Source organism: Momordica charantia, assembly GCF_013281855.1.
Source record: "Momordica charantia cultivar OHB3-1 chromosome 4 unlocalized genomic scaffold, Mcharantia_2.0 BLBB01000004.1, whole genome shotgun sequence".
NCBI classification, from domain to species: domain Eukaryota; kingdom Viridiplantae; phylum Streptophyta; class Magnoliopsida; order Cucurbitales; family Cucurbitaceae; genus Momordica; species Momordica charantia.
The window spans coordinates 1,462-554,554 of record NW_028275162.1 but is presented as its reverse complement, the minus strand read 5'-3'; the positions used below and the strand labels follow the sequence as shown (position 1 = coordinate 554,554).

Sequence of the window (553,093 nt, the reverse complement as noted above, 5' to 3'; positions counted from 1 at the left end):
TTGAGACAATATTTAGCACCCCTGTTTTGTGACGAATAAATTTAAAATTTGAATGAAACAACATCCAAAAGTTGCAAAAAAGAACTTAATTTCAAAATAACATGGTCTAGTAGAAATAAGATGAATTGACTCAAATACTAACTCACTGATCCTTGGGGGTAGCTATTTCATTTGGTGAAATAAAATAAAACATATTATCTACAAATGCTAAAAGTGAGGGATAAAATTCAAGAATTATAATTTTGTCCATGAAGCCTTGCAGAAATATCCACGGATACAGAACCAAAAATATCCAAGAAGTGAAAACTGAGGCACAGAGAAGTACTTACCATATGCTTCTCGCTTCATATCCAGTTGGGTATTAAATGCATCATATGGGGAAAAGTGTCAGGATCCAAGGCAGCAAATAAAAGAAGAAATGGAGCAAATAGTTGCTTGTACGTAAAACACTAGCATACATGGGAAAAAAAATTAGGACAACAGAATTCATACCTGAAGAAGAATTTGCGTCATGGACCATCTGAAGCCAGACATAACAGAAGCAAGCATAACAAAAATGAAACCCCAGAATTCAAATTCCGTCTCCTTTGCAACTGCCATAGACGGGCAGAAATACATCTTTTATAAGAAAAAGGTGACAAAAATGTTTGAAGTAATTAATTTTTGGATAACAAAATTGTTGATAGTAATGGATGCTTAAAAGCTGCTACGAACACAACAAATAGTGCCAGAAGCAACAATTCACTAGCTCCTGATTCTTTCACTTCCAAATCTAATCTTCCTCAAGTATGTGGTGTACGTTTGCCCACAGTGAGAGCTCTAAAACACCGGTCCTCTCCAAGTAAGGGTGGTGCAAGCTCGACTTCATGAATCAAGTTGATTCAATTGGTTTGACCACAAATATTGTTCGTTTCCATTTGACTATAATAAAGAACTACACACTTTAAATTCTAAACTTCACGAATCATTAGCTAGGAGGAAAAGAAAGACACTAGATACCTGTTAACAAAATTCCAGCAGATATAATCATTATGATTCCAGAAAGTCTATAGCTGGGAGTTTCCAACCTTACACAAGAAATTTCACACTAAATGAATAAATCATCAACACAAAACATTATGATGGGAAAATACAATGTCTTCAAAGTAAAATTCAGAATACATGTTACAGGTAATGTTGATAGGCCACAGAATTCACAATAACCAGTATCAGTTGTGGATTAAACTAGTCTATCAATAATAAATAATAATATAGCTGCAGAGAGAGAGAGAGCCTAGCATAACAGAAATTTGAAGTTGGAAGTTTATTATTGACCATCACAGTAACTGTTGGTTGTTTGTTGTTCATAAAAAATTTAGGATAAAATAACTTGGCAGAAATAACAGAAAGTTAAAAATGCTTTAACAATTTTAGATAGGTATAATTTCATGGTTCACCACTTCATAAAAATTCACGATTTCAAACTCCACACCTGCGTTTATACCCAATGTAAAAAGAAATCATTTTAGAAGGGAATGGATGATCCTTAACACTTGTACAAATAAAAATAAGTAATTTAGTAAAAGTTTATGCTTGGTGAAGACGGTCCAATTTTTCAGCTCTTAACAGTTTTTTCCTCTTTCTATTATTTATTTTTAGCTATTAGTAAATGATTGCAAAACTTCCACATAAAACACACTTCGGGTCATGTAACAAAGAATAAGGATTCTGGAAAACTGAATTTTAGTCGGTTTTGCTTTCCGCTAATAAAATAGGATTCCTTCCCCTAAAATTTAATAGAGATGCTTTTTTTTTTTTAACTTTAATGCCAATATCTACTAATTAACACAGACTAGGAAATTGTTTCAAACCAATTAGTCCACAACAACATTATCTTTGAAAGCCCAAAACAATACCACCTTCTGTGAAATAATTACATGAGGAAAAAAATAATAGAGGATGCAATATTTAAATTATAACACTAGATATCAATAAGCCATCAACAAGCGTCATACTGGAAGCCTATTACTAGGCGTCAAATAGAATAAACTTCACTAAGTCATACTCAATTATCACAAAAAATGAAAATTTTCAATCTCCACAATCATAAAAATAATCAACCATATGTGGAATCTCTAGCAATATAAAAACTACCCCATTTAAAAATGTTTCCTGAACATATTGAGCAATAGACTATGTAACTAATAAATTTCATTCCCAATCTTCACCAATAACTCATATTTAACAATTAATACACAGAGCTATAGCATCTTAAGGAATGTAGAAATGAAACGATGAAATCACATTCAGTTATTAAATATTGTTCTCAAAGGTCATACAGCATCAAAAAAACACAAAGCACTGTAAGCTCCAAAAGGCATGATGTACGAGAAGATTGGATGCAACCAGACAAGTTTTTTTTTTTTTTTTAAGAAAATGAAGTAAGCTATTGAGAGAATAGTTATCTATATAACAACATGCATAAGAAACTACATTACTTAATTTAGTAAAACTCACCTAAAAGCAAAAGCAAACAGGAGGAGAAATATAGGAGAACCGGATTTACACTGTCAAAATCAAAAATGAGAGAGAGAGAGAGAGAGAGATAATTAGTGTAATAAAGCATAAAGTAGAATATATTTACAACATATAGAGTTTCTTGACCCAAAAAATAGGCATGGAGAAAGGTATCCAACCATGGTAGCAAATGTGACTGATATCGAGACAAGGGATGCATTGCTTAGATTAACATCCAAGGCTGTTCCAAGAGCCGTTGGGACAACTGTGAAAGGCAAAGTCCATCTGTTGCATTAGTTGATAGAAAAGTTAATTTACACATGATAGAAAAGTTAACATCCTATGGGCTCAAACAAATGTAAACAAACTTCTAACAAATAAAATATAAAAACCATCCACAAATTGACAAGCAATAGCAAATGAAAACACGCGTCCAATATACATACATTATTTGACCTTTAGAATAATAGTCCAGACAAACTTATGAAAATGAAACATTATACAAGACATTATCGAAATGGAAAAGGCCTTTGCATAAATTTGAAATCCGTTGGATTTTTTTTTTTTTAAGAAAACTTTAAAAAAGTTTAAGGATAAGAAGATTTATCCAAAGAAATTAAAATGTAGCTGAATTACAATTCATCAAGGAAATCAAACATACTATTCTTATAAATAAATCATAGAGAAGTTCCATCACTCTTTAAATGCAATGTGTATATTCAAGAAATTTGTATTTATCCAGTAAATTTTCCACTTGTTAGTTGAACAAGACCACAAAATGCCTCAATGTATTTTGCCCGTCTCTTAGAAAAGCAACTTAATCATCTAACATTAGCTTGCTAGAATGAAAAGGTCAATTGGAATAATACCAGTATCATGCCAAGGCTAAATAAAACACATTAGTTCGAATATTACCTTTTGTGAAGTAATCCCTCCATGTCATAGTAACACGTGGTTGGAATCGACGAGCCCCAATCCATGTTATCATATTGGATAAAACAGCTTGCATTGTAAAATGAACAGTATTCATGAGCAATGGAGCCGGGAACCTACCCAAATGGTCTCCTAATAAAGATTTATTATATCTGCTCAAACCAGGAGAAACCACGTTTAAATGAACATTCTAAATAAACATTAGAATTCTAGCATTTAATTTCGTGAATAGGAACTTACAAGGTCAAAAAAAGGCTGAAAGTATACCAGACAAGAACAAAGAACAATGTCTTTAGCACATTGTCAGTGGAGAGAGGATTCTTTGCATCTAGCTGCAGAGAATTATAATTATCACTGTGAAAGGATTCAGGGTCGTCGTCTTCAATATCCATCCCAGATTTATTCTCGATATTAAAAGGTTCATATTGCTCACTTCCATTTTCCTCAATGTGAACAGGAAAATGGGCAACAGGCTCCCCACCACTAGATTGCATAATTGTCTGCTGACAATTTATATATTTGTTTTATCTCCTCCTCAAAATGCCCGTTTACTAACTGACTCAGTTGGAGCAAAGGAAATTTGAAATAGTGTCTTGTACACCCGAATCTGCATTAATTAACGGAGCATCCACTGGGAGAATGATGGCTCTCTATGATGACCACCTACTTCTTGACTTCCGGTCCCAATAGAATCAACCCTTGTGAGTTCAACCGTTTCTGTATCTGAAGAATTCTAAGTCATCTCACTTTCCTATGGTAAGTTAGAACCATCCATTCTCCAACACAATCATTGACAGATGCAAATGAGTAAACTGAAAGCAGGAACTTCATGCATTGACACAAATAAGTAAACTGCATATGAAATTCATTTAGGGATTGAATTGCAAATAAAGATAACTGAGTTGACAAAACTAGCATCGGTATTTGAGACTACATAAGTAATAAGTACCCACATAAATTGATAAAACATAAAGACGTGCAGACTTCGAGTCATAATAATAATGACAAAGACAGGTCCTCTTACTGAGGTTGGTAATTATCCACCCACCACCCCCCTCTCCCGGTTTTTATGCAAATCAATTGGAGAACCTCTGAACCCAATTTCAGTGGAACTTCCAAAACATAAAAACTGGGGAAAGAGAGAAAAAAAAAATACAAGTTCATAGTTTATAAACTTTTCTTCTAAAAATTAGTTAGTGTAACAACCAGCAAGGAATAAGAAGTCATGGGCGCCTTTAATTCAGCTCAGATCCTGTAATTATATAATTCTTCCTACGTCTAATAATTCTCAAGAGAAGCAGCATGAGCTAAACTAAGATAGTCACGCTTAAATATCTGGCTTTGGCTCTGGCATCCGCAGCCGTTACATTACAACAAGTGACGTCGTTTAAGAGTTGTTATGAATAAGGCGCGCGAATACTGCACGTCACTAACAGCAACACTTGCACGCATGGAGCGAAAGAAGAGTGCACAGTTCCAAAACAATCGCGGAGATTCGCCTACTTCAGATTGATCAAATAAACACGCGACTAATTAACAGACCGAATAAGAATCAATAACGAGATAAACCTTCAATACGGATGGGCTCAACCCGAAAGGAGGAAAAACAAAAGCTCGAGCTCAATCAGATAAACAGGAACGCAGAAATGATCAACCAAAAACAGTCCAAATCAGCTAAATAGAACACAAGCATCGTCGTGCAGTGAACGAATGGCGGAAAAACATTCATTGTACAACGTGATTCTCCGATACCGAAAATGAGATACACATAGACTGACCTGAGAATCCGCGGGAAGAAATTGAGGATGGGAACAGGAATGGAATGCAGAAACAGAGAGGAGGAGGAGGAGATCGGATCTAAACGTCGAGCAAATGGCGTTGCAGGTGTTGAAATCCGAACGTCTGGTTTCGATGTCAAATGTGGGTGGTGATTGGTGAATGTTAAGAGAGAGAGAGACTCTTTTTTAAGAGTAAATTACATAATTAATATTCTTATTTTTTTCTCACAATTGAAGTGCGCGCCTTTATGGGTGGGGCCGGGGGGTGGGTGGGTGGTGTGGTCGTGTAAGGTACAGGCCCAGCGACCGCGGTTGGAGAACATGGCCCGGACCGTACGTCGACCGGGCGGGTCCCATGCTGCTGACCATCGCTTTGGTTCTAAGATAAATTAAAATCCATCAAACAAATTAGAAAATGTGCAAACTTAGGTTATCAATATTTTTTTTTCCCAAAAGGAAAAAAATTTATTCTTCCGTGAAGATTTGAATATATCCCTTCACCAATTGGCCTATGTTTAATGACACATTATCAATACTTTTCATATAACTAATATACATAAAACATGCGAGGTGAAATGACATAAACTTAAAATAAATAAATATCTTAATAAAAATATTGATAAAAGTGCACCTTGATTTGGGCATGAAATTTTGAGTGAATGTTTTTTTATTTTTTAAGTACAATGAATTGTAGATGAGGGATTGAACCTTCGACTTTTATGAAATGAGCAAGATATCTTGACCAATAAACTATACTCGTATGTTGACGAGATAATTTAAAACATTTATATACTTATTAAAACAAATAATAAAACATATAAATTAAAGAGGAAGTTATTTATGTTTTGAACCTTTGAGATATATTAATACAATTTGTATGTATAATCTCATAGATGGGTGAAAAACAACTCAATATCTATCAATTTATATAGAGATGACCCACCATTTGAGTTGTATTTTGTTATGAATAGAGTTAAGATAGGTATACACTTTTTTTTTTTTAATTTGATTAACATATAATCAAATATGTTTACAAATTGAACTTGTATATTGATATTGTAACTGCACTGATAAAAGACATACGCTTTCTTTGTGTCATTTTTTGCATCTTATTGGTTCTGGTTTCAGTTTATTGATTTAGGTCTAGTCTATTAGTTTATTTCGTTTTCTTATACCTAATACTCGAAAAAATATGAATTGTGATTTTAAATATTATGTAAGATGAATACGAGAGATTTGTTTCACATTGGATTGTCATAGAATCATCGAGACTCTCAGGTACTTTTGCAAGTTATAGTTTAGTCTATTTAACAATCGTGAAACCATCCCATAGTAATTTGTAAAGTGAGTTAGTTAGTTATTTTATCAATATGTGCAGGTTAAGTTGACGTTGTTCTAATCAAGCCATGGTTACAACTTTGATCTACCATTTATAGCAATATATTGTTCATTACGGGTGAGAGCTTTGTCTTTGAGTATATTTCAAGCAAAAAAATTACCTTTTGATTTTTAATTTTTTAAAATATTTTTGTAAATCCAACAAAATTCTATGTACTACACAACTTACATAAAGAAGACCGAGAAAATTGGAACATATGACATTTTGATCGAAAATATATATCATATAATTATAACCACGATAAATTACAAAATAATATATCAACTATAAACTATTCTCAATGGTCATTTATCACGTAATATAACAATAACAACATAAACTACTCATCATTCTTACTAAAATAAAAATAAAATAATAATACCACATTTATTATGTTGTTAAAAAAATTAATTGTACTAAATATGATACTTGAAGATTCGTGGACTTTTAAGTATGGAGGGATAAAACTTCAAAAGAAATATTAAATAAGTATATGTTTGAGATTAATTTTGACATAATTATAATATCTCTTTTGTCCCGAACTCACTTTAATTGGTAAAAGTAATGTTTCAGAATAATCCATATGATTTTAGAAATATAACACTACTTCAAAATCTATCCCAATATATATCGATATGTGAAGTAGTTTGCTTTTATTATCATTTGTCAATAGAAACACAATCGATTTGGAAAAAGATTATCACAATTTGGAAAAAAAAAAGATGATCACGATGGGAAATCAACATAGAATATATTGATTGCTTGCACACAAAGCATAAATTGACATTGTACTAAAAAACAGGGATTGCTCACAAACAAAAACAAGCATACATTTCGAGCATAAAATTGTTATTAAATTTTCATCTATATATCGAATAAACTCTTTAAAATCCATTTGAATTGTTAAGCATAAATATATTAATTATTTAACATATTGGGAGAGGGGAAGAGAAAAGAAAGAGGCTAAGATCATCTCAAAAAAAGATATAATTGAACACAATAGCAGATCGAGCAGTTTCGTCTAGGGCTTCACTACAAATTTAGTATTAATAATTTACAAATTAGCCAAAAATAAGTATGTTTTTAATTTTTTATTTTTAAGAATTATATTTTTTTATGCAATTAATTAATAAAAATCATTTATTAAAAATGTAAAAATATTTTTATTACTGTATATTTATGTTGATATAAAAAATCAAATGGTAAATTATAATATTATATATTAGCTATTGGATAATTAATATTCAAATTGTATGTTTATAGATTTGACATAAACACAAAGGAGGGAACAATAGTTCTATAGTATCTCAAAATTTTCGATAAAATATAAAAGAAACATAAACAAAATATATGTAAATAATATTAACCATAAGATATTTTAAAAAAATTAAAAATAGTTAAATTCTTATTTGTTAATTTAATTATGTCTATAATTTTTGTTTTCCAGAAATATAAATATACATTTTATCAATATCTTTGTTATCATTTTTATAAAATTAAGACTTTAACATACGTTAATCGATATTGACATTTAAAACATCAGACAATGAAGGGTGTCAAATTATACGAGGCAAGGTGCAACTGAATCCTTTTTCTATAAAAAATATATATATATATATATTTTTTGAAAATTGTATATGTTTTTATTTTTCGTTTTGGCTGAATCATAAGCTTATTGCTCTACGGTGCATCAAATAATAATAAAAATATATATATATATGTGTTTGTGTGTGTATGAGTTCAACAATCATGAAGGTAAAAAAGAAAATCTTCATTGTAGCTCGAATGGATAATATTTTAAATTTTCACCCGTTTTACTTGTTCAACCTAAGTTGGGCCGGGCCATGGTTAGACATCGACAGGATCCATGACCGAAGCAATCATGGGCCCATTCAGTCAATTTCCAGGCCCAAAAGTTAAAAATTATATAATTAAAAATAATAAAAAAAAGGTTCCTCGGGAGGAGAGAGAGATATATGAAATATATTTTAAATCATTTGACCACTACAGTCCTCTCATGCGAAGATCAGACAACAATGACGTGATTAGATAATATCTACGGCTGATATTTTGCCTCCTCACTCACGTGGCAACAGTACGTCTTCAAACCAAGACTTTTGTTTATCCTAATGGGTCCCACAACCGTCCCATCATAATTAAGTTAAAAAAATCTCCTCTCTCCCTACTCCTCAACCTGCGCGCGCCAATTATTAAACACTACAAACGCATTTTCAGTCTTCTCCAGAAACTGCTACAGTTTTATCAGAGGGTTTTATTTTCTCCAGCTTTTCGGCGCTTTTTCGATGGAGAACCATGCCGGGAAACGCAGACTCGACATGATCGCCGCCCACCTTGCTCCTGCCGGTGATATTTCCGCTGCTCACGCACACGTTCTCCCCGCGGTACTCTTCTGTTTATCTTTCTTTCATTAAATCCGGCGAACCGTTTTCTTTTGTGGGTTTAGAATTAGATCGAGCGGGGTTATTGCAGAAATTTCTGCTGTACACTTCATTTCATGTTTCCCGGTGCTCATTTTGTTAGTTTCTGGATTGGATTTGCTCGATCGATCATCGTTTTTTTGGTTTTGGGTGATTAGAATTGCAGTAGCTATGGAAGCTCTGTCATTCGAAGGTGCGATAACAGGATGTTCTTTGCGCGGCAAGGATCCGAGTCTTGTGGTGCTTATATGAGGCAGGCTTCGATTACAGAGGTGCTTTATGTTAAGAAACTAAATTTACCTAATCCATTTTTGATTTGACATCATATTTCTTTCATTATATTTTACTTTCTATTTATGGAGACCTGATTTTTTTTTTTTCTTTTCCTCTGACTTCTTTTTTGAAGAATATATATCAGGGTAATCAAAGATCTAATTCTCAAGCGTCCCTGGATGCTTATGAAGGACCATTATATTCAAGACCTGCAACGGAGGGAAGGATTCCGGGTGTTGGAATAGAACAGCCCGTGGCACAGAATTTCAATTTAATTGCGTCTGAACCTCCATTGTTTGCCAGGGCATGCTTTGGAATCAGTGAACATAACAACCATTTCGTTTCGGAGACAAAGCAGCCATCCTCTGGATCAAATGGTTGGTTATTGATTTCCCAATTGATAATTGATAAACGAGTATAAAGCACCTTGGCAGGCCCTTGGCCACTGAGATTTTACTTCTTCCTTTTTAATGAGAATCGAAAGTGCTTTAAAACTTACTTCCACTGTTCTTATTTAACACAGGAATTGGTGGATGTTCTCCGAGGATGGATGTGGCAGAATCAGGTAGAGGTTATGTACTAACCGTGGAAATTCCAGGAGTCAAGATCAATGACATCAGAGTTGAGGTCGATGATCAAAAGTAAGACAATGTTTTTTTATAAAGATACTTTAAAATTTGTAGTTTTAAATGTGGTATTCAGATCTTGTACCTTTTCAATTATTAATCCTCCCCAATGTTCAGAACTATCTGATTCAACTGCATATTCTTAAGTCTCCCTGAAAGTTACACTAAAAAGCATTTGAAATCTTAATTTCCATGTGCTAAATTATCACTAGATTTACAAGCTATTGTAATTTTATTCATTTATTTATTTTCAACACACTGGATTTGGATTTAAATATTGAAGTAAAAATGACACTAGTCAGGATGTCCTACTGATCACAATGTTTAAGTTAACCCTAAGTTCATAGGTTGTTCGATATCATCAAACTCAAGCTAAAGTTCAAGCTATTAGATGAAGATAAGAATAAGCTTGAATGTTAGCATGAGACCTATAGGCTGTACATGGACTACTGATATTATAGGAATGGAAATGGGGTGGATTTAAGTTATGCCCCTACCATCCTCAGCCCCGTGGGTTATTTTAATCATTTCTTAAGAAAAAATCCCTGTTCTAGACGAAATTAGGATGTTAGGGAACTTGTCATCCTAACAGAATACGGAAGAAACAATTCAAATTCAATAGTTTCTATATGATATATAGCTTGCTAAATAACTACTGGATCATAAAACATAAGTAAGTTTAAATGACCATATAATGGCATTGATATGATGGTGAAATGCTGTTCTCTTGCAGGTTGACCATAATCGGCAAACGCTCAAATCAATACCATGAAATGGTAGGATGTTCAAGAGAATCTATCCGTTCATATCACAAGAGAGAGATTTTACAAGGACCTTACCAAGTGGTGTGGCCACTTCCGATCAACATTAACAAGGACGGAGTATCAGCTGAGTTCTGGTAAGTAGCAAGACAATTTATTCAACCTCATGCTTTCTGACCCAGTACTTTCATGATGCTAATTATTCACGTCTGCCATGCATTTTATCTTTCTATTTTTTTTACCCTTCGCTCATGGATTTGTATGACAAATAGCCAAACTGTTCATTTCCATACCCGTTATTTTATACCTTAAATGCTTATTAGTGGCTTGTTGTTTTCGTCTTCTTTTTTTTTTTTTTTGTCGGTGTAGGGATGGATTGCTGCGGATTACTCTACCGAAATTCTGAGAATTGTTTTTGTCAAAGGCATACAAACACGTGAGATATATGGTATGCTCAAACCACACCCGATCTATACCATCCAGTGTCTTTGTATCCATACAGCCTATAGGTGGATACCCAAGAACTACAAGATACTTATGAATAAATATGGATTACTGTCAAAGTATATGTGTATCTTGTTTGTTGTAATGTCCTGCTTTGTACAATGTTGTTGCTGGAAATTGGGCTTTTGGCTATTGCTATGTTATATGATGGTTTTATATCCAACTTGTATCTGAAATTGGTCTATATGTTATATTTAAGTATCAATTCTACTTCTATAATTTTTGGCGTGGCTGAGGGAAATCACCTTAAACTATGTGTGGTAACAACTTCTTTGGGAACAAAATTAAGGGACATGGTAGGTTGAAAATTATGTCGAGAACTATGTGAGTTTTTTTGCCATGGATGCTTGGTTTACAACATGCGAAGTGGAAGTTCGAACTCATAACTTTTTGGTCAGAGATAGGTGTCTTAACCACTTGAGTTATATTCCGTTTGACATCATAGATAACTTTTTAATACTACTACTTGTATTTGTATAAAATTTATATTCTGAGATGGACTAAATTGATATTAATATATACATCTTATATTCTTTACTCATAGATGTCTACGTCGAGCATCTTCAACCACTCTACACTTTTTATCTCTCATATTTTAACATATTCTAGCTAATCACATAGTCTTGCATAACGACTTTATATTTAATCGTAATTTCATGAGAAATTTCTCCCTCATCTTTTCCTTTTTTTTTAGTACTTCTCCCTCCCCTCTAATCATTGTAGACTAAGTAGTTTAGCATAATGTAATTATTATTTTCATAACCATCCCATGCATTAAATAGATAAGAAAATTAATGATATATCTAAAATGGTAGGGAGGAGTAGTAGGTTATTGTTGGATCACTTTCAATAGTGTTTTTTTTTTTTACTCTAAAACTCAATATTTATCCAACTTTTCATTCTAATAAATAAAGAAACATGTAGGTGATAATAAGGATCCTTTATTTGTATCATTAGCTTTTTTTATTTTTATTTTTCTCAGTAGATTAGTAGATTGTCGGTCACTTTGACAAAAGCATCACATAACTCATAAATGTCAAATGCTTGTAAATTTTAGCACCATTAGAATATGCCTCCTCTTTTAATTTCTCACTCATACCCCTCACTTTATTAAACAAAAACACTTGCAATATCATACCATGAGCGATTTACTTTACATAGAAAAACTTATATTTTAAACAAAATGTTAAAATAAAACCCAATAAGAAGTAGAACCAAAATTAATGGTTCTTCATTATCTAAACTTTTCCTTCCATAAGTAGGAATTAGCATGGGATTGAATAAATAGAACAAGAAAATGAAAGAACGAAGAGAAGACAGAAGAAGTTGTTGTAACTGACACTCAACTCCACAAATAAAAACAAAACAAAAAAAAATAAAAATAAAAAAGACAAATCATAATCCATATTATACAAGTGACAATTTCACTTACCATATAATCCAAGAATATAATTAATTAGACAGTCCATTAATCCCAGTGATTGGTACATGAATGAACTTGACAACCATTTTTCATTTTTCATTTTTCTTGTATACAAATACGAGATTCCATTCTTCCTTCTACACCCATTTTCCCAAGGCTGAAGATTCAAATGCGTGGCTCTGAAATTTTTGTTGCTCTGTTTCTTCTGGCTGCGGCTGCTGTTCATCAAGCTCATGGGTGCGATTATTTTGAAGGGCGGTGGGTGGCCGACTCGTCGTACCCTCTTTACGACGCGTCGTCTAGTTGTCCATTTATAGAGAAGGAATTTAACTGCCTCGGAAATGGCCGCCCCGATCAGCTCTATCTCAGATACCGATGGCAGCCCTCTCGCTGCCTCTTGCCAAGGTTCACTTCCTTCTTTCATTTCTTTTCTTTTTTCTATTTTAAAATTTTGTTTCTTGATTTCTTTATTTTCCCAAGAAAACTGTTGAGATTGAGATTCTGGTAATATAAAGAAGCATATTTTGAAGTTTCAATCACTAGTTTTTATACAAAAGTTTCTTGTTATTTCGACACTGAACTCTGTATGACTTCATATTTGGAGGAGATTTTTGGAATTGTTGAATGAACAATTCAGCACTTTATCTTTAAGTTGATTATTATTATAAAATTCACAGCTCAATCTTTTCTTTTTTAAATTAGAAAAAATTGAAATTAAAAAAAAAAAAGAATAATCATTCATTTTTTAATAAGAATTTTTCCTGTTGATACTAATTATCAATTATTACATACATGCATTTCACTCATTTTTCTTATATAATAATAATAATAATATCTCTATCATTATTTGAATTTTTTCTCCTATGATGAGTTGTATGGGGAGATTTCCAAGTTTCTATGAAAATTTCATAAAAATGATTTTGTATTTATGAATTTTCAATTCTTTATAATTAATATTTATGTTCGCATTAATTATTATATTATTGGTATAATAAATATATCGATTGATCTCTTTGTAAGGAAATGGATATTGGATTCTTTAGTTTTTGGAATATATTATCTTTATTATGATTTGTACATTATATATATCTCTATGTATTTCTATTTCATGATTGAGAGAGAGTGGATTTGAATCCAATATTTAATGTGTAATTGGACATATTAACCAATTCTGCTGTAGATAGAATGGCCAATCTAACATTTGAATCTTCCATTTTGAAAATGAAAAGCAATTTTCCCAATTCCACTTGTGTGTGGGAGAGTGATTTTTAATTATATTCCTTTTTAATTTTTTTTCCCTTTATCCAGTCTCGACCTTACGTATCTGAATTTTCTCTTTTTAAACTTCCTTTTCTCGGAAATAGATAATTACATATTATATATATTATAGTTAACAATGATACAGAGCATGAAGATTCAAACTTCAAATTTTTTTTTCCATTTTGAAAATGAAAAACAATTTTCCCAATTCCAATTGTGTGGCTGAGAGTGCTTTTTCATTATTTATTTACATATATTTTTTCTTGCGACCAATTAATTCCCTTCTATTTGTCATGTAAAAGAGGGTACAACAACCTTAGATGATAGGTTGTTAGGTTGCCTTTGTCATCCCTTCCATACAAGGAGAGATAACACCGCAAATTTATGTTAAAATAATAATGAAAATCCCTCGCATTTCGTAATATTCTCGTTTTTTATTTTTATGTTTTTTTTTCTCGTTTATTTTTAATTAAAAAAATAAAATTATATCTTTTTTTAATTGTGTATTGTTTATTGTTCAATCGTTTTTATGGATAATACTTTAAAATTTTAGATTTAAAAAAGTATAAATTTTCTATGATTTTTAAATTTTCAAAAAGTTTGATGTTATTTTTATTTTTTTAACTTTTATTATGCATTTTAAATCCCAAAAAAAAATAATGCTTGTATTTATGTTTTTAGAAGAAATTAAAAAAAAAACAATAAACAATATACTTGATTTTGTTGAAAAAGAAGAATTACTAAATGCTTATATTTATTGAAAATTACAAGCGGGTAGATACCAATATAAAACATGCTCAAACATAAAAATAGCGAGAATTTTGTTGGTGCAGATTCAATGGTGGAGAATTCATGAGGAAATTCAGAAGAAAAACCATAATGTTCGTGGGAGACTCGTTGAGTTTGAATCAGTGGCAATCGCTCACGTGTATGCTCCACATGTCTGTTCCGCAAGCTACTTACACTCTTACTAGAATCGGAGGATTGTCCAAATTCATATTTCCCGTGAGCCAATACAATACCATATGTTAATTAATCTACTTTTGCCTGATATATGTCTGATTAATATTTAATTGAAGTAACAAAAATGATTTAATTGTGTAGGAATACGAGTTGAAGATCATGTTCCTTAGAAATGCATTTCTGGTGGACATTATAGGCACGAGAATGGGGAGAATCCTCAAACTCGACTCCATTGAGACTGCAAATACGTGGAAAGAAGCTGACGTGTTGGTTTTCAATTCGTGGCATTGGTGGCTGCACACTGGGAGAAAGCAACCGTATGATCAACAACATTTAATTAACTGATTTTTCTTTTAATATTAATTTTTTTTGTTTTTTGGGGTGCAGATGGGATTTGATTCAAGATGGTGAAGGCACGTACAAGGACATGAATCGTGTGGTTGCGTTTGAGAAAGGGCTGACAACTTGGGCTCGATGGGTGGACCAAAATGTGGATCCTGCCAAAACCAGTGTCTTCTTCCAAGGCGTCTCCCCGGACCATTCCGAGTATTCCACTCAACCTTTTTTTTTTTGGGTTAAATTATTATTTTAGTTTTGAATTTTCTTTCAATTAGTTTACATTAGCTTAATATATATATATATTTTTAAAAAATCTCTAATTTTTCCTTTGTTTTGAAAAAACACAAATAACATTTCCAAAGTGTCAATACTACTATTTACAAATACCCCTCAACAAACATCCGTTAATATGTTGAACGAAAAATTGATATGACAGAATATGGATTGATGTGACAATTAACGTGTAAGTTTGACGGGATTAAATCTAAAAATAGAGTGAATGTAGAATAAGCTATCTATTTTTAAGAGGAGACCGTGACAAAATTGTGTAGGAAATCCAGCAAACTTCCATCTTGATTGTCACATCATCCTAAATTATGTTATGTCGAACGTTTCATTCAAATATTAATAGATAGTTACTCAAAAGGTATTTTTGAAATGTCCAAGAAATATCAAGAATTATATGGAAACTTTGGATATAGGTATTTTTGAAGCTAACGACAAAGTCTACACTTTTTTTTTTTTTTTTTGTAATTTAAGGTTTAGTTTCATTTTATATTTTTCCGGATAAGACTAGTCATCAATAAGAAGACAACCATTTTCCTTAAAAAAAAATATAACTAAGAAAGATAAATGTATAAAATAAAAAAGAGAAAATGTAACTAAAATAGTTGACCATTTGTTAACTGTGATTGACAATTAAGAGAAACTTGCGGGATTTGGCACAATTAAGAGTTTTTTTTTTTTTTTGAGTTTTTTTTAGAGAAATAACACAATCAATAGAGATTAATGTATAAAGGAATAGAAATAAAATATAAAAAATAGTTCTTAGGGTAATTAAGTAGGGAGATATTTACACAGGGTAAGCAGCTAACTTTTATCCAATTTTTCTTCCTATTTGTGCCTATTATTTAGGTTTAATTTCGAAATAATAGAAAAAAATTGTGAATTAGTTTCCGATTTAACCTTTCTATTTTTCCTTAATTGTTTGGAACAGTGGGAGTTTGTGGGGTAAGGCTGGAGGGAACTGCGGCGGAGAAACGAGGCCATTGGGCGGCCCCGAGTACCCGGGGGGCCCACATCCGGCGGAGGTGACGGTGGAGAGAGTGCTGCAGCGGATGAGGAAGCCAGTTTATTTGCTGAATATCACCACGCTGTCGCAGCTGAGAAAAGACGGCCACCCCTCCGTCTACGGCCACGGCGGCCACAACGACATGGACTGTAGCCACTGGTGCCTCGCCGGAGTTCCGGATACTTGGAACGAGCTCTTCTACGCAGCTCTCCTCTCAAACAACCAACAACTTTAATATTATATTATTGCAAATTTTAAAAAAAACAAACAATCCCAAACTTTCAATTTGATGGAATTCAACTTTTAATTTTGATGAGTACTGCAATCTTTATCTTAAATTAAAAATATATATATTCAATCATTGTTGCAATTTTTACTTATTGGTATATGTTTTCATTTGAATAGACACTGAACACAAGTATTATGGTGTGCTTTCAATAGTTATACAACTTAATCTCGATAAAATTTCATAATAAAATGATATTGGGTTAGCTTATTCGAAAAAAATTATGAATTTTAATTTAATTAATGGTCAATTTTTCCATGATCTTGTTAATATTGAATAAACCACCGTTTAATAAGTGAAAATCATTATAAATTAATAGAAAACAACAACGTAGGGTTCGAGTAGAGAACCTCCCACCCTATGTCATATTAAAGATGAGTATATTAGGTATCATAACCCAAAAGCTCAAACGTGAGCATCCCAAATTACTAGTATATCCTTAGGATCCATCTCAATATTAAATAATTATTAAAATTTAGAATTGGTAAATTGGGAGGTCAAATCCGTGCTAATGATACTTTCCAAAATTAAAAAAAATCACAGAATCCCAAAAACCCATCCATTTTTGAAACCCACTCCTTTCTTCTTCCTCGTTTTTCTTTTCTTCCTCCGACCGTCAGTTTTCCTTCCTTCGACCCTCCGTTCCTCTTCTCCGACCATTTGTCTTTCCTCTCCGGTCGGCTCCGCTTTTCTTTGTCGCAAGAGCATTTCATCTCCGACCATCTTCAAAGAGATTTATGTCAGTTCTTATTATCCGGGCATTTTTGCCTGCCTTCGTCTCCGACCGATGTTTGCCTGCCTTCATCTCCGACTGCCTCCATTTTTCTTAGTCGCCAGAGTAGTTCATCTCCAGATTGAAAGGTTTGCATTCCAACGGATGTTTTCAATTTCTGATTTGGTGTGAAATATTGTATGTGTGAGGATATAGTAAGTGATTTGACTATGATATATCTTATAACTCAACTTGTATATATGCGGATATGCGGATATATAAGTGAATATATCTTATAACTCAACTTGTATATATGTAGATATGCAGATATATACTACAGTGATTTTGAATGTATATATGAGGATATTTAAGTGGATATATACTATGATTTTGAATATGCGGATATATGTTTATCGAGATTTCAAAAGACGTTTCTGTAATTTTGAATTGTGTTTCAAGATTGAGCACCTGAATTAAGGGAAAATCAATCTTTTTTGAAAGAGTAAATTAAGCTTTTGAATGAGTAAATTAAGAGATTTGTGTTGAAAATTAGTATAGGGTCAACAATAATTAATGCAATAAATAACTGTAAAATCGGAATTAGAATAAAATACTTAGAAAAATGTCTAAATTTCTAAAACAGTCTTACGTTATCTCAAACATAAAAGACAATAATGGTTTATAATATAAATGAATCAGTCTAATTTCAATTGATTTTGAGATGTAATCTAATAAATATTAATAAATTTGAGCATAGCTATTAATTATTGTTGTGCGAATAAGTGAAGAGGTGAGTGTGAAAGAATTAAATTGGGTACATATCGATGAGAGGCTAAAAAGTCAAGAAACTAGGGTTTTATTTGTTATTAATTGGATGGGAAGAATAAATAAAGCGCGTAGTAGATTTGACTAGCAAGGGTGGGAAGGGATGGATAATTGGATATACACAAGAGTCAAAGTCAACCTTTTGGAGTAGGCGAATCTGGAGAAGACCAAGTAAAAATGGCCCAGGCTAACTTTATAATTTATTCCAAATTATGGGTTTCGACAAAAAATGCCAGCTAGCATGCAAAATGTATCAATGTTTTCATAAATAGTGGGATGAAATTTGGATCATTTTTTACCCTTTCATTCAAAAAATATCTTAGCCTTTATATGTCTCTGTCTGACCACATCTTTTTCTGCTCGTGGGCTATCCCCTTAGGTCGATTTTAAGAGAAATTTGAATAATTTTTTTAGTAGAACCAACCTTGAAAATTGAAGTTGTATAACTAAGTTCGAGTGTGTTAAGTATATATTGTACTTAAAAAAAACTTTAACTTATATTTATAAATTAAGGGAAGAGGTCTATTTCTATAATTTATTATTGAGGAAAAAATTGGAGTTGGGATACTTGACCACGAGTTATGATGATCACGTGTGGCACTCGTAAATTTAATTTGTATATGTTAAAGTATATATTTTGAATCAAACATTTGATATTTTAATCTCAATCATGGACTATATATAGTGTAGTGTATAACTCAAACACACAATATCACAAATGAAAATTACAGATTATAAGTTCGATTTGCCTTTTTTCTCGTGGACCAAAAAAAAAAAGAAAGAAAATCTGATGTTCACGTTGTTCTATTCCATTATATATAATAAAATAACTTTTTGAAATGTATTATAATAATGACAAAAAAAGAAAAGAAAAAAAACCATGCAATTGCAAACAAGTGTCTCTGGTCGTATCACTCAGCTTTGTAAAACGCGGTTTTGTAAACTGTGTCTGCGTGGAGGAGCCCAGACAGAGCCGCTGCTTTCACAATCATAATCATCCCCGACTCCGCACTCCCACTGGGGCCGACACGTCGTTTTACTTTTACTGTCGACGTGACGTAGAGCTTTGTAAGTCTGTCCAAAAAACAATGCAATGGCCACGCATCTGCGTTTTACGTTAATTGTAACTAGAAAACGACAGCCGCTCGATTTGCCGCTCCGGTCATTGCCAAAGCTGCCATGCTCTCCATTGCTCTTTCTTTGGCCACTTCTTGGTTTGAAAGTGGAAATCTTGCGTGGCATTTTACATAATTCGCCGTATCATATACTTCAATCTCCCCAGTTTAAGTCTCATTCTGAGTTATTTTAACTTTGAAGATTGAATTTCTATCCCAAAGTTTGTACAGGTGATTATAGTTCATAAATCAAGACTGGTGTATACCAATTCGTACTTATGAGTTTTATGTTGAAAACATATACCTTAATCCAGTTCGAATTATACTTAAGTTGGCTTTCACGTATCAAAATTTGAAGATTTAATTTATACCAATAAAATTGTATAGGCGCATGACTACAACAAATGTTTATAGCTTATAAATCAAAAGTGGTGTACACCAGTTTGTATAATCTACAATCTTTCGAGGGAAGATGTATGGTTTTTAGAACTGTATTAAAATTGACTTCTACGTATACATGCAAGTTTAAACTAAATTTGTGCACATGTACAACTACACCGATCACTATAGCTCATAAATCAATAGTGGTGTATAAAATATATAATACAATAGAAGTTGTCACTTTCTAAAATCATAATATGCATTAAAAATAAATAAAAGGATATTATTTATCTCACTATAGCCTCAGTTATTATTTCTAATGCTTTGTTATGATTTGATATAAACAGTAGCTCCAATATATTTTGTCGTCATTTGATGTGAAAGGAGAGATAAAGAGTATTTTATTGACATTTATAATTTGCAATCACTCTTCAAGCTTCTACGAGCAGTACTCTGTATATAAATATCTTATTCCACATGCTCTGTTAGCATTCTCTACTCTCTCTCTCTCTCTCTCTCTCTCTCTCTACACTCTCAGAGCATAGCTCTCGGACTGAGACTCAAAGCTCTCAGAATAAGTTCCATTGTTCGTCAATGGCGGCCGAGCCTGTATCTCAAAATCATAGAGCCAAAATCCACATCCTCTATTCGATTCTACTGCTGCTGTTTGCTAATTTTGGACTTGCAGCTACGGCCAAGCTTCAACGAGACGAAGGTACGGAAACAGAAAAAAATTGATCTCCCCAAATTTCAATCGATTTCTTTCTCCTTCGAAGCTCAATTGCTCGGAGTTAATCGATTCACTCCGATTCAAGCTGTGGCGGAACTGAAACAGGCGAATTGACAGAAATTTGATGCGAATTGTTGTGTTGCAGTGAAAGCGTTGAAAGAGATCGAGAAGAAGATAGGGAAAAGCGACTGGAATTTCACTCAAGATCCTTGCAGTGGAGAAGGAAATTGGCGCGTTAATGGAAGAAAAGGCTTCGAAAGCTCCGTCACCTGCGATTGCAGTTTCAACCACAACTCCACTTGCCATATCGTCGCCATGTACGATCCGATCCTCTCTTTTTTCCTCACTCTCTCCCTTTGACTCTGTTCTCCTCCTTCAGCCAAATTTTTTTTTTTAACTTGAAATAAATTAACCTAAAGACCTAATATACTTCTATTTTTTTTTAAAACCACAAAATTATAATTATTATAATGTTTAAGCTCTTATATTATCAATGCTTTTAATAGTGGTAAGTATATTTAAATCGTTGCCACTATTCAACTACTGTTCACTACTGGCACTGACATTGTTGTTATGAAAAATTAAAAGTTTTTATTTTCTCTTTTTCCTTTTTGACAATGAAAAATTAAAAGTTATAGCACGTGAGTCGGTGATTTTATTATTTTAGTGCATAGTGTGGTATTAGTATTACAACCACGAAGTTCTCGGTTAATGCTAAGGAAAAAAGATATCATTATCGTTTGTCGCAAACAGTATAATAATTATAATACAAAATTTATAATGTAAACTGTAATATATTTTATTGGCCAAAGCTAGTGCACCAGTAGTTGATATATGATTTGATACATATTTCTAAACCAGTAATAGTTGATATATGATTTGATACATATTTCTAATTAAAAGATTGTAAATTCAATCTTCTACCTCCAACAAATTGTATTAAAAAAATACATTGTACTAAATAAAATAATATATTTTATTATTGTCAAAAAAAAATATTAGAGTCTATATAAAAAAAAGTATTATATATATATTTTTTCATATATATTTTTGTCTAAATGATTGGAAGTTATACCTTTCATGCTTTCTTTTGGCCTGAAAAGTCTATCATTAATATGAATTGGGATTTGCACCAATTTCGGCCATAATAAAAAAGAAAAAGGAAAAAAGGAAAAGACACGCTAGTGCCGAGAGAGAGAGGCCTACTTCTCTGGGCCGCTGGCTATCGAATAAGGGGCCCAAGAAATATTGGGCCTACTGAACAACAAAAGGTTTGGGCTCAGCCTGACCTGATTTTGGGCATATCAATGTCAATGGCCCTGGCCTAAAGATATGAGGGTCCAGCTTTGATCTATGCCCTTGGACTTTTAAATTTTTTTTTTTTTTAATTTCTTTCTGGGGTGCCAAAAACTCTGGAACTGAAATTTCCCGGGAAAAGTTTTCTGCAAACCTGCAATACGAAGTGATCAGCCATTTGAACCGCTTGGCCTAATGACTGGGAAGAGTGAACAGAGCGTTGAGATACCACAGGCCTTGCGTGTTAGATTGCGAGATCGAGAAGAAACTAATATTCGAGTTTGGATCAATGGAGGTGTAATGGATTTACATTGGTCAAATTGTTTAGGAGGTTTATCCATGCTCTACATGGATCACTGTAATGGCGGAGCTTATCGTCTGCCTCTATTGACATTGACATTGCCTAAGGTCCATTCAGATCCCTTATTGATATCTGAAATTTAGCTTTTGTGAGTTTGAGCTACTGCTATCTGTTTGTTTTAACCGAGTTCGCTGTTCATGTTCATCCAGTTTCGGATTGGACCATTAACTAATAAGTTTGCAATTAGTATCGTGACTGTTGAACTGGTTTTAAGTGAACGTTGATGGACTTGTAGTCCTTTTCATCTTGTTGGATTGGATTGTGCGGTTGAGTTTTCCGAATGTAGCTGCTGATTTTCAATTTTCTCTTCAAGTATGAATAATCACAGTCTTTCCGGTGGAATAGATTCTACGGCCTACTACATTCCTTGATGCTGAAATTTCCTTGCTTATGTTGATGTTTGCATTTTCACCTGTCACCGATGATTTATTCTCTCTCCTCTCCCTCTTTTTATTTGATAATTGAATATACACCACGATCGCAGCGTAATTTCTGCAAAATGACCTCCAGAGTTATTTACGTTGTTGTGCTGGTGTTCTCAGTAGACTCTCTAGTCAGTTTTCTGGACGAACTTATTTCGATGTATTTACAATCTAATTTGATTTCATCACTTGCTCAGAGCGCTAAAGTCCCAGAATCTATCTGGCGTCGTGCCACCAGAGTTTTCCAAGCTTCGTTACCTCAAACAGCTGTAAGTAAAAGTGTGAAACCAGTGTTCTGATACGTTAAACTCTTAAAGGACCTGATAATTTGTTAAACTTGTGTGAAATACTCGTAATTCCGCACTTGGTTCTCTTTTATCAGAGATCTCAGTCGAAACTGTCTCACTGGTTCTATCCCTCCCCAATGGGCTACCATACGATTGGTAGAACTGTAAGTGTCTTGAGTTATTTCTTTCTGTCAATTCTTGAAGCTCGTCTGGACTTAAATGCAGTTTGATTTTATGCATTCTTTAATTTTATGTGCAGCTCTTTCATGGGAAATAGATTGTCCGGCCCATTCCCGAAAGTTCTTACCAATATCACCACTCTCAGAAACCTGTATGTCAATTATTTAATTTTTATAAGCGCACATGCTAATTAGTAATAGTTGCCTCTGGTTCAGTTTGCATGATTAAAAATACATATGAAGCGTGTGTCATCAAACCAACGACGATAGAGGCCATTAACTCATGGACACCAAAGCCCATAATGAATCAACTTGTGAATCCTTCAGTAAAAAAGAAGAATACTTGAAAAAGAATACATCGCTTCAACTCTGGAAAATCATTTACGGTGGTTTCTCTAATGGTGTTTGTTTGTTTTAAAATTTGACAGGAGCATCGAAGGAAATCAATTTACCGGCAGAATACCACCAGAGGTCGGAAAACTTGTCAATTTGCAAAAACTGTAAGCCTTTTCGACGTGCTTTTTTACTGGGTAAGAGTGACACCCTCACCAAATGTTTTAACTCTCGCACATAATATCGTGATGTTGTCTCCTCAGTGTTCTGGCATCAAATGCCTTGACCGGAGAATTGCCTAGAGCACTAGCGAAGTTGTCAAACTTAACTGATATGTAAGTAACCATTTTTCAATTATTTTTCTTTGAAAAACAGTATTTGTTCCCTAAATGACAGGAATCCGTGATCTCTTTGAGAACAGTGTGTTAAACTCCATCTTGAGTTCTCTGTTACAGGATTAACGAATACGTACTTTACCATCTTAATCTTAAAAATCTTTTGGGTCTTTGCTTGTTTATCCTTCACATGAGATCTTAAGCTTCTTGAATGCCATTCAATCCAATGAAAATGACTTATTTAACTGTCAATATCCAACATCTCAACGTTCTGGCATTCTGATCCGTCGTTCAGTGAAGCCATGCATTTTGCTTAATGTTTTATTTTATACATTTCATTTCTGCAGCTAACATTTGTTTTTCATACATTATTAAGGAGGATAAGTGACAACAACTTCTCTGGAAAGATACCCGAGTTCATTAGCAATTGGACACAGATTGAAAAACTGTAAGCTCTGTTCATGTGACTTTTTACTGCTTCATCTGTTATTTAATATTTAAAGAAAGTGATGATCGGTTAAATTTATTCCATCTTGCAGGCATATACAAGGCTGCTCCCTCGAGGGGCCCATACCTTCAAGTATCTCCACCATGACAAGTTTAACTGATCTGTATGCAGTTTTGATACTGTAATTAGGAGAATATTGGATATTGACAGTTATTGTAATTAGTGATTTATAAATTTTTCAAACTTTCAGGAGAATATCTGACTTAAAAGGTGGAAGGTCCACTTTTCCACCGTTGAGCAAAATGGAATCCATGAAGACGATGTTAGTTGAATACTTTGCTTTTGTTTTTCTGCCACTCTCCACATTTATTGTTCAGGGACATGACTTTGATGTTGGGATGCAGGATACTGAGGAATTGCTTCATTGTTGGAGAAATCCCCAAATACATCGGGGAGATGAAAAAATTGAAAAACTTGTAAGTCGTAAGAATGAATTTGCTTAACAAATATTGTAGGGTCAAGAGGTTGTCTCTTGTTTTAAGAAGTAAGAATGAATTTGTTCAAATGATGGTTAAAAGCTCTTGAGAAACCCTCATTTCTCCTTGTAACAAAATGAACTTACCAGGAAATGTCAAAGTTATTTTAGTAAATCCTAAAAACGCTTTACATTTGCCATTTTCATTTCATTAACCACTCAGTAATAATCCTAATGCTCTGTTGCTCTAATTCCTTCTGTTTTGTCTCCAAGAAGTCTTAACGTGACACTGCTTTATTTATATAGAGACCTCAGCTACAATGACTTGACTGGCGAAGTTCCTGCTTCTTTCGATCAACTAGATAAAATAGATTACATGTAAGTGGACTCATCCTTCCCCATCCCATCACAGTCCCCTTCCCCGATTATTTTCATAATTATAAATCATTATAAGAAACAGAAACTTAATTAGGAGAAAAAGAAACAGCTGAGAAGCTAAGGAGACAGGATGCCCCTTGCCTGAAATTACGATTAAACAAAAGACCCAGCTTAGGTTAATCATAGGTGGTGCATGTTTACGAAAAAACTCTGTGAAGGGCACCCCAATTCAACTGAAAAAGATGGTATCACATACTGAATATGTGTGATGTGCACTTGCTGACCACCACTTATTATGTCTCAATTCACCTCTCTTCCTGGCATTTACCGGCCAAATAACTAAAGGAATCAAGAACAAAGGTAAGAGGAAAGGGAAAAGGTCTCCTTGCCTTAGGTCATAGACCCCTAAATTTTTCCTCTTAGATGACTCTTAACCAATACAGCAAAGTTTGTGCAAGAGATATAACCTAAAATCTAATTTCTCCATCTTTGCTCAAAACTTTTTTTTCTACACGACATTTAAGTAAAATCAATCAGCTGTATCATTACGGGCTCCCACCCCCCCTTTTTCACTTAACAAGCTGCCTCCGAAGCAGTTAAAATTATATCTAGAATCTATCTTCCTTCCTTCAACGTAAGTGAAATTATCAGTTATCATTCTTTTATTTTTTTTTCTCGTCTTGTAATATCATTCTTTAATATTTATAGTATTTTTGAAGATATTTGACAGGAAACAAGCTCAATGGAATTATTCCAGGATGGATTTTAGGAAGCAACAAGAATGTGTATGCCTTTTCCTCCGGAATAATTTTTTGTACTTAATCCTCACTTCAAATACCTGTTGTGAAAGCATATAATATACATTGCTATAGCTAACTGCTTCCGTTTTCTTATCTTTCTTATTCAGGGATCTTTCTAACAACAATTTTACTTGGGAAAGCTCGAGCCCAGCTGAGTGTCCTCGAGGGAGTGTGTGAGTAGAGTACTTTGAAGTTATTGATTACTTTCTTTGTTCCGGAGCATCATTCTGGATAATAACAAAAAGAAAATTTCTCTCATTTTCACAGAAATTTAGTAGAGACCTACTCACCGGCTGCAGAAAAATTGTAAGGCTTCTGTGCCCGTAATAAAATTTATTGAATGCTAAACTAGTCATTAGGAATATCTCTAGATAACAGTCCTAATTTTTAAAATGATATGCTCAGTTTTATTGCATGCTCACAGAACTAGAATCCATCCCTGCCTAAAAAGGAACTTCCCGTGTTCTGCATCAAAGGAACAGCGTGAGTACAAGTCTGGCCTTATAATGTGGCAACTCTTCCAAATGATTTTTCATTTCTTGAAATAATACATCCTGTTGAAATATATAAATGAGGGATAATATCAAATCTGAAATCAGGAGCTCATAGCTTTTGTTTTCTTGGCAGTTTTGAAGAAAACTTTTCTTTTATTATGATTACGTGAATTGAAGGGAGGTTTTCACACTGTTTTGAATTGTCAAAACTTTATCAGATCGCTACTCTTTGCACATTAACTGTGGCGGTAAAGAAGCATTTGTAAAGGGTGAAAGGTATGAAGCGGATAGAGAAGGTGCTTCAATGTTTTATACCGGTCAGAATTGGGCTTTTAGCAGCACGGGAAGTTTTATGGACAATGACGTTGATGCTGATAACTATATCATAACAAATACATCTGCCCTTTCAAATGTGTCTGTGACTGATTCAGAACTGTACACAAGAGCAAGAATTTCTCCTCAATCTCTTACATACTATGGGCTCTGTCTCATAAATGGGAATTATACTGTTAAACTCCACTTTGCAGAAATCGTATTTATAAATGACAGTTCATTCAACAGCCTTGGGAAACGAATTTTTGATGTGTACATCCAGGTATTGGTTTATGAACATTTATGACTGGAAAAGAATGTCAGTCATCATATTGTTGGATATTGATAGCTATTTCAATTGTTTGACTGCAGGAAAAGCTGGTCCTGAAAGATTTTGATATAGAAAATGAAGCAGGGGGTACAGGCAAGCCTGTTATAAAAACATTTACTGCTGTTGTCACGAGTCATACATTGAAGATCCATTTCTACTGGGCTGGAAGAGGGACAACAGGAATCCCACTTAGAGGAAATTACGGCCCTCTGATATCTGCTATTTCAGTAGATCCTAGTAAGTTTTCCCAAGTCGTGAAACAAATAATGGAATCATTACCTAACACCTGTTACCTTCTATTGCTAGTTAGATGAATGTACAAGTTATAGAACGTGATTTTTGTAAGTTTCTGCGTTTCACTTTCTTACTAGCAGTTAAATTTGCGAGATTCATATAGTAGTCATGAGCGGCAGGAGTACGAGCAAACCTTGTAGGCTTAAACCCAAAACTTAATTTAGTAGCAGTGGCAATTAGTATATAAAAAATGAACATAACTTTTAAGATTGCAACTCGTTCAGTTTGTGCTATTGGTTATAATATTTGCAAAAAGATTACCTTGACTCAGTTCCATAGGGATTTATTCAGTTGGTTGATTACTATGGTCTTCCATCACCAAAGGGTTGATAATATCTTATTTTCTGCTTACGGAAAATTAAATGCGTGTATTTCCTTAAAAAAAAATCATCTTCCTTACCTCATGGGTTAGGGTTGAACCTGTGTCCTTCTGCGGGAGGCTAACTATTTGTACTTTTCTTGAATAATACCATTTTGTTTAATCAGAATAAATACAGAAATAAATTGAGATGGTTACAAAAACTTGAAGAGGACGAGGTTTCAAGATTGATCTGACGTTTGAAAAGGCCATCAGGAGTGCATCTATATGCTTTATTATCTGGTTTAAATTTAATTTTATTTCGATGCTTAGCATGCAAAGACTCTAGTTTTATTATAAAATTATATTTAATAAGATTCTGTTCTAATTTCTGATCAGAAAATTATCCATCTTCACAGATTTTACACCTCCTGTGAACCCCGTGAAGAAGAATCACGCCATCATAATTATTGGGACAACAGCAGCAGCATTTGTTCTCCTTCTTCTGGTGTTAGGTATTATGAGGAGGAAGGGATGGCTGGGAGGCAATGCATCTGTGGATAAAGGTATAATCTTCCATTGAACTCAACATATGTGTTGCCTCTATGGAAAACCGAAGTTGCATATAGTTTTCATTTGATATGAACTTTAACCCGGACATCATCAGAACTCAAGATATCTGTACCTGACTGTTTGTTTTTTCTTTTCCTTACATATTCCTTAGAAAAATCGAAGATTTGGAAAACTTGCCTTATTTATACACGAAAAAGAAAACATGATCTCTAATATTATCTTGAGTTTCCTATCCAATAAAGAAAGAGAGAGAGAGAACATGATATCCAAGTTGTTGAAATAATCTACTTTCCATAGTTTCATCTCTTTATTACATCCTTGGAACATTAAATGCTTTGTGGTTAGTAATGTAATTTTTTCTATTATTTATTCCGAGATGCTAAAATTCTTAATCATTATAAATTTGAATATTTCTCCTCCCATTAGAGATCTCAGTCTCTTTACTAGCTTGCTGGTTACTTCTGAGATCTGTGCCTATTTGAATAAATAAACACACAAAAAAAAAATGGTGGTGTCAAATTCTACGTGTTCAACTTTTAACTCAGAATTCCAATGCAGTTAATCTCATTGCCTAAAATACATCCTCAATTTTGGCTTTTACGTGTGACTTTCGTGTTCTATATGTTTCAACAAAATTTCCATTTTGGCGTGGTTACCTTGTTAACTTCTGTATTTTGCCACTTTTCTCTGACACCTCAAGTCTAATCCGTGCAGAGCTTAGAGGTATAGACCTGCAAACAGGATTATTTACAATAAGACAAATTAAAGCAGCCACGAAGAATTTTGATGCTGCAAACAAAGTTGGGGAAGGTGGTTTTGGTGCAGTGTACAAGGTAACTAGTGTTTTTGCTAATAGGTATCGAATGTCTAAATCATATGCTTTTTATGATATGCCCTATTGACAAAAAGGTCACATCATTTCAAAATTCAAAAGTGACTATTTAAGGTGAAGTCCATGAAGTCTTTTACCTATGCATACTCTAGGCTCCATAACTTTGTTTATTAGACTTATATGATGTTGTTACTTTTCACATATCAAGACCACGGATTACAAACATACATTTATTTTTAGGTCTTTCAAGCATAAATTAATTCCGCAACAAAACTATGGCACTAACTACTGGAGAAAGTGATGGTAATTATAAAATTTAATGGGGAAATTTTGGGACACTTCATTTTGATACAGGGTCTCTTGTCAGATGGCACTATAATTGCAGTCAAGCAGCTATCGTCAAAATCAAAGCAAGGAAATCGAGAATTTGTTAATGAAATAGGCATGATATCTGCACTGCAACACCCAAATCTTGTCAAGCTTTATGGATGTTGTGTTGATGGGAACCAACTGATGTTGATTTATGAATACATGGAAAATAATTGCCTATCACGTGCCCTTTTTAGTGAGTATAACTTGCACTTCTCAGCAACTTTGAAGTCTGTCAATTCCAAACAATTTTGATCAGTATCAAAAAACTTATTTGCTTTTGTATTGTGTGTATGCAGAAAATGACCCAGCATCTAGATTGAGATTGGACTGGCCTACCAGGCAGAAAATTTGCCTGGGTATAGCTCGAGGTTTAGCCTATCTGCATGAAGAGTCGAGATTAAAAATTGTACATAGGGACATCAAGACAAGTAATGTGTTGCTTGATAAGGATTTCAATGCTAAAATTTCTGATTTTGGTTTGGCTAAGCTTCATGAAGATGACAATACCCATATCAGCACCCGAGTTGCCGGAACCATGTAAGTTACGTGAAAATCTTCTATGGTTTAAAACATGGTGGTGAATTTGAGTCTGGAACCGGCCAAAGATTGTTTTTCGAAATTGAAGCATAACAGTACTGATACTCTAATCTGTCCTTTGCTTTGATATTCCTTTTGGGTTTAAATAAATGTTTTATTTATGCTTCATCGCTATAAAACAGTGTTGGGAGATTTGATTTATTGTTTATTAAAACATTGTAGTTTAATTTTGGTGTAAATACAAGGTTTTTAAGATCGATGTTTTTGTAGTGGTTACATGGCACCTGAATATGCAATGCGTGGATGCTTGACCAGTAAAGCCGACGTTTATAGCTTTGGAGTTGTTGCCTTGGAAATTGTCAGTGGCAAAAGCAATACCAACTACAGGCCTAAGGAGGATTTTATTTACCTTCTTGATTGGGTAAAAATAATTACCTTAAAAGTTCTTCCCTATTTCTCTGTTGATTCCCATGTTTTGAGGCTTCGAGTGCATGTTCAAAATATATATATTTAACCTGCATCATGGTTTTTATTGTTCTAAAACATAGGTCATCATTAGAGGTTACTAATCCTGCAACTCATTTGCTTGCTCAATATTTTGATTCTGTTGCCCTTTTTTCCATTAGTTTTAAACCTGATTATAATTTCAATGATTTTGTAGTTTCATATTTCACAAATAAATGGTCATCTCCAACTAAACAGTTTCCAATCCATACAACACAACAAAGTATTTCCATTAAGTTTCTTCCCAATGTTACAGGCATCTGTTCTGCAAGAAAAAGGAAACCTATTGGAGTTGGTAGACCCAGCCCTGGGGTCAGATTATGTATCAGAAGAAGCCATGGTGATGCTGAACGTGGCTCTCCTCTGCACCAACGCATCCCCCACTCTGCGGCCTCTAATGTCCCAAGTGGTCAGTATGCTCGAAGGTCGAACTCCAGTCCAAGCCCTTCTCTCTGATCCAGGATTTTCAGCCATCAATTCCAAATTGAAGGCCCTCAGAAATCACTTTTGGCAACAATTGAGCCCCACCCACAGTTTATCATTGGACGATTTCCCCAGTGATTCCTTGAGTTCCAATGTGGAGGCAGAAGAGAATGAGAATCTCGTAAGTCACACCCCATTGCCATCTGTCAAATCTGATCCATGAATGAATGAGAGAAAGATGCGAAGGAATGTGCAGATATAGTTTGTAAAACCACTTTAGGTTGTGCCAGAATTGGCGTAAAGAAAAAAATGTGTAGCTGAATGTGTAAGACGAAGTTTTACAGCATTCGTTTGAAGCCCACAGCTTTGCGTAGCTTTTGTTCAAGATTGGGTGATTAAATACGACACTCAATGTTGGAATTATTTTTGGAACAAAGAGAAATTAAAAAAAAAAATAGTCTCTCAATTTCAATTGCGGTAGGGATCAAACCATCGAGGTTGAGATGGTTATAGAAAAAATACGTCGACGACACGTGCAGATAAATATTCAAATCTCAAATTTTGAATTGATGATACATGTCTTGATTATTTTACGTTAAAGTTCATATGTTTTCGGTATTAATTTTTCTAAAATATTATAACAAAGTAGTAATTTATGATTCAAACATCTACTCCAAATTCCTATCCCACCTTTAATATACTAAGAAAAAAGAGCTTTTATTGGTAATGTGAAACTATATTTACTTAGTTTATTTTTAATTTTTTTTAGCTTAAGCCTAAGGGTACAGTCAACTTAACTTAATCGATTAAAATAGGTATATATCTGACCAAATTTAAATCTCCACTTCTAAAATGGTGTGGTAAAAAAAAACAGAGAAAAAAAATATTTAAAGGGTTCAATAGTTTCCTTCTTCAAAAAGATATTAAGCCCTTTCTTTTCCCCATTAAATGATAATTAGGTAAGAAATAAGGTGGGATGAAGATTTCATAAGCATTGGCTTAATTTCATTATTTTATTTGGGTGTAGACAGAATCTTTCTTAATACACACGCCTGCTATTTTTCGCCATGGTCGCTTTTCCATTTGGATCGCATTCGTGTTTCTGAGATCTCCTCGCGGCTGTAATTCTCAATCACTATACACTTTCACCTCGAGAATCCCTAGCAATTGCTCAAGAAAATCACCTGGAAGCTGGAATATCGCGCCATCGTTGATCCTGAGAATTTCTAACATTATCCCTACTGGAGCTGGGATACAATGACAGCAATTGCAGTTCACCAGTTCGCTCAGTGCATCACTTGTCATGCTTGGAGCCCTGACCGTTCTAGTAATAAATCTTCTCCTTTTTTTCGCTTCTTTAAAATTTTCATTCTGTTTCTGTGCGGGAGAAAAGGAATGGAAATGTCGAGTTTTCCGTAATTTATTTGTCCTCAGTATAGGAAAAAGTTGGACCAGAGTACTTAGTCATGAATTTTATATGTTGAGATCGCCTTTCTATATTTTCTGAGCAATTCAAGAGAGTGCAATGATATTAATTCAGCTTTAGCGATCTAGATTTAGCTTGCTTTATTGAGAAATGACGGAAAAAAACAATAGGATAGGTTACTGTGCCTCAACCTCCCTCCTCTTTAAAGTACAATGACCAAAATGTAATGTTTTATGGGGAAAGATGCATGCTAATTATGCCGATGATTAGCTTCAGAGATCCTTTAACAGATGAGTTCTGGCATCTCCTTCGACTGATCTGATCATCCCCGTTACAAATGTTAAAATTATTGGAGAAGTTGGGCAGTTATCAGATTGGTCTGCTAACTTTGTCTGGTCAGCCGCCAACCGGGTGGGGGGTGGGAGCATTTTTTTTGTTACTTTGCTTTGTATAATTATGCAAAAGACGATATGTCCAATTTATGTGCAGGTTCATGATTTTACTGCTATTGAGCTAATGTTTTTGACATATCTTGTAGTGGTTGCATTTTGTCCAAACAATAATGAAGTTCACATTTATAAGTCATTACAAGACAACTGGGAGAGAGTACATGTTCTTCAAAAGGTACCTTTTACATTTTTTCTTTCTATACATGGGTGATGATTTCCTGTTTTTATTCAGGTCCTGTGTAGTTAGTTTGAAGTGAAAATATTGCGATAAAGGCATCTTGTTAATTACTATCAATTTATCCACTTTTTCTGTGTCAGCATGATCAAATTATCTCTGGGATAGACTGGAGTGTAAGGTCGAACAAAATTGTGACTGCATCCCATGATCGAAATTCGTAAGTGTTATCTTAAGTAATATTTATGTTTTCTCCCCTCTAGTTATCGCTCCCTCCTCCAATCCCCGTCTGGTCTATTTTAGATCATTTTTCAAGACGTTTACTTGTTTATATGTACCATATTGGCCTCCAAACATACTTCTTCTTTTTTTCTAGATATGTTTGGAACCTTGAAAAATCAGAATGGGTGCCAACTCTGGTCATTCTTAGACTAAACCGTGCTGCCCTTTGTGTTCAGTGGAGTCCCAAAGGTAATGGGGTATTTCCTGCCCTGCTCTCACTCTTCGCTTTTGTTGTTCATATCATCCTTAAATTTCTTAATCAGCTTAGTCAATCGTGCAATCAGTTTTAATAAAATTTTAGTCAATGCTCCATTACCTCTGCTCACAAGAAATTTGTGAATACCCGAATCCCGTTAAAGAAGTTTCCAAATTTAAAAGATTTGTCATTTATGTTATTTATGAATGTGATATCAAGTAGACCTGGTATTGGTAAACATGAACTGATTCTTGAGGTTTACATATCTTCTGTTAATATGCTGGATCATGAAAATCCCTCGGACAAAATGTGAAAATAATTTCGTGTGTTGTTTTTTATAGTGTTTGGCCCCTTTGTGAATGCTGATGGGTACTGGATTATTGAAATAGATCATAGGTATAAAAGATCTGAGATCTCTCTAACTCTCCCAAGACTCACTCAAGCACCAATATACCAAAAAACATACCTATTGTGTAATCCACTGCTTCCTTGCCCTATATACTCTTTCTCTCTTGAACGATATTCACACAACAGCCCCCCAGTGACTAACTAAAAAGCTTTGGGGCCCACACCATTATAATTACGACATAATACTAATTTCCTTTTCATATCTCAATGAGAAGTTCGTATCTTTTTCAAAAAATTACGACATAATACTAATTAGGCCTACTCTTCCATTTCTTATGTGAATATACCATAAGGATCAGGATCTATCAAATGACTCTAGTGGCTTTGTCTATCACTTCTTTTCCTGCATTGGTCAATGCCATTTAAGTTCTTACATAATTTATTGTTATTCATAAATTATAATATCCTGAAGAAAATACTACTTTGATCTAATTTCAGTCTTTACTTCTCTTGTAAATGCTTTATTTTCCTCCTTGCCCTAGAAAACAAGTTTGCTGTTGGAAGTGGAGCAAAAACTGTTTGCATATGCTACTATGAACAAGAAAATAATTGGTATGGTTTTTTCTTTATTTTTTTTGTTCAAGCCATTGTGTCTATTGCTTTTATTTTTTCAGATGGAAACTTTTTTATCTGATGAAGTTGTTGCTATTAGTTCTTATATTATTTAAGAAAAAATCTGTATATTCTAGCTTTGACCTGCATAAGTTGAACTAGAACCGTTATTTAAAACGTTAGTCAAATGCCTGCGAAATTCATCATGGTTCTTTTACGACTGCTGTTGGCTCTCTCAAACTTTGGTGTTTATTTTCTTTCCGACACTTGATGCAAAAAGTTTAGTTTGTGGACCATATTTGGAATCAGTGCATGCTTCTATGCATTTGTTTATGAAAAATGTTATAAGTCATTTACTGTATTTATATGGTTGATCAAATTTTATTAGATTGAACTAATAGTCCATATTATGCGGAGGAATGGAATCAAAATTCAGTTGATACAGTTGATGATTTCTATATTTATACCATAATATTTTTCCTTTGACCTAGGCAGGATGCTGTGGAGGTGCATATTTAGTGAACTCTCTTTTTGTTGGTTTTATTCATTTATGTCTATGTATCTATTTTTCTCTTTATATGTTTGGGCTGCTTCTTGTGATATGCAATCTTTTTGTTCCATGGGCTTTGTAATCCGATGCTTTGGTTTATTTTCTTTTCATAATTAATATATTTTTGTTTCTTATCAGAAATGACAAATCTCTTTATTATTGCTTCACCTAATTATGCTTATGCATTAGTTTTCCATATTTGACATGTTCATGGTTTACCTTCCACAGGTGGGTCAGTAAACTTATCAGGAAAAGACACGATTCTTCTGTGACAAATGTCGCTTGGCATCCCAATAATGTTTGTTTTATCTTTCTATCCACTTATATTTCTGAATTTATATGAATGTTAATTTTAGATTTTTAGAAGATCTCAAATTAAGTATATTTTAGCGCTTGCTTGTAACTTTGTTTTTCTGAACAAAATTGTGGTTGCCTTTTTCGGTTATGAACTTTCTTCTACATTTTATTCACAGCTGCTTCTTGCAACAACCTCAACAGATGGGAAATGTCGAATCTTTTCCACCTTCATTAAAGGTGTTGACAAAAAGTATGTAGAGAATAGTTTAGACTGTAGTAATCTCATGAAATATTTTAGGATTGATTTAGAAGTTACTAATGCTTAATTGGAATTTCCCAGGGATTCAAAAGCCGGTGCATTTTCAGATTCAAAGTTCGGAGAGGTTTGATATTCAGTCTTTTATTTTGCGGTCAATGAATCTTCTTGTGCTTGGAAGAGTAGAATAGTGTAATTGTTTGTAATATAATTCCTTGTTTCGCAGCCACCCTTGCCATAAAATAAACTTGAAAAAATTACTCTTCACATCAAGTGCTTTCTGATAGTTATCTTTTAATTCAAATTTAAATGCTTTGAAATGTTCCCTAGAAAAAGACGTGGTTCAGTATCTTTATCCACAGTTTCTCTCTCTATTTTGATGAGCGTAGTAGTGCATATTATTCACGAGTAATTTCTTTTGGTGAATTAGTTAATTGTTCAGCTTGACCTTTCGTTCTCTTGGGCATTTGGCGTGAAGTGGTCACCAAGTGGCAATACCTTAGCTTATGCAGGTAAGAAATATCTCATCTCTGCATATTATTTACAGAGATAACCTTATAACTACAGCGTGTTAAATAGCAACAAGTTTGAATTTCACTCATATAGTCAAGTCACATATATATCATTTCTGCCTCTGACTGTAACTGTGGAAAAGTTCATCGGTTAACTTTTATAACTTGTTATTTAAGAATTGTAACCATGAAACTTCATGTATTGTTTTGATTACCTTTTGATTTTGGTGTTGAAAACAAGTTATGGGATTCTATGAGAACCTCATTGGTTATGCTCTAGTTTAGATGGTGACCTGCTTCTTTTCCTTTGATATGCCTTTTATTTATGTGTTGCTTGCAGGTCACAATTCGATGATTTACTTTGTTGATGAAGTTGGTCCTTCTCCTCTAGCTCAGAATGTTCCATTTCGAGATTTGCCTCTTCGTGATGTGGGTCAGCATCCATTTTTCTTTATTCTTCGAGTATTTCTTATCATGATTTAGATACAATTGACTATTTCGATTTCTAATCTTGAATTTTTTTGGGTCAATATAACACTCTTTCAGATACTATTTGTTTCTGAGAGAATGGTTATAGGTGTTGGATATGATTGCAATCCTATGGTTTTTGCTGCTGATGAAAGAGGGATCTGGTGAGCTAAACTCTACACGGAATGTCTATCTTTAAGAATTTATAATTGTTGAAGAATATAAGTGATTTCTCTGCTTCCCTGCCCCCACCACAACTAGGAGCTTTATAAGATTTCTTGGTGAGAGGAAAGCAACTTCAGGCTCAAATTATGGATCTCAGGTATTGCCTCGCTTGAAGTTTCTGTCAGTTAACAAATACTTTACCACTTAAGCTGTAAACAGAATGCATTGTCAAGTGGCCCCATGCTTAGTTAATAATATTAGTATTGCTGGAAACCCCCACCCCCACATGTTGTATCCCAAAAAAAAAATAATAATAATAATATTAGTATTGCTGGAAGTTAATACACTTTGCTAGCTGCTTTTGCTAACACGCTTATTTGTGAAATACCTTTTTTCTCCATCAGTTTTCAGAAGCATTTGGGAAGTTATATGGTCAACCGAAACATGGTGTTGGCAATGATTCGGTTGAATCTTCAAGATTGCGTGGATGCGTTCATGAGAACTGCATAAAGTACGTAGTTATTGAATAACCTTTCTGTTGCTTTTAATCTGGTTGATTATTTCTCTTTGTGCATCCCCATGGCCACTTAAATATTGCTTATCCAAAGTGTCTTTTACTGGGAAGGCCTGGTAATCTGAGTGGATTAGCAAAAAGTGGTTATGGACTTGGGGTAGCCTTCATACTGTTAAATGTGCATGAAGTAATACTTCTTTTTGGAACTGTAGTTGTATTGTGCCTCTTAGAGAGCCAAAGGCTTCCACTATAAAGCGATTCAGCACTTCAGGTTTGTTAAAAGGAAGAGATATTACTAAAACTTCTTGTTCTCTGGAAAATGATTGCCAACTTATGAGAGGCTGGTTTTACAGGATTGGATGGAAAAGTGGTCATTTGGGATTTGGAGGGCCAGGGTGATCTATCTCAATACTTGTGAACCTTGATTCATTAACTTTCTCTACATCATGTAAAGAATCTTGCTCTCAGCATAGTCATCTGCCTTGTACATTATAATAGAAGCTGTGAGGAACTGATTGATACTTCTTATGCATGATTGGAAATCAGTCTCTCTCATTTAGGTCCTGTTTCAGCAAATTAAGTTGTCAATTTATGTTCAGTCTATTGGTTGAATATATTGCATAATGTTCTCTCTCCAAATACTGTTTTGTTTTACGTCCACTGGTTTTTCTAGTTCAAATATTACGGAGTGGTTGATAGAACCATCAACCTTTGAGATTGACAGTTTTTTTTATTCGTGTTCAAAACTGATATATGATTAAACTATGTATGAATACAGACTATACACTGAAGAGTGTTGGTATACTTTGTTATATTTTGATAATGATATTGTTCAAAATATGGGTGTCGAATCAAGAAAGAAAATGTATGTATAAGATAGGTTTCTTTGGATGATGAAGTGTTGCTAAGCAATGGACAATATATATATATATATATATTTATTTATTTATTTATTTTTATTTTAAGAAAAGTGTATGCAAATATGAAATATTTGTTTTACAATAAGCTCTTTTTATTTAATTATTATTTAAGAAAAATGTTACCCTTCCTCCAAAAATATCTAAAGTTCAAGAACAAATATCATGGGAAGTTTTAAAAGTACTTCTAGTTAGTTAAAAAAAAAAATTTAACACATCGAAAAGCTATCGTTATGATAGTAGACTATTAGTATTAGTATCATGGTATTAAATATCCGTCGACGTGTTAACATATTTTCATCGACATTCTATGTATTCAGGGGTTCGACATCGATTTGAGAGATAAATCGACATTTCTATAATATTACAAAAGAATTGACAAAATATTAAAAATATCAACAAAATTTCACTAATATAAACATAATATTAATATTAATTATTTTTAATTTATTTGAAAATAATGAAATGCTAATTTGTTAATTTAAATAGTTTTTATGAGTTTTTTATTTTTATAATTTTTTCAGAAAAAAATTAAAACATCATTCGCATCCGAATCTGAGTAGGCTGAGTTACTGTGAGGCGAGGGCCCAAATTTTCTCTGGTTTGTTTTTGAATGATAAAATAAAAACAAGTAAGAAGTAAAAAATGTATTAAATAATAAATAAGCAAGCCCGCCAAATGAACAAAACAGAAAACCGAATCGGTTCGGTTCGGTTCCTTCATATCTATATATATCGATCATCGTATACACTTCGTTGCGTGTGTGCTGTGTCCAGCAGCGAATATGCTATCCACACTGCAGCCTCCGCGCTGCTCGCTTTCTCGCTTCCATCTTCACTCCAAACCATTGTTGTTCCACACCAAGCAAACCCCTCTCTCATCTCCTCACCCCATCGCCAATTCCACTCTCACCGATCAAATTCCCACCTCCACCGCTTCCCAACCCCTCCATTCCCAAATTCTCTCCATTCGCCATTCCCTTCTTTCCCGCCAAATCACTGCCACCCAACTTGCTGACTCCTATCTCACCCGCCTTCGCGCATTGGAGCCTCACCTCAAGTCCTTTCTCCACGTCTCCGAACTAGTTCTCTCTGATGCCCGCGAGATTGATGACAAAATTCAGAGAAATGAAGAATTGGGTCCTCTTGCTGGGGTGCTTGTGGGTGTCAAGGACAACATTTGTACAGCGGGTATGCCTTCCACTGGTGGATCTCGGATTCTGGATGGTTATCGACCGCCATTCGATGCCACTGCTGTGAAGAGAGTCAAGCAATTGGGTGGGATTGTGGTCGGGAAGACCAACTTGGATGAGTTTGGCATGGGTAGTTCCACTGAAGGCTCTGCTTTCCAGGTTTGCGTTTTTTTCCAACTTTCATATGATATTTATAGCTTTCCCCTGTTTCTTGTCGTCTTGGGTTTTAGGAAAGATGGGACAGGGAGTGTGTGTGGTTGTTTGTTTTTCTCTTAGCATTACTTTTGTCTTGAAGTTTAGTTAATAGGGGGAATTTCAATGGGGTTTATCATTGGAATATTATATAAAGAGGATGTTATATGGTAAAAGTGCGACTGTGGTGTTACTTCCCACTGGTAACCAGGGTTGGTTTACTCAGGTGGTGCGTCTGTTCATTCATTAGGTCACTGCAAATCCGTGGGATTTGAGTAGAGTGCCGGGAGGGTCATCTGGAGGCTCTGCTTCGGCTGTTTCTGCTAGGCAGTGTGTGGTGTCTTTGGGAAGTGATACAGGTGGAAGTGTGAGGCAGCCAGCATCTTTCTGTGGGGTTGTTGGGTTGAAACCGACTTATGGTCGTGTCTCGAGGTTTGGACTTATGGCTTACGCTTCATCGCTCGATGTTATTGGCTGCTTGGGTACAACGGTTGCTGATGCTGGGATTCTTCTAAATGCTATTTCTGGTCATGATGCACTTGATTCCACTAGTAGCAAACGAGTAAAGACTTTCTTGCCTTGTTCCTTTCTTTCTTCTTTTTTTGTTTTGTTTTGGTGATTGACTCCTTGGTTACTCTATGATTACTTTTTGTGACTGTTAGATGAATAAATTGTAAATTATAAATTATAAATTATATGTGTTCTTTAGAGAATTGAGCATCAGAAAGAAAAGTTTAACCTATGCCTGCTTCTTGGAAGATTCAGTAGTTGTTAAGTGACTTTGATAGTATCACGTTGCTGTAATTAATGAGTTGGAATTGTAGAATAAGATAATGAAGCTTGCATTGTTATCACTTCTTGTGTAATTTCATAATGTGTGGTGCATTCTTGTAGCATTTTTTAGTTTGTTTTTGTGAACATGTCTTTCAGGAGGTTCCTGACTTTACATCGCAATTTACTGCTGCTGATTTGTTGGAATCTAAACCCTTGAAAGGATTGAGGATTGGTCTGATTCGTGAGACTCTTGATAATGGTGTTGATAGTGAAGTAAATTCTGCAATACGTTCTGCTGCTTCACATCTTGAAGAACTAGGATGCTCCGTCAATGAGGTTTATATATTTTTTTAATTTTATTGCTTTTGGTGCTCTAGTTTCTTGTTGACTTGCATTTGTTCTTCTCCCCCTTTTTTTTATTTTAATTTTAATTTAGTTCTCTTTTAGGTATCACTGCCATCATTCTCCCTTGGGCTGCCTGCCTATTACATTCTTGCATCATCTGAATCATCTTCAAACTTAGCACGATATGATGGTGTCAGGTACCTTGCTGCAGGCATACATTTGTTGTTTGAAATATTTTGTTTGTTCTTCAAACAAAAAGAAGCTAATATCTTTCATCAAGAGAAGACAGAGGAAGTTGCTAGCGATGTTTAGGTTAATGAAGTTTCTTTAGCAGACTTTGTCAGCACGGGCAGCATGAGATTAATATTGATTTTAGATCCAGTGAATTGTTATTTGGTTGTCTTAGTTGAAGAAACCTTTGAAATACTTTTTTTCTGGTTGTCTTAGTTGAAATACTTAAATATTATTTCCAGGTGCTTTTGTATTTGTTTCCATATTGTGATAACAACTTATTCTGATTCAATTTGACACTATTACCTACATATAGATATGGAAATCAAGCTGTTGCTGATGAGCTAACTGGTCTGTATGAAAATTCTAGAGCAACAGGCTTTGGTTCGGAGGTACTAGTTGGAAACTGTTGAAATTTCTCTTGGATTGATGTTGAAGATTTTGACTTTGAGTTTCTTATTTACTTGAGGAGGTTCTTATCCTTTTCTAGAGTGTACACAATTGAGTTGTGAAATGTGGTATAGAATTTTAATCTCATCGTTTTTACTCCCAGGGAGTTCATATAAACACATTTTCCCTTTGCAGGTTAAAATGAGAATTTTGATGGGAACATATGCTCTCTCAGCCGGTTATTATGATGCTTACTACAAGCGTGCCCAGCAGGTGCCTCATTTATTTTGGTTGGTTTTATGATAATCATCCTTGAATCAGCATTTTCAATGACATAATAATAATAATAATAATAATAATAATAATAATAATAATAATAAACAACCTCAATCTAATAGTGATTAGTGAACAATACATTGAGAAATAGTGTTTTTGTGCTGTAATAACTATTTTCTGGGAACTCGTATGGTTAATAACATTTTTTATGCCTTTTGTCATGGTAACTTACCTTACTACCAAATGTTTTTTGATAAGAGTTCAAGGGGCTCCTCCTTATGAATGCAATCGTGTTTCAGGTGAGAACCATTATTCAGAAAAGCTTCAGAGCTGCATTAGATGAAAATGACATCTTAATATCACCTGCTGCTCCATCTGCCGCTTACAGAATTGGTACGCCTTCCAAGATTTAATCCCTTTCAATGTGTTGTAAAGTACTTATATGATCATTTGTTTATTGGCAGGTGAAAAGGTGAACGATCCATTGGCAATGTATGCAGGTGACATCATGACTGTAAGCACTTCTGCTCGCACCCCCTCCTACTTTGAGTGCTTTTCAATATATAGTATATCTGGACGTATATATATCTAGGGAAGTAATTGGGGGACAAAAAAACCTCATCATCGCCACCTACCTAGGAATTAATTTCCTATGTGTTCTTTTGGCCACCAAATGTAGTAGGGTGAGACCCGTGAGATTAGTTGACGTGCGCGCAAATTGACTCGAACACTCGCGGATATAAAAATTGAGAAAAAAAGAACAGGAGACCTGAATCTTGAATTAGAGCTCTTTCAACTTAAGTCTCCAAATCTAGATTAGGACAGGAGACCTAATCTTTCTACTTTTGGTTGGGATTTTCAATTTTCATTTAGATGCCAGATCTTAAGGTTTATGGTTAGGTCACCTTTTTTGGAGGGCATCTTTCGTTGGATAAAAAGGAGGACAAAAGGAGGGGGATAAGGGAATCATCCTCAAGGCCAATGGAACTTTAAAAAATGGGTCCCAATTGGAATAAATCAAAAGAACTTCGTAATTACAAAAACCTTTGGTCAATTTAGGGTGTGATTTGGGAGTGATGGTAGGATGAGTGATTTTGCAAAAATAGATTTAAGTATTAGTGATTTTCCAAAATTACCATCCAAGTGATACCTTAAAAATCAATTTAAAGTGATTTTAAATTTTCCTAAAATTAGTTTTTTAATTTGCCAAACATGATCGATGAGAAGATAAATGATTTTGATAGGCCAAAATCACTTCTAAATGCACCCTTATGCTCAGAGAAAGCAAGAAAGCTAACTAATCCTAAAAATCATCAACTGGGTGAGGGGATCCTGAAAAATTCTTTGGTTTATTTCCAACCAGAACTTCCTAAAGAGGGCCATGACTGCATTTGTCCATAAAGCTGCAACACTGTCGTTCTGCGACAAGATGGGCAAGCACCAGGAGATACCAACAGAGTAAAACTGGAAGCCCCAAGCATTTAGTCGCAAAATCATTGCAAAAAAATGAGTGGGCTTGATTTTATGAAGCCCTTTTAATCTCACTAATTAGGAGCAAGGTAGGATCTGATTTTTGTAGCACATTAGAACTGATTTAATCTCACCTAATGCTCAGTGGCATAGTATCATTGTGAGCAAGTACGATCCACATCCTTTTGAATAGGTCTCTACTAATGTGTTTAAGGGTTCAACTAGAAGCCCATGGAGAGCTATTTCTTTTATTTTCTTTTCCCAATTTGTGAGGTGTTTCATTGGGGATGGCTCTGAAGTTTACTTTTGGGAGGATTGTTGGGCGGGGGATAAACCCCTTTGCCTCTTATTTTCCCACCTTTATCGTCTGTCCGGAGGATACATTATGTGATGTGGCCTCGGTTTTATTGACTTTGCTAGTTCTTTGTCCTTTTCTTTGCGTCTCTCTCGTCCTTTGACAGATAGGGAGACTTTGGAGATATTGACCTCGTTTTTGGTTCCTACATCCGGCAGGAGGGTTTGTTTGTAGCTGTTTTTTCCACCTTTTTATGTACTCCCTCCCCCGATACCGCCTCGTTCTCCATGCCTTGGAAGGTTAAAATTCCAGAAAAGATCAATTTTTTTTTGCTTGGCAGGTCATGCATAGAAAATTCAGTACTTTGGATAATAGTTAGAGGCGTTCTGTCTTATTTCTGGGGCCGTAGTGGTGTCCCCTTTGCAGAGATGCATCAAAAGATCTTGACCATATTCTTTGAAGTTGTCAGTTCGCTCAATCATACATAATTCTTTCCCACGAGGAGACCCTCCAAAGACTCTGTCAACATCTCCCTATCCATTAGATTTCTGCCCCTAAAACCTAAGAAGCACGGACACGGACACGGGACACGACAGGATACGGCGATACGTCAATTTCTAAAAAACTAGGACACGAACACGCTGGGGATACGTTATTTATTTATTATTTTTTTTAGTATATAGGTAAATTTAACATAAAAATGCTAAATATACTTCGCTAAAAAACATAAATGTCAAGTAAATTTATTGGGTTGAAGATGTACCCCACTAAAAAGCATAACAATAGTAAATGTAATCCACTAAAAAATCCTAGAGAAGGATTTGAATTTGATTATTGGGTCGAAGTTGTCATCCTAATTTAGTAAATCATATTCTACTCCAGTTTAATTCATATGAAATTAGGGAAAAAAGGAAGTAAGAATAGAGCTTATTTAATTTAACTCACACAAACAGAAGGGTGGGTCACTAGGTAGCGTTTTAGGGTTTTTTTTTTTGTAGTTTAAGTTGTTGAGATTTCAGCCAAACTTCTTGGACTTCCAAAATTGGGCTAAGGAAATAATATTTTTTTATCTGGCGTGTCCCTCCTGTGTCCAAAACGTGTCCCCACGTGTTTGAAATTAAAATAAAAAATTTAATATTCGGACACTTTAAATTGCGTGTTGGACACGTGTCTGGAGCGTGTCCGGACATATCCGTGTCCGACACAGACACTCCTCGTTTTTTGCCGTGTCCGTGTTTTATAGCCTAAAACTAAAAGAAAATGGAGCAGTGGGTCTCCTTGCTTTGGACATTTTGAAGCTTAAAGGAAGCCTTTTGCTTTACTATTAATAAGAAAAGAGAAGATGTGCCAGAACTTCATCCATAACTCCACACTTTCCAAATTTTCCACTTTGTGTCCAAATCTTTCCTTTCAAGAACCTCTATAAGAAATTCCCAAACAACTATATTGTAGGTCTTCTCGAAATTGATTTTGGCAACCCAATCTCTTTTCTTCTGGACAATCTAATCTATGTTGGCAATGAGCATCAAGTCAAAGGTTCATTTTTGTTTTCCTCTTCTCCTTTAATTGTTTCCATGCTCTTGCCAGGTCAATGTTAACTTAGCTGGACTACCTGCATTGGTGTTGCCTTGTGGATTTGTTCGAGACGGGTCCTCTGAACTTCCTGTCGGTCTTCAAATGATTGGTGCAGCGTTTGATGAGGTATTGATTACTCTATCGCACAGAATGTTGGTTGGTATTGAAATGACTGCTCAAATTGGTTAATCCTGTACCTTAGAAGTGATTCATAACAGAACCCAATACTTCATTTGACTAAGGAAAAACGATAACGCAGACATTTGTTTGACAACCATGAGAAGAACATATTAACTTATGGAGTGTATAACCTTGTGGAGAACTTGAAGTTTAGAACTCTGAAGCATTGACAAATTCCATTATGCATTACAGGGTAAACTTCTCAAAGTGGGACACATCTTTGAGCAAACTCTTCCAAATTGCAGCTTTGTTCCACCACTATTAGCCGATGACACTCTGTAGGTTAGCTTCAAGCCAATTGAGTTGTGAAGCAGTGAGGAAATTGGGAACCTGGGAATGTTACATTCTACTGTCTTCACCATTTGATTGTGTTCTCTGTTATCTAAAAAAACAAATTGATTGTTTTCCAAAATTTATATTACAATAAGATGGTAAAATTTTGCTTGCTATTGGGAGCCGAACCGAGTCTTCATTTGGGCATTAAGATGGAGTGCAGTTTTTGCTTTTTATCTGATCCATGTTCATAACGTCACTCATTTTGTGTAATTCAAGAAAGGTTGAAATTCGTTCGAACATAGATATATATATAATTCTATATCTATTATAGTCCATCAACTTTAGTTTATAACGATTTAGTTTATGGTAGAGATTAAATTATTACAAATTTTAAATTAGAGGAACTAAATTATTACCAATTTGAAATGATATGGACTAAATCATTACAAATCACAGTTTATGATCTAAATTGTTACTTTAGTAAAACGCACGTTTCATCTATTTATTAGATGAGTGAATATCAACTCGTACCTGAAATTAGATGGAAAAATACATATTTGATCTTTGTACTTTTAAACATCGAATGCAGTCCATGAACTTTGATTTGCAATAACTTAAGTAATAAATTAAAATTTATAACATGTCTATATGTTTTAAAGTTATACACGAACTTTTGATTGGATATAAATGTTAAACTCAATTGGCAAATAAATAGTTAATACATAACTTGGTAACAACATTAGATTTAATATTCTAGTAACCAAGGTATCAACATTTTTGTCCGCATATTTGACATTTTCGACATTTACGTATGTCCATGGATTCGACATCAAGGTGAATGGACATTTTCATAGTTTTTTAAAAATCGACAAAATATAAAAAATATCAACGGAATATTTACTAATATGGAGATAATATTAATACTAATAATTTTTAACTTATTTAAAAATTGTAAAATTATTATTTGTTCATTTTAATATTCTTAATTATATTTTTCTTTTTTTATAATTTTTTTAAAAAGATCCATCAGACATTTTATCCATGTTTCCGTAAAACTAACATTTGAAACTTTGCCAGTAGCAACATTAGATTTTTGTTAATAGGTCAAGTGTTGAGATTTAAAATCGATTTAGATTTATGTTAAATAATTAATTTAAAATTAACGATAAAAACTAAAATAACTTTTTGTACCAAGTTTAAAAAAAACATTAGGAAATTGAGGAATTAAATAATAAAATATCTGAAAACAAAATGAATAATTAAAACCTATAAATCCAAAATAAATAGAAGGGAATCCGAGTCCATGTAGGAAGAGGAACAGGTGTACTGACATTGGATCGGATCTTCTGGAGCGAGTTGAACTCTTTAACTTTGAGATTGAATATCAATCGAGAAGAGCGATCGCTGTCCCGTTGGAATCTCTGTCGATTACTTTCTCCGATCTCTTCCATCTGTTCGGCGACGAATCTCCGGTTGTTGCGCACGTCTCCGACTCCAGGTTCTTCTCTCACTCTCTTTCGAATTTCGGTTTATGTTTACGATTTGATGATCCACTTTGAAAAGCTGCTTGAACTGCGACGCTAAATAATTATTGAGGTTTAGTATGGAAGAAGGAGGATAGGAGTCGATTGCTTTTATTTAGCTGTTTCACTTTTTGATTGTGATTAAGAACTACGATAAATTAGAGTATTTTATTACACGACCAAAGAAGGTGTTACTTTTCGGATTATGAAATAAAATTCAAAATTGTGACTGTTAGGTCGCGGTCATTCTTTCGCGTGCAATTCAAGTCGAAAATTCGCGAACTTATGTAATTCTAGTCGGAAGTTCATAACATTGTAGTATACTTCTTTTTATTTTTATTTTTTTCCTTTTAAGCACAGACCGATATCGTGAAGTATAAGATTTAATAGTCTTTGCTGTTATTTTCACGTAAATATACATTGTGAATAATTCTATTAAATTTCCCTGACCTGGCTCCGTCTTTCTGAGCTTAGATTTTGAGAAAGATGTCCGGCCAAAGCCAGCGTTTGAATGTGGTTCCAACAGTTACGATGCTTGGAGCCATGAAAGCCCGTCTTATTGGGGCAACCAGAGGTCATGCTCTCCTCAAGAAGAAGAGTGATGCTTTGACTGTGCAGTTCCGTCAGATACTCAAGAAGATTGTCTCAGCTAAGGAATCAATGGGGGAAGTTATGAAAACATCTTCATTTTCCCTCACCGAGGCAAAATATGTTGCTGGTGACAACATCAAGCATATCGTCCTTGAGAATGTCCAAAATGCAGCTATTAAGATTCGATCTCGGCAGGAGAACATTGCTGGTGTAAAACTCCCAAAGTTTGAACACTATTCTGATGGTGAGACAAAAAATGATCTCACGGGGTTGGCCAGGGGTGGACAACAGATTCAGTTATGTCGGGGTGCCTATGTAAAGGCAATTGAGGTTCTTGTTGAGCTTGCTTCCCTTCAGACATCATTTTTGACTCTTGATGAGGCAATTAAGACCACAAACCGCAGGGTTAATGCTCTAGAGAATGTTGTGAAGCCAAGGATAGAGAACACTATAAGTTACATCAAGGGGGAATTGGACGAGCTGGAAAGGGAAGATTTCTTTAGACTTAAAAAGATACAGGGTTACAAGAAAAGGGAAATTGAGAGACAACGTGCTAATGCCAAGCTATATGCTGAGGAACAGCTTGCTGAGAAGGTGTCTTTGCAAAAGGGTATGTCCATAAGTTCAGCTCACAATTTGTTGTCTGCAGCTATGGAGAAGGACGAGGATATTATTTTTTGATTTAACGGTTAGTTTGTCTCTCTCAAAATGTGTGGCTTTCGTTTGCTTATCTATGGTAAAGAATTCCTTTGGTGACTTAGGTGGCTAGTGGAGTAATCTTAATAAAAACACCATATGCTCTAGCCATAATGTATTTATATCTTATTCCTGTCACTTCCAAGGCTATCACGTCTTGTAAACATTTTTTCATTCGACAGTCTTTTGTTTCTTGAGATACAGAATACTTTGTTATGTCATTCTCAGTTTATGTATGCATGGTGTCATCTCCAATTGCTCTAATGTAATTTGGAAGTTTTAGCGGGCACAGCATCCTGTCATATTGAGGGAAATCATGTAAATCAGAGTAGTCGTCCAGTACCATCTTATTGCTACCTATTACTTGTCTGTTCTTTCTTCTCTTGGGCGGATGAGTGAAAGGGAGGGGAAACGGGAGGATATCAGATAGGTCATTAATATAATAGGTTGCCTAAATGCTTGTTGATTTGATTGGTTTGATTTTCAAGAGAATATTTAGTTCACGGTTTTGTAAATCTTGATTTGTGTAGTTTAAATATGTGTAGCTTGTGATGACTAGATTATAGAGCAATGCAACATAGAAACCTATGTTCATATAACATGTGTTCATCTGTAGTTTTGTGATTTGTGAAGTAAATCTATGGAATAGGAATGTGGGTATCATAAGTCAAGGTTTATGTTGCTTGTAAGATTAAAAATCTATAGCTTGGAATAATCAATGAAATTGTTTAGGTATCACATTGTACAAATTAACATCTGAAAATGCTATAGAACGATTATGAACTAATCCATTAGCTGTAGTTTCATAGGACAATCATAACCCAAGAAGTAATATCCACAAGTGCTATGGTACAATAGAAAATTTATATAATAGAGATGGTGATAACATACGTAGCTTGGAAAAGGTATAAATTTGTCTTACCTTTTATGTTCATGAGTTGTAGGTAGCAGATTGCTTTAAAACTCAGTCCACTATTTCGTAGTCTTCTCTCTTTGCTTTAAAACATGTGTACATATCTACGGAAAAAAAAAATAGATGAAAACTAATTTGAAGTTTAAAGTTTAATGCCAAAATGGTCATTATCAAAAAGTTTATAAATCAAAATAAATATTTGAAAAGTACAAAGACTAAAATAAGTAAAAATTAAAAATATAAGGCAGAGACGTTTTGAAAGTATAGGTTTTAAAATAAACCAAAATTGAAAGTAAAATTATCAAAATAGTGAGATATGTTTCTTGTGGAAATAGTGGTGCGAGAATCAGAAAAGCTTGATTGATTAATATGGACCTATAATGCTGTCCATTGTTGCCTTTTCCTGTCGAATCCCGTTCTGGTTCTACCACATTGATTAGGAGTGAATGTTTTTTCCGTTTTGATATTATTTTTCTGAAATGGTACTTTGAGAAAATATTTATCTTTGTAATTGTTGCGTATTCTTTGACATAATAGCCGAAAAACTGAAAACCTATTCCAATCACAGCTCACACCGCAGTTTAAATAAATATATTTTATGGCTCCACAACCATTTGCACGATCCCGGAGTTCAAATTCTTAGATGTAAGTTCAACAGGGAAAGAACACGAGGAAGATCATTGAAGAGGCGAGATATAAACAAATGTTTTTCTTTTCCCCTTTGTAAATAACATAGAAATGTCAATCGAGAAAGCTATGCAGCAATACACAATTAATTTGGAACACTTTTGGGCAACTAATCAAAGGGTCAAAACAGAAGCCTAGAAGGTAAAAGAAGTATCCAACTAAACTGCTAGAAAGCGTTGGGAAGAAGCAGCTTCCACAAACAATCACAACGAACTCAAAACATGTAGATGTAGCCAGATCTCCTCCGGTTAAACTGAAAACGACTCGATGGATTCTTCGTCCGGCTATTGGAACATCCTCATGAAGTTATTTGCATATGCCATTGGCTTCACATCAGGATGCGGCTGCAATATCAATGCATAACAAAATGTCAAGGATTTGAGGAAAAGGAAATCCACAAAAACGACCAAAAAGATGGTTACGGAAAAAATGAACACCCACCACTGCTGAGAAGGTTACAATGTTGGGCTTCAAATCTGGTGCTTCAAAGCGAATAAAAGCACCTTTATTTCCCATCTGCAGTACAATAATGGCAAAGCATTAGTACAATTTTTAGAGGGAAAAAACATGAAAGCCTAAGAAGCTTGATGCCCGGAAGGTTGGAGATTTGCGCCCCATAAGCCTCATCTCTTGTCCTTCCGGATCGGTTGAAAGGTCTATTGCCTTCTACCATTTCCAAGGAGCAGTCAGCTTTTGTTTCGGGGCGACAAATTCTTGATGCTCCCCTCATCGCCAATGAGCTCATAGAGGAATGGGATCGAACAGGCAGAAAAGGAGTTGTTATTAAGCTTGATATTGAAAAAGCATTTGATAAAGTAGATTGGGATTTCCTTGATGTTGTTCTTCAAGCAAAGGGTTTCGGTTACACATGGAGACGGTGGATTAGAGGATGCATATCCACAGCAAATTTCTCTATCATCGTTAATGGACGTCCAAGGGGCAAAATTAGAGCTATTAGAGGCCTTCATCAAGGTGACCCTTTATCACCTTTTCTTTTTATCATGGTAGCTGATGTTTTCAGTAGAATGATATCCCAGGCAGCTAGCAACAATCGCATCAGAGGTTTCGACCTTGGCCCAAACACTTTGGAAGTCCACCATTTACAATTCGTAGACGACACCATCCTCTTTTCCCCTTTTGATGATCTCTCCCTCACCAACATGTTCGGCATTATTCACTCATTTGAGGATGTTTCCGGGCTTAATGTTAACCACCAAAAATCTGAAATTTTGGGGGTTAATCTAGATGACAGCGAGCTGGACTCTATAGCAACAAAGTTTTCATGTAAGAAAGGTACTTGGCCTAACACGTATCTTGGATTACCTCATTTGCATTTGGATGGTTCACGGCATTACCTAATGATATCCCCCTCCTACTGGAGTATACCCTCAATGGCCATCCTTTTACAAAAGAAAAGGAAAATTCTATGGAAGCATTTTGTTAGAGCCTTCTTTTGGATAACTTGGAGAGAAAGAAACAATCGAACTTTCAACGACAAAGACCTCCCCTTTGAAAGGGTTTTTGATTCATTAGTCTTCACAGTTATCACTTGGGAGTAAAAGTTCTCCTCTTTTTCACCATTATTCCTACACTTCCCTTTTTTACACTTCCCTTTTTTACAATTGGAAATGCTTTATGTAACCCTCCTTGAGTCTTTGTTATCTCTTTTGTAATTTCATATTATCAATGAAATTGTTTCTTTCAAAAAAAAAAAAAAAACTTCCATTGTATTTCATTCGGTGCCCCAAACACAGTCTATGAGCTCTCTACTACTAAAAAGCAATATGCTTCTTTTTCTGTTGATAAAACAATTATAACGTATGAATAACAGACAAAACATGAAAAAGGAAAATACCTGGTCACAATAATTGGGAGCAGAAAATACTGTTATAAGTTTACCATCATGCTCGATCTCATACCCTTCATCCTTGACTTCATGGGATCGCACAATTAAATCTGTCGATTTATTGGTACTTTATGTCATCAAACAATTATCATCATTAACCGAACAGAATAGATACTTAACTGGAAAACAGTTACCTAAATTATTCTCCTCCAAAAACCTTTTTGTGACATCTGCACCAAAGGCAAGACCTACACCTCGCTTACTAGGCCCTCTCCCAAGATTAGGTTGTGGATCACTCCACAGGATTTCACACATTAATCCTGTTAAATAAAAGTAACGAAAAAACTCAGTATTATTCAACTTTAAAAATTTACAGAGAATTAATTGTTGTGCCCAAGACACAGGCCATGCCCAGATAAAAGCACAAACAGAACACCAATGAGCAAAAACGGAAAAGCTACATCACCAAGAGGTTCCCAAGAAAGACCATACAATCACTTTGGCTTCAAACATGTTACTGTATGCAGAAAATATGCATTACAATTGAGATGCATGCAATAAAAGATATAGTAAAGAGATGGCTCACCTTCCTCGGGAGGTTCGCAAAAGCGATCTATTGCTCTAATTTCAGAGAGTTTCACCCCATCAACACTAAAAAGACCTCCATGAACCACAAAAACCTTCTCATTTAGAACATAACCCAAAGGTAAATAGCAAAATACTTCTGCAAATAGTTCCACAAACGTTTCATTCAACTTAGACCGAACTTCACCCTCAAAGCCATAAATCTTGTTCATGCTCTTGCTCTCATGATTTCCTCTGGACAAATGCATGGCTGAAAATTGATATGAACCAGAAAGTCATTGTATGAAAGAAAATTCACAGCAAAACCATAAATGGTCAAATAAAACAGTGAACAGCATAGTGCATGAAAGTTTCTAGGAGTAGGAATTACTAGTATGGAGAAAAGGACTTAGTCCTAAATTTCATATTTCAATGAATTTAAGCCTTTGAACTTAATTTTATTTATGGAACAAGCAGACCATGAAAAAATGTAGAAACGGCTACAACCTGGGACTCTCAAGGAGATCTAACAATAGCATTAGCAGTTTTCATCGAGTAAATCAATTAACTGTCTCGTTAAGATCAGCAGATCTTCATAATTGAAGCTTTTACTGAAGCTTTTACTTTTTACCTCTTCTTATTTAACAATCTGGATTTTTAAGTTAAGTTCAAACTGAGGTTCAGCCACGGGTTATTATAGATCACAGTGAAATCAGAGCTTAAAGATCAAGTTTCAACTTTTCAAGATTTTCCTTTCTTGGATAGAAAGTAGACTTTCAAAATTACTAGAACCTGCCCTAGTGTTGTAGGCTTGTAGAAGTGTGCAGAAAATAAAAGTCCATCTAAGATATACGGTGTAGCAATGTTTGGGGGAAATTCACCTGATGGAGACATGCACTTGAATGCAAACAAGGTGAGAATAACCTCCACAGAAAATGAACCTCTATCCACAAAGTCTCCATTAAAGAGGTATGGGTTTTCATCTGACGGAAGCCCATTAAGCTCAAAAATATTTAAGAGATCATAGAACTGCAGATATCATAAAGGTATAATATATGTAAGTATGCCTACCATCTGCAATAAAACATGAACATGAAATACAATAAATTTAGATGTTGAAAATTCAAATAATGGAAAAATACAACACGGGTGTATTATGAAACAAGAAATTCCAATTCTTACATACAACATCGTTGATGCAAAAGTTAGCTGAAAAAGGTAAGCAAGAGTTTCAATGATCTTATCTTAATTCCTCTCACTAAATTGTTCATTTCTGAAGAACATACCTAGTCTATTTAACAGCTCCACAACTATTCACACTAAGACAGATGATATCGTACATACTATATTAACCAAAAGAAGCCTACCTGACCATGCACATCACCACAGACAGTTATATGCCTGCCTTCTGGAATGTTAACATCAACAAGAGATGGAAGGGCACGCAAGATTTCTCTGACTTGTAATACAATCTGGAATGCATATCTACAAAATCATAGCAACAGAAAAAGTTATTCTCAAACATTTCATAACACAGATTAACAATGTCAATCATGACACATACCGTTTGTGCAAGCTTTTCTGGTTTTTAAAATCATCAATCATTTTCTTCACAAAATCCAGCGTTACAACATCACCTTCAATCTTAGCACCAGCATACTGTGGCTCAACATCTACCAATAAAGCATAAAGGAGAGTTACTACTTCATAAAGCAACTAAAACATAAAAAACAAAAACTAATAGAACAAGAGAAATGATGATTTAACATAATTATCTTTACTCAGTAAGCAAAACAAAGAACAAGGAAATTAAAATTGTAATCAGATGATCCCTTAATATCTATAACATATGACCTCCCATTGGGTCTTGATCCCACGATCCTTTGCATCTTGGTTAAATAAAAGGTGTCTTTAGCACATATGTCAACTCTTGAGTCACTCTGGATTACCATCTCAAATTTTATATCAAGTTTATGCATTGACAAAAAGTATATTAATTAAGTTATATGGAATTAACAAAAAAAATATAAAAATCTATACAAAAAACCAACAAAAAAATGGACAAAACAAAAATAATAATCTGGCACTTTGAAAATCATGCAATTGGTTAAAGGTCAGCAGCAAACTTTTAAAGATGACTCAATTAGTACCTCCTTACAACTTTTTCCTTAAATACTAAAGGAAAATCTGATGTGGAATCATATGAAGCCACTGCCATGTATGCGCCACATAGCTGCCCTCATTCAGCTTAATAAATAAAAAAAGCTCGGGGATTCTTCCGTTGCTTATGGAAGTCTTCTCCCCTCGAGTCAAACTTTCTCCCTCTATTTTTTTTTTTTACATGAAAAAAGGTGGGCATTGATGAAGGCCTCAGGTATTAAATTTTATAAAATTTGAGAGAATGGACAAGAGAATCATTTCTATTACTAGTCTTTAACAGAACTTTAAAAGTTGATTCAAGGGATAACATCAGCCATTTCCTGGGTGGATTCTCTCAAGGAGAGGGGGGTCCAATTGAATTTTCAATTTGCACAAGCTTCAAGGTGTGAGGGTGTCAATTCACATTTCACCTAAGAAAAATTACCAATTTGATGGAAATCAATGGAATCAGCCACTGAACGCTTTTCAAATTCGGGAACAGCAATTGCTTCTTCAAACTTAAGCTTCTTGACTGCCTTTTCACATTCCTTCAATTTCTTAGCAGCGTCAGGATCATTGGGACAGATCTTCTTGAGCTAGATTACACAAAACGAATCTTATTAAACATTTTTACATATCAAAATGATATAAGTTGAGAATAACTTAGGGATGTCAGAGTAAAAGCAATTGAAACACTTTAACCCTCTCCTCCTTGATTCCTCAAACAGCCACCACCACCACCATATTGAGAGGGAGAGAGAAATCAACAATTAACTTATTGAAGAAATGACTAAAACAGGTCAGACAGCACTACAAACTCCCAACTGGACAAATGAATAGTAGAGCAGCATAACTCAGTATTCAGCTGTTAAAAGCAGTAAGAGCCAATCAGAACACAAGTCAAGACTTCACAACAAAAGACTGATACCTGTTGAAAATCTTTAAGTGCCTCTTTGAGTTTCCCCATAGCAAGAAAAGCAGCACCTCTCCTGTAATAACCCTGTCAAACAGAAAATTTTCCAGAAAGTTTCCAGGAAGTGGTCAAAAAGATTAATCAATCAAAAAAGCATATAAAATAGTATCACAATGGTTAAATTCTGAGCCTACTTTTGAATATTTAGGATCTATTTCTATAGCCTTCGATGCATCCTGGATTGCACTACCATATTCCTCCAGTTTAGTATGTGCAAATGCACGGTTCGCCCAGTATACAGCATTCTGACCACTTAGCTCAATTGCTTGGGTATATAGATCAATTGCTTGAGCATACTTGTGGGCTGAAATCAATCAAAAATAGTACAGTACATAAGGAGCAAGCATGAGCAACTTCATAAGAGTGTCAGACTGTTCTTTGACACAGGGTACTAATCAAAATAGACTAAAATAAACAGAATCTTTCTCAGGGTAAAACTAAATAAACTATGTTGCCTGCAGCATGTTCGTACTTTTTTTTTTTTGCTGCAGGTATCTTGACGTATTCCCAAGAGTAGAAAACAGCAAAAATTATTGGAGTTCAGCTACCTACACTTTATTTCATGAACCAACGCCAAGAAACATGTAACAGGCACACATGGTTACCTTTAAATGCTTCATTTGCTTGGGCTTTGATTTCTTCAGCACGAATGATGTCAGATTTATCAACTTCCATGACAGGCATAACCTCTATAGACTAGAGAAAGCCACTATGATTTCTGGGTAAGAATGAATTTTACCATCCCTCTCATTTATCTCCATCAAAGTGGTCCATCTGCTCCATAGAACACCAAAAGCATTATTAAAGCAAATAATGCAAATGCCTGTGAGAAAGGCAACAGAATGAAGTTATCTCCGGGGAAAAAATCAGAAGCCTATCCGTCTCCGTAAAAGCATTTTAGATTATTTACAAGAAGGTGGCATCAATGTCTCTACCATAGTAACTTGGTCCATGAGAACTATGCAATAGAACGGAACAGGTAAGACACGACAAAATAATCTCTACTCTAAGAAAAGGCTAAAATGTGTAGTAAAAGTAAAACTACAAGGGCAACGATATCACGTGATTGGTTTTCTCCAGAGAGAATCAGAAAATGCCAAGTCAAAGAAAATTGTTCAAACATTAATCACAAAAGAAATGGGAAAGAATCCCGTTACTATTAGTTGGGTTCGTTGTGTAACCATGATAAGAATCGTTTCCTCGCGAAGGAACCTTCCATGATGGAAGAATCTTCATGAACCCAAAAACAGACAGCGTAAGGGAATCATGAAAACAAAAAGAATACCCCACAAAGCAGAAAACGTTTTGGATTCGACCAGTAGTTAACTCGAAACATCACTGACTATTGGGTAGACCAGATTCTCAATCAGATGCCCCGCGAAATGATGGAACACAGGGAGTAGCTGAATGATTGATAGGGTTGTATTCGGTTTCCCGGGAATCAAACATAGATGAAAGCGAAGTAGCGAAGAAAGTGGGAAAGAGTTAAATACCTGAGAAGTGAGAAGGAATACAGAACACAGGATCCAGCCACAGGGAAGAGAGAGAGTGGAGAGTGGAGCGAAGAAGGAGGAGGGAAGAGCCAGCCCTAATTTGAGAGCGGCGTTGATTTTATAGTAAATTAGAGATTGCGTAATTCATGTTGGTGGATTCGGAGGCGCAGTTGATAGAATAGAACTACAAGACCTGTCTTCTGCTCGGCAACAACCAACAAACCCCCCCCCCCCCCCCCCCCCCCCCCCCCAACTCCTCTGGAAAGATCTAGATAACACTAAATAATACACAACTTTTTTTTCTTCCTCTTTACTCTATGATTTTTATAATTTTCTTCCGTTTTCATCGATTATATTTTCTAAAATTTCAATTTTGTAATTTTAGATATTCTAATTTAATTACACTTCAATCTCCTAATGGGTTATGTTTGGCTGAATTAATTTAATTTTACTTCAATATTTTAATGAGCTGATGTTTTATATTTGGCTTTTGGTTAAATTATGCCAGAATTGGAATAAGTAAAATCTTTTTTTTTCTTACACGTGGAAATCGAACTCACATCTTCTTGGAGATATATCAATTAACGCTGAATTATACTGGTTTTGGCTTCTTAAAAGAAATATTGAACATAGCTTAGGTTTAATTGGTTAATGTATTATTCATCTTCAACTAAAAAATCCCGAGTTCAAATCCTCACTTTTCGATGTTGTATTAAAATTTTTTTTTTAAACAATTATGGTTTTTGGATGAGTAGGAAAAAGAATTAGAAATTTATTTGATTATTTTGAGTAATGGTAATTAGGTTCACTTCTAAAATCTGAGAGCAAATAATAATTTGATTCTTTGTTTTTTTTTTCTGTAATTGGATTCTTTGAGTAAAAGCAATCTGGGCTTCTGCCATCCACACAATGGGCTTACGGGAATCCAACTTGTATAGGCGGCCCAATTTGAAAAGCCCAGTCTCACATTTAATGGTCAAACACAAGGCCCAGTGAGAGAAGCAAAAACCCAAATTCTCTCTGTCTGGCAATAGTCTGACTTTATAATTGCAAGTTCTTAATTCATACATTTCAAGATAATTGGTTTAGTGGGTGCATTTAAAACTTGCATGTTCCTGGCACCTAAACATAGTTAGATGGATAAAAATTTGAAGATCGAACCCCTCACCCCATAAATAGTTGAATTAGAAGAATAAAGAAAAAGTCACTAAGTTATTTCTTTATTTATTTTTTGATGTCGTCTAATGAACGGTGTAAATCAAAGATATGTACTACATGTTGACAAGAGTATGAGTTGAATCGGTCAATGCATTATTATTATAGCTTCTTTTTTTTTTTACAACGATATGTTCTACCATGTTAACATAAGTATTAGCTGAATTGTCAATGCATTATTTATTTATTTATATATTATCCTTTTTTTTTCACAACGAGATTATGAAAATACACAAGAAGCAACTGACTATATATTGTTTGTGCCAATTGTCATTTAATTAATAAGCCAGTGGATATCTCTATCGAGGTTCCATAAGCGGTACTTCCTGATATATAAGAATTGTATTTGAAATACTTTATTCGAATTTCTTATAATATGCAACCGAAATAAGTGATTGTGAATGGTAAAAAGGGGGTTTGAATGTTGGGGATGTTGTTCTTATTTTAACCTGAAGAATTATCTCCTAATATCGTACTAAGATTAAAGAAAAGATAGGTAATCTATCCTTTTAGAACTATCGTCCCACTAGAAAAATATTATTTTTAATAAGGTCGGTTCGGATCAAATAGTAAAATTACATTTTCTTATTATTTTCTCGACAACTCTATGACTAAGAAATTAGATGTTCACTTATTTCTCAAAAGACTGGAGATTCTAGTCGGTTCACCCTCTATTGGACCTAAAATAAGGTGTTCTATACTTTTCACTAATTACTCTATTTCAAATTTAAAGTACAATTGCGACTCATGATTTGATTCTTACAGATCACGAAATCAATCACCTTTTTCAAAAAAGTTTCAATTAGGGGGCCACATTAAGAAATCTTTTGAACTAAAACCTAATTGTTAATAAAGTTGTAAAATAGACCCATTAAAATAACTTTACTTTAGGTTATTAGCCAAATTAAAATCTTAAAATATTTAGGTTGGACCAATTGGTGCAAAGATATCAATAAAAAAAAAATTAAATTTACGGTTACCTATTAATTCACCCTTTTAAATTTAGTGATAATTTTAACGATTCAGACTTCTACTCCTATTTAGGTAGATATAAGTTATATACAATAAGCAAATTAACACACAGCTGGTAACAATAATATTTTAGTTCAACGATTAAGATATAAAGAATGAGGTTAAAATATTCAAAATTCAAATTACTTCTTTATAAAAACGTAATGCTTTTGGAGATCGAAGTAGGGTAAAAAGCAATATAAAACATAATTTTACTTTTACCCAAGGAAAAAAGCTAAGGGCGACTATGTTAAGAGTTTGAGATAGTAGATATATATATATATATAGATACATATTCTCTTACATGTTTTGTCGTTTCAAGGCAGAAGGGGCAGTGTAAAAAAAAATTGTTGAAGGATTTGAGGGGCTTTCACTGTCTGAAGTACTGGTAAAAAAAACAAAGATTAATAATAATAAAATAAAGAAGAGTCAAAGTTGAGCAAAAAAACAAAAAAAAAAGGTTTAATTTGGTATGAGAATTGGAAATGGGGACATGTGGGTTTCATGAGTTTGAGATCAGAGACAGAGACAGAGGCACGTGCACGACCACACCCAACGTGGAGGAGAGTTATTGTATTTTGGAGTTTGAGTGGATCAAAATTTTGAAACCCAAACCCTCTTCTTATAATTCACCTTTGTGAAGCACGAAGCTATTTGTCTCTCTTTCATTTACATCAACATTATCTGTCCCCTCAAACCCTCTTTTAACACATACATGTATGAGGCCATATTCTCAACATCAGAAAACTGAAAAACCAGCACAGTTAATGGTTAAGACAACAAACTTAGTCATAGTCAATTAAACTTGTATGGTTTTGCTTTTGTATTATATCCCATAACTCTTATATATAATAAAACTAAATCTCATGTTACGACAACGTGCCTTTCCATATTTCTTTAATGATATTATATCGATAATGATTGTACATCTTATGCTTTATAAACTCATTTGACTTTCTTTTGTAATCATGATATCTATGTCATCTCTTTGAACTATTTTTATTTTGACCCATTTTGTTGTATGTTTCTCGCCTATCTTTTGAATAAATGATAAAGATCTTCTTTCCCTCTCTAATGATGCGAAACTATATGTTCGCATCCCAATCTCATGCGAGGCAATCCACTAGGGTTTCACCCGATATGTTATGAATTTTTATGTGTATTTATATACCATGAATCTTGTTTTCTTCTAGTCGATGTGGGATTTAATATGTTTGTATCTCCGATGCCTCCTCTCCTCGATCTTCGATGGTCAGAGAAAAAAAAATCAAAAGGGTAATGAATGAAGAATAGTTGTATTTTTACTTGTCAGGGAAAAAGGGAAATTAAAGAGGGTGATGTGATGATAAAGTAATGGGTGCGTGGGGTTGTACCCACCACCACCATGTACAATGCTTGTCTCCCTGCGCCCTTAGCTGCTGCCTTTTTCTCCTCTGGAAAACCCCACACCGCCCGCGCCCATCAACAAATTTATTTAAACATCGATCTCTATGCAATATATATAATTCCACACACACACACAAATCATATCAGTATCATATAATATTGTTATATAAAACCAATTAATGAGAAAGAAGAGATAAAATAGAGGGTTGGAAATGCGTACAAAAATCTCACATCAACTAGATAAGGGGAAAATCATAGATATATAAAAAGTGTCAGACAATATCTCCACTGATATGTAGTCTTTTGGGTGAGATCAAAAGTAAAATCACGAGAACTTTTAGTATAAAAATGTAGAGGATCCGCTGTTACCAATAAGACGAGGGTTTGTGTTTGAGGGTTTCAATCTTTAATTTGCATCTCGAATATTATTATTCATGCGTTATGGAAACTTGATCATACCATCTTTTTTAACTAATTAATAATTCATAACCTGTCTTTCAACTTTTGCTTCTTCCTGCTCCCATAGACCAACTCTACTGCTTTTCTCACAACAAGATTTGTTTTCAAAATAATTTTTTGCCCGTATACTGAAGTATGCTCACTGTAATATCCGTACATACACAAGGGATTATTACTTGGTGAAGCTGCGTTCTTAACTTGTAGCTTGAACCCAAGACCTCGAAGATATTCCTTGAAGCCTCCAACTATCCCAACTATCCCTATTAGCACTAGGGTTATTAAATGTTTATTGACAATGTTGACACTTCCATGTATCTATAGATTCGATATCATCGATATAATGGATGAATCGACATTTTCATAGCATCACAAAAAATTGACAAAATATTAAAATATATATCAACAAAATATCACTAATATTGACATATTAATATTAATAAATTCTAGCTAAAAAAAAGTGAAATGTTTATTTGTTATACTTAATTCAAATATTTATTTGTGAATATTTTTGTTTCTATAACATTTTCAACAATATTCACCGATATCGAAATTTTGTCTAGATTTTCATAAAAATTGAGATTGTGACATTTCCATGTTTAAAATCTTGATTAACACTTTTATTTTTACGTGATAATGAACTAATATTTTTTATATAACTAATTGCTATAATTCATTATATTGATTTGAATTTGGGTCTAAACAAAAAAAAAGTTAGTTTTTTCATGTGGGAAAATATAGTTGTAATGTTTAATTAAAATAGAGACTAAGTTATGACAAGCCCAAATAATAATGACTAGTTTCTGAGAAAAAAAATCACAAATGACTAATTGAAAATTTTAAAACTATAACCAACAAATATTAGAATTTCATTTAAAACCATTCCTGCTTTAATTAATTTATATGTTTTATATATTTACACAAATCTACCAACGTTAATGCGCAGATCCGGTAAAATTATTCAAACAACGTTTCTGGTGAAAATTAATACGCAATGGGTTATTACTGGTTGAAAAATTAAAACGGGATAAAGTTACATGCGGGTGACTAAGTCTAAGCTGAGTAACTAGCTGAAGCTGGTGGTGGAAACTGAAAAAGAGCTGTATCTAGGCAAGAGAGGCAAACCCATTTTTCCCAGGGACGAAAATGGCAAATTAAAGGAACAAAGGGACGGGTGTGAGAACATGGTTTGTCTGTCACTGTCCCTTCTTACCTCTCCAGGTGAGAAAACCGTTAGCCGAGCTCTTTGATTATTTCCTAATTTCCCCCGTTGAAACTCGTCAAACCCGTTCGTTTCCAAAGCAAATGCCAAAACGCAAAGAAATGTTTTGATTACGAGAGCCACAGTTGAATAATCTGTGTTAATTAGTTTAATTAATTAATGTTAAACAAAAAATCATCTGCACGCCTTTTTGAGCAGTCTCATCATAATTACCATAATCCAAATTAATTGCTCAATTAAATCATAAATCACTTTCTACATTGACCACTCATGCTCCCCTACAAAAGAAAATTTATAACCGATTTATTAATTTATAAGAGTATGTCTGTTGAAAGAGTTTTTTTTCCCTTGAAATAATAAAAGAAGTTGGTAAATTATTATTTCCTACATCCGTACTAAAAAAATTCACTGTAACCAAATTAACTTAGTTTAACATCCAACATTTTTTTATCGATAACTTTTTGAGATTTTTTTTTGCTTGAAAAGGGAATATTAAATAGATTAAAAGATAAGTTTACCAATTTTTTGAGTGAACGGAAAATGATTCACGAACAATGTGTTTTGTTGGTATTTTTCTTTAGCACGCTGCTGAATTATTTCAAGTGTCCATCGATAGGATTTATAATGAATTGAATGTTGGGGTTGCGGTAGATCTCGTTCCACAATATTTCTAATATTATGGAGTAGTTTATTGAAACACCAAACTTTTTTTTAGTAGAAGTAAATGAACTTTATAGTATAATTAAATAAATAGTATCATAATTAATGTGAACTATCGTTTTTAGTTTTGGTTGCTCATAAAATATTTAATTATAATATGATAAGCGGTCACACATGTTTCCTTATTGGGGCCATGATTATATCTACCCGTGCCCTAAGGCCAAAATTGCTGCACATCGTTAATTTATCATCATGACATGGACATGGACATGGACATGCATTTTCCATCATCATATGTACATGCATGGGTTTTCGTCACACGTGGACATCATTTAGTTAGTTACTTAATTAATTAATTAGTTAATTAACGTTGTAAATGCAAAGAAGTTTTCCAATGAAGAAGAAAAAATATAAAAACAAAAATTAAAAAAATTAATCGCCATCAGTGGATTCTCAAATCTCGATAACGTCGAATCATTCTTTAAAAAGTGGAAACGTCCAATTTTCCTTCTGAGGGATTTTACAAATACTCGAGTTGGAAATCAATCAAGATGAATTATAAAATGTTCCATAGTAAAGTTTAGATATGGGTTCATATACTTTTTATATACCTTTTTAGAATAATTTGTCCACTACATTTACTATAAATGGTACGTTAATTATATATTGCTAACATATAATATACATTTTTTGTGAATATTATTATAGCCTACATGATTTCTCTCTCATATAGAGATTTAGGTATAAAAGGGTAGTTAACACAATCCTATAATAATATTAAATTAAATGTATTGGAATTTATTTGTGCTTAGGACAACAGAATTATCGGACACTTTATTTGTATTCTTAATAGTTTGACAACGATTAAATTCAAAATAATGTTTTACAAGTTTTTAAATTTTTTTTTCTTTTGAAAACATATAAGTTTTTAAATTATATTTTCATGAAGTGAAATCCACCGATAAAAACAAGAGCCAATTACTGGGTGGGGAGACTTGAACTCATAACCTCTTTATCAGAAACATGTAAATTACTGCTGCCTATATATATTCTTCTGTTTTGGGTAACTTTTATTCACTTTTGAAAAAAATCTGTAAATGTTATTTCACATCACTTTTGTAATATACGTACATATATCCCTAGTATGGATGGATGGATAGAGTGATGGACTATTAAAGAGATTCTGAAAGTCAAAAGGAGTCTTATAAAAAGAAAATACACCAAAATAGGGTATTTAATGCAAACATAATTCAAATTTCTAATTATAGTTATAAGGTTAAAAAGCTCATTTATTAAGAGGGTTGAGGAGAGTATACCATATAATAATATTTTTGCAGATGTACTGAGCTGAATTTCTGTGGATAAATGAAGATGGTGGTTGAATTCTTCCAAGATAGGCAAAACAACAAGATGTTTGGGTTCAAATTCTTCACATTCCCTTAAAAAACATTTATATATATGCTCAGTGGGCACATGACATGCCCTACAATCAAAGGGCTTGTGTCCCTTTTGGGTATACCAAAACTTTTGAGAGAGTGACTTTGAAAATGGAGAAATATAAACTATTTTAATCAAGTTGACCCCCACCTCCCTCATTCATCTCCTTACTCCCTTATGTTTTTATTTCATATTTATATATTTCTAAATTGCTTTTATTCTCATCCATACATCATTGGATTAAAGCTTTAATCTTTTATATTTAAGTGACTTAAGTGATATCTTAAACTAATTAATGTTTTATTAGGAACACATTACCCTATCTTAAACTAATTAATGTTTTATTAGGAACACATTACCCTTTTAGATCTCCCCATCGTCAAAATATTGTTGTTCTTTGTTACATTATAAATCAATAATAATGAAATCTAATAAAGGATTTTTTTTAATTTTATTTATGAAATTAATGCTGCAGGTGACTTATTAAAGTTGTATACTCGTTCGGATGATGATATTGCTATATTTGTGAAGTTGTTTTACAAAATGGGCATGGATTAAATTTACGATCATATATAGAAATTATATAAAACTCATTAGAGAATTTAATAGGATCATATATAGAAATTATATAAAACCCATTAGAGAATTTAATATATATCTTAATCGATTCATCCGTTAGACTAGATCCATAATTTTGATAAAGTATGTTCTTGACATTTATTTTCATAATTGGTTTTTTTAGTTTCTAATATAATTTATGTTGTTTTTCTTAGATTGTATGTATGCTCTAATTTTGTTGTTGTCTTTCTTGTCATTTTCGTGCATCATTCTTGATAGATTTCTTTGTTTCTTATGTGTCTTAGTTTCAAAATGTGCTTTTAATTTTAGTCAACGATGACAATATATATTATACGTTTTTTTTTAAAATAGGAAGAAAAAGTTTGGAATATATATAAAAAAAGATTTTTTGGCATTATTTTAAATCATTATTCTCAATGATTTTGAAAAGCGTCGGGAAAAATTAACCTTTTTCCAATCTTTTTTAGCAAACATCGGTAGGTCACTTACTTATCTCGATGTTTTCTATAAAACGCCTGAAAAAGTGGATTTTTCTTGACGTTACGGATTTCGTCGGAAAAAAGAGCCTATCTCAACAACTTTTTGAGCGTTGGCACAAATAACGTTTTGAAAGCCATAAATTCTTGTAGTGAGTGATATATATGAAAGGTTTTGAGTTTGTAGAAGATTCTTTCTTCATCTTGGTCATCCAAATCACCTTTCTTTCGTAAAATTTCTACCGTTTCTCTCAATTGGAGTGCTTTATCTAAGTTTTTTTTTTTATATGTTTCTCATTTACTCTCCTTAGATGAAATGGTTTCTTTTTTGAAAAGAAAGATTTTGAATTTGCATAAATGTCCTAGAGATGAGGCCAAGATAGAATTAATAGAGAGAGATTTATAAAAACTTAAAGCATTACTCTGTTATTTAAGAAAATGAGAGGAAAAAGAAAAGAGAGAGTGAAAAGCAAAGGGAAAAACGCGATTGGGATGTGGCATGGCGATGGCTATCTTCTTCCCTAAAATGAGCAGCAGAAAACAGAGAAGCCATGAGGGAGAGTGGGTGAGATGTCACAGTCATGATGGTTGTGTGTCATCGTTGTTATTCTTTTCTACCAGAAAATTTACTTATAAGAAAACACAGCATTTACTGTTTTGTATGGCCTAAACCACAGTGTTTGAAAGCTCCTTCTTAGCTCACACCATTAAATAACAACCCTCTCCCCCGGGGGACCATCATCATATATCTCCTCCATTTCACCCCTAGCTTTTCATTTCTCATCTCTCTCCACCCTCCTAACCCTATACAAGGGTTTTTAAAGAAAAAAAAAAGTCTCTCTCCTTGTAGCAAAATTATAGGTGGATCACCGTAACTGGAACTCGTTGTTTAAGTTGAACAACACTGTGACAAGTATAAAGCTCAAATACAAGACTTCATGGTGTGGGTGATACCACAAGGTCTTATATTCTTGCCACTGTGCCATCACTGAGGGATGACAGTGAAATTACTTAAAAACCTAAATGGCTAAAAAGATCTTAATTTGTCACTAAAATATGTGGCCTAAAATAACCCATTAGAAAGATCTAATTTTTGTTACTAAAATATGCATGAAAATAAAGCAATGGTAGAGAAACTGCTTAAAAACCCGTTTGAAATATCTAATTGGCTACTAAAATATGCATGAAAATAGAGCAATGGTAGTGAAATGGCCTAAAAACCCATTAGAAAGATCTAATTTTTGTTACTAAAATATGCATGAAAATAGAGCAATAATGAAAAACCCATTAGAAAGATCTTAATTTGTCACTAAAATATGCATGAAAATACAGCAATGAGATTGATGATTTGGTATAGAAGAGTTAACTTCAACATATAGCCAGCATCCTAGTCTTTCTTATACAACTTTTTTTTTCTAATATTTGGAAAATTGAAACAACCTTTACCCTATATTCTATAATAAGAAAAGAAAAAAAAAGAAGCTAATTGGTAGGGTTGGAGTTGATGGGCGGCGCGTGGGAAGGGGGAGATGAATAGGCGCGTGAGGAGTGGGGTTGGAGCACATAGCAGAATCTTTGTTCTAAAAAGGCGACTAGGGATGGATAATGGAGAGGAATATAATTCAGAGGGGAGAATCGTTGGAGGGGTGATTACGTTAATAATTTCGTAGGGAAATAATTTGTTTAATTTAAGGATTATTTATTTATATAATAAAAATAAAAAAAGGGAAATGGTTTTGATGGTAACACTGTTTTGTAGGCGTAGGCTTGCGCTCTCATACGTCGCTGTCAGTCATAAAGTTTGGGGGAAAGCAGAAATCTCTCTCTCTCTCTTGGGCGGGAAAAACATTAATGATGTATAAAAGTAACGAAAAACAAGAGCTATTTTCTCATGTTTCTCTCTCTCTTTTTTTTCCACTTTGTTTCTCTTCTCTCTCCATCACCATTACTACTTCTCTCTCTCTCTCCACCGCCATACCATACTTCATCTTCTTCCACTGTTCTCTCTCTATATTTCTCCTTTTTAATTCCAACCCACTCCCCAGAATTCAATCTCCTCAACTGGGTCTCTCTCCGTTTTCGTTTTCATGGCCGTTGCCCCCTCTGGCTTCTCGATCCGGTAAGCTCCTCGTGTTCATCTTGAAATGAAATTGTTTCAAATATTTCTCAAGTGGGTATGCTTTTGTTGTTGTTGTTGTTAATTTATGTTTTTGGGGGGTTGGGTTTGGTATATAGAGAGTATGCTTTGAATATGAGAGGCAGGGATTTGGGGAGATGCTGGCCGTTCCGTGATAACGTGAAGAAAGAAGTTGCAGAAGCAATCCTCCCACCAATTTCAGTAACTAAATTCCGGTGGTGGTCCCACGAGCTGGAGGCTCTAAAATCATCGAATATTTCTGAAACCGTAACCGCTGCCGCAGCAGCACAAAAGCAAGAAGAGGAGAAAGTAATAATTATGGAGAAGATTTGTCCGGTGTGTGGCGTTTTCGTGACAGCTACTGTCAACGCTATGAACGCTCACATTGATAGCTGTTTAGCCCAAACAATAACCAACCAAAAGCGAAAGAATAATAGTAATGGAGCTGTTAAGCCCAAATCCAGAACCCCGAAAAAGAGATCAATAGCGGAAATCTTCGCAGTTGCTCCGCCTGTTGAAACGGTTGTAGAAGACGGGGGAGGGATAATTCGCCAGAAGCAGCAGCTCAAAGCGACGTCGTTGGCGAGGACTCTTGTAACGGCGATGAAGACGATCAAGGCCAAGAGGAATAAGCAACACAAATTAAAGGCGTCAGTTGTGAAGAACAAGGTACGCGATTAAAGCTCTTTTATTAAGTGTAGGGTTGTGGAAAGTGTAGGCTGCAAATATTCTCTCTATTGGGTTCTTGTTCTTGTTCTTGCCCACCTTTCTTTTTCTGCTCATAATTACTGCTGGAAAAAGCTGGTGAAAAGACTGCATTACGTTGGAGAGAAAAGAGAGAGTATTTTGTCCGTGTGCGGATTAAGCGCGCGGGAATGGGCTGAATCAGAATACGAACGAAAAGGGAAAAAAAAAAGTCACCATAGGAGAAAATTTTCACTTCTTCACAGCATTGTTATCCAATTTAAAACCCATAATTTAAGTGTTTATTAGTTATATCATAATGGGTACTGAACAATTTTTTTCTTTTTTTTTTTTTCACTAGAAGACGGGCTCTATGAACTATGAAGTAGGAAGGTTTTTGAGCTAATTATGGACGTGGGTATTTGTGTGTGGGTGGTAGTGCTCCAGCTGCGAGGGGTACGGCCTTGGCAGCGGGTGACTTTATTTGGTGGAAGATTTTTTGTCCTTTGTTTAACAAATGTATCCTAGGTTAATGATGCTGTTTTTCACCCCTATTTTGCTATATTAATATATCTTTCTTGGTGTTAAATCCAACAAATAATAATTCTAACTTTGAAAAGTAATTTTGGATTGTAGTAGTGAGGATCATTTGGGGTTCTGGGTTTATCTTTGATGGTATCCACATTCGTAGTTGGTGGAGTAAAATCTTTGGGATTATTATACTTGAGTGTGCTGTGAAGTGGGTTTTGACCATCATCTCAATTTAAGGTACCAAGATGTTGACAACTATTTTGACCAATCTGGTAGCTATTAACACATATCCATCCATATGTGTGTATGACAATTTCAACCCATTATCACATGGGCATTATCTCGTAAGATATGCTTCAGTTTAGCTTCACTAATCAGCTACTGAAATGCAAAAGTTGAATCCAATTTTTTTCCACCAACAATCTTTATGAAACGAGAGATCTCATTCTTGTCTTTGTTTTGGAAAGAGGGAAGTTCTTTAAAGAATTGGAACATGGATAATATCCCCATATTTGAGTTACTTTATGATGGTTTCTGGCTTGTGAGTAGGCGGAAATTGAAGGTTGTGGATGAGAGAGTTGAGAGGGTAATCTTTCAGGATAGAGAATTTCATTATTTGTTGTGAATTAGAGGCCCTCCTCAGATTCATGAGTGTGTGTAGTCTTTATCTGCACAATATTCTTTGTCCTTTAACAGATTGTCTTATTTGTTAATTATACTTTTTGTCCTATTGTTCTATATGATCTAAGTTTTTTACCATTGAGAATGGAAGATATAATGGGTTCAGCTGGGTGTAGATTGTTAGATAGAAGATATCATAATTATACTAGCCCAATCCATATGGTATTGTATTTTATAATAACCAAATCAGCGACAAGATTTTGATCTCTATCATATAGAACTATAGACCATAATTAATAAGATTGAAATTTTATGTGTTTATGATGCCAGAAGTTTGTTACTTAAAATTTTACTTGGGAACTTGAGGCTGAGTGCTGCAACCCTACTATAATTTCTCTCTTTTTCCCTTTAAGAGATAAAAATTTAATTAACTAATTTTGAGATACGCTTTCTAAGAAGTAAGATTTAATTTATCAGTTATTCATTGGAATTGGGTAGAAGGGCAATCAGGCGTAGATCATAAATTTCTTATAGTTAACCAGATTTGAAATTTATTTATTTATTCTCTCAAAATAATGCATTATATAATATAGGTTAGTTCAGTAACAAATCAGCTTAATCACTAAAACCAAAATATTTGCATTTTTGCAATTAGTTTGGTAATATTTTGGATATACACTCTTCAAACAACAACATTTGCTTTGCTTATGTTTTCTTTCTAAACAAACGACTGAAATCTGAAGCAACTAGAATTTTCTGTCCACAAAGAATAATATTATAGATTGTATAAGAGCTTTTCATAAGTAATTATTTACCATAATTTGAGCAAAACTTGTTACCAGTTGTGCTTATATCATCGGTATTCTTATTCTCAGAGATTAATTTGATTATCTTTTCTTGTTTTCTTACATTTCATTTAAGATATCTATGAATATAACAAAGTCATTCTTCATTTACTTCCATGTTCACTGATATGATGATTTATTTCGGTTCCTTATTTACATTATAAATTAAGTTATTCCATGCAATCATTCTTTATAAACTAGTTTTACCTTTTTATTTTTGGGTAAAAAACAACCCCATATATTTATATTCTGACAGTTCACTTGTAATTACAGCCATATCATGTCAACTTGATGAAATATTAAAGGAAAGCTTGGAATCTTTATATTTGTTTGTGGATGTTAACTCCCACTAACTTCTGAAATTTCATTGGTCATAGGACTTTGGTCATGAGCTGCTTCGCAAGAAGGGAGAGAGAAATCATAAGGATGTTTCTGTCCGTTGTAAGAAACCATGTTTTAAACGCTTGTCTAGACAAAAAAAGAAAAAACTTGTTAAAAAATCCAACGTACCTGCCAAGCAACAGAGGCCAGTGCCTTCAATCAGGAGCATTCTGAAGCAAAGTGTAAAAGTAGTTTCTGAGACAGATCCTTCGGGCAACTTAAAAGGAAGTAAGCAAGTGATCAACAATGGCGGTAAGCAGTCCGATAGGCGTGTTAGCTTCTTTGATAAGGATGATGTTCTTGGTCCAAAGACTAGAGCCTTTTCAGATACCTTTGAACAAAGTGTTGGCAATCCATTTCAAGACTCAGAAGGAAACACTATGTCAGGTGAAAGTAATAAAGGAGTTGCGTCAATGGAGGATGTTGGCTTAAACGACGACATCGTTAGCTTTAGCACTCGACACGGAGTTGATAGTCAACGCATTAAAGGAAAGATTCAGTTGCCTAATATCCATGATCAAGTCAATGCTCAAATTAGTTCAATGAGACCTCATCCTTGTTGGGGCAATATGAAGCATTTAGTCGAAGAACCGATATCTGCGAATCGGGTTGTTCCTCATGAAAGTAATTCGCATTTGTTTGATCATGTCTATATAGATGCACCTCAGAGACCTCCAGTACATTCTGCCATTCCTGCTCTGTTAGCTGCACAAGATGAAAGGCAATATGGCCAAGTAAGAACTCAACGTGGTTCTAATTTCCCCGGAGCGCATACTTTCAATGGAAAATCAGTTGATCATTTGGTCAATCCTATCAATGGAGTAGCTAACTTAGGTTCAATGACAAGCACAGTGCCCACTTTTACTTTAACTGAAAATGGGGTTGGCAGATTATTTAATTTGGCAGAATCTTCTGCTAAAGACAATAGAGGCCCCTTTCCGAATTTAGAGCAAAGAGCGGTTGCCTACAAAGAGAAGGGCATGAATGATGGATTTTTCTGCCTGCCATTGAACTCAAAAGGTGAACTGATACAGCTCAATTCAGGTTTGGTTAATAGGTATGATCAAATGAATGAAGCCAGAAACAATATGGCCTGTTCTAGCAGGATACCGGTATGCGGTCTTGTCCAGCCAAGAAGCACCCGGGACTATTTCATAGATAATGAAAAGGTTCTCATTGACACAGAACTTACAGAAAACCAGTTGACTTTATTTCCATTGCATAGTATGCAAGAAAATCGAAACCAATATTTGTCAGCTAGATTTGATGTGACTGAGCCTGGAACTTCAGGAGAAACCGATATTAGGCTGCTAAATTCAGAAAGGGGAACTGATTCTGGTAGTCTTTTACATTCAAACTTGATGGATGCCCCATTTAACAGATGCAGGTATTATGGAAAATTGCATAACCAAAATGTAAGTACAGAGATTTATCCTGAAAATTCAAGTACCATGTCGGCAAATCCTGCTCGACAAACAATGCGGTTGATGGGCAAAGATGTAGCTGTTGGTGGCAATGGGAAAGAAGTTCAAGAACCTGAGGGAATAAACTTTTGGAAGAACTCATCCTTAATTGAGAATTGTCTGACCAATTCTATCCAAGAGAATCCCATGAGAAAAAGAAACTTTCTGCAGGATAGAGTGTTGCATTATCCATCAAAAGGAGAAACCTTATTTTATCCTGCAGGCTTTCATAGCGGTCAGGTCGCACAAAGCAATTTATTGCCAAATGCTCCACAAGTTCGGTATCCCCATCCACGCCTCAATCGAAAAAATGGTGTAATGTATCAAAGATCTGACTCTGTTATCAACTTAAACGAAAGGTTCAGCAACATATATGCCTTTTTTCCATCCTCTACGGAAGCGTTTAATATGGCGCCAAACTTTCAAGCACCCTTTATATCTGGTCCCAGAACACTAAGGTTTGGTCCACAGCCACCAGCATTTTCTACTTCTCAACACATGTGCTCAAATAGATACGAACATTCTTTTGAACTTGGCTACAACCAGAATCCACATCCAGCAAAATTAGGAACCTTTAACTTCCCTTTCTTGCAGCCAGATGATGAAAATCACGTCCCTCCCTCTTGGTTACAACAGGACGAGGCACCGACCGCAACTTCTAAACTTGCTGACATAAATGGATGCTATTATCCATTCATTTCTTCGGGTCCAGATGTTCTTACTAGTCCTTCTATGCGTACCCGGCCCGAAGCTGCCTTTCCTTGCAGTACAATGCCATCTCACCGACAGGTGAAGAACATACCTGGCTCAACATCTATTTTTCAGCCAATTCCTGTGACTCCTAGATTTGAAGTTCCATATATTGTCAAGGCAGGCCATGAAAGTAGAATTAGTTGTTTTGAAGACAGATTGAAGTTCAAAACTTTGAGTGTCAAGGACACTGATCTTTTAAGTAAAAAGCAACCTGTGGGTGAGCTCATTGACTCGAGGAAGCGTCAAAAGTTATTGAGTTTAGAAACTAACAATTCCGGCGTCGTGGCAGAGTGGACACCAGGAAAATTCAATGATGAACAACGATCTAACCCAGGGAGCGCGAAAATCCATGGTAACTGGGATAAAGCTGTTAACCCAACAGAAATCTCCCAAATGTGACTGAAACTGATGGAGTACTGCTGATTTCTCCCACCAATGAATCTCCTAAAGTTGAATCTATGGCAAGATCAGGCCCCGTCAAGTTAACAGCAGGGGCAAAGCACATCTTGAAACCAAGTCAGAGTATGGATCTAGATAATACTAAGCCTACTTATTCAACCATTCCTTCTTCTGGTTTAGTTCATAGTGTTAGCTTGGGAGGATCTCAGAAGAAGTCAACTAAAGTATACAGTTTTTAAAAAGTAAGTATTGTAGTTGTCCTGTAATTTATTTGCTAAATCTAATTATAATCTACTCATGCAATAAGCTAATTGATCTTACCTGCAGGATGCAACAATCTTCTCATCTTTGTAACCACTGACATGAGAGAGTTAGTGTAATTTTGAGACGACCCGTCATTTCGCCGAGACAATGCTGGTTTTGATACTTGGAAGCATGTTTACGAATTGTAACTAATCACATCACTGGAATATAGATTGTGCCATGAGTTTTGGTCTTGTTTTTTATTGTAAGTTTTAGATCAAATCTCTCCACAAGGTCTCTTATGTGACAAAATTACACAAAATGCTTAGATTCACTGTTTTAAAAACGCCTTGTTTTCATAACTGTCCCCCTGGTTCCTGTAATGAATGAGTGAGAAAAACAGTTTATTTTCTTGAGAGCTAAGTTAATTTAGCTAACATATGATGCTGATATATATTCTCGCACAGTCATCTGATATGGTGTTGATTTTGACCACTTTAGCCTCAGTTTCACATCAAAATAGTAAATTTTTAGGGAAGCATTGCATGTTAACTTCAGGAATCCATCACTGTTCTAGAAAACTTGGTTTGATCAGATCTGATGCAGTGATATAAATTGTTACTTGGGCTTTATGATGATATTATTTAGTTGTTTCTTCACTAAAAAACACCACTCATAGTTGAGATTATGAGCGAGAAACCAAACTTTGAACTTTAGAAAGAGTAACAATATTCTATTTATTTCTTATAGTTGAGATAAACAATATTCTATTTATTTCTTATAATCAAATTTTATAAATGCATTTGGTACATTTGTATGTGTATCCTATTGTGTATGTGTAAAAATATATAAGTATATATACATCCATCGTAGATCTCTTGTTATTTATTCTTCTCCTCTTTATATTTGCTTCTGCTTGTTCGTCCCAGATGCCTGCAGAAAATTTTCAATAGTCATCACTTCGAGTAAAGAGAGAGAAAGATCTAGAGAGAGAGAAAGTATGAACTATGTAATTTTTATGTACCTGTAAAGCAGATTTGACAATTTCTTCTAAAGCATCAGCTCCATTTTTATCAATGTAATCATCCACCAACTTCCAGGCATGGAAGATTTTCTTTTCTTCATCTTCTTCTTCCTCGTCCTCGTCCTCATCTTCTTCTTCTTTCTCGTACTCGTCCTCATTTTTGTCTTCTTTTTTCTCCTCCTCCTTCAAATCGTAATTAGCTCTCTCTGTACTCTCAATGTTCAAGAACTTCATGACAATATTCTCGTAAACATAAGCTGAGCCCTTGAAATTAGGCAGCACCAACCACATGAAAAACACCAGCTTTACATAAGGCCAAAGCGGAATCCTGCAACAGTGTAATTTATTCACGTCTCATAGCAGCGAGAAATATTCATGATATATAAGGACAAAATCTAAGCGATTAAAGATTTTTTCAATAAAACTAAATGAAGTATACCATATCATATAATTACTCGTAGACATCAAATATATATATATGATATAAACTCAAGGAGAAAAAATACCAACTTTGGGTTATAAAGCTTATATATAAAAAATGGCATCTACAAATATCCAGTTTTTGGCAAAACCCAATTTGATTAAATTACTTACTTACCATGATGTGATACTCGAGAAATAAAGTTCAAAGAGGGTCAGAAATGAGAGCAAAACCCAATATGTCAGCCACTGTTGATGATCTCGAGATGAAGGCTTCTCCAATGCCCTCGTCGATGCATACCTGTTCTTCAAAATATGTAACCATCAAAAAGAAAAAAAAAATAAAGAGCTTAAGCAAAAGAAAGAGAGAGAGAGAGAGAGGTTTACAGTGGATAGAGAAGCATAATGGCAAATCTGCAGGTGAAGTAAACAGAAATTAATCAAGCATTTATTAACAATGGTCTGTTTTTTGAGCCGAAAACATATATATAATAAGGTTTAAAAAAAGAATCTCAAATCCAAAATACTCCATTTTACAATGTCCATGATTTTAGAGGAAGGAAAAACATTGATCATAAGATTACGTACCCGGTTGCAACATGCAAAATATTAAATGTGGCTCTAAATCCAAGAAAACCCATTTTGCAGACTAACACTTGTATAAGCTAAAAGGACTAATCTCAACTTAGATGATGATAGATTGATTTTTTTTCCCTTTTTTGGTGTGATCGATTTGATAGAAGGAGACAATGAAGGTGTAATTATAATGGGGCAGAATGCAAAATAAAATAAAAAATAAAAAAAATGATGAGAGGGATTCAAATTGAAAGCAAGAAAAGAATAAATGTTAATTTTGGTTTTTGTCGTTAAAAAGGCAGGCCATGTATTATTCTCATATTCTCTCCTTCATCAAGAAATGCAAAATGAAGATAAAAGAAAGGGAAGATGAAACATGATGAAGGAGTTGAAAATAAATTGAAAAGAATTTAGCGGAAATTGATTCAAATCGTCACCTACGTACACACTAGTTGTAGTAGGGTCATTAGCGGAGGAGGTGGTGCACGAAAACTTGTCCGAACATTCACAAATAAAAGATTAAAAAAAAGCCCAAAGTTAGATAACGAATATGATTCATATCCCAAACCACACATTTCTTACACATGAGGTTTATTTCAATCTTCAACACCAAAAAGTAGACAGCTTGGTCGTGCATTATAGATTCTTTATCATATATATTTAATGACCATATAAAATAACTTCTCTTCAAGCCAAAATTTGCTATTAATGTAAATGCTACCTAAAAAGAAATTGTTGTAGAAAAAAGAATTCGAAAAGCATAGGTTTAAACAATTTAAAAAAAAACAATATTTTAAATAATTTATTATTATTATTTTCTTATATATATTTGTAAATTTCCGAGCCAATTTGCACGCACGTCGATTAATCTCACAAAATAACTACTTGACCTTATTATTAATTCTTTGAGTAAATTATTTAAATTATATCAATTTAATATAAGTTGAGTTGAATGTATAGAGGTGAAAAGAGCTTTGAACTTGGGTGGCATAAAATTTTCAGCAAATAATACTAAGAAATATATTTAAACCCTATTTAAATTACAGTATCGAAGGCAATTCAACATAGTTAAAATGGTTAATGCACATATTTCTGACTAAAAAGAATAGCGGGTTGGAATCCCTGTATGTACTAAAAAAAATTACTATTGGTAGATAGAAGATAAATAAGATAAATACCTAAATATTATTCTTCTAAATATATATTTAGCGATTATTTTTTCTAATTTTACTTTAATGAATAAAATGGGTAAATGAGGAGAAGAAAAAAGGAGAAAGAAAAAAGAAAAAAAAAAAAGATGAAAGGGTATAATTGTAATTATGGAGTTATGCTTCGTTACTCTGTCCTCCGTTGCGCGCGTTCCCTCTTGGCTTCGCTGCGCAATCAATCGCTCCCCCTTCGCGATGTTTTACAGTACAGACCGCCACTTTTCCCTCTCTTCCCTCTCACTCTCCCATTCTCTCACCGGAAAACCTAACTGACCGTAATTTCTCCTCCGTCGCCGGAACTTCTACCAGGTCGAGCCTATCCATTCACTGTATGCTCCAAAACTTTCTTCTCAATTTTCTCTCGCTCCCTTTATTCCCCTTCAAGTTGATTGTTCTTTATGATTTTTTCCCTTTTTTTAATTTTTTTTTTTTGGATGGAGCGGAACCCTAACTTTTGCTCCGAGTCCGACTTGAGCGTTGTCCATAATGTGAATATCTATCCGAGATCCATAGGTTTTGAATCGGTCTTGTCGACCCGGTCAGTTTTTGACATATTCGGGTCGGATGGGTTGCGGCCTGCGGGTCCCGGCGGGAAATCTCCAATACCGATCCGGTGAGCCTGTATTGCGTCTTTCCTCTTAAGATTGACTTCAATGAAGGCCGACCCGCTTCTTCTGTGGTTTATTTAACGATTTTTTCCCTCTCGTTGCCTGTTCTGGGTCTCGTTTCGGACCCGACGAATGATCATAGAATCCGTATGAGCTGACGACGCCTGTTTAAGATATTGTCAATCTCTGTGTCTCTCTACTTTCGCACTCTAGTTAATGTGAACATATCAACTTGTCCTCTCCTTAACGAAATTTAGAATAATTCAGAGATGATTGTCGGAGGAATATAATTTAATTTTCTTTTAACTTTTTGGGTATTGTCCTATCATGTTTTGCATGTTGAGTTTGATCATGGTGTGGGAATACCCAACGACTGTTGTCTCAACGAATGTCATTAGCATAGGGATAGTGGGATTTTGTCATTATTGTTCAAGGTCCTGTGTTTTGGTTTGGGAAAGAGAGGAGTTCGGTGAAGAACGTGATATAACTATTTTCGTTCCCGTTCTTTTCAGTAAGTTTCTTATTCCAGCCATCTTCTTTTCCTTCTTTGCGCTGCTGTTGAGAGGCTGTAGATATTTAGAAGTGTCATTCTACAACTATGTTTTATGGTGTTTGAGCTATTCTGGGGTTGTATGATCTATTTTGTTGGTTTCAAAATTCAATTGGTCTAGGTTGAAACACATTTTAACTCTTTTTAATCATGTTTAACATGCAGCGTTTGGTGGGGAAAGTCGTGCTGATGTAATGATGGATGTGTCGGAGGCAGTAATAGTAAAATCTAGCAGATTGAAATCGGTTGTGTGGAACGATTTTGATAGAATAAAAAAGGGTGACACCTTTGTTGCTGTATGTAGGCATTGTAAGAAGAAACTCAGTGGATCAAGTACCAGTGGAACTTCTCATTTGAGGAATCACTTAGTTAGGTGTCAGAGAAGATCTAATCATGGTATATCTCAATTTATTACATCCAGGGAAAAGAAAAAGGAAGCAACACTGGCTATTACTAATTATGTTGATCAGGGTCAGAAAAAGGAAGATGTTCTGAATCTTGTTAATATTAGATTTGATCCGGAGCAAGTGAAAGATGAAACAAATAATACTATGAGTTACAATTTTGATCAGCGGCGAAGTCAATTTGATCTTGCACGTATGATCATCTTGCATGGTTATCCATTGGGCATGGTAGAGCATGTTGGGTTCAGAGTATTTGTTAAAAATTTGCAGCCTTTGTTCGAACTTGTAACATGCAATAGAGTTGAGGCTGATTGTTTGGAGATATATGTCAAAGAAAAACAAAAGGTGAGTGAGTTATTGGATAAATTGCCTGGAAAAATCAGCCTCAGTGCCGATTATATGTGGATAGTCTCAGATAATTCGGAATCTAAATACCTGTGTCTGACAGCCCACTACATTGATGAGTCCTGGCAGTTAAATAAGAAGGTTTTGAACTTTATGTTTGTTGATCCTTCTCACACTGAAGATTTGCAACCAGAAACTATCATGACATGTCTAATGGATTGGGATATTGATCGGAAGTTATTTTCAATGACATTTGATTGTTCCTCTACCAGTGACTATGTATCGTTGCGAATCAGAGACAGACTATCACAGAACAGGTTCCTATATTGTAATGGTCAATTATTTGATGTCAGCTGTGCGGTAGATCTTCTCAATTTGATGGCTCAAGATGCTTTGGAATCATTATGCAGCATTCTCCCTAAAATTCGTGACAGTATTCAATACATTAAACAGTCTCAAGAAGTGCAAGCTAAGTTCAATGAGATTGCCGAACAAGTTAAAGTTAAGAGCCAAAAAGGTCTTTCTGTGGACAACCCATCTCAATGGAACTCAACTTATGCGATGCTTGGAGCAGCTGTAGATTATCGAGAAGCATTTTCCATTTTGCAGGAAAGTGACCCTGGCTACACAGCATGCCCATCTGAAGAAGAATGGGGTAGTACTTGTGCAATTACTGGCTTTTTGAAGTTCTTTTTCGAAGTGACTAATGTTTTAACGAAGAGCAACTTTCCAACCGCAAATATATTCTTCCCTGAGCTCTGTGACGTGCACTTGCAGTTGACGGAATGGTCCAAGAATTCAGACGATTTTATCAAGGCTTTGGCATCTAAGATGCGGAGCAAGTTTGAAGAATATTGGGATAAATGTGGATTGACTCTTGCGGTTTCTGCCATGTTAGATCCTCGGTTCAAAATGAAACTAGTAGAATACTATTATCCACAAATATATTGTGTTGTGGCTCAACAGAGGATTGATGATGTTATCAACTGCGTGAAGGCGCTTTACAACGAACATTCAATCTGTTCGCCATTAGCTTCCATCGATCAAGGTCTTGCCTGGCAAGTTGGCAGTAGTTCTGGCTGTTTGCCTGGTTCCGGAAAGGATGCGAGGGATAGATTAATGGGTTTTGACAAATTTCTCCATGAATCCTCCCAGAGTGAAGGCACAAAGTCAGATTTGGACAAGTACCTTGAGGAGCCTCTGTTTCCTCGGAATGTGGACTTCAATGTGTTGAACTGGTGGAAAGTTCACACTCCCAGATACCCAATTTTGTCCATGATGGCTCGTAATGTGTTGGGAATTCCCATGTCAAAAGTTGCAGCAGATTCTGCATTCAGGACCGGAAGAAGAAGAATGCTTGGTCGAGACTGGAGCAAATTGAAACCAGCCACAATTCAAGCATTGGTATGTTCACAGGACTGGATACGGAGTGAACTAGAGAGCTAATTTCGTCGCATAACGAGTCTGTCAATATTTATTCATTTTTGTCAACCTTCCCTTTCCATTTCCTTTATTTGTACTTCAGTTATGGCCATGTCCTCGTATGTGGTTTGTTCAACTGGCGGAATCTTTTGCAGTCTTGCATTATTATTAGCAAGCCCCACTCGGTCTTAATCATGGAATTGTTTCTCCAATTGAAACCTAATAAGGTGCTGTTTGGTACATAGTTGACTTCTTTTGTAGCTGGGGTTGTCACGATTTGCTGAAACGAAATAACAGATGGGACCGACTTAAAGGTGTACGTAGGAGAGATCTCACATCTTTATTAGTTAATAATAGCATGCGTAAGTTAATTCGAACACTCACATATATAAAAATAATAGTGATTATTGCAAATTTCATTGGGCAGTTTACTTATATTATCAATCATATTCTTTCTAACCTTCTAAAAATAGTTTCATACACCTATGATTTGTAAAATCTAGTAACTTTAATCGTCAATCTTAATTTATCATCATTTTCTTATTGAATTGGTATTTTTATTTCAATTAAAATTTGTAATAGTTAGCTTATCAGTTCTATTAAAACTATATGAGCCTTTTGACTTCTAAAAGAACTTCATGGTTAAATTATTCTTAAGCTGACAACAATCCTACATGCTTAAGCGGACAACAATTTCACAAAAATTAAAAATTAGAAGAGTATGGTTTATCAATTTTCACAGATAAAGATATTATTAGTATAATTGAATTGACTTGTTTAGCAATAGTTTAAATCAGATTGGATTTATTAAATATCAGTTTCAATTGATTTCTTGTTCACTTATTCTACCAAGCTCTTGTGCTTCGAAAAATTAGGGCTTGTTAGTTTTAAGGTGGGTTCGGGAGCGCTCCAGTAAAAATACAATTATAAAAACTAGTGAAAAGTATTTAATAACAATACTCTTAAAATGCTTTTCAATGTATCTCAGAAAAAAAAAAGGGAAAGGAAAAAAGATCTCAATACTTTCCGATCAAGTTAATAGATAAATTAGTTCAACTGAAGAACCCGATATTTTTATTTGAGGTCACAGAAATGGCTGAAACAAGGATCGAATGATACAATCAATAGTAAAGAATTATTAAGCATATAATTTGAAGCAGGTGACAAGCTCAGTTTGCAATAATAAAACTGATTAACAATCAATATCACGTAAATGTTGTAACCCAAGCAACCAAATCAAAAAATTAAACTCATAAACTTCATTAATGGCCAAAAAGCAAAACATTAAACTCATAAAACTTCATTAGAAGGCTGCACATAGAGAGAAGAAAGAGAGAGGGAGGGAGAGAACAAGTGCGTCTCTCATTTCTGACCTAAACAACTGAAAGTATCTCAATCTGTAGCAAAGCTTTTCTTGTTGGGCTCAAATACGTACTTTATCAGTGAGTCCTTGATTGACAGCAGATCAGGGAACTCATTTTTCAACTTAGAGGCATCCAGTTCGTTGTTGCTCCTAGCGCCTATAATTTTGGCTTGCTCTTCCAAACTAAAATTTCCCCATTTGAAGTCGGGTCTAATGTATTTCTTATACATATTTAGAATCTCATTATGACTCACAGCACCAGGGTTTGTGAAATTCCATATGCCTCTGAGGTTCCTTTTGGCCATCTCTATTGAGATTGGTAGAAGCTCATCCAAAACAGTGATGCTGTTGGGAATATCTACCACTTTGTCATATTTTGCGATCTTTGTGATGAAGTTACGTGGATTGCTCAAATCGGATGATACCGGCATTCGGATTCTGAGGGTGCAAACATTGTCATATTCTTGCAAAAGCTCCTCAACCTGGAAAAAAATTGATTCAGAAGACAGCCAAATGAAAATCATTGTTTAGAAGGGAAAAAAAATAAGGGAAAGAGAGTTACCGTGGCATTAGTTCTGGAGTAGAAAGAGCCAGAAAAGTTAGGCTTATCCTCCTCCTTAAATCCAATCCCGGACCCAAGTGGATGAGCAATATCATACTCGAAAACGCAACCAGTGGCATAATTCACCAGTGGGAGGCCATGTTCTCTACATACGTCTGCCAAAGTTAACGTGCCAACAACATTGGTCCTTATTGTCTCCGATTTGTGAGTTTCACACCAGTCCACATTGGGTCTACCAGTTATCCCTGCAGCATTGAAAACATGAGTTGGTTTAACCATCTGAATATCAGCTACAAGCTGTGATCGCTCCTCCAGACGACCTCTTCCATACTCAAAGTTTATCCCTTGCTTCTCACAAATCTTTCCCAGAACACCACCAATCCATCCAGTTTTACCGTAAATGAGGAACTTGAGTTTTGGCTTCGGAGTAGAGTGAATGCTCTTTGAAGTAGGAACTATCATCCCATTTTGAGTAGAACTATCTGGTGTGAAAGAAGCAGCAGAATTGTTAATTTCCGGCCCATCTGATCTTCGTTCAATACCGGGAATCATCAGCATCCTTGGATGAGGGACAAGTGCCCCTGATACATCTCCCCACCAGTCAGGATTTTCAGCATACCAATCCATCGTCTTTCTTAGACCCTCTTCCCATGATGTCCTCTCGAACCACCCTAACTTTTTAAGCTTTTGATCATCCAAGTAGTATCTCTGGTCGTTGAATGGCCTGTTTTCTACAAATTTAATATGAGCATCTGCATTCAGAGAGAAAAGGCTGCAAATCTCCTTGGCTACATCAATCACTCTTCTTTCTTTCTTCGTTCCAATGTTGTAGACATGTCCTAGTTCACCCCTGTGGAGAACGACTTCAAATGCCTCGGCAACGTCTTCACAGTAGAGGTAACTCCTAACATTTGATCCATCTCCATGAATGGGAAGAATCTTCCCTTTCATGGCCAATAACATCATTTTTGGGATCAACTTTTCTGGGAATTGGTTGGGGCCATAAACGTTGTTACCTCTTGTAGTTATCACGGGTAAACCATATGATCGCCCATATGCCATAACAAGCATTTCTGCCCCAGCTTTAGTTGCAGAGTAGGGGTTTGTGGGGAGTAGCTGAGAAGCCTCATGGTTCCCCTCTAAGGCATCTTCTTCTGTCTCTCCGTAGACTTCATCTGTGCTGACATGAATAAACCTCCTGATCCGACCATTGTTTTTGCAGGCTTCTAGGAGGACATGGGTGCCATAAATGTTGTTTTTGGTGAACTCAAAGCTATTGCCGAAGGAGTTGTCAACATGTGTCTGGGCAGCAAAGTGCATTATAGTATCAATAGATTCCGTTAGGATGATATAGTTAACAAGGTCGGCGCTGCCAATATCTCCCTTGATGAACTTGAAGTTGGGAGATGATCTAGATGGATTCAAATTATTCAAGTTTGAACAGTAATCAAGCTTGTCAAGGACAACAATTTTGTAATCTGGGTAATTTCTGGTGAGCCTGTTGCAGACATGGGATGCAATGAATCCAGCCGCTCCGGTAATAAGGATGCTCTTTGGTTTATAGGTGGCCTCCATATTTTATGAATTCTGCATTCAGAATTAGACTCAGGGATAAGTCAAGAAAAGAAAAATCTTCGAAGCAGTAAAAATTAAAAAGTGAAAAACTAAGGAAAGCCATATAATCCATATTCCATATTGATTCTTACTGAAGCTATTTCTGTTAGCCTACGAAATTGAATAGCAACAGCTCTACTTCAGTTAACTAAGTAGACGTTTGTGCACATGGGCAGTAATGATCATGCATCTGACTTGTATTAAGATCCTAAAACGACGAGCAGCCAAAAAATGCAGAGAAAGAAAAAATACAGCAACGGCAAGCGAGTAAAATCATGAAAGCAAAGCAAGCCGAAACACCAGAAAATACATAATACGAGTACATAACTGATAAACCTTATCGAGTATTACTGATTTATATTGAGCAGCATATGAAGTCTAATAGAGAGAAGCTACAAGACGATGGCCACTTCCAAGAGAATAAAGCACAAGTCAATCTCAGCAATCAGAAATCAACGAAAACTTAGGCGGAATCCGCACAAATCCCACAGGTAAACCAGAACTCCAACACTTGATCACTGCTCCGTAAACGGAGAGAAATTCGACTCAAACTACCAACAAAAACTGTGTAGGCCAGTACTTGACAAATTTTTCTCCTAGGAAATGCAAATAAAACAGTGAAAATCAACCGCATTGTTCCTATGACTGTAAAACAAAACAAAATTACAGATAGAGAGAGAGAAAGATATACCGTAACAATTGAAATCCTGCAGAAGGAATGGAGGAAGAAGGAACAGTTTCGATCGAGAGAGTAGATATGAAACTGAACAAGGTGGTATCAGAACGTCAGAGCGCGCCCCTTTTTAAAAGCGGTTCGTTTCGGAGGAAATTTATTATTATTATTTTCTAAATAAATTTTCCATTTTTACTCCGGTTACAGTGGCGTGACAAGGAGCACGAAAATGACCAGTAAGATTGTGCCACCTACCTCCCTTCGACTGGATTTTGTAGATCGTCTTTTTTTTTTTTTTAATATTTAACCATTGTGAGGTCAGGACCGAACTTTTAATAAGATAATTCGTAGAACTATACTCAAGTTTTGCACCGGTAATATGACAAGTTTGGCTAGAGTAATTTGAATCATTCAGTCATTTTAACGAATTTGGCAAGAGTAATATGAATCTACCAATCATGTAATTCATGTAATTCGTACTCTATTTTATTTTAACGAAACATGTCGCATATGTTCTATACACGTGTCTTGTCTTTTTCATTCACTTGTTGCGAATCTACTAGTCTCTTAAATTTATATTTGTGAGAAACTTTCACACTTTAAAAATATCACAACTTTTTGTTTTGTAGATATAGTATAAATATGATAGGTATGAATGAAATTTTGACAATTCTTTTCAACATCTACAATTTCGTTTTACATAAAATAATTTTAAAATATTTTAGAAATAAAAAAAAAATTCTATACACATTTATGATAACTCAAGAACATATCATCAAGTTAATATGAGATAAAATATCATATTTCACCAAGATTATTATTATATAAATTTCAATATAGTATAAATAGTTAAACATCATTATTATATTATAGGTATTAAACTACCACACCTAACTTTCTAAGTGGATGGATTACGTTTAAATTATGATCTCTTTTTATATTTTACTATATGATTTATTTTTGCCGGTTGGTTTGTGTAGCCATAAATAATCCTATATATAGATATATTTTTAATTCAGTGAGGTGACACCAAAAGGGTGTGGCCCACCAAATTGAGAGTTGGGATTTAGAAGTATATGTATATGGTGCGTGTGACGAATAAATGTGGTCACGTTTTTTTCGTGGGAGCATGGCCATGCTGAATCTCTCACACGTGATTCTCCCAACGTCTGCTCTTTATTTCATGGAGGAAATGAAGAAAATTCCAAGGTTATGACTCATATTCATTATGTCTTCAACTAAAATAATTAATAATTAATTATATTTTATTTTGTCCCATTTTTTTTATCATGATTCTGGTGGCTATATATATATTAATGAAATAGGAGGCGAGATTCTAAAAACGGAAAATATATGATCTTCTATTTGGAATTGGAGTTGTTTAAGATTGCGTTGGAAATAATTACGGAAATCTGGAAAAAGAAATTAGAAGTAACTAACAAAATCAAGAAGTCATATCTGCATTTGATATTTTTGGCCTTTTTTTTTTTTTTTTTGAACTTCTGATATTAGTGCTTTGTAATTTGTAAATATGGCACCAACTCAAATTTTCCCTTCCAAAAGTTCTGAAGGCCCAGAAAGTAGATAAGATGAAAGTTGTGTCCAATTCTGGCCCATTAATATTCACATTCAAAAGCCCCGAAGGCCCACGAAGTAGATATGATGAAAGTTGAGCCCATTTCAGGCCCATTAATAATTTCAGAAGCTTTGTTGCCGGGAAAATTGCAACCATCGAGTACGGACTTCGCAACTCTACAGTCTATCGAGCTCTCCGAGAATGATTCCAGTTTTATAGTTTAATCAATTCCGGTACGTTTTCTTGTTCGTTTTCTGAATTTGAGGAGTTCTTTATTAAGTATCCGTATTGGTTAATGAGAATGGAAAGGGAAACAAGAACCGATAATCTTTGTTCTTTGTCGCCATTTTGTTTTCAATCGGCTGTAAAGTGTAAGTTGTGCTGCTAAGCTTGTATTAGTCCCGAGGGGAGAGAAATGAGATTTTATGTCTGGTATAAGAGAAATGCCTTCAAGAACAAGAGTTGGCGCGATGGAGATTATGCGCCTAATGTTTCATTAGAAACTGCAATGGAAGAAACTAATGAATACTTTCTGCAAAATCTTAGAGTTTATCTTTTACTCTTGAGAATCTCTTTGATTGATTAGATTAGCAATTGAGCCAGCTAAATATGCAAAAAAAAAAAAAAAAAAAAGTGTATCAATAGGCATTGTTCTGCACATATTACGAGCACATTGGGATATGAAAAGGTCCTGGCAAGTCGATCAAATTATTTTTAGTATTAAGGATTAGGACTGTTTTACAGAGAACGGAAATATGAGTATGTTCTATTTTTATAGCTTAGAGGTGATGTACTTCGCAGCGGAAGAGATATTTGGAGTGCTATGTTTCTCTTAAATGTTAGTTACTCCTGATTGCGAGATGAATGTTCTCATCCATAACGTATTGGATGTGCAGCTGGAAAGTTAGAAAAATGATGTGCGATACAAACCTTCTGGTTACAGCCTCTAGGAGCATATCAGATTTAAATGTGACCAATGTTGTCTCTATACGGGAAGTGGAAGGTGGTAGAACACACCTACACCGCCCCGCCCCTCAAAACAATTATAGAAATAAAAATAAACAAAGATAGAATAGAGCAGATGTTATGTAGTTAGCTGTTAGGTCATGGTTTCTTGTGTCTTCTTGACTGGTATGTCTGCTAAATCAATTAATGAAGGTGTAGCTTTTTTTTTCTTTTACAAATTTGCTTATTATTTGGCTAATTGATGCGACTGCTACTTTAGTAAGAAAAGTTGCACCCACAAATATAACTCCCGTCTCACATAATGCCCATAATCTGAGAATGTTTTTTCTTATGGAGAATCATAATTTAATTATCCAAGTATTTTCCTTTAATTATTGCATGTCTTGGTTTGTTCTGGTCTTTGTGGGAATAATCTGCGTCATGAACTCAAAAGGAATCTGTTGCTGTACTTCTGTAAGGCGCCATGCATGAGCTGGAGTTGATATAAAGGGGAAATTGTTTTGGATAGAAAATTTATTCTTCTTTTATATCCATTTGAGGAGTAATTTTGAATCGAAAAATGCATGGTCAGTAGGCTCATACTGAACGGTGATTTTTTAAGATTTAAAATACACAAGCAAAGGATCGAAAGGTTAACATATGATATCCATCTCAAATATAGCACCAGGGAATATAATATGTAAGACACGGAGGAAACGTAATATGCTTAACAACAGAAAGTAAACATAATGCACTCACAATTCTGGTTAAATTATCCTGCTTCAGGTTCTAGGCTTGAATCTACCCTCGTTGGCCATCTTGAAAACCTGGGACTGTGCTGCTGCTGCTTTGTTTGAGCTTAGTGCCGATACAAAACTGTCACGGACTTGACTGGTTGTAAAGGGGAACCTGTTGTTCACCATGGAGTTCAGAAAAGACGCAGCTCCTTCTCGGTAAAGTGCTCCAAGGCCATCAGTTCGTGAATTTGAGAGTGCTTGTGGCAAACTGAGAGTTGCTCCAAAACCTGGAGCGTTTGTTATGCCAAAAGCACTGCCCATTGTTCCCCACCAGCCCAATAAGCCCCAAATCACTCCTGGGTGCGTCCTCCAGTAACTTAAAAAGAACAATCATTGAGGATTGTTAATATTCGAAATATGAAGGAAGAGGAAAGCTCTTTCTTGAGCTAACATTAGCAAAAGTATTACCTACAATTGTCATTACTTACTTGCATGTTCCGATAAAAGGGGAGTTGGGATCAGGAACAAAGGGAGGTGCTGACGTAGTTGGTGGGGTTCCATAGACTGGTGTACCAGAAGTTGGAGGGTTGTAGTATCCGTTACCACCTGGAGTTGATGGAGTTGATGGGGTTGGAGTAGGATCATAAGTTGGAGGGGTATAGTATCCACCACCTGCTGAAGGAGTCGATGGAGTTGATGGGGTAGGAGTGGGATCATAAGTTGGAGGGCTATAGTATCCACCACCACCTGATGGAGTCGATGGAGTTGACGGGGTTGGAGTAGGATCAGAAGTTGGAGGGCTATAGTATCCACCACCACCTGAAGGAGTCGATGGAGTTGATGGGGTTGGAGTAGGATCAGAAGTTGGAGGGCTATAGTATCCACCACCACCTGAAGGAGTCGATGGAGTTGATGGGGTTGGAGTAGGATCAGAAGTTGGAGGGCTATAGTATCCACCACCACTTGAAGGAGGAGTCGATGGAGTTGATGGGGTTGGAGTAGGATCAGAAGTTGGAGGGCTATAGTATCCACCACCACCTGAAGGAGGAGTCGATGGAGTCGGACTAGGATCATAAGTAGGAGGGCTTTGGTATCCTCCACCGCCGGAAGGAGGATTTGATGGAGTTGATGGAGTTGGGGTGGGATCATGAGTCGGAGGACTGTAGTACCCACCACCACCAGAAGGAGGATTCAATGGAGTTGATGGGGTAGGATTGGGATCATGAGTCGGAGGGCTGTAGTACCCACCACCGCCAGAAGGAGGATTCGATGGAGTTGATGGAGTTGGAGTGGGATAATGAGTCGGAGGGCTGTAGTACCCACCACCACCAGAAGGAGGATTCGACGGAGTTGATGGGGTTGGAGTGGGATCATGTGTAGGAGGGTTGTGGTATCCACCACCACCGGAAGGAGGCTTCGATGGAGTAGGAGTGTATGGTGGATTTCCGCAGTTCCCTGGTTTTGGGCTGTGTTTTCCACCACCATGTCCATGAGAGGGTGGTTTTCCTCCATGGCTTCCTCCCGAACCATGAGGTGGTGGAGTTCCATAAGGTGGACTCCCTTGCGAACCTACAAGGAGAAAATGACTGGATGAGTAGAAGAAAAGTAAGGTACACAGCTTGTCACTGATTTGAATAGTTCTAGCCACTTTTTGACACAACCACGTTGTTTAGAATCTTCCATTTACAAAATATATAGCCTCACAAATTTCCATGTGGGTAGCGGCCAGGAATATCTCAACACTAAAATATTCCGGAACCGTGGTATGCGAGGAGGAGAATGTGTGTGTATGTGTTGTGAGTGATTGAGAGACCTGAGGGGGGGCTTCCTGTATATGGGTCTGGAGTGTAATTATGCTTCTGATCTTCGTTGCTTGCAGACGTCAAAGGAATCGCCATATTTTGAGAAACCAACCCAACAATCAGAGTCCATAAGAGGAGAGAAGCTAACCTTCTTCCCATTGTCCTCGTATCTGTATGTTTTACTCAGAAGTGAGAAGGGAAAGGAGGACGATTGATTGTTGATGAAAATGCATGAGAATTGAAGGCCAAGCGATGCATATAAAAGATGAAGTGAGGTACAGAGTGAAGTAAATTTTAGCAGGTGGAAGGGTATGTGGTTAGTTGATGTATTGCAGGTGCATTTACTGGCTTATTTACTTCTTGCATTGTTTGCAATAATGTTTGAACATTGGAGTCGACAATGCATATGAATTCAAATAAATTTTGTCTGACACTCACAAAGAAAACTCTTCCTCTCATTACCTCTCTCAATTTCACTCTCCAATCACCCCCCTCCAACACCATAGAATACGGGGCACGTTTCTGTCTGTCATTAGTCCATTACTACGTAGTAATTTCATGTCCCATTTCCCTTTTAAAATTATTAATAGGCTGCATGCTTGGACCTGATTTATGACTAAATACGTGGAGGCATACAGATGCAACATCTAGAGTCTGCGCCATACCACACGGGGGATGTGCATGGCATGAGATGTTATCTGCTCGTGATCCGATGAACTTGAAGAGCAACTACTCTTAGTTGATGGTGCTGCCTTATTCATATATTCCAGACAGCGAAATGGATATTTTCTTAGGGAAGTTGTGTATTAAAAATCCATGTGTGTATATGCACGACTTTCTGGCATTTTAGGCCCCGCTACTTTGAACAGTACCATTTTTTTTTTCTCCCTCGTCTTATTACATTCATTTGATTGTCACTAACGACAGAGTTGAAATTTTAGTGTACTTATCTAACCTCCATTAATTATGGAGTTGAGTTAACCTAAACGTAGCTCAATAGTTAAGATATAGGTCACCTTACCTATAGATTGAAGATTTGAATCTCCACTCGCAAATCATAATGCTATTTTAATGGAGTTTTGAACAAGCTGCTCCTTTTGGCCTTATTTCCTTGTATCCTCTATCTAAGGTATGTCCTCTTGGTTCCAACTCAATTTTGCTTCTTTATACAAGGAGTTTATTGTCGGCAGGAAAGAAAACTTGTCTCTACATTAGAAAAGAAGGGCGGTTGTGTTACCCAGTGGGGTCTATTTATTTATTAAATTTACTGCAAATAAATCAATAGAAAGTGAGAGAGTTCCTTCTTATTAGTAGACAGGTTCTTAATTTCGATAATGCCTCAGTTTTACAGACTTGCAAAAGTAACCCAAAGAACCTTTAAGATTGTTATTAGCTATAGCACTTAAAAGGAAAACTTTCCCTCATCTTGTTTCTTATAGAAAAAATACATTATATGATGCTGCAGTTCTTTATTTTTGGTAATGGAAAATACTTGAGTCTTTACCTATCTCTATGCTGACCATCATTGAAGGTTTGACAACTCTAATGGTGATCAACAAGAAAGAGGCTAATTAGTCTGACACCTTCTTCCCAATATCAATTAGTTGACCTAATTAAGTGCCGGAGGAGCCTGATCTCAATTAACGCGGGATGGGACCAGGAAGTTAGGGGTATCATTTGATTTCCCAGCGCCACATTCTTACATGCATAGCTTTCATTATCTTCATTTTGGTCGTCAATTATTTTCCATTATGGTTCAGATCAATTATAAAAGAATAAGATTTTGTAGGTGTGATTGCGGAACCAAATTGGCCAAAACACTCGATCAATTATTGTCTATTCATGGTTCCATTCCATGGCTTGGTTACCATATAAAGCATAGAATTTTACACAGTTATATTGTCTTTTCCACTTCTTAATTGCCTCCATTTTCCATCAACATGAAAGAGACGAAGCAAATGCATTCACAAATTGCAATAGCCAGAACCCAGAAAATCAAGGTGGTGCTTCTGTTAGGTACCTTATTATAATGTGAGTGAATTTCTAGTTACAGAATCCTGTGGAATTTAAACTTGAAACAGGCCTCTATTGTGGTGATTGGAAATGGATGTGTCCACTAAAATTTATGACTCTGCAGAGATGTAGGTGAGAGTCGCTCGCATATTATAGGAGAGAAGTAAAGAAGGGTAGACCTGAGTTGTCATTAATTATTATGATTCTGAGAGATATTAATCAATTTTCAGCCCTGTATTTGACTTGTTTTTTAGGCCTGCGAATGAGGAGGAACTAGGAAAAGGCCTCTGGGAATCATCAATAAGAATTGATGGTTAATAGCTGTCGGTAAGAATTAAGAAATGAGAAAACTAATATATATACATTTTTGTGTTGTAGTACAGCTAGGCTCTGCATGGAAGGATAATTCAAATCAAGTTATTAACAAGAGACAACGTCACTAATGTTTGCTAAGCAAATAAGCATACTTTAATACTATACAATTGATATGGTACGGTAATGTTTTGTGAAAGTTTTGAGCTAGTATTGCTAAAATGCTTTACAAATTATATCTCACTTGAAATGATGTTAACTTTTGAGGGAATGTTTAATCTTCATTATTGTGAGACTCAAATTATTCAGTCTTGAATGATGTGGCAGATGGGATTATATTGTACATTATCCATCTTCTCTTGTACAAAATGAATCTTAGAATTTATATTCTAAAATACTTCATATTGTTGTTGTAGAATTTTGGTTGAAGAACTAATTGGATTGGACTAATGAAAGACATCAACAATGCGAGAGGAGAGACAAACATGGTCAAAGAGCCATATGAAAGACATCAACAATAATGCTAGAGCATGTGGTCGACGAGTAGTTACAAGAAAAAAGGTACTCACAACATAACACCATTACAATGTCTTTCAAACACGTCCCATTAATGCCCAAGTCATATTAGACAAAGTCTCAAGTTATGTTGTGTTATTTTGTAATGTAATAGTAAGTAAACCTTGAGTGACAATACTTATTAATTATAGGAGTGCAGTGATCACAGCTAGAGTCTTAATTAAGCAATTTGTTAGGATAATATCAAAGCTGGTATAATGCAAGTGAGTCTACAACCATTGATTGATAATATGATAGGTATTAATTAATTATGATGTGCCACACTAGCCAGGACAATAACATCAAGCGTAATGTAATGCTACTAGCTAAATGTATCTTTCTTCCTCTTGTCACATTAGATCTAATATAATTTACGGTCGTTGGTTGGATGGTAAATAAATGTTGACTAAAGATTATGACCATGCTGAGTCTTAAGTCCTATATGGCCTTCTCAAGCTTTGCTTCTCAGATGACCCATGACCCATTGAGTTTGGTTCACCAGAGTCGTGTTTTGGAGAGTGAATAATCTTTTACTATACTGACCAGGGAGATGAATGCAAAAAAGAGAATATATTTTCCCTCTAAATAAAAGGCTGTCAAACTTTTAGTGGTGATCAATAGGAAGATATATAGGTGCTGACTGGTAAGCACCTAAATATTGTTCGCTCGACTCTTTGATCAAATAGATGGAGATAAGTGAGTTTGTTAGTTGGTAGGGGAAGTTGACCTAGTAAGGTGCATGTTGCAAATTTAAGCATAACATTAATAATATGTAACCAAATTTCAAATGCTCTTTTGTGCATAGATGACTTGCACTCCAATGTACAGATTCTTTTAGTACAACAACATGTGAAGATATAGATTCGAACCTACGATCTTTTTTATTTGGGATATATATCTTAACCAATTGAGTTATTCTGCTTAGGTTGGAGTCCGATGTGCAGTTTTAAAAACTATGTCGATTTATGAATTTAGTATTAATTAATATCATCGAAGAGCAGTGAGTAAGACTATACTTATTCTAAAATAAAGATATGGCTATATTTTAATACTTACTAGGGTATTTAAAAAATTAATATATGGTTGTTTCTGTGTAACATACTTCATTATGTATGTATATTAAGCCATGTTATAATCCACCAAAATATAAGGCGGCATATGTGACTTTTTTTTATGAGTTCTCTACAAATACCTATTTTTTATACTTCGTCTGATAACGAAATTAAATTTGACTGTATTACATTTGTAAATATATATTTGTATATAGATATAATTGTGAACATAATACACTTTTTTTTTAAATAAGAAATATAGTATTTCTGTATTAAAAAAAAAAAATAACACTGAATATCTCAATCATGTATCCCTATTCCATGGATATTTCAAGTGTTTGGATAGAACATTGATTCATTTTGATGGTTTTGTTTTTGGAAGTTATTAATCTCTCTAATGGCAATACGGCACATGCAATGCCCACGATTCTAGCTTTGCGATAGCTTAGTTATGAAACTCATGCTTCTTCGTCAACTTCAAACGGAAGATTTCGACCGTTGATTCATTTAAATATTCAACCAACATCAATGGTGATTGGTTGACTTTCTAGACGTATCAACTTCTTCTGTTAAGGTGGAAAATTATGGTGTCGATCAATTGTTGTTTAAATATGTGATTTCTGATCTCTCCCTCTTCCCAACACAATCTGTCTCTCAAATTCTTCAGATAATGGCTCAAGAATTTTGCTGTTTTCTGTTGCCACTGTTCTCCATTTTAGCTGCAATACTAATTATGTTCATTTTTCTCTTTTCAAAACCGAAAAGAAGCAGTAACGGAAGCAAGAAGCTACCACCTGGGCAAATGGGTGTTCCCTGGATTGGAGAAACAATGGATTTTTACAGAGCCCAACGGAACAACAGATTGTTCGAGGATTTTGTTGGACCTCGAGTGGCTAAATATGGCAAAATGTTCAAAACAAGCTTGATGGGGTCGCCAACAGTGATCGTAAATGGAGCTGAAGCCAACAGATTCTTCTTGTCCAATGAGTTCAAGTTGGTGGTAAGCTCGTGGCCGTCGGCCTCAGTTCAGTTGATGGGCAAAGAATGCATCATGCAGAAGCAAGGTGAAACACACCGCTGCCTACGTGGGCTTATTGGCGCAAGCCTTGCAAGTTCTTGTCTCGAGGCTATGATGCCTAAACTGTGCACTACGATCCAGTTTCATCTCGCCACCACATGGCTTGGCCATGACACAATTGCTCTGTTCCACTCCGCAAAAGTCTTGACATTTACAATAGTGTTCGAGTGTTTGTTGGGTATCAAAGTAGAGCCAGATGTGTTGACGACGTTCGAGAGAGTTTTGGAAGGAGTTTTTGCACCACCAATCAGGTTGATAAACTATCGTTGAACCCAAAAATTGTAAATTTAGAATACGGGATCTTCTACTTTCATACCAAATTAAATTATCGTTGAGTTCAAAAGTTAAAACAGATAGATTAGGATAGATTTAATCATTTATTCATATTCTTAAGACAGATTTCCAGGCTCAAGATTTTTGAGAGCCAAGAAAGCAAGGTTAGAGATAGAGAAAATGCTGAGGAAAGTGGTGAGAGAGAAGAGGAGGAAAATTGAAGGAAAGCTAGAAGAAGAAGAAGAGGGTGGATCATTGCTTTCAAGGATGGTGATGGCGATGATAAGGGGGGAGATTAGTGAAGTGGAAGTCATAGACAACGTGGTTTTGCTTGTTTTTGCAGCCCACGATACAACCTCGTTTGCCATTGCCATGGCTTTCAAAATGTTGGCTCACCATACAGACTGCTACACACTTCTTCTTCGAGGTAACCTTGCCTGCTTGCTGTATTTTTTGTGCCGTAGAAAAAGAAAAAGTTATGTTTCGTGATTCATCAACACTTCATAATAATATGAAATATTTTAACTATGTGATTAGTTTTTTAATATAGTGAGCTGCAAAAACAATTTTGATGATTCGAGTGGGAGTTAAGATGTATAGAATTGTAAAGAAAAGTGCCTTTACTTCTTTATAGAACACGATGACATACTGAGAAGTAAGGGAGAAGACCAGAATTTGACGATGGAAGATATAAAGAAGATGAAGTATACTTGGCAGGTAGCTCGTGAGACCATGCGGCTGTTTCCTCCTATATTTGGTTCTTTCAGGAAAGCGATTTCAGACATTGAATACGAAGGATTCTTCATTCCAAAAGGATGGAAGGTGAAGATGCCATTAATCCTTCTGCTTCTTCTTTTAATGAACTGAAAATCCTGCAGTCAAATTGTAGTCCAGAAACGACTGTCCTTTTTTCCTGAAATCATCTTGGTTTCGTGCAGGTCTTGTGGACGACGTATGGAACGCATTACGAGGAAGAGTATTTTGAAGATCCATTGAGTTTCAAGCCAAGCAGATTCGAGGAACCTGTTTCCCAGTATGTATATGTCCCATTTGGAGGAGGGCCAAGAGCTTGTGCGGGCTACCAGCTAGCCAAATTGAACATCCTCATCTTTATACACTTTGTTGTGACTCGTTATAATTGGAGTTTAATCCATCCGGACGAACCAATCATAATGGATCCTCTCCCTTTCCCTTCTCATGGAATGCCAATCAAGATATCTCCAAAATCAGAAGTTTGTACCAATATACAGCAAATGTAGTCTCATTTCTCTCTCTATGACAAACAAAAAATGTTCAAGAAGATGCGTTCATGAATCATCAGTAAAAAACGGCATTTCAATTTCAGATGAACATCCATTCTCCTTTCGGTGTGGGTAAAAAAGGAGCATGCTCATAGAAAACTCATACTTCGAAGCAACGTAAAGTACAAAGATGCACCTTGCAACTGAAGAGAGTGTAAAACCTCAAGATATCATAACATATTTTTTGCATAATTGTGATTCTTTGCAACATGAGACATCGAGATGTGATAACAGGAAACCCTCCTACATTTCGATAACTTTGCTGATTGAAAAATACTAAGTCTACATATGAATTATATTCAGCTCAGCGGCAAATACCATAAGCTAACGAGTGGCCATTGGACAAAGAATGATTCCTTTCAGTCGTTAATGAATATCTACAGGGCAAAATTTTCATAATACTAAAGAAGTTACAGATCTTTAATGCACTGTTGGGTGTCTGGCAATAGACGATGACAAATAGGTCTTACTCCTTTCTTAAGCCAACGGTTCACAAGGTATATTTCTAATTTCCTTACCTGCGGTCACAAAATTCACAGAATAGAGTGAACAATGGATCAGCATCTCTACCGGTCATGTACTAATATGAATGCATTCTGATAATGTATATGGACTATGGTCATTTTGGATGTCTTTTATTCTTGGTTGTCAAAAACCATTAGCGGTACACCGAAATATAGAGACCTAGGTATTGTAGGTCGGGACGATATTTTCCCAGCCCTTTCCATGAACACCCCTTTTTTCAAGTCACACCTTGGCTTATGACCTTCTTGGAGCAACTTTTGGGATGAGTTGGTGACATTTCAATGATTATAATATCAATAATGTCCAATGATTTTCAACCAATGCAATGCATTTACTGCCTACTTAGACTGCAATCAAAGAGAGAGAAAAGATACAAGAGGACCAACCTGCTTAACAACAAACGTCTCCCCAGCACCACTCAAAGGTTCAGTTAAGATAGTCAGAAAACCATTACGATTTCCAAAAACCACATCTGTGAATGGTCGATCACCTACCTGAGAAAATATAGATTTTCACTTTTAAATTATAACTAACGCAAAAGACAAAAGCATTGAAGTAGTTCACCTGATTCTTACCATAATAAGTTGTGAAGAAGTAAAACCAAAGTGTTTCTCAATTTCTTCAGCTGTGCCAGCAGGCTTCTTCACCCCTGGGTCAAAATGCATAGACAATGTCTCATATGTGCAATCAAGAAACAACCTTCCATACGCATAAAAAGTAATAATATTGCCTATATTTACCATGTGATCCATTATTAGCATTGACCCCAACATCAGTTCATACTTCATTATGTAGAAACCAAAAGATTTTTTACAATATTTCATCCATAAAATGGAATGACGAAAGCTCAAGGTTCAAAGTCTCTACTTTCAAGCACTAAAAGGAGGTGGTTTTGCAACATGACGTTCATCCACTAATATGTTATAATAAGTGGAAATGATACAAGATATAAGCTGTAGTCCTCAGCAGCAGGTATAAATTTCGTCGTGCATAAATACATGTTTCAGAAATAGGACTAAGGATGGAAAAATCACACTCACTATGCCTTATAACTCTAATTCCAGTCGAGCTCTCGAGCGCTTTAGCTTTCGAACCATCGTGATCATACTCATAAAGCCCTAAAGCATGAGATAACGTGAAAGTAAATGCTCACATTGAGGGCAAAAACAAACTATTAATGCTATTCAAGTGAGCACACTGTAAACGAATTGAACCTATATTACCAGCAGAGTTGCTGAACACAGCAATATTCTGGCCAAAGACCGATTTACACTGTTCAAGTGAGGATTTAAGAGGTGCCCAAATTGTCAAACAGTAAGGAGCGGTAATAGTATTGTCCTTATCAAATACGACACCCTTGAACCCCCTTCTGTGCAGTTCATCCCAATCAATGTACCTCACATCAGGCACGAAAACATGAGGGAGCGCCAAATGCCGGTCTCTAGTAATAACAGCTGCAGAAGAAACAATGCCTTCTATATTCAATCTCTGGCCTATTGCCGCTTTCAGGTTCGCCCACCACATATTTGTCAAAAGTCCCCTGCCTTTATTGGCGCTCCTCTTCTGATCCTCTTGTCCCAGATCTTCTTTCTGATTCTGCGCTCCTGGGTTTTTGTCAGGAGCGTTCTCAGAGTTAACAGACAAGTAGAACTGCTGAAAAAGCCTCTGGGTTCGATTCGGGTCGGGCTCGGCGTTGTTGGGGTTGTGATTTTTGCTGCAACTGGTTGCTGGAGTTGGTGTAAAAGAAGGGACACATAAATCATTGAACTGAGAACAATTTCTAGCAAATGAAAGGGATGCGAAAGATGTATGTCTTCTTGGGAGACGAGGGTGGTGGAAGGGAATCGAGCGAGAACAAGAGCAACTGGGCAGAGAAACTGCACAAATAGAATGCGTTATCATGTTAATTTTTCTCCCTTCTGATATAAAATCACAATCTGGAATATAAAATTTCTTTGTGGGCTTCAAATGTGGAGATGGGCCTGCTCTGGTTATCATGCAAAGCCCAAATGGATGTCGTTTTGGATCTCCGAAATTTCGGTTAATTAGGAGGAGCCCACAACCAAGGGCCAAACAGAAGCCCACCAATGCATTATTTATTATTATTATTTTTTTTGGGACGAAACAACAAAATAAAATTAGGGCTTGGACAAAAGCCATATTATAGAACCACTTGTTTTCTATGATTTTTTTTTATTATTTCTTATCCACGACTCATCAAGGCTATAACACTTTTTTAGGTTGAACCTTTAATTCTCTTTCACTTATTTGAACTATAATATTTTGTTATTAAAGTAATTTGTTTCTTAACATCTAATGTATATTACTTCTTTCACAATAAAACATTATTTTTTTATAATTGTTTTATATAATTATATTTTAATATCTAAAGGTATTTCGCAAGCATAATTCCTAAAATTTTGAAATACTAGTCCTTATTGGGAAAATAATTATTTGACACGATTTTATGGATAACAAATATGATAATACTCTATTGCACCTTCCTTAAAAAAACATATGTACTCTTTAGGACTAAATGTTGATAAAAGTTTAAGGATTAAAATTAAAATTTAAAATAAAATGAATGAAATTTCATCGTCTAAAGTTTAAAGGAAAAAAAAAGGTATTTCTTTGAATAATGATCCAACTTATCCAAACCAATTGAACATTTTCCTCCTTCTCAAGTAAGACAGTTTCTTTAACCAATAACCATTTGGTTGAGACATGAAATAGGGGTAGATTAAGAACTGACTTGAGTAATATTTTTGAATTAAACATTTTCACTAATACTTTTCTAAAAGAAACATTAAAAGATATGTCAAAGTATCTTCATGTATAATTAAAAGAAGAGATTTTAAAACGATGCTTAATGTGTAGTTTAAACATTGAAAATCATGATTTTTCTTTTAATAATATTTTTGATCAATAAAAGGAGTAAAATCCATTAAAGGGCAGGCAAAGGAAAGTGCTAAAAACCAAACAAAAAGGCTCTCTTAACTGTAAGCCAGAAGAGTTTGTTTGCATGTGAATTAATGGATGCAGCGGTGCCTTGCCTCCATGCTTTGACAGCACTGAGCCAGCCACCCCCTCGCATACTCCAACTTCCTCGTGACTCACACAATTCACTCCCATCTTTATCCCAACTGCACAGATGTTTTTTTTTTTTTTAAGAAAATTAAAATATAAGTTATTTTGTAAAATATTAAAAAAATAATAGAAACTTAAATCTACGAGAAATATTCTCTAATAATAACAAATTCATTTCTTATTTAAATCTATTGAATGGATCACCTAACAAGAAAAACCAACAAACATTTTGTTAGCATAAGCCATATAAGCCTAGCTTACTGAATTTAAAACGTGGTAACAAATTAAGATGAATTAAGAAAGGGTGTTTAAAAGTGAAGGTTGTACCTGTAGGCCATGCATTGAGTATATACCCACAGTGGCTATGGCTAGCGTTGCGGCAACTTGGGGAAGGTATAATTGACTCAATGCAGATATACGCCCATCCTGAAAAGCAAAGGCTAACGCTATCCCGTTTCAGAAAATGCCTGCCAGCTTCTTCGGATCTTGTCCGTTGCCTCCCTCTCTCTGGCTTATGATATCCGTCGGGGTCAACTTGTTATTAATTATTAGCCTAACGTCAAAACGAACATAATTTAGCAATAACTGGCATATACCTCCAATTATGAGGCTGTGAGTTCGATCGCTAACAACTTACACTTTCTAAAAAATACTGCTACCATTTTCAAAAATTTCAATATTACCTACTTGGTCACCAAACAAACATCCGTTAATATTTGAAACAAAAAGTTGAAGTAGAAAAACATAATACAAAACTTCTGTCACGCCAATTTTTCATTCAAAATATTAAATGGATGTTTGATATTATTTTGAAACATTTATGAAAGGTAGTATTGAAACTTTGGAAAAGATGGGAGTATTTTTTTTTTAGACAAAATGGGAAACTTTAGAAATATTTTTTGAAATTGAGCCTATATCCAGCTTCAGCTGTATGCAAATAATTAAGCTTTTTTCTGGCTTCATCTGCTCCTTCCTCCAAGGTTTTGGGCCCGGAATATCCAGCTCCACCATGGTTGACGCGATTTGCCAGCCTTGAAACCTCTGGCATTTTCTCAACACAGTCAATCATGGCTTCACCTTTACGTTCCCACTAACCAGTCACCCACCTATATAAAGCCCAATTCTCAAATCCAAAGCTTCATCAACACCAATATCTTCCTCATCTTCGAAAGCCTCTTTGTTATTACTTCTCTCTCGCAGAAACCAAAACATGTCTCCTCCTACTTCTCACAAAGCTAATTCAAGTTCAACAATAACAATGCTTCTGCTACTGTCTGTGCTCATGGCTTCTGTGATGGCCGCCACCGCCGGCAACTTTCTCCAAGACGTCGACATAACTTGGGGCGGTCCGCGGGCCCAGATGCTGAATGGAGGCCGACATCTCACGCTCTCACTCGACAAAGACTCTGGCTCTGGTTTCAAATCCAAGAAGGAGTTTCTGTTTGGAAGGTTTGATGTACAGATGAAGCTCGTCCCCGGAAACTCTGCTGGCACTGTCACCACCTTCTACGTAAGCTAGCTCTAAAGTCCAATACAAAACTCCAATCTTGATTACACAAACTAATTTATTCTTTCTAACTGATCGCAACCTGTTCTCGTGCAGTTGTCCTCTCAAGGAGCATCGCACGATGAGATTGACTTTGAATTCTTAGGAAACTCATCTGGAGATCCATACACACTACATACCAACGTCTACTCGCAAGGCAAAGGAGACAGGGAACAGCAATTTTACCTCTGGTTTGATCCCACAAAGGCCTTTCACACCTACTCCATCGACTGGTCTCCACAAAGTATCAAGTAAGAGGCTCCGATCCCCACCTGCCATGCACGTACGCATTAACATGATCAAAATCTTTTTTCCTAATTATTAAACCACACTTTTCTCTTCTTTTTGTTCAGGTTTCTAGTGGATGGCATTCCCGTAAGGGTGTTCCACAACTGGGAAAAGATTGGAGTTTCGTACCCGAAGAACCAACCCATGAGAGTTTATTCAAGTCTGTGGAACGCAGACGATTGGGCAACCAGAGGGGGGCTGGTTAAGACTGATTGGACGAAGGCTCCTTTCACAGCATCTTACAGAAACTTCAATGCCAATGGGTGCGTTGCGACGGCCGGTTCATCGTCCTGTGGCTCCAAGTTTGCCAATACTTTGCAAGGAGGAGCACAGAACGATCAAGGGCTGGATCCTAAGAGTAGGAATAGACTCCGATGGGTGCAGTCCAAGTTCATGATATACAATTACTGCACCGACTTCAAAAGATTTCCTCAAGGGGTTCCAGCTGAATGCAGGCGCCCAAGGTTCCTGTGAGAGAGGTTACATTACAAGCGAAACTCCAAAGCCATATTATGTGCAGTTTAACACAATCAACTGTTTCTGTGTCTCCTGTATTGTTAGTTCTCGTGGATATGATTTCATTTAATTTTTTTTATTCTTTTTGCATATAAATCTGGAAGCCATCAGTTATCTTGTTTTACTTCTTACTATATAAATTTCATTTTGAATAAATACACTTTTTTAGTTTTTAAATTTGTTTTGGAAGATTTTAATTTTAAAAAAATATAAGATAGAATAAAAAGTTTGTCACTAACCTACTTTAAAGTAGAAAGATAGAAATGAAATCCATGCAAAGCAAACCTTAAAGCACGTGGCATATTCAAAGATTAAAAGACTATCAAACTTGGGATACTTAAAAAGGGATCCATTACAAATTTAACATTTCGATTTATGGTGGTGTGTGGGTTTAAATTTTAAAAAGTTCCAAATATATTCCTAAACTTTGAAGGGTGATATATGTAGCCTTTGAAATTAACATGTTAATAAAATTATATTTATAACCTATTCCTACTAAATAAACATTAACTAATTTGACAGAATGTGTCAAATAGATGGTTGAAAAGGGTAGATAGCTAGATTTTTTTTAGTAGCACATTTATCGAATCCCTTTTAAATATGCTATATAATAATAATTTGTCTTCACGTCATGTCAAATCAACAAGCATCTATCCAATAAACATATTATCTCAAATACAATTTAAAGTTTACTCAGAGAATTTAAACGTTTTAGAGTTAGATACTAGATTTAACACAATCATCAAAATTTACAAACTAAGTTTATAATTTAACTTATAAAATAAATTATTCTTGAAAGTGATGTCATTTTTTTCCTCTTGGCCAACTCTTAAAACAGAGAATTCAACTTGAAACTCAAAACAACTCTTAAAATAGTTGTTATATAGTGTGCGGGTAAAATCCTATAACCCTTATACATAACTTCTCGAGAAGGTCTCGGCCGGTTACACACTCACACTCGAACGTCTCCAAGCAACTCTATATAATTTGACTTCAATTCACTCCGGCAAGGGAAACTACCCTCAAACTCCCAAGGATAATCATAACCGACCAACCGAGACAAGCTAACAACAACTTCAGCTCTCATTCCAACATGCAACCTCAAATGGCCATGTTCACCCAGGCCCTGTATGAGTCAAGAGCACCAACTTCCTCCGACTACGGATATTCGAATTCTTAATGTTGTGTAATTGTGATCGACCTAATTAACGATTGTTATATGAAACTTTGACACCTTATACCAGGTATAAACTATTGATGCTACGACTAAAATTCTATATTGGCTAGATAAAGAACATGAGTATATAAATGGGCATATGAGACAATATATCTATTAGTACGAGGTCTTTTGGATAAAACCAAAAGCAAATCAATAACCGTTTATATTCAAAGAGGACAATATTATATCATTGTAGAAATGTGGAGGGGACAACTGTTCTCTAATTAGTGGTATGAGAGTTATGCCTGCCTCTAACTTAGCTGTGTCAGTAGAATATTTAGTAGTCATAGTGTGATACGTGGTTGAGATCTATTAGACAGATGGTGTACTCTGAAGAATAAGAGTTGAGACGAAATAAATGATTATTTGAGAGGATACTCGATGATATTTTGTTCCCAGGAGGGTATATTATGTCCAAAGTTAATAATATCATTGCCATTATAGAAACGTAGAGGAGTCCGTTGTTACTTAACACAAACAAATACCACAAAGTATGAAAATATTCTCATTAAAATTCCTAATACCAACAACCATGCCAATGTCCTCAAATACCATAAAGTGAATTTCACTCTGCATATAGTTGGATTGAATTTAATTTAGGCCACTTTATCGAGATAATTTGAATTAGAAAGTTTGAAACTTCATCCATCAATTTGGATTCAAAATTCTCAGTCTGATTTAAATCAACCCACCAGAATTCCCTAGCTGTCAAGATGGTACAGACCTTCCAAATATAAACCAGGGTTGATGGTCTGTTTGCTAGAAGATATTCCAGCATCTCGATAACAACGAGCCGCAGCTCGGGAAGGTAGTATCAGAGAGGAAAGATGAGAATTTAAATTTCGAAACGCGTATTAGGGCTTTTATGTACATGTTTATGCCATACAAATGCTTGCAAGATGCCAGCTGAGACGGATCTGGTTGACAAGCCAGCTGTCTCTCTCACGCGCAGCTAGATTTCTTTCGTCCCGTTTGTCTTCTTTTGGCTCTGACATAAGTGGGTCAACTAGCCGCTATATACAAGCATCAAGTTTCAAGAGCATGCAATACTTGGAAGCTTCACAATTCAGAAATAAAAAACGGCTTTTTCTGGTTCCCGCTTCTCCTTCTGTGACTTTTTAAATCTATATCAAAAACATATCCAACTCCATGATGACCAATAAATTTTTGCCAGCTCAAAATACTCTGGCATTTTTTAGTAGAGTTAGCCATGGCTGAATTTTCTTATATAAAGGCTTCATAAGTTCCATTTCAGCACCAAACCAACATTCCATCTTCTCGTCATCTCTGTAGACCTCTCTGCAATTCGTTTCCATTCATTTTTCGCCACAGTAAAGCATGTTTTCTTCGTCTAATAAAACATTAACAATGCTTCTACTTTCTATATTCATGGCTTCTGTAATTGCCGCCAGCGCCGGCAACTTTCTCCAAGAGGTCGACATTACTTGGGGTGGTCCGCGCGCCAAGATATACGATGGAGGCCGACAACTCACCCTCTCGCTTGACAAAGATTCAGGGTCCGGATTCCAGTCCCAGAAGGAGTATCTTTTTGGAAGGTTTGACATGCAAATCAAGCTGGTGCCTGGAAACTCTGCTGGCACCGTCACCACCTTCTATGAAAGTTTGAACATCATGTGAACTCTCACATTTCGCAATCAAATTTAAAATTCCCCTTAATAAACCTATCTAAGTTCTAACTCGATCTTTTCTGACGCAGCTGTCTTCTCATGGACCAGGGCACGATGAGATTGACTTTGAGTTCTTAGGCAATTCATCCGGAGATCCATACACACTTCACACCAACGTGTACTCACAGGGAAAAGGAAACAGGGAACAACAATTTTACCTTTGGTTTGATCCTACAAAGGCGTTTCACACATACTCTATCGACTGGACCCCACAAAGTATCAAGTAAGCGGACCTAGCAATAGCATTAGTACGAGTCTTGATGTTCAGTTCTATAGGACTCTGTTTCTTATTCCATAGCAAAACCTTTTTATCTTTTTCAGGTTTTTTGTGGATAACATTCCCATAAGAGTATTCCGAAACCGGGAAACAATTGGCATTCCGTACCCAAAAGGCCAACCCATGAGAGCTTATTCAAGTCTATGGAATGCGGATGATTGGGCAACAAGAGGAGGACTGGTCAAGACCGACTGGACACAGGCCCCTTTCACTGCGTCTTTCAGAAATATCAATGTCAATGCATGTGTTGAGCCATCTGGGTCATCATCTTGTGGCTCCAAGTTTTCCAATTCATTGCAAGGTGGAACACAGAATGATCAAGGACTAGATGCTACGAGTAGGAATAGAATGCGATGGGTGCAGTCTAAGTACATGATTTATAATTACTGCACCGACTTTAAAAGATTCCCTCAAGGTGTTCCAGCTGAATGCAAGCGCTCAAGGTTCCTGTGAGAGATAGCAACACGTCTCTAGCCGTTCCATGATTAGTTTCCCTGTTCTTTCCTATTTCTTGTATCCAGTTTGAAGCATTCAGTTCATGTAATTCTTTATTCTTTATTTGCACATAAAGAATTCCAAATAAAAGCCTATTATTCTTTCTACCTTTTATTCTGTATTAGTATTACTTCCTCCTCAATCCACACAAACACATGAATTCTCTCTCTCTCAGCCCCTTTATCAGATATCGACAACCAATTATGCCGATTTGCAGCCTAATTAAAAACCTGATACACTCTAGTCCATACGTCACTTGAAAGACTAGCAAAATGCCTAAAACAAGGTTCTCCTATCGCATGACTTTGGAAGGGGGAACAAAAAAAAGTGGTAGAAATTTGAACACTACTATTGACAATTGATCAAATTTATCAAACTACTAAAGGGCTAAGCCTGCATCTGTTCATCATGGTGTGAAATTCCCGAAGCTGATGCTCACGTTTCAATTCTGTATTTTATTGTGGATTGTTTGGTGCATTAGCGTGGTTGGCCTATGATTGTCGAATTTTAGACGAAACAAGACAATCACAACATAACTTGCAAGATTTAACTTCAAGGTTACCGTGTAACTTTATTATCTTCCAATCCCCCATATTCTTTTACTCATAACCTTGGAGACTCGATTTCCTTCAGAAGAAAAAAAATAGTTCCTAGAAATTTATTAAAATTTCAGAACGTATTAAATCATACCAATATTCTTAATGTCTATAGTCGTATTTTTTCTTTTTTCAAACACCTTAACGTAAGTGATTACAGGATATCATATCAGTTCGTCAAAAGGACTGAAAGATGAATAATAATTAGAGATGAGATGCTCAAATTTCGCCAGTTAAAAGCAGAAGGTATAAGCATATACTTGATAGTGAAAATTTCTCTCGTGAAGAAGCGTACCTGCAGAGCTTCTCAAGGTTAATCCAGCCTAATGAGTCGCTTTTCTGCTTTTAACTTCTTGATCTTCATCTTTGTTCCATCAGCTTTCAAGTTTAAAACTCCATTCTATTTCCTTCTTTCCAGAAAATTCTCCATGTACGAGAGTTAAGACGCCTATGTTTTGCTTGACGTTTTCCTCATTATTCTTCTTCGGAGAACAACTTCCCTTGTTTTTCACACTAACCGATTCCTTCAATTGCTTCTCGATATTCGATCAACTCACTTCAAAGCTCTTTCCATCTGATCTCCTCTCAAATTTCACAGCGTTTTTCCTCCTCTATCAACGTCGTCTTTTAACTCCTTGAACTCCACGGTTCCACCATTCGCTTCTTCTCCGACGCTCTTCGCTGATGTCGAATCGTCTGGCACTTGCGCGCTGCTGCTCTCGATCGAATGACTTAAAATGCCATTTTCCCCTCCATAAATTGATCGATTGCACTTTCCTTCTCTCTTCAACTCACCAATCTCTACCGCCAATTCGTTTATCCTTCCTTCGGTTCAGGGCGGAGCCAGAGATTTGTTTGATCGAGCAAAATTTTGAACTAACATTCTATATATAATTTTTGAGAATAAAATTTAGCGAAAGCGACAGAATCTTCAAAATGTTACGTATAATTTTTGAGTCGCCGCAACCAAGGATCTTTGGTGGCTCAAAATTTTAGTGTCTATTTTGAATGAATTTATTTATTTGTTATTGAGATTATGTAATAACTGATAGCAGTTGTCATTCTATTGACATGGAGATACGCGATGTTGACATATGTGATCAACTTGTTCAAATTTTCATACATTTTTATCTAGGCTAAGCTTGAAATTGTGCAATATTTACAATTTTATTTGACATGTGCTAGATTTGCTATTATTTTAGGCTAAATTGTTACATCTGCATTTGGCCCTATACTTTATGAATGACAGAAGAAAAAATTGTCACATTTTTTTAATTTTTCTTTTGGCTGAATGGTGATTTTTGCATTTTTTCCGAGGACTAGAATGAAATTGAGCAAAATATAACCAACTTTGATGTACCGAAAGGTTTGGATTATTGAGTTGCAGCCCAATAATGAGTAGTTTTGTGGGGCTTAAAATGGGCCATAAACTGGAGAAAGAAGCCCAAATTGGAGCCCGTCGCGTGATCATTGGAAACCCAGGCACTGGCTGACGCAGAGGAGAGCCGCAGTTTTATCATAGCAATACCAATTGGCAAGTACCAAGTGGGAATTGGGACTGTGATTTGTGATCATTTGTTAAAGACAACGGTGTTAAGACAACGGTATGGTAACATAGTCCAACTTTTATTTTGATTTCACCAAAAACTTCATATGAATAGAGATAATTGTCCTATATCATCTCTCATTCCGTGGTTAGTACAGGACTTTGTTTGCAATCACTTTACAAACTCAACAATATGTTCTTTCTCTTCTTCTTTAGCTGAGTCGGTCCTTCTAACCCCGTACTTATTCTTCCCTTTCATTTTCGTACAGAAGAAACATTCACGCATATAAGTTATAAAAAGCAAAAAAACAAGTACATTAAAATTTTCAAACACAACGTACTTCTTCTGTTGTTACTTTCACATTTACTTGTTCATTTTTCCCTTCGATTTTGTGTTTTGTTTTCCCCGTCAAAAAGGCAGAGCCGAAGAGACAAGTGCAGAATGCAGAGAATGGTGGAAAGTGAAAACTAGAACTGGCATTTGGCAGCCAGCGACGACATATCGACCGAGAAGCTGAAGCTTGGTGGTGGCGAGGCAGAGCAGCAGAGCGACAATTCCTGACCAAAAATCGATCACGAATAGGGAGTATTAATTGGGTGCGGGTGGGAACATAAATGCATTGCATGTGTACCACTGCCCATCATCATTCAATTCATCTCCGCACTTCTTTGCCCATCCAAACACGCCTCCCCTCCCCCTTCCCTCGTGGATAAAAGAAATATACTTCTATTTCCAATAATCACACCAATTTTCACCCCTCAACAAATTTATTTTTTCCTACATATATTATATAAAACGATAGTGTATTAAGTTCATTTTTACGAGTGAAATTATAAGAGGAGCAATAACTATCTAATCCCAATTCATGTTCTCTGTTGGTGAGTAGACTTCATGAATTATGCTTCATAATGATAGGAAGAGCCGACATCAAATGATCAAAAAGTAATGTTATTATGAATGTCGGATTGCCACAAGTTAGTTATCCCTGTGGTAACTTTTCTGACACCTCTAGCTTCAAATTCTGAAGGTCTTAATGATCTATATACCATGCTTTAATGGTTTATATTCGTATTGGAAATCAAAATCAAACTAGGTTTTACCATTTTATTTCGCACAAAATTTCTATTCTCGTTCGGCTCATCTTAGAAAGTTAAAAGTTACCGGATAAATTATTGTGTACTCCTTTAACTCATTCTCACCACCATTAAATATTTGACAATTAATAAATAAATGTAAAAGCAGTAATTTTAAAGTTGTCAAATTTGGAATGGCGGTGATATTTTCCTTGATAATAATTAACCAATCGGGGCCCTGATATATATTATATATGTTCAATCTCCTAATTATTAATTTAAATAAGCGGCAAGGCAACCGACCCTTTGCTTCGGCTCAAATCCCTCCGGGTCTGATCATATGCCTTTTTTTTCTGCCTGCTCAATCATTCTCACGACACCCCGGAAAAAAAGTTGTGTAATTGCTGTCCCCTTTTTCCTTTAGAGGGCATTTGATGGCTAGTGAAAAGTTAGAATTTTGAAGATTTTAAAATCACTAGATTACCGATGTGTCGGATTTTAATTAAGAAATAGATTAGCTGTAAATAAATATAAACTAGAAGTAATTCTTTTCAGAGTTTGAATCTGGAGTGTGTTTATTTATTTTTTTGGTAAAGGAGTGGTTAGATGAGAGTGGTGGGGGATTGGGGAGTGGCCGTTTTGGGTAATGAAGTTGAAGTTGAAGAAGTGCAACGAATGGGGATGTGATTATTGTTTCTTTAGAATCAGAAGGGCTTAATGGTTTTTAAAGGGCAATCGAATCCAATTTTGGTAGCCAAAAGTTTCAAATAATTATTCAACTTATAATACCCCTACTTTAAAAAAATAAAACAAGACTTGTCTCTCTATAAATAAAGAAATAGATAGCTCAAGAAAATTAAATGTAATTTATAAACATTTGGTGGAACTAGTCTTTTGTAGCTTTTGAAATTTGAAAGAAATTTTAAAACTGTAATTCATCATACTTTGATTATTGGACTATTTTGGTCCACTCGTGTTTATTTATTTAGACCTATTCAGAAACTAAACCTATGTTTTAGAAGTACTATGTTTATTAAAATAAATAAAAGTTCAATATATGGACCAAGATAGTATTTAAACTTAATATTGAAATTGATTTGATAAAAATTGTACTTTTAGTCTTTCCCTTTAAAAGTATTTCGTGCTAGTTTACCAAACATTTATCTTTTCTTTTAAACCATTTCAAAAACTTTCTTTTAACTTCTCTATATTTAAAAAGATTTAAAATTTTAATTATAAAATTAAACTATTGCCCAATATATTAGTATTTAAAACGTAATTATAAGAAACAAATATTTACGCGAGTTCAAAAGAAAAAAAAGTAGTTATTCTTATTAGAAGAGAAATTCCCTTCTTATTTTTCTCAAAAAGGGTGGTTCCGTTAAATTCAAATCGGAAAGGAAAAGGAGAGAAAAAAACAACCACCATGATCATGACTAAAATGGTACATGACTCATTTTGAAAACGAAATCATTAATTGAAAGGTAAAATTTCAAAGAGATAGATCAACAAAAAGGATGGATGATGAAAATTCATCAACCTCAAATAATTCCACCCATAAAATTAAAACGATATAAATATATGTTAAAAAAAAGTTGCATCATCTTCAATTATATGGCCGTTTGACATGGGTAAAAATTGGAAATATTTGGTGTGATTTTTTTTAATAATATCGTGAAAATTTGGGTACTAAGAATAGGTACGGATGTGTGGGAGATGGCCCAAAAAGAATTAAAAAAAAAATAAGCAGAAACGTTAAAAATAGAGAAGAGAGGGAGTGTTTGGATGGCGAGAAAATGGAGAGAGTGAGAAAGTGGGAAGCAAGAAAAGACATGAGGTGGCTCTGATCACATGGAGCCCCATATGCCCAACAAAACCAAATCTCTCCCCCAATCCCAATGACCAAATACTCCTTTCTTTGGTTTCCTTCTTGGAAGCATCACCATTCACCACCACCATATCATAACCATCTCAATTAATTCATTGGTTTTTCTAATATTCTAAAATGGGAATTAGGAAATTATTTAAAGTAGGCAAAAAAAATTTTAATTTTGGGGGCTCTAGGTGGGTGGGGCTACTGATTTGCGCCACGTGGCGGCCATGCGAAGGCTAGTGATGGTAGATCATAGGATGAAGAGAGTGGGGAGGCACATGGGTGGTGTTGGCTTCAAGAAAATCATGTGATCACATGTGCTTTCTCTTTTTTTCCTCCTCCTTTTCGTGGGCCCAATTTTCCATCTCTTTCTCTCTTTCCACCACGCGCCACACCTCTTACCCATTGCGCGTCGGTTTCTCACCTCAAATATTATAATTATAATATAAGGTTTTAACTTTTACCCAAATTTGAATTAAATTGTTGTTGATATAAACTCATCCTTATATTATACACGCGTTTTACGCTTAAAATACGACACAGCCCCGATATTTGAATTTTTAAATTTATTAATTCTATTATTAGTAGCTCAGTCGTTAAAGATATCTTTTTTTTTTTCCTCTTTAAGATGCTTAGCCTCTATTCTCTATTTGTTTGAACTATAAAAAGTTATTATTAATTCTATTCGGATATTTAAAATTTTTACAATATGAGAGTAGTCAGACAGTTATATTTGCTTCTTTAAAAAGTTTTAGATTCATCAAATCCAGACGCTGTGGTTCGTAGTCACGTGCTCTAATCCTCTTAACTACAGGTCTAACTGTTTTTGGGTTCCATATTTTGAGATTCTATGTTTATAATTATGTCATGCTTGCTTTTGGTACTTCGAAGAAATAATGCACGATGGATTAAATCTACTCATGGTAAAACTTTATATGGTTTGATGTACTTTTTATTGGTGTATAAGGATATTTCTGTAATTTCTTGTTAAGCTTATAAATACCTTTTCTGTTTCATCAATAATACGAGGGTGTTAAATTAGTTAAGTTTGCAAAGTTGTCACCTTTTATCTCCAACAAGCGGTCCAAGTTCAATGCAAGTCAAAAGAGGTTTTAGATTTGAATTTTCATTTTATATTTGTGATGTACAACTTTTAAAACATGTTAATATACATACCAAAAATAGTGTAATCTAGTTTGGGTGAGTGAAGTAATAAAATAAAAAAATGGTTGATTTCTTTTAACTTACTTTGTTTTAAAATTTTAATTTAGATTTTGAAAATGGCTTTAAAAAAATTGACAAGAAATTAAAGAAATACGTTTTCTGAAATGAGTATTTATGTAAAATAAAAAATATATATAAAGATAAAATAACTGTGGAGATTAAAATAGATATTTTAAAGGATAGGGCAAAAGAATTTACACCGAAGATAAAAGGCAGAAAATGGCATTTGGTTGCCGCTCTGCATCAGGTGACAAAAGGTTTCACTCGCGTACGGCGGCGTTTGAAGCACACTAAAATCCAAAAGTAGAGGACTTGGGGAAGCCAAAAATGGTGGGCCACAGCTTCGTTGGCATTGACATTTCCAGAGCTCAACAATAATTTAACATCCCCCCTTCTTCCTCTTCACACGCCCTTCGTCCATCTCTCTCTCGCGGCCATGGAGAGAACTCTAATTCAGAGACTGAAACTCGCCATTCAGGGGAAACCGAGAACCGCGCCTCGCCATAAATCCCTAATGCTCAACACATTGCACAAATCTTCTCCCGCCTCTTTCCGCCGGAGCCGGACGCATCGCGACGCCCACCGCCGGATCGGGAGGAAATCGAGCCGCATTGCGAAGACGATTCGGCAGAAGGAGAGGCGAAACGGCGGCGTTTCCACCTCCGAGGAAGCCGATGAGAAGGAGGCGGTGGAGCGGAAGATTCGCGCGCTGCAGAGCATTGTGCCTGGAGGGGAATCGCTCGGCGTCGACAAGCTATTTGAACAGACGGCTGAGTATATAATGAATTTGCAGCATCAGGTGAAGGCCATGAGAGCCCTCTCGAGCTTTTTCGAGACGTTGGAGAAGGAGAAAAGCAAGTGTGGAGGTTGAAGTTGCTTTTGATTTTGATTTTTTTTTTTTCCTTTTTTCTCTTCATTAAGTTTATTTTTTCTTTTTCCAAGTGAGGAAAGATCAAGCGTTTGATTCTCAGTCGCTCCATCGTTTCCTCTGGGATCAGGATTTTGAATCCTTTTCCTCTTTATCTTCATCTTCATCTTTTATACCACTTGCTGGTAAATCTCTGTAGCTTTTGAATGAATAGAAAATCAAAGTCGATATGGATAGGGATGACAGATTAGGGTGATATTTCAACAATGTGTTTATGCTGTTTGATATTTCTGGGTAGAGCATATGTTTTCAAATATGAAGTTTGAAGATTCGAACGGGACGTAAATTTTTAACCTTGTGTTCTTAATAGTTAATAGTAATCCAATAGTGCCATCATGATGTTTTTAATTCTTAAAAAGGGTGGATTTCAAAGTAGTTCCTTACCCAAAATGATCACTCTTTGGAATAAGTTATTGGTTTGAATTAATTTTTTTAAAATACGTTGAAAGTGTATATATTTATATTATTGTGGCATTGGCAATTGACTCAGAATTTTGTCTTTGGGTACTGCTATCGTTCATGTTTAATTATTTTTTCCTATTTTTGGTAATTATATTACTGCTTTCAATCACACTTTTATTGGAGGATCTACCATCATAATCTTTCATCATGCCAAAAATCGATGAAATCCCATTTCTCAACTAGAAATTGATTTTTAAGGAGATTGTTGTTCATAAAATGAATAAAAACAAAAACTAAACTAATACCAATAATAAAAATTGTGTAGACAATCGTTCATAACTCTTAGCAAAAGGCCAGTATTTACTCCTCTTGCAATTGGCAAATACTGTTTTACTAAAATAGGTCTAAAAATACCTAGCAGTTCTCTTAAAACTTATTTGATTTATCCTCAGATAACAAGATTCACGTGGGCCCTCTTTCATTGTTTTACTTTTAAACTATCATATCATTCAATAAGCTCAGCTTTCTCTTCAAGGGTCAATGGTGATGGTAAGTTTTGAAGTCTGAATCACACAGCTCAGTTATGGCAGCCTGTTGGGTTTACAACATATAACAGTGATCCAATAAATGAACTATCATACTTATTCAGAGTACTTCTGTTCTTTTCTCTAATACAAAACTCTGGTGAAAATCATGGCCAAGGTCTAAAAAACTATAGTATTTTGAGATAAACAAGATCTATCTGTGGACGAAATCCATAATCTTATGGACAAAAAGTGTCTTCCAACTAAACACAGGGAACCCGACTCAGGCAATTTCGAGCCACGAACATTGTTCTTTTAGTCCATTCGGCGGAACCAATTAGAACATCTTGCCAAAACTCCATTCGAGTGCTTATCTAATACATTCTTGTCGTGCCATACTCGACTGCGCCAGCGTTTCTGTGGGCAGTGGCAGCTGCGGCAGCAATGGCTCCAGGATCATATTGAGCGTTTACCTGCAAACGTGCAGCACAGTCATTGTTTTCCGACTTGTGCACCCCTACACGCGCCATAAAAAAAGGATTTGAGAAAGCACCAGTAGCTGCTGTATCTGCTGCTAGTTTAGCTGCCATTCCACATTGAGGGGCCTGTTTGCATTGCAAGGAAGTATCTTGCTCGGTTCCTGTTGCTGGTCTTTCTTCATTTTGGCTGCAAGATTGGCGGTAATAATATGTTGGATGGATAGCGTGAGAAGGGAGAGCACTTCTAATTAACATTCTCGGGTCGTAGGCATCTTTAACGACACTTCCATTGTCATACGGCATGACCGGGCCTGCAATTCTTCCAGGCTTGACTAAAAAAAGATACAAAATTAGAACAGGTGCGTTTAGATACAAGTTAAAGAGGATCACTCTAGAAAGTACGCAAAACAAATAATAATAAGGTACTCAGAAAATACCTTGGGTAGCAGCAATCCTCTGTGCTGCTGGATCTCTGTAATGCTGGTTGTTGAACGACCCTGCTGGCGCATATCGGTCTCTAAAAGAAACAATATTTGATGTTGCTTTTGGAGGAATAGTATTTGACTGTACAGAAGACCTGATAGAGTACCCACAGATTGAAAAATTCAATTATCATCATCATTGGAAATTCACTCTACTATGACTCGATGTGTCACATTTGAAGCATTCACAGGTTCAAATAAAGCCAGAAGGATACAAACCGTTGGGGAGATGAGAAGTAACCTTGTTTACCTGGGAAGAGAAGCGTGCTTTCTTTCTAGAGGATAAACTGGTCCACTTTTCCCTCCATTATCTTCGAGATGAGCAAATTGTTTTTTGAACTGATCGAGTGCACTGCATGAGCAAAAACACAAACCAGAATATCAGTGTCACGAATATCCCCTATTCATCAAATCAAATTCATGATTTGGAAATTGAAATAGAGAGAGAATTTGGGACCTTGGATAGAGAAAATTTGATCTCTCAGTTCCGTTCAAGTAGTCTTTCAGCAGTTGAGGATGGTATTCTAGTATCTCACGGAATATCAGCTCGCGAATGTCGTCCTTTGTGACCTTTCTCCTCTCAAATTCAAATTCCACCTTTGAGATTTGCTGGCAAGAAGGTTCTCTCTCAACTTTTGCCAGCCCCTTAAAGTAAGGATCTGCCAATGCCTAATGACAAAGGAAATGTTTTCAACATGTTGGAACGTGCAACCAATTATAGATTTTGAAGCACATTGGAACAACAATGATTCACATATTTACTCCATATCATACTATAATTTAGTGAAAGTAACCAAACACAAGATAAGTAAAAGCAAGGAGTACATAACAAAGGTAGCAAGGAAAAAATGTAGTTGATCAAGCATATAACAGCAGACCTCTTGGGCAGTAGGTCGATCCTTCGGATCAAATGCAAGCAATCGTGCTAGCAATTGCAGGGCTAGAGGATCTGCATTTGGAAACTTCTGTGAAAAGGGTATTGGCTGCTTCTTCCTCATACTAGTTAAGTACCTCCTGGCCTTTTCATTTCTTACCTAAGGCAACACATTTGGAAATTGATAGTAACGAAAACTTTATATGACAAGATTCAAAACATCAACATTTCTCCCCAACTATACATGATAAAAGATCACTTACTCGAGAAATGGTGTCTAAGGAAGGCGTTCCAAGGAGATCTGTCATCAAGTCGAGCTGATGAACAACATTTTTACCAGGAAAAAGTGGTTTTCTGGTTAGTACTTCAGCAAATATGCAGCCGATACTCCAAATGTCAATGGCAGGAGTATACTATATCCAGACAAGAAAGAAAGAAAGGAATTAGGCATAAAGAAGAAAATATCAGCCACAAAATGAGGAACATCATTATTACATATTAAAACGATAAGAATTTTCAATAGTGAGAAAGTGAAATAATTTATCTCATCTGACTAGCTACAACGGATTATAACTAAAGCTATATTTACTTCTTTTCATTTAGGTCTATAGATTATTTTGAGATTCAAGATTATCTGGTTTACCTGTATGGAAAACACCATATGAAGCTAGCAAGGTTAAATTTGTAAGAAATGTCATCAAGGCAGACCTTAGAGAAGAAAGAACCACAGAGCTCGGGTGCCCTATACCATCTAGTAGCAACATAGTCCTGCACATACCATCACATGCTATAAGTCTCACGCTCTACGTATAAATCCAGAATTTCTATGATATTGAACATGAATATACTGGTATATTAATTGGCCTACCGTCCAAAATATTGTTGTCGGCGTGTCACTGAAAGCAACTCTAGCCAATCCGAAATCACAAATTTTGAGTTTGCAATTTGCATTTGCCAATATATTCTTTGGTTTTAAATCCCGATGGTAGACATTTGCTGCAGTAACATAGATCAAAGTCAGGTAGTTTACACATTATATCCAACTATTACCATACACTAAAAACAGAAGGATAAAAATTATGGCAACAGGAAAAAGCTGATTATGCGTAGCATAAATGCTATAATATGAGAATCATAAAACACCCCATCCAGCCAAAAAGAGAGTGGGGAAAAAATGTCAATCATTACAACAGCACTCCAGCTCCCCAAAAAGTCTTTACTCAGATAAAGTGTTGATGCGATGCACTATTCAAGCACCTGTGTGAATATATTTCAACGCACGGAGCAACTGGTACAGAAAAAATTGATAGTGCTCTTTTGTTAAATCATCATTGGCCTTGATGACTTGATGCAAATCTGATTCCATCAACTCAAACACAACAAAGATATCTTTGAAGCCTCTACGAGAAGGTGGCAACATAATGTGTTTGATTTCGACAATATCGGGATGACGTAGAAGTCTGAGCAGCTTTATCTCACGAAGAATACGGGCAGCATCAGATACATGTTCAAAAATATCATGTATCTTCTTTATTGCCACTTTTTCATTTGTGAGAGTGTCAACTGCTGAACAAACCACCCCATAACTCCCCTTTCCAATAACTTCCTGGATTTTGAATCTGTTGGCGTCACCATATTCAGAAAAAAAATCCAATTCCGTAGAACTCTGTTGCACAAAAATCCATCTAGATTAAGATACATTATACTGCATACTCATACAGGATATTCATAACCAGCAAAAAAACAACCGACCAGCCAATATAGTCGAAAAATTGAATGAAATTTTTTAGTATAGTTTTCGAAGGGACATCAATAAATGGTATCGGATACACTGCGAGACGGATTAAGGAAGAAGAAATGACATCTAAATGAATTAAAGAGAAGTACGACCATCAGGTGAATTTTGCACAAGAGTATTGAATGGCAATATTAATGACATCTACGGCTGCAACTGCAAATGCCATGTTTCACATACATGGTCTATCCGTTTAATCAAAACCTAATGTCTTAACTCTTATAATTCGTAATTTCATTTCAACTAAATGTTGCAACAGTTATAAACTACACAAATACGGCTACACTACAAGATATTTGACATAAATCTTGCATTAGAAACACTCATACAAATTTAGGAGACAAAAATCTGAGGTATCAGAAAGAACTTTCAACAAGATAATAAGAAAGAAAGATAAAACTTCACCTTCTTGCGGTGTTCAGGCTGCATTTCCAGAAACTCTCAAACCCAACTTCCAGAACAGTGAATACGAAATCAGAAATCCAGTTCAGCACCAAAATAGAAAAACTTCAATTGTTAATCGACTAAAGGAAGACTCAACCGCATTTTCCCCACCTACCCCTGCTCCGGATCACAAACCCACAATCCCTCCTCATGCTCCTTCCCGAATCCTCCACGGAACATAATAAAATTACCCAAACCAAATCCCTCATACACTTCCCCACCTGCAATCCCAAAACCTGAACCAAAAACTCAAGCACCAAACCAGAACAACAGACACCACCAGCTACCATAAAGTAACCAAAATCAAACCGAGCATGGAAACTTTTTGCATTCCTACTCGATGAATGCCCTAAACCCCAATTGCTCAGCGATAGAGAGGAGCAGGTAACAAAGACGAAAACGAACTCGGAGATCTGCTGGCGACTAATGGAGAAGCGAAGAGACTAGGGAGAAGGAAGCAGCGCCAGAAGAGTCGAGAAATGATTTATAAACAAGATAATTTCGAGTGAAAAAGCAGAAATCTAGGAGACCCTCTTCCTTTTTTTGGCTTTTTTAATCCTTTTTTTCTTTCGCTTTGCATCTTTTGCCTCCGTATATTCGTAGCCCAAAACGTATGGATAGGGATGGATGGATGTACGGCGGTAATACCAGGACTCTGTATTTTGGGAAACGGAGATCACAGAAATCAGAGAATTCGTCCGAAAAATTTATTACTTCCAGTTCCAGCTAACCTGATTAAAGAACACAATAATCAATAATCTATGTACTTTTTTGTACGATGAGATTTGATAACTATTTTGAAATCTGTTGAACTGCCCAGCTAAATGGTTGATTTCGACGATTTTATTCTGTTTTTTTATTTTCTATTTCTAACCATTTTCTTTTTTCATAATCTTCTTGAAAATACTGTATTTTCATAATAATGACCAAATTAAAAAAATGTAATTTATGTTTTTTTTTTAAGATGAAAAACTAAAAATAACATCCTTATGTTATGTTTTGTTTTATCATTCAAGTAGCATCACTTTGTTGAAAAGTCCAGAAAAGTGACTAAACAAAAATCAAGAAAGGAAATTTGAAAAGTCCACAGTGACTTTTTTTTATATATCTATAAATAAATTGTGCTTTTTTTTCAACCTACGTACAGAAATGTATTGAAAGTCTTACTAAATATTATAAAGTTATATGTTTGTATCAACATGAGCATAGTTCAACTATTAATAGATCTTATATTATTTATTGAATGTTCAATCTCTCATCCCTTCATTTGTATCAACATGAGCATAGTTCAACGATTAATACATCTTATATTATTTATTGAATGTTCAATCTCTCATCCCTTCATTTGTTATACTAGGTTGTTGTATGCTTATATATACAATCATATAAATAGAGTTTGTTAGAGTTTAATTTTTGTCTTAAATTACAGTTTTATCCCCATGTAATTTCAATTTACTTTATATGTTTCGAAAATATTCATTATTGTTCTTGTACTTTGATTGTTCCAATGTCAATTATTGAAATTCCAACATAAATATTAAATGATTGGTTGATACATTATAAACGTTCCTTTAAGGATTAGAGATCCAAATCTCCACTTACACTCTCCTTGTATAACAAAAAAATGTTATTATTATTGAAGTGTAACATAGATCTATCGTGATTGTGGATGCGACAAACAATGTTTTACCATGTGATTTAAACCGTTATTTTGATTATAAATTGAAAATAAATATATGCCTAGTACAATTAATAATGTTCTTTAGAAATATATTAGAGCATATTTATTCAGTAACTAATAACATTAATTATTTTCTTTCTATCAATCCTCATCGAGAGTAGAAACGTCTAATCAGCTTTAATAAAATGATAAAAGTAACCATCACTCTAAAAAGTATAGATACTTACTAAAATTAATATTAAATACGTTGAAATCGTAAATATAGTTTAATTTAAAACACTAATACACTTTCAAAAGGTTATCATTTATTTACCTATAATATTGGAAGTTTTGAATACTTGGAGAGGTATGAGCCCTCGACCCCCTTGTTAAACAGTCGAGCCGCTTGTAATTTTCGATAGGATGGACGCTCACTGCCCTCAGATTGACAGAGATTCATTATTTTTTAGGCAAGGCGATAGACCTTTATTAGTTTAAATAAGTACTTATTAATCTTTTCTAAATTCGTTGGTATGATATTCCAAGTATGAATTAAGAAAAATGTAATGTAAAAAACATGTAATATTTGAACCTAAACCATCAAAACGAGGTCCCAAAGGGACAAAACAGGTGGGCAACTTGGCAATCAACGGTGATGGGAGGATGCGGTGGGCCACAACCTTAAAAAGCCCATTTGCCACTAATAATTAGCTTCCCTCATCATAAACCCTTATCACGGATTTCTTTTAATATATATTATTATTTTAAAAACTTATTTCCAAAATATTTTTCAAAACCAACGGTGATATTGGGGGCAAAGGTACGTTGGGCTTGGCTCGAGTCTCCCTCAACTTTGAAAAGTATTTAATTAATGTATAAATTGTGTGTTATTTTTAATGACATCGTGTAATAGTCCAATGTTCTTACTCGTGTCTCTCTTGATTCGAGTCTCCGAATAAATTATTATTATTCCATATTTTCTAGAAATATATTTTTATTTTTTATTTAAGAAAAAAAACTGCCGTGATACAATAAAAAATAATTTTTAATTCCAGTAAATTATCTTTAAAATAATTTATGCCTAAAAAATTATATAAGTCTTAGAGATAAATTGATTTATTATCTCACGTTTCATTCTCTTTCTTCTATATAGTACTTAGAAATTTTTGTTCTATGTTATATTCAACTGACTTTAATTAGATAAATTGTAAGTTTAGTTCATAGTTATTGAGAGTTGTATTTAAGCCATTTTTTAACTTTAAAAGATATACAATAGGTCTCCTAAATTTCAATTTTCATTTTCAAGGACAGATCCAACCTATTAAATTACTTTTAAATTAAAAAAAATTATTAATTAAACGACCTTACTTGAATAAGATATTTTATTCTATGTCTATTAGTTCAATAACTCGTTAGATTTAAAATATATATATAGTTATAGACTTATTAGATATAAAATTCAAAGTGTAAGAATTAATTTGATTCTTTTTCTTTTTATGTTGAGAAACCTATTAAATACAATATTGAAACTTTGAGATTTTTTTTTAATTTCACCAATCTAGTATCAAAATATGTAACTAAATATATATAATTATTTTTATATAATACCTCTGAGATAAAGTTCTAGATTTACAATTTATAATTTTTATATTCAAGTCTCAAATTTGATGGCATATTTACTTAATTTTAAATAAAGTTTTTTAAACAAAATTTCTAGATGCACGGCTGATGATATAATTGGGGGGCTCCCATGTGCAATATTTAAAAATAAAATAAAATCCCAAGAAAACATATTAATATTATAAATTATAATACCATTTTTGCTTCTGTTTTTCTTTTTTCTTTTTCTGTGTTTAATTTTTGGTTTTGATCTTCGTCCTTTATTAAAGTAAACTGCCACATTTTCCAATTCAATTAACTTTGGACCTTAATCGGAAACATTAGGATTATGTATATGATTTATCGCTATTGTCGTTTTCGTCCTCATCATGTTGCGTTTTGAATTATTAGGTTAGTTTTTGGTTATTGGTAATGGAATCCAACCCTGCACCCCATCAAACTTTAGACGTTTCATCTAACTTTAATTATATTGAATCGATTATTGTGTGTGACAATTTAATATAATTTAATAATATATTATTTATTTAATAAGCTCTTTGGCTAATTAATTATATTAAATTGAGTTTTCTTGCACACCACATAATTTTGAGGTAGATTATCTTCTTCTACCCACCTTTTTTTGCGGGGCTAAATCAAGATTGTTTGGGAGTTTTTTTTTTTTTTTTTTTTTTTTTTTTTTTCCTATCTAAACCAAATTAACAAGAAACGTGTGGTTGTTGTTTGATGACATCCTAGAATTCATATGAAAAGATTGTGTTAGCTCAAAGGGTTTAATATGCCAGATGTTTATAATCAGTTTTTAGTTACGTTATTGTTTTTTTAAATCTCAATTCTATTATTAATTCATTAAAAAATCTCAATTATAACTTTTGTAAAAGAAAATAAGTCAAACACTAATGAATATAATAGTAACCTGCAACAACCAACAACCAACAACCCATATTGTAGAACATGTAAAAATCAACAACCAATGTTTCAGAAATTGCATTATGTCGTAAACGCTGCAACATCTAACAACCAACCATCAATGCTGTAGAAGCTACAACATCTGACAAATTGTTATGTGAATTTTATTGGAGGATAGAAAATAGAGAGAATAACAATTACGATTTCATTGAATTGCTCCAAATACAAAACTAATAACTTATTTATACTAACATAATCTCTAACCATATTTCAAATAGGAAATCTAATTATTATAAATTATATCTTAATCCAATCTAATTATAATTAAAATAACATTTATCTAATAGTTTCGAAACCAATATATGATATAACATATTTAGAATTGCTCCCTACCACCACATGTTGTACTAAAAAAACATATTCAGGATCGCTCAATTCACTACTAATTATGCTAAACTTGTCAAATCGAGCATAGCTCAAGTGGTTAAGACACCTATCTCTGACCAAAAGGTCATGAATTCGAATCTCCATCCCCACGTGTTGAACTCAAAAAAAAAAAGAAATGCTAAACTTGCTCTTAAAACATTTCTTAATAATCGAGAATGTTTCTTACTTATGATTATTAAATACTATATCAAGAAACACGTATGCTTGTGGACAAATGTCTTTACAATCTAAACCTCACTTTTTTATCTCCGCAGTGAACAATCATGAATAATACCATTAATAATGATATTGAATAACTAAATGACATTGTCATCCGTAACTTTGACATCTTTATTCAAGAAATTAGAAATCATATACAACCAAACACCAAACACCAAAAATAATAATAATAATAATATATATATATATATATAGAGTATTTTTGTATATCACAACGAACAACTATAAATAATACTATTAACAAAACGATGTTGTACAATTAAATGACATTCTTGTCATCTATAACTTTCACATCTTTATTCATAAAAATTAGAAATCATAGACAACCAAACACATGAATTAAGATTAGAAATCACAGACAATCAAAGACAATCAAACACCATATATGTATGTATATATATATACACACATATATGTGTATATATAATCTCAAAGTTCGCGTGACATCACTTTAAGATGTCGCTCAAATAGTCCATAATAATATCAAGCGATTACTAGAACTCTAGAGACGTAATGACGTATTTTAGAATAAAACTTTCAAATTTGAAATACTACTATAAAACACAAATGTATGATAAGAGTATATTACATGCTGCATCCATCCGACAAAATTAACCTCACTAACAAGCAGTCAAAACTAATTAATTATAATTTGAAATCTAAAGCAAGACACAAAAGCTAGGCACATATTTTGTTTTAGTTGACTATAACCTCTATCGATACTCCAAAATGCCAACACTCAACTCACACTAAATGAGGGAGGAAGGTGGAGGAGTTATGAAGAACTCACCATCATCAAAGATTTAGTTTATTCCAACCTTTAGGCTTTAATTAGTTGAGACCAAAAAAGAAAACAAGTTGAATTTAAGAACATTTGCCTATTAAAAAAATAAAAAAATTATATCTTAAGCTTACATGAGTGATTGATTTCCTTCAATGATGCATGGTTCCACAGAGAGACGGTTATGTAATTCTTCATCAGGTTTGGCATATTAAATGGGCTTGACACAACAAAACAAAGACAAAAACAAACGATGAAATAAATTATACTAAATGAAAACGAAAAATGGTCTCAGTCTGTTGTATCAAACGGATGAACAGTAAATGTAACAGTCCCCACGGACCTCGTCATATTTCTGAAAGATTTTTACCCAATCCCATCAAAGAACATTCTAATATTTACTGCTTGTGTTCTGCTTCTTATATAATTCAACTCCTGAATTCTAATTCATAGTGAAAATAGAAACTTTTACTACTGTAATTAACGTTGTTGTAGTTCTCTAATTCATAGTGAAAATTCACAATAACTTCTTCACTAACATTTATCATTTATAATCTATTATCTTGGTCTACTGATCTGGCGTGAAAGGATGGGCTGTGGCAGCCCTTTGGTCTTGGAATCATTTCATCATGTGAAAAAGTTGAAGATATTGCAATGCCAGAAATATCAATTATATTTAAAATGTAGTTATTTAATTACATTTACTTTTATCAATTATACTAAACATGCAACATTCTATACTAAACCAATCACAAAAAGTACTGAACAATAAGCAACCCATAATTTGGTAACAATTAGAAGGAGGAAAAAATTGAACTACGCAAAATGTAAAAATCATAGGTAAAAAATGTCAATATCAGGCTTCAGCAATGCATGTCATATCAAGGTGTAAGAAACGGATAAAAAAGTCATAAATATGCTTATATACAGTTACAAATTTACGGTCAACTATAATAATACTAGCAAAAACGAACATAATTCAATGATAATTAATATATTGGTCATGAATTCGATCTCTCAACCTATATATATTGTACTAAAAAAAACTATAATAATGCTAAAACATGCTGTACCGAAAAGAAAAAAAAACTATAATAATGCTAAAACTATGGATTTATCTGTTACCATATAAACTGGAGAGAAAATGCAATGCAGCGTACCTTATTTCGTCCTTTGTCTCGATTTCTTTATTTCCAATTCCGTCAGTCCAAAAGACCTCTCCAACACCCATCCCCCGAATTTACAGAAAGTATTCTGAAATATTCCATATTTTTGTCGCAATTTAGATATTTTTCTCATGCGGGCCCCACTCCTTTTTCAATGGACCCCACAGCTGTCTTTAAGCATGGTGTTGAGTTGACGTTGCAATTGCAACTTACAAACGTGGCCATCTCAGAACCGAGGAGCGGTACTGGCAGTCCGAAGTTTAGAGGATGTGGGCCAAGTTTACCGAGCCAGTGAGCCTCCATTTGTTACTGGACTTCTAAAAAAATTCGAGCCCACAAAAAGGCCCAACTGGCAAGGTAGGTCAGTTAACGTTTTCACCTAGCGGGCACAGTCCATCAAACTCATTAAAGTGATTGCACGTGCTCTTGTTCAATTATATACGATACACACGAGTAATTACATATTTAAGGAGATTTGTTATTATAATTCCAATTTATTGAGAAGATCGTATTCATAATCTGTCAAAATCCGTACTTCCGAAACTAATGGAAAGATAAATGATCAGCCAAATAGGGTTTTACTTTTACTTTTTACTTTTACCTTTCCTTTTAGGGTTGGATAACAAAAGAGAAACGATGGGCTGATTCATAGATTTTTTCCTTTAATGGGCCCCATGCAGAATGAGATATTTGTATTTTTGAGTAAGGGTGGGCCCACTGTCCACTTTTGATGAAATGTTGATCGGAGATGACGTGGCAGCATCAGGATGGTGTGTTGGTAATGTGAGTAACTGCAAACAGAAGCCGATGATTTCCTGATTCCCCACGTCTCCACCGACGCAAGATCACGTCACCCTACAGAAACAGAATGGGAAGCCATAATCTGCTACGTCCAGTTCCACGTGAGCTCGTCATCGACTACAGAGAAGTCCATTCATTTCCTCCATCCAATCATATTTCGCCACGAGTGCCATAATGGATCCAAACTCGTGGCAGCTCCGAAATTCAATCCATAATCAGGGTCAGAGAAAACAGCGGGAATTTATCCAACAAATAATAATTATTGTGTTCATAATTAAAATAAATAAAACGCAAAGTTTGGAATCAGAAACAGAGGCAGTGAGATGAATTTCGTAGGTGTCAACGGACGCCAAATAGGATTCAAATAGAGCTGAATTTTAGTCTTTGGTGTAGAGAAAGAGGCCCAGCAGTAGTTTTGTTAATTTTTTATGTCTTTTCCAATAAATTTTTTTTCCCTGTGTCTGTCCTCCATTCTTCCAATCATTTTCCTTCAATTTCTTTTTCTTTTTCTTTTCTTTTCCTTTCTTTTCTTTTTTTTTTCGCCCCATTTGGTTTCTCTCTCTAAAATTTGCCCAGCTTCCTTCTCTCGCTGTCTCTTCTATCTGGGTTCCCGGCGAGAGTGCAGGAAGTAGAAGAGTAGAAGAAAGAATTTTCTCTGCTTCTACGGAAACTCTTCTCCTGTTATTTTTAATTTTCTCCTCTATTTTTTAAATCTAATTTATTGATCCAGGCAAAGCCTCGTCTCGATTCTCCAAATATTCATCTTTCTCTCTCTCCTGCAAAAACAAATACTCATCATCGTCAATGACCTCTCTCTAGCGACTTTATTTCAAGGTACTCCCTCTCCTTACTTTCTCTATTTGCTTCTGAAAGCTCTGCATATTCTTTTTGTTTTGTTTTTGAATCTGGGTTTACTGTATATCATTTAATTTTGAATCTTTGCCTTTGATCGGCTACTCTAGCTGGCGCTTTTTGGGAAATTGGTTACAATTTAACTTTTAGCAGTGCATGATATTGAAGAAAACGGTATTGGAGTTCTTGGGTGATTATGGGTATGCTGGAATTAACTCCTTTTCATGGTTACATATGATGAATTCGAGTTTTGGAACTTCGTTGACTGGAAGAATAGTGAAATTTACGAGCTCACGAGCTTTTCCTTTTGTTTTACTAGACAATTTGTCCTCAATTGATATCTAATCGCATATTAATTTTTCCATGGAACATTTTGGCACGACTTTGTACAGACATGGTTTCTTTTTATTAAAGTTATATATGCCTCTGAGAGACATGCATGATGTTTTATTATAGATATGGAAATTTTTCCTCAAAAAAAAAGAAAAAAAAAGATATGGAAATGTCATCGACAGTTCAGTTTATCGAGAGTTCTCTGTTGCGCGGGTGAATTTAACTTGAGTAACTATTTAGGTAAAGGATAGAGTGGTTTACCCATTATTGAGTAAGGTCAATGTCAATCGCTTGGTTTCTTCCCTGGCTTATTAGATGATAGCTAGACTTTTCATTTTCATTATCTGGAGGGCTGGTCTAAATTTCTTTCACGGGTTACCAAAAAGAGAAAAAAAGGAAAGAAGAAAAGATGTCTCTGACGTTGGCACCTATTATGTTGCCAAAGTCGTTGACCATGAAAGTTCAGTTAGGTGTTTGATGTATTGACAGCATTCTAATGACATGTGATACGGATTTAGTAATTCTGCTTTTTGAAAATTGGACCCTTGTCGGTCTTAGTGCCCTGCCATTACAGAAATTAGCATGCACTTGAAAGAATGATCATTGAAATCAACTGTTAGCTCTTGAGCATGCTTGCGATGTGCACGTTGTGTCAATCTCTGCATATAGGTGTACTTAGTTCTCAAACATTTACAGGGTTTAAAGTATTTGATTATGCCTACGTTTTTTTCTTTGGTAGAAATTGCATAATGGAGCAACAATCTGAAGATTCTCTATCAGGTAATTTCTTTCATTCAACTAAGGAAGCTAGTTAAAATCATGCAAGTGCCTGGTCGTGTCCATGCATTATCTGATTTACATCTTTATGATGCTGATTTAATTATACACCAAGCCTTTCAAGTCCTGAACATCACTGCTTTTGCAGGCCCATCTAAAAATCCATCAGTTAACATTCCCAGAAAAGTGGGAAGTGGTGCTTGGGGAATTCCTCGTCGATCTGATTCTTTTCATGCTTCATCTGACGTTAGCTTGTTTTCCAGTTCGTTGCCAGTCCTACCACATGAGAAATGTATCGGCAAGTTTTTATTGTAACTTAAAAATTATCAGTTATCTCATTAGTTTTTATGTGAAAAATAAGTGTTTCCTTACTAATATGCAGTGGATTTTGATTCTGAGCTTTGTCAATCTGACGGTGCTGACTTGTCCAATGAACTTGACCCCAAGACTGACATTAAAGATCCTCTTGGAGAGGAAGAAATAGACGCAATAGGCAACCTGCTTCCTGATGATGATGAGCTTTTCAGTGGTTTAATGGATGATTTTGACTTAAGTGGATTGCCCAGTCAATTAGAAGAGTTGGAAGAATATGACCTATTTGGCAGTGGAGGGGGAATGGAATTAGATTTTGATCCTCAAGAGAACCTCAGTATAGGTCTGTCAAAATTGAATGTTTCTGACAATGTTACTGCAAGCATTGTTAGTCATTATGCTCTGCCAAATGGTGTGGGAACGGTGGCTGGAGAGCATCCATATGGGGAACATCCATCAAGGACACTGTTTGTAAGGAATATCAATAGTAATGTCGAGGATGCTGAGTTAAAAACCCTCTTTGAGGTAATATTAATTGACAAGTTGCTTCCTTAAATTTCTGAGATAATTTACGTTGGTGAGTTACTTCCTTAGATTTGCAGAGTTAACATCTTCCATGAGTTTACTTTCTTAGATTTGTGTTTTATGCTCCACTTCTCCTTCTGTCTGTTTCTTTTATTTGATATCCTGGAAGATTGTGCAAGTTTCCATTAATTATATCTTAGCATACTTAAGTAAATTAAACCAATTAAAGTGACCAGCCAGCTATAAAAGAGGTTTGTTCATGTGGTTTTGAGTTAGTTGGATTTATATGAGCCTTAATGGTTTTGGGTACCGAGGAATATTTTTCTTCCTGCTAAGGGTATGAACTCTGAGTGTAGTTTTTTAAAACTTAAATTATCAGCGTTTAGACCAGTTCTCTCGTGTTTTTTTTTTTAATTAGTATTATTTGTAATAAGTTCTTAGTCAACTTTTCAATTTCCATGTGTAACAATGGCAGGACTCCTGAAGAGCCTCCTTTCAATTTTATGTTTTTTGTTCACATGCATTTGGCAGGCTTTTGATTTTAAAATATTGAATCCTGGGTAGCTCAGGTAAGTGGAACTAAGACTTATATTGTCCTGATGGAGAACTAGTTTAATTGTTGTTATAGATTTCGTGGTGCCCATTCCAGTAAATAAAGCATATAGATGAGAATACTTTCTGTCATATTTGCTGCATTGTGCTTCATTTTATTCATTAGGGTTATGAAAAAGTTTTATTTATTTTACTTGCAATGCTGGTTTATTAACTAACTGCTTCCATCTCTGTAGCAATATGGAGACATCAGAACTTTATACACTGCATGCAAGCATAGGGGTTTTGTGATGATATCTTACTATGACATTCGAGCGGCTCGTACTGCAATGCGTGCATTGCAAAATAAGCCTTTGAGACGACGGAAACTTGACATTCATTTTTCGATACCAAAGGTTCGAACTGAGATGGCCATTCTTGTCATGCATTTTGTCTCTCTTGGTTCTAACTTCTAGTTCTATCGGTAAATTGGTGCATGCCAAGATCATTAATTGTTTCATCCTGGCCCTTGGCTATATTCCAGGATAATCCTTCAGAAAAGGATATTAACCAGGGAACTCTGGTCGTATTCAATCTGGATGCCTCTGTGTCCAACGATGACCTTCGTCGAATATTTGGGGCATATGGAGAAGTGAAAGAGGTATTCTCTAAATTTCTATTATATGCACTCCTTAAAATGGCACGCTTATGCAGAAATGCCTGATGTTATAAATTTGATTTGTAAATATCACTTAATGATTCATGTGGAATCCTAATACAGACATTCTGCAATTAAGTTTCTAAAATATTCCTTTCTGAAACTGCAGATTAGGGAGACACCACACAAGCGGCATCATAAGTTCATAGAATTTTATGACGTTAGAGCAGCAGAAGCTGCCCTTAGGGCATTAAATAGGAGTGATATAGCAGGAAAGCGAATAAAGCTTGAACCAAGTCGTCCTGGAGGGGCACGTCGGAAGTAAGCTCCTTATGCCAACCACTTTTGTGCACCACATATCTGAGCAAGATTTTTGATAGGCTTACACAAGATAATAAGTATATGATGATCTTTTACATCATTTTCATTTATTAATTTAATAGTTTTTATATCATTTGGCATCTGCTTCTGTTTTATGGTTTGAAACTGACAATGTAATGCGTGCTTCAGTGTCATCTTTACTTAGAAACTGACATGTCCTTGTCATTCATATAGTTTAATGCAACAACTAAGTCAAGAGCTGGAACAAGAAGATGGCCGAACTTTTCGCCATCAGGTTGGTTCACCAGTGACCAATTCACCTCCAGGTGATCATCTCGTACAGCTTTTCTTGAATCCTAAAAATATTTATGCTTGCATTCAACATCTCACCCCCTGGACAGAAAGTTCTTTTCTTCATTATCTATTTTGAACAGTCATTAACATTAGAGACACTACTATGGCAGGTAACTGGTCACATATTGGCAGCCCTGTGGAACATAATTCTTTACCTGCTTTTAGCAAGTCGCCTGGTCTGGGAAGTCTGAGTCCCATAAACAGCAGTCATTTGTCTGGCTTGGCTTCAATTCTTCCACCTAATGTTTCTAACTCTCCAAGAATAGCACCAATTGGGAAGGACCAAGGAAGGGTTAATCATGTGAACCAAGTATTTACCAACTCCACATTGATGCAAGGAACAGTCTACCATCATCATCAATCCTTTCCTGACAACAAATTTAGCTCGAATCCTGGATCTACATCTTCTCTTGCTGACTTGAATTCCAATTCATCGAGTGTTGGGACATTATCTGGTCCTCAGTTCCTATGGGGAAGCCCAACTCCCTATGCGGAACGTTCCAATTCTTCTGCCTGGCCAACATCATCAGTAGGGCAGCCATTTACTTCCAATGGGCAGGGACAAGGTTTTCCATATGTTAGACACCATGGTTCTTTGCTTGGTTCACGTCACCATCATGTGGGATCTGCTCCATCTGGTGTCCCTCTTGATAGGCCTTTTGGTTATTTCCCAGAGTCACCAGAAACGTCCTTCATGAGTCCAGGTGCTCTAGGGAGCACAAGTTTAAGTCGCCACAATGGTAATTTTATGAACTTGGGTACTCGAGCAACTATGAGTGGTGGCCTTGGTCTTCCGACAAATATGGTTGAGAATGGCTCTCCCAATTTTAGAATGATGTCTTTGCCCAGGCAAGGTGGCCCCGTTTTCTACGGAAATGGCTCTTTTCCTGGGTCTGGTGTTGTGAGCACTGATGGATTGCTGGAACGTGGCCGTAGTAGGCGTGTTGAAAATGTTGGGAACCAAATTGAGAGCAAGAAGCAGTATCAGCTTGATTTGGACAAAATTGTTAGTGGGGAAGATACTAGGACCACACTGATGATTAAAAACATTCCCAATAAGTAAGAACTTATTTGGTTTACTATTAGAGGACTAAGACTACCACTTTAAGTTTTACCTCGATTATATTCTGTCTTTTCTTAAATGTATATTTGTTGCTATTTGCTATAGGTACACTTCAAAGATGCTTTTGGCTGCTATTGATGAAAATCACCGTGGTGCTTATGATTTTCTATACTTGCCAATTGATTTCAAGGTAGTGTTTGTTTTCAAGAATATCCTGCATGATCAAAAATTCTATGTTTCGACTTCCAATTATGGTTTTAAATTCTTTGTTTCAGAATAAGTGCAATGTCGGTTATGCCTTCATCAATATGGTGTCTCCATCTCAAATCATTCCTTTCTATGAGGTATGTTTTTCTTTGTCTGCTAAATATTCCTGATTGTTTTACAAGCAATGCATTAATTCTCTTTGGATCTTGTGTATAAGATTGAATGTATCTGATATGTCTCATTTCTTATTATCTGATTGTGGTTTTACTACTTCTATATATCTTATTGTCAAAATGTGATTCCCAAATCTTAAAAATCATAAGAATCCTTGTCTATAGACTTCCTGCTTATAATGGAGACTTTTGCCAGGCATTCAATGGTAAAAAGTGGGAAAAGTTCAATAGTGAAAAGGTTGCTTCACTAGCTTATGCTCGAATTCAGGGCAAGACTGCTCTAGTAACTCATTTTCAGAATTCGAGCTTGATGAATGAAGATAAGCGATGTCGGCCAATTCTCTTTCGTTCTGAAGGCCAAGAGATTGGCGATCAGGTAAAATATATTTTGTCAATCCTATTCATTGTTGTTCAACACGTGCAGTACTTATTCTTAATATTTTTCTTTACAAGCCATATTCGTTGCACGAAAAAATGCGAGTTTTGATACAACTTGCTGGATCATGCTAACTGATAGTTTGTCTCTAGAGCGGTTCCCTATCATTTGCTGACCAATTCAATTTGTTTATGGAAAATCCAGGATATTCTCCTCTCCAGCAACTTGAACATATGCATTCGTCAGCCAGATGGATCATACTCAGGGGACTCATTGGACAGCCCAAAGGGGCACCCAGAGGAAAAAGCAGAAAGTTAACTTATGTTGGTACATTTTCTAAGCCTCAAGATTGGAAAGGCTGGGAAAACTAACTGTTGGATAGGGTATTAATATGGTAAAACTAAGGACTGAGGGAGTATTTGTGATTGATGAATACTTTACTTGATCATTATTTTTCATGAAGGGGTATTGCAGACAAGGAGCCAGAGAGCATTTTTGTTCTAGGTAGAGGAACATATTGTAATTTAACCCAATGGTAAATAAGGAGAATCATATGGCCACCGGCCGAAGCCTCTCTGCGGAATCCTCGGGCAAAGCTTCCAGCTTGTTTGTGATCATCTCTTCTGTGGAGTCTATTAGAGATTGCATTTTGTCTTCTGTTTATGGGGGCTGTCAAAGTCCAATTGCAAATATGAGTTCTTCCTGTTGATATGGGTAAATTCTGTGGGTTATAGGGTCTAGGTTCTGTTCAAGAAGTGTACAGATGGGAGACCACCAGGATGTTCTTCCTATGTTAAGTTGTTGATATCATGTAGTCAACGTTATTTGTGTTGCCTGAAATTAGTTATGTTGTATATTCATTTTCTTCTCTCTCTCGGATTCTTGAATAATCAGAATTGTACTCAACTTGCACATTTGAAAGAAGCCTCTCTCTCTCTCTCTCTCTCTCTCTCTCTCTCTCTCTCTCAGATTGTAACTTCTCTCTGTTAGCTGCAAAGTAGAATAACTTAAAAGAACATTGCAAGAGAGCATTGCATCTGTTCTGACAATTTGGGTTCAGTGGATTATTGTAAAACATTTCCTAGTATTTGATTCGCCTGTGCTTTTTGCAGATATGATACTAAATCTCTCTGTTTTACAAAGAAGAAATAAAGGTAGAGGAAAATTGGGAGATGAGGAATATTTTGACGGACAGGAAATGATAAGATCAGTACTGTTAAACCATCAATATCACCGAAAAGGATATCATCCAGCATTCACTCATAATATATCAGAATCAGTACGGTGTGGGGGACACCTCTTCTTTTTCCTTGTGGATTTATTAATTTAATGATATGCTTCAGATTCGCATAATTGAAGTCCCATCGAGAACCTATCTATTCAAATCTTCAAAGCATCAGCAATGGAACCTGCTAGACTCAAAACTTCAAAAGGGGCTTTATTTGCTATGGCTTTGACTGTATGGGGGCAGGAATCTGTGATCCAAAAGTAGGAAAACGCCGTCTCCATACCTTTAAACAGAATGCCAAAATAAAAATTACCAAACTTGAAAGTCCGAAAGATTAAGAATCTGTATAAAAACTTCAAGAACTCACCATTCTTGTGAAGGAACCGCTCCCACGATTGCTTTGGGAAGACACCATGAGTAACATAGGCACTAACATTGGCCGCACCGTGAGCTGCTAAAACTTTCTAATAGAATCATGAGCAGAAAAGTATTAGATGGCACTCAAGATTTACTACAAGAATATGATTGGTGACGGGTTTTTCAGCTTGAAACCGGACCACTACTTATCTAGACATGACCAAAGTAGAAAAGGGGCATGGTTCCTAGAATTGTGTGCAGTAATGATACTATGGCTTAAAAAAATCTTCATCCACGGCGTCCAGTTAATAGGAACTTTCCTTTACAGCTCCTTTTAAGAGCTTTTGATTTTTTTTTTAACTAATGGAAAAACTATAATGAGAATCTTCTCAATAGTGGAGGGAAATTTATGGCATTTGATAATGTATGCAGTTAGAATTTTCTCATGAGAATCTTGTCAATTCCGATGATTTACAACTACCATAAGCTTGTAGTCTACTCAACTGCCATATGGTGTGAGACGATTTAGGTTGAAACTTCTATGAGACAATTATTATGCACAGCAGTTTTTGTACTAAGCCATATAAGATATAGAGATGGAGCGTTGAGTTTAAATGATGTAGGGAGGAGTAGGACACACAGGAATACCTGGCATTCAATCAAGGTTCCTCCAGATTGTACCAAATCGTCAACAATAACAACATGACGACCAGCAGGACTTCCTTCCTTGATCCGAACTATCCTTTTGTCGTCTTCACGAACTTTTGTGCAGATGACCTGCCATTTTGTTGTCATTGGATTTTAGATGTTGAGAGAAACGTACTCAAACAATAGACAACATTTTTTAGATAAATTCCAACTAACCACAGGAAAATGATCGAGTTGCTTGTGGAAACGCTTCCAAGCTCCATCATCTGGAAATGCTATGACTACCTGCAAGATAGCAAGATGGAATCATGACGTAAAAAAGAACACGATGGGTTGGGAAGAATGTTTCTTTTCTGTATTGTACTCCATACTCACATTGTCAGCATCAGGAAGTTGGTGCAGACGTTGCTTTAGGAGTGGAATTCCAGTTTCGAACAAAGGCAAAACATTATCCCCAAAGTAGAACCTTTCCTGCACGGAAAGGAAAATTAATATAAAAGATGATATTGATCCAATGTTACCTCATTGGCATGAGAGAAAGAGAGATAGAAAGCAACTGCTAAAAAAGTTATTTAATAAAAAGGTCCAAAAAATGAAAAAGTTTTGATAAGATGTAAGCAAATTTGGTATAGCAAGCTACGGTAATGAGAAATCAGTAACTGATAATACACCAACTATGGCTTCATCATCTACAATGGAAGGCCCAATTTTAGAAAATAAATTCAATCAATAAAAACAAACCTGCAAGGCATGTATATCATAGATCACTACACTTGTTGGGCCACCTCTCGAAATAGGAATATTTGATAAGATCCTGGCCATGGTAAATGCTGTTGCAACATCCCCTTCTTCTTCCATCCGCTCAAAGGAGCCAGTAGGAAAGAAGGGCAGTACCAACGTGAAGGAAGCAGCAAAAAGCCTTGGGAGATTGTATATGACTGATATCTGTTCAAAGATAGCTCCTGGGTGGCTGAAGGATGCAAGGAATGCTACATGATTCCCACGTAGATCTTGAGCATTGTTTATGTAAATATTTGGAAAACCATCATCAAATGTCCTGTACATAGTTTGAATATAATTAGATTATAGAACCAAATGAAAGACTATCTCGAGCAATTTACAAGTACCAGAATGCATATTGACAAAATGGCCTAGAAAACAAATTCTTAGAAATACCATAAGGCAGAACAAAGAGAACCCAAATATAGGACATGAATATGACAGGATACAGACACAGAGTAGTGAAAAATGCCATCTTCCACAAAATTAGGACATGCCGACATGGCTAGGGCAATGACACGTTGGTTAAAATGATACAAGTATATATGAGTAGGTAGGTAGAAAATGTAGATTCACTCTCTTGCCTGCCTTTATCAATCTAGTCATCAATCTTATAGATTGATAGGTGGTAGATAATTGGATAATGAATCATTTAATCTCTTGTCAGCTTGTAAGCCTTAGTCTTTCATGGGTTTATAGACATATATACAAGTTGGTAATGTAATTTCACTCTCTTGCGAGTTCAAGTTTCTTTTTGGGTTCTAAAATCTTCCATGGCATCATCAATTCCTTTTTCCCATTTTCTTCACTAAACTTGTTTCATATGTACCTAAAACATGTAACATGTCTGTCTAAACAAGAATGCCTGGAAATACAAGTCAGACACGGAAACTGACATTCTACTGAAAATAGTCCTGTGCCTCCTAGAACAGGAACAGAGAAGTTCCAAAGGAAATGGCAACAGGCTCCTCTAAGTTAGCTAACTATTTGTACTGAAGGTTGGAAGTTCCAAAACAGGCTACCAGAAGGTAATCATAACAAATGAGAGGTTAAATGATGAACTAAAACCCAAATTCAGTTCAACATTTTGCCAAGATTGGCTGGAAAAAAGGACCTCAAGAGAACAAATGGAGTGTCCAATGAGAATAATAAGTAGAACAAAAGAAACTAAAAGAAATTAACAAAAGTGATTACATATTCTCTCTTTCTACTTCTCTCACGATTGCAGAACTAAATCTAAAAAAAAGGCACGTCATTACAAATAAAATATATTGATTTGGCTACATGCATGTTCTGTTGTGGTAGAGTGTTTGACTTTCAAGGGTTGTTTTGTTTGGCTACGTGCTCTATTAACGGAGTGTTGGTAAACAAGTTCGTAATTTTTTAAATAATTTCAATTGTAGACAGGTATTCGCGAGAACAACTAATAAAAAAATAACTTGAAAAGAAAGTTAAGCAAATATATTCTAACTATATTTTTATTATAGAAAATAGAAAAGCTGCAAGAACAATCTACATCTTTGAATTTTGAGTTCTAAAGATTTATCACACAACAAAGGATAAAAAAACAGAAGAGAAACAACCTAATGGCGGGGGTCGAGATCACTTGTAGGCTATAAATTATAATCACACAACGAAGGCTCAGCACGGGTTATTTGTTCTGGGAAATATATGTGTTTCTTTAAGGCCTTTTAATCATTTTGTTGGACGACAATCAACTATTAGATAATGAAAGTTGTCATTCTTTATTTTTCTTTTGTTTTGGGTGCTTCTTGGCTCCTTTTAGCTGGGGCTTTCCTGTATTCTTTTATTTGTTCAGTTATCTTTTTCATCAAACAAAATTATAAGGTAATGAACATCATTTCAAGCACAAAATGATCGTTACTTTTACAAGTTAATCATAAATTATTTTGACAAAACAAAAAAAAAATATATTGTTAAAGAACTGCTAAACAAGAACAACGCCTAAAACCAGTTAACCCAAAAAAAAATAAAACTGAAGCGTAGACATATATATATATATAAAGAAAAAAAGAAAAAAAGGCTTATGGAGTTGAAAACAAACAGAGGAGAGGGGTGTGGGTAAAGAAAGGGCAGGACCTCCATTTGATGGTTTGCAGGGTGATGGAATCGGAAAGAGCAGCAACTTTGCAGGCAAGTTCTTCGCATTCCGCACAGTAGAAGAGGAAGACGTGCTTCTTCGGCGGCTTTGCCAATGCCATTGATACCCTCACCTCAAGCTCCGGCTCCAAGCTTTCACTCAAACCAGAGAGAGGAGAGAGAGTGATAGTGGAGAATGAAATTCGGGCACCGTAATTAAATAAGGAGAACTTGTCCTCAACACATTTTGACTCCTTTTTCTGAAAAATAATATTTGTACAAACAAAACAAAATTATATGCCCTTGGTGTTTCAGTTTTTTTTTTCTCAATTTTGTTTTAGGAGGTAAAATATATTTTTTAATACAAGGTGTATGGGTGGTGGATTGAATTTACACCATTTTAATTAGAAACATATATTGATCGTTACTTCTTACTTTGACATATTTTTCTTCTAAGTACAACTGTATATTTGGTTAGTATTCAAACTTACAATCTTTTAATGTAAGGAATTTAAAATTTTTTATTTTCTTTACTTAAATTTCTAACCCACTAAACATCATTTCATATTAACTGATTAATGACTACTTCGATAGTAAATACATAAATAAAATTTTTTAAAATATGAAAAATTGAATTGAGTTTTTTTGTTTATTTACTAATTGAGTCAACAATTGTGAGTAAATTAAAAAACCAACACTAAAGATCGAAATAATTCGCTACTCCTTCTAACGTTGAAAGTTCAAAATTGTACTAAAAAAATATTACTAATAATTCGTTTAAGAAAGGTAATATTTTGTGGGAAAAAGTTAAGAGGAATTATGTGGATATTGAATTCCAAGTTGGACGCACCGTATCCAGGATTTGGAAAGCGACAATGCGCGTTACCAAACAAGGCGAGGCGAACGTTTTTTCCGGGCATTGAACGAATTGTAAGAAGTAATATAGAATTTATGGGTGTGGGACCCAAATCGTTCCCTTTTGGCTTTTGGAACAACGCATTTCTCGCTGAGAAAAAAAGGCATTTTTCTTGCTCCCTTCGCTTCACTTCGCCCTATCATCTCTCATCTCTTTTATCTCGCTACTTTGTTTAAACAATAATAATAATTTACCGCCGGCGCCGTCCGCCGTCGACGTGGAATTTAGGAATCCAGCCCAGTCCAACCGAATTTTGAATTTTGAATGGAATTGGATATGGAAGGAAGACTGGCATCGCATGGCAATAACATTCCCTTTCCATTTCCAAATCTTGGATACAACGCTGTAGAAAAACGAAGCCATTTGGCACTTTCTTTCAAAATTACACGATGAATAAGAATCGAAATCCAAGTCTCTCTTTGCCTGTTTTCTCAGCGATAAAGCCGCCTGAAGAGAACGATCATACCCGACCCGCTAAAGTCCACTTTATTGGATTTGGGCCCATATCGTCCAAAACTGGAGGCCCATGGCTCACCACACTCTAGCCCAAAAGTAAGAAGCAAAATGGATTATCCCGTTATAAGGGCATTGGGCTGGCCCAGAAATTACAAATATGGATTTTAGTAATTAAATACAAGATACAAAATTGTTTTCGGGTTATAATCGGATTAAAAGCTCATGTCAGTTATTTATTGGAAGGGCGTTGTGTTGTGTTGTGTGTATCACATGATGTGAACAATCAAACAAAACAATTTTGGCATGATGCTTCTAGTCACATTCATATAAAATGATTGAAATTTAGAAAGGGATTGAAGATATTTATTTCGATTTTGTAACCCCACCTCTTAGAAATGTTGAGTGCATGAATGTAACTACCACACAACAAAATTTGGAAGGGAAGTTAATTGAAAAAGCTTCATGGATGCTCATGCACCTCATACCCAACTGAACTCTCCCTTCAAAGTAAATTGCGTCGGGAAATGGCCACTTAATTACCCTCCCAACCATTTTCTTGGGTTTTGGACCTTAGAAATTTAAGGCTCAGTTCTAATTTATTAACTTCAATTTGAGTACAGTGTTTTATAAATGAGAATGAGAAGTTATTGGACCCCTGAAATAATCTGAACTGCAACGTCAGACCCAATTTATAAAATTTAATAAGCCACGGCAGCATGGCGATTGCCGCCAACAGAAAGTCAAGAAAGTAAAAAGTCAAATCAGATAGATTTTGACTATCGATCTATTTTTGACGAGTGAGCTACTAAACGGTGCGTACAGGCGGTGGCAGCAGATGATATTGGTTATCTAACTCCAAAAAGTAAAACAACAAAAGCCGGCGTTTGGGGAATCCAGAGGTTTTCCTGCTTCCAACTTCCACCCATGGTTTCTCTTTGTCTTTCTTGTGCCGTAAAAGCAAAACCCCAGTGTGAAATTAATTCTCTCCTCTCTCTTTTCCCAGTTACAGCCCTACACACTACTTAAATGAACCCATTTAATACGACTACTACTGTACTAACGATAAATTACTCGGTATTTTTTACTTTGTTTTTATCTTATTTTTAATAGACAGATTCGTATTAATACATTACTAACTCGCCAATTTGATTCTTTTTAGTTAATTTTAGGAGAGGAAAGAAAATAGAGAAAATACATGAAATGACTGCTGTAATAAAGTACAAGCTGACCAGACACGATCTTCCTAGAAATCATGAACCCCTTTTGCCTCATCTTTTCTAGCCACTAATTGTTGCTTGATTACTTACCTCTTGTTTTAGTTATTAATTTTAGTGGAGGAGAAAAAAATAAAGAATAACGTTTTCATAAATTAATCTCGTATCATAGAAAAATTAAAACAATATAACCTAAATTATATCTAATTCAAATAACATAATCTAATAATCTAATCTACTATTCCCTCTCAAATTAATAATACAATTTTTTTAAGTATTTTAAATCAATATTAGAATTCACAACTCTTTGGTTGGAAATAAGTTTTTCAACACGTTGTAATTATTTTATAAGTTAACATAATCATAATGACTAAATTAAATCTTTTAAATCCATAAAAACTAAATAAAAAAATTCAAAACTAGTATGGGCTAAATTGAAACTATGTTGTCAATCCATCAACGGTGATTAGTATTATTCTTATTTTTTTTGTCAATTCCTCGTGTCCCAATTTGTTGTACTAATAAAAATTGGTACTAAGAAAAATTGGAACTCTCTCTAGATTAACTTAACCAAATATTTAATGAACAAATAGATATTGACATTATGTTATTATTTTAAAAAATGTTTGTCGACTGGGGATTTTAGTTAGTTGAATCAATTCGTTATTTTTCCATTTTTTTTTCTCCGTGAAACAGACAGAGGTGGTCACCTACAATCCAACCGACTCATTGCAATTTGAAAAAATTGCATGCCAACGGTACTTGCAAATGAGGGAATGGGAAATGAAAATGAAACCCAAAAAACTAAAATAAAAAGAGAGAGAAAATGATGAGCATTCAATTAATGCAGCCGGTGCGTGGCTAACCAAATGCACCAGTCAACTTTCTACACACAAATAAATTACAAAACACAAACTTTAATCCCCTCCCTATAAATACCCTCCATAACTCTTCATCTTCTACTCCAAATCAGCCCCCTTTTTTGTTCTCTCAGTAAAATGGACGCCAAATCCAGAACAAGAGTCACGGTTCTGTACCATGTCTTGGCCAACTCATGTTATCGAGCCGCCAGAAAAATGTTCTTCCTTTTGAGGTCAAACAACAATAACCCTTCTCTCAAAACACCCCTCCCCCAATTCCCTCTCTACCCCCACATCTCTAAATGCACCCTCCAAAACAGACACTCCCAAACGCTCGTCTGTGACTTAAACGGTGCGCTTTTGAGCCACAATTCCTTCTTCCCGTATTTCATGCTGGTCGCCTTCGAAGCCGGCAGCCTTCTCCGAGCCATTCTCTTGCTTCTCTCGTGGCCCATTCTGTGCCTTCTCGATTGGGACACCAAATTGAGGGCCACCATTTTCATCTCCTTCTGTGGGCTCCCAATTAAGGACATGGCCAACGTGGCCTTGACGGTTCTCCCCAAGTTTTATCTCGACCATCTTAACTTTCATGCGTTTGAGATCTTTCAGGCCACTGGCTCCAAGGTGGTGTTCACGAGTATGCCTAGAGTTATGGTGGAGGGGTTTTTGATAAATTATTTGAATGTTGATGATGTTATAGGGACTGAGTTGCAAACCTCTGGTTCTGGCCGATACTTTACTGGCTTGGTGGCCCGGAATGGCCTGCTTGTGAAGCACACGGCTTTGAAGGATTATTTTGGAGAACAAATGCCTGATGTTGGTATTGGAGCTCCAAATCTCCATGACCATCTTTTCATCTCTCTTTGCAAGGTATACAATACAGAAAAAGCTACTCTTTTTCTCTAATAAATAGTTTCCAAATGTTGCTAACCTGAAATTAAAGAATTATCCTTAGTACTAACTACTACAGTGGTATATTATACTCTTTTTTCATTTTATTTAAGTTTGTTTGTTGGTCTCTAGTGACTTTTTGATATATGGACAATATTTTCTTTGTTGACTAGACAATAAAACCATCACTGTTCGACAAGTTTTTAGTTTTTTGGAAAAAAAAATCTTTCTCTCTACATATTGGATTGATCTAGATAATAGGTTTGAAATAGTAAACATCCAATCTAATAACTTCTCCTATTTATTGGCACCGCAATCTTTTGCTTTCTCGAGGTTAACTACTTTCCTAGAGTGTATTCTACAAGTTCAAATAATGTTGACCTACTCGTTAAAGAACATTTAATTTTGAAGGGCACCCACATGGGCAAAAAGGTTCAATTAATGATTATAGACTGCAAAAGTTTTGAACTTTACGACCAAAAACTGAATTGGGAAAAAAAAACTACATTTTGGCGCAGGAAGCTTATGTAGTGAACAAGGAGGACAACAAAAGGGCAGCAAGAGAGAAATGCCCAAAGCCAAAGCCAGTCATATTCCACGATGGAAGATTGGCGTTCTTGCCAACCCCTTGTGCAACTCTGTTCATGATCCTGTGGCTTCCTCTGGGGATTGCTTTGGCCATTTTCAGAATCAGCATCGGCGTTTTCCTCCCTTACAAATTGGCCATGCTATTGGGCTCATGGAGTGGGCTACGCATAAATCTCAAAGGCTACATCAAGCCGATCCCAAGCTCGGAGGGTAAAAAGGGAGTTTTATATGTGTGCAGCCACCGGACACTGTTGGACCCTGTTTTCCTGAGCACCTCAATGGGGAAGCCATTAACCGCAGTCACTTACAGCCTCAGCAAATTCTCGGAAGTCATAGCTCCAATCAAGACCGTTAGATTGACGAGGGACAGAGGCAGAGATGGGGAATTGATGCAGAAATTGCTCGGAGAAGGGGACCTGGTGGTCTGCCCTGAAGGGACGACATGTAGGGAGCCTTACTTGCTGAGATTCAGCCCGCTGTTTGCGGAGCTGACGGATGAGATCGTGCCGGTTGCTGTGAGTACGAGGGTGAGTATGTTTTATGGGACGACAGCGAGTGGGCTCAAATGGTTGGATCCGATATTCTTTTTGATGAATCCGAGGCCGAGTTACGACATGGTGGTTCTTCCCAAGCTGCCGCGGGAGCTGACCTGCGCCGGAGGGAAGTCCAGTTACGAAGTTGCTAATTACATTCAGAGACAGCTGGCGGATGTGTTGGGATTTGAATGTACCAAACTTACCAGAAAGGACAAGTACTTGATGTTGGCTGGGAATGAAGGGTTTGTCCAAGAAAAAGGCCCTTGAAATTTTATTACTTTATAACTTTAAAATTACATAACAACATATTTCATATTTACCCATTTGATTTTTCTTTTCTTTTCTTTTCTTTTTTGTGGGTTTTTGGTACAAATGAATCGACATGGAATTTCTTTGGGGTGGATTTGCTTTTGTGCCGTATAATAAGTTCATGAATTTTTCTTGCGGAAATATACACTGGTGTAGGATTTTGTGATGTGTAAATTTTGCGTTTATATTTAATTTTCTACTTGATGTAGTTTTGCTCCAGTTTGCCCTTCATAAGTGTACTTCATCATCCAAATTAAATTCAAATGTGAATATAATGTAAAACATAGTAAAGAAAAATTATTCTTATGGTATGTTTAAAATATTGAAAAAGTTGTGACATTTTTTAAAATGTGTATTAAATATAAGCTGAAGTTTTGAATTTCTAAATTTTAGAGGTTACAATGAAAAGTGGAGGTATAAAATTATATGAAATTTAAATCTAAAATTCTGAAAGAACTTCATCAATTAAATTTAGTGAATGTCAGTGATTGTATTAATTGAATCAAATTTAAGTGTGCATTTAAAAAGTAAAATTAAATTTTGGTTATGATATGACCTTTTAGAAAATGTAAAAAATGTACTAATCAAATACATGAAAAATCGAATTAATTGGATTTAATTGATTACAACACCAAACCACTGAAGTGGGGAAGAGTGAGCTTTTATGTGGCACAGTAACAGTTAGTGAGACGTGTCAAATATTTCTGCGTTTGCAATAAATTTTGGGGTCCTTTTTACATCCTTTAATTACTAAGACTGGTCTCTCTCTCTCTACCCCATCTCATCCTCATCCATTGTTCAATGCTCGTCAAAACCATTCTTTTTCTTTCAATTCTTCCCACTCAAGTGTTATTATTATTTGTTTTTCATTAATAAACCATCTAAGTCACAAAATGTTAGGATTATATTAGTGTGACGCGGAGTAAAAGACACCTTACAAGTTTGTAGCCACAACTAGGTTTACACATAAGCGAAGAAGGAAGTGATGTGCGACAATATCTAGGAGTCGATGATTGTAGAGCTTTGACGGTACTTATTTTTTTGGGTTTTGCGAATGTTTTTATTTCTTAATTATGTCGAGATGTGAAACCTATTAAAGTATTTAGAAATGTCAATATATTGAATTTTAATATTTTAGGTGGCTGGCTAGCTTTTTTTTTTCTTTTAAGGAAAAATTAATAATAAATGATATCATAAATGTGTTGGAGATCGATAAACTATATAAATTTATTATTACTTATGTATTAACGAAATGGTTGATGTGGATTATGATGTTTGTTCTATATTAAAAATTTTCTCACGTCGGATCTTAATACTTGATTTGATCTAATTTGTTGGAAATATGACTATAGTCTCACATTAACTAGATAAGAAGAAGATTCGTGGTATATAAATAAGTATACCAACGATATCTCTTTATTAATATAAGATATTTTGGGTGATTCAAAAAATAAAGTCATGAAGACTTGTACCCGAAGTAAACACTCTTGTGAAGGGTCTCATATACAAAAGGGTTTCCTCTGTTGGGCTTATTTATCAACTTCAGCCTTATTGTGCCCAGTATTTTTGGGCTAGCCTAGCAGTAAACTTGGTGACAGGTAAATTTTTTTTCCCTCTTATTTCACCTATACAACAAGTGACAAAGTCCCAACGTTGGGGCTTCAATTTTCCAAGCGTTCAGGTTAAGGATAGTGGTACTCCGAATATCTAAATCTATAATAGTATGATATTATCTGTTTTGGGCATAGTCCTTACGGTTTTATTTTTGAATTCATCCAAAAAATTTATACCAATTGACATAAATTGTCCTCCTTTATATACTATGATCCATTCATTTTCCTACACAACATGAGACTTTGTTTGTATTCCCTTACAAATCCAACAATCTAGGAGAAGATATTTGGATAATGAGTACATTGCAGAATTTCCTTGGAGAATTTTTGTCACTATTTGTATTTATTCCACTAAGGTGAATGAGTTTTTAGTGAATTGGTTTTAGAGAAATTTTACTCGTCATTCTTCCAGGAAATCTAACTTTGTATTATTACGTTGTCGTTGAATAGGAATGAAATTGATGAATCGTCACATTAAATAGCTTTTTTAATATATATTTAAAAAAAAGTTTGAATAGAAACATGTTCCGCCCCGTTTAAGCCTCCATCCCTAAATCATTCAATCAGGCTTCAGTCGCGGCCATTGCTGATTCTTCATAAGAAAGAGCTTGCCGACATTGACATCCAGATGTGAACATTTCTTACTTAAGAATAGAAAAGCCACAGTGTTCACAAATTCTTTCGCTGCCTTCCAATTTTTGCTTTCCCACTCATAAATTACATCTATTTAATTTATAAATTTTCAATTCGTTTCTAAAGTTAAAAACTTTTTTTTATCCTTTGATAGGGAGATTAAAACATTTATACATGATATCCAGTAAATAAATTTTGACTAAATTAAATATAATTCAATTATAGTTATGAACTTTTAATTGTATTTATAAATAGAAATGATGTTTAATAAGGGACTAAATCTATAATTTAACTTATCTAAAATTGCAACAATTAAGATAGAGATTGGAGGTTTAATTTTCAATCACACATTTGTTGCAGTAAAAAAAAATCATCTACAAGTACGTGTACGATATATCTAAAAGATTAAATTTAAAAATGAAGAAAATATGACTTAATATAATGCATATAGATATTACATTAGTTTGTTAAATAGAAAGTATGAGATTATAATTCAAAGAAAGAGAATCATAATTTGATTTAACTAGTTTTTTTTTTATTAATTTATAATTATAGTCTTATCTTTCTGCAATTAAAAAAAAGTTTTCTTTAGAAAAAAAAGTCAAAAGTTATTTTTTTATGCCAACCTAAACATAATTATACTAAGGCATTCATCTCCAACTAAAAATCGTGAATTTGAATCATTACTCCAGATGCTGTATTAGAAAAAATATTGTTTTGATCTATTTCCATCCTAGAGTGTAGTTATCTTTTAGTTATATATATATAGTAAAGTTATTTTAGGGTTTTACTCAATCTCAAGCTTCCCTATCCATTCTCTTCCTCATTTTTGTCCTCTCTCCCCCGTCAATGTCGAACACAATGCCAAGCTACCTCGTTGTCACAGACTCTTTATGATCGTTACCCAATGCAACCCAATCCCCCAACCCACTGGCGCTTGATTCCTTTTACAATTGTAAGGTGTGCGCGCGCGCCCATGTGTTGTTCGAAATCAACTATATATATATATATATGTTGTCGAAAACCAACCAACCGACTGTTCAGTTGGTTTATGGAAAGGGTTCGAAAACAGTCTATTGATTCTCACACTGAGTTTCGGTTGGTGACGATTAGGGCCTGAAAACGACTTGCCAACTGATGTATAACTCTAATGTCTACCGTATTGGATATTAAAAAAAAAATTAAAGAAAAAACAAAATTTAATAAATGTTTTCTATAAATTAAATATTACATATTCTCTATTATTTCATATTTTTAAATATTATCTTAATTTATGAAAATATATATAGTTTAAAATTTAAATTTACACGTATAATAAAACAAAAACATGTATACTTATTTTAAAAAATCAATAAAATAAATAAATATATTTTTTTGGAAGCGTCGCTAATGAATGATAGGCTATGGTGGGCCGACAGTTATTTGTCGACATATAATTATCTTACATACAGTTGACATTGAGATTTGGCCAAAAAATTATTCCCTTTTGGCAGCATCTTAAAAGGTGAATAGTAAATTTGATCGTAAAATTGATCTAAAAAAAATATTTTTTTTATTAATTTTTCAGGAAAATCCAAATGAATAAATACGAGATTTAGCAACAACTATTCAGCACCAAGTTCCAACCAACCACGAAACATTTTTTCTGTAGCATCACGAGTATTTAAAACGTCAAGTTGTACAATTCAGAGCTTCAAAAAAGAAATAAAAAATCGTTTATAAACAATAAACAAAATTGTAAAAAAAAAAATGCCGAAGAAAATCAGAGAATTTCTAAGACAAACCCATCCTACGTGGCAATTCAATTATTTTTTCCCCAATTGTGGGGACTGCCTTCGCTGTGGACGTCCCCCATTGCCCTATACGCTGATTCCGGAATAATTGAACGAACCACATGGACGCTGAACTGGCATCCCCAGAGCATCCTGGACTGTCCGATCCTGCCATCTGGACTTCAAGCCTTGATTCAACCGTTGGATGAATCCGTTCCGCTGGTTTTCATGATAGCCGAGAAAAAGTGCGACCTCCATAGGATTCTTATCCTTCCACCACATGGGATCACATGCCGTCGACGTGGATATGACCCCGCCGGAATATTTATCATCGACAAATCCGGCAGCCGCGGCTATGTGCTCGACCATCCCGGCGAGAAGCGACGGAGGCGCGTGGGAATCTCCGTCCCAGAGCCAGACCCGCGACATCCCCCGGAGAACCGCAGCTGACATGGCGTGGTTCACGTTAGTCTCGTGGAAAATGGAAGGGCTTAGATCGATAAAGAAGTCAACTCCGTCGTCCGACTTGTGGACGGCGACATTGGGGGACAGATCACGAGGAGCGAGCGTGAGACGCACGCGCTTGACTTCCTTCTTGGGGAAGGCGGCCTGGGAAGGGTAGATCAGATTCTCGACGAAGTTGCTGGCGTTGAGGAGCACGCGCGTGGCCTCGTCGTTGGAAACGTAGAAGAGATCGAAGCGTTGACCGGCGGGGGAGGATTTGGCGGCGTTGACGACGGTGATTTCGAAGCCTTTGGAGGCTTCGTGATTGGCCCAGAGGGAAGTGAGGCCGATGAAGGCGATCAGAAGAAGCCGGACGGCGATGCCATGGTTTGAGAAGAAGAAGGACGATTCGTTCGGAGGAGTGGGTCCGGAGCCGGCGCCGGTGACGGGAAGGAGCGGGAGAGAGAGAGATCGGCGGTCTTCCATGGTTGAAGAAGGGTGGATGGGGCAATTAAGATAATTATAGGATCGGAAAAAATGGACGGATATGCACAGGCCTACCCTTAACTTTCTTCTTTAATTCAAATAAGTAACATATGTGAGTATATTTGGTGCCATTTCTTTTTCACCTTTTTCTTTTTATTCATTTTTCAAAAAATCATTTTATCACATATTCCATTTTAATTTAAAGCTTCTCCTAAAAAAACAAAAATTCACCGTACTCTCTTTGAACGTTTTTTTCCTATGAACTTTGAAATGGTTTATTTTAGTTCCCAGTTCAAATATAAGTATTAGATAAAATATTTATTACCATTCTCGCACTTAAAAAGCATTACCCTTTCTTCAAGGAAATATAATTTTAATTCACCTTACTTCACATGTTATGTTTGTAATGTTATATATGTATATATAAGTTATACTATGATTGAATATATGCCCACATGCTCAAATCTAGATTGTTTAAGATAAATTCTAATCACACTCAGTTGCAGAGAGAACCTACAAAATAAGGTAAGCACTCCGAAGCTTAATTTAGCTTCAATCCGAACTATAATGTCTTGGTCTCGAGACGAGCAATATATCTTCACGTATGCATAGATGGAGCGAAACCTTAGTATTTATTAGTATTCAAGAACGGGTCCCAACTTAACCAACCACTTAACATGTTGCGTGAATCACATCATCAATTCAATGTAATGGCTAGTGAGAAGTTAACGAGCAGTTAAGACAGTTCTCCTGAGGTCAAAGCTAATGCTCCAGTTGATCGAAAAATAACATAATTGGTAGATCGGTTGTTCGAACTTCATGACATGAAATAGTTCGTATCTACTTCATTTCACCTTTGTGCCACCCGACATGTTCATTCAACGCCACACAACATACATAATAATCCATTTGTTAAGATAAAATAACAGTAAAAGCTAAAATGATTTTTTAGATTAAAAACTAATGTAAATCTTTTAAAAGTGAAAAAAATTAAAATGGAATAAAGTGAAATTTAGGGATTAAAATTGTTATTTTAAAAAATTTGTGGATGGAAATGAAATATGTTGAGAATTTGAGAGTTGATAGGATTCAATCCATTTTTAATTTCGCCACCAAACTTTAAACCATCATAGAATTTGATAAATAGGTGGAATTTCCATTTTTTTGCTAAAATATGGTGGATATTATCTTAAAAATGAAATGCAAGAATAGATATTGATATTGACAATGGATGATTTTTACTTGTCATGAAATCAAAGTTGTGACCTTTGCGCACAAAAAAAAAAAAAAATCAAAATCAAAGTTGTATGGTATTACGTGGCATATGAAATAAGGAGGAAATGGTCACTGTCTCTCTCTATGGAATGAAAAAGGTATTCTATTTCTATCCATCTCAATCAGTAATGGAAGGACCAAAGCCTCAGAACCACTGCTATTGGCAGACATGAACAATTATCGCACCAATATCAGATGGTGATTCCAAACTAATTCTTTCAAACAAACAAATTAATAAATAAAATAAAACTATTGCATTTAATTTGGCACAAAATTTATTTTTTAATGAGAAAGAGTTTTCGTTTTCTAAGTGGGAAAGTTAACAGGGAATGTAGTTTTATGAACAGTTCAATATATGTATTAGATTAGAAATGAATTAAAACACTTGCCACACATTAATATTAATCAAATAAAGAATTGTATGATTCCCATGGCAAGGGGAAACAATAAAATATCCAAAACGAGTGTGGAAAAATAAACAGTTCAGTCACACTACAAATTTTTCGTCCATAATAATTTTTTAATGCTATTAGATCGATATGTCATTCTTAAATAACATTGATGTAACTAACCATAAATGAAGGTAGATAGAAATTCAAGAGGAAAGGTACAAAACCTAAGTTGAACCACATTAGATTATCCAGTACTGTTAGTTTTTTCCCAAATGCCACAAGATGCTCTGCAATGAAAAACCAGACAGATCTCACATCAGGAAAAAGGGTTTCATCCTTTTTATGTAACAGACAAGTGCACATGTGCTAGATCCAACATAACATAGAAAATCTTTACATTGCTTTCACTAAAATTGCTTTACTCTTCACTACAAACTGATGAGCAAACAGACTAGAAAAAATGACCCCAGAAGAGCCTGTTTATGAATCCATCCTCTGCAGTTCATTCAAGATATTTTAATTGGTTGAAGTAAATGCAAACATTTGTAACCAATGAGTTGGTTTTGTTGTTTCCATCAGCTAGGAAGATCGTTGTTGTTGTGTAAAAATCTGAGAGAAAGCCACGGTCAACAACAATAATTGTTGCAAAACATTTATTTCTTGACAATGTGCTGCGGAAGGAGAGGGGCTTGAAGGTACAGCACCAAAAACTGTTGAACCCTTGGAGTTCGTGGTGTTTAGAATTGATGAACTTGTGCTGGAGAGTTGAAAAAAAAAGGCAGTGCCACTGTTAGAACATGAATGGTGGTAGCAGGAAAGCAGCTGGAAGCAATGGAAGATGAGGATTTTACCTAGTGGATGCATACTGACAGGCCATAGTACCTGAAAAAAGGGTGGCGGGAAAAGAAATAAACAAGACTTCTTAGAAACAGAGTCAATCTATGAAGTTTTTTGTCCCCAAACATGTTGCAGAAAGTTGAATTCCACTACAGCCCATTACAGCTTCAATAATTCACATCACTTTAATGTAGTCCCTACAGACACCCAACCTTCTTCCTTCACCAACCCAACTTGGGTGGGGGGGGGGGGGGGGGGGGGCAATGTAAGGCTGAATTTCCTCTGAGTAGTAGATCTGGGGTTCTGAGCATCAGCTTTGAAAGACTAAAATTTTTTATAGTCTTAATAAAAAGGTGAAAAACGACAAATAGAGTCGGTTCATTCACAGTTTGTTCCTTTTTAATATTTCCAAAATTTGTGGTTGTTTAAAAATGGACTCTCAGTTAACCTTGCATCAAAGTGGGATCTGTTTCTGTGGCAAGACTCTTTCATTCTTTTGACCAGTTTTGAAACCAGTTCAACCTTGTATCACTGAAGTATTGTGACAACATTATAAAAAGATTGCCTTATCTTGCTTTACTCTCTCTTAACCAACCCCCCATTCCCAGAGAAGGAAAAAAAAGGAAAGAAAATAAAAAGGGGGAAAATAGGGAGAGAGAATGGTAAGAGAAGATATGATTATCCAGTTAGGAAACAAAGAAACAACTTTTGAAGGAAGCAACATACTTGGGTCAGTGCTAGTAATGACAGCAGTCCCACCAAAGTTACAGCTATTTGGAACAGGATTCTTTTGATAGTAGCTATTGAAGGCGTAGGAGGCATGATCATGAATGGTGTTTGGGTTGTAACAACTCTGACCAGGTTGTATTGCTGAACAATCAGCACCCCCATAGCCACATGCGTAATCAATAGCAACTTGCAATGCCGTTTGTGATACACTTTGACTAGCAATGCACCAACTACCCCCCGATGACGGTGGAGATGATTTTTTGGGAGTTTCCATGGCTGGAGAATACGAGTCCGAGGTTGAAGTTGGATTGATAAGTGGAGTTGATGCAGTCGGATTGGAAAGAATTATTGTGGGAACGGTTGTTATAGGGGTGGTAATATCCCTTTGAGTGGTGGAAACTGGGGAATTGAATTTCTTTTTCTCATGGTTCAACTCTCTTGTATGACCTGTCATTTTGGATATCAGGAACAAGATGAAAACTATAAAATTCCCACATTATTGTTTTAGTAATAAAAATAAGCTCATCTTCCTGCGCATTGAACTTCAAATGGAACAGAACAAGATCAAAACTTGGAAGACAGAAAATCTCAGTTGAATTCACCACCATAGAATAATAAGTGCAGTGAAATAAAGGTTGTTCAAGTTCATATTTGCCTGTAGAATCTAGCAAGCCCTGTAAATTCTTGTTTGAGCATATTATAGGAAGATCCAGATCAAAATGAGTGAAGCTGCTAAATTCTCTCTGTCCTAACACGCTGAGTCAACAAAATCAAAATGGTTTACTATATTCTGATCCTAAACTCCCAACTCGAGTTTAAAAAGCAGTTTTAAATTCAGTAACAATCAACAACTGGAACAGTATTCCCGGGAGATCAGGCCATAAAAATGGACAATTTTGAATAATACGACAGAGAACAGTATTTCAATTAATGACCATTTAAGGTTTTGTGGTGGCTACTAGAGAGAAGAAGAGGTACATGCTATTGTCTGTTAAAAGAGAAGAAATAAAGAAAGAAAATTCAAATGGAATGCATTAAATGGCCATAATAAAATTATCTATATATTCGTTTGATCACCATTATAGCCTCCAAATGTACAGAAGAAGTTAATAATAAGTCACCTGGATAGAGAAAATGACCAAGTATGAGGAATATTAGGCTGTATATGACCCATTCATGAGTTCCCAGTCCTCCTGTTCTTCCCCTAATGAGCGGTCTGTTCCTCATCCTCCCACCACTTGTTGATGAAAGCTCCTTAGTTACCCAGAGCTGCTTTTTTCCTGGTTTAAAAATAGAGAGTTGGATATGAAGAGGATCATATGATATTGTTGAGTGGCACTGGCATCATTACCTTGTCGGAAAGTTGAAGACTTTACACTCCTTGTCCTGTAAAAAATATCCATTTCGAAAGTACAAATGCACCCTTTTTCTGTGGGTGGAGAGAGAGAGAGAGAGACATAGGGTGTAGAGGGTGCTAGGAAGAGAAACAGAGGAAGAAAAAGAGAGGGAAATGTAGGGAAGCCCGAGGAAAGTTAAAAATAAGAAAATAAAAGATAAAGATGATTGGAATTTAGTTCTTTAATGTGGGCTGCTTACATATGATTGTTGTTGTAATGATTATTATGATATGTATATTTTTTCCCCTTCTCCTTTCTAGCCACTCCAGCATGGATGTATCTTTTGCCTGCCTAATTATTTCCCTCTGATCCTACAATCTTGACTAACTACAGTTCAATTGATTAATGAATCTTATTTGAAGGACGATGGGTCACCACTAAACCTTCTTTTGATTGAAAATATCCCTTGACAAATATATAACAAGTCCAAGGTAGTTGAAGGAAATTCAGTTAGATCATTAATCCTGATAAAAAAAAATGTTCATACACATACGACAAACACATAAACAGTCTTTGATCAACTCAAAATGGCGCATGGATATTCAAAAAATAACTGCAGAAAAGTTTTTTTAAGGACATCAATATTTCTAAGTTCTAACCAGAGCATGGATATTCAAAAACAGAACCCAAGTAGAAAGTAGTGCGCATTTTGAATGGAAGTCCTCAAGTCAGTCCAAAAGTTTCAAAAATCTAAATGGTGAAAATGATTATAAAGTGGATAGTCTGAAAGTAAATCCTAAGCCTGCGATTTGCACTATAGATTGATTAGAAAGATAAAATAACCATAGCACATGCACATAATGACTTGTATTTCTGGGTGGATGGTGGCCCTCCCTCAGATTGGAATTGGATGACGGAGTTTCTGCCATTGCCACACCACTGTTCCTCCATAGTTTGTATGAGTTCTTCCATTAGAAGATTAGGTAAGACCTCAGGGTCAGAAGTAAAAGAATGTTGGCAAGTGTTTGTGGGCTCCCTTCGCCTTCACCAATTTCGACATCAAAATCGATCTTCGACCGACCTTACATTTCAATGGTTGATAAATATTGCTCCACCATGAGAGACCTGCAACAGATTCATGCACACCTGATCAAATCCGGCCAGGCCAAAGATTCTTTTGCTGCTAGTCGTGTTTTGGCCTTTTGCGCCTCCCCTTTGGGTAATATTGATTACGCCTATTTGGTCTTTCTGCAAATGCAAAACCCTAATCCCTTTTCTTGGAATACCATAATAAGGGGCTTCTCTCAAAGCTCAAACCCTCAATTTGCTCTCTCACTTTTCATCGAAATGTTGGTTTCCTCACAAGTAGAACCGCAGAGATTGACTTACCCGTCAGTTTTCAAAGCTTACTCTCAACTTGGACTTGTCCGTGATGGAGCTCAGCTTCATGGGAGGATAATAAAGCTAGGTCTTCAATTTGATCCATTTATCAGAAACACAATCTTGCAAATGTACGCTAATTGTGGGTTTCTGGATGAAGCCCGGCGAATATTTTACGAGGAAATGGAATTTGATGCTGTTGCGTGGAATTCCATGATTATGGGTGTGGCTAAATGTGGGGAAATTGGGGAGTCGAGGAAGCTGTTCGATACAATGCCCGAAAGAAACCCAATCTCATGGAATTCCATGATTGGTGGGTATGTTAGAAATGGGATGTTCAAAGAAGCCCTGAAGCTGTTTGTCAAAATGCAAGAAGAGAAAATCAAGCCTAGTGAGTTTACAATGGTGAGCTTGTTAAACGCCTCAGCTCACATTGGAGCACTCAGGCAAGGGGAATGGATTCATGAGTACATAGAGAAGAACAATCTAGAGTTGAATCCCATTGTAGTTACAGCAATCATAGACATGTACTGCAAATGTGGTAGCATAGTTAATGCCCTTCAAGTGTTTGAGAAAATGCCCAGCAGAGGATTATCTAGTTGGAACTCCATGATCTTCGGCCTGGCTGTGAATGGCTGCGAAAATGAAGCAATTTTGTTATTCAGAATGCTGGAATCTTCGAGTCTTGAACCAGATTCTGTTAGTTTTATGGCTGTATTAACAGCTTGTAATCACGCTGCAATGGTGGAAGAAGGCAGGGAAATTTTCTCACTGATGATAAACACTTATAGAATCAAACCATCAATAAAACACTACAATTTAATGGTGGACATGATCAGCCGAGCTGGGTTTCTTGAAGAAGCAGAGCAGCTCATAAAAACCATGCCGATTGAGGCAGATGCAATCATGTGGGGGTGTTTACTCTCAGCTTGTAGAACGCGTGGGAACACAGAAATAGCGAAAAGGGCAGCGGAGAAAGTTAATGAACTGGATCCAGAAGAAAGCTGTGGTCATGTTCTTATGGCGAATGTTCATGCTTGGACCAGTAACTTTGTGGGAGCAATGGAGGAAAGGGTTTCAATGAGGATGAAGAATGTGGAGAAAGAACCAGGGGGAAGCCTGATTGAAGTTGATGGTGAAGTTCATGAGTTTATAGCTGGTGGTGGGAGGTTGCATCCTAAAGCTCAAGAGATTTACATTGTATTGGACCAATTGGGAGTGATGCAACAAGACACTGGAAATTTATTGATTAATCTGAAAGAAATGAATCATTTGGAGGTTTAGATTTTTAATCCCTTAATGCTTCACAACATTTTCATCTACTACCCTTTGATGACCTTGGAGTGAAGGTTATATTTTTATTGGCTAACCACCTTTCTTAAAGTATTTGTCAATATTCATTTGATATAATAGAAATAAGAGTTTTTTTTTTTTTTACATAAATACTGCTAATAACTACAGAAATATGCACCTTCAACTTCTATTGTTATGTGTTCTTTTTGTTTGTTTATATATATTTATATTTATATTTATATTTAGTACAACAACGGGAGTGTGGGAATTCGAACTCACAACTTCACGATTAGAGATAGGTGTCAATACCGCTAAGCTTAGCTTATATTGACGCTCATTTTGTTTATACAAAGAATTGATTTACTTTTACTATTTTTTAATAAAACACCCATGGATTTATCTTAAATATGAGTTGATTTAGTATAACAAAGTCTATGATGTTGTGAAAGTTATTATTTTATTTAAAGCATTAACATTAATTGCAATCGCAGTAAAAAAAGAAAAAAAAACCATTAATTGCAATGAACTATTGGAAATTCCATTCAATATCCCTATTTATACGGTGGATTTGAAAAATATCCAAAGGCTAACCCAATAATAATCTCATAATTCAAATTCAGGCCCAAGAAGTTCTGACGTAAGCGGGCAGAGGTTTCGAGCTCAATTGGGCCTGACATAGGCCCAAACATTGTTTAGGGCTCCACCTCCAGGGAAGCGCAGACAGTTGGGTCTGACATTTCAGCCCAAATTGTCTAGGACTCGAAATCCGCGGAAGCACAGACGATTGGGCCCAAACATTGTCTACGACTCCAACACCAACGAAGCAGAGACAATTGAGCCTGACATTTGGGCCCAAACATCTTCTAGGGCGGACCCAGAAGGAGCACAGATAATTGGGCCTAATATTTCAGTCCAAACTGTCTAGGGCTCGAACTGCGGGAGCACATTCGAATGGGCCTGACATTTCAGCCCAAACTTGTCTAGGGCTCCAAAACGAAGAGTCAAATCCTTCCCGTTCGCACACTCTTCGCACGTGCTGTGCCTCCCTCCTTCTCCAGTCTCCACTTCAATTTTCTTTATCAGCAGCAGTTTGTTTCGGTCGCCATTCCAAAGGCAAAAAAATGGTGGGATCAAAAGTTTCATATGCAGACTTGGTTCGCCAATCGAAAAGTAATAACGTTTCAGAAGCAGTGCTTCGCGAGCTCGGCGCCATGCTTTTCGAGTAAGCTTCTTGCCTTTAAACAACTCTTCTGTCTAATCTCTTTCCATCATAACCTTCGCGGTTCTTCCATGAACTTTGAAACTTTCCCAAAAAAATTATATGAAATTAGATTGCGGCTTGCTTTCTTGTCAATAACATTAGGCATTCTTCTGCTCATGCTTTTTTTTTCTGTTTTTTCCCCTCTTGCAATTATATTTCAGTACATCTCCAAATTTCATTAATTATTTACTGTTGAGAATTTCAGATAGCTTGGTCCTCATTTTTGCAAGCTGAATTAAAGAAACGCCAAAGACAGTGAAGCTAAGGAGAGGTGTACAATGTTTTTGTTATCGCGCAATCAATCCCAACAGCAACACCACCTTTTCCATTTATACATTCGAACGTATGTAGACGGCACCATAAAATGGGTTCGAGATCGTGGTCTTGATCATGCTGTTGAGAGAGAGAAGAATCTTCTGCCAGTGATGAACATTAAAGATTTTATAAAATCAGAGCCGTCCAAGTCTGTCCCAGTTTCCATCATAACGCAGAAAAGGGAAGTTCTAAGAATTCCAACGCGCCCCATTGATTTGATCAGAAAATATCCCTCTATTTTCGAAGAATTTCTCCCTGGAGGGATTGGCATTCAACCTCATGTTCGGCTAACCTCTCAAGTCCTTGAGCTTGATGCCGAAGAACAGTTAAGCTATCAAGGCGAAAATTGTAGACAACGAGCTGCAGATCAACTTGTGAAGCTCTTAATGATTTCAAGATTCCACAAAATACCTTTAAGTATCATTGATCAATTGAAATGGGACCTGGGTCTTCCCAAGGATTACGTCCAAAGTATAGTTCCTGATTTTCCAGATTACTTCAAGGTTGTAGGACACCAAAATTTTGCATCTGGATCAGGAGATACGCGAGCGTTGGAATTGGTATGTTGGAACAATGAATTGGCCACCTCAGTTTTGGAGAAGATGGCTGCGAAGGCAGAAACCGGCGTTTCGAAGGGAATGCCTATTAGTTTTCCTATGAAATTCTCGAATGGGTTTGAGATGGATAAGAAGTTCAAGAAGTGGGTGGATGAATGGCAAAAGCTACCTTACATTTCCCCTTATGAAAATGCATCACATCTCTCTCCGAGCAGCGATGAATCGGACAAGTGGGCGGTTGCGATCTTACATGAGCTTCTTCATATGCTCATTGCAAAGAAGATAGAGAAGGAAACTATACTGTCCATTGGCGAATATTTTGGCCTTCGGTCGAGGTTCAAGAGAGCATTGCTTCACCATCCAGGGATATTCTACCTATCGAGTAAGAATGGAACATACACGGTTGTCTTAAAAGAGGGGTATAAAAGGGGTTCCGTAATTGAGAACAGCCCTTTGATAAACATTAGAAATAAGTACCTTCACCTTATGAATACAGTTAAGGAAGACAGTAAAACAACAACCGAACAAGGCGGTACTTGTCAACAGAAGAAAGAGGAGAAAGAACGGTCAGATGATGCTACTCGAAAAGAGAACGAAGCTGAACTCCTCGACTCTTCGGACGAAGAAGCTGAAGACGATAGTAGTAATCTCAATGCCCGTGCTGATCGGAAAGAGGCTGCTGGTGGACGTAGGAGACATGTTGATTTCCAAGAAAATGTTGGTAGAAACAGAGTGAGATCATCGAAGAGAATGAACTCGACTTCGGGAAGGCCTTCAAGGGATGTTAAAAGAGAGAGGTCAAATAACAGTAAGGGATACCAGGTGAGGACGAAGGTTTAAGCTAGTTTTGCTTGAGCTAAGGACTCGTACTCTATTCCCAATCCCCCATGATAAGTTGAGATCCAAAGCCAAGTTTTTGATTTGGGACGAGAGAAGTGAAGCTTCTGGTGTTGTGGCACCAGATGCCTGGTTATTTGTCTGTTGTACTTCCAAATTTGGTCTCTCTTCTCACTATTACACTTGGTGAAGAGTTGTCTCAATTCACTACTTCATTCTTTCTAATTCACTTTGAGGTCATGGTTGGGAAACTGTTCTCCAATGGCTAGTATCATTTTTCAATCACTTCCAATTCAAGTATGATCGTTCCCAGTTTAATTTGACATGGATGAGGGGCCATACTCTCCCAATTGTACTCGGAAAATGGACAGAAGATTTCAGTATCTTGGACTTTTGAAACCATCGGTTTCTCTATCTTATCGATTCTAAATCAATGTTGGCCTTCCGAAGGTCGAAACCAGTCCATAAATTCAAGTTTTAGATTCCCATGTTGAAAGAAAAGAGTCGAAGATTTACATATGTAAATAAATTTTGTATTATTATTATATATGTTTTTTAGGGATATATCAAAGTTTGTATTTGTATAATAACATTGCTGACATTGGAGGAGTGGGGACTAACCTGTAACAATCGAGTCATGTGTATTACTTACAGTAACAACTGCGGAAATTTTGTTTAGAATATGAAAGGTACCTCGCAACAAGCAATCAAAAAATTGAAACGGAAGTTTGCAGAAATTACGGTTCTTTAAAGTCGCAAACTCCTTACAAAGATAAGAACCATGTGCCCCAAAGCCAAGTATCATCTGATGTTCGCATTTGCCAACTGGAAACTTGAGACTCTGTGAACATAAATATTAAAGCACCCTTTATTAGATTGTCAACAATTCGAGATTTAATGTCGAAAAATTCCTCACAAAAGTTAAAACAATGGGAAAGACGAAACGATAACCAAAATGCAGGTGTTCATAGGGTTGGTGATGAATTTGTTACCTATTTCTGATAACCCGGATGCTATCTAGAAGTTCCACTATTTGCTGCACCCTTGAATTTTTTTGTTTGTCCTCGCCTTCTAATAGTACTGTTGAAGCCCTCAGAACAGTATCGAGTTCACCTTCAATTATGTTTAGCTGGTTGTCCAGGTTTTCCATGAAGTCCTCATACGACGATGTTCCCTTCATACTGTTTACTATTTCATCTTCACTCCCTAAATCAGAGCATGAAGGGGCCTCTTGCTCACTGTCATTAGTTATCATTGCATGATCCTCTCCCTTAGATTGCAAATGTTGATATTCAGTAAGCTTTACATCTTTAGATTTGAAATCAGTTTCTTTTGAATCTTCTGCAGCTCCCTGCTTCGAAGAGGCAATTCGAACTGGACTTGAAGTATCTTCAGTTCTAATTGCCAGATCCGAATCAATATTCCCAATTAGCTGATTCTCTTTTACATATATTGCCTGAGAAAATCAAGTAGTTTCTCTGTCATTCCTAAAATTGAAGAACATATTCTTTGAGTATATGAACAAGAATAGGAAACTGTTCTAGCAGAAACAGAAAGGATGAGTGGGGAACAGAAGTGCCAGAGCTACTATAACAAAAAAAAAGAACCTCTATTTGCAATCGGCCCCCATTCTTAAGATTTATGAGGTAAGGATACATGCTGCCGAGTCCATGGCCAAACTGTACTCATTCTTGCACAAGTTGTACGAGAAGAGAACTAGTAATGTACGAATGAATTGAATGCCATCACAAGAACCGTTGTCTTGCAGTATGAGGACCGCGTTGGAAGGACTAGTTGTCTTGAACTAGTTATCATCCATTTTTTCATGCATATGAACAGAACTTGCAATCATACTACTACAAGCACCACTCTTCGTGTGATCCTTTGCCAAGATAAGCCACTTTTGAAATCACTCTTGATCAGAGCCACTATTCCGAATTCACGCCGTATTTGACATCTATCACTTGACAAGCCTTTGCGATATCACAAACGGACTAACACGAATATACAAGTCCAAGAATCGAACATATAGGGCATGGTGGTTCTGAACTTGCCTAATGACGAGTAAAACATGAATGATGCGAAAATTCACTACAAAAAATTACAGCTCAATCAGGTTAGTACTTCATTCTACCTCGTTAAGCTTTGCTGACAGTTCATCAAACAGCTTAATGCGACTCTTTGACTTCTCCAACGCTTGCATAACCTTCTTCTTCTGGAAAAGTAGATCCCTCGCGTCATCTTCCTTCCCTGTTCGTACGCTAATAGCTGCCTGTCGCCGAAGCTTCTCAGCTGCCTCCGACAATCTCAGAAGTCTCAGTCTTGCACTATTTGCTGAATCAACCACAATTTCATTCAAAATTCAGGCCATTGACATTGAGGCAAAGATAACAATAATTTTGTAGGTACTGGAGCCAGAAGGCGAGTAAATCAATTTGCACAGATTCTAAGATTTTAACAATGCACGTCGCTGCAGTCACTCATTACCATTTTCCAATTCAACGCTCGAACACGAACTCAAAGCAACACAAAATTCATAAAGAAGAAATCAAGAGCAATGAGAATGAAATTCGCATCTAATTTGGCTAAGATTATAGAAAGTAATTGCGGCAATATAGCAGGCAAAGGCATGAGAAGACCTTTGGCTCTTGTATTCTCTGCTTCAGAATGAAGGTGACTGAGTTCCTCGCGCAGCTGTTCCGTGCTGCTGGTGGAAGACGCGCGTATGGGGTTCGATAGAGGCAGGAGAGGATGCAGCTTAGCTATTCCAGCAGCAGAATTCAATATCATCTCCGTTTCTCTCTCGTCTTCCTCGATGCTCGAAGGCGAATTCTGTTAAAAAAAAAAGAAAGAAAGAAAGAAATATAGCAATAATTTTTTAAGAGAAAAAAAATATATAAAAGGCCGTCAAAATATAGCCCATGGACCACAAGAGGCCCAAATTTCAACCGTGCACGGTCCATATTCTGTGGCCCATTTTGTGTTTGTTCTACCAATCCGTACGGCCATATTTTCATGTTTGTTTCATGAATTCTTTATGCCCTTTCTGTGTACGTAAATTGTAATGAGGGGTTGGGATCATCAATTACCGTCTACTCGTTTTGGCTCCCACTTTCTTTGTTGGTGCCCTTACATAACAAAAATTATAACTTTTAAAATTTGCTGTTAACTCCAATGTTCTAACATCTACAACATTATCTAATAAGTGTCTACACTCTACACTTTTATAGTATAAAAATTAAAGTTAAACAATAAAATCTTATGTACGAAATTGAAAATTGAAAATTTTATTAAAATTTTTTGAAACTTATACATTAGAAGCTTATTTAGGAAAAGTGGTTTTAGGAATTGTTTCTGGATTTGGTAGGATGAGGGCATCATGAGTTGGGCCCACAGAAAGAAGACAAGAGGCCCATGATTTGACCAAAAGCCAATACCAAACGTTAGCCCATACCAACCTAAACCCAACAACGACCTCTCTCTCTCTCTCTCTCTCTCTCTAAAACATTTGAAATTGACTCCAAAACTCTATTATGTAAAAGGTGGATGAAATAGCATAATATGCAGAGACTCAAAAACAGTCAACAAACCTAACACAGCAGCAATCTACGGAGAAATATTTGACCCAAATTCATTAGTTTATATATTAACCCTAGTTTTAAATTCCATTTTAGTCCTAAAGTTTTGTTATGATCATACCATATTATAAATATTAAATAGACAAATAATGCGACCATATTTTAATTTTGAATCATCAATTGACACTTCATTTACTTGTTAATTGTGAAGGCAAAAAAAGCCACCCTCACTGTGTCAACTCTCTCCAATAAAATAGGCTTTTTTGACTATTCCCATCCCAACAAAACTAACTCTCTATCTCGTAATTCATTAAAATGTCTTGATTGGCGGGGCATGTGTCTCTTTTCATTCAAATTTCTGGAGGCATCATTATGCATTCATTGAAACTAAAGCTTTTAATATATCGCAGATATGAGATTATAATAATTATAATTTTTTTTACCGTATTAGAGTCAGTCAATATATTATAAACTACTCTATTACTTTCTTTAATTTATCTCATTCGTCATACAACTTACTAGCTACAACAAATGTACATACCAAACGAATTAAAAGTTGGTGATTTTGATATGTTGATTATGGTTTATAAGAGTGTTATATTTGGAATTAAGCTCTATAAATGCATTTATTAGTAAGGGAAAATTTTAGATAAAAAGTGACCGACTTGGATGATTGACCGATCAAGGAAATTTTATTAGTAACAATTTACCAGCATATTCATATTATACATTGTGCTTCCATATGTTCTTGTTACTTAAAAACTTGACCCACGTACCATGCACAAATAAAAATAAAAGAAAATAAATATTGCATTTCACAAAGTAATTTAATAATATGATTTCCAATTTGAGAAGACGAATCAGTTTTTTTTTTTTACCTACTCTAGCTATACAAATTAGAAAATAAGAATTACATTCAAAACTTTATTAATAATTATATAATAATTAAATCGGGATTAGGTGAATTTTATGATGATTTTAAAGGAGAATAATTGAAAACTAGAAGACTGATTCGGCCTAACATCATGACTGTGAGCTGATTACCACCTTGTATGATTTGTTCAAACACGTGTCCATGGGATGATGTAGTAACAGTGATTCGAGGTCTATTATCTACCCTGAAGTCTTGTATTCGAACTCTGCGATACTGAGTCTCGATTATAGACACGCAACACATACAACAGTTGTCTTGTACTCTCAAGTATTTCTACAACGGTATGGTATTATTCGCTTTGGACATAACTCTCACAGCTTTACTTTTTGTTTCACCTAAAATACGTCATATCAATGGAGACTTTGTTTCCAATCTCTTAACTAATCAATGTGGGAGTGTTTGCACAACTTGTAACCCTAGTTTCATTTCAAGGCTCTTATAATTGAATTTTTGAATGTTTTGTTAATTGAATATGTAGTGGTTAATTTTCTAGTTTGATTTTGAAAATGAAATTAATTTGATCACTTTCTTTTTAGTTCGATTTCACCATTTTTGAAAACATTAAAATTTAACGTTAAAATTGACTCAAATACAAGATATGAAAGTATATTATTTTTTTTTAATTATAAGGTTGTCATTTTTTCAATTATTTAAAATTACATGGACTTAAATGTGTCTTCTTCAATAAGTTTGACGAGTCAAACAAAATTTTTGAAATTGTAATTGATTTGAATATTTTGAATTCAAATTTTAAAAATCCTGGAAATTTTCTCAGTCACTAATTTTTGGTTTTTTTTTTTTTTGGTACACTGATATTACATCCCTAATATTAGAAATAATTTGAAAATTAGTTTACAAGGTTTCATATTTGGTGTTTGTTTGGCATCCCTTTTTAGCACTTCTATTTATTTATTTTTCTGAGTACCCTTTTTAGCACTTTTAAAACATAATTAGTTTAAGTGTTTCCCTTTACAATTTTTTTAAAAAATTTGTAACCGCTTATGATTATTAAAATTTAAAAAATTCAAAAAATTCTTTCATTTTCAAAAACATTTTTTACCCCTTTTAAAATTTTAATGGAACACTGCCAATTTTTAAAAACTCCTTTCAGTCACATGATTTACACAATTTTGAGACATATTTTGTTTTGTCAATAAAGGAAAATGAAATTATCGAAGTGGTGCACCAAAAATGTCAACAAAATCAAGCTATATGTATATCTATCCCTACTGTAAAATACTATATATATATCCCTACTTTGATTAATTAATTTTTTTTATCTCATGTTTCAAAATCTGACATTTTCACCAATTAGCTCACATTGTTGTCTCTTTACCCTTTTCAATAAAAAAAAAAAAAAGGAAAAACTACGTATATATCCATGTTTTTGTTTTATAGAAAGAATATGTGTGCTAAACCCCACTCTTGATTTGCCCTAATATTAGATATAGGCAAACTTCACATTGATCTTATGTCTCTTTTTGTTCCATAAGATTCATTCAATTGATCATAGTATAACCATTTCATGCTATTAATAAAAATTTAGATGGAACCATATATGTATAACCCTTTTCTGTTATAATAATCAACTAAACTTAAATATTGAATTGAGTTAGAGTACGTTTACTAGAACAATTGAATCGAGTATAAAATTTCTCTTTTGATAATCCCTCCACTTTATTTTATTTATTGTTAGTGAATTTATGTTGGTCATTAAGTTTAGGTTAAAAAATGATCTGAGTTGCGACTATATATATTTTACTTTTTTGTTTAACCATTCCAACCAAAGCATTAATTGTTCACCTAAAAATTAGGTAAAATAAACTAAGGGAATGATTTAATATATAGGCTACATCATACCATGAATATCATTTAATCATTTAAAATTAATGAGATAAAGAGAATTGAAACCATTGATTCATATCAACATATTATCAACAATCAAACTATAGCTCTTGATTTATATTAACATTAATAATGCATTAGGTTTCTTGAACACTAATTAAGCTCCTACAAATCAAATGAAGAAACATAATCTAACAATAATATTCCGAATAGTTGATGAGGTCTATTTAGTCATGTCCAATCAAAGTCAACTTGATTTGGAACCCCTCTTTCTTATCTCTCTTTTCTTTCACCCTTTTTTTCTATATTTAGATTAAAATACTAAAAAGCATATATAAAATCTTGGGTTTGGAATATTTTTAGTGGCCATAATAATTTGTTTTGTAGCATCTCCCTATAAACCAGCAAATTTATGTTGCTACACACAGAAAACTTTACGAATAAATAGTGAAACTCTATAATAAAAAAACAGAAATATTATTGAGTAAAGTAAAAAGAGAAAAAAGATTTTGATGGCGGTAAAAAAGGAGAAAAAGAGGATACACCTACGCCTAAAAGTTTGAAAAACCCTTTTTTTATATATATATATATATAACGAAAAATCTTTTAGTAACAAAACCGACAAGAAAATAAACGGTAAAAGAAAAACGAAAAAGGTTTAAATTAGGGGGCGAGAATAATGGGAATCGTGATTTTAAATTTCTGTGGGGTTATTGATGATAAGGAGATGACGTGAGGGTTAGATAAGGCAATGGAAGAAAGAAAGCGTTTTTGCGAAGAATTTAATTGAAATTAAAAAATAAAACTCCCACGTGCCGGAACAACGGTCAAACGCCGGTGCCGGTTTCGTCATACGTGTCGGGATAAGGCTTCAATTCTCAGATGGAATTGTTGACTAAATTTAAATTTTAAAACTTGGCTTCCATAAATATAATTATGACTGCGACTGCGACTCTCTCGTCTAATTTCTATCTCCATTCTCCAACCCATTTTCATATCATATATTCCAACGCCAACCCCAACTCCTTCTTTTCTTTCACACCCTTTTTGTCTTCCTCTTTTCTTTTCCAATTTCACCAAAAATTTCTCACATGTAAATTCATTTTCTGTTTTCTAATTTAGAAAAAAAATTCAATTTTTTAAACAACGAAGAGATCCTCAAGTATAATTTTTAAAACAAAAAACAAAAAATGCAATAATCATCAAACAGTGTCTAATGTTTTGTGATTTTCTTCTCATCTATTACAATGTAAAGTTTTTGTCCAAAATTCTGATCTTAATGGAGATATTATGTTCTTTGTTACATTTCATGAATTCTAATCCCAACATTCATTAGTGTCTATCAAAGGGTTTAAGAACTGCAGTAATTCCTATGATTAATTAATTATATACAATAGAGATTAATTAGATGGGTGAAATTGTTGATTATTATTGCTGTATTTGACTGTTGATTAAGTCTCTGTATATGAACTGTAAATGAAATTTATTGACCCAGTAAAAAACAGCCGATATCTTCTAGATCTAAAGCATGTAATTATTTTAATAATATAACACAATATTTTAAGCGGCCCGTCAATTCGATCATGTGTAATGAATTAATTAACAAAGAAAAAAAAAAGTAAAAGAGAGTGGAGAGTAACAAAAAGAAAACTAAACTAAAATCCAAACATCTCTCTCTCTCTCAAACCGCGGGGAAAAAAATAAAAGTTTTGGGAGCAAAAAGTTTTTGGGTTTCTTATTCGGAGCCTCAAAAGATCGAAACCCTAATTAATCGCTTTATTAGATCCTCTCCCTTTATCTTTTCTCTCTAAATTTTCATTTGTTTTTCCAATGTCAAATGATGAAGGCAAAAACCTGTACCAGCAGTATGATCCATTCCACTACAACCAGCTGGATATGAACCGTTCGATCTTCCATCAACAGGCGTTGGATCCTGCTTTCATGAGCTTCACTAACTTCTTCGACACGTCGTTGGACTACAACAGCCTTTCGAGGGCGTTCGACGTGTCGTGCTCTTCATCCGAGGTGATTTCTCCTGTGGACGACAAGTCGAAGAGCGGTGGAGTAGGAGGGAAGAGTTTAATAAAGCAGTCGTCGACGACGACGCCTAATTCTTCAGTGTCGTCTTCGTCAAATGAGGCAGCAGCGGCTGAAGAAGATTCATTCAAGAGCAACAAAGAGGACACAAAAGGGAGCGAGAATAATAAAGATGAGGAAAAGTCTAAGAAGCAGTATGTCTTTTTTCTTTTCTTTTCTTTTTCTTTTTGTTTTTGATTTGATTATGGCTGAATTGGAGGAGCCCATGGTGAAGATTACTAAGATTTGACTCAAAAAAATTAATATAATTTTGGTAAATAGGGTCATTAAAAAAAAAGAGTAGACTTTCCAAGCCAAGCCTTTTAATTGAATTATATTTCAACTGTAATAATAATTAATGTAGTTCTATGCATATTCATAATTCTCTGTGCATTATTTCAAGTGTTACACTAAATTAGTATCTGCTTTATCTTGAAATTAATCTGTAATTTCTTGATCATATATAATATATTGTGTGTAAAAATGAAGGGTTTGTTAGAGATGAATTAATATATAGAGGGTATATTATGTTGATTTTGATCAGGAAGATGATGTTGAAAAAGAAAGAGAAACGACAAAGGGAGCCCCGGTTTGCTTTCTTGACTAAGAGCGAGATTGATCACCTTGAAGATGGATATAGATGGAGAAAATATGGACAGAAAGCAGTAAAAAATAGCCCTTACCCCAGGTTTTAATTTTAATTTTCTCCCATTCAACTTTTAATTTAAATATTAATTTCCCATTCACATGATCTTGTTGTTACAAAACCATTACCTAGCTAATTCTGTGTTGTGTGTATAATCTAAATTACTCTGAATTTAGGGAGTTAAATATATAATGCTTCTCAATATATGATAAATGGACCCTTCTTCAAAAATATAATACCTGTTCTTAGTACTCCAACAAAATGTATCTTTTTTCATGTAGGTTTTATTGGTTTAATCCATAACTTTTGGAGTTGTGTGTGTATTTAAGTCCTTCCAACATTTTTTTTTTTTGATAAGTTTCCAAAAAGTTATTATATGTATTTAGTTCTCGTATAATTTTATAATTTTCAATTTTTGGTCTAATAGGTGACTTATAATTAATTTTGTAAGTTATTTTAATGTGTTATTTACATACACACACGTTGAGGATTATGTACAACATCAGCCTATTAGATAATTATTCTTAAATAATTAATACCACCTATTTTTCTTTAGTACGATAATTTGGGGAAATGGGAGATCGAACTTCAACTTTAATAGAAGGAATATATGTCATTTACCGTTGAGCTATGCTCATGTTGACATTAATATTGTACCATTTAAACAAAGTTAACAAAAAAGACGTATCAAGTACAAAATAGAATAGTCATTTATGAGCTTAATTAGAAAAATATGAAGTTCAGGGGCCTGAGTTCAAATTTAAACTTTTTCTCATTGATATTGATTTGTTTAATTCTCGATATTTATATTGATCTTCTATTCTATGATCTCATAGATTGTTTGATGTATTATTATATTACACCCTACAGAAGTTACTACAGATGCACCAGTCAAAAGTGTCTAGTGAAAAAACGAGTTGAAAGATCGTACCAAGATCCATCTGTGGTGATAACTACATACGAAGGCCAACACAACCACCATTGCCCAGCTACACTGCGAGGCCATTCTGTAGGAATGATGCCATCTCCGTTCTACGCCTCGGCATCGGCATCGGCATTGGCATCGGCATCGGCAGCGTCCTCCGGGCCCACGCTCCCCCAAGAACTCTTCTCTCATTTGCTTCCGATCACCAGCTGCCAAACCGACCCGGTCGGCTCGATGATGTACCAAAATCTAAATCTCCAGCAACACCTTCAGAACATGCCAGACCATTATGGCTTGTTGCAAGATTTGTTTACTGATCATCAGAAATAGGATCCTTAAATCTAGCTACTTTATGTAATGAGAATTATCTTCAGGTTCTGTATATTTTTCTTTTTCCAGCTTTGGAATGCCCTCTTGTATTAGGGTACACCCCATGGAGAGTTGAGATTTCTTAGTTTGTTATGTATATTTTAACCTATAATATGGAGGAGTCAGAACCTGTTCTTCGTCATTTATCATGCATATTTATACATATGTAAAAGACCCATTTTAATTTTCTCCAAGATTTTGATCTTGGAGGGGTTTTTTTATTTATATTTGTGAATATTTTCTAGATGAATATGTGCAAGACTCTTGCAGATCAGTGAAGAAGAAAAGAGGAGGCGATTGTTCTCCCACTGTTGGTCTAAGATTGAAAAAGTTAATATATTTTGAAGTTTCCTATCTTAATTTGTATCTTAAATTTTTATAATTAAAAAAAAATAGAACGTGAAGAAAAAATATCTACCACTAGATTAGGTTGCATATTTTTGAGAAATTTCAGAACATATTTTATTGTAAATATGGTCAGAAACTCTAGATTCATTATTACTATTCTCGAAGAAATTAATTAAGGTGCGTTGAACCATGTTTTATGTTCTAAGACAATTGGACAGAAATTTACAAGACAAAACGGACTGAGAACGTAAAACAAAAAAACAAAAAACAAAAATAGCAATATCATGAGTTAATGAATAATGAGGTAATAGTCAACTTGGCCGATAATTTATCCTTTTTTTTTTTTATGATTTTCAAATCAAATTCAAGACTACATGTCGGTTTTCTCACCAATATATACCTTACCCTTTGATTGACAGGGACTGATATGTTTGATTGATTCAGATCAAAGTTGGTTTTGTAAAGGCATATTAATTATTTTTGTGGACAAGCAGCTTTATATTGTTTGATCAAATTGAGAGGCGTTATTTTGTCCATAAAGCAAAATTTGTCCAATACTAGAAAATCATTTTACAAGGAAAATTCTTGGAAGGTGCAGATTCAAAGGAGGATAGGAGACCCCTAGTTGTTACAATTTCTTCTAGTTTTATATATGTCAGTATCGGTATTAAGAACACGTTCAGTTCGTCGATATCTCCATTTCATAGCTCCCTCCTTCTTTAGGATGTTGGGGTATCATCAATATCAAGTCCTGAGCAAGTGGTTAGAGGTATTTAATTAATAAAGATTGTTAATATTGGTTTGTAGTTTTTTTTTTCTTTCAGTAAAATAATGTTTTAACCGGTTAAGTCTTGTTTATGTCTGTTTATTCTATTCGTAGTTGAATCCTTCAAAATTACAGAATTCAAATGAAATTTATGAGTATTTGCCGAATCCCATTAAATAGCAACCAATATACTCTTGAATTTGTTCAAAATTTCAGTTAATTTTGATCAATTCAGGTTATGACCATGGATGATCCACACAGGTCTATTCAAATAGACCTAGAGATGAAGCATTATGATCAAAGTGGGTTGGTACTGGTCAAATTCACAATTTCCAACTTGGATTAGACAAATTTTTTAATTTTTTAAAATGTTGTCGACATTCCTTTCATATATATTTTAATGTATAAGATTTTTATATTATTTAGATGCTTAACTATAATAATCTCCAACTAAATCAATAGATTAATTATTATAACAAATGCATAGATATGCATGCCTCAACATGCCATGCATATGTTTCGTATAATAGTTATCTATTCATTAAGATTAGAAGTTGAGGATCAATTAATTGGGCATGTCTTTCCAGATTGGTATTTTAATGAAAAAAAAAAAACAATCAAGTGATTGTTCTAAAAGTAATTAAAATTTTCAAAAACTTAGCTTTTCTAGACATTCAAAAATAGTTAAAAACATACCATATAAACCCTAAAAAATCAATAAAGATCGGATAATTTTCATATATAGAAGTTGGTTCTTGATGAACTAATTGTCAACATGATGAGTTTTACTGGACGATTAAGGCGTCTTGTTCCTCCTCTAAAAGTCGAAAATTCGACATCTTACATTAGTTTACTGAAAAAATAAATAAAGAATTAATTATGTAGCTAGGGAAAGGTTGTTATAGAATAGACATTACGAACTTGGACTTGGCTGAAATGAGCTAAATTAAGAAGGAAGGCATCAGGTGGAGTAATTGGATGGGTTGACTTTTTGCAACCTGTTTAATGACAAGTTTCAAAGGTCAACCTTACATAAATTATTGGAAGTTGTGTCTTCCATGTAACGTTACAATGACATCAAGTTCCTAGTTTCTTAAATGTAAATGTGACCTGCAAATTAATAAGTGATATGGAATATAATGGGTGACAGATATAATACTCGATTATTCTTGCACCTAAGATTATCTTGTTTTAATCAAGTTATTATACATATATTAAATATAGTATTAGATTCCAACCATTTTAAACGAGCCACCATCTTGTGAAGAAGAGGTATATTAAGAATTTCACATCGAAAAGATTAAAGATCTAACAAAGTTATATGCACTAAGTCTTTCATTATTGTTAATTGTTTTGAGACCCACCCAATGAATTTGTTGATCATATAGTATTGGGATTCATCAAACTCAGAAGGATCTTATAAACTACATGAGCTACTCTTCACCTCATCAAAATCAATATAGAAATTTCATTATAATTTTTTTACTATTAATTAATAAAAAACTACATTAATAGTTATTTTTAATTATCAACGAGTAGCTTAATTATATATTTTTCACATAATCTTAAACATTTTTAAATATCATATTATGATCCACAAAACCACATCATATTTAAGAGTTAGATTAACTAAGAATGGAAGCATTATTTCATGAAGTAAAAGTGAGCATTTAATAAATTAGAAGGAATTAAGCATAGTTATTCGAGAAAGTTGATTTAAGGTGTGTTATTTTCATTGATAATGTTTGGCAAATTAAAATTTTGATTTTAGGAAAGTTTAAGATCACTTATTCAACATGCAGAGGGACATCATTAGTTGAAATTCATCCTTAGAAAAATTTGAATGACATGTTTGACTGTCAAACTACTTTAAAGGAGTGGAAATGAAATGTTTGACTTGGAAGCTAATTTGATATCAGTAATGTTCATCTACCTAATCCCAATACAAATATGAACAGCTAACTACATTGCTGCAAAAGTAGTTAACAGATCTTGCTTACACACCTTTCAAAGTTTGGCCCTTGAAGCCAATTGACCCACCCAATACTTTGATTTTTTATTATGTGATAAATGTGGTGGTTATAAGTCAACTAAACTACCCAATAGCATATTATTTGGAGGAAAAATTAAAAAAGAGAGAAGATTAAGAAGATAATATTAATTTTGCCACGCGAAGATTAAAAAAATAACAGAGTTGAAGTATTATATAATCAAATTTGTGGAGACCGTTGAGTTATAGAGTGAAACGTTAATTTTTGTAAATTGAAAATTTGAAGTTTATACAAAACAGATGAATAGAGATAACTAAACATGAAATGACTCATAAGTCGAGAAGGACCAACAAATTCAAACAAAAGTGACCGACAAGTTTTTAGAAAGGCTTTAAGGAAACTCATGTCCTTTCCTAAAAGACCTCTTAATTGTTCCGAACATTTATGTTTGGTTCATAATTTTAACATGTCTATAATAAGATCGAGTTGATGTATCATAGATTTAATTTGCAAAATTAATTATGTATATGAAAATAAACAAAACTAACACACCAAACATGGACACAAACAAAAGTCCTTATGGAAGAAAATAAAATAAATAGAACCGCAAAATATTATAGTAAGGAGAAATGTAATTAGTAATGAGTTAACCTTTGGAGACAAGACATCATCATGGGATCTCACGGAAATTAAGGAGAGGGAAATGATATTAAAAAGAGGTAACCCAATCAAAGCGAAAAAGAAGATAAAAGAAAATAATAAATGAGAGTGGCAGAAGAATAGCAGCAGCCCAATGGAGTAAGCTTTATTCTACTGCAACAAAAAGCAACACCGCACCCATTAAAAAGAAAAAGAGAGAGAGAGAGAGAGAGAAAGAGACAGAGAAAAAAGCCATCCAAAAGGTTCTGCTTGTTGCTTCAACATTTTGATGCCTTCATTTAAAACATAGAAATTAAAATAAATTCTTCAAGAAAAAATAATAATTATAATAACAAATGGGAAGTAAACCAACAAAACAATAAAAAGAGAGTTGTGTGTTCTCTCATAAAGAAGAGGGGATGGCAGAAATTACAATCATGTGAAAGAGGAGATTATAGAGCAAGTGGCCTCAACCATGTCTGCAAAACAATTTTTTTTTTTTCTGTCTCTCTCTCTCTCTCTCTCTCTCTGTCTACTAAATTTTATCTTATCTAAAAAGGGTGCTCACCTTTTTCAATCCCCAGTGCAGTGATATGTACTCTATGAAACAAATGGACCATCATCAGCCATTCAACTGCTCGCTTCTTTTCACATGGGAAAATTTCTCCAATCCTTTCAAAACCTTCCTCATCATCCCTCATGCATTTGCAGCTCTGCTTTGCGATTCCCCTGGTTTACTTCCGACCTCGGCTTGACCGGAGATCTCTTTCGTGGATTCAATCTCTGTGCTTGTTGTACAGCTCTTTTGGCTCCTCCGATCCTGCAAAAGAATTGTGTGTCCTAATTTCAAGTTTCTCAGAAGAACGAGAAATGGTCTATAATGGCATGAGTTAAGAAGGGTATGTTTGTGCAAGAAATTTAAGTTGATGGTTGACACCTAACGGAAACATCAATCATAGCTTCAACATGAACTATCTTGGCCCAAAATCTTTACTCAATGCAAAACGTTACCAGAGATGGATAGTTCATTGGCCATTGTGGAGCAACGCTCATTAGCCATTTGCTACATTAGTTAGTGAAAGAATATAACTAATAAATTGCTTGATCAAGGACATGTACTACAACAAGAATCTGTAGCAATTTTAACTGAGCCATAGCATTGCAAGAAATATCATTTAGGAGGTAGGAAACAACAATATGATTGATTATTTCAGGTCACACATTTCATTGATACCTACCTCACGTGATGGGTAGTCATCAGCTTCAAGCATCCTAACAACTTGAGTCATTTTTGGTCTCTTATCTGACTCAGGATCCACACACCTAAGTGCAATCAGAAGGGCACGTTTCAAAGCACGTGTAGCGGGTTTAGTTTCAAGATTTGGGTCTATAACTTCCTCGGCTCTCCTTGTGCCTACCATCACTTTTAACCACTCAACAAGATTAACCTGATGAATCAAGTACATAAGCCAATGTAAATTAAGAAATTATATGTGCACCATACATAGAGTAGAGGGATTTATTCTGACTTCTGATGAATGCCCAAATGAAACAAATAAACAGTCTTAGTTCAGAAGTACCTCGTTAGCAGGACGGCCATAGTCGACAGGATCTCTTCCGGTAATTGCTTCTAGAAGAAGAACGCCAAAGCTGTAAATGTCACTTTTCTCATTTAACAATCCAGTGTTGGCATATTCGGGTGCCACGTAGCTGGGTAAACAGAAAAAAGACAACCATTAGCTCGTAGCTGAAAATGTTTTATCACAATCGGTTATAGAATAGAATGAAAAATGACACATACCCAAATGTTCCCATCACTCTAGTCGTGATGTGACTCTCTCCTGCATCCAAAAGTTTGGCCAATCCAAAATCTGAAACCTTTGCATTAAACTCGTCATCGATTAGGATGTTGCTTGATTTTATGTCTCTATGGACAACCTTTGGTTCAATTGCCTCATGTAAATATGCTAGCCTGCATTCAATATGTGACATTAGTTTCTACTTCGGAGAAAATAAACTGGGTTCGACATTCTCAAGTTTAAAATTTAGATTCTGGGATAACTATGTGCACCATCTGAGAAATTCCCCATAGTAGGTAGTCATTTAGAATGATGAAATTTCCAAAGATGGGACGTGCAGAAAACTGCAGGGGAAGTTATTGTTCAAAACAATACGGTAGAGGAGCAAGGTTTGCATATACCCATTATTATACAAATCACTGGAAGAATGAATTGAGATTTAATGAGAACTGAAGCACAGAACCGTCAGGTCTTCAGAAACCAATATATACACATATATATAATAAGCGTGCATAAAAATATGTAAGTTATCGTTACTTACGCCTTGGCGGTGCCAAGAAGCACCTTCATTCTCGCCTCCCAAGTAAGGGTTCCATGTTGGCGCATAGCCCCATGTAACCATTGTTCTAAGTTGCCATTGTTCACATATTCATAAACCAGCATCCTGTACAAGTAAAAACGACAAAGCCATTTTCATATAAAAAGAGACTGAAAAAAGTGAACTGAAGACATACTGACAAGGTAAACACTTATTAAGCACGTCATGTACTACAATGGTAGTTCACCAGTAGGGTAAAAATGATAAGGGAAGGAAATGATAGGTTAAGAATAGTACCTATGAACTCCTTCTATGCAATAGCCCAGGAGCCGTACAAGATTCTTGTGTCTTACATGGCCAATGGCCTCCACTTCAACTCTAAATTCTTTCTCTGCTTGTCCCCTATAAAGAAGCAACTTAAATTTTAAAGGCACAATAATCATTGATATAGTTTTACTAATGTTTCAAACCACTAATTCCTTACAGATTATTGAGAAGTTTCTTCACAGCGACCTCAGTTCCATTTATCAGTCTACCTTTATAGACAACCCCGTAACCTCCTTCACCAAGCACATTGTCTGGGGCAAATCGATTTGTCGCAAATTCCAGATCTCTGAGTGTAAACCAATGACCCCAACCAAGATGCGAAATTTCGGGCAAGCCAACAAGAGGAGAGGCAGTCACAAGTCCTCCATACCCTCCATACGTTATGGAAGACTGCTTTCTAACAGTCCCAGAGCTTCCTTCTTCTCCTGAATGTGAGCTGAAAACCCTTTCGTGATGATAATTGGAGCTGCATTGACTTATATTATCAGGGTCGCTTGATTTGCTCATACCCAAATGGCCAATCATCTTCTCTGAGTTTTTCTCACTAGATTTATCATGAATGGAAAGATAAAGATTCTCAAGATGATTGTGGTGGGCAGATTGAGTCGCTATTCTGTCCACCTTGATGTCCTTTGAGACATTTGGTATTTGAGAAACAGAAAAGTTTTCTGGGGATCTCCTTGTTTTTCTTCGAGACATCACCCATACGGATAAGATACCGAGAATCAAAACAATAAATGCAGCAACGCATAAGCAAATCAAAACCCATAAGGACAAACCAAGGAAGGGAGTTTTCTTTGACAATTTCGTATTCAAAGAACTTCCGGATGACATAGCTGATGGTCCGACCCTCTAGATGCCAAAATTTTGAACTGGGTCGGCCCCCTAAGTTCCAGCCGCAGATAAATCAAGACATTACGACCTGAGAATTAGAAGCGAAACATCATGCAGTCTCAAATTATAGGTAAAAAATTCCTGAGAGAGCTTAATATCAGTAGCACAAGTTACTAAAGTTCATTTCTAATTTGACAGTCACTTAAAACACAAATTATAACACCAGAAACATTCTCCAAAAATTGCAATATTCTTCCCGAGTTCACAAAATATATTGCAAAAATCGAGAGAGCAGAACAGAAAAAAAAGGGAAAATAAGACGGTTAAGGAAGATACTTTACATCTGCATTGGGCATTCAGCTGGATTCTATTCTTTCCCAAACGAAACCCAACCGATACTTGTATGTACAAGTCATGATGACGAAGAAAGCAAAATAAATTCAATGTCCCATTATAGAAGAAAACCCAGAGTAATGAACCCACCAATAGCGAAATCAAAAGGGTCTAAATCTATCAAACAAAAGGGAATAAATACGTAGAAGGCATCACTTATGATTCAAGTAAAAGACACAAAAGAGAAATGTGAATAAATTAAATAAAGCGAGGAAAGTGGTTCAAAGTAGAAAGCATTCATCCACCTTTCAACAGATCTAGCCTAACCCCCTTGATCTTCCTCTTTAAGATCCCACAGAAGCAGAGAAAGGGCTTCTATTTTAACCAACGGGGACCCAATAAGCATAGATAGCCCAATATCGACCTGAAACAAAACTAGACCCTTCAAACACCAGATTCCCTCGGGGAACACGGCGGGCGAAACAAGCCTGTAACTAAGGGGCTAGCGCCCTCAAGGGGTCAGGAACAATTTAGGGAATGGTAGAAGAAAATGCAAGATAAAGACCAGACAAAAAGCTAACTTCTGTGAGAGAGAGAGAGAGAGAGAGAGAGAGAGCGAGAGAATCTACAAAGAAAATGTAATGGGGAAAGAAAATTTGGGTAAATGGGTATGTGAGAATGGTGGGTTTGTAAAGAGGAAGCTGAAAAGGAAGCTTGGGTTGCAATGGAGGACACCGGAGATGGGAAGGAGGAAGAAGAAGAAGGGTGAATAGGATAATGGCACAGCACTTATAGCTGGGTAAGAAAAAAACATTGAATATGCAGCGAAGGAACAGTAATTAAGAGAGAGAGAGAGGGAGAGTCAACCCAAGTGGAGGGACTAGAAATGCAGCTGGTTTTTGAGGGCAGATCGGAGTGGGAAGGGAAATTGGAAAAGAGAGTATATGGTAACTTGGCCTGGAAGCTCAGAGAGAGATCACAGATTAACGTGGCGATGCCACACAAATTGACAAATTACCACACAATCGAATCCACGGGGAATAATCATAGCCTCTAGGATTAGCCGATTGCCTCATCGTAGCGGATTCCAATGGGAGAATTGCGGGAGACGGGGGATTAAATTGAAAAACAAACACAAAATTAAGAGAGAAAAAACGAAGAGTGAGATACGGAGATGGGCGTATAAATGTAATAAAAGGGCAGTTTGGTTATCGTCTTTTTTATTAATTTTTGGTTGACGGCTTTTACCATGTAATTAATTATTCCTTTTTCAAAGCCGAAAAATTCGATTAAAAAATTAAGATCTCTAAAAACACTCGAAGACAAGGATTAGATCCCGCAAAAAAGAGGTTAGCACTTCGAAAGTTTTATGAGGATAAGAATCAATATGCAACGTCAGCTTAAACTTTTGGGTTGGGTTGAGTGGTATTTTATTCATCCTTAACATAGTATCAGTCATGTGTTCGAACACCTAGATTGTTGTTTCCTCCCCATTTATATTGATTTCCACTGTGAAAAGAGTTGTACACCATGGGTAATTCGGTAGGGTAAGAATGATGTTCTCTTTTGGTGAAAAAAATAATTTATAAGATAATAAAGAGGTTTTAATTGAAACCAAATACATATAATGAGATTGTGATATTATGCTGTTTAAAATTAGAATAGAGTTCTTAATTCCATGTTAGTTGAAAAGTATTTTGGAAGCTAGAGGAGTAGGAGGGAGGATAAAAGGGATAAAAGTAACTGCAAATTAGGGTTATAAAATGGGTTAATACCTTTCTTTCTATCAAGAGATGATACCATTTTTAATAAGTAGCCGAAAATATCAAATATAACAAATTATTTATAATGAACACCCACGTAGATTAGTTAATGACAGAAGGAAAATTCAATCAAAATTTTGTTGCGATCAAAATATTAAGAAATTTAGAAATTTTACCATTTATTTCTTTTGAGTGACTTGCAAATTCATGAACCATAACTTTCGACAACTTAATTTCGAGCATAGCTCAGTAGAAATTGACATATACTTCCAATCAACAGGATAATATTTGACTCAGTGGTGAGGACTAAATCTTATCCTTAATTTGACAATTCACTTTATTTAGAAAATAAATATTTATTTTTGCATTCGTCTCTCTTAATTGTCAAATACTAAAAATGGTAATGACAAGATTTAAGTAGCCAAGTATTTTTCTTTTGTTAAAGTTAAAGTAAAACCTTACAAATAATTTTAGGGGTTACCATATAAATTTCTTGATCTACATTCTTATTCACTCCAATCTTGATCATCACTGTTGACAATCTTATTCACTCTAATCCGATCGAGGTAGTTTCGCATATATATATATATATATATATATACACACACACATCCCGTCAAGAAAAAAAGATGAATACATATATACACATATATATTGGTAAATGGGCAACCCATAAGGAAGTGACTCGTGATTATCTTACAAGAAGTCAAAAGCAAGGAAGAAGAAATAATAAATTATGACAAACATGGCAATAATGGTAGATAAGGAAAGAAAATTGGTAATTAAAATAAAATATCATTTTTTAAACAGACCAAAATTATTCCCTGAAAGTATTAGGGTTTGTTTAACTTTAGGTAACTTTGCCTCAAAAAATAAAAATAAATAAAATTAGGTAACTGGATTTGGATGAGCAGAGAAATGACGGCCACTTGAGGGAAACGGGTCATCCAGGGAGCAGCAAGCATCGGCTGTTCTTTAAAGATGGGCCCTCATGTGGGCCTCTGGGTCCCTCCAACTCTGGCCCAAATATTTTGCGCAACCAGTAACGGTATACTACAATTGTCGGTTCCCCTTCATCTACTTTATTTTCCCCTTTTACTTCTAAAATTTTGCCAAGATTCTGTCACAAAAAAAGAAAAAGAAGCCTAATTATCATCCTATTATATTCAATCAATCTCATAAAAAATATTCAACGCTGCAATTACCTTCAATTGTTCTACCAACGAACGAGCAGTTCGAGCCTGTGTTAAAAAAATCATAAGCTCAATTAATATTGAACACGACGCCCGTAAATATATTGCTTGGAATCAATTAATAACCAAGTCAATCGCCAAGTTGTAATTTAAAATCCGTTGACAATCAATAACTAATATCAAATTCTTGACCAACAGAACACCACAAGCTATCGTCTCGGAAAGAATTCTAAATACTGCCCAAAGGTATCTTACTAACTAAAAAAAGTTACATTTCTGTAATTTTTCACGTTCCAAACTTGTGAACTCCATAAGATCTCATAAGAACTCTTAACATCTTGTTACCACTTACCATTGGCCATTTTTATACTCCTAGTTATGGATGATGAGATATGTACCAAAGAAATACAATACCCCTTTCTTTCTAATTCCATAATATATCCAAGAATATTTTGAAAAGTTTGCAACAGCTACTCCTGATTATGATCAAGGATAACAAATATACAAACTTATAGAAGGAAAGTTACGATTGAACAGTAGAACTACTAGAATACCTTATGAAGGGCGGAGTACCTCGTTCAAAGCAGTTGTCTCTGAATTTAGGAGTTACTTATCCATTCATTTGGAATAGATGATTTGAATATGTTGAGAAGCAACGATCTTTCTCTCTTGCTTAACTTGTTTACGCCATGGGCATGAAAATAACTACCATTCTTAAGTGCTTTTCGTCCTCTCTCCATGCTTCTTTTTCTCAAAGCTGTCAGTAAGCGAGTCCCCGGAAGATCAGCTTGGAGATCCTCCTCTATACTTTCAGATTTCTCTTGGTCTATTAGAGAAATGGAACCATCAGCTACAACGTTTTTGAAGTTATGTTTGGCATCTTCTTCATTGTTGGTTTCATCTGGAGCACTACTACCCCACCATTTGTTTGATAGAGATGGTAATCCACCAGAGGGGAATCCATACTTGAACTCATTCAACATCGTGGATCCTTGAACCAAATTTGTGCTCTGAACATGCTGAGGACGCCGCATCTGTGCGTTAATGTTTCCTTCCTGTTGCTGCAGCAAGCTTTGGGGCGCACCATTTAATTTGGACATTTTGTTGTTCGCTTGCTGGTTAATGCTGTGTAGGATGATAAAAGTGAAGGTGAGCAAGAGAAATAGAAGTTGATAGTTTATACATGTGAAAATCAAAATCCAACTATACAACTATCACTCTAGAACTCCATAGTGAGCAAAAATTTATTCCACTGATATATTCGTCCAGAAAAAATTTTAAAAACAAATGAAGACAGAAAGAATTGTTAACAGCAAGATCAGTGACACAATTACAGCCAAACATTCATGAGCTAACATAACTTCTGAGAATTGTTGAACCCAGGAAGATCTCTCATGTAAATGATAACTTCAGTTTAAAGAAAAGAGCAGATTGATTTTGAACTAAACCTATGAACAACTAAGTATATGCTGCATAGATCTTTCATTGTATGTATAATAAAAACGATAGCAAAGAGATTAGTGCCCATCGTATTCTAAGTTCGTTACACTGAATTACTAACAATTCGATATAGTATCTGATGCAGTTATACAACTTTTTTGTAATTATAGAATTTCCTTGATTCATGCCAATTGAAAGGCTTCTTTGTAACCCGTTGGTCTTTCCTCTTATAAAAAAGAGTGTCTGAAGCATATGATGCAAAAGCAAACATATTGTATTTCATGTTTATCCAAGAAAAACAAACTCTCGCTCTTACATTAAGTGTAACAAAGAAACGAAATAGAAGGACCTATTTCATAATGACCATCGACCAACGAACAACAATCGGAAACCGAGCTTTCTCCAATTTCATAACAAGTCGTGGAAACTTAGAGAAACTTAGTAGAGAAACTTAGAGAAACACAAATGAAATTATGCCAAATACAAACATCAGACCTCACATTTCACAAGTTCTTCTACTTCGGATTCCTCCGGACATGGCTGATGACAACTTAAAGAGAACAAAAAGAGGAGAAACAAAAGCAAAAGTGTAGTCTAGTATACCTTGTTGGGCGTTGGGCAGCGACAAAAAAATTGACGGAGGGACTATTCAGCAATGGCGTTAGGAATAGAAGTCGAGGGCGGGATGAAGAAGTAACCGACGTCGCGGCTGCTATCGCCGGCGAGGGAACGGTAGAACCTGTAGATTTGTTCTGCTACCTCCGCTCCGTCCAAAGTTTGGCAACAGTGCAGGTAGGACCGTAGAACGACGATGCAGAATTCTCACGCTTTTTTTTCTCCTCTTTTTTTTTTTTTTTTTTTGGATATGAATTGAAATAAATACAAATCTCTCAAAATCAATAAAGATATTATTTAAAATATTTTCGAAACTTATAAGAAAATTAAGTAAAAACATATGGTAGTACATGAAAACCCTTTTTTAAATATATTTTCATTTTATAAACTAAAAGTTACATAAAAATATTGGAATAATTGTCTACTAAAACATATTGAAATAATTGTTTACTTTTAAAAGATGGCAATTTCTTTTTAAAAGAAAAAGGTACACGTCGTATACTCTAAGTAAGAAAAGAAATTCAAACTTTTACCACTAAAAGGAATTACTAATATCAAACCACCTCACCGAGTAGTTTTATTATGATTTTGACTTTCACTTTTTATTCATGGAATTGCTAAAACTTTATAACATGCATTTGTTGTAGTTCTCTTTCCCTTAATAAATTTCTTTTAGTTTCTAAAAGTTAGTGTTAAGTTTTTTTCAATCCAACACACAAACAAAATGGAAAATTCTATTCTAACTTAAAACCTATTGATCACAAACCGGTGTCAATTACCATTCAGCTGAGTTTATATTGACATCAACATTAAGTCAAATTGGGGACAAGTTACCAACATAAATTTAACTCAGCGATAACTGATATGAAAAATATTAAACAGATGTATTAGAATCATTGAGGTTTTCGTTCCATGGGACTAAACATCAGTTTTCAAGTTTCATTGGATTAGGGAGTAGACAAAGAATGTGCAATTTTCAGCAAGAAAACAACACTGAGTGCCAAAACTAGAGGAATCATTTTATCAGTGTCTAAAACTGTTACAATGAATCACTTTCTGATCTCTCACAATTCTAAGTGTAAGTGTACAAGTATTGGGGGGCCAAAACCAAAAGAAGTTACTACACACACCAAGGCGCTGATTGAAGGAAGAGATGTGAATGGACAGTGGAGAGAAGGCCAAAAATGTCAATTGAATACAATATGCTGAAACAAAATAATGTTATGGTGGGAAAGATAAGTAGGAAATACTTCAAGTTCAAGCAGATGGCGTTTCTTTTCTTCCGGAGAGAATCATTGAAATCTGCAGACCTCTACTGAATGCTTGATTGAAGAGCAAACGAGTTTGGAATTCTGATACAAATGGGAACCATGACAAAATGGCTATGGGCATGAAAATGATTAGACCCATGATGTATTCATAGGCTCTTGCTAGCTCTTTTATCGATTCCCAGAATCCTATGCCCTTCATCATCGGCCGGCATGCCTGACCAATCTTTGGAAAGGGACAAAAGATTAATTAATACTGTATCTTTCACATATAATTTATGTAGAGAAAGCTGTGCTAAGTAAACAATAACCAAACTAAATCTATGTCCAAGTTTATATTTCAAAGAGAACAGTTAGAGGAACGCAAGAGAGGGAACGTTTTAAGGAAGTTTGGAGAACTGTGATGATTTGACATTTGATTTCCTCAGTAGGTTGAGAAGCCCAAATAAAAGTAAAAACAGCAACAAGTTCAAATCCTTGGATTTGAATTCACAGTTCCAAGTAATTAGCCTTTCACATGCTTGGTAAATCAACGTGTATTTATGCAAAATCAAGCTATTGAAGTGGCAAAGTAGATAGATGTTTATGGGGCATTTGGAGGAAACCTTATAAAGTTCTCATTAAGAAATGGGAAAACGAGTCATAGGGTAGTTCATAAGTGGAAGATTGCTTGCATGAGAGCATGTGGTATTTCCGTGAGAAACTTTCAGGATATTAAAAGTTGGTGGAAAAAAAAAAAACACTGTTGGGATGAGGCATTAGGGATGAAATCGATAACAAATCTACATTAGTTTAGGCCTTAAGAGGACACTATTATACTACATTAGTTTAGGCATTAGGGATGAAATCGATAACTTACTAGAAGGATGGCCCATCCAGTAGGCAAGAATGCAAGTATAGCTGCAAATAGATCTGATACCGTGAGGCCACCTACTACAAACAAGACAGTCATGACTGACATGAAACCAAGGAAGAGAAGAGCTTTGAGTATTCTGAACATGAGCTGGAAATCGGTACCAAACTTTCGTCTGCCCATGGATACCAACTGATAGCCATGTGAAACATAAACATCAGTAACCAAGAATATTAACCAGTTCTATAATAGTAAAAATGTTTGTGCAAATCAGCCTTCAAGGTAGAAAAAAGGGGAATGGTAATGGATGACAAATAATTTTTTCATATTTGTAAATATAGCACAAGAATAAAATTTTGTAAATATGGCAATTTGGTAAGGCAAACGTCTATAACTGATGGATGTCTATCGATATCTATAACTAATAGGTTCTATAGTGATAAACACTTGTAGATGAGCTTTTTCGAAAACTGTTATCATATTTGCAAATTTTTTTCTCCATGTACAACTACCTCTAGAAAAAATAACATGTAGAGGTATACCTTTAAGACAACAAGAGCAATTAACATGACTACCCAAGAAAGTCCATAAACCTGGAAAGAAATCGAAGCGAAAAGTAGCAGTCAGAAATTGGCAGCATATCCAGCGAAAAGTAGCAGTCAGAAATTGGCAGCATATCCGAAGTAATGTCAATGGGACAATAAGAGAAAATATCTTAGCAACAAAATAAAATGTCCCTACCAATAAGCTCTTGACACGATGAGATATATCAAGGTGGTAGACAATTCCATATTGGTAAATCAAGAATCGTAAAGCAAGTATAATCTCCAGCACCCTTCCCCTTATAGTTGTACTTTTCAGGTGTTCCTGTTCTCCATCCCACCAAGATTCCCAACTTTTGTCATGGGAGATCCCTATTCCACCACGATTTCCCATCCACCTTTTCCAATCTGTCCAGTCATCTACAGTCTTTTGCCAATCAAATCCAGATGGATTGAACACAAAGGGAGCAAATAACCAGGAGGCAACCAGAAACCACATTGAGAAAGTGATGAATAGATAAAGTCTTGAACTGCGATAGGACTCTCCATAGATTTGATAAACAAGCAACAGAATAAAAAGTTCCAAGCCTTTGACAAAGTGACTTCGTGAGTACTGCCTATAATTATCAGCAAATTTTGCATGAAAAACAACAAACCCACGACCGGTGGCTCGATATTTAGAACCTCCATGCAAGATCGTTCGACCATAAAAGTGTGCTTTAGTTCCAAGCTGGAATGTGAAAAAGACAGAGGCTAGTTGCAACTGCATGATAACAAAATCACCAAGGGCAGTACGAAATCCTTTTTCAAGGCCAATTTCCATAACCATTGGTAGTACCAACAACAAGCCTAGTTGAAAGACAGACTGAGTAGCCAAAGCCTCTTCAAGAGCCTTAGTCTGACGTATGGAAGGATTCTCAAGAATCTCCCTTTCAACACCACTCATGACCATGTATAAACGTCCATATAAAAATACATACACTGTCAGCACAGTCACCTGCGAGACATATAATTCAGAAGCTAAGAATGATCCGTGCTATTATGACGAACATTTACTGAATATGTCAAAGAATAATCATTTACTGAAGACCTAATTCACATTTGGAAGGATATTTCTGCCCACTAAAGGATTTAATTGAACTCGTACTGTGATAATGATTCACCCCCTCACAGAAACTACCCAAAAAACTCAAGGCTACCAGGATATCTTTATGTTAATTGATAAGAAAAGAAAATAATTCTTCCTCGATTACCACAAATGATTGATACAAGGCTATATAAATAGCAGTCACAAAGAAGAAACTAAAAAGAAGTTCTGTTAGGATAAGGAAATACTTATCTATTAGAACAATAAAACCCTAACCTAAATAAAATAGGAAAACTATAATTTAACACTTTATATAGTCAAGTTGGAAATAGCCAACTAAAAATTTATATTCATGCAATTCTAGGCCAACTACCTCTACATGTTAGCATAAATATGATTATAAAAGAAACATATACATCCAACAATTTTTTTGAGTAAAAAAATTATCATCTTTGCTGACAAAATGCAACCCTAGGCCAAATATAAATTCATATTTGCATATGTACACATTTTTCTAATATTGATATTTACATATAAAGCACATTTAGCAGAACCAATTACTTAACCTAATTGTAACCAAGAGCTTTGTGTTGGTCACAAGGGGAAATTTTTTGGTAGTTATTCAAGGATGGTGCAAAGCCAAATATCAATTATATCTTAATACTATTCTAACAGATCTCACTTATGGAAATAATGGACTCAGAAAGAAAGAGTAGTGTGCTACCATACTACTGAAGTAGAATCCAACAGTTGTGAAGTAGAAGGACATCATTCTGTAGAAGTCAAACCGGCGTCCAAGCCTGTAAACATCACGACTTAGCGTCTGCTCTCCATTCCCATTTGCAACCTTGGCCTCAAAAAGTGATATTTGATTCATGCCCACATCTCGCCCCTTACCAACTTGAATGTACTCGTGATGTGTGACAAACCCCCCACGAAGAGTTGAATTATATCCTGTTAAGATTAGGCTGATTAGCACAATTAATTGACAGGTGGAACCTATCTGCCTGTCATCTTCATTGAAATAAGAAATACCTGCAAATATATCCTCGCTTAAGTTAATGACTCTAGAAGCCTTACTGATGCCACCCCTCGTTATGTGGAAGATTCTGTCAAATATATCAGGATGACCGTAATGGAAACGTACCCTGTGAAAGTAGAGCATGTGAGCTTATGAAACCCATTCATGATATTAACGTTTCAGCAGATAGGATTAATTCAAAATTCAAATGGAATAAGAATATGGTTTTTAAACACAGAAAACACAGGTTGTAGTTGCTCGGATAGAAACATGAATAAGATGGACTAGGTTATTTTTCAGTTTTTTGGTATTGGAGATTGATATTCATAATGAAGTTTATTACTAATGATGATTGCATAACTCCGATATTACAAATAAATAATAATTGAAAGAGAAGATTAATTTCATTTGTCAATCATACAACTATAAGATATAAATTTGTGTGCCACTACTGTACCTAGCTAGTACTAAACCTATGATATAATACGCACTACAAAGTTAAAGAAAGGAACAAAAATATGAGGAAGTAAAAAAGTAATCTATGGATTAAATCCCAAGTAATAGTCCTTAGAATTAGCTTAGTTCCCAATACCTATCTTCATGCCACCTGCTCATGATCTCATGCAGGTGTCTCTTAGACGAAAAATGGATTACACCTTCCCTATTTTTCAGTAGCATCCACAGAAACAGTTTCGTAGCCATTTTCAAGATAACAGAGTGTTGAAAGGAAAATTTAAAATGGGAAAGCACCAATGTACACATCAACTGAATTCCCATAAAAGAAGAAGTTGAAAAATTAATTGACAGGCTTACAGTTTTTAAATCTAAAAGTTAACAATAAGCAGTAAGTTAATGTCATATACGATAGTAAGTATTGTACATATATTGAAAATTATACGACGGAAAACCAGTGACTTGCCTCAGAGGATTGGCCAAAATTCGTTGGCCAATGGTTACAAAACTAGTCTCCTGATTGGACATGAACCAAGCCAGCGATGAAACACTGTGAAAGATAAGTGGGGAAATAAGTATAAATCATTGTGAACCATCAGATATCAAACCAAGTGTCTTTTTCAATAATTGACCGATTCCACTGTAGCAGTTATTAGATCCAAACCTAAGCACCATGAGACTAACCTTCCAGTAAATATATGCTCCCTCAGACCCAAGATTGTGGGTTTTCGATCTGCATGACGGTTTTTTTGGAGCTCTTCCAAAATATTTCTCATTTTGAAAGCTTCTTCAAAATAGTTATCCTGTGAGAATATATATATATATTTTTTTACAATCATAAACTCATTGAGATTTGACAAGTTACGAACTGCCACTATCAACAATAATAATTACCCTGTGAATTGAACAATGAAACAATAAAATAACTTGAGATAGAAAGGTAAATCACCTGATTCATGTCTATGGTCTGCAAAGCTTGTCCCCGAGTGAAAATAATGGCATGATTTTGATTCTCAGGTTTTCCTTCACCGATTGCTGTTGGAGGACCTGGAAGCTTGATTCGGTAGATTTCCTAGATACATGGCAAGCAATTAAAACTACAATGGGGAAAGCCCCGTAACAAAACTAACTCCCAGCTCCAGCTCCTACTCCTCAATGAGGAACATAACCAAGACACCTATATTTCCACTTTTCTACCAATAAAGGCTTAAGATGACCATGATTATCATTGTGAATTGCTTAAAAAATTAAAATATAAGCATACCATACCTCAAATTTTGTAGTATTAAATTAATTTTGTCAAAACATGCCCAAAGCTCCAAGTATTTAGTTTTGAATACTAATCTTGAATAGGAATAACTTCTTAACAATAAATATCTCAGAATCCTACGTAGAGAGCACAATTTTAAAATAACTTTTGGCACATTGCATGAATGATTGAAAGTAACCAGCAAGAGGTTAAAACTTCTAATAAAACTGCAGGCAAGTATAAAATTAAGAGGCTATTCTCCTATACCTCATCCAATTTATCACCTCCCTTCACAAGAACCGAGTAATAAAACTTCTGGGTCTTTCCATTCACGGTCTCCTCTCTTTCATCAATGTAAGCAACACGTAGAGATGGATACCTGCATAGTTGTTTTTTCATATGTCCATAATGAACTTTTAGGCAGTCTCTGTCAATTGTAAAGGCTAGCAACTGCGTATTAACATCCGACTCACATTAACATCAGATTCAGAATATTATGGTAACAACTTCGATCACGGGCATCGTCAGACTTCTTCTGAGCACCATAGATTTGACATGAGACAACATAGGTGAATTTTAGATCAACCAGAGCTTGTGCACGATCGAAGAATGCTTTCTTATCTTTTTCAATCAATTCCATGTTCCGATAACCACCAGCTGCCAAGTAAATAAGGCAAATTTAGATATTAAGTATATCAATTACTCAGTTTGGGAACAATATTGTGCTTAGATTCTGAATTTCATGATAACAGAAAAGAGAACTAAAGAACATACTATTCTCTCCTGCAAATTCCAGAAAGAATTGAAGCTGAAGCGCATCACGGTAGTACATCATACCACGAACTGATCAACAATCAAGATTTTACAGATGTAGCAAGTATTAAGGTTATGATACATAAATGCTAACAATGGAAAAGAGGGAGAACGAGGTATGGTATTTCTTTCAACCTGTTCTTGATAATGTCTGCCCCCTGTAGGATACCCACTGGCGGATTAACTCCATCTTGTCCTTATCATTATACCCAAGTTTTGGTTCTCCAATGCGCTCCAGAAAGTTGGTCCATTCATCTAGCATACAGTCAAAGCAAGTGTAAGTTTCTGTCCATGGCACTAAATGCAAAAAACAAGCAGGAAGATAAAACTTACCAGGATATATCTTTTGGAGGTAGAACAAAATGGAAATTCCATCCTCATTTTCCTTTTTAAGTTCCTCATCGGAATAAAGGACGTCTTCTTTGTAATAAGGAGTTAAAACACTAATCATAAATCAGAAAAGAAACTGAGTTATCAAAGCTGGAGGTGAAGTATAAGAACATTAATATATACTGCAATACAATAGACAACAACAAGTAAAATACTCAAATTAATCAATTCATGTTTATGGAAGGCCTTCATGTTCTAGCTTCTCTTGGGAAGGGGTTTCCTCCACCCCTTACCCTTAGGTTGTTCTTTTTGTGGTTAATATACATCTTCTCTGTTTCTTATAAAAAAAATGTTTATGGATCAAGAACATGAAATAGTCGAGATAGTAATCAAGAGAGAGAAAGAGAAAGAACCCATTAAAAAATCTCTTTTATGAAGGCGTAAACCACCATTTTCTCCAAGGGGTTACGCCAACTTTTTAGAGCCACAACGTAACTTTTCTTTAATATCAAAGAAAAATTGCATCCAGGAAAAAAAGGACTACGGGAAGATATTTTCTTGTTTCCTCACCTTTCCTTTCCTTCCCTTTTCCTTTTTCTTGTTTTTGTAGGTGACCTTGTTTAAAACTAAAAATAAACACAAAATCAAAGGGAAACAGAAAGACTAGAGGTTCCCCCTAAGCAAAAGGAGATAACAAAAAAACTCTCCAATTGATATGAATATCATCAGTTGTCAACAGAACATGCCTGTAAAAAATATTTCTTTTTCATAAGACTCAGATAATAACTCATCATCAGAATGAGATTGAAACTCATGAAAGCCAAATCTAAAATGACAGACCTAAAAGATAGCATGTCACGAACTTTGGGAGCTTTAGGCATAGTCATAAATAGTGAATTCGCAAAGAATGTGATACGTCTACGGGCTTCCAAGTTTTGAGGTACATTGATTGCAGATTCCTTGACGGTCAAAAGCAAATAAAGCCTAACGACCTGTTAACAAATGCAATGGAGGATAAAGCCTAATTTTTAAATGAGATATAAAGAAAATAATATAAGAAAGCTTGATGATAGCCAATAAAGACCTTTTCTACCCATGATCTGGAACATGTAATTTTGATGTTAATATTCTCAAACCTCTGCCCTTTCTTGCCATCAGATTTTTCAGTAGTGTTATCATCTTCTGCTTCAAGAATTCTTGCATAGGAAATAAACGGGTGTACATACAAGAATATCAAAAAAGCTTCTTTGGAGTACAGTTTTAATGTGTACACGCTCTAATACTTCAAAAGACTTACTCAGAGCCATTAATCATGACATCCTGTGTGATAATCTCAAAGATGTCCTGGAGAACATTGATTATCTGTGATTCATGAGCCTCAATTTCATCTTCATCAGCACGCTGTCAAAACAAACACTTGATTATGCTAAATATATACAGTTAACCAAATCCATGCCATCTGTCTATCAAAGATATCACCATCATTGCTAAAATTTGTTGAGTACAACACAAGCACACTACCAAAAGTTTCAAAAATTTCTCCAGCTTCTCACTGAGTGAAGGAAGGCCACTCATCTTGAAATTGCTTAAGAATTTTTTCTGCTGTATGCTAATTTCTACTTCACGACAAATCTGCTGCAGAATCCTGTTTTATAAGAGATTGAATTTCATGAGAATGAACAGAAGGGTTGTTTTTCATCAAATAAAAGTTGTTAGCAGGAAAGTGGTACTAAGACTATCTAAAAATAAAGTGTTGATATTATGAACTTCTTACATCCTGTCGCCTTCATCGTTCAAAATTTCAGTGACTATATCCCTGAGTGTCTCATAGCATTCTATTACTGCAGAATACATATAATCATCACTTTTAATCTTCCTGAATAAGTCAACATCCTCCTTTCCCTTAAAGTCTTTTGCCATATCCAATGCTATTGGAATCTAGCATCATTGAAGAAAAAAGTTCAATTAGTCACATAACTTGTTTTCTTCTATTTGAAAACAACAAACATGAAAAACACACTTTTCAGCTTTATTACAAGTCTTCAAGGATCCCTTATACCTTACTAGCAAGCAAGAAAGGAGGCCATTGGACTACAGAGACATCACTTGAAGAATATGGAACAAGTAGTAAATCTCTATCCCTGCACAAAAGTATCAGTCAGAGGAAAATTTTGGGAACTTCCAATATTTATAAATTGAACTTCTCAGTAAGATTGCAGTGGTGACCTATCACTGATCAGGTCCTCTTGTCGCATAGTTAGTATGAATTCATTCCAGACATGAGAAAAGTTGGTAATGTTCTTCCTTACTAGTGATTCATCCTGTGATGAAAGAATAAAAGTTTTATATAACAAAGGGAATAATTCAAGTAATGGCTAGAACTAGAAGTCATTAATTATAAGTAGAAAGTATTGTCTCCTTGGATAGAATTTGTCATCACTAAATAAGTGAAATGTTTCTGAACTAAGACACTAAAATTTCACATTATTTGATCGATTAACCAACCTCCAAGTCATGTTATTTTCATTGATGAAAAACACCGACTATATTCATTTTTGTAATTTGGTATGGACTTTCTTATTCAGTGTAAAGGGAATAATATGTTATACTATTTTTCATAGTCAAAAGGAGACATAAATGTCTTAGGACTCATAAACTAACAGTACCAGATTCTTTCCCTTGGAATCCCTATCTGATGATGGAACCAGTCGTTCGCTGAAGGCTGAAGGAACGGCCTCGAACCTGGACCGCAACATACCAAGTGTCCTTATCTATAAAATACAAAGGTTAGAAAATAATATCAGAAAAAAAAAATCCATTTACCCAGTAAAGCATTGGACAGTCGAGTAACCGTAAAAGGAGTTCAATTTTGTTATACTGCCCCCAAAATAGAAAAATGTAATTTATTCACTCACTATTCCTTAACCATTGGCAAGATTATAATTATCACTTGATAGAAAGATACTTGACACTAACCTCACCCAAATGGCTGAAGGCTCCATGAATGCCACCAAAAATGGTTGAAAATATTGCATACCAAATTTGTGCATCCATAAAATAAACCTACATAACAATAAGAAACAAAACATTATTACAACATACATGATGTGTAGCAATAGCATACTAAGTACTTTAAATGTCGTACCATCTTACATCCCCAAAATTCTAGTTCACTTACCAGGACAATTGGAGCCCATATTGCTATAATAACTCCAATATTGTAGGACACTGCCATTATTCCATAATAACCATTAGTGACAGAAATAGCATCTTAATAGAAAGTTTAATGTTTCTTAGAACAATAAAATATTACCATGTGGAAAGAACTCATGCCATTGATAATTATCAATATGCATTGCCATAATTAACTTTGTAGGGCCAATGAGTGGATATATCTATTAAATTGCAAACAACAAACATAAGATTCTCAAAGATATAAAAATCTCCTTTAAACATGGTCAAAATAATTCAACAGTAAGCCAATGAGGAAATGGAGTCATGAGATGCTTAGTTCCTGCATTTATTGTATCAAATAAGTGTTCCCGTATCCATTTCTACAGGACCTAAGGAGGCAAGGACTAAAAGTAGTTCACATCCTTCTTTATTACTTGGAGAAATATTGTTACAGTTCAATCTTAATTGTTCCACTTTGATAACTTCTCAATAGACAACCCATCGCCAGTATCTAACAAAAGAGGGAGTATAATATCAGATATTTCTCAATTACATTCGGCCTTGACCATGAAACATTAATTTAAAAAATTAAAAAAATTAATAATGATAATTAAAAAAAAAAAAAAAACAGAAGAGACTGGTGTAATGTATCTAAAGAGTGGTTTATTTTCAGATACCCATATGAATGACAAACGAATAACTTTTTCTGAGCCTCATACCAATTGCTTGTTATTCATGTGAGAATAAAAAATCTATCTTCAATGCATACATTAGTAAGGGAACCATATTTATGCATCATGAGTAATAATTTACTTAGAAGAGTATGAAAAGACTCATAAGCTAAAAATAGAGTTAATGGCTCTGTTACCAAATATATATATCAGAGTGCTTACCTTTCCTAATTAAAGCGATTTAAAAGCTGATAGCCAAGTAACCATATATGAACATTTCATTTCATTTTCTATTTTCCCAAAAAACCAATTTGCTGGACAACATTTCCTCTTTTTCGTTTTCACTTCATAAAATGAATAAAAACTACAGGTATTTTACAAATTTTCCCTTTTAATCAGTAAGCTGAATGCTAGCTTGCTGATTAGCAGAAGATTTGTATTCGTGCTCTGTAAGGTACTACAAGCTAATAATTGATTGATAAGAAAATAACCTCGACATAGTAGCTGAAAGCTAGCTTACTGATTAGCAGCAGAATCCAAAACAGTGAATACCTGAACCCAAGAAAGTTTTGTCAACAAAAACAAATAATGAAAGGGAAAAAGGTAGAAAATCAAAACACCCATGTAACTAAAAAGATCTATTGCATCAGATCCTATGCAGAAAATAAAGGAATTTCGAAATAAATCTAAAAAGGTTCACAGTTTTTAATAGCAATGCTATAACCACAGCAACACTGAAATGGATCTTCCCTCAACTCCTGATAATAAATTGAAAGCAAAGGAATAAACAAATAAAGGCACATCCTTTAGTATGCTTACTTCAGCAATGAGAACATGTCTTCATGCATGCCTCTTCCTACATAAAGTTTAGGCTGCAGTATGGCCAACCAAACATCAGACGAGAGAATAAAGAGAACTAGGCCAAGAATATGCGATGAAAAATAAAAAGATAGCCAGACTAAGAATATGAAGCATCTAAACAACCAGCAAACAAGGAATCAAATTGAAAGTAATAAATGTTAAACATGCTTACCTGAGCCCACCACAAAAGAAATGTGATAATTCGCCAATTTGAACGCTCCATCTTTTTTCTCAATGGTGGAAGCAAAAATAGCAAGCAAGACAATATATTCGGTAACAAATATACCGCAACAGCATAATTATAAAATGACTGGTTCTGCCAGTCTGCAGCCCAACTACTAAAAAATTTCACGAGTCCAGTCGGATTTTGTATGGTATTAAAATAAGCAATAGGCAAAACCACGACCCATGCTGCTGCCACCAAAAACTTTAGAAGGTAACGTAGTATTTGGGTAAATTTCAGGCTCCTCCATGCAATCCAACTTAGAATTATATCCAGCGTGGCTGCACAGAAAGCATACATCAAGATGAAAACGGCCATAAAACTTAAAATTGTTAGCTAAGCTAAATATTTGCAATCATCATAAGAAAGCTTCACAAGAAGCTGCAATTTTTGAACAATTATATGAAACAGAATGTAATTTTGATTTAAGTTATACCTCTCAAAAAATTAAGAATGGCAGAAGTAATGAAAATGCTCAAAACACTTTTGAAGACATCAGCATCAAAAATTGCAGCAAGAGATCCACTAGGACTCCAGGCAATTATTACCATAGCCTGAAATCATTAAGTTACAGTTGATATTGAGCTACAGGAGAAAAGATGATAAAAAAGCCAAAACGTTGACAAAACCTGGTATGCCAATATAAAGAATATCCACATTCTGTCAAAGCTTCTATAAAGATGCAAAAATGTGCGGACTTCAACGAAGTTTGTTTTGGGCTTCCTCTTTCCAGCAGCTACTTGGTTAGGGTTCTACAATTGAAATAAACTTCCACATAAATGTTCTAAAATTTTCAATCAAATACAAATCATAAGACATGCATGTGCAAAATGACGTCTCTATGATGAATTCTACAGTTGGATTAATCTGTCGCTAAGAGAACAATATATAAATCCACCAGCACAAAGAAATAGGCGTGTGAGAGAAAGAGAGAGACCGCATTTGCAGGTTGTACAGCATCTGAATGCCTAAAAAAGTCTGATTTAGGATTCATTGGCCATCCAAGGTTGAAACATCTGTCAGACCTAGATCAACAAATAAATTTTCAAGTAATTATCAAAATCATCAACATGAATTTACTTCTTGGTGAAGCTTACCAAAAATATTCATTGAGATCATCATAGTTCCGCCAGGTAGCATGACTCGCCTTACCTCCTTTGTTTCTCTTAGCTTCCTTTTGTACCAAGTAAATTATTCTTAGATCAAATCTTATGCAAATTTAGGAACAAATAAATTGACCAAATAAAAGATCTGATTACCATCAGAAGAACTTGGTAAATTGGAGCTATCACTTCCCTCAAAAATGATTCATCATCACAAGCATCTGTCTGAAATAATTCTCCACTGACAGGATGAACATTGCTATATAGAATCCCATAGACAACGTTGGCCATCTTGCACATTAAGGAAAAAGGCAACAGTTTAGAATATGTATAGAATTTTTTGAAACAATAAAATAAATAGACAGAAAAAGGTAACAGTTTAGATGTATGCCATTTGTAAATAATGTGCTCAACTGAGCAATTTTACCACAATAAAGATCGAGAGATGCTGTCACTAGGTTGTCTGCCCAGGCTGTTACCTCCTTTTGAATGAAAGTTTTGGCTTACTTATTATAATAGAAAGTATATATATTCAAGTATGATATGATTCAGATTCTAGCGTAACTGGCTGAAACTAACAATTGAGAGCAAGCTAACTTTTTGGGAGAACTTTAAGTCTTCGCTTCTCTTCATGACTCAAATCTATGACGGTTCTCTCTCTCTCTGTCTTCACACATTCCATTAATCCAATACCCAATTCCTTCTTTGCCCATGAATGTGTTACACTTACAACTACTTGCTTTCACCCATAAATGTACTCTGCCCCACGGCCCCCATCCTTGGGTGAATGAGTGTACACTAAAGGTGAACTATATAAGTAAATTTCTATCATTTGCCCTGTACTTGAAACTCTAATTCAGGAAATACTTCATGATGTTATGAATGGTGGCTAGAGGAGTGAACAGATTAGATACATTGTCAGCAAGATTTTTAATATAATCAATGAATATATCAATCCCAGTGGGGTGAATCTGCTCACTTAAGATTACAATTCAATAATAGAACGTAAATAACTCTTCATAAAAAAAAAAAGGACGCAAATAAACAATTAACCATTTTAAGGATAATCCAACTTCTGATAATGATGATCATGGAAATGGTATTGAACTATTAATTATTGAGTAAAGAAGGCGCTAATAAATCATAGTAATGAAACAACAATTTTATTTGATATTTTAATGGCAGCAAGTACACCAAGTGATTGAGAACTAACAATAAAAATAACTTAATATGACATTATAAGAGCAAAACAATGTAATAAGAAAACATACATTGTGGAAAATGTAGCATAAACATTCAGGCATGAAGCGAATATTTGAAGCTTCGCCCCAGATAAGAAGATGAAGTCCAATATAAATAAGCTGCAACTGTTGTCGGTCACATTCACGAGGAAACCTGAAGGTTAAAATAAACCATATACTTGGTAGCTTTCAAGTATTCAAATAGCATAACAATTCTACACAGATTAAATATAATAATGAAAAACACATGCTTAAATACAGGCATTCACAGATCGTGTGCGTGTTAATTTTACAATATAAACACAGACGACGGCATCTGACAAAATATAACAAAATTCCAAGATGTTAATTAATGATATACATGGTAATAAGATGTACCCAAGATTTTGTTTGCAACGAAGATAGTTACACCACGAGATGTAGTTCTTAAAGATCTTTTCACTCAGTTCCTGTACAGTGCCACTTTTTAGCTGCATCAAGCAAGTAATATTAAACATGAGATGCAGTTCATAGATTTGCATAGCAAATTGAGATCACATCATAACCCAACAGTATAGAATATCTCCCATCGGTAAAATTATTTACCTGGTGAGGAACTTGTGGATTATTATTCCTTATATCAATATTTGCAAGAAGCAGAATTAGGTGTTCCCGCTGGTTTGCTACATTTCCTTTCTTCATATCCAAACAAGACATAAATAACAGCAGTTAGCAATTCTCATCTTCCCTTCTACTATATCCAAATAGTAACACAATTAGACCCACTCAAGATGGTCAAACAAATCTAAAAGAACTTTAACCCTGAGAAAATTAACCCAAGAAAAAACATCAATCTCAAATATCAGGGTCACAACCCCATATGTTAACTTCTAAACCTTATTGACACTAATAACAGGAAAAATGAAATAAATGGAAAAGGCTGTGAAGTGTGAACGTCCCCAGATCAAATTAGCAGATGATTATGGGATTGGAATATGGATCACAAACTCAACATTCCACGAACTATAAGAAACTACGTCTTGACATTGTATCAAATATCAAATAAACCCTAAACACCAACCAACAAGGCAACAATTTAAGAACAGAGCCAGCTAACCTCCAGAAGCAACTACCAGTAGCACTAAAAGAAATTACATTGTAACAAGAGCCTCAGGAAACAAGTTACCTGGAACCCAAAAATGGAGGACAGCCAATCAAGTATATCATTTACAGATTTCACCCTCTCTGTTGGCACTGATGAATTTTCTTCGGAAATGCCGGTTGAATTGATTTTGGGCATTGGAAGATTGTTCACCTTCTGTAATGCTTCTATTGCTGCTTCGATCTATATAATATTGATGAAGGTAATCATAGGCGAGTAAAATTAAGCAGTGAACTAAAGCAAATACCATATTATATAGATTTCTGATATTAACCTCAGGAAGTTCCATGATAGCTGGTTTAACCGCCATCGCATACAAGGGGAGAATGTTATAATGTTCATGCTGCTCTTTTTTTCTTTGAACCTCCTTGGCATATCGTTCTGTCTGTAACGACAAATCAAACAAATTATTTCATGTTGGTGCAAGAGGAATTGAATTATTTCTTGTATAGAAAGTTTGAAGACTCATACCTCGGCATCAATTTTTGAAGCAGGTACCACTGTCTTTAGTACTTCATATAGCACGGTCGCTATCTGATAAATCTTAGCCATCTCTTCCCTTCCAGAATCAAAGGAGAACAAAAGGTGTAAGCAGTATGCAAACCAAAAATATGGCATATGAAAGATGAAAAACAAAACTCACGGTCTTTTGGTATATTCTCCTGCTTCGATATTGTGCTTGTAGAATTTCTGGTAAAAAGACTGAATTTCTCGAACATCATTACTTTCAAGGATGGGTTGTGTTTCTTCTTCTTCCTATAACAGGTACAAATTTGCATTGAGCACTTTGATCCTCAAATATTATATGGGTGAAATTAGAATTATCTTTAAATGTTGCAGAAGTTTTATCATTCAAAAAATAGAGAACTCGTTTTAATTTGCTCAACTTGTGTCTAGCATATGTCTATCGTGCCAACAAGTATTTGAGTGTTCAACACATGCCAGACACGGACACATTGCCCAAACTAAAATGTCTATGCTTCATATTTTTAGAGTTAAAGAAATCTAAATGTAAACTATTTAATGGTTTAAGTAATTAACTTAAACCGACTAAAAGTCAACTTTGTGACCAAACCTAAAAACACTAAGATATTAAGGAGTTATACCTTTTCAAGTCTGTGTAACAAATAGGTCTTGAATTGTCGAACACCCCGTCCACTTGATGTTGGATCCATTTTATGAGCCTTCTCAAATGCATGGAAGCGGCCTGCAGATAAAAGTAACAGGGAATACAATTTTCAATCGTGGTTTTAGCTAACTACCACTGGAAAAGGAGAACAAGCACAATTCCAAAATCTGCACTATCATTTCATAACATGGGTACACTAATAACAAGATCCAGCTGTAAATTTTTCTTGTACTGCATCTATCATGGCTTGTACAGAACTATAGACAACGCAAAGGAAACACTTTGCAAGCATATCACTTGTCAGTCAAGGATAAAGGTAAAAATTGAAGGCATAAGGAAGTTGATCGATGTAGATTTTCAGTATCTATTCAGAATACGCTATAAAAAATTTAATTCATGAGAAATGGGTTCTTCAACTCAATTCATAGTAGATTGCTTGGTAGATGTAACTCCTGTACAATGGAAAAGGGGATTGACAAAGAGACAAATTAAAAATCTACAAAGTCAATATTCACTTGATACACAGTTAAACTTGATGGTTTGGATGCTGGCGTTACGGAATAACTTGTCTTATACATCCCAATATAATTCAATGAAGCCATATTATTGTGTTCTAGAGCTTATCGACATCATAAATAGAGAGAAAAATCATTGAAGTCCTTCAAATTCAAGTGATGTGAGTTGTTCTAAGCTTTCCTAGCCACAACAATTAAATCAGAGAGAGAGAGAAGAAGGGTGGAGGTAAAGATGGACCATCCCTGCCTCTTCAGTTAACTGACACTCTAGACTTGAAAATTTTTGCAGTTTTAACCCCTTTCCATCTTGAGTTGTAGGTATTGCCTCAAAAATCACAGATGAGGCACTGCAAAAAACTTGAATGTCTAGTTAACCTTAGCATAAACTACTATTTTGTAAGTTGATGTTATTTGGATGAGATTATCAAAGGCACAAAACCAGTTACCAGATGAGCATCTCCTTGCTCCCTATATTCGTTATATATGTTATTTCTCATTGATAGAATCCAAACGGAGCACCATTTGATCTCCCAAATGTGTAAGTTGGAAAGTTAAATGCTAGAATGTAGAATATGCGCAGAATGTGAACCACAAAAGTTCCCTTGTTGGAAGTTAACAGCCTATTGTCTAAAGGATCTGTTGAACGAAAACAAGTGTAAGTTCTTACCTGCTTATGAAAAGAAAAAAACAGAAGCCTAAAAGTTCAAGAAAGTCAAATTGTGCATTCTAATGACCAGCCACGTCACACCATCATGGGATGGCCCAAGTGGTCGATGAGGCCAATGTAAATAGCAAAGGACTTAGAGGGAATGGGTTCAAACCATGGTGGCTACCTACCTAAGATTTAATATCCTACGAATTTCCTTGTCAACCAAATGTAGTGAGATCAGGCGGTTAGCCCATGAATAGTCGAGGTGCGCGCAAGCTGACCCGGACACACGGATATAAAAAAAAAAAAAAAAGAGACCAGCCACGTCTTAATGATCAGCCACATCATAAATAGACAGTGGCCAACCAGTAAGTATTTCAAAGTCAGGTGATAAATCCTCCTTGCCAGTTTAGAGGTCTTCTGAAGTCCAAGTACTTGAGCTCCAGTCTTTCACAATGGTTATGTATTTTTATTATATTAACATGGCTCTCAATACGGTCATACCATTAGTTGAAGTTAGATGCACAGTTTCAATTTCTTCAGCAGCTTGATTTAAAAGGCCAAAACAACGTAAAATTTGGGAAAGACAGAAAACATTATCAAAGTAGAAAATTAAAAGTTTAGTTACATTTGGGGAGGTCATGACGAGGTAAGCATCAGCCAACTAACCTCTTTGTGTATATGCTCATGTCATCTAACATAACACAGCAACATATCATATTTCAATAATTTCATATTTCACTCAGAGTTTCTTTCAATTTACAAGATGACTTCAAATAAAAAATGCTCCACTTCCATCTAATATTCCTAGCAGATTATTAGATGAACAAACCTGAAAACGAACGGCATATGGAGAAAATATATTACAGGGTGTATTTCATCCACAAATTTCTCCATTGTATTAATGGGATGGGAGACCTAGAGGAAAGTTTTTGGCATCTAGGGGCCTTAGGCAAGGTGACTCTCTATCACCCTTCTTATTTATCCTTATTGTGGACTGTCTTAATAGAATTTTATTGCATGCAGCAGATTGTAAATTAATCAAACGTTTTGAGGTTGGCAGAAGCTCTCTAGAGATTCATCACCTTCAGTTCGCATTACACGATTCTTTTTTCATCCAAGGAAGATAGGCACTTGTCCAACCTCTTCAATATCATTCAGCTTCTTCATAAACGTTCTTCCTGGTGAGGAATCAGAGACTTCCTAAATGAAAACACTAACTTCGTCTAACTTGTCCTTGTTCCTATTTTCACATCTCTTAGTGAAAGGAAGGGGTAAGACTTGCATGCATTAGTAGCAGTAGAGGAAGTTCACGTCAACTTTCCCCCATTTCCACCATCAATATAAATTAGAGGGGAAAAAAAACTAGAAGAATTAAATCATAAAATTCAAGCAGAAGAATCGAATATATCATGGTTTCAGCCATTCGCTACAATGTATAAGAATAAGAGCATATGAAAACGTCATAGTTAACTTCAATAAGAATAACCATTGAATTAATTAGTCTCGCATAAGAGTGAGCAAGCAATATGTTGGTTGAAGTGATTACAGAGATAGGCGACTCTGGAATTTTCAGGCTCAATCTCGTTGGCCACACGGAGAATGGGAGCAACGGACGCGAGCGACGATGGCACGAGCTCACTGTCAATGCCAGAGTTGTCCTCGGGCAACTCAACCATGCGAGTCGGGGTGCGCGTCATCCGCCGGGACAGCGAACGCGGCGGACCCACCTCGTTCTTCGTCCCACTGGAACTCGCCATAGCAATCTGGTAATCCCTCCAGCTGATCGATTAGCTAAACCGAACAAAAGACCGCGTTTGTCTCTGTACCTCGAATCTTCTGGAGCTGGGCTCGAGCCTGAGTTTGCGCAAATGAGGAAGAAAGTGGCGAGGATCATGTTTATGTAGTAGAGAAGAACGAACTGGAGACTGGAAAGATGCTTTGAGTGTGAGGTGGGGCAATTGGAGGGAGGAGCTTTTGGATTGCTCTGCGAGTAAGAAAAGAATTGGATTAGTGCGCCGGATGATTTGGTTGCTTTGGAGTTTGATAAGGAATTGGGGAGAAAAAAGGTACAAAGATAGAACAGCAACAGAGTGAGCAGTGTGGGCGTGAATTTGAAATGGGTACTTTGGCTTTAGCTTTTGCTTTAGCTTTTGCTTTTTTGCCGCTGAAATCAAATTTGTGCATAAACAAATGGACGATCGCACTGCTCTTGTGGAAGAATGCAAAAATCTTTAAGAGTAATTTCGCTTTTTCAGGTGGGAAAGAGAAATAGATAATGGAGGAAGCTTGGGGAAGCGCGCGAACTGTGTGGCTCATTTCTCTGGCGCCAACGCAGTGTTGAAGATGAACTTTTTGTACTTGCAGTTGCAGTTGCAGAATAACAATTAGATGAAAAGGACAGTCCACTCTCGCTGATGACGGTAAGAAGTCTTCTCGTATTTTGTTTTTTACGATGTACTTTTTGGTAAATATCACTCTATGAGCACTTTTAAATAGTTTCTATTAAATTTACTTTTTCTTTTCACAAGTCTATCGATTTAATTTTATTTATGTTGTTCTAAAAATTTATATTTAGTCTAAAGTTCGAACTTAGTTTCAATTTCATTTAAATCTCATCCATGGTCTCTCAACTATCTTTTATCCTCTCAGAAGATGGACTTATTTTATCATTTTTTTTTTACTTGGTCTTTAAATTTAATTTATTACAATCACCCACCAACTTATAAATAGGAGACATTGTTTCGTTGTCACGTACATTTAAAAATTAAAAGTATGACACATTTAACATGATAACGACATGTGATTTATAAAGTTGGATGGGACCATTGTTGTCGACTTAAAACTTGTAAAACCATAAACATTAAATTAAAACTACGTCCATTACAATCTTTTTTTTAAACTACGAGGACGTCTCAACTGAAACTATGTAAAGGCGAGCACAACCAATTGAATAAAATTTAAGGAAAATTCAATGAAAAATATTTTATGTATTTCAAAATATGTCACATATTTTTTAAAATTTCCAAATATAGCACAACATTAGAATTCTTATTTTGGAATGTTTCATTATTCCAATTTTACCCTTTTATATTTTCTAGATCTCGCGGGTAAAATTTGTTTGTCTCTCCTCCGTTTGTATATCAGATACTAATGTCACTAGTACATCAGACACTCATTTCAATATATATTAGACACATATCACATATATATTGCACAAATACTCATATTATGTATCAAACACTTATATAGTATATCAGATGTACATGACATACATATTGCACAAATATTCATTTCAGTATCACATATTTATATCAGTGGTGAGATGTATTATAGATGTATTACATATGTATATCATTTGGGTAAAGCTGTAATTTTAAAATTGGACTAAGTACTATATTTGAAAAAACTGAATGTGGTTGCTATTTTGTTAATTTTACGAAATTTCAACTACTGTATAATTTAACCAACTTAGTCATTGACACAGAAACAATGGTACTTTTATGATTTTTCATTTTCGTCAATTTTGCAAGATGCAGTGATGGGATAATTGAGCAAAGACAGGTGATAAAATAGGAGAAAACCAAGTTGTGGGACATTCGAGTTAGAAAGACGACTGCAGGCGAGCTATTGAGAAGGCAGTGCCACGATACTCCGACTATGCCTATAAAACGATATTTTTTAAGTTTTTATTTTTATTTTTTTATTATGGCTTAAAAGGCCAACACCGATTTGATCATTTTTTGGAATTAAATCGTTCCTTGCCGCCCCTCTTCTATCATATCTGGTTCCTTAAGTACAACCCCCTATCTCTCTACCAGTACCGACATCGGTTCTTATATTTTGTTAGTTTGCCACATTGCCAAATACAATAATGCCGATGTAAAAATTATTGATGTTGATGTTATATATTCATACAGCCATCCCATATATTTTGACAGTTGACTACAAAAAGACTTTGGGTGGAGATTGGATTTTTGTAGTCGTAGGTTAGTTTCAAAAACAAAAACTAAATTGAATAGATTATTGCTGTGAGGAAAGCAAATAGGATCAAATGTATCACGTAATGAAATTTTATTTATTAACAAAAATAAATGACAATCAAATCAATGAATGTTCTGAAAAAAGAAAGACGAGTATGCTAAAACAATACAGAAGAATAATAGAGGGCGGATACATAACCCGAATACTAAACGGGTAAAACTAAAAATGAATGTGTCTCAATTCTCAGCCAAAGCTTTATCAGAAGACGCAATCCAATACCCAGCAGCAACACAGGGCAGCGCAGCTACAAGGAGAAAAAAAAAAAACCATAATTTAGTAAATATGATAAACGGTTTAATTTTAAAATCTAGGGCAAATATTGTTCTAACAAAAGTTGATCAGAGAGAGAGATACTGACCATCCTTTCCAGAAGCCATCTCCTCTGGATTGAGTTTGGGAAGTTTGGTGAGGGTACTCAACAGGAGCGTCCTTCACCGGATACCCAACGGGCGGCGGAGCCGTCACATAAGGACCCTTAAATTGCTCCGCCGCCGGATACGACGGAGGAGGCGCCGGGTACGCCACTGCAATTCGGTCGTTCATTTTATTAATCACAAGATTACAAAACAGAGAGAGATCAGATGAGTTGCAATTGAAATAAATAATCGTGTCACTTACTGGGAATTTCTTGAGGGCGATATTGGCTCATGACGGCAAAAGCAAAGCAACAACCGAAATCTTCGACCGTAAGAAAGTAAGAATTTCGAAGAAACGATTAAGGCGGGAGGAAAGGAATTAATATGAGTCGATCGAGTTTATGAATGTTGGGAGAAACCATGGCGTTTGCAATTTATATTTACATTTTGCATATGAAAAGAGAAGTTGCATGGAAATTGGAGTCGGCCAAAGGTCGGTCGTGTCACCTATATATGGTATGAGTCATTCATCAACAAACAATTTTACATCGCTAAGCAAAGTTCCATACGAACACGCGGTTTCATAAAGTTTCCAGAAGCCTTTTCTCGGGCGCGTATGACGTGTGCACCTGCCATTGGCTGGAGATTTTGGTCAGCGTTTCACTGCTTTGTATTGCCGGTCAAATGGATGGAGCTATGTTCCAGAATCCAGCGGGTGGATATCGGCCTCACGCATTATATGGAGGCAACGGGTTTGGGTTTCCGGCCCAAGTTAAAAGCCCGATATGCTTCACAGGCTGAGCCCAAGGGCTAGTGTAAAGTATTGGCCCAGGCCCATGCGCACGAACTAAAACATCAATTCCCGTTTTTTCTTTGCCCGAGTCGTTACTTATCTGAAGTTTGAATAAAATACCGTAGTTTCGAAAACTTATCTCCTCCGTTTCTTCTTTTATTAATCTTAAGAAGAAGGTGACACAAATTTACGAACTCGAAGCAGTTTCCAGAGCTGATAGATAAATATATCTTTTTCCCTTTTTTTTTTCCTAATAAAAACAAAAACAACCCGACTAATTAGTTATGGTCAAAAGGGCAAGAGGAAGAAGGTCAGAGAAGCATATGTTGAGGTATGGATAAAGTGAGTAAAAAATAAAAATGGTAATTGGGGCCTGGGGGGCACCGTAGCCGTCCAACTTTGAATTTTGAAATATGTAAAAAGGAAACAGAGAAATCAGAACTGAATTAATAAAGAAGGGAAAGGAGAAAAGAAAGTAAAAAGAAAAAAAAGATGGAGTTGGTGAGGTGGGGATGACATTAATGGGATGATTTGAATCTGATAAGTGGGGCCAGGGGGGTTGAGTTAAGGAAATAATAATAATAATGAGTTGATAATGTTGAGAGTTAAAAGTGGTTTAGGGTTAATTTTTGATTTATTATTGCATAATAAATCAATATAAAGTGCATAATAGCATAAGCAAGCAAAGAAAAGAGTAGAAAAATGGGAGTCGGTGGAAGGGAATGGTTGAAAGGAAAAAGGACATATAATTGAAGAGGAAGAGGATGCGATGGTGATGGAGGAGGGAATTTCGAGTCCTGACTGACATTATATGGATTATGGACATTGAAATGAGGGGACCATCCACATCCACAGTCAGATTGAGATTGATCAAAGAGAGCAAACGGTCAAAAATGGGTTATTATAGCACTTGCACAAGAAAAGCTAACAACAACAACAAAATATAAATAAAAATATATTTATTTATTTAAGAGTTGGGAGGTGAGAGTTGAGAGAGATAAGTAAGGTATAGGAATAGCGTGTATATGTATGTTTCCAATACAAGAAAAATCAAACAATGATGGGCTCCATCCACAATATATTATTAATACGTAAATTAAATGAATATATTTATTTTTCTTTAGAAATCAAAATAATGACAGTTGACAGAGACCAGTGAAGTCGGACATATTCAAAGCCGAAGGTTGTTTTTTTATATGTTTGTGGAGTGGATGAATGAGATTCCCATACACAAAACAAATCCAATCCTCAATTTTATTTTTATTTATATTATATCTCTACTCGAAAGTAATTTAGATTACAATATCACATTTCGAATATAACCCAATCCCTCCATCTCCATTATATCCCTATCCCTATCCCACCCACCATTTCGCCCTCAAACACATCATATATTATTAACATTTAATACTATAATTTGTCGTTCAACAATTAATTCTAAACTTACGGTCAATTAACTTTTTAGATTGTTTTCCAGCAACTATTTAACAAGTTTCTAACCACTCTTTACACTACTACTTAAGTTTATAAAAAAAAAAAAAAAATTAAATTTTATATTTTACGTCTGATAAATATTTTGTTATTAATTTATTCACTTGACGTAATCTACCAGGTTTAAAATCAATTCCGCACGTGAATCATTAAATAATAACTAATTAGTACATAATAATTAGCGACAAACCATACAAGAAGGGAAAGAAATGTGGACTTTTGCTTCATCTCTTATTAGAAAAATTATTAAGATTTAAAGGTTTCCTCTAAATTACTCCTTATATAATTAAGATTTTAGAGCTCCACCCAAGGTGGTATAAACCAATTAGACAATAATGTTGGAAGTCTATCAACTATATATATATATTTTTTTTTCCAAATAGACATAATTTAAAAAGTATATGAGATTTATTAAACATAAAATTAAAAGTCTAAAGATGTATTAGATACTTTAAACATAACTGAATTTGATGAGAAATAAACTAAAACCCATGTCCATTGAAAAAATTACAAGTTGGGCATTAAAAGGCCTGGGAAACCACGAACAAACACGACACCCAAACACACGATTCTCTCATCAAATCTTTCCCCTTTTATATTAAAATCCCACCACCATTTTCCCAATCTCCTTTCTTTTTTTCTTTTTTTCTTTTTTCTTTTTTCCTTTCTAATTATTAATTATTTCACCCCATCCCAAAAGAGAGAAAAATTAAAATTAAAAAAAAAAATTAATAATCGTGACATTGGGTTGCGAGTGACTCAACCCCCACATGAAATAATAGCAATACCGAAATCTCCTTTTTGATATGTTTTTCTTTTCAACTTTTGAATGGCGTTTTATGATGTCCTGTTTTTGTTTTCATTGGCCAAGGAAGGCATTTTTTTGTTTTCTTTATTGACAAAGTAAGGTGTGAGTTGGGGTAATAATGGAGCTACAGCAACACCCAAACAGAGAGAGAGAGAGAGAGAGAGAGAAAAAAAGAAGAAAAAGAAAATGCTTCGTTATTATTCGGTCCAACCCCTACTTTTTCCTCTGCTTTATTCAAGATTTACAATAAAGTCGGGTTAGTGTATATGGTGGTGTAGTACACAATGTCGAATGATGTACTTTTCCACTTTATTTTATATTCTCAATTAATTATACATATTTGTGGCTTAAACTTTTAAACTTTGCTTCGGTTCATGTTCCCAGTCTCTTATTTTAACACCAAAAAAGATGATGTAGCCATTATGGACAGAACAAAGCATAGGAAGGCCAGAGTTTTGTTCTTTTAAATTAATTATTGAGATTGAAGTTTTATATTATTTATACATATCCTATGACTCCGAGCAATCTCGTGAATACGTTGGCCAACTTTTTAAGTCGCCAACTTTCATAGCGAATAATGTTAAAATAGTATTAAACAAATACATCTTTTCCTAACACATATATGTTCTCTTTTTTACCATTTTCTTCCTTTTTTATATATTATTCTTTTTTCTTGAGGTATAAATCTCCGACGACCCCGATTTATTATACTAAAAAAAATAATAAAATGTTATTTAATTCTTTCCGGTAAGACCATGGTAAACGACATTATGAAAAATATTTTATTGATATTTTGAATGGATGTTTAATTTAACATAACATAATTTAATTACCTTTATTTTTAGCTGAATCTAAAACAGAAAAGAGAGAGAGAGAGAGAGAGAGAGAGAGAGAGAGAGAGAGAGAGAGAGAGAGAGAGAGAGAGAGAGAGAGAGAAATACACCACTTAACATAAATTAAAAATTTCATTAAAAAATGTGGTTTTTCTTCATACTTGAAATGAATCTAGATTATTTTACTAAAAAGATTAATAATAAATTCATCTAGATTATGATTTTTTGTTTTTTTATTTTAACTTTCTGCAAATAGTTGGTAATAGGTTAATGTCTATAAAAATTCACCCCAGGGTGGAATGTTTATAATTGTAAATCCAAACGGTAATAAAGGGAAGTAGTTTTGTAGATAGCGGTGGGTTTGTGGGGCCCATTTTGTTTAGAAGTAAAAATTTAGTATCGCAACCGAATATAGGTAGAGATAGGGAGAGGACTTAAATTTTGTACCCTTGTAAATAAATATGACGCTACGTTACATTTTGTTACTCATTTCTAGTTTTTTTCCCCTTTTTACTCCTTGAAATAATATAGTTCCAATTCCAAACTATATTATACTAATATATATATATATATAATTTTTAAAATATATTTAAAAAAAAAAGCCTGTGTCTTAGAGGCTGTGGAAATAAAACATCCCATTACCATACCCAGAGCATAATTAAAAAATTAATGATTATAGAAAGAGAAATGGGGACAGGATTTACAAAATTAGCTGTGCGAGGGAGGCGGGATGCTGGTTCTGTGGGATTTAATAGAAATTTTCAGTCGGCGTTTGTCAATTCTGAATATATGTACATTAAATATACCCTGCATCTGCATAGACTTGCCTCGAAACTACCAATTTTATGAAATTATATTATGAGTCGGTTGAGTTGTTCAGTTCTGCATTTTCCATATTTTATATATAAAAAAGCCTTGGGGAAATTTCAAAGATAATGAATGAAATGGAGATTTGGTTGCTTCTTAGAAACCTGCTGCTGCCATCGCATGCCATAGGTTGATGCCACCATCTATTGTCGTTACCCAACAAATTTAATTAAGCAAACACAAGACCGAGATGGCAGAGTAAACAAATACTAAATTCCAAATTTCAATCATCCTTTTGGTTAACTTCAAATTTCATTTTAATCTCTATAATTTACCCAATCTTTGCCTATAACCCTTCACACTATCATATTAGTTGGATATGTGAACTGTATTTACCGTACACTTTTTAATTTAAAAGGTTAAACACTACTTTAATACACCAAACCAACCAATATATGACTATATATTTTCTATCTATTGGTTAGTTGGGGTATATTATAGTTTACGGTGGACAAATAAAAGATAAATTTTTATAGATATTTTGTAACACCACGGGGGCAGTATTCATAATTTGGATTCGATACCTATTTACAACGATATTTCCATACATCTCCTGAAACTTGGGTTAACTTTGGAGTTCTTATGATTAAGGCACTTAAAATAAATGTACATCTTACCTAACTATAAATTTTGTAAACTATTTTTCAACCACAATTCTATGACGTCAGGATAGTTGATAAAAAGTATATTGAGATGGGGGAGTAACTTGAAAGGTGCATAATATTATTAATGAAATAAGGTCTATCAATAAAGTTAGTTACACAATGAAAGTATCTATGCAAGTGACTCAAGATACTAATTACAAAGTCTAATAAAAGTAAACACAAAATCGAGAAATTTAAAATTACAGACGATGAACGATGGCGCAAGTGAGAATGAATCGTGGGCGTCCATAATATGGGGGTGCAGGAGAGAGGGTGTGGAGTGGCAGACAGGGAATTCGATCCAGGCGCGGTGACGTGGCGGGAGGAAAATAACTTAAATAAGTGAGAGAAGTAGAAGGGAAGGGTTCCCCATGGGAGAAGCATGATTCATGAATGTTGAATCACACTGTCCGCCAAACCAAACTTAAAGAACCTGCCAAAACACCACCCGGGTACCGTACTCCCCCAACGGCCACTGACCCGACCCCTCATGTGGGTCCCACTGCTACGCTGGCACTTCACACGTGGCAGAATAATCACTTTGTTTCCTCTCCCCCATTTACCCCAAGTCTTGTCTGTGGCGTGGGCCCCGCTTCCCCAAAATAAAAAAGTAAAATAAAAGAACGTGGAGCCCACACCCCAGCCGTGGATGCCGGACGGAGGGAAGGAAGGAGTAAAGGTGTTTTGTAGTTTAGCTGGGCCTACGTGGCGGCCTACTCTCCAGCCCCACTGTCCATTTGCTACGTGGCATATTCCTGCCTTGTCAGTTATTTAAAACAGACAAACAAACAAACAACCTCCCCACTTATCCCCCTATTCCCTCCCCCCTCTTAAGTTACCTACGAAGCAGGATTAAGAATCAAGAATCAAGATAACCCCATGCCTGAAATCACGGAAATGCCCTCCATAATTCCACTAAATCACGTTCGCGCCCCCTCACTCCTTTTCCGTTTCTCAAGCAGGTAGAAGAGTCAAAACGGAACCCAACCTCGTTCTGCTAACCGAATCCAAAAATAGACAACTCCAAAAAACACAGCAAATGCAAAAATTAATTATTTCTTTTTATCATATAATAATATATATCGCTGTCTAGTTTTTATTTATATTTCAATATTACTTTTTCTAAACAAGGCAACCCCTAAATAAACCCCACCATACGCCTTGCTTCCCTTGATTGCATTTGCATGTCCCCTCCCATTTTCCTCCTCTCTCTCTCTCTCTCTAACTCCCACCAACATTCATAGGAGGATAAGAATCGAAGATTGCCCCTCTGCGATACCCATATAGCAACCAGAGATTTGCAAAGAGAAAATATCAGGAGAAGAACTAAGAGATTCTTTATTTACTACTCTCTCATGGCTGTTGAAGCTCGCCATCTCAATCTCTTCCATCCTCAACTAATAGGAGGAAACAGGTATGCATATATGTTCATCTTCAGTCTTTCCCGTTTTCTGTTTTTCTGGAAGAACGTCTTTATATTCGTTGTGAGTTTGGTTCTGATCAATCTAATGGGCGGGGGTTGTGGGTTTACAGAGAATTCGTGAATCCCATTGAAGGAATGGGAGATGAAACGTTGAGTATGTACAACGCTCATATGGGATACGGAGTGCCATTATCGGGAACTACCACCGCCGAGACTCTCCTTCCGGCTTACAATTCTGTAATCGTGGATTCGGTTTCCCCCAAGACGGCCTCCGTCGCAATGAAGTCCGATAGCGGCCTTACTTATCACCTTCCCCTGCCAAGAAAGCGCTCTAGAGAATGTATGAATCCGTACGTCTCCTACCCCTGTCCCCCAACTTCCAAGTCTTCTTGCGGATCTTTCTCCTTTCTTGGAGAAGACATCTCTCTCCAGATCCACCACCAGCAACTCGACATCGACCGCCTCATTTCCCAACACGTAAGCAATCCAAATCAATCGTCTCTGTTTTTGTTCAATTGTGATTATTCAAGTCGTTCCTTCCCCGTTTTAGATTGATTTTGTATTGATCCGATTCTGATCGTAATCCAACAGTTGGAGAAGGTGAGGTCGGAAGTAGAGGAAAGAAGGAAGAGGCAAGCGAGGAGGATAATAGAGGCGATCGAAGTGGGCGTGATGAAGAGGCTGAAAGCGAAGGAGGAAGAGATCGAGAAGATGGGGAAGTTGAATTGGGCGCTAGAAGAAAGAGTGAAATCGTTGTGTATAGAGAATCAGTTATGGCGCGACATGGCACAGACGAACGAAGCCGCCGTGAATGCCCTGAGGAGCAATCTGGAAGCAGTGCTGTGCCAAGAGCAGAACAACCACGGGGCGGGAGGAATCGACGATCCGGCGACGGCATTGGTGGACGACGCGCAGTCGAGCTGCGGGAGCAACGTGGGGGAGGAAAGAGAGGTGGAGGAGGGGTGGCGCGTGGTGAAGGCAGTGAAAGTGGAGGATGAGAGTAGGAATAAGAATAACAATGGCGGTCAAGATACGGGCAGCAGAAATTGCAGGCTGTGCAGAAACTGCGGGAAGGAGGAATCGAGTGTGCTGCTACTTCCGTGCAGGCACCTGTGCCTGTGTACTGTTTGTGGGTCTTCTCTCCACACATGCCCCATCTGTAAATCCACCAAAAACGCCAGTGTACATGTTAACATGTCCTGCAACTAGAACAAGAACAGCAAGAACAGCAATATTTTAGATTTTTTTTTTCTTCTTCTTATTTTCCTTCCTTCCAATCCCACAAAGAAACCAAAAATGAAAATACAATCTCTTCAGATTTCCATGATGAATTCAACGGAGTTGTGTTAATTTTGTTGGAAAATTGATTATTGGGGGGGGGGGGGGGGAGGTGTCCACGTCACGTCCCAGGGGATTATGTAGGGTCAAGGAGGGGATTAGAAAGGGACGGGTGTGAGGGAAAAGCTGACACGTGAAACTCTCGCAAATGTCGCTGTTAGGAGACAAGTGTATAATGAGAAGCGAAGGCCACGGCCACCACTCGCTTTCTAATTGCACTGGGGTCGCACGGCTTTTACAAATTATTATAGGCGTCTCTTTTGTCAAAAGAAGCCAAATACAGACAGGCGAATTCGTGGTTTTCTTTTCGATACTCCCGCCCATTGCCATTCATTATGATTATAACCCATACCCATTCCCAATCCCATCTTATTCTTATGTTAACTTGTGATGTGAACTGTTGCGTAATCCATACGACGTGTCCATTTCCATCAATATTTCTAATTTTTAATTACTCTCCCTTTTTTGTTTTTGGCGTTTAGGCTGAGCCCCTACAACTCAACACACATGTCATGCTCTTCCTCCAGACTCAATTATTTCTGTTTTATTCTCTTCTTTAATTTGCGTCCGCGTCTGCGTTGGCGTTTATTCATGGCGCGTAATTGTTTATTATCAACCAAACCGGTAAAAAGAAAAAAGGGAGGGGTCCAGGTTCGAGGAACTTCACGCATGCGGTTACGTGCACGTGAACATCACGTGATCCCCCTTCACAAGGAAACTGAGACTTTTGGATTCAAGGAAAGATGAAATGTATTGTTTTCTTTTGGGTGGCTGCTAATTTTGTAGATGCCAATGGAGGGAGGGATGGCGTTTTCCAGAAATTGGTCCCATCCGACAAATATCAAACTTTACGTTTCTTCCACGAACATATTATTTATTTATTATTTAGCCCTTCCCATTAATCCCCTCCCTTTCACTTCCAACTGGTCAACAAATAAATTATTCCCACCCTAATTAAATTAAATTACTTTTCTGCATTAAAAGTATTGCTACCTTCCGTAATTAATTCTTGCCGTTTCAGCAAAATATGCATACATCTCTTTTCACAAAACTTATTTTATCAACGCAACAAACAAAACCATTCAAAACTTCAATCGATTCCATTTCTTGTTTAAAAAATTATTGTCCCTACTTGTTTGTTTTGTACAATAGTACAAGTATAGAAAAGAAATGTTTGGATCTCGATGGGGACCAACTACACTCTGCCCATTAAATTATCACTACCTAGTGGATATTTATTTTCTGTTCAAAATCATTATTAGAAAAAGTCAATTAGAAAAATATGGAGTAGGAGGGTAAGAAAACGGAACAAGTTTATAATTATTGTGATTAAGAGGATTTGATGGTGAGATATTGATGAGATGGGGAGGGGGAAGTGGCAGCGGCAATAATGGGAGGCATAGTTTTGGGTAACAATAAATAATGCTCATACGAAACCTACCCGCTTTTGTAATTGTTTTGTATTACTACTATTATTATATTACTAATAATAATAATAATAAAAAGAAAAAAGAGGGCTGCTGAAAATAAAATTGTTGAGTAGTCAGAGTCACGCAAACTAAATGAATTTTGGACTATTTGTATGTATAACCAATTACCCAAAAAACAGGGTGGGGACAGCATTTAATTGAAGGAGCCAGCCTCAGCCTCAGCCTCAGCCACAGCCACAGCCACAGCCAGTGGTGCCATTAATAAGATTTTGTTCATCTCTATGGACAATGGACAATGGGCAATGGACAATTTAGCCCCTTTCTCTCTCTTTCTTTATTGTTTTTTTTAGGCTGTGGGTCCCTCCCATCTGTCCCTTTATGACCGGCATACCCCTCCATTGCCCGTGAATCTCATTCCCCCTTTTCATACTTTCTTCCCTATTATTATTATTATTAGTTTTTATATATTTATTATATTCCTTCAACCAACCAGAAAAAAAAAAATTATTTTATTGCTGCCCTGCCCGTTTTGATTTTCTATGAGGAACTTTTTTACTTCCCAATTACATTATCATTATTATTAAAGAGAAAAAAGAAGAAATAAAAGCAAAAGGGTTATTGTTTTGTTGTGTTCTCTACCTAGGAATCTAAAGCCTGACATTTTACCCAAAATAATATTATATTTAAAAAATCAAACTTATCCCTTTTGGATGAGTGAGTTGTCAGACTCACCCTATTCCTATTCCAAATCCTTTCTCTTTTGCTTCCTTTTCAATGCTACAAAACATCGCCCTCTTTCCTACTTTACACGATTCTTAATTTATTGATTGCAATGCAATCACTGTATATACATTTTTTTCTCTTCAAAATTTGATTTTTCCTTTCCCCAAATGCTCCAAAAAAGATTAATAGTTTTCATGTGTTGCTATCAGTGTCAAGTTTTCATTTAGAGGCTGCTCAAGCAAAGTTCAAAGATTAAAAACTGTTTTTGTCTCGGTTTGGTGGCAACCTTTGATTCAAATCAAGTGTTTATGAATTGGTTTTTTTTTTTAATTATAAATATTTGTTTGATTAAAATTATACCATCGTCATTTGGTCATTCCAACATCTAACTTGAAATTTAAAATGAAGACGAATATATTGATTTTTTATAAAAGGTTGATACCATGTACTTTTCTTGAGTTTTGAAAACATAAAAATTGACCAACTATTCGACGTGACTCAATTATATTATTGTTATTGAATAATAGAAACAAATAAATGTAATCCTTTTGTACAAGTTCGAAGAGCATCTATGTCTATCTAAATGTATCGAAGTCCAATCTATAAAAGTCTAATTACTAATTAGGTGAGGTATCAATGGCGGCAAAGTCAGTTGGGAATTGAATGCATCAAATAAATAAATGAATGCTTGTATTTAAAATAATAAATAAAAATGTCAATATCCCACTATGTAAGAGATTAAATAGTACTTTTATTTTTTTTAATTGGGGATTTCTGGTAAGCTAAGCTAGGCGTGGGTTGATTAAATATTTTGGAAAAGGGGCTGTGCTCCAAATCTTTGGTTAATTTAATTAAAATAAAAACAATAATGATGAACCTGTCATAAACATAACCTAACACGACGTTGATTTTCTTTTTTTTTTTTTTTAAAGGGGAGAAATTAGAGAATTAAAATTAATTAAAATAGAGAAAGTTGGGATGTGGATTATAGAATAAAAATAATGGGAATGGAGCATCGTTGATGGTGGGGTCAAATCTGACCTTATAATCAAACTTATGCGATTGAGACTATCTAACATGTTTGGATTTTTTCCCTCTAAAAAAATAAACATGATTTGATTCTTAATAAGGAAAGCATCTTTTTTATTTTTTATTTTTTATTTTTTGCGTTTTGACGAATGCCCAATGCATGTGCGTGGTGCATTTGGCATTGGAATCCCCCTCCCTCTTTTTCCCTTTTTTTTTTCTCATTTAAATTATTTTTAAAACAAAAAAGTGTCAGAACCTGTTTGAAAATATACATATTATTAAGAAGTATGATTGTTATTAGAATAACACTATAATTACTACTTTGGAGTAAAAAAAAAAAATATCACATCTCAACTTCTTAAATAATTTCTCTAATTTAATCCTAAATAAACTTCTACTCGAAGTCATGGTAACAAATGAGATGCAAATATAGGAACACCTATTATTTTCATTAACAAATTGACACATCATTAAGTGACATATTATTTTATCGTATAAACTTCATACCATTCTTTAATACGAGTGTGAAAATTTTCGATACTCTTCATTAGTATAAATTATACCTAGAAGGTGAAAAAAAATAGAATATGGATATGGATCCAATGAAAGAGGGTAAAGGGGGCACTCCACTCATGTCATGGCAATGGCCTAAGCTTTTATTTTTCTGTCTTGTTGTACCATCATCTTGCAATTGATTTTGTTTGGTTTTTTTATTTTTTTTTTGCTATCTCAAACATGGGCCCTACCTGAGGCCCATGATATTATGTGTATTTGTGTTATGACATTGTGACTTGGAGAGAATTTTGATATGAAAAGACCCAATTAAATCTCATCTCTTTTGGATGGACCCATTATGGCAGTATTCCCCTCCCTCTCCCCTTTTTTGTTCAATGCCCCATCACTTGCGCTTCTAAATTATTATTATTTGCCCTTTTTCTTACTCCATCTCCTCTCTCACTTTACTATGTAACACAAAAAAAGTTGTTGTTGTGTTGCCTTTTCAGAAAAGCCATGGTGCTCTGGCTATGGCTGTGGGTCTAACTCAATAACAATTCCACAAATCAATCTATTCTTAATCATATCCCACTTTTTTTTTTTTTGATGGATTTGGTTTGGTTTGGACAATACATCATATTATTGCAATTTTGAACCCAACAATAAAACACTCCCACCATCAGTGAACAACACACAAACATGAATTTCTATTTTTCCAAAGTGCAAAATTTCAGTTCCTCCCACTAATGTCAGTGTTTGTACAATCAATTATTTAAGACCAACCCTTCTTTGGGCATTGTGGAATCAAGCCCAACTTCCCCTATCTTTGGTAAAATGATTATGTTCCTTTTTTTTCCCCAACTTTATTGTATTGGTCTATAAAGTCTTTCCAACTATTCTTGCCTATCTACACTAAAGTACTATCAAACCACTACATAAAAAAAGGGAGAAAAGCGTACGAATTGAAGCTTTCCTTTCACTAATGTTAGTTTGGCTAAGCCGAGTCATGACTCGTGAGTAGTGGGTTGACAATTAACTTTGTTTTCTTTATATGTAGCGAATAATTGAATGGGATATTTTTTAAAAAGTAGAGAGTCAAGTGAAATTGAGTATTTTGTTTATGTGAAATTATCAGAGTGAGGGGAAAAGGGAAAAAAAACCAGGATATAATTTTGGACCAAATAAATGATGGTGTATAGTTGTTTGGGTGTAACGTTATAAATATTATTGTCCACCTTTCAGTCATCACGCGGATGTGTCCCCATTTGTTGGTTTGTTGGACCATTCCATTCAACTCTGTCCTATGAATCCAAACCCATAATTTCCTCCTCGTGTCCTAATTCATAATTACCACTCTCACCTCACCATGTGCCACCCAGTGCTGTTAGTAATTTCCTACAAGAGAAGAATGGGAAGAGGAAGAAGATTCACTGTTTTTTTCTTCTTGTCTATTTATTATTTAATCAGATTCGATTTAGCCCTGAAATTGCAATGAATGGTTCCAATTCCGAACAGAAAAAAAAAAAAAAAGAAAAAGAAAAGAGAAGAACAAGGGGGGGATGAAAATGAAAGGTGGGGAAAGGATTGTCAACTTTGGGCATCATTCATCATTATTCCCCATATCCATCTAACTTTACAGCATAACAAATGCAGGGCAGGGTAGTAGTTATTAATGTTGGTACTGCTACCCTATTCTTCTTTTCTCTCTATGGGCCACACAACACAAGAGAGAACAAAACAGGCTACTTTGTTTATTAATCAATACACCATATATGTACAATCCAAGGGCCTGAAATTTGGGATCCACCCCACTACACTGCTCCTGCTCCTCCCCCAGACATCTCAATCTCAATCTAATCATCACCCCACATTTTGATTTGATCTGATCCGAGTTGGGTTTTGTAACACTAATATTTATGCGGTGTCATCTCGAAAACAAACGACAAGAGTAGTGGAATTTCATTTTTGGATTAAGTCATCTGATACCATATTAATATTCATAAGTTTCATCTCAAAATCAATTTGTATTACTAACACTTGTCAACTTTCTTATATTTTTAACATGAGATTCTTACGGGGTCTTAGAAGAGTGATCACACTGATAAAAACTTTTCATGTGCTCATTTAATAAAATGGAGATATATTAGGTTCCCTCTCATTTAATTTAGGTGGTGTTAATGGGACTTTGATTCGTGATCTTGAACTTTCTTACACGTAGGCTCTAAATTTGGACCATCTTTTTTTTTTTTTAATTTTATTTAAGGTGATGTTGAGAATGCTCATCGGAAAAGGCCCTACTTGAGAGTTGAGACATTGATGGTGGAGAATAGAAAAAAAAAGAGTGATAAAATGGGTTTGAATTGATCGATTGATTGGATTGGAGTTGAGCAGAGGTGCAATAGCCGCCACTAGGCACTAACAATGTTTATTGATGGCTCCATTCCGTTGACGCACCCAAATGAATTTGGAAAATTCAACATTGATTTAATGAAATTACTTCAGTCGTGGGTATTGCTTGGCTTCGGATTGCCACTCAAAGATTTGGTCAGGATTTGTTCCGATTATATATTCAAATCTTATCCCCCTTTTGCATAATTCTTTTCAATTTTGGAGCTGTCGTTTTCAACTGCATCTACCCTCGTCCGATGTAGACATTGCAATTTGAGTTGTCGTATCGTACGCACTTCGTTTAGGAATTTGGGCTCGCTTGAGGCCCAGCCAGGTGACGACTGTCATGGGCTCGGGGGAGCCGGAAAATGAAGCCCATTGGGCTACTAAATTATCGTGATACGAGTCCTTTTTGGACCACTCTTCCGGCCCAGTTAGTCTTCGTCTCCTCTCCCGCCCTTTCTCAGTGACTTCTGGTTTTTCATTTAGGTTTAGCTGCTTCTAATTGTGTCACGATTTGGGAGTCATTTCTCCCGCGTACAGGTACAACTTCCAGAGCTCGAAACTAGGTATCCACCACGGTGATGGAGGAGAATGGCTACGTGGATGTTGAGCAACAGCAAGGGAAAAAGAAGCATAAGGGCAAGCACGACAAGCCGAAGCCATGGGATGAAGATCCTAATATTGACCGCTGGAAAGTCGACAAGTTTGATCCCTCCTGGAATGAAGGTGGCATGCTCGAAGTCAGCTCCTTCTCTACTCTGTTTCCCGAGTACAGAGGCAAGGAATTTCGACGTTCTTCTTTTCAATTTTACTCTCTTGCTATTACGAACAAGTAGGTTGGAATGAATAGAGTATGTGTTGCTTAGATGGCACCTCGAGGTCCAAATTGATCTTTAGATTGTTAGCGCGACGCACTTTATTTAATTCAGTTTTGGTTCGCGGACAACGTTGTGAAACAGTTTCAGATTACTGTGAACATCGAGGTTGTTTGAACTGTTGGTTTCGCCAAGTAGAGTGGCTAATAAGGGGCTATCATTTCATGTTTGGTTTCTTTTAGGCCCACATCCTTTATTCAGCGTTTTAAGAATTAGTTCGATTTCTACCCGGTTACACTATTGCGGTCGAGATGGTTTGGTATGGTTTCGAGGGAGCCAAGAAAGTTTTTTCCTTAGTTCCGCTACCTATTTTGTCAATGTTTTTCCTGAAAATATTTTGGTGGCAACAGAATAGCATGGTTTCGGTCTTGAAATCTATGAATTTGGCTATCTTTATCGGTGGGAAATGTATAGTTAATTTTGTCTTTTCTGATAAGTTTGATTTTACTTCCATCTACGGATCTGTCTGTCTCTCAATATATATTTTGATTGACTGTGCACAACAATCAGATTCAAATTTTTAAGGATTTCCATTTTTCAATTTTTCAGAAAAGTATTTGCAAGAAGCATGGCCGATTGTTAAGTCTGCGTTGAAAGAGTTTCGTGTTGCCTGTGAGCTGAATCTGGTAAGAGTCCTTAAACCTCTGATAGAGAAATGAAAGAGTCCATAACTCTGATGTTGGATGATTTGGTCAGCTGTGAGGTAGTCATTCTTTTTTGCTGGTAGTCTTCCTGCATGTGCTTGTAAGCAGTTAGTCTGTAGCTGTCAGTTAACATGTTAGAGCTAGCATTTCCCATAGACAAGATTTTCTTTCATGCATTTACATTAAATATTTCTGGATAGAAACACCCAAGTTAGAATTAAAAATGAAGAATCAAGATTTCTCTGATATGATTTACTCTTCCTATATTTTAAAGCCGAAGTGAATCCTTTAGATCAAGATTTGGTTATTTTTGGAGGGTTAAATTTATCTATGTCTCGTTTATACAGTTTCCTTTTCCTTTCTGCTAATAGTAATGACTTAATCCCACCAACTTGAGGTGTAAGCATAACTTAATCTAAAGAATTTCATCTTCATATACTTTTCCGCCTGTATTCTTCTTACTTCCCAAGCTTAAGTTTTAATTTTAACCTTACTAAAATCAGATTTTATGGTGCCAATGTACTCCTAATTTTTGATATGGTCCAATTTTGAATGATAATAGGTTCTAGGGTTTTGCAACACTTTTAATTTTTTTTTGAATAAGATATGAAATTTTCATTGATAAATGAAAATAACAGGAATGTTCAAAGACACAAACCCCTAAAGGAGTGTGAAAAAGAAAAACCATAAAGCGAAGAAGTAATAAAAGCTTCTAATTCTAGAAGAATAACTTCAAAATAAATCTAAGAAGGAAAACCATTGAGAAGCCTTGAACTTTGCAAGCTCATTACAATCTAGCCAATCCTTGCTCTTGTTGCAACACTGATCCAGAACTATCCTTTCTATAAAATGTAGAATGTTTACTTAGTAAAATTAGAGATGTATAAAGATGCAAGACTCTACAGCATTTGTGTGATGTTTGCTGTAGTTGAGTTATATATACTATTTAATCCAGAACTATCCCTTGGGCGTTGGCCACTGCTGAGTGTTGCTGTGATTCATATTTGTTCTTTGTCTTTCAGATTCTGAATATTACCAAAACCTCTATTTCTTGGTAGTCTAATCGTATGCATTAAATGTGTTTGTGCTAAACCATAGTTTGCATTTGTCTCCCCCCCACCCACCCACATGATATCTAGGCATTCAAACCACCCTTTATGGGAGTGTGAGATAAGGAGGTTCATTGATTGTGATTGACAGTTTACACTGTTTGGATTTTGATTATGCTATTTGAGATGCTTTGAAACAATTTGTTGCTTGCTGCATGTGTTTTAATCTACTATGGTTGGCCAGGTTGAAGGATCAATGACGGTTTCAACAACCAGGAAGACTAGGGATCCATATATTATTGTCAAGGCAAGGGATCTTATCAAACTCTTGTCAAGAAGCGTACCTGCTCCTCAGGTATAACAATAATTTGATTCATTTTATGGTATTTCTCTATTGATGTAGTCGTTTGAGACTTTCTTTCACATATATTGTTATTTTGTAGTAAGTTGTTTGGTCATGTTTTGTATTCCATTTTGTTGTGTCAGGCAATTAAAATACTGGACGATGAAATGCAATGTGATATCATTAAGATTGGGAATTTGGTAGGCAAGAAGGTAAGTGTCATTTACAACATGTTTTAGTTATTATAGACTGGTTTTGAGCTCTAATTCTATGAAGACATTTGTTTAAGAAATTTTCATAGTTATCATCCTTTAATCTTCTTGAAATTGGACGACTACGGTCTAAGGTACACAGTCCATATATAGTTTTTTATTCTTTGATCACTAGAACATGCAACTTGAAGTTGAAAATTGGTTAGAGGTTAAGTTTCTTGGTTTTTTTTTTGTGTAATCATAATGTTGGTAATCAAACATTAGATGGAATACCATATCCCATAGCATATTTTTTGATTTTTTTGATGCCATGATTAAGTTTATAAGTATTTCTTGCATCATAATTATTTATTATGTTTATGAGTTTCTTTTATTTGCAAGAAGGTATAGGGTTATGGATGTGTTCCTCATGCTTTATCTGCTCTATATCAATCTTGAAATTTGACTTTGGCCTGACCTCTATTATAATGCAGGATCGAATGGTTAAAAGAAGGCAACATCTTGTGGGCCCAAATTCATCAACTTTAAAGGTTCATATAGCTGTATAGTTAAATGATTTCCAGCCTTACTAAATTTCTCCTGCTTTAATAAAGAAATCTCACTTCAGCATTCTTAGAGAGGGGCAATTGTGTTTATCTTGAAAAGTCCATGCTCTATTTCTTCTCTCTTATTTTTTAATTGTTATTGTAGCACAGGCGCTTGAAATATTGACAGGATGCTATATTCTTGTTCAGGTGCGTATATATATTTTTGCTTGTTACCTACTTCATCTCTTTCAGTCTTTCCTCTTCTGTAGTGCCAATTTGTTCCCGACAGGGCAATACAGTTGCTGCAATGGGTTCATTCAAAGGTTTAAAGCAAGTCAGGAGGATAGTGGAAGACTGTATGCTGAATAAAATGCATCCTGTATACAATATTAAGGTTTCTGGGTTTAATTTTGTAAAGTGTTTTATGTTACTCCACAACAGTTCTCTGCCTAACTTGCAATCTCTGCAGATTCTCATGATGAAGAAAGAGCTTGCTAATGATCCAGCACTCGCAAATGAAAATTGGGATAGGTTTCTTCCAAAATTCAAGAGGTATTCCATTTAGACATGAACTTGTTTGCCGATTTTCTTGTGCTAGGATCATGTATATATTCTTACGTAACCATCTTCTTTGTCAGGAAAACTGTTAAACAAAAGAAGGCCAAGAGTAAAGAGAAGAAGCCGTATACACCTTTTCCTCCTCCTCAGCAACCTAGCAAGGTGCGATAGCTGCCTTTCACTCCTAGAGGCGCAGCATTTGTTTACTTATATTTTTAAGAGGGAATTATGGAAATAGCATAATAATATGGTACATAATACTATAATAGTTTATAGTAGTCTATTCTCAAAATTACAATAATAACAAAAATGTAGAAAAGAAACAGGCCACAACATATTGGATGCCATATTTAAACCATATTCTATGTGGAGATTATAGGGGGGATTAAACATAGACATTTTCAAATTCTTCTTTTCTAGATTTCTTCATTTCAATAAATTTTTTTTTTCAATACCATGCATTTACAGATTGATATACAATTGGAAACTGGAGAATACTTTTTAAGTGACAAAAAGAAGTCAGCAAAGAAATGGCAGGAGAAGCAGGAGAAGCAGGCAGAAAAAACTGCTGAGAACAAGAGAAAAAGAGAAGCTGCCTTTGTTCCTCCTAAGGTCGTATATTGGAGCTCCTTGATTCAGCTTCTCCAATCTTTTAAAAATTTTCGTTTTTTCTACTAGTATACGTCCTCTAATGCTTTCAGTGATATTGGTTGTATCCATTCAGGAGCCTCCGAAGCAGGATACCAAATCTGATGGGGATAACAACGATATAGCCACAATGGCAAAGGCCCTGAAGGTATTACGAGTCATATGCTTTCTCTGCGTTTTGTGTGTATACAAATATTAGCCATGGATACTCCAAGAAGATTTTTCAACTGGAAATGGCCGCCCAAGCCATTTTTTTGAGAATGTGGTTTGTGACTGGTGATGGTGTTGCTTTGCAGGAAAAGGCGAAGGCATTAGGGAAACGAAAAGCTGCGGAAACTATCAATGCGGAATCTTATATTGCCTCATCTAGCAATCAGCCGCATTTCAAAAAGAAATCCAAGACTTAATCGATCGTAGAAGTTAGCAAGTACATTGTGAGGGGCACTTCATCCCTTGTGGACGGGAGCCCCTAATTTTTCTAAAATTACGAAAGCTTCAAGTTTTGTGTATGACTTCATATTTGTTAGATCTCGGATCACAGATTAGTATTGATGAGAAAAGCTGGAGCCCTATCATTTACCGTGTCTCGTCCTTTTTCCAGTTTTCTTTTGATTTTCCTTTTGTAGGTTTCTGAGTTCATTGCTAATTTGCTAGACAGCTCTCTTCGCCCTCTAAATGAGATGAGCCATGAACTTTAGGCAGGATATGAACTTGTCACTTGAGTTCTGTTCTCCGATACTATAAAATGATGATTCAACGGTGTAGTCTCTAAGGCTCCATTGGATAATGGTCTTGTTTTTGAAAATTACAAATTTCTAGGATGTGTTGTTCACGCTTCTCATATACACATTTGAATTCTTGACAAAGTTTCTAATTAAAAAATAGTAATTATTTAGGCTAAGCAAGAAAGTAAAATGAGGTTACCTTGGAATATTCATTCCAATATACATTCAGTTTTGAGGGAGACGCGTGTACAAGTTTTATAAGACGTTATGTCAGCTGCTATCATATTTTGGAAGACGATGTTGAATGTAGCAGTTTAAAATGTGATTAAAATCGATGATGACCTAAGGAGATTAGATTGATGAATGTTGATTTATAATTATATTGCATGACAATTTAATATTGTTGTTTCCGAGGCAATATTTTCCCACCCGCAACACTCGTCAAATTTCCTTTAATTGAAAATATTTTGACTTCTAGAAGATATTTTCAGTACAAACCTTATTTTGGTTCCACAATTTTTATTAGTTTATAAATTTTTAAACACTTGATTTTCATTCTCGACTTTTACATAAAATTGTTTTAATTTTGACTATTGATTTTTTTAAATAATTTTGTTCATTACTTAATGAATGGTTGTTTATAAAATTGTTTGAGTAGTGAAAACTACATGTATTAGATTAAGTGGGAGGTTTCCAAATAAATTTGAATTCTTGTTAAATGATTAGTGAAAAAATGAGTTTTTTTTTGTTTGTTTGTTTGTTTTTATAACAAGGAAAAATGAGTGATAGAGATTGGAAATTTAATAATGAAAATAGAATATTGGAAAATGGGTTACCAGTTCCCACCCTGGGAAAGAAAAGGGGAAGTTTAGAATTATGAGGAGATGTGTGGATGAGATTAGGCATAGGGGTTTATCATGTAACAGTAAACATCACATGGTCTGACAAAATACAAAATAGGCTTCCCATAAAGTCAAACTAATTTAATTGACTTCTACCTATTAAATTACAAACCTAAAGTACGACAAAGTCAACACAATTAGAAAAATATATATGAATGAATGAATGAATATCCCCTTCTCTCTCTCTCTCTCTCTCTCTGAAACATGTGGAACGCACAAAAATAAAATAAAATAAAATCTTAATTTTGACTAATCAAAATCTCAAAAACTAAAGCCGTCATGTCACTATTTTATAGGCCAAAGTTGACAAGAAACCATATTATTTTACAAATACACCTTATTCTCAAGTCAAGAGTCACCTGAGAAATGTAATAAACAAATTAAAGGAGTATAAGTTTCCATGGCAACCATCAGCTTTTAAATAAGAGATGACAATTTAGAGATCATAAAAAGAAATTTGAAATTTGAAGTGGGTTTCGTAAGGGAAAGGGAATTAAAGACCGAAGAAACAGAAGCAGCTCAATATAATTAATTTCATTTGCTTCTCAAACTGAAACATCCCACTTTTAGTCGTTAAGTCTAAAAAACAGTTTTTAAAATTTTAAAACTCATATAATAGCTAGATTAGTGATCTATCATACACAAATTCGAAAGCTGAAACTCTAACTTATTAAACATAACAATAAAAGTTAAAAAAACTAAACTTGTAATTCAATATATATTATTGATGGTGGTTGTCTGGTAAAAAAACGATTTCTAATTTTCCTCAAGTACATTTTAACTGTAAAAACTGCCGCCACAATGTTCCAGCACCTTCAAACAATTTCGAAACAAGTAGCTTCAATCTGTAAATGTAATAAACCCGAAAAAGAAATAAAAACCTGAAACTGCAGAGAGAGGAAAAAAAAAAAAGAGCTGATCCAAGAAGTAGTGCTGCAAAAATAACTCATAGTACATTATGGACTATATATATATATATATATAGTACATCTACATATAGGTTACTAATTAATTATAGCACCGAAGACAAAAATGAAGTGGGAAATAAAATCATGGACTGATTCTGATTCTCACCTGGCTAGAATTCTAACATATATATCAGCCAATTATGAGATCAATCCTATAACATGTAAACTGTAAGATCATATCTGTAGCAAGGAAGTGATCTCAACACTAAATATATTATATGCACAACAATCAATCCGCCTATATATATATATATATAATGGAGATCAAAGGAGAGATATTAAAAACCCTGAAATGTGTGGAACCACATAACCCGGAGAGATACAGTGGAAGGAAGATTGAGATGATCAAAAACATCAATTTTTCCAAAGCCAAATTCTTCTTCTTCTTCAGAGTTTGTGTGTTATATATTTACACAAATGTGGGGAATGGTCCTGATCGATGATCTGCTGATCATGAGCTTGTCTACAACATCCCCACCATTGATCTCAGCTCATCCCAATTGCTATTTGTGAAGAAATCATTGACATCAAGCTGATTGGTAACTGGAGGTGAAATAATCCCACTTGAAGAAACTGGAGATGGAGCCACGGAGCAGCAGCTGCTAATATTTGCTTGATGATAATAGTTGTTGTTATAGTTACTGTTCCATTCGTTTGGGTAATTTTGAAGAATTGGCGGCTTCTTCTCCACCTGCTGGTTGTGGATGATCATGGACTCACAGCTGAAATTTATATAACTAATTTCTCCACTCTTTTGATGATCATGATCATGATCAGCCCCCACCAAATTATTGCATATGTTATTATTTGCACTACTCATCATAGGGTTAGTTTTCGTCGTTGTCGTTGTACTCGTGGTCGTCTGTTTGTTCCAACTCGATCCATATCTTCTGCAACTCACATTCCTCTTGAAGATCCGGCACAACGTCCAAATTTCCTTTCAAAATAAAATCCAACAAAACAAAAATTAGTTCAACAGTTAGAGCATTAGTAGCGCATGCATGCAGTTATATTATTATTATTATTATTACTATAGTGTAAATATAGTTTTTGTTACCGCTTGTTCAGCAAAGTTTTTGGAGTTGGGCTGCAGTTTTTGGTTTGTGGGATTGGGATTGGGAGGTGGGAGGCGAAATTCGTGCATCATCCAATCAGTTTTGGTGCCTTTTCCAGCACTCCCACGATAGTAAACCAATGTTTTCTTGAGGCCAATGCATTCATTTCCTTCTCCTCCGTTTGAATAAACTGGCTTGTCAATGCCCGTCGCCTTCCAAAATCCAGACCCTGTAACCCTATTTGGCCTTATGCTGTTCTTGTACTTCCTCCCTCTCCTGCAAAAAAAATACCATTCCTTCTCTCCAGCCCCACCACCGTTGCTGCAACTGCCATCTGCAAACCACATAAAAAATTTAAATAGATGGATTGGATAAAATTTAATTCATATATTGAATATCCAATACTTACAGGGGAGATCCCATGGGTTGTGTTTGTAGATATCAATCTGCTTGATGAGTTCGAGACTGATGGGTCTCCTCTCAACTTTTCGACGAAGGTAGAAGCTCACCAATTCTTCGTCCGTCGGGTGGAAGCGGAATCCCGGCAGCGGCATCTCGTTGTCGCCCTCGCCGTCGCAAACTTCTGGAGTATCCATATCCATCGTCCCTGGCTTGGCCGTGTCAAAAATGTTTCAAGACATGAAGTTTGAAAATAATGCCAAAATGTTGTCATGGGTTGATGTTCTTATAACAATATTAATAATAAATTGTAATTAGGATTTGGGAGGAAGGACAAAACCGGGATTTTGTGAGGTCAAAGTCACAGGGTTTGACTCTGTAATTCGGTGATGGATGACTCAAGACAACCATTTCGCTCCACTCTTCTATCTTTCTGACGGAGAGATTTGGTCGAATTGCCATTTTGGACTTTTTTATTTATTTATTTTTTCCTTCTTCAGCACATGACATCTTTTAAAGGGAATTTATGGCTTTATTTGTCTTATTCACTGTTCATATCACAAATTACTTTCTTACCCTTTGAAAAACTTGTATCCATGCTTTTCTTTGCTTTCTAAAATTGACATTTCATCTCACCTATTTTTCAAATTAGTTCAACAACAATCCTTTATGCTTGAGTTTTCTTTATCTATACATTATTGACAAATTTATTACATATTTTAAACCATTTTAAATCAATAGCTAATCGAACAAATTAGTCCTTGATGATCATATTACTCATTAGGGGTGACATTAAACTCCATGAGTCAAGACAAAGATCAATGAATTGAGCTCCAAAGAATTGAACTCCCAAATAGGACCACAAGGATGACTAACCTAAGGATTCTTGAGGCCAAAAGGACTAAACTCACGACGACAAATGCCCATGGGTCGACAAGACCATATAGTAGCTAGGCTGGTTGCTTTGCCTAGGACCATGTGTCCCGATTGATTGTCCAAGAGTCCTCGCCCATCTTATACCGACAAATTGAGAGGCTGGCACCCGCCGACCAATCGAACGAGCCAAGGGTATCCTAAACACAGGATTACATCAATTATTGACTAATTGTGCTGTTAAATTCAAGATCCAATAATCTAAAGGGTTCAAAAGAAATAGGTATAACTAAGAAACATAAAGCTTTCACTTTCACTAAACAGATCTCGTAATCAAGGTACACAAGAAAATCTTAATTCTTGCTATATTTCGTACCAATTGAATTCTAACTTAAATATTAGAGTGCATGTGATTAGCAGTAGTATTGAAATTTTCTTTCGAAGATTTACCCAATTTATTATTTAAAAAAGATTGGTGCCTCATTACGCATCAACCTTACTAACCCGCAATGTAAGCAAGGTTTTTTACTATAATATTGGGATTCAAAAGTACTTTATTTGTTAAGATAAATAATGACTCGATTATTCCTAGATAGAATAAATGTGTGTGTATATATAAAATAGTTAAAATACAGCCAGTGAAACAATTTGTGTATATGCGAAAATCAAAGGATATACTTTTGGATTTGTGATTATATTTTTTTTCCTTTTACATAATCTTAAATAAAATAAAATAATCATAATAATCAAATAAAAAACCACCAATTTGTGTTATTTTAAATTTTGGTAAACAGGTAAACAGTTTTAATTTAAAACCAAATTTTATGTTACTAATTAATTAGATAAGACTTACATCATCGCCAGCTGGCTCAATTCCTTCACACTACAATTTGCACTTTTTCCCACCTTCGATAGTGAAAAGTTGATAATACCGACTCTTATTATTCACTTGTTAATTTTTGTTTCTATCTAGTGTGTTTAATATCACACTATATGAGAAAGAAAGAAATTAAATTTGTAAACATGATTAAATCACAAATGAACTCAAAGGTTTAAGTTGATAGATTAAGATAAATTAAATTAATTCTTAGATATCTAATATTTCCCTCGCCATCTGTGAACTTGAAAAATTGTAACAATGAAAATTAAGGAAACAACAATATCGAAGCTTGAACGCGCATGATCTCCATAAATCAAAGGCTATAGATGTCTCAATATCGAAAAATTATAACGATAAGACATCAGACACTAGATTGGGATGTGACATAGTAGGCAGGTCGGGTCGGGGCATGGAGTTGCATCTTTCCTACATGGGTCACATTTAGATTTAGTGTTGGGCACTCTAAAACTAAAAGCATGACTAATTGAGGCTTGATGTGATCTTGCCTTATTGGACCTGTTCTCCACCCTATGGACTCCACAATTTTATCATCTCTCTCTTTAAGTCTTAGGGCCAACCTACAAAGTATCTAAATTTTACGGGTCTTCATTATTGCTCGTAGTATTTAGGTGGCGACGTATATTTAGATAGTTGCGCTTGTTGGGTGTGGTTGTAAATGCAAACAAAATTCCACATTAGTTAAAGAATTAAAAGATGCTCTATTGTATATGTAGGCAATGATAATTATCTCGATGGATATGAAATTTTTGGATTAGACTAAATTGTTATTGTTTTGGAGATAAAAAAACTAATTGTTTGACTAAAACTTTGAATATGATAATTATGAAAACAAAACAAAAATTTAGCAATTAAGCACCCAAATGATATTATGTATATTTGATTGATTGATGCAAGTGAAAAGGGGAGGGAGAAAAATGGAGGTAAGGGAATTAATGCAATGAAAATGGTATTGAAAACATATATGCAAAGGACTGAAAGCCACCCAAACCGTACAAATCTGTATTTTCTATCTTTGAGACTTTTTCTTTTCCAAACGAAGAAATTAATGCGGACCAAATAATGACATTCAACTTATATGAAGTTGCGTGGAAGATGCAACAAACTTTTTTATATGCACATATATATATATATATATTAAGAAACTTATAATCGCCACACGAGATATTAACTTTTTTAATTATGCTCAAATTGACATAAAAGATATACCAACTAACAAATTTTGTTAAGTTCCTGCGAAATCGAAAAGAAAAATTTAACCATTTATCAAAATAAATCTCTCAAATATATATATATATAATGCACTTTACTTTTCTTTAGCTTTGTTTTCTACCCGGAATTGTTAAGTCATGTCAAATTATAGCTCTAATTGGTATGTTATTATCAATATTTAAATAACGGTATTTATGACAAAGACTTTATTAGAAAAATAGAAATCAAATCGATTTTATTTTTTTAATTTAAGGACTTAATATAACACAACTATCAAAGTTCAAATACTAAATCTATAGTATAATGGTGTTTATTTCATTTTGGCATCTTCAACTTTTAAGTTTATTTTATATTTTAGTCCTTAAGCTTTCAAATGTTAACAATTTTGATCCTTACCATTATTTTGCCATCTACCAATATATACATCCGATTTTTGTTTTTAACCAATCTATGTGACTCAATTATATGCCCAAACATCACACGTTAGCACAAATATTTGAAGCAACATAATCCAGTTTAACAAAACGAAAGAAACGTAAAGACCAAATTAATGGTTATTTTTTAAAAGTTCAAAATTAAAATAAAAGTTTTAAAAGACTATAAACATTAAAATAAAGTTAATTTTGAAATTTAGGGATCATAGAATTATATTCTTTTTAATTTAAAAAATTATAAAGATATTTTGAAAGTCGAACAAAATAAAATAAGTTTAAAAATTTAGGAATAAAACGAAATAATTCTAAAAGTTCATAGAAAAAATAAAGGTCAAATTACAAGTTAAGTACTTAAACTTCAAGAGTTGTCTAATTGACCCGTAAACTTTAAATAATATCTACTAAGTTTCTTAATAAGTCCCCGAATTTTAAATTTTGTTTTTAATAGGTTTATGTCATATTCAAATATGTAGATCTATTAGACATAAAATTAAAAGTTCATATAGTCTATGTAAGACATTGTAAAAAGTTTGTGAATATCGATACAAAATAAAAAATTTAAGGACTTAGTAGGTACTTTTAAAATTTAGAGACCTATTAGCATAATTGAAAATCTAAAAATTTGTTAAATTTTTTTAAAAGTTGATGAACTATGAAAGATAATATTAAAAGTTAACTTAATAGTAATTGATATATACCTCAAATCTCGTGATTGTGGGTTCGATTCCCCGCCCTTTCGTTAGTGATAACAAAAATAATATTAGAATTAGAAGTTCAAAGATAGGAAACTTGTAGTTTTAAGCCATGAAAATGAAATTGAAAGGCCATTATATTTATTATTTCTATATGTTAAAATATAGACTTAATTTTTGAATCTATTTTACATAGGTTGGGCCAAATGTCCAATGTCCAAAAAAAGAGAGAAAAATGTACAAATTGTGACATTGACATGAACCTATTCCCATTTATTGGGAGGAGAAAAAGTAAGCACCACATTTTTTAATTTCTTTTTTTTGAAAATAAGTAAGCACCACATTGTTTCTAGACAATATTAAATATTTACACAAATGCCAGATTTAATGTCTGCATTTGCATTCTCCTATTTTCAAAAGGAATGTTCGTGGTCGTTTTGAATTTGTATGTTGAAATTTTCTTATTTGCAAGAGATAATTAAGACTCTTGAATTAGAATTTTACTTGCTATATTGATGAAACGTGTTACTTAAAAACTTCTAAATACTTTTCTTTAATGGTTTTAATTTCCACCTTAAATATGTCAGCCGAGTATAACTCACTCGTCAAAGAATCCTAGAAAAATAACATTTTTCTCCAATTTTTATCCTTTTTTAATAGGACTTTGTCATTTAATTTAATAGAGTTATCTTATCTCGTAATAGATTATAGTAAAAATTCATTAGAGATATATGTCAATTACTGCTGTTCACAATCTCTTGGTTGGAGATATATGTCAATTACCGTTGAGATATGCTTGCTTTGGCAATACCAATTACCACTTTACTATATTCATGTTGGTAAAATTATATTTAAGTTGTCAAATATAAAACTTAAGTTAAGATATGTTAATTATATGTTATAAAATCTCTCTCTTTTTCTCTTGGAGAAGACTTTTGAAATAAATAGATTCTCTCAAAGACTTTGGAATAATGTACATATTTATCTCTCTCTTAGAGATTATGATTGAAACAATAAGAGCCTCCCCATAAATGTTGCCCTTAAAATTGTCAAGACCATAAATGAAAGTCCAAATCTATGTAACACACAAAATGTCAAAAAACTTCGTATCAAATCAATAAAAACACAATTATATACCGACCCTTACAAGTTTATTAATTTTTTTTCAAAAATATAAATTTAATATTAAATTCTATTCCTTTCAAAAAAAAAAAATTTTAAATTCTATTCCTACCAAAGATTTTAAATATCAATATCAACATAAATTTTATGAAAGCTACCAATTATAATGAAACACCAATGACAATGAATAATTTTACAAAAAAGAAAAAAGCATGAAAATTTAGAAATTCATGAATGAAATATTTAAATAAACACTTTATTTTAAGTAAGTTAAAATATTTTATCTAGAAATATTCAAAAAGTCTTTGGTTGGATCCTTCAATTTAGGAAAATACTAAAATGTTTGATGATTTTATTATTATTATTATTATTGTTTTTTCCATTTGTATATATGTACGTGACTTGTTCATTTATTTTCCTCATTATTATTAATTTCGAAAAAACAAGGGGAGAAAAAAATGATGGACTTCAATTTTTATATAATAAGAAATATGCGGACCGGATCCTCTGTATCGTTCGAGCGGACAATTAATTATTATATTATATTATTCAAATTAATTGCATCCTCCAACTATTATTCAAATTAATATCATCCTTATCACGGAAAATTAGATACACCCAATTATTTAAACAAAACAAAAGAGTCTATATTAATCTATTTAATTTCTAGACTTTTCAATTTCCAGAAAGTCCAAAAAGATACACAATTATTACCTTCTGGTCGTAATGGTAAATGTGAATTAAAATAATTTTCAAACCGCTGCTTTACACAGTACACTGCCTAAGAAAAACTGCTTTTTACACAAAATTTTAAATAATTGAAATATTAAAATAAATATGAATTTGATTCATATTCAAGGGTCTGACGACTACTTTATTTGTAGAGTTTTTTGATGTTCCGGTGGGTCCAAATAATAAACCTTCAATTTTTTAGTCCGATATATATCTTAACTAATTGATCTATATTACTGTTTTCTTCACGTGAAAGAGAAATTCTATCCCCTTTTATTTGACTGGACTGGTACACAGAAGAAGAGACTTGAGATTATATGTTTTGAATAATACTAATTTAAAAAACCTCAATATTTGATTTCACCATCTCAAATAATATTATAATATTGACTCATTTATCATATTTGAAATTTGCATAGAATAATCATCATTAAATAAAAATAAGACATCCCAATTGACGGATGTAGAATAAAGAATGACATGTATTTTGTTGTTCAGACTAAAAAGAAATGAAAACTTTATAAATTCAAATTTAATGAACGTGAGAAATGCTTCTAAAATCTCACATCGTTTAAAGGTAAACAATATCATAGATAATTTTTAATAGAATTTAAAAATAAATTCGTACGCCTTTGCGTCTAAAATAGCCAATGAATTTAATTTACATTGTGAGATTGCGCAGCTGATACGTTTTTGTTTTTAATTTTTTTTGGGATATATTAGCTGATATATTTGAACAGAAGCAAGACCTCAATAATATTAAAAGTAAAACCAGCGAAATCAACACATAAGGAAACCAATATTTGAGTAACGATACACTGATACGGTGCCGTTTAACCATTACGCTTTCTTCTTCTTCTTCTTTTTTTTTTTCTTTCCAAAAGAATTTATTTTTTATTTTTTATAATATTAAACATGGGAAATCCTGAGTAATGCTACATTCACAACACATTGTATTGGGCTTACTAAGCCCCATATTGGGTATTTGGGTTTGCGTATTGGACATTGCGTTGCCACCTGTATTTTTTTTCCCTTTAAATAATAGTCAAAGTTTTTTTTTTAATGTGAAAAGTGAAAACAGGCGTCGGTCTTTGCATACAAAACATCAAAACTGACATTATATTCATAATCAAATTTAGTATACATAAAAAAAAAATTTCTAATTTCCATAAAAAATAAATTGAAAACTTAATTTTGGAGCAAATATACAACTATCAAGACCCAAGAATAACTTTAACTTGTAACGTATGTATAATTATCAACGTTTGTTACAAGAGCCTCGTGTGAATTTAGAAGATTCAAATGAGTGATAATTAATTAATTAGTATCTTCATCTTTTTAACATTAAAAAAAATTATATGAATATAGTCCTTAGCCACTCACGTAAAGTAAATTTAATTTGTTGACTTGTAATTTTATAATAATGAAAATTTTCTTCTGTTTACTAGTCAAATTCCACACGGATTTATTTCACCCAGACTTTTCTGAAACTCCAATAAAATAAGACAAACTAAAGTTGGCATTTTCACTTGATGAAAATCGAATAAAATGAGGAGAGATACAGTACTTTGATTTGTAATTAGGTCCCCAACACAATTAACACCGTACCAAATTTGATTAATCTAATATTGGGTATTAATTGAGAACAAGTAGAAATTTTTTATATGTAGAATGTTGAGATTTATTTTTCGATTGCTGTGAAGTGTGTTACAATTAATTCTTTCTCAAAAAGAAAGTCGTGGCCCCAGATTAGGGAACAGTACTTCTACAGCTGATAAAAAAAAAAAAAATAGTTCTGTTGTAATACTGAATTAGTCTCATTAATTAGGTGTATTATTTCGTTTGATGGACTCCACATTAATATGATTGAGATTAAATTTCTGGTGAGATATAGAGCGTTGACGTTCTTGCCAACATGAGCTTGACTCAGCAATAATTGTCGCATGTTTACGGTTATGAGTTCGAATCTCTATCTCAATTGATATACTAATTATGTGGCTGAAAAAGTCCATTGCCAAAAAGTGTACATATTTTATACCCAATTAATTTATTTTTGTCCAAAACCGACTAAAGTAATTTTTATTTGTGTTTCTGTTTTTGTGATATTGAGTTGTTTGGACTAGCACACACCTCAATTAATGTCACCACAAAATTAATTCTTCAAATAGGTAATCATTATTGAGTGGAGACTAGAGGATTCATTCAAATTTCTCAGTCGATTTTTTGAGTGGTTGGTAATCTTAATTTTGATTCAATACTGGCGAGAATTCAATTTAATTTCTTTTCATGATTTAGTCCATTCTCATGAGCCCTAACAATTATATGAGCTTCATATTAATTTTGAGTGATCATATATCAAAGTTAACATATAAAAATAACTGACTCTCTAACACAAATCAAAGTATATATATGAATTATGGAGGTATAAATTTGAATTATCTAAATTGTCAAATTCGTGTTAAAAAGAATGCTATGCAAAACAAGATAAAAGTACACATCCGATGTGGTGTTAGGCCAGCTACACACACTTGTTTAAGTCAGCATATCTTGACTATGAATCTTCTTCCTTTATTTATATAGGGCGAAATCTTAAAATTATTAGGAAATTTTCCTTTTTTTTTTTTAACAGTGACAGACCCATTATGCGATGCACAAAAAGGCTATCGGATAAGACAAGTCCAAACCAATTCTAAGCTCATCGGATCCACCCATGGCTGACCAAAGGATGGTCAATTGAGAGTGTAGTTGGTCGAGTCGACCGACAGACCCATGAACTGGTTGGCCTGTGTGTCTTGGTCCTTAGTCTGAATCTACTTCTTAGGTCTTAACCTTTGAGTCCTCGGGCGACTGCTTGATATTTGGGCTTGACTTGTCGAGATTTGATCGTTCCATCTATATTCTTAGTCTTGCTTTTTGTTTCACCCAACAACATTAACCATGTCATTAAAGTGTACTCGTGTAGTCCAATTTTTTAAGTTCAAAGTCAAACAATGAGATACTCAATTTTGCTCTCATTTTCCTCCCTTGTTTTTCTTCACAGGATCGAATCATATAATTCAAATCTATTTTTCACTATTGATTATTATTAACTTGACTAATTGGTATGTTTTTCACATACTTCTCAATGAATGGTCGATATATCCTAAAAAAAAGGACTTCAAGATAATTAAAGATCACATGATGATCATCTTTCTCCCTCGTAGACTAGCAATACCAGCACAATGAAAATTTAATAACCTCTTAAATTTGGCTTATAAATTGACAATAACCAATATAATAAGTAAGTTGAGAAGTAGTTTTCATAAAATTTAAGAGAGAGAGAGTGACAGGATGCGATGTAGGCCATTAATAAAATTGCATTAAAAACTATAGACAAAAACTTTTACCGGCTATGTTTTACTATGATTTCTTTGACATTTATGAAAAGCTATCTAGCATGGGCAAAAGATATGATATGATCCTTTGGAAGTGTGGGAAAGGTATGATTTCAGAAAAATAAATGATTAATGCACGAGTTACGTAATAATAACCCAAAAGAAAAGAAAATGGTGGGAAAAAAAGACAATTATGGCCATCTCTCTCTATTTGATGTAACTTGCCTCCTATAACTATATATCAATGAGATGGACATCACCAAGCCGGCTTAAAAGAGCACAACCATATCATTCATTACAAACAAAAAATTTCCATTCCACTACTTCGCATTTATTTAATTATCCATCCCTACGTGTTTTCTCCATTAATTGTTATTTTTTATATGTATATTATATAGCATGGTCTAATTTTATTATTATTATTGATGTATGCACTATTATCACTATATAAATAATTATAAAATATAAGATAGGATCTACATATATCTTGAGATGGCCCCCTCTATCTCCCACTAAGCATATGGAAAAAGCAATGCTACTTAATTAATATACCTTAATCAACGATGTCCATCATTCATCTTAGTCCATTTCTCAAGTTTTCAACAAAATGCAAAGTTACCCTTAATTAGCATTAGCAAATTAAACGAGTTTTGTCGTTGTCATTATAATCCTTGAGGATGGTGCTCGTTGTGTTTTGATTTGTCAATTGGTAATAAAAGTGGATAATCATATGGAGGTGATCGAAAACAACATTATGATCCATTGAAAGTCAACCCCACTACGTGAAAAAATTAAATCTTAATTTCATTGGACTAATAAAAATATCATAAATCCACAAATTTTTAATTAATTGATGGGTTTGAGATCTTTTACCCATTGTGTGTGTGTGTATATACTTTGTTGTCTATTATTATTATTTTATTTCGAGCATGCATCGTGAAGGATATAAGCAGAAAAATGAATGAGAGTGACATGTACTCGAGGAATAGAATTTTGATGGGGTTGCAAATACGGACATGGATCCAACCAAATTAAATTAATTATTGTGGGTGAAAAGAAAGCCAAGGTCTGATCAACGAATTAATAAACAAAATTGGGATATTTATAAATATTTTTGTTTGCATAAAATAAAGATTAGTGGTTGGTTGTAATTTAGGAATTGTCATAATAATGTTGAGGAAAAATCTTGGTATTGTTCCATGGTGGGTCCCCTGGAAAGATTTTGGCATCACTTCAATTGTAATTGTAGTCTATTTAGTTGATGCCAATTGCCACGTCTCCCACCCCCACACCTTCATAACCCTAAATTCTGATCAATATTCTTAAATGCTAATTAATTTCCCCATTTGAAAATCTCTTCCTCTTCTTGTTCTTCTTCTTAGCGTCAAAAAGGAGTAGTGAATTAAATTGTAGCTATTTAATTAATCAGATTTAGAGAGAAGGCGGAGGACATTATAATTAGGGGGAAAATTATGGCGACGGAGGTGAATATGGGCGGGAGCTGCAAAAAGAGTGCCCCATCCCCATGCGCCGCGTGCAAGCTTCTGCGGCGGCGGTGCTCTCAGGACTGCGTATTTGGCCCTTATTTCCCAGCCGACCAGCCCCACAAATTCTCCTGCGTCCATAAAGTCTTTGGAGCTAGTAATGTCAGCAAGTTGTTGCAGGTTCAATCTCAATCTCAACCTCAAAATCTCCATTTCCCTTCATTTTTCAACATTTTCCATTCATAAATTTAAGCTTTTCAATTGAAATTCACTCCATAGTTCATTGTCATCGGAATTAAGTAGGATTTAACAACATTAATTAAATAATTATCTCGAAAATAAATTTTACAGTGTGAACTGAATAATACCAAGAGAAAGCATTGGGAAGAGGGGATGTGGTACTCCCCTAATACTAGAAATTTTCTCGGAGGCCACTTTTGCAGGTTACTCTTCCATCTTACATGTAAGAGAGAAGGAATGTAGGATGCATGGAAAATTTAATAAAGGAAAAGAAAAAAGATGCTTCATTATGCTTGCAGAGGAATTCAATCAATTTTGTTTTAATTAAAGTTGATGGGGAGTTCTTTCTTTTTCCCACTTTATGAACATTAAACAGTTTTCTTTTTTCCTTTTTTTTTCTTTCATAGACTCTGAAATCAACAAACGCTCATCTTTTGGGTCGTGTGGAAATTGTTAATTTATACGTAAAAAACAAACATATATGGACAAGTGTACACTTGTCTGCATGTTTGGCTCCTTCTTCTTCTTTCTTTTTATTGTTATTTTCTATCTCATTTATTCATTTACTTTTTTGGTTAGGCGTGGGGTCACACGTTGATAGAGATATTTTGTCTAAGGCATACTGAGGGTAATTATTGAGTAATGCTGACGTAGTAATGATAATTTCTACAGTGACTGGAGGCTTAAACGTCATGTCGAACTTTTATATCTCTTTAACTATCCGACAATGTCGTCTTAACTCCGAATCTTTTAAAAGTCAAAGGGGTTGGGAAACAATTAACCCTAGCTTTAACTAAATCTTTCTGTGCTTAAAAAGATGATGAAACCCATACGTGTTCAATAAATTATTTGAGAGGGTTTGAAATTTCAACCATGTAACACATAATCTTATATCCCACGTGTGAAGAAGTTATAATTCTGTTTTGAGTTTGAATTCAATTTAATCAATCATAACATTGATATAAATAAATATTAGAATTTATGATGATGATAAATTTACATGACAAAATATTTAGTAACTTGATAAAAATTTAAAAGAGAATAGGAAGTGGCAGAGGAGCAGCGGAGCGACGCGGTGAGTTCGATTGTGTACGAAGCGAAGGCGAGAATAAAAGACCCGGTTTACGGGTGCGTGGGAACAATATCGAGCCTACAGCGGCAAGTGGAGGCACTCCAAGAGCAACTGGCCATCACCCAGGCCCAGCTGCTCCACTTGAAAATGGCCCAATGCCCCACTCCCCACAATGTCAATCTCTGCTCTTCCTAGCTGCCTTTTAATTTACCTTTCCTTTTTCCCCCACCTCTTACTTTTAAGTCTACCTTTTACTTTTTACACTATATTGAGTGTAACCAACCCTTTGGACTTCTTTAGTTTGACATATATACATTTCATTCATCATATATATATTATTAACTTCATATATCTTATGGTTAGATCATTAGACAGAATTGTGTCACTTTTGGGTCGAAGCTCAAATTCAAATACCAAACACACGCCCATCAACATATATATAGAAATTATTATTTCTGCCAGTGCCAAAAAATGGTATATTTCAACATGCGGCTATTGCCATTTATCCTATCCCTCACCGAAAGTGAACCAATTATATCCAATATATGCAATAGTGTATGTTGGTGCTGCATGATCATAAATTATTATATAGTGAGAGATTAAATCTAGTGTTGGGTATATATGGAGAGAAAAAAGGAAGACAAAATTTTAAAGGGTCAACTTTATGTTCACAATTTTTGGGACTGACCTTTCAACAGTGACTTGAGGTTTTATAATTTGGTCAGAACACAGCACAGAATACAGATGGTGGGCTGGGAATCAATATAATATAAACTCCCATCATTGCCCACACCACCAAACCATAGGTTTATACTCTCTTTCACAGTCCACACACAGCAACAGCAGCCTTTCAGATCATTTTAGTATCCCAATTCCCAAAATTCTGTTGTGTGTTCTGGACTTGTGTGGTGCATAGCATTGCATGCCCATTATAATTGGTTTGATATTACCAATTATGTGTGGAGAAAGAAAAGTGAAATAATGAAAGGATATATATTGGGAATGGGATTATGGGCCATTATTTTGGGGTCAGCTGATGCCTAATGGGAAAACAACGTTTTCAATTTATTCACTCTGTAGTCTCACTCTCAGTGCTTTCTTACGACTGAAAGAACGCCTGCTGGGTGACACCCATTTCGAACTTGGAAGGGTTTCTCCAGCTGCTGCTGCTATTATTATTATTATTAAGAAGTCAATACGCTAGAAGTTGAATCGCATGTGGCTTGAATTCAAGACTTCGATATTTCTTGAAGTTTCGAGCCATTTTGGGAGACTACTTTAGTGAACAGTAATACTGTTGAGGAAAAAAAAGCCACAAGGTAAAATGCCCTTTTTTTGCGGGAAAAAATAGGGTTCTTTTTTACTTTTTTAACACTTTTTAAATCTCACTGAGAAAACTGATTTTTCATGTTGTTTAAAAAAACGACATGAAAGGATTGAGCGTGTTTTAGCAGGAAATGATAGAAATTGTTGACTTTTCGGTCATTTAAGACGTTTATTAAACGACATGAAAATTAATTAAGCAAGAATCTCGAAAAAACACTTTTTCATTTTAATTTTACAAGCCATAGTATATGTTGGATGCTGTGTAAATATATAAATTTTCCACTATACATAAACGAGAATAACTTAGTGGTCATGAACAAACCAATAATATCCGATCCCATCAAGTACAAACCACAATTAGCTTTCCAAAACCATTTTTTCCCCTATCGCTCGGTACTATTCGGATTGGTGGATCAAACTCCAAAGTAAAGTACACCCACGCAAAGTGCTCAGCCAAAGGAGTCAAATTGAGATCATTAATTAAAAATTAATTAATTGACATTAAACATGTCCACACATACCTTGGTATGTTTAATTAGAAAGTGAAATATCATATTTGAACATACCTTTTGAATGAAATAGTCCGATATCTTTTACGAAAGAAAATGTCCAAACATACTGCCGTAACAATTAGTCCCCTATCATTCAAAATGAATGGTGTGGTGTCTGATATTAATTAAAATTAACAGTCAGAATAATATTCCTCGTTTTTGCTGCCCTTCTTTTGATTTCATCGGTTCCATTTCAACTACTAATATATGGTAAGTACATTAGACTTGTAATCTCTTGTAGCCATTCTTCCTCATCTTTTTTCATCTGCAAAAAAATCACAATCAACCGAAAATATTACCATATATAATCCATTGAACACTGGGTTTCTAATAGTTGAGGAATCTTCTTCTAATAAGCTAGCTAAATCTTTTAGGGTTATCTCAATTTGATCTTTTTATCTTTTGAAATTCTCAATCAAATCATTTCACAAAAGAATAGAAATTTAATATTTTAATGTATTGTTTTATCGACATATTTGGATACGTTGAATCAGCAAAATTAAATGTGAACAAAAAAAAAAACACGAAACCAACGTGGGGGAGTTGAGTTTTTGAAATAATAGGGGTTAAAATGAAAGCTTGAGAAGATTAAATAGTAAAATGAGAAATATATAGTTAAAAAAGATTAGAGACGATTTAATTAGTAATTTAGGCAGGTTGTTCATATATATATATATATATATATATATATATATAGTGATAGGGATACCTCGTACCTGAAGAGCGAGATCGTGATGGTTGTATAATAATTGGGTAGACTCAGTAGTGTCGTCATTATTATTATTCTTTGTTGGATTAAGTTGTTGATCACATGCTTCGTTGTTCCTTGCAAATCTCCCTCGGACTCGAATCCTTCTGTCGGCTAAGGTTTTCCGACATGCATACTGTACCATTGTGTTTCATAATCACTTCTATATATTATTAATTATTCTATATATATATTACCAAGCCAGAATTTATTATTTATCAATGGAGAGGGGAAAAAAAAGGAAAACCTTTATGGTTTTGTTGAAATTTCTTTGGTTTCTTTTCTTCAAATACCGGAGAATCCTTTCTTTTCTTACTTCTTCAGAGTAGCGGCCCACCTTCATATTATTTGAGTCGTCTTGGTCAGTAGCAGGAACTTGATTATTGCTGCTTTGAATTTCCTATAACAATATGATTCAGAGCATGGGTTAAATTAATTTAATTTGTGTTGTTACAGGAATAATGCAAACAATAATAATATATATCCCTACAATTTTGAAATTTAGAAAATGAGATGAGGATACCCAATTATCGGTGGGAAGTGGGTGATAAATTGGTTTGATATGTGGAAGCAAACCGAAGCCGAAACCGAAGGCATCCTGCTCTCCAAATTCATGAAACTGATTATCGGGTGGCTGTGGGTATCCGAGGCACAGGTTTTGAGACCCGGCCGCTGAAATGGCGCCGCCGCCGCCGCAGCCCATATTGTCAAGTTCGTGCTGATGCGGCAATGCCACGTGGTGGTGAGGGTGAGGATACGACGACGTTTGGTCGAGACCAAATTCATGGAACAAAGGAACTAAGGTTTCTTCTTCGGCCCATAATGCCCCGGCGGCGGCGGCGTTAGAAGAAGTTGCAGCAGCTGCCACAGGGAGGTGCTCACAAAAATCATTAGTAATGGTATATAGTGGATAATTATCTGAGTAGAATTGCAATTGAGGAACGGAAGCGGCCATATGCTGTGTAAATCTTTTTTTTTTCTTTTTTTCTTTTTGCTTTTAGGGATGGGTTGCTCTCACAGAGTTGAATATAATATATATATATATATAGCATATAGTAAGTTGTTGGTAATTGGGTCAAGGGTGGGCAGATAGGGCAGCTGACCGGAGGGAGGAGGAGTAGGACTTGGTTATACTATAATTAGCATAAACTAACTAAATTGTGAGAGTCTGGTTTTAAATTTACTTGTGTTCAGTTTATTTCTTAAGCTGTAAACGCCCGGCGTTACCATTGCCAACCCACCCCCTCATCTCCATCTGCAACATTAATCAAAGGTTAAAAAAAGTTCAATATCTAGTTGATTAATGCGTTTAATATTTATAATATTTAGATTGAATAAATTATATTATGATTTTTTTACCGTTTGATAAATGGTTTGGTATATGATGAGTTAGAATGAACAGTATAAATATAGTTGGTTGAAAGGTTAAAAAAGACAGAAAGTTGAGAAGGAAGCCAGAGAGAAAAGAAAAAAGAGAGAAAGAAAAGCCCAATGGAAGAATCTATTGATCACATGGGCCTGAAACTGAAAGATTTGGCATCAAGATCGAGATGTCAAGTACAACATATATCCCCCAAACTGGGGGAATTTCTTTGAGTGCCCATCATTTTTTAGCAAAAACACTAGAATGCCACTCACTTCTCACACACCCATCTAAACCAAACAAACAAATAAAGTACCAACAAGTGTAATATTTGGCAATCTCTTGTCCTAAATTTATTAGGCATTTTCTTTCAGTTTTGATGTACTTTGTCTTGCACCTACTTTTTCTCTCTTCTCTCTTCAACCCAAACAAAAACCCTATCTTTTGTGTGCTTTCATCTTCCCAAGCTTATTACTTTGACTTTCGTTTGACTATCATTTTTCAATACAAAAAAAAGGTATATCAGGAAAAGCCTTTTATATCATTTCTTTGGCTAACTCTTATGTTTGTTACATACCGAGAATAATATAACTTTTCAATGAAATAACGAGTCCCTTGTGTGAATTACTCTAGAATTGTATAATATTATCTACTTTGAGTTTAAAATACATTTCATTTTACTTTCAAAATTTACCCAATAATTAGAATTTTGTTTTTTTCATACACACCCAATTTTATTTTTCCATTTTTTTACGTTCTAACTTACTTGAGATTATTATATTTATATTTCCAAACAAGCTATAATTTAAATTCTTTATCAATTATTCCTTCAAAACTCAAAAGGAGCAGTAGTGTTTAAGTTTATATTTTCTAAACTTCAATTTTCAATAAATTGACCTTTTTTTCTCCGATACATACTTATTCTAATTTAAATTCTTTTTATTGGAATTTGAATTTATTAAAGTGGAATTGATCCTTAATCCATCCCGTTAAAGTGGAATTAATTATATTTTCTCCTAGACAATTTTTAGAGAATTAAGTGGCCTATCATAACCATGTAAAACCCAAATTTCTCCCATTAAAAGAATCTTTGTCGTCCATTATCGATTACCTTTAAATTACATCAATCTAATCTGATAACAAAATTCAATTTGGTGAGTAGAATATAATCTTGAGTGACTTAAAAATGTCAGTAGAAACTTGAACAAGTTATCATCATACAATTTAATTTATTTTTGTTTGAAACTATATCACACCACACCAAGTATCCGATTCAAAAAGGATTTCTCTGAACACATTTAGCACTACTGTTTTCTTATCTTAAAAAGTGATTCCCCATGCTTTGATTTCTTTTCTTGTCGCTCCCTAAAGTAGATATCAATATGTGATTATAAACAGAGAAATTAATGAAAAAGGGAATGGCATGCAACTTGGGTAAGCTCAAGATTTATTGAATGTGAAGTAAAAAAGCCAAGTTGGGTTTTGGGATCATGCCTTTTGTGACACAAAATATGATCCTTTTTTCTCTGACCCAATTTGCCACAAAAATGATAGATTGAACAGAAGATTTTGTAGGGCAGAAGCCGGTATCAGGTGCCCATCATACATAGTTTGGCTCTTAGCTTTTGCATCCCATCAACCTATTTTTTTTTACCTAAAACTCTCTCTAGCCCCTGTGGGCCTTACTTTCCACTTCCCACTTGCTTCTTGGTTCTCCTTAAAGTAATACCTTTGCCCATTTTCTTTGACTAAAGAAAGCTACGAATCCAACACCAAAAAAGGAAAAAGCACACTCATTGCTCATATACATTATCTCCATCCCATCTCATAAATTAATTACTATATGTTAGTTCATCATTGAAAACTTACTGCATATGTAAATGTAATGTATCTAAAAACAAGAGACAAAAGGCAGATGTGCTGCTAAATAGAGGATCAGTAGTTAATGGTGCATATTGGATGGAAATGAATCTATATATATATACATATGACGATATTGTATAATTTAGAGCATAAACAAAAGCATTTTTTCTTGTTTGCCACTTTCAACATAAATATGCTCTGATCTCTATGTCTGGTGTGTGTAGGGACGGGGTTCCTTTGGAAATTCCTTATGTTTGAAAGATCATATAATATAATATGCATCTTTACTTTCTCTCTTTCATTGTGTATTGGGATTAATATTTGTAGCATTGCTGTGCCTCTGCTCTCTCTAGTCTTTACTCTAAACATTGGCCAATCACCACTTTTTCCTTTCGTTTTCAACATTCTTTCTATTCACATATCATGCATCCAATTTACAAAAGGGAATAAACCCACTTAAATGATTATTAAAAATATGCAAAACACCAAAGGATAATGGGTAGTAATCAAAAGGGAATATTTGTAAATTATACATTTAGTGGGTCATGCATGTGGGATAATGTTACTGCAAGTCTCACCTACTTCCTCATTATCTTTTAATTGTTAAATCTTAAAATTTAAACTTTCACAAAATATTATTCTTAATTTTAAATTGTTTTTTAACTATTATTTTATTAAAAGTTGTTTTTTAAACTCCCACAATGGTGACAATTTGATACTTCCTTCCATAGTTGATAATTAATCACATTACCATTTTATCAAAAAAAAAAAAATAATAATAATCACATCACCAATAAAAAAGATGGTAATGGATTTGTTAAGAGGTCAATCTTGAAAACTAGGACTCCTGGGCCGGGCCAGGCCATGCTTTGACGAAGGGCCCACCAGAGATAGGGGGAAACATTTGACCGGCCCAATAGTCCAAATTTTGGGCCAATTGCGGGAACACGTGGCTTGGGCTTATTGGTTAAGTACTATCCTTACGGTACGCCTGCCCGTATACGACATACTCGAGAAGGAGACGGCCATCGCATTGCTCCACCTTCAGTTCAGCTCCCTCCCTCCGTCGATCTGAGGCCAACCAGAACCGCCGCCTTCTCTCACAGTTTCTCACCGTGATCGCCATATCTTCTACCGATAGCTTCCACAATTCAATGGGAGTTTGATGCCAAAGCATTAACCGGAAGCCAATATGTCCGTACTGATTGTAACTAGTTTAGGGGACATTGTTATCGACCTGCACACCGAGAAGTGCCCCTTGACCTCCAAGAATTTCTTGAAGCTGTGCAAGTGAGTCTGTTTTTTCATTTTCTTTGTAACTGTATTAAGAGTTCTCTCTATCCCTCTTTTTGCTGGCTCTCTTTCTTGCCTAGTAGCAGTAGTGTCCGTAGTTCAAGCCCCTGAAAATTTACCAAACATAAATTTTTGTTTTCGTATTATAAGAGATGCCTGATTTACAGTGGCTAATTAGTTTACTATCTGTGAAGAATTCACCTTGATTGTTCGCATTTCCTGTTTTCCTTTTATATCTTTTTTATATTTTTTTCCTTTTCTTGTCCTGGATTGATTCAGAATTAAGTACTACAATGGGTGTCTGTTTCATACAATTCAGAAGGATTTTACTGCTCAGACTGGTGACCCGACTGGCACTGGGACTGGTGGTGACTCAATCTATAAGTGAGTGCTTTATTTCGTTAGATTTTGATCTTACATTCTGCATTTTATTTTAGAATTTTTATTGTTTAGTTTTCTTATTATATTGCTTACTAGCAGCGTTAGACTCGGAATGATTAATCTTGAGCTTGAAGGCATCTTACGTAATGTTGTGATGTTGTCAGATATCTATATGGAGACCAGGCTCGATTTTTCAGTGATGAGATTCATCTCGATTTAAAGCATTCTAAGACTGGCACAGTTGCAATGGCCAGTGCTGGAGAAAATCTTAATGCTTCTCAGGTACTATTGATATACATTTGTTTCCTCTATTATCAAGTATTTTATCAACGTGCATGTTCTCCAAAATTTATCTGCTTGCACCACATTAAGGACTAAGACGGCATTCATTTGTTCCTTTGTTTTCAGTTCTATTTTACCTTGCGTGATGATCTCGAGTATCTTGATGGCAAGCACACTGTAAGTTTACTAACACAATAACATATTCTCTCTCTCCCATTTTCTGGGTGTGGTATCCACCTTTCTCATCTCTAATATGCCTCCTTAGTATCCAATTTACAAAATATAGAAAAGGGAAAACAATGTTCAAAATAAAGGGAAACAGGGAAAACTATCTGTACAAAAGTTTCTCTGTACCATATATTCAATTGATATGGGGTGGTTAGATTTTTCTATACTGGGTAACTCATCCTTGGTTGGCTTATTTAATTGTGTCATATTGTGAGTGCTGGTAGTGCTTATGTCTCTGACTGTGTCATTGCCCTGCACCGTGCATTCCAATACTTTCTTATGTAAGGATGGATTGCCTCAGGGGACTTAGGGTGTAGTAATAAAGCATTTTCCTTTTACAAGCATTAGAAGAAAGAAGTGTGAAGTGGATTTTTTCCCCTTTTAGCTGCATTATTTACTGCCTATTACACTTTTTGCATGAAATATTTGTCCAATAAAGGAAGAAAGAAGGGAAGTTAACTACATAGTGCCTTGTCAAGATGCTTTACGGTCTGTAATTGGTGCATTTAGAAAGTGTTGTCTAGATTTAAGATTATTTATTTTCTTGATGGGAAGTTTCTAACATTGTACCTTGTGTTTGGTATGGAATGCAATATAAAAGAAGGGCAAAGTTCATCCACGGGATGCCATCTAAGCTATATAGTTGGAGGTTTTGTTTTGAAAGAAATAGAAGAAATTTACAAGATTTGTTCTTTTAATGTCCGCCAGTGTTTGGGTTAGTTTGCATGTACCTTGATTATTTTCATGGACAACCATCTACCTACTATATTTAGTTGCAAAGGTAACTCATAAGATATTAAATCCTAGGTAGGCATCACCATGGTCTGAACCGGTTCTCTCTAAGTCCTTTACTATTTACGTTGATCTTTATTGATCACTAGGCCAACCTATGCCTGCCTTATGATGGTTGAAGAAATTTCCAAGATTGTTAAAGAACCTTCACATCGTTGGGAGAATGCTTGTTTTTTTGCTTCCCAATGGAGCTCTTGTTATATAGAGATTTCATAATTACTTCCATTCTTGTATCAGACGCTGGTTGAATTGAGTTATTTACTCTACCTTAGAATTTAACTACAGTATGCTGTTTTGACCCAATGGGTGAAAGGCAAAGCTTTTGTAATTTTTTGGCAAGATGTAAGCTTTTAATTAATGATATGAACTTATGGGTTAGAATTTAAAGATTGAGGATTCTTCAAGAAGTAGTGGTCTATGGTACCAGAAAAAGCTACATGCATTCATTTCACTGATAAAAGTAGCTGTTGCTTTTGTGTTTATGATAATTTGTGTTACTAAAAACTTCTCCACAATTGTAGGTATTTGGAGAGGTAGCTGAAGGACTTGACACTTTGAGTAGGATTAATGAAGCCTACGCAGATGAGAAGGGCAGACCATACAAAAATATCCGGTATATGCTAATTGCTTTTAAGAACAAAACAAAATTTTCATTGATGTCTGGAAAGTACGTATGGGAGTGCTTAGTGTAGATAGGCCAAAAGGATCGTATTTGTAGAATGAATTTGAAAGTGTGCACCAACTATAGCTCAAAATTAGCTATTATCCATCCCATACATCGTTATAATCTTGAGAACTTTCATTTGGCAATTTAATTTCATGATGATTTGTCTTTTGGATTCCTAAATCCCATGACTGTTGTAAATTAATCTTTATATATATATTTGTCCCAAATATTATGTTTTATGTTAAAACTTGTCTCAATTTGTACAGAATCAAACACACCTATATACTGGACGATCCATTTGATGATCCTTCCCAGTTAGCTGAGTTAATACCAGATGCTTCACCAGAAGGAAAACCAAAAGATGAGGTAGGTATTATTTCTTGTAATATATATTTTGGAGGAGGGTAAAGGCACTGAGATTCTTAGTGTTCAAGTTAGCTGATTGCTAAATTCTCAAGTTGATTTAGTTAATTAATTTATCATTCCCAACTATCGCTCTTTCAATGTTTTCAATCCTTAGCTGTAAGAAACAATGGAATGATGGGATCTGTCCCACTATTGTTGCAGAAGTTCAATCTGAAGTATGGGAAACCCAGGATACAATTGTTTTGAGGATTGTTCTTATGGGATATACATATCTAGGGCTAAATTTGGCAACTTGTAATATGTGAAAAATTGAGGGAATTGTTTTGGATAGGCAAGTTTTACCTGAAACACTAGCAAACTCACAAAATAATACGTGTTTTTTGCTATTATGGCTTCATGCTCACTAAGACACTAATTTAGTCAAGTTCCACAAATGTAACATTTTTTTTGAAGGGTAGATTGTCTTGAGATTTATAATTTTGAACACTATCTTTTATGCATAACTTTTTTAAGAATATTACGTCACAAATGAGAGGGTTCAGATTCAAAGTTTCTACGCTGAGGGGAGATAGATATAGATGCCTTAACATTGAGTTATGTTGGCATCTTCATGCATAATTATACTTTGGTCTTATGGAAGTTACAAGTCTGGTTTAGGTCTGATGTTATGGGAGCATATCAATGTGGAAAGATTAGGAGGGTCATAGCAGTGGAGCAGAATGGCGTTTTAAGATAGGTTAAGGTTTTGGGTGGAGATTCATTGTGGGGACTCATTTCGATGTTTCTGTTTGGTTTCTCATACAAAGTTGTTTAGAAAATTTCTTCCTTTTTTTGATTGCGAACAAGTAGGACTCTCTTTCATAATTTGTTGTTTCATTTTTGGTGGCTCATATTGTTTTACACTTTGTGTGTGTGTGTGTGTTGTTGTTTCATTTTTGGTGGCTCATATTGTTTTACCCTTTGTGTGTGTGTGTGTGTGTTGTTTAGAAAATTTCTTCCTTTTTTTGATTGTGAACAAGTAGGACTCTCTTTCATAATTTGTTGTTTCATTTTTGGTGGCTCATATTGTTTGCGCGCTTTTCATTGATAAATGAATTGAATAATTGAACACTTAAACAAGTGATGCTGATGTTTTGATTACAATTTCGTTGTGAGACATATTGATTTATTTATGCTGCCTTGCATATAATGGACAATAAATGTTGACTTCATCAACGTGCAATCTTGATATGTATTTTTAGCTGGTTACTGAGTTTGAACATAGGGAGCTGTCGTTTGTAAGTATGCTCTAAGTTGTGATTTATTCCTTCTGTTGTGAGAAGGTTGTTGATGAGGTGCGGCTGGAAGATGATTGGGTGCCACTGGATGAGCAGTTAGGCCCAGAAGAACTTGAGGAGGTTTTTCGTGCAAAGGAAGCTCACTCTAGAGCAGTTGTGCTTGAAACTGTAAGCTTCATTTCATGCTCTGTTCTGCATCTGACCTTCATCATTATCATTTATCAACTTAGTTCTACACCCTTTATATCCATTTTTTGCTGGACAGATTGGAGATATCCCTGACGCTGAGATAAAGCCTCCTGATAATGTGTTATTCGTTTGTAAATTAAATCCAGTCACAGAAGTGAGTTCATACTTCTCTCATTGAATTAATGGCAATTATTATATGTATTTTAGGTTTAAGTATCTCGATTATTGTTTTAACTGGTTCATCTTTGTCAATGAAGGATGAGGACTTACATACAATTTTCTCCCGTTTTGGAACTGTCTTATCGTAAGTAATTGTCATTAAGCATCATTAAGTTTTTGGATCTATGTTTATAATGTGTTGTTCGTAAATATAATGTGGTTACAGGGCTGAAGTTATCCGTGATTTCAAGACTGGAGATAGTTTATGCTATGCCTTCATAGGTGGGTTCAAATTTATGCTTTTCATGGTGGTGCACTTAAAATTTATGCTTTTCATTTCTTTATTTTCTTTTTCTTTTTGGAGGGGGGGGGGGGGGGGGGGGAGAGTTTCCTTTTAATCTCAAGTGCCTAGGTGGTGAGTTTCCTTTTTTGTTTTGCCATCACTCCTTTTGCCTTTTGTTTAATCTGATGAAGTTTCTCTTGTTTCCTTTTTCTCTCTCTATTTTTGTTTCCCCTTATTTTTCTTTTAAATGTCATTTCTTGTCCCATGCTGGTTCTAGTCCCAAGGTTGTCCCAAGGTTAAGGACGCACTAATTATTCTTTCATGTAGCTGATTCTAAAATGTAAGCGTAAGGTGGTCACACATTCATGGTATCAAGAAAGACTGGATTCGACAAGAGGTCATATCCCTTGGTTACCAGCAAAAATATTTCTGAGTTTCTTGGCCGTAAAATATTTTTCAAAATAATTTTTGAGATGTTCCAATGCGATTTCTTTTGTTGAGTTATGTATAGTTTATGATTTAGACACCCTTTATAGTTCTCTTTGATTATAAAAGATCCTTTGGAATAGAGTCAATAGACTACCAAGAGATGGAGAAGAAAAGATTGGACTCGCATACACAAAAGAGTATAAACAATTCTTTTATTTGAAGGAAAAAAAAAACAGATTCTCCAGCTGAAGCTTGCATGGAGTTATGCTTTTTAATCTTAACAACTAGGTGAAAGTTGGAGTTATAGACATGATGTTGGAGACGAAAATGAACTGATACGAAGCTTATACATTTGCAAGTTTTAAATGCCCAAGTTGTCTGTGGAGTTCAAGTTTATCTCCATTATTCTTAAATCTACCTGGTTTTGGTTCTCATTACCATAGTATATGTAGTGTAGGCAGTACGAACTTCATTTCCAGCATGTTCTAGTGTTTAATTCTTCTTTATTCTAACAGTCTAACTTAAAATTTTCAGCTGATTTGATCTTATTTTCTCGTGGACAGAGTTTGAGACGAAAGAGGCATGTGAACAAGCATATTTTAAGGTTTAAAAAAACATGCTTAGTGCCCCATTTCCCCTTTGCCATTTGTTGAAAAGACATTTTTGTTTAATCTTATTTTTCTTTTAGAGAAACTGATGTCGGATTTGCTTTATTTGATTGTTGATGGAAGATGGACAATGCTCTGATTGATGATAGAAGGATACACGTGGATTTCAGTCAAAGTGTTGCAAAACTATGGTCCCAATACAGGCGCAAAGATTACTCAGCAGATAAAGGTGAAAAAGTAAAATATTCAATGGAGTAACTGCTTGGTTTCTTTAAGAGTAAAATTTGAGCACAAATCCTTCATGTAGTTTTATATCAAACTTTTCTTTCAGTTTTCACTTATAACCATATAATTTATGGAATAAAACTGGAAAGTTGCTTGGCCTGAACTTCTGGATTATGGGTGTAGGAAAAGGCTGCTTTAAATGTGGTGCTCCCGACCATATGGCAAAGGATTGCACCGGTGGACCACCTGCAAAGTTCATCTTGAAGGACGATAACGTCCAGCATGGTGGAGATGAATCTAGGTTCCTGAAGTTGCAACCAGTACCCCCCCCCCCCCCCGGCACGTTTCTGTGTGTGATGACAGCTGATTGTTGTTGTAGGTATGACTTTGTATTTGATGAGGACAATGGGAGTAACCATAGGAAAGAGAAGAGATACCGAGACCACGGGAAAGATAAGCATATAGAGAAGCCAAATGATCGGAAGCAAAGGGTCAATAGTCGAGAGCGATATCCAGAAAAGAGGGGTGCTAGCGATAGGCATGAATCAAGTGACAGAAATAGATCCAGGGAGAGAGATATGCATCGAGAAAATAAAGCAAGACACTCCAGTGGGCACAGAGGAGACAGGGATGATATTGATGACCGGAGGCACCATGAAATACAAAGGAAGAGACAAAATGACCGAGATGATGACTGGAAAAAGGAGTTGGATTATCACAAAAGAGCTTCAAATGATGATGACGCTTATGACAGGAGGGATTATGAAGCTAGTAGAAGTAGAAGTAGAAGGGAATATGGTGACAACCAGGAAGGGAGGAAGGATGAAGATTATTATGGCAGAAGGCATGCAGATAAGGGTAGCCATGCAGAGAAAAAGCATGAGAGAGATGATAGAAGAATAAGTACAGATGATAGTCGAGAATATAGGAGAGACGAAAGGGGTCATGGAAAAAGAAATTTGGATGGTGACAAAGCAGAGGTGAAAGAGGGGTCGCATTATAAGAAAAGATATGCAGCTGATGATGGTTACAAGGACAGGAGAGACGAGCGGGAACCCAAAAGACGCAGCAAGGAAGAATATTGGGTCAGATGAGGGATGAGCTATTTAAATTGAAAGTAGAGAGCATGTCACAAGGGCATGTGACAATGGCTATAAGAGCAGAAGGCAAGAACTAAAATGGCAAAGCAGGGAAATTGACAACTTCCATGGTAGTCTTCTATGATATGTTGTTACCTGTGGATAAAAATTTGGGTTGGAACACAATTTACTGCCTTTTGACCCTTATAAGTAGGCCTTTTTTTCCCGATGCATTCTTCAAATAATGATACTTGACCATTCGTTTCTCAATGCAAATTTGTTTCCTCTTTCTTTCTCAATGCTTCAGTAATGATGCCTGAGTACGACCATTCCTTTTTGAATGACCTTGTAGATTCACTGAAAGTTGGAACCAAACAACGGTATGATCGAAGACAAATTTGATCCAATTATTTAGTGTGATATTGGTGTCATTAATTTGACGGTAGTAATGAGCAAGGAGTCAATGTAGGTGGGATGAAAAATGAATGACAATGGAAAGGACAAGTTGACTTCTGATTAGGACAAAGTTACATTTAGGGATACTGCCAATATTGTTGGTACAGGGAGAAGCTATAAAGAACATTAAATTCAGAGGCAAACATTTTCCAAACTTCCAAATCAAAAAGATAAAATATTTTTGAACATCACCCGGAGGAGTCATCAGAAAAATATACAATATTTTGGGCTATAGCTAGTATCTGTATTAATGCACCGTGAACTAGTGTGTTTATATTATTGCACCAGGTGAAAAACATGTAATCAAACAAGACTGATCTTATTTCATATTAATCCCACCAATCGGATGATGGGATGAAATTTATGTGCTAAACAGTTCGTTCAAAGTCGTTCGATGATTCGGTTGGCAGCCTCAGAGAGTTCTTTGTAAATCTTCATTTCATAGACAACATGTGTAGGTAAATAGGCTTGACGTCTTCCAAATATGTGATCACAGCTAACCTCATACCGAAGTGCTTCAGTCGCTGAAAGTTCAGCCTCATCATACTCACCATTCTTCAGTTCAACCATTGTTTGAATCAGAAGGCCGTCTGTAGATGAAAGTGCTTCTTCACACTTTTCCAGCATCGTCTTAAATCGATTATCTTTGGCAGAGGAAGCCAAAGTTGTCATGTTTGCTTGCAAATTATTGGCATGCTCAATCAGACACCCGACGATAATCTCGGCGATTCCTACCTTATCAGCATTTTCGGAATGTGGGTTGGATTTCAGGCACTGGATGCAGACTTCGGGTACGTTTGCATTGTGGCATTCTTCCTGGATTAACTGCTCATCTGCTTTCACAAAGTTGTGATATTGGCTTGTGAGTTGACAAGCTAGAGTAAGAAGGAGAAGGTGGAGAATTAAGGGTTTGGACATTGTTGATGAGAGACAATTTCCTCTTGGGAGGAGTTTTGCAAGGGGAGGTCCAGAGAGCTACAATTATAAATAATTGAGGAACAAATTAAAGCATCATATGTGTTGACTGGATGGAACACTCGAAATGGAAAATCAAAGGTTTCCCTATGGAATCATGCATCTACTCTATTTGTGTACTTTCTGCAACAAAACACAACTGCAATATATGATTGTCTAGGAATTATAGACGTACAAGACTGGAACTTTTCATTCTTATTTATAGCCCTATAAAGTTTAGACCCACTTTGTGGTTTACCTCCTGTTTGGGGTAGATCAAGGTTTCATTTTTGGAGCCTAATCATCAAATTTTGAGTCCTGTTCAAAAAGGGAAGGGTTTGCTAGAGAATGAGAAGCACTCACCTAGCGCCTAGGTGTTCAATCCACCTGAAGTGAAACTAAATTCAAGACTCCTAGCTAAGCATCAAACATTGGTTTATATTCTAAAAACGTTAATAAAACAAAGAAATACATAAGCGTGCAAGTAGTATTTGAAATTAGTAATTTTTAAAAACAAAATAGTTATCAAACAAAACTCTAATATCACTGGAATTTCCCACACACATGGGGATTGAGAAGTTTGAAAAATACTTGTCTGACTGTATACATATTGTGTGGAGGGTACTGTTTATAACTTTTTCTGTATTTATGTACGAATTCGTAGATGAAGAATGAAATAAGGACATCACAATGAGTACTTTATGTCATTGTCTTATCTAGATTTGAATTTTGGAGATATTTTGATTATTTTTCTGATCACAACTTGCAAGAAAAAGCAATTAAATCAAAAGTTGGTAAATTCAGATTTCTCCTGCCGACTATTTGATAGATTCTATTAGTGCATCTCCCCTCCTGCATTTGAAAACACATGTTGCCTATTATCTGCCTTCCCTCCACCCTCCACCTTAGAAACGATAAAAGGTAAAATGAATCTCCTTCAGATAAAAGTTTTAAGTCTTCCAGACATAACAGTTGATAAAAAAGAATAGTGAAGAGTTATATAGGATCATCAAAGCGAACATAGTTCAGTGGTAATTGACATATATCTCCAACCAAGAGGTTGTGAGTTTGATCCTCCATCCTCACATGTTGTACTAAAAAAATGAAGAATTATAGGTGGTAGACAACTAAAGCTTTAAATACAACCTTTTACGTACCCATAACAATCAAAATTTGAGTCACGTGACTAACCTATCGAATGTTTTCACTTGCTGCCTTCATGAAAAAACACAAGCTTTATACATTGTCAGGCTATAGACCCTACTGTTGTACTCTCTCTATACTGTGACCTCTCTATCTTTAGCCCAATAAAAATATTAGCTCATTGTCGCATAAAATATGTAACAACATGATGATTTATGAAACTTAATTAAACCATAAAATTAAATTGAAACTAAACACAGCCAGGGACTAAATTGAAATTATATAACAAAGATCAAAACTGCAATCTAACCAAAATAAAACTATTCACATAAATCAATTGGGATAAATGTAGGAACTGTGGACCATTTAATCATCAACTGCCTTAATTCAAATTAAAAAAAAAATTGTGTTTCAATTAATATCATAAAATATAATTCATCAGAATGTTGATGACAGGACTAACAATGTTTGTTAGTAGGTGTGAGAACTTTATGATAATATGGACAACTACAGTAAGCTTGATTATAATCAATAAGCCATCAGAAATGCATGTCACAATAGACTTCCTAAATTATTAGATTTTGCCAACTAAAAAGATTAATTCGTCCACCACAGCACACCTACTTTATATAATATTATTAAAGCTAGCAGACAATCAATCGCATTAATAACTGTGGGACCCATAAACATATATAAAATAGTTAATTATATGAATCTTTGAAAGGTGGCCAAAGATATATTCGACACCTTTCCAACACATATAATATAATCCGAATCACGAGAGATAAGTAATTAAAATCACATTCACAACAAATAATAAATAACAAATAATAATGTATGAAGAATATGTAAGAAACGTATGAGCAAGTCAAATCTGTCTCATTAAAGACCAGTTGCACCAACTTCCAACTGTTTGCTATATTGAGTTTGTGAACACAAATTAAATAACTTCACCTAATAATAATACATGCAAAATCGATCCTATCCTCGATCTTTTCTGTGTGGAAAATTTCTGTGGCAGTTTGAAACTTTACGTATTTAACAAAGCACCTGGAAGAAGGAAGAAGGAAGAAGGAAGAAGGAAGAACGGAAGGGATTAATATAGAAGAGAAGCAAAGTGGTGTAGGCATGCATTTCTTGTCGTTGGCTGCATATTACATATTTTTCAATGCGTCAAAGGTTGTTTATTTGCTATTATTGCTGCTTCTGCTGTGGCTTAATCTTACTATTCTTTCCCAAAATATGCGACATTTGGACAATTTGGCCGCTCTGATTTGCAAGGATGAGGCTCAGAATTGTGTGCTTTTTCAGTTTGAAGGCCTTAGTACTCATCCTAATCTTCTATACAACTACAACGCTTCTGTTTGTTAGGTTTCTTCTTCTTTGCAGCAGCAGCTTTATTCACACCACTGGAATATTAATTATATTGTATACTTCCACTTCTAATTCTCTTCGTTATAGATTATGCATACACAGTTCTAAGTTTTAACTTATTTCCCTTTTCTTTTTCTTTTTCTTTTTTCCATTTTTTTTCCGTTGATTATATCTTGTATAGAGTGTGTGTACGTATATTGCTATTATATTACATACTATATAAATATGAGTTAAGCAAGGTTTTATTTTCTTTTCTGGTTCTTGATCATGGATATTTAAAAAGGGATAGTTGCAAATTACACGTCAATAATTTACAAGTTATGAATGTTACACTTATGCCTTAAGATGAGTTTTAAACATTTGTGCTTGAATCAAGATATACTATTATAAGACGAAAAGTAGGGTATTGAGAGACTCAACAAAATATTAAGGGAGAGAATATTTTCTTGTATATTTCTTCATTCAACACAGTTGTGTATTTGTGGTACAATGAGATGATAACCACTGAAAGTATTTTATGGGATTGCAAGCCGTCAAAACAGCAGGAAAAATAGGGAATTTTATAGTGAATAAAACAAGATAATAACCACTGTATCAGCATATATTCATCAAATTAGAGAAAACCACGTGCTGTGAATCTTTTGGCAAGCCGGCGTCGTTTTATTCTTTATCTCAATCTTATCCCCCTGTTTGGAAGCTCGGGTTTACGACGATTTTTAAATCATTTTTCGTGTTTGGTTAGATTAAAAAAAATAGAATTTGAAATCCAATTAATAGGATTTTAATTGAAAATAGATCATATTACAACTTTACCCTTGCAATCAGTTTAATTGAAGAAATGAAATTGAACCAAAAAAGAATGAGACCTACTTGCAAAGAATAAGAATAATGCACATGGAATGAGATGAGATAAAATGAGAGAAAGAAAATGAAGATGAGATGAGATAAAAAGAGAAGAAAATGGAGAAAGGATGTATAAAAAGAAGAGAGAGAAAGAGAGAAAATATAGAAAGAGAAATGGAGAAGAAGATGAATAAAAAGAGAAAGAAATAAAATGGAGAAGGTATAAACAGGAGGGAGATGAAGAAAGAGGAGGAATAAAAAAAAATGGAGGCAATGAGATACGCCTAGAGAACGAGAGTTCATACGGAAAGAGAGTATGGTTTTGATATAGAGGAAGGTTATTAGGATTTTATTTTATAATTATAAGGGCGTAACAGTAAAATAAATTGTTGACGGAGAAATTTCGACTAATCACTAAATGTCACGTCATAAAATTAAAATTACATTTAGGACCAATCACAAATTTACACGTGTCCTAAATTAATTTTTAAAATCAAGAAATCAAATTGTGCCACATGTCTCTTATGGTCGTACGATGAAATCAACTAATTGGATCAAAACTCATGAAAAGACTGTGCCCAAGCCCATGACTCATTAAACTCGTGGCCCATAAAAGACCCACAAAGACTATAAATAGAGGGGTCACCCCTCATTTGATCGGGGAGCAAGAAGAAAGAAGAAGAAAGAAGAAAGAAGAAGCTAGAAGAATTGGATTCAGAGTCAAGCGAAGCATCGAGACTTGAAGAGTATGAGACTTCATGAACATTTGATCTTCTCTCCCCAAGCAACAATACTTGAAGACTCCCATCAATCAAATTGACTGAAGAACTTCAACAAGCTGCAAAGCCAAAACACTTCATCAGCTGCAAAGTCAAAGAACTTCAACAAGCTGCAAAGTCGAAGAACTTTCACAAGCTGCAAAGCTGAAGAACTTCAACACGCTGCAAAGCCGAAGAACTTCACAAGCTGCAAAATCGAAGAACTTCACGAGCGCAAAGTCGAAGACTTCAAAGATTCTTCAATAAGCTCAAAGTCGAAGACCTCACAAAGTCTTCATCAAGCTACAATCCAAAGAACTTCATCAACAAGTCAAAACCTTCAAAAGCCGAAGACTTCAAAGATCCTTCGACAAGCAAGAAGCTGAAGGCATTAACCATTGATTCAAGAACAAGCTCACAAGCCCTTGAATTAAAGTTCACGTCTGAGAGAATTAATCAGAGGATTATACATTAGAGATTATAACACTCACATACATAAATACAAATACAAGTTCATTAATTCAAGTTTCTCTTATTGAATTTCTCGTCGAACATAAATATTTTATTTTCATTTCCTACCATCATCCAAACAAAAGATTTTATTTTTAACTAATTTGAAATCCATCAAAATTTATTAGGTTCCAAACACAATTAAGAATTCGCAATCATTTCTATAATCTAGAATCCTGGAATTTGAAATCATTTCTTTCATGCCAAACAGATCATGATATGAACCAAAGTGTCTTAGTCCTCAAGATTTAAAGGAAGTTATTGGAGAATCCTATGTCCAAGTTGACAACAAATTGAAGTTGCATTAAATGCACTCTAGTGTCATTTATGACAACCTCAAGTTGCATTGAATGAAGTCAAGAACAAGTCCAACTTCATTTACTACAAACTCAAGTTGCATTAATGAAAGTCTAAGTTGAACTCAAGATGCATTAAATGAACAAGACTTCAAAGTACTTCAAAGTAGTTCAAACTCCAGTTCATTCACTCTTGGAGGATTACAAACTCTTGGTTTTATGGTGGAGTTTCATTCTCGGATTTAAAGCATGTTTAATTGTATTTTCAGTTTTAAACATTTCATTTATGTGTTTTAAGTTACATTTGAGTTACTGGTGGTTATGATATTGATATAGTAGGGAGTTAAAACCTTTACAATTCTTTTAGGTTACTTGAAAGGTTGTTTTGGAGGCTATAAATAGTCTAGCTTGTTCCCTTGTAAAAATAGATTTGAGATTTGAGTTTTGAGTTTTGAGTTTTGAGATAATGAAATTTAAGCTTATCGAGCCATGAGCTTTTCCTTTGCATTTCTTGTGTTTTAGAATTGCATGCTAGAATCATTCAAGTAGTCTTGATCAAGCGAACTTGTGGAGTGATTCGAATTTTGAGTTTTGAAACAAGTTTTCTCTACTCTTGATCTTGATCATCAAGGTAAATTCATTCTAACTTCTTCCTTGGGTTGAAATCATCTTGATTTGGGGGTTTTAGCATTTATGATCTAGAGGTTTGCATAACCATAAAGGTTCTTAGATCCAATTGGCTATTGTTTTCTTATCAGATCATATATGTCTTAAAAAGTCTGATACGTTACCATTTACATCATTGAACTAACAAATAAAAAAAAGAGCCTGTTATACACCGCCCCATGCATGTGTAGAACAAAGCTACAAGTCAACCCAAGTCAATTATATTAAACTTCAGGTGGCAATTTATTCATTCTTTTCTACCATAAAAGTTTTCCATTAAATTTTTTATAGTTATACTAAAAAATGGAAAATTAATTTCTCCGTATTTGCATTTCTCTACTTGTCAAAAACTTAATGACGCACCAGAAAAAATTTCTGTTGACCAGTCAATAAAAAAGTATTGTCATCGAAAACTTGAACAAAAAGAGTTTTTTTAGAGTTCTCTTTCAAGCGGTCAAAAACTTAATGGTGAGCAAACAGATGCTCAATTAATATGTATTATAAAATTTATTTACTTAATTAGATGCCCATCTCTCCGAGGGCTTCTTATTTGCCTAGTCACCAAGAAGTACACTCATGTTCACCAAGGCAATGACACCTATACAAGCCTATGCAATGACACCTATACAAGACTATGTAATCCTCCTTGCTGCCCAAGTCCATAAGCTCTATAAATGGGAGGCAAAGTGCATAAGATGAAAATGTAAGAGGAAGAAATTTCAGGAGAGAATAATTATATTTGCTCGTTATTTTATTTTGATACTATTTTCTTTGGTATTTTTTATTTGCTCCAATGATGCCTTGGTTTCGTTCCCTCCGTTTTATAACAGTATGATTCTTATTTGAGCATAAGTAAGATTTGTGGGAGTTGAAAAGGTATATGAGCTAACTTAAGCTCAGTTTACATAGATTCAAGTTCAAGCTTTTCTCAATACCGTACTCCACAGACCTAAGGTTATATCAAGTTCATGAGCCAAAATTACCTCTTTAGGTTTCCAGAAAGATCTCGAAGGCTGGTGGAAAAAAATCGACCCTTGTGGTTGGCCTGGGTTTGCCCTTATTAAGAAGCTTAAATATATCAAAGTGAAGTTGAAGCAGTGGAATAGGGAGGTCTTCGGTATTATAAAATACCAAAAAGAAGCTATTGAAAGGGAGCTATCTAAGGTTGATGATAAGATCTGGCTGAAGGCCTTAATTTCTGGGAGAGAAGGAAAGAGCTTAGAGCCTCCATTAGCGGAAATGGTCCTATATGAAGAAAGGAAGTGTTGGCAGAAATGTAAAGTTAGGTGGCTTATAGAAGGGGATGTGAGAACACCAAGCTCTTCCATAGTGTGCTCAACTCAAGAAGAAAGAGGCAATAGGGATCCATGGTTTAACAGGGGAACTCTATGGGTGAGGTCAAAAAATCCGAAGAAAGGAAGTGTTGGCAGAAATGTAAAGTTAGGTGGCTTATAGAAGGAGATGAGAACACCAAGCTCTTCCATGGTGTGCTCAACTCAAGAAGAAAGAGGCAAAGAAGCAATAGGGATCCATGGTTTAACAGGGGAATTCTATGGGTGAGGTCAAAATCCAAATCAAGATCACTTGTAGGACACAGCGAGTAGAAATCTCCAACTCATTTTATCCTGCAGTATAAATGATTTATACCATTCCAACTCATTTTATCCTGCAGTATAAATGATTTATACCATTCCAATTAGCATAACTTAAGATTTTTCATCCTCCGCGTTGTAGGCCACTCTCGTTGTTTAGGGGTGAGCATATATATATGCAAGATCATTATCGATTACTACGACAAGTGAAGATGTCCAACTCATTTTCCTGTGTCTCTTATGGTATTTTGTCATCTGCTCTATTCAAATTAGCATATCTCTGATTTTTTTTTCATCCTCTTTGCAGGTCACTTTGACCTTGTCGCTAGGTGAGGTCAAAATCCAACTCAAGAACACTGAACACTTATTGAGGTCAAAATCCAACTCAAGAACACTTATCAAGTACTACGGAGATCTTCAAGTCATTTTCCTTTTGTCATGTGGTCTTCAAGTCATTTTCCTTTTGTCATGTGGTATAAGTCATTTGTTCCACCAATTAGCATAACTTTTATCTGGTCTCCTCTTTGTAGGTCACTTTCCTGGTTTATGGGCGAGGATACATATCAAGATCACTTTTCAAGTACTAGAACAAGTGGAGATCCCCGACTCATTTTCATTTGTTTTGTGTATTTGTAATTTTTTCAATTCCAATTTCTTGGGTTTGCAAAGAGGAATACAAAGTCCCACATTGGCTAGGGAAGGGATTGATCCATGGTATATAAGAGATGAGAATTATCTCCATTGGTATGAGGCTTTTTTGGTGAAATTAAAAGCAACATATCAGAGCCATGGTCTAAGTCTAGCTGTGTCGATGAAATCCTCGAGTGTCGAATAAAGAAGTGGTGAGCCTCGAAAGACGTAGTCATTGTGCGATCCGTGGTTGTGCTCTATCAGGTTGTTCTTGGAGTCTTGGATAAGAGCACGCTCTCGTTATGCCCGAGAGTGGACAGATGGTTGACTACTTGAGGGGAGGCTCGGTGGTACTTTGTTCGAGGGGAGGATTGTTGGGTTCATAAAAGGAATACAAACAAAGTCTCACATTGGCTAGGAAAGGGATTGATCCATGGTAATATAAGAGAAAACAATTATCTCTACTAGTATGAAGCCTTTTGGGTGAAACCAAAAGCAAAATTGTGAAGCTGTGCCCAAAGCGGACAATATCATACCATTGTGGAGATACTCAGGGTACAAGGGGCGGGGTTGGACAATATTAGCTTATCTTTAATTTTTCCTTCTCTTCTTTGTAGGTCACTTTCCTAGTCTACGGTGTGATCAAAATCTGAATCTAGATCACTTATCAAGTACTCTAACAAGTGGAGTTCTCCAACTGGTTTTCTTTTGTCTCGTGGCATTTGTCATTTGTTCCATTTTAATTGACATAAGGAAAGTTTTGACATAAGGAAAGTTTTTCTAGGTCACTTTCCTTGTCTATGGGTGAGGTCAAAATCCAAATCAATATCATTTATCAATCACTACAACAAGGGGAGATCTTCAACTCATTTTTCATTTTTCTTATGGTATAAGTCATTTATTCCGTTATAATTAGCATAACTTTGATTTTTCCTTCTCTTCTTTGTAGGTCACTTTCTTTGTCTAAGAGTTAGTCATGATCACTTATCAAGTACTCCAACAAGTGGAGATCTCCAACTCATTTTTCTCTGTCTTGTGGTATTTGTCATTTGTTCCATTCCAATTAGCATATCATTGATTTTTCCTCCTCCTTTTTGTAGATCACTTTCCTTGTCTATGGGTGAGGTCATAATCCAAATCAAGATCACTTAACAAGTACCAGAGCAAGTGGAGATCTCCAACTCATTTTCCTTTGTCCTTGTAGTGTATAAGTCATTTGTTCTATTCCAATTAGCATAACTTTTATTTTTCCTCCTCCTCATTGTAGTTCACTTTCCTTGTTCATGGGTAAGGATACATATAAAGATCACTTATCAAGTACTACAAGTGGAGAAGTCCAACTCAATTTCCTTTGTCTTGTGGTATTTTTCATTTGTTCCATGTCAATTAGCATACGTTTAATTTTTACTCCACCTTTTAGGTTACTTTCCTTATCTATGGGTGAGGTTCAAAATCCAAATAAGAGATTGAGATTCATTTTCCTTTCATTTCTCCTACTGGGTCAATTTCCTTTTCGGTAGGTAAGGATACATATCAAGATCACTTATTAAAGACCTATAACAAGTGGAGATCTCCAACTCATTTTTCTTTGTCTTGTGGTATTGTCATTTGTCCCACATTCCAATTAGCATATCTTTAAATCTTCATCCTCCTCTATGTAGTTCACTTTCCTTGTCTATGGGTGAGATCAAAATCTCCTCTATGTAGGTCACTTTCCTTGCCTATAGGTGAGATCAAAATCTAAATCAAGATCGCTCAACAAGTGGAGATCTCCAACTCATTTTTTCTTTTTCTTGTGGTTTTTTTTCATTAGTTCCCTTCCAATTTGCATATCTTTAATGTTCCTCTTGCTCTTTGTAGGTGACTCTCTTTGTCTATAGGTGAGGTCAAAATCCAAATCTAGATCACTTATCAAGTACAAGTGGAGATCTCCGATTCATTTTCCTGTGGTACAAGTCATTTGTTTCGTTCCAATTAACATAACTTTGATTTTTCCTCTCCCCTTTGTAGGTCACTTTCCTTGTTTATGGGATACATATTAAGATCATTTATCTTGTGGTATTTTCATTGGTTCCATACCAATTTTACTTTTCCTCCTCTTTGTAGTTACTTTCCTTGTCTATGGGGGAGGATACATATCAAGTACTTCAACAAGTGGAGAGGTCCAACTCGACTTCCTTTGTCTTGTGGTATTTTCATTTGTTCCATACCAATTAGCAGATGTTTAATTTTTACTCCTTTTTTAGGCTGCTTTCCTTATCTATGGGTGAAGTCAAAATCCAAATCATATCACTTATCAGCAAGCGGAGATTCAGACTCATTTTCCTTTGTCCTATGGTATAAGTCATCTCTTCCATTCCAATTAGTGTAACTTTAGATTTTCCCTCCTCCTCTTTATAGGTCAATTTCCTTTCCATGGGTAAGGATACATATCAAGATCACTTATTAAAAACCTACAACAAGTGGAGATCTCCAACTCATTTTTCTTTGTCTTGTGGTATTTGTCAATTGTTCCATTCCAATTAGCATATCTTTAATTATCCGTCTTCCTCTTTGTAGTTCAATTTCTCTATCTGTGCGTGAGATCAAAATCTAGAACAAGATCACTCATTAGGTACTACAACAATTGGATATCTCAAACTAATTTTCCTTCGTCTTGTGGTGTTTGTCATTTGTTTCATTCCAATTAGCATATCATTGATTTTTCTTCCTCTTCTTTGTAGGTCACCTTCCTTGTCTATGGGTGAGGTCAAAGTACAAAACATGATCATCTATCATATACTGGAGCCAGTGGAGATCTCCAACTTATTTTCTTTTGTCCTGTAGTATATATCATTTGTTCCATTCCAATTAGCATAAATTTTACTTTTCCTCCTCTTTGTAGTCACTTTCCTTGTCTACGGGGGAGGATACATATCAAGTACTTCAACTAGTGGAGATGTCCAACTCAATTTCCTTTGTCCTGTGGTATTTGTCATTTGTTCCATTCCATTTAGCATATCTTTAATTTTTCCTCCTGCTCACTGTAGATCACTTTCCTTTGTCTATGGTTAGGTAAAAATTCAAATCAAGATCACTTATCAAGTACAAAGGGTGCTAATCAATTCATTTTCCTTTGTCCTCTGTATAAGTCATTTGTTCCATTCCAATGAGCATAACTTGGATTTTTCCGCCTCCTCATTGTAGGTCACTTCCCTTTAAGGATACATATCAAAATCACTTATCAAAATTCCTACCACAAGTGGAGATCTCCAACTTTTTTTCCTTTGTCTTGTAGTATTTGTAATTTGTTCCTTTCCAATTAGCATATCTTGGATTTTTCCTCCTCTTCTTTTCTGTAGGTCACTTTCCTTGTCTATGGGTGAGGTCAAAGTCCAAATCATGATCACTTATCAAGAACTAGAGCAAGTGGAGATCTCCAACTTATTTTCTTTCGTCATATGGTATATGTCATTTGTTTCATTCCAATTAGCTAACTTTTATTTTTCCTTCTCCTATTTGTAGGTCACTTTCCTTGTCTATGAGTGAGGATGCATATCAAATATTACAACAAGTGGAGATGTCCCACTCAACTTCTTTTGTTTTGTGATATTTGTTGTTTTTTCCATTCCATTTAGCTTAATTTTAAGTTTTACACCTCTTGTTTGCAGGCCACCTTCCTTGTCTACGAGTGAGATCAAAAATCAAAAATCAAAAATCAAGATCACTTATCAAATACTACAAGTGAAGGTCTCCGACTCATTTTTCTTTGTCTTGTGATATTTGTTATTTTTCCATTCCTATTAGCATATGTTTAACTTTTCCTCTTGCTCTTTGTCAATCACTTTTCTTATCTATGGTTGAGGTCAAAATCCAAATCAAGATCACTTATCATCTACAAGTGGAGATCTCCAATTCATTTTCCTTTGTCCTGTGGTATAAGCCGTTTTTTCCATTCCAATTAACATAACTTTGATTTTTCCTCCTCCCCTTTGTAGGTTACTTTCTTTGTTTATGAGATACATATTAAGATCACTTATGCAGTACTAAAACAAGTGGAGAGATACAACTCAAATTCCTTTGTCTTATGGTATTTTCATTTGTTCAATACCAATTAGCATATGTTTAATTTTCACTCCTCTTTTTAGGCTGCAATCTATGGGTGAGGTCAAAATCCAAATCAAGATCACTTATCAGCAAGTGGAGATTCAGACTCATTTTCCTTTGTCCTATGGTATAAGTCATCTTTTTCATTCCAATTAGCATAACTTCAGATTTTTCCTCCTCCTCTTTATAGGTCAATTTTCTTTCCATGGGTAACGATACATATCTAGATCACTTATCAAGTACTCCAACAAGTGGAGATCTCCAACTCATTTTTCTCTGTCTTGTGGTATTTGTCATTTGTTCCATTCCAATTAGCATATCTTCAATTCTCCGTCTTCCTCTTTGTAGTTCACTTTCTTTGTCTATGCGTGAGATCAAAATCTAGAACAAGATCGCTCATCAAGTACTACAAGAATTGGAGATCTCCAACTAATTTTTCTTTGTCTTGTGGTGCTTGTCATTTGTTTCATTCCAATTAGCATATCTTTTATTTTTCCTCATCTTCTTTGTAGGTCACTTTCCTTGTCTATGGGTGAGGTCAAAGTCCAAAACATGATCATTTATCAAGTACTAGAGCAAGTGGAGATCTCCGACTTATTTTCTTTTGTCTGGTAGTATATATCATTTGTCCCATTCCAATTAGCATAATTTTTTTTTCCTTGTCTTTGTAGGTCACTTTCCTTACCTATGGGTGAGGATACATATCAAGATCACTTATCAAGTACTTCAACCAATGGAGATGTCCAACTCAATTATTTTTGTCTTATGGTTTTTGTCGTTGGTTCCATTCCATTTAGCTTCTTTGTAGGTCACTTTCCTTGTTCACGGGTGAGATCAAAATCCAAAATCAAGACCAACTTATCAAGTACTACAAGTGAAGGCCTCCGACTCATTTTCCTTTGTCTTGCGGTATTTGTCATTTGTGGGTCATTTTCCTTGTTTATTTTTCCTCTTGCTCTTTGTAGGTCATTTTCTTTGTTTGTGGTTAGGTCAAAATTCAAATCAAGATCACTTATCATGTATAAGTGGTGATCTCCAATTTATTTTCCTTTGTCCTGTGTTATAAGTCATTTGTTCCATTCCAATTAGCATAACTTTGATTTTTCCTCCTCCTCATTGTAGGTCACTTCCCTTTTTATGGGTGAGGATACATATCAAGATCTTATCAAAATTCTTACAATAAGTGGAGATCTCAGACTCTTTTTCCTTTGTCTTGTGGTATTTGTAATTTGTTCCATTCCAATTAGCATATCTCGGATTTTTCCCCTTCCATGTAGGTCACTTTCCTTGTCTATGGGTGAGGTCAAAGTTCAATTCATCATCACTTGTCAAGAACTAGAGCAAGTCGAGATCTCCAACTTAATTTGTTTTGTCCAGTGGTATATGTCATTTGTTTCATTCCAATTAGCTAACTTTTATTTTTCCTTCTCCTATTGGTAGGTCACGTTCCTTGTTTATGAGTGAGGATATATATCAAGATCACTTATCAAGTACTACAACAAGTGGAGATGACCCACTCAACTTCCTTTGTCTTGTGATGTTTGTCGATTTTTCCATTTCATTTAGCCTATCTTTAAGTTTTCCTCGTCCTCTTTGTAGGTCACCTTTCTTGTCTACAGGTGAGATCAAAAATAAAAAATCAAGATCACTTATCAAGTACTACAACAAGTGAAGGTCTCCGACTCATTTTCCTTCGTCTTGTGGTATTTGTCATTTTCCATTCCTATTAACATATCTTTAATTTTTCCTCTTGCTCTTTGTAGGTCACTTTCCTTATCTATGAGTAAGGCCAAAATTCAAATCAAGGTCACCTATCAAGTACTCCAGCAAGTAGAGATCCGCAACTCTTTTTGCCAGTACAAGTCATTTGTTCCGTTCCAATTAGCATAACTTTAATTTTTCCCCCTCCTCTTTGTAGGTCACTTTCCTTGTTGATGGGTGAGTCTAAAATCCAAATCAAGATCACTTGTCAAGTACTACAGAGATCTTCAACTCATTTCCTTTGTCTTGTGGTACAAGTCATTTGTTTCGTTCCAATAAGCATAACTTTTATTTTTTCTCCACTTTGTTGGTCACTTTCCTTGTCTATGAGTGAGGATGCATATAAAGATCACTTATCAAGTACTACAACAATTGGAGATCTCCAACTCCTTTTTATTTGTCTTGTGGTATTTATTATTTTTTCAATTCCAATTAGGTTATCTTTAATTTTTCCTCCTGAAGGTTACTTACCATATCTATGGGGGTGATGAAAATCCATTCTAATTATATTGTTTTGTCATGTGGCATTTGTCATTTGATCCATTCTAATTAGCATATCTTTAAGTTTCCTCCTCTTTGTAGGTCACTTTCCTTATCTATGGGTGAGATCAAAATCCAAATCAAGATCATTTATCAAGTACTATAGCAAATGGAGATCTCCAACTCATTGTTCTTTTTCCTGTGGTATAATTCATTTGCTCCATTCTAATTAGCATCACTTTGATTTTGCCTCCTTTTCTTTGTGGGTCACTTTCTTTGTCTTAGTTGAGGATACCTATCAAGATCACTAGAGATCTCAACTCATTTTCCTTTATCTTGTGTCATTTTTCATTTGTTCCATTCCAGTTAGCATATCTTTGATCTTTCCACCTCCTCTTCGTAGGTTACTTTTCTTGTCTATGGGTAAGGTCAATCCAAATCAAGATCACTTATCAAGTAAGTACTACCACAAGTGGAGATCTCTAACTCATTTTCCTTTGTCTTGGTACAAGTCATTTATTCTATTCCAATTAGCATAACATTGATTTTTCCTCCTCCTCTTTGTAGGTCACTTTCCTTATTTATGAGTGAGGATACATATCAAGATCACTAATCAAGTACACTACAACAAGTGGAGATGTACAACTCAATTTCCTTTGTCTTGTGGTATTTTTCATTATTTCTATTCCAATTATCATATATTTAATTTTTACTCCTCCCCTTTGTAGGTTACTGTCCTTGTCTATGGGTGAGGTTAAATCTAAATGAAGATCACTAATCAGCAAGTGGAAATTCCAACTCATTTTCCTTTGTCCTGTGGTATAAGTCATTTCTAACATTCCAATTAGCACAACTTTGATTTTTCCTCCTCCTCTTTGTAGGTCACTTTCCTTTTTTATGGGTGAGGATACAATATCAAGATCACTTATCAAAAGTCCTACAACAAGTAGAGATCTCCAACTCATTTCTTTTGTCTTGTGGTAATTGTCATTTCTTCAATTCCAATTAGCGTATCTTTAGTTTCCCCTCCTCCTTTGTAGGTCACGTTCCTTGTCTATGGGTGAGACCAAAATCCAAATCAAGATCACTTATCAAGTACTACAACAAGTAGTCAAGTAGACATCTCCAACTCATTGTCCTCTGTCACGTGGTACTTGTCATTTGTTCCATTCTAATTAGCATATCTTTAACTCTTCGTCCTCTTCTTTGTAGGTCATTTTCTTTGTCTATGGGTGAGACCAAAATCGAAATCAAGATCGCTTATCAAGTACTACTACATGTGGAGATCTCCAACACATTTTCCTTTGTCTCATGGTATTTGTCATTTGTTCCATTACAATTTGCATATTTTTAATGTTTCCTCTTGCTCTTTGTAGGCCACTTTCTTTGTCTATGGGTGAGGTCAAAATCCAAATTAAGGTCACATATTAAGTACAAGTGGAGATCTCTAATTCATTTTCCTTTGTCCTGTGGTATAAGTCATTTGTTCCATTCCAATTAGCAACACTTTGATTTTTCCTCTTCTTCTTTGTAGGTCACTTTCCTTTTCTGTGGGTGAGGATACATGTCAAGATCACTTATAAAAAGTCCTAGAACAAGTGGAGATATCTAACTTATTTTCCTTTTTCTTGGGGTACTTGTCATTTATTCCATTTCAATTAGCATAACTTTTATTTTTCCTCCTCCTCTTTGTAGGTCACTTTCCTTTTCTATGGGTGAGGATACATATCAAGATAACTTATCAAAAGTCCTACAACAAGTGAAGGTCTCCGACTCATTTTCCTTTGTCTTGTGCTATTTGTCATTCGTCCATTCCTATTAGCATATCTTTAATATTTCCTCCAATCACTTTCCTTGTCTATGGGTGAGGTTGAAATTCAAATCAAGATCACTTATCAAGTACTTCAGAAAGTGGAGATCTCCAACTCATTTTGTCCTGCGGCATAAGTAATTTGTTCCATTTCATTTATGATGTATCTAAACTACTTTAAGTTATAAAGCAGTTCTTTTAGTTTGTAGGGTAGTTAGTATTTTAAAAAGCCTTCTGTTTAGTGATAAAAGGGCTAGTCTTTTACTGCACAGTAACTAGCCCTCCAGCTTTTAAGTTTTCAAAGCCAATAAATAGACTTCTGTATTCATTCGGAAGGGGATGAATCATTATTGAATTTTCTCAAATTGGACTGCACCAAATTAGCATAACTTAGATTTTTCCTCCTCATCTTTGTAGGTCACTTACCTTGTTTATGGGTGAGCATATATATCAAGAACTGCGAGAAGTGGAGATCTCCAACTCATTTTCATTTGTCCGATGGTATTTGTCATTTGTTTCATTCAAATTAGCATATCTTTTATTCTTTTTCCTCCTCTTTGTAGGTTACTTTCCTTGTCAATAGAGAGGCCAAAATCCAAATCAAGATTACTTATCAAGTACTACAGTCTTCAACTCATTTTCCTTTATCCTGTGGTATAAGTTATTTGTTCTATTCCAATTAGCTTAACTTTTATTTTTCCTCCTCTTTGTAGGTCACTTTCCTTGTCTATAGGTGAGGTTACATATCAAGATCACTTGTCAAGTACTACTCAAGTACTACAATAAGTGGAGATCTCCAACTCATTTTTATTTGACTTGTGGTACTTGTCATTTTTTCACTTCCAATTAGCTTATCTTTAATTTTTCCTCCTCCTCTTTGTAGGTCACTTTCCTTGTCTATGGAAGTTATCAAAATCCAAATCAACATCACTTATCAAGTACTATAACAAGTGGAGTTCTCAAACGCATTTTCTTTTGTCTTGTGGCATTTGTCATTTGTTCCATTATAATTATCATATCTTTAAGTTTTAATCCTCCTCTTTGTAGGTTACTTTCCTTGTCTATGGGTCATTTATCAAGTACTACAGCAAGTGGAGATCTCCAACTCATTTTCCTTTTTCTTTTGGTATAAGTCATTTGTTCCATTCTAAATAGCATACCTTCAATTTTTCCTCCTCCTCTTTGCAGGTCACTTTTCTTGTCTACAAGTGAGGTCAAAATCCAAATCAAAATCACTTATCAAGTACTAAAGCAAGTAGGGATCTCCAACTCATTTATTTTGTCCTTTGGTATGTCATTTGTTCTATTCCAATGAGCATAAATTTGATTTTTCCTCTTCTTCGTAGGTCACTTTTCTTGTTTATTGGTGAGGGTACATATCAAGATCACTTATCAAGTACTACAGCAAGTGGAGATCTCAAACTCAATTTCCTTTGTCTTGTGGTATTTTTCATTTGTTCCATTCCAATTAGCACATGTTTAATTTTTACTCCTATTTGTAGGATACTTTCCTTGCCTACAGGTGAGGTCAAAATCCAAATCAAGATCACTTATAAGCATATGGAGATTCCATATCATTTTCCTTTGTCCTGTGGTATAAGTCATTTCTTCCATTCCAATTAGCATAACTTTGATTTTTCCTCCTCCTCTTTGTAGATCACTTTCCTTTTCTGTGAATGAGGATACATATTAAGATCACTTATCAAAGACCTACAACAAGTGGAGATCTCCTGCCCATTTTACTCTATCTTGTGGTATTTGTCGTTTGTTCCATTCCAATTAGCATAACTTTGATTTTCCTCCTCCTCTCTGTAGGTCACTTTCCTTATCTATGAGTGTGATAAAAATCCAAATCAAGATCATTTATCAAGTACTACAACAAGTGGAGATCTCAACCTTATTTTCTCTTGTCTGGTTGTATTTGTCATTGTTCCAATCCAATTAGCATATCTCTAATTCTTCGTCTTCCTCTTTGTTGGTCACTTTCCTTTTCTATGGGTGAGATCAAAATCTAAATCAAGATTGCTTATCAAGTACTACAAGTGGATATCTCCAACTCATTTTCCTCCGTCTTGTGGTATTTTTTATTTGTTCCATTCCAATTTGCATATCTTTGATTTTTCCTCCTACTCTTTGTAGGTTACTTTCCATGTCCATGGTGAGGTCAAAATTAAAATCAATATCACTTATCAAGTACAAGTGGGGATCTCTACCTTATTTTATTTTGTTCCGTGGTATAAGTTATTTGTTTCATTCCAATTAGCATAACTTTTATTTATCCTTGTCCTCTTTGTAGGTTATTAAATCACTAATCGCTTTTGGGTTAGTGGTGGTTTATTCAACCTTAACATAGCATCAGAGCGGGAAGTCGTGTAATCAAACCTCTGCATTGTTGTTTCCTCCCCATTTATAATGATTTCCACTTGTTGGATTTTGTGCAATTATCAAAGCCTACAAGTGAGGGAGAGTATTGAGAATCCATATATATAAATTAAATTTACTCAATCCATCAGCTTAAACTTTTGAGTTGCAGGAGCCAACTAAATGGGTTACGAGATATCTAAAGGGAACTTGTAATAATGACTACTTTGCACTCATCCAAATACATTACAACTAGAACTCAAAGGTTACTCAGGTTCAGATTCTGCTGGTGACCTTGATCGAAGGTGGTCACTAACTAGATATGTGTTTCTACTTGGGGAAAATGTGGTTAGCTGGAATTCCTCTCTACAAAGTAGTGGCACTATCGACAATGGAACCAGATTTTATTGCTCTTTCAGAAGCAATAAAAGAAGCCATTTGGCTAGTTGAAGAACCTGGCTTTCATCAAATTGAAGTTACCGTCATGTGTGATAATCAAAGCACCATACCCCTATCTCACAATCAACAATATCATGAGAGGTCCAAACATATAGATGTAAAGTTACATTTTGTGAGGGAATAAGTTGAAAAAGGCACGGTTACAATTCAGAAAGTTAGTACACATGAAAATGCAGCTGATATACTAACTAAAGCAGTCACCAAGGTAACTTTTGAGCATTGCTTAAATATGCGCAAAGCGACTGAACTCCTTGGAGGATAAACCGTGGAATAGCAACCAAGCAGTCTTACCGTGTTTGTTCAAAGGTGCAGAGGATTTTTTAACAAAACTGATAAATAATGAAACTCTCTCTTGAGGTTGACAGCACGTGTTAATTCGTAAAAGGCAAATTTTTGTATTACTGTTGTAACAGAGAAGAAGTTGTAAAATTACCTTTATTTTTTCTGACTTCTTCGTTGTATAAATAGCTGAATATAGGTGCTGTATTACTTACTTGAAAAACTCATAAATTCTAAAGTAAAGGCGAAGCTGCTGATTGCTAAAGTGGGTGTAGGCTATATGCTGAACCACTATAATTCTTAGTGTTGTTTTCTCTCTTATCCTCTCTGTTATTCTTCTTGCATTGGATTTATTGTGATTTCATAGAGCTAGCTGGTTAAAAGGTGGATTGATTTCAGAAGGCAAGATCTTGGATATAACACTATCAATGCCTACCTCTGATCATTTCCCCATTCTTATGGAAACGGGAAGCTTCAAGTGGGTTCCTATATCTTCTAAGTTCAAAAACATGTGGCTCCTTCACAAGTCTTCCCTGAAAGATCTCGAAGGCTGGTGGAAAGAAATCAACCCTTGGGGTTGCCTGGGTTTGCCCTTATCCAGGATCTTAAATATATCAAAGCGAAGTTGAAGCAGTGAAATAGGGAGTTCTTGTATTATAAAAGACCAAAACTAAGCTATTGAAAGGGAGCTATCTAAGGTTGATGATAAAGATCTGGCTAAAGGCCTTAATTTTGAGGAAAAAGGGAGAGAAGGAGAGAGCTTAGAGCCTCCATAGCAGAAGTGGTCCTAAATGAAGAAAGGAAGTGGGGCAGAAATGTAAAGTTAGGTGGCTTATAGAAGGGAATAAGAACACCAAGTTCTTCCATGGTGTGCTCAACTAAAGAAGAAAGAGGCAATAGGGATCAATGGTTTTACAGGGACATTCTTGAAAGACATCCTCAAGGTGATCTATGATTTCTCAATAACGGCATTATAAATGGATGGATAAGTTATCTAGTGAGCTCCGGTTTTACTTCAACAGCGAAGAAATCCATGCATGTTTGATACAATACAACAAAATTCATAACTAACCTGGTGAAAGTGGATTTCTTGTGACCAGGACATCGAGTTCATCCATGCGAGTTGGTGGCCTCTCGTAAAGCTACAATTTGCAGTCACTTTTGTAGGAAACAAATACTGAGGTTGTGTGTGGATTCGAGATGAACTGTCATAGATCCTGCAGTTGGGTGTTTCTTGAATCAGAAAAGAAATTATAAATTAACATTTAAATGGTAAATAATGTAGAATTTGAATCAAACTGGACTAAATTACCCAAATTTTGGTACTGCCTTCTTGGTATCATAGATTCACAATATCTTTCCAACAAGTCATCATATAAGTCTGCACCTATTAAGTCAGAGTAACATATTATTTGTAGAGATTATGAAGCTGAATAAAGAAGCACTTAAACAATATTTCAGAATGGTCGAAGCTGATATGAGTTCAAGATTTATTTATAATAATTTTTTAGTAATAAATAAATCTATCTAATTATATTGATTTTTCAATAAAAATGTACGCCGATGACTCAAAAATGAAATCAGAACTGAATGAAAACTCTATTTTGTGATATATAAATTGACTTGCCTTGTTAAAAGTAGAGACAATTTTCACAAGACCTTCATTTTCTCTGTTGCTACTTCTCCATCGAAAGAAGCATGGAAACGAACAAGTGAACAACTACTTGGGAAGAGATTGACTCCAACGACTAGCCAAGTAACAGAGCCATGAAACGGTGGTGCAATCAAGACCACCCAAACAGTCCGATCAAGTGGAGCAGAGTGGCTGAATCCATGGCGGAGTTTGCAGAGTCCAAGATTTCGCCTGTCACTGGTCCGATCCATCGACCACCATTGTTTGTCCAAGAATCAATTTGCGATGTTAATTTCAGCCCCATTTGCTTTGAAAAGGGAAGGTCTGGCTGGTTAGGGTTATCTTCATCTACTTTTTCAGTGTTGCAGGTACAATGGACAACATAATTCGGAGAGGAACGAGAGAGAAGAGACCGAGGGAGGGGAAGAAGAGAAGAGAGACTTGGGGGGGAAGTAATAGAGAGAGGAGACTGAGGGCGGGAAAATAAGAGGGAGACGAAGACTGAGGGCGGGAAGAGGGAGGGAAACAGGACACTCAGGTCTAACTGAATTAGCCGTTGCAGTAAGTATTAATTACTGCCTGAAACGGCCTTTTTTACGTTTCGTGAAGTTGAAAATTAAAAACTAAAACAGAGGAAAATAAACTTCCGTCTGTCTAAATTTTAAATCTAACTCCGTTCTCCGTCAAAAAAAAAAACTCCATTCATATTTTTTGCCTTTTTATAACTTTTGTAAAATAAATATACGCGGACAATGTTTTTGGTTTTCGTTTGTTTAGTGAGATAGATAAATATTGTACTTCTTTGATTTAAAGTTAGTATATTTCCATATCATAAAAAGCATCTATGATTCTATCTCATTATTTATATTTATATTTTTCTTATTTTCATATGGAAAAAATTTGATTGGTTGTCCTTCCTTAATATGGTTAAATATTTGACAATTTTTCATTTTTGTAATTTCTTTTTATTTTTGCATTTCTCACTCTTAATTATTAAATATTTAATGGGGTTAAGGAGTAAGTTCCTCTTTAACTTTATGGAGTTAAATTTTTTTCTTTTTGTATTGTAAAATGTATCTAGCATTCTATCTCATTATATATTTTTATTTTTTTTTTCATACTTTTCTCTAGATCTTAAATATTTGAGGGAGTTTGGAAGGAACCTTAAAGCAAAAATTTGGTCTGACATAATTCCATAAACATAATTACTCATAAAATCAATGAATGTGATACATAAAGAATTTGGGGATAAAAAAAAACAAGAAATTAAAAGTACTATGGAATGAGAATGATATAGTTGAATGATTGATGTGAGGACAAATTCGAGATTTGACACTAAAGACTCAAAAAGGATCCTCATGCCCGTTGGGAGGGCGGTGGAGTGAAACACAGTCGCTCACGCGCCCAAATTTCAAGAAAGGGTTAGGGGCATTTAAGGAAAAACACAATTCAACGCCTTTTTCCAGATCCGACCGTTACAAAATTTTGAAAAGTTCCTTTGAAAAACCTCAAATCTCCTCATCTCCACACTGTATCTTCCGAGTTCTCTTATCTTTCAGTTTTGCTCTGCTTCTGCCTAATTTTCGCTTCGCCCTCTTCTCCTTTTGTTTTCCATGGATGAAAACAAGACGGCCTTAACGATCATGGAATCAAAGCCACCACACCCACTTCACCAAATTGCCGAAAATCCAACCCACAAACTTCTTCTCAAGCAGTGGCTCAAGGAAGAGGAACTGATATTCGGCAGAATTTCTTTGAAAGAAACCCAGATCGACTCGGTTCGAAAAGAAATCACGATGCTCCACATTTTGTTCTTCGTGTTCCACTCCACAGCTATACTCCTCCTCTTCAACGCCTCCACGAAGGACGTCCATGGCGCAGCCTGCAAGAGGTCGTGGATTCCGTCGCTGTGTTCTCTGTTATTCTCTCTGGGTATCATCTGGGCCGTCAGATACAAGACTGACGTTGAGGCCCACTTGGAGAAATTGTTAGAGAGGGAAAAAGAGGACAGAAATTTGCTGTCCAAGTGTGTGGACGAGTTGAAGAGGAAAGGAGTTGAATTCGATCTGTTGAAGGAGGTTGATGCGCTACGGAGGGCGAAGAGCTTGCGGGTGGAAGCTAAGGCTGTAAGAAAATGGTCTTCCAGAGATTTCATCACTCTGTTTTTCTTCTCTGTTTCCTGTATTTTTCTTGGGATTACTAGGATTGTTCTATGTAACAAGTAGAGCTTTATATACAAGGGGATGGGAGACTGGCGATTGGTGATTGGGCATTCAAGTGATGCCACCTCTGTCGTTGTTCGTTCTGAACTTGGATGCTGTTTGAGCGCAGATTACTCTGGTCTGCACTTGTATTTTGTTGCTTTTGTGGAATTATTTGGATAAATTGTCTCAACAATTTGAAGTTCTTTCCAAAAATGGTTCTTTAGTTCTCACTCTGAGTTGACTTAACATTATTCCAGTAGGGCCTAATTGGAGCTACATCTGATAAACTGTTCGTCCTACTTTCTCTCATCGACTGTTCATCCTACTTTCTCTGAATTCTTTACCAATCCGACCAGTTGAAGAAAGAAGAAAAGAGTGATAAATGTAACTCACGCACAAAAGTATTTGAAATCATAAATGATAATCACAGATGTGAGGTTTCCACAGGACACAAATGTTGTATCGCTATATACAATAGCCAGAGGTGGGGGAATGTAAAGTAAATATTGAACTAAAAAATGAAATATGCCAATACCACGCCTGTTCACCTACCCTCCCCTAATAATCCACGAAGCATTGGTTCAGAAACATTAGTTGGCGAGTGCTTTGTATCAACGATACTCGAACTTGTCGACGCATAACGGCCAGTATCAGGTTCTTCAGTGGATGGATTATCTATAAAGCTTGTAATGTCATCAAATTTCCAGTCTGTTAAGTATCCTGGTTTTGAAGTTACGGTGGCCACTTCAATGTCTCCGGTCAGCATCGCCACCACGCGAGACATTGATGGCCGAAGACCTGGGGATGTTTGAGTGCACAGAAGAGCTACACCGATCACCCGTTTCACTTCTTCCTCGCTGAACTCTGATAATTCAAAATCCACCATCTCAAGTTCCTGGTTGTTCTCGTGGAGGTACCATGCCTACAAACAAAACATGAATTCATGAGAGGAAAACTCCTGAACGGAATTTGAAACAATTCAGAAAGAAGTTCTGTAATCCCTTTACTCCTGTGAAATCCCCAGATAGATAAAATAGGAAAAAAGAAAGCGTTCTTAATCTTACCCATTCGAGAAGATAAACTTTGTCTTGCTCTAAGCTCGGATCTGAATTTGGCCTTCCACTGACAAGTTCTAGAGCCACAACGCCAAATCCAAAGACATCAGCCTTCTCCGTCAGGTGGCCACGCATGGCATACTCGGGTGCAAGATAACCACTGCATCAGTAAGATCCTTACATTAGTACTCCCCATACTCATAAAAAAAGAAAAACAGCAAAAATGATTAAAGAATTAATCGCCATGACATTACATTGTCCCAGCAACACGGGTGCTAATATGAGTCTTTTTGTCATCATAAAGTTTGGCTAAGCCAAAATCTGAAATTTTGGGGGTCAGATCACCGTCAAGCAGAATGTTACTGGCCTTTACATCTCTGTGCACAATGCGAAGTCTTGATTCCTCGTGAAGGTAAGTGAGACCTCTTGCTACACCCACGCATATGTCAAAACGTGTTGGCCAATCAAGAATCAAATGTCTTTTCTCTGCCACACAAAATCCATGTATAAATACAACCATCTTCGTTTCTAAAACCCATAAAATTGGATATAAATTCCTTACCAAATAATGCTTGGTCAAGACTCTTATTTTCCAGGAACTCGTAAACAAGGAGACGTTTATCGGCCTCAATGCAACATCCATATAGTTTCACAAGGTTACGATGTTGCACTGCAGATATTGTAGCAATCTCAGCAACAAACTGGCTCTTTCCTTGGTGGGATGCAACAGAAAGTTGCTTCACAGCAACCACTCTTCCATCACTTAGTGTTCCCTAAAAGGATAAAAGAAATCAAACAGTAAGTACTGGCAATAGTTCAGAATGGAAAAATAGATATAATCTTTCCGCTATAGTACGAAGCAAGAACAGTAAGCGACATTGGTGAAACTGCTATGACATTTTTATTCTTTACAGTACAAGGTTGATTAAGTTTGAGAAAAATTGATCCAATCATAATTTGAAAGTCTTAGCCTTTACCCCCTCAATCAGAACAGACTGCTAAGATCTGCACCAACCAGCATTATCTTTTTCTCTCTCACACAAGGATAGTATCAGGTAATTGGAATCAGATGTGAATAATACGTATGACAGGAGACAACCATGATTATGACATTTGCCTACCCCTATCCACTCCTTGGCCATTAGAGAAAAACTATACCTTGTAAACAGGTCCAAATCCTCCCTCGCCAAGCTTGTTGGATGAATTGAAGTCCTCTGTAGCACCCCTTAGTTCAGAAAAACTAAATGTGTACGGTCTAGCATCTATTCCTAGGAGCTCTGCCAAAATAATAATAAAAATAAATGTTATTTATGTCACTGTATGCCTCCCGTAATGTTAATCGGAAAATGGGAGAAAATTCAGCAATGAGGGACCAATTTATGTAAAGCATTTTAATATGTGGAATGCAGCAGGATCAGATTCCTCATAATTACCTTCATCTTCATAGGCACGGCGCCTTTTCCTTCTCTGGACAATAATGAAAACTGCACCAATAATCAGAAAGAAAACAGATCCTAAACCAACAACGAGCCCTACAATTAGGCCTGTTCTATTCTCCTTCGTACTTGGAGGTACATTACTGACAGTTGGTACAAAATCTGCAGAAAAGCTCACTAGTTAATTGAAAATGCTTGAAAAAAAAAAGACGCAAAAAAGGACATAAATTTCCATTACTTATTACCTGGGGTAGCACTGATGGCTGAAACAGAAGGCCCATAAGTGCCCTGCTCAGGTATGCAGCAGGTACCTTTCCCCGCCCAAAAAAGATGAATTTCCAGGAAGTTTTCTGTAACTTGAGCCGTAAATTTCTTTTCAACAGCAAGGAAAGACCCACCTGCCTCCCTTCTAATATCAAAATTCTGTAAGACACGATTTCCCTGCAACCAATGATGATGAACTCAGACAAAATAACAGAGCAACAGACAATTGCAAAAAAGAAGGCACAACGAAAAATGAATATCACTTTGTAAAAGAGTACAAACGATGTTCAAACATCAATGGGCAATGCAAACAAATTAAGAATTTTGAGTGTAAGCTCCATGTGTCACTCGCATTTGAAAAACTGAAGCATGCTGCTTGAGATCTTTACTACAATTTAGAAGGGGATGGAAGTATAACAGAAACCAGGAAATTTGAAACCGAGGACGGATGACACTTATTCTTACTACATAAACAAAAATGTAAGTATTGCTAACACCCATCAGACTCAGTTGATGGCAGAAGATTAAAATATCGTATCAAATTTTAAGGGCCAACCATATCCTTAACAGTGTCTCTACTAAGAATAGCAAAGCTGTGGTGTACACCCAGATGCCAGATTCGGGACAATAATTCATTTTTTGCCTCCGCTTGGAACTATGGTAGGGGAGGCCTCATAACAAAGATTATATAAATGAGTAGAGTTAAAAAGAAACCTGGATATATATATCAAAGACACGCCTCCCACGGCTTTGCCATGTATTTGAATTTGGGATAGCTATTTCTGCAAACTGAAGATTCACAGTGTAGTTGCCATTCTCAAGCCCCAGTCCATAGTATCTTAATGATGAAGCAGATAGCCGCTGTGTCTGAAAAAGTTCCGTGTCAATGGTGTTTGGAAATTGAGACAATGTATTGCCTTGGTATCGCGGATTGTTGGAGCCAGTAAAGTATCCCGCATTACTAACGGCCCACCTCTTTGTCCCAGTAACAAAGTACGTAGCTGGACCAAGAGTCTCATTTTCCCTTTCAAACAAAATCCCAGATGAACCTCTTATCTGTGGACCTCCACACTTGATCCCAAAATCAGAATCTGGCATAGATATACAAGATAGGAGTTATGGAAAAAGATATCCATCCGTAGGACAGGGCATTATCTGACTTGCACTAGCCTAATGTCAAATTCCAGAGCATTATGAAGATGTAGAAAAGGGGAAAACAAGGCATATAGAATCACGGGTTTTGAGATTTACATCAGCTCGAAGTTGAACTGAAGTTAACAAAAGTAAGCCTGAAGTAGTTTGTCCTCTTCCACACAAAAACATACAACAAATAAGAAGAATTATTTTTGTAATTTCTACTCACATATTCCACGACCTCGATTACAAGGAAAGTTGCGTTGAAGACAATCCAATCCAGATGGCAAACCACTGAAAGAAAAAGAGAAATGTGATGGACAGCCAACTTCAAGACATCGGAGTTCTCATGACCGTAGTTTAACTAGCACATAAAAGAGATGAAGGATATTAAATCAACTCAATGAAATACCTGTTACTTGAACTGTCAATTGTAAAGTTGTTGGCAACTAAATTACTGCATATCACAGGCAACAAGATTACAACATAACCTTCATCTTAATGTTACATGAGTAGGTAGCGAGTGAGCAATTGTGAGTTTGCATGATTGTAAAGAAAAAGGTGTAGAACAGAAAAATAGCAGTACATTACTTACAGCTGTAAGTTCGGCTGATTGATCCAAGAAGGAAAGCTCCCAGATAAATCATTATATGACAAGTCTCTACAAAATCAAGTGGAAAGGCATCAGTACTCACTACAGAAGTTAACATCCAAAGAAAGGTGCAAAAGGTACAATATGAAAAATGACCATTAACATGTGCAACTTAGAAGTCAAGGTAAATCTTTCAGGTTAAGCTTTCCACGATAAATGATGTAGGCTTATGGAATTTAAACTCATTTTGAGGTAGTCAGATTATTTAGTGTCTGAGACACTACATATAAGCATTCCAAAAGAAACTGTTGCCACTACTTCAAATTGAAAAATCAAACATAATCTTGATTGCATGCCAGAATGAATACGATGCCTTCTCAAAATCTAAATGTCAGAGAAAACGTATTTAAAAATTACCCAAGAGATGCACCAATGCAACTCCTTAATATGAATATTCAAACTCAGTAATCAAGATGTTTGTGTAAGGAAACCCTTCACAAAATACTGATATTCAGAGAAGAAAGAATCCTACGGCTTTACAAAACTCTCCTCCAGCCTACCTGAGAGGGCTGGTTCTCTCCCTGCACAATGCTTTCCCAACACAAATAAAACATAACCAGACAACCCAAGCATATAAGGACTAACTAACTAATTTGAAGGGGGTGAATTTCCTACTCTACCCTTCCTAACATAAGTATTGACGACTATGGAAGGCCTCACCGTTTGATAGAAGACGCATTTCCTTGGAGCATAATAAAACGATAATAGAATCTTTTATATATCTTTGAGATTGTGAGATAGAGAATATTTTATTTGCCAGGGATACAACGTATCATCCATCTGATTGATTAAAAAAAATATTGCTAAATCAGATCCATTTTTGAGGGACATCATCATATTTGAAATCAACATTTGCAAGATGAACTCACATATTAAGAAGAGATGCACTTTTCTGTGTAGGTATGGTCCCATTTAACTTGTTATTTCCAAGGAACCTGGGCAAAAGACAGAGAATATACACTTCACTTCAACCAAGAAAATGGTGGGAGGCAGATAGTTACTGTAGGAAGGGTTGGATGTTACAAGTGTGACAGTAAACTCAAATTGAAAAGCGAGCTTGGAATCTCTCCTGTCAAGTTGTTGAAGCTAAAGTCCCTAAATTTGAAAGGAAACCAAAGTCAGATTATTACCAAAGACTACAAGAACATTTAAGAAAAAAATGTGATATTCAAATAATTGGGATTCAACTCTTTCCCAAGAGCACAAAAGTTTCATAATGGTAAGAAAAAGAATCAAAACAAGTTCCTAAATTTAATGGGTCCTATCTCAATTTATAAGTCAGTTTGAAGATGAGACAACACCAACACAGTTTCCCAAAAGAGCACATGAACACTGTTGTTTCTAGGGAGACTTGGTGAGGTGAGATTATCATACACAAAAGTGACGTACAGTTTTATGAGTAAACTTTGTTTTCAACACAAACAAATCTAACCTAGGTCATTACCAGCAAGTAGCAACAAATCCATTTATACAGTTAAGCATTGACGATGAGTTCTTACAGCTGGGTAAGTCTTTGAAATTCTCCAACGTTGGATGGAATTGAACCTGATATATTATTATTTCTCAACACACTGCAAGAAAAGGGACATTATGATTATAAAAAAGTCTGGGAGATTCAAAATAAACAAATTAACAGCAATGTGACAAAAAGATGGAGTCACTCACAGGAGAGTTAGAGATTTCATATTACTGATGAATGCCAATGAAGAGCTCCCATTGGATAAATCACCTATTCTCCTATATTAATTAGATTATGGTACATTAGCTATGAGTCAAGTGGTATAAAAACCAGTACCCTGAAATGGTTAAAGTTACTCACAACTCAGTCAAAGATGTCAGGTTTGAAAATGTCGATGGTATGGGACCTGTAAAAGAGTTTCCTTGAAACCTCCTACAAAAATTAGTAGATAATATAAATGGACAGATCTTCAACTTTACTAAAAATTGCAAGTAAATACAAACTTCTGCATATCATAGTTAATAGAATAGTCTTTAATCAGAATTTGCAGCATAATGAAATCTTCAGCCGTCACTTAGGTCACCATTTTGGAGAAGGGGGGAGCTAAGAAGAAACATGTTAACATAATTGTCTTACAAAGATGTGAGCCTTGACCAATTCCCGATGAAATCAGGTATTCTGCCAGTGAATTCATTGTCCGATGCCCATCTGTACAGAACAGAGCTTATATCTAAATGATGCACTCTTGGGCTGATAAAAAGTTAGGAAAAGTTGAAGCCAGAAAATCGATTACACTGTACGCAAGTTTCTGAGACTGGAAAATGATTGAGGAATATCACCAGAAACTCCAGAGCTATCAATGTACCTTTTAAGGCGAACAAGATTAACAAATTATCAGTATGATGGATCAATGCAAGGCAAAGTAAAGGTAGATCACCACGACGAAGTGTAACCAAACCCAAGTTATAGTCAAAGATTGCAAGAGAAAACCAAAGTCAATTTAGTTTTTAAGATTCTTGTATCAAGAAACTCACGATTATAATAAAATGATCATGACCACAAATAGGCAAGTACTATGAGTTAACCCCAGGATAGGGCACTGCTGTGATTAATGAGTTTTTTCTTTTATGAAAGTTGGTTTAGTTTTCAGCTTTTTCTTTTTTTTTATGTCTCCAGCGTTATACTCTTCAGTAACTGAAGTTTGACTCTCAAACATCTTAACTTAGGTATGCAAAAATTCAACATCTGAAGTTCAATTTATAACTTTTTCAGATTTAAATTGATGAACGTCCAAAAAACTGAGGACAGCCACATGACTATTCCTACAGCACATTAGGCTTTTATCCAATTTTTTAGAAGATCTGATATCAAGCATTCAGATTTAGTTGTTTCAGGCTAGCAAAGGCAACCTCGTAAGATTTGCAGAAGTTGAACATGATAGAGATAAAAGACATGAGAACGTTGAACTCAAGAAGGAAAAAAAAAAACAAAAAAAGGCATGTGGACTCTTTTTGGGGAAAAAGAGAGAGAGAGCTTACAGTTCCTCTAGCATAGAAAGATTCCCAAGCTCTGATGGTAAGGAACCAGAGAAATTGTTGGACCCAAAAGCCCTACAATATTAGTCAAAACCCAACAATTAAATATGTTCCTTTGAAAATACATACTGCTGCATGACAAATTATGCTAATGATCTGCCTGTGTAATTGAAAATGAGCTTCATAGATCTCATAAAAAGCAATGCGATCAGCTAGCCATTCATACGTCTTCCAGAATTGAGAATAGACAGATAACTTACAATAGTCTCAGATTAGAAAGAGATCCAAGTTCCTTTGGCAGTTCTCCTGATAATGCATTAATGCCAAGACTCCTAAACATAATTTGGTTAACATTTAGAAAAAGGATGGAACTTCTTAACATTGATCTTTGATATAATACTATGTCACTTGAGGTCTCTGAAAAAGGATATGGATTGTCTTACAAGGTTCGTAATTGTGTGAGATTACCAACAGATGCAGACAGCGTCCCTGACAAGACATTTTGATCCAACTTCCTGAAAGAAATTTAGTTCATTTTAATTGCATGTGCTACCACTAAAAACCTACTTAATGAGATATCGAGTATGTATATATATGTGTGTGCATGTAAGGAAGAAAACATACAGAAAGGTGAGGGAAGTTAACGTCCATAGCTCTGGTGGGAGTACACCAACAACATTTATTGCATAAACGAACCTGCAAAATCAGATAAATAAAATGAAAAGGCAATGTCAAACAAGAACGTGAAAGGATAATTAGTTTGCTAATAGAAGGAAATCTGTTCTTCTCTGATCTTTTATTTCAAGCAGATTTTAATCTCTTACGATCTAACAGATTCGTCTGGAGGCTAGACATGCAAGCAATATGACGGGACTAATCTCCTGTATAAACTGATTCTTTCTATATCGGATGACTATTGCAAACTTATTGATATAGAAAATCTTTTTCCTGCACGTCACATCCTATTTTCTAATGGTCCATCCATGTCAATACTTAAATGAATGAACTCACTAAAAAGTGGTTAAGAACGACAAAAGCCGCACCTAGAAGCTAGTTTTATTAATCAAAGTGATTCGGGATTTCCACAAACTTTTTTCTTTAACTCCACAATTGAAACCCCTAACATTCGTACATGGAGAACATGAATTCTTAAGGCAAGCGTAAAGAGAAATAGTTCGAAGTGCTGTAGCTCCTCCAATGCAACGTGGTAGATGCAGAGAGAGAGAGAGAGAGAGAGAGAGAGAGAGAGAGAGAGAGAGAGAAATACAGTTCAGTAATGTGGCAAGTAGCGCCATTGTTGGCCGAGCAATCGCATTTTATAAACGGATTAAGGTTTCCACCAGTTTCGATAGTGGTGGTGGTGTCGACCGCCCTCCCACTGCACAGATTCCCACTTATATTCCAAGCCCCTGATGGCGCCGATATACGCCATTGTCTAAATATGGAATTCAGAGCTCTTGCTGCGTACAAAAATTCCACTCAGAAGTCAGAACCAAACAATTCCAATGCAGTTGTTTGAGTAAATTCTTCAGCGTTATATCAATATACTCGTTATTGATCCTCAGAAAGATGTATACCAACTTAATTCAAGAACAAAATAACATGTTTAATTGGATACTGGGAAATCAGAGCATCTAAGTAGGCTTTTTGGTTGTGTGTAAGGAAAGGGAAGTGGCGTGCAACATGGCCCAAGAGACAAGGCGATGAGCAGCTTTTCTTTCATGTCAAAATTACCGAAGTATGTACTTTTATTTATACACCCCGCTACATAATATATACCTTAAATCGCACAGTTTCTTCCTCTGAGAACACTCAAGTTGGGAAGGGAAAAGAATAGAGAGAGAGAAAGATAGAACCTTCAGCAGGATCGGTGGTGGGTTGAGTTGAATTCTGAGCTTCAGAGAAAACAATCAGGTGGCTGATGATGGAAACAGTAGCACAAAGAGCAAAGAAGAAGAGTAACAACGGCGAAGACGCCATGGATATGCAATTGCAAGCTTCAGTTACAGACTGGATTATGGATGCGAGTGAGAAGGAGGACAGGGGAGAATCGGAGATGATATATTTTTATTGCAATCCTAAAATCGTAGAGATTGACATAGCCATCGCATTAATGGGATATACTTGACCAAAACCATGATGACAAAAACGAGACATATGAATCAGAGTTGAAAGAGAAAAGGGGCATGTGGGAGATATTGAGAATAATTCAACTTTGATTATCTTCCAAACAGCAAGTTGCCGATGTAAAATAATAATAATAATAATAATAAAATGAATATGGGAAAGGCAGGTGGGTGATATGAATTCAATAGTTCCAACTTGAACTTCAAACTTGCTTGTCCTTCTCCCCACGTGGTTCAAAGATGAAAGGGAGGAGTGGAATTGGAAGCTGGGTTACTATTACCGTTAGCCCGCCGCCGCGGTGGCTCAGGCGTAGCCGTCACGACCACTTCTCCAGCGGGAGTCCGGTCCAGCATCAACGACGGGGAATTAAAAGAAGAGGGTAGGTGAGGGAAGGGACCGAACGCGCGAAAAATCCAAGGGGAAAGGCGAAGGTGTGAACAGAGACACAGAGTTAATGGTGTTATGAAAGGAAAATGAAGAGCAAATGCAAAACGTCAAAGTAATAATGTTATATAATATAAACCTCGTTGGCAATGGGCGTTGACGATTCAAGCTTGGTGGCTGAATGGCGTTGCCGTTGTCAAAAATTAGAACAGCCTGAACCCCACCACCACACCAGGCAGGCTCAGGCACCACTTTTTTGCTTTCTCTCTACTAAACTTGTATTGGGCCGCTTCTCCTTCTTCAACTCTCCCAACACAGAATCACTTGTCAATGGGTGTGATTTTGGCCGATCACTGTATATGACAAATTAAAAAATTGAGTTCAAGGTGTTGAGAGAAGGAAGGAAATTCTGAACAAGAAAAATGATCCAATAACTTTGAAAGAATGGGATGAAGAGTCCCATGAGATGAAAATCTTTAACAAAGTTGTCACACTTAACTTCAGGATTTGAGATTTATATATATGGTATTGACCATAATTTACAATGACATCATACTCTTAGTAGGAGGAATGGTTAAGAATTTACTCGATGACTTTAGAAAATCAATTATACTTCGATCTCTCTTTTTTAATCAATCCCTCTCAAACATACCAACCTTCTTCCTGCTTTTTTATCTTTTACTTCACTCTCATCTTCTTTTTCTTTTATTCATACATGGATTAGTATTCCTTAATTTTTTTTCTTTTATTTAATATCTATCACCAATCAATTACAATTTGAATTAAGCACAATTCAAGTGGTCACTGTCAAGCATAAATAGCTCCATTATTGATAACTTGTAGATTTGAATCTCTCCTCCTGTATTAATATATTTATTGGATCAATTTATACATGTATGCGTTGTAAAACTAAGTACGTACACGTATTAGCTCATCGTCATATCCTTGATTTTCACCCTTTTTTTTTTCCTTTGACGAGGCAACCTTGATTTGAACTATATGATTTGTTAGGTATATCATTAATATTTAAACTTAGAACTTAGGTATATCATTAATATTTAAACTTATAACTTATACTATAATAATTATGCAATCACCTCATTAGTAGTTTTTATAATACTATACCACCATTTATCCTTACTGTTTTTAAACAAATTAGTGGAGATTTAAAAAATTTAGAACCTGCCTGGTTAGCGATCTAAACACAAAAATCAAAACAATAGATTCAATTAAAACATTTTCAAATACGTGTTTGGTAGCAAATTTAGAAATTAAATTTCAATTTACAATTTTAATAGTAGTTGCCAACTAAATATTTAGTTAAATCTAAAATAATATTAATTGATTATTTACATTTATTAGTTTTAATAAAAATGAAATGATTTTATAACATGACATAATATATTTGTCAAAAATAACTTTTTAATGTAATTATGCATTTTAAAGTTTTAAAATCACAATCTAAAAATACTATAAAACAATAGTTTTCGAAAATAAGTCTATCGAACATATATTCACTTAAGAATCTGGATTGCATACCAAAAAGGCTCTTAGATGTTGGGTTGCAAATTCATTTTATTTTTTAAAATTACAAGTATGAAAGATACAAATTACATATATATGAATAATATATATAAATGGTTGTTGGGTAACGCTTCCGTTTCTTATTTCTGTTTCTTCATTTAATAAATAAAATTAAATTAAATTGCATGACTTTTAATAATCATGATTCTAAAAATTATAAAACAATATTTTTATTTATGTCGGAAAAAAATAAAAAGGAGAATAGAAAACACTATGATTTCATAAGAAACAAGAAAAATAAATAGCCAACCACTCAAGTTTAATAATAAAATTGGAAATAACTAATAAGAAATAGAAATACTAACAAACCCAATTTGTTTGACTTCCCCTTTTATTTTTTTCTCCATAAATTCAGGAGGTTCCATCTACACATCCATAACCATGACCATTACTGCCATATTGTACACTGCAACTGTAATTACCTCATTGCTTCTAATGGGACTGCACGTATCAAAACCTTCCATCTTTTAAACAATGAATTTGAATCTATCCGCCTTACTTGTAAAAAAAAAATTGCATCCACATAGAAATTTCATTAGACACCTTCTTTTTTTCTTAATTTATTATCAACCATCCATTCTAAAATTATGTTTGGGAGTACTTTTAACATGGTTAAAATATTCACTCAAAATCATCACGTTTTAAAATAATTTAAAATTATTATTCAAAGAAAAACAAATTGTTTTAAGTGTTTTACAAGATAAATGCTTAACTATAAAACACTTAAAAAATTGCTTCTGAAAAATTAGTGTCAAACATCAAACAGTTACACCTTAAGAAAGGGAAAAGGGCAAATATTGGTGGATTGCTAAGCTTCTGTGGTGGGCTGGCTGTGGACATAGCGAGCATGGAATCCAATCGGCCGAGGCATAAAGCCCACGCACACGCAGCCCCAACGCCGAGCCCACCACACCAACCACTCCTTACTCAGGCCCGCATGCCTCACTTAGGCCCATACCATATATAGGAATGGAGTCCAAATCTCCTTCTATATTTTATCCCTACAGATGACCGTTGACAACTATATAACATAAACGGTACAGATAAAGTGGGGTCTATGCCTACAACATTGGAGATTAATGGTAGATTTAAACTTCAATTTTCGAGGTAACCAGCACACAGACACTACACTAGATATGAGGAAAAGAGCAGTAGATCGATGGGGGATGAATTTTCTGATATCTCGATTGCAGTTTTGTGTGTTGAATTTCAGGGAATTGGGGGAAGAAGAAGCAAATTATATGAGGTAGATTCAGATTGGTGGCAGAGGGCAGAGGGCAGAGCCATAATTTCTGGTCCCAATTCCCAGCAACAGCAAGCAAGCAAACCGGGCTCCACCCTTTCAGATATTTTTCCCCAACCATTGAACATCACAGTATACGTACGTTTATACTTCAAAAAATTTCCCTTGACTCGTCTGCGTTGGGCCCACACACAAACCGGATGAAAAATTCCCCCCAACCATTCAACATCCTCGCCAATCTGCTCCCTTTCCACTGCCACCTAATGAAAGCTTATCTACTTTGAAGTTTCTTTTTCAAACCCCAAAAACGTCAAATATATTGTGCAGACTCTGCCCGAATTGCAATTTAATCCATCAATAAACTCAACTTGCTCATTTAAGTCCAACACTCCCTCCATTCAAACTTGACCCACCATGCCCTCGCCTTCTTCAGTCTTCACTTCAGCTAAAGCCGAGCCCCTCCAAAAAGGCTAAAAGCTACACAATTTTGAAAAAACAAAGTCTCTGACTTTTTCAAATCCGACCCACTTTACTAGTTAAGTTAGTAAGTAGACAAGTCAAGTAGTAACGCTACGAATAGTAGTAAAAGTTAAAAATACAGACCATAAACGGTCGCTTTCCAGGACCAGCGGGAAAAGCAGAGAAAAGAGGCTTCTGCTTCGCATTGGCTGCCCTGGCAATGTGGATTTCCGGGTCACCATGTGTTGATCCTGGCCTGTAATGGCACTACCAAAACAAAACCCCAATATATGTATATATATATTTATTTACGAATCACCTTCTACTTTATGGTTTGCTTTTGTATGTCAAGCTGACGCTGATGGGTCTTTTTTTCCTATATCCGTTTTTGGAGCCTTTTTGCTTTTTAGGTCTCGTAGCTGAGCTGCTGAGGTGATTTCCGTACCACTCCTACAAGGCCAAACTTTCTTTTTTGCTTTTTGGGGATAACAGTCAGTGGTGGCTGCCAGTGCCCACGTCCGAAAGCACAAGGCTTTTGGAATAATTGAATGGCCATTTTGATTTCTTCTCCTTTAGTAAAAGCCAACTTTAAGACAAAAAAGCACACTCTTTCTGAGCTTGGATAGCCACTATAGAATCATCCATTTGCCCCTTTTGATTTTGCATTTGCTCCTCTTCCCCTCCCTAATTATGGTTTCCAGACAATTTTGCTTTTCCTCTTCCCTTTTCAGATAATATATATTGTTTTTATCACTCAAATTCAAAGCGGCCTTAAAGAAGTTCTATGGCAGAAAAACAGCAAGAATGAATTGAGACTCAATCGAATTCATCTGACCCATTTCAAAAAATAAATAAAAATAAAAAGTTACAGTATCAAGGACAGTGACATGGGGGTCGATGTTATTTAATTTGTGTCAAGTTGCGTAATTAATGTTAAAAGGTGTGCATCATATTGACATAATCATTGTACCAGCCAATGGAAAGGAAAACCGACCTGCTCAAATAGGAAGGATAAACGCCTAATTAGTAATATTAAAGAAACTTTGTACATATATAAACAAAGAGAGATTAATTTGTGGATTTATTATAAATGAAGCGAGAGCTCGTAAAAGCAAGTATTTTTTAAAGCTTCTCACTCTCAAATTTGTTGTACTAAAAGGAAAGGAGAGCCAATGGGGCGTTGGCGTAGGCATCCGTACGTTATGGTCTTAATCTGATTCTGATTGACACCTCAAGTTGGGAAGTGGGACTGGGATTCACGTAACTTCCAATATATATATATAATCTCCAAAACAAGGAAGAAAAAGATGCAAGCAAGTGTTGGAATGCAAAGTTTAGAGTTTCGATAATCCCAATCCCATGTACGTAAGAATTGAGAAGGATCTGTAGCTAACAATATTTATTGGTGGACGTGGAAGTGGAAGTGGAAGGGTTTTGTTTAAGATAAGATGAAATTTGGCGGACATAATTAAGTGTACAAAGAGGAAAACCTGATGATGTCATGTGGTAGAGCCGATTAGGGGAGAGAGCAGTGATGGCTCTGGCGTTGGCACTGTGGGTCCGATTGGGGTCGGCGGTGGTTGTTCTTTTTCTCATGTCATCTCATCTCTCTGTACAATTGACTGTACGGTGCTACGGAACACGGCTTCATTCCACAAATAATATATATATACTTCATTAACTTAACTTTGGCGATTGGGGAAACTTCAGAATAAAACTGAGTTTTCCTTTTCCAACAAAAGGAAGGGGAAACAAAGGATATAATATAATATAATATAAGATTTGGCGAAAATTCCGAATGGAATGGGGAATTTGTGGAACTGGAAAAATAAGGGCGGGGGGCGTCGCTTTCCTACTAAAATACAGCATTGTTTATTGTTTAGGCTAATTAATTATATAGTATTGTATGAGTTATGACAACCAAATTATATTCTCTTTTGGAATGGAATAATATTGAATTGCCAACGGAACAAGGAGTAGGACATTAAAATTCTTAGAGGAAACGCGTGGCGGTAGCGGTACCATGTACATTAAAAAAAACACAGAAAATTATAAATTGAAATAAATTGTTAGTGCTGGGAAGTGGGAAACGCAACAAAATGAATGAGAGATTGAATAATTAATTAAATGTGAGGGAATTAATGGGCGTTTAGTTTGTGAAAGGATGGGATTTGGATTAGTACTTAAGGGCCGGGGAGACGCGTAAACTTAATAGAGATCAGAGAGATTTCGATCAGACTCAGAGGGACAAAAGAATGCGGTTGGGGCAGGGCTTCCCATTCTAATTAATTTCTTTTTTCTTTATTTAATTGAGGCCCGAAATGCCACGTTCACATTCCACTGGAAAAGCGAGTCCCCAAACCCGGCCAACATGCCAATTGAGAGGATAAGAAATTCCTTTTTTTTATTTTTTATTTTTATTTTGATATTGGGTTTGTTTTGTCCCACCCATACCCAGCGCATATTCGAAGACACCGCACCGCACCGCCTTTAGGCACTCGGTAGGACGCGCTACAAAATGGAAGCCGCGCGCCGCTCACCCAACTCGACCACTGCCATTGCCACTCAACTCCACGATACATATACTATCTTTATTTACCATCATCAAATACAAATATCAATACCAATACCCAAAATAATATATAACAAACCATACAAATATATTTTATTAGAAAATATTTGACTCTTTTAACGCTAATAACTAAATCCTCTCTTCGCCGTCATTGAAAGATTGACAACTCATTAATTTGATTGTAAAATAGTTACTTTTTTTCTTTCTTTCATTCCAAGTATTCAAATACTAACCTTTTACTCACTAATTTAATCTACATTTCTACTAACCATCCTAAAAATAAAATTCTTATTTTCTTTTTATAGAAGTGCCAAATTTAGATAAATCAATTAATACATTCAACGATAAATTAGAAATTTTCAAACAATAACAATAAAACTGAAACATGTGTTGTCATCAGAAAAAAAATTGCATATTTAGCCTTAAATTAGTGAATGATACTAATAAGTCAACACACAAAAAAAATACAAAATAAGAACTACTTAAATTTGCTGAGAAAAGGAAAAACAAAGCCTTAAATATAAGAGTTTATGATATTTCTTAAATATAAAATAGTAACTGAAAGGGAAAAAAAACAAGAATTAATAATGGAAATATAATAATGAGGAGGGGAAGGGGAAGGTGTGTGAGTGATTGTACCAGGCAAGTACTCTTACCTGTACCTCTCTTCTCTCTTTCTCTTTCCTCATCATCTTTTTATTTATTCATTTATATTTTTAAATTTCTGCCTACAAACTCCAACTCCAAATTCTCGCCTCTTTCGCCTCTTTCTTCACTTCTATATATATTCTTCCCATCTCCTCCCGATCTCCACGCTCTCTCTTTCAAACCGAACCAAACAGATATTCAAATCTCAATTCCTTCTTCGTAATCCTCTCTCTCTTCTTCTTCTTCATCAATATTCAGGATTCAGATCAATCATCATGAAGCAGTTGATTCGCCGCCTTTCCCGAGTCGCTGATTCCTCTCAATATTGTCTTCTCCGATCCGACTCTCAATCCGCCACCAAACTCCGCCGTTCGCGAATTCTCCGTTCCGCCACCGTGCCTCAGGGCCACGTCCCCGTTTACGTCGGAGAAGAGATGGAGAGGTTCGTGGTCAGCGCTCAGCTCCTGAACCACCCGATCTTTGTGGAGCTCCTCAACAAATCCGCCCAAGAGTACGGCTACGAACAAAAAGGCGTTCTACACATTCCCTGTCACGTTCTCCTCTTCGAGCGGGTCCTCGAGGCTCTCAGACTCGGTGATTACGCCTCGCCTCATCTCCAAGATCTTCTTTCCTCCCTCTCTCCAGACCTCCACTCATAGCTTTCTTGTATTTTTAGAGAGATTGTTCTTTATTTTTCTGTATATAGGCTAGGCTTTCTGATTTTGGTTTTTCTTTTCTCATAGACAATTAGTGTGTCAAAGGGAGTGATCGAGGACAAAATTTTTAGCTTCTTTTTTCTCCTTCCGATGTAAATCCACAAGGATACTACATTCTCTGTTACGGACACCGCTTAACCGCAATTTGATGATCAATCATGGATTATTGCTTTTTCTCCCCCAAATTTTCTCCTTCCTGTTTCTCTAAGTGGATCTCCAAGATTCTGGGTGGTTGGTGTTTGTGGTAATCAAAACTAACGAGAGGTAACGTAAATTGTAAATCTCATAGCCACAATTACAGTTTTCGTTGCATTCTAGATAGATTCTTTAATATTTTCGATTTCGCCCTAACAGAGATCGATCTTATTCTGCAATTCACCGGAACACAAGCAACTAAATGGAAAGAAGGCAGTGGCGAAGTAATATTGCTAATACGACGAGAAATAAATCCAGTAGTCTCCGATTACCTTGATTAATGACCGGCCGGCGGCGTCCAGGGATTCGATTCCGAGGAGATCGAAGATATCGTCCGGCGTCCTTTCGCGGTCTGAGAGTCGCAGCCGCCGTGGGATTCGGCGCCCTGCCCGTGCCCTGCTAATGTTAGAATTGAAATTTTACCCATAAAAAATTACATCCTTTCATCAACCAATTTGTCGTCAGAATCTAAAAGAATATTGTTTTTCTAAAAAATCCATTACATTGATTTCGTCACATAAATGATAAATATGATAAGATAAAGAATTAAATAATGATATTGATTTTTACAAACGGATTTAGTAACTTAATTAAGTGATTTCAAGGCACTCCTACCTCTTTAGAGGGATGTCCATATATGTGATACATGTTTATATGAAATTAAATTAGTATTAAAACGTCACTTTACTTTCAACTACCGCTACTACTATTGAAAGGGTTAACACATAGGCTTATGATTAATATCGACAAATTATAATTTAAATTAAGTTAGCAGATCATTGTCCTAGAAAATCAATTATTGTTGCATTGAGCTTTTGTTAGTGTTAGTTGAAATTTGTCATTTGTGTGTCAACTAGATGCAACTTTAATGACTAAGACAGAAAAAAGAAGAAAGAAGAAGAGAAATCTCCTCTTTTTCACCAATTTATTTGCTACTTAAAGATTATTAATTTTGTGGTGGGACGGAGGATCGTCCTTCCAATTTGTTTTTGTGTGGTGGTTTGATCGGCCATCGCTTTTTATATTACAAATAAATAATTATTATGTATCTTCTTCTTCTAATTCAAATTAAAAATTGTTGTGCTTAACTTAATCATTTATGGAACTCATGGCCCACTCTGTACATTACGGCCATAATTAATGCAATTTCTCACTCAATAAAGACGAGCAATATTCACAATTTCATTTCCCACCCAAACAGCTTCACCACTGTCCAATACCAGCTTATCACATGGAATGGAACCATTGATTTTCTTTCTCTGTTTCTGTTTTTTTAATATAACAAAACAAAACAAAAATCATCAATCATTTTTTATTCAGGACTTTGACGTATTAATTTCAGGAGGGGTTTGGGATAAATAAACAATCTGCCTCTTGAATTCAGTGAGTCAAATTTCCAATTTCAGCCCTGTAATCTGGGATTAACAATTCAGTAATCTAGCTAATGTTGTTGAAATTTTTGGTGCTAATGCAAGTCATGTTCTTTAAGTTCACTCTATTCATTTTAAATTCCTGGTTTGACCCAATTAGCAACATCAACATGGTGCTTAATTTTTTTCTTCTTCTTTCTTCCTTGCAATAATTATAATTATAAAGCACCTAATTTCATACTTACAATTATGATCATTATCTCAATGCATTGAATGTCAGCCACATTTTCCCAACCTTCAGAATGTGGATTTCTTTATTGAAGATAAGGTTTTTATTCTTTTATTGATGATATGTTAGTTAGAGAAGATGCATTGCCTATGTAACTTCAGTTATCACATGATATGAACAGTTAGAAAGGCCAAATCTTCAAATCATGGAGCTCATCTCTTCTAATCATGCAACATCTATCTCAATTAACCCTAATAATCAACACTAATTGTTGTATGAACAATAAGATAATCAAGGAGTGGACGACTAAGTATATGGTTTCTGTACATCATTCATTAAATATCTAGTGATATTAAATTTCAGGGAAAGCTTTGATGGGTCAAAACATATATAATTAAGAGGGCCATCTATAATTATTATATATATGTTATGCATTCACACACATATTTTTATATAAATTTGTAAAGAATATAACAACTTGTAAAGTACATGATTGAATGAGGTCAATTTTAAGAATTAAAAAACCCATATTCTCTACATTCACACACATACTAGTATTTATCATATATGATGGATTAAAGAATAAGCAAGAGAGTTTAAGAAACTTAAGAGAAAATGAATAATTGGATGAGAAGTCACATCGATTGTAACAAAAATAATACAGAGGAGGCCATTATTAGGGGCGGAAATAATTTAAGCGTGCTTAGGTTTCGAACAAGTCACGTTACAAGCAAAGGGAAGAGAGAGAGAGAGAGAGAGATGATTGGAAGGCACCAAAGTTGATTATATAGCAAATATAATATGTTGATTTATAATGACCAAAAGAACTGCCAACAAGACGACGGATGCTTATTTATAATACTTTGAAAATGAAATCCCTTGATCTGCGCTGTTATATCACATGGTGGGTGTACTATATTTTTTGTATATTCGCTCATCATTATTGTCATCTAATCTAAACACTAGAAATGGTAGAGAAAGGAAAAAAAAAAATGAATATATTTGTGTTCACCAATTTCGAGAAGCCGAAGGTATTTATGCTGAGCAGAATCGTATTACTTTAACAGCGAAACAATCTTCTAAGATCCGAGAGAACAGCCATGTACTACAGAGGAAACCCATGTGGATTCTGAAAGGACTCACATGCCTTACATTTATTTTATTTATTTATTCCTTTTCTAGGAAAAAGAAATATCCTAAGTTGGGAATTGATTGACATGCTGTTGCTGTTGGTTAGCCGATCTCTTTAATGAGTTGTGCGTATGCTCGGAGACAATCATTTGGTGAAGACTCGATGCCATACGGTTGGTTGTCATCTACGCGGTCTGAATAATAATATCATTTCCAATTTAATTCAATCGATCAACTATAAATTACAAATACAAATCATTGTCTGTCTACTGAAAATTCTTCTTCACCCGCTCAACCTCAAGTTCCAGAGATTGCTCTAACTAATGTTGCTGCGGAAGCAATTGAACTTTCTGCTCTCAGAATCGACCACCATTTGTTTCCTTCACTTAAATGGACTCCATTTCTTCCAAACTTGAAGAATTCAGAACCAGAATAAATTTAAAAAGGAAAAACTATCAAAATTTTTTGCCTTCACCATTGCTCAAATATTTCTTGACTTTTTAGTTCTTTTCTTCTGCCTTTTGTATTCTTCATATAGCTGCAAAGACAGAGTGGTGCGGCCCAAGTCGGCCCTCAATCTTTCGTTTTCCTTGATATCCCGGAGAAGACTGAATCTTGTTGAAAGCTTCTCCTTCACCTCATTTTCGTCAATGGCACTGCACGTATCGAGAGAAGACTGAGAAGACTCGCTACCTCTTTTTCTCTTGTTAGCTTTTCTGACGTTAAATTGTGGGTTGAAAGACTCCTGTTCCAACGACAACTCTTTGAAAGCCTGTTGAGGAGAAACAGTGGCGACATAAACTTGGTTTTGAGCATTATTCATGCTTGATATGCTTGCAGCCATTGTTGAGACAGTTGGATGATAATGCTTCCACAGAAGATCAAGTTCCCAAAGAACAGATGCAAGGGCACCACTTAAATTTGGATCGGAGGCATACGGCTGATATTTCTGCATATCAAGCAAAAGTTAGTTTATCTTCTCTCTTCCCTTGAGTAAAGGATACGCCGGTATCGAGTCAATAAGTTCAATTTCAATGGCTAGTACAAAATCATTCAATGAACTATACTAGAACTGCAGAAAAGCTACATACAAACGCTTTGGTTAAATATATTTGTTCTCATGTTGATGAAACATGGGAGGGTGAACATTATACCAAGTCTCATTTTAAAAAAATGGGTGTTCCAAAATGTTGTCATATTTTCAACTAGTAATTAATGTGAGACATTACCGCAACTGAGCCAGATACTGAGCCTCCTCCAGCATCATTTTCCAAAAGGTTGCGGCACTTGATATTTTTCTGAAGAAGATGCTTTACGGTGACCAAGGCTATATTCCATATATGTTCATATGGTTAAATAACAGTAAAAATCATGATAACATTTTTCATACCAAAACAGACTTCAGAAGCTTCTTAATATACCTGCCAACGACTCTGCGGATCCAAAGCATAATGAGAAAGTAGCCAAACGCTTAATAAATGCAGCTGCCTTTTGCATGTCATGCTGTCTATCATCGCACAGCATTATCTTCAAAGCTTCAGCTAACACTTCACCATGATCTCTGTGAGTGAAACTTGAATGTTATTCAAAATAATAATAATAATAAAAGGAAAGGGATAGCAGATAAGAGGTAGAAACTATAAAATACTAATAGTGAGGCCCACCCTTATTGATAAACAATCATGATATCAAGGGAACAGGGAATTAAAATTGCTTCATAACAGGGACCCCAAGGCAAGCCCCCCACCCAGCTGGACATTAAATGAACTATTGCCCTTAAGATTATAATCAGAGTTGTTATGATTCACATGTGGATAAACAAGCAATGACTGAGAACCTTGAAGAGTGGCAAATACTAGTGCACTAATTCAAAGGAAAGTAGTTTCATCTGACGTTCAGGTAATGATTGAATGCCTCACTAATAAATCCCAGTGTAAGGCCAGTGATTTTTATAAATATTAGATTATCAGAGAACTTGTTTTAAACAAAAGCATAAATATCAAAAAAAAGTCTTTGGAACAAACACTAACGAAGCTTGCTTTGAGAGAAACCAGCAACAATTTTAGCATTCTGTTCTAGAGTTCAAAACTTAGCATTCTGTTTTAGAGTTCAAAACTAACCTCCCAGGCCTGTACTCGAGTAAAATATTGTACAGCTGGACAAAAAAGTCCTGCAGATCAACATTCAAAGCATCAAGGTTTTTCCTCATTACTTTAAACGCCACAATGCAACACTGAAGACGCTCAGGCACAGTCAAACATTGCGACTGTTTCTCAGAAGAATTATCACCACCAGAAGCAAGCCTTTTCAGATAATTCATAAGATCACCCATGAAATCTAAATCGATGAGATGTGAGAATTTCCCCAATCCATTCAAACATGGAGCAAGCAGAGGATGGGATCCAAATGGGCTAGTGGTAGATGCAGTAATACTTGCTTCAGGCCTTCAAAATAAATGAAAGGAACATGGTTCAGCAATCTGAGTTATGGAAGTTAAAAGGTATAATGAAAAACAATTAAAAATTCACGAAGAAAAATGCAAACACACCAAAAAAGTTTCATTGATCAGTCACGCATGTGATCCAATTTTATTTTTCAAACTTGGGACAGTCAAGCAAACTAGGATTCCTCACATTTCTAGGGTATTGGGCATGGCCACTCCCAGTCGAACTAAAAAAGGAAGATTCCCTAATTGATGCAATGATCAAACCATTTGACTCAAACCAATATAAAAAAAATAATGATAATAAAAATAAAAATAATAATAGTAATTAAAAAAGGAGTTAAAAAATACTTCTAGAACACCTATTTTTCTTTATACGTGCAACGTATATGAAAAGTCCAATTAATTTAAAGTATAGATAGAGGAACACCAAGTAAGAGGCTCCATGCAGTCTTGTTCTCTCTCACGCATGCACAGCACACTAAAATACTAGGGAAATTTTTATGAAAGATTGAATTGTGTGAAGAAAACACACACGTACCAATATAAACGTACAAGCCCTACACACCAAGAACTTACTTAGCAGTAATTGAATGCATTGTATGCCTTAAGATCCGAAAATATGTTTCAAACACGGCAGAGAGTGTATCTGATTGCATCTCTCTCTGCTTCATCACATCTGGGGCAAGAGAAGCAGCCCTGTAATCAGCAGCAACCTATGAGAAACATAACAAACATTGGTCAATTATCAGCTAAAAAGATGTCAAATCAAATGAGAAGGGAAGAAAAACAAATATTGGGCAACAGTTATACCTCTTCTGTTATCTTTGTCCTCATACTTTGTCTTCCATCATTCCCTTGCAAATTACTTGATTCCTTGCGATTCTTTATTTTCTTATGTTTTTTGTTCTTCACTTTACTATGTTCGTCTGTCTTTTCTGCTTTCCCCAGATCCTCGTCAAATGTTAAATGTCCGAAAGGCTGATAGAAGTTGTGAACAAGAAATTTTGAGAGAAAAAACTAAACGCTATACCCAAAGAAAGGAAAAGCCCACTTCAAAGTTTTGTTCCAACAACAAATAATATGTGCCTTACATTGAACAATCAAGTTTCTAAACAATTTAACATTTGGAAACTACTCATAAAATAAGTTTCAATCACATTTGATATCTGTTTCATTAAATCAGGGATAATTCTCTCTATATACTATTATAAATTTTTCAATGAATGACTTGGAAGATAACAGAAACACAAATTACAGCTAAGCTGAAGCTATTTAACTTATGCCATCCCGACCCTGATTCATAGTCAAAGAAGAAGAAGAAGAATGAAAGTGGGATCAGAAAATGATTCTCAAACCTCGATGGAATCAGGGTGTAATTGGCAGTCATGATATTTCACATGGTTAGCAATCAACCGAACAGCCTCCACAGTCGCTTCACCACCATGCTTTCCCTCATTGATAAATAAAGACTTAATAGCACCACAACAAAGTTTTCTGCCAATTCACAAATATCATTTGAGAAGAAAGGTTAGTGTACTACAGGGAGGAAAAAAAACCAAAACCCTATATCTCAATATAGCCAAGGATAAGAACATCAAAATGCAACACTAATGAAACCATTTCAGAACCTAGGAATGGAAAAAAGTGTTAAATATTATATACATGATAAAAGAAACTAAATGAGCAAATCATTGATGATGTGGAAAATCCATAATGTGTGAATGCTCTCAGACTATTTTATTCTTAAAAATTTTTACAAAATTTGGTGATAGGGCCTAATATACAATTTCTTATTCCGATATTAGCTCATGAGAAGTGAGGAAGATAAATTAGAGAGAGAGAGAGAGAGAACAGCTATTTAAAAGGCTAACCTTACAACATCGTCAGGGGAGCTTATGTTTTTCACCACTATACCTAACAACGTCTCCCGAAAGTTAAAGTGGGGAACTGCATCAAGCAAAGTACAAATACAGCGAATAACTACGTGCTGAAATGACGTCGTCTTTTCTAATGATATTAGCTTCTGTAGGTATCCCTGTAAGAGTGTATTCACAAAGATACTAAGAGATTCCAAAAGTAAGATTAATAATACCTAAAAGGAAATAATCTTTTTGAAAAAGACATTTAGATCCCCAATTATTCAATGCAATAAAATCAAGATTCACGAAGCTTAGTCTACACTTGCAAAGCATCTATGATCAGGTGTCAGGTACCTAACACTTAAATTGAAAGACTTGCCAAAAAAGTGTCACCTACGTAATGTCAAAATAAGGTGCACTTCATGAATGATATCATACAAAGATCAAACCACATACCACTAATGAAACAAGGGACTTGGTTGAGTTAAGTAAAGTAGATTTGTGTAAATTTCCATTGATTTTGATTTAAAAAATTGTTTTACTGAAGAACTTCGTTCCAGTTTCCATTATCACTGGAAGACTCCATGTGAAGATGAAAATGAATAGGAGCACAAACCTTATAAACAGTAAGAAGAGTGGACTCATAATACCGCATTTTCTTAACATCCTTGGATACTTTCATTTCTAGCTCCTTTTCTGTGGGAAGCCTAATCCGGTAACTGTATAACGCATCCCCAGCAGATTAATTATCAAAGGGTGCAACTAAGACAAACAACACAAATATACTATGGAAATTTTAAAGAAGAAGAAGCAAGTTCCAAACCCAGGTATAATGTCTTTAAAAACAGCCAATAATGAGAGAAGTCCAAGTTTCACAATTGCTTGATCACTATCCTTAGCAATCTGTAGCATCTCCTTCAGAGATTTAATATTGGAATTTGGATCTGCCAGCAATTCAATTCCTAGCTCTGCAAGTTTCTGCTTCTTACTTTCAAATGCCTTTTCAGCAGTGAGATCCTCTTTCACCTCGGCCTAAACAGAGAACGAAATAAACAAATGAGATCAATCAAATGGTTTTCTGGTCTATAATTATGAGACAATTAATGAGAAACACAATGATCAAACATACAATTATTGAAGGGGAATCCTATACGAGGTAAGGCATATTGAACCAGCCACCAGCGTACATAAATTTCGCCCTTCAGGACAAGAATGATAGTTAATGAAATTCTAATGTTTAGTCCGGGAGGATATAAACTACCGTATAAAAATATCAAATGATAAGACAGAATTGGGTGGTGACAACCAGGCCACTGTTACTTGCTACTAATGTTTTCATGAACTTACCTTTGTTTTTTGATACTGGCAATTGGGGGTCCGTGTAAATGTTAGTTTTTCAGTAGTCATGTGCTCGGAGTGGCTATGGTTTTTGGCCACTTTTGCTTGTTTCTTTTGACTGAAAATTAGTTTTCTTTTCTAAAGAAACTGAACAGCAGGATGTTATGCCAACAATGTCCAATTGTAATCACTTAGCAACTAACACTATATTATGGAACAGTGCTATGAATAAGAAGGAAAGTGAAATTGTTGAAGAATACCAGAACTGCTGCTTGTGGGGTTGGTTGAACTTCTTCAGCTTTCGTTAACTCCTCTTGTTTCTTGGCAACCTTCTTAATTTTTTTCAGCTTTGCCCTCTTTTCTGCTTTGGTTAACTTCAATATACTATTATCGACCTGTTCCTCATCGACTACCCCATCCTTCCCATCATTTTCAGGTGCATCGGATGTTTTTGCTGCATCAAGTGCGCATGAAGAAATTGAATACATGGTGATGTGCAAAATAAGCCGGTAATAGAAAAAGATGGAGAAAAAAGTATGATATACATGTTCGGTAGTAGAGTTTCCCGTCAAGTGTTTTGACAGGAAGGGCATCTACACGATGAACCTGGAGCTTATTTTCCTCCTCGGGCTTCTGCAGTGACTTCTTGCGCAAACGTTTCTCGTATAATGCCTCCAAAGCATCTTCTTCAACATCAGCAACACGCGTAACATGCCTTCAAGAACAACAGATTGAAATGTTTAGTGGACAGTTGAGCAGACAATTTACAGCACGTAAGTAATCTTCATTCGGACGTCCTAAGAACGACAATAACTACAATCTGTATACAGTCTTGTATTACAGCAAATTTGACACTTCCAACCACGTAACTTATAATGCAGCGATAAATTAAATACTATCCGAAAAGCAGGTCATCGAAATTGAATACGGACTTGGTAATGGATTGAGTGTCTAGACCGGTAACGAAGCGAGCATAGTCTCGGTTCTTGTTGACAAACTGCAAGTCCTCATCGGAGACCTCAATTTCCTCCTCGGTAACCTCTGGTGGAAGTTCCGGCGGTAGGATTACCTTCTGTTTCTGGTTAGCGCTCTTTTTCCCCATTTCAGAGACAAAAATGAAAGCCTCCTCGGAGGGGTGAGAGATTACAGAGGTTTTTAGGGTTTAAGACATAAAATTCATATTCTGGAAGGAAACAGAGATGCCGCGAAATATTCGCAATTCCTCGCCGGCCCATCCAGCTTGATACTAAACCATCGGCTCCGGCCCAATCCCATAAATAAAACTTGGGCTTATTTTCAACCGAAATTGGAAATAATATAATGAAAGAATTTTACGTCTTTTAGTATAAAAAATGTAGAAAATGATCATTCAAGCTTAGCTTAATTAGCACCAACCAAAAACTCTTCCTATTTTTATTTGGATACGGGTTCGAACCTGGATCGTAGGTGTCAACATAAGCATTTTTTTCCTATTTTTATTTACTTGTGTCAACGAACACTATAGTATTGTAATTATTTTGGAAATTAATATATTTGGCATGGTGAATACTTGTACATCACTTTTCTTTTAGTTCCGTCAGTTTTATTCGTAGAATATTTGTCTGTAAAAATATATATATGTTTAAAATATTTAGTGTAAGTTAAAAGAATTCTCAATTTGAGCATAATTATTGGTAACTTTACCTTAGATTTTGTATTTTTTTGAAACAGTAAAAAGATACATAAAAGAATTAAAATACCAAACGGAATTCATGATGCAAGGAAGTTCTAATATAACTAATATTTACGACTAAATAGAGTGGTTGAACAAGGGTTGTTCACTAGATAAAAATGCATATTATATCTTTATACGTACAAAAAATATCTCATTCAACTATATGTATGCTCATCTCTAATCATATAGTTTGATTAACAAATAAATAAATAACAGCTATTGGTTTCACCTTTTAGTAAAATTCAAACTAAAACTAAAATAAACATTTGAGTTAAAACTTAGTTTTTTTTTCCCTGAAGGAGTTAAAACTAAGTTGAAATAAATGTTGGATGCTCCCAAATTTTTGTTATATTTTACTCCTTTCCCGGGGTGTCACCTGATATATAGTCGGTCCATTTAAAATTTAATTGGAAAATGGAAGCTATCTTTCTTTTTCACCAAATCGTACATATTAATTAATGCAGTTTTGGATATATCTTATGTAATATTCAAACGTTTCAAATAATGAAAAATATTTCACATGAGAATTTGAAAGGAAAAATATACGGAGGGCCCATTATGTACTATATATGTGTGAAGAGTAGAGTGACAATATTATAACTCTTACCTTCACACTGATTCAATTCTAAATTTTAGGACTACAATTTCTCAAAAAAAAAAAATTTAGGACTACAAATTATAACTCTTATCACAGTTATTCAATTCTAAATCTTAGGACTACAGATTATAAGATAATTTTTTTCAAAATATTCGTTTTTTTTTTCTTTTCCACTCCTCTCCGTGGAAGAGCTTGGTATGAAATATAACAAATAACGTGGGAATAGTTATTTTACAAAATACAAGCCACATTTTTTTTTAAAAGGAAAATACAGGCCACTTGTCGTTCTGTCTAATTGCATCAAAAAATATATATAATTTTTAAATACAAGTTTAAATAGTTTCATGAGATTATTTTTTAAGTGCGGTAAATTAGCTATTTAAAATTGTACTAAAAAAATAGTTATTTTCTATTTATAGAAAAACGGATCGGTAACTATTAATATTAATTAGTCAGGAGAATATACTGTTAAGATATTTTTTCGAATTAGTAAAGAATAAGGACATTAGTGTTTGTGAAATTCTATCACATAGACTCTATATTCAATATCAGGAGCCTGTATTTTTTATGCATATTTAGATCTAAGACTAAATTAAAATCCTGCTAAGCAAACCATATATATTGGCCATTTATCCAATACATATCACATAACAAATCTACCTACCTTTATATAACAACTATTAATAAGGCACAAAGGGTTGTAACCATCAAATAAAAACTAATACTTCAGATAATAATATAATACTACCATTAACACACGAAATACTACCATTACGAAATTTAAAAATACTAATTTTTAAAAGATATATACACACACTCCTCATATATATTTAGGAAAAAGGATAAGAGAGAAGATTGATATTTTATAATGTGAGATAGAAGTGTAGAAAAAGGTAGGAGGGGAGGGTATGAGGCAAAAATAAAAGCGGGTCCCGGTCCCAGTCCCAATCATGAATTAATGTTGGCAATGGACGTTTCTAAGGCATTCTCGTAATTGTCCATTCCCAACATTAAATTCCGGTCTTCCTCATAAATGCTGCGAGTTTATTTAGTTGAACTAACCTTACAAGTTACAAATATGACAATGACGCCAATTAACTTAAATTAAATAATAAAAAAAAAACCTCATCCTCTTATTAATTATAAATATCTTCATTCCTCCCACATTAATTAATACACCACCCAACCCATAATCTTTTCTTTTCCGGAAAACAACCCACCCACCTCTCTTTCAAGACTTTCATCCTCATTTTTTATTTTTTATTTTTTGTTGGAGTAAAATTTGTAATAGATTCAAAGAAAATTTAAAATTTAAAAATTCTTTTTTATATCTAAACTTTTAGAATATATATATATATTTGTTCTTGTTTTAGTTTACAGACTTTCAATTTGATTTTTGCGCACAAAATTTTAAAATATCCATTTATTGGGTCCCTAATTAAAAAAAATCATTTTGTTCCTTGGTTGAGATGGTAAGTAAATAGAATATATTTTATAATTTTATAATTATTAGGAAAAATAATAATTAAAATTGTATATAATTTAAAATTTTTAAAACCAAAATACAAGGGAGTGGGCCCGGCCCAAGTCCATGGCGAGAAGTGAAAACAGCATTTTACCCAAATATAAATCATAAACATTATAATAATATCTTTTTTAAAAAAAAAAAAAACATTATAATAATATCATAATTTATATTCATCCACATATCTTACATCCAACTCACCCTTTAATGCAACCCTTTTTTGGCATCTCCTCCTCCCTTGTATAATTATAACAATCCACCTGCAAGAATATACACAAACACAACTTCAACCTAGCTCAATTGTTCAAGGTATATATTTTTTACTAAAAGATCGTGAGTTTGAATTTTCACCCCGCATATTTGTTCTATGAAAAATTCAAATGAAAAGAAAACTCGAAATAAATGAACTTGATTTGTATGGAATGTACGTGTATAGTGTTGCCTTGTATTAGAATCAAAGAGGTTCGGACCGGGTCTTTAACTTATAACTTGTTAAAGAATTTCTAAAGTCTTCGGCTCTGAGTTTGATGGATTCTTGGTTATGCAGCTTGATGAAATATTCGGTTTGATTGGCGAAATTTGCAAGTAGATGAAGTTCGTAGTTTGATGAAGTCTTCAACTCGTTGCTTGACGAAAAGAATATTCAATTCTCGAAGTCTCGTAGTTTTCGATACTTCAAGTCTTCAATTCTAGTTGGCTCTTAGTGCTTTGCTTTACTCTAAATAATTGTAGACGATTTTGAATGCTATGGCTCTGGATATTCAATTATCCTGGGTCCTCCAAATGAGAGGTGACTCATATTTTATAGAGTTTTATTGGGTCTTATATGGACCATATTCTCATGGGCTTAACGAGTTTGAACCCAAGTCTTTATAAGTTGATTCAATTAGCTAATGTCATTGGAATGTTGTAATGAAGACACATGACATAATTCGATTTGCTTATTTTATAATTAATTTAGGACACATGAAGCATTGTGATTGATTCAACCATCATGGGTGGTCCATTGGTCCAAAGGGGCTAGGGTTAATTAAAAGAAAATTTGTGCAAATCTGATGATGACCACCTACTATGTTTCCCAAATGTTGTAGGGTCAGATGGTTGTCCCGTAAAATTAGTCGCGTTGCACCTAAGCTGGCTCGGACACTCGTGGATATCAAAAAAAAAAAAATTTGTGACTGATTCTAAATATAATTCCAAAATAATAACATGACAATTAACCATTTGTCAAAATTTATCCTTACCCCACCCTAATTACTTTGTTTTTCACATCAATCTCTCTGTTTCTCCGCCTTCCATTCCTTTACTTCTTAGTGTTTTTATATTATATAAAATATCATGACTAACATGATTTAGAGAAAATCTTCAATATTACAATGTTAAGCTAAAATAAATGTATTTGTTAATTAAACAGTTAAATATTAATAGAAGTAGTTGCTAATATAGTAATAGATATTTCACCCTTCATTCATCAATTTGAGTGGCTCTTCTCACAAAATTAAAATTAATTGCACAATACAAAACACATGTTACGTACTCTTGCAAATTTCTCAAATCATTTGGTAGATGCATGAGTTTTATATGGAATACCTAACATTCAATAGTTGGTGTCACATCTTAGTCTTATAAACATAATTTTCATTTAACCAATAAACAATACAAAAAAATTAATTTAAAGCTAGATAATAGATGTACATATACATTGCATTGGGAGCAGAGCACGTAACGAACAACAAAGACGGTTGTCTCAATCTTAGTTCGTTTTAGATTTTAAATAATATATATATATATATAAGATTTTGAAATGTTTAGTCCTTGCTTTGTATTTCTATTTTTTTAATTGAAATATTGTATATGTGTAAAATTTTTTAATGTGAAGTGTTGCCCTACTTTTGGTTTTTTGTTTTTGATCCACCGTAATTATATATGAATAAAGAATGTAAAAAAAAAAAAAAAAAAAACCTGATTGAAGTACAGGTCAATTGGTCAACATTTCTCCGCGTGGGCAATAGGTACCAATCTTATTTTTCATAGGTATAAATGTTTTACAAGTTGGAAATATATTTACAAGATAAAAAGATAGATTAGGAAGGAAAAAAAAAGTTATAAAAGGTAAAATTTGAGACAATAGTAAATTTATAGGGAGAGAAACATGAAAGTGTTATGTTATAATTAATAACAAAATAGTTAAAATTTTGGAGAGAGAGAAATAATAATAAATAATTTAAAGGTAAAAAATATAGAGGAAAAGATAAATTATATAGAGATAACCATTTAGATAGGAAAAATTTTAGCGTGAGAATGAAATTTTGAAACATTAAAATTTATGAATTCAAAATTTTAAAATATTCAAACATAAAAATCAGGTTTTCAAAATTTTCACTGTCTGATCACATCATTCAAGAGAAATTTTAAAAAACATCAAAAGTATATTCGAATTCGGTGAATAAAAAAATCTAGATTACCAAGGCCCTTAGACTACTCTATTGTCGTGCAAAATTCATAGATTTAAATATAATATTTGAATGTTTCAAAAAAAAAAAAAGACATTAATAATCCTGTGATACTAATATTAGAATTTTGAATTGATTAATTAATGAAGCGGATTAAGATTAATATCACATTTGTCCAAATAGATTATTAGGGGATAGGCAGTGATATTTATCTCACTTAAAAATAACAAAAAGAAAGTCAATAATGGGGCGAGCGTCGGAACTTATGAGGTGAAATTAATTGGCTCCTAGCTACTGTAATATGATGACTTTATTTTTCATAAGAAAAAATAATAAAAGTTGAGAGGTTGAACAAAAAATATCGTAGTCGTACGGGCGTAGGTAGTAAACTAGGGCAAAATTAGAGTCTTCATTTAATATATTTATGGGGTGATTAATGTTATCATACAAAATCAAAGATCCTCTCACAATTATTTAAAATAGATTGGAGATATATTGTATCCATTTCTTAAGTTTTTATCCATATAAATAATTAGGTAATTAATTTTTTTAGTACAACAATTTACGAAGAGAATTTAAACTTCATGATCTATTAATTAGAAATACATGCACGCCAAAACGAACATTATTCAGTGTGAGTTCCATCCCCAACTTGACGTTGTATTAAAAAAAATATAGAAATACATCCAAAAATTGACATTAAGTAAAATAATTTTAGTATTTAAAGTTCTAGATTCATTCCATTGAATATTCTGTGAATAAAAGGTAAAATCAATATGTTTCACAAAACAAGTTAACAAATTATAAAATAAAAAATAAAAGCAATGAGGCCCTAAAAAGTAAAATCTAACTAACATGACCCTTTGGATCAATCATAATAACAGTAATAATAAATAAAAACCCTAACACAACCTTCAAAATTCGCATTTGTAAAAACATTATGGCCAACCCTAGAATTAAAAGGAAAAGAAAAACATTTGAGATGATGATAAATAATTTATTTTAAAGAAGAATAGTAATAGAAGTTTTTTTTAGTAAAAAATACCAATAAAAGTTATACAAATAAACAAATTAATTTAGACATAGTTTGATAACAATTTCTACTTTTCGTTTTCGGTTTTTCTATTTTGTATTTTGTGTTTTAAAAAACAAAAACCATACATGTTTGACAATCATTTTTTGTTTTTTGTTTTCAAAAAATTAGAAAATTGAAAATATATGTTAGAGATAGAAAAATCTAATGTAAAAGATTAGAGACGACAATGGTGTGGGGTGAGAGTCAGGATACTCTATTTCACTAAATTTTTAATTTTGATCTCCAACCTGTTATAAAATTTTGAGAATCAAAGTCCAAGTTCAGAAATCCTCATTTGGGAGCGAATATCTTCGCGAGAAAAATTATAGGTTTAATAATTAATTTTAATTATTTTTATAACTTAAAAAAATAAAAAAGTAATAAAGATATATAATTTATATTATTTTACTAAAAAAATTATTATTTACTCGTATAAATAAATAATTTATTATTTATTCATCATTTAACAAAGCAATTAATAAAATATGTATTGATTATTTAAAAAATAGAAGGAGAGACACGATAGGGTGGGAAATTCATTCTCTATTCTTAAAGCATAAACTTGATCCTACGAGAATTTTTGTCGTCCCTATTGTAGAGCCATGAAAATAAATAAATTTTAGAGAGTTAAAGAAAAGTTAGAAAAACAAATTAGTGAGATAAAAGTTGAAGTCAAAAATAGAAAATTATCGTGTAACAAAAAATTACAGAGAGAGTAAAGTTGTGTAACAAAAAATTAGAGAGAGAGTAAAGTTGAGAAAAGATAAGAAAACAAAATCAGAAAGAAAGAAAATTATAGTGAGAGTAAAATTTCAACAATAAAAAGTTCAAAATATATTTGTTACATAAAGTAAATAAATAAAAAGATAAACATATAAGAGAAAGAAAATTAAACGAAAAAATATTTAGATAGAGAAAAGTTGAAGATGTATGTTTGAGGGTAAAAATACATGGGACACGTGGAGGACATTCATTGGTGTTTCGAGAATAAAGTATCACCAGGTCCACCTCGAACCTGCCGAGGAGATTGGGTTCACCCATCGTGGGGGCTAAGTGTAAAAAACCCTGGTCCGACCTGGACGGGTTCGATCTGCTTAACCCCGACAGGTTCGACATGAAAAAGGACAAAAGTAACCGTCGGTCGTGAGTACTGTCGGATCCACCACCTATAAATAGAGGGCCTCATTTCACGCTCAGGTATCGAATCTCATCTCGAACCTTATATTGTGCCCGATCTACACTGATTTGAGCGTTAGAGAGTTTACCCTCTTGTGCAGGTTCACTCTTGAGTTCAGGTCAATCCGGGATCAGGTTCGAGCTTGGTTCGTAAAACAGAGTTGTGCAAACCTTTGCATAAACAATGTATATTTTTTAGAGATAAAAATATATTAGATAGAGAAAGAAAAGTTATAAAATGTGAAATTTGAGAATGAGAAATGTTTCGAAAACCTATTAAATTTTTAGAGAAAAAAAAAGTGATAGGTTAACTCCAAAAAAAATTATAAATATAAACAAATGAAAATTTTGAGAATGGAGAGAAATATTTTAGAGAGAGTGATAAAATTTGTTAGAGGGAGAAATTTAGGTAAACAATATTTTAAAGGGCAAAAAAAAGTGATTAATAATAAATATGCCATAGAAAAAAATTGATATAAAAAAATGAGATTTTGAGGAAAAAAAAACGGATTTTAAAAACTACTTTTCTTTTTAATTTACTAAAAGATTTAAAAAACTATTTTAAAAAATAGAAAACATAAAATTTAATTGGTTATTAAAAAAGTGTGTTTTTCATAAACTAAAAAAAATTAAAGCAAAAATTAAAAACTGAAAACGAAACGAAAGGACCTTAAAGTTTGATGGAATTTTCGAAGGTACTAAAAATAATATTTATATTCAAGGAGCATACAAGGTTTTTTTTATGAGTATTTTTTTTTTCTTTTTACTCTCTTTCTTTTCTTTTTTTTTCATTTTTTTAATATAATAAATAGAGATAGATTCAAATTCATGATTTCTCCGGCTAAAAAATGATGAGTTCGAATTATCACCTCATATTTTAAATTAAATTTTTTATTTTTAGTACAACATGTGGAAGTAGAGATTTGAACTCATAACATTTTAGTCGAAAATAATTATCTAAACCAATTAAACTAGGTTCAAATTCATCAATTGTTGTTGAAATATGAAATTATCGTTGCGAATCTAAGATCAACCTATATGGTGTCTATTGAAAATAAACCAAGTTGAATTAAAAATAATTTAAATAATGATGTAACCAAAATTAATTATATATAATAATAGTAATGTGAAACTATTCATTAGCTTTTTCTTTTGTCCGACGTGGTGATAAATAATAATTAGGCAATGATGTCTTCGCCTAAGCAAAGAAGTTATACTTTTAACTTTTTATTTTTGCTTTTGTTTTTATTTTCTATTATTATAAAAGTTACACTTTTAACTAACCACTTACCTAATTTTTTCTACATTTATTTCAACATTAAAGTAAAAAAATTCAAATATATGGTATATTTGGCTACTGCCATAAATGTTTCAATTATACCTTATCTCTCTTTAAAACATTTTGGAAGTATTCAATATTTTCAAATTTTCATTTTGAACATATTTTCGCTTATGTAGCACTAGAATTATATATTTATTTCGTGGCAATTGTGTAGTTCTGGAAATGCCGCAGCTGTTATTATTGCTCCTTAATAACACAAAATTAATGTATTATACCATTAATTATGGAAATAATTAATCATAAATCAATTCATTAACTTATGGGCATTAATGGCCTTCTGACGTTGATTTCCTTCCCAAATAAGTTTAAATTAAAAAGTATGGTTGCCCAATTAAATACGAATAAATGCGAGGCGAGGTTCATAAAAGTCGCGCATAATTATCATCAACATATTAAATCCACAATCCTACGACATTACTTGTTAATTAATGAACAACAAAGTTTGAGATTAACATTAATATTAAAATTAGTGGAAAAAGGAGGCGTAGATGATGGGCAGTAATAGGGATGGAAGTGCGATTTATGAAAATTAATTGAGTACTGATGTAATAATTAATAAAATGAATTTATTTCAAATGAGAAGAAAAAAACATAGAGAAAGAGAAAGGGAGAGCAATAAATCTGATAGAAAAACGTAGGTGGCAAACTATGACAAAATTGAAGTCTCCATTAAATATGCGTGTTTAAGTATATTAATTTGTTGGGTCTGTAAACGCTATAATTAGCCTCATGCAATGCAGCAAGCAACCATTAAAGATTAAACCCACCTTCTCCACCCACTGCCTCTACGCTTCTTTCAAACGTTTTTACTACGCAACCTCTATAAATGCACCTTCTTTTTCTCTCCGAAGGCCCAAACAAAAAAAAAAAACAATTAATCGAATTTTATTTCTCTCGACAAATTCAAAACTTGAATTCAATACTGAACTACCATCTTTTATATTTGAATCAAATTTGTTATTTATTATACCATTTGAGTTTTTAATTTTACAGTAAGCCAGTAATTTTTTCTACCATCCTTAATCTTATAATTGTCAAATTAAAAAACCGATGATCATTGTAACACTCAAGTGATTTATGATGTGGATGACATTTGAATTACTAATATGAATATAGCTTAATGGAAAATGCATGTATGAAAATGAAAATGGAATAAATCTATAGTTGTATTCCCTTATAATTAGTTTTTTAGTAAGATGTGGATAAAGGACTGTACTTCCACCTCTAGGTAAGTAAGAAAATAGCTATCTATAACGAATTATCGTAAACTTTATTTTTATTTCGTGACAACATGTTCTATGATTGATTGTGGATGTATAAAAAAAAAATCAGAAATGAGTAAAAGGAAAAAGAAAAGAATGAATATAATATAATTAAGGACAATTTATAACACAATTTAGGGAGACCAAATTAAAAGTCGAAACTTGAAAACTTTTGAAACTAAATTGAGATTAAAAAATTACAAAAATCAATGTGAAATCAAGCGGAACAACAAATTTGTAATTTAGCATAAAAAACACTTTTGAATTGTAATCACGTTTTTATAGAACAAAATGGTCAAACACCATTATCCATTATCGGCCTTTTAGACTTTGAATATTATGCATCACAAGAAATCCGTATCAATGTCAAATTGTTACGAGACGAATTGAAAGAGCAAGGAAATGAAAAAGGTAATGGAAGCAACAATTTTGTGTAAATACAATTAGAATAAACATTTTTTGTTTACAATTGGCCAAAATTAAACTGAAGATGGATGAAAAGAGGCAACGTTCTTAATTTTGGTTTGGACAACCTATATATGATAATGATGATATGATTTGATTCCAAATCCCAACATAATTTTTTTTTTTTTTTTATATGGACATGTTTAGATCAATCCGAGGTTTCTTCATACTGGGCAATGGAACAACAGAGTTGCAACGAGGACACCTCGGATTGTTTTTCATTACCAATACATAAGATAAACATCCCGGGCAACCCACCGCAATCGGCGTCGTCCAGTTCCTGACTTCCGCCGCTTCTTCTTCCTGAATTTCTTTCCCCGCCGCCGCCGCCGCCGACGAAGACGACGAAGAGTACGACGGCGACGACGAGGACGACGACTTCCAGAGCGAAGAGCGTTTCTTTACCAGCTCCTTGTCCGCCCTCTCCAGCGCCGATTTCACCTTATCCAGAGTGCACACGCTTGCGTAACTGGTGGACGACGACGGCAATTTCAAATCCAAGCTCGTTTCGCTGAACAGATTTAACGTTCGTTTCGAAGGAGACGGTGGGAAGTTCAAATCCTGAAACTTCGATTCTGTCTGATTAATCATTTGGTGTTGCCGTTGCTTCGAATCCGAACTCACCGGAGAATCCGGAGTTTTACTTCTCTGTATGTAAACTTTCCCCGACTGCAAAAACCAAAACACAGGAAATTGAGTAAAATCGACGATTAAATCACACGCCTGTTTTCACTTTTCTTCAATTCATACGGAAATTAATGATTTCAGAGGAGATGGTGGGACGATGCGATGATAATTAATCAGGAGTACCAAGAATTTTAAAGGCCAAGCGCCGCAATTAATGTCATTAAAGGAAAGGAAGTTACAGTCTTTGCAGGGAATTCAAATAAAAGATAAAAACCATACCCACAAGTACAAAATGTTTTTTCCCCCTTTTTCCATCGGAAAAATAGCTGAATTTCTGAAGGCAATTATAAACAATTCTTGAATGAAATGAATTACAGTAACCAACAAAATGGTTTTTTCTTTTTTGTTTCCCCAGAAAAAAAAAAAAGAAAAAAGAAAAAAGAAAAAGAACAGCTGAAGCCTGAAGAATGGAGGGTTTACAAAATCAAATCAAATCAAATCAACATGTTCTTCAGATTTCGAAACAAAAAAATTAAAAAAGAAAAAGGGTTGCAAATAAAAATTGAAGTGGAGAAGAAGATGAAGGGACCTTCAAGTCGAGTCTCTTTTCCCAGCCGGTGGGAACCTGCAAATCGAGGTCCAATTCCTGAGTCTCGGCGAGCTTGGAAGATTGTCCGAGCAAGTCGCGGGTAACGAGAGCCGTTGATTGATCCTGGCCATTCCCCAGCGTCGTCCGATTATCTTCGTCCTTGTAGCCGGCGAGTACCCGTACTAGACTACTGACTTCGGCAGCCATTTTTGGAGCTTTATAGAGAAACCCCCTTTTTGAAGGTTTTCTGATTTCTGATTCTGAAGAAATAAAAAAGAAGAAAATGAAGGGGAGAGAGAGAAGGAGAAGGAGGGGTGGGCGTGGGCTGTCTCTCTTTGTAACTCTATGGAGACCACAATGAAATATAAGACAGTAATCTAGTAAATAATGCAAGCCGAGGCCGTTATGAACTAAATTAATTAATTAAGTTAAAAAGAAAAAAAAAACAATTTTAATTTTTGAAAATATTAATGGTGGGAGTGAAATGGAAATTAATTGTTCAAATTTGATTAATGATGGGAAAGTGGAAGAGTGGTGGAAGAGAATTAATTGGGGCATTTAATGCCAATGACAATTACTACTACTACTCTTATTTGCGTCAATTAATGCCCCCCTTTGTTTGTTTGTTTTTTCTCTCTATCTTTAAGTATTTTTTGTTATTTATTTTGATGCCACTTATATTCTCATATATTCCCCTTCCACCCCTCTACTTTTCTTCAAATTTGATTCAAAGCAGCAATCAATGTATTAAATGAAGTGGTTTTAGAGGACGTGTGGTTTAAGAAAAGTACTTTGACTTTCGATACTCGAAGCCAATGTTTGTTTGCCACGTAGACGCTGTGGTGCTAAGCCAAAAGGGCTTATCACAGTTGGTTTGGTTGGTCCAATTTCGGCCCCCAAAGGCCCTCATCATCATCCCCCTCCCCCAACCCCAATCCCAATCCAAATCCCATGAACCATTTCTTTTTTGTTTCATTTTTTATTCTGTCTTTTCATTTGTGATTCTGATTATGATAGTTAGATATGCACAAGTGGGCCTCTAACCTCAAAAACTTTATTTTTTATTTTTATTTTTATCTACGGTTTAAATTAGATTATATTTTGTTGCGCGTTTGAAATTTACTATGATTGTAGTTCGAATTTGATGATAATATCATTCGTTTGTAGATTTAGACCAAACTTAGCTTTTAAATCTACCAAAATATCTTGTAATTTTTTTTTAAATTTGTAATTTTCTCAATTTTTAGTTGATATGAACTTTTACGCCCATTGAAGTTTGTCACTCAATTTTTAGTTTGTTGATCAAAGAGAAGTTAGTCTTCATCAACTTTAAACCCACTTAAATTTTTGTACGTGTTAGTACATATTCGAATCATCCACCTATTACATGTATATATGTACTACGCTCTTGAAAGTTTGTAAGATGTTTCTAAAAAAAGTAATAAACAAAAAACATAAATCATTGTCAAATGTTTAAGTTTCTTAATAAAATTGAATACAGAAAAATAAAAATAAACGGAGACATTATCAAATGGACCTTTAGTGTCCAAACAACCTTCTTATTTAATAACTCACTTATTTGATATAGTTCGATATTGACTATATTATGGGGATAAATGTGGCTCAATACTTTTATTCAACGTCAAAAAATGTCATCGATATGATTGAGTTTTTAAGGCGATTTTGGTGTCTCGATCGAAGAGAAGATCACCCTTTTGTGTGTCTTTATCAACTTTAAACCTATTTCATATGTACACGCCAGTACAAATATTCAAATCATCCACCTATTACAATTTTACAGGTAGTTGTACTAAACTCTTGAAAAACGATAAGATGATATTTAGGCATGTGACATAGTTACCGTATGTGAATTGTTCTATTATTGAGTTGTAAATATATACACTCATGCTAATCCTAATTTATATATATATATAGTTTGCAAGATATGGGATGTAGTCTAAATCAATAATAACATAAAAATATTTCGTGTTGATTCTTTGTAGGGGAAGTTATTTGCTTATATATATATATATATAAAATGTTTGTTCCAAATACACTTTACAATCTATTAGGAGTCCATCAAGTCTGAATTATTTGGAAACTTTGTAACAAAATTAATTTTTGATGAAATGATTTGACTGTTAACATTACATATTGAGTTTTGGACAAATAATTTAACTTTATTATTAGCTATTACCTAGGAAATACAATAAAATAATAACAGTAAATGAATAAGACTAAGAGAGGCAATTTGGTGGATGTGAGGAGGCTCTCTCCATCAGAAAATTTAATGATACATAAATCAATACATTTATTGTTGTTGTTGGTTAGTCAAACATTGACAAATATTGAAATGGACACACGAGTACCTGCCAAACCAAGCATTCAAAACTCCATAATTAATGGCCCTTTATTTTACCTGTTTTTTTTTTTAATTTCCTAAATAAAAAAATATTCAAACAAACTATTATCTTTCAGTTTTTTAAATCAAATTTTCAAACCTCATTTACATGGAGCAGCCCATCGAGACAAATTGTACATTACATATATATTATTTAGTCCACAAATTTTAATGGTTACGATTTAGCCTATATATTTTCAAATTTGTTATAACTTAGCCTCTGAAATTTTAGTACCATCAATTTAGTCGTTATGGTTCAAAATTTATAACAATTTAGTCTCATACTATGGAAAAATAGGATCAAAATCAAATTTTGATTTTTATCCCATCAAAATTCAATATTTGTAATCTATAAAAATACAGCCCCTCATTAATTTATTGACCTAAACATATAAAAAAACAATTTTAAAACTCCATAAAAATTTGTGTGATAGAGAAAAAATTATAAGACTTAAATTAAAACTCCATAAAAATTTTTAAAAATTATATAGTTACAAATTAGAGTTTAGGGTCCGGATTAACCCAAATTAAATGAAAAATTATTGCTCATTTTTTTATCTGCTCCGTTCCGGCTTACTCTTATGATGTGGATTCTAAAAATGATTATTTCGATTTAGTACACCGGACCGGACCGGACCGTAGAAAAGTCGATGGCATTTAATACTCACCCATAAAAACGTTTTGAATGCACATTTAATACCTAAAACCAAACAACTTTAGATGACGCAACCTCTCTCTGCTTCTTCTATTTTATTTAATTGCCTAATCCACAATTTATTTTTTCTCTGACGTTTTAAATGCAGATAAAGTCATCTTTTTCTTTTTTTTTTTTTTTTAATAATTAAGGTCCAACGTTTGATCTTCATTTTAAAAATTAACAATGTATCTACTATTTTTTGACTTCCGGACACAAAAATAACCTACTTTAACAATTAATAACTATTTGAGCAAAAATGTACCTTTTCCTTTTCTTTTCTGTTTAACATTGGGCGCATTACGTCCAAGTATACGTGGATTTCTCTTTAAACAAACCTTTTTTTTATTTTTTTATTTTGTACTCATTAAACAAAACTTTGTTCCAAGTTTGTACTATATTGTACCATGTGAAAATTCGAAGGGTGGTGATATGAGAACAGTCTTTAATCGGAGTCAATTAATTGAAGGAATCATGAAGTGACATAAAATATTATCAACAATTTCTTGCTCCTGCAATTATCGTGGAAGAAATATTATTTCTTGAAATGAGATGAACCTACGACACTAGTAAGGTGTACCTCCAAACCCAAATATGGCTACGATGTGAAGGGAAAACTTTGAGTCATACCACCATCATAACACTTTTTAAATGCTACTCTCTTTTTTCTTCATTAAATACTTTATATTTAAAATGAGTGACTTTCGTAGATAACAAAAGATTCACGGAATATTTGATGTATTAGAGAAATCATATTTCTCTATACAGTGGATTAATATCCAGAAATTTTTTCATTCATTTATATGTGAATGCAACATGACATTTATTGGGAAAAAAATTGTGCATAATAAATTTTTTTTAGTTCAATAATATGAATCTTTAATTTTATTTTTTCTTTTGAGTTATGAGAATATGTGGTTGTAAAATTTACCATGACTTTTAATCGGGAAATATGTCTTATTTTTTATTTTATTTTTTTTACATCAGTATGACTAAATCTTGAACTATATTCATGTTGGTATATGAATTTTAAGTTCATCATATTTAATCTTGAGCTATATTCTTTATCTGTTGTTGATTGCATTAAACAAGAGCTCTAAGTTAACCACACCAATACTCTTGGCCAATATTTAGGTCTCCCTTCTCAAACTTCTAAAAATAGATGTCAAGTTTTCAGTTCTATTAAAAATAAAGTATGGCGAGTATTGCAGGGTTGGAAGGAGAATATCTTCTCCATCCGGGGCAAGGAGATCTTGATAAAAGCAGTAGCTCAAGCCATCCCAACTTACACTATGAGCTGCTTCAAACTTCCCACGAGCTTATGTACTGAAATTAATTCGCTTTATGCTAGGTTCTAGTGGGGCTCTAATGAAAAGGAAAGGAAAATTCATTGGAAAAGTTGGAAGAAGCTATGTATAAGCAAAGACCAAGGGGTATGGGCTTCAAAAATATTGGTGTTTTCAACCAAGCTATGCTTGCTAAATAGAGCTGGCGTCTAACCCAACATCCTGACAGTCTCTTGGATAAAGTTTTGAAGGGGGTAAATATTACTTTAATGGCATTTTTATGAAGCTGAGTTGGGAAAAAACTCTTCGTTTATTTGAAGAAGCATCATGTGGGACAAGGAGCTTTTTGTTAAAGGTCATAGGTGGAGAATTGGAAATGGCTCCTCAGTGACAATTGGGACAGATCCGTGGCTGCCGGAAATGGAAACATGTGCCCTTTCCAAGTCCAAAATCCAATACGCTATCACAATGTGGCTTTCTTGATAAGAGAGAGGGGAGCTTGGAATGAAGATATAATCAGAACTTATTTCAATGAGCACGATGTTGAAACTATTTTAAACATTCCATTACCAAAAGAGTGTAGAGAAGATGAGGTGATTTGGAATCCTGATAAAAATGGTGTCTTCAGTGTCAAAAGCGCCTATCGTCTCCGCATGGACATGGAGAACTCGAGCCTAGCGTCCTCTTCTAACAAGCAGTACAATGGCAAATGGTGGAAAACTTTTTGGAAAATAAAAGTTCTTCCCAAAATCAAAACCTGTTGTTGGAAGCTTTATCAGATATCATTCCCACCAAAACAAATTTGTGTAAAAGAGGAATTTCTACTAACCTTGTGTGTGGCTTGTGCAGAAAACAGGAGGAGACAATACAACATCTACTATGGGGATGTAAGGTAACAAAGCACCTTTGGGCTAAGTATATTCCTATTTATTCGTCCTCTTTTGTTTTGGACAGAATATAATGGAAAGCTAAAGACTACTGGAATTGGATCATTGACAACACAACTAAAGAAGAGACCGTTGCTGGAATGATAATAGCATGACAGATATGGGAGCACAGGAACAGAGCAATTTTCAGAGGGGAAGCTCAAATTGACCAAGATCTATGCAATTCAATAGAGAAATTCCAAGCAAGTGTCAAGCCATAACAAAACTTCTCAACAACATATATTCCGAGAGTTATAGGTAATTACCAGATCTGCATTGAATCAAATGAGGAAAGAAACAGAATAATCACTAGTTGGAGTACTCCGCCTACGAATTTCTGGAAAATCAACACTGATGTTGCTTGGAATGAACATCGTGGTGTTGGAGGCTTGGGTTGGATCGTGCGAAATTGGAGAGGTGAAGCGATTCTTGCGGGATGCTGTGAACAAGAGCTTACAGATCAATAAAATTTATTGAATTAATGGCGATTTGCAGAGGTCTTCATTCAATTGACATGAACACTTGCTGGCCTCTTTACTTGGAATCTGATTCTTTGAAAGCACTTCGTCTAATCAAGAAAGAAGTTACTGAAGAACAATGCGGCCCACGTCTTGGCAAAAAAGGTGAGTGAAATCGGAGGAGAAAGGAGGTGGACGCTCACGTTCCCAAATTGGCTTTCTATTGCAATCGAATATGTTCCCTTGTTTTAATTTTCTTATTTTATTTCTCGAAAAAAGGGACTTAAAAACTAATTAATAAAACAATTAATTCCTATGATGTCAATAGTTAGCAAATATCTGTTATACTTGAATTAAACTAATTAATGTGATTAATTAGTGGTACTACCAACTTTAATTATTAACTGGTTACTATTCTACCAACGCTAACAAATAATTATTTTGTGCACAGTATTACTTTCATGGATGTAAATCACTTCCAGTAAAGTTATTGATTTTTTTAGTATAACATGTGAGGTGAGATCCAACTTACAACTTTTTAATTGAAGATATACATAATTTGAACTTCACCGAGATACAAGTTCAAATATTTTACATAGTTCATTATTTAAAAAAAACAAAATATTTAATAGTTAATTAGATAGTCCAAACTAATTGATTAATGTCACTAAAATCAAACCAATTAAGTTGCATCAATTAGTGTTGAATGAAAAATTTCGGCCAATCACTAAGTGCCACATCACAATTTAAAATTACATCTTGGACCAGTCATAAAATTACACGTGTTCTAAATTAATTTTAAATCGGCAAATTCAATTGTGTCACATGTCTCTTTTATGACATGACCCAATAAGACCCACAAATACTCTATAAATAGGGAGGTCGCCTCTTAGGGGGCAAGAAGAAAGAAGAAAGAAGAAGGGAGGAGGATCCATAAGTATTGGAGAGTCAGAGCATTCGGTGCATTAAGAGTCATCTACAACCGTCTAACAAGACTCGAAGAACTGAAGACTTGAAGACTACGAGACTTCAAGAATTCTGAACCCTCTCTTCGCCAACCGACAGACCGAAGAACTCAACACGCTGCAAAAGTCGAAAAACTTCAACAAGCTAAAAAGCCGAAGAACTTCAACCAGCTACAAAGCCGAAGCACTTCAACACGCTGCGAAACTAAAGTACTTCATCAAGCTGCAGATTTCGTCAAGCGAGCCAAATACTTCATCAAGCCACAAACCTCGTCAAGCGTCAAGCTTCACAACCGAAGACTTTAAAGATTCTTCACTACTCTAGAAGCTGAAGGTGCAGACCCATTGATTCGATAACAAGCTCACAAGTCTTTGAATTAATCAGAAGTTTATATATCAGAGATTGTAACATCCACATATATAAATACAAATATAAGTTCATAAATTCGAGTTTTCTCTAGTTGAATTTCTAGTTGAACAATTAGATAACAGATACATTAATTATAAAAAAGTCAATGAAATGAACTAAATAATTGGTATGATTGGTCACGTTAAATAATTAATGAAATTGACTATGACTAAATAACTATCTCTGTTCCACAAATATTTTAAATCAGAATATTTAGTATGAAACGTTAGGTAAGTAACTCCATTATATATTGTAGCTCTATTATGGAGATAACATTTGTTAAAAGTCATTGTTAAAATAATATTATTTTAATAAATTTAATTAATAACTATATTATTTTTTTTACGATTAACTTTTAATTAAGCAACTTTAACATCATACTCAAAAACAAAAAAAAAAAAGCAACTTTAACCTTGATTAACCATAATTACAATAGTGTTTCTGTGTGTGTTTGTTTTCTTTTAAAGAACTAGAATTACAATAGTTACAAGGATAACAACATATATAGTCATATCAGAAAATGACCAAATAACTCCCATTCTTAAAGGATGATACAACATAAAAATAGGAAAATCTGAAACAAATTTGATAGTGTAAGAGAGAATATTATTTTGATTTTAAAAATAATAACTAAATAGAAAGGATAAAAGGATCAAAATCAAAATCAAGAAAAACCAAAATAGATATTTTTTATTAAAAAAACCTTACGACCATTTTTCAAAATAAGGTGACAAATACGAACACCTTCGATAAATTGTTTAGTTATTAATTAACATGGGTCAAAGTTCGCGATCCAATAAAAGAGTGGGCTTCCAAGCAAAGAAAGCCCAGAAGGGAATGATTGGCCGTAGCAAAAAATAACGGTCATTCGTCGTCACTTTTGGCCCAGCCCACCGCCCCAGTTTCCTAGTGCGAGTGCAGCACCGTCCGATGGACGATGGAGGGAAAGGAAAAAACTATAGAAGAAAAAGTTTTGAGACCATCGTCAAGTTTAGCGGGTCTTCTCGCGCTCTCTGCAGAAATTATCGGCCCTCTATGTCTTCCTTCACCTTCATACGAATTCTTATGCTATGCATCTGATCTTTGGCTTCATTTCAATTTCTAATATAATTGTTCGTGTTTATTTTGTTTTCACGTTTGCCCTTGTCTCGAAGTAGCGTTTCCCTCTGTTTCTCCCTAGCTGTCGAAGATGCGTATAGTTGATACAAGTTCCTTAGGCGAGGAAGAAAAACTGGAAGAATCAAATGAAGGAGTTCAGAGAAGTAGAGTGATGCGTATAGTTGATACAAATTCCTCAAGCGAGGAAGAAAAACTGGAAGAATCAAATGAAGGGGTTCAGCGAAGTAGAGTGTTCGCAGAGCTGAAACCTTATTGCTTAGAGCTCCTAGAGCTTCTCCAAAAGCCAAAGAAGCATCCTTCCGCAATTCCTTCAATGCTTGAGTTACTTCGAAAAACTTCCCCGACTTCTATGCAACCTTTTTTTGAGTAAGCTACTCTTTCCTCCTGGCGTCTACAATGTGCAGTTCTTCTTTAAGTTCACGTTCGTATTATATGTTGATCCATTTGCGTTTTCTGATCAATCTATCGTTAATCGCACAATCAGTTTTCACGTTTTTAAGGGCATCGAAGAATCTTATTTGCTTCTAGGGGAAATTATTTAAAGGGTTCATTTTAAGTGGAAACGTCGAATAATTATGTCTTTTCGTTCCAGAACTTAAAATGATTAAGAGTGTTTTAGACGTCGTAAAAATGATGCAGTTTTCTGGACGTAGTATACTTGCTGATCATTAATGAGGGTAACTTATTGGATATGATTGGAGATCAACTATCGCTTCTAATGACAATGAAAAACTAATTACAGTTAGACCTCATGTGAACTAGGCTAAAATATTCTTTCGTCCACGAACTGTATGCTTCTTAGAAGATTCAATAATTTCAACCAAACTTATCAATTGTTGTAATATTATTTTTCTGAGAAAAATATATCTATTTTTGTTAACTCATAGCAATTTCAGTTCGTTTGAACTTCCATGCAATGCTACCTGATAGCATAGTCTTTGCTATTTCCAGTTATGCCCTCTTCCCGCTATTGCTGCTATTAGATGCAGCTGTTGTGGATAGATCCCAGCAGAAGGTTGATTCCGGAGAAAACATTGTAACGTCTATCAGTCATGATCTGCCGCATAGAGTGAGTGACAGTGTGGCAGAAGGCGTGCTTCAGTGTCTTGAAGAACTGCTGAAGAAGTGTCATTTAGGATCTGTGGAGCAGGTGGTCTAATTTGAAAACACTTTTAGATTTGAGATGTGCCTCATTCGTTTACCCTTTCGTTTAGTAATTGTCCAGTATCTTTATGGTGTAAGGGACTATTCTTAGGGTGATGCTTGTTATTTGGTACTCACTAATCAGTTTCAAGTAATCAATATCAACTAACTATACTTCTATTCCGTAAGAATAATTTGGTGAAGCAGTCCTGGAGGAGATTTGATTTTTATTGCGCTTCAGTTTCTGTCATCCTTCTTCTACCAAAATATGCAGGATTTGAAGTCTCTAATATCTCACTGGTCTAATTTTAGTTTATTTTTTATGGTGCTTGGGGTTAAGATTTCATATTTATGGGCATCGTGGGTTTATGACTTGAATGAGTGCAATAATTGAAGTAGGTTCTAATTTGTTTGTTGGATCTCTATTTTTAAACTCCGTGGTGTTAAATGTTTATAGTCACTGTCAGCTGAAGATATAAAATTTGATCAGCTTCTGATGCAGAGAGCAACGGTACCTTAAAAGGCTGTTAAGATTGGAGGGGTGGGGGTTTGTCATTGTTGTTGAGTTCTTCAGTTTAGCGGACAATGACTGTTTCTTATATATAAAAAAAAATGTAACTTTCTTCAGTTAGTGTCTTTTGTGGGAAATGAAGCATTTAACTTTTTCTTACTTCAATTGTGTCCCTTAATTGCACTGTCTTGCAGAAAGTAGTAAATAGAAGTTATATGGTTAATTGGCCTGTTTTTGTTGTATTCTGGGAATAGCCTTTAAGGACTTCAATGTATCCATTTTCTGAATTAGTTGCTTGGCTTAAGTATGATGATGTGGTAATGCAGATGGTTGTAGTGCTGAAAAAGTTAACATCTGGAGCTTTGCTATCTCCGTTTGAGGCATCGGAAGAGTTCCGTGAAGGAGTTATCAAGTGTTTTAGGGCAATCTTTGTAAATTTATGTCCCTGCTCAGATCATGCATGCTCTTGTAAACAAATATCTGGTTTCCCAGCACTTGCAGAAAACAGAGATTTTGAAGGTCATCTTGATGTGCTTTCAGAAGAGTCAAAGCCAAATGAATGCTTGCTTGAATTTCTCCGGAGTGAAACTGCATCAGCTGCTGTCGGACACTGGCTGTCACTTCTTCTCAAAGTATGAAAAAACACTTTTTATTTGATTTCCCCATGTTTTAGCATTTATTTTGCACAAGTCTTTCTATCCTTCATGAGTATGTTAAAAGGCTGCAGATATTGAGGCTGCACGAGGACATCATGGAAGTTCTAAACTTCGTATTGAAGCCTTTATGACCCTTCGCATACTTGTTGCAAAGGTAAATATTTAACTTTCCGTTAACTTTGTACAATTGGGCTACCTGTCATCACTTAGAATTAATTCTTGACAGGAGGGACATGAGTTTTAGGTCTTGTTTAGCATGATCTTCACCCATAGTCCATAGAGTAAGTCTTTTTCCTGTGATAAAGATTTGAGACACTCTACCCCTTGATTGGATTGCTTAGAATAAGAAATGAGAATAAGGTCATCTGACCGAGCTTATATTGATTAAGGTACTTTACATTTGGAAAACCAGGTTCAAGTTAAAGCAATAGTAGTTGCAAGTTTCCCGGCTGTTGACTTAGCCTCTCATGACAAATAGAGTACCATTTGAATTATCCGAAGACAAACTCAATTGTCCGTACATATATCAATAAGGAATTGCCAAGGTTATTCTCTGTGTGACTGTGGAGCTCCATAGCTGATTGACTTCAGAATACATGCATGTATTTTAGGCCGTAAATCAACATTATTGAAAAACCTGTAATCCCTGCCACTTCTTAACTTATTTGCTCGAATGGGGATGTTCCCTGATGAAATAAAGAAAAAAAATTATGAATATATTATCTTGTATATATTCACTTTCATACTCTACAATTCTACTTTTTTGGTGTTGTTGTAATAATCTTGAACATGAATATTTTAGTGGTTTAGATTATTGATACTATTATTTTGCAGGTTGGAACAGCTGATGCATTAGCCTACTTCTTGCCTGGTGTTGTTAGTCAATTTTCTAAAGTTTTGCGGACCTCTAAAACAATGTTAAGTGGGGCTGCTGGGAACACAGAAGCTATGAACCAAGCAATTAGAGGCTTGGCTGAATATCTTATGATAGTCCTCCAGGATGATGCTAATAAATCAAGCCTTGATATGCTTGTGGACGTTCAATCTGACATTATGTTGGAGAAGGGTAAAAAGGCACAATATATTCTAGAGGAACTTCGTCAATTGCCAGATAAAGTCCACAGTCGGAGTAAAAAGGTAGAAGAAGCTTCATCTGCTGAGGTGGTGAAGAAAATTACTTATAAATCTGGACCTAAAGAGAAGGTGAGTGCTGACTATCTTAAGGGGAACAAGTATTTTCATGTGGATCGTACAAAGGAATGGGTTGCTGAGACTTCAACACATGTGGACAAACTACTAAGTGGAACTTTTCCATATGTAAGTCATTGAAGGTTATACATTGAGTCCTTCAAGACTTGCCAACAAACTTTTATTGCTCTTATAACTGCTGATGTGTTACCTAACTAACTTTTCTGAGTGTTTGCTAGATTTGTGTGCATCTGGTAAAAAAAGTTAGACTGGGCATCCTGGCTGCAGTAAAAGGCCTACTATCAAGGTGCACTTGTACGCTAAAAGGGAGCAGATTGATGCTTTTGGTGAGCAAAAAGAACTATGACTATCTACCTGTGTAATCAATTTAGTTGGGCTTGTTGATGTATTTAAAGTATTGGTTAACACCTTTTTAATTGAATTTATTGCATTTTTTTGGAAGTAATGAATCCTTTTTCATATCTGTGGAGCCTATAGACGTATAATAAAGTGTGTGAAAAGTGAAATGAAAGTGTATGAATTTCATTAAGAAGGGCAGGATGTCAAAGGTAGACCAATGCTCTGCATTTAATGGATATAAGCAAGATCAGTAGTTCCTTGTCTTACATGAAATTGATATTTTTCAATAATTTGAACTTCATGCTCTTCTTATTCAACGCAATCAACTATTTATTTATTGGATTTTGAATGTTAAAAGGATACATGGTTCTACCTTTTTTCTTGCAATTATATAAACATGAAGAAGTTCATAGAAAAAGGACTTGATGTCCAGCTTTAGCCCTAGTGAAAGAAGAGATTATTGTAAAGATTCCAATTTCTCAATATAAAAAATAAAGCAACATGAACGAAAGGGAAGCAACAATTTTTTTTTTTTTTGTTCCATGTTTCAAGAATACTGCTTATATTAAATTTGTACTATTCCTCTCTATTAGGATCTTCTGAGAAACAGTAGCTATTAGATCCGTCCAAATGACTTTGTTCAGTTGGGTTATTCTAAGACTTCCCATTACAGCTTTTCTAATCTTTTGTAATTTCATCCCATCAATGAAATTGTTTTTTATCAAAAAAGAGAAAAAGAAAAAGAAAAAAGAAATCTGGAACCATCTCATTATACAACTTGCTATTGGCTGCAGGTGTACCTACCCAATACCATCTTTTAGGATTTAATCGGAAAAAGACCATCACTTCTTTTCTGTACTCTGTTGGAAAAAAAGTCATTTTTATGTCTAAAAATCAATTGCGTCAGATACGTCATTATGTGGTCAAATGCACATATAATAGTAATACAGTATGAAATAAGATTCTTTTTATGTGATCTTGGGGCTGCTTGAAATGAAACATAGTCATGGAATATGTTGGGTATTGTTAGGAATTTTTGTATGCTTACCCCTGGCAATTTATGGATTCAGCTAGAAAATGTTATACTGAGTTGGTTGGCATCTTGATCATTGACATTGTGGAAATTTGTTAAGCTTGCTGCTCAAATTGTTTAATTTATATTTCGGCTGTCAATGCAGGAGTGCTTGTGTGCTTTGGCTGTTGACGACTCTGACGATGTTGCAGTCACTGCACAAGAGTTCCTTGAATATTTATTCTGGATTACTCGGAACCAACAATTGCAGCATGACATTGCCAAAATTTTTGTGAGGTTCTTATCTGATATATAAAACCACAAATTACTAAAATTTCTTGGACATATTGTAAAGCTAACTTCCGCCCACCCAAAAAAAAAAAAATCTAGGCTGGTTGAAAAGCTTCCGAATGTGGTTCTTGGAAGTGAAGAGAAGTTTGCTCTATCACATGCTCAACAGTTACTCGTGGTGGCATATTATTCTGGTCATCAGCTCATTATAGATCATCTTATCCACTCTCCAGTATGACCTTCTCTTTGATGTTTTACCAGACATGGCTACTTTCATTTACTTTAATACTTCATTTTCTGCCAATAACTAACAGAAGATGTAGATGAAGTATGACTTGCTGCTTTGTTCCTTGAAAAATGATAGAATAATTGCTGGAAGTACTATGGCTTCAACAATAGTTAACTATAAAGTTATTTTCTATGCTTGAATACATGTTTTGGATCATAACAATGAATCTTTATTTCCCCTTCTAGTTTCACTTTGGGTAAATCATGAGCTATGTTTGAAAATAGATGGAAAGTAAATTCATCTGAGCTATTCTTTCCTCTTCTCCTGTATCATTCTGCTATTGATTTTATACTTGGCACTGCATGATTTTATTTCTGATTTTATTTTTGTTATTTCCCTCAGTTTTTTTGTCCATTTGATCTTTAATCTCTTATTTACTGTTTTGTATGTTTTCATTACCAGATTAATTTTTCATTGGTCGTTGAATTTTTAGGTAACTGCCGTTCGCTTTCTAGATGTATTCTCTGTTTGTCTAAATCAGAATTCAGTTTATGCCAGTTCTCTTGGAAAATTCCTTTCATCAGGGCCATCTTCTTTAGGATATTTGCACTCTCTTACTGAGTTAAAAGTTGGAACTAATTTCATCAGTAATTGCCTCTCCATCATGAATACTGCCTTGCCTGCAGTTCCAGAGCCCACAAAGGTTCAAGAGAAAGATATACTGCGAAAGAATCATGTGCTTCCTCGCATGCCCCCATGGTTTAATGGCATTGGCAATCAGAACCTATATGAAGCTCTTGGAGGAGTTCTCCGACTTGTTGGTTTGTCTTTGGTGTCAGGTTCTTGTACTATTCTATTTCTGATATTTCAGCTCTTCTTTTCTTATCTTTTGTCCTCATCTCGTATGCTTTCTTATTACCAGATAACAAAGGTGAAGGTAGTTTGTCGGTTACCATTGATATCCCACTGGGAAACTTACAAAAATTGGTTTCTGAGATTCGTAAGAAAGAATATAGTGAAGAAAGCTGGGAATATTGGTATAGGAGGACTGGTTCAGGACTGTTGGTGCGCCAGGCAAGCACTGCTGTATGTATTCTGAATGAGATGATATTTGGCGTTTCAGAATATTCAACAGGTTACTTCTCAAGTAAGTTTCAGAGAACAAGAATGCATAGGAAGGCTACCAATGACTATGAATGTGCCACAACCAACGATTGTGGTTGGAAGATTTCCCTGGAAAAAGTTAGACCTCAGTTAATTGATTGTATTGGTAGGATTCTGCATGAATACCTATCTCCTGAGATATGGGAGCTTCCAATACAACATAAATCTTCCCCGATGCATCCTGTAGGTGAAGAAGACATTAGTTTACACTTCTTCAGAGACACTGCTATGCTCCATCAGGAAAGATAAAACTTCATAACTTACATGCATAGTTGTAGATGTTTGTCATTGCCATACGGTGATTTTACGTTGTGTTGAAACTGCAGCTTCTTCTCTTGAACAGGTTATAATTGAAGGAATAGGTATTTTCAGTATGTGCCTCGGAAAAGATTTTGCTTCTTCAGGATTTCTTCATTCGTCTCTTTATTTGTTGCTTGAGAATCTTATTTCCTCAAACGTGGAAGTTAGAATCACCTCTGATGCTGTCTTACATGTCCTTTCTTCTACATCTGCCTACCCAACAGTAAGATAATGTCAGTTATTTTTAGTTATTTTTAGGAAACAATTTCATTGATGGTATGAAATTTACAACAGCCTTACACAAGGGATTATATGAAGCACTTCCAATTGGTGATTATCAAGTTGTGATCAGTTGCAAATATAAATGTTTTGCAGGTTCGAGACTTGGTTTTGGAAAATGCAGATTATGTGATTGATTCAATATGTCGGCAGTTACGTCATTTGGATCTCAACCCTCACGTGCCAAATGTTCTTGCTGCCATCCTTTCCTATATTGGAATAGCTCATGAGATTTTGCCTCTGTTGGAGGAACCTGTATGCCAATTAACATCCTTTAACAATCTAATTCATTATAAAGCGGTCTTTGGATTTACTCATTTAGGGGGCACCTGTGTTCCGTATGGAATGCGATGCATATGGTTGTGTGCTCATAGTTTGCCATCCTACATTCTTGATGGTCTCTTAGAGTTGAAATTTTATACATTTCTTATGTGCAGTCATTTACATAATTTTGATACCTTCTGAATGAGTTGAAAGTCTGATGCACTGAACTATTGCAGATGCATTCAGTATCGCTGGAACTTGAGATTCTTGGAAGACATCAGCACCCCAGTTTAACTGGTCCCTTCTTAAAGGTCTTTTCTGAATTATGCATATCCACTGTCTTTGTGGTAAAATTTATAATAATAAATATGACTGTTTGTTGAGAGTTGCTTGTCCTTTCCATTGCTGTAAGATTTTAGGTGTTACGACTGTTTATGTTGTATATCTTTGCTCATTTAGCTTTTTGTTCGAGATTTTGGACTCCTTGGGTTGAGTGAGGGAGAGAGTTTCCTAACTTGTCTCTCCTTGATTGTGAGGATCTTTGTGATTTTTCTTTGAAACGAAGGATTTTTGTGATGGTAAAACCAAATTGTTAATATATTTATATTATTATGGAAATAATTTTCTCTAGGCAGTAGCAGAGATTGCCAGAGTATCAAAGCATGAATCTAATTGCCTGCCTAGTAAAACAGCATCATATCTTGTTCATGTCAAGTCTATAATCACTAAGGAGGGAAACCGGGCAGAATCTGAGTCTGGAGGAGTATCTACATCGTGTTACGATGATGATAAAAATATATCTTCGATGGAATCAGGTGATCGATTTTGTTAACTTGTATGCTATACTAAATTTAACTCTTCGATCTTGATGTTTAATCAGCCTTAAACGTTAAACTTCTGTCTGATCTTGGTGATATAAAGTTGAGGGTTTTATTTCTAAACTGTAGTATGGTGTGGTACATCAAATGTTAAACCATTGTAGAAAAATCCTGAACTGTGAATGCACATACTTTATTTTCCGTTCAGTTCCTTTGTTCTTGCAAGGAAACAGTGCTGGATATTAGGAGGATTAACTTAATCTACTCGTCAAAATTGTCATTGTGCATCGTCGCAAGAGTGAACTTAATCTAGATTCAATTAGATGTTTCTAAGACTGTAGTACTATGAAACATGAGGCTTAATGAAAGAATTATTTAAAGGTCAAATTTATTCTGTGTAGAGTGGGAAAATATTTTGTTCAAGTTCAACGATTCCAGAAGATATAGACGAACTGTTGGATCCATTGCTGGTTCGTGCATTGTGACTGCTGTACCTCTCTTGGCTTCACAGAATCAGGCAACGTGCTTGGTGGCCTTAGATATTATTGAGGTATGTATCTTTTCTGGATGTTTCTGGACTGGCACCCACGTTCAAGTGGACCCAGTAGATCCATATCCCATAGTACTACAATTTGTGAAGCAAATATGTGCAAATAGGTTTTTCAAATTTTAAGGGGGTTTTCAAGCACTTCATTCTCCACAACTTGAAATGAGAAAGAAAGGCAGTATCTAACTATTTAACGAAATGTAGAAGTTATTTAGCTTATGTGCATTGTATCCCTTCCAGCTTTTCTGTTTATAGAAGTTGGTGTTCGGATGCGATCTAATTGCAGTCTAGGTGATCTGAAAAAGAAAAAAAACTGAGCCGCCTAGATTTTCCCAAGACTGTCTAGATTCGAGCTGAGAATTGGATCCCTTTGTTAGAGAGTGATATCTAGTCGTGGTCACTTTTTCTGTAATAGAACGTCAGTAAGGATTATTTCATGTCCCTGAATTAAATTGCACGTGGTCATATCTTGTATCATAGTCATAATTATTAATGGAGGTATGCCAATAAAAAGTAGTAGCCTTCTCTCTCTCTCTCTCTCTCATCACTTTGATGAAATAAAGATTCTTTCTCATCTACATCCATTTTTGGTGATGGATGCACCTTATAATGCATGAAATCTTGCAAGACTGAATATATATATATATATACTTACATACGTACACTTAAATTTTATTCTGATCCAAAACGTTATTTATCTAAATTGTTTGTATAGTATGGGATAGTGGCATTAGCGAAAGTTGAAGAAGCCTATAAGCACGAGAAGGATACCAAGGAGGCAATTGAGGAGATGTTGCACTCACATTCGTTTTATCGGCTTCTAGACACTTTGGAAGTTTCTGATGAGGGGTATGATGAAAATAGGTTGCTTCCCGCGATGAATAAAATATGGCCCTTTTTGGTTGCTTGCATTCAGAACAAAAATCCAGTGGTAAGCTATCACTCGTCTATATGTTTTTCCTCCAAAACGAAAATGTTTGTTCTAGCTTTTACTTGTGCAATCGTTGTATCTTTTGATTCATGCAACTGAGGTCGATGATTTTTACGATTTTAGTTTCAAGAGTCCTGAAGCCTACATGGCAAGAAAGAAAATGTTGGCTTTTATTTTGGACCTGCTTCTAACCTTTGTCAACTCAAAGAAATAATTACTTTTAGTTGAATTTAGATTATGCTGCTGGCCTGCTGCCTCCCTCTTTCCAATTTAATATTTATTTACTTTGAAATAGTAATCCATGCAACTTTGGCAGGCTGCACAGAGATGTTTGAATGTGATCAGCAATTCAGTGCAAATCTGTGGAGGAGATTTCTTTACACGCCGATTCCGTACAGATGGGTCTCATTTTTGGAAGCTTCTGAGGACGTCTCCATTTCAAAGGAAACAAAATTTGAGAGAAGAAAAGGCCGTGCTACAACTTCCTTATAGAAACGCATCTGTATCTACAGAAGACTCGGTTGCTGAAGTTTCCAGTCTGAAAGTCCAGGTTGCATTGCTGAATATGATTGCTGATCTATCTCGAAACAGAAGAAGTGCATCAGCGTTGGAAGTAGTCCTCAAGAAGGTCAGTGGCCTAGTCGCAGGTGTAGCCTTTAGTGCTGTTGTTGGGCTACGGGAAGCATCTTTGAATGCACTTGAAGGACTTGCATCTATAGATCCCGATCTTATTTGGCTTCTCGTCGCTGATGTGTTCTACTCCATGAAGAACAAGGATGTGCCTTCGCCACCCACATCAGATTTTCCCGAGGTATCGAAACTTCTACCACCGCCTTCATCTCCAAAAGGGTATCTTTATGTGCTTTATGGGGGTCAAACTTTTGGTTTTGACATCCAAGTTTCGTCTGTGGAATTTGTATTTAAGAAACTGCAATCTCACATTTCTACGTGTTAATACGGTTCCAAGTATTTATAACTGATGGTTGTATATAAACTTTTTTGCCCTTTTCATGATTGACACAGACCTGGGGTTTTACCTCAATTACTTTTCGCAGCTGCTTTACTTCGTTGTTACCATATTCATGCATGTGACGGTACATCTTTTACACCCATGCTTTGTAAGTAATTCTGGCCTATAACTGCAAACTCATACGCCCGAAGCAAATCAAAAGCTATTAAAGCTAAGGGGAGATCATCTAAGACCATGTGGTTATTGAAAAAAACAAAACAGTGGAGAATTTGCACACCTGTTGGCGAACAAATGGCTAGGTCATGGGGAGGGAGTTTGATTGTGAAGGTGGCTACTAACTGGGTTTAATATATACAGAGTCGCCATGTAGGAGGCCGGAGGAAGAACATACTATTGGTTCCATTGACAAGAATTTTCTATTTATATACATTCCCGAAATCAACTACTAATGAAGTAAAACATGTCCAACTCTGTTCAAGAATCTGAACACAGCAATGACACCGAAAACGTCTTGAAACAAAATATGGTCTTGCATTTCAGGACCCGCACCTCTCACGAATATGACCTTGCGAACCAGTGAGAACGTTAAGAACCGATAGCTTCACCATAGCCCTCGCAAAGTCCATGCGAAAGGTAGAGCCATCATCCAAAGCATATCCCCTGACGAGCCTGGCGGTCTTCTCATTGGCCATTAGTTGCTGATCAGCATACAACAGCCCTCTCCCACTCAACAAGCTCTTATAATAATGGGTGTCGAAACCTCCCTCCGACGACAATGAAGGTGACAGTTCTTGAAAGTAAGACATGCCCATTGCAGACCTCCTCCTCAACCTCTCCACCGATGCCTCTGGAATCGGGGATGATGCCGGAGACTGATCTCGAGTAGTACCGATGCTGCTACTGCTCTCCTTCTCTCGGCACTTGAATCTCATCAGGTTTAGAAACTCAGAGTCGATTGATGGATCTGGTTGGCCGGTCCCAGAGAAGTTATAAAGCCGATGCAGAATGAACTGACACCCAATCTTCCCAATGTTGTGCGCTCCTATAGAGCCGGATCACACAAAGCCAAAAGCCAAAAGGTAATTGCTGAACTAATTTTGCGGAGAATCAGCGGAGGGAGGAAATAATTACTAATTAGCATACCTAGAAGACTGACCATGTCTCTTTCGTCGAATCCTTTGGCTGCAAATAGGTAAAGAGTGCGATTAATGTTGTCGCTGGGTCTCGGCATTTCAGCCATTGCTTCTTCGAAGTATGGCCTTGTGCTGTCTCGTCTGCCAGTGAAGACTGGATAGAAGGGGCCACCAGCCTTGGTTTTATGCATTATTAATCACATTAGTTTAGTCCAATACAAAGAAAACTGAGAATCTTCAACCACAGAGCGGTTCGGTTGAAAGAATGACAAGAAACGGAAAAGGAGAGGAGGGAATAATGTAGTTACCAGAAGGACGGCATCTCTAGTAGCAAGGGAGAGGATATCGGCGCAAGAAACTACAGTTGGGCAAACCCTTTCTAGCTCCTCCTTGATTTCATCTATCTCATCGAAGCCCTTCAAGGTTAAATTCGGAATAGCCTGCTTCTCGCTCGAATAGCTTTCGTCGCCTGCAGTGGGATCCAGTAGGATGGAAGCGTCGCAACCCTAATTGAGAAGAAAACGAAAAGAATTAAGAAGAAGAAGAAGGTAAAGAAGATCAAGAAGGGAATCAAGAAATGGGGTTACACCATACCTGTATGAAGCAGTCGTGAAAGAAGAGCCTAAGGAGAGAAGCGGAGATATCCGGGTGGTGCGAGTAGAGCAGAGCCATTTTGAACCTTACAATCTTCTCGGCGTTGGGGCAGGATTCTCGATAGAAGTCATACTGGAGAGTTGAGAGGAAAGAGAAGAGCTGTTGTTGGGTTTCGGGATTGTTTGAGAGTGTTTTGATCTCCGATACGCCTCTTGGATTGCAGAGAGAAACGAGGACGGTGGTGAAGAGGACCGGAAGGACCCATCCATTCAACATTTTGATTTTGTTTTTGTTTTAGTTGCAGAGTGAAAGATCTGAACACCTTCCCTTCAACTTCGCTCTGTATATGCATCAGCTTCACCAGAAAGTTGGTTAAACGATGAACTGGACGCAACTTCGCGCCATAACGCTCATACTCCTACTCCCGCCCCTTCTAGGTATGCCTTGTTTCTTTTAAAAAGTCACGTGTAATTTTGGATTAATATACTTTTTCTTTTCCATTCCTCTACGTATTACCTCTCTAATTTGCCAATTCTGAATCTAGCTAAACTCGTTTACTACTTCCCACGTATTGTTTGTTGTATTACCTCTCATTTTTTAAATTCTATATTTGAGAAATTGGTATTTATAAATTAATATTTAAACTAAAAAATTATTATTATATCTATTTCTTCTTTTAAGATTTACTTATTCTATATTTCTTCTTAAAAGTGTAAGTTTGAACGAAGGTCCATTTAATTAAAAAAAAAGTTAAACTAAAAAATATGTAAATGTGGAAATGAAATTAAAATAATCATTGAGATTTAGTTTCTCATCTCAGAAAAAGAACAAGATAATTGAACTATGCTCATGTTTAAATTTTCATTTATAAGAAATTATTTGTTATAGTTTTTGAGAAGCAGTTAAAATGCATGATGAAATTCTTTTTATTAAATAGTAGAAAATAAAAACAATCCACCTATATATATATATATTTTAATTTAAGACTCGATTAAATAGAAATTTTAGCTTTAATTTGTACCAATAGCGAATTACATACAGCGAAAAAAGCATTAAAAAGAAAACACGGAATGCTACGGTAAGAAGACCGGATCGCTCACCTCACCGAAGCGCGAAACGAATCAACCAATTCTCGATCCTTGTCAATTTAGAAATGGGTGGAAGCGAAAGAAAATCCAAGGAGAAGAGGAAGAACAGAAAAGCGGCTTCATCTTCTGAAGGTAGAGGTTCCACTTCTCCTTTTGTCCAACAAAATTTCACTTCCCCTCCTTTTACTTTTGTTTACTCAAGTATTTTGTTGTAATTCTCAACAAGTTCGCCAACTAAAAACAGTTCCCCTACAGAATTTTACAAATTTGCTTTCTTTGAGATTATTTTCTCAGTAATCTACGGTGGATTACTTGATTCCACTGTGTTAATGCTATTTCTCGTAAAAGCTTAGACGAGAAGAGGAGCAAGAGACCGAGAGCTGCGGAAGATGACGGAAGGGAGATTAGAAGGAGCGATAAGAGAGAGAAGCGGAAGGAGAAGAAATCTCACAAGCACTCCAAACACCACTCAGGTAAAGGTTAATGGGTATTTTCAAACATATGCATGTTACGAATTATGTTTGGTATTGTAGGTAGTAGAGACGTTGTTTGCTTCTTCGTTGGTATTTCATTTTTATTTGACTCGATGGTACGGTACAAATTGCTCTAGTTCGCACCGGAGTTCTGTTTTCTTGGTATCAAACTGATGTCGGTTCTATGGCCAAGTGATATAGAAATCAAAATCCTTTTATTTTTGATATATTCTTCAAATTTTCTCTCTGTGGAACTTTAGCTTCTTTTTTTTTCCCTCAAATTCATATCCGGAATTTGTGTGTTCGAGAGAGAAGAGTATTCTGTAACAATTTGAATTCTTGAGTTTTTACTTCTTCAGTTTTCCACTGCAGCCTCATCGCGAATGCAGATGTAAATTTTGACTTATCTTACTAATGAACGGGTTAATTGTGAAAAATTACTTTATAAATGGGTTTCAAAAGTAAAGTTGTCATTCTCTATCTTTTACTCTACAGAGAAGAAGTCGAAGGATATTCACAAAGGCAAGCATCATAGAGGTGATCACCACTCGGTGAGTTCTTATTCACATGCATTTTAGAACATGCTATCCTTTTTACTTTTACGTTCATTTACTTGATTGCACATTCATGTTCTGTCTTTGTCATGTCATATAGCTTCCCTGCACTTTTCCTTTGTTTATTATCTTAGATGGTAAATACAGAATTAGGAAATTGATTACAATACTTGTTATAGGCAATTTTAGTTTATTATGCTTAAGAGTCTTTTTTCTGCTTCACTGCCTCTCCATTGTTGTAATCATTTCTTAAGGTATTCAAATGCAGGAAGTATAATTTTAATATCAGTACTGGATTATCCTACTTGCCCTACTTCTTCAAGCAGGGATCATCTTATGTGGTCTTGAAATATGGTTAACTCAAGTATAGTGAAGATAAAGAAAATGTGTGGAAAATATTGAATTGCTTTTCATTCTTGCTTTAATTTTTTTTAATTCGTGGATCCCTGCAGCTGGACTTAATTTATGAGATTACTGGAAGTGGGATTGTACAAAAATATAATGGAGGAGAGTTGTTATACATTAATCAAAATGGAAGAGATCAGGTCACTAGTATTTACAGGTGTTCAAGCATTTGATTCAGGTGTGTGGAGGGCTAGAAATGACTAGAATGAGTTGTGCGAGGGGAATGTGTTTGCAATCTAAAATGCAGCTCCCTGTAACCTGTTCTTTCCTATTCTTCGTTATTTTTATTTTTATTTCATGGGAAATAGAAGCATTGTTAGTATTAAACTGTTTGATCTTTTGCCACTGCACTAGGCAACTCAAATGTGGAAATTAATATTAATCTAGTTGTAATAAGGTTGTCCTATCACACCTATTCTGAATTATGTTAACTATGTACCATGTTTCTTTTATCCTATGTAGAAAGAAATTACACTTATGTTACATGGTCCTAGACAAGTGAATTATTTTGGAGGGGAGTTCTCACTCTGAAGAATTATGTAAGCAAAATCTTTTATGTTTTAGACCCCATCTTATTTCTTGTGTGGAGGTACGGGTTGATGTTGAAGGTACCTGATCGGAATTATCCACTAGAATCAATTTTTGGTTTCTTGATTTGACTAATATGATGGAATGTCTCAGCTTTATCCATATTTGTTAGTTTGTTTATTGCTTCCACCAACTTCCTGCTGATAGAAACCAAACTAGAAACCGGAACTCCCCCATTCGATATGTGAAACCGGAATGCAAGTTGCGTGATAGTTTGATTCCCCACAAATGAGAAGTCTCCAAGCTTGACCCCTCCCATATGTTGAAATATAAAAAGATATAAGAACTTCAATAAATCCTAAGTAATTCGAGGTATTTGGACCCTCCCCTCTCTCGAGTATTCTTACTCAGTCCTAAACCGTACTCACTAATTGCCTACCCTCATCCTTACCCCTCGCTGTATTTATAATCAAACCCCCTAACCCAATTAAATATACCCTTGATACCCTAATAATAACCCTAAATACCCATAAAGGCCATTCCTATCAATTTCTTTCCTGCCTCATCAGTTTGTTGTGACCCTTGTGATAGACTACATGAATTTAGCAAACACCAATACATCCCATCACGAGTTCTTATTGGAAAATTTTTAAACATTGCTTGGACTAGCAATTATTTACAAAATTCAACTTTGTGTTAATGTCTTACACTTGAGGCTTGATTTTTTAGTTATTTCTAACCGATCGCCTTGCAAGATCTGTTCATATATAGTAGAAAATTAGAGGAAGATTTTGATGCTCCCGTATTTTTCTATTGTTTTTTTAAGAAATTAAGTGCAATGCCTTAGTTTGTTGTAGTTGTTTCCTTCTGACGGTAGAGGTATCTATTACGTTATATTTCTTACTGTTGGGTGGTGATCCTTCTTAGTTCTCTGGGTTTAATGCTACTTTCTTTGACGTAATTTGTTGATTTTAGAGAGCCAAATATGAAGAACTGTCGAAGGAGGACTATTTCTCAAAGAATAATGAGTTTGCTACCTGGTTGAAAGATGAGAAAAATGTGTATTTCTCTGATCTCTCGTCGGAGTCTGCTCGCAAGCTTTTCTCTGATTTTGTTGAACTGTGGAATGACCAAAAGCTGGAATCTCGATATTATGAGGGTATTACAAGTGGGCCTCGGACATCCCATAACTGGAAAATCAAGGGGTGATAACTTAGCAAGCCTCTGACTAAACAAACGGATGGATGAACAGAAGTTGTCTGATTAGTAGCATTGTGGTTTTCATACTAGTAGTTTCCAGCCAGCTACATCAAATCTGCTTGCCAATGCTGAATGTATAAGAGAAGTTCCATGTCACTCTGTGGAACTTTCTTTTATGCTTGCTTATGATATGGAATGGAAAACTGTTTGTTTTGATTTTTTTGGAAAAAAGTAGAAATCAGTTCAATTTAATCGATTAATTAGATCAGAAGGTTGTTTTCTTTTCAGAACTGAAGATTGTTGCTCTTGCATTCTCTTGGCAAATATATCTGACCTGTGCTTTGATCTCGGAATTTCCCTCGCTAGTCGATCTTTAATAGTAATAGGAAAGAATGAGGAAGTTGAATATCTGAGTTGTTTATATTCAGTTTCCCAGGAGGTGATTTTATTGTGGTCTGTCAGGTCTCTCCTAAAATTCTTTAGGAGACAAGGTGCATAACAAGGTTCAACCAAATTATTAGTGATCTGATCTGATTCTTCAGGAGATTTCTTTAGGGAATGGGACCTACACTTTGACTAAAGAGGGGTTGTTCGTTGGAGAATAGAATATTCCAAGATGTTTTCAAGGAACCCTCAAATTTCAGAGGCTACTTTTAATTGGTTGCTTTACTATGTCTATTCCTGTTTCACAACTTTTGTTGCTGGGAATTCTATTTGTTTATCCAATTAATTTGAAATAAGAGAATAAATTATGTAATGTCAATTATAAATTAAATTTAGTATTATTTAATTAATATACTATAATATTAATTAATTAAAATAAAAATAAATAAATAGTTTTTACATTATTAACTAAAGTTAATACTTCTTAATGATTTATTTAATCACTAAGAAATAACTAAATGAGTTTGAACTAATTTAAAAGATTAATATCAATTAAATTATTAGTTATAATATAATAATTAAAATTTATTAATATTGGTCTATTAGTTATTTTTAATATAACAATATATGGGGTGAGAATTCGAACTTACCAGAGATAGATATTTTTTTTTTTGATAATTTGTCTTAACCAATTAAACCAAGCTTAATTTGATCTATATTAAGATGTGTTTGGGAGTGATAGTATAATTATTGATTTTGAAAAAAAAAAAAGAGATTTATGCATATTTGATTTTCCAAAATCACCACCCAGATCCCTTAAAAATCAATTTTAAATGATTTTATGTTCTCCTAAAATCAAAATTTTAATTTTCCAAACATGATAATGGAAATGGAATTGATTTGCAACGCTAAAATCACTCCCAAACATAATCTTAAGATTTCCTAAAATCAAATTTTAAATTTTCAAACATAATCATGAAAAGGGAAGTGATTACAACGATAAAAATAATTTTGGTCATGCAAAATCACTCCCAAAATACACTTGAGTTTGGCATATGGTTAATTATTAATATTAACGATGCTATTACATTTACTCGATTAGTGAGGATGAGGAAAGGTTGATGACGGGTGAGTTTTGGTTAATGTTCCTCAAATAGTAGTCGCTTACAAACGTGGGTTGCTCTTTGCCACGTGTCTCATCTTTATTAGTCAATTTTTCCCACCCGAGAAGCAGGAGGATGTTAGAGCACTCCTATTGTTACTGTTTATGAAGACAGAGCGTGGAGCGAGCTTAGATCTCTCCTCCGAGTGGCGAGCGCTTTGGTTGTAAGAGAGAGAGAGATGGCGTCCCCGTTCCGATCAGACATATTGAAAGGCAAGGTCGCTTTGATTACCGGAGGCGGCTCTGGAATCGGCTACGAAATCGCCGCACAATTCGGTCAACATGGAGCATCGGTTGCCATCATGGGCCGAAGGAACCAAGTCCTCCACTCTGCCGTCTCTGCTCTCCGATCCCTTGGAATTGCGGTAATCCACTTCCATTCTCGCTTCTTCCGTATTCTTAATGAATATCTAGATACCGCTGTTCCTGCTACATTTTCAATTATCTTAATTATTTGATAAGGAATCGAATGTCAAAGCTTATTTATAAAATTTTCATCTGCGGTTTCGTTTTGTTGTTTCAATCCTTCTTATACAGATTGAGTCTAGCTGGAATCATGAGAAAGGTTTTCTGTTTATTTGCTTTGCTTTGTCATGGCAAGAAGAAATCATGCCGCTGTTAATTTAGATTGCAGTGCACTGATATATTTTATCAACTTACTCCGTTATATGTATGAGTACGAAGGAGATTACTTATGTCTGTATTTGAAAAAGCCGAATTAATAGGGCACTAACTAAGTATTGCGGTTTTTCTTGGACGTACTTTGATTTCTATACCTTCTTCCCTCTTTTCGTCTTTCCTTATTTTTTCTATTTTCTTGCTTACTATCAAATTGGTGAGTGGATTCTGCTTTACAGACATGTATCAGTTCTTTTCAGCTTGAATGAGCCACGTGATTAAGTGGAAGCTGGAACTAATCAGATTAGTGTTAATTTCTAAAAAATTGAATCACGTGCTCTGAACCGTGTGCTTATTACCGGCGCTGAAAAATACAAATTATTCGCATGGAATTTTTATACGTTTTCAGAAGCATAGATAATTCTGCACTCGGACACTGCAAGATTAGTTGCATAGGTTTTGAATTTGTATATACCGTACATGGATCTGTAAATGGACTCTCACCGACATGTATAATCATCCATGTTATGCTCTGAGAAATTAAAATTTGATTCTGAAACCTGTTGTTTGTTTATGATCCGTTGCAGGCATTTGGCTTTGAAGGTGATGTTCGTAAACAGGAAGATGCAAGTAGAGTAGTGGAGTCTACTTTCAATAGTCTTGGTAGCCTGGACATTCTTGTGAATGCAGCAGCTGGGAACTTTCTGGTATCAGCCGAAGATTTGTCTCCCAATGGGTTTCGGACAGGTTTTATTTGCATGCAATTACTGCTATATGATGTCTCTTACTTGATATTAGTCCATTCCGATCCTGCACAAATATTTATCCGTTGAAGCATTTTGGACTATGTATTTGTTGGATACTCCTGAGTTGTTATTCATCTTCATCAATTGACCTATGAATCATAGCAATTTGATCACCTAATCACTCTGAAAATTTATCAAATCTTTTAAAAAACGTTGCAGCAGAAAGTTGAACTCAATTTGTCGTAACTCATAATCTAATTCTTATTATTCTGAAGGTGTACGTGGAATTTTTCTTTGCATGTTTGGTTGTTTTGTGTTGCAAGGCACAAATATGTCCTCGTTCTTATTAAATGTGGTACTTGATATTTGATTTTTAGAGAACTTTACCGTTGCCCACTTTGAAAAAACCATGACCGCCTCTCTCTCTCTATACCCAACCCTCTCCCTCCCTCCAAGCCCGCCACTCCCCACCTACCAGCAACCTTCCCCTTCCATGGCTTCCCTTGCTTCGCTTAAATCCTTCTCCGAGGGTCAAAGATATCTCCCCCCGTTCAGTGGCAAAAGAGAGGAAATCTTTCTCCATAGAAGTTGACTAAAGATTCAGGATAGTCGTGCTAAGATTACTGAGACAACGAAAGATAGGTCTTTTCTTCATTTGATGATCAAACTCTATGTAGAAAAGTCTCTAAACAGAAAAGGAACATTGGCAGAAATCGTGAAATTTGATAACAATGGAGCAATAAGATACTTGTTCTTGTTGGTGAAGAAAGGAACGGATGGAGGGCTTCTCTAACCTCATCATAAAAGACGGCGGTTTACCGCTCACAAGCCTAAGGGATAAGAACAAAGCTCTTCTTCCTAAATGGACTTGGAGATATTATTGAGAGAAGGCTTTTTGGAGAAAGATCATCGATGCCAAATATGGATCCACCTTTTTAAATTTCAAGCAAGGTAACCAATCCATAGCTACTGCCAGCACCAATCTCTCATCCATGACTGCACAACCAATAAAGTGGTGGACGAAATGCACACTTCATCTTGGAAAGACTCTTGGTTACAAAATAGCACTCAAGTAAAAACTAAGGATAGAGACACCAGAGAGACATACACGAGAAAAGAGAGAAGAAATAAATTCTCAAATTGATTGATCAAAGATGAGGAATAGAGGCACTAGAAGGGTCAGCTTCATCTGGTTCTGCTATCGTGCCATTGATGTACCCAAGTCGACTGCGGCCACGAATAACTAGGAGGGCCGATCGAGACCATTGCAGAAAATTTTTTCCGTTGAGTTTTGGAGAGGTAATTTGGAGCGAAGTGTTTTCAGAGATAGAGATGTGAGGTGTCGTGGATGTGCTCTGATACCATAAAAACTAAGGATAGAGATACCAGAGAGACATACACGAGCAAAGAGAGAAGAAATAAATTCTCAAATTGATTGATCAAAGATGAGGAATAGAGACACTATTTATAGGTTACAAGAGGAAACAAAATCTAGGAATAACCTCCTAACTTCCCTAACAAAAAAGGAGATTTATTTGCTAAATTTAAACACAAAATCTAAACAACTTTAAAACAACTTCTAACTAAGTCCACTCTAACTAATTCAACACTCAGGCACAAAATTATCTGTTGTTTTTTAATATCCCACAGAAAAAAGAAGTCGTAGTAAAGGATCTTCGGCAGAAAGTGTCACCTGGAGTTTGGGCTGAAATTGTTGAATGGTCTATTGCTTCATATATCCACCTTCCAATTGACCCATCTTCCTTCCTCTCCACCACCTTTTTGGGGGCATCCATTCAACATAGAAAAGAAGCTTCTCCGGAACCATTTTGTTCGGGACTCCTTTGGATGACTTGAAGGCACAGAAATCTACGGATCTTTAAAGATAAGGAGTCTCCCTTTTGAGCCCTCAAGGGGCGGCCTAATTGGCAAGAGCTTGGAGTTTCTTGGTCATACTGTTTTAGATGTCTCAAGTTCGAATCTTCTGGTGAGCTCAATATCAAATATCTTTGATGTCTCCCGGGTCTGGGCTTTGAGACTAGTGCGGGTACCCCTGGATATATGAGAGCAAAGTTCCGACTCCCAGTTCTCAAAAGAAAAAAAAAACAAGATAAGGAACTTCCCTTCGATCGCTTCTTTGACGCTATAGCTTTATTAGCTATTACTTGGTGTAAACTGTCCCCTATTTTTTTATTTTTTATTTCTATGGCTTTAACACTCTTTTTCCAATTGGAGAGGTCTTTTGTAACTCCCTAGATCGAGTTTACTCCCATTTTGTAATTTCATATATTTATGAAATTGTTTCTTACCAACGAAAATTAAAATAAAAAATTTAAGGGAACTTATAGCCATTTTGTGTGACCTTTTTTATTTGTGAAAAAAGAAAAATTCATTGCCATGTATTTTAACCTTTCAATGTTGATGAAATTGTTATAGATAGAGATGTGTTATTTATTTATTTTTCCAAAGATGTCTACGTTTAAGGAAGAGACCAGAAAGGAATTATTACATAATTTGAAAATGGTGCTTATTCCCAGAACATGATTTTCATGAAGTGCCACATATTTTACTAACATTTTATTTTAACCATCCCCTGCAGTTATGGATATTGATTCAGTTGGTACATTCACAATGTGCCATGAAGCACTTAAATATCTCAAGAAAGGAGGGCCAGGGAAGAACTCATCTAGCGGCGGAGCAATAATTAATATCAGTGCTACTTTGCATTACACAGCTACCTGGTATCAAATTCATGTATCTGCAGCTAAGGTTAGTTGTGATCATGTCTAAAGGTTGTAATTTCTCTTTTTTGGTTGGATCGACTTTCATCGAAATTTCTTTCAAATAAACAGGCAGCTGTAGATGCCATTACAAGAAATTTAGCTCTAGAGTGGGGCGCTGATTATGATATTAGAGTCAACGGGATTGCACCCGGACCCATCGAGGGTACTCCTGGTCTTCGTAAACTCGCACCTGAAGAGATAAGCAGCAGAATAAGAGACGATGTGCCTTTGTACAAAATAGGTGAAAAATGGGATATTGCTATGGCTGCTCTCTACCTTGCTTCAGAAGCAGGTGTGTCCCTTCTTAATTCTCTTCGGTAGTTCTTTTCCCGGACAGAATCTTAATTACAGGATAATAATGTGGAAGTTTTTAAATTTTAGATATTATTTTTTACTTCTTGGCATATGGTCTGACATATGAATATAGAAATCATGGGCTGAGGCAGTCTGCATGCGTTTTGGTAGTCCATCTTTGGAAGTGGTCGTGAGGATTCTCTTCCAAAGTTATGCCGTTTTTGGCCTTCACCTAATGGTTTTCCCCTAAACTTATCAGTTTTCGTGACTTACCCAAACATGTTTTCGTTTGAAAAGTATAAAGTAGAATGGATATTCTCTCTCCATGTTTTTGTTAATGCGAATCTTGTCGACAACTTTCAGAAATACTGTTTTATAACCTCAGAACATCTATTTATGACTGTTGTATGCACGTTTGTCAACATTGAATTTGAAATTTGTTTTCAGATACAAATTAAAAGTGTATTTTGTTGTAGAAGAACCTCAAATTTTTACGAGTCAATTACATTGATGAAGTTCACAAGATTAATCCTGAACGCATTACATATTTTGAAGGTAAATATGTGAATGGAACAACTATCATTGCTGATGGAGGATTGTGGTTGAGCTCACCTCGTCGCCTACCGAAGGAGGCTGTTAAACAGTTGTCGCGAGTGGTGGAAAAGAGGTCCAGAAATTCACCTGTTGGTGTTCCAAAGAGTAAGCTGTGATTGTGAACATCAGCAATAAAATAGATTATTTATTAGGTTAGTACTTCACGCTGCAGATATAGCTTTGTATGCGAGGAGCGCATCGATATAATTCAAGGAACTCAAACTTCTGTGCATCAGTAAGTTGAACCTAACTTGGAGTGGGAAGCTTGATTCCCCACTTGGACACGTCTTATGTAGTAAACTTTAAGATGGTTTGTGATAGTAAGATCAAGGCAGTATGAAACTACTACTTGGAAATTGAATGTCAGATTGAATGCTTACATTAGAAGTGAGAATTATTGGTAAAAATTAATTTAATCATCCATTGAACTTTGCGGTTTTTTTTTACTCCTATTAACACCACATTTATACTCTAAAATCTGGAGGCTGAAGAAAAAATATATATACACAAGAATACAATGCTGTTACAGACTACACAACATTAAACATGAAAAATGTAGATTTTGTTACTACAATAAACCCAATAAAATGGCAAAAGGGGGTATTCACACATTTCTCACAACTCCGATAGAATGGCTGGAATGTAATGCGATAATTCTGCAGTGAGAGACTGAAATCCATTCACTAGTTGGGTGTGGAACTCCTGGTCTTCTTCTCCAATTAATCTAAAATGAACTCGAATCGCACGCTTACATACAGCCATAAATTCAAGAAGGGCAGCAATGAGTTGCTGCAACTCCTGTGACCGCAACCTCGTAGCTGACTCACCGGACAAGAATGCGGTGCACACACTCAACACTCCACTGTTAACCTGCATCCATGGAGATACACGTTAGGTGAAAACATTGAAGTCCAAACTTCAATTGTACATGCGCATAATATTATAAAAACCAGCAGATTGGAGAAATCAAGTTCGAAGCTCACTTGAACTGCAACACTGCCTTGGAGTATTCTCTGAAGACTCTGGAGTCGTGGAAGTTGATCCCCTTCAGAACTGCGAGGCTCTTCTAGTTCATTTCGCAGAGCAGCAGTTCTAGTTTCAATCATTCCAATCGCATTTTCTACAGGGGAGAACTCGAGCGATTCGGACTTAGTAACTAAAAGTCTATTTACCAATGCGGGGAAGGAGCCCTCGGTCTGTAGAACAGTTCTCCTCTTCCATTGGTCTTCTAGTCCACCTTGAGTCTTTCCATTTTTGGTAAATGGTGTATCAAATAAGAAGCGGTCAAAGACGCGTGCACGAACACTCCCAGTAGATAGTGAAATGATTCTCTCTCTCCTACTTCCCAGATCTTCATCTTCAATGACAGGATCAACCGCTGTTATCTGTAGGTAGCAAACTCCCGGCTGCAACTCATCTGCTTTCACTTGCCTAGAGTCTGGAATAATGTGCAGTGTGTGACTCCCATCCATCCGAGACTCGTAAACATGACTAAGTTTCTCCATAATGTCACCTAATCGTACATCACGGGGCTCACGATATACGTATTCCTTCCTGTCCAGCTTCCCAAATTTTTCGCCATAGAATCCCACCCTATAATAGGTTGCATCAGTAAACGGAATTGGACTTGATTCCTGCTCAAGGATTGATTCGTAGATATCCGTCAGTGAAGAGTGACATTTTGCCAATTGCCCATACGCTCTCCTACTTTTGTAAACTGGAATTACAAGTTCCAGAATACTAGCACAAAAATGATACAACTCAGCTTGAGAGAAAAGCTTGTTTGCAAGCTGTAGGTACTTCACAGCAGAGTCGAGTGTGAGTTTAGAGGCACCGTATCCCTCCACCTCAGCTGCTGATGCCTCCGACGTGATCTCACTGCTGACCATTGGGCAAATTCTACGTAGAGCTGTTACATGATCTCTGCTCCAGACACCATCATTTCGAGCAACAAGAGCCTAAAGAAAATCCCATCGTAAGCCTCCAGCAAGACAAATTTGAGTAGAGAAAATTCCATTCATTGAAAATCAACTGGAAATGTGAAGTACCTGCATGACCACAGCTGCGACTGCTACAGCACACTGTGCAGCTTCAGCCCATGACTGCATCTCTTGATGCGCATCACATAAATGCAATAACCACATAATATGTAGGTCAGGTACAGGGGCAAATGCCATCGCAAGTTTATAGAAACCTTCTGCAGCAGCATATCTATCCATTGACATCACAGAGGCCTAAATCAAGAAATTAGCCAGCATAAGTATAGTACACAACAGAATAATGCTTGCATCAGACGTCACTATTTCAAGTCTAGGAGGGTAATAACTACTACCAGAAATACCACAAGTCTAATCTGTGCAAGGTCATATATTATTTTCTTGACTCGACTTCGAAGAGGATACTCTCCCTCTTCATTACATAATTAGTATGATAAGATGCATAATTTTCATAAATTTTAGGAAGTTCAAAAGCTTTAGCCTAAATAAGTTGAGGTTTAAGGAGAGCCAGCATCAGATTTTTCACGCAACATCAAACAAGTACAGGACAGCTTTTCTATTGCAGACATCACAAAAGGCCTGAATAGAAAAAAATTGGTCAGACAAGTTTAGAAACGACAAGAGAATGGTGTTGGCATCAGGTATCAATACTTTTAGTTTCAGAAAAGCAATAACTACTACCAAACATATACCACTAATCTGATGTGTAAGGTCAGATCATAACTTCAGAAATAACATAATCTCCCTCTTCACTATTATTAGTGTGTTCAAGCCCCATGATTTTCTTCAGTGTGGTTTTTATACTCTAGAAATGGAAGATGTCCTCATCAGAAATTCTCCCTTCTTTAGCAAGACTGTCATTGACTTTCCCCGGCTATTGCAAATTTCAAATAAAATGTTCACAGAAAAACAAGTTGTTTCTAGTATCATATATCAATCCTACTGTTCTCCAACACATGATACAGAAATATCCGTACATCAGATATTAGGTAATAAGAACATTTCCAAGTCATCTTGTTTCGTCACATATAGCATATGGCTCCAAACAATGCTTTGGCAACCAAGCAATTTTTATTTATATCAATTCTAAAATGTCTGCAGTAATTGAACGTGATCCACCTTCCAAAGAAAATGATATTCATACGTATCAGGATAAACAAAACCCTGCACTTTCCACATTTCATCTGGAATGAACAGAATGGACCATGGCATACATATACAATCCAAAAATAATAATAGCAATAAATTATACCAACGTAAATGGCACGAAGACTTACTAAAAGAGCATGCTCAAGACTAGCATCAAGAGCCAGAAGGAGGCTGTCAGAAAGATATTTCAACTCCGACCAAGACCACTTATTGTCAGCAGATGCTTCTGGAATTATTACAAGGGCATTCTCAGGAAGTCCGCATTCATTCAACAGATCAGAACTCTTGGATTCATCTGCCATGTCCTCTAAGGATTTTCGTAGTCTTTGTGCCTCACCACTCTCTTCAAGTGTCCCATTCGCTTTCATCTGAGTTACTTGCACATCAGACATCAACTCTGACAAAGTAATTATGAGCATGACCCTCAACCTAGCTGTCTGCATAAAGTGACAGAAAGAACTCTGCAACACAAAAGATAAGGTACACGATTTTGGAAAACAAATCAAGAAGTTAAAATTTGTGAAAAATGCAATTTAAAAATCCTACCCTCACAAGTATCTGAAGCCCTGAAACAGCCCTTTTCCTGATGCTATCATTTCGAAAAACTGCAAGCCGAAGAAGATGGAATGTTACTTGCTTTAAGAAACGGTCATTTTCTCTTGCCATTAAAGTTGCACCATGAAGATCGAAGACACTGTTAAAGACAGGAAACAAGGCCTTGTAGAATGCCAAAGGTTGGTTCTTAGAGAAGAAGCTCATGAATATAGAGGTGATGCAATCAAGTTTCCCATAATCAGTAGCAATGCTATGGGATGCAGCCATCAAAGAGAACTTCTCAGTTATTTCCAAAACCTGAAGACTCACTGCAGCACTTAAGTTTTCTTCCCAAAGTTCCTGAGAGCAAACTTAGAAGTTAAGTTGCCTAGAAAAAACATATTAATAATGTTATATAAAATCACTACAAAGAATCAAATTAAAATTAAAAATCGGAGAAGTGTACCAATTTTTGTCTTAGTACTGGGTGCAGTGACTCCCTTAGTGCTTGAGCAGATGCACCAATCCTAGAAGATTGTGCCTGAGCTAGTGCTTCTCTCAAGGAATATGGCTGATTGGGGGAGCTCAACTGAGAGTTCACCCTCTGCCATAAATAACCATTATCAGGTGTTCCCTGAGGCTGCATTGAGGAAGATGCACAAAAAGAAATCAGAAGATATGAATTTTTCTTCTTCTTTTTTTTTTTCTTGGATAAGAAACAAACAAGGTATATTAGAAACAAGACCCAAAAAAGGCCAAGGCAACCTAAAGGCAGTGGGTCGAGCACAGATAACCTAAAATAGCAATGGTCGAGCACAGATAAGGAAACATAAATGTTTCTTTGGATTCATTTTTCTTAGAATTATTTCTAGTAATTGTGATTGGATAATTTATAAAGGAACAATATTAATGTGTGCATTGATATCACCATTTACAGACTCATGATTTTGGAACAAAAAAGAACATCCTTTATTCTAGAAACTGGGCATCTGTGACAACACACTAAACAAAAACAGGAAAAATTATCTTTTAAGTAACAATTCTCTAAACATGTTCAAGAGGCCAGAGTCACGCAGGGTACAAAAAGAAGGTACCCACTCTGAATTCTTGTCTTGATGCTTCAGATAGGTAGTTGTTGATTGCAGGAGATAGTCTGTCAGAGTATTTTGGGGAACCAGGTCCATCACCAACAGCAGCAGGGCTCCGAGAACTGGATCCAATAAGCATGCCATCAGCAAGTTTTCTATGCTGCAAAATACAGGGGACATCAAGAGAGTTAGAAGACTTTGACTCAATATACAAAATCAAAGGTGAAGATATATCATTTACTTTCTTTGTTTTTTGGATAGAAGTCAGGGAGATGTACCATTTACTGTATCATCACCATGGAAGAAAACAAGTAATAAGTAGTTCAATAAGGGTTTGGATTATTAACCAAGACCAACAATATTGAAGCGAGTAATATTAACTACAAAATAATGAGAATCAGCTAGAGGACCAGTGATCTTAGTGAGACTATGAGTTATCAACTAGCACAACCATTGATCTTGATGACAATCAGCTACAGGATCAAGAAGGCAGATAAGACATCAAAAGAATATGGAATTTCAAACAAATGACAACCTCAAAAAGAATAAGGCATTCTTCCATGAGCTTGAAAAACAATCTGGTTCGAGCAATGCTTTGTTGCCATGCCTTGACAAGTGAAGTATCATCTAAATTACGCACAATTTGCAAAATCACAATCAGAACTTCACGCTTCTCAATAGCATTTAGGTTATAGAAGACGGGCATTTCATCTAAAATCTGTGAAGAACACAACACAATTCTGTAAGAGAAATTGAACACAGTTAAGATCAACAAGGTGATAGTACATTCTAGAAAGGAATGTGCATGAGCATACATCTATGCATTTGTATACGTTCATCATGCAAATGCACGTTAAATGCAACTTGGTGAATGTTATAATATGAATATTAATTGGAAAATAATGAAAGAAATAAAGAGGCAACTCTTCAAAGGCATTATTTTATTTCATGAGAAGGGAAGACACTCCATCCAAGGGAGTTACAAAATAAGTCTCCAGTTGGATAAGAGATTCAAAAAGCTATAATGATGGAAGAGGGGGGAGTATTAACACCATGATATGACTAATAGAGTAATAGAACTCTTCAAAGGCATTATCCAATACTTTCTAATGTGAAGCTGCAATATATTGAGACTTGAGAGTGCAAAGATAAATTATACAATCAGCAGGCATCCATGCTAGGCTGATCATCACATTATTTCCAATCATGTAAGCCCTAGGTGATCTTTGTGGAATTCAGATAAATGCTGACACTATTGGTTCAACCTACTAAGAGATGCTTTTTCCCCGTATTGTAGAATTCAGTTCTTGGACCACCGAATTACTATTTCCAGCCTCTGAAACTAAACTTACATATGAAGGGCAAATAGTAAGCAACTATTGTTGCAATCATTATCTATATACATTAGTTCTTTATGAAATAACCTATTCTGCATTCTTTTTGTATTTACCTCTTTTCTTTCATTTGATGAATTTTTTTATTTAAAAAAAAGCCCCATTATGCTAATTTGTAAGCAAATTACTCTGCCTTGCTTCTGAATGAGATATAAAGACGTTAAAAGGTATATGGCAATATTTTAACCGCGTAGAGACTAAGGTTGGAGAGAATCCAAATGTAATGTATTCTCATTATTAAAGTCTATATATATAGACAAATATACAAGGTTGACCTAATCCTATAATCCTATAAGGATAAGGTAAATAACAAATTAATATTAATACAAGAATATAAAATATACTAATCTATATACTCTAACACTCCCCCTCAAGTTGGTGCATGTATGTTAATCATGCCCAACTTGTTAGACAAATAATCTATTCGTGCTTCATTCAACTTGTGTTCTGTGATTTTTGATATCATTGAGATCACCACAGAAGTTACGATTGATTTCTTCTCAGCCATAACAAACAAGCGAACTTATTTGAATAAAACGACAGAACCAGACCAAACCACCCGAACCAAACAAAACAGATGAATCAAACGGTTGGAACCAAACCGGATTAGGTGTTTTCTAAAACCAGAAACCCCAAGTGCTCCCCCACGACAACCAAAGGGGCGAAGGCGATTGGTGGTCACGGAAGCGCATCGCGACGAAGGTGCGAAGGACGGCGAGACGAAACCCACGAATAGCAATTGGAAAAATAACTGGCAAATTAGCAAACGGCGGCAACGGCGGTGGTCGGCGGCGGTGATCGGCGGCGGTGGGCGGCGGCAGTGGGCGGCGGCGGCGGCGGCGGTGGTGAGTGTTGGATAGCAATGAACAAAAATCCTAAGGGACAAAACCCTAATGGGCACAAAACCCTAATGGGCATCAAAACCCTAATGACCACAAAACCTAGAGCTCTGATACCATGTAGAGACTAAGGTTGGAGTGGATCCAATGTACTGTATTCTCATTATTAAAGTCTATATACATAGACAAATATACAAGGTTGACCTAATCCTATAAGGAGAAGGTAAAGGACAAATTAATATTAATACAAGAATATAAAATATACTAATATATACTCTAACAAACCGCGAACTAGAACACTTGAATGTTGCACAACAACCCTGAGTCCCAATACCTTTAAGGTCTCAATTAATTATTTATCTTGATAGATGAACGCATTGTTGACCTCTTTTAATATGAGTTGTAAGAATCAATCTTCAAAAAGATTTGTCAGCAACCTTCATTTGATCTTTCTTGATTTTTGAAAATTCAGATACTCATTTTATCAACAAATACATCCAGATGCATCAATTAACATTGTTAGTCCAGAGTCAGTTCAATACCTTCTAACCGTACCATTTTATCCCAGAACATATACTTCTTAAAGAGGTGTGGTCTCACAATTAGTTGAAATCGGGATATAATCAAATCTACACTTAAGAGCTCAAAACAGAAAGGGAATGACATTTCACTATACGAATGTAAAATTTTTATTATATGGGAAATGATAACAAATTGTTCCAATATATCTCTTGGATGTTAGAAGATAATGTGCGTCATAAAGATAGAATTGGCTAAGATAAAAACATGCACCTGCCCAATAAGTGGAAAATACAGCTGAGCAATGTATAGCTTATCTTCAGGCTTTTGGTACCGAGCATCAAATTCATGCTTGCATAGGAGAACAACTAAAATCCTAGCCGCCTAAAGACAAGTCAGAAAACAAAAGTTAACCAAGTGGGTCAAAGACAAAAGTTAATCAAGTGGGTCAAACACAAAAACAACATTAGATAGTAGGTATGCAAAACCAAACCCAAGAACATATATATGAAAATTTAAGTGCCCTCTGAAACATAGCATGATTACTTCTCCAACACTTGTAGATTGCAGTTAGTCTCACCTTTGCCCGCAGAGGTAAATCATCATGATCCCAAGTAAGAAAAAGTTCTTGTATTAATACAGATGAAAGGTAATTCCTATAACATAAACGTAAAATTGGTCATACATAAAGCCATAAGGCACTATTAAAGCCAAAATAACAAGGTCTTCACAAAAAAGAGATGAAAGAAAGACAGATTAGCACTACTTAAAATTCTATCAGCACGACTAACATGCAACATTTGGCAAGAACATATCAAGTGGACATGAGTACCCTGGTAGGTTAAGAACTTAATCCACCCACCAAACGAAGGTAAAATAGAAGTGTGGCCATCAGTAGCACAGTTCCACTTTTCATGTTAAACTAGATTACCTAGAGTAAACCATCCCTCATTGTAACACAAAAAGGCCGACGTTTCCCAAGTCATTGCAAGCAAACAAGGTTCTTTTAAGTCACCTCAACTAATCTCATGAGACAAGCTCGGAACGTACTACATTTCATTTCAAATCTTTGGTAGTTGGCCACCATCGTTTGAGCTCATTGTTCCCATCGACCACTAGGCCAACTTATGGTGGTCAGGATTTGGGTAGAAACTTCTGAAACTTCAATAACACAAAGAACAATGCAACCTAGGGGCAGGGGAAGAGATATGCCCCTCCCTCACGAAGCTAGGTTACATAACCCCATGTCCCCATCCAATCTTTAATAAATGATAATCATAGATATAGGATAGTTAAAAATAATTTGCCATGTGAGTGGCTCCACCACAAAACTCTAAGCAGTACACTATCACAAAAAATAGTATTGGAGGATTTACCCTCGAAAATTCTCTGATTCCTTTCCAACCAAATGCTCCAAAATGGTCTTATAACCACATGAGTAGAATCCCATCGAATTTTGAAGAACTCAGCACCATGGGAGGCAGTTGTGAATTCAAGAGGGTAGATCTAGGTTCAAACCTATGCAAAAGAGAGATTTTTGTTGAAGGGAAAATGGGGCCATCATGGTCTCCGATGAAGTTCTTAATCACTGTTTCAACTCTCTCGAGCCAATTTTTTTCCACAGTGGGGACTGCTAAATTTTGCTTCCTTTTTTTTTTTTTTTTCTGATATCCGTGTGTCCGGGCCAGCTTAAATTTTGCTTCCTATCCTAACATTTCCTTCAAATTCCATATTACCCACAGAAACTCCTCTTTTGTTCAAAATCTTCTGCACCCAAAGGGAGCTCTCCCCATTTTGTGACTTCCCGAAAAGTTCCTGATTGACGGGGGCAAAGAAAAAGGTCATAGAGAACATCAACCAACAATTCCAACTCAACCTAATCAACCAAGATTGAATAGGTTATAGGTGTTCAAGTGGCCTCTTTCCTGACGTCAAATGTTCCTATTCCCACTTTTTTCTACCAAAATCAAGGATGAAAAGCTCCTACTCTACAAAGCACTTGGTCAAACGATCCCATTGACAAAAGACAAATCAGCTAGAGGTAGGAATATACAGAAAGAGGAGGTTACAAACTAGAGGTAGGAATTCAAGGCACAATGGGCAGTACACATGCTATGTCAAAACTACTAAGTACTTACAAGTTGCAATAAGGCAGTGGACTCCCCAGTTTAGTAATAGGTTAGTGTGGCAATAGACCACGTAGGGAGAGATGGTATTTTATTTGAGAGTAGAGCCCTTGCATGGGCAGTGAGTTATTGTGCTATTTTGATCTGTGAACATGTTCGAAGGGAGAGAGCTCCTGACATCTCAAAGTGCTATGAATTTTCTGTGTATTCATGTTCTCATCTTTCAGTAATTCAATAGATAGGCCAACTCCCTTGACGTCTCCCAGGTCCGGCCTTGGGGCTGGCGCAGGTTCCCCTGGGTATAGGGGAGCAAGCTCCCACTCCCAGTTATCAAAAATAGGTAGGCAAATGTTTCTTATCAATCAAATGTTTATACAAAAATTGAATGAAATGTTTCACATCCAAAAACAAAAAAAATATATAGGCCAACTAAGACCACTATCAGATATACAATCAGTATGTATACAAAAATTGTGCAGAGTAAAACTCATTTTGCAGCTTGTCATTCAACTTTGACATCTAAGATTTAAGAGATTTCATTCAAGCATATGTAAAGATCCTTTGTGATCTTCACCTTTTATATGATGGTACAGAAATGAACGTGTTTATTATTTCCAGGGCAGAAAAAAGATTTATAAGCATTGTAGAAGTATGTGCTAAAGGTAAGGCACCTGTCTGAAGGGTCCCTTCCAGGCATTTCAACAAAGAGGTCGTGATCACATATAATCTGCAAAAACGTAAGCTTGCAGTCATGCAGAACTGATTGGCAAACACCTGAAAACTTGTCCAGGTACAAGGACACCTGCAACAGATTGAAGATAACTCGTTAAGAGTACATTAAATTATCGAATGGGGGGAAAAGGACCGCAGCATAGAAATGTCACATCCTGGAGGCTATGCACTGAAGCTTTTCATACTCTATGTTTTCATACAGATTTGATCTCTAGTTGCAATAGAATATATGCCCAGCTTTCCCAGTACTCTAAAAATAAATCAATCAACTAGTAGTTTACACAGTTAAAATAAGTTCAACTTGAAATTTGAATGGATAAAGAGGGAAGGAGTACTTCAAATTAATTTTTAGCAAAGAAAGCACTGTACCACGATCCCTTTCTTTTATTACTTTGTATTACTATCAATAGTATAATTACATCAATGCCTAGAGAGAGTTGTTAAATATAAAATTATATAAAGAAAACTTCGTGGAAGTTTTAGATTCTTGAAAGTACACATTAAAACCATGTCTTCACTGCAATTTTAGATTTCAGGAGTTCACACTAAAATTATTATCTGCCTACACCCATAACTCAATATAGACCAACAAAGAAGTAAAACAAATATTTGAGCAAAAGTATACCAAATCAAATACTTGGCGAGGTTCAATAATGGACAAAAGGTCGTAACAAAAGAATGCTAAACTGCTATTCAAACGTTTAGCCAAGCTTAATCCCTTCTTGCAGCGTTCATGTACTTCAGTAAGAAGGCAATCGTACAACTGCAATATGCATCTAAATACACCTTCTTTCAATTGCATTGGAGGAATCTCTTCACCTGTAAAGCAAAAGAAATCAAAGGAATAGAAACAATTGGGAAAAATTAGTAGAGTTACAAATCATGTGACAATTAAAAGTATTTAGCATCTGCCAGAAAGATCTCTACTCAATCTTTAATAAGTCTTACAAACATTACATGGCATACGATGACAAGTTCATTTTTTTCTGTTTTTGTTAAACAAGAAACAGAAACCTCCCACTGATCATTAATTAACTCTGCCCACATGCACACAATTTCAATTTTGAAGACAACCACTGACAACCCTTTCAAATGTTCATATGTTTCATCAATAACAGACAAATAAAGAACTTCACTATTAAATTAAGGAAAGACACAATGCTAAAAAATGATATGGTGAGTGCACGTCAGAGTAGAATCCAAAAAACCAAAGAGCAAACTTTGGTAACATAATCAAAATATATAATCTTAAGGGATAAAAGGTAATTTAATACGAAATTAGATGAGAAGATTTGTTTTTTTTTTTTTGGTAAGAAACAAAGATTTATATAGATCTGTGAGATGATTATAGGTTCAAAACCCTATAATGTTATTATCCCCATCCGATATTGATAGATCTACATGTTAGGTCTCTTCAATCTAAGTATCCAAGTTTATGTAGGAAGGGTGACTTAATAATAAAAAGTAATCAAAGTCATACGGATCTGGTAACTTAAAATTTTGAGAAGGGTTCACACAATGTAAATTTTGAAGACATATTTTCATGACAAGCTCTCCTACTTCCAAGTCAAATAACCTTGCAGATGAGAAAATAACACACACAAACAGAACGCACCAACATGAACACATGTTTAGAATCCAAAATAAAAGTCAAAATAAAATGACTAGCACAACATAAAAGAACAGAGAACTCTAAACCCACCTAAGGGAAGACTATGGTAATAAAGCCGAGTTTTTTCCAGTGCCATTGATTTGACAATTAGCTCAAGGAAAAACCAGGCCATAGCCAAAACATCATCATATACTGGTCCAACACGATAGCCTTTGGCCTACAAAATAAAAGACTTCAGTATTAAATTAATCTCTTATATGTTTTATCTCCACGGTAATTGGAAAACTAACAAAACAAATTTTTAACAGAGCTTCCTGACTTGAAAATCGGGATCCAATAAGTTCCACAGGGTTCATATCTCCTTTAATGGAAGTTTAATTTCCACGGGGTTCATATCTCCTTTAATGGAAGTTTAATTTCCACAGTGTTCATATCTAAAATGTAGTCTGGTGAGTGCACAAGTATGAAGGTTCACGGATCATCAGGAATAGGTTAGGATCCAAATTAAATACCAAAAGAAATAATAATTAAAAAATAATGAATGACCAATTAACGTCTTCGAGGTTCGAGCTAAATAATAAAAAGGTATGGGTGTCAATAACACAATTCATGTACAAAAGAAAAGATATAGCAATTCTGGTGATATTAAAATAAAAATGAACACATAATCATTAGCCAATTGCAAAAACAAATGAGAGCCAAACTACCTTGCTCCTCGCCAAGCTTCCCCAGACAGTGGACAGACCAGGGTAAACAGGTGGCTGACGACCACCAAAGTCATCAAAAGCATAATCAACATAATTAACAAGGAAATGATTTCTTTCACCATCTTCGGCCGATTCCTGCTGCACCCTATATATTTTGTCACATGATATAACAACAAAATGCAATGAATAACTATAAGAATTCCAAATAAAATGTCAAACGTCCCCAAATTCTGGATGAGAAAAGGCAGAACATGAAGAGATGTCTTTGTGATTCATTGTCTTTTTTTGCATAAGGGGCGCATGATGAAAAGTCCATGGTGGTTCTATGTTAGATTTACAAGTCATAAGTAAAGTTGATAGGTCAGGATACATTGAATCTTTTTCAATATATTCTCGGACAATCTCCCTTCACACGTGGCTAAGATATTAATCTGATTTACAAAATTCAACATATGAACTAATAGTACTCATTGGAAAGAAAATGGCATTGCAAGGATTTGCACCGACAACTTCTTACTGTGATAGTACTCATAAGAACTTAAATGGATATGAAATGAAATATTTAATACTTTTCAATATATCCTCAACATCCTGGAGCAAGAAAAAGATAAGATGTGTTGTTCATCCTGGAGCAAGAAAAAGAGAAGATGTGGCATTCATCCTATTCCAAACAAACATGTGGTAAAAGGCACGGAAGGGGCAGTAAGTGGCAGACAGCTGATGTTTATCCTTTTGAAATGCAAAAAAAAATGCTACTTGTGCATAATAAACTAGACCCAAATAAATGTAAAATCTACAGCTCGAACAAGTACCTTGTAACAATATTAACCATTGCTCTAAATGCTGCAACCTGAAATACATATTACAAACAGGAATTAGATAACAGCTTGTATTGAAACCCAAAAAAGAAATGTGGAAAGATATTATCAAGCACAGCCATCAAGGCTTCATCGGAAATTAATTCAAGCAAACAAAGACCTCTAAAGACAGTTAGTAACATGAAAGGAATAATAAGTTCAATGAATGAAACCTGGAGGGTTTCTCCACCATTGCCAATGAGATGGAGCAACATATTCAAAATAGGATGAAGGAATTGAAGCAACGCAGTGGAATCAACATTCTTCAAACTGTTAATAGCCTGCATGTGACGGGCAGCACCATGCCAAAGATGTTAATACTCTGTTAAATTAATCCCCAATTGGCTTTCTTTCGTTTCTGAACAATTGGCTTGTAACAATTAAAGCATATAATCATCTACATGGCTGTCTACTAACATTGGATGGTATGATATGAAACAATTACATTAAATCGCAATGGGGTATGTGCATGTGGAGTTCATAATAATGGAAACATACCTCCAGAAGTTCAGAACCCCAAGGAGGGCTTGTTCGAAGAGTGTGCCTATCATATTCCAGGAAAAAATCCTTGATTCTCTCATTAACAGGATACAGGGAAGAACATAGTCTTAAGCGCAATTTAAAGATGTTTTTCCCATCTTCCAAGTAATCTAACCTCTCCTTTACAATCAGAAAGAAATGAATAGTAGGTAAGTGGAAGACAAACAAACACAGATCAATAAGAAGTTAAAAGAGCCAAACCACTGAATCAGAAAGTTCCACTGTTGCAGTAGACATGATGGTGAAGGAAGCAAAAACATACCCTGTTTGAATCTTGGAGGTAATGTGGAACAAGCTCTCTCATTACTGGTAAGGAAATTTCAGACCGCAACCTAAATTAAACCATCAAGATCAGAGCTTTTGAGCACCAGGAGATGCATAAATGAACACAATTTACTGCAACATAATAGCATGGGCATTAAATAAATAATAACACCACCCAAAGCCTGTTTCCTACAACTACATTGTAGTAACAAAAAGGAAAAGGTGCAATTTGAAGGTACACAGCATAATAATCATATTTTTGAGAAATATGGAATTGATTAAAATTCACCTAAAATTCACAGACGAAATGAGACGAAAAAGAAGCATGTGCACTTCATAAAAATGCCAATCGGGAAACTATATGGAGTCACTTTTCAAATTTTTCAAGCTTGATAAATAAGTAACTTTCTTTCTTCAAGGTTCCCGTCCTAGTCCTGCAATCTATGCTCATAAAGATGTTTTAAGTGAGAGAGATGATGGTGGTTCCTAAATTCTAGGAAGAATTTCAAAAAGAGAATAGAAGGAACAGTTCATGACTAGAGTGGGGCCATCTAACAGCCTTTTGGATCCTTGAGATGCTAGACTGTCAAGGCTCAAAAATTCAGGAAAGTTTCTTATATCTAGGCTTTGCATGTAGTTACATCAGTTACTTTGGCAAAGGCATATGGAAGTCAAAATATCCCAAGAGTGTTGAAGTTTTAGTCTGGGATCTTTGTTTTAGCTAAGAAAAAAATTCAATGATATATATGGAAGTAAAAATATCCCAAGAATGTTGAAGTTTTAGTTTGGGATCTTCGTTTTAGCTAAGAAAAAAATTCAATGATATATGTGAAGTTTACAGAAGGAGAATTTGATGGTAGCAAAGGAGCTATAAGAAGGATCTCCAATTGATACAAGTAGGGGACAAAGATCAACTATAAAAGATGTAGGATCTGTACATCCTTTACACTTATATTCAAGCCAAACTTCCCAAATGACTGCACAAAAGCCATGAATCTGTTTTTGAACTCTCATCTTTGATGAATCAAATACCTATGAACACAAGTTCAAACTAGAAAACATTCCTGTTTATCTTCCCCTAAGTTGGACAGCATGATTAAAGTTAGTTGTGAATATGGAGATCACTGTTTCTTTTATTCCCAACCAGCCAAGGAGATTTACGGACAAGCACTCCATTTCTAATCAAAGCTCTTCCAAGACCTCAGTAACAGCAGAGAAGCTCCCATAAACTTTTGCACTCTACCCCACTAGCAACCTAAAGGAATTCCTAATCAAAATTTATACCACAAACCTACCATCATTAGGACGTTAAATCAGGATAAACCAGCAAAAGTATCATTACATCTTTACTCTTGCTGCTAAACAATCCAACATGTTCACAAATCCCAACACATTTCTCCTATAGGTTCAAGACATCCTTTTTCCACAACAATAATGAAATACCTCTCAATCTAATTCAACCCCCATTACATTGAATAATCTTGGGTTTCCCACATTTTTTAGCATATCATCTATAAAACATAAGAGAAAATTCCAACACCATCCAACCTTTGACTTTACAAAGCTCTTCCAATTTTTTCTCTTTTTGCTTCTCTAATTAAAGCTCTAGTAACATGAAAAGGATTTAGCATGCAATCTTCGTGGATGATCTTTCTTGATTCTTTCAAGACGGTAAACCAGTGATCATGAATATGAAGTGTTGTAATAATAATGGTCAGTTCCCAATCTACTTCAGCAAATTCTGCCTCCCTCCTCGTGAAACCTTTCTTTGTTACCCAATTTACTTCAGGTTCCTTCAAATAAGCCTTGATTTTGACCCCCTGACTTCCTTTACCCACTAGAGAGCTTCCCCTAAAAATGGATCACCCAAGCTCGCACTATTTCCTTCAAACTCCCCCCCAACCATTTCCTTTCCATAACTAAACTTCCATTGGAACTTGCCCAACATCTCCCGAAAAACCCTCCACCCATCCTTGTTAACTCCTGCTAGATCCCCAAATACTTCTCTTTCCCTTCCTTGGAAAGAAATGAAACTTCTATTAAACCAACCACTCTAATTAAAAAATTCTGAAATCCAGAAGGTTCTGATATTATTAGAGAACTTGAGATTCAATGGGCATTATAGAAATTCCACCATTTCTTACTCCACCAAACGTCATAGCTTCCATTGCAGAATTAAATAAAAGAAGATTTTCTTTATCCTTCAACCTTTATCCAAAACCCCCAAAAATTACTAACAAATCTAATGGAAAAAAAAAGACTTATCTAAATACTACAACTACTAAAATCCATGGAAGAAACCCTGATTAAACCCCCTTGTTACCAACGAACTGGAAATAACTCAAAATAGAGGACGGAGGACCATCATGAAAGCACCCCTCCTAAAAGCTTCGACTCCATAGTTTAATACATATTGCTTCTCCAAAAAGTAGACTTTTAAGACTACATAAAAAATATGCATGAATAAGTAACTCTTCTTAAGCTAATCTTATGAGCTGATAAATAGGTGCCTCCATATTTTAGATAAAAGAGGATTTTCTATTAGTTGAAAACAAAAAATATTGTCTTGAAAAGTGCTTGTTATGTTAGGGAGATCCCTCCGAGAATTTCACCAGTAAATCAGCCGCGACACTAATGTCAATTACTAGTGAGAAGACTGATTGCTACTTGACAAATCGGATTTGGAAGTTTAAGGTGGTCCCAAAAGGTGAAATTCTTTCCTTGGTCTCTGGCCTACAAGAGCATAAACTCTCGAGATAAAAGTCCAAAAGAAAAATACTCACATGGCCTTACTTCCTCGAGTCTGTTTGAACTGCAGAAGCAACGAATAACTCTACAGACCACCTTCTTTTCGGTTCTTTGGCAATGGAAGCCTGATCAATACTATATAGTATGTGACAAGATCAGTATTGCATGGTGCATGCACGAATATTGGAATTTTGTGTTCCTAAAACTTATATGGAGTTGGTGGATCAAAGGAAAGGCTACAATTGTCTGGAAGAGCACTATTAGAACTATTCTTTGATCTATTTAGATTGAAAGAAATAAATAGAGTTTTGTAGATTTTGGGAGATTTTTTTTAATGCTCCCTTTTAGTATACTTGTGTTGGATTGGGCCCCTTTATAGACTCCCCAGACATCCTCATCTCCTTGCCGTATTTTTTGCATTCCCTCCTTTTTCGGTAAGGAAACGCTTTGTGTCTCTTACATGAAAATAAATAAATAAAGTAGTTTCATCGAGAGAATAAATTCCATCATGAGCACATACTGAGCATGTGTTGATAAGGGAAGTGCTGCATATCCAATTGCCACCTGGAATAAAGCAACAGAAGATGAGACAATGACAAATGAAACAAATAAATTTCATAACATTAACCAACAGCCATAAAATAATCATGATCCCAAAAGGAAGCAGACTAGAACTTACCGGCTTCGGAGCTTCTACTTTTGCTTGCATGTCAATATTGAAGAAAGTGAACAACAGGTGATGCTTCGGTGTCCAGGTAGCAGGGAGGGAGAGTTTAATCTCATCATGGTAGCAAGCCACTCTTGCCCCTACAGCAACTTGACTGTGAGTCCATTTCTGAAGAGATGCACCCAGCTCCACGGGATATATTGCCTAAGCAAGTCTCCCATAAAAAATATAAATAAGTAGGCAAAATCCATATTATTTTCTATGTATGTGGAACTCCTCGCCAATGGGAAGAGTTGAATTGGTGTTATAACTATGTATACATTTACCTCCAGAGGCTGTCTACGTGGGTCACTATCATCCTCTCTAAGTTCTACACGAATGAACAAGTTCCTCTTCCGACTCAAACTAACAGTCAGGGGGTAAACATAAAGACAGTGAAAGAGCTGCAAGAATGGCTCATTCCTCGTCATAATGCGGAAGTCAAATGCATGGAACTGAAAACCAACCAACAAAGTACGGTCAATAGTTATTCATGATAATCTGGGCTATGCATTGGTGAAGATTGTATAGAAATGATGGCATAAATTTCAAAATTCAAGAACTATGTATTTCCGTAGATATCCTTAATTTTCACCACATGTTCTCCATTTCTTTTCTATAAGCATCTATTTATTTAAATTAATTCTATACATAAAAAAATATCTATATATTTTCTCCTCAAGCTAAATACTTCTTTATTTAATTATACCATTTGAAGTCAACGCTTGTTCCAATTCTTTACACATCAATTCATATTCTAACATTCTTCTTAATGGGATCCGTACTTGAGGTCCTTCTCTAAAAATATTCAAAAAAACAAAAAAAACAAAAAACAAAAAACAAAATTGGGGAACTTCAGCAATGCATGATCCATCACCCAGTAATCTCTAATTATAATCTTTTTTAGAAACAGATTACAAGCATTTCATCAAGAAAACTACGTCATATCAAAATCATTATTCCAAAGTAAACATTAAAAAAAACAATAAAAAGACCTACCAAACCCAGATATTAGGATTCTACTAACAAAAACTATTGAGTGGTGGGATATTAAAATAGAAAACGACATTAAGCATCCATACTTACATCATCCGCATTTAAATCTGCAATGCCATGAGGATATGATCCATTTCCAGAAACTTCTTTACCATCAGAAAAATTTAACTTCGAGCTGCTACTATGGTGATGACTATCAAAACCATTATTAGGGAACTTCTTAAATGTGGAATCGACCTGTCGATCCACGAGATCAACAGAATCACTGATAACACTACCACTTTCTGACACGTTTTCATTGTCCGCATGGGAAATCTGGTGCTTCTCAATTTCCAGCCTAAAAACACCTTTTACGGGTTTATGTACCTTGTATTTAGGATCCTGTAATTTGAATAAGTAACCATCATCGACCACATTTAGAGGCACTTCCAGAGTTTACAGGGAAAGTGCAATAAGATATATTTTGTACAAATAAGGTTAGATGTCATAATTGAAATACCACACCTGAAGTGCATCTTCCGTGTAGCCTTCTTTGACCTTATTTAAGTTTGATATTTCAACGACTACAGAGCTTCCGCTAGAATAGCCCAGCTTACCATCCACTGTGACCTTTGTGCCAGGCTCAAGTACACCCTCGTGGGAACTAGAGCCAGTTACGCTGGGAGCAAGAGGACTACTTGGGGAAGCAGATCCAGCAGATGCTGCACCAGTGCTGTTATCAAATAATGAAACAATAGCCCAGGCAAAGGATTCTCTGTAAGGCATGATTTGAGACCACACCTGCAGTTTTTGCTTTTCCCTTTCATTCAAATGCACCTGTAGGAGAAGTTTATACAATCAGAGAGTATTAGTTCAGACAATGAAACAAGTACTTAAAGGATCAGGACTATGGATAAAACTGCCTTACCAGCTAAACACATGCATTAAGCTATATTTCTCAACATTTGGTGGAACGAAAGCAGAATGTCCTCTTTCTTTCAATAAAGTTAAACATTTAATTCTCCAAAGATAACTCATGTCACTCACCCAATTTTGGAAGAACAATTGTAGAAGAAGGGTTTGATATTAGCACCAGGAATTATAGGGTCTAAATACACCACCAATGTATTTGAAAGAAAATATCAAGAGATATATGTATCACTAAAGAGTAAAACATAATTTTTTTTTTTTTTGGGATAAGAAACAATATATTTAAGGAGACAACAAGAGGAGAAGACATCCTAGGGGTAGAGGGTGGAGGTCACCCCTCCCAAACACTAAACAAGAAGAGCTTTCCTTCCAATCATTAATAATCATAGTGAGGCTAATAGATTTCCTTTTTTTTTTCCTTTTGTGGGTAAAGATAAATTATGAAGACCAATAGATTAAGCCTTCATAAACTAAAAACAAAGTAGCGTACAATAACCATGCAAGATTTACCCCAAAAAATGTTCCAACTACATTATTGATTATAGGCTCAAAATAAGAAGAGTTTATGGAGATTACTCAAACAAAATAATAGAGAAACATATACGTTTAGACATACTGGTTCTTTACGTGAATACACAGAAGCAGTAACCCCTCCTTCTTCTGTGGCATGTTTCTCTAACTGGATAAAAAGACAGACCGATGCTGATGGAGCCTCCAAAAAGAAAATTCCACGCGGTTCAAGTGATGTTTTAGGCTGAAACAGTAATGGACAAAGAAATTATATTCTACATTCATTAAACAAAAATCATGGGAGATGTAAATTAAATTAGGATGGGGGAAAACAGGGGAAGTAGCTTACATCCTGCATTTCTTTAGGTACAATGCGAAAATGGAAATCCTCAGACAATTTTTCTCTTCTCTCCCTATTATACAAGCAAATTGTACCATAAAATGGCTCTTTGGAAGGGGTTGAAAGTGAAGGGTGAAGAGAGAAGAGAGAAAATATATCCAAGTCAGCAATCATAAAATGAGTTGAAGTTTACCAAATAAAAAATAAAGAAGAAGAAGCATGAACCCCATAAAGATATAAAACCATTCAAAAAACGCTTACCAACCAACCCCGCTTGAAGGGATAGGGATAGAACTTTCACAGAAATCTTCAAGCCACTGACATGATTCACAGGAGGAACAAAAAATAAATGGTGGTCTAGACTTATCATAGGAAAACAAAACAAAAGGTAGTAAATTAGTTAAAAAAAAATAGAATTCTGCATATGATTTTATTACTGCCATACTGTGTTACGGGAGTTTCTGGTATCCTCTGGCCAAATATCATTGACCGTTCATTTTCCCAATCAAAGGCTGGCTCATAAGCTGGAAGAGGAGAAGCACCAAACTGCTGCAAAAATATTAGAACTACATTATACTTGTTTCATGTAAAAATGAAAAATATAGTGGGATAAATACAACAATCAGTGTAATGTCAGATGATGTTAGGTTCATTCTGTCATCATCTTGATAGACTAAAAGTCTAAAATCAAAGCAATTGAACCTTTGGAACATTTGATAATAATGGATCATATGTTGTAGCCTCTGGCCTTCCAGAGGTACTAGGTACATCATCCTCTGCAGTATCTTCGGGCTTTGTGCGCCTGGCATAAGTGAGACGCATTTCTGCAAACAAGTTTGGAAAATATTCCTTTATACGAAACAAGAACATGGTTCAAAGTATAAATGTGAAGCTCTAAATGACAATTATGAACTGTTCTGATAGCACACAAGAGATTTGATTAGGAAGTGTGAGATACCATATAAGTTGGATGGAATATCTAATGCCTAGAAGGTAATAGAGGAAAGCCTTACAAAGGAGAACTATGGGAGCAACATTAACATTTACAAGTAAACCTCTCACTTCATATTATTTAAAAAATATCATACTCCAATTTTGCTCGGTGAAAAAGTATCCATAAGAAGCTTTAGAGCCATCTCAATTCCAATTACCAAAACAATCACTTACTTTTCTTAAAAAAATACATGGTCCCATAGTATGACCTAGTGATATTAATTGACTTAAAAATTAGACGATACAAGTCCTTGACTCCCTAGTTGGTTTACATAATTATAATTGTAATTAGCATGTTTAAAATTTAAATGCGTAGTAAAATTAATAGGCTACATACTTGTAGCCTTCCTAGTCACTTCTTAATCTCAACTTTCAGGGTCATTTCAGGATATGTAAACAGACACCCATGGAAAGTTGACAAACTCGCAAATAAATGAGATCCCTAGTCACTTCTTCTACCCTAAGAAAGCACCTACTATCAGTTTTATCTGCTGATAAACAAATGCTCATGGCATGTAAAGTCTACACTATGAAGAATCAAGAACATAGGATTCAGAACATGATTGGAAAAGGTGACAAGTTTCATGTCCTAACTATATGTATGTATGTACGTATGAATATATGGGTGTGCGTGCGTGCATAAATCCACCCAGTCTGATACATGCACCCCCGATTGAAGTCAAACACAGAGGAAGACATAAGTCGTCCAACACGAAAATGACTCTATGTCGACCGCCATTTGTGACGAATAACAAAATTCTTGACGAAACAGTGAGAGAGTAGTAAATAACAACAGGTACTTCCGAAGAGATAAAATGAAACTATAAGAGCGTGGTGAAAGCATATTACCAGTCTCAATGTCAGTATCAGGGCCTTCATATATCTGGTTCTGGAAGGACGCGGGACCGATAGTCTCATAGTGACCGTACTTATTTTCATCCTTCACCCAGTCAGTTGAATAGCACTGCACCAGCTCATTGAGATGAGGCCACTGCTCCAAATTCTCCTCAAACTACACAGAAGCGAGAATAGAACGAAGCAAGAGAGAAAGTAGAAGTCAATTTCGAAGCTCGGGAGGAGAGAAGGAGAGAGGAGAAGCAGCATTTACCTTGTTGTGCCATTTGATGGAGGCGGGAGTGGGATCTCGGCGATGTAGGAGATGCATTGTGGTAGATCTAGGGTTTTGGGAGAAGGTTCGGAGGTGGAGAAGTAGGATAAGAAGAAAATAAAAATGGAGTTGAGAAGTCTCTTTCAAATTTGGTATCTGAGAAGTGGAACAAACTACAATGGCGTAGTTGGTAGATCTAAAGTCAATAGGAAGAAGAGAGAGAAAAAATGTAAGGAGGAGGCACCAGCCAGAAGCAGCAGCAGAGCTCGGCTCAAGGCATTCCAGCAGAAAGAGGGCAAGTGCGGTACAGTATAGTGGGAGTGGGAGTGGGAGTGGGAGTGAAGGGTAAGGTAAGGCGTCCAGAGTAGAGAAGGACAGCGAATCTCGGGGGCATAATAATCGTTTAATGAGGGATTCGGACCCTCCGTCTACGGGCCTTGGTTTTTTGTTTCTTCTTTTCAAGTTTGAACTGCCTTTTTTTTAGCTTCTAAGAAAAGCAAATATTATATTAAATCCTCTTCTTTTCTCTCTCGAAATGCTTCTGTTCTGTTCCCAACAACTAATACACGTTACTACGGCCTACGCCCAACTGCCTCAAATACAGCCCACCATCTCCATACTTGCTTTAGCAGCCCACGCCAGCCCGAGCCCCCACTGGGTCCCAGCCGCTCCCAATCCCATGTTCCCCCATTCCTCTTTTCTTTTTCTTATTTTTTGATTACTGTTCTTCCCATTGATGGTCAAATCAAGTACAAACATGTGATCCTTCGCACGTGTGTTCGCCCATGTTGAGAACAAGGAAGAGGGATTATCACGTCAAATAGCAGAGTTGGACTCAACTCTATCATAGGAGAAGATTTACTTATATGAAATTTGCAGACAGCCGACTAAACGTCAGTTTTACCTATGTTATTATGAAAAAATATTTACTTAATGACATTTATGGCACTGATATCGAAGAGCTACACTTACCAATGCTCCCCTTATAAAAAGGCTATCGACTCCGACACCAATTCAAACTAAGTTATAACTTATGCTTTGAAGCGTACAAAGTTCAATGATACCGAATCTCTTGCCGTTGGCTTGACACCAACTCATCAACTCATATTAAACTATAACTTAAGTTTTAAAATATAGGTGTTGATGTAAGATTTTACTTGCAAGTTATCACAAAACTCCCACCACTACTATTGATTCAAATGCACTTTTCAGAATAGGTTGAGCAAATAGTAAATAATAGAGATTTTTTTTATTTTTGCACGCCTCTGCTAAAAACATTATAATTAACTAGGTGAATTATGCTGGAAAATTTAGTAGATCCCAAAACTAAATGTTCATAAGTATCAATTATCTTCAAAAAGGTATCGTCTATATCGTTCACCAGTTACTATGTATTTATTTCCTCCTTAAGTGCTTTAGTATCTTTCTCAACTTGAGAGCTAAGTGGAAACAATTTGGAGCATAAAGAGACACGCAAGATATTTCACCAAATCAAGACTCTAACAAAGGATTTTTCAATACAAAAATTGTGGCCATCATGGATATAAACCAGTTGTCAAAAGGGTTCATTGTAACAAAGTCAGTTACTTCATCATATTACTAAAAACAGTTTGAGGCAGAAAACTAAAAATAATTAAAATAAATAAACAAATAATCAATGGCATCTCAAGTTCCAGATGCTGCGAAACGTATGCAGTGTGTATTTAGGAGCAACCCATGGCCATATAATTATTGAATACCAAAGCATGTCTTAGCCAAGCAGTTTTTACAACTGGAATGACGAGGAACATGGTCATGCATCCCCATTGGTACACAAAATTGTGCTTTATATATCACAAAAGAAAGAAGCATGTGGGACTACTTTGCACTGTCATTTGGGGAATTGAAGTTGAAGCTTTAAATGATAAGTTGTATCTGTAACAGATGCCTGCCCATCTGTCTGTAGAAAAATAGCTATCCCTTGTGCAAAAGCAAAAGAACCTGTCCCCCCTACCACCGCCAGTTCTCTATTCTCATGTCCAATATGCTTGGCGTGCACGCTCAGGCTGCCTGAATATTCCGGTGTGTCGAAACTGAGATAGATGACATTGAATGAAGAATGAGCAAACTGTTCGTTAGGAATAATGAAACCTCGAGCATTTCCAACAATCCGGGAAGTGTTCTCAGGTCCCTCCGTGAGCGTTCGTAGGAATACGAAAACCCCAGAATCGGATCTTGGTACGGGCTGCATATTGTTAGATTTAGCATTTCCTGTAGAATGTGGCTGCTGAATGTAGAGGGACAGGTCCGCCCACGATGGTTTTCTGCCGTGCTTCGACTGCTTTTTGTTGGGGACCGGCGAAAGCAGAGCCAAAAGAATAACAACTAGGAAGGCCAAGCATACCGCAGCGCAGAAAATAATTCTAGTCTTCATCATGAATTGAAAAGGCCGACTCTTTCAAAAATGTACCTTATACAAATAACTTGCTCACTCTGTCAAAAGTTTAGGCCAACTAATTCAACTTTTAAGTCTTGCACCTAATCCATCAGTCAGTAGTCACCATGTTATCCATGAAGGGTCGCTATTTCAAAAGAACACCTTTTTTGAAAGGCCAATCTTCCAAAAGGATTTGGTGTGCCGCAGATAACAAATCCACCACTAAATCCAGCGACTTTAAGTCAGTCCTGCTTATGCTGCAATATGAGGTAACCGCTTTGACGTGTTCATCCTGGCGCAGAGACCATGAATATGCCCTTATTGGTACATTGGAACGATGGTTTTGATCCAGATGAAAATATGGGTTTCATCATTTTGATGGAGCTTAAGTGATTGAAATATGCTAATTTTAGATCCTCATCAGAATAAATAATTCAATTGGATGCCCTTATGTTCACAAGCAAGGAACTGTCCCATTCTGAAACAAAATGCACAGTGATCTAACACAGCAAAAATGCATTATGATGTCATTTCTGCAATACAAAGCCAGGTAAACCGGTGGCTTACAGGAGGAATTCTGCCATATATACAAAGTCTTCAACCAAATTAAGTACATGGAATAGACGATAGATGGGCAAGGTTGGCCTTTTGTGTGTAACTCACTCACTCTATTCTATATATGGGCAGTGTAGAGAACTGCCAGGAAAAGATTTCAGGCAAGGAAAGTTTCGGAAATTTGAAACTGCGGTGCAGCAGAGAAGTGAAGGTTATACACAACAAAAGTCTAATCTGAGTCAAGTTTCATGATTAACTCCTTTAATGCTCTACCTTCCAGCCAGTGTCACTTTTTCCTAAGATTCAAAACGTGGGCATTGAACACACATATCCTCGAAAGAACTGGCCAATAAGCAGGTAGCCGACATGATTGAAGGAAGAGACTGTGACTCTCGAACTGATATATTATTACCCCGCTTATTAATCAGTAAGACTGCTACCCCTGCATCCTGATAAATCCCAGACCAAGTTGAAATAGATTCAAAATAATTGAGCAGGAGAAAAAGAAAACTAAAACCAAGCTGACTTTAGAAAACAATAGGCATAAATATATCTCACCGAGTAATTACCTTCCACAGGGACGTGAAGAGAAATGAAACGCATATGTTGTTGTTTCCACTTTTCATCCATTGGTTGACAAAGCATCCTCGATTTTCCTAATTACAACACTGAGACTGCTTCCACTTTCCAAAGCTTTAACGGCAACTTGGTGTGCATGTTTGTGCCACTTCAGCAGATTGTAAGATTGTAGAACAGCCCACCTTGCTTGATTTGACATCTATAAATTGAAAATGCCATCAGAAGTCAGAAAAGAGGTCAATATATCTGCATATTGGAAGACATTAGATTGAGAAAAACCTGCGCAACAGATAGTGGCGGTTGCAAAAGAATGCAGATACTTCTAAACAAATTTTCATCATTCTCTCCACCCTCTGCTTCACCGTAAACAAGAGCTTCAGCTGCAATGCCCGCAAAAAGGATCATGCAGTACCTGACCACAGTCACAACCCGAGGGTATTGCCCAGTTAGTTACCATATACAGAGTTTCAGATTAAAAAAGTTGGGGTTCATGTGATCCCTACAAACTGTCCCATATCTTTCCTTATTATATAGATCAACTTTTTGAAGGCTTATATAAGGCTCCGGAAGCAGAATGAAGTACAAATATAAAGTAGTGTAGGGAAAAAAATGGATGAAAAATATGCTGCCATTGATAATGAATGCACACAAGAGATGCAAATTGCTATTTAAGCTCTTTTTTGGATTGATAATAGTATAATAGGGGAAGCGATGGAAAAAGTTGGGATCTTTTTTCAAATGCGGCTATTTAACAAGATCACCTGTCAAAAGAAGTACCATCCAAACGTCCTTCAGCAAGGTTGCTTGCCATTTTTTCATCCCAAAACTGGGTACCTGCCTATTAAATTCAAAACAAAAGGACTCATTAGTACAAAAACAAAGATTTCACATTTAGCCATCCAGAATATGAGATAATCTGCTCGTTATCCAATGTATTATTGAGTTAATTTTATTGTATTATTTTCCTTTATTTACAAAGCCACCAGTTTGATGCATAACCCACATGAATCTCATATTAAAAAAATTTCAATTACCGTCATTTTAAGACCATATTCTGGGTTTTGAAATGCATATGAAAGGTTTGTTTACCTGTCCCTGTATCCCCATTTGCATGGCAACAATTGGATCCAAAATAACTCCACGAATTGGGCAACCCATGAGATAAGCTGCAATAGGGTATACGGAACTTTTAACAACATTCAATAGTTTGTGCTTGCATAATTGCATGAACAACTATTCCAAGTAAACAGCATATGAAAAATTGGTAGAAATGGCCGTAGATTTCTATACGATTCTATATTAGTTAGTGGAGCATACCAGTCAGTAGATGTCCAGCTTCATGTACAAGGATTCGACGCCTATATGGTGGCCAATAGCTAGAGATTTGCGCTAGACACGTACCACCAAGGAGGATAGAGTCCAAAAATGCAAGCCCCAGCAGTGCCAAAAGGTTCGGCCTAATATCAATGTCCCGTGAGAGCAGAAATGATGTTCCACCAAGAAAGGCAATCAAAGCGTAACTAGAGCTGCCTGAAAGACCCCACTTCTTTGGAGACAACTTGGTCACTGGAATAACACAGGAGGCAAGAAAAATAAAAGTAAGTGATTGGTAGAATATGAGAATGCAGTTTCAAGGTCTACAACTGAAAAATAAAAGCAGAGATCTTTCAAGGCACCTTGTAATCCAGTCGAAGATTCCAACACAGATGGTGTGACGTCTCTTCGACCCTCCAAAACTGCAGGGATGGTCAGTTCATCAGTATGAAATATGCTCCAATAAGTATGAAAGTGGTGGATAAAGCCGTAAGAGAGAATAATTTCGCAGTTCCCATGCCTCTTCACCCAAAACTTTCTTCATGAAATTCGAAGTTAACAGATGGGAACTAATCTCCCAAGATAAACTACTTCTTTTCCCAATTTGATGTCAACAGAAACACGAGAAAAATGCGATAAACATTTAACGCTAATGAAATAAATTCAGGATTATGACAATGAAAGGGGTTTACCAATGTTCCTGCATTTTCCAAAATTGGGCAAAAATCCTCTATCCCTGAGAAACCCATAAGCATTGGCAACAAGCTTCATATCATCCGCATTCAAACAAGTGTCGAGTACCTCCCAGTCCCGCTCCCAGCCAGACAACCGTGGATTTCGAAGAGCGGACGGAGCTGAATCAGCAGCGGCTGAATCATTAACGGGTTCGATTGCGCTATCTCTGTCAAAGGACTCGAGAAACCTAAGAGCTTCTGCGAGGTCCTTGCGCTTCACTGCCTCTTCGTAGTCTTGCCATTCACGAAGAGCTCTGGGCAGATGGAGGAGACGCTGAAGGCGTTCTAAATGGAAATGTCTAGTGATTCCACGAGGGGTTTTTTGCAGGAAATGGAAGGAAATTTGGTGCCGAAAAGGTTGGAAATAGAGAGAAGAAGAGGAAATCTGGAGTTTGGGAGGACTCGGGATAGCCATGAGACGGAGTAGGTGCAAAAGTGGAGTTTTTGAGAATCTGGGGAACTCGTCAAAATAGAGGAGTTTTACTTTTACACGAAGGACTGGGTTAAGTTAAGGGGCCGTGGACCATGGAACGATGTGTCGTTTTGGTCCATAAGGCCATAACCGACCGGTTGCGGTGGTAGAAATAGAAGGCAGACATTCAAATCAAATCAACCAACAACGCTGCAGCTGCTGGCTCTTCCTGTCAACTCGTGGCTCCTGAGCGAGCATGTCTAAATGTTCCATCATATTACTTCGCTTGTAAACCAATCTGGATAAGGATTGATTTAGTTTTAGTGATGGATATTGGCTTTTTACTTCTCATCAACTGTTTCTCAACTTTCAACCATCTGGAGTTGTTGTGTGACTGTGGGCGATGTGCAGTGGTTCAAACCTATATATTGTTCCTCTGCTCGGCTCATTCTGTGGATAATCCTGGTGGTGGTGAAGCATAGATAGAGATAGATACAGGGCTCTAATTCTGGTACGTTTACCACTTGGGTTTAGATTCGTTCTTCATCTGGATCTGGTGGATTTAGATTAATTTGTGATTGACTGATTTCTTATTATTCACCCTTCGCATTTTGCTCTTCCATAACGAAGCAAATACGGCCCGGTTTGGTAGATAAAATTCAACAATGTTTGTTTATGCAATCCGAACAGACCATTTGCAGCCTGATTGATACGTTGTGTGGCATAGACGATGTCGACTTTTGTTGGGTAATTTGTGGTGGGAGCAAAAAAGGAAAGGAGCATTAACAATGGCCACAACTTTCCATTTGACTTCCAATTTTCTTCGAATCTTCTTTGGATTATTCCCGACGGCAACCTCCTCGGTATGCGAGAGTTGTGGGGAGGGGAGATGAGGTAAGCCATCACGGGTGATGACCATCTTTTTTGTTAATTAATGGAATGGAGCATGCTATCGAATCGTATTTGAATTGGACAATATTTTATTATTATTTACGTATTAAATCATTGTAAATTGGTTGGAATATATATATTTATGCCATATTCAAATTATTATTTTACGTAGAGCATTAATATAAAATTAAAATAATTAAAAGAAAAACAGTCAATATACTAGAAATTAAAATTAAGATTTTATCAAGATAAAAAGATTAAAGAGGTAGAACTATAACCAAAGATAATAATGTAACAGATCTCATCTTATTAAAGCATATATCTTGTATCAAAATGTTAGATCAATTCAAATATAACTTAATTAGTTTAGAAAATGATTTTTGACTTAAAAATCGTAAGTTTGAATTCGTATAAAAATAATTCATATATATGTTTATGTCATGCTAAAAAAAATAAAACAGGAAATGAAATAAAGGAAGACGAAAATTAAAATTAAGAAAAAGGAAAAACAAATGGAAAAGAAAACAAAAACAACCGTTTCAAAACCGGGGTTTTACAGAGACCACAGAGAGACGAGACCACCGTATTGTGTTCGCAGACCCCCGACTCCAGCAATAGGTCTAAAATCTAAATCCCAGCCCGCCGCTGATCTCCACTCCGCGCCACGTGTACGCTTCCTTTCCCACTTTCCCTTCTATAAATTCCTCCTCCACCCTTCCCCATTTCCCGTCTTTGCTTCACCTCACTCTTCACCGCTTCTCTCATTTCTCATCTTCTATTGTCTCGTAAGTTCCACCAATCCCATCTCTGAGTTTCTCTTAAATGGGGTTTTCTTTCCGATCCGTGATTTTCTATGTGATTTTCCTAGGCGATTGTTATGGCTACCAAAAGGAGCGTTGGTACTCTGAAGGAGGCTGATTTGAAGGGAAAGAGGGTGTTCGTGAGGGTCGATCTCAATGTTCCTTTGGATGACAACTTCAACATCACCGATGACACCAGAATCCGTGCTGCTGTGCCTACCATTAAGTATTTACTCGGCCATGGTGCCAGGGTCATCCTCTCCAGCCACTTGGTGCGCTACTTCTCCTCTTTCCCTCTTTCGCATTCTCGCAAGATCTATCTATTTGGCATGTTCTCCCGAGTTCTACTTTGGGTTTGCTTCGATCTTTGCATTTTACAGCATGCCCGACAATCGTAACTTTCGATCCTTTGTTTTCAGGAAAGGCCATCATCCCTCTCCCCATTTTTATCATCTTTTTTGGTGGATTTAGATAAACTTGAAAAGGAATATTGCGATTTTGGATAATGTACAATTCGATTGTATTGTCATACGTCATATGCACGATTCAGCTTTTTGGATCTAATATTCATTATGCTCAATATTGGAAAATTCATTGACATGCAGTGTAAAGATCAACGTTGATTATTGTTAGTTAAATTTTCAGTGATCTGCGCCTTTCTTCTTCCGTAAACTTTGGAGTGACGCTGCGTATTTGATTGCGATCGATTAAGATTATGATCTTTACTGAACTGAGGTCGCTTATTGTGTTCAATTTCATGTTAGCATCACTGTTCGATTTGTTTTCAAATTTGCATTATTTTTCATTTTGTCTATTCCCTGAGCTCATTTTGTTTTTTATTATTGTGGTCTTTCAGGGGCGCCCAAAGGGCGTAACGCCGAAATACAGTTTGAAACCTCTTGTTCCCAGGCTTTCTGAGCTCCTCGGAGTTCAGGTATGGCGCCTAAATTTCGTAGAAATATTTGTTTGGGATTTGTGTTTATATGTGATGACAACGTTATCCCTTACTAAAATTTTGTCCCCTCCCCCCACAATAGGTGAAAATGGCCAATGATTCTATTGGCGAGGAAGTTGAGAAGCTGGTCGCTGAATTGCCTGAGGGAGGTGTATTGCTGCTTGAAAATGTGAGGTTTTACAAGGAGGAAGAGAAGAATGACCCCGAGTTTGCCAAGAAGCTGGCTTCCCTCGCGGATCTCTATGTTAACGATGCCTTTGGAACTGCTCACAGGGCTCACGCTTCCACAGAGGGTGTGGCTAAGTTCTTGGAACCGTCTGTTGCTGGTTTCCTTATGCAGAAGGTTTGTTGCACGCTCTATGGCCTTTCTTGTTGTGCGTCAAAATGGACATTAACTCTCTAAACGTCAATGGACATTAACTCTCTAACCGTCATGTTTGTTCATTAGTTTTTAGAAGATGACTGATTGCAACTGATGATTCCTTTGGTTCAGGAACTTGACTACCTCGTTGGAGCTGTGGCTAATCCCAAGAGGCCATTTGCTGCCATTGTTGGTGGTTCAAAGGTGTCTTCAAAGATTGGAGTGATTGAATCCTTGTTGGAGAAGGTCAACCTTCTTGTCCTGGGTGGAGGAATGATCTTTACCTTCTACAAGGCGCAAGGTCACTCAGTGGGGTCATCGCTTGTTGAAGAAGACAAGCTTGGCCTTGCTACTTCGCTCATTGAGAAGGCAAAATCCAAGGGGGTGTCTCTTTTGCTCCCAACCGATGTAGTCATAGCAGATAAATTTGCTGCTGATGCTAACAGCAAGGTTCGTAGTTTTGCTTTTTCCAATTGAATATAGCTTTAACATTCATGGAGAGTAGTCGGTAAGAATTTCATCCATAATTTCAGACTGTGGCCGCATCAAGTATCCCAGATGGTTGGATGGGGTTGGATATTGGACCTGATTCTATTAAGAGCTTCAGTGAAGCATTGGACTCTACCCAGACCATTATTTGGAATGGGCCTATGGGAGTGTTTGAGTTTGAGAAGTTTGCGGCTGGAACGGAGGTATGAACATTGGACCAGCTATTTGTTATATATCGATGTTCTTCTGTGGCATGTGTATGTACTCAGTGTTGGGTTGATTTACGCTCATGTGCAGGCAATTGCAAGGAAGTTGGCAGAGCTGAGTGGGAAGGGGGTGACCACCATAATTGGAGGAGGCGACTCTGTTGCGGCTGTTGAGAAGGTTGGGCTTGCGGATAAGATGAGCCACATCTCCACTGGAGGCGGTGCCAGCTTAGAGCTTCTTGAAGGAAAACCGCTTCCCGGGGTCCTTGCTCTCGATGATGCTTGAGCTCTCGCCGTTTTCCCTGTGTTATATCGTAAAGGTTGTTCAACCTATGAGGATTTCTCGAGCTTGTCTTTTTATTTGAGAAGAGGTTGTAGTTATAGGATAGATTATTCCAATAAGTCTCAAATTCTCCTCTGAACATATGGTCCACGGTATTGGATTGGATCATTTTTTTCCGTCGATTTAAAATGTTGAGTTTGATGCTGATGCCTGCTGCAGTCAGGCTTTTTAACCAGCAATCAATCGCCTTTTGTTCACGAGTGAGTGTTTATGGTCTGATTCAATCTGTGAATGCTTCAACTTCAACTATATAAGCAAGATTTCTTATTAGATGAAGTTTAGGCTGTCGGTTGCCGCTTTAATAAGATATAAATCTGGCGTGTGGCGACTTCGCCTGAGATGATGAAAACATTACCCCCTTTTCAGCTAATACCTGTGAATGAATGAGTTCAAGAAAAGATTCACCTTGTCTCTGGTAGCTACCTAACCGGTCCCTTTTCTGTAGGTGGTAACTTAAACGAGATTACATTAAATGGTGGAAAACAAATATGTGTATTTATGAAAAGATCGGTACTTTTTAGATTATTTTGAAAAAGGTCACAAATTTGTAGGTTTAATTTTTTTGTTTTTTTGTTTTGCTAAAATTTAAAACCTAATGCTAAATTAAAAGACGTTAAAGATCATGTAATTAAAAGGACAAAAAAAAAAGTGGCAAAAACAGGCCTCTTGCACCTTAGCAAAGGGATAAGCTTTATATGGGGTGGTGGTTCGAGCAATTTAGTGTGATAATCAATGAGTAAGGAAGGGAAAATCAAATCTCCTTTCAACTTCCAAAACAAGGAAATACATTCCTTTCTTTCAGAAAAAGAAAGAGAAAAAAAAAGGAATTTCATGATTTTTAAAAGGGAAGGAAATAAAAGATATTGCCATCTAAATATAAAATAAGTACAAAATTAAGCATGTATCGTGCATTCCCTTATTATATTCTTCAGCAAGGACACTTTAGGTAGAGACTACATTTCTTTGGTCGTCGGAGGGGAAGAGAGTAACTGACTCTGCATTGTTTCCTATTTTGAATTTTCCTCCAAAGGAAATCTTGACTCATTTGTATTGTCTTGTTGACTCAATTCATTCACATTTATGGTTTTTATATTCATAGTTTAATTTACGTTAAAAAACACATTTGGTACCTATACTTTCACTAAAATAGCAATTTAGTCCTTGAACTTTAGTTTGTAACGATTTAGTCCATGTACTTTTCCTAAAGTAACAATTTAGCCCCTGAACTTTAACCTATAATGATTTAGTCCATGTAGTTTAAAATTTGTATCAATTTAGTACCTATCGTAAATTTTTTTATTAAAATTAACTGTCAAATTTTATCATATAACAATTTAATCTTTCTAATTTATAAACATATTTGGTCCCTTTTTAGTTTATTAATTTATACATATAAGAAACTTAACAAAAAAAAATTCACGATAAGTATTAAATCGTTATCAACTTTAAATTAAAATGACTAAATTGTTACATATTAAAGTCCAAAGACTAAATTGTTACCAATTTGAAAATACATGGACTAAATCGTTACAAACTAAAATTTAGGGACTAAATTGTTACTTTAGCGAAAGTACATGGACTAAAAGTATTTTTTAACCTTTGATTTATTGGTATTTTTGGTCAAAAATACTAATTCTAATGCTATTTTTTAGCTGCAGCGTGAAAATTTGATTCTCCATTAAAAGAAGAAAGTAAAATGTCATTTACTAATAATTCGTTAAAAATGAAAATGTGAGAACCAAAGCATTTGAAAATTTTGTTGGGGCTTAATGGTTTTTGTGGTTGACATGAGTTTTTGACAAATATCAAAGTTTTTCTCAAGTAAAAAAAAGCATACAGTTGGATGTGATTTCTCAACTCACACGTAGCATGTTATGATTGAATGTTCAGCAGAACACATGGCTCCGCTTATCAAGAAGTTTGTTTACTCACTTCGGTCATGAATTCTCATGTCGAGCCGACCTTCTTCAAACAATCAAACCGACCAAATAAGTTTACTTGGACCACTTCAACTCAGTCTATTATCCGACAGACTTCGCGACATCACGCCGCACTTCACAGTTATCTTAAAGAGCCGTTAAGGTCTTGTCGGGGACTTCGCCTATAAATAGAACTATTAAGCTTCATTTTGAAGTACACGAACCACCCAATTTTCTCTCAAGAGTTGATTTGGACATTCATTGACTTTGACATCGGAGTGCTTACTCTGTCTTACGTCTTTTGCGCGGTATCCGAAACTCATTATCCAGCTCATCCTTGTCGATTCTGATCAAACATGTTCAATGGAATCACCACAATGTGACTACCCTTAGTAATCTCTTTGGAGGTAGATTCTTCAAATAACCATCAAATGCAATTTTTGAAATATATTTATAATTTCCAATAATTTCTCCTATTGAGGCCGTTTACTTGGTGTTGATTTCAAGAACTTACTATTAAGTTATTCGACATCATGTAAAGCCGTAAACTGCTTGAAAAACTTGTCTATGGTTCGCTTTCAATTTGAATATCAAAACAATCTCTGAATTACAAAAATTGTTATCAGTTATCACAACAGATTAGGAATGATTCAAGAAAAGAAATAAGTTTGCATAGAGAAGAAAACATTGGGAAAAAGAGGAAACGGTGACGGGGAAGAAAAATATATTGCATATCATGAAAGCGGGGTGTTCCTTTAATTTCACTACATTCATATTGCCAAATTTTCTTTTATTTCCTGGTTAAAAAATTTTTACTTTAACCACCGGAACATAGTTAACTCGTTAAGAGACCTACCTCTAAGGGAGCAAATTCCCATACGTAAAAACTTTGGCTCTAATTTCTAATTTTTTTTATCAAGAGTTATACTTCATCAGTACAGAAAACCCAAAGAAAGGCACTGCTGTGCTGACACTGAAATATAGTGGTTGGCAAATGAATGAAAAGAATTTATGGAACAGATTTGTTTTGTAATATTCCTGCACTGTACAAAAAAAAAAACTTCCAAGTGCAGTTTAGTCGTGTGGATGAATGAATATCCTGCTTCCACCCTCTGCTTGTCGCGATGATCAACTGATGACGAACAACTTACAGATGAAAACAGATGGAGAGGTAAATGTCTGCTTTACATGACGGAACAGCTCCCTTGAGTGCCACTAAGGTAAAATAACCATTACTGTATTAGTCATGAAAGTGAAGAAAACTAAAGATTAAATAGAGGGAGTTGTTCAGAAAGGTCTGACATTTTAGTGTCTTCGTAGCTGCTCAGTGCTTCCTCGAATTTGAGCCAAAGAGGGCCTGGTTCTTGAAGATCCACATTTTGCGGCCCAGATATGTAAGCCTGAAAAACAAACTGTCGAGTTCGTTCCCTGATCACAACTACCATGTTAGATGCAATACTTGGAAGAAAAATGTTTCCATACTTGAGTGGAGATTTTCATCATAGAAGAAACCAACCTCCCTTCATATTCAGATAACCAAACAAAGTAGGCAGCACCGAAATACATGGACACAAATGGCTTGGTTAAGTCGTCAGCAGAATCAAGTCTATACGCTCTGTGGCTCAATTCCCTACCCACCAACAATAGATTAACATAATGATGTAACATTCTAGCCCACAGTAATACAATAAGTAAACATATGCTGATAATGTTTTTTAAAAATTGGTTCAACATTCACATACATATAAATCCAAAATGCAGTTGAATAGTCGATCCCCATTATTCCAGGACGTCCTCCAGCTCCATTAATGAAGCGCATGCTAACTATCTCAGCCAGAGCACAGAGAACCGTCTGTGCACCAATAAATACTCAAACAATAAATAATTTTGGGAAGAATGTTAAATTGAACAAAAGTTCAGAAGAACGAGTTACATGGTCCAGGAGGAAATTGAAAAGAATTGTGAAAGTTCAATACTTCCAAGAGCTCTCATTCCAGGATTATTTTTCAAACTAGTGTTGAACTTTTATATGAATGATTCATCAACACAATATTCCTTTCAGGTGTACATGCATAATTTAAGTGACAGACGTTGAATGTGCGTGGAAATCCAGAGTTATTATGTATTTTCTTATCAACAGTAAAGCATGTGTATTAACAATTATGATTGAGTTTTCGTTCGGTGGAAAGTCTTCATGTTGGCCATGTTTCATTGCTTTTCATGGTCTCCCATTGCTAAATATGTTTCTAATCATACTCCTTCCATTCTACATTCAAATTGGAGAGCTTGGGTGAGGTCTGTTCAGTAGGGGTTTGGTTTTTCATCCATTGGTTTAGTTTGAAATATGGGTGACTTTTATCCGTGAGTGTTTCGAGCCAACTTGTTTACACCTCGACTAATCTCAGAAGACAACCTGACCCTAGCTATCAAGGAAACTCGTAGAATATTAAATCCTAAGTAGGTGGTCATCGAACTCATTTCCTCTAAACTCATTATTATTTCATTGACCCTTATTGACCCCTAGGTCAACCTATGATAGTTACAATTGACATTTTTTTAATCGATAGATGTGTAAATAATAAATTTTTCCAGCTCCCGTCCTCATTTTGTGGACAAACACTAAAGAAGATGAATAAGTATCAAATGAAACAAAGAAAAGTATTATAAAAGACATCACAGTCCAAAGGAAAGTACAGGATGAAATGGCCACTAGAGACTTACTGGTTGAACTCCTTTTGTACTGAAATGTTTTGAAAGAATGATCTCAGCAACGGCCTGCAAGACAATGACAATTAGAATGGGGATTTTTTTTTTTTTTCAAATTTAAAGCACTCATTAGCTTATTTCACACAAGAAGTTAAAGCAATCGGGTGCATGCAAGCTATAAAAGGATGCACAAATACACAAATGTAAAAGATAAACACAAAAATATTCACATATTATTTCACTGGTTGATAGCAAGCTTATGAAAGAAAACTTCAAGGTCTCTACTCTTCATTAAGAAAATTTAATGATTAGATCACTGTACGAGGAATGTGACTACAACATATTTTGTTGTAATTGGTGACTAGATCACTGCACATCTGAACAGAAATAAAAGCAACTATCCCACAAATGTAGGCAGAATGAAAAATATAGTAAACCAGAACAACAAATAAGTACTCTTATGATGCGTAATAGTCTTATTAATTTATACCTTCAATTCTACTCGGGAAAGATAGGGTCTCTTTTTTGCATCATGAGAAAACCGTACGTTGCCCTTTTTCTCTCCAGATTTAGTCCACTCTTTTAGAACATCAGGATTATTCCACATCTCTTCCATGTCCTCAGGAGTAGCTCGAGAATCCCAAAATGTATAAATAATAGCTGCACCCTCTTTAAGATGAGAAAAAGGACTGTCATCTCCAAGAAATGCAAATACACTTGGCGAGATGAACCATAGAAGAGTAATGAACAGGGATCAAAGTACCAAGAATCAACCACACTAATCATGTATGTATGATAGGGTGCCTCTATTAAGTTCAACTTCTTGCTGCTTGCTTTTCTTTTTCCCCATCGATTATCATTTGATTCTTCTCTCTCGGGAGGATCATTCTATGATATGAGCATACGGCATAATGGCAATGTTTTTTTAATTTAAAATGTCCCCCTTTATCTTTTTGGTGGTAATGAAGGGTTAGAATTACTTTATTACAATGAAGGGTTTTGAATAATCGTTACTTCCATCACGTTTACAAAAAGAGAACCCTTAGTACTTTCTTTTTAGTCCAAAAGAGCTACCTGTTTTGAATTGTTTAGCCTTTTCTCTTATTTCTAATCTTTGAAGAGCGCCCCCCCCCCCCCCCCCCCCCCCCCCCCCCCCGTGAAAAAGAAAAGAAAAGAACAAAGGCAACATTCCTGTTTTATCCAGCTATCCAAATTCTTAATATCAAGAATATGATGCAGAAGCAAATGAATGACATGTAAGAGATGCGTAAGGAAATGCAACCTGTATTCCCTGAAGCAGGCGGAGGGGATGTAGTAGAGCTGGAGGCCTCACTCATCACGATGCCTTCATTGATATGTTTTCTAGACATAATCCATATAATGATTATCAGTTTAAAAGTTGCAACATTGTATTAAGAATGTTTTCTTTCTACTTCTCATAACTCATGAGCAGTTAACCCTTTTTAATTATACATATGATTATTTACACAACCTTCAACTGTATTACCAAAACCAGCACCTATCTGTTACATGATTTTGAATGCAAGCATCAAGATGGTTTAAAAATATTACCGAGAATTAAAAGTTCATAGTTTCTGCCAATATGTGTGAGTTCTGCCACATATAAAACTACTCAACCTCTACATTTCAGGTCAAATCTCAAAAGCAGAGGAAGGCCATTTCTTTACACCTTTTGATTAACAGTTTTCAGTAAAGGGTCAAGGAATTTAATATACAAAAAACATGGTTATGATTGAAGATTGGATATATTTCATCAAGAAACTACAAGGAGTCCAAAAATGTAGATCCGGAAGCAAATTTGTTTGATGGTAGTTTGAAGGTAAAAGACACAAAAAGATCGAATCATGCTCAGAGACTAAAATATTTGATGATGTAACTTTTGACTAATTTTAATGAAGTAAAAAACAAACCAATCAAGCTTTGAAGAAAAAATTAAGAAGGAAAATAGTTTCTGCGATGAAACTCACTAATGCAGCGAGAATAATGGGTTAAGCTAAATCTAAGCATAAATGTATGCCCTTATCAAACAAATCGTATCCTCAAGTTGTTCTAGTGCATTAGATTTTCATGTATCCATTTAACTGTTAACAGGATTAACCAACATCTGAACAGAATAAACCTTATTGCAGTTCAAACTCTATTCATCAATAGGATATGAGCACCTGGATGGAAGACTTTCTTTTACTGATTGATATCTTTTCCAGTGTTGTAGAGTTGTTTTGTGAGTCGCCTTCTTTGTACCACCTCTATAAGCCCTAACTACAAACTCTTCATTTCTCTCTCTGAAAAGGAGTTTGCTATGTTAATATCAGGAACCATATATTTGGAGGGTAAATGATATTAACTACCTAGCAAAAAGTATATACAATGAACTAGAAGCTGCCAAATACAACATACAATTAATAGATTAACGAAATGCGAGTTCAATAACTTACTTCTGCTCAAAGTTTGATAACCATTTAAGATAAGCAGCCCCAAAATATACACTGACAAAAGGCTTCTTCAGGACATCTGGGTTCCCTTCTAATACATAAGATTGATAACCCAATTCACTGCAAGACCAACAATATTATTGAGGTATATGTTATAATTGTGTTTTAATTGATGAACTACGTTTAGGTATATATTTGAATATGCAGGATGTAATGTATAATATATCAAATCATCATCTTCATACCTGATAAGCCACTCAGCAGTTTTAAGTGTTAGTTGCATGATCCCTAATGTTGTCTCCTTGGTTTTTTTGTCATAACGTGTTGCAAGAAGTTGTCTATCGCTCTCAAGTTCCGCTATGGCACAGATCATTTCCTACACATATTATGAATTATGACTACATACTGAAAATTAAGTACAGCAACTATTCTTGCAACTAAGTAAAAAGATAGCCAAGAAACCCTCTTCTTTGTTTAAAAATAAATTGAATATCAATATCAGCACAATGAAATACTGTAACTGTTTAACTGATGATATAGAATATTTGAATTTAAAATGTGAATTTGATGACAATATCTGCATCCATATTTCCGTTTTCATAGATGGAAGCAGGCTTAATTCTATTCTTCTTCTAAGTATTTAATTAATTGTCTTTTTTTTATTTATTTTTTTTTATATTTGTGTGTCCGAGCCAACTTGCGTGCACCTCGACTAATTACTGGTCAACCACCTAGCCTTGCTATATTTGATTGAAAAGGAAACTTGTAGGGTATTAAATCTTAGGTAGGTGGACATCATTGTTTGAATCCATTCTCTCTAGGCCCTTTGCTATTTACATTGGTTCTTGCTAACCACAAGGTCATCCCATGATGGTTTCTTCTTCTTCTAAGTATCTAAAACATAAAGAGGCAAACATACAGCCAAAAAAATAAAATAAAAAATAACTTACAGAATCTATATTGGAATCAAAGTGCCTCTGAACAATGATATCTGCCACTGCCTGGAGAATAACATAATGTTACAAGACAATAATTTTAAAGGGCATATAACATTTCTTGTCTAATAACGTGCATCAGAAAAGGAAGAAAATCAATAATTTTCATTTTTTTTTCTGTGACAGAAATGGACAAGAAATTGAATTATCAGAAAGCAAATATTCATCTTCCTCAAGCGGATAAATAATTGAAACTATGACAAGATTGAGTTATTTTTTAAATCTTGTAGGGTTCTCATGCATACTGAAAACTTATAACCCCTTCAAGCTCTGATAAAAATATTAAAGTTAAATGCTTCCTTTAATTTTATGTCCATAAACGCTATAGAAAGGGTATGACCTTCATCTCTGTCTGAGTCAAATAAGGTTGTCCATCTGGATCCCTTGAGAGGTGAACCTTCTGTTCTTTGGACTCTCCAGCATCTAACCATTCAGCGCATACTTGAGGGCAACTCCACATTGCTTCCATGTCTTGTGGATCAACACAATCATCCCAGTACTTAAATCCAACAGCCATTCTTGACCTTGTCTATAGAACCTTATAATCAGAAGAGCATGCCAATACCAAAGCAATAGAGAATTATAAGCGGGCGCAAATACCTGAAAAAACAAAAAAGAAAAAAGTTAAGTACCTAGCTAACTGTGCGACAAAGTTCTCCAAAACACCATGCACAAAAATGTAATGCAACAGCTACAATCATACATTTGGAGCCTCCTCAAGTAAAAATCATACTTTTGGGACTCTAAGGTTCAACTTCGCTGAAGAAAACCTGGATAACAGATAAAATAATCTAAACAGTAGAGATGTATCAAATATGAGGTGTTGCTAGTAACGCTGTAAGATAAAGCTAACCATGAAATTTAAGATCGTGTTTTGTTATTGGAACATACGTACTATAACTCTAGAATCCACGATTTTATAGAACGCTATTAAACAGTAACTCTTATGTCCACCTAATGCCAAAATTTTCCCGCCACAAGAGAGGTAGTCCAAGCTGGAAATGTGAAAGATTTAAATCGAGAGCTTAGAAAAATAGACCGTGTCGAACTAGTTCATTCAAACATGAATTCCGGATGGGTGAATTGAACCGAAAGATTATATTTCAGTAGGTAGTGAGCAGCGCACGGGATGAGAATACTTGCAACAGAGCAAAGGAGACTATATTTTCATCTTTCGTCCTGGTATTTCCTATAGACACGAACCCTCTGACTCTGAGCAAACAATAAAGCGGAAGGAGCTCCAGAACTTCTAATATACCTAACCAGAGAACCTCCCAGCCTGAAGGAACGCAATCAATAACATAACCTAGTTTGTAACAATCATATAAAATACAACCAAATAAAAAATGTCCATCGGCTACGGCATCTGCCTTGAGGTGGTCGTGTATCCAAGCAAAACAACCCCGTTGTCTGCAGATGCGTCGTCATTGAGAACAAATCGCCCGCCAGGACGAATTTACAGACAAGTTGAAACAAATGCTCCGTAAAAGGACGAAGCTACCGACACCAGAATCGATTAGATCAAACCTCATGCATTGCACTAATGCATTCATACATTGTACCGCATTTCAACCGAAACCACGTTCGAAACAAACACAAAGGAGCATGCAGTTGAGAGAGATGGATTACCAGAATATTGACGGAAGATCCAGCAGAAAGCCGAAGACGCGGAAATTGAAGCTTAGGGGGGAGGATCATGGAGTCGGAAGCGTAGAATTTGAAGGAGTTGGGATTGAAGGTGGACCATTGTTGCCGCGAAAGAACGATGCAGCATTGTTTTCTATAGGGGCGCGTGACAGGGAGGTCTCGCCAAATTAGTTGGCAGCTCAGATTGTCAGAACCCACGACACGTGGCGTGCTTGGGTGTAGTGTCAGGTGAATTTTGTCTATATTCTAATTATTAATTCAACGATATGGGATATGGGGCGGAGATTGTAAATAAAACTGGGGAAATTACAAATGTCAACTATTTACTTTTAATGTATATTTCAAAAGTTATGGATATCATCATTCGAGGAGTCAACTAATCAATTAACAATTATATTAGATTGTGGCTCATACTTCAAAAACGCGATTTAGTTATTGTTAATATGTGTGTCTCTATTTATATTCAACACATACAGAGAATAAATATGTGAATAATCTTAATTAGTGAATATGTGTATTCGCAAGCCAACACGAGTATTCAACTGATCTTGACTAACAAATTTCCACCCTAAGCTGAACTAAGAAAATAAAATAAAAGACTATATATTGTTGTTTGGGAAAGGGAAAAGGTTATGCGGCAACATCATGTTATATGCTACGTATACGTTTTGTTTCCACTTTTTTAATTAAATTTCAGATGGACGCTGTTGTACTGCCAAGTGCCATATTCTGATTGCCCGTGCAGCATGTGCAAGTTGAAAGGGACGGTTCGGACTTTCCTTAGAAAAGAAAAGTGAAAAAGGCAGTTATTGGATGGGGCCCAGAGAGAAGTCCAAATAGTGTAAACAAGGCCCAAAAGCGGCCCACATGTGCTCACGTGGACTTCCCAACGCTTCACTTCAGATCCGCGGCCCATTTCACACATCAGAATCCACATGTCTCATCACGAGTACCTGGGTGGGACCCACGCTTCCAAGTATTTTTCATATAATAATATGCAATGCAGTTGCAGGTGGGAGGGGGAGTGAGGCTGAGTGTCAGCGTCAGTTTGTAATTGTAATAGAGAGTTCCATAAGAACTTCCGCTAAATTGCCCTTTTCTTCAATTTTATTTATTTTTGCTTTGCTTTTCCCGACTCCCAAAAGGCGGAGTAATAGTTCAGACTTCAGAGTTACGTGCGTTTTTTTAATTCTGCCTCGGCTTCAATGGCCGCACCTTCGCTCTTCAGATCTGCACCCGCCGCTTCTTTCGTCTCCTCCTCACCTCATCACTCTACGGTCCTCCTCTTCCCAACACCTCTGCTGTGTTCATCCCTAATCCTTATCATTTCACTAATACATAGCGTTCCCAAATGGAATTTTGACATATGTTGCAACATGGCAACACAAATTGTTTCGTGCTTTTTTGTCTCCCTGACCAAGCTTTTTTTAATAGACTGGAAATGACTTCGACCATGAACAAGTTTTAGGCCTAATCTTTTCACAACTTACTTCGCGCGTTCCATACTCCATAGCTTGTATTGATTAGCCGACGACGAAGTTGATTCTTCCTTACCGTCAACTCCACTTTATGTTTGTAGGCTTCGTTCGTTAATCTGAATTCTTCCAAGTTTCAATCGAGCATTTTCGGTGCCCATGTTTCAAGCGGATCATCATCTTCCTTGCAGCTTAGCAGAGCCCAGAATATCCAACCTATTAAAGCTACAGCTACCGAAATACCTCCGGCGGTTCAGAGTTCAGTATTATTAAACTTTGACATTTCTTTTCCCCATTCATGTTCGCGGATTAAAAAAAAAAAGAAAAGAAAAGAAATTATTGTTGCTAATCATTTTAATTCTTTGGCTTCTCAAGAATCAAGGAGCAGCGGAAAGACGAAGGTTGGAATCAATGGTATGACTTGGTTGGTTATTTATTGCTCTTCTTACGACTAATAATTCCAGTTATCTGCTTTCCTATTATCATATGTGTATCGATTTCTTTTCTCCTTGTGGCACTGAGTTAGGTCCGTTTTTCCGATTTTCTTAATCAATATTTAGGAAGAAAAGGCCAAGGCTTTGAACATCAAAAAGAAGTTAACCGAATCCATAAAAGATATCCTGCATGTGAAACTTAATAAAATAGCGTTGCTTCAGTTTACGATCCCTTTCGATTGGTTAAGAGACTTAAATTTGAAAGTACAGCTGCGTTTTCTCTGTTCAACTTTGAATCTCCTATTTTATAAAGATGGATTTTCAAGTCCGTTATTTCACATGCTTATTAGTGTGTTGGAAATCATTGGTCATGTTCATGCAACCCTGTAAGGTTTCTCTGGACAGAAACAGGTTTTTGTAATTGAAAGTACCCAAATTTCTGTTTAGATGACTTAATTATACTCCTACAGAAAGTTGTGCTTGGTGATGGAAAGTTATGGGATACTTCATTCATTGTTCTTTTTTCCAGTTTTTTTTTCATCAGTGAAGAAATCATATTATGTATTTTTGTTTACTTGCCTGAATGATGTGATTTTTTTTTCCAGCGCACAACCTGGATATTCTGTTTAGATTGGACTAGTTGAGGTTCTCTAATCGAATTATGTATTATGGATATTTGTTTTCTTGACTATGATGTACTTTTAACTTGACACAATTAAAAAAAAAAAAAAAAAAAGGAGGAGGTTCTACATTAGTGTTTGAGAAACGAGAAGATGAATCGTTGTTGTTTTTATTCTTTTGAAAAGAAGACTCGTGACTGATTACCTTCATTTCTTATATTCTCTGGGGTTGGGGGGGAACCAAATGTTGTCATTATTTATTGAAAATCAAACATTTAACATGGCCTCTCACATCATATAGACTTGACCTTGACCTTGCTATTTATTTTACAAAGTAATGTCCTCACAAATAAAAACGTGAACCCCAATGTTACCTATGCAGGTTTTGGACGTATTGGAAGGTTGGTATTACGGATTGCAACCTCGAGGGATGATATTGATGTAGTTGCAGTTAATGACCCTTTTGTTGATGCAAAGTACATGGTAGTGGCAATCTAGCATCCTTTCAAATTATTATAATATATTTTTTTGAATAAGTCCTTTTTGCCATCCATTGTTCTTTTGGTTGTGGATAAACTTGAAGACTGATTGATCAGAACTATTTATATCATTTTACTTTCTTTGTCAATAGTACCTTCCGAGTTATATATTTATATGTGGTGAAGGAGCTATGATGCTCAGAACATTTCTATGTAAGCCTTTTATGCTATTCTTTGAAAAGATTCACGATGATTATTGCAGTGGAAGCGAAGCTGAGTGGTAGTTCTTTCAGTTTCAACTTTCTAGAATTGCTTGGTTAATCAAGCTTTTAGATGTGAAGAATTGCTTTTAATATACTCTTCATTTTATGCAGGCTTACATGTTCAAGTTTGATTCTACACATGGCAATTTTAAGGGCACGATTGACATTGTGGATGACTCCACTTTGAAAATCAATGGGAAACAAATAAAAATTTTAAGTAAAAGGTACTCCTATGAAAAATCATACGTAATAACATTCAAAATAACATCTGGAAAGGTTTTGCATGGCTTCTAATCACCTGACGGTATATCTATGGTTATTTCTATAGGGATCCGGCAGATATTCCTTGGGGTGATTTTGGGGCCGAGTTTGTTGTTGAGTCCTCTGGGGTTTTCACTACGACAAATAAGGCATCAGCACACATGAAGGTACAGACATGTTGATGGAGCTTCCCGTTAATATACCCTTCTATTTTTTAGAATGAAGGTCCCCAATATCTTGACACATCTTTGTAGGGTGGAGCCAGGAAAGTTGTCATATCAGCTCCATCAGCTGATGCACCTATGTTCGTTGTTGGAGTTAATGAGAAGTCATATGATCCAAGCATGGATATCGTTTCCAATGCAAGTTGTACCACGAACTGCCTTGCACCACTTGCCAAGGTGTGTAAATCCCAGTTGTTTAGGCATTTTACTAAATAAATTTAATTAATATCTAAAAAGAATTGGGCTCTATGAAAATATGACATGCAGGTGGTTCATGAGGTTTTCGGTATCGCAGAAGGTTTGATGACAACTGTGCATGCAACTACAGGTCTCTCTCTCCTTTTCCTGTTCTGCTTGTGTCCACCCAAGAAAAAACAAAAAAAAAGGCAAGGAAATGAGTAATCATGGATGATAATTACCTTTTCTTTCTCCAGCTACTCAAAAGACTGTTGATGGTCCCTCAATGAAGGATTGGCGTGGGGGTCGTGGAGCTGGACAAAATATCATCCCGAGTTCTACCGGAGCTGCAAAGGTTTGTGGTAGAAAGAAGAGCCTTGTGATGGCTACGTGGTATATGAAATTAAACAACTACTAAAGATTTCTGATTAGTTTCAATGTTTTCTGTATGATTCGTGAACTGCAGGCTGTGGGAAAAGTTCTTCCTGAGCTCAACGGAAAACTTACTGGAATGGCATTTCGTGTTCCAACAGCTAATGTATCTGTTGTGGACTTGACTTGTAGGCTAGAGAAGAGTGCTTCTTATGAAGATGTCAAAGCTGCAGTCAAGTAAACGAACTACCATACTATTGTTACCTGCATTATTTCAAGTTTATCATGAACTGATCTACGTTTGTTACCAACCTAAAGGTATGCCTCAGAAGGTCCACTCAAGGGTATTCTTGGTTACACAGACGAGGATGTCGTCTCCAATGATTTCATCGGTGATTCAAGGTATTACAGTCTGCTCTGCTCACAAGCTATGGATGATGAATAGAATAGTTAATTGCATTTTCACTTACTCCAGGTCAAGTATATTCGATGCAAAGGCTGGAATAGGTCTTAGCGACTCCTTCATGAAGCTCGTCTCCTGGTACGACAACGAGTGGGGATACAGGTACACTCTCTCTCTCGCAGTAATTAGAAATAAATGGCTGAACTGTACCATTTTGTTTTGGTATATGACTGTTATTGAACTCGTCTGAACAGCAACCGAGTGCTGGACCTCATAGAGCACATGTCGTTGGTGGCAGCCAACAAGTGAGTACTATACTACCACAGGTTTAGACTACTGCCATGTTTAAGAATTTTGTGGAACATCACAAATTGTCAAGGGTCTCTTCATCCCTCTCCTTTTCTTTTCTTCATGTTCTGTTCTTCACCATTTGAAGTTTGGAAATTATGAGCCACAACAAAACATATTCCAGATTGTTGCAATAAAACACATCACCTTACCTTACGCTAAATTAATATATTTTGTTTCTCAACTTGGTATCTCCCAAACATAATTCATATCTGACTTGTTTATAAATGTCTCTCAAAAACTTCATTCTCATACCTTTTATGCAGATTATGAAAAGTAATCAAGGGGAGGAATGCCGTATATTGAACTTACATTAAAAAAATATACAAATTACTTGCTATTATAATGATCAATTAAATACTCCTTTTACCTTCTTCGACTTGTTGATTTTCTTAATATTTGTCAATGATCCAGTTCTCCTCCTTGCTACAATTTTAGGTGAGATTATCTTTCTCGACACCTTTGGAAGATGTTAGAGGTTTAGTCACCTCATTTAAATTTTACCCAATAAACTATCTTGTGAACATTCTATCAACCGGTCTCCTTACAAAAAATATTATTCTATATAGCAATCTTCTTATTAAAATGCCGGTAATTGATATGTATTACTTCCTTCGAGGTCGATCCTCGTATCCCCAAATTGTTGTACTAAAAAAAATCTTCTTATTAATAAACTATTGACCAGCGTTAATAGTTAGGATGAAAAATAAATACCCTTTATAGTCTAAAAAGTAAAAATAAGATTTTATAAAATTCAAGTGCCAAGTACATGTAATGCTAAATGAATAACAACTTCGAGAAGATTGTTGCGATGTCGAATGTTTATGTTAGTGAATTGATATTTACAAAAATGAGAATAATTCAATCGAGCTCGTCTCAACTTCCACCTCTATTTTTTTAACTTAAAAAAATGGATGATATTTGATTTATAGGGTGTTCTCAGTTAATGGATCTACTTATCTGATGTGTTGCGTCACTTTAATTTAGCATATCATATAATTTGATCAAAGAAACTAAACTATGAGAATAGTATCATTAGAAGAACTGTGACTTTCACCTTCAAACAGACAATTCAAATTCTCAAGTTCTTTCGGTTTAATAGGAAAAGTTTGCACCCTTTTCTGTTTCTCACCTTCGTATCGTGGAACGTGATGATTTCCCTTGTGTTCGTAAATGATCTTTTCTCCTCCGAGCAACAAGATAAGCTGAGTCTCAGCTGAGGCTTACTTTCTCGGTCACTTTTGGCTTTGTTTTTATATCTTGACCGCAACAACTAGAAACAAATAAGATCAAAGTCACGTAAGTTAACATTTTTAAAATTTATGGACCAAATAAATACCAAAGGATAGCATTTAGCGTAGATATAAGGATTTTCCTTTGAAATCAAGAATGGCCCACAAAGATTTGAATGTTTTTTTCCCCGAAAAAGAAGGTTTTGTCACGTCCTAACCGTGGGGCTGCAAATTGAGTAGGTAACAGGAACGCATATGATTATTTTTATTCTGTTATGAAAGCTACAGCGTGGCCGTTCATTCCTTTTAATCGCGAGATTTACAAGAAAACGTTAAAGAAATGAGGTGTTTCACTGAATATAAAATGGGGTATTGACACGACACCCAAGTATTCAAATTCAAGTGTATGGAAGGAAGGAAGAAAGTGATGGCGGGAGAAGGATTAAAAAAGCTCACAGTTGTGGCGCTCATCTTCATAGCCCTCGCTTCTGGTACTTGATCCTGCTGATTTGACTGATTGATATTGTTATAAAGAAAAGAACTAAGAAAGGTTTTATTTTGTTTGTGTTACAGGATGGATGGTGGTGCAGACGGAAGCATTGACTTGCTACAGAGAGAGCACAACGTTTAAGGGAAAGTGTAATTTGGCTGATGATTGTGCTAGAGTTTGCTATCAAAATGAGTCGTGGGATGGCGGATTTTGCTCTGGTGATAAATGCATTTGTACCCAGCGTTGTTGTTGCTGAGTCTATGTATGAAATTAATGGGTTTGGAATTCACCACAGTCGTTACTCCCTCTCCTTCTGATAAAAATAAGCTGCTGCTGCTGCTGCTGCTATTCTAATGAAATGCGGAACTTCCTGCTTCCATCTTCCATTTTATAATTTTATCTCAACTCTCAACTTAAAATTGGCACTGTCATACAATGTCTAAATCGTGGAAGAGGGTTGTAATCTTAGTTTTGTTGCAAATTTTCATCATAATTTCATAGTCTAGATTCAAAACTCTAAAAATGAAGAAACGAATTAGCACAAGCAGCATGCAACAAACCAACAAAATGGCATTGCAAATTTTCTTGGGAATAATGAAAATAAGTGCAAATGCAAGTTGTGGGGCAAAGATAAGTTTTGTTTAATACTTCATTTCTTACCCTTGCAAACTCCAGTGGTTGAGAGTTGAGACCATGTCAATGTGTCCCTAGAAATAGCTTTATCATGCTGACTGCTGAGCCTGAATCAAGAAATATTAAAATATGAAATAAATCAAATATATTACTTGAGAATAGAAGACGGAACAAGCAACTCTGATTTACGATTTGTAACATACAATTCAAGTTGTAATGTTTTCAGGGTTGTGTATTTTTTCCCGTAGTCCTTAACAGAAACCAAAGAAGAAAACTAGTTGCATGGCGGGAGAGCGAATGAGAGAGAAAGCTCACAGTTGTGGTTCTTGCGGAAATTGATCTTTGAATCATGGAGTAAGCGCAAAGATCAAATAGAGCAGATTTGAGAAATAGAATAGACTGAACAGGATGGAGTTCGCTACAAACAGAGCAGAATTTTCGATGCGAAGTGGCACCATGGATTTTGCTTGGAATTGACCAGGTTATAGTTTAATCTCAAATTAAACTTTGATTAGTATGAGTTACAAGTAATTTCAAAAGCATTTTTATCATTGTTAAAATAATATTATTTTCACTATACCAAGGTCACGAGTTCAAACCCTCACCCCACGTTTGGGTAAAAGTAACTTTGGAAATAGTAGATGGGATAAGATTTTGGAAGAAGTACAATACCTGATTTTTTGCCACTCTCTCTCTTCCTAACTTGTCTCTTATAGTTACACCCACCTTTTATCTTTCTAAAATTTTTCAGAATTTTTGTCCCCCTTACTAAAATTTAGTCTCACCCCTAAAAATTAAAATACCGAATTGCCGAGTGCTACTCTTGCAAGCACGGTTATAATTTCTTGTATCGTGACTTGTGGAGAAAAAGTTGGATCACAATTCACACAAACATGTAGGAGGCAGTTTGATGAGCAGGTCAAAAAGTCTTTTGCCGAAGTAAACCATCGTAGGCAGACATTTCTAATAAAATGTTGATGAGGTGAATTAGACAAGAATAGAGTGGCACTTTCAGTGCCAAACCTTCCATTACCTGGCAAGACTACAACCTATAAGTTTCTAAAAATGGAACCTGCCTAAGAAGCTGGTGTGGTTATTTATGGGCGTAAATCTTGGCATATCCTACGATCTCAACAGGGGAAGAGGAGAGTGAAGGTGTTAGGAACACTACACAAGTATGCAATAGTCTAAGTTGAGATCCCAGCATTAGCTAACAAGATTGAAGTTGACTGAACCGGAAACAACAAATTATTTCATGTCAAAATAACAAGCAGCAAGGCATACCAGAAATAAAACTCAAAACAGGGAAGAGAGTGAGCGTTCACAGTATTATTACTATAAAAATTCACTTTTTCACTCAATAATATATAGATGATGCACCAAATCCAACATAAATAAAATGTCTTCACTCGGATGTCAGTCACTCGCCTTCTTCCCCCTCTTATATCTTATTTCCCCAATGAATTCAACCAGAGGGTATTTAAATCACACCAAGATAAATACGAATAATCCCAGACCAATTGCGCAGTAGCATATCATCTTATTTGACTCAAATCATATCATCTTATTTGACTCAAATCATTCGGCTGACCACTGGATTATGCCATTCTCGTTCAGGTATTCAACAAATTCATCGATGAGGTATGGCCAAGCACCTTCAGCATCATAATTTGATAGTGTAGGCCCCACAGTCTAAAAATCGAGGCAGAGAAGAAAGAAATTAGCACAATAAATGCATGGCATCAACAAGAAGCATGCAACACAACAACAAAATGAAAGTATCTAAATTTTATGCTCCCCACACCATTGCCCCGAACTACCCCTGCAAACTTTCTCGGGTGACAGGAGGCAAAACAATGGAAGGGCCAAAATAGATAGGACTAAAAATACACATTTTGAAATTCCATGGACTAAAATATAAATAATAAAAATAATGATAAAACTCATAGGGACCTGAACATTTAGTTTAAGGTTTCATTCTTACCCTTGCAAACTCCAGAAGTTGAGACCATGTGTCCCTAGAAATAGCTTTATTGTGCCGAGCCTGAATCAAGAAAGATTAAGTATAAAGTAGAACAAATAAATTATTTGACAATGTACTATTTATTAGGAGACCGAAGAGCAACTCTGACTTGCAATTTGTAACAGACAATTCAAGTTCTAAATTTTTTTTGGTTGAGTAGAAAATGCTAGACATTCCATCTCTACGACAATAATGTGCATTTTTTTCCCACTCCTCAGCAAAAAGAAAACCTTGAAAACTACTGGCCAACTTTTGGGCAGGAAAGATCCTTTGGGTTGCACTCACCTTATATAAAAATGTTCAAGATAGATCGCTACTGGATAAAATGTCAACAGCATTATCTCTTTTGCATCAATAAGATAAATAAGCTCCTTGAGTCAAATTTCAGAGGTCATACGACTCATACCAACAGAAAGCTTATCACCACACATGACAGAAGTTCGGTCAGTTTCAAATACACAGATTAGCACCATTACCTGCAAGAACTGACACCAGTGGTCAACCAAGGGCCATTGCTTTTCAGCAAATAGTAACTGCCACATTCCAATTGCAGTGTCCAATGCTAAAGATTTTTGCCCCTAAAACACATATGTCCAATTTAGAAGTTCATACATTAGGCAGACATACTGGTATTTAACGCACATGCCACTGAAGAGAGAAAGACAGCTGTAAATAACTCCATTTGAAATATTCATGCCAACCATGAGTACCTTTTCTTTTGCCCAACCAAATGCGAAGTTGTAAATCTCACGGAACTTTTCTGGACAGACATGAAATCAACAAAAACAAATTAGCAAGACAATACCACCGAGAATTTTTGTTTTCAATTATACGCAAGGCAAAGTATAAGTTAGAACATGATATAATAAACAAAAGGATATACATACGATCATCTTTCAACTCGGAGCGCATATATGGTATCCTTTCTCGGAACCTCTCCAGAGAATCTATCCTGCCATTAAATTGAATATTGATATTATGACAAGAATAATTCTGACCCCACGAACATAGTTCTCGTCTGAAGAAGAAAACTGCAAACAATTAGTTACCCTAGTGCTTGTAATCCACCTATAAACTCCTGTTTGGAAAACTCACACATTGTGTTTGCCTTCATATGCCAAGAAACAACCAACTGCAGGTAATTGTAACAAGATATTAAAAAAAAGGCTATTAATTAGATGCATACACAAAATCAGTATTTAAAATAGAAAAGACTTAAAATTCAGATGTCAAAAAGATCAACTATATCTACACCTTTCAAATAGATAAGGCCATAATCGTTCTATTAAATATGCAGTGTTTAATGATAATGTGAAATCAAGACATCCAGCTTCTTTTGCCAAAGGTGAATGAAGCACTTGAAGGGGCCTTGAATTGAGGTTATTTATGTCAACGCCCACCTATCTGTCTACTAAATTATAAAAGGGAAAAATGAAAATGTTGCTAGCCAATCTCGGACATCTTCCCCATGATGAAGCTTGACAAGAGTGAAGTTTCAAAGAGAACTAAAATTTAGTCCCCAATAAAAGGAATGAATGCATGTCTAATCTAGATTACTCTAAAATGAGATAGATAGCATAAAGTAACAATTTAATTTACATATGAATGCCTTTTGCAGCAACAATTATTTTTGAAAAGCGTACCATAACAATATCTTGAGGATCCACCTGCAAAAAATCTATGTTGTGTCATTTCAATAGGCAGAAAAAAATGGAACTGCACAGTTAAAATTAAGTAGTAATATTTAAATTCATCAACACATTGAGCATATAAAAAATAATTGGATGCATAAATCACCTACCTGAAGATCATTGCAGAGCAGTGAGATACCATCAGCCAATATCATATCGACATATTGATCTGCTAACCATGTTAAGGTGTTCGGTCATCAGTGAGTAATCAGACAATATAAAGATACAGTACAATATAATTAATTGATCAAAAAAACTATAATCCTAGTAAAATATCACCACAACAAACTAAAGATCATCAACGAACTGGTTAGAAGGAATATTTGCAAGATACTTTCCTGTTCAGCAACTCCCAAAAATTAATTTGATGTATTTCATTATTTATACATCAACCATTGAATAGGAAAGAGAAAACATGGTAAGCTACGATATATAAAACAAAAGCTAATGTTTCTGTAAGAATTTGCATGTAGCATTCATTTCACCCCTACCTAAGCCTCTCTACAAGTAATAGGAAAGAGAACATGGTAAGCTACACATTCGACAGTGTTTCTTTAATACTGACAGAAAGTAATGAAATCTTATCAGAATGGTTTCACAACTCTTTACAAGTTCACAGAAAGAAAAGAAATCTAATAATGACAAACAAATGTAAAGCTTGCCTTTATATCTGTTATAAAGCTCTTCCAAATGTCTAGAATCGGTGAATGCTTTAATTTGGGGCTGACTGTAAAATACATCAAAAGCTCCTTCAAGATGCCAATCACTAGCCTTCAGGGCCTGATGAGCAACTTTTTCACTGAATTATCAATAAAGTATCAAAATCAATGAAAATAAGAGACAAACTCAATTTCATTAGTCATACCTCACTAACAAATGAAGCATCTTTCAGTAGCTTTGGGGTTTACAGCATTTGAACTTGTGGATTCAACCAGGCCCAACAAATTATTGGTAGCCAATAACATGAGAGATAATTCAAATCCCAGTAAACTAATAGATCTGATTCTTATTCAAAGTGAATTTTAATTCTTATGAAAGAGGATGAAACGAAATAATGTATACCATAATCCTACTCTACTTCTACAGTTTCTCAATCTTCCTCGAGTCCATGTCAGTCGATGTTATGATAAATGACTTCTCGTTCCATACATAAGGTGGACTTCCCTTAGAAAAAGGGAAGCAACCGCATACACACAAGATCTTGATGCCATAAATTCAAACGTGGCAAGAAATTTCAGTAATTAACTCAGAGGAAAGATAGCAGAAGTTTATTAATGTACCTTGCACCAGTTATAGCAATAAACTGCTGGAGTTTATCTCGGTGGCCTCTGCTCAGTTTATGCTGTCGAGAACGAAGACAGGCAAAATTATATTATAGAATGGTGTTTACACATCTTGGGTGTATTGTTGTACGCATAAAAGTCCAAGCAGAAGACTGAGCACGTCAACAAAAAATCCAAGCATACAGCAATCACTTAGAAAAGTACGTAAGATGGGTACTTCATGCATCAAACCCCAACCACAACCGGTAAAATCAGCAGTTAGGAAATAAAATCTTAAATCTAAAATTTCATGCAACTGGAGAAACGAGACTTCATCAGAATTTCTTGGTGATGTGAGTTTAACACAGAGATGAAGTGGAGAACATTTCAGTTGACAAAAAGGATAGAGAAAACAATGCAGTTAACATAAATCCTCGCCTCAGGACCAGAAATCGGCAAAAATTGAACAATAATAACCTTTCACTGTGAAAACGAAAATGGAGAAGGGATATAACAATTAAATTAACAACAACAGAAGATAAGGAAACACAGACCATTGTGGAGGTCGTGGATGCAACCCTAGCGCAGAGAAATTAATCGGAGGGTAGAACCGAAGGACGAGAGTGCCTTCTCCGACTCCGGAGAACGTCGAGAGAGAATTCTAGGGTTGTTTCTGGAAGCTCTATTTCTCTCTCTGTAAGAAGACAGTGCAGTGAGTTCGATTGTGTTTTTGTATTATTTTTAAAATTAAAGGCGAAATATGCATTTATTTCCAACCTTCTTTTTTTTTTTAATATATAAAATATTTCCAACCATTTATAGTTGGGTTCCAGTGTATTCACATCAAGATTGAGAGTCTAGACGTTGAGGTTATATTCTCAATAATGGTCACAATATTATTTAAATTATTTTATTTCCATTTTTCAAAACTGATTCTCAAGTTCATCTCAAAAAATAAAAACTGATTCTCGAAAAATAATAACAATAATAATTATTATCTTAGAACTCTACCCTCTCAAAATAAATCTCCTACCTGCCGTGTCCTCAAGAAAAAAGAAACAAAAAAGAACATCTCCTACGTACCGTTTTGAAGAATATATACACATATTATAATTATTCTTTAGTTCATATATTATAATGGTTATTTTTTAAAGTATGATTTAGAATAGAAAGTTTTTTTAGGTAAAACAAATCGCTTATTCTCCAGAGATGGGATATTTAGTCTCCCATCCTCATCTTTTTTTTAATGATACTAATTTATAAGTAAGTAATATGATTTTGAGACAAGCAACCATTTGTTCTTATACCAAGATTTGTCAATAAGTTTTTCTAAATTGATTATATAAAATATCTATCAAAACTATTATTACTTTTATTCAACAAGATGATAATCCATTAATAGTATCTCTATTTATAATCCAAATTAAATATACAATAACATTAATAAAATTTAAAACATAATATAATAATGATCATAATTATACGTATAAAAGTAGTTGAAAGATGAGAATTTTATGTCATAATCAAAGTTTTTACTGACGGTTATATTTAAAATAACCTCAAATAATCAAACGCACAGTATATGATGTAAAGTACCTTAGAGGTAAAAATTGATGACAATTATTAGACTAAAAAGACGACAAATAATTGAAAAGAATTTTTTTGATAGATTTAGATTAGTAAGTGGTAGCACAAAGGTTTTAAATTTCCCACAAACTTATACATTCTCTTATTATTCTTTTTTTTTAATTACAAAATGTATCATTTTTCTTTTTTTCATTTTTTAAAATTGAAATAATTTATGATTTTCTTCCTCTTCACAACTCAAGAAAATTTTAATAGGAAAAAAATATAGGAAAATCATGAATAAAGAAAAAAAGAATTAGATAAATATAAATAAATAAAAGGAGCAACTTGAGATATGGCAAAAAAAAGTTAGCAAAATAGCAACAAGGTTTAGGTTTTTCAAATATAGCATTTTTTTTAACAGAGACCCACATTCTAAATTACAAATAAATCCTGCTGGCTCGAACCAACAATAAATTACTTCTGATTGACTTCTGATATATTAATGATTAACAGATATACTCATAATATATATGTAATATATGTTTGACATACATATGGTATGAAATTGATTTACTTCTGATATAACTATGATATCTACTACTATAGGTGACATAGAATTGATTGACTTCTCATATACTATTGATTTACTTATGATATAACTATGATTGACATATATGCTCCTGATATATATGTGATATATGTTTCATATATATATGATGTGGAATTGATTTACTTCTGATATAACTATGATATATACTACTGTAGGTGATATACAACTAATTGACTTTTGATATACTATTGATTTACTTATATAACTATGATTGACAGATATACTCCTAATATATATGTGATATATATTTGATATACATATGATATGAAATTGATTTACTTCTGATATAACTATGATATCTACTACTATAGGTGATATAGAACTGATTGACTTCTGATATAACTATGATTGTCATATATACTATTGATATATATGTGATATATGTTTGATATATGCTTGATATGAAATTGATTTACTTCTAATATAACTCTGATATCTACCAATTATTTCGAATATATTACCTCTAATATATGTTTTCTGATATACTACTAAAATATGAAATAAATTTTTTTTTCAGATAAAAGCAATGGTACAAACACGAAAAATGAAATAAAAAAACATCGTCGAAAATGTTGATGTCGTTCGTCCCAAAAGACAACATAAACCAACAACATAAACCAACGCCAAATGTGTTGTCTATGGAAAAACGGAAAGCTTCAAAGATATTATCTCCGAAGACACGACAATCACCAAGAACGAAGATTGACGTCCCAAACTTTTACCTAAAAATTATACAAGAATGAAACTTACACTTTTCTAGACTGTTTGAACTTATGCTTATGGAACTTATGTTTCTTCTTTTATAGAATTTTAAGCATGACATTGTTAGTCTACTTTTGGTTTATACTACCGGTTCGTTTTGATGTTTAAACCTTTAAATTTTTGGTTGAAAAACTTTGCTGCTGATTTGATGTTGATGTTGATACCCAAGAATGATATTTAAACCTTTTAAGAATGACATTGTTGCTGATTTCATTTTGATCTTTAAAACTTTAAATAAAACTTAATTGTATTATTGATATATGTACGATGTATACTTGATATATCACTGATATATTATTGATATACAAAAAAACCCTAAGTTTCTATTTACCTCTAATTTCTAATTGATTTCTCATTCACAGTAATTTCGAAAATCACCATTGACGTTCACATTCACGTTCCTTTCAAGTTTTCTTTCTCATTTTCAGTAAGTATCAAAAAAATTTTCTCATTTTCCATGCATGCCAATACCTACTAATTTCTAATTGATCAAAAAAATACAATACAAAGGGTTAAAGCAAGTAAAATAGTGATTTACTATTATACAACTGATATAAAACTGATTGACTTCTGATATACTATTGATTTACTTATGATATACTAATGTTGTCAGATATACTCCTGATATATATGTGATATATGTTTGATATATAATAATGAAGCGATAACTGAAAAGGGTAATTTGGGAATACTGAAAATTTTAAAATGAGGATTTAAAAAAAAATGCTATATCTGCAAATATCAAAAAGACATGCTATTTTGTTAAATATAGAAAACTTATATGCTACCCATTAAAAATCCCCTAAATAAAATGTCCATGTTGGGGTTCAGGCGCATTGGGAAAAAATCACCGAAAAAAACGTCAGTACTACTCGAACTTTGGCGTGTTGAGGGGAAAATAGGGATGGAAAAAAAAACTCACGGGACCTGATCCATGCGAGTACTCGACCCGATCAGATCAGATCGGAGAATACCCAGTTTGACCGGGGACAGGGTCAAATCGGGGATCCCAATCGGGGTCTCCGGCGGGGGCGGGGTGGGGACGGGGAGGATTTCCCGCCCCATCCCGTCTAATATTTTATTACTTTTTCTATTTTTTATATAACAATATTAATATATATTAATTTTATAAATACATTTTAATTAAAAAACAATAAAGCTAATATATCATTTAGCCACTTTTGGTTCACTTTTTATACTATTAACCATAAAAAAAATTAAAAATTAAACAAAATATATTTATAATAGGAACCCATCCCCGATCGGGGAATCCTCGCCCCATCCTCGCCCCCAAAATTTTGGGGACGGGGTGGGGATGGGGATGGCCCCCCGGTCCCACCCCACCCTGTTGCCATCCCTAGGGGCAAATCACCAAAAAATTGATCGTGGAATCCTCGACCATCCTTGCCCCCAAAAATTTCGAGACGGGGGCGGGGATGGGGAACAAATCTCCAACGGGATAGGGATGGCCCCCCGGCCCTGTCCCACACCGTTGCCATTCCTAGGGACAAATCACCAAAAAATAAAAAATAAAAAAGAACCATGTGCAAATTCAAACTTGAGGAGGCTAGCCATCGCACCAACCACTGGGACATTAAGACATTTTGTGAAATGATGCATACTTTTATATTCTAATAGTATAAATCTAAAAGTTCAGGGGGGCTTGAGCCCGTCTGGACCCAACGTGTATCCGTCCTTTGATACGAGTACTTTAATTATAGTTCAGCGGTAATTGACATATACTTCAAACCAATAAGTGGTGAGTTTGAATCTACTTGATAGTTGTAAGTAAATAAATAAATAAATAAATAAATAAAAAAGTCGTAAGTAAGTAAGTAAATAAATAAATAAATAAAAAAAAAGGCGAATAGGCCATCTGAAACGGTAAGGTGATTTATCCGGGGGCATTTGAAATTTCTAAAACTTATATTGAAAAAATGAAGGGTCATGGCGACAAAATTGCAATACTTGCAGGATCAGGGCTTCAGTTTTAGGTATCTTCATCGAAATACTATTTAAACCCACCGAAGGGGAACCCTAGTCCCCATCTCATCCTCCCTCGTCTCCTTACTTCAAACTTTCGCCCCCTCTTTATTTTGCATATCGTCGCTGCCAACGTCTGGATCTCAAGCTTAATCGTCGACCTACGCGCATTTTATCTGAATAGGATGTCTAATCAGCTTTGACGTGCTTGATTGCGTGAATAATGCGATACGGGAACTTTATTTCATCTACGTTTATCTATATTTCTGATTCTAAATTTTTACGTCTGTCAATTTTCACCTCCGAATGTCGAATTTGATTGATATGTTAACGGCAGTGATGATTTTTTCATATACCATCAAACTATGAAAGCTCCGGCGAGCTTGTTGATGTCACATTGAATCTTTCTGAGCCTGCTTGCTTTTACAATTTGTAGGTTTTAACTCATTTTGTTTTGGAATTCAATTTACGAGTCTCTCTAATCGTACTGTATCGAATGCGAAATTCTGTAAGGCAATAAATTAGAGTCTCTGATGCGCTATTTTCCGTAGCGTTGTCAGCGCTGTACGTTGCCGATATGGAATTGGGGCCGAGATTCTGGCACTTGCTTTCTTTCCCATAAGACTTGTGCATTTAGGTGCTCCTACATTTTTCGCCAGTATCCAGTATCCTTCTTGTTCAACTTATTTCAATTTTGATGTCGGTAGAACGGCCTTTTGAGTTTATTCCAATGGACTACCTTCTTTTTTTTTTTTTTTTCTGAATCTACAAGTGTTCTTGATTTACCAACGGAATCATCGAATGATTTTTCTAATCTTCATCCGTTTATTCCTGATGCAAATGTATTTGTGCATGTAGGTCTTCAGTGTTTTGATTACTATGTCGTAGGAAGGAATGATTTGTAATTTGTAATTGATGTTTTGAGCAGTTGAGAATGAAAAAGGGAATTATAGCGAGAAATAAATCTGAAGAAATAACGGAGAGAACAACGTTTCATCCGCTGGGTGCGTCTAAATGCCCGTATTGCAACCTGAAATATTTATGCACTTGAATAAAGTTACAAGAATCTGAAGACCACCACCAGTAACAGTTGACAGGGCTTGCAGCGAGGAATCTGAAATAAGGCAAGCGAGTTTCGAGGCTGATTCTAAGTTGAAGAATAATACATGTTAATTTCTGCAAGGGAAAAATGATTTTTTTATTAATAAATTCAATTTAAGTAATAATTTGTGTACCAAAGATTATATTTATCCACGTCAGTGAAAAAGCTGAAATAAAAATATAAGGTATTACTGGAACATGATATATTTAATATAATTGAATTTTATGAATTTTTAAGTTTGTGAAGGAAGACATTAAAGCAACGATTGCAAAATCGTCCGTGAACAACTGATTTTGCAATTGCATGAGCCAAGTTTTCAAATACATGGCCAAAATGAACTCACTTTGGTTCTAATTGGTATCTATATCTTCAACTAAGAGGTCTCACAACGTGGTTAAGTGGGAAAAGACTATTTAGGGAAATGAAATTAGTGTGAAATTGAAACTACCATGGGATTATGAAGAATGATGACAACACCAACCCAGAAAGATCACTTGTGAGAATGAAATCGAAATAGAAATCAAAATCATGTGAGAATCAAAATCATGTGAGTAGAGAATGAAGTCAAGAGTAGCGAGGAATTTAACTTGCTTTAAAAAAAACTGGTTGGACAACGTGCAGGAAGAAACTGCTCCAAACCGACTACCGAAGACAGAAAAAAAACGTGCATGTCATTCAGGTTTATTGCATATCATCTCAATTCTCAACTATCTCAAGGTATTTGGAAACTCATCACTTACAATAAGGGCAAGCCTCTTTCTTTTTTTGCCTCCAACAAAGTATTAGACATGTCAGCATTATTATGAACTCAAAAGAGGTTGGATTCTAACACAACCTATACCGAGATGGAATACGAACTGTTACAAGAGTCAAAGACTACACAACTGTAACGAATGGCACAAACACAAAGCCGGAGAAGATAGACGCCATGCATGGCCAGGACTCCTGCACTATTGTGAGCCGTGGCCGTGACCTTCTATAGTATTACAGTTCTACACCCACAAGTATGCTTCCTGTGGGGATTCGTAAAAGGTTAATACAGCGGGTATATAGACCATGCTTCAGCTGAAAGAAAGGGGATCCAGTGACGAGGGGAAAGTTTACCTACTAACATCAAATGAATTACAAATAATGAGAATAAAAATCAAGGAGGAAGCTTCTCCAGTGGTTTCACAGCTGCAACAGCACTAAAATCAGATTTCATGTACTTCTCATACGTGACTTTCAGCTGTCCCAGTTGAGCAGATTGGTGAAATTTCAAGATCATCTCAGCGCATTCCCTGAGATAAAACAAGGACAAGATTTTTAGCATGCGAAGGTAATATTGTAAGCTGCCATAAACGTTAGGTGCTACCTTATTTGGGACACTTCGTAGCGTGCATGTTTGTTTAGTAGTGGAGTCCAATATGGACTTATCCGCAGCATACACCGTGCAACATATATCGCCGATGCACACAACAACGACGGCTTAAAACTAAGAGCTTCGTATTCAACCAAGGTCAGTTCGATCAAGTAAAATGACAAGTGTTCAAGCTGTAGCAGAATCCAAAGCAACACACGACTATTAGGATTTCTTTAAGTAAACCATATCGTGATAGTTTTCAGAGGCTTCCAGACCTGAGTATTAGACTGAGCAGCCTTGAGAAACCTTAACATGAAAACATATGGAGTAGGCATGTTCAGGCGAAACTTCAACTTCTTAAGAATGAGTGCTTCCTGCAGGGAAATCAAAACATAAGAATAGGATTATGATGTTTCTGCATCACTACAGAAACAAAACCTTCAAGCTTCCCTTACCCAGCTAAAATCTACGTCACTAAGAAAGGTCAAATGCAGCAATATTTGTAGTATAAAATACTATATTCTCTATGACCATAACTGCGCCACTCAAAACAGCATGCTGGGGGACAAGGGTGAAAGTCTAAACTGATCTCCAAGACAGCTTGGTCTGTTTGGGGCCTTTTTTTTTAATATAGTTTTTTTGGATAACCGGGAGTTGGACCTTTGCTCCCATATACCCGGAAGCACGGTTTGTTTGGTAATTAGAATCAGTTTGTTCAATACTTCAATTTGATACAATTTTGAAGTTCTGATCAATTGGTTTAGTTGATTCTAGTCAGTTTGATCAGTTTATTGTCAAAGGAACTCAGAGTAGGCATAACAAGTCCAACAAAAATTATAAAAGCCAAAACTTATTCCTATTGAGCATGACCATGGGTATAGGTGAAATGATTGGTGAAATGAAAGATAATATTTTCTCCATTTACTCCTCAACCAGCCACTGAAAAGTCGATTATATTTTCAAGAAAAACAGATCAAACTGCAGAAAATAAATATCCAACTGTACCATTTGTAGCATTTGCTGTCTTGAGTAAGACTCAGCTGAAATGCTAATTAGATCCTTAACCTGTTTTCAAAGACACAACAATATCTGATCAGCCTAACTTTTAGCAAGAAACCATCATATCAAGACAGACAAAAGTCGAATATGATAATATTTACCCTAGGATGCCAAAAATCTTCATATTTCGATGCCAACAACAGTGCAGTAAGACCAAGCAACTGCATTTCATTCTTTTTTATTATGACTTGGGAGAGATACCGGTCAAACAATGTAACAGAGAGAAATAGTGTTTCAGGCATCAAGTCAAATTTGAAGTGTACCTACGACCAAAAAAACATAGATTATAGCTCATAGCACAGCATATCTGAAAGCCTTATAGCTAGAGAAAGAGGAGGGGGGGTGGCGGCGGGCATGCTAGGGAATGAAAATGAAGAAAAAGAAAGTAATAAATCTAGAAAATAGATAGGTACTTCAATCAACCAGTTGATCAAAATGCCTCGCATAAGGGGGGTAATTTCTGTTTGTACTGATAAGTAATTTGAAAGAGACGAACTTTGTGCCTGAAATAGAAACAAATTTAGTTTGTTAAAACAACAATAATAGTCTGCAGTTCCAAGTCAAAGCTAGATCATTAGAATAGGCGTCAGGTTACATAAATAAATAAACTTCGCAAAATATATAGTTACAAAATCAGGCTCATAAAGTCTATCTGAAAACCATAGAAAGCCTGATCTAGGACACTTCATAATAGCAAATAAAAAGGACAAACAAGGGAAAAGAACATAAGAAGTTAAAACCTGCAAATTCTTTTTAGATAAAAAAAAAAAAAAAAAAACATCACCTCTATAACCCAATAATACTGATATATCTCCTCAACGTATTCAGCAACCTCCATTTGGTTGAAGTCATTGTCAATACTGGGTAGGTTAGCTAGCCCTGTATCTACAGCACATTTGTCCAGCAACTGCAAAAAAGTGACAATAATAATAGAAGCTCAAAACAAGGTATGGAGGTGATATACTATAAATGTCAGCCTCACCTTCGCTCCAACAACCAACAAGGATGTATACGATCTCCTACGACCAACTTTTTTCCTGAAAGAGAAATCCGTACTCGTACTTGGATTACAAGTAGGTTCAGATGCATCCTTCTCTTGAATGGACACATTAGTTATATCCTCACAAAGAGATGTCGACGGTTTCACAATCGCGGATGATGATGCAGTATTAGAAATTGATTTGATTACAACTGTTGCATATTTGGGTTTTGATGCCTCTTGAGTACCAGAAGCCTTCTTCGTGGTCCTTACAATGGGCTGGAAGGTGAGATAGTAAAAAAGCTTCATGATATGACGTTAAAAAATGCATGCATATAATGAAACAAAAGCACATACTATTAACACCTTGGACTGGTGAAGCAAAAAAGTTCTTAAGCAGCACTCAACAGAATCAAGAATCCATTGCAAACATCACAGAGAAAACATATTGCTGCAAATGATTATTAAGCAAATACCTTACTAGACTTCTTCGACGTTGCATTTGTGTCCACCTTGGCTTGACCCCTGAAATTCCAATGCCACAGTCAGAATCTCCAAAATAGATTTTCCTAATTGCTTAGCATTCCATAAGCAAAAGCAAATATGGCTAAAAACCATTAAAAAAGAGAAGGGAAAAAAAAGAGTGAAAAGAAAGAAAGAAGAAGAATTTTTTGGGGAAATATCACAAATTTGGGACAAAATAGTATTTGAGGAGATTATGGGTGAGGTAAGCAGACATATAAAGCAGAGAGAGAGTGATTCATTTATTGGCATTATGGTTAGAAATATGTGAGACTTGAGAGTATGATGCATTTAAACAAGCTGTTAGGAACAATTGAATTTCACAAATGCTAACATTATAACGTGGCCATCGCTCACTCGGTTTTTCCATAGCTGAATTCTTGTATTTTTTGCTTGGGTTACTGCATTCTTGCCAGATTTAGCTATAAATGAAGGGGAAAAAAAGGTTTAGTCCGATCATGGTCTGCTCTGTCATCTAAAGCTGAAAAACAATATGAATTAGAACGTCTTAATTCTTACTCATACATGCTTGAAATCCCTTGGCATTTTCTAGCTTCTCAGTAACTTCCTGAAAGTAAAAAATAAGAACTTACTTAAAAGTACACAGCCATAAAAATAAAATAAATAAATAAATGAAAACAGGGAAATTGATTCTATTTTATAGCTTGCTTAAGATCCCTTGGTATATCATAATCTAGTGAGCAACCTTCGGGTTCAAAGCAGTTGCCTGGTTCATCCTCTTTAGCACTGGTAAAGATCTCCTTCAAAACAAGAGAGACGAGAACAATATAATTAAACTCTATATCTTTTCATTACATTAATGAAATCTGTTTCATTTCAAAAAAATAAAAAAATAAAAAATACAAGAGGGCAAAAGAATTTTTTAATCATCAAACCTTGTTTCAACAAGAGACATCGTCCTAGTTCTCCTGAGAAATAAACCATAGTTCGATATAATATGCATCTAAATCAACAAGTATGCACAAGAAAGGGCACTTCACAAACGCCTATATGAAGATCAAAACTGTAAACCGTGTAATTTTAAATCTTCTAATAAAGGTTAGAGTGGGAAAAAAGAAATTACAGAACCTGGCATTTAAAGTACTGGATTCACAGCTTCCATCTATTTTGTTTGTTTCATAGACTGAAAACCCTTTTGAATCTTCGACACACCCTAAAAAGTAAATCAGATCAATACCACAGGTCCACGTGATAAATTACATATACTAGTGAAAAGCATTATACAGAAACCTTTTCTTGAAGCATGTAAGTCACGAACAGCTTCGCCTGAATTCTTCACTGCCTTTCCCTTGTCAAATACAACAAAAGCAACGTGAATATATTTTGTTGGTGATATAAAAAGGACATACTTTAAAGACTGGCAGCCAGACAAAGAAAGAGACATATTTTTACAACTAAACCTAGCAAAATTTACATACCAATGGCAATGATTTCCTAAGTGGGACACGGACTGTACTGCTAGCTCTAGTCCCAATTGTAGCCCTACAAAAACAGGTGGCAATTACCACTTGCATCAGCTTAATTTCTAGAGAGAGAGATAACTGTAAGGGCCGGGGGAGAAAACGTATATATTGCACAGAAAAAGAACTTCTATATTGCACTTTATAACGTTGTGTAATTTTCTAATTCCTAGAAGGCAAACTGTACACCAAAAAAATGGACCGGAAGAACTTCTCCGTACACAAACAAATTTCTACAGCCACTCATCACGCATTGAGAGAGAGAGGTGAGCACATGACTCACTTATGCTTGGAGCCATCTTGCACTGTTTTCCTCGAAGAGTTGACTCGGACGTTACTCACATCTGCCAATACTCTTCTTACCATGCTTTTGGGCCCTGACAAAACAGAGTAGAGTTTATAAGCAAACTCTCAAAATAATCTAAATTTTCTATGGAAGTAAACCATCATTATTTATTACCAGAGACTTCAATTTTGTCTGCATTCTTCGATGAGCGTTGCAGGCCTCCCTTCAATTAGAATTACCTCAAATGTAAAAGTTAATACTTGACCACTTCTCCAACGAGAGTTTATGTTCTCTTCCAACTGTTATAATTTTGACCCAAAAGCTGAGAGGAGGAGGTCAAATTACCTTTGATTGAATCGCACAATCTGCTGAAGACCCCTTCTTTATTGTTACAGGTTTCCTTCAACACAGAAAATATAAAATAATCAAATAACTGAAATTAGTTGAATAAATTCAATTACCTGCTGCTGGTCAGGGAATGTTTGCATTTATGATACCTACAGCCTTAACCAAAGTGACTTAGTTATGTTACATTTTTTAAACGTTCAGCAAGCTCTTTGTTTATGGATAATAAAAGCTAAAAAATACATTCAACCATTTCAATACTCTATACGGGAGAGGGAAGAAACTTGTTCGTGGAAACATTTCTGCATATTGAACAAGGAAGGAGTACAAAATAGAACTAAAATGTGTGGAGAAAGGAAAGAAACTTTAAAGGAACAGAAGTAAGAGTAACAGAAGTAAAATGACACTTACTTGCAACTGGAATCAACTTTAATCTTATCTTTCTCCGTATAGACCTTAAAACTTCCCATCGCTACTCGTACCCATGGTGGGGGAGAGGAAGGAATAAGAAGGCAGTTAAATTTGGAGAAGATCTTGAATACTAAATTATATGTTGAGGATATCTTAGTATCTTACCACTCTTACGGATGCGATTATCCTCAGTAGGCAGACCCGCGACCAGGCAGTCTTTCGCCTAACTCCGACCAACAATATCGTTTAACAACAGTCAAGGAACTATGGTCAATTCAAGAATTAAGAATCCTACTAGCATTTTCTATTTCTATACCTTGGTAGCCACCATTTCTCACTGAACTTCGTTTCCAGTTTCTGATCTCTGATCGACAAAAAGGTTTTGTTGCCTGCTCAAAATCAGTCAACAGACTCAAATTCATAGAATAGACCTCATTTCACCAACGCCAGGAGGGAATGCAGTATGCAAGCATACAATTAAAAAAAAAGGTCGGGATCTAAGCAAATACTTGCAACCTGGCCCCTCCCAAACCCTAACTCTTAGTTTTTAACATACAAAATAAGGGCCCTATCGTGAGAATGCTAGACGTGAAAGAAAAAAGAGAACTCATTATCAATATTCTATAGCAAGTAACTAAAAAGAAGCCAAATCGACCGAAATTTTGACTACAACTTATAAAAAGGGAACGATGCGGCAGAGACTTTGAAATGGTAACCAGAGCAGAGGGGAACTACCATTGACATTCAATAGATAGACATACGAGAAATTGAGCTTGAGAGAACCTTAATTGACGAGGAATTCCGGGATGTTCATGTTCATCTAAGCAATTTCCCCGTTTGTGTCTGCTGAAGGATTACTCGGGACCGGAGGCGGGTAAACGTCCAACTCCAAGTTTTGAAAAACTACAGCAAGTTTACTGTTCTGCCCCTGAGGAGTCCGAAAATATAAAATTACAAAAAATTTGGCCCATGCAGGTCTCGAACCTGCGACCTTCGCGTTATTAGCACGACGCTCTGACCAACTGAGCTAATAGGCCAATTTATTATTATAAATAAAGTTGAAATTATAAATAAAATACTACTTTTATATTTATAAAATATTAAGAATATGGGCAGTTAATTAAATAAATGTTTTGATATTGCTACTGTCATTTAACAACCCAGTAATAGTAAATACATAATTTAGCAGATAATATCTTCTTTTTTAAATCAAAGGTTAAATTCAATCTCAAACTAATTCATCTTGAAGGGGAAAAAAAGACAAGCATTGATTTTCTCGAGAGTATTTATAGCATACACAAGTTATTAATGTATATGATGTAATGAAATTGAAGCCAACTTAATGGCCACCAAGTCCCTAATGCTTTGTTGGTTAAACGAGTGTGTGTTTCTAGAGCTTGCTAGAGTAGTGGATTTGAATGGTAATTAAAGGAGGAAAAATAAAGAAAAAGGTGGGTGTAATCTTAAGCACTAAAAAGTTTGATTCAGTGGAGAAAGAAAGGTGTGATTTGTTTAAGGGGAAGGTGAAGAGTAATGACATAATATCGACATTTTCTGGTATTGACTTTGTTTAAGGAAGCACAATTGAGACTCCAGCTTTGTAATTAAGCCATTTTTGCACCTGTTTAGGCGTTTGCATGTCGACATCGAAATCTCAAATCACTTTTTTAACGTCGCCCTATTCTAATTAAACTAATTATGCTTTTTAGGGATCCTCACCAGTAGGCAGTAGCACTTCTCTTTATTGTCGCCTGCTTCTGCCTGACACTGCTATTAATTTTCTTTCATTATTTGGGAATGACCGACTTTTGATATGAACCGCAGCAAGTTGCCAAAGGCGAAGCTTATGCGAATTGGCCTGACGCCACCCAAAAATACTTGGAAAATGAGAACAGAATATTTTGTTCTGATATTATTATTTGAAGAATGGTTTCTACTTTTTAGCGCATCTGAAACAGCATCCTCCATCCATATATATATATATAATATGAATGATTGTTTTCCTGTGCGTGTAGCTAAGCTAGCTACCGCTCGAAATTGTACTTGGTATTTGGTTGGGATGGATTTTACTGTATTCGATGCCTCTCATTATTAGCCAGCCACAGCAGTCAGCAACAGCCAGTGATTTCAAAATTGCTCATTATTTTTGTTTCTTTTTCCTTTGTAACTAATAAGCTCTGAGAGTTTATTCTATACAGTAACTAAATTAACTATCCATCGCTCAAAGTCAAAACCCACTACCCAAGAGCTCTCTCCACACCCCCCACTACCTTCCTCCCGCTATTAATTCCTCTTCAGCTCTCCACACCGCTCCAAGTCACGGAATTAAATCTTCCCAAAATGTTAAAGATTTTCTTCGTTTCTGTTGTCCTGATCATTCTCTCTTCCGTAGCTTCCGGCAGCCGGGAGTGTAGCTGCGATTCCGATGCGGCGGAGCACAGCGCAGAGGCAGAGGAAGCAATCAAATACAAGGTGGGTTCGATTGCTTCGGTACTCGTGGCCGGCGCTGCGGGGGTGAGCCTTCCTTTAGTGGGCAAGAAGATTCCGTCTCTGAGGCCTGAAAATGACATTTTCTTCATGATCAAGGCCTTTGCTGCGGGGGTGATTTTAGGGACTGGGTTCATCCACATACTGCCGGATGCGTTCCAAGACTTGACATCGCCCTGCATCGGCCACCACCCTTGGGCTAACTTCCCATTTGCGGGATTCATTGCGATGGCCTCCTCCATCGGCACCCTTATGGTGGACACATTTGCAACCAGCTTCTACGAGAGACGCCACTTTAGTAAAACCAAGCAGCTCGTGCTCGTCACACGCCAGGAAACAGACGAGGAGCATGCGGGTCACGTGCATGTGCACACGCACGCCACGCATGGCCACGCTCACGGCTCCCGCTCCGCCGCACCCTCCGCAGAGTTGACTCTGCCTCAGCTAATTCGCTACCGGATTATATCTCAGGTACGCAAATCATACACATAATTATATGCATGAAAGGTGGCAGTTAATGGTTAATATTTGAGATGTGCTAGATTTTGGATGGCTTTTCAGGTGTTGGAATTGGGAATCGTGGTTCATTCAGTAATAATTGGGATATCTCTTGGTGCTTCTCAGAGCCCTGCGACCATTAAGCCACTGCTCCTCGCTCTGTCTTTCCACCAGTTTTTTGAAGGCATGGGACTCGGTGGCTGCATTTCCCAAGTATTCAATTCAAACTAAACTATATCTATATGATATCAATTGATTTTGCTGTGTCATATAGTATATATCACGATCATCTAAAGGGTCTAAAGTTTGTAGAATTATTATGTTTACATGTAGGAAATGAATGAGAATATAAGTCCAAGAAGAAAGTAAAAGAAAAGGCGAAATAGATGGAGGACACAGGACAGGACACTAATTAAGTGACGTTATGGGTTTAAAAAATTGTTGAGGAATATGTCACAATCATTTCTAACCCTAGCTTTTGATTGAACGGTCAAACAAGCTGAGAGGGGGAAAAAAAGAGAAGGGTTAATTCTTGGCACAATGGAAGAGGAACATCGATGTTCGAAACCAATAAGAATAACTTTCTTTTGGAAGTTGACCTATGGCTACGTTTTGATGCGTATTTAGGGGTTTAGACTGAGGTTCCTGTGTCCTTAATTGTGATTGCAGGCAGAATTCAGGTGGCGGTCAGCGGCAGCAATGGCGACGTTTTTCTCAGTGACAGCGCCGGTGGGAATTGCAGTGGGAATCGGAATCTCGGGAGTTTACAGAGAGAACGGGCGGACGGCTCTGATCGTGGAAGGGAGCATGAACTCGGCATCGGCAGGGATATTGATATACATGGCGCTGGTGGACCTTCTTGCCGCGGATTTTATGAACCCAAGGATGCAAACCAACGTGGGGCTCCAAGTAGGAGCCCATATCTCTCTTCTTCTGGGTGCTGCCTGCATGTCTGTATTGGCCACATGGGCTTAATCATCCCTCTTTTCCTCCTCTATTAACCCAACCCAACTGAAGTTTCTCATTTTTTGTGTTCAAAAGTTTACTCAAAAACTGCATGTGGGCATTAGCCTATCCTTACAATGGTAGAAGCGGGGGAGAGTAGGGGGGAAAGCAGGGGGGAAAAGGAAAAATAGACTATGTTTCCTTTCATTGAAAGTCATCCTTCAATTTTCAATTCATTTCCAAATAAATAGTTTAGTAGTCACGTTAGCCGCGCTTCACTAATAGCGCTTTACTTACACGCTAGCGTCGCGTTAGGTAGATCCGCAGAGCTACTATAATGTCAATCTCGTTGAAGTCGAAAAAAGGCCTAAAAAATGCACAATAATTAGTCTTGGACAGTTTTATTTGTGAAAAATGTATATATAGCCCTAAGGACCAAGATGGTCGAATATCAAAACATAAATGTGTTAGAGGATCCTATTTTTCAGCGATGACCAATCAAGGTCAATCAAAATGGGGATCCATTTTTTACAATGACCACCGTGGTCAAATGGGCGACTCTAGTTTATCTTCATCAACCAAATTGGAGAAGTCTTCAAGAACCCAAAGGACAAAGACAAGCTAGCAAGGTCTCAGAGACGGGAATTCATGAGTTGTCAAATGGGCGACTCTAGTTTATCTTCATCAACCAAAAGTAACACCATTTCGGGAACCCAGAGAGGTGTGTTCGCGTGCCTTTTACTTGGAATCTTTCTCTTTTGTATCGGGCGTATGCATTTTAGTATGTCCACTGGTACATAATAGAAATATATCTAATATAGTACAAAATACACCAAGGCAACAAGTTGTAGAACAATACTGGTGTTTGTAAACGATACTAACACTAGGGAAAAATATCAACTACAGAAAATATTACCATGATGCATGACAAAAAGAACTGGCCAGTGGCAAGCAAAGAAGACGGGCTGGGAACAAAGCATGCATAGATTTAGATTTATGTGAAAATTCATTGCAGAGAGAAATTTCAGATTTACTGTGGCGGTCAATAATACAAAACTATATGCTTTTTTAGAACAAGTCACACATTCATGACACGTAGAAACTATAAACCATAAATTTAAAAATTTGAACATCTTTTATGACTGTAAAGAAGAGGACACGGCTGAGAAAGAACAAGGACGTGCACACTTTCTCAGAAGAACGCCAATGGAATCCTTTTCAAAGCTACCTTGCTTCTGATTACGTTACCATTTTACCAGGGATAAGATCTTTGTTTGTGTTTGTAATCAATAAATTCAAAAGTTTAAATTGATGGGTTAGATCAACGAACTCGTATGAACTTGTATGGTGGATTAGCTCAATGAAATATTAATGCTATCTTTCCACTAGAGTATAGAGTATATGTAATGAGTGGTGGAGGTAGAAAAACCCAGAACAAAAATAGCAGTGCAAGTGCATTAAACGTTGTGGTATAGAAATGGGCCTCAATTAAGCAGGAGGTATATGAATGGACCGGTGTTGGTGGTTAGGGAGGGGAACATCATATTTTTCATTATACAAATTTTGCAATTTGCATGACGCTGCCTAATTAACAACTTCAGAGAGAGAGAGAGTTGAAGAAGAAGGCGAAGGTGGAGTAGAGTTGAAGCAAGAAACACACTCACACACACAGCAGAGCAGAGCAGGGGTACTCTTTCTTTTCTTCCATTGGTGAAGCAAGCATATATGCCTACAGCAGGCAGCGGCATCGGCATGCAGATTCATTTTTAGACAGTAAACTAAACTTATAACTTAATATAATGATGAATGGTCCCGAACCCAACAAAAAGCACAACAAAAGAAGAGAAAACTTCCCTCTCTTATCTAAGATGTACACCCGCTTCCGCCTCCGCCTCATCGCATAACTTCACTTGTACACATGGCTAAGCAAAGTCCCCACCTACAAAACCATCCAAAGAATCCCTCTTTTTCTGCCACTTGTCTTCCTCCATATACAACTTTTATTTTAATGCACTTCCTCCCCACTCCCTTTATTTATTTCTATCCCTATTATTGCCTCTCTCATATATGATATGTGCATCCCATTCCTCTGTTCTTCCACTTCTCCCAACTTCCATCCCCACACAAACGCAGTAAACTTCAACTTCCCCTTGCTTCCATCTTCAAGTATCGGATCATCATGGAATTAATTACCAGACTCTGCCTTATTCTTCTCTTTATATCCACTTGTGCAACTGATTTCTTCACTCCCTGTGGTAAGTTTTTTATTCTCCATATCACATTCACATTCACGGCTACCTGTGGATCCATATCTCTCCCTTGCTACCTACCCTACACTACACATACAATACATACAGTACGCAGATTTATTAATATTATCATATTGGGTAGCTGCATCTGCATTATTGGAAAAAATGTACGTAGGTCCCGTGGAAGTCACATCATCGCCCTTATTAACTCCCACTAACTAAAATAATATTAAAGTTACAAGTTAGAAGCCATGCAATTGCAAAGTGGAGTGGCTGGCCCTGGCTCACTTTTTAAGCCTCTGCCCTGCCTCCGCTCCAATACAAATCCAAAGCAATCCCATGCTTAGCAGAGAAGTAACACCTTTTTGTTTTTGTTTGCTTTTTCAAATGACAAAAAAAAAAAAGAAAAAAAAGGAGAGTTTATGAATTTGTGTGTTTTGTGAGAATTCATGATTTGCGTTTGGCATGCAAAAATAGGACATGTTTAATTTATAATTATGTATATGTGAATTGTGAATTGTTATGTTTGTAGATTGCAGAAGTGTACATAGACGGCGTACGATCCACAAGGGGAAGAAATTCCAACTGGCCAAATACCTGGATGTAATTGGTCAAAAGGTGAGACACGTGGATGAGGCTTCCAACTCCCAACCTTACGTCAGCTCCCCATTCACTCTGCCGCCGTTCGATTCGCTTCCTCCTTATTCCCTGCCGGACAACGCGCCCCCTTACTGTTCATATCCACAACCCAATACCCCTACTCCTGCGACGACAGTCCCCTCTCCCTTCGCCTACATGTCGTCACCCCCTCCCCCGCCCTTCTACTATCTTCCCCCAATCCTTCCCTCTCAGAGCCCACCTCCGAGCCCACCTTACTACTACGAGCCCAGCCCACCAAGTTACGAGCCCAGCCCACCCGTGTTCCTCCCGAGCCCACCCGTGTTCCTGCCACCGGTGATTTACCCTCCGCCGAGCGTGCCACCCCCTCCCCACTCGGCGCCCAGTATAGCCCTGTGGTGCGTGGCCAAGCCGTCGGTGCCGGGCCCAATTATTCAAGAGGCCATGAACTATGCCTGCGGGACGGTGGCAGATTGCGGCTCCATACTGCCAAACGGACCATGCTTTTTGCCCAACACGCTCTTGGCCCACGCTTCCTACGCCTTCAATAGCTATTGGCAGAGAACCAAGGTGGGCGGTGGGACTTGTGAGTTTGGCGGTACTGCCATGCTTGTCACCGTGGATCCCAGTAAGATTCTCTCCTTCTTTTGAATTCTTCTTAATAATTTCTTTTACTTGTTAATTAATATAAGAATTTTGTTTTCAGGTTATGATGGGTGCCGTTTCACTTACACGTAGACCGCGATTGGATCCATGTTTATCAACTTTTGAAGAATATGATAAGGATGTATAGAGTAGACATGTAGAACACGAAATCACTCCATTTTTCTCTCAACCTTTTGCTAGAAATAATTTTGTTGAAATAAATCAATACATAGATATGTGTTTGATAATACTTTTCATTTTTTTAAAATTTGTGATGATTTACTCACATATATTAAAAAAATTAAGAAAAAATAAATATGCATATATGTATTTCGTGGTTTTCAATGAGATGAACGGATCACTTGTAGATATTTTTACTGGTTATTTTCTCATCTTTATTATTGGTTAATTTTCAATTTAATATAATGTAGTTTATACTCTCAAAAGAATGTTAATGATCTCTAATGGGATGAAATTTTAATAATTTACTTATTTCAATATACAGGTACGATAATATTAATATATATATATAGTCAAATTATTTGTTGGGAGCATGGTGTATGTTTATATTGATTCATGAACTATGGTCTATGTATAAGTTAAAGATTAAAAGAAAGCCAATAAAATTTGGTACAGGACAATTTGATTGTGATATGATTGCAGCTTCAATAGTAAAATAAAAATGGAAAGTTAACTTATTGGTGAGTGTCAGCTGCCATTTACATTTGTTGTATTATCATAATTTAGATGATGCCAGACCACACCCCAAACGACATGACATTCACCACCTACCCATGTTGCATGGTATCCATATCTATCCCACGTGAGTCATCCCACTCTTCCCTTGCCCATTTATTTAACAAGGACAAAAATACGATTAAAACTAACTTCTTTTTTCCCGCTTGAGGCAAGATTAAAACTAACTCAGATGACTTTTATCCAAAAAAAAAAAAGGGAAAAATCATATGAAAAATAAAATCAATAAACATAAGAATCAAAATTATTTTGATTTTGAATGAAGTTTCTATTTGTGTTAAATATCTCGTCTTAGAATTACATAGTAATATCTCTTATATATTTTACTTATGAAAACTATATTTTCAATTAGTCTATAGACAACTAGTTTAGATTTTACTTTTAATCCAAACCTTCAACTTTATTTTTATGTAGTTAAGTAATATTTTAATAAGCTAAATTGTGTTCATATTTACACCAACTAATTTAATTTGAATTAAAGAGATCATAAATAAATTTAACATAAAATTATTTACTACCTTTTTTGAAAAAATAGGTCCAAAACCACTTCTTCAATATTTGACTTTTAATATGATAATTAAATATTTTTCTAAGCATAGATGGTTATTGAAAAACAATTTGAATTATTGTGATAATTTTAGAAAAAAGAATCAGTGAACCGAGCATGAATGGAACAATAGAGAATAAATTCCATCCCACCGGGCGCTGGTTGGGCGACCAAAAGTAAAACCCTATTTGTATTTGCCTTTGCCTCTGCCTTTCTAGTTTCTTCATCTATATCGCCGCCTGCAACACACTGCAACTGCAATGGAGGACGGTTTCGCAGCTGAGAAGCTCTTCAATCAGGGCTTTTCCTACACCTACGACGATGTCATCTTCCTTCCTCACTACATTGACTTCCCCACTGACTCCGTCCAACTCGCTACCCGGCTTACTCGCAACATCCCCCTCTCCATCCCCTGCGTCTCTTCCCCCATGGACACTGTAACCGAAGCCTATATGGCTTCCGCCATGGCTGCTCTTGGTGGCATCGGTATCATACACTCCAATGCCCCAATCCCCCACCAAGCTGCCATGGTCACTGCCGCCAAGTCTCGCCGAGTTCCAATTTTGTCCAATCCTGTTTTCAAATCTCCATCTCACCGGATTGATTCCGAAGACGATTTTGCTTCTACGCCCTTCGTTCTGATCACAGAGTCGGGTACCTCAAACTCGAAACTTTTGGGATATGTCTCGCACGCGGATTGGATATCCCAGGGGAACAAAGAGTTGAAAATATACGATTACATGGTTAACTCGGGGGTTTCGGTTCCGTGGAACTATGATTTAGCGCAAGTGGATGCTTTTCTGGAGGAAAAGAAGCAGGAGTTGGTGCCGCTGTTGAAGGATGGCGAAGTTGTGGATGTTGTGACCAAGTCTGAAGTGGAAAGAATCAAGAGCTATCCAAAACTGGGCGTTGGCTCGGTTGGGGCTGATGGTTCTTGGATGGTAGGGGCTTCGATTGGAACCAGGGAACATGACAAGGAGAGGCTGGAGCATTTAGTGAAAGCAGGTGTAAACGTAGTGGTGTTAGATAGTTCACAGGGCAACTCAATTTATCAAATTGATATGATAAAGTATGTGAAGCAGACGTATCCAGAGTTGGACGTCATTGGCGGGAATGTGGTTACGATGGCGCAGGCCCAGAATTTGATTCAGGCTGGTGTCGACGGCTTGCGGATTGGGATGGGCTCTGGATCTATCTGTACCACGCAGGAGGTTTGTGCAGTTGGACGAGGACAGGTACGCGATTGTAAAAGCTTTTTTCAATCTCTAATCTAACACCCTTAATCTGAATCTTTATTGTATATATGCACCTAGCTGAGCGTTTAGAGTATGATACTGGGTATTTGGTTTGTTAACTCACAAAACCACGGTCAATCAAAGTTGATGCATTGCGAGAAAACTAGTAATTGCTTCCTTGTTCTGCTTCTGACTAAATAATACGGCCTATTTTTCCCAGGCGACTGCGGTTTACAAGGTCTCATTAGTTGCATCGCAAAGTGGCGTGCCTGTGATTGCTGACGGTGGAATTTCAAACTCTGGGCATTTTGTTAAGGCTCTAGTTCTTGGTGCATCGACGGTAATGATGGGAAGTTTTTTGGCTGGAAGCACGGAGGCTCCTGGAGCCTTTGTAACTAAGGTATTTCTTCTGGCAATTATCATTTTACAACTGCTCACAAGACAAGGTTTTCGCCCTTTTAGCTATAAGAACTGAGTAACATAAAGTTGCATCTTGTCATCCCAGAATGGTCAGCGTGTGAAGAAGTATCGAGGGATGGGCTCTTTAGAAGCAATGACCAAAGGCAGCGATGCCAGATACTTGGGGGATACTGCAACCCTTAAGATAGCACAGGGGGTTGTCGGAGCAGTTGCTGATAAGGGTTCGGTCTTGAAGTTCATACCCTACACAATGCAAGCAGTAAAGCAAGGGTTCCAAGATCTTGGTGCTTCCTCCATCAAATCTGCCCATGACCTCTTAGCCGCAAAGGTTTTAAGATTGGAGGTAAGGCCTTATACTTTTTCCTCCCTTGTTTAATGCTCTGCTGCTGCTGCTGCTGGTTATGAACATGACTTCGTTTAAAATATGTTTTATTTTTGCTGGTATTGCAGGTCCGCACAGGGGCTGCACAGGTCGAAGGTGGAATTCATGGACTGGTGTCTTATGAAAAGAAATCGTTTTGATCTTAATCAACCCATTACTCACAGGAATCCGATCGCTGCTTTCTAGCTCGACTTGAATTACCCAATGTATTCAAATAGATGTTGTGACTCATGCAATAATTTATTTAACAATAAATGGGCTCAAGTTTATTATGATAACCACCAATGTCCCTAGATGTTTGGCATCCTCGTAGCACAACTCTTTCTGTACATTACTTATGCATAGAAAACCAATTTAAGGCCACGAGCTCTGTTCAAATGGAGGAGATGATCGCTTGACACTTTTGCGCTCCCTTGTCCATGTTGTATACCCAGTAGTATGTTTAATAAGAAGAGAGTCGAGAATGACGGTAGAGGATAAAATATGTAAATGCGAGTTTTTGGAGGAATTTAGTTCAACGATAATTGACATCTATCTTTAACTAAGAGGTTATGAGTTTGAATCTCTAGTTAAATTTGATGTACTCAAAGAAAAAAAAATTATAAGGTGAAATTTTATGCCCTGATATAGAGTAACATGGCTCTCCCGACTTCTCCTCCTCTTATACATGACATCATCCAAATCACAACAATGGTCCCCGACCCCCACTCGAGTCTTTACATATTTACTGCAATCAACCAAATTTTACCATCTTGAGTCTTGACACAAATGCTCGTTGCTTACTGGCCAAAGCTTTGAGATGGTTACGCATTTGCAGATTAAATGAGCATCTTAGTATTTTTTCTTTCAAAGTATTTCTCTACTAAACAAATGTGGTAATTTTAAGATTATAGAGTTCAGTGGTGAAATATCTATATTTTACAGTGGTGCCATTGAGCAAGCGGAATCGATTCCCTGTCCTCGTGAAAAGGACATTGTACACTAGAGACATATTTAGAGAAACACATGGCCTATTTATTTACTCTCTGTTCTTAAAGTTTCAAAGGATTTACCCCTCCGCATGCTTACAATTTAACAATTCTATTGATTTGCATTTCATTTGTTCAAAAGTTCATCCAGAACCATGGGTTGTTCAAGTAAGGCTTTTGCAGAATTCATCAACTCATGTGAAGTAAACCCATCATCTTTCCTGTAAAACAGATGCACAACACAGCTCATCTTCCAAAACAAATCCTTGCAAGCCCTTGGCACTGTACTATTCTTCTCCTGTAAAACTAATCTCAGGAGTTCTCTTCTCGTCCTCTCAACATTCCCTTTAATTGCTTCAGAGGCCTCCTCTTTCGTGAAATCACCACCAGCATTAATCATGCACAGAGACATAGCATTTAGCTTGCCCTCACTGGACTCTCTCTGCAACAAAACCAGAAGTAATTTTAAAAGAAAGAAAAGAAAAAAAAAAACCCTTAGCATAAACACTATAAGATCATGCACTTGTTTTAGTACTTACCTCGAAACTTTGAGTATCATTGAGAAGACGACCGCAAGTGCTCATCAACTTAAATAGCTTATGGTATTCACAACTTCCAATCACTTCCTCTGGAAGCTTAGGCCCAACGAAGAAGAGTGCTGGAAGGACTATAGGTCCCAACGCAAATGATATATAGCCATTTTCCATGTACTCATCCATTGGTGGTGCTATCTTATTTTTCAACCATTCAGCTTCCTTTCTCATAGACTTGAGCAATGCCAACCACTACAAATCAAATCAAGCATAGTTTATATAATCTCAGGTTGAATACAGGGGTCAAAATAAAGAACCTACCAGCACATGCCAGGAATATAGTTCAAAAGTATGTTACGAACAGATTTCATGGTTTTACCTGTAACTAAGCTCATGTGCCCTCAATACCCAAATATTATTGGTGATGCTAGAAGATTATGTTTTCATAATTACTTAGAAAATAAATCTTAATTGAATATCTTACAATATCAATAACATTCCTCATCACACTGCGTCCTTGCCATGGTAAAGCTCTTTTTTCGATTTCACAAACAGTGCCGTGAAGTGCCAGAAATATAATCTCAACCTCCTTGGAACAGTAATCCGCTTCACCATTAACATCCCACCTGTGATTTAATTGTCGTGAAATTATGAGTTCAATGCTAAAGAATGCTACGAGGGGTGAAATTAATGTGATCCTGAACCAACTAACGAGAGATGTCAGAAGTAAAAGGAAAGAAGAAATACTTTTCCACCAATTGTATAAGGTTTATCAATTCCCCTTCAGATCCTCCAACATCAAAGAAATCATCAACCACGGTTGTGAGCACACCATTTTTGGCCCATGATAAGCGAGCATCACGAAGTTCAGGAGAGGTAAGGGTTGCTGCAGCAGAAAAATAGCAGTACGCTAGCTTCTGTCTGGCAAATTTCAACTTGTCCAATCTGTTTTCAACGACCCACCTGCACATACATTATGGAAATTCATTATCAAAGAGTGATTCTTTTGTTTCTCAAAAATGTAAAGACCCGAGTCCACTTAACAGTTGGCAATCATATTCAAAATATATCATTTAATTTAGAACGAGCGGAGAGAGCACAGTTTATGGTTGAATTTGATGCTCCAAGTACCAAATGAGTAAATAATTTCATACAATTTATAACATCAGCTTTTCAGATGAAATGAAGAAATAACATATTAGGTTTAAATCCAAGCCAAAGTTACGTAAACGTTGATATGTATAATATTTTTTCCCTAGTAAAAATTGTAAATTTTGATGGTTTATTACATCTTATATATAAATTTATACACTTTGATCTCTGTAGCACATGCTTGCATTGACAGGCATGGGTGCACTAAGTATTTCAGGCTCCATAGTTATTAATAGAAGAGAAATTGAAGCAACTGACATGAATTTATGGTTTCACTATCTTTCTTTATTATTTATGAGAAGTATTTTCAGTAATTTCAATTTTTGTAATATACAAGTTCATCAATGACCTAATCATTACTTCATAGACTATTGTGTTTGTAACATAATCCATGGACCAAATGATAATCATAGCTTGGATCAAGCAAAAACCTGCAATAGAGGTCAAAGATTAATCTTGACATGATCCCAATTATGCAGAAAATCATATTTTACCTTTCAAGCTCTTTCAGTTCTTTATGATGTATGGATTGCAGGATATTGAAATCTTCTACAGCAAGTTCCAGAAAATCTTGATGACCAAAGTTTAAGCAGCTGATATAATTAAATCCAGTATTAGAGCCGTTCAACTTACCCCATAGCTTCACCCCACCCCAAGCAAAAAACAAAAAGAAGAATGAAGAGAAAGCATACGTATATGTTGTTTTTGAAATCCTCACAATGTCTATGTTGTAATTTTCCATAGCTCTCTTATTTAGTAAGCGTTCCAGTGTGTTGCTATAGGTAAACTCAAGAGCATTAATTGCCTGAAGATGACCAAAGGCAAAGGGTTTATGGAAATCATGCTTTAAATTAAATGAAAAAAGAAGGAAAAGCAAACAACTATTACTTATTTGAGAGGTTACTACTAAAAATACCTCTTGTTTAAGAAGTCTATCAGGTCTATCAGAATGAACTGAACCACTTGATAAACCATGACTCAGGAAACTATTAGTCCAAGAGTTAATGTTTTCCAGAATAGATTCATCAGGATAAATGATAATCTGAGAGGCCTTAAATAACTCCAGTGAGCTACCGAAGTCCTTTAAATATCCTCCAAGGCAATTGGAAAAGAGGTCCTCTGAAAATTGCGTTAACTGATCTAAAGAACAAATTAAACCAGTTAGACCTTTACTTCAATCTAATATTTCAGCACCTAAATTCAACAATCACAAGGCACCTGAAGAAACATCATATCCTCCAAGACGTAACATCCGAAAGGCCATTGCACAAGTTGAAGCATCTAAGAATATATCTTCCTCTCCTTGCATCCAACATCTGTTCTTGCAAATCAATGCCATGATACCATAGATATTAAGAAAGAAATTCAACCATAGACTAAATGGACTTGAAGTTAAAATGTCATATTACCTGTAAGTTTCATCTAATACACTTCTAATCTCCTCTTTGAAATGCCGATCAATTCCCAGTCTTTGAAGGTTATCAACCATGCATAAACGAGCATATATATCAAGAGGATATATTGTGGGAACTGAAAACACGGTAGATGGAAAAGAATTACAGAGAAATAAATGAGACATAAAAAAAGGCAGAAAGGAGCAGAAAATGATGTCAGAGGAACCTGAATTATCAAATTTTTGTAAAAGTGAATGAAGATAATTAAAACAGCCATCATCATTTCCATGCATAAAAGCCACTGCCGTAGTGGATGGAGAATTAAACAGTGATCCGTTCTTTCTTTGATATTGCATGACCATTTCCCAGTCCCGTAACCTTCCAATTCCTTCTGAAACATACGCTAAATAGGCTTTTCCCCCTTCAGAGTTGCTTCTACAGCTTCAGCAGAGACAAGATGAAGGGAACAGTGAGTAGAAATTAAATCATTTCATGTAATATTATTGCTTGTATTTAAAGTGCAACTCAATGATTCTAAGAACTTAAGTAGAGCATAAGATCGTCAGAGAAAACTTGGATGCATTGATCAACCAAGAACAGGCTGATCCTGATTTTAAGAAATTATATGGAGAAAATCTAAAAAATCTCATACTTGAAGAATAAAGAACTTAAATACTGAATCAAAATGACCAATAAAAGCATTAGATAGCTGAGCCTAGCCACAGCTTAGTAGTTAGCTTGGTTCATCTTAAGAAGTACTTGCATTACACATACTTCAAGAGCAAATGATGTGTGTCTATTGTTGTCAAAGATATGACAGACATTAGAAAACATGGGAAGGTACATCTAGAAAAAATAAAGGAAAGAAGGAAAATAAAATATAACCTTCTAAGATCCAACTCTTTCTTTTGAAGCAAAGCATCTACATTTGCCGGTGCCAGGGGCAGATTCAAATCCAAATCTTTAGCATACTCAATCATGCCAGGGAAAATTATGTCAAATCCCACAGGAGAATATTGCTTCTCATCAGTGGCTGAAACTATATTAGACTTGATAAAATTGAGAGCTGCATAACAAGGATAATGTTTTTAGGTTATTACTGAATCCTACATGAAGGGAGAAGACTTCTAGCAAGTACTCTAAAAATACCCTTGCTCATATGTTCATGACCAATATTCCACCGCTTTAGAGTAAGAGCACATGCTAATGTAGATAAGAGAGATGCTTTCATCAGCAAGTGATGGTTATGGATAATGCCCCATGAGCCATCAGGGTGTTGATTATCCAATACCCAGTTTATGCACTCAGGGAAAAGAGGGTCGTTAAGGGAGTTCGGGGAAGGAACCATTGCCACCCATGCAGTATCATATGCAGAAACTGAAAGTTCAACCTTGTTGAACATTTTTTTGATTCTTTCTTTCGTTTCTTCAAAGCACTGAAACAGTAAGGAAAAATATATTCCATCGGTTTGAAAGATAACAAGCTAAAAGCAAAATTAGATAATAAACGAAATCATACCAAAGCTCCAGTTTTAGTTTTTGTTTCCACATCCAATCCTGGGAATGGAGAAGCTGGTTGAGAGGAATAATTTCCACGTATCAGAAGAGTATGGAGTGGAAAAAGAGCCACAAAAATTACGAAATGTAACTTGCAAATATTCCTTATTTTTAGAGACTAAGAACCCAAAATCAACATTTAAACAATTCTGTCATTTTTTTTACTAGGATTTTCCAGTTGGGTTGAAATTCTATCTCAAGCGACTAAAGAATTTCTCTTGTCTACACTTTTATGTTACTGCTTCGAGATGAAACAATTTGTAACTAAAAAGAATGTTTGTTTTCCTTTCTTTCGTTGAAACTAAGTCCCAAGATTTTGTCCTCCACATAAAACCAAGCTTATGAGGATAACAATAAGACAATTAAAGTTTACGCTTCTACTGCAATGAATTGTGTAAGAAAATTATTGAGGTCTTGGAAACTAAGGAGTAACAAACTTGCATGGCAGAAAGAGAAGGTGAGACAATTATAAAATAGAACCTGATGAGACGGAATTAGAACAGGTGAAGTTGGCGGGACGGAGTAGAGACATGTTCGTGGATGTAGCTGTACGAGAAGAAGCAAAACGTTGAGGAAACTCGTGCGAGCAATACTGGAGTCTGGTGCTGCCTGATAGAGGAGAATTCGTGAGAGGAAGAAAGAGATGATAGAATGGTAAAAACTAAAAAGCGAAGAAAACAAACACTCGGCCTCCATAGATGGTAGCCTCCATAGATGGTACTCTCCATAGATGGTAGTGAGAATTTAAGAGCAGCCAAGAAAAAAAGGAAGAATACAATCAATCCTGAGTCCATACTTGGAATTAGGAAACGGAAAGTATTATTAAATAGAACCTGAAGAAGTGGAAGCAAAACAGCCAGACATGCAAAGGAACTGCAGAAGTATAGCAGGGAATGGATCATGCGTGGTGAGAGTGAGACACTCTTATTTCTAGGGCTAGCCCAGCACTCGCAGTGTGATGAAATGGGCAACAGACAACCAAGCAGGAGACTGAAATTCATTTCTCCCTGAATTTTCTTTTGGAGTTTTTGGTATCAAATCGCAAATGTACAGCAGTTACAGCCGGACTCTGCACCCAAATTCATAATGCAAATCCAAAGGGAAAGAAATCAAATGAAAATAACTGATCGACACCCACCACAGCCACATATCCTATTATAAATTATTGGTGTGACAGAAAAAAAGAGTCTCAAAATTTAAACTTTCTATAAATTATGAGATTCCCGTGGTGCTTCACTTCCAAAATTCATATAGACTAGGGTATCTGTATTAACAGCGTTATAGGTAAGATCACGGGAATAAAATATTTTTCACACAGAGGATGTCTAGTATCCTATAACGCTGTTAATACAGATACTAGACATCCTCTGTGTGAAAAATATTTTATTCCCGTGATCTTACCTAGGACATCTCGAGATGATATCGTTAGCCAAAATTTTAAAAGGGAAGCCTTAATATGACTATTTTTTTTGTTGAAATTTATTTGATTAGATGCTTCATCTTAAAAAATGTCATTATCTCCTGCTTTTGTTTATCTTTTGATTTGTCTATACCTATCATTTTCTTTACTTTTACTTCACTAAAAAATTTATTGATAACATATTTTTTAGATTCAATCCATTTTTGTAGCACATTTTTTAGATTCAATAAGTTTTTATATTTTTAATTTTCTTAAACTTTTCATATCTATATTCATATTTTTTTATAGACACATTAATATTCTAGATACAAGTAAGCAAACCTAAACAAATCTCAAAAATCCACGTATCTAACAATATGAAATACATTTTTAAAAAATAAAAGAAATAGAACTAAAAAACATAGAATAATCAAAATTTGAAGCTTTGGTTTTTATTCTAACAATTGGGAGAGGTGGAATTAAGTTAAAATTAGTATAATCTACCGAATATATTTATGGTAGAGTTTTTAAAGAGAATTGAAAAAATTTTAATTGTGAAAAATAAATAAAAGGAGAAAGAATACAAACGGTCTAAAACTTGAGAGAATTTTGAGAGGTTATATTATTATTATTTTTTTTAATCAAATTTGAAAGGTTTTAAACATGAAGAGAAAGATAAAAATAACAAAATTTGAAAGGTATCAAATTAAAATCAAGAGTTCTTTTGTCTATGGTCTTAAATATTGAGAACCTCTTTTTTCTAGAATGGAGTGTATGTATCCGACAAATTTATTGTGAAGCCGATTCTTGTATAAATTTACTTGCTAGTCAAATAATGTTTCTTCTCTCTTCTCTTAGGTTTACATATTTGTGAAGAGTCTCCTAATAGTCTCTTTTGCCCTATAGATTGCATATGTAATGGGGTCTCCATACCCCGTCTTATCATTTTTTCTTAGTTTGGTGGATTTTAATCCTGTTTCCTTCGCAAAAAATTAAAAATTAAAATCTAGAGAAATTTATGTGAGTGATTTATTATGGATTTTCTATAAAGATCTATATTTAATTAAAGTTTTTTTTTTTCAAGAAAAGTGTATTTATTATTAATTTGTATAGAGCATGTAGGGTATATATTATTTTATATTTTAAACTATATTCCCAAGTAAAAACTAACAAATAGATAACAATATTATATTATATTATATGTACTAATATATGAAAAATGTGAGGGTTTTTAGGATTTGCGGTCTTAGGCGATCACCTCACTCGCCTATACCTTAAGCCGGCCGTAAATTCTCATGCATCTTGTTGTTATCTAAAGCTACTCTTTTGAAATTTTAAACCAAAAGGTCTCTAAAGTACTTTGGATATTCTATTGAAACATTTGGATACTCTATTGAAACATGTTTATAAGATTCTCATGTTAGAGTCACCCTAGATGAAAAGGTCTTGAGTTTAAATCTCTACCTCAAAGAAGGTATAAAAACTTATGGGGTTGTTCAAATAATACTTTTGCAGAATTCATCAATTGGAGGTAAACCAGTAGTCATTTGGGTAAAATGGGTGCACCACACAGCTCATTTTCCAGAACAAATCCTTGCAAGCTCTAAGAATTCTACTATCCTTCTCTTGGAAAAAATAATCTCGGAGACAGCAGCTCTCTCGTATTCAAAACTTCCCACTCTAAATAGGACGAGGAGAAAAAAGGAATCATGATTTCACTAATTTTCACTTTTTCCTAATTGTTACTACTTTTACTTTTAGTAAAATTTATCAATATTTATTATTTACTTCTGACCACTTATTTGTGCTAACAACCTGGTTCTTGGATCACGAAACACAAACTTTTAAAAGGGATTGAGACCGTATGAACAATGTCAATAGGAAAAATTCATGACTATGTCTCAGTCTTGTGACTTCTCGATTCCTTCTGAAACATATGCCAAATAGGCTTTTCTTCCTTTAGAGTTGCTTCTGCAGCCCCTAAAACAGGACAATATTAGAAGACAGACCAGATGGATAAATACATCATTGTCAATTGTCGTTGTCTCTTAAATCAAGAGGTTAAAGTTGCATAACATTCATATGCAATGAAAGGTTACATTTTAATAGTTTGAAGTTTAAGTAAAGCATGCAAAGCCCAACCAGTAAGAATGATCAAGTCCCAACAGGATCATCATATCAAATTATCGATCGCACATGTATTTCAAAGTCAAGTTACCTATTACACCCCACTTATTTTTCCTATGAATCAACATTAAGACAATTTTCACATATTTTTTACAAGGATTTTCCACTTGGGTCGAAATCCTATCGCAAACGACTAAATAATTACATTTTTATACAGTCCCTTGATCTTCCTCCTCTTATACCTAAAATTTGCAATAGGGAAGAAAACCCAACAAGCTAAGGATCAGACAGGTAGCAACAAAATGAACCACAAACAACAGATGAAGGTGCACATGAAAAGCAATGTCAAATAATCTCAACTGCGATTACTAATCATTTGTCAAAGCACAGGTAAACACAAGGAAATCCTAATTAAGAGAAAAAGTAACGTTTCAAAAGCATCAGATGACAGTACACCCAGTTCTCCAGTTTTCTTTGAATACTCTTCTTCTTTGGCAAGAAGAACATTCCTTTTGCTTAGCGGTTGCTCCAATTCTTTAGCCCTTGATATTGGAAGTTACAAGTTGAATATCAATTCCGGCCTCTAACCGCACATTGCTTTGTTTATAAAACTTGTTGTCAAGTACTCGCTTCCCGCACATGGCGCAAACCCCTGACAAGCGTGCACGAGGATTTAGCACATTATCGCATTGAGATATAGTAATAATCTGTATGCAGATATCAGAACAAACAAAAATTACCATTCGTAATTCATACCTTTGCTGTAAGCACATGTGTGAAATACTTGGCATCCTGGTGTACTCGCTGCATGCTTATAAATTATGAACTTAGTATTTCCATAAGGAGTCCATCTACAGGCAACAACATTCAGAATTCAGAACAATGACTAGACTTGCAAGGCTTTACTTATGATGCAGTCAAATTAGAACTTTGTTATTGGCAAACAAAACTTTGTAAAATACGGGACAGTTCAAAGAATTGATCAATGAAAGAACCAGAGGAGAGATGGATTGATCGTTTTGTATACTATTACTATCATATATATAAGTTACTCTCTTAGCTACCTCACTCAATTAGGAAGTATAACGTGTACTCATTACATAATATCCATTGATTTTTTTTTGTAATATCCATTGATTTTTTTTTGTAATACAACATGTTAGGGAGGAGATTCAAGTTCACAAGCTCTTGGTTGCCATTGCTCGCTTTGGCCATAATATCCACTGATACAATATAATCGCGAGAGTTCTTGATTATAGTCATGATTCGTTGTAAATTGGCAAGAACTAGTGATGCAAGAGGAGAGACAAAAGCTTACACTTCTCGCAGACCATCGTTAATCTCAACTGAAATTGAATGTAGCAATTAAAATAATCGGAGCCCTAATTGGAGATCTACGGGGGGTTTGGGTTTCTTTCTATTCGTCTTCGAGAAGAAACGCGCCAGAAGTACCCGGAGGAGAAGGGGATTCACGATTCCACTAACGTTTCTTCAGAATTGTTGGAGGATACTTACTTTTCAGTATAATTGCAAATTACACGAACCATTTATTATACGTCGTCAGTCGCGCCGCCGGAGTTTGCCTGCTCACTTCGTGGGTCGTTCATGCGGTGAGGGAGGCAGGTAGTTTATGAAAAATTAAATTAGGGCGAACAAAACTGATTTAATGTCGGTCTTCGATTGTCATTGAAATGATAATAGATTTTCGATTTTACGCGGGTTTTCTACTGTCGGTCATTGTTTCTACAATAATTTGTAGGGTCTGACACTCGATCAGTATTCCTAGGATCCATTTCAGAATTAATTGGTAATGATGGAAGCAGTTTTGTCAGATTTTCTAAGATCTATTGTCATTCAAAATGGTGACTACACTTTTTAAAAATAAAAATGGTTACTACTTACTATTTTGAGCTCACTATTTCATTTTTGTGTATCGAATATGATTTGTCAAGTGCCAAATTTATATCTCAATGTATACTTAAGAGTACAATATTCAACATTAATATTAATAATATACTTTAATCTTTAACTCTTTTTTAATGGGAAAATGAGGTATTTATATTTTTTTTAATAAGCCAAATAAATCCGCTATATATATATATATATATATATATATATATATATATATATATATAGTGACAATTACAAATATGGCAAAAAAATTTAAGGAAATAACAAATTTAGCATCTATAACACTGATATAATCTGATATATACTTGATATACATCTGATTTACTACTAATATATAAGTGATATATCATTGATATAACTATGATATCTACTAATATAATTTCTTATATGATTATAGTATTTACTATTTATTGATTTACCACTAATATATGTGTAATATATTATTGATATGTTTTTTATATATCACTGATATAATAATGATATACAATTGATTTACGTCTGATATATCTATGATATCTACCAATATAACTTCTAATATGGTTTACCATTAACGTAGGTATGATATAACTACGATTTCTACTGATATAAGTTCTTATATGATTATATAATTTACCATTGATTTACCATGTTGATATAACACTTATATATATCTGTGATATATACTTGATATGTCTTTAATTTATCACTGATATAACTATGATATCTACTAATATAACTTATCATATGATTATGATTTACCACTAAATAACTTTGATGCATATGTGATATATATTTAATATGTCTCTAATTTACCATTGATATAATCATGCTATCTACTGATATCTATTGATATCTAACATTGATGTATCTGTGATCTACTGATGTCTATCATATATCAATTATAAATATATTTAGTATGCCACTAATATACATAAGATGTACATTATCAAAGATACATCAGATATATATCAGATAAGATATACATAGGTATATCATTACAGATATGTTTAGTATATCATAAATTAGAGTTACATCATATGTGCATCAGATGTATATTAGACGTATAATACGTACATCTGATGTACATCAGATGTAGATCGGAAGTATATCAGATGTATATCAGATATACATCCATCAGGCGTATATCAGATATATCCATCAGACGTATATCAAGTATACATCGGGTGCATATCAGATATCATAAGGGTAAAACTGGAATAATAAAAATTCAAATATTTTGCGATATTTACCTGAGGTTGACATTTTTTTAAATATGTATAAAAGTTTAGCGACCCATTACAATTTACCTATTATATAATTATTGTTTAGGTATTATTTTAGAAAGAATAGTATATAAATTTGTTAGATGGGTAAAAAGGTGCAGTTATATAAATTTGTGTGAATGGGTTGAGTTTTGAATTTCTCTAAATAGAAACTCTATATCTTGTTTTTTAGTACCACGTAGTAACATCCAAATGTGTAAATGTCGTGGCAGGAGCACGATCGGTCAAATCGTAGTCCGAAAGGGCGGGATAAGACAAGGCGGTTAGGTTGAAGGCAAGGAAGTCCTGTCTGGCAACTGCTGGTTGGGATGTACGTGTCTTTAGTCTTTTATTTTGATGTTCCTGCTCGTGCCCGGAGAGAGAATGGATACGACTCCCCCTCTCCCCGTTCTACCGTCCAAAGCATGACAGACGGTAAGGTAGGAGAATTTGAATTTATGTTAATTACTACCGAACTAAGCTTATTAAGCTCGTGTTGACAAAATGCTATATTGTTACCCATAAATATAGAGTGAAGTTTTACAAAATAATTACTATATTGAGTGCGGATGGTGAGGAAGAAGTATAGCTTCGATATAAAAAGGCAAAACGAGTGTGTAATAATAAAGAAAAGTATTCAATTCAAATTGTTCATAAAGATGGGTCCCTCTCCCTTACCCTCTATGTCACCTTTAAAGGAATATATGCATCCAAAAGAATAATAGAATAATTCTATAAAGATATCGACGCTTGAAATTCAAGCAAACATCTTCTTCACGCTGCCCTGCCCTGCCTCTTTTAATTTAATTTCAATATAATTCCCACCCAACTTCATTTATAATCCTAAATTATATATGTTTCAAAAACTCCCTCAACCTTTAATTTGCTTTAATTTTATGTATACTATATATACCAAACTTCAAGGCAAGCATATGGCATGCCATATTGTACACGGCCCATATGGTTTTTAATTCATATTATTATAACTATAAAAGAATCTCCAAATTCCACCTCTGTGAAAAATGCATGTTGTTGCAATATTTAAAGATATCCAAAGTCATTTCATGTGGCATAAATATTAACCAAATTAAATGGGGCGGTGTCCATCCAACTAATTTTATGTATATAGAGGAAAATAAAATTACGTGTTGGGTCAGTAAAATTTAAAATAAAAAAAAAATCACCACACCCTGATTTATATTGTTGTATTGCGCAAAAATGTATGTAATATATGAGATAATTCGTGGATGATTTTTAATTGGGTCGTGGAAAGAATCTTTGGTTGATTGTCAAAGAAGAAAAGCATTTATTCCCATTTGGATTTAGCCACGAGTCATGGATTGTTATGAACTTTCTTTATTTTTATTTTTATTGAGTTTAAAATGAATTGATATTCCAGAGAAAAACGGCATCCGATAATAGGTTAGCTTGTTTTTTAGTGGGAAGAAATGGAAGCTGGTTCAAAATTCAAATGGGGTATAGTGTGTGACATTTAATTTGATATAGTCAATTATCAGTTGAAGGGCGTGCAATTGCATGGAGGCAACTTTAATTTAGTCCATTTGTTTGTTTGTACTGTTGGTGTAGAGATGGAAGGAAAAGAGATCAGATGAAAGCAGAAGAACAGTTGAAGACAAGCTTGAAGTGGACAAAAGAGATAAGGGTAAATTTTGAGTCTAAAACTAAAAACTTTAGAAGATGGAAGGTCCCTCCACTTGTGTCATAAAAAGCTTCACAAACATTCTCCCCTTTTGTATATTACACTGATTTCCACATACATCCATCATCATCACCTTAGACCTACCTTTTTCCTCTAATATAATCACTTGCTTTAATTATTTAATCATCATGATATCAAAGAATGTAAAAATATATGTTCAAATTTATATAATTAAATTATTGAAAATTATTTAACACACACACAATACAACAACACAGTAGTACAAGAGATATGATGAGATGATCATGAGAAGGAGAATATATAATTATTAATATTATGATGAGAAACTTTTTGTTTGGTATTTTGATGCATATATTGACATAATGATGTGTTTGTATGATAAGTGGGGAGTGGGATAGATAGATGTTATTTGGTCGGAACGTAATAATTAAGCTAAAAGTTAGAGGTACTAGGAAATGTTAATATCAAAGCTAGCAGCCCGTGGAACTAGATTAGTGAGTCCAGTCGGAGGGTGGAGGATGTTAACAATTAATTAGCAGAGTGATCATAGAGATTTGTGCACGATGTTTTATAATTTATTTATTAGTATGTAGGCATAATTAATTAATAACACGGCACAGGGGGGGTATCTTTTTAGAAAGGAGGGTGAGGGTGAGGGTGGTGCGTACTGCGTTTAATAGTAATAGAATAGACAACATTCTTTACTTATAACAAGATATATATGTTGTGGGTTGAGACTTGAGAGAGAGGTTAGGTTAGTTAGGTGGTGCGGTCTTGAGTTGAGAAACAGAAGGCTCACCGCCAAAGCCTGGGTTGGCTTTTGGTTTTAATTAAATTGGCCCTGCTGGGATTTGTTCTTGAATCTATCCGTATTCCTTCCCCAGAGAGAGAGAATGTTCCATCCTAAGAAAGCTTCGAGTATGAATTCTCACGAGAGATCAGGTGCTGCAGGGATGTGCGTCCAAGGCGACTCCGGGCTGGTTCTCACCACCGACCCCAAACCCCGCCTCCGCTGGACTGTTGAGCTTCATGAACGCTTTGTCGATGCTGTCACTCAGCTGGGAGGCCCTGATAGTTAGTGCCTACCTACTTCTTCTTCTATTATCAAATTACAATTATTTCATTCATTAATACACTTACTTACCATATCATCATATTATATATCTAACTTGCTCGTTTCTCAATTAATTTTAATTTTCAGAGGCCACGCCTAAGACTATCATGAGAGTTATGGGTGTAAAGGGTCTTACTCTTTACCACCTCAAGAGCCATCTCCAGGTTCGCTTGTCTTGTCTTTGAGTTTGGGCCTTATGATTAAATTAATTAGTAAAACCTGACCAATATAATATGCCACACCTTAGCTTTAATTATTTTCCTTTTAACCTAATTTAGAAATTTAGACTGGGAAAGCAGCCTCACAAGGAATTCAATGATCATTCGGTTAAGGATGGTATGAGAGGTGACTCTTTTTTATTTTCTATATATTTCCTTACCTTAATTTGTTTCTAATTGCCTTGCCCCAAATTAACTTTAACTTACTTCCCTGATCAGGTTTAGAACTTCACCGAAACACGGCTTCTTCCTCCAACATCATCAACCGAAGCATGAACGAGTACGCGCGCTTCTAATTCATTCCTTATATTTTTTTTTTATATGTTGGCGGGGTTCGATTCTTGTTTTTTTGTGTTGTGTAATGGTATTTCCAGTGGTAACTCACACATGGTTGATGCGATTAGGATGCAAATGGAAGTGCAGAGAAGATTGCATGAGCAATTAGAGGTAGGGTTAATTATATTATAATGAACTTAGTATTATATTATATTATTGGTGAGGTGGAGGTGGAGGTGGAGGTGGAGGTGGTGGTGGTGGTGTAGAAATAACTAAAGATGAAGAATATAATGTGTGCAATAATTCAGGTACAAAGACACCTGCAGTTGCGGATCGAGGCTCAAGGGAAGTATATGCAGAGCATATTAGAAAAGGCCTGTCAAACCCTGGCGGGTGAGAATTCGGGGGCTGCCACCTACAAGCCAATGCCAATGTCAATGCCCATCCCAAATAACAATAACGATTTTGGTTCCCCTCTGGGATTTCCAGGTTGTTTTCAAGATCTGAACCTTTACGGAGGGGAGCAGGTGGAGCTGGATGGACTCATGCCTCATCACAGCAACAACGACAGCTTACTGTGCTTGGGAAAGAATAAGAAGCCCAGCAGGGCGCCAAACTGGTCGGAGGATTTCCGGCTCCAGGACATAGGAATGGCGCCGCCCTCGTCCCCGTGCCAACAAGATCATCATCAAGATTTCAAAATTGGTGCAGCGCTGGTTGTGGAAAGATCAGATGAGTTGGAGGAAATGGAAATGTACGGGGCCGAGGCCAATGCCAATGCCAAGGCCGCATGCGCCGCAGTAGCAGATGACAAGAAATATGATCATATGAATGCAAAGCTTCAGAGGCCGTCCCCCAGAAGGGCCCCACTTTCCACGGATAGGACCAACAACTACCCTCTAATTACCACCGCTCCACCATTTGGCTGATCCGATCCGATCCACCTAATTTTAATTTATTTCCATTTACACCCCTACTCGTCAGTTTTAAGTGCATGCTTTTACTTTGAGTGACTTGATGATTTTAATTCAGCATTTGGCGTTTCACCATCAACAACCAAGGGGTTGACTTCACTTCACTCCACCACTTAAAAGGGAAAGCCTTCCATGCCCATGCATATATATGGCATGCAAAACCCTTTCTTTTGATTTTGACCAACACTACTATCATATTTCTTTTCCTTTTCCTATCCTTATCCTTAGTATACTGTAAGTTTTTTATACATGTCAATTGTGCTGGTTACTGACATTAATTATTGTACCATGTATGGCCTCTTACCTTAACCTTTATAAATTTCTTATTTTGGTATTTCGTTAAAATGTGTCAATATGAGTTCAAATTGAGTCGACTCTCGTTAATTGAATTACATTATTTATTAAGTTGTGAACTTGTCTTTTTGTCATTGATATATGGAGTTATATGATGTTGAATAACCTTAGGGTGGTGGTCTAAGTGCTTTTTTTCTTTTTTCGTCAAAGTTAGTTAGTTAGTGGGATGATTGGAGACAATATTATCGGGAAGATCAAACGGTCAATAAAATTAGCATGTCCATGTCACGGATTTCCAAAACAAAAGTAGATCCGACCAGGACATGGACATCTTCTCTTCTGGTTGTGGTACCAAAATCAAAGGCGTAGGATATATTATTATGCATTCATACCATCCACTCAATATTTCTCTCTCTATCTCTGTCTCTCTCCAACCAACGGGACTTACTACACTTTTCAAACCCCAAAAAGGTTCTGAATTACACCCTTACCAGCTAAATCAGTACAGTACACACAAGCATATGTGTATATATATAGGAGCATGTGTACTGCATGTGCATGTGTTTTCTAAGAGATGTACCCATATATATATATATATAGCATATAATAATAATAATATTGCATGGATTTAGTATATTATGAAATGGATTTGAATATATAGAATTAGAGAAAGTGAATGGAAGAGCAGTGAAGAGAGATGTATGTGGAGATTAGATCCATCAGAGAGAGGTTGTGTTACGTTGTGGGGAAAAAAATAAAGATGGTACGCGCTGCCAGTGCCAGTGCCAGTGCCACATTACTTTATTGGTCGCAGAGAAAAAATGAAGCCAGTTGGCAAGAAAGCTCCTTGTCTAGTAAAAAACACTCGGAGACCCAAAAATTAAAAGCCAATATAAAGCCCAAAGCCAAGGAAGAATATATATTTACAACGCACTTCCATGCGTCCGCATATCGAGGAAGCTTCTTCTATCGGTATCTCTTTTTCCCATTTTATTAATTAATATTGTAAATAGCCCCAAAGCAAACCGCGGTACCTCTACCTCAGGAAGGCATGTGATGATGCCTTAATTGTCTACACTTTTCCAACAATATATTTTGATTTAAAGCCCATCACAGAATCCTTTTTTAATATAACAAATGGGATGGGGGAGAGGACGCGATTCGACCTCATTACCCTTGTAATCAAATACATGTGTCATTTACTCATGAACTAAGTTTATTACCTTTATAATCAAATACGTGTGTGATTTACTCCTGAACTAAGTTAATAAGTTAATAAGTTAATGTTAAGAGTACGTTACCTCTCTTGCCCCATTGCTTGCTTTGATTCATTATTATATTCTTAACTAATTCATTCATTCTCCCTTCCATCTGTAAAGGGTCACCCTCACCTACCTTCCCCAATCTCCTCCCTACTACATATTGTAGCACAAGCTTCTTTGGACCTATCTGCCTACCACATTTTGTTCAAACTTTAATTTCTAATGACTTCAAACAAAATAAAAAAGAAAAAGAGAAAAAGCGACTGATTATTACATTACATCCCCAACACAGAAAATTAGAATTATAAACAAATATTCATAGTTTTGCACCAAAATATATATATAATTTCGATTTTGTTTTACGATACCTACCCTTATTTAACCCTCGTCTCGCCAGTCTCCCATACAAAACATCAATCTCACCAATAATCAGGGAGTTGAGTTGTTATCTTATATTTTCAATCAGTTCCTAATTACTTCTTTATATTCGGTACTAGGGTACAATTATAATTTTGTAACTCAAGTTTTGGTTAAATTTGAAAGTTCAATATATACTTTTTTAATCCTTTTTCAAGGTTAAAAAATCCACAAATTTACGCCCCCTATCATGTTTCAAAAAAGAAGGGGAAAAAAAGTTCACCTGAACGATTTTTAAAGTTAGCATATGACATTCGTCTATTAAAATTTAATATTTGTCGTATATTTCTGATGTGGCAAAAATATATTTGATTAAATTCAATTTTTAATGTAATAGATTTTAGTACACCATGACTTAATCAACTTAAACTTATTTTGTGATTGATCTAACATGGTATATACCAAAGTAGAACTACATTCTATATGTTTGAATCCCCTTAATTAATATCATATCATTGTTCACTGATTGATTAGCAGTGTATGAAGAACCTCACATTATTGCCTATTGTTGGGTAGACAAGTAGGAGTAGGACTACTATATTGAAAATCTCATCACCAAAAATGGACATTGCAAAAGTCGAAGATGAAGAATCACACATTAATATGGATATAATCAAGTTTTGATGACAAATCATAATTACAACAACGATGGAAATATATAGAATTTACACTTTTGTCGATGGTACCCATCATACAAATTACTAGTATATCCTTTTGTAATATCTTAATTGTAATTTCCAAAATAAATAAATAAATACCAAAACTACATAAAAAAATACCAAATCCATTTTCGAAAATTTTGAAACACATTCCTCCTACTCTTCTGCTACGTCTAGTTTTCGTCTCCAGCCGACCGTCTCTACTTCCTCTCGTTTCCATCTCCGGCCGACCGTCTCTATTTTCCGTCTTCGGCCGACCGTCTCTGAATTTCTTCACCTCCGCCGCCGTTTGGGTGCCTCCTTCTTATCCCGCCTCCGTTATTCTTATTTAAAAACTCGTTGTTTTCGTCCGCTCATTCGTCTCCAGTCACCATTCCTTCGTCTCCAGTCCCCCTCCATTGCCGGAGCAATTCGTCTCCATCTATCCAGATCGAAAGGTTTGCATTCAAACATATCCTAATAGTTTTATCTTTCAGATTTCTACAATGTTGAAAATCATGTTGTTTTCAACTAGTCTCCAACGGTTGTTTTCGATTTCTGATTTCGTGTCAACTATTGTATATATGAAATTTAGTTTATATATGGATATATCCGAGAGTTGTAGTTGGAGAGTGAGTTGTTAACAGTGATTTTAGGAAATTTATATGGAATTTAGTTTATATCCGGATATATCCGAGGGTTGTAGTTGGAGAATGAGTTGCTAACAGTGATTTTAGGAAGTTTATATGGAATTTAGCTAAGAATGATTTTAGGAAGTTTATATAAAATTTAGTTTATATCCGGATATATCCGAGAGTTGTAGTTGGAGGGTGAGTCAGCCAAGCAATAGTAGAAATGAGGATACGAAGTTCACCTGTGACAAGATGTTGGGCCATTACGAGAAGGGAGAGAATGATTTGAATATTTTTGTAATTAATAATATTGGTAAATCAAGAAAATCAATTTTTGAATGGATGAATCAAGAGATTTGAGTTGAAAATTTGTATGGGGCCACAATAATTAAAGAATTATGATAATAATTTATGAAATTAAATCTTTTATATTTCTAAAAAAATAAATAACTATAATAAATAAAAATGCAATAAATAAGAGTAAAATCGAAATTAAAATAAAATTCTACCGATAGAAATCTAAAATTTAAAAATGTAAAATTAAAATTTTAGAAATTTGTATAAATAAATTTTTAAAATAATCCTCGAAGCCATTATCTCTGAATATAAAAAGAAGGATGGTGTGGACAACTGATGAAAACTAAGGTAATTAAGTCGAGTCTGAAGAAAGGGCTAACTGGGGCCATGTGTAATGAAGCCCGCAGTTAGTGGGCCTGAATCTTTGCCGTTAGGTCGGCAGTGGGCCCCTGGCCCATCCATAAGGCGAACCGTAACCGGACTTGGGTCCTACATATTGATAGTGTTTAAAATCCAGTTTTGCGAAGGTAAAAGACAAAAGAACGTTTCATGATCATTCATTAGTTAAAAGATTCCAAGGAAAAGGAAAATAATACTCATTTGCGCTGGTTTAATGAGAGTACTAGGGAAAGGGATGAAGAAAGTTATGTTGAGATGTATACAGATGAGATGAGTAGTGTCCAGTGATATGATTGATTAGCGAAGCTTAGGGAGACGTTATGCGTAATAGAATACAAATACAGGAGGGTGAGGGTGGAGTCATGGAGAATGAAGGGTATCAAAAATATCGGCTGGAGGAATAAAGTAGTCGATGCTAAGGCCTGCGACGTTGAACATGACATCGTCAATGTTCCAAAGCTCTTCCATTCGGGTCCTGCTAAATTGGGTGGACATTTCCCCAAACTTGAAGACGGTGGCGATGGACCTGCCGTGGTGAGCGATGAGGACGCCGTCGACGTCCCTGTAGTCTCCGATGCAGCTTCCGATGGTGGTTTCCCAGTAGACGGCGTCTCCTTCGGTCTGCACTCTGGTGAGGTGTGAGTCCTCCAAGTACACCAGCACTCCGCTCTTCTGGCAGAAGTACCCATACAGCACGTGCCTGATCACTTCCGCAGGCCCCTCGTTTCTTTCCATCACTGCCTCTCGCTCCGCCGACACTTTCAGCACAAAGCAATCCTCCTCCCCGATCCGCTTCTCCCCAAGGCATTGGGCTTTCGCGAACAGCCGAGCCGTGCTCTTTGGGTCTAGCCCCTGCCATGTTTCCTATTTCTTTATTCTACAAATTTAATTTAATGCATCGAGATTGCTGCATGCTCTTTCATTTGGTACTGCTACCCAATACTAATACTAATAACATATTATATTATATATTTGGGAACAAATCTACCCCATGCGATTTTATGTATCTCATTTTCGTAAACCAAAAAAAGCTTGTCTTTTTATATTCCGGGAAAAGAAAAAGGGAAACTAAAGCACAAGAAAGAAACAAAACTACAACTGTGAACTGCGAACTGCGAACTGTCAAAGGCAAAGGCAAAGCAGAGCCAAAAAAGAAAAAGAAGAAAGGCAGGCCATTGGGCACCATTGGATCCCTAAAGAGGAATGGAGAAAGAGAGAGATGCGGAAGCAAATCCCAAGATGGATGAGTAGGTGACATCATCAAGATAATCAATCACGTGCCAGCCATCCATCCCCAAAAATCCGACTCTTTCACTGTTGAAAAAGCACAAGCGTGTACGATAAAGCAGGGGACAGTTTCTCCATCATTGTCAGCTATTTCTTGGGATTGTTTATTTGTTCCACAGTCTCTCTCTGTCCTTTATTTGGTAAAGCATTTTTTTGAATATCTAAGCCATACCCGTACCCAACCCAACCTACATTCTGCTTTACCATCTGATCACATGACCAAATAACCCCACCAATTATTTTTATTCTTCTCATTCTTATGGTTGAATATGGTCAAACTAATACCCCAAAAAAGAAAAAGATGGGTACAACGCGTTTCGTTTCGTAGCTAACTGAAACTCGAGTTTGCATCTCGCATCACTTGGTTTGGTAATTGGTAGAGATGATTAATAATTAATTATGTAAAAATAAAATGGATAAGATAAGACGTTAAATTTTAGCAAGTGATGATTTTAGTGAGACCGATGGAGGGTGGTGCGTGCAACTGCAGATGCAATAAAAAATGGACAAAATAAATGAAATTAGTAAGGTACCTGAATGATGCGACGCAGAGGTCGTTGGGGACCTTTGGCGGCATGGGTGCCGAGCCATGGAGTGTGGCGCCACACGGTCTTGCCGTCGCTGCCGGCAACCACCTTACTGCCTCCGACCACCAATTCGAGAGACCACATGCCCGGCAGCATTTGCCACAGAACAAAGCAGCCGTTGTCCCCGCTTCTTGTCCCTATGCTCTTCACAGTTTTCCCAGAAGAGACCTCTGTTTCACACCGAATCATCTTCACGCTTCCGGAGACGTACATGTTCTTGGCAGACTTTTGTTGTTTCAGACATCCGGTAGCGGCCAGATACTGTTGTATGATGTAATGCGCGACAGAAGTTTCCTGAAAATTAAAGGAATAAATGATCGAATTCGATGATATAGTTAATTAATTGTAGGAACAGAGTAGAAGGCTGAGAGTGACTTACAAGAGGCGTATCGCGTGGGAAGTGGCAGTGGGAGTGGTGGTCGAGGGGAGTGGGAGAGGCAGAGAGGGGAATGGGAGCGAGGGGGCATGCGAGGACGCCGAGCAAAAGCTTCAAATCTTGGGTCTTGGAATTGGGAATGTCGAAGGAGGGGAGGTTGCGGTGGATCTTGAACCAGTCGCGGAGGAATTCCCAGTTGGACGCCGAGGCCGAGGAGTCTTTCTTGTTGTTGGGTTGTTCTTGGTCTTGCATTTGGGGATCCGGACTTTCCAACAACGGAGTCAGTGGGTGAGAGTACCAAATTGCCTTTCTGCGGGACTTGCTGGAACTGGAAGATCCCCCACCCCCAATCACAACCGCCGTCGCCATGCCCTTAACCAGATCCAATTCAAAACCTAATTCATTTCACAGGGACAAACTCACAAACACCTTTGGTGAACACTGGAGAATATGATAAAAGAGAGTTAGTTTAGGCCTTTAGGGTGGGACGCTACCGGACAAACTAAGCAAGACTCACAGTATAACCCAACCCAACCCAACGCTATATTATATATATAAATAAAGCAAACTCATCGGCAAATAAAGGCGGTACAGTAAGTTCCAATTCGGCGACACTGTATTTTAATTTTTAAAAGTTCCCGGCCCCTGCCACTAGCCCCACACCGACCAAACCAACATTTTCGATTTTGAATACGAACGGATCGGCTCGGTTTTCACGGTTCTTTGGCTCAACGTAAAGAGAGATATATACAGTCATAGTATCTGAACTAAGACTACCTGACAGAGAGATCTAATATAACAGCGGCATGGCATCAACAGCAACTTGAGAGCAAGAAAAAAGAGAGGAATTGGCGGCGGTGCGAAAGAGGGGGCTGAGAGGTTTTGGTTTGGGTGACCTGGATCAGCAAGGGGGCTGAGAGGTGGGAGTGAAAATGTAAACAAAACAAAATAGGGTTGGTCTCAGTTCAGAGGTCGGCCCAAGTTTGAGTTTTAGACGTATATTGGGCTGGGCGTACCAATTTTTATTTGGGTTCGGTTTGTTTTTCTGTTATTTAAATTCGAATCCAATGAAATAAATATTTTTCACTTTCTCAACCGAGGAATTCGATGTTCCTTTAAATAACCGAATCAAACCGATCCGGGTTTGTTGGTTTTTCTTTTATCAATCGTTTGCCATGCCACTGCCAGTTACCACGCTCCGTCTGGCCTCTCCTCTTGCATATACTAGAAACTCATATCTATCAAGTATGAATACAATAAATTATAGGCTGTTAAAAATAAATTATAATAGCTCTTCTAACTATATGGTCATAAATATTATTTTTATAGGCAACCTTAATATATCTTAATTCATCACGTCATGTATCGAAGGTTTGAATTCTTCCTACACGTTCTTGAACTAAAAAAGAAAAAAAGAAGTATTATTTCTATCTTATTACACATTTTTATTGTCTTAATAGGTTATATTATTCTTTTAACATTTTTCAGTATTGTGAACTAAAATAATTTATAAGAATAAAAGAAAAAGCACATTTTCGGTTCTTCAACTTTAGAGTAAGTGTTTATTTGGTCCATAAAATTTCAAAACTGATACTTTTTGTCCCTCAAACAATGCTTCTAATGGTTCCCTAAGTTACTTTCAATTAACTAATGTTAAAGAGACGTGTCGGTTAAATTGATGACCGTATCTTAATGATTTGGCAAAATATATTAATTTAATTTTTTTTATGACTAGTTGCATCAATCATGGAAATTAAGTAAAAATGTAGAAAGCCAATATAGTTCAAGTACCCTACACTACAATGAGTAACTCGTGTCATAGTTTTAAGAAAAGTTCGAATGACCTTTAAAAAAATTTGTATTTGTTAATACGAAGTTTTTGCATTTTTATGAGAATCTCAATGGCACCCACGATTCCCAATATTGAGTCGTTGGCACATCTCTTTCTTCTTTTTAAGTAATGAGTTTTTTTAAAACGACTTGCTTGCAAGTGTGGAGTCTAGTAAGCTAACAAAATTGTCACACGCTCAAAATTATGTTGCTATATATTTGCAAATATGAAAAATGAGAGAATTGTCCATCTTTTAAAGTTTTCAGCTAATGTGCAGTTATTAATAGTTAAAATATAGAATATCGAGTGTGGGTGAGGCAGGGTTGGGACTTTGGCAATCTCTCTGTTTAAGAGGATTTTGTTATTCAACATGTGCATTTAGTAATTGTTTATAACTTCCAAAAGCTGTCTTCACAAATCTTAGTCAAATTTTAGCCTTTTCTAGAAAAAGAATGCTTGATCAATATTTTAGAATATATATACACTACCAAACAAAAAGAAAAGTTACTAATATCACATTTTAAAGCATAAAAAAAACTAAAAACAAAAGTGACCACCAGGCCTTCAGAATTAAATCATATGAACCTATGTTCGGCAAAGCACATGAACACCCAGTGTCGGAGTACATCATCCTCCTCATCCTGAAACGGAGTCCTAATTAATTAAAATGTTACAACTGGTCTGCCACAAAATCAAAAATATTTTAGTTACTCTGCATATAAGATTGTTCATTGGATATCACATTTCTGCAACTCTTGATAATGTAAAAGTTGAAGAATATCATCTTTCCCCAACTCTTGATAATGTAAGGTCCAAGCTTAATTTTATTACAGCATTAACACCAAAATCACTCAAAGGCAAAGCATAGCAACAGGGTATACATACATATGGAAAATATCACACGAATAGAACGGGCATATGTGTGGTTTGTAGAAGGCATTCCCGATGAGGGAGCACACAAAGCAGAAGATAATTTAAGCTGAAAAAAGGAATCAACAAACGAAAGAAGCACGGGCATTATGATCACTACAGTAGAGACCAGGCCGCTGAGTGAAACCTTGGCTCTTGAGCTTCTCCCTAACAGTCAAAACAAGTTGGTGGTTGGTAATTGAACCATCAGATTCGGCAAGTATGGTCTGAATTGCATTGCTGAGGGCTCCATAAGAGGCATCAGCATTTCCTGATGGAGTGGCATCGGCCGATGTTTGGTCAGTTTGGCAGCCACTAATCAGGATCCCACCATCTGGAAGTGCCCGCTTGGATGATCCAGCATATGCTTCAGTTTTGCTGCCCACTTGAGTATCCAGGGCAGGCTTCACGTAGTCTTCATCTTTCTCTTGCAGCTTTTGTTTGAGAAATTCTTGAGCAAGACCACCAATCATTCCCAAGAACCCTCCTCCAGATTGCCCACTCTGGTCGCCCTGGAGCTTGTCCATGATCACCTTCATAAACTTCTTCACCTTGGGGCTCGCGTCTTCTCCAAACACATCGAAAAGGGTCGGCCTCAATTGGCCCACATCAATGTCCTCTTTCCCAGTTTTCTGCTTCAGAATATCTATAAGAGTAGAGAGCGGTAAGGATCTACTTTTAACACTCACTCGCTCCCCGTAGGAAAGCTCCACCTCTCTCTCTTCCTCTTGCACATCATCCTCGTGGCCGTGACGGTGTTGGAACGCTGAGGGAACGTGGATCCCACGAGATTCTAAAGCACCTTCGACGCTTTGATGAATAAAGCTCCTAAAACCAAAACGGGAGGAGCTATTTCCTTCTTCCCGCCGCTTGGAGTTGGTGCTCTCTCCTATTTGCTCCTCGGCATCGTCAATAAGACCGCCGCTATGGCAAGAATCTGATACAATCGTGAAGCGGCATCCCTCGGGAACCTGATCTACCAACTCCCTGAAATCGTCATCTGCTTGGACGAGATGAAAACGGAATGGAATTGGGTAAATAATAAGAGATTCGTAGAGGATCTAGAAATTCAGGAGAGATCGAAACTATAATTACGAAATTAAGGGCAGTTAATTGATTGGGAGCGTACCTGTGATGAGGTTCATATCGGAGGGAACAATGCACTCGTCGTAGCCGGTGTCGTCGTCGTCCCCGGTCTCTGCAGGAAGGCGGGTGCCGTGGCCACTGTAGTGGACGAAGAGAAAGTCGCCTGGTTCGGAGGATCTGACGAGACGGGCAAGGGCGGAGCGTATATTCTTGCCGGTGGGTTGGGGGAAGGAGTCGTCAGTATCAATCAGGATGCTGATGTCGTCCTCGGAGAAGCCGTAACGCTGGATCAGACACTGATGCATCCGTTTAACGTCGTTGATGCATCCTTTCAGCTCTGCCTTCGTTCCAGGGTAGTTGCATCCGATTAGCACGGCTTTCTTAGCCATCCTTTTTTCCTTTTTCTTCTTTAACAATTCGATTCCCTCCCAATACTCTCTTCCTCGATCTCCGATCTCCCACTTTTTGCCTTGCTGTTTCAGCGGTTGTGGTGCTAACTCTCCTGTCGATCTCCACTGCTTGGTGATATGCATACATATACTTTTATTTTCTCACAATGGACGCATTGTTGACTTGGCTACTTGGCCCCACGCACGTCGTGTCCACATAACCAGGCTCCTGATCCTTCGCCCTTCAAACTTCAAACACTGATTTTTTTTTTTTTTAAGATGAGTCGTCACCTTTACAACGGTAGTCTGCATGGAAGATAGATTTGCTACTATTAAATGTTTGATAATTAAGAGAGAAAAATGTAAAAAATTTAATATTTTTAAAAATAATGAGCTTTCAAATTATTCCGTGTTGGTTTGCCTATTAGGAATTTATGTAAGTTTCTTTTGAAAATAAATAAAAATAAATCACACACATTAGTAATTCGTGAAAGAAATCAAGGGTGAGATGAAACGTGAACAATGTCGTGTAGATGATGAAATAGAACATAGATTTGAAACATGAAAAGCTGGGCGGGAGAGTGAATAGTGGATATTAAGGGACGAGAACGAGAACAAAGAACTTTGACATTTATAGTATTGCGAAACAAATTGATAAACATATATATACAAAATATCATTTCTATAAACATAATATCAATATTACTCAATTTTAACATTTTAAATTTTATAATTTTTTTTGTAATTTTATCTATGTGGTTTATCAATAGAATGTAAAGTTAGATTTTTCTATTTAAAACCTTTGAATGAGAAAGGAGCCCACCTCCAATCGGTTAAAGTACATGTTTTCGTCTAATAAGTAAGTTCAAATTCATACCCTCATATATTAAAAAAAAAAAAATTGAAAGATGAAAGTGACCAACAGATCCCGACCAATAGAGGAAAAGAGAAAAAGGTAGAAGCAATTACAAGAAGCAAGACAATAAATATTTAAGAAACTTTTACATTACATATTTAAACGTTGGCGCCGGTCAGTGCACGAGAAGAAACAAAGAATTTCGAGCCCGGATTTCTTTATAATGATGTTACTTCAACAAGTTAATAGGATAATAGTGTATAAATAGTATGGAAAAAGTTGTGTATTTTGGAACGTGGCATGAACAACAAACCATCAAAACCTCATCAGAAAACACCAAATAACAATGGATTTTCACGACCATTACTCGTATAGTTAAATTCTTTTGACCACAAATAATCCATATATCAAAATAGAATATGTCTGGTTCAAATATTCTACGAATACTTTCGAAACCAAAATACCCCCACAAATTTAGAATATAAACCATCCAAAATAACCCAAAAAAGCATCACACAAACTCATAAATGATAAAAATACCAAAAAAATATTGAAGAAATAAACAATCCAAAATCTCGAGTAATTTTCAGACACAGTCTTAAAAACTATGGTCGCCCATCTGACTCACATACTGTTCATATTCTGCTCGTCGTGGGTCTGAATGCGTCGGATCTACCCGTGCCTCGCTGAACAAAAGTTGATGGAGGATGTCGTGCTACCATAGTTGGCTATTGCTGCGTCAAACCGTCGTAGGGAGGAACGTTGTGATTGGTGTTCGCGTTGTAAGTTGCGTGCCATTGGATCTGTTGTCGCCGTTTGTCGGGGCAAATCTATAGGATACGAGTTTTTGTGCCGAGTTCGTGAAGTTGCATCGCTACATAATCTTCCGGCCACCGTTGGATGTTTACCTGCTGGAATGGGACGAGATTTTGGGAGGAAGAGATGGAAGAGAAAGTAAGAGAGAGAATGGTGTTGGTGTTGGTGATTTTTTAGAGAGAATAAAATGAACAAGATTGAGATGAAGAGAAAGGCGGAAGAGGGTCTGGATGGTATGAGAGAGAAGAGAAAGGCGGAAGAGGTCTGGATAGTATAAGAGAGAGAACAAGAAGGAAATAAAAGTTTTAGGATTGTCCAAGTAGAGAAAGGGGTAATTAAAAAGTAAAAACGAACATGTGGAGGTCGAAGATATATGCCAATATTGGATTTAGTAATAAGATATTCAAAATTTAGCTTTTAAATCAATTTGAAATTTGGTTTCAAAATCTTATTTCCTTTTAGCAAAATAAAATTTATTTCTATAAAATACGTGTCTACCGTCAAAATTAAGTTTAACTATAAAAGGATAGTGATGGGAAGAATTCAAAACTCACCGTTATAAATCCTGGGATGACTCATTCAAATCAAACAAACTCAATTTTTTTTCTCTGTTTATTTACTTACTTAAAAAAAAAAAGAACGCAATTGCTTATCAGCAAAAACTTGTAGATGAGGTAAATCCCTTGTTAACGCACTGATGGAAATAAGGTTGTAGTAAAAGCAGGTATATAAAAGACTTTTTTAGCGTAATATCTTATAAAATTCGAATAGGACTAACAAGTTCTGTAGTAAAGTTGGATTTAGCAGGCGAAAGTTACGACGACTAGAGAAATCATCGTGAGATTCACGAATAGGAACTTTAAGTAGGAAATGTATGCCCGAAGTACCTGAGTCAAAAATTCAAGATTGTTTAACAGGTATAGTATTGATTCTACATGCCATGTAGGAGCTCGAAGCCTCATAAAGAGTGATAACTTTGGAGTTGGCAAACTATGATTGAAGAATGTGAATGAGTTGTTGACACTGAACAGCCATGTCCAAACCAGATTGAGAAACTGCTAATGCTCGAGAATCACTCTACTTTGAAGAAGATGCAGAAACCGAATTTGAAGATGAATTTGGAGTTGAAGCAGTTGATTGATAAGAATTATACTGACCAAAAGACTTGTAAGTTGTATGCCCTAAAATTCCACAATGAACGCATAATGGACGCTATCTTTCTGACATGTCCACTGGTATTATCCGTGCGACGAAGATATTACTGATTGGGAGGAGAATCATGGCCGGAGAGGGAAGAATTTGACGACGGCGAGGGAGGAGTTGGCTCCGAAGCGTCTGTAATGGCGAATATAGTGAGAAAAAAATTAGCGGGAGAGGCGCACAGAAAGGAATTGTTACTTCTTATACCATATTAAAACTAAAGGTTCAAGGACTGAATAATCTCCTTTATTGATTGACTATGACTATGACTATGAATAACTTCCCGTCTCCCTCATCTTCTCCCTCTTTCCTTCTTCCCATCCCACGAACCAGGCCGCCGTCGTCGTCGCTATAGCGTCTCGCTCAACCCCACACCCACCCACGCCACCCTCTTCCCCATCGCCTTGCTCGCCTCGATCTCCATCGCCGCCACCCATTTGTGTGAGTTAGATTGAGAAGACTAGGGGGAGAAAAAGCGGCGAAAACATGCGAATCAAGCCCTAAAAAATCTGAAGCTCGCGAATCGTATGATTGATTGGAACTGGAGTCGATTGAAATTTTGGGGGAGAAAATTGAGGGAGGAAGAGAAAGAGAGAGTAACCCGTGGGAACTGGTAGATGTTGGTAGGGGTATTGATTGCCCTTTCTTACCTTCCATGGCGGAATAGTGACCCTTTCCTAATTCTTAACCCAACTATTTCGTATACATTGGATGCAATTTTTTTTCGAGAGAATGAGAAGTTCAATTGGGTATCGCAGTCTGTCAGAGACGGAGGACACGCCGTTCTTCGGAAGGGAAGAAGGAAAGAAGAAGAGGATGGGAGGTGGAAAAATGCCACCATAATCCAATCCCAGAAAAATAATATTAACTTAATATACCACCCATTTAACCTCTTGATTAAATCTTCTTCTTCTTTTTTTTTTTTTGTCAATTAACCGTTAAAAGAGTTAAAAACCATTTAAAATTATTTTAAAAATTTTAAAGACTAAAAGTGTTGATTTTAAAATATAATTTCAAAAAATATCGCGAATCAAATACACTTATTTCGAATAAAAAAAAATGGATTTTGCCCTTATTTTTAAAATTAACCTTTCTTCTTTGCAGGTCGGCCTAGGTAGGTTGTCTGTGTCTCCGGCCGGACCAGTCAATACCATACACTAGTACTTTTTAGGGTTTGCTAGTCCTGTGCTTCTTTCAAATTCTCCAGCATCTGGGATAAAAATGGCTAATCAACTGCACGGTTACAACTCTGCCTACGGCGTGGGACCTGCCACTGCCACTCCGTCTCTTCCCAGCACATAATCGTCTTCCCGTTCCCTCGCCGACATTGTTTCCGGCCGTTACCTCGTGTCAGACTCACTGTCCTCCGGTATCTCCATTAAGCACTCTGTAACTGATCGAGGTGCCTCCATGTATTCGACCCAGAAAGAAGCCCTTAGGTTATCCGCCGCCGACATTGTTCCAAGAACGTCGCATTTGGTGTCTCAATACTCATGGTCGGGTACTGATGTTGCTGCTGCGCTTGACTCTGTTGTTTCTGGCGTAAAACGTTCGTCCGACGGTAAGTTTTATTCTCTTTCCATTTCAATCTCTTAGAAAACCACCTAAAAGACGGCGTAAAATAATTAGTTGGGTACTAGGAGATTGGCTTTAAGTGTCGCAAAACGAGGCCGAATCTATGGACTTCTGCTTTCAGGAAACAGAACCGATAGAATTCTTAAATACGTTTTGATTCTTTTTCATGCGTTCATCTAACCACCAAATGGCATTCGAGATCATACGGCGGCTTCAGTGCTTCGATTCGTTCCGTTCGCTGTTTTTTCCTTTATATTATTTTTTGTAAAGTAATATTTTTCTCGTGTTTCTTTTCCCAATTGACTTTAGATATGATTTGTGATAGAAAAACGCTATAATGTTCTTGTCATTTAATTTTATTCCATATCTTTGACATATTGGACGAAAGTTAACCCGAATAGTTCAATACCAGTAGAAAAAGATAGATGTCCTCATCCTTGTACGTTCTCTCTGTTATGGCAAGTGGAATTTACTTATTCCTTTCGTAACAAAATATTTTATACAGAAGCCATATTTCTTCTCTGGAGATTGGAACAATGGTGTTATAAGTCTCCAGTCATTCATTCACGTGTTCTCTTATTTCATATACATAATTTTATGTATGGGGTTGACGTAATGGTTTGTTTTCATACTGTTGCTACACATTTAATTTGCACCGCATCACTATGAAGCAGTCTTAAATTGATATGATTTTTCACAGTTTTCATTTTTAATTAAAGTTTCAAAGGTCCTAAATTCTATCCCTCATCCGGACTGTTTATTTTTATTATATATATTTTTTCAAATTTTCTATTTTACATAATCTACTATATTTAATTTCTAAATATATACAGCCAGAAAAGTAGTTTTAGATGTACTTATATAGTAACGTATATGTTTGTCTTTCTTGTACATATTTGTCTACTATGTACAATAGTGCTCTACGATCAGACTGTTTTGGGTTCCTGTAACACTTTGGGGCAAAGTGAAGCTTGGTATACTTCAAATTCTTTAGCCAAGCGTCCTAGATTTGAAAGTACAAGCAATTTGCCTGTATATCCGCAGAGGCCAGGAGAGAAGGACTGTGCCCACTATATGCTCACAAGAACCTGTAAATTTGGAGATAGCTGCAAATTTGACCATCCTATTTGGGTTCCCGAAGGTGGAATCCCAGATTGGAAAGAGGTGACTGTTTACTGTTATATTTTATACCTATAAAAAAGAATTGTTATCCAGAAATCACCAAATACTTCACTGGTGTATTATATATGCTTAAAACTAAGGGTGAGTGATCTGGGGTTTTGTGTTAGTAATTTGATGATATCTTGATTTTGTGCTGTAATCAATGCCGCCTTTTCTCTATGCTAGGTTTAAAAATTGATCTTCTCTTGTTCTAGTTTAATATATGATTATGAAAACATCTTTCTGTAAATTGGGACGCAGTGCTAGCCGTCTATCAATTTTATTGATGTGGGGCAATTTAGTAAATCAATTATCTCAAGTAATTTCTGGATTTGAAGATTTTGAAGTGCATTTGGATGATTATTGGAAGGTATGGTCCATGGATCTACTTCTATATGGGTAGGATAATAGTTTATGGAATTCTATTAGGTTTTCAAGTGCGGCCTATTAGTTTCCATTGGAATTTTATTTAGATTTCGACTTTTCAGTTTTAGCAAATGTAGCTTTTTCATTAAGTTATTTTTTGTTGAGAATTTATGAATGAAAGATTTATAGTTGTGCATGTTTTCTCTTTCCATTTTGTATTCTTTCCTTCTATTCTTGCGTCTTATATGGTGAAACCATAAGGACTAGGTGCCTTATTCTTGCCATGATCTTTAACCGCTTGCCAAATTTTTGCTTCCTCAAATTTTCTTTCCAGCCAAGAACAATTCAGAATTGAAATGGGAGAAAAACGCCTCAACTCATCTGATGCCACTGGGAGAAAAACGTTGAAGCGGTACAATCGATCAAAGAAACCTAAGATTTTAGTTTCCATCTCTCTCTGATTGATAAGAAAAGTCCCTTGTGCATTCTTCACCTCAGAGATAAATTTCGCAAAACTTTTGAATAAAGTTCCTCTCTTCCCAAATACACAAACTTAGCAAGTTTGTTTGAAGAGAACACCTCTTCTCCGCTTCTTGTGAGGAAATACCAGAAATTTCTTCCTTTTGACTCAATGGATGATATTTCTTCTATGATTTGAACTTCTTTCTCCTTTTTCTTCTTTTCATTCTGCATTGACCACAGTTTGAGCGAGTTTCTCAAGTTTCTGAATTTGCAAAACTATATGAATCCTACCCATGATAAGAAGTATTCTTAGCAAGTTTAGATTTTTTTTTTTTTTTTTGATGAAGATACAATTTTTTCATTGATGTATGAAAAGAAATAAATTTTTCAAAGATACAAACTCTCGAAGGAGTGAAAGAGTAATAAAAAAGAGTAACAAATACATATAAAAGAGCCGATACAAGAAAAAGTTTGGAAGAAACAAGAAAAGATAAGTTGATGAACGAACTTCAAAAATCTTTGACAATCAATCGTGCAAAGAGAGTGAAGCAATCCCTTCAAACGGGAAAATAAGACCTCAAAAGACTAACTTCGAGAAAAATTAACTTTTGGCTTTCAGCGCGTTACATCTAGATAACACGGACACGCTCAAAATGACAAAGTGTTCGTGTCAAACTTCAAGACTCTTTCTTTTCTACGTTATGAAAGTTATTGGACTACTCAATTACTTGGTTTTGGGAGGATGGTTGGATTAGAGATAGCACCTTTTCCTTCTTTCCCTCACCTATATCACCTTTATTCAAGTTTGCTCATGTGACTTCTATCCTCTTCTATTGGGGATTATGTGTTATACAACTTTAGCTTTCTTTGCCTGTCCTCAAATGAGGAAGTGCTTCCCAAAAATGATAGATGATTGGATGGTTGAAGTGCTTCACAGGTGGACTCTTCCTAAAAAGGCTAAGTTTATTTGGAAGTGTGCTTCAAGGGCTCTCCTATGGAGTCTATGGCTGGAAAGGAATTCTCGCATGTTCGAAGATAAGTCGACTACTTTTGGTTTTTTTTGTAGGAATGTACAGCACATGACCTCTTGGTGGTGCATCACTTATAGTAAATTCTTTTGTAACTACAATCTTTCCATGTTTATGAACAATTGGGAAGCGGTTGTTTATTTCGTTCGGTGGGGTTCCCTCTACCCCAGCCTCTAGTTTGTTTCTCTTTTTTTTGATCAATAGAGATATGTTTCTTATCTAAAAAAAAGAAACCTGTGATATATATATATATATATATATATATATATTTTTTTTTTTTACTTTTTCCCGAATCGGTTTTAGTGATGAAGTTGTGGACTCCCAGTCCTTCTTGGGGGTTTTTGTGAAGCTCGTCCTATCTTTTATGCAATTCACACCCTTATGTCCCCTGTTCATTCTTTTTTGTTGCGAAAGGTTTGGATCTCCAAATTTTCTCGGACAAGCCTAATTCTTTTGAATACTTTTGTGATATTGTAAAGTTTATAGCCGCTAATTGGAGTGGTCAACACAAGTTATTTTGTAACTACTCAACTTATACTATTGGTTTAGATTGGAGTTTGGACGGTCTTCATGTAGCCTCAATTTGATAGAAGGCTCATCTTGTCCCTTTGTCCTTTAGGCTGTTTCTCCCCAGCTGACTTTTTGAATGAAAGTTGACTTTGTTTCTTATCAAAGAAGAAAAGGGAAAAGAAAGGTTAGGATCTCCAACAAGGTTGAGCTTGGTAGGTACATAATGGTAGGATTAACACCATTGATTATGTGTAGGGGTCTAGGTTGTATCGATATGTGATACATGATTGTGCTTAAGAGGATCTGGATCATGGCATTTTGTGCACTTAATCTGGACAATGTTTTTTTGGAGCCTTTTGGTGTATCTTTGATCCATAAGAGTTGTTGTCTTCTTTATTTTTATATTTATTTTATTTAACAAGAACTTTTCATTGAATTAATGAAAAAAATGTTCAAAGATTCAACCTTAGAGGGAGGAAACACACAAAAGAACTAAGAATTAAGCTTCTAATATAAAAGCATTCCATCCTTTCGAGAGTTTGTATCTTTAAACAATTTTTGTTCATTTTAATTTATTTGTGAACCGTTCGTTTCTTGTTAAAAAAAATATAAAGCATTCCAATTTAAAAAGATAACCCTTGATGGTGGTGTTGTTCCACAAACTACTTTGGGACAAGGGAGGGGCTCTTTGATGTGCAACTTTATTTTGCTATTTGGGAACTATCTAGCTTGGCCACCATTTTGTTGCCAAGTTGGACACCTAGTCGAGAAAGGAGTAAATGAATTGCAATTGTTCCTTGTACAATACATGATAAATAATGGGTATGATTAATGTTTCTGAATATCTTTGTCCAGAATTCTTTTGCACTTGTTGCCTGGAGGTGGCTTGCACTTTTATTTCCACGTTATTTTTTCCAATGGTTGTCCATCTCATCTATAATTTATTTAGGTCCCACAAATAGCTAATAATGAAGATCTTCCAGAAAGACCCGGGGAGCCAGATTGTCCTGTGAGTTCTATTATAACTAGTTTCTCTTTGTATCTCTTTTTGAAGTATTAAGCACTTATTTCGCCTACTTTAGTTCACGGCCTTTTCAATTCCTGCAGTACTTTTTGAAAACTCAAAGATGTAAATTTGGCTCAAGGTGCAAGTTCAATCACCCTAAAGATAGATCTGATTCTGTGGTAAGTTGTATGAACCCAAAGTCTTGAAACTGTATTTTTGTCTTGGATACCATTTTTTTTTAAATTTTTAATCTTGTGTTATATAATTTTATCTTTTAACTATTTTCAGGGTGCTGAGAAATCTGATGTTTCAGCATTACCTGAGAGACCATCCGAGCCACTGTGTGCAGTAATATACACATACATACACATGCACACACATTCTTTACTAGCCATTTTTAAAGTGTGCAAGTCGGATATTGACATATTGCTCAATTATTTTTCCTTGCAGTTTTATGTTAAAACTGGAAAGTGCAAATTTGGTGTTAACTGCAAGTTCCATCACCCAAAAGATATCCTAGTTTTATCTGGGGCAGAAAATGGAAATAGCGAACAAACTCTGATGGAAGCTAAGATAGAAGGAGGAATTGGAGACTTCAAGCTTGTTAAGCCTCCTGTTTCATTTCCACCAGCACTGATACACAATTCTAAAGGACTTCCAATTAGACTGGTAATGTATTGGATAACATTTATGAAAATCCTTCTCAATGAAAGCATTGTTTCTCATAAAAAAAAACATTTATGGAAATCCAAATATTTGTTTTCATCCCAAAGGATGCTAGTATTTTTCTTTTTCTTTTACAAGAAACAACCTATAAAAAACCTTTCATTGATAAATGGAAAGGAAAAATGCTCAGGTACAAGCCCTCAAAGGTGAAAAAGAAAGAAAAAAAACAAAAGAAGAAAAGAAGTGCAACGAGGAACAATACAATCATAACAAATAAGAAAGAACATTAAGAAAGCCAAAAAACCACCAACAAAAGACTCTTCAAAGCATTCAGCTTTCTCACACTTCCTTTTATTCCAATCTCTTTGAGCTAACATTGGATAACATTGGAAGAGTTCGATCAAACCTTGAATTTCATGCTCTACCATCTTTTGTGTTGCCAATTACTTCATTCTCTGGAACTTATGATTAAATTTTTATTGAAACAAAACCTTATTTTTGCAATTTGTTAATTATTATTATTATCATCGTTTTTATTCTTTCTAAATGAAAAGAACAACTTTAATTGAGAACGAATGGAAGGAAACAGGACCTAAAATTTATCAAATAATTTGCTTCTAACAGGGTGAAGTGGATTGTCCATTCTACTTGAAAACTGGCAGGTATATGAGCACATACAACTAATTTGTTAATAGTACCACTTCAGAATATTACCAATGAGTCTTATGTTTATTGATTGTTATGTATTAGTTGCAAGTATGGTACCAGTTGCCGCTACAATCACCCTGACAGAAACGGTATGCATGTAATGTTCTTGTTTGCAGTTTTAAAACTTGGAAAGGTATGCAATGATGGCTTAATATATGCTTGGGACTTTTGGGCAGCAATCAATTCATGCAATGCAACAATGGTTCATCCTGCTATGGTCTCAGCATCTAATATGAATATTGGACTTGTTAATCCGTCTAATGCTATTTATCAAGCAATTAATCCCAGATTGATTCAGCCACCTGTAAGTCAGTCTTAGTCTTGGGGGTAGTGTTGATTTTATGGCTCTTAGTATTTTTTCACTCAATTGATCCCTTGTTTTTACTTCTAAATTTGTCCAGTTTGATGGTTGTTATATTATTTCCCTTGCATGCCTTTCATGTTCCTTAATGAAAGCTCGGTATCTTTTAAAAGGAAAAAATAGCCCATTGAATTGATGTCCTATTGGGTCTTGTGCTGCATTGTTTTCACTGAAAATTCCTTTATTTTGAACATGTTAATTAAACATTAATAGAAGTGCTTCTGAGTATCCGGATTTTCTGAAATTCATTACAAAAGCATCACGTTTGAACTTCTGAGGTTTATGAATCTTCTTGGGGTGATAGTTGATTCATGCTATTTTGCTTTATGTTGCAGTTAGGATCCAGCTCAAGTATTTACCCTCAACGACCTGGGCAGATAGAATGTGATGTGAGAACCTACTCACCCTCCTCTGATAGGTTCTCTAGAGAGTCTCAATAAGAAAAAGCGATGGTCTTCTTTTCATTGTTTCTAACTTTTTTTTTTAAAAAAAAATTTATTTTAAACAAGATACGAACTTCTCATTGATTAATGAAAGGGAATAAAATTGTTCAAGATACAATCTTCCAAAGAGATTTTTTTTCTTCTTCTTTTCGAGACACCCTCTATATAAAATACATTAATATATATAGTGAAGAACCAAGAGAGAGGGAGAGAGTGGAGAAAGGACGGAGAGGATGAGGTGGGAGAGAGAGCTTACTATTATATAAAAGCTTAGATGATGTGAAAAAAAAAAAAAAATCATGAGATAGCAAGGGTGTGGGTATATTTAAACTGGATGAAAATTTGAGGAAAAGTTGTTCAATGGTCCCAAAAGGACAAGATTGGAGGGATGAAGGAGTTTGTTGCATATAAATGTAAGATTCCCTTAAAAAGAAGCTATGGCTTCTGTTTCCTTGTTAAACATGTAAATACCACAAAACATATGAAAAGATCTTGCATTGGAACATAGCACACACATTTGGGATGATGACCCAATTAGGGCCACACTTTTAAGCCTTTCAAATGTGCTGGCTCCTTCCAAAAGTATTTTCCGAGCCAACAAATTTACTTTTCCAGGACACTCGGTTTTCGACAGTGTGCCATTTTCACTTAAAAATAAAACAAAACAAAGAACTAATATCCTAAATTAGCACACATCTCAAAATATACATGCAAGATTTATGTCATTACCTCAACACGACCAATGTAGAACATTACAACTATCCGTGTCCATGTTATTAATATTAGTTCTCGTTCTTTTATTGTTTTTGAGTTGAATCTTTTATTGTTTTGTTGATATGCTCTTTCACTCTTAAATATCTTATTTTATAGTATTATATGAAGACTGGGGACTGTAAATTTGGGGAAAGATGCAAATTTCATCACCCTATTGATCGGTCAGCACCAAAGCAGGCTGCTCAACAAAACGTCAAATTGACACTAGCAGGCCTACCCAGGAGAGAGGTATATATCTGCTTGTGCCTTGTTAAGTTCACCTTATAAGATGTTTGAGTACACCCTATCTGGAGTAGTAACGTTGAAAACTGTTCACAAGACAAAACTTCTGTTTTTTATTACCAAAACATGTCTGTTTAAAAAGTAATCACCAACCATCTATTATAGAATTTTATTGAGCTCCCAGAAGTGTGATAAAAGATTCTTTTTCTTATCCAAAAAGGAAAAAAACAAGTCACCAACCATCTATTAGTCTGGAGAGGTTTGTAGTTGTCATATTGCCGACAGTGAGTGAACAGAGGAAAGGTCATGTTCTTTAGTAGACTGGTTTCTCCATCTTTATGTGGTTTATTTTGTTGGAAAGGAAAAGGAGAATGTTTATTGGTTGGATAGTTCGTAGGAGGGTGTTTTGACTTTGGTCCATTCTTTTGGTTATCTTGCTCTTTAACACAAATTTATTTCTATCATTTGGCGCCACCACACACCCCCATCCCTTTTTATGGACTTCTCTTTGTTCTTTGTTTTTTCATTTGTCTTGATGGAGGTTGGTTTCTCATGAAAAGGATAAACAATCAAAAAGAGTGAGAGAAAGAGAGATCCATTTTGTCTTGAATTCTCATCGTATACCATTCCAAAGGTAAGTACGCTCTTTTTCCTCTCCTCCTGAGAATTCTTGGTCAAGCTTCAAGATGTCAACTGAAACAATGGTTTAAACAGTTGCTATGGGCGGAATATAGTTACAATACGGCCCATACGTCAATCATGTTATCACCCTTTGAGGTAGTTTATGGCCATTCTCTGCCACGATTTTAAAGTATACCATGGACTCGTCGGCGGTGAGTGAGGTTGATCACCAACTTTGTGATCGTGATGTTATGTTGGGACTTTGAAGAATTATCTGAGTAGAGCACAGCAGAAAATTATCAAGGCAGCTAATGCAAAACGGCGGGATATCTCCTTGAAGTACATGATTGGGTTTATGCTAAGTTACAAGTTTACAACCTTACATGCAATCCTCTTTATTCCGTCAGACTCATCCTAAATTGGCACTCGTTTCATTGGCCCATTCCAGGTGTTGGCGAGGGTTGGAAAGGTCGCTAACAGACTGGCTCTATCCGATGGCTTTTACTTGTATTCCGTGTTTCATTATTGCGCAAGGCAGTAAGGCATAACATGCCTATTTTTCATATCCCCAGGGCTATAACCCCGGATTTGCAGCTTTGCGTAGGTTCCCAAGGGATGAACTAGAAGTGTTGATTCATTGGGAGCATGCTATTATGGAGGATGCGACTTGGGAAAAGGTTTCTCTCGTTGCCTTGCAATTTATTGATTTCCACCTTGAGGACATGGGGGCTCTTTGGGGGGCGGGTAGTGATAGGCCCCAAATTACTAGAGTCTACCAGCATAAGCGTGCGAGGAAGAGTGAGCATTACGCTCTAGTAGGTGGGCCCATAGGAAATATTTGTTAGTTATGTTTGGGCCATGGGGGTAAGGTAGAGTGGGTTGGCTATGTTGAGGTATCTCTTGGATAGTTGTTGGCTTGTATTCTCTGTTGAGAATTGGGAGAGGCAAGGAGCTCTCTAACCTCCCTGGGCTTGTGTTGATAGATAAAATTGAGGCTTAGACCTATCATATTGAAGACAACACTAAAACCTTGAAAATCTACTTTGACACGCGTGTCCCCGACACGTCTTTTTTTTTTTAAAAAAAATAAAATTGGACACGTTTGGGCTCGGTGGGACACACACGGGACACGCTAAATAAGCATCCCATTTGATTTTTAGATTCTTTTTTGTCTTCTAGCCCACAGTCCATAGGCCCAACCTGATTCATTAGGTTTTCCTTTGCTGCCTTGGTATTTCTTCTCCATCGTTCCCTTCGTTTTTCTTTCAATTTTTCTGCCGATTTTTATCTTCATTTTCTTCGTCATTTCTTCCACTTTCTTCTGCCTACCAACCTTTCGCTTTCCCCATTTTCATTTGCACATTTTTGCGCCTTCTTTATTCTCCATTTCTGTTCCATGAGAATGAGAAGTAGAAGTGACAAAAAGGGAAGAAAGGAACAAGTAAATTCTGGGAGTGGAGGCGTAGGTCTATCATATTGAAGACTAAAACTAAAACCTAGGAAGCACTGAACACGTGAAAATTAGTCAAGACACCAACATGTTCGGACACGTGACGTGTCTTAATTTCTTTTTTCTTTTTAAAATTGGACATGTTCTGACTCGGTGGGACATGCACGGGGACACACTAAATAAGCATCCCATTTGATTTTCAGATTCTTTTTTTGTTTTCTAGCCCATACTCCATAGGCCCAGCCTGATTCATTAAGTTTTCCTTTGCTCCTCTGGTATCTTTTCTTCTTCTCCATCGTTCCCTCTCGTTTTTCTTTCAATTTTTCAGCCGATTTTCGTCTTCATTTTCTCTGTCATTTCTAATGACATTTTTGCACCTTGATTTTCTCTCCATTTCTGTTCCGCAAGAATGAGAGGTAGAAGAAGTGACAAAAAAGGAAGAAGAAAGGAACAAGTAATGGCTGCATGGCTGGCTCTTGCTTGTCTAATGTAGCCGATCGAATCCAATCGGATCTGATCAAAGAAGCTGACATTATTTTCTCCATGACATACTGGTGGCAGCCAGCCATACAGTGTAATATTAATAGCTTTGTAGCAAGTAATATCTTTCCATAAAATTTTTATTAAAATATTGAATAAATTTTTTTATTGATTAAATATTAATAGCTTTGTAATATCTTCCTGTTTAATTAAGTATTTTTATTAAAATATTGAATATTTTTTTTTCTTGATTAAATATTAATAACTTTGTAACATCTCCCTATTTAATTAAGTATTTGCTTTTTTTACCAATAATGATTACAGATAATATTTATTTAGCTTTTATGTTGATGTACTTCCATGTTTTAAAGTACAAATCTTCTTTTAAAATTATTTGTTAAAATATGCACACACACACACACATATATATATATATATATTTAAATTGACATGTCCCAAGGTGTCGTACGGTGTCGTGTCCTACTTTTTTAAAAACTAACATGTCGTCGTGTTCGTGTTGTGTCGTATCCGTGTCGTGTATCCGTGTTGGTGCTTCTTAGACTAAACACAACTTTTCATATAAATCCATTTCCCACAGCCTACACCAATTTTGTGAAGCCTTCTTAGCCATCAACGATTTTTTGGGTCTTGATGCTCGCAGTAAAACTCATCTCTCGAAACTTATACAGCAATATGAAATAAATCATGACTCTCGTGTAAATAAACTTATGGTGGGCAATGATAGTCATCTTCAAAATTGTATAACGCTGTTCGGGTCTTGGGGCGGGCACCAATTCTAAATGTAAATTGTCTTCTACCCACTTAAATCTTTCTTGCTGACTTTGCATTCAATTCACCCGGAAAAGTCTACCAAGAATCAAAATCGAAGACTGATCGATGTTTTTGATTTTCTTTCCTTGCAAGATTGTTGATCACTTTGGTAGACACTTTGAAGTTTGAAGGTTGACTGTTCGTTGTTTAATTGTTTATTTATTTTCTAATGAGCTATATTTATATGGCTAACAGTTCCAAAAAAAGAATTCCAATTGATAGTAATATTTACAATACTGTAGTTACAAAAGCCTCTAGACAAGGAACACCAAGTAGAAGCAAAGATGTAGACAAGAACCCAAAAGCCCTTAGTTGTCGCCTCAATTTCCACCCGTGTTCAGCCTCTCTTGACTAAGGGTCCATAGAAGAACTTTCACCTTCTTGGAGACCCTTGCTTTCCCGATACAATTAATCAAGGCTATGGGGATGTACTTACTCCGTTTGGTATTTTTGGGATTAGTTAGCTGACTGAGAACTCTCCACTAGGGGTGTACATTGGTTGGTCGAAGTTCAGCTGTTTTGGAAGAATCTTCAACACCGGCCAATCGACTAGATGGATTGTCAGTCGGTTTAGGCCAAATAGTGTGAGAAAAGAAAAAATGAAGAAAGAAGAAGTTACAGAGAGAAGAGGAGGCGGAAGATGAGAGAGAGAAGAAGAAAAAACGGGAGAATAGAGAAAGGAAGAAGAAAATAAGAGAAAAGGGGAGATGAAGAGAGAAGGGAAGAAGAAAAAGGGAGAAGAAAATAAGAGAAAAAGGCAAGATGAAGAGAGGAGGGAAGAGGAAAATATGAGGGAGGAGCGAGTGATGAGAGGAAGCCAAAAGAGGAAAGAAAAATAAATTTTTTTATAATTTAGCATTTTGCAGTTTTGTCAACCAGTTTTGCAAACTACTACTATCTGCAGATGGCACTGTTGTTGCCTCTTATATTCTTTTTTAGAATTAATGGTCGGTCGGTCGATCAGAAATCATTTTTCAACTGGACCAGCTGGCCGTTAGCTTTCAGTTGTAGAAAACCGATTCCGACCAAACCATTCATAAAACTGGCCAACCAGCATGTTTTGATCAGTCAGATCAATTTTTCGGTCCTTTTTTTTGACCCTTGCTCTCCAGTGCTATTCAAACTCAAAACTCTAGTATGTCACTATTCATCGGTTTAAAAGAGGTAAGAAGCTGTTGAAGTCCAATCCAACCCATTTTTCAATTTCAGCTTCAGAGACGTTTCTTCGTATTAACGTTTCAACATTTAAATCTCCTTCTTAGACCACATATGTTGCACCGTGACACATTTGGAGCGCGCAACTCTAGAACTCCTTGAGAAAGTAGTATTTAGGGGCCACACCCAGCCCAATCATCTTCCCAGAGAAGGATGGAGGATACACTCTCCAGTCCCATAACTATAATTATACCACTTATCAGCCAAGCCACAACACTTCGCAATCGCAAGCCACGGACCTTTGGTACTTCCTAGCAGTTACCTCTCTGCAAAGTGAGTTTTGTTCCTTCATGTACCTCCAAAAGACTAATACTTTTGGCGAAAAGGTCTTCCATGCCCAATCCTCCTTTGTAAACCAGCAAAGAGGTAAGTTTCGAGTTCACTAGGTTAGAGCCATTTTCCTTATTCTTGCCTCTCCGTGTAAAAGCTCTCATAAGTTTTTCTAGCCTTCTAATCATAGATTTATGGCACTGAATAACCAAGAGGCAGTAAATATGGATTCTTCTAAGGACAGCATTAACCAATGTTAATCTCCCACCGGCCACCTCTAGAGCTCATAAAACAATTCCATCAGCCAATTTTGAGCTAATTTTCTCTTCAATCGGGTCCAACCTTTTAGATTTAGGATTTCCCCCGGATGCATCCCAAGTTACTCCATAGTCCAATTTCCAACTCCACAACCCAACCTCTGGGCTATAATGCACACCTCTTCTAGTTCTTACTGGAGATTAATACCCTCCAACGAAGTTTTATTCAGGTCGATCTTCATACCTGACATGAACTCAAAGAGAGGTACTGTGGCTTGCAAATTTCTCAATTTTTGCATTTCATTACTGGAAAATATAATTGTATCATCAGGGAACTGCAAGTAGTTTTTTATATGGATTCGACCTTCCAAGAGACCAGCCTACCTTAGCCCAACAGGCTTCCAATCGAGGCTTTAATTTCCCCTCTAGGATGACCATTAACAAGGATTGAGAAAGGTGTTGGTGACACACCCTGCCATCAAAGAAATCTATTTGGTTGATGTAGTGAGTTAGTTTTATATTTTTGGTTTAATTGTTTTAGTTTTGAATACATTTGGCTGAACCTTGTATTCACACTGCATTATGATCAAATTTCAATTGTGATTTGTGAATAATGATTTCTCCTTTGAATTTGTTGAGAGCTTTAGGCTACATCATGCATTTTCTTTTCATCACTTCAAAGAGTACGTGATCTGAATGTTTGGCCAATTTGATAATTACTTTTTAAAAGAGCTTCATTTTTAGTATTTTATCTTTATCAACCATTCCGACCACAAAGTTTAGGTGTGGACTGGACCCGTCTGCTACCTGGATCTGCAATGATAAATGGCATTCTTCTAAATGCAATGCCAATTGTTATAAACGAATCTGGAAAACAAGTTATGTTGCAATAGTATAAAACATAGATTAGTTATTCCTTCTATTCCTCCTTGTTGACATATGTTACTTAAAATAGTTGAAATAATCGAGTACCTTGACAGGATGCCATAATTTGTCCATATTATCTGAAAACTGCCACATGCAAGTATGGTTCTACTTGCAAATTTGACCACCCACCTCCTGGAGAAGTTGTGGCAATGGCAGCAATACAAACTGTTCAAGGAAAAGAGGGTGAAGAACGGATAGATGAATAGGTTGATGAATAGCAGCAGTAGAGATTCTGGTGAAATTTATAAATGTGGTATAGGCTTCCTTTTGGTATGGTATCTCCCGCTCCTTAAATCTAGTGTCGACTTGCACAACAGTTGTAACTTTTTAAAATAATTTGTATGTTGAAGCAAACTCAGAAGGAAGCTTGGTTTCATTAATGGTGCATCAAATTAGTTCCTTATTAGACTCAGCAAAATTTGTACGTTTCCTCTTTTTTGTAATATGCGCATATTGGCACATAAATGAAGTTAAGAAATGTCTCGATCCTTTTCAATGTGTTTGTTGTCTCCTTTTTTTGCTGTTTTGGGGCCAATTATTTTCTTGGCTTTTGGTACATTGAATCTTCTCGAAGTAGGGGTGAGATTTTATCACATTGGTCATAGTTGTAGAAGGATGAGGTCGGAGCTTTTAGCTATTTTACTGATTTTGTTGATTGACGGGTAACTAGATTCTTGTTCCTATTTTTCATATTGTGGGTTGGTGTATGGTACATGCTATATCTATGTTTAAATTACAAATTTAATCTCTGGACTTTTTGCTTTGTTTGATAGCTTCCTGAACTTTAAATAGTATATCAATCAATGATTTATTAGACACAAATTAGAAGTTGAAGGACTTGTTAATATAATGGAAAGTTTAGAGACCTATTAGACATTATTTATAGTTAAGGGGTTTATTGGGCAAAGTTTTGAGAATTTATTAGCTACAAATTTGAAAATTTTGAAACTAAACTTGTAATTTAGCCTATATTTATTTACTATGTACCATGTTGTACAATACAATGCCTTATCAAGTAACTATTACTCAACTCTTTATTTGTCTAATAAGTCTTCTAATTCCATAATGTTATTACCATCCTTTATATGGGTTATGCGGTGCGATGTAATTTTTGCAGTTTATCAACAGTTCATTCACTGGGTAATTGTGTTGCCAAAACTTTTTTTTTTTTTTTTGGGTACTAGGCAGTGCAACTCTTCTAATGCAAAATTTCTACTGTGTAACTCTTTTGCTTAGTGGTAATTCTTTTTTTTTTCTTCTTCTATAGAACATTGTATGGGAATGGAGTTTTGAATTCTCAACTTTTTGTTTGGAGATAAAGGCTTTAAGCTATTGAGATATGCTATGTTGGCTTTTGCTTAGTTGTAATTAATCTACTAATGTAGAACAAGCTTTTTTGTTCTGTACAAGTTGTTTATTAGGTGATTCATATAGATTTTGTTTTATTTATCAGGAAACTCTTATATTACAAAATTCCATAGTGCGACTCTTTATTTGTAGGGTAATCCCAGTATAGAACATGAAAATTAACTCTTATAGTTCTAATGTTTTATTTTCGTGCCGAATGGTAGCAGTAGAGTCTTGTCACCTTTTTGTTTCCTTTTTCTAAAACACTAAATTCACTTGTTAAATCTCTGGATTCTTTCTTTAGTAAATTTACTTTTAAAATTTTAAATAAAAATTCGGTCATTTATTTTCTAAGTGAAGATTTGCTTATCTACTTTTAAAATTTTAAGACTCAATAAGAGGAATTTTAGTCGTACGAAGAATATTATATACTCCTAATACAAAAATTATTAAGAATGCAAACAATAATAATTGAGGTGCTTATTCCCATTTAAAAAGATTTTTTTTGTATTGTTTATCTATGACGGGAGGAATAAAAAGATTTTTTTTGTATTGTTTATCTATGACGGGAGGTTTTGGTCAAATTTCAAAAATTATGTCTACAAACGGCACATTTTTTCTAAGTTTTGTCAAAGTAAATTACAATATAATCTTTACGAAACATCAAAATAATATAGATAACTAAACATAGTAAAGTCGGACAATCATGAGCCAAACCTTAAATTCATGGTATAATATCTAATATATAGATTGCACAGGGTGCATGCTTGCTTTTATCCGTAAAACAACCTGCCTGGATTTATTTGTTTACGAGTGAACTAGTAGTCATAAGAAGCATATAAGTAAACTGGGTCCATAACTCATAAATACCAAGTATGCAAGGCAAAAAACTGCAGAAGAAAATTTTCTAGACTTCCAGAAATATGAAGAAACTCTCTTACCGCCAACGATTGTCCTAAAGTTGAAACCACTTTTTGAAACATGTTTACGTTACCCTAATCGATATTCCTAGAGAACTAGTGCTGCACTAACATCAAAAATATCCAGCTTCATCTTGTAGATAAAGCCTTAAACTAGACCATAAAACAACTGTACAGTAAGCCCAAGGGCCTTCACTTAAATCCTCCGGACATAAGCCGACCATTGTCATCATAAACGGTGGTTTGCATCTTTCCAAGGGCAAACTACTGCGTTGCCATATGCTGCATTTAATAACCCATGCGTAGACTTCAGGCTGTGTCCGTTTTGCAGAATCTTTATCTTGGTGTGGCCATTGCTTATCGCATCTGCCGATAATTGGCCACATGCTGCTTTAATGAGCCCTGCAATACGAGATTTGGTACCATCACAACATGAAGCAACGTGAAAAATAATGCCTATGGAACATTGCCAGTCTACTTCCGAACTAAAAGCAGAAGTAATCAAATACATTATATAAGTCATAATTAATGTTGTGAATTCCTCAACCTAGAAACTTATGAATAAATTAGTAACCCGATTATGCAAGTACAGTACCTAAGAAGAGTGGGGAAGGTTTCCCTGGTCTGGACTTAAATTCAGGATGAAACTGAACTCCTACAAAGAATGGATGGCCCACCAGCTCAACAATCTAAAGCAAGTTCAAACACAATATACTCCTCAGGACTAAAAACCAAATACTGGAAAACGGTAGATAATGTGTCCTCACAATCGTTTAAAATAATGCATACCTCCATACGACGACCTGTTTCATCACTGCCGACAAAAGATAAACCAGCCTTTTCAAGTTGAGACACCATTTCAGGATTGACCTACCCAATGAAAAATGAATATAGGTATCTCATCAGCTAACTAAAGACCACATACAGAATCTTTCCAACTAAGCTAAAAGAATACCTCATATCTATGTCTATGCCGCTCATCAACAAACTTTACATTGCCATACCTTAAACGAAGTTTCAAAATAATAGAGGTAAGTTATAGATGAGGAATGAGAGATGAGATTCATCACAACACGTGTTAATTAAAATCTTCCACAGAGCCACACAGTCAATATGAGGTCCTTACAACTTTGCAGATTTGCAGTTCATAACATTAAAGTAAGTTCTCCTCGACCCTAAACGCATAGTTCCTCCCATATGAGTCTTTGAACCCTATTATAAGAACAGGAACTCAAGATCACAGGATATGTGGAAGCAACTTGAGTAAACTTGTAAAGTGCACACCTCAGGCATAAAAATCACACATGGATTCGTGGTTTCAGGATCAAACTCTGTGCTGTTAGCATCACGTACACCAAGAACAGATCTGGCAAATTCAATGACAGCAATTTGCATCCCTAGGCATATGCCCAGAAATGGAATCCCATTCTCTCGAGCATATTTGGCTGCTAGTAATTTCCCTTGTACTCCCCTATCACCGAAACCTCCTGGAACTAGAACACCGTCAGCACCCTGAAAAAATAGTACTGACTGGATAAGTGCAGAAAAATTAACATTTACAACTAGAGAGAAGGAAAAACAAATTTACAAACAAACTCAAACATGTTAGGGCACCTTTAAGAGTTCCCATGCAGCTCTATAAACCTCTGGGGCCTGCAAGAAATGAACAAACTAACTAAAATATCAACGGCAGAGAAGCCACTTTAGGACAAAATGTACCTCTTTGGCAGATATATCTTCAAGATCCCCAGCTGGAACCCATTCCACAATAAGCTTTCTATTGCTAGCGACAGAAGCATGTAAAAGAGCCTGAACCATGAGGCTAAATATTAGGTTCTGATCTGAGTTCTTAGATATAGCCTATTAAATAAAATATGGTCTTTAAAAAATGGAAAGAAATTACGCAGGAATACATTGCATTTTAAACAGAGGGGACAAAATTTGCATTCATGAACTATAGAAACAGAATTGCTTCCCCGTTCCTTTCTTCTACAAAATTCTAGCATGAAGAGAAGCTTTAGAATGAAGTTTGTAATGGCCCTTAAGAAAAATATAAAAAAATACTAGTCCTTGTGGAAAGATTTGCTAACGTGGGAAACTTGCTTTTCTGTTGGCTATCTCAATTTATTAAATACGATGGCTTTTGTAATAAAATATTTAGATGGCAAAAGATTGAAAATTTTCATTTATAGACGATTGGAACTTTGAAAAGCATAGCAGGAAGGAGGTATTTGAAAGCTATGGTGGTTGGATAAGTACACATGACTTACCTCTTAAGTATTGGAATAGACAATGTTTAACAGCCTTGGGAAGCCATTTTGGAGGTCAGATAAGCATCTCCTATCAAACTCTAAACCTTATTGATTGTTCAAAGGCTTTAATTCAAGTTAAAACCAATCGCTATGGGTTTCTTCCAGCCGTAGTTGAAATTCAAGATCCGAAGTTGGGGATTGCTTTAGTGCGAATTGCAGAAGGCGGTAGACTTTCAAATCATATGCCTGGTGCTGTTAGACAAAACTCTTCGAATATGGATATTAGTTCTTGTACAAACTAGGTTGGGAGAAGATTTGAAGCATTAAAAGATAGCACCTTCAAGATTATTCTCAATCAACTTAATGATTAATTATTTCGCCCATGCCTAATGATTTATATTTAGCTATTTGGAAATCTAAAAGTCTCAAAAGTGTGTCATTCTTTTGTGGATCTTGCTAAACAAAGGGGTGAATACTGCCGAAGTCCTTCAAAAAATAGTTGTTCTCTTGTCATTTATATCCCTTCTGCTTGTGTGGATCTTGCTAAAAAAAGGGGTGAATACTGCTGAAGTCCTTCAAAAAAAATATTGTCCTCTTGTCATTTACAGCCCTTCTGCTTGTGTTCTATGCTACAAAGACATTGAAGATCAACTACATTTATTTTTTAGATGTGTTTATTCATTGAATTGTTGGCTCCTCTTACTTCAACAATTTAGTATGCAGTGGGTTTTCTACAAGATTCCGGTTCAACATCGCTCAACTTCTCAATGGTCCTATTCTATCCCCATTGGTTCAGTTGCTTTGGGTTAATGACATCAAAGCAATCATCTTTGAAATAAGGTCTGAGTGCAACTTGTAATGGGCATTATGAATTATCCAAATTTGAGGCCTCTCATTAGTGTGTTCTTTATTCAAATTTTTATGCAATTATTCTTGTAACGCCCCAGGAGCAGGATTCAAAATCTAGATTCGACACCTAATTGCCCCGGCATTCCCCTCCATCCCCTGCGACCTGGCTGCGCCATTCTATCTAAGCTACTTATAAGAGTGAAGATTGTCCCTACAGACGAATCCCTCTCTTTTGAAACCTCTTTTGATAGAGTTATTGTTTAGCTCTTGGTTGGTGTACATGTTTCTTTTCTCCTTTCAATAGCTACTCTCTAAACGACCTTATCACAAATCGGAAGGTATTATTGTAATTTGGCCTCGTGGCCTTTTGTACATTTCATACCATCAAATAAATATTTGTTTCATACCAGGGAAAAAAAAAAGAGCCATGGACCAATCATAAAACCTCGTTTACTAAGTGAATTTTTTTTTTTTTTGATAAGAAACATCAAAAAGGTGTATAGAAAGAGGGAAGAATCCCAAAGAGAGACAGCCTAAAGGCAGAGGGTAGAGAGAACCCTCCCCAAAGAACTAAACAATCAAGGCTTTCTAATCATGTAGGATGAGTTGGAGGCTATCCGCTCCCTGATTAGGTGAGAAATGCATTATGCATTAGCTATCCACTATCAGGTTGGGCAATAAGGAGCGGAGAATAGTAATTTCTCATTCTTAATACCAAAGAGGCAGACATGTATGTCTCCTCTCAGTCTAGTACTCTTAATTAATTTAATGAAGATCTTTGTCCCACCACAAAAACCAAAAAAGAACAAAAAAGAAAAAGACAAGACAGACTCTTAATAAAGTGCCTCGTAGTTCTATATGCTTCTTTGTTCCCTAGGCTCAAAACTATGGACTAGTGGCTCGTAGTGTAAGAACTCGTTACATAGATAAGATTTTATATACGCAGACACCTATTCATCGATGCATGCATATAAAAGATGGACTTAAAATTTACGAAGCCATAAAATTGCTAGCATTACATCAGAGAAAAAAAATCATTTACTTCAAAGCATAGAATTCACGATGGATTATTTGAAAAATAGGATGATTATTAACAATAATTATGCAAGAAATTTAGCAGACAGCAAAGCCTCCAAAATGCAGTAGTTATTTTAAATTTCAACATACCCCAAAACAGGGTCCCTACGCCCCATGCGGGGTTGGAAAGGTTTCATGTACTGAGACCTACCTTCAATACAGAGAGGTATGAATCTGAAAGGCCTGTGTATTTACCAACCATAGCAATCTTGACCTATTTATTTCCAGAGTTTGAAACAAAGATTAAAATGAATAATTAAATAAAAAAAGAAATATAGGATAAAGTTTAACAAATTAGATAAGTTCTCAAGACCCACGGAATCATGCAATTTATCATATAACCTTGTCCTAGATGTCCATCCATCTAAATCAGGTTCTCCTGCTACACTGAAAATTCGTAAATGTTAGGTGATCACTGTCTTTAGTGAAAATACATCCAAGAGATTCAGACAGATATGATGCAGTGACGTTAGATAAAGATTTTATGTCGTACAAAATTTCTTGCAATACTAACCTTTCAAGATTGAGTCCTTTTAGGAGTGCATTATGAGCCTTCTGATCCTGTTGAATAAAATGGTTTAGTCTTTCCTCGCATAAAAATAAATATGACTAAAAAATCACTTACTCTTAATAGCAGGGGAATATGCCAGATATTTGGCACATCATAGAGAGTAATTATATACTCTGCCTGTCAAGAACACAACTGATTAGAAACAACCCCAAAGCATCAAATGAGCATATTGAAGAAGATTCTCATATAGTACCGGCACATGACAAAATTGAGCAAGTTTTTCCTTAACATTTTCATCAAGTTCCTGTTAAAGCCAAATAAAGTCAGATTATGAACTAACTGCAGTCTCAAGCCCCTAAAGATAGTAAAAGGGGATAGGGAAAACCTTTGTGCTGCGACAAGCTAAAATATTTGGGACCAATCCCAGTCCTCTTAACCCTCGAACACTGTGTTGAGTAGGCTTAGTTTTCTATAGTTTAAAATCAATAAAATAATCAGGAAAATCAGTAATCATTAAAAAATTAATTCAATAAGATGCATAACCTTGTGCCTGATTTTTCTTTATCTTTTCTTTGACAAATGGCACAGTCAAAACAAATGAGTCGAAGGCACATATTTCATGCTTACCTGTTCACCAACTACATTGAGGACCGGAACAAGACTAACATGAACCAGACAGAAATTTCCAGGACCTAAAACAAGACATGTTAGGCAAAGAAGCAGGTTCCTCAAACAAATTTTAAAGAAGATTAACTTATATGATCAAATAAGCTTATACATAAACAACTCTGACCTACGTGGTACGAAAATTGCCCAAGTGCTTCAATAAATGGCATCGATTCAATATCTCCTGCGTGAAGTAAAACAAAACAGAGGCTAGAGGCTCTAGTTTTTTCCAATAAAAAGGAGTTTCTCTAGAACATGCTTTGAACTTGATGTACCTATGGTGCCACCCAATTCGATTACACACACGTCAGCTGGACCTTCTTTACCATCTACTGGAATCATTGCTACGCGCTCAATCCATTCTTGGATTGCATCTGTAACGTGTGGAACAACCTAAGAAAAATAAAATTAAAATTAAAATTAATGTACCATTAACATTAGATTATATAACTGAGAACATAACAACACCAGGTTGTAGCAGACCTGAACAGTCTTCCCAAGATAATCACCTCTTCTCTCCTTGTCAATCACTGACTGTCAAAATATCGAGGGAGGAAGTAAATCTAGGTAATGGTATTGCCGCAGGCATTACTCTATAAACATGAAGGTGCGCAAACACAGAGAGGCAATGTACCTGATATATTTTTCCAGTTGTGATGTTGTTATCACGGGTTAGCGTGATGTCCAAAAACCGTTCATAGTTTCCAAGGTCCAGGTCAACCTTAAAAAAGAAACCACTTATTTTACATCTATGAAACGGAGTAATTTCATAGAAGAGCAGATTTTTTATAATAAACCAAACTTTCATTTGAGGAAAAATGAAAGAATATATAAGGGGCTTACAAAAAAATCAAGCACACCAAAAGTGGACCGACCTATAATAAAGTGCAGCTAACTAGTAATTACAAAAGGTCTTAGAAACCGACGCCCACAGAGAGGTATGAAATCTAACTAGCTCTCAAACCTCCCCCAATACCTCTAAACACCTTAAAAATTTTCCTCTCGGTCCAAATGCCCCACAAAATAGCAAAAAAAGGAAACAAAAAAGAGAGAGAGAGAGAGAGCCTGACATCACAGGATCTCTCTATCCCAAAAGTTACAGTATATATTCTAGGTTTTTAATTATCTGTATACAACAGAACTCAGTCTCAATCTGATCATCAAGAAGCAAAAACTTCAATAGTGTATTCCAGTTGGAAATATTTAAATATGAAAATAAAATAAGAAAAAAGAGTGTCCCTCAACTCACACATAGAAGAATAAAGCAAGATATGAACTGAAATACATTTAAAAATTCAAAAACAGGGAAAGACCTCAAGGGACTCGACTTTATACACAGAAAACTTAACGTGAAATTTGTTTTTTTTTTTTTTTGGGAAACAATTAAGGCATCGACCATGTTTCATCATGCATGCTAAAACAGATAAAGCCATCAATTTACCTCACCACCATCATCCAAGACAAACACTTCACCGTGCTCAAAAGGAGACATGGTACCAGCATCTGTGTTTAGATAAGGATCTGCAGATATGAGCGAAACACAGAACACTGTTAAAGCACCTACATTAAGACTCGACATTGTGTTAAATGAAGCGTAAAAGGACAATGAGGATGCGACGGCAAACCGACAAACATTTTTGATAAACTTATGCCCATTATACGTTAGGAGGAACTAAAATACCAATCTTAATGGAAGTAACTCGAAGACCACAAGCTTTAAGGAGGACTCCGATACTACTAGCAGTGACCCCTTTTCCCAGTCCACTAACAACGCCTCCCGTAACCATTACGTACTTCATATTCCTCACGTTACGTAGGAGAATGGTGAGTTCAATGGAGGTTACCACGCAAAAATCCGATAATGCTGCAAGCATAAATAGGCATTAGCTCAACCTAGTTTTTGCATTAGAGATACCGGTTGGAGTAAGTAGGTAGTTCTGATGATATCGAAGAATACAAACAGGGATATAAATGGTCGGGGATGGGTGGAATATTGATATTAGAGAAATATAATTAGGTTACGTAGGAACGGAGAGATTAATGAGAAATCGACCTCGTTCACAGTGACGGTTTTTACAAAGTTCCAGCCCAGCCTCTTACCGCATTCTTCTTTTGCTCGTGCATTTTCTTTCTCTCCAGCAAAACCTTCTGTGATTGTTGAACTTTTTATAGACTGTATCTAAAGTCTTCCTCGGAAAGAATTGGAAAAGAAAATATTATTTTGAGTTTATCTTGGAATGAATCAACCTAGGAATGGGATAAGCATGAAAGCTGGCGTCCGGCGGGTTCTTCAGATTGGAAACGATGAAGCTTTTGCCAATAGCCGTATCTGATTTTTCCAAAGGCCGGGGAGAAACTTTTCCTGTATACCTGTGCCTCCCTCCCTTCTGTCTCGTGGGCGGCGGTGGCTGAGGAAGAAGAACAACGCACTTGAACCAAAAGAAAGAAATTACGTATAAATATGAAACAGGAGAGAGCATCACGAAGTTTTTTCTTTCTTTTTTTTTTTTAAACATCACCAAGTTTTTTCTTTTTCTTTTTCCCTTGTATTTGTGTATAAAATAATTCGATTGTCATGCCATGCTATCCTCAATTTTATTTTGTCAGTATTTCGCAGATCGGATTAAAATATTGGGGGAAAAAATACACTTTGACAGAGATAGACACAATTTTATCCTCAGTATTATTAAATATTTGATAATTTATTATTTTAAAAAATAATTTTTTTATATTTCTCTCTCTCATCAAATATTTAATAATAATAATTATAAAATTACGATTAATAACTCAATGATAATTAGCACGTGTCTCTGAACAAGAATTCAAGCCTCCATCAAAATTATAGAGTTGAAGAGATTTTTAGTTCAAAATAGAGACTTTTCTTTATATCTATTTTTAATTTCGAGTTCTTTTTTTCAATTTCCATCCAAAAAGTAAAAAGTTTCATAAAACAAGTCTTTTTATAGATTGATGAATTCTCATTCATCATTTGTTTTTTCCTTTTCATTTACTCGAATCATTTTCGTTTCTTCGATTTTGTCTAGTTTATTTTTTTCTTTCAGAAAAAGGGAAGATTAAGTATCTTATTTGGTGGATCCTTCTTGTTCCTTCTATTTAATTTCATTTGTTTCAAAGCTAGTTTCTTCGTGGCTTTCCCCCATTTTCTCCGTATATGAGGGGTTTTTTTTTTCCAATTTATAGAGAGAGAAATCTATATAGAATAGAGATGACAATGTAATAAGGGTCGAGATTTTCTCCCCCTTTTTGTCCTTGCAAAAATTTATAATCATCATCTTCACCTCATCCTCCAACTATGGGACTGAGGTCCAGATCAACGAACCCTCGTTTTGGACAGAGATCGAGGAAAATTATTAGTTTAGTAATTAGTTTTAATTATTTTTAAATTTAAAAACTACAAAACTTAATATATATATATATATATATATATATATATGACACTCTTTTGGAGGGGTCACTTCGGGCTCGTTTGGTAACGGTCTCTGTACTTCTTATACAAAAGAAGTCATATGCACCACCAGGCCATTGATGGCTTTTTAAAACCATAAGACAAATATTTTATTTAACTTCAGACAGCGCCTGGACACAAAATAAAGAAAGAAACGGCAAAAACGAAACTATTTTTCATAGTTTCAAAAAATTGGTCCCTTTTTTGGAAACGTTTCTCAAAATTTAGAAACGAGAAACGGGATTGGTTACCAAACATGTATATTTCTCAAAAAATGATAAATAGGAACAAGAAACAGGAAATGAATACGTTACCAAATGAAACCTTCACTTTTGGCCTATGTTACAAAACAAATGTTTTCTATTTTTCTTATGTCATCTTTGATGTGAAATTACTTATTTCTCTCTTATTAAAATATCAATTTCTTGTTCCATCTTTCCTCCCTCCTCCTTCTATTTCAATATATATATATATCTTCCTAAATAATTTTTCTCTCTTTCATCTCTCTCTTTCTTCTATTTCCAAAAAATCTTCTTCCTTCCAAAATTCTGAGGCAACGGGAGACGGTTCTATGTAGTGACGTCGATCCATCTACCGATTCTCTGGCTAATGGATGTTCGTTCCTAAAGGTGCTGATTGTTGCCATTGCAGGAGTTTGAGCCATTGTCTGTTGGTCGATTTGATATATCGGAGTCGATTTATCATAAAATAAAAATCAACTCATTGTCATTGGGTTGAGTCAAATATATTATTTCTGATCGAAACCGATCGAATATGTTAAACACAGCATATATAAAACAATAATAATAATAATAATTGATATCATTAGATGTGTTGCAATATCATGGGCGCCTTTCCCATGCATTAATTTTTGTTTTTTTAATTTTAAAATTTTTCAAAAATCTCTTCAATCTCTCTTCCTTTCTTTTCATCTCAGTTCTGCGTAGTTTTCATCTCTTTTTCCTTTCACTATCTCACTTTCTTTCTTTTGTAAAAATCCATGAGATCCTTTCACCATCTCACTTTCTTTCTTTTGTAAAAATCCATTTAGAAAGATGAAGAGCTGTAAAAGAAGTTGAGAACTTGGAATGACCGTCAGTGCTTCTCTCCCTTTATTCTTTCTTTCCCTGGCTTTCTTCTCTTCTTTTTTTTTTTTAATTTCTATTTTTGTTTTTTTAATCGAGATTCGTCTTCCTCTTCATCTTTTTCTCTATTATTATTCTCTCCTTTTTCTTCCATTTTTCTCTTTCTCCACCTCTGTTATTCTTTCTTTCTATTTATCGTCTCCATTTCTTCATCTCTAAATTGACCGACTACAATCGAAGTTATAGGATTTTCAAACACCGACAAGCTCCGATCAGTGGTCAGCCGGTTGGAGCCCAAAACTAACTCCAACTGATTGATCATCTCCCATAGTATTTGAGGTTTCTCTGAAAATACAAAGAGAATCAAACGATTTATAATTTCAGACATAACGATTTTTTAAAATGTAGGGATTATTAAAGTGTTAGTTTTTGAAACCTAGCCTCCATCAAATACTATCATAGCCTAAAATTTTATTTTACCTAAATTATATCTATTTGATTTTATTATTTCCTTTTTAAATTTGTGTAAACTAATTAAGGATAATAAAATTTTGTTGAATTTGATTAACCCCTCTTCTTTCTTGCCCTATCTTGTTTTTAGCCCAGAATTAGGCTAATTTGGATAATGTTATTGTTTTCTATTTCTAGTCTTAGACTCATTTCACTCCTCGTTCAAATAAAATAAAATTAGAATTGTATTACCATTTCTTTTGTTTTAATTTTTTTAGTAAAAAATAAATATAAACATGTTTAGAATTAATAGTCACATCTCTGTTTCTTGGCATCTAAAATTTTAAAATAAAAAAAAGTAAATTTTCATATGAAAATTAATCTTCTAAATTAAACATTCAAATTTTTATGTTATATTTATTTTTATTATTTATTATATATGCATTTTATAAGTAAAAATAGTGATTTTATTTAGGTTTCAAAAAACATGGAAATGGTATAACGATTAAAAAAAAATCAACTTAATTTTGTTCTGCCAAAAATTTTACATAATTAAGCTTGGTGTTACTCTTTTAAAAAGAAAGAAAGGAGATTTACCAAAGGGCCTAATTATGTTTCTGAGAAATGAAATAATACTAAACAGGCCATGAAAATGATGAATCCATTATTAAGCGTAGGCAACAATTGCAATAATAAAACTGCGTGATCTGATCTCCCGTAGCCTTACTTGGAGAATTTGATATAGTCGGCGTCAGAGCCAATATAGGGATAGGGATAGGGATAGGGATAGGGAAAGGGATTTCTTTTGAAGTTAGGGTGTCCGGGATTAGGAAGCAGCTGATCCGAATTAAGCGTAGATTTGGCACGGTAGGAGTAGTGTTGATCCGAAGCAAGCAGCTTATTCAAGAATGACCAATCAGTAGTGTTCAATCGCTGATCATGTTGCACCACCCCGCAACTTAGCCTCCACAAAGTATTTTGAGGACTGTCTACGGCGGCGTTTAAAGAGATAGGTGGACATGCAACTGACGACTCTGGACTAAACAATTGCGGCAGCTGCATGCACCCATCAAAGCCATAATCATTATATGCCTCTTGCATTTGCACGTGCTTATTTCTTAGCTCTCCTATTCCTTCACCCGAACTAGAACTACTACCCATACCCAGCTTCGTATTATCATAACCGGTACCCAACTCATGTTGTTGCGAAACCTCCGGCTTCTGACTTTTCTTCTTGAAAACTCTGCACACCACCCACGCATCTTCCTGCAGCTTTACACAAAAAAACAAACCATAAACCTCTTTCCTTTGGAAAATACTTCACTAGGACCACCCATTAAAAAAATTGACATGTATAAAAAATATATGATTTTACATTCTTCTTAGTTGTGGTAGTGAGTATACAACATCTCCTTACTGAACCAAATATTATTTTCTATATAATTAATGATAAATATTTGGCTCCTCACTAGTAATATTGTCCTGGGGAGAAAAATGTAAGAACAAATTTTTTTTTTTTTAAATGATGGTTTGGTACATACTGGAGGAACTTCAGGATTGTCATCGTCAAGACGGTATTCATGCATGATCCAATCAGTCTTTTGGCCATGGGGAGCACGACCTGTGTAGAACACCAGTGTCTTCCTCATGCCAATCCTCTTGTAATTGCCGCCCGTGTGAATTGCTTTGTCTCTCCCTGTTGCCTTCCAAAATCCGGCGCTGGTTGCTCTATTAGTTCGAGTTCCAGTCGGATATTTTTTGTCCTTATGGCTGAAGAAATACCATTCGTTTTGATGCCCAGATCCAATTCTACATTTCTCTGCAAACAAACACTCATATATTAATTACTTGTTTGTTCATTAATTTGCATGTACGTGTACGTTACTCGTTGTTCCATGCAGCAACGACAAAATAATAATTAAAATAGACAACCTTTGAGGTCCCAAGGCTCCAGTTTGTTTAGGTCCACTTCCCTGATAACATCCAGCTCAATGGCTTCATACGAAACCTTCTTCCTAAGGTAATAATAAAGAAGCTCCTCATCTGTTGGATGGAATCGAAAGCCTGGAGGAACTGTCAACTGTTGTCCATTTTCCGGGATCATCCTCTTTTTTTGTCTATGCAAATCCATGAACACGCGGATCAACAAAATTTTCAAACAATATTTGTATACAAGAAATATATACTTCCAGCTGGCTAGCTAAGAAACCACTAAAATTTTCACAAACATATAGAAGAAGAAAACTTAATTTGTAGCATGGTCTGTAGGCGCTAGTTTCGAGATTAAACAGATCTGAACTATTTTTTTCTTAAAAGGAAAAAAAGAAGAAGGGAAAAACGAAATGTGACTTTAATTTATTTTCTCCCAAAATATTTCGAAGAAATGATCTTTTATATACGAACACAATTATTAACTCATTAGTTACAATTTGTGGGATTTATTGGTGAGGTTAAAACTCCTGTATTGTGATTTCTTTTATTTGTGAGGTTTAAACAAACTCACAAACCTAATTTAGGTTGAAAGTATACAAAGAAGATTATTGAAAGATACAAAAGAAACAAGCAACAAGAGTAGTGAGTTACATCTTTTAGCCTTCATATACGAGGGGACAAAAAGAAAAATGCGACGTGGGCGCGCGCTCTCTCACACACAGAGATCACAAGCAAAGAGAAATGTTAGTTCTTAATTCTAAACTAACATCAACTAATTTTTTTTTAATTTTGTCTCTAATTTTTCCAAAGACAATTGTAATAATAACAAGAGTGGAAAAGGAAAACATTAATTGGACAGAAGAAGAAAGCAGAAGAGGAACACAGAAAAGGCAAACCTGGCTGTTGAGGAAATACTTCAGTCTGGGAGAGGAAGAAGAGAAGAGAAGACAAGAGGGCAGTGGAGAAGAGAAGAGAAGGTGAAAGGAAAAAGAAGTATAGTATACGATTGAGAAGTTGCCTTCAACGGCACGACGTGAATTTAAAAAGGGAGGGATAGAGAAATGTTAGCGCAAAGGTTAAGATTGACTGACAACCGATCAAAGATGGGCACAGAAATAAAGGATAAAATTAGTATAAAATTAATTTTCAAGTAATTAATTTTTTTCTTTTTATTTGGGAGATGGTGGGTCGGGTTGATTATTGAACCGTATTAGAAGAATATGATTAGAGTAGGAACAGGCTTTTCGTAAAATGTCTGTTGAACGGGGGACCTTACACCCAGAAAATATGAACAAAATCTGCACAACTGTCAATTTAATACTTTTAATCCCTTCTCTTTTTCCTCTCCACCCTCTACTCCCTACCCCTCGAACAAATCTTGTTTTGAAAAATTGACAACTTATTAATAAGAAAGTCTTTCTTTTCCTATTTTTCAACAGTTTTAATTATCAAATTAAAGGTAGTGAAGGCAAGATTGATCTATGTAACTAGCAGTCAAGTATATTTCTACCAATAAAACTTCTCCCAATAAAAACTGATATAGTTGGGGGTATTTATGGTTAGGTTCCATTTGTATACTTGGTGCAATTTGACATATCTTAACTAAACCCTTTGCATGGGCTCGCCGCGCACTTGTATGATCTGGAGAAGCTTACTTGTCTTATAGTTTAGGTGCTTTATCCGTTTTTGGTTTTATTGCTTGTTGTTTTGTCTGGTTCAATAATACTGCTTATCCGAGTGAGTTTTACGGTCCCACTGGATCAGAAGCTTCTCAAGCTCAAGCATTTACTTTTCTAATTAGAGACCAACGTCTTGGAGATAACGTTGGATCCGCTGAAGGACCTACTGGTTTAGTGAGGTATACTAGAAGTAAATCAGATACATATTAATTAAACTTTTTCGTTACATGATTACCTAAATCCTTATTAAACTTCTACCAATAACAAAAGTTTATCTTTAATTAATTTAATACATGATTTTGGTAATTAAGAAAAAGTTAAAAATACATATTTAACCTGTATAACAATTTAGTTTTGAACTTTTACCAGTAAAAACTGTATTTTGAAATTGATTACAATTTACTCTGGGTTGGAGGTGAGTTTTGACGTATTATGGTTGGAACAACAGCCATAAACGTTCCTCTATATGAGAAATGTTTACTTCGACTATGATATCTCATGCTGGGCCGAGCAGCTATGCATGCCGAGCCGACCAAAAATGTGCCTTGGGTTACCTCGGCTCGGTCCTTTATCCGACAAACTTCACGATAGCACGCGTATCGCACGACGACCTTAAAGAGTCGTTGAGACCTTGTCGGGAATCCTGTCGGGTTTTGCACCTATAAATAGGACTATTTCGCTTCATTTCGAGGTACGCAATCAAATCCATTCTCTCTTGAATTGACTTGAGCACTTGCTGACTTTAGTATCGGAGTTTCTACTCTGTTTTACAGATTCTTTACACGACTTCTAGCGAGCCAGCTGTCCAGCTCATCCTTGCCCAGCTAAAGTTTGGAGATTTGATCAGATTTTTGATCAAACACTCTGGTTTTGGAATCCTCTGTTTGCAATAATTTACAAACCAGAATGATTTTAAAATCATTTATGTTGTTTGGTTGGTAAAGAAAAAGAAGAAATTTGAAAAGAAAAAAAAGTACCATTTGAAATCATGTTTATATTTCCAAATAGGTCGAATTTGAAAGAATTTAAAATTAAAAGGTAAACCGATTCTAAATTCACCATATAAATAGTACAAATGGGACAAATAGATATTTTTTAAAATTTATTCTCATCACTCTATATTACACCCCATATAATTATTTTCTGTATTTTTTTAGCCATAAACGGCATAGTACACTTGGTTTTCTCTTTTGCCTCCCTACTTATGTGTTTTTAGTCACCATTCAATCAAAATATAACTTGATTCTCTATATTGTTGGTATATGTGACCAATTTTTTTTATTTCAATTTTTATAACACTAATTTTTCGTTCCAAATAGATTTGATTGGCAGTTGATACATTTAAAATTTCTTTTTAGTTTTTTTTTTCTATTACATTTTTATTAGTTGAAGTATTATTTAAAAAAAACAGAGAAAATAAATGGACAAATATGATGGAAAGTTAAATTATGGTTTAAGTTTTACTAGTTATAACAAACCTATTTTTATTTACCTTTAAAATAATTTGAATTAAAGTTTTTGAAAAATATATATTTAAAGCGACACATTTAAAAAAAAAAGAAATTATTTGCAAAATTTAATTTAGTAAGTTTATTTGATTAAATGATTTTATTTATATGAAGCCGACATTACTATTTAATATTAAAATAGTAAACATCAAATCAATAAGTTTTAATTTCGAAAGATTTAAAATTCATTTGATTCTAAAAGTTGTCCTTTCCATCTCTTAATCTTGGAATTTAAAATAATTTCCTTCCTCTTTTACTCTTGTAACTTGAAATTTTTTCCTTTCTAAGTCCAAATGTCAAAGGCAGCATTAGTCCCTACATTAAAAGTCATGTATGTGGAGAAATTAATTCGCCAACTTGCAACCCAGAACCGATCGATTCAACCTTCCACCCATCACGATTCAACCTTCCACCCTTCACGATTCTCTCGGCTTTCAACCCAGAATATCAAAGATATCTCCGCATTTTCGACTCTCCCACCCTTCACCATCCTTCGACCCAGGATCCAAGCCTAGATTCATATTCCATCCCGATTTTCTGAGGTTTTCGTTTCCCTTGAACTAAAATTACACCCCAAATCACAATCACGACAAAAACAATTCCAGAGGGAGAGAGAGTCAGAATACTTGGTTTTGGTTTTGGTGTTATATTTTGATGAGATAGATGCGGGAAAAAAAGGCCCACAAGGTGTTTGATTAAATTACCGAAAGAAGACAAAGGTTTAGTTTTGCTGGGGTTGAAGGGCCGCCTATTTGGCCACAAGCAGGAGCACCAATGGGCGATGCGTGGTGATGACCTTTCTTTCTTTCTGGCATCTGGAATAGCCATCTGGTCTTTCATATCATTTTAAAGCCACTTAGAACTAACTGCCCTTTCTGCATCGAAAGCCAAGAGAGTCGGGAAGGACGGGGAGGTTAAATCTCATCCAAAATTTCCATTCAATTTTTTTTAAGCCCCAGATGTGTCTTTTTAACCTAAAAAATAAATGTTTACTGTGGGTTTTTCTAATTACCTTGAAAAAAAAAATTGGGCCGAGTAACTACGCAATACTTTTTGGGAAAATACTTATCCCACACCACCTAGTGATGCTTCAACAACTATTGTTTTTCTGCTCCAAGTATAGAACTTAGAAGGGTACGGTATTGATGCTGGATCTACTATTGCCCTTGCTGGATTTATACATGCTCCAGTAGTGATTGGCTTTTGAACTGAGTCGACATCGGTTAAATAAATTCATCCCAAGAGAGATTCGGGTATGAAGCAAGTATGTCTTGACTAATGGATAGACTCCTTTTTGATTTGGAGAACCAGTAAACTAACCCTATATCAATCACAATGGAATGAAGTCTTTTGGGAACTTGGGGTTTCTGACTCATTTAATAATCAATTCGCCACCCAATCTTATTTGCGACTCCTCCCAACCCATTTTCATTTTTAGTCATTATAAAATTACCAAAATATCCCAATTAAAAAAAAAACTCTGAGTTATCAACTTTCTGAATTATTATTAAAATCTTTTATTTTTTCAAAATATAAAATTATTTTGAAACCTACTTCAAAGTTCCAAACAACCTCTAAATCTTTAGAAAATACAATATGATAAGAAATCTTATTGGAAGGACTTATTCCAGTACTTATCTCGACCACTCTTTTTCAGCATCTAAATATGCTGAATATTTTTCATAAAGTAGGCAATGGATTGTAGCGAATGGTTGTTGCACTAGCAAAGTAGAGAAGAGAGGCAATAGCGGAAAAACAGAAGCAATCTTGATTGAAAGCATAGGATATAACTGGCTAATGGTTGGGCTTAGTTGAAAAGTGGGGCAGCATGGTGATGAAAGCAAAATCCTGCACTCCTCCACTGCCCTTGCATTGTATTGCATGTGTGAAGAATGCACGATTCTAGGCCTCCATTGCCATTGCCATTGCCAAAGTCTATGTACAGCTACAGAAGAGATGTGATTAACTCCGGTTCAGACTCAAAGGGATTCCCACGCAATCGCTTTCTGCTCTAAGTCAAAATGCCACGTCATCATATTATTAATACTTAATTACCCTTCATTATTAGCACAAATACAACTAGCATCGTTGCCTTCACGTATACTTCACAAAAAAAACATTATTACTCGGGCCTAACGAGATGGGAATCAGATGGCTATTTCCATTTGTTGTTTTGTTATACTATTGCGGGCATTAACATTTATATACACGTTCCCTCGTCGCAGCCGCATGCATGATGTACTCTACTCTACTATACTATGCTGGATATTAATTAAATCAAATGCACACTAGGTCTAGGCCATGAACTTATCAGTCCACACTCCCAATCCATTCATTCTTTTTGCGTTAACCATATCAGTAAGAGCTGTCCAATATAAGATATTAGAAGCACAGTCATTCTAAATAGAACCAATCAATTTGAACGCTTTCCATTTCCAAATTCATATATTTTTTTAATACGAGGATATGGATTCAAATTCACTAACGTTTTGGTCGAAAGTAAGTACTTTAACAAATTGAACTATGCTCGTGCCGGCAAGTTCAGAATCCTTGAAACTTACTAATTTTGATGAAGCAAAAAACAGCTCAGACAACTAATTGAGCCCAGACAACTAATTGAGTTATCAAGAACATTAATAAACCTAATAAAAAGATCCAACCCCTTCAACAATGGCTGTAGTGCAAAGTTGAAACTTTGTACGTCCCTATTAGTGCTTATGACTAACAACGCAAATGACAACTGACAAATGAAATTGGTAGCTACAAACACAATATATTAAATTTCAACTCAAAAAACTCAGCAGGATGTTGATATTCAAGAAATATTCTCTTCAAGAACATAGCTAGAGTTCATTATAGCTACTACAATAATTAGGCCATCTTCTATCGGACCATTGTTGATGATTAACCTACATATCCATCAAATTGAAAAGCGGGTTGTATATCACAAGAGGCGCTCATAAGGTCTCCACTCCTTCACACTCCCTCTTAAAGGCTCCGGAACAACAGTAGACCAGGAGAGCAATTCTGGAAATGGTCCAGTCAGAGCAAGATAATTGTCACCCTTTCCTTTCGGCAGTTTTTTCCAACATAACTGTGGAATTAAAAAGTTAAAAGTGAGATATTCAACTTCCATAGGCTTGTCCAGAGCGACTGCATAATTATCAATGTTTCTAAGCACAAAATATCACATGACTATGATGTGATAGTAACTTCATCTTAAAACCAACATATTTCACCAGCTTTAAGTTGGCAACATCGTGACTTGGAAAATCAGTCGTGCTAACATGTTCAATATATCTTACAAGAGCTGTCTTAGTTACAGATATGAACATTGCCTATAAGCGATAGATATTAGGTCAAGTGTCACAACCAAGTCAGAAAGAAAGAACTAGTGAAAGAATTGAACTACTCTAACAACCAGAGTTAAAAAAAATGTGTAAAATCTACAACTTGCAAAAGTACCGCTAAAATAAACTTGAATAAGGAATGCTGTTAAATGTGAGATATTGTTGGTTCATGTAAAAAGAAACATTCCCGAAAAAAGACAATGCAGACAGGGTGCAAGATTTTAGACCGATTAGTCTAGACGCAAGTTTATACAAGATCATAGTGAAAACTCTAGCTAATCGGGCTTAGAAAGGTCCTTCCTAGTACATCTCCAAAAATCAAGGGGCCTTCGTCACTGGAAGACAAATCTTGTATCAGGTGCTTATTGCCAATGAGGCCATTGAGGATAATAGGACGAGAAAGGAGAAGGGAATTATTTTCAAAATTGATTTTGAGAAATTCTATGATCATTTAGATAGGAACTTCTTGGACAAGATCTTCTGAAAGAAAGGTTTTGGCTTTAAGTGGAGGCTTGAATTTGGAACTGTACTAGTTATGTGAACTTCTCTTTTCTCATCCATGGAAGACTTAGAGGAAAAGGTTTGGCGATGGACCTGAGGCAAACCCTTTATCCCATTTCCTCTTCATTCTAGTTGTTAACGTCCTCAGTAAATTGGTTTCTACTTAGGTGGAGAAAGGGTGTATAGAAGGTTTCTATGTGGGGAGGGAGAGGTCTTGTTTGTCGCATCTTTAATTTGTGGATGATACGCTATTCTTCTGCTCCGGGAAGGAAAGCTCCTTCTTTAACATCATATGGCTGCTTTCCTTCTTCGAATCTATTTTGGGCCTTAAGATGAATAAAGGAAAGAGATCGATTATAGTCATCAATTGTGAGCCCTCCCTTGCAACGTGTATGGTGCATCATCTGCGCACTTCTTATCTTGTTTGACCACAATCCGAAGATTGAGTCTTTCTAGATTCTCGTCTTGAAGCGTCTTTCCTTTTGAAGATAAACTTTATTTTCTAAAGGAGAGAGAATCACTCTTATTTATTTCATCTCAAGGGGTATTCCGATCTACTTCCTCTCCCCGTTCAAAATCCAAGTGTTGGTGAGCTAAGAAGCACGGATACGGATACGAGACATGGATATGACATGACACAGACACGGTGGTACGTTATTTTCTGAAAATATAGGATACAGACACGACAAGGACACATTTATTAAATATACAAATATACGACAGCTTCAATTTCTTTTTGTTTTAGATTTTGAAGGGTCTTTTTCGGCAGAATCAATTTCTATGGTTAAAGAATTTGAATGGTCTTTACAACAGCATATTCTATCTGACGATCGTTCTGTTGGCCATCTCCTTGGATGATTAAAATTAGTTTTTCAGTTTTATGTTGGATTCCGTTGAAGTTTTTGGATTCAGTGGTTTCAATTTTGTGTCATTTCCTACTGAAGACATTGTTTCAAGGTGCTCTATTAAAGATCCATGTCTCATTATTTATCTCTTTTGTTCATCGTTCTCTTCATTAGTGGTTAATGGTTTTTATTCATCATTACCTTTCAATCGGTTTGTATTGATACTTGTTGAGCTTGTTATTTGTTCTTTTTAAAACCCATCCGTTTTTTTCATATATCAACGAAAAGTGTTGTAAACCTAATTGGTTACTTCTAATTATGTGAATCAATAGTTCAAACCACACTCAAAGGTAGGACATTTCCCATTTGTTTCTTGTCAAAAAAAAAATTATATACATAATTACTACCAAAGACGACCTTTAGAGTTGACCGCCATTATAATGTTACTAGTTATGAGAATATTGTTTCCAAACCATCCGGTCAACACGATTGCATTTTCTTTCGTAGCTCCAAACAAGATTATTGGATCATGCAATACGTTACATATAGCGCAATATTGGAGCTTTCTAATTTTCACACAACGAGCTAGTCCTTTATATTTAGAAATGGAACTTTTACCTTCCTCTCTGAGAAGTCATTAATCTAATACTATTATGCCTTACCTGTTCAGGAAATGCTTTCGAAAGCACCTCGATCACTGAATTTTGTGGCCAGAAGCAATTGGTTAAGGATACTTCACTGCAGATACCATTGCCAATGACATTGGCTGCTTCATTCCCTCCACAGTTAATCATGAGCCGACCACCAACCATCAATCTATCCTTCAAATCCAACCACATGCCAGCCTATTATAGAAAGGAACAACATAGTGAAATGAAAATATCCCCATCATATGCAAGTGAAAATAAGAAGAATGATGAACAGCAGTACGGCAAAGTAAGAAAACCATCCTACACCAATCTTGAAAAGACTAGGGAAATAATTTACAAATACCTAATCGCACTTTTGGAAGGCTGTACTTAATATTTGTGACAAGACATTCAAACTTGGGACTGGAGAAATTTTCAGCGCATACAACATGAAGCTTTGCATTGCTGTTGGATCATGTTAAATTATATTTGTTTATCTTTTATTTTCCTATTACATTTAGGTTCTAATAGGTTACGATTTCTTTGTTTTAATAGGCAAGTGTTTCTTTCTCTCTCTCTTTTTTATTCTTCCCCGCCGCTGCTATTTATATCATTGTATCAACTCTTAAAAAATTAAGAATTATTTTTCTTAGCATTAACAAATCATGATGATCCCTAAGGGTGCGTTTGGAGTGTAGCTTCGACAAGAGTAACCTGGGAATGTTTACTGAGGGTTAAATTTTGGGGCGTTGTGATATCTAAGATTGAAAAGCTTTTGCTCAGAGGGTAGAAATATGTAGTATGGGATTGGGTAGCTTGTTTGGGGTTTAGGAATGTGTAACTCAGATTTGGGTTTTTTAATTTCTTTTTTATTAAAAAAAATCTTGATTTTTTTTTTTTTTGTGAACTATTCCACCCCAATATTGTATTTCATTCTCTAAATTAAAAACTAAAAAAGAAAAAAGATGGTGGGAACCCATTACTGTTCAACCCCATGAGATTTAATTGAGAAACCTAAAGTTTCTAATTTCCTGCCCCAGACATGGGTTTGGCTTAAGATGCCAAGTCCACCACATTCCAACACAACTAAATAATGGAACTTGAAGGACACCCATTCCTCTTCACACTGAAATATTCTACAAATTGATACCTCTGAGTGAATGACATTCTTAGCCATATCTGCAAGTTTAAATAAGGTGAAGTTTCTCTGCGGTCTCTTGCCCATAAAAGTGACAACACAATGGACAAGGACAAGCATTAAAAAGAACAAGGCGTTCCAGTTTCGTTAGTTCTCCTCATATTTGCCCGAAGTAGCCTGGTTAGAGAAGACATTAACCATGATCTCATTCATTACCTTTTTACCTAGAAACGAAATCTTTTTAACACTTCCTAGTTTCGCAATCAAATATTTTTCAATCTCTTCCTACAATCCTTTCAACTTTCAAGTTTTAGATTTTAGACAAAGCAAGCTTTGTGGATGAATGCCTCTATAAAGTTCTCAACATCGTATAATAAGCATAATTTTGGATTCAACATCACTATGGTGTTCATTGTCCTATCTACAAGACCATTTTCCCTTTTGCCTCTCATCAAACCATGGCTGAGAGGTGAAGCGCCTTTCTGGAACCCTCCTCTTTCCTTTGCTTGCCTCGAAGAGTCATTCTTTTTCCTCGAGTAAAAAAATGGCGGGGGGGGGGGGTGAATCCTAGGCGGTAGTACATCCGGGTCAAGAGTCGGGCTACTCACTCGGATTTGAGAAGTTGAAGAGCCAGATTACTTGATTTATTTATTTATAGTCAGAAACTCCCTTGGTGGGTCATCTTTATGTGAAAAATTTCTTCAAAGGTTACCTTGGTAGTATGGATCTTCCCTCGCAATGAATGAGCTTTGATGTTTAGAAGATTTTTCTAGAAGGTTGGAGATAGAAGCTGCTCAGGCTCGGGAATTAGCTGAGATTCATGTCAAGTTCTCTAAGAAACTCAAAGATCTATCTACGAGAGATAGCTCGATATTATCGTTGGATTTTATTATTCCTAATACTCCTCGTTGAGCCTATTCTATGTTTTTGTCTTTTATTTTTTTCTCTCACTCCTTTAGGAGTTTGTATTCTTGAACTTTTTCTCCTTTTCATATATCAATGGAAAGTCGTTTCTTGTTCAAAAAAAAAAAAAAAAGATCGGGAGATTTAGAAGTGTATTCTTGAACTTTTTCTCCTTTTCATATATCAATGGAAAGTCGTTTCTTGTTCAAAAAAAAAAAAAAGATCGGGAGATTTAGAAGTGTTTAGAAGTTGTTAAAAGAAAAGACTTGAGGCATTTGCTTGTTAACAAAACTAGATAGAGATATTAGTTTCTTAATAAATGAGAGAATTAATTGTGCTCGGAAGAGACAATTATGATATTTGATTTCTTCACTTGTAGATTAATTGCTTATCAATCATGGGATGTTTAATTTATCTGCTCATAAATTCAATTGGTGAAGTCATTAAACTAACACCTTTTAATCATAGATTATCCCTTAGATTTTATTATTTGCATTGATTTTAAAACTCATTGTTATTTCCCTGGCCCACCATCTACTAGTCCTCATGAGACTTCGTCCACCTTGAGGCTAGCTTTGGAGATTTAAATTGAAACCCCAGAGCTTACGAGGGTATCTCAAACCATCCCAACATTTACCACCAAGGCACCTTTTGGGGTTTCAGTCTCAATATTATTGATATTTTCCTTTTATCCTTCTAAGCATTCTTTTCCTAAGCCAAGATCTTCTTGATGATTAGAAACTTGTATATCATAGCGTTCTTTTTTTTGGTGCACGTACTTGCACTTTGTGGTCAAGCAATCTCCAATTGTCATTACTACTGCGACTGCCTACTACTGTTCCTCGAGGCTGCTGGGTTAAGTATTAAAGTCAGAAAAAATAATTTACAAATAATAAACTGATCAATATAAATCATAAACCAATAGAGAAAAAATTATTGAATCATAGGACGAAAATTAGGCAATTCCAACATGTACTAATGTTTGGAGAAATAAATGAATCACCGACGAGAAAATTTCTAAACCAAACTAAGAAATCAAGTAATTCAGAACATGTATCCAAGAAACGTAATTACAACAAGTTCATTAGCATATTATTAGGCAAACAAATTCAAAGACAAAAACCATAATTACATGCATGAGACAGAATATGAAACTGCAACTGCAAAAATCGAAGGTACATACCTCCTGCAGCTGAGGCAAAATTTTCCCATCAGAAAACAAGTCAACAACAATTCCTGAATATTACAAATCAATATCAACAATACAAACCAAGAGCTTAATTTCTAGTTCCTCTAGAGAACAAAGAAGAAATTAGTTAATATAAAAAAATGTGATCAAGGTTTGAAATGTGGACCTCGATGGAAATGTCAAGGTCCCAATTTTATTCGATGAAAATTTTTGAAATTTTTTTGGAAATCATTAAAATGTATGAAAATTATTTGAATTAACTAACGAAACTATAATTGTGAATTAATTAGGCTATAATTGACTATTTTTAATAATCATACATTAAAATAACAATAACATTTGTACAAAGATGCTTGACGTCGACAAAAAGTTTGGACAAAATGACGGCAAATATATAAATATCTATGCAAATTGTTCAAATTAGTTAATAAGGGAGTGGCTGAATCCCAAATTCCTATTAACATGAAAAGAGGTTGGGCAGCTGACACTTCTTCTTGGAGGATTGAAATTAAAAAAGGAAAATGAACTTAAAGAAAAAAAACCCAAAAGTTTGTCCCCAATCCTAGTACCACATTGAAACCGTTGGGGAGGCGAGGAGTCCTTTATAAAATCCCTCCTCCTCTCTGTGTCTCTTCTGAAGCATCGCTTTAATATTTCATGGGCTAATGGCTATTAAGCTTTAATCCACAGGCTGTCAATGAGTGTAAAAAAAAAAAAAATTGATTGAAGTTTTTGACGAAATTTTGTGAGATATTGAAATTTTGCTAAAGTCGCTGACTTTTGAGGAAAATTGAATTTTCCCCTTGCTTGATGTGTCAAACTTGTCGACATTTGCTCAAAAATTGGAACATTGGATGTGATACAAAACTAGAATTGGAGATTTTTTTAAATAATGAGAAATAAATTTTTCATTGATATGATGAAACATACAAAAGGAAGGAGAAAACCCCATATTTTATTGTTATGATGAATTATACGATAGAAAGGGGAAACCCCCAAGCAAAAAATAACTATAATAAGGCCCTCCAACTCATCAAAAGATCGTTAAGCTATATTTAAGAAGACTGTGATGGTTGTAGTATGAGATAAGATTTATTCAATATTAAGTAGTCAAATATCCCTTGTCAAATTGATTATCTTCGTAGGTGCCATGGGGAAGGATTTCTTGGAAGAAAACTTTGGGTACTCCTATAGCTAAGGAAAGATCCTTCAGTAAGGTTGGTTTGGTAGATATAGTTTGGAGCATTTGGTTGGAGTGGAAAATAAGAGATTTTTCATAGTAAATCTTATGTTGAATGGGAGAAAACGTAATTTATTTCAATGATTCACTTCTAAGTTTCGATTCTCCCAGGTACGGAGATGTAAATAACGTCGGGCTGTATAGTTCTTGTGGCCCTTATCGCTCTAAATTGAAGATAGTTAAGTGGGTCGTTAGTAACTAAACATGGGTTGCTAGTTTATGTGACTGTTCTTTGGGTTCCCATAGTTTTTGGACCTTGTTTCTAGAGGGCACTTCTTTGGAATTGCCTATCTTAGCAGCATCTTGTACTCCTTCAAACGGAAGTCTTGTTTCCTCATATACATATATACATACATATAACCACGAGTTTTTCATACTTCCTGTGATCGAGTTTATCTAAAATGATATTAATGGATGGATGATAGAGAAGATGATGGGGATTTAATTGTCTGCTGCCCGATCTCTTTTCATGTAACTCTCTCCACAGATAAAAATTGTGTAAGAACAGTGAAATAAGGGATAAATGCATGAAAGGACAAAAACATAGTGCATATATTACAACTTCGTTCCCTAGAAAACCTAGAAAAGTAGAACTTTACCAGCATAACCCCCAGAGATTCTGACTGATGGGTCAAGGGCATCACCAATATGAATGTTGAGTATCCCGCCATCATGAGAATGCTTCTCAAGATCAGATAGCCCAAGGAAATCTCTTGCTTTATCAATTAGCTAAATTGTTCATAAACAAACTGTTCAAGACGAAATCACGGCAAAGATCAAAAAGATAAATGTAGTTTTAACTTTTAAGTAGCCATTTCAAAAGCAATTTCCTATACAACAGTCAGAATCAGTATATTCTTTCAAACACTGGCAACCACTTAAAATTTTAGAAGTTAAAATTATTGAGAAGGGAGAAAAACAGATCAATGGTGGGAATTGGGATAGATCCGAGACTAGCTCTCCTTACCACTCTATTTCACATCTTAAAGGGGTCAGACTAGGTCCAATTATTTTTACATGTAATTCAAGGTCAAGACAAGAAGTGTAAGTTGCAACTTGTCAACAAAATGATATTTGAAGAATTTTTCTCCATCAAATTTAAAATGAGAAATCCTACTCTACTGAAAATGAATCTCTCACTTATGAAAAATTTGTCATCTCCATTCTATAATTAAATCCAAGTCTTTTACATAGTTATTATAAAAAAACGAGCCTAGCAAATAATTTTCAAGGACACGCATCTAAGAGAGAAAGCAAGCCAACTCTGTAAAGGTACTTTGTAGAAGTTTATAAACCCACACCTAGTCACGGGTTCATCTTTTTTTAGTAAGGAAGGGAAAATATTTGAGGAATGAATATTCAACCATAAGAAAGTGGTGAGAATTATAAGCTTTACAACCATTAGTTTTGTTTCTTCTACGCAAGTGGCTCAGAGAAGTTAGAAATAAGCTTTCACCAGCATTTCAGGCAGGAAAAGACGAATTATAATCTCAAAAGGGTAAACCAAAAGAGATTCTTGCTGTTATGATTTTAAATTGCAGCAGAATAATAAACTAGATCTATTTATAGCAATTGCAAACATAAAGAAGAGAGAAAATTGATGGACACAGAGAACTTACGTTCTGACTAAGTCTACATCCACAGGTGAAGACAGTGAGAATATTTTCACTAATATTTAGGACAGGATTACAAAAGAGCTTGAGAAGCAATTTTCTCCGTAACCCAAAATATTAAACTCTCCAAAAATTAATTTCCAAATGCAATTGGAAATTAATTATAAATTAAACAAATAGCGAAATTCACTCAACTCACAATTTCACTCAAACTCACCATGCTTGAGAGAACTTAGGTAGGTGGCCTCCTTAAATAGGCCTAAAGCCTCCAGCCAAATCCCTCCACTTCCGATGTAGCACAGGAGGTGAACACCACAACACTTACAACAAGAAAAGGCCAGGCGGTTAAAAGGGAAATCCAGACTCAATCAGACTGGAGGCAAACTAATTGAAAACTTTGAAGGTTCTGCAAGATCCTAAATTCCCCTCTTCCATGGGCGCAATGAAAGATAAAAAATGATAGGGGGAAATTAAAAAAAAAAAAAAAAAGATCAAAGATTTATATTGATTCACTCTCAACTTTCCTACGTCCTATCTCCTGCAAACTCAGCAAGATTCCTAAACTGATGATGATTTAACCTAAAGATCCATAAACTTCTATTTTCTCACGATCCAAAGTAATGCTTTGCTCTACATCTTTGAGGATGGATCTAAAATGATTTACCGTGTGCTGAACTTATAGGAAAATTCTTGGTCAATCCTATTTCTATTTGGAACCGTTGGATTTATTAATATTTGTGTAAATATTAGGTGTCAATATTAGTTGTCAATATTTAGTCTTTATTGTTGATATTCAGTCTTTATGGTGTTTATTACTTTCCTTGTTTGTAGTAGGTCATTCTCCTATATAAGAAGACCTAAGTTACATGTTTGAATAAAGGAGTATATTTTTTACTCTCTCAAATTAACATGGTATCAGAGCTTAGGAAGTAAACCCTAACTCTCAAAACCCTAGCCATCATCAAAAATACCAAACCCTAATTTCAAAATCCTAGCCGTCAATCAAAACCCTAGCTGTCAATCAAAACCCTAGCCGGCATCCATTCCTCCTTCCGGTAAGTCTACCTCCGACGAACTCCCCACGACAACGCAGTTGTTGCCGTCGATCCGTCGTCCTCACCTTCGATCTGCACCGGTGACATCCGCACAGATCCGCCGCTACTCCCATCCGCGACGCAACCTGTCGTTCGCCGGTCTCCGTCATCCGCACAGATCCACCGCGACGTGACCCCTCATCAGTCGACCTCCGCGTCCCTTCGTCTGGTATTCGCGATCGCCCATCTTTGCCTGGCGCACATCCTTGCCGTCTTCGATCCGCCAGCACTCTTGTCGGTCACCATCTTCTGCTCACAGTCGACCTCTTCTGCTCGCAGATCTCACCGCCGCCTCTGTAATCACCGTCAATCCTGTCCGTCGGAGATTTTCTAAGTATTGCATTGTTCAGGGCTTTGGTTCAAATCGGTTCGGGTTGGTTCATCTGCCGTAACTTATTCTGACTTGGTTCGACTCTCCTAGTTATGGTTATCTCATTTCTAATATCAATTTGTGGCCTGATTTGATTTGGTTAATTACTATCTGGTGGTGTGATTCTGTTGTCAGTTTTTTGTTCAAGCAAAGTTGTTCAGGACAAGTTGTTTATTTAAAATGGTCCAAATCTCAACTGACAATGGTAGTGAAATGTTTGGTGATAGTCGTGGTGACTCAAGTATAGAGCAAATTCATCAAATCCTAAAATTGCTATCCTCCAATTTACCTTCTAATAACTCATGTGTATCCTTGACACAAACAGGCATTTATTCTAAGACTTTCTCGTGTAGTAACTCATCTCTATGGATTATAGATTCTGGAGCTTCTGATCATATGACAAGTTCTTCTAATCTCTTTGAATCATACCTTCCTTCATATTCCAATGAAAAAGTTAGAATTGCATATGGTAGTTTTTCTTCTGTTGCAGGCAAAGGAACCATTAAATTGACTGAGACCATTTCGTTACAGTCTGTCCTTCATGTAATCTTTTATCTGTCAACCAACTTTCTAAAGATTCTAACTGTCGTGTTACTTTCTTTGAATTCCATTGTATTTTTTAGGATCAGAACTCGGAGAGGATAATTGGCCGCGGTAGGATGATTGATGGTCTCTACTACTTTGATGAAGGTACCTTTAGTAATAAAATAACTCAGGGTCTTAGTAGTATTAGTTCTCTTCCATTGTTAGGGAACAAATTATGCTTTGGCATCGTAGACTAGGACATCCCAATTTTTTCTATTTAAAATATCTGTTTCCAAAGTTATTTAAGGGAATTGATTGTTCATATTTTAATTGTGAAAGTTGTTTTTTAGCAAAAAATCATCGCTCCACATATTTTCCAAAACCTTATAAAGCTTCCAAACCATTTTACTTAATTCACAGTGATGTTTGGAGTCCTTCTAAAATCAGTACTCATAGTGGAAGAAGATGGTTTATTACTTTCATTGACGATCATACTCGCTTGTCTTGGGTTTATTTAATGTCAAAAAAATCTGAGGTGAAAGACATTTTCAAAAACTTTTACGAGATGATTGAAACTCAATTTCAAACAAAAATTTGTATTTTACATTCTGATAATCGAACTGAGTATTTTAATGAGTTTTTGGGAAATTTTTTGAAAGAAAAAGGTATGGTTCATCAGTCTACTTGTCGGGATACTCCTCAACAAAATGGGATTGCTGAAAGAAAAAATAAGCATTTACTTGAAGTAGCACGTGCTATAATGTTTTCTATGCATGTTCCAAAATATTTATGGGGGGAAGCGATTCTCACAGCGACCTACCTAATAAATAGGATGCCTACTAAAGTTTTAAATTTCAAAACTCCCATTGAGTCATTTAAAAATATTTTTCCAACATCCCGCATATATTCTGATCTACCTCTCAAAGTTTTTGGGTGTACTACTTACGTTCACACACCTAGTCATTTCAGGTCGAAACTTGACCCTAGCGCTATTAAATGTGTTTTCTTAGGCTATGCTTCAGGTCAAAAAGGTTACAAATGTTTTGATCCTCAGACAAAATTTTTTTTGTGAGTATGGATGTGTCTTTCTTAGAAAATCAACCATATTTTACCCAAAATTCTCTTCAGGGGGAGAAAATGAATTTGAAAGATAATTTTTGGGATATTTCTGTTCCCCTTCCTAGTCCTACCTATTTGGATTTTACTAGTCCTTCGATGCCAAGCATAGAAACTATCCAATCAGGGGGAGAAATACTACAAAACGATTTTGCGTATTCTAGTTCTGAGTTAACGTTTTATACTACAAGGAAATTCAATCAGAGGAACCAAGATCAAATAGTTACTCCTTCACAAAGCCAATCTGAGACTCTGAGAAATGAAACTGAACTGTCTGATAATCCTCCCTCTTCAACCTTGTCTGGTAATCCCTCTTCTTCAAATTTTCAAAATAATTCACCTGTTGTCTCTGACCTTGATGTTCTCATAGCCATTAGAAAAGGCGTTCGAAGTTGTACCAAATATCCTATTTCGAACTACATTTCATATGAAAAACTATCAAATAGTCATAAGGCCTTCACATCTAGGATAACTAATTTGTTTGTTCCAAGGAATATACATGAAGCTTTAGAAGATCCAAATTGAAAACTAGCTGTCATAGAGGAGATGAATGCTCTAAAGCAAAAAAGTACTTGTGAGATAGTAGAATTGCCAAAGGATAAGAAACCAGTGGGATGTAAATGGGTGTTTACCGTAAAATGTAATGCAGATGGTAGCATCGAGAGATACAAGGCTAGATTGGTAGCTAAAGGCTTCACACAAACCTACGAGATAGATTATCAGGAAACGTTTGCTCCTGTTGCAAAAATTAACTCTATTAGAGTTCTTTTGTCTCTTGCAGTTAATTCAAATTGGCCTCTCCACCAACTTGATGTGAAAAATGCTTTTCTCAATGGCAACCTTGAGGAAGAAGTTTTTATGGATTTGCCACCAGGTTTTGAAAAAGAACTCGGTTGGAATAAAATCTGCAGATTAAAGAAATATCTCTATGGCCTCAAACAGTCTCTTAGAGCTTGGTTCAAACGATTTGGAAAAGTCATATCGAGTTATGAATTTCTCCAGAGTCAAGCTGACCATACTATATTTTATAAACACTCTAAGAATAATAAAATCTCAATTCTGATTGTCTATGTAGATGATATTATTCTCACTGGTGATGATGAAGCTCAATTCTGATTGTCAAGAACTTGGGAACATTAAAATATTTTCTAGGAATGGAATTTGCAGGATCGAAGAAAGGTATATTCGTTAATCAAAGAAAATATGTTCTTGACTTACTTGGAGAAACAAGATTGCTTGGTTGCAGGATCGCAGAAACTCCTATTGAACCTAACTTGAAATTACAAGCAGAAAACGCAGAAGAAATAAAGGATAGAGAGCAATACCAGAGACTCGTGGGAAGATTAATTTATCTGTCACATACACGACTAGATATTGCATTTGTTGTAAGTATGGTAAGTCAATTCATGCATGCACCTGGACCAACTCATTTTGAAGCTGTCTACAGAATCTTGAGATATTTGAAGGGAACTCCTGGAAAAGGTATTTTATTCGAAAAGAATAACCACTTCCAAGTAGAAGTTTATACTGATGCATATTGGGCTAGAAGTACTACCGACAGAAGGTCTATTTCTGGTTACTGTTCCTTTGTTGGAGGAAACCTAGTTTAGAGCATTGGCTGGAGGAGCAAAAAAACAAAATGTAGTGGCCAGGAGTAGTGCTGAAGCAGAGTTTAGAGCATTGGCTCATGGAATTTGTGAAGGTATATGGATCAAAAGGATACTTGAAGAATTGAAGATTCCTCAGCCGACACCTATACGAATTTATTGTGACAATAAGTCTGCCATATCTATAGCTCATAACCCAGTGCTACATGACCGAACCAAACATATCGAGGTTGACAAATATTTTATTAAAGAGAAGATTGATGCAGGTACAATATGTATCCCTTATCTTCCGACAACAGAGCAAATTGCCGATGTTTTAACCAAGGGACTTCCAAAGAAACAATTCGACAATTTAATCAGCAAGCTGGCTATGGACGACATCTTCAAACCAGCTTGAGGGGGAGTGTTGGATTTATTAATATTTGTGTAAATATTAGGTGTCAATATTAGTTGTCAATATTTAGTCTTTATTGTTTATATTCAGTCTTATGGTGTTTATTACTTTCCTTGTTTGTAGTAGGTCATTCTTCTATATAAGAAGACCTTAAGTTACATGTTTGAATAAAGGAGTATATTTTTTACTCACTCAAATTAACAGGAACGTTCGTTTAATCATTTTTTTGACGTTGTAGTCTTATTGATTATAAAATTCGTTAAAATGCTCTCCTCTTTTCCATTACTAAGCTTTTCATTTCTTTGATCTAATTGGAGATCTTTTTTGTAACTCTCTTCTTTTTTTATTTCATATAATCAATGAAATAGTTTTTTATAAACAAAATAATATTATGTATAATAAATTACACCATACTAAATTTAACAATTAGCTACTTTTTATTTCTAATTAAAACTGAACAATTAAAATTAGAGGGACTAAATTAAGTAATTAATTTTTATTTTAATAATTTTTTGTGGTTTTTAAGATTCAATGCTCAATAGTAAAATTAACGACCCAAAGGGGAAAGAAAAGAACGAGGAAGATACATGAAGATAATCTACGTTGTTTCTCAACTTCTCAACTTTCAGGAACAGGTAGGCAAAAAACAAATTTAGCTTACGATTCCATCAATCTCCCAACCTTCAAGCTGCAACGAGGGCCATGAAGTAAGCATCAAATGGGCAGTAGTCCCCCCTCCCTGAATAATAGCAGTTTAAGATTTCAGTTCGGTCATGAAATCACTAACTTGGCAAAGAAAATTTTCATATTTATTTCAAAAAGGTTGTCATTATTGCAGAATGAAGACATTTACCAATCCAAATATAGCAATTGGACCTTTTGGAATTATAGCTGGCAAGCTAGCAAACTCATCCTACAAGATGCAAAATACACAGAAATTGACAGTAAAAATAAATTCACAACTCTACAAAATAAATACAAAAAATGGTGGGTAATTATACTAAGCTTTTGAGCATAAAGAAACAATATAAATTATAAAATAGGCAAAAATGAGAATTATTGGAAGTTGAAACAGTATCCTTTTGATCATTACACCTATTAAGAATGAATAAACTACCGGTGAACCCAAAAGCTTAAGCTTTTGGTTATGGTAAATTTAATAATATATGAGATATTTAATCTAACACTCCCTTCACTTGTGGGCTTGGAAAATTGCAAAAAAACTCAACATGAAGAAATCATAATAAATAGAGAGGAAACAACAGTGCAGGGGTTCAAACACAGAACTTCCCGCTCTGATCCCATATTAAGAATGAATAAACTACCAATGAACGTAAAAGCATAAGCTAATAGGTTATGGTAAATTTAATCATATATGAGATATTTAATATTGTTGGTTTATTTGCGAATATGAATTGTAATTAGGTGTAAATATTAATTATTATTCTATCCTTATTTACATTCCTTTTATGTGTTGAGCCTTTCTCCTATATAAGAAGGCTATGTATTTCTTACTTAAAAATATTGGAATACAAATAATTTTATTCCATCAAAACTAAGTTGGTATCAGAGCGGGAGGTCCTATGTTCGAACCCCTGCATTGTCGTTTCCTCCCCATTTATTATGATTTCCACTTGTTGGGTCTTGATGTTGTTTTCCAAGCCCACAAGTGAGGGGGAGTGTTAGAATCCATATAAATGAATTAAATTTACCCAACCCATTAGCTTAAGCTTTTGGGTTGAGTGGTGGTTTGTTCATTCTTAAGAAATATAACAACATCCGACGAAAAATACAAAAGGAAAAAATGACTAAATATTAGTTATTTACAATGATTTCATGTTGAAGTTGAAATACGCAAGAAAAATAATTCTACTGCAGTAGTACTGAAAACATTGTTTAAATCTAATAAAACTAATATCTAGTGTTAGTCTTTTGAATACTCCCATTGATAATGTTATTACTTGAAATGAAAAAGATCACTTTGATCAAAAGAAAAATAATTCTTTCCTAATTTCAAAGAATGGATACAAGAGTGGACTAAATAGCAATTACAAGGAAGAGAAAAAAAAAGGAAAACAAAACAAACAAGGAGACATTTACCTAAACAATCAAGGAAACACTTACCTAAACATTCATGGAAACACTAAAAAATTTAAAGTTTTTGAAGAGATGTTCACCAATTTCTCCACAGTGACTCCCTATGGTATTTTTCAGTTTTTGTTTCAACAGCATTCTTTTCTTTTCTAGTGCGAGTAGTCAAGTTGTGTGGTACACGGGTTTCTGTTCAGAGTTGAATTATCAAAGTTTGTTGCCTCGATTTTCTTCCTCTTAATGTCTTGATTCTCAAGTTTTGGTGTGGCCATGTAGCTAGGTGCTCCTGCGGTCGTGGCGAGTCTCTTAAGGGGGGAGGATTCAATCTTTTCTTCTTGTTTTTGTTGTCCAGGTCTTTCAAGAGAGCTTTGCTGTTGAGGTTGATAATTTGATAAGGGCTTCTTTAAGTTCTAGAGTGGATTCCTTGCTGCTTAGTGGCACTTTTGTTTGATGAAAAAGTTTTCGTTTGTCAATTCTGATGGTTCTAGCTGCTTCTATTGGTTCAAGCTTCCAAAGTTTGTTTGCAGATGGTTTTTCTGTTGTAATAGAGAGGCTTTTTCTGAACTTTGCTTTTAAGTTTTCATGTCTTTTTTAGTTGGGCTAAGAAGCGATTGATTAAGACGTTCTGTGAATAGTGTTCTTTTAGGGCCTTACCTTTCCAATCATCACGAGCATAACATTTGGACACTACCACCATTGTCCCCCAATCAATTTCCAGAACATCTACATCTTTTTTAACACATTGAGCTAGGTTAAAAATTCTTCTTCACTACCTTTCCACTATAGGTTTCCGGTGTTATAAACTAGCTCAGCATCATCTTCAATGCTGATTTCATACTCTAGCTCTAAAGATGCTTCAATATCTATCTAAATGCAAGACAAGGGACAAGGGATGAGAGTGAACAAAACAACCCTGGCCCTTCGGCTGTTTTTTATGCCTTTTCTTCAATACAATTCTGTTTCTTCCCAAAAAAAACAAAGAAAGACACGGAGTGAACAAAACAAAAAAGGTCAGAAAGGAATCCAGTTTAGACTTGAGACCCAACCATCCTTCTCCTTTCGAACAATAACTGATGTAGCCTTCAGTTGTCTTTTTTTTTTTTTTTTTTTAATAAGAAACAGAATTTTCATTGAGGGAAATGAAAAACATACAAAAAAACAAAGAGGGCGTACAAAAAAAACCCTAAATAAAAGGGCTCCAATCCAAAAGGATGAGACCTAACTGATAATTACAAAAGGCTTCAGTGACCGAACCCCATAAGGAAGTATTAAACCTAACGAGATCCCAAACATAATCCACCGTTTTTCCACCCCCCTAAACAATCTATTATTCCTCTCTAGCCAAATACCCCTTAACGAAGCCAAAAAGCCAGCTTGCCAAAGAAAACGGCCCCTGTCCCGAAAAGAGGGAACAACAACACTTCCTCCACCATCATCTTACAGTTTCTGGAGCGAACCCAAACAATCCCAAAACATCTGAAGAACCGAAGCCATAAATCGCAAACTCACTGTTCCACAACAAATGGTCGAGATCTTCCGATGCTCTCCTACAAAGAACACACCACTACGGACCCAGACAAAAGGAAGACATCCTTTGAATACGATCCATGGTATTAACTTTTCCCAAAAAGACTTGCCACGCAAAGAACTTAATCTTCTTTCGAATTTTAATCTTCCAAATAGAGGTGAACCAAGGGGTCCTCGGGGACAAGGGAGGAGAAGAAGAATTAGAGGAGGAAGACTGGGAGTTCAGGACATGGAAGAAGGAACTATACGAGAAGCCTTTTGAAGAGTTGGGGGTCCACACCCTCACATCCTCCCTCCCAGAAAAAAAGGAGGCTCTAGACAACAAAACCAATAACTCGGAAGTCGGAAACCTCTAACGATTCCCGATCAGTCAAGGAGCGGGTGAGCCCTAAAGAAATGGACAAACCCTCACCTCTAGTACTCAAAATCTCAGCCACAGAAAAAAGCTTCTTTTCAAAGAGAAAATAAATCCAAGGGAAAGCAAGGCACAGAGGTTTGTCTCCTAACCAAGTATCCTCCCAGAAATAAGTATTAAGACCCTCCCCCACAACGACACGTAAAGATTGAGAGAAAGTGGGAAAACATAAAGCAATAGCCTTCCAAGGATTGTAGTTACTCACCTTAGACCCACCTACCCAAACCCAATCAAACGGATGCAGACCATACTTGCTCATAATTATCTTTTGCCACAAGACATTAGCCTCATGGAAGAAACGCCATAACCATTTAGCTAGGAAAGCCTCATTCCTAAGTCTCAAATTCCCAATGCCCAGACCTCCCACCTCCAAGGGCTTAGACACCTCTTTCCAGTTCACCAGGTGAGCCCCACCCCCTTCCTCCACACCTTCCCAAAGAAAGTCTCTCATAATCTTCTCTAACTCTTCACTCACATTCACAGAGATCCTAAAAAGGGACAGAAAGTAGTTCGGAATGCCCCTCAACACAACTTGAATTAAAGTGAGTCTCCCTCCTTTCAAGAAGAAGGCCTTCTTCCAAGAGGAAAGACGCTTTTGAAATTTTTTCAGTACTGGCGTCCAAAAGATAGAAGAATTCGGATTATGGCCTAGAGGAAGCCCGAGATAAGATGACGGAAACTTTCCAACTTCACATCCAACGAGAGTTGCCCACTCTCTGAGCTTGCCCTCCTCACAATTAACACCCAACAAAGAACTCTTTCCCCTGTTTATCTTTTATCCCGAAATCGCCTCAAAGAACCCAAGGCTGCAAATCAGATTCTTAAACGCACTAGTTGTATTTTTATGTTAGTTAGTAAGTTGTTGGTTATTCTGTTTAGTTAGTTAGCTTCAAATTAGTTAGTTAAGCTTCTTCTGCCCGTGGCTCCTTTGTGTATAAATAGGAGGCCTTTCCCTTTGTAAAGGATAACGGATCCCTTTTAATAAAATTCTCTCCTCTTGGTTACACCAATTTTGGTATCAGAGCACCAAGAATCTTGGGCTCCTTTTGAAATGGCGGGCAAGAAAGTTACTCCTACAGCGGGAGATCCTTCTCTCGCCGGAAAAGAGGCGGAAGACACCACCGTCCTCTTTCCACGATCCACAACCACCCAATTAATGATGGTTAAAGGGTATGTTGAAAACCTCCAACGGAATGTGGTAGAGATTCGCCAAATTCTGTACACAATTGTAGATAAGTTGGATTCTCTTCATCTTCATTGAGACCAACCGAGAAGCAATTTTGGAAAGGAGGTACGAGAAAAAGGAATAAGGATCGATTCTGATGATCGACAACCAACACCAAGATTACATCAAGAACCCCTCTCTATTCAAGAACCCCTCCATCTTCCTCGGCGAAATCAGGACTGCAAGATGAACCAGTCCACAATTTTCCGCACGCAATCCCAGGTATGTTGCAAGATCAGTTTCTAGCTGCAAGAAGATTTCAAGAACCCCGTGGTTTTTATAACAACGATCACCGGAATTTTGCTGCCAATCGTCAAAGAGGAATTGTGGTTGATTCAGCTAGTGACGAAGAAGATATTTGGATTGGGAAATGGGCAGGAGGGGCAACCGGTACAACAACCAGCGTTATAGAGACAACGATGGTTACAAGATGAAGGTGGACTTACCTAGCTTTGATGGTAAGCTCGACATTGAGGGTTTTCTTGAACGGATCAAGAACGTGGAATGTTTTTTTGGTTACATGAGCACCCCCGACAACAAAAAGGTGAAACTCGTTGTTTTGAAACTCAAAGGTGGTGCTTCAGCTTGGTGGAAACAATTAGATACCAATCGCCGGAGGTTTGGTAAGCTACCCATTCGAACATGGGAAGAGATGAAGAAACAAATGCGGGCAAGATCTCTTCCTATTAATTATGAGCAGGTTCTTTATAACCAATATCAGAGTTGTCGACAGGGGTCAAGAACTATTGCAGAATATACGGAAGAATTTCTCCGATTAGAGGCAAGAACTAATCTTGGTCAATGGCAAACTACTGATAACACCTCCATTGTCTCTAAAAAAGGTCTATCGGCTGTAGAAAAATCATATACTCAAGGTGCAGCTTCTAGTTCTAAAGGCAGGGGTGAAGACTGGTGTAGATCAAAGGAATGAAATCTTATTATGATTGAGTGAATGAATTAAAGACATAAGGACATCCTATTTATAACAGGAAGGTCACGGTAAAAGGATTAAGTAGATAACAGTAAAAGTCTAACTACCTTACCAACTAAACTAAACTAACTTAGATAGAGTTTAGTTACATAAATTTCCCTCCTCCTTTAAAAAAGAACTCGTCCTCGAGTTAAGAAGCTAAGCTAAATGAATATGGTGCTCCATAAGGGTAAATGTTTGAGACATTAAATATGGGATTGATGTTATAGTCTGGTGGTAGATTGATTTTGTATGCATTTGGGCCATATTTCTCCAACACTTCAAATGGTCCAAACTTCTTTTGTAGCTTATGCGCAGATCCAGTAGGTAGACGACCTTTAGTTAGATGGATCTCACCTTCTTTGAACTCCTAGACCCATTGTTTAGTATCAGCATCTTTCTTGTACTTTGCGTTGGCAGCTTCAATATGATCATGCATCTCTTTATGTAGTTGAGTTATCCTTTCCGCCATTTGTGCTGCTTCCAAACTAAAATCAACAGAAATAGGCAGATTAGCTTAGTCCAATATTAACCGAGGTAATTTAATATAAACCACTTCAAAGGGGGACTTCCCTATTGTTCTGTTTTGCATGTGGTTGAAGGCAAACTCAGCTTGTGCAAGAGCCAAATCCCACAATTTGGATTTATCACCACATAAACAGTGGATGAGATTGCAGAGGGTCCGATTTGTAACTTCGGTCTGCCTATCCGTTTGAGGATGATTGGTTGTACTGTATTTAAGAGAAGTATCAAATTTCTTCCAAAGTGTCCGCCAAAAGTGGCTGAGAAACTTGACATCTCGGTCGGACAATATGGATTTAGGAATTCCATGGAGACGGACAATCAACATATACGGCATCCGATGTTTTCTTGCAAGCTAAAAAGTGTGCCATTTTACTGAATCGGTCTACTACTACCATGACCGAGTCAAATCCACGTTGTGTTCGGGGAAGACCTAAGACAAAGTCCCTTAAGAGGTCTTCCCAAATAGTTTCTAGCGTACGTAGGGGAATATATAACCCGGTGTTTTGTTTTACGCATTTATTTGTTTGGCATATAAAACATTTTGAGACGTAGCTGAAAATATCTTTTCTCAATTGTGGCCAAAAGAATAGGGAGGCCACAAGAGTAAGTGTTTTGTCACGACCAAAATGTCTAGCCAACCCACCTGCATGAAGATCTTTAATTAGAGCTTCCCTTAAGGATGTATGCGGAATACATAACTGGTTTCCCTTAAAAAGGTATCCATTAAGGATATGGAACTCTCCCGTATTTGTATGGCTTTGACATTGATTCCAAATTGTTTCAAAATCAGGGTCATTCGGGTAAGTATTAGGGAGGGTTGAGAAAGCTGTAATTTCCCATTGTAGGACGGTTAGTAAGGTGCCTTTGCAGCTTAAGGCATTGCCTACTTTATTCAAGGTTCCATTTTTGTGCTTGATCACAAAGTCAAATCACTACAAAAAAGGACAGCCATCGAGCATGCATGAGGCTCACGGTTTTTTGAGTGTGTAAGAACTTGAGAGAAAAATGATCTGTGAATAATATGAATTCATGACTTAATAGGTAATGCTCCCATTGCTTGAGGGCTCTAACAAGGGCATAAAGTTCTTGTTAATACATGCTCTAGTTTTGTTTAGAGGGGCTGAGTTTCTCACTAAAATATTTCCCATCCACAGCCACCTCGAAAGGTTGTGTAAAATCTGGAATTTTAAGCACTGGGTTTTGTGTTAGCTTATCTTTTAACGTGAGGAAACTAGTAGTTTGGTCCTTATCCCAATTGAAGTTGCCTTTCTTTAGGCAGTTAGTAAGGGAACTTGCTATAGAACTAAAGTCTTAATAAATTTCCTATAGAAAGAAGCTATTCCTAGAAAACATTGTATACCTTTTATAGATTGTGGTTGAGGCCAGTCAGAAATTGCTTTTATCTTAGACGGATTCATCTTAAGCCCGTCTTGACCGATTATAAAGCCTAAGAATGAGATCTTTGTGACTAAGAAGAGGCATTTTTTAAGATTTATGACTAGCTTATTACTGTTTACGACTGTGAATAGGGAGTCTAGGTGTGATAAGTGCTCTTCTCTAGTTTTACTATGGACTAAAATATCATCAAAATAGACAACAATGAACTTATGTAAGAAAGGAAGTAAAAACATGATGCATGAGCCTCATGAAGGTGCTAGGTGCATTAGACAGACCAAAAGGCATCACTAACCACTCGAATAGTCCCTCGTTGGTTTTGAAAGCAGTTTTCCACTCATCTCCTGACCGGATTCTGATTTGGTGGCAGCCACTTCGTAGGTCCACCTTAGAGAAAAACTTGGTGCCTCCCAATTGGTCCAAGAAATTGTTGATCTGCGGAATAGGAAACTTGTACTTAATAGTAATTTTGTTGATAGCCCTACTGTCAACACACATCCTCCACGACCCATCTTTTTTGGGGGTTAAAAGTGTTGGAACAACACAAGGACTGAGGCTGGATTGTATATGGCCTTCGGCAAGTAACTCGGTTATTTGGTCGTGTAATATTTTGCATTCGATAGGACTCATTCTGTAATAAGGAAGGTTAGGTAAAGTTGCTTCGGGAATGAGATCAATATGATGCTGGATGTCACAGAAGGGAGGTAAAGAGTCATGGGGTTGGAGTAGAGTAGGGACTTTATGAAGAAGGGTTTGAACTTCGGGAGGGACATCGACATCTTGTAAAATGTCAGAGGTGTCAAAGTTTATGATAACAAGGCCTAGGATGGTTTCTGTGTGTTGGAGAAGAAGTGTTTTAGCACTGCAAAGGTGGAACAAATTCCCTTTATCCAAGTGTTTACTGGGCGTAGGGCTTGATAATGTTAAAAGCACCACAGTTGTGCCCATCCATGTAAATTCATAGGTTTTTCACGGCCTTTATGGATAGCTTGGGTATCAAATTGCCATGGTCGTCCTAAGAGGATGTGGCACACATCCATATCAAGGACGTCACATTTAATTTGATCCTTATATCTGTTTCAAATGGACAGTGGAATAGTACAGATTGTGTTGAAAAGGGCTTCTCCCCCTTTTCGAATCCAGTTAACCTTGTAGGGCGTGGGGTGAGGAGAAACTTTAAGGTTTAAGGTTGTTACCAATTTACTTGAAACAACGTTCTCTGTACTTCACTGTCAATGATAATATTGCAGACTTTTCCATTCACGGTGCACCTAGTGCGGAACAAAGAGTGGCGTTGCTGACTGATGGTGTCTTTGGAGCAAGAAGGATCCTTTCCAGGACACATGAAACTTGATCACCTTCATCCGGTTCTAGGTAGGCTATCTCCTCGTTGGATTCTTGATTGCAAGAAATGTCAAGGTACTGAAGATCCTCTACAAGATTGACGGCCTTCCGTTGAGGACATTCGTTTGATAGATGTCCGACTTGCCTGCAACGAAAACACTTTCCCAAAGTAGGTCTATTATAGGTATTGGATGTTTTTTTTACTGCCAAGTCTGATGTTTTTTTATCATACGAACCTTTAGCTTTGAAACTAGATGTGTTACTGGTTGTGGCTTTGTCCAAGAGAGAGGTTCCTTTTCTTGAGGAGCTGGCCTGATTGTCCCATACGGTTCGTCGTTGATATTGAATGCTAAACTGGTTAGCCTATTGTTCCTCCACAGTGACTATAGTGGCTATAACTTCATCAAGATATCCAATAGGCTAGATTTGTAGCTTGTCCTTAATGTTTGCCCGTAACCCACTGATAAATCTAGCTACCTGATATTGCTCACTTTCTCCAAGATTGGTTCTTGCTCCCAACCGATGGAATTTTTCCATATATTCGGCAATAGAACGTGTCCCTTGTTTGCAGTTTTGATATTGATTGTACAAGATCTGTTCAAAATTGATAGGGAGGAAGCGGGCCCTCATAAGTTTTTTCATTTTCTCCCAATTGCAAATAGAAGTCTTACCAAAACGTTGCCTATTCGTTTCCAGCTGCTCCCACCATATGCCAACGCGCCCCCCTTTCAATTTGAAAGCCACTAGTTTTACTTTACCTTTTTATGATTACTCAAAGAAACTTTCGACATTCTTTATCCACTCAAGAAAGGCTTCGATATCCATCTTTCCATTAGAATGGGGGAGATACACCTTCACTTTGTATTCATTTTGTTCCCTCTAGTGATGTTGATGTGCTCTGTTCTGTCGTCTACCATCACCCCAGTGTTGGAACTCCTCTTCATCACTTGAAGAATCACCTTGAAAATCCTGGCGCCGTGGGAAGCGACCATATCTTCGGTGTGCAACCTGATCCCCCTGCCAGTCTTGCTGTCGCCGCGGAAAAAAGATTGGTTCTTGATAATTGCGTGGGCCTCTGTTATGGAATTCTTGGCCTGAGTACCAGGAATATCTAAATTTCGACGGGCCATTGGGAGGGGTATTTGAAGAGGGGGTCTTGTTGGAATCTTGGAGCTGGGTTGTTAACATTAGTGTCAATCTTATTCCTTGCTCCCGCACCTCTTTTCCATGCGCTGATCTTGGTTGATCTTGGCAAAGTTTAAGGTCATCCAACTTATCCGCGATGACATTCAGAATTTGGCGAATCTCTACCATATTCCATTGGAGGTTTTCAACAGCCCCCCCAACCATCATTAAACGGGTTGTCGTGGATCGTGGAGAGAGGACAACAATGGTGTCCGCCTCTTTTTCAGTGAGTGAAGAATTACCTCAAGTCGGCATGCTCTTCTTTCCCGCCATTTACAAGCCAAAGATTGGTGCTCTGATACCAATTTGGTGTAGATCAAAGGAATGAAATCTTATTGTGATTGAATGAATGAATTAAAGACATAAGGACCTCCTATTTATAAGAGGAAGGCCACGGTAAAAGGATTAAGTAGATAACAGTAAAAGTCTAACTCCCTTACCAACTAAACTAAACTAACCTAGATAGAATTTAGTTACATCAGAGACGAAGTGAAAATTGGGAACAACAAACTGCCAAGAAAACCACAAATACGTATGCCCAACCCACACTTGGTAAATGTTTTCACTGTGGGCAAGTTGGCTATCTGTCGAATGAGTGTCCTCAACGAAACTCAGCTCTTTAGTTAGTTAGCTTCAGATCAGTTAGTTAAGCTTCTTCTGCCCGTGGCTCCTTTGTGTATAAATAGGAAGCCTTTCCCTTTGTAAAGGATGACTAATCCCTTTTAATAAAATTCTCTCCTCTTGGTTACACCACTAACAATGACGAATCTCTTACCCTTACAAGGTTCTTGAGCAAGCAATAAGATAAAAACTCTCCCTCACTAAGAAACTTAGGCAAATAAGAGCATACAAGCCTTTATGTCTCTTCATACACTTTCTTAATGGACTCCCAGACGTCTTTTTAAATGACCACCGCAACGATGCCAAAAACCAAACTCATTCACAGGCAAGAATTTGACAGAAATGGAAAATGAACCTTCTACAACTTCCTCTATACCAAAAGAAGCGTCCATCCACAAAATGAAAATACCTCTAATAGGGTCTGAAAACATCCAAGATCTTCCATGCAATGTGCTTAGAACTCCAAATGGACTCCACTAATCTTCTGTTCACCAAAGACAGTCTGGTTTCTTGCAACAGACTTCCCGGCTAGCCCTAATGACAAGTCAGCAACCCAATATCCCATGTGTCAGACCTCTAAAGTTTACCTCTGCACTGCATACCGTACCGCCCTTGATCTATTGAGAAACGAAATGTTCTGTAAGAAATGTAAATGACTAAAGTCAATCTCCTCTTAGTCACTCGACTAGACCAATTCGCATAATTGCATTTGTATAGACTTGTATTTCTAAGTGATAGCTCTTAGAAAATGGAAGTCCATTTCTATTCCACGTGTCCTCTTTAGTGTCGTATAATGATCTTCATTACAACTTACAACATAGCTTGAGTCGACTGCAGTAACAAGCTAATAACACAAAACATAAATGCTATATAGCTGAGACCAACAAAGCAGACAAGTGCGAATGGAAGATTTTTGTCCAATTACAATATTTATTGATTCTTTTTAGTTGAAGATAATAGCTTTACAGGTTGGTGTGTGTATCCGTGTAAATGTGCGCGCGCATGGAGAGAGACAAAGGAGACCGAGTTTACTGACCCAGTAAGAACCTGTCCACTTCTGCTCCTTGTAAAGAATGCTGTGGACATTATCTGCGTCAACACGGGGGAAGAGGTTAGAAGGTCATGAAGGAACGAAATTGAGAATAAGCGAGAGCAGGAGCAGTAGTGTACTAGAAGAGTCGAGTAGCAGCACTCTGGATTTGGGGGTTTCTACAATTACAATGTCATTGTAATTGCTAGTTATAGCGGTCAACACTTGAAATGCGTCTTCTTCTTCAACTTCTTTCTCCTCTTCATCAGCAACCCTCCGGAAGCTGCCATCACCAGTGGCCCTTGTCAATTTTCCAGTGGGGGAACATATTTCATCCCTCCCAAATTTTCTGAAGTTAAGTGATCCAAATGGGCATAGACTTCTTGCACGCATAGTTACAAGAACAGAACTCCATGGACGTGAGTTAATTTGAGGAGCATGTGCGTACGCCATCTCTGCCTAACGTATTCTGTAGACTTTGCGTACGCCACCTTTGCGTTTCCCATGAAAGATAATCCTTATTTATGTATTCTGTAGCCAGGGGGTACTGGGTAGATTGGTAGTCTGCTTTTTGAGTGGTCTGAATTTGTTTTAGAGGCCGAATTGGAACTCACAATTTTAAGTTAGGATTGATTTCTTTTTTTTTTTTTTTAGACAAACTCAGAATTTTAAGTTTTTTTTTTTTTTTTTTTTTTTAGAATCCAGAATTTTAAGTTAAAAGGTACTAGTAAATTATTTCTGACCGGTAATATGATTAAGTTAAAAATGAATATACTATACACGTATTGTTATTTTGTATATGGTAAATTTGAAAATTAAATCTAGACACCTAATTATATAAATATCTAAACATTCTAATATTTATATATTTGTTAAAATAAAAGCCCGTCGTGATGTACCCACGAAAGATTATCAAGCTACCTATATTTCTTTATTTTTAATAAATAAATAAAATTATAAAGTCTAAATCTTCAGTGACTAGAGATAAATTTTTTTTAATAAATAAATAAAATCTTAAACCTTAAACCCTAACCTTTTATGTTGGAAAATTCAAACAAGAATCGTCCAAAAAATAAGCAAAAATATAAATACTACATTTGTCTAATTATTTATTAAAATATTGTTATTTAAATATTAATGAAAAAATTTGCATTAAATGACCAATCATTCTCGGCGAGAAAAAAAATACATTTTAAAATATAATAATAAATGGAATAGAATGACATTTATTATTGACAATTTGAAAAAAAAATAATACAAAATCTAGATTTGTAAATATTTTTAAAAAATGGACATGTGTAGAATATCACGTGTAATATGATTCGTTAGTGACAAATTCTATAAAAAAATTTAAATATACATTTTGAACCATTTATTGGAATAGGAGTGTCATGGCTTGGGTTGATATACACTTTTTACAACCAACTCAATTGTTCATATTATAAATTTTTACCATTGATAATAAGTTCGGTTTGTTTAGTTCAACCAAAAGATATTTTAGGTAGATTTTGAAACCAACCAAACTTATATAATTTTTTTAAATCCAACCTAACCTAAAGAGTATGAGTTGAGTTAAGTTGGTCAGTCTTTTACTTTTTCTCTAGGTAATTAGATTTTTGAACACCCTTAGCTTGGATAAACGAAGAAAATAATATTTTTTAAGAAGTCATTGAGAAAATAGTTTAATTTGGTCTGCTTATGATGCCAACAAAGTTTGAAATGTCGATGTCGATGGAAAAATCGAGGTCTCAATTTTACGGATACGTCGATGTCGATAGATATTTTTAAAAAATTATGAAAATTGTTTGAATTAGTAAATGAAATTTTAATTGTAGTTTAATTGGACTATAATTGATCACTTTTAATCATCATATGTACAAATACGAGTAACTTATGGAAATGTCGATGTCGATTGAAATGTTGGAACAAGATAATAAAGATTGATGGAAATGATTTGAATGAGTACTTAGTTCAATGTTGTTTAATTATGTTTTATTGATAATTTATAATAAAATATAGTACTTAATTAGATAATTGAACAAAATATTGAATATCCATATATATAAGATGGAATATAAAATTCTATTATTATACAAGTGGGTATAATACATAAATTAAAACAATTTGTTATGATTGACCAGACTTTTTGGACATGATTTAGTTTTATTCCACTCCACATTGGACGATATACAAATGCTAGAAGAGCTTGTATTACAAACCTCTCTTTTGTAGGCTTGTAAAAGGTATTTAGAGTGGGTCTAAAGTATCTTCCCATGAAGGCAACATAGTCCGGCCTAACGGGTGGGTGGATGGGTTTCCTTGCGCTTGCTAGGAAAAAAAATACCAACAAAGGGAAAAAACGACTTTCTTTCTGAGTTGATGTCGAGCCTGGCAACATATAGCTCGACTTTTAGTTCTCTGTATGCGAAACCTACCTCATTTCATTCCCTTCTTCCAAATACTCCCTAAATATACGGAAGAATAATACACATTCGAGGATGATGTGCTTACACCATCTCAGTCAATATGTCATTAGAGGAGAGTATTATCTAATATAAAGTCTTATTTCCAACCATGAGATGCCTACACACATTTAAAATATTGCTTTTGTAATTGCTTTTGTTTATTTATTTGTTTTTTTGGGAGATCTCTACAATTAATCACTTCTTCACTACAAGGATTCTCAGAAGATGGACGATATTACTTATAAACACTGAAAAAATACTTTATATTAGATAGAATTACTTTGCAAAATTTATCTTTCAATAACATAATCAACTTTTAAATACTATTCAAATAACATAATTACTACTCGGAGAAAATTTTATTTGAAAAACTGTTTCACTTAAAAACATTAGTCGTGGTCCCAAACTAATACTTACAATTATTTGTAACTATTTCATGGAGTAAAAATTGACCCATCTTCCAAATTTGTCCCCCCATGGGTAGAGAAGAAGCATAAAACTTGTTCAGGGGTCGTTTATTTCATGAGAATCCAAGTTCCTATTAGACGGGCATCTGGATTACTACGTTTGTTTTTTGTGGAAATGTAGATGCTCATACTCGACATCCAAGTTGTTTTGGATGTCATTTTGAAACATGGGTTTCCATGATTCCAGATCATCCTATATTGACATTTTTGTCCCTTCATTATTTTTTTCATATCTTTTCTTTACTTTAATTTGTAATTTTATAATTTAAATAAATTAATGTACTCAACAATTTTATGCAATTAAGTTTATTTATATCTTAAAATACAGATAAAATAAACTTTAATTAGATTATATAATATCTCCTTTTACTTTTAATATTTCGAAGGATTTATTATGAAAAATATCTACTAATTTTAACAACATTTTTTTAACGATTAGCTTACATTTGATATTTATCTTCTTAAAATAATATAATTTGATAATATAATAAATGAATTTCAACTCTGATAACATTAATTATATAATTGTATTTCTTGAAAATTATTAAAGTTGAAAATAAAATTTATATTCAATATTAATTACTTTTAAACTCTTGTATTAATATGAATTCTACCAAATAACATATAGACGACGCAATTAATATAAAAAACCAAAATATTAAATTAATTCTAAAAAATCTATTATATTTATATATAAAATTATATGAATATTCGTAAGAGCATTTTTGAAACATTATATAAATTTAGAACATTCTCATGAATAAATATTGCAAAACGGCTATCTAAAAATTTTCGAATATCCTTATATTTTTTCCTACGAAATAGACATGGACATCTAGATGTCCACATATAAAATTCCGAACATAAAAAATTACAGGCATTTGAAGAAGACATCTACATTCTCAAAAAACGAATAGCCTCTTGTTTGTATTTCCTAAAGCTCATAGAAGAATTTAATCTTGACATGTACATAATTCAATTTGTCAAAACATTAGTTACATCCTAGAGGCGAGAAGTTCAAACCCTCAACTAACTATTGAAAAAAAAAAAGGTTCTGACATCCAATCTATCATCATATTTAGAGAAAGGTGACGTTAACTCTGGGGCCAAGTGTTTTACAAAGAGTGGACATAATTCACAGCTCCCACTCTCCCACCCCTTCAAATCAAAGAAAAGAATTCCTGATACTGAAGAAATTTGTAGTCGCAAGGGGGGTCCAGATAAATAGTCATTCTCAGTTCATCTTCAGGATTTACAGGTGTTTTACAAGTACGAGATTTTGGAAAGATTCTGCAACTTGCAGGTGCTGATTTAAATAAAATGTTAAGAGTGATGAAAGGGGTCTTGGATGTCCTCACCCCAGAATTGCAACAATTAACGCATATGTTCCACTAACCATAACAAATTTATACAACCTCATTAAAGATGAGGAAACAAGAAAGTTGGGAAGTTTACCCATCCATGTAATGCCACTATTTGAAACAGAAATCAAGAATTTCAGGAGCACCAATTATTACGAAAAGAAGGGGGAAAGAATGTCGCTCAATAAAACAGCTTCATCTTGATTCTGACCCGTCTTCCAGACTTTGAAATCTGAAGGAAAATAGTCAGCATCCTTCCAATTCTTTAATGACGCAAGAGAAAAGGGCCCTTGTACGTCCCCCTGGGGATCTAAATAATACCAAATTAAGCTTCTTAGTTTGATACCCCAATCATGCTCTTCAAACCTTGGTTGTTCATCATCATCGCTCAAATTAATCACTCCAGATTCTTTAATCCGCTCGCTCGCTTGACAGCCTTTCTCCACCTCATTCATAATTTCTGTCTCATTATTGCAATTATACGTAGATTCTACTGGTTTTGGAGGCTGTTCTTCATCAAGAACACCCTGTCGAGATTCTGCAACAAGGTAATGATAGAAAGTAATCAGTTCACACGCCACATTGCCTGTTTTCTTCCAATAAGTCGTTTGTTTTCTTCCAATAAGCAACATTTTGTAAAATATTGTTTCAGTAATGGAAAGGAGCCTGTTGACAAAGGTAATTTAAGTAGATTACAAGGACGGAAGAAAAACTACAAATAGTATGGATGGTAAGAAAGCTAATAACCGTGGTTACTATTGACTTGTCATTTATCAAAACAGGCACAATGACCAAAAACAATAATTTTGAAGATTGGAAGAGTGAAAAAATGTGGAGGTAGGACTTTGAACCTCTATAATTCTGAAGATTGGATTATAACCTTCACACAGAAATTAGTCAAGATACCTAGGTATCCAGACATCAAGATTACATAAATACATTTGTCAGAGGGTAGGCTTGAACAGCTAGATGCAATATCAAAACATTCACACAGAAATTAGAGCCGAGATTATAACTAAAGACGACAAACCTGCAACTTCTTTTATGTTGGACATCAAAGCTGCAGTTCCATTTTCTGCAACATAAAAAGCAATCTTTTGGCTTGAATTAGGTACAGTATCTCCTTGATTTGTATCATCTAAAGCCTCGCCTCTCATCTGCAATTTTGTTTCATCTCCTTCATTAGTCACATTATCTCCTTGATCTGCACTAACATAAATGCTTTTCAATTCTGTTTCATCTGCAATCACTTGTGGAATCTCACGCAGTATGCGTGACTGTTCTTCTGCAGTCTGAAGGAGCTGCTTTTTCTCCAGGTATTGATCAAGCGTACATCAAGTCAGTTAAGGCTTATTTGTTGTGTTTTGGGAAATCTTACTTCAAAATGTCTCAAGATTTTTTATCGAATAAAATGTCACGGGATCAGAAGCTACTGTAAGTGATATTTTTGACCGCACACCAGTCTAATGATAAGCATAACATGAGATGGTGTTGATATGCCAGGACCCACTACAGGTTATAAAATTATAAATCCTTGTACTGAACTCCTCAATATCATTCCATCCACCCACTAAATCAAAATTTGAAAGCATTATACTTCGTGGTTTAAACTACTGAAGGGAAGTAGGTGCTTATACTCGGTCAACCATGTCTTGAGTGTATCAAGTGGCTCAAAATAGAAACAAAAATATAGCCATCAAGAAGCAACGCACTAAAGCTGCCACAGAGATATCTTTTTAATCAGCATATTAAAAAAAGGTTGAGAATATCACACAGTAAGAAGAGGCATGCTCTCATCATATAAAAATGCTGCTACAGAGAGATACAATAGGATGGAATTATATATGTTATTACCTCTATTAGGACCATCTAAAATTATTCTAGACATAGATCATTTACTATAATGTTAAATTATATTTAGGCTTGATTTCAATAGAACTTCATATAATAATATTTATTCTTGAATTTGGAATTGATTGGTCTTGCGAGCAGAAAGAAACAATACAGTTTAACATGACTGTTTCTTTATATTTGTTGAACTTGAAGCAGACAAACAGTTTTGAAATGACTGTTAAAAAGAAATCGAGAGAGAAGAGAAACAGGAATCCCAGCACTGATACCAATTGGTGCAAAGTAGAGAAGAAAAACTACTACTAGAAAACGAGAGAGAAAATAGGCGTTAACATCAATGGTGAACTATTGACTTCGAATGCATCCTGGTATCGATTGTGATTAATAATTATCTAATTATAGAAATTTAACAAAACTAACACTTGCAATACAATAAAATTGATGCATATGCTAGCTAAAGCGAATTTGTCTTATGGTAAAATGTATAATGTGCATCTGTATGGATGTTTGTTGTGAGAATCTACAATAAGAAGAAACCACAAAAGGATATTCCCTGCGCCACCCCTTTTCATTCGCTTGATCAATGAGGTTTTGCAGCAAAGAAATTTCGCTTAAAAGCCACTGAAACAGAAACATAGCACCAATTTGACAGACCACGTCATTAAAACAAAGACGTGCAAAAAATAATTGACATTGTCCTTGGACCACAAAAATTTCATATTCAAAATGATCTTCATCGAAGCTCATGAGATCAGACAATTTCCATATTCAAAACGATGAATTTAGCACAGTAAGGAAATACTTCATCAGATGAGCGTAGCGGCTGGCAGGAACAAACTTTTGCATACAATTGTACAGATGCATATATTCCATAGAGCATTTTTGGTCCGGTGGCCATCCGTATTAATTGTTTGTAGTCTTAACTCTTCACATTTCAAGACTTCATCTCAGAATGAAGCCTTCAGTAGTAAACATCCATGATTTTTCATTTTTTATCCTAGTAAGTTCTTCATGTTTTTTTATTTTATTTATTTTATTCTATTTATATTCGTGAGTGTTCAGGGCAGCTTATGTACACCTCGATTAATCTCACGGGGCAACTATTTGACCCTACAAATAATAATTTGGCATGATGCTGCAATGAGTGACACAAAAAAGTAGACCAACTAGATAAAATAAGGGTAGGCCATATAACTCTTTGGCCCATCCACTACCATTATTTTATCCAATTGACCTACTTTCTAATGCCACATCATGTTAAATCATCACTTTATTAGTCCAATTGGCATGTCATATCGTCATTTAGTGCTAAAAGTCTGAACTTATTAGAATCAAAATCGAAAAGTGAACTACCTAATTAGAGCTTTTTAAAGTTCAATAACTAAGCAAACAAACATCAAAATTCATGAAGTAAATATATAACTTTAACCTTACTAAAACAACTACACAGATACCCCCACATTTAGGTTTAAAAAAAAAAGAAAGAAAGAGAGAGAGAACGGTCAGATAATTATTTTGAATTTTTTTTCCTTGAACTTCTTTACTTTAGCATAGGCTAAAATTTTTCTCCCGTGTATATTTATACTTTTAATGACATAGTTTCTCATCAAAAAATGTTAGGATAGCAAGTGAAAGTCAGGGTACACATCAGCAAGTCCAAGTAAATAAAAAACTGAGATTCAGCTCTCAGCTTGCCCCCGTTTATTTGTTGATGAAATTTGAGAGATGGTAAAAGAAAGAAACATCATAGGAGAGAGAATACTTTTGCCTTGGAAGACGGAAGCACCAATTTCCCCTCTTCTGAGAAAGGGTAAAGGTAACCAAGTAAAATCCTATGGATCAACACACCTCCGGCTTGCTCTTATAGCATATTTGGCTGAAGTGTGTAGCAACAAGTTTCGGATTTTGAGACTACTACACTTTTAGCATCTTCTTGGTGCACAAAATCTAAGTGGAGCATCTAGCTTTTTTATGATGGTTGAGGATGTGGTGTTTCATCCCCATTCTAATTAGCTATCTTATGGAACATCTAGCTTGAGAGGAACAACCTCTCAAGAGGATATTTACGGGAGGTTTGGTCCACAACTGGATTTAAAACTTCCCACTGAGTGTCGGTGCCTAAAGAGTCATGTTATCCTTTTATCTTATTCTTAACTATTGGAGCCTTTTCTTTTAGTTTATTTGGCTTTTGGCATTGTTTTTATCTGGGCTCTATTGCCCATCGTTTATCATTTCATTTGCTCTATGAAAGCAGGGTTATTCAATAATAATTAAAAAAAAATGGAGGCTATTATGAAATAAAAGAAAATAAAGAAGCAGCAAAAAGGGGGAAAAATTGTGTCATTGGAAAAAATGGAAAAGAAAGGATGGTTATGAGAAGGTCAAAGGTATCCACTTAGCAAAATTGAACCTCGGCCAATCTTAAGTCAGCAAACTGTCTCTTCCTAAAATGAAGTTTAGCTATTAAAACACCAACGGAACTCCAATGTTTGGTTCTATTATGACAATAGAAGCTTTGAAATAACTGTTAATAATAAGAAAAGAAAATAATTCTTCCTTGATTACTCCAAATGATTGATACAAGGCTATATATAAATAGCAGTCACAAAGAAGAAACTAAAAAGAAATTCTTGCCTATTAGGATAAGGAAATACTTACCTATTAGAACAATAAAACCCTAACCTAAATAAAATAGGAAACCTTTAAAATAAAATAAACTATAATTTAACAATAACCATTCAATTACTGGGGACTTTCACTACCAGAGAGAACCACAAATCCCCAACCCCCTCTTCATGTGGCTGACTGGAGAGCATCCAGTAATCTCCCAAATTGTGAGAGTGACCGTTGGGTTTCTACTTTCCCTCCCTTTTCTTATATGCTCTTTCTATTGTAATACAAGTCATGCTTCTACTTTAAAATGAAAAAAAATACATACAGAGAGATTAAGCCAGCAGCATAATCGAAGTATCTACTAAACAGGTCACCACTAATCTCCGACATGGCTCCACGGAGATTATCCACTATGATAGAAAACAAATCCTTCGATCAGAAATATAAAGGAAGAGTGGTCCAGATTGAAGAACTTCACCTACAAAGAAGATTTACAGTTTCCTTTGAAGAAGTGATTGTAGTTTGGTTAACAGATGCTATCTCAGACCTTCTTCTCTCACCTCAAAACCAGAAGTTTTTTCGGAAGACCCATTGTGCAAATGGTATTGTTTGAATCCTAAAAACCACAAACAAACGAGAGAGCTTCATTGAGATAACCAAGGTACAAAACTCAGGAGGAAAGACAAACTTAGTTGTCCCGGCAGGGGAAGATTTCAAAGGCTGGATATCCTTTAAGCAACTTTTGCTAGATTTCCTGAATGGGTTCGAATCAACGAGCCTTGCAAAGCTCCCTCATAGGCCATCATCAGAAAAATCATATGCTTCAGCTCTCTTGTGCCCATCTCCGACACAAAGGAAGAAAACAGAAGTGCAGCCACTGACTAAAGAAGTTAGGTTCGTTGACTGGAACCAAGTCCTAGTTATAACCAGAAGAGATTTCCACGACGATTGGGGGCTCATACTCACTACGCTCGAAAGTCAACTCCAGAGAAAGTTAATCCTTAATGCCTTCCAACCGGATAAGGCCATTCTTAAATGCCCGAACGAAGAGCGAGCTAGGCTCCTCTATATGAATAGAGGATGGGTTACATTCGGGGCATTAACTCTTAAAGTGGAGAGATGGAACAAGGATAGACAAGATTTAGTACATTGGTCCCTTTCTATGGTGGTTGGCTGAAACTAAGGAACATTCCTCTGCATCTATGGAGTGAGGATCTCTCCCGTAAGATAGGAGATATTTTTGGAGGGTTTATTGAGTATGCAGATGAAAATGCGGCGAGAATTGAATGTATGGATGTAGCAATCAGGGTCAAGGGTAACTAATGTGGATTTGTCCCCGCCAGAATCAAGATTCAAGATGAAGAGACCTCCTTTTTAGCGCACGTATCGACCTTCGAGGATGTGAAATTACTGATCGGAAAAGAAGCCAAGGTTCACGGCAGCTTCCCGCCGGAAGCTGCAGCACGTTTCCATGGAGGATCGGCGGGAAACATAGGTCTCAGTCCAATGGACCGTTGGAGGACAGAGGATGGTTTCTTTTACCCAGTGGTCATCGCAAATCCCCCCTTGATGAAAGACCCTGCTGCATCGAGACACTCAACGACAGAGACCTGCGAAAAGAGAGAAGAAAAAGAGGGTAGCTGCCAAGTGGGTCCCACGACTGTGCATAGAATTTCAGATCCTATCTTAGGAATTGAAGAGACCCATACGCAAAAGACAAAAGAGCCTTTCACTAAAGGAGGGGCCCTTAAAAAGAGCAATGTTTCAACCACAGACTTCGCTCAACATTCAAAAAAGGCTGCTTTTAGAAAAGGACAAAAAGGCTCTCCGAATTTCAAAAAAAAGGGTTATTTTTCCAACAGAAGAGGAAAGACAGAAAAGTAGAAAGAAGGAAATAGAAGAGGACATTGCAGAGAATGCTAAGAAGAAGGAAATCCAATTAGAAGTCTCATTAGAGTCTTCTTGGTCAAGCGAAGAACTCCCACGGGTAGAAGGGTTGCATCTAGGGGATCCTTCTACAGAATTTCCAGATGGCTTTCATAGTTGTTTTGATTTAAGTGTTGAAGAAGAGACACAAACGGCTTTTGAGAAACAGGGAATAGAGCTTATACTAGCCGAGTTCGAACCTTTAGACTGCCAGCTACCAGAGACTAGGGAAGAAGACAAAATAGAGGAGGAAGAACACTCTCGACCAAAGGTTTTCTCTTTTACTAAAGACATGGTCATGGAACTGTGGGAAAATAATTTATGCATAAGACCAATCCTAAAAAAAGGAAAGGCAGGTGGGAAAACAAACCCTTCAGAAAGCAGAGAAGTAAGAAACCTGCTTGCAACTTGGGAGAATGAAGCATAAATAGCAAAGCAGACTATAGAAGTGGGACCAACCGTTCCTAGATGAAGCTGATATCATGGAATGTTAGAGGTTTGGGCGCGGCCTCTAAACGTGCCCTAGTGAAGGATCTTATTCTGAAATCAGATCCAGACATGGTTTGCCTATAGGAGACGAAGCAAAGTTCCATAGACAAAAGCTTTGTTAGATCGCTTTGGAGCTCTAGACATGTCGGCTGGATTTCTTTAAATGCTCAAAACACAGCAGGGGGTATTCTAATTTTATGGAATGAACAAAAGATCAATATCTCTAACTCTCTTCTGGGCACTTTCTCCACTACTTTACATTTTAGTCTTACTAATGGCATTACTTTACATTTTAGTCTTACTAATGGCAGGAACGGCTGGTTTACTGGGGTTTATGGTCCCTCTTCATCATCTACAGGCAGAGCCGATTTTTGGAGGGAATTAGAGGGCTTAGTCAGCAAATGCCATGGTGCTTGGTGTATAGGAGCTGACTTCAACGTGGCTAGATGGCTCTCAGAAAAACAGAGCAAGAAACAAGGGCGAATCACTCGTAGTATGAAAGAGTTTAATGCTCTTATTGAAGCAATGAACTTATTAGATCCTCCTTTGGACAACGGCTCGTTCACTTGGTCAAATATGAGAGGCACCCCGACTCTTTCAAGGTTAGATAGATTCCTTGTCTTTAAAGATTGGCTTGATGTTTTTGCCAATCAAAGAGTTTCTAAGCTGTTCCGCACAACTTCGGACCACTTCCCCATTCAGATGGCTTTTGAGGCTATTAAATGGGGTCCTACCCCCTTTCGTTTTGAGAATGTATGGCTCGATTCCCCACAGCTTCTTCCTATGGTAGATAAATGGTGGAAAGACAACACTCTCAGGGGATGACCTGGTTACGGTTTTATGGAGAAACTAAGAGGTCTAAAAGGTCTTCTCATTAAGTGGAATAAGGAAGTCTATGGCCTTATCGGTGTTCAGAAGGCTGATTTGATCAGAATTATTAGTGATATTAATAAGAAAGAGGAAATGCAGACCCTAACAGTAGAGGAGATTGATAGAAGGCAACACCTGAAGACACAGGTAACAGAATTGGTCATCAATGAGCAGCGTTTGTGGATGCAAAAAGGGAAAGTTAGATGGCTTGAAGAAAGGGATGAAAATTCCCACTTCTTTCATCGATGGACCTCACATAAGAAGAACCGTGCTTGGGGATCTAGTGTCTGCTCAGGGATTATTGCTCACATCTGAGAAAGATATTGAGGCAGAAATTTTGAGTTATTTTGAGACCTTATATACCACAACCACAGATACTTGCTATATGATAGATGACTTGATGTGGTCCCCTTTACAAGAAAATCACAGACAGCAGCTAGAGGCCCCCTTACAGTAGAAGAAATCAAAAAAGTTGTGGCGGATTTGGGTACCCTCAAATCACCGGGTCCGGACGGAATGAGCAATGAGTTCATGAAAAAGGCTTGGAACACTTTCAAGGGAGATATAGAGATTGTGTTCCAAGATTTTTTTGAAAAGGGGATTATCAACAAAAGAACAAATGAAACCCATATTTGCCTTATCCCCAAAAAGACTCATCCAACTTCAGTCAAAGACAAGAGACCCATTAGTTTGGTGACCTCCCTTTATAAAATCATAGCCAAAGTCCTTGCTAGTAGGCTTAAAAGCGTCCTTCCCCACATAATTCATGATTCACAGGCTACTTTCGTGGAAGGACGTCAGATTCTAGATGCCATTCTTGTAGCTTCAGATACTGTTAGCTATTGGAGGAAAGGAAAAAAGAAGGGCTTCCTCTTAAAACTGGATTTTGAGAAGGCTTATGATAGAGTTGATTGGTCCTTCTTAGATTCCGCCCTCGAAGCTAAAGGTTTTGGCCTTAAATGGCGGGGTTGGATTCAAGGATGTCTTTCCTCTACCAATTTCTCTATCATGATCAACGGAAGACCAAAAGGGAAGATTATGGCAAAGAGAGGGCTTAGACAATGTGACCCCCTTTCTCCCTTCCTCTTCACCATTGTGGGAGATGCTCTAAGTCGCCTAGTTTACTTTTGCAATGAGAGGAAGATCTTAAGAGGCTTCCCTATAGGCACAAACACTATTGAAGTAACTCATCTTCAATACGCTGATGATGTCTTGATTTTTAGCCCCTTTTCTCGGAAGAATATGGAAAGATGGTGGGGCATTATTCAAATTTTCCTCCAGATGTCAGGTCTTTCTTTGAACATTGCAAAATCGGCTGTCATAGGGGTGAATTGCAGTGCTGCAGAAGTTAATTTATGGGCAAACACTTGGGGTTGTAAGACATAAACTTTCCCTTTCACTTATTTGAGGTTCCCTCTCGGAGGTAACCATCGGAAGTACAGTTTTTGGGGAACAGTGGTGGAAAAAATGCACAAAAGGCTGGAGAAATGGAAGTTCATGCTGCTGTCCAAAGGGGGTCGGCTTACGTTGATGCAGGCGGTTCTGAATAGTATCCCAACTTATTTCTTCTCCATCCTTAAAGCTCCAAAGTCAGTGACAGACAGATGCTATGGAAAAGCTTACGAGGGATTTTATTTGGAATGGAGGGAAATATAGGCCGATTGGGAATCTTGTTAAATGGTCTTGGACTGCGCTACCTTCACAACAGGGAGGAATGGGAGCTAGGTCGTTAGCACACAAAAACACTGCCCTCTTGATGAAATGGGTGTGGCGCTTTGCGAATGAGAAAAACAATTTTTGGAGGAAGGTCATTGCTGCCATTTATGATGAAGAGCCTTTTGGATGGTGGTCCAAGCCCTCAAAAAATTCTTCAATAGGCAGACCTTGGATCGATGTTCGACCTTGGATCGATGTTCAAAGAACAACTCCAATTTTCAGCAAATTCATTACGTACAAAGTTTCTTCGGGGGATTCTGTCAGATTTTGGGAAGATAATTGGATAGATTAACTCCCTCTTTCGGTTACTTTCCCAGATTTCTATGCTATCTCAACTAAGAGGAATTTTTCTATAGCAAATTGTTGGAACACAGAGGCCTTGACTTGGGACCTTGGCTTACGGAGGAACCTGTTTGACAGAGAACTTGATAGATGGGCGATGTTCACCGGGAAAATTGAAGGGCTGGTCTTAGGACAAGATAATGATTCCATGTGCTGGACAGCTGATAGCAAAGGAGTTTTTACAGTGAAATCGGCCTTTATGGCCCTCACCTCCCCCTCTCCTAAGTTAAATGCAGCCACGGCATCTTTTATCTGGAACTTAAGGGTACCAAAGAAAGTCAAAGTGTTCCTCTGGACTCTCTTCTATAGGGGCACAAACACGGCTGGAAAAGTTCACTCCCTCAATGTGCGGAATGTGTTTCAAGAGCGCTGAAACGGTGGATCATCTCTTTTTGCATTGTCCTTTTGCAGCTACAACATGGAATTACTTGGCATCTTATCTAGATTTGGCTCTCAGCTTACCAAGGAAAATAGAGGATTTTATAGAAGAAGGCTTTGGTGGATCTTTGTTAAAAGGTAAATCTTTCATCCTGTGGAATTGTGGTGCGAAAGCTCTTCTTTGGCTGCTTTGGAAGGAACGAAACAACAGAATTTTTGCAGAGAAATAGAGTTCTATTGAAGATTTTTGTGTGAATATTAGGCATACGGCTTCTTGGTGGGCTTCAACCCACAAGAAGGTTTTTTGTAACTACGATTTTCTTTTGACTCTTCAGAGTTGGAATTCCTTGATTGTATAGTTTCTTGGGGGAGGGTCTTCTCGACCCTCTGTCCCTAGGTTGTATGCCTTTTGTTTTTGGCCTCCTCTTCTTTTGGAATGAATCAGTGTTTATTATATAAAAAAAAAAGAAATAACCATTCAATTACTTCATACAAGTGCAAGACTGGTCCACTTAAAATAAAATTTTCATGGCTGATACAATACAATTAATTATTATTTTGACTATAACAACTCCCCGTGTCAAATATACTCGTCTTCCTTCTGATATCACTCAATGTATTAAAAGTTCATGAATAAATATATATATTTTTTTTTATAGGAAACGAATGAATAAATAAAATTTTAAAAGTTCCCTCGGGCTCTTTTTGTTATTTAAAAAAAGAAAAAAAAAACAAAAGAGCCAGTGAGAACAAAATTAAAGAACAATGCAGCCATGCTAACATTTGGAGTTAATCATCATACGTACATGCTTAGTAATATCCACATGCAGGACTTCGACTTTTTGTTGAAACTCTGCCTACCAAAATGAAAAATGAGTACATATAAATAAGAGACAAATAATCTACAATTGATAAGAGAGAAATAAGGTGCATTCTCCACACTACATTTGGAGAAAATATTGTTCCAAGTCCTACCAATTCCTACGTATCCATAATTGCAACCCGGAGAGAGATAGAGTACTTCTGATAGAACCCAAATATAAATATATTGAAATATAACCAAATATAATAACTACAATAACTACCAAGTAATTTGAGGTACTTGGACCCTCCCTTCTCTTGAGTATTCTTACTCAAGCCTAAACCATACTACTAATTGCTACCTTCATCTTTTCCTCCTCACCTTATTTATAACAAAACTTACTAACCCAATTACTAATATATCCTTAATATCCTAATAATATCCCCAATTCATATTAACATTAAATATCAACGGTCTTATATCATTCAAATGTTAAAGACCTTAACAATAATTTTAAGTTTTAAGAATTATTGCTAATAAGTTCGAAATCTTGGCAAAAATTTTAAAATACTCGCGACAGCACAAGAATAAGTCACCTACCATTTAATGCATTTATTTTATAACATTGACAACCGGTTTCCCATATCCTTCTCCAATAATAATAACCATCAGTTTAGTACTCCCTCGAATTTATCTAATCAGGAGATTGATCATAACCAAACCTAGGAAAATGTCACCATTATTGATCCTATCAGCACCTACACCCAAAATCAACGGATATCGGATGTCCCCGAAGGGACCAACACGCAAAACCAATGGAAAACTCAACTTGATCACCAATTACCAATGCATGGAGGGAAATTTCAAACACGACACCCACTAAAGGAGTGTTAGAGCCCCTCCCCCTAAGGTTTACAGGACCATTAGAAGCAAAGTTGCCAAGAAGTATAAGATTTTTCTTTGGTTCGGAGCCCTTGGTGGGCTCTACATAATTGATAAGGGGCAGCAATGAAGTCCCTCTGAGACTCTCAATCCAAATCGGTGGACCTTATGTTCAACATAAGGGCTTAATGTTTCAATATCATTCATCTATGCTGGAGTTCTAAAAGGAAACGGGAGATTGAATCGAAAAGAACCATGTAGTATAAAGGCAGCGGATTCCGATATAGAAACAAGAAGAATGGTTCTAAAGAATCATAACAAATTGAAAGATAAAGTTGGGAAAGAATTTACAGTTGAAAAGAATATCCAAATCAATTTTGGGGGAAGAGAGAGTCGGATGGTTTGGAGGTGGATTGGGATAACATTATGGTTGTAACAAAATTTTGTGCTCATGATGATTGGAAAGAAATTTCTTCTGCTCTCAAATGAACATATGATCAACAGTGTCAAATTAACCCATTTACGGCAGACAAAGCCTTGCTTAGATTTGAAGATGGTAGGCTATTGAAGAAGGAAGAGATGAAGGGCAAATGGTGGAAAATCGGAGATCTTTATCTGAAGATGGAACTTAGTTGTCTTAGGGAAGAGGGGAAAAAAAGTAAGTATGCTATGTTCTCTCTCCTCTCTCTTTCACCCCCTCCGGTGTGTAGTCTGGTGAAGATTTTCTTTGGATCTTAGCGAGTTCTTAGTTATATTTGTGAGATTTATTAATTGATTAAGTATGGAAGTGATTACTTGCTGCATTGATGGGTTTTTTTTTTCTGTATATGGCCTGAAGTTTATGCACGAAGACTCAAGAGAAAAGTTTTAGTTCCTTTGCATCCTTCTCAATTTTTGTGGTTTGAGAAACACATGAGGGAGATCACACAGAAGCTGATTTCAGCTCACTTTTCTTATCAGACTCGAGACACACTTGGTCAATGTTGAATGCAAAAAATCAAATCCAGTCATGGAATTGGTTGTTTGGCCTTGTTCAGGAGGTCGTATGAATGCTATCATTAGGGGTGTTCATCGGTTGGTCGGATCGGTTTTCAGGCCTAAATCGACTCTGACCGACACACTGTCAGTTATAAAAAACGGAAACCGACCGACCATCAAAGCTGCTTTCCCACCGACCGACTAACATATGCTTCGATCAGTCGGTTTCCGACAAACCAAACATTGAGTAGGGCTACTGCGACGGCGTGGGCGATTGGCAAGTGTGGCATGTGGGTGGGGGCCGTGGGGCTGCTGCAGGAACTGAGCGGCGGGCGGGATCCTGGGTTGCGGCGAGATAAGGACGGTCGGTGAAAGGAAAAAACTGGTTCCTTGTACTTCTGAGAGAAAAGATGGGAAGAAGGGAGAGGGGAGAAGAGAGAGATGGTGGAGGAGGGGTGGACAAAACAACCTTGAGAAGAAAGTTATTGCAATGGAGAAAAAGGGAAGGGAAGAGAGAAGGGTGATGGAAAATGGGAGTGAAAGAGAGGGGAAGACACAATATTAAACAAAAAAATATATATTGGGTGGTTTGAGAAAACCAGCAGGTTTTCTCAAAACAACCCAAAGTACATCTGGCGCTGCATGAAAAGTGGTGCATATTAACGGCAGTAGCGTGTGGCAGTGCATGAATTGATAAGTATTTAATGACTTTTTTTTTTAGAATATATGAATAGCCGGTTGGGTATCTTTTTTCCCATTCTCCGACCGACCAACGTTGACCGTACTATGGCTAAAACCGACCGATCAATGTCAGTTCAGTTGGTTTTGGTCGGTCGGGGGCGGTTTTTCGGTGATGAATGTTCACCCCTAGCTATCATACCGGTTGGTTATGAGAGAAAGGGCTGGAAATCCTTCTGGACAATGCTGAGAACCTTTTCAATTCTTCTAGCAGAAAATCAGGCTTTGAAACTGGAAATGACTCGTAATATGGCTGTTGGTTGGGGGAAGGAGTCAGAAAGGCTAGTGAAGGAGATTTCCCATGGAGTTCAAAGGAAGTCATACGATTCCGCTGTAATGGAATCAAGGTTGGAAGTTGTAATGTCAGGAAATTCTAGAGATGAAGTATTCCCCGTTGGTGTGGTGAAACACAGACTCCATTGTATGATAGACAGTGGGTTAGAAAAGCTGAAGAAGTACTAGAGATGCAATGGGAAATAACCATGGTGATTCATAGAAGCTATGCTCTAGGATGATTGGAAAGATATTTCCATAGCAATACAAAATCAGTTCTCAACGGCCTGCACTATCAACCCTTTTATGGCTGACAAAGGGCTTATTAAGTTTACAAATGACAAAAAGTTGAACCAGTCTTGGCTTGATGGCCGATGGAAGAAGGTTGAAGAATTTTATGTTAAGTTTGAAAAACGGCATTCTGAGAAGCATAGCAGAAAAGATGTAGTGTTTTGCATCCTAGAAGAATCGTTTTTAGAAGAGACTGCTCCATTCATCTTATAGCTTGATCAGCTTTTCTTATCTTGGAGTTATAATGGTTTAACAAAGTAAGGACCATTTGAAGAAAGTTTGGACTTTGAAGCTGAACGAGTCAGAAGTTTCAGTATTACATAATCTTGTAACATGAAGTTGATTTCAAAGAGTTTCCTAGGTTAAAGTTCAATAAAGTCATTCGAAGCTGGTCCTTGCAAGTGGGAGGCTTATCATGCTTGAAGATCCAGATTTTTCTAAAGCTTTTATTCCATGTTCTTGTTTGTCTTTTATCTTACTTCTTCTTTGGGGTTGTATTTTCCCTCTTTGGGTTCTTGCTTTCTCTTTTCTTCTCTTTCATTTTCCTCTCGTCCCCTTGGGAGATTGTATCCTTTGAAAAATTTATTGTTCCTTTTCATTAATCAGTAAAAAATTCGTATCTAAAAAGAAACTTGATAGTTGAATTGACAAACTTGATAATTGAATTGACTTTAGCGCATGTTAGCTGGACCCTTTACAATCACCTTCTCTCTCTCCTGTAGGATCTCTAGATCTTGACAGTATGGATTTGAACCATCCGTACCCACAATTTTTAATTTTGCCTCAAACTCATTCCTTATCTGGCAAACATAGCCTTAATAGAGTGGAAGATTTCTATTATCATATTTAAATTAGCAATAAATAATTGAATTTGTCAATTAAGAGAAACAAGAGGACCACCTAACGAAAGGAAAACTTACAACAGTTAACCTCTTGACCAAGCCGTGTTTTACTCTCAAATCCAGATCTTTGCATTCCTCCTGCAACATATGGCAATGACAATATAACTCCTAATAATAATAATCAAAATAAGAAAACTCCCGTGCAACACATACAAGTAACACGTAGATGCATATGTAAGATTACATTTTAATTCAACATAGAGGGTAAATTTTGGCTTGGAGGAGAAAAAAGCCTCTGGAAAAAAATAAGTTGGAAAAGTGATCCTTTAGATTGCGTTTGATAACCACTTTGGTTTTTTTATTATTTCTTTTTTAGAACAAGAAACAAACTTTTCATTGATAGTTAGAAAGGAAGAAAAATGTTCAAGGATATGAACTTCAAAACGGAGTGAAAAGAAAAAACTAAACAGCTAAATTAAGAACAAAACTCCAAAAATTACAAGAGAATAAAACATTAAAGAACAAAACAAATAATATCCCGAGACAACGACGAACCGAAATAACCAAAATCACTTCTAATATGCTTCAAGCAACGAACATCGTACCACGAGGTAGGGGTGATCATCGGTTGGTCAGAGTCGGCTTTGGGCTCAAACCGGTGCCGACCACCGACACATCGGTTTGCGTCGGTTGAAGCTCGTCGGTTTTAGAAGACTTTACACCTTTGATTGGTCAATTTTAGTCGGTTTGGAGAAGAAGAAGTTAGAGAAAAGAAAAATAAGAAAAGGGAAGGGAGACGAGAGGCGGGGGAAGATAAATAAAAAACAAAAAGAAAAGACCCAAAAAAAGAAAAGAAAAAAAAAAAGAAGAAAAATAACAGAGATGGATAGCTGGAAGAAGAAAAGAGAATGGAAGATTGGCGGAGGATGATAAAGAAAAAAAAAAGGAAAATGAAGAGAACTTACCTAGATTCAACCCAAAAAAAAAAGAATAGAGATGAAGAGAAGGACAAAGATTGGTGGCAAGTGGGACGTTGGTTGGCGTAGGGGGCACGCGCGCAAGGGGGCGTTGGTGGGTGTGGGCGCGCGGGGGTTGGCGGTGGTGGGCGTGAATTTTGAAGGGTAATCTCCAATGACTTAAGTTATGCGTGGCGCACGCGCGGGCAGGGGTACCATTAAGGTTCCTAGTGTCTTGTCTTCAAGAAATCAAAGAGGGAGCTAAACAAAATTGTCTTTCATGAGGATGAGGCATGAAGGTTTTCTTAGATTTTGACGATGATGATCTCAATGCAGAGGTTAGTATCAGTAGTCTAGATTCATCCACAAAGTCTGTCGAATCTTGCTATTTAAAGATCTAAGTCAGCATTCTTTTGAGGAATATTTTTTAATTTTTTGTAATGAGCAAAAGGAAGTTGAAGCGCCAAACGGCCAAATTCACCAAAACATTCTTCAATTCCTCCCTATTATGAAAAAGTGGGAATCACCTTGTAACTATTAATAGGGATCATTGGTTGGCATGTTCGTTCCAAACTTAAAGCACGGACATATAATTAGTCAGAGTGTCCATGTCGAACACGTGTCTGACACGCAATTTTGTGTTTCTAATTTTTTTTTCTTTTTTAATTTTGGAAATGGGAGGGATATGCTTTGGACACGGGAGGGACACGTGAAGGTGAATTTTGTTTCTGAAACCCAAACTTAGAAGCCCAGCAACAATTTTAAAAGAAAAAACCTAAAAGTTAAGAACAATTAAAAAAAAACTAAATCTAAGTACCAGTGACCATGAAAAACACCCCACCACGCACAAAACGAAAACAAAGGCCACCCACTACCATCGATCTGCATTCACTGCCGCTGCCGTCAATATCTCTGCCGCCGAGACTATTCTGTTCAGCCAAACTTTTCTGTTCGTGTGAACTGCCGCCAAATCCCTCGGTTCGTCGTGTGTGAGTTAAATAAGTTTGTTCTGTCTTTCTCTTTTTTTTTTCCTTCTTTTTTTCTTAATTTCGTATGAAATAAATTAAAGAAGAATATGTTCTTGAAGTAGCTAATTTATCTTTGGATGAACTAGATTTGGAGGCTGTGGTTTTTAGCAAGGATGGCGATGAGATGTTATGGAGATTTGAGAGGATAGGTTTAGTTTTAACTTTCTTCGTACCGAAACTTTGTATTGTAACTTTTCTTGAAGGTTGGATAATGTGTTTTGCAAATTGACTTGACATTTATGTTTTTTTAATTGAGTACATTTAGCATTATTATTATGTTAAATTTACATATATCCTTAAAAAATTAAAAAAATAAAATAATGTATCCCTAACGTGTCCATGTCCTAGTTTCTTAGAAATTGACGTGTTGTGTCCATGTCTGTGTCCTATGTCCGTGTCTGTGCTTTTTAGGTTCTAGATTTAGAAGAGCCTTATTGAAGCATCTCCACAGTTTTTGGATTGGCACATCGTGCTTTATTTGCAGTCTCTCGTTTATCAAGATTCTCCTTTTGTTTTTCAAGGTGTTTATATTGAAGCTTGTCTTCTCGCATATTTCTTGATCACATTTTTTGGTTTCTCGATTTTGGCTTCCAATAAGGTTTATTTCAAGCGGTTTTTGTGGGGGTTTGAGAAGTCTTAGTTGAAGCTTCTCCTCCCCTTTAAAGGCAACGTCAAGGTTGTTTTCTGGGTTTAAATGGAGTCAATGGAAGTTTATTACTATACATCGCCTTATCATCCTCCTCGCCGTCCTTACTCCGTCACTTCTTTGAGTTTCTCTTCCAATGAAAAGCGGCTAGAATTTGTAAAGAAGAAGTTGGAAAAGAGGCTAAAAGAAATGGCTCTATGTGAAGATGGTTGGTCTATTAGAAGGCTAGAGTTGCCTTCTCAGCGGAGATTGGAATTCAATATTCTTTTTTGCCAAGATCAGTGTCATTGGGCTAGAAGTTGTTCCGGTTTTAAATATGATTGTCGTCTATCTCTTGTTTCTTGAAGTTTTGGGTGTTACCTTGAGGTATCAGACCGGTTTGTTTTTGCAAAAGAATTCAATTCAATTTTTTGTCACATCTTATGACCAAGTCTCTGAACCATCATGTTGTCGCCTAGTGGTCAATAAGGGCCAATGTAAATAGCAAAGGGCTTATAGGGAATGGGTTCAAACCATGGTGACCACCTACCTAGGATTTAATGTCCTACGAGTTACCTTGGCAACCAAATATAGTAGGGTCAGGCGGTTGTCTCGTGAGATTAATCGAGGTGCGCGCAAGCTGGCCCGAACACTCGCAGATACAAAAATAAAAAAATAATAAAAAAATCTCATGATCAAGCCTCTAGGATTTCTCAAATTATTTTTTTCCTTTATTCTGTATTTTCTTTTCGCTTTTTCTCTTTTGTATTCTTCTTATGGCTCTCTTTCGCTCCCTTTGGGAGTTTGTATCTTCGAATATTGTATTTCCTTTTCATTATTTCAATGAGAAGTTTGTATCTTGTTCTAAAAAACTAACCACCTCCACAAGATTATTGAGAAAATGTTCAAGAAAGAATTTGTTGGTTTGGTGACGAAAGAATAGTACGTTGAGAAAAGGATGAATATTTTAAACAAATTGAAGAGAGGTGAAGGAGAAACATCAAAAGTTACAACAAGATGAAGAAGAACTCCAACTGCAAAACCATAGGAAAAGGAAAATGAGGGGGAATTCACATGTCTTTATCAGATTATTTTGAGAATGGAAGTGATGAGGATGATGAAAAGAAAAAAAATAATAATAATTGGAGCCATAGGCAAGTCATTCAGGCACGAAAAGGTGATACAATGATCCGAAAATTGGCCAAAAAAAATCACAACAAAACCTGGCAACTAGATGCACAATACTGGCAGAACTCTTTTCCTAAAGAAACCGAATGAGAACAATTATGTTTTGTACAATCTAAAACCTACGTCCAGTCCTTTTGAGACCCCCAAAAACTTTTATTGTTTCCTTCCAACCATAAATTCCATAAAATCACCTTTGACTGCATTTAACCACAACTTCTTTGCTTTCCCCTTAAAAGAAACTTCACACAATAATTGTGCAATTCTCTTTCAGAAAGTAATGAAATGCCTAGGATAAACAAAAAATTGTATTTTCTTTCAAATATGTCTCTAGTTGTGGTTCTAATAGAGAGAGTGAGACGTATTTTTGAGGTTTAGTCTTCGGGGGATACTCGTTTTTGTTCTTGTCCCTGTTGTTACTTTGTAAAGTTCAATTGCTTAACGAAAAGTTTTGTCCTTTTAATACTCTTTGCACAGGGTCTTCCTGGCCCAGACTCCTTTTGACCCTTTCCCCCTCTAACATTTATGGGCCCTTAAATCTTAAATCATTTTGTAATTACTCTTTCATTTTTACCCAAACCAATTTGGGAGCTTTTACATAACTCTTTGGTCGCATGTACTTTTCAAGTTCTTAATGGAAAATGACTATTTCTTAAAAAAAAAGATAGAGAGATAATCCTTACGAAACTGAAAAATCTTCCTTTCAAACTTCTCGATGAGGGGGATTCCCTCCCCGACTCTCATCAACAAGAGAGAAAGAGAGAGCCTTAAGTACCTAAGAGGTGGTTTAAGTCTAGGCGGTTCGTTTTACTTAAAGTTTTTTTTTTCCTTAATTGTTAAAAAGATAATAAAAGAAGAAGATAATTTTGCGGTAGCCTTGTCTCCAATGGTATGTGTTTTATGTTTCTCGATAGAGGAAGACCAATCAAATTTTCTGTTCATTGCCCCTTCAATGGCAATGGCAGGCATTGGGAGCATGTTTAATATCTATAAGTTTTCGTGGGTATTGGATAAAGGCTCTAAAGAGAATACTGTCCAAATGCAAAATGTGAAGTGGAGTGAAGCTAAAAAGTAAAGCAAGATTGTTGAGCATTGTTGTGGATTGATGTGATTAAAGAAACTATTTAGAGTATTTGGTTTGAAAGAAACCAAATAATCTTTCCCTCCAAATGCTCCAAATAATATATGCCATCATATAATGAAAACAGTACATTAGCAACTCAAAAAATTATTTGAAAGTCCAAAGAGGAAAAAGAGCTGACCTTGTCCACCCAAGGAGTTATATTTTATGATTAGTACTAAATGTAAACTTCATCCCAATGCGAAGTTTGACCCCAATAGTTATATTGGTCGACTGAAATCCACTATGACAAGTGTGTTTATTTGAACGTTTATTAGATAGATCGAATACTTGTCATTTTATGCAAAATAGAATTCCTCACGTCTCCTTGATGCTTCAAAAATGGCAAGGTGAATTTGAGAATCATTTATTTCTTCGTTGTTTGCCTACAAGACTATATGGTATAAACTTCTCCAGGAGTTAAGTGTACTTAAGAAATTCCTTTTTTCTTGAACAAAGATACAACTTCTCATTGAAATAATGAAAAGATAATACAAGTGTTCAAGGATACAAACTCCCGAAAGAGTGAAAAAAGAAAAATAAAAATTGTAAATAATAGAATTACACAGAATTAATAAAAGCTCCCCAATTAGCATAAATCATAGAAGGAGAGTGATGCGTAAAAGAGTCAACAAGAGAACTCCAAAGTGAAGCTTTAAACTTAGCTGAATAGAAACTTTCGTCGTAAAGTCTTCGTTTTTCTTCAAATAATCTTGAATTCCTCTCGAACCACAATTCTGATAATAAGGCTTTGACAACATTTAACCATAAAAACCGAACTGAAGAGGAAAGATGAGGAGGCCCATGTAAAAGCTAATAAACATTGTCCCCGATCTTGAGATCAAAACACCAATCCACATTGAATTGATGGAATAACAGATTCCAACACTTAGAGGCATAGTAGCAATGAAAAAATAAATGGTCATGATCCTCCCCACTCTTTGTACAGAGGCAACAAAAAGAGGGAAGTAGGGCAACAGAAGGAGATTTCTTCTGAACAATATCAGCCGTATTCAACTTTCCTTGAGAGAGAATCCAGCAAAACACATTAACCCTTCTTGGACTCTTGGTTTTCCATAAAGCAGCAAAGAATTCCTTGGGCATCGATGCATTAATCTTCTTAGTGAAGCAACTGTAAACAAACCAGAAGGTTCAAGACTCCAAAATCTACTATCTATGGTATCTGAAATGGACAGCAGATTTAGAGCTGATAATAATGTAGAAAATTCCTCCACTTCTTCCTCTTTCAAAGCTCTTCGCAACACTAAATTCCATGAACTAGTATTTGAATCCCAAAAGCTTGATAGCACACCATTAGGATTGATAGAAAGTTTAAAAATTCTGGGAAAAGCAAACTTCAAAGGCTCTTTACCAACCCAAGTAGAATTCCAGAATGATACACTTCGACCATTGCCTACTTTAAAATGTACCAAAGAATTGACTGAATTCCAATGTCTAGAAATACCACTCCAAGGACAGCGGTTGCAAATATTCGAGTGGATGGCAGTAAACCAATTTAATGGCTCAGAACCGTACAAACTTTACACCACTTGTCTCCATAAAGAGGAAGATTCATTCCCAAACCGCCAGCCCCATTTTGCCAAAAGAGCTTGATCTTTCTTTAAAAGTCCACCAACTCCTAACCCCCCATCCTCCAATGGTAGTGATGTGATCTTCCAATTAACCCAATGGAATTACCTTTCCAGAAAAAATTCCGCATTTCTTTTTCAATCTGATTGCAAACTCCAACGGGCATCTAAAAGAGACATATAGTAGGAAGGAAGGTTGGCCAAAACGGAAGTACAAAGTGTTAATCTGCCACCTCTCGATAGATGGATCCATCCTACTATATGTCTCTTTTAGATGCCCGTTGGAGTTTGCAATCAGATTGAAAAAGAAATGCGGAATTTTGGAAACGTTTCCATCTATCCAATTTCTTATGAATTTTTTCCAAAACTGGTCGCCAAAAGTCAGTACTTTTAGGATTGCCTCCTAATGGAAGGCCTAGATACAAAAGAGGAAGTTTTTCAACCTTACAACGTAGAACCGAGGCTTCAATCTGTACTTTCTCATCAGGAATATTAATACCACATAGTGCTGATTTATCCCAATTGACTGCTAAACCCGAGAGCCATTCAAATGCCATGATAGTCTTTCTCAAAGTTGATAGCATTGCATCATCATTTTTGCAAAAAATTAATGTATCATCAGCAAACTGGAGATGGGAGACATGTATAAACCTCCTTCCCACTGAAAAAGCCTTCAAAAGAGCCTTTAAGATAAATGTTGTCCAGCAAACTGCAAAAAACATCACTTACTAGGAGAAAAAGGAAAGGAGAAAGAGGATCTCCTTGCCTCAATTCCCTAGAAGCCATAATTCTCCCTTTAGGTCTTCCATTTATAAAAACAGAGAACTTATTGCCTCGAATGCATCCATTTATCCAACTAACCCATTTCTTGCCAAAGTTCTTTTGAAAAATAACATCTTCGAGAAAGTCCCAATCAACTTTATCAAAAGCTTTTTCAATATCCAGCTTTAACATCCACCCACTCTTCTTTTTGGCCCTATAATCTTCCACCATTTCATTGGCAATCAGAATTGGACCTAAGATGTTTCTTCCTTCTATAAATGCACTTTGATTACAAGAAACAGTAGAAGAAATCACCATCTTAAGCCGTTCAGCTAGTACTTTGACGACAACTTTATAAATGGAAGTGGACAAACTAATCAGCCTGAAGTCTTTGATACTGGAAGTCACTCTTTCTTGGGCAGTAGACAAATAAATTCTCCTTAAGAGGTGAATTGAGATGACCATTCCTATAAAACTCATCAAACATCTGAATAAAATCCGGCTTCAATTATTGCCAAAAACGAATAAGAAACTCCGTAGTGTAGCCATCCGGTCCATGAGCCTTATTCTTACCAAGGGATTTTAGTGCATCCCAAATTTCGGCCTCTTCAAAGCGTCTCTCCAACTAGCTACATTGTGCTGAAGAGATGGGCCTCCAATTGAGACCTCTAACAATGAATTGAGGATTTGGGCTTTTCATATAAAGGCTGCCAAAAAAGCTGATTATTTCATCGTCAATCTCACGTTGGTTGAGTAGAGAAATCCCATTAGCATCCTTTAACTCATAAATCAAAGTCTTCCTCTTACGAGCGGCTAAATATCTATTGAAGAATTTTGTATTCTCATCACCTTCCTTCAACCAATGCACTTTGCACTTCTGAATCAGCTTCCTTTCTTCCTCAATATAAATATTAAGGAGATCATTTTGAAGTGAAATCCTCTGATTTCTTTCTTCTACCGAGATGCCAGTGCTTTCCTCCTTACAATCAAGACATGAGATATCATGGATAATTTGAGCTGACTTTTCCTTTTTCATCTTTTCAAGCTTTGCATTCCATGCTTTAAGAGAAATCTTCAAATTTCTCAACTTAGTTGTCAATGCATAACCCGCCCATCCGTAAGACATATTTGCTGCCAATTTGGTCTCTACAAGGCTGATGCACTCTTTGTTTTTAAGCCATGAATTAAAGAATCGAAAGGGAGTAGGACCCCAGACAAAATCTCCTGCCTCAAGAATAACTGGAAAATGATCTGAAGTTACCCTTTCAGCTCTGACTACCCGAGAGTTGTTGAAAGTCTCCTCCCATTTTTTTGTAATGAAAAATCTGTCCAAAAGAGAATGAATTTGAATCATTACCAGATTTTGACCAGGTAAATTTGCCATTGGACAGGGGGATTTCCAGCAATTCTAACTCATCAATGATGGCATTGAAATTCTTCCCCCAGAAGAGCGTTCAGAAGACCAGCGAATAACATTAAAATCACCAGCTATACACCATAAAGGATCACAATAGCACGTTGTATCGCGAATTTCTGTCCAAAAACTCTTTCTTTCCCGATAATCTGTTGGGCCATAAACATTAGTCAACCAAATATTGCAATAATATGAAAAAGAAAGCCGTATGGAGATAGAAAATCTTCCTTCCAACACCTCCTCAACTTTAATTCAGCTTTCATCCGAAAGGATAAGCAGACCACCAGACTTGCCTTAGGAATTTAATGCAGACCAACCAATATCCTTGGAACTCCAAAGTGATTTGATGTCCTGTCTATCAATATCTTGCAGTTTTGTTTCTTGGAAGAAAATAACATCAGGACAATGGGATTTGATAAAATTCTTCATCTTCAACCTCTTCTTCTGATCTCCCAGCCCTCGTGTGTTCCATGAAAGTATCTTCATTGATGCGTGGGAAGTGGAATAACTTTAAGGCCAACCTCTTCAAGAAAAAAAGGAACTTCAACTTGTTGTTCTATATCATGGTCTTCTCCGAATAACGACTGAAATTCTTTGTAGTATGAATGCTCACATAAAATGTCACTAGAAGATCCTTCAGTGTTAGAAATATGAGAAGAAGCATAGGAACTGATACTAATCTCGGACCCACCTTCATTATCAGAATAATCTTGAATGGACTTTGAAATTTCCTCTTTAGTAGAATTAAGTACTCCTCGAGAAAGGCTAGAAGTTTTAACAAAAATCTTATTCAAATCTTCTCTTTCCACATTGAAAGCTGGTAATAAATTAGGCTGTAATTGTTCCATAGATCTAGCACGAGCTGCCCTTTTGAAGTTCCTTCGTGAGTAGAAAAAAGGCAAGGGGGGAATTAACCTTTAGACTTCCGTACAGCCAAGGGGAGAGGGGTACTTTTAAATCTGCCTTTCCGTCTTTCTGAAGAGGCAGATATTGAATTAAGAGATTCTTGGTAATTAATGGGCCCCTGGGAAGACCGTGCATCATTAATATTAGGAGCCTGCACGTTGCCATTCGGTTCAATGCATGCGCCAGCTGTTTGAAAGTTATCGTTAATGCTAGGACTCTTCAAACTGTCCACTGGAATTTCGAGATCTTCATTACAACCTTTTGTCTCCCCTATTTCTTTATAAATAACAGCACTCTTTAAGACTGACCTTTCATCTTCCAAAACAGATTTGATTCTTGCCACATCCGGTTTGTTGGATAATCCATGAAGATTATCAAGAACAAATCGTGACGATCTTGAAGTTCTATCTGGAACTCGCCCTTCCACAACACTAATGATGAAAGATCCAACCTTGGCATCCTTAATTTCCACTGATGCAAGAAGAAACCCGCATTCGTTCTGTTCAACTTTGATTTGAGCATTAGAAACATCAATCATATTCAACGTTTTAGAGGATATACTCCATAATCCTCCAAAGTAACTCCCAATGGCTTCAAAACATTCACGGCTCCAACAATACAAAGGTAGGTCTTTTATAGTAATCCATCCTCCATGACCATAAACGAATTCTTTTCTACTATGAAGCTTTGGATTCCATTTTTCTAATTTCAAATGATAGCTCCCAATCTTCCTCCACTTGCCCGATAACTCCGAGGATTTCAACATTCTATTATCTTCAAAACACAGAAGGCCTTTATCAACCATAAACGGATTGATAACACAATTTTGGGAAAATTTATCTTTTAAAGCCTGAGAAATAAGCTTCCACTTGTCATGAAAACAACATCTTGAAACCACCATTAAGTTGTTCCAATCCAACTCTATCACTTCTTTCTCCTTTTTGACCCAGAAGTTTTGAAGGTCTCGACCCCCCTTTGCCTTATTGTTAAAACGAATATTTTCCTCCTTAGGTTTTTAAGAATTCCTTTGATTTTTTGACATAGGATTTTCATCTTTGTTTGCTCTTAGTTCTTCGGTAGCTCTAAGATTCTTATTTAGAGCATGACCTTTGACCACTTCAGCAAACGAGCCTTTCTGAAATGGCGTTGTTATCATGAATACTCTTCTTCTTAATTTCTCTCATACTATCAGCAACCTGTCGACGGTATAACAGCTCCTGTCTTTGCTTTTCAATATTTCTAACTGAGAAAAGCTTTAACATAGACCAGAAACCCATCCATCCCTTTCTATCCAAACCAATCGGAATTGAAATAATAAGTCTTCCCCCCGTAGGAGGCCAGTGAATCCATTCGATCCGACTACCAGATTTCTGAATACTACATACTCCTTGCGAAGTACGGATTTGTTCCTTAAACCTAAGATGATAAGGCTCATGAGCTACCATTGCCATGTTTCTTTCAAACCAAAGGAACTGTGAGGAGTTCAATGACAGAATCACTTTTCTATCCACATCTTCTACCATAAAGCTCTCATTTTCTGCCCAAATTCAGAAAAAAGAACCATCGATACTACAGCTATTAATCTCCATTAGTGAAACAAAATAAAACTAATCTTGAATCTGTAGGCAGAATATCACGAACACAACTTACCGGAACCACCACTAGAAAACAAAGAGGAAAGAAAAGGAGAGAGAAGAGAGCATTTTTTACCAAGCCCTCCAGAGACGTGAGATTAAAACGAACTCCTGTACTTAAGAAATTCCTATAGTATTATATCAGGATAAATCTGGGAAAGACAATTGAAGAAGAGGCAGATAATTTCTAAATGGTTTTCATAGCACACAATTAGAGAGTGGGCGAAGACTTTTCCATTAAGGTGAATACGAAAATATGGATACCATTTTGGTATGGAATAATTTGGAGTTATTTTAATGGTTATGGATTAGAATTGTGTGAATTTTGGTAGTTAGTTTTTCTATCATTTTTAGACTGCAAAACAATTTTCTGCGGTCTTATTCTACGGAGAAGGATACCTTATCACTTTGTTCACACTCCATAATTATACGTACTCTAGTTTACATTCAAGGAAATTGATCAGTAATGATAATAACAATAAAGGAGATTTTTCAGCATCAACTTTTGTGTTTATTTATTACCTAAGAATGATGTAACTTGGGGGAAAGGGGGGAAAGGAGTTACCTCAGAGAACTTTTCATCTGAAAGCATGCAAATACTGATATCTTTCATCACATTGGAAGCATGAAGAATGAATTTTGTACTCAAATCACCAGATATAGAAATTTTCTTCACCCCTAAAGGATATCAAAAAAATATGATCATTGAATTAGTTATCTGAGATGACATGGTTGGCCGGTAAGCATAATAACAACTTGTAAAACCTTGAGTGGACTGTGAAGCAGAAATAGACACTTTCAAGGATAAATGAGAAAGAATACATTTTTACCAATGCCTTGAAAAATCATGTGGCAAACTATATAGGCCCCAAAGGAATGAGCGTGCTCGTAGGCATTCTCTGGAGATGTCATAAAGAGCTAATGCATGTTCAGAGGAAAGTGAAAAAATCTTGTGAACCTTGCTTTATTGGAAATAAATTACTTATTTATGGTTACAGGCAAAACAAATGGGAATTACTTGTGGATATTGGTATCTTTTGAATAATTCTTTAACTAAAAGGATATGAAAATTAGACACTGCACGAAAGCTTGAAGTCATGAAATCACTGTAGAAATAGACGAAATAGAAGGCATGGAAGAGGAACCTTGAAGAAACTTAAGCAATACAGCCAAAGCGAGAATAGCTCAGCGGTAATTAGTATCTCCAATCAAGAGGTTGTGAGTTCGATCCCCACCCCACATGTTGTACTAGAAAAAAAAAACTTAAGAAATACACCTTCAAAGATAGCTTCAAGTGACTCATTGTCGTTTCATTAATTGAGAATACATGGCTGTAAAGTACTATTCCTAGCAAGATTTAAGCTTGAAAAATTGACTCTGGGTAATGACAAAGACGAAATCCCCACTAAGTATTTCCGAGAGATCTCCACAATTAGATGTAAAGTAGCAAGACTTTTTTCCTCATTTTAAGAACAACTAGAAAAAAGTAAATGCACAGAGCACATCCAAAGTGGTATGTATTGATCAATTACCTAATTAATTCTAGCAACAATCTTTCCTATACAATTGCCTTCATAGCGACCAATTTGCATATATCTCCATGAGAGGACTGTACATAAAATTAACACATTTCCCTTTATATCGAAGTTTATATCTGTACATAGAAATTATTCCAGAACACATTTCCCATGTTCATGAATAAAAAAGTTAGTGTAGTTACCTATAACCTGCACGAGCTGATGAGTATTTTTCTGAAGATAGTCGTGGGGGTCAGATTTAATCCTGACAAAGCTACCAATCAACTTGCTTTCAAAGGTTCCAGGATCTTTAAGCAGATCCTCTACTAAACTCTTTCTCAAGTAGACAAGATTAATATTGCCAGGAACTATGGCAGCAAAATAGCTATTTGGGTTCACCAGCACTCTCGTCTTCTGATTGAGCTTTCTTCCAGGGGTTATGCCATTATCCCGTTTGAAGGTATTTGAAAGATTCTCAGTCTCGTCCGAGCTGCATGAAAAGTCATCATCTGATTCATCTTGATTCTCGGCAAAGTGTGGTTCTAGCATGTCATGGATTTTAATACGGCCAATTGTTTTCCTTCCGAAAATGGAAAGGAGCCTATCATCGCAGATGATTCTTTTCTTTCTAGAGGGATGAAGAAGATTATTAATATTGACATACTCGTTTATAATGGAGGTAACGTCGTGTCGAGAAATCTTCTCGCTGATATCCTTTCCTATTGATGCAAGAAATTCGATAAGTGGTCTTGATCCCCAGCCAACGAATTCATATCTCTTGGATCTAATTTTCCTTTTCATTCTTACGGGAGAACATACCTGCTGTCTACTACTTTCGATCCATTCAAGCGAATCCATTCCTCATCCTAGATAGTCGATAGCTTCGTCGTTCGAGAAAGAGATTGATACCTGGCCAAGGATAACAGCGAAGCTTCCAAACTTCCCCGTAAACGATGATGGAAATAACAGCGGTTTTGTCAAAAAATTATACGAACTGCATACTTGACATTTTTGTACTACACATAATGGCAAATTGGTATTTTTGACCCATTTTCAATTCCTTTGGACTCTTGACCGATTTTTTAAGAACGGACTCATACCATTCTAATTTTTTACTCTCGTTTGTCTCTGTAAACAAAAAAACAAAAGATATTTCGATAATTTTATAAATGCAAAAAAGTAAAGAGCGCAACCATATGGGGTAAATGACATATATAACCTAAAAAAGTTTCTAGTTTTAAAAGGTTTAAAGTAATGCGACAGTTCTTATACAGCCTCTCTTTCTCCTGCCTGACATATTTCATTTTGTCATATTTAGCCTGTGATTACGATAATGATTGTATGACGTTGATGCAAAATTATGCCGAGCTGCCAAGGTTGGCCACGTGGCAACTAGTCGAGCTAACGAGGTACGAGTTCATGCAAGATAGGACCTGCATGAATAAAGTAAACACTCCGATGCTCAAGCCAGTATAGGTGCTCGCTCAAATAGATTATTCTCAGAGAAGAATTGCATATCTGAGTAAGAGGAATGAATATTCTTTTTATAGACGGAGTGAAATGACACGTTCGTTATGGCCATTACGACAAGACGGTTAGATGTCGGCCCATAGGTCAGCAATGATTGAGGTCGGCTATGGATGAGCTTAGTAGCCCGGCGATAGATTAGCTTAGTAGTTCGGCGGTAGGTGAGCTTAGGAGTTCGGTGGTAGGTGAGCTTAGGAGTTCGGTGGTAGGTGAGCTTAGGAGTTCGGCGGTGGATGAGCTAAGTAGCTCAGCCATAGGTGAGCTTAGGAGCTTGGCAATAGATGAGCTAAGTAGCTTGGTCATATCTCACTCTGTGATAGGTCATATTTTTGCATCCAACATATGACGATCATTCTTTTTTTATTATCAACTTTGTTATTTATTTGTTATTTATCTTGTATTTACTCTGTATAATCAGATTTTGAGCATTAGTCGATCCGTACATTTTGTGGATTGTGATTGACCAACATAAAATCGTGGTATGATTGAATTATGTGAGGATTGGGAAGTCTGCATAACTCAGGCAACTCAAGAATTTTAGTTGGGTTGTAATTTTTTTGAAAGAAGTCAGTAATGATTTTCACTTTTGGATGGGTTGTTTTAGCTTACTTTTATGTCATAGTGATTTTGTTGATGAAGTTTAATTTATAACAATTTAATAATAAACATGAAGTGGCCATTTTTCTATTTGATTTCGTTCATATAACTTATGCTCTTATCTCTTGTATAAGAACGTTGTGCTAGACCGAAGATAAAGAGAATGATTGAATGTAGGGCTTAAAAAAATATAATAAAAAAAAATCTCATTTTCTAAGTAGTATGATTTCTCTAACCATTCTCAAATTTTTACAATATTGCAAAATCTCATTCTCATATTTTTAGTTTAATGAAAGTAGTTGTGTTTTTTAACCCCTCCCCCCAAAAAAGATATAAAAGAAAAAAAGTGATGAGATATGACCACTTTTTTCGAAACTTGTTATTCTACCCTTCCGCTTATGTTATCATTTGTGTATTTCTTACTTGGTTTTTATGTTTTGTAATCTATTGAGTTAATTCTTTTAACCAGTTTAGAATTTTCAAATTTTTCTTCTCCAAATGGCTAATTTTGTTAGGTAAATTTTATTTCATTTTTATTTATTTACTGTTTATTTATTTATTTTTTCTATTGAGTTTAATTTATTCCAACTCAAATCTCTTGAGTTAATTTTTGTTCCCAACTCGAAATACCCAAATTTCGCTTATCTTCTGATAGTGTACTTTATACACCACATTTCATGATATTCAGGTGGAAATTATTTAACAATTTTCGGTCATTTATGACTTATTTACGTGCCTAATGTTTTTATAGGATCAAGCCATTAGAAATAATTGGAGCATAAGCGATCATTTGAGAGGAAAACTAGAGCGAAGAAGAGGAGCTTAATTAAGTCACATCAGCACTGCAGCGGCATCATGTAGCGCCATGACGCCTACAGGTCAGAATTGGGAGCAAAATGCCGAAGAAGCAGCGCCACAGCGCTAGTACACAGCGCCATGGCGCCCTGACGAAGGTTGGGCCTTTTTCCTCGATGACAGCGCTGTATTGTAACGCCATGGCACTACGAACTTGCACGTCTGTCACAAATTTGAGACAGCGTCATGGCGCCAACATAAGTAAAATATGAGTGCGCCATTTTTTGGGACTTATGGGGGATTCTCACATTGGAGATTTGGAATTTGGAGAGGATTGGCTCGAGATTTGAAGCAAGAATGGCGATGAGACGATTTTCAAAGGTTTGTGATCGTGGAGATTGAGTCGGGGACGGTCACTCGACAGTAGGACTTTATTTTCTCTCCGTTCCCTTATTTTTTTTAGATTTATTATGAAATTCTTTGTGGGATTTTATTGTATTTTCGTGAACATGAGTAGCTAATCTTCTTGTTCTAGGGATTGACATATCCGTTGGATTTATGAGTTGGATTTATTAACAATTGTCTTGATTGATTTGTTTGTAATCTATTTGTGCATTTATTTGCTTAATGCTTTTAATCTCTTGATCACGGATTAATTGTTGCTAAATCTGAATCTTACGCTCGGGAGAAGTGGTTTAGATTGGAACTTGAATGCATGACTGGGGTAGTTCTAAGATCGGGAGATTTAGAATTATCTTAGAGGTTGTTAAAATACTCCGACTTATAGATTAATTGCATATTCAATCTTGACATGTGTAATTTGTTCGCTTGTAGGTTCAATTAGTGAAATCACTTCCCTAGGACCCGTTCTCCATAATAGTTTTCTTTAGAATTTTTTTATTCGCTTTGTTATTTGATTTTTATGTGTCAAGAGAAATTCCTGATTGTTTCTCTAGATAAAATTGGACATTAATATCTGTAGTACTTAGAGTGACTACAAACCCAATTCAGTGGACGATATCGGTAATTACTTACCACTTTTATTAAAACTTAACCTATACACTTGCGTTAAGCATTTTCTGCTACACTTTCACGTTTTCGTAATTATTATTTGATTTTATTTTCTCAAAACTCTACCTTTATCTCGACCCATATCTCTACCTTCTACATCTAAGTCGGAAAAAAATTTGAAAGAGAAAAATAAGATATAGACATATGTAAATGTAGATATATATGTATAGATATAGGTAACAGTAGAGATAAATATAGAGATAGAAATAAAATTGAAAGATAAATAAAGATTTAGAGTTGAAACTTTTGAA

At 35.7% G+C, this 553,093-nt stretch overlaps 70 protein-coding genes, 5 long non-coding RNA genes and 2 other non-coding genes across 174 annotated transcripts in view; 36 read left to right on the top strand and 41 right to left on the bottom strand.

The window, feature by feature from the left end:
- Positions 1–5,389, bottom strand: part of LOC111016723 (Nucleotide/sugar transporter family protein) — a 9,248-nt gene extending 3,859 nt beyond the window's left edge. The window contains exons 1-8 of one of the 5 annotated variants that reach the window (XM_022292206.2): positions 5,208–5,389; positions 3,670–4,152; positions 3,412–3,581; positions 2,676–2,761; positions 2,497–2,546; positions 1,000–1,067; positions 493–593; positions 330–342 (exon numbers count right to left, since the gene is read on the bottom strand). In XM_022292206.2, the coding sequence (XP_022147898.1) occupies positions 330–342; positions 493–593; positions 1,000–1,067; positions 2,497–2,546; positions 2,676–2,761; positions 3,412–3,581; positions 3,670–3,923 (742 nt within the window). In that variant the 5' untranslated portion in view covers positions 3,924–4,152; positions 5,208–5,389. Of the gene's footprint in view, positions 1–329; positions 343–492; positions 594–999; positions 1,068–2,496; positions 2,547–2,675; positions 2,782–3,411; positions 3,582–3,669; positions 4,181–5,207 lie in introns of those variants that run through there. The other 4 variants (XM_022292208.2, XM_088123078.1, XM_088123080.1 and 1 more) reach the window with 4 other exon arrangements.
- Positions 5,390–8,776: 3,387 nt separating this feature from the next.
- ACD32.1 (alpha-crystallin domain 32.1) lies at positions 8,777–11,406 on the top strand. 2 transcript variants are annotated; one of them, XM_022292348.2, is made up of 6 exons: positions 8,777–8,987; positions 9,182–9,295; positions 9,442–9,673; positions 9,820–9,937; positions 10,656–10,820; positions 11,053–11,406. In XM_022292348.2, exons 1-6 carry the CDS (start codon positions 8,889–8,891, stop codon positions 11,087–11,089), a joined length of 765 nt encoding a protein of 254 aa, XP_022148040.1. In that variant the 5' UTR covers positions 8,777–8,888; the 3' UTR covers positions 11,090–11,406. The 2 variants fall into 2 exon arrangements, with proteins under 2 accessions (XP_022148040.1, XP_022148039.1); XM_022292347.2 differs by having other exon boundaries at positions 8,778–8,987; positions 9,430–9,673.
- A 1,256-nt stretch (positions 11,407–12,662) lies between these two features.
- Positions 12,663–16,843, top strand: LOC111016824 (protein trichome birefringence-like 43). Its single transcript, XM_022292346.2, has 5 exons — positions 12,663–13,015; positions 14,704–14,875; positions 14,975–15,150; positions 15,221–15,379; positions 16,389–16,843. Exons 1-5 carry the CDS (start codon positions 12,780–12,782, stop codon positions 16,696–16,698), a joined length of 1,053 nt encoding a protein of 350 aa, XP_022148038.1. The 5' UTR covers positions 12,663–12,779; the 3' UTR covers positions 16,699–16,843.
- A 3,434-nt stretch (positions 16,844–20,277) lies between these two features.
- On the top strand, positions 20,278–31,371 carry LOC111016821 (Leucine-rich repeat transmembrane protein kinase). Of its 2 annotated transcripts, XM_022292343.2 has the most exons (24): positions 20,278–20,497; positions 20,658–20,829; positions 22,789–22,860; positions 22,974–23,042; positions 23,138–23,209; positions 23,486–23,557; positions 23,654–23,725; positions 24,102–24,173; positions 24,265–24,336; positions 24,424–24,495; positions 24,578–24,649; positions 24,955–25,026; positions 25,746–25,811; positions 25,934–25,999; positions 26,094–26,132; positions 26,251–26,309; positions 26,539–26,915; positions 27,005–27,200; positions 27,975–28,121; positions 28,843–28,961; positions 29,315–29,525; positions 29,629–29,869; positions 30,140–30,290; positions 30,630–31,371. In XM_022292343.2, the coding sequence occupies exons 1-24, from the start codon at positions 20,377–20,379 to the stop codon at positions 31,017–31,019; spliced, it is 3,072 nt and encodes a 1,023-aa protein (XP_022148035.1). In that variant the 5' UTR covers positions 20,278–20,376; the 3' UTR covers positions 31,020–31,371. The 2 variants fall into 2 exon arrangements, with proteins under 2 accessions (XP_022148035.1, XP_087978892.1); XM_088122766.1 differs by lacking the exons at positions 20,278–20,497; positions 20,658–20,829 and adding an exon at positions 21,615–22,216.
- A 378-nt stretch (positions 31,372–31,749) lies between these two features.
- Positions 31,750–37,685, top strand: LOC111016823 (actin-related protein 2/3 complex subunit 1A). The gene is made up of 15 exons (XM_022292345.2): positions 31,750–32,123; positions 32,761–32,846; positions 32,990–33,066; positions 33,223–33,317; positions 34,215–34,284; positions 35,063–35,132; positions 35,308–35,381; positions 35,472–35,514; positions 35,818–35,899; positions 36,240–36,328; positions 36,446–36,531; positions 36,629–36,689; positions 36,937–37,043; positions 37,259–37,317; positions 37,400–37,685. The coding sequence occupies exons 1-15, from the start codon at positions 32,054–32,056 to the stop codon at positions 37,462–37,464; spliced, it is 1,134 nt and encodes a 377-aa protein (XP_022148037.1). The 5' UTR covers positions 31,750–32,053; the 3' UTR covers positions 37,465–37,685.
- A 1,028-nt stretch (positions 37,686–38,713) lies between these two features.
- On the top strand, positions 38,714–45,332 carry LOC111016822 (Amidase family protein). 2 transcript variants are annotated; one of them, XM_022292344.2, is made up of 10 exons: positions 38,715–39,314; positions 39,598–39,909; positions 40,278–40,457; positions 40,569–40,663; positions 41,014–41,089; positions 41,283–41,360; positions 41,663–41,756; positions 41,828–41,877; positions 44,716–44,829; positions 45,076–45,332. In XM_022292344.2, exons 1-10 carry the CDS (start codon positions 38,748–38,750, stop codon positions 45,163–45,165), a joined length of 1,656 nt encoding a protein of 551 aa, XP_022148036.1. In that variant the 5' UTR covers positions 38,715–38,747; the 3' UTR covers positions 45,166–45,332. The 2 variants fall into 2 exon arrangements, with proteins under 2 accessions (XP_087978893.1, XP_022148036.1); XM_088122767.1 differs by lacking the exon at positions 39,598–39,909 and having other exon boundaries at positions 38,714–39,314.
- A 1,119-nt stretch (positions 45,333–46,451) lies between these two features.
- LOC111016833 (vacuolar ATP synthase subunit D (VATD) / V-ATPase D subunit / vacuolar proton pump D subunit (VATPD)) lies at positions 46,452–48,205 on the top strand. Its single transcript, XM_022292366.2, has 2 exons — positions 46,452–46,657; positions 47,157–48,205. Exon 2 carries the CDS (start codon positions 47,169–47,171, stop codon positions 47,952–47,954), a length of 786 nt encoding a protein of 261 aa, XP_022148058.1. The 5' UTR covers positions 46,452–46,657; positions 47,157–47,168; the 3' UTR covers positions 47,955–48,205.
- Positions 48,206–49,578: 1,373 nt separating this feature from the next.
- LOC111016722 (serine/threonine-protein phosphatase 5) lies at positions 49,579–56,805 on the bottom strand. 2 transcript variants are annotated; one of them, XM_022292205.2, is made up of 13 exons: positions 56,585–56,805; positions 55,697–55,914; positions 55,226–55,395; positions 55,047–55,118; positions 54,564–54,714; positions 53,544–53,652; positions 53,347–53,464; positions 52,861–53,008; positions 52,002–52,250; positions 51,610–51,735; positions 51,425–51,525; positions 50,011–50,085; positions 49,579–49,913 (listed from the first exon to the last, which is right to left on the bottom strand). In XM_022292205.2, the coding sequence occupies exons 2-13, from the start codon at positions 55,773–55,775 to the stop codon at positions 49,854–49,856; spliced, it is 1,458 nt and encodes a 485-aa protein (XP_022147897.1). In that variant the 5' UTR covers positions 55,776–55,914; positions 56,585–56,805; the 3' UTR covers positions 49,579–49,853. The 2 variants fall into 2 exon arrangements, with proteins under 2 accessions (XP_022147897.1, XP_022147896.1); XM_022292204.2 differs by having other exon boundaries at positions 55,697–55,865.
- Positions 56,806–66,941: 10,136 nt separating this feature from the next.
- On the top strand, positions 66,942–73,575 carry LOC111016842 (uncharacterized). Its single transcript, XM_022292380.2, is given in 5 exon segments — positions 66,942–67,145; positions 67,262–67,832; positions 70,222–72,820; positions 72,823–73,082; positions 73,168–73,575. Coding segments are annotated over 4 exon segments (3,459 nt in total). The 5' UTR covers positions 66,942–67,113; the 3' UTR covers positions 73,080–73,082; positions 73,168–73,575.
- A 213-nt stretch (positions 73,576–73,788) lies between these two features.
- LOC111016843 (HVA22-like protein f) lies at positions 73,789–75,420 on the bottom strand. The gene is made up of 5 exons (XM_022292383.2): positions 75,116–75,420; positions 74,915–74,941; positions 74,706–74,828; positions 74,108–74,435; positions 73,789–74,016 (listed from the first exon to the last, which is right to left on the bottom strand). The coding sequence occupies exons 1-5, from the start codon at positions 75,166–75,168 to the stop codon at positions 73,984–73,986; spliced, it is 564 nt and encodes a 187-aa protein (XP_022148075.1). The 5' UTR covers positions 75,169–75,420; the 3' UTR covers positions 73,789–73,983.
- A 975-nt stretch (positions 75,421–76,395) lies between these two features.
- On the top strand, positions 76,396–79,880 carry LOC111016794 (zinc finger BED domain-containing protein RICESLEEPER 1). Of its 5 annotated transcripts, none has more exons than XM_022292315.2 (2): positions 76,396–76,620; positions 77,635–79,880. In XM_022292315.2, exon 2 carries the CDS (start codon positions 77,664–77,666, stop codon positions 79,662–79,664), a length of 2,001 nt encoding a protein of 666 aa, XP_022148007.1. In that variant the 5' UTR covers positions 76,396–76,620; positions 77,635–77,663; the 3' UTR covers positions 79,665–79,880. The 5 variants fall into 5 exon arrangements, with proteins under 5 accessions (XP_022148007.1, XP_087978973.1, XP_022148006.1 ...); XM_088122847.1 differs by having other exon boundaries at positions 76,397–76,640; XM_022292314.2 differs by lacking the exon at positions 76,396–76,620 and adding an exon at positions 76,656–76,924.
- A 996-nt stretch (positions 79,881–80,876) lies between these two features.
- On the bottom strand, positions 80,877–83,998 carry LOC111016768 (trifunctional UDP-glucose 4,6-dehydratase/UDP-4-keto-6-deoxy-D-glucose 3,5-epimerase/UDP-4-keto-L-rhamnose-reductase RHM1). Of its 3 annotated transcripts, none has more exons than XM_088122309.1 (4): positions 83,871–83,963; positions 83,516–83,775; positions 81,566–83,152; positions 80,877–81,485 (listed from the first exon to the last, which is right to left on the bottom strand). In XM_088122309.1, the coding sequence occupies exons 3-4, from the start codon at positions 83,138–83,140 to the stop codon at positions 81,033–81,035; spliced, it is 2,028 nt and encodes a 675-aa protein (XP_087978435.1). In that variant the 5' UTR covers positions 83,141–83,152; positions 83,516–83,775; positions 83,871–83,963; the 3' UTR covers positions 80,877–81,032. The 3 variants fall into 3 exon arrangements, with proteins under 3 accessions (XP_087978435.1, XP_087978436.1, XP_022147970.1); XM_088122310.1 differs by having other exon boundaries at positions 83,531–83,775; XM_022292278.2 differs by lacking the exon at positions 83,516–83,775 and having other exon boundaries at positions 83,871–83,998.
- Positions 83,999–85,579: 1,581 nt separating this feature from the next.
- CYP718 (cytochrome P450, family 718) lies at positions 85,580–95,545 on the top strand. Of its 7 annotated transcripts, none has more exons than XM_088122720.1 (7): positions 85,583–85,661; positions 89,551–91,252; positions 91,654–91,798; positions 93,610–94,173; positions 94,321–94,622; positions 94,830–95,017; positions 95,134–95,545. In XM_088122720.1, exons 4-7 carry the CDS (start codon positions 93,647–93,649, stop codon positions 95,452–95,454), a joined length of 1,338 nt encoding a protein of 445 aa, XP_087978846.1. In that variant the 5' UTR covers positions 85,583–85,661; positions 89,551–91,252; positions 91,654–91,798; positions 93,610–93,646; the 3' UTR covers positions 95,455–95,545. The 7 variants fall into 7 exon arrangements, with proteins under 7 accessions (XP_022147916.1, XP_087978846.1, XP_087978845.1 ...); XM_088122719.1 differs by lacking the exon at positions 85,583–85,661 and adding an exon at positions 89,068–89,187 and having other exon boundaries at positions 89,503–91,252; XM_022292225.2 differs by lacking the exon at positions 85,583–85,661 and adding an exon at positions 89,106–89,247 and having other exon boundaries at positions 89,503–91,252; positions 93,616–94,173.
- Positions 87,016–89,106, bottom strand: LOC111016732 (uncharacterized). The gene is made up of 3 exons (XM_088122717.1): positions 88,924–89,106; positions 87,599–88,679; positions 87,016–87,486 (listed from the first exon to the last, which is right to left on the bottom strand). The coding sequence occupies exons 1-3, from the start codon at positions 89,069–89,071 to the stop codon at positions 87,156–87,158; spliced, it is 1,560 nt and encodes a 519-aa protein (XP_087978843.1). The 5' UTR covers positions 89,072–89,106; the 3' UTR covers positions 87,016–87,155.
- Positions 95,546–95,640: 95 nt separating the features above from the next.
- LOC111016731 (haloacid dehalogenase (HAD) superfamily protein) lies at positions 95,641–97,929 on the bottom strand. The gene is made up of 5 exons (XM_022292227.2): positions 97,245–97,929; positions 97,062–97,139; positions 96,597–96,670; positions 96,408–96,515; positions 95,641–96,014 (listed from the first exon to the last, which is right to left on the bottom strand). Exons 1-5 carry the CDS (start codon positions 97,921–97,923, stop codon positions 95,907–95,909), a joined length of 1,047 nt encoding a protein of 348 aa, XP_022147919.1. The 5' UTR covers positions 97,924–97,929; the 3' UTR covers positions 95,641–95,906.
- Positions 97,930–100,160: 2,231 nt separating this feature from the next.
- On the top strand, positions 100,161–101,635 carry LOC111016694 (xyloglucan endotransglucosylase protein 1). Its single transcript, XM_022292165.2, has 3 exons — positions 100,161–100,618; positions 100,712–100,905; positions 101,008–101,635. The coding sequence occupies exons 1-3, from the start codon at positions 100,319–100,321 to the stop codon at positions 101,414–101,416; spliced, it is 903 nt and encodes a 300-aa protein (XP_022147857.1). The 5' UTR covers positions 100,161–100,318; the 3' UTR covers positions 101,417–101,635.
- Positions 101,636–103,666: 2,031 nt separating this feature from the next.
- LOC111016688 (xyloglucan endotransglucosylase protein 1) lies at positions 103,667–105,244 on the top strand. Its single transcript, XM_088123125.1, has 3 exons — positions 103,667–104,294; positions 104,395–104,588; positions 104,687–105,244. Exons 1-3 carry the CDS (start codon positions 104,016–104,018, stop codon positions 105,093–105,095), a joined length of 882 nt encoding a protein of 293 aa, XP_087979251.1. The 5' UTR covers positions 103,667–104,015; the 3' UTR covers positions 105,096–105,244.
- Positions 105,245–111,832: 6,588 nt separating this feature from the next.
- LOC111016769 (transcription factor IBH1-like 1) lies at positions 111,833–112,576 on the top strand. The gene has a single exon (XM_022292281.2). It carries the CDS (start codon positions 111,887–111,889, stop codon positions 112,319–112,321), a length of 435 nt encoding a protein of 144 aa, XP_022147973.1. The 5' UTR covers positions 111,833–111,886; the 3' UTR covers positions 112,322–112,576.
- Positions 112,577–113,396: 820 nt separating this feature from the next.
- On the bottom strand, positions 113,397–118,064 carry LOC111016755 (mitogen-activated protein kinase 20). Its single transcript, XM_022292263.2, has 10 exons — positions 117,340–118,064; positions 116,397–116,805; positions 116,008–116,135; positions 115,848–115,907; positions 115,403–115,552; positions 115,144–115,299; positions 114,723–114,934; positions 114,516–114,617; positions 114,221–114,360; positions 113,397–114,115 (listed from the first exon to the last, which is right to left on the bottom strand). The coding sequence occupies exons 1-10, from the start codon at positions 117,361–117,363 to the stop codon at positions 113,679–113,681; spliced, it is 1,818 nt and encodes a 605-aa protein (XP_022147955.1). The 5' UTR covers positions 117,364–118,064; the 3' UTR covers positions 113,397–113,678.
- Positions 118,065–125,400: 7,336 nt separating this feature from the next.
- On the top strand, positions 125,401–132,374 carry LOC111016766 (protein MEI2-like 5). 2 transcript variants are annotated; one of them, XM_022292275.2, is made up of 13 exons: positions 125,401–125,812; positions 126,903–126,943; positions 127,089–127,238; positions 127,323–127,777; positions 128,566–128,724; positions 128,853–128,969; positions 129,136–129,287; positions 129,522–129,613; positions 129,752–130,700; positions 130,810–130,894; positions 130,980–131,048; positions 131,281–131,460; positions 131,665–132,374. In XM_022292275.2, the coding sequence occupies exons 2-13, from the start codon at positions 126,913–126,915 to the stop codon at positions 131,776–131,778; spliced, it is 2,553 nt and encodes an 850-aa protein (XP_022147967.1). In that variant the 5' UTR covers positions 125,401–125,812; positions 126,903–126,912; the 3' UTR covers positions 131,779–132,374. The 2 variants fall into 2 exon arrangements, with proteins under 2 accessions (XP_022147967.1, XP_022147968.1); XM_022292276.2 differs by having other exon boundaries at positions 125,405–125,812; positions 127,089–127,232.
- A 276-nt stretch (positions 132,375–132,650) lies between these two features.
- Positions 132,651–136,787, bottom strand: LOC111016767 (Phosphoribosyltransferase family protein). Its single transcript, XM_022292277.2, has 7 exons — positions 136,574–136,787; positions 134,435–134,750; positions 134,069–134,164; positions 133,910–133,978; positions 133,694–133,822; positions 133,056–133,152; positions 132,651–132,971 (listed from the first exon to the last, which is right to left on the bottom strand). Exons 1-7 carry the CDS (start codon positions 136,693–136,695, stop codon positions 132,841–132,843), a joined length of 960 nt encoding a protein of 319 aa, XP_022147969.1. The 5' UTR covers positions 136,696–136,787; the 3' UTR covers positions 132,651–132,840.
- A 3,320-nt stretch (positions 136,788–140,107) lies between these two features.
- Positions 140,108–142,486, top strand: GPAT1 (glycerol-3-phosphate acyltransferase 1). Its single transcript, XM_022292128.2, has 2 exons — positions 140,108–140,889; positions 141,429–142,486. The coding sequence occupies exons 1-2, from the start codon at positions 140,158–140,160 to the stop codon at positions 142,299–142,301; spliced, it is 1,605 nt and encodes a 534-aa protein (XP_022147820.1). The 5' UTR covers positions 140,108–140,157; the 3' UTR covers positions 142,302–142,486.
- A 3,722-nt stretch (positions 142,487–146,208) lies between these two features.
- LOC111016776 (Plant basic secretory protein (BSP) family protein) lies at positions 146,209–147,419 on the bottom strand. The gene has a single exon (XM_022292290.1). The coding sequence runs from the start codon at positions 147,289–147,291 to the stop codon at positions 146,449–146,451; it is 843 nt and encodes a 280-aa protein (XP_022147982.1). The 5' UTR covers positions 147,292–147,419; the 3' UTR covers positions 146,209–146,448.
- Positions 147,420–149,274: 1,855 nt separating this feature from the next.
- LOC111016792 (uncharacterized) lies at positions 149,275–152,224 on the bottom strand. Its single transcript, XM_022292311.2, has 5 exons — positions 151,876–152,224; positions 151,646–151,804; positions 150,522–150,971; positions 149,810–149,840; positions 149,275–149,715 (listed from the first exon to the last, which is right to left on the bottom strand). The coding sequence occupies exons 1-5, from the start codon at positions 151,925–151,927 to the stop codon at positions 149,538–149,540; spliced, it is 870 nt and encodes a 289-aa protein (XP_022148003.1). The 5' UTR covers positions 151,928–152,224; the 3' UTR covers positions 149,275–149,537.
- A 385-nt stretch (positions 152,225–152,609) lies between these two features.
- Positions 152,610–154,695, top strand: LOC111016791 (Pentatricopeptide repeat (PPR-like) superfamily protein). The gene has a single exon (XM_022292310.2). The coding sequence runs from the start codon at positions 152,873–152,875 to the stop codon at positions 154,523–154,525; it is 1,653 nt and encodes a 550-aa protein (XP_022148002.1). The 5' UTR covers positions 152,610–152,872; the 3' UTR covers positions 154,526–154,695.
- Positions 154,696–155,582: 887 nt separating this feature from the next.
- On the top strand, positions 155,583–157,827 carry LOC111016760 (Ubiquitin carboxyl-terminal hydrolase family protein). The gene is made up of 2 exons (XM_022292270.2): positions 155,583–155,756; positions 156,001–157,827. Exon 2 carries the CDS (start codon positions 156,074–156,076, stop codon positions 157,505–157,507), a length of 1,434 nt encoding a protein of 477 aa, XP_022147962.1. The 5' UTR covers positions 155,583–155,756; positions 156,001–156,073; the 3' UTR covers positions 157,508–157,827.
- Positions 157,828–158,121: 294 nt separating this feature from the next.
- On the bottom strand, positions 158,122–160,354 carry LOC111016762 (forkhead-associated domain protein). The gene is made up of 4 exons (XM_022292271.2): positions 160,144–160,354; positions 159,639–159,838; positions 158,497–158,960; positions 158,122–158,345 (listed from the first exon to the last, which is right to left on the bottom strand). Exons 1-4 carry the CDS (start codon positions 160,292–160,294, stop codon positions 158,306–158,308), a joined length of 855 nt encoding a protein of 284 aa, XP_022147963.1. The 5' UTR covers positions 160,295–160,354; the 3' UTR covers positions 158,122–158,305.
- Positions 160,355–165,268: 4,914 nt separating this feature from the next.
- On the top strand, positions 165,269–168,102 carry LOC111016781 (uncharacterized). The gene is made up of 3 exons (XM_022292294.2): positions 165,269–166,092; positions 166,482–166,625; positions 167,454–168,102. Exons 1-3 carry the CDS (start codon positions 165,692–165,694, stop codon positions 167,836–167,838), a joined length of 930 nt encoding a protein of 309 aa, XP_022147986.1. The 5' UTR covers positions 165,269–165,691; the 3' UTR covers positions 167,839–168,102.
- A 3,761-nt stretch (positions 168,103–171,863) lies between these two features.
- On the bottom strand, positions 171,864–176,571 carry LOC111016828 (Protein kinase superfamily protein). 3 transcript variants are annotated; one of them, XM_022292352.2, is made up of 8 exons: positions 175,758–176,571; positions 174,443–175,207; positions 174,256–174,360; positions 173,962–174,084; positions 173,423–173,593; positions 173,202–173,331; positions 172,860–173,069; positions 171,864–172,441 (listed from the first exon to the last, which is right to left on the bottom strand). In XM_022292352.2, exons 2-8 carry the CDS (start codon positions 175,117–175,119, stop codon positions 172,319–172,321), a joined length of 1,539 nt encoding a protein of 512 aa, XP_022148044.1. In that variant the 5' UTR covers positions 175,120–175,207; positions 175,758–176,571; the 3' UTR covers positions 171,864–172,318. The 3 variants fall into 3 exon arrangements, with proteins under 3 accessions (XP_022148044.1, XP_022148045.1, XP_087978912.1); XM_022292353.2 differs by lacking the exon at positions 175,758–176,571 and adding an exon at positions 175,461–175,749; XM_088122786.1 differs by lacking the exon at positions 175,758–176,571 and having other exon boundaries at positions 174,443–175,749.
- A 1,404-nt stretch (positions 176,572–177,975) lies between these two features.
- LOC111016830 (uncharacterized) lies at positions 177,976–180,714 on the bottom strand. 3 transcript variants are annotated; one of them, XM_022292355.2, is made up of 4 exons: positions 180,452–180,714; positions 178,963–179,533; positions 178,421–178,456; positions 177,976–178,335 (listed from the first exon to the last, which is right to left on the bottom strand). In XM_022292355.2, exon 2 carries the CDS (start codon positions 179,506–179,508, stop codon positions 179,008–179,010), a length of 501 nt encoding a protein of 166 aa, XP_022148047.1. In that variant the 5' UTR covers positions 179,509–179,533; positions 180,452–180,714; the 3' UTR covers positions 177,976–178,335; positions 178,421–178,456; positions 178,963–179,007. The 3 variants fall into 3 exon arrangements, with proteins under 3 accessions (XP_022148047.1, XP_087978972.1, XP_087978971.1); XM_088122846.1 differs by having other exon boundaries at positions 178,982–179,533; XM_088122845.1 differs by lacking the exon at positions 180,452–180,714 and adding an exon at positions 180,344–180,416.
- Positions 180,715–181,457: 743 nt separating this feature from the next.
- On the bottom strand, positions 181,458–201,099 carry CALS7 (glucan synthase-like 7). Of its 2 annotated transcripts, XM_022292349.2 has the most exons (43): positions 200,914–201,099; positions 200,336–200,773; positions 197,600–197,700; positions 197,137–197,249; positions 196,965–197,052; positions 196,768–196,878; positions 196,518–196,676; positions 195,938–196,027; positions 195,731–195,822; positions 195,383–195,506; positions 194,268–194,402; positions 194,106–194,182; positions 193,946–194,033; positions 193,638–193,760; positions 193,445–193,562; positions 192,958–193,289; positions 192,744–192,796; positions 192,416–192,476; positions 191,393–191,474; positions 191,258–191,307; positions 191,056–191,142; positions 190,746–190,850; positions 190,306–190,400; positions 190,139–190,220; positions 189,854–190,017; positions 189,601–189,724; positions 189,377–189,480; positions 189,164–189,275; positions 188,920–189,071; positions 188,083–188,192; positions 187,885–188,004; positions 187,711–187,779; positions 187,410–187,593; positions 187,204–187,315; positions 186,637–186,759; positions 186,372–186,490; positions 186,154–186,237; positions 185,249–185,361; positions 184,938–185,167; positions 183,326–184,123; positions 183,127–183,177; positions 182,591–182,776; positions 181,458–181,957 (listed from the first exon to the last, which is right to left on the bottom strand). In XM_022292349.2, the coding sequence occupies exons 2-43, from the start codon at positions 200,544–200,546 to the stop codon at positions 181,721–181,723; spliced, it is 5,769 nt and encodes a 1,922-aa protein (XP_022148041.1). In that variant the 5' UTR covers positions 200,547–200,773; positions 200,914–201,099; the 3' UTR covers positions 181,458–181,720. The 2 variants fall into 2 exon arrangements, with proteins under 2 accessions (XP_022148041.1, XP_022148042.1); XM_022292350.2 differs by lacking the exons at positions 181,458–181,957; positions 182,591–182,776; positions 183,127–183,177 and having other exon boundaries at positions 183,814–184,123; positions 184,943–185,167; positions 200,336–200,945.
- A 1,744-nt stretch (positions 201,100–202,843) lies between these two features.
- Positions 202,844–203,663, bottom strand: LOC111016829 (protein CYSTEINE-RICH TRANSMEMBRANE MODULE 9). The gene is made up of 3 exons (XM_022292354.2): positions 203,449–203,663; positions 203,189–203,354; positions 202,844–203,074 (listed from the first exon to the last, which is right to left on the bottom strand). Exons 1-3 carry the CDS (start codon positions 203,477–203,479, stop codon positions 203,029–203,031), a joined length of 243 nt encoding a protein of 80 aa, XP_022148046.1. The 5' UTR covers positions 203,480–203,663; the 3' UTR covers positions 202,844–203,028.
- A 6,087-nt stretch (positions 203,664–209,750) lies between these two features.
- BRG3 (SBP (S-ribonuclease binding protein) family protein) lies at positions 209,751–211,376 on the top strand. The gene is made up of 3 exons (XM_022292144.2): positions 209,751–210,036; positions 210,156–210,522; positions 210,637–211,376. Exons 1-3 carry the CDS (start codon positions 209,978–209,980, stop codon positions 211,252–211,254), a joined length of 1,044 nt encoding a protein of 347 aa, XP_022147836.2. The 5' UTR covers positions 209,751–209,977; the 3' UTR covers positions 211,255–211,376.
- A 6,544-nt stretch (positions 211,377–217,920) lies between these two features.
- LOC111016809 (RNA-binding KH domain-containing protein) lies at positions 217,921–222,886 on the top strand. The gene is made up of 12 exons (XM_022292329.2): positions 217,921–218,228; positions 218,876–218,952; positions 220,264–220,374; positions 220,506–220,574; positions 221,048–221,104; positions 221,270–221,308; positions 221,391–221,495; positions 221,571–221,653; positions 221,740–221,821; positions 222,128–222,271; positions 222,384–222,455; positions 222,604–222,886. Exons 1-12 carry the CDS (start codon positions 218,033–218,035, stop codon positions 222,712–222,714), a joined length of 1,146 nt encoding a protein of 381 aa, XP_022148021.1. The 5' UTR covers positions 217,921–218,032; the 3' UTR covers positions 222,715–222,886.
- A 1,976-nt stretch (positions 222,887–224,862) lies between these two features.
- Positions 224,863–226,636, bottom strand: LOC111016702 (putative NAC domain-containing protein 94). Its single transcript, XM_022292173.2, has 3 exons — positions 226,367–226,636; positions 225,960–226,291; positions 224,863–225,839 (listed from the first exon to the last, which is right to left on the bottom strand). The coding sequence occupies exons 1-3, from the start codon at positions 226,557–226,559 to the stop codon at positions 225,366–225,368; spliced, it is 999 nt and encodes a 332-aa protein (XP_022147865.2). The 5' UTR covers positions 226,560–226,636; the 3' UTR covers positions 224,863–225,365.
- Positions 226,637–236,972: 10,336 nt separating this feature from the next.
- Positions 236,973–238,851, top strand: LOC111016775 (LOB domain-containing protein 4). 2 transcript variants are annotated; one of them, XM_022292289.2, is made up of 2 exons: positions 236,973–237,357; positions 238,463–238,851. In XM_022292289.2, exons 1-2 carry the CDS (start codon positions 237,166–237,168, stop codon positions 238,682–238,684), a joined length of 414 nt encoding a protein of 137 aa, XP_022147981.1. In that variant the 5' UTR covers positions 236,973–237,165; the 3' UTR covers positions 238,685–238,851. The 2 variants fall into 2 exon arrangements, 1 of the variants encoding a protein (XP_022147981.1); XR_002602221.2 differs by having other exon boundaries at positions 237,216–237,357; positions 238,456–238,602.
- Positions 238,852–240,282: 1,431 nt separating this feature from the next.
- On the bottom strand, positions 240,283–242,171 carry ASML2 (activator of spomin::LUC2). The gene is made up of 4 exons (XM_088123465.1): positions 241,638–242,171; positions 241,362–241,514; positions 241,083–241,250; positions 240,283–240,631 (listed from the first exon to the last, which is right to left on the bottom strand). Exons 1-4 carry the CDS (start codon positions 242,067–242,069, stop codon positions 240,560–240,562), a joined length of 825 nt encoding a protein of 274 aa, XP_087979591.1. The 5' UTR covers positions 242,070–242,171; the 3' UTR covers positions 240,283–240,559.
- A 3,178-nt stretch (positions 242,172–245,349) lies between these two features.
- Positions 245,350–252,897, top strand: CYP59 (cyclophilin 59). 2 transcript variants are annotated; one of them, XM_088123354.1, is made up of 14 exons: positions 245,350–245,630; positions 245,913–246,017; positions 246,179–246,296; positions 246,423–246,473; positions 247,838–247,929; positions 248,250–248,349; positions 249,672–249,794; positions 249,892–249,969; positions 250,073–250,119; positions 250,201–250,256; positions 251,250–251,290; positions 251,418–251,523; positions 251,703–251,820; positions 251,899–252,897. In XM_088123354.1, the coding sequence occupies exons 1-14, from the start codon at positions 245,533–245,535 to the stop codon at positions 252,611–252,613; spliced, it is 1,848 nt and encodes a 615-aa protein (XP_087979480.1). In that variant the 5' UTR covers positions 245,350–245,532; the 3' UTR covers positions 252,614–252,897. The 2 variants fall into 2 exon arrangements, with proteins under 2 accessions (XP_087979480.1, XP_087979481.1); XM_088123355.1 differs by having other exon boundaries at positions 245,354–245,630; positions 245,953–246,017.
- Positions 252,898–253,199: 302 nt separating this feature from the next.
- On the bottom strand, positions 253,200–275,187 carry LOC111016691 (cell wall / vacuolar inhibitor of fructosidase 2-like). 2 transcript variants are annotated; one of them, XM_088123402.1, is made up of 4 exons: positions 274,684–275,176; positions 274,369–274,443; positions 274,129–274,273; positions 253,200–254,029 (listed from the first exon to the last, which is right to left on the bottom strand). In XM_088123402.1, the coding sequence occupies exons 3-4, from the start codon at positions 274,168–274,170 to the stop codon at positions 253,436–253,438; spliced, it is 636 nt and encodes a 211-aa protein (XP_087979528.1). In that variant the 5' UTR covers positions 274,171–274,273; positions 274,369–274,443; positions 274,684–275,176; the 3' UTR covers positions 253,200–253,435. The 2 variants fall into 2 exon arrangements, 1 of the variants encoding a protein (XP_087979528.1); XR_002602212.2 differs by lacking the exon at positions 253,200–254,029 and adding an exon at positions 257,795–258,569 and having other exon boundaries at positions 274,684–275,187.
- Positions 258,592–273,353, top strand: LOC111016689 (uncharacterized). Of its 46 annotated transcripts, none has more exons than XM_088123374.1 (35): positions 261,014–261,352; positions 261,498–261,592; positions 261,721–261,782; positions 263,681–263,769; positions 263,927–263,982; positions 264,067–264,157; positions 264,380–264,434; positions 264,544–264,787; positions 265,325–265,549; positions 266,419–266,485; positions 266,578–266,828; positions 267,029–267,047; positions 267,184–267,246; positions 267,347–267,396; positions 267,506–267,580; positions 267,670–267,736; positions 267,825–267,918; positions 268,250–268,351; positions 268,551–268,603; positions 268,715–268,786; positions 268,876–268,895; positions 269,029–269,093; positions 269,168–269,262; positions 269,360–269,414; positions 269,524–269,543; positions 269,843–269,912; positions 270,375–270,394; positions 270,521–270,574; positions 270,671–270,731; positions 270,841–270,907; positions 271,005–271,044; positions 271,146–271,212; positions 271,304–271,400; positions 272,097–272,156; positions 272,254–273,353. In XM_088123374.1, coding segments are annotated over exons 20-33 (660 nt in total). In that variant the 5' UTR covers positions 261,014–261,352; positions 261,498–261,592; positions 261,721–261,782; positions 263,681–263,769; positions 263,927–263,982; positions 264,067–264,157; positions 264,380–264,434; positions 264,544–264,787; positions 265,325–265,549; positions 266,419–266,485; positions 266,578–266,828; positions 267,029–267,047; positions 267,184–267,246; positions 267,347–267,396; positions 267,506–267,580; positions 267,670–267,736; positions 267,825–267,918; positions 268,250–268,351; positions 268,551–268,603; positions 268,715–268,784; the 3' UTR covers positions 271,328–271,400; positions 272,097–272,156; positions 272,254–273,353. The 46 variants fall into 46 exon arrangements, with proteins under 46 accessions (XP_087979512.1, XP_087979490.1, XP_087979500.1 ...); XM_088123377.1 differs by having other exon boundaries at positions 269,360–269,426; positions 270,671–270,690; positions 271,005–271,048; XM_088123372.1 differs by having other exon boundaries at positions 269,360–269,426.
- A 1,001-nt stretch (positions 275,188–276,188) lies between the features above and the next one.
- LOC111016728 (uncharacterized) lies at positions 276,189–277,123 on the top strand. Its single transcript, XM_022292220.2, has one exon. It carries the CDS (start codon positions 276,303–276,305, stop codon positions 276,912–276,914), a length of 612 nt encoding a protein of 203 aa, XP_022147912.1. The 5' UTR covers positions 276,189–276,302; the 3' UTR covers positions 276,915–277,123.
- Positions 277,124–277,269: 146 nt separating this feature from the next.
- LOC111016727 (putative LRR receptor-like serine/threonine-protein kinase At1g56140) lies at positions 277,270–286,780 on the bottom strand. Its single transcript, XM_022292219.2, has 24 exons — positions 286,285–286,780; positions 285,696–285,888; positions 285,053–285,124; positions 284,872–284,943; positions 284,689–284,760; positions 284,432–284,503; positions 283,687–283,758; positions 283,530–283,601; positions 283,254–283,325; positions 283,100–283,171; positions 282,934–283,005; positions 282,458–282,529; positions 282,304–282,369; positions 281,378–281,443; positions 281,195–281,239; positions 281,012–281,076; positions 280,363–280,739; positions 279,630–279,825; positions 279,382–279,546; positions 279,107–279,225; positions 278,511–278,721; positions 278,203–278,434; positions 277,958–278,108; positions 277,270–277,815 (listed from the first exon to the last, which is right to left on the bottom strand). Exons 1-24 carry the CDS (start codon positions 286,406–286,408, stop codon positions 277,438–277,440), a joined length of 3,108 nt encoding a protein of 1,035 aa, XP_022147911.1. The 5' UTR covers positions 286,409–286,780; the 3' UTR covers positions 277,270–277,437.
- A 2,826-nt stretch (positions 286,781–289,606) lies between these two features.
- On the bottom strand, positions 289,607–290,585 carry LOC148211604 (uncharacterized). The gene is made up of 2 exons (XR_015790475.1): positions 290,370–290,585; positions 289,607–290,243 (listed from the first exon to the last, which is right to left on the bottom strand). It is a non-coding gene; the product is annotated as an uncharacterized LOC148211604 (long non-coding RNA).
- A 2,752-nt stretch (positions 290,586–293,337) lies between these two features.
- LOC111016696 (SAUR-like auxin-responsive protein family) lies at positions 293,338–294,346 on the top strand. Its single transcript, XM_022292167.2, has one exon. The coding sequence runs from the start codon at positions 293,721–293,723 to the stop codon at positions 294,102–294,104; it is 384 nt and encodes a 127-aa protein (XP_022147859.1). The 5' UTR covers positions 293,338–293,720; the 3' UTR covers positions 294,105–294,346.
- Positions 294,347–297,281: 2,935 nt separating this feature from the next.
- Positions 297,282–303,901, bottom strand: LOC111016749 (binding protein). The gene is made up of 13 exons (XM_022292256.2): positions 303,662–303,901; positions 303,275–303,444; positions 302,990–303,183; positions 302,215–302,423; positions 302,008–302,110; positions 301,404–301,567; positions 300,888–301,026; positions 300,343–300,510; positions 300,109–300,245; positions 299,207–299,530; positions 298,508–298,647; positions 298,316–298,413; positions 297,282–298,035 (listed from the first exon to the last, which is right to left on the bottom strand). Exons 1-13 carry the CDS (start codon positions 303,829–303,831, stop codon positions 297,568–297,570), a joined length of 2,484 nt encoding a protein of 827 aa, XP_022147948.1. The 5' UTR covers positions 303,832–303,901; the 3' UTR covers positions 297,282–297,567.
- Positions 303,902–314,289: 10,388 nt separating this feature from the next.
- Positions 314,290–315,911, bottom strand: LOC111016799 (filamentous hemagglutinin transporter). Its single transcript, XM_088122356.1, has 2 exons — positions 315,556–315,911; positions 314,290–315,008 (listed from the first exon to the last, which is right to left on the bottom strand). Exons 1-2 carry the CDS (start codon positions 315,760–315,762, stop codon positions 314,469–314,471), a joined length of 747 nt encoding a protein of 248 aa, XP_087978482.1. The 5' UTR covers positions 315,763–315,911; the 3' UTR covers positions 314,290–314,468.
- Positions 315,912–320,441: 4,530 nt separating this feature from the next.
- LOC148211603 (uncharacterized) lies at positions 320,442–321,688 on the bottom strand. The gene is made up of 2 exons (XR_015790185.1): positions 320,766–321,688; positions 320,442–320,693 (listed from the first exon to the last, which is right to left on the bottom strand). It is a non-coding gene; the product is annotated as an uncharacterized LOC148211603 (long non-coding RNA).
- A 1,949-nt stretch (positions 321,689–323,637) lies between these two features.
- Positions 323,638–334,556, top strand: LOC111016693 (ARM repeat superfamily protein). The gene is made up of 18 exons (XM_088122435.1): positions 323,638–324,179; positions 324,765–324,963; positions 325,794–326,099; positions 326,188–326,277; positions 326,958–327,440; positions 327,551–327,658; positions 328,850–328,980; positions 329,074–329,206; positions 329,666–329,696; positions 329,890–330,042; positions 330,126–330,608; positions 330,712–330,890; positions 331,043–331,201; positions 331,447–331,521; positions 331,842–332,025; positions 332,430–332,578; positions 333,291–333,506; positions 333,823–334,556. The coding sequence occupies exons 1-18, from the start codon at positions 323,884–323,886 to the stop codon at positions 334,459–334,461; spliced, it is 4,014 nt and encodes a 1,337-aa protein (XP_087978561.1). The 5' UTR covers positions 323,638–323,883; the 3' UTR covers positions 334,462–334,556.
- A 118-nt stretch (positions 334,557–334,674) lies between these two features.
- LOC111016786 (putative Peroxidase 48) lies at positions 334,675–336,639 on the bottom strand. Its single transcript, XM_022292304.2, has 4 exons — positions 336,204–336,639; positions 335,918–336,115; positions 335,620–335,785; positions 334,675–335,518 (listed from the first exon to the last, which is right to left on the bottom strand). Exons 1-4 carry the CDS (start codon positions 336,477–336,479, stop codon positions 335,013–335,015), a joined length of 1,146 nt encoding a protein of 381 aa, XP_022147996.1. The 5' UTR covers positions 336,480–336,639; the 3' UTR covers positions 334,675–335,012.
- Positions 336,640–337,244: 605 nt separating this feature from the next.
- On the top strand, positions 337,245–340,804 carry SCI1 (splicing regulatory glutamine/lysine-rich-like protein). Its single transcript, XM_022292305.2, has 4 exons — positions 337,245–337,423; positions 337,645–337,764; positions 338,260–338,315; positions 340,227–340,804. Exons 1-4 carry the CDS (start codon positions 337,357–337,359, stop codon positions 340,458–340,460), a joined length of 477 nt encoding a protein of 158 aa, XP_022147997.1. The 5' UTR covers positions 337,245–337,356; the 3' UTR covers positions 340,461–340,804.
- A 1,264-nt stretch (positions 340,805–342,068) lies between these two features.
- Positions 342,069–347,398, top strand: SDRB (short-chain dehydrogenase-reductase B). The gene is made up of 5 exons (XM_022292182.2): positions 342,069–342,362; positions 343,203–343,362; positions 345,961–346,130; positions 346,214–346,436; positions 346,994–347,398. Exons 1-5 carry the CDS (start codon positions 342,177–342,179, stop codon positions 347,146–347,148), a joined length of 894 nt encoding a protein of 297 aa, XP_022147874.1. The 5' UTR covers positions 342,069–342,176; the 3' UTR covers positions 347,149–347,398.
- A 113-nt stretch (positions 347,399–347,511) lies between these two features.
- Positions 347,512–370,117, bottom strand: SPK1 (guanyl-nucleotide exchange factor). 2 transcript variants are annotated; one of them, XM_022292179.2, is made up of 30 exons: positions 369,701–370,117; positions 369,442–369,604; positions 368,302–368,423; positions 368,045–368,148; positions 367,861–367,916; positions 367,609–367,706; positions 367,366–367,503; positions 366,345–366,656; positions 365,931–366,221; positions 365,132–365,299; positions 364,818–365,009; positions 364,659–364,702; positions 361,389–361,458; positions 361,085–361,246; positions 360,760–360,867; positions 360,542–360,579; positions 359,730–359,874; positions 359,113–359,239; positions 358,036–358,229; positions 357,350–357,480; positions 355,133–355,208; positions 354,826–354,936; positions 352,336–352,518; positions 351,811–351,960; positions 351,179–351,352; positions 350,725–351,072; positions 350,307–350,639; positions 349,081–349,266; positions 348,016–348,990; positions 347,512–347,902 (listed from the first exon to the last, which is right to left on the bottom strand). In XM_022292179.2, the coding sequence occupies exons 1-30, from the start codon at positions 369,755–369,757 to the stop codon at positions 347,648–347,650; spliced, it is 5,511 nt and encodes a 1,836-aa protein (XP_022147871.1). In that variant the 5' UTR covers positions 369,758–370,117; the 3' UTR covers positions 347,512–347,647. The 2 variants fall into 2 exon arrangements, with proteins under 2 accessions (XP_022147871.1, XP_022147872.1); XM_022292180.2 differs by having other exon boundaries at positions 368,045–368,145.
- Positions 370,118–371,377: 1,260 nt separating this feature from the next.
- LOC111016784 (Disease resistance-responsive (dirigent-like protein) family protein) lies at positions 371,378–372,465 on the bottom strand. Its single transcript, XM_022292299.2, has one exon. The coding sequence runs from the start codon at positions 372,114–372,116 to the stop codon at positions 371,571–371,573; it is 546 nt and encodes a 181-aa protein (XP_022147991.1). The 5' UTR covers positions 372,117–372,465; the 3' UTR covers positions 371,378–371,570.
- A 152-nt stretch (positions 372,466–372,617) lies between these two features.
- Positions 372,618–376,037, bottom strand: LOC111016783 (ATP-dependent zinc metalloprotease). 2 transcript variants are annotated; one of them, XM_022292297.2, is made up of 8 exons: positions 375,257–376,037; positions 374,927–374,986; positions 374,568–374,816; positions 374,340–374,416; positions 374,012–374,088; positions 373,530–373,662; positions 373,230–373,449; positions 372,618–373,120 (listed from the first exon to the last, which is right to left on the bottom strand). In XM_022292297.2, the coding sequence occupies exons 1-7, from the start codon at positions 375,711–375,713 to the stop codon at positions 373,294–373,296; spliced, it is 1,209 nt and encodes a 402-aa protein (XP_022147989.1). In that variant the 5' UTR covers positions 375,714–376,037; the 3' UTR covers positions 372,618–373,120; positions 373,230–373,293. The 2 variants fall into 2 exon arrangements, with proteins under 2 accessions (XP_022147989.1, XP_022147990.1); XM_022292298.2 differs by having other exon boundaries at positions 373,241–373,449.
- A 1,189-nt stretch (positions 376,038–377,226) lies between these two features.
- Positions 377,227–379,952, top strand: LOC111016741 (phosphoglycerate kinase, cytosolic). The gene is made up of 7 exons (XM_022292239.2): positions 377,227–377,386; positions 377,470–377,673; positions 378,258–378,335; positions 378,439–378,699; positions 378,850–379,167; positions 379,251–379,409; positions 379,504–379,952. Exons 2-7 carry the CDS (start codon positions 377,479–377,481, stop codon positions 379,696–379,698), a joined length of 1,206 nt encoding a protein of 401 aa, XP_022147931.1. The 5' UTR covers positions 377,227–377,386; positions 377,470–377,478; the 3' UTR covers positions 379,699–379,952.
- A 2,599-nt stretch (positions 379,953–382,551) lies between these two features.
- LOC111016834 (transglycosylase) lies at positions 382,552–389,614 on the bottom strand. Of its 3 annotated transcripts, none has more exons than XM_022292369.2 (13): positions 389,458–389,614; positions 388,169–388,428; positions 387,784–387,834; positions 387,079–387,209; positions 386,837–386,953; positions 386,564–386,683; positions 385,663–385,742; positions 384,871–385,049; positions 384,396–384,449; positions 383,417–383,526; positions 383,191–383,304; positions 382,977–383,102; positions 382,552–382,889 (listed from the first exon to the last, which is right to left on the bottom strand). In XM_022292369.2, the coding sequence occupies exons 2-13, from the start codon at positions 388,343–388,345 to the stop codon at positions 382,859–382,861; spliced, it is 1,290 nt and encodes a 429-aa protein (XP_022148061.1). In that variant the 5' UTR covers positions 388,346–388,428; positions 389,458–389,614; the 3' UTR covers positions 382,552–382,858. The 3 variants fall into 3 exon arrangements, with proteins under 3 accessions (XP_022148061.1, XP_022148060.1, XP_022148059.1); XM_022292368.2 differs by having other exon boundaries at positions 384,871–385,040; positions 388,169–388,357; positions 389,458–389,610; XM_022292367.2 differs by having other exon boundaries at positions 388,169–388,357; positions 389,458–389,608.
- An 882-nt stretch (positions 389,615–390,496) lies between these two features.
- On the top strand, positions 390,497–394,715 carry GAPCP-2 (glyceraldehyde-3-phosphate dehydrogenase of plastid 2). Its single transcript, XM_022292335.2, has 13 exons — positions 390,497–390,752; positions 391,055–391,208; positions 391,326–391,364; positions 392,387–392,487; positions 392,858–392,970; positions 393,075–393,174; positions 393,262–393,408; positions 393,499–393,559; positions 393,666–393,763; positions 393,875–394,017; positions 394,099–394,182; positions 394,256–394,345; positions 394,438–394,715. The coding sequence occupies exons 1-13, from the start codon at positions 390,681–390,683 to the stop codon at positions 394,490–394,492; spliced, it is 1,257 nt and encodes a 418-aa protein (XP_022148027.1). The 5' UTR covers positions 390,497–390,680; the 3' UTR covers positions 394,493–394,715.
- Positions 394,716–395,822: 1,107 nt separating this feature from the next.
- LOC148211602 (defensin-like protein 4) lies at positions 395,823–396,905 on the top strand. Its single transcript, XM_088122441.1, has 2 exons — positions 395,823–396,254; positions 396,337–396,905. Exons 1-2 carry the CDS (start codon positions 396,170–396,172, stop codon positions 396,507–396,509), a joined length of 258 nt encoding a protein of 85 aa, XP_087978567.1. The 5' UTR covers positions 395,823–396,169; the 3' UTR covers positions 396,510–396,905.
- Positions 396,906–398,215: 1,310 nt separating this feature from the next.
- On the bottom strand, positions 398,216–402,592 carry LOC111016758 (defective in cullin neddylation protein). Its single transcript, XM_022292268.2, is given in 12 exon segments — positions 398,216–398,479; positions 398,481–398,578; positions 398,871–398,930; positions 399,386–399,487; positions 399,620–399,669; positions 399,797–399,861; positions 399,959–400,041; positions 400,553–400,576; positions 400,711–400,769; positions 401,263–401,399; positions 401,881–401,942; positions 402,417–402,592. Coding segments are annotated over 12 exon segments (777 nt in total). The 5' UTR covers positions 402,420–402,592; the 3' UTR covers positions 398,216–398,445.
- A 4,525-nt stretch (positions 402,593–407,117) lies between these two features.
- LOC148211601 (small nucleolar RNA snoR116) lies at positions 407,118–407,201 on the top strand. Its single transcript, XR_015790613.1, has one exon. It is a non-coding gene; the product is annotated as a small nucleolar RNA snoR116 (small nucleolar RNA).
- A 1,341-nt stretch (positions 407,202–408,542) lies between these two features.
- CYCB3;1 (cyclin b3;1) lies at positions 408,543–415,233 on the bottom strand. 5 transcript variants are annotated; one of them, XM_022292363.2, is made up of 24 exons: positions 415,097–415,233; positions 414,630–414,702; positions 414,479–414,536; positions 414,314–414,374; positions 413,903–413,957; positions 413,732–413,780; positions 413,555–413,648; positions 413,230–413,293; positions 413,042–413,099; positions 412,880–412,964; positions 412,687–412,719; positions 412,497–412,551; positions 412,310–412,358; positions 412,125–412,212; positions 411,745–411,793; positions 411,272–411,547; positions 411,074–411,196; positions 410,703–410,792; positions 410,391–410,552; positions 410,236–410,295; positions 409,506–409,604; positions 409,243–409,421; positions 408,993–409,168; positions 408,543–408,901 (listed from the first exon to the last, which is right to left on the bottom strand). In XM_022292363.2, exons 2-23 carry the CDS (start codon positions 414,642–414,644, stop codon positions 409,033–409,035), a joined length of 1,938 nt encoding a protein of 645 aa, XP_022148055.1. In that variant the 5' UTR covers positions 414,645–414,702; positions 415,097–415,233; the 3' UTR covers positions 408,543–408,901; positions 408,993–409,032. The 5 variants fall into 5 exon arrangements, with proteins under 5 accessions (XP_022148055.1, XP_022148052.1, XP_022148056.1 ...); XM_022292360.2 differs by having other exon boundaries at positions 408,543–409,168; XM_022292364.2 differs by having other exon boundaries at positions 408,543–409,168; positions 412,316–412,358.
- A 43-nt stretch (positions 415,234–415,276) lies between these two features.
- TRNAI-AAU (transfer RNA isoleucine (anticodon AAU)) lies at positions 415,277–415,350 on the bottom strand. Its single transcript has one exon. It is a non-coding gene; the product is annotated as a tRNA-Ile (tRNA).
- Positions 415,351–416,318: 968 nt separating this feature from the next.
- ZIP1 (zinc transporter 1 precursor) lies at positions 416,319–418,322 on the top strand. Its single transcript, XM_022292339.2, has 3 exons — positions 416,319–417,271; positions 417,362–417,511; positions 417,968–418,322. The coding sequence occupies exons 1-3, from the start codon at positions 416,654–416,656 to the stop codon at positions 418,271–418,273; spliced, it is 1,074 nt and encodes a 357-aa protein (XP_022148031.1). The 5' UTR covers positions 416,319–416,653; the 3' UTR covers positions 418,274–418,322.
- Positions 418,323–418,618: 296 nt separating this feature from the next.
- On the bottom strand, positions 418,619–421,232 carry LOC148211600 (uncharacterized). The gene is made up of 3 exons (XR_015790282.1): positions 421,090–421,232; positions 419,908–420,579; positions 418,619–419,033 (listed from the first exon to the last, which is right to left on the bottom strand). It is a non-coding gene; the product is annotated as an uncharacterized LOC148211600 (long non-coding RNA).
- On the top strand, positions 420,364–422,126 carry LOC111016819 (Carbohydrate-binding X8 domain superfamily protein). Its single transcript, XM_022292340.2, has 3 exons — positions 420,364–420,498; positions 421,025–421,738; positions 421,817–422,126. Exons 1-3 carry the CDS (start codon positions 420,423–420,425, stop codon positions 421,846–421,848), a joined length of 822 nt encoding a protein of 273 aa, XP_022148032.1. The 5' UTR covers positions 420,364–420,422; the 3' UTR covers positions 421,849–422,126.
- A 1,082-nt stretch (positions 422,127–423,208) lies between these two features.
- LOC111016759 (inosine-5'-monophosphate dehydrogenase 2) lies at positions 423,209–425,373 on the top strand. The gene is made up of 4 exons (XM_022292269.2): positions 423,209–424,293; positions 424,514–424,693; positions 424,799–425,056; positions 425,164–425,373. The coding sequence occupies exons 1-4, from the start codon at positions 423,319–423,321 to the stop codon at positions 425,233–425,235; spliced, it is 1,485 nt and encodes a 494-aa protein (XP_022147961.1). The 5' UTR covers positions 423,209–423,318; the 3' UTR covers positions 425,236–425,373.
- A 714-nt stretch (positions 425,374–426,087) lies between these two features.
- GA2 (Terpenoid cyclases/Protein prenyltransferases superfamily protein) lies at positions 426,088–431,837 on the bottom strand. Of its 3 annotated transcripts, none has more exons than XM_022292217.2 (16): positions 431,532–431,837; positions 431,382–431,420; positions 431,179–431,307; positions 430,661–430,713; positions 430,292–430,577; positions 430,028–430,208; positions 429,369–429,577; positions 429,158–429,278; positions 428,967–429,064; positions 428,665–428,888; positions 428,441–428,553; positions 428,243–428,341; positions 427,344–427,559; positions 427,081–427,222; positions 426,603–426,848; positions 426,088–426,505 (listed from the first exon to the last, which is right to left on the bottom strand). In XM_022292217.2, the coding sequence occupies exons 1-16, from the start codon at positions 431,560–431,562 to the stop codon at positions 426,191–426,193; spliced, it is 2,502 nt and encodes an 833-aa protein (XP_022147909.1). In that variant the 5' UTR covers positions 431,563–431,837; the 3' UTR covers positions 426,088–426,190. The 3 variants fall into 3 exon arrangements, with proteins under 3 accessions (XP_022147909.1, XP_022147908.1, XP_022147910.1); XM_022292216.2 differs by having other exon boundaries at positions 429,369–429,583; positions 431,532–431,836; XM_022292218.2 differs by lacking the exon at positions 431,382–431,420 and having other exon boundaries at positions 429,369–429,583; positions 431,532–431,836.
- A 2,992-nt stretch (positions 431,838–434,829) lies between these two features.
- Positions 434,830–435,996, bottom strand: LOC148211599 (uncharacterized). The gene is made up of 3 exons (XR_015790456.1): positions 435,543–435,996; positions 434,981–435,075; positions 434,830–434,876 (listed from the first exon to the last, which is right to left on the bottom strand). It is a non-coding gene; the product is annotated as an uncharacterized LOC148211599 (long non-coding RNA).
- A 3,747-nt stretch (positions 435,997–439,743) lies between these two features.
- Positions 439,744–441,973, top strand: LOC111016685 (myb family transcription factor IPN2). Of its 6 annotated transcripts, none has more exons than XM_022292157.2 (7): positions 439,744–440,131; positions 440,259–440,335; positions 440,450–440,516; positions 440,609–440,669; positions 440,764–440,836; positions 440,974–441,058; positions 441,155–441,973. In XM_022292157.2, exons 1-7 carry the CDS (start codon positions 439,951–439,953, stop codon positions 441,592–441,594), a joined length of 984 nt encoding a protein of 327 aa, XP_022147849.1. In that variant the 5' UTR covers positions 439,744–439,950; the 3' UTR covers positions 441,595–441,973. The 6 variants fall into 6 exon arrangements, with proteins under 6 accessions (XP_022147849.1, XP_087979657.1, XP_022147846.1 ...); XM_088123531.1 differs by having other exon boundaries at positions 439,751–440,131; positions 440,794–440,836; XM_022292154.2 differs by having other exon boundaries at positions 439,755–440,131; positions 440,450–440,507; positions 440,974–441,973.
- Positions 441,974–445,712: 3,739 nt separating this feature from the next.
- LOC111016677 (C-type mannose receptor (DUF620)) lies at positions 445,713–448,746 on the bottom strand. Its single transcript, XM_022292142.2, has 4 exons — positions 448,606–448,746; positions 447,832–448,269; positions 447,399–447,746; positions 445,713–446,430 (listed from the first exon to the last, which is right to left on the bottom strand). Exons 2-4 carry the CDS (start codon positions 448,195–448,197, stop codon positions 445,939–445,941), a joined length of 1,206 nt encoding a protein of 401 aa, XP_022147834.1. The 5' UTR covers positions 448,198–448,269; positions 448,606–448,746; the 3' UTR covers positions 445,713–445,938.
- Positions 448,747–450,418: 1,672 nt separating this feature from the next.
- Positions 450,419–452,177, bottom strand: LOC111016675 (metacaspase-4). The gene is made up of 2 exons (XM_022292139.2): positions 451,698–452,177; positions 450,419–451,568 (listed from the first exon to the last, which is right to left on the bottom strand). Exons 1-2 carry the CDS (start codon positions 452,041–452,043, stop codon positions 450,652–450,654), a joined length of 1,263 nt encoding a protein of 420 aa, XP_022147831.1. The 5' UTR covers positions 452,044–452,177; the 3' UTR covers positions 450,419–450,651.
- Positions 452,178–454,442: 2,265 nt separating this feature from the next.
- On the bottom strand, positions 454,443–455,747 carry LOC148211598 (uncharacterized). Its single transcript, XR_015790242.1, has 2 exons — positions 455,123–455,747; positions 454,443–455,050 (listed from the first exon to the last, which is right to left on the bottom strand). It is a non-coding gene; the product is annotated as an uncharacterized LOC148211598 (long non-coding RNA).
- A 195-nt stretch (positions 455,748–455,942) lies between these two features.
- HUA1 (floral homeotic protein (HUA1)) lies at positions 455,943–470,744 on the top strand. 2 transcript variants are annotated; one of them, XM_022292211.2, is made up of 12 exons: positions 455,943–456,476; positions 457,535–457,654; positions 460,967–461,026; positions 461,125–461,202; positions 461,312–461,371; positions 461,474–461,692; positions 462,314–462,351; positions 462,440–462,486; positions 462,574–462,701; positions 463,094–463,147; positions 464,072–464,203; positions 470,302–470,744. In XM_022292211.2, exons 2-12 carry the CDS (start codon positions 457,565–457,567, stop codon positions 470,452–470,454), a joined length of 1,059 nt encoding a protein of 352 aa, XP_022147903.1. In that variant the 5' UTR covers positions 455,943–456,476; positions 457,535–457,564; the 3' UTR covers positions 470,455–470,744. The 2 variants fall into 2 exon arrangements, with proteins under 2 accessions (XP_022147903.1, XP_022147901.1); XM_022292209.2 differs by having other exon boundaries at positions 455,969–456,476; positions 457,407–457,654.
- Positions 470,745–472,375: 1,631 nt separating this feature from the next.
- EMB2742 (CTP synthase family protein) lies at positions 472,376–480,333 on the bottom strand. Its single transcript, XM_088122774.1, has 23 exons — positions 479,924–480,333; positions 479,552–479,734; positions 479,312–479,391; positions 478,505–478,591; positions 478,354–478,404; positions 478,146–478,263; positions 477,998–478,054; positions 477,832–477,896; positions 477,590–477,673; positions 477,458–477,508; positions 477,319–477,381; positions 477,208–477,254; positions 477,011–477,080; positions 476,845–476,907; positions 474,235–474,324; positions 474,130–474,168; positions 473,800–474,027; positions 473,642–473,727; positions 473,471–473,519; positions 473,305–473,385; positions 473,111–473,204; positions 472,585–472,917; positions 472,376–472,531 (listed from the first exon to the last, which is right to left on the bottom strand). The coding sequence occupies exons 2-22, from the start codon at positions 479,667–479,669 to the stop codon at positions 472,745–472,747; spliced, it is 1,794 nt and encodes a 597-aa protein (XP_087978900.1). The 5' UTR covers positions 479,670–479,734; positions 479,924–480,333; the 3' UTR covers positions 472,376–472,531; positions 472,585–472,744.
- A 3,118-nt stretch (positions 480,334–483,451) lies between these two features.
- Positions 483,452–485,802, bottom strand: LOC111016795 (protein SOMBRERO-like). Of its 2 annotated transcripts, none has more exons than XM_022292316.2 (4): positions 485,700–485,802; positions 484,804–484,988; positions 484,413–484,690; positions 483,452–484,143 (listed from the first exon to the last, which is right to left on the bottom strand). In XM_022292316.2, exons 2-4 carry the CDS (start codon positions 484,973–484,975, stop codon positions 483,595–483,597), a joined length of 999 nt encoding a protein of 332 aa, XP_022148008.1. In that variant the 5' UTR covers positions 484,976–484,988; positions 485,700–485,802; the 3' UTR covers positions 483,452–483,594. The 2 variants fall into 2 exon arrangements, with proteins under 2 accessions (XP_022148008.1, XP_087979179.1); XM_088123053.1 differs by having other exon boundaries at positions 483,452–484,137.
- Positions 485,803–490,743: 4,941 nt separating this feature from the next.
- Positions 490,744–517,354, bottom strand: LOC111016725 (uncharacterized). Of its 4 annotated transcripts, XM_088122387.1 has the most exons (9): positions 516,973–517,352; positions 516,839–516,891; positions 505,358–505,417; positions 505,166–505,243; positions 498,385–498,514; positions 496,540–496,592; positions 496,136–496,204; positions 493,349–493,531; positions 490,744–491,084 (listed from the first exon to the last, which is right to left on the bottom strand). In XM_088122387.1, exons 1-9 carry the CDS (start codon positions 517,283–517,285, stop codon positions 490,935–490,937), a joined length of 1,089 nt encoding a protein of 362 aa, XP_087978513.1. In that variant the 5' UTR covers positions 517,286–517,352; the 3' UTR covers positions 490,744–490,934. The 4 variants fall into 4 exon arrangements, with proteins under 4 accessions (XP_087978513.1, XP_087978514.1, XP_022147905.1 ...); XM_088122388.1 differs by lacking the exon at positions 505,358–505,417 and having other exon boundaries at positions 516,973–517,354; XM_022292213.2 differs by lacking the exon at positions 496,136–496,204 and having other exon boundaries at positions 516,973–517,349.
- A 3,687-nt stretch (positions 517,355–521,041) lies between these two features.
- On the bottom strand, positions 521,042–549,838 carry LOC111016836 (SWIB/MDM2 and Plus-3 and GYF domain-containing protein). Of its 4 annotated transcripts, none has more exons than XM_022292372.2 (8): positions 549,517–549,838; positions 549,056–549,342; positions 547,901–548,013; positions 536,195–536,254; positions 532,117–532,167; positions 523,527–523,597; positions 522,156–522,454; positions 521,042–521,663 (listed from the first exon to the last, which is right to left on the bottom strand). In XM_022292372.2, the coding sequence occupies exons 1-8, from the start codon at positions 549,708–549,710 to the stop codon at positions 521,278–521,280; spliced, it is 1,461 nt and encodes a 486-aa protein (XP_022148064.1). In that variant the 5' UTR covers positions 549,711–549,838; the 3' UTR covers positions 521,042–521,277. The 4 variants fall into 4 exon arrangements, with proteins under 4 accessions (XP_022148064.1, XP_022148065.1, XP_022148062.1 ...); XM_022292373.2 differs by having other exon boundaries at positions 549,056–549,571; positions 549,672–549,829; XM_022292370.2 differs by having other exon boundaries at positions 549,056–549,838.
- Between the last annotated feature and the right edge of the window lie 3,255 nt (positions 549,839–553,093).

Bases quoted from the DNA above. Each gene is read 5' to 3' on its own strand.
- ACD32.1 (XM_022292347.2), top strand. From the start codon at position 8,889: ATGGAGAACCATGCCGGGAAACGCAGACTCGACATGATCGCCGCCCAC. The intron at 9,296-9,429 runs GTGCTTTATGTT...TCTTTTTTGAAG, and splicing joins GGCAGGCTTCGATTACAGAG to AATATATATCAGGGTAATCA. The intron at 9,674-9,819 runs GTTGGTTATTGA...TATTTAACACAG, and splicing joins GCCATCCTCTGGATCAAATG to GAATTGGTGGATGTTCTCCG.
- LOC111016824 (XM_022292346.2), top strand. From the start codon at position 12,780: ATGCGTGGCTCTGAAATTTTTGTTGCTCTGTTTCTTCTGGCTGCGGCT. The intron at 14,876-14,974 runs GTGAGCCAATAC...TTAATTGTGTAG, and splicing joins TGTCCAAATTCATATTTCCC to GAATACGAGTTGAAGATCAT. The intron at 15,151-15,220 runs GTATGATCAACA...TTTGGGGTGCAG, and splicing joins CACACTGGGAGAAAGCAACC to ATGGGATTTGATTCAAGATG.
- LOC111016821 (XM_022292343.2), top strand. From the start codon at position 20,377: ATGGCGGCCGAGCCTGTATCTCAAAATCATAGAGCCAAAATCCACATC. The intron at 23,210-23,485 runs GTATGTCAATTA...AAAATTTGACAG, and splicing joins ATCACCACTCTCAGAAACCT to GAGCATCGAAGGAAATCAAT. The intron at 27,201-27,974 runs GTAAGTTTTCCC...CCATCTTCACAG, and splicing joins TGCTATTTCAGTAGATCCTA to ATTTTACACCTCCTGTGAAC.
- LOC111016823 (XM_022292345.2), top strand. From the start codon at position 32,054: ATGACAGCAATTGCAGTTCACCAGTTCGCTCAGTGCATCACTTGTCAT. The intron at 36,329-36,445 runs GTGGGTCAGCAT...ACACTCTTTCAG, and splicing joins GAGATTTGCCTCTTCGTGAT to ATACTATTTGTTTCTGAGAG. The intron at 36,690-36,936 runs GTATTGCCTCGC...TTTCTCCATCAG, and splicing joins GCTCAAATTATGGATCTCAG to TTTTCAGAAGCATTTGGGAA.
- LOC111016822 (XM_022292344.2), top strand. From the start codon at position 38,748: ATGCTATCCACACTGCAGCCTCCGCGCTGCTCGCTTTCTCGCTTCCAT. The intron at 41,090-41,282 runs GTACTAGTTGGA...TTCCCTTTGCAG, and splicing joins CAACAGGCTTTGGTTCGGAG to GTTAAAATGAGAATTTTGAT. The intron at 41,757-41,827 runs GTACGCCTTCCA...GTTTATTGGCAG, and splicing joins ATCTGCCGCTTACAGAATTG to GTGAAAAGGTGAACGATCCA.
- LOC111016833 (XM_022292366.2), top strand. From the start codon at position 47,169: ATGTCCGGCCAAAGCCAGCGTTTGAATGTGGTTCCAACAGTTACGATG.
- LOC111016722 (XM_022292205.2), bottom strand. From the start codon at position 55,775: ATGCCTGTCATGGAAGTTGATAAATCTGACATCATTCGTGCTGAAGAA. The intron at 52,251-52,860 runs GTGAATTTCCCC...ATCAATTTTCAG, and splicing joins CAAGTGCATGTCTCCATCAG to CCATGCATTTGTCCAGAGGA. The intron at 50,086-51,424 runs GTATTTTCCTTT...ATTGTACTGCAG, and splicing joins CTCCCAATTATTGTGACCAG to ATGGGAAATAAAGGTGCTTT.
- LOC111016843 (XM_022292383.2), bottom strand. From the start codon at position 75,168: ATGGGTTTTCTTGGATTTAGAGCCACATTTAATATTTTGCATGTTGCA. The intron at 74,436-74,705 runs GTAAGTAAGTAA...ACACTGTTGCAG, and splicing joins TTCTCGAGTATCACATCATG to GATTCCGCTTTGGCCTTATG. The intron at 74,017-74,107 runs GTACATAAAAAT...AATTTTCTGCAG, and splicing joins TTGTCAAATCTGCTTTACAG to GCATCTGGGACGAACAAGCA.
- LOC111016794 (XM_022292313.2), top strand. From the start codon at position 77,247: ATGTTTTGCATGTTGAGTTTGATCATGGTGTGGGAATACCCAACGACT. The intron at 77,431-77,634 runs GTAAGTTTCTTA...TTTAACATGCAG, and splicing joins TTTCGTTCCCGTTCTTTTCA to CGTTTGGTGGGGAAAGTCGT.
- LOC111016768 (XM_022292278.2), bottom strand. From the start codon at position 83,140: ATGGAGGCCACCTATAAACCAAAGAGCATCCTTATTACCGGAGCGGCT. The intron at 81,486-81,565 runs GTAACTCTCTTT...ATTTTTTTCCAG, and splicing joins ACTCCAGAACTAATGCCACG to GTTGAGGAGCTTTTGCAAGA.
- LOC111016732 (XM_088122717.1), bottom strand. From the start codon at position 89,071: ATGGGAAGAAGGTTAGCTTCTCTCCTCTTATGGACTCTGATTGTTGGG. The intron at 88,680-88,923 runs GTCTCTCAATCA...TTCTCCTTGTAG, and splicing joins TACAGGAAGCCCCCCCTCAG to GTTCGCAAGGGAGTCCACCT. The intron at 87,487-87,598 runs GTAAGTAATGAC...GTTCTTTTTAAG, and splicing joins CCTTTTATCGGAACATGCAA to TTACTGGAGGACGCACCCAG.
- CYP718 (XM_022292221.2), top strand. From the start codon at position 93,515: ATGGCTCAAGAATTTTGCTGTTTTCTGTTGCCACTGTTCTCCATTTTA. The intron at 94,623-94,829 runs GTAACCTTGCCT...ACTTCTTTATAG, and splicing joins CTACACACTTCTTCTTCGAG to AACACGATGACATACTGAGA. The intron at 95,018-95,133 runs GTGAAGATGCCA...GGTTTCGTGCAG, and splicing joins TCATTCCAAAAGGATGGAAG to GTCTTGTGGACGACGTATGG.
- LOC111016731 (XM_022292227.2), bottom strand. From the start codon at position 97,923: ATGATAACGCATTCTATTTGTGCAGTTTCTCTGCCCAGTTGCTCTTGT. The intron at 96,671-97,061 runs GTGAGTGTGATT...ATTTTGACCCAG, and splicing joins AATTAGAGTTATAAGGCATA to GGGTGAAGAAGCCTGCTGGC. The intron at 96,516-96,596 runs GTAAGAATCAGG...ATATTTTCTCAG, and splicing joins CTTCTTCACAACTTATTATG to GTAGGTGATCGACCATTCAC.
- LOC111016694 (XM_022292165.2), top strand. From the start codon at position 100,319: ATGTCTCCTCCTACTTCTCACAAAGCTAATTCAAGTTCAACAATAACA. The intron at 100,619-100,711 runs GTAAGCTAGCTC...GTTCTCGTGCAG, and splicing joins GCACTGTCACCACCTTCTAC to TTGTCCTCTCAAGGAGCATC. The intron at 100,906-101,007 runs GTAAGAGGCTCC...CTTTTTGTTCAG, and splicing joins TGGTCTCCACAAAGTATCAA to GTTTCTAGTGGATGGCATTC.
- LOC111016688 (XM_088123125.1), top strand. From the start codon at position 104,016: ATGTTTTCTTCGTCTAATAAAACATTAACAATGCTTCTACTTTCTATA. The intron at 104,295-104,394 runs GAAAGTTTGAAC...TTTCTGACGCAG, and splicing joins GCACCGTCACCACCTTCTAT to CTGTCTTCTCATGGACCAGG. The intron at 104,589-104,686 runs GTAAGCGGACCT...TATCTTTTTCAG, and splicing joins TGGACCCCACAAAGTATCAA to GTTTTTTGTGGATAACATTC.
- LOC111016769 (XM_022292281.2), top strand. From the start codon at position 111,887: ATGGAGAGAACTCTAATTCAGAGACTGAAACTCGCCATTCAGGGGAAA.
- LOC111016755 (XM_022292263.2), bottom strand. From the start codon at position 117,363: ATGCAGCCTGAACACCGCAAGAAG. The intron at 115,553-115,847 runs GTCTGCCTTGAT...GTCTGGATATAG, and splicing joins GTGGTTCTTTCTTCTCTAAG to TATACTCCTGCCATTGACAT. The intron at 114,116-114,220 runs GTATTTTCTGAG...ATCTTTTTTTAG, and splicing joins GAGGATTGCTGCTACCCAAG to TCAAGCCTGGAAGAATTGCA.
- LOC111016766 (XM_022292275.2), top strand. From the start codon at position 126,913: ATGGAGCAACAATCTGAAGATTCTCTATCAG. The intron at 126,944-127,088 runs GTAATTTCTTTC...CTGCTTTTGCAG, and splicing joins ATCTGAAGATTCTCTATCAG to GCCCATCTAAAAATCCATCA. The intron at 128,725-128,852 runs GTTCGAACTGAG...GCTATATTCCAG, and splicing joins TTCATTTTTCGATACCAAAG to GATAATCCTTCAGAAAAGGA.
- LOC111016767 (XM_022292277.2), bottom strand. From the start codon at position 136,695: ATGGCATTGGCAAAGCCGCCGAAGAAGCACGTCTTCCTCTTCTACTGT. The intron at 134,165-134,434 runs GTTTGTTTTTAT...CTTTCCGTGCAG, and splicing joins ATGATATACATGCCTTGCAG to GAAAGGTTCTACTTTGGGGA. The intron at 133,153-133,693 runs GTATTCCTGTGT...TGATTCTATTAG, and splicing joins GAACCTTGATTGAATGCCAG to AAAGTTTTAGCAGCTCACGG.
- GPAT1 (XM_022292128.2), top strand. From the start codon at position 140,158: ATGGACGCCAAATCCAGAACAAGAGTCACGGTTCTGTACCATGTCTTG. The intron at 140,890-141,428 runs GTATACAATACA...ATTTTGGCGCAG, and splicing joins TTTTCATCTCTCTTTGCAAG to GAAGCTTATGTAGTGAACAA.
- LOC111016776 (XM_022292290.1), bottom strand. From the start codon at position 147,291: ATGGAAGACCGCCGATCTCTCTCTCTCCCGCTCCTTCCCGTCACCGGC.
- LOC111016792 (XM_022292311.2), bottom strand. From the start codon at position 151,927: ATGGATATTTTTTACAGGACAAGGAGTGTAAAGTCTTCAACTTTCCGA. The intron at 149,841-150,521 runs GTATGTTGCTTC...CCCTTTTTTCAG, and splicing joins CATTACTAGCACTGACCCAA to GTACTATGGCCTGTCAGTAT. The intron at 149,716-149,809 runs GTAAAATCCTCA...TCAACTCTCCAG, and splicing joins TGTCAGTATGCATCCACTAG to CACAAGTTCATCAATTCTAA.
- LOC111016791 (XM_022292310.2), top strand. From the start codon at position 152,873: ATGTTGGCAAGTGTTTGTGGGCTCCCTTCGCCTTCACCAATTTCGACA.
- LOC111016760 (XM_022292270.2), top strand. From the start codon at position 156,074: ATGTTTTTGTTATCGCGCAATCAATCCCAACAGCAACACCACCTTTTC.
- LOC111016762 (XM_022292271.2), bottom strand. From the start codon at position 160,294: ATGATATTGAATTCTGCTGCTGGAATAGCTAAGCTGCATCCTCTCCTG. The intron at 158,961-159,638 runs GTAGAATGAAGT...TGATTTTCTCAG, and splicing joins TGTCAGCAAAGCTTAACGAG to GCAATATATGTAAAAGAGAA. The intron at 158,346-158,496 runs GTAACAAATTCA...TTATGTTCACAG, and splicing joins ATCCGGGTTATCAGAAATAG to AGTCTCAAGTTTCCAGTTGG.
- LOC111016781 (XM_022292294.2), top strand. From the start codon at position 165,692: ATGTCAAATGATGAAGGCAAAAACCTGTACCAGCAGTATGATCCATTC. The intron at 166,093-166,481 runs GTATGTCTTTTT...GATTTTGATCAG, and splicing joins GAGGAAAAGTCTAAGAAGCA to GAAGATGATGTTGAAAAAGA. The intron at 166,626-167,453 runs GTTTTAATTTTA...TACACCCTACAG, and splicing joins AAAAATAGCCCTTACCCCAG to AAGTTACTACAGATGCACCA.
- LOC111016828 (XM_022292352.2), bottom strand. From the start codon at position 175,119: ATGTCATCCGGAAGTTCTTTGAATACGAAATTGTCAAAGAAAACTCCC. The intron at 174,361-174,442 runs GTAAGGAATTAG...GCTTCTTTATAG, and splicing joins AAGAAACTTCTCAATAATCT to GGGACAAGCAGAGAAAGAAT. The intron at 173,070-173,201 runs GTACTTCTGAAC...TTGATTCATCAG, and splicing joins ATGGCCGTCCTGCTAACGAG to GTTAATCTTGTTGAGTGGTT.
- LOC111016830 (XM_022292355.2), bottom strand. From the start codon at position 179,508: ATGTCCAAATTAAATGGTGCGCCCCAAAGCTTGCTGCAGCAACAGGAA.
- CALS7 (XM_022292349.2), bottom strand. From the start codon at position 200,546: ATGGCGAGTTCCAGTGGGACGAAGAACGAGGTGGGTCCGCCGCGTTCG. The intron at 187,316-187,409 runs GTGAGTCGGATG...ACAACTATGCAG, and splicing joins ATTCTGAATCTGATGTTAAT to GTATCCATCTCTACGTGTTG. The intron at 182,777-183,126 runs GTATACCTCTAC...CATGGCTATCAG, and splicing joins TTGCTCTTGTTGTCTTAAAG to TTGGTATCCATGGGCAGACG.
- LOC111016829 (XM_022292354.2), bottom strand. From the start codon at position 203,479: ATGAGCCAATATCGCCCTCAAGAAATTCCCA. The intron at 203,355-203,448 runs GTAAGTGACACG...ACCGAATTGCAG, and splicing joins TCGCCCTCAAGAAATTCCCA to TGGCGTACCCGGCGCCTCCT. The intron at 203,075-203,188 runs GTCAGTATCTCT...TTCTCCTTGTAG, and splicing joins GATGGCTTCTGGAAAGGATG to CTGCGCTGCCCTGTGTTGCT.
- BRG3 (XM_022292144.2), top strand. From the start codon at position 209,978: ATGGCTGTTGAAGCTCGCCATCTCAATCTCTTCCATCCTCAACTAATA. The intron at 210,037-210,155 runs GTATGCATATAT...GTGGGTTTACAG, and splicing joins CAACTAATAGGAGGAAACAG to AGAATTCGTGAATCCCATTG. The intron at 210,523-210,636 runs GTAAGCAATCCA...GTAATCCAACAG, and splicing joins ACCGCCTCATTTCCCAACAC to TTGGAGAAGGTGAGGTCGGA.
- LOC111016809 (XM_022292329.2), top strand. From the start codon at position 218,033: ATGGAGGAGAATGGCTACGTGGATGTTGAGCAACAGCAAGGGAAAAAG. The intron at 218,229-218,875 runs GCAAGGAATTTC...TCAATTTTTCAG, and splicing joins TCTGTTTCCCGAGTACAGAG to AAAAGTATTTGCAAGAAGCA. The intron at 221,496-221,570 runs GTTTCTGGGTTT...CAATCTCTGCAG, and splicing joins ATCCTGTATACAATATTAAG to ATTCTCATGATGAAGAAAGA.
- LOC111016702 (XM_022292173.2), bottom strand. From the start codon at position 226,559: ATGGATATGGATACTCCAGAAGTTTGCGACGGCGAGGGCGACAACGAG. The intron at 226,292-226,366 runs GTAAGTATTGGA...TGTGGTTTGCAG, and splicing joins CAACCCATGGGATCTCCCCT to ATGGCAGTTGCAGCAACGGT. The intron at 225,840-225,959 runs GTAACAAAAACT...TTATTTTGAAAG, and splicing joins AAAACTTTGCTGAACAAGCG to GAAATTTGGACGTTGTGCCG.
- LOC111016775 (XM_022292289.2), top strand. From the start codon at position 237,166: ATGGCGACGGAGGTGAATATGGGCGGGAGCTGCAAAAAGAGTGCCCCA. The intron at 237,358-238,462 runs GTTCAATCTCAA...AAAAGAGAATAG, and splicing joins ATGTCAGCAAGTTGTTGCAG to GAAGTGGCAGAGGAGCAGCG.
- ASML2 (XM_088123465.1), bottom strand. From the start codon at position 242,069: ATGGCCGCTTCCGTTCCTCAATTGCAATTCTACTCAGATAATTATCCA. The intron at 241,515-241,637 runs GTATCCTCATCT...ATATTGTTATAG, and splicing joins CACTTCCCACCGATAATTGG to GAAATTCAAAGCAGCAATAA. The intron at 241,251-241,361 runs GTTTTCCTTTTT...ACAATGGTACAG, and splicing joins ATTTCAACAAAACCATAAAG to TATGCATGTCGGAAAACCTT.
- CYP59 (XM_088123354.1), top strand. From the start codon at position 245,533: ATGTCCGTACTGATTGTAACTAGTTTAGGGGACATTGTTATCGACCTG. The intron at 246,018-246,178 runs GTGAGTGCTTTA...TGATGTTGTCAG, and splicing joins GGTGGTGACTCAATCTATAA to ATATCTATATGGAGACCAGG. The intron at 250,120-250,200 runs GTAAGTAATTGT...ATGTGGTTACAG, and splicing joins CGTTTTGGAACTGTCTTATC to GGCTGAAGTTATCCGTGATT.
- LOC111016689 (XM_088123364.1), top strand. The intron at 269,462-270,374 runs GTATTTGTCATT...TCATCTTTGTAG, and splicing joins ACATTTTCCTTTGTCTCATG to GTCACTTACCTTGTTTATGG. The intron at 271,045-271,145 runs GCAAGTGGAGAT...TCCTCTTTGCAG, and splicing joins GTCATTTATCAAGTACTACA to GTCACTTTTCTTGTCTACAA.
- LOC111016691 (XM_088123402.1), bottom strand. From the start codon at position 274,170: ATGAACTCGATGTCCTGGTCACAAGAAATCCACTTTCACCAG. The intron at 254,030-274,128 runs GTTAGTTATGAA...TTATAATTGTAG, and splicing joins AAGAAATCCACTTTCACCAG to CTCTCTGGACCTCCCCTTGC.
- LOC111016728 (XM_022292220.2), top strand. From the start codon at position 276,303: ATGGATGAAAACAAGACGGCCTTAACGATCATGGAATCAAAGCCACCA.
- LOC111016727 (XM_022292219.2), bottom strand. From the start codon at position 286,408: ATGGCGTCTTCGCCGTTGTTACTCTTCTTCTTTGCTCTTTGTGCTACT. The intron at 279,826-280,362 runs GTTTCTTTTTAA...CATTGGTTGCAG, and splicing joins TCTTTGATATATATATCCAG to GGAAATCGTGTCTTACAGAA. The intron at 278,435-278,510 runs GTAAGGAATTTA...TTTGTGTGGCAG, and splicing joins TCTTGACCAAGCATTATTTG to AGAAAAGACATTTGATTCTT.
- LOC111016696 (XM_022292167.2), top strand. From the start codon at position 293,721: ATGAAGCAGTTGATTCGCCGCCTTTCCCGAGTCGCTGATTCCTCTCAA.
- LOC111016749 (XM_022292256.2), bottom strand. From the start codon at position 303,831: ATGGGGAAAAAGAGCGCTAACCAGAAACAGAAGGTAATCCTACCGCCG. The intron at 303,184-303,274 runs GTATATCATACT...CACTTGATGCAG, and splicing joins GAAACTCTACTACCGAACAT to CAAAAACATCCGATGCACCT. The intron at 301,027-301,403 runs GTTAGCCTTTTA...GTGAATTGGCAG, and splicing joins TCCCCTGACGATGTTGTAAG to AAAACTTTGTTGTGGTGCTA.
- LOC111016799 (XM_088122356.1), bottom strand. From the start codon at position 315,762: ATGGCTGCCGAAGTCAGTAGTCTAGTACGGGTACTCGCCGGCTACAAG. The intron at 315,009-315,555 runs GTCCCTTCATCT...TGGTTTTTGCAG, and splicing joins AAAAGAGACTCGACTTGAAG to TCGGGGAAAGTTTACATACA.
- LOC111016693 (XM_088122435.1), top strand. From the start codon at position 323,884: ATGCGTATAGTTGATACAAGTTCCTTAGGCGAGGAAGAAAAACTGGAA. The intron at 327,659-328,849 runs GTGAGCAAAAAG...CTGTCAATGCAG, and splicing joins GGAGCAGATTGATGCTTTTG to GAGTGCTTGTGTGCTTTGGC. The intron at 329,697-329,889 runs GTAACTGCCGTT...CCTTGCCTGCAG, and splicing joins ATTGGTCGTTGAATTTTTAG to TTCCAGAGCCCACAAAGGTT.
- LOC111016786 (XM_022292304.2), bottom strand. From the start codon at position 336,479: ATGTTGAATGGATGGGTCCTTCCGGTCCTCTTCACCACCGTCCTCGTT. The intron at 336,116-336,203 runs GTATGGTGTAAC...CTTCTCAATTAG, and splicing joins TTCACGACTGCTTCATACAG to GGTTGCGACGCTTCCATCCT. The intron at 335,786-335,917 runs GTAACTACATTA...CATAAAACCAAG, and splicing joins CTAGAGATGCCGTCCTTCTG to GCTGGTGGCCCCTTCTATCC.
- SCI1 (XM_022292305.2), top strand. From the start codon at position 337,357: ATGGGTGGAAGCGAAAGAAAATCCAAGGAGAAGAGGAAGAACAGAAAA. The intron at 337,424-337,644 runs GTAGAGGTTCCA...GTAAAAGCTTAG, and splicing joins AGCGGCTTCATCTTCTGAAG to ACGAGAAGAGGAGCAAGAGA. The intron at 337,765-338,259 runs GTAAAGGTTAAT...TTTACTCTACAG, and splicing joins GCACTCCAAACACCACTCAG to AGAAGAAGTCGAAGGATATT.
- SDRB (XM_022292182.2), top strand. From the start codon at position 342,177: ATGGCGTCCCCGTTCCGATCAGACATATTGAAAGGCAAGGTCGCTTTG. The intron at 343,363-345,960 runs GTTTTATTTGCA...CATCCCCTGCAG, and splicing joins TCCCAATGGGTTTCGGACAG to TTATGGATATTGATTCAGTT. The intron at 346,131-346,213 runs GTTAGTTGTGAT...TCAAATAAACAG, and splicing joins TTCATGTATCTGCAGCTAAG to GCAGCTGTAGATGCCATTAC.
- SPK1 (XM_022292179.2), bottom strand. From the start codon at position 369,757: ATGCATCTCCTACATCGCCGAGATCCCACTCCCGCCTCCATCAAATGG. The intron at 367,707-367,860 runs GTAAGCGTTTTT...CCCCTTCCAAAG, and splicing joins CCTTCAAGCGGGGTTGGTTG to AGCCATTTTATGGTACAATT. The intron at 361,247-361,388 runs GTATGTTTTTGC...CTGATTGTAAAG, and splicing joins ACCTCCAAGATTCAAACAGG to GAGAGGTTAGATTACTTGGA.
- LOC111016784 (XM_022292299.2), bottom strand. From the start codon at position 372,116: ATGATGAAGACTAGAATTATTTTCTGCGCTGCGGTATGCTTGGCCTTC.
- LOC111016783 (XM_022292297.2), bottom strand. From the start codon at position 375,713: ATGGCTATCCCGAGTCCTCCCAAACTCCAGATTTCCTCTTCTTCTCTC. The intron at 374,987-375,256 runs GTAAACCCCTTT...CCATCCCTGCAG, and splicing joins TGGAAAATGCAGGAACATTG to TTTTGGAGGGTCGAAGAGAC. The intron at 374,817-374,926 runs GTGCCTTGAAAG...GTGTTATTCCAG, and splicing joins ATCTTCGACTGGATTACAAG to TGACCAAGTTGTCTCCAAAG.
- LOC111016741 (XM_022292239.2), top strand. From the start codon at position 377,479: ATGGCTACCAAAAGGAGCGTTGGTACTCTGAAGGAGGCTGATTTGAAG. The intron at 378,700-378,849 runs GTTTGTTGCACG...CCTTTGGTTCAG, and splicing joins CTGGTTTCCTTATGCAGAAG to GAACTTGACTACCTCGTTGG. The intron at 379,168-379,250 runs GTTCGTAGTTTT...CCATAATTTCAG, and splicing joins CTGCTGATGCTAACAGCAAG to ACTGTGGCCGCATCAAGTAT.
- LOC111016834 (XM_022292367.2), bottom strand. From the start codon at position 389,526: ATGATCCTCCCCCCTAAGCTTCAATTTCCGCGTCTTCGGCTTTCTGCT. The intron at 386,954-387,078 runs GTATGAAGATGA...TTGGTCTTGCAG, and splicing joins ACTGCTGAGTGGCTTATCAG to TGAATTGGGTTATCAATCTT. The intron at 382,890-382,976 runs GTCAGACCTTTC...ATTTTACCTTAG, and splicing joins AGCTACGAAGACACTAAAAT to TGGCACTCAAGGGAGCTGTT.
- GAPCP-2 (XM_022292335.2), top strand. From the start codon at position 390,681: ATGGCCGCACCTTCGCTCTTCAGATCTGCACCCGCCGCTTCTTTCGTC. The intron at 390,753-391,054 runs GTCCTCCTCTTC...TTATGTTTGTAG, and splicing joins CCTCACCTCATCACTCTACG to GCTTCGTTCGTTAATCTGAA. The intron at 391,209-391,325 runs GTTCAGTATTAT...TGGCTTCTCAAG, and splicing joins AATACCTCCGGCGGTTCAGA to AATCAAGGAGCAGCGGAAAG.
- LOC148211602 (XM_088122441.1), top strand. From the start codon at position 396,170: ATGGAAGGAAGGAAGAAAGTGATGGCGGGAGAAGGATTAAAAAAGCTC. The intron at 396,255-396,336 runs GTACTTGATCCT...TTTGTGTTACAG, and splicing joins CTTCATAGCCCTCGCTTCTG to GATGGATGGTGGTGCAGACG.
- ZIP1 (XM_022292339.2), top strand. From the start codon at position 416,654: ATGTTAAAGATTTTCTTCGTTTCTGTTGTCCTGATCATTCTCTCTTCC. The intron at 417,272-417,361 runs GTACGCAAATCA...ATGGCTTTTCAG, and splicing joins GCTACCGGATTATATCTCAG to GTGTTGGAATTGGGAATCGT. The intron at 417,512-417,967 runs GTATTCAATTCA...TTGTGATTGCAG, and splicing joins TCGGTGGCTGCATTTCCCAA to GCAGAATTCAGGTGGCGGTC.
- LOC111016819 (XM_022292340.2), top strand. From the start codon at position 420,423: ATGGAATTAATTACCAGACTCTGCCTTATTCTTCTCTTTATATCCACT. The intron at 420,499-421,024 runs GTAAGTTTTTTA...TTATGTTTGTAG, and splicing joins TGATTTCTTCACTCCCTGTG to ATTGCAGAAGTGTACATAGA. The intron at 421,739-421,816 runs GTAAGATTCTCT...TTTTGTTTTCAG, and splicing joins GCTTGTCACCGTGGATCCCA to GTTATGATGGGTGCCGTTTC.
- LOC111016759 (XM_022292269.2), top strand. From the start codon at position 423,319: ATGGAGGACGGTTTCGCAGCTGAGAAGCTCTTCAATCAGGGCTTTTCC. The intron at 424,694-424,798 runs GTATTTCTTCTG...TTGTCATCCCAG, and splicing joins CTGGAGCCTTTGTAACTAAG to AATGGTCAGCGTGTGAAGAA. The intron at 425,057-425,163 runs GTAAGGCCTTAT...CTGGTATTGCAG, and splicing joins CAAAGGTTTTAAGATTGGAG to GTCCGCACAGGGGCTGCACA.
- GA2 (XM_022292216.2), bottom strand. From the start codon at position 431,562: ATGTCTGGCTGTTTTGCTTCCACTTCTTCAG. The intron at 428,554-428,664 runs GTATTTTTAGTA...GGTCATCTTCAG, and splicing joins ATAGACTTCTTAAACAAGAG to GCAATTAATGCTCTTGAGTT. The intron at 426,506-426,602 runs GTAAGTACTAAA...GTTTTGTTGCAG, and splicing joins ATGATACTCAAAGTTTCGAG to AGAGAGTCCAGTGAGGGCAA.
- LOC111016685 (XM_022292152.2), top strand. From the start codon at position 439,951: ATGTTCCATCCTAAGAAAGCTTCGAGTATGAATTCTCACGAGAGATCA. The intron at 440,132-440,258 runs GTTAGTGCCTAC...TTTAATTTTCAG, and splicing joins TCAGCTGGGAGGCCCTGATA to AGGCCACGCCTAAGACTATC. The intron at 440,837-440,973 runs GTAGGGTTAATT...GCAATAATTCAG, and splicing joins GATTGCATGAGCAATTAGAG to GTACAAAGACACCTGCAGTT.
- LOC111016677 (XM_022292142.2), bottom strand. From the start codon at position 448,197: ATGGCGACGGCGGTTGTGATTGGGGGTGGGGGATCTTCCAGTTCCAGC. The intron at 447,747-447,831 runs GTAAGTCACTCT...TTTAATTTTCAG, and splicing joins TCCCACGCGATACGCCTCTT to GAAACTTCTGTCGCGCATTA. The intron at 446,431-447,398 runs GTACCTTACTAA...GAAACATGGCAG, and splicing joins CTCTGCGTCGCATCATTCAG to GGGCTAGACCCAAAGAGCAC.
- LOC111016675 (XM_022292139.2), bottom strand. From the start codon at position 452,043: ATGGCTAAGAAAGCCGTGCTAATCGGATGCAACTACCCTGGAACGAAG. The intron at 451,569-451,697 runs GTACGCTCCCAA...TCGTCCAAGCAG, and splicing joins CGATATGAACCTCATCACAG to ATGACGATTTCAGGGAGTTG.
- HUA1 (XM_022292209.2), top strand. From the start codon at position 456,326: ATGTATTCGACCCAGAAAGAAGCCCTTAGGTTATCCGCCGCCGACATT. The intron at 462,702-463,093 runs GTAAGTCAGTCT...TTTATGTTGCAG, and splicing joins CCAGATTGATTCAGCCACCT to TTAGGATCCAGCTCAAGTAT. The intron at 463,148-464,071 runs GTGAGAACCTAC...CTTATTTTATAG, and splicing joins CTGGGCAGATAGAATGTGAT to TATTATATGAAGACTGGGGA.
- EMB2742 (XM_088122774.1), bottom strand. From the start codon at position 479,669: ATGAAGTACGTAATGGTTACGGGAGGCGTTGTTAGTGGACTGGGAAAA. The intron at 478,264-478,353 runs GTCTGCTACAAC...TATTTTTCTTAG, and splicing joins ATCTTGGGAAGACTGTTCAG to GTTGTTCCACACGTTACAGA. The intron at 474,169-474,234 runs GTACATTTTGTC...CATTTCTTGCAG, and splicing joins AAGATATATCTGCCAAAGAG to GCCCCAGAGGTTTATAGAGC.
- LOC111016795 (XM_022292316.2), bottom strand. From the start codon at position 484,975: ATGATCCCGGAAAATGGACAACAGTTGACAGTTCCTCCAGGCTTTCGA. The intron at 484,691-484,803 runs GTTGTCTATTTT...GTTTGTTTGCAG, and splicing joins GGAGCCTTGGGACCTCAAAG to AGAAATGTAGAATTGGATCT. The intron at 484,144-484,412 runs GTATGTACCAAA...TTTTGTGTAAAG, and splicing joins ACAATCCTGAAGTTCCTCCA to CTGCAGGAAGATGCGTGGGT.
- LOC111016725 (XM_088122387.1), bottom strand. From the start codon at position 517,285: ATGGCGTACGCACATGCTCCTCAAATTAACTCACGTCCATGGAGTTCT. The intron at 498,515-505,165 runs GTAAGCTAAATT...TGAACAATTTAG, and splicing joins GTTGGGAGATTGATGGAATC to CTAATTGATAAAGCAAGAGA. The intron at 493,532-496,135 runs GTACGTGCACCA...TTTCTATAATAG, and splicing joins TGCTTGACCACAAAGTGCAA to GCTGGCATGTGGTTGGATTT.
- LOC111016836 (XM_022292370.2), bottom strand. From the start codon at position 549,710: ATGGATTCGCTTGAATGGATCGAAAGTAGTAGACAGCAGGTATGTTCT. The intron at 536,255-547,900 runs GTAACTCCTTTC...CATATGTTGCAG, and splicing joins CAGATGAAAAGTTCTCTGAG to GAGGAATGCAAAGATCTGGA. The intron at 521,664-522,155 runs GTTTGTCGTCTT...ACCTTGTTGCAG, and splicing joins CAACATAAAAGAAGTTGCAG to AATCTCGACAGGGTGTTCTT.